This window comes from Saccopteryx bilineata, chromosome 3, assembly GCF_036850765.1.
Source record: "Saccopteryx bilineata isolate mSacBil1 chromosome 3, mSacBil1_pri_phased_curated, whole genome shotgun sequence".
NCBI classification, from domain to species: Eukaryota; Metazoa; Chordata; class Mammalia; order Chiroptera; family Emballonuridae; genus Saccopteryx; species Saccopteryx bilineata.
Genome location: NC_089492.1, coordinates 240,427,868 through 241,004,583, shown reverse-complemented (window position 1 = coordinate 241,004,583; position 576,716 = coordinate 240,427,868). Strand labels below are relative to the sequence as shown.

The 576,716-nt window shown below is 39.9% G+C and overlaps 1 protein-coding gene, 1 long non-coding RNA gene and 1 other non-coding gene across 11 annotated transcripts; 1 reads left to right on the top strand and 2 right to left on the bottom strand.

Annotated features, from left to right (window-relative positions):
• Positions 1 to 59,064: 59,064 nt before the first annotated feature.
• On the bottom strand, positions 59,065 to 63,448 carry LOC136329039 (uncharacterized). Its single transcript, XR_010730136.1, has 4 exons — positions 63,395 to 63,448; positions 60,767 to 60,901; positions 59,845 to 59,944; positions 59,065 to 59,370 (listed from the first exon to the last, which is right to left on the bottom strand). It is a non-coding gene; the product is annotated as an uncharacterized lncRNA (long non-coding RNA).
• Positions 63,449 to 130,637: 67,189 nt separating this feature from the next.
• NFIA (nuclear factor I A) lies at positions 130,638 to 516,666 on the top strand. 9 transcript variants are annotated; one of them, XM_066269044.1, is made up of 12 exons: positions 130,638 to 131,062; positions 136,364 to 136,895; positions 206,808 to 206,882; positions 326,000 to 326,065; positions 387,677 to 387,751; positions 406,641 to 406,758; positions 412,925 to 413,052; positions 435,260 to 435,388; positions 456,954 to 457,117; positions 459,403 to 459,568; positions 477,368 to 477,459; positions 509,358 to 516,666. In XM_066269044.1, exons 1-12 carry the CDS (start codon positions 131,036 to 131,038, stop codon positions 509,373 to 509,375), a joined length of 1,590 nt encoding a protein of 529 aa, XP_066125141.1. In that variant the 5' UTR covers positions 130,638 to 131,035; the 3' UTR covers positions 509,376 to 516,666. The 9 variants fall into 9 exon arrangements, with proteins under 9 accessions (XP_066125141.1, XP_066125144.1, XP_066125142.1 ...); XM_066269043.1 differs by having other exon boundaries at positions 130,640 to 131,062; positions 456,954 to 457,132; XM_066269047.1 differs by lacking the exon at positions 387,677 to 387,751 and having other exon boundaries at positions 130,639 to 131,062; positions 456,954 to 457,132.
• Positions 238,831 to 238,906, bottom strand: TRNAP-AGG (transfer RNA proline (anticodon AGG)). The gene has a single exon. It is a non-coding gene; the product is annotated as a tRNA-Pro (tRNA).
• Positions 516,667 to 576,716: the final 60,050 nt, after the last annotated feature.

Below are 576,716 nucleotides of genomic sequence, written 5' to 3'. Positions count from 1 at the left end.
GTATGGTGCCAGGTGGTACTGGAAATATCAGGGGAAGCACTTCATATCGTAATTGTCTAGCCACTATTTTGTAGACCTGAAACTAATACAGAATAATACTGAATGTAAACTGTAAACAAAAATTAAAACATTTAAAAACTTTTTTTTTAAAGTAAATAAATAAAAGTGGGTTTGTTCTCATCAAAAAATGGAAGAAACCATCTAATTGCAATGTTACTGCTCAGTTCACACAGGTAGTAAGTGGCAGGCTAATATTTAAATAAAGATGAATGTTCCTCAACAACAACAACAAAAAAGAAGTGATATGGGGAGGCCACAGATAGAAAGAGCCTATGTTACTTATTCAACCTCCCAATAAACACATGGAGTAGCTATTTATATCTCAATTAACAAAAAAGCAGTTCACAACTTGTTCTTTCGCTAACAAGTGGCAAAACTGAGATACAAACCCAGGTCTTCTCATACCAAGTCTAAGGACTCTCTTTCACTTCTCATCATAGCTCATTAGCTACTGCAACCAAGAAATACAGACATGAAGTTGCTTTCAGGGGTTCTTAGCCTTTTCTGTGCTGTGGACCCATTTAATAGTCTGATGAAGCTTATGAACCTCTTGTCAGAATAATTTGTAATGCATAAAAACTGCAATGAACTACCAAAGACACTAAAATACTGGAATCTAGTTATTAAAATATTTAAAACACTGTGCTCTAGTAATATACGTGCTTCTTTATTAATGCATCAAAAAGCAAGATCTATTAGAGGGCCCAATAGCTATTATAATTTCAAAATGGCGGCAAACATAAATCATTTTTTAACATACTTGCAGTGACTGCAACGCAATTTGAAAATATCTGTGACTCCTACTGGTGACACTGTCATGAGTTTTGTTAATGCAGCTGAAACTTGCCTCAAGTCACAACTAATAAAAATGACAAATGTCAGTTATACTAGAATAGTGAACACGAAGGTATAATTCTTCCCACCCAAATTCACAGACTTATGACTAACATATATGAACCCTAGCTAAGGACCTCAGGAAATGTCTCAAATTTGAGATAATCTAAGAGATTGATTTCTAAAATATTTAAGAATGGGATCCTTTTTCCAAATGAACTAAGGAGCAGAATTTCAATAATGAAATAATTCCAAGCAGAAGGACACCGCCTGAAGCAGAGGGTGATGGGCTGCGTTTGCATCTCTTAGGAGCAGGCACCCCTGGGGCAGCAGCCCATGAAGTCTTTCCACAGAATTCCAGGGCTCCCCAGAAATACTTCGCTGTGGTTTCCCAACAGGCACTGGCTAGGCTGCCTTCCTCAGGACTGAGGTCTGGAAAGTTTCCCGGTGAGAAGAGCCCTTTCCGGGAAACACATTGCCATCCCACTCTCAGGAAAGCTCGTGTTAAGGGAAAGTTTCTGAGCAAACATGGGTCCCCAGCAATATTCCAGAGGCAGCCTTGTCCACACACAGGCTGCTCCTGGTGAACAGTAACGGTTTCAAGCTAATAAGGAAATAATCCATTTTCAGCAGATGAAAGAAGGGGGATCAGAAAGGTAACTTGAGCTGAGGGTAATAGCAGTGCCAGAAACGTATAATGGAAACTATCTAAAGCATCCAAGACCCTTTGTTAGATATGAATGATTTCTTTTTTCTGGTGAAAAGTGTATGAAGAACTTGAGAAGAAGGGCCTGAGTGGGTTTTATGAAACAAGCTCTGTCTGGGGAAGAAGGGCTTGGGGTAAGGTTGCAGCGCCACTGTATCCTTGGGTTACGTAACAGGGAGGGAGTTGAAAGATGTTCGCACCACCACAATATGATGTGCTCTGTCTTTGAACTCTTTCCTCCAGGTTTTCACTGTAAGTTGGCACACATTTCCTTGCAATGCCTCTCTTGCTGGGTGAGAATATAGAGCAGAGGCAGGAACAGTTAATTGAGAAAGAATTCTATAGGGGACACTATGCACACCTGATGTTCCCTACTCTGAGTGCCAAAATCTTTACTGTAATTCAGGAAGAATCCACCTACGCGAGATCCCTATACACAACAATGCTTTAAAGTTTTGAAATGCAAAAGACTTTAAAACACATTAAATGGATTTTATTGACAGTGTCTAATACCATTGTGAAATAAAACTAGAATCTCTTAGCTCTGCTACCAAAATGCAAAGAACTAAAAAGTACAGATAGCAGGCTATGATATCAGTTTATAATGCCTTTTATTCATTAATTCATTCATTCATTCATTCAAAACTATTATATTTATTGACTGGCTTTTTTAGTCCATGGACTAAACCAGGTGCCATAAATACATTGAGAAACAGCACATGGTTCTTGGACTTCATGGGACACGTGTTCTAGAGAGGAGACAATCAATCAATATTGATTCAGTCTTCAGTGTGACTACATCACCCAGGAAGCTTGTTTTAAAAAAGTACATATTCCTGATTCAGCAAACCTGAAGTGGGGCTGAGGAACTGGCATTTTTAACGAACTCATTAGTGAGTATGATGCGGGTGGCAGGCAGAACAGGCTTTGAGGAAGACGATAACTAATGAGACTACAGGACAGTTTGCCTTTCTGGGGACCCCACTGTTCTTCTCCCATGCTCTTCCCACAGGAACGCTTCAGACCCCTTACTAATAAGCCTTCTTCTTTGCCTGCAGACTTTCTTAGAGTTCAGCCTCAAATACTAGGTCCTAAGTGTTAATAATTTATTTCTAGGGAAAACTGATTCCCTCCAACACACTTGGGAAATGCCTTCAGGATCTTGCTGAAGCTCCCTGGCTCTCTAACCTGAACCATCTGCCTCTTCATTTTTTAGGCAGCTGCATTATTTCAACATTCTGGGGGCTTCAGCAGCAGGAGGAGGGTTTCACACCCCTCTGGGACCTAAGAGTGGCATTCTGCTTGCAAGGTGCTTGAATCCTTCCAACACTATAAAATAACCCACCCCACCAAGTATTATCAAAAGCCATGACTGTTTGACCTCTTTACACCTCATATCACAAACTGACACACACACACACACACACACACACACACATGTGCTTATACATAGGTTTACATATTAAATCTACCTAATAAAACCTGTCATTTCTTTAATGTTATCAAAAAGTATTAATTTTCAAAATCTCAGAAGCAAACCATCTACAGCTAGTAACCCACATAAGAATTTGGCTCCTGTCAATTCCATTTTCATCAAAGCACTACAAAAGGAAGAACTCTAGTCTCCAAATGCAGTGGCCCTTTCTTTCTTTTCCCATAAATGCCCGTGTTGGAATCATCCTTGGCACGACATCATGCCTGCAGCAGACTGAGGCTCAGTCCCTGCTCCAACCAAGTAGAGCAAGACCCACTTTTCTCTTTCTCCAAAGCACAGACTATTGCTGCATCATAATCTCTGGACCAATGAACTATATCCCAGTGGATTCTAAGGATAATACTTTTTAAAGTTAGTCCTTATATTTTTTATTTCTTCTTAATATGGTAATATCTCACTAATAAAAAATTAATTGCTTAGGGCTGAGCTGAATTAATAAAAAGTGTGAATTATAAATTATGTCTTTCAGAGCAGTTTTGTTACTAAAAAATACAACAAGATTAAATAAGTGTTGCCAAGTTGAAGTCATGCTACCTTGCCCTGCCCTCCCTGGTTTAATAAGTAGATAAGAATAATTTGCATTAGCATATAAAGGCTGCTAAATTGCTGATTTTTTTTTTAATATTCTTAGCGTAGGAAGCACAGGCTTCTGCAGCACACATCACTAAAAGTTACCCAAAGCTGGCTCTGTGAATACGCAGTAAGGGAGTTGTGGCAGATTTAAACACTGGATAATTTTCTGAAGTCCATTTTAGTCTAAAACTTCCATAATTCTATGATTAAATTAATTTAACAGATTTTGTTCAATTAGGTAAAATTGTTTTATGAATTTATTTCCAAATAATGAAACCCAAGTTGATAAAAATTGTTGAATCCAATTACTCTAATTACTTCTTGACATTCATAGGAAAGCTTATATTTGGTGCCCCGTCAAGAGTGTCCTGTTCCATGATATCTAACTAAAGAAAAGGAGAAAACTCCATTCCAGAGATGGAGAGTGGCAATTAACATATGAATCACAGTGTCCAGTTTACTTCCAAATGTGCTCTGTTTTTTACGCATTCACAGTTTTCTGTGTAATAAAGATCATTATTGTTAATAGCACCATGTTAGTGAAGGAGAACCCAAGGATCTGTTAGGATTTGAGTCTTTTGACTCCGGAGTCTACCTCGTACAGAATAGAAGAAGGTCAGTATGAATTGGTTTCATGAATGATCAGATTGATCATCAATCAATAGATCAATAATTAGGACCAATTACTTAAAAGAAAGTACTGGTAGGCAAAGCAAGTCAATCATTCGAACAGTAAACATCTTTCAGATAGTCAGGAATGCAGAAATCTTATCAGAATACAGAAACCAGACTTGCTACATAATTTTCAGGGCCTGCTTAAAAATGAAAATGCAAGTCTCCTTGTTCAAAATTATTAAGAATTATAAGACAGCAACACAGAGCATTAAATCAAGTGCGGAGCCCTTCTGAGAATGGGGGGGAGCGGAGAGAGGGGAGAAGTAAAACTCCACAGACCACACGCCCATGAAGCCAGATCTGCACAAGACCTTGTAAAGCTTAGTTTGCCTCTTGGGGCAATGGCACCCATCTTGTAGTCAGATACTGGTGGGCGGGAATGGAGGCCCTGCTGATATATAGAGACAGCCCTGCACTGTAGAGAATCCTCCTGCTTCCCCGAGAAATTTTGAATGTCCCACAGGATAGTCACACTGGTGAAAAGCCTGTTTATATATAATAACCTGAGCTTAAAATCCACCTTTGTGGGTTTAATCCGTGCAACTTCCCTAGCCTCCATTTTTTACCTCCATTTCTCTTCTTTCCTTGGGGCCAGGGAACCTTGCCGGGCGGGGTGTGCACTCTGTACTCAATAAAGCTGTTTATTATTCCACAAAAAAAAAAAAAAAAATCCACCTTTGTTTTATATATACTGCATTTTCCAGAACATGACTACTCTGCCAATTGTAAAAAAGACCGCATGCTCCTTGTTTAGAATGTTATCATTACAAACAGTTATATTAATGACAGCAACATGTCAGTCAAAGTGATTCTCGTGGAAGTTTTCTAGTAGGAACCTATGCATTTACAAAAAGGAACACATATTATTTTGTCATAAGTTATTTTCCTTCTATATTACAGTAAAAAAAATATTTTTTTTCTAATTGGTTTGAGGTAGGTTAGTTATACTGTTAGAGAATTTTATTTCATGTTGGCAAAAGGAGATTTCAAAATATTTGTTACATAAAGTGGCTTTGGGCATGAAAGAGTTGAGAACCACAGGCTTAGAGGCATAAGATTACAAAATGTTTCAGCTGGAAGGAATTTGAGAGATTATCTACTTCATTGACAGATAAGGAAATTGAGGCTGAAATAGATTGCATCTTGCCTAAGGTCACCCAGCAATTATTGGCAAGGCCAGGACTTGAACTTATGCTGATTTCCAGAACTACATCAAGTAATTATTTTTTCTTTCTTCCTTTTTTTCCCCAACAAACACAACTGAGCTCTTACTTTGTGTTAGGCATAACAGTAGGTCCTAATGATGCAGCGATGACTAGGACACAGGTTCTGCCCTTAATGTCATCTCAGACCAGAACACAGGACAAAACCCAGATGTGGTTCAGCATGCTCCAGAGTAGACCTATATTCAAAACTTTACAAGGGCCTGACTAGGCGGTGGCACAGTGGACAGAGTGTCAGACTGGGACAGAGATGACCCAAGTTTGAAACCCCGAGTTTGCCAGCTTGAACGCGGGCTCATCTGGCTTGAGTGTGGAATCATAGACATGACCCTATGGTTGCTGGCTTGAGCTCAAAGATAGCTGGCTTGAAGCCCAAGGTTGCCTGCTTCAGTGTGGGCTCATCTAGCTTGAGTGCGGGCTCATCTGGTTTGAGCAAGGCTCACCAGCTTGAGTCCAAGGTCGTTGGCTTCAGAAAGGGGTCACTCGCTCTGTTGTAGCTCCCTGGACAGGGCACATATGAGAAAGCAATCTATGAACAACTAAGGAGCTGTAATAAAGAACTGATGCTTCTCATCTCTTTCCCTTCCTGTCTGTCTTTCCCTCTGTCTCTCTTTTTTAAAAAAAAAAAAGAAAAACAAAAAAGAAAAGAAACATTACAAGGAGCAAGTGATTGAGTCTTCCTCAGAAAATTGAATGCATAGGTGGAATTTGAATCTTGAGGGGGGAGGAAGGCTTTGCTCTTTAGGAACAGGGTAACTCTCATTTTAAGCAGCTGCACAGAGTGGAAAAAGACACAATAGCCAAAACAAGACCATCCGTAATCAGATGTTGGCTGTCCACAGCCCTTAATGTCAAGGGGTATTTTCCAGAAGTTGGTCATTATTCTGCCAAACACAGCCAAGCAGAGAGCCACACTGGTTCAGAGGACTTGGGATTCCCAGGTCCTCTTGGAGGGAAGAAATGAAAAGGGAATTCTCTGTGCTTCTTGATAGGTGACCCGGGTCTGATAAGCCTTTGGGTTTCAGTGGGCACTGGCCAGAATGAAAACTAAGAAAATTACTTCATGATTGCTGAAGTGGTTAAGTGGAACACCTTATTGATTCTTACCTCACTTGGAATAGACCTCAGTAACCAACATCAAGTGCTTTAATAAGAGCAAAGGAAAGATTTAGTGGATGCAAGTGCTTTTCATTACAGAGGACTGAGAGGAAATAAAACATGCTGACCCACCAGTGAGGGGTCATGGCATAGGACTTTCAGCCTGGTGACTGCCAACCGCACAGGAAGGTGAGTAAGAGGAAGTCAGATGAGAGCACTTGGTCCCATGCTTATAATAAGGGTTAGGAAAGAATTTCCACAGATTTCCAGGTGTCTGCTTTCCTCCTCCCTACCTCCCTGCACAGCAAACCCTTCCACCCAGGAAGCTAGGGCACAGGCAACATGGCTGCCACTTACCGAGTACAAAACCAGGCACTAGCTTGGCATTTTAGGCATTACCTCTAATCTCACCCCAACCCTACAAGGGATCCATTATTTTTCCATCTAACTAGGGTGAAAACGAAAACAGATGAAAAGACTCTTACATGGTGGGTTTAGGTTTAAAACCCAGCTTGTCGCTGGCACCAAAGCCTATATTTGAAATTTTTCTCTTTTTTTTTTCTAATGTTTATTTTATTGATTTTAGAGAGAGGAATGGAGAGAAAGGGAGATAGAAACATCGATCTATTCCTGTATGTGCCCTGACTGGGGATTGAACTAGCAACCCCTGCGCTTCAGGACAATGCTCTGACTGATTGAGCTATCCAGCCAGGTTGAAATTTTTCTCTTAGAAATAGGATATGGCAGGCATCTATTTTACCTCAGAAGGCTTTGAGATAAATCCACTCCACCTTACATAAACTGACCAATTTTATTTTTGAACAATTGCTCTATCAGATATCACTAAAATGTTATGCCATTTTGTCTTCACGGCCAGCTTAGGAGGTTGCCCTACTATTGTTATCTCCACTATAGAGACAAGTTAGCGAGGCTTGAGAAGTTACTCAGATAGCACGAGGCAAATGAGACCTTGACCATAACATAAGAGTTGAGATTCCCAGCTCTAATCAACCACATAATAGATGCTTCTCAAAGAAAGGACAAGTTAAAAGGTATAGCTGAGTGACCTAAGTAGACAGAGCTCCAGAAATGCATTCATTTACTTAAATATTCAGCAAATATTTATTGAGCTCCTACTTTGTCGCAAGCAGTTTTCTAAGCCCAGGGGACACAGTGATGCTCATGGGAATTACATTCTTTCAGGGTTAGCTTACTATACATGAAGAACAAATACAATAAATAAGGAAAGTCTTAAGAGAGGAATACAAAAAAAAATACAACAAGACACGGTAGACGGGTCTACTTCATAATGGGTACTCAGGGGGTGTCACCCAGAAAAGGGGTTTGTAAACTGAAGCTTCAATGACAAGGAAGCTCTAACCATGCAAAAGGCTAGCTGGAAAGCATCACGAGCAAAACAGCCTGAGCAGAGACCGTAAGACAGAAAGTGCAACACAGAAGAGGAGACGGTCATGGAATCAGAATGTACTGAGGAAGGGGTAACGACGAGACACGGTCCGAAGGGAGGGTAGCCAGGCTCTGGGGCCCGGCAGGACCTCATCAGCAGTCAGATTTTATTCTATGTAAGAGAGGAAGACATGGAAGGGTATTAAGCCTTTAAATGATTTGCATTTTTGAAACATTCATTTGGCTGCTGTTTGGAAGGGGCGCAAGAGGATGCAGGGAGACGATGCAGGGAGGCCATCGCGGAGTCCAGCTCCAATGACACCGGCTCAGAACCAGTGTAGGGAGGAGATGTGAAGACGTGGACACGTCCTGAGTACATGTGGAGGGAAGAGCCACCGTGCGCTTTTGTAAACAGACAAGAGCAACTACTTTTTGACACCCCGGATGATGCCCCTTGCCAGCCATTCTCACTACGTTCTGACTGGCTTCTGCCATATTAGACCATGAAAACTCAACTGAAATGACAATGACAGGATGTGCTGCCTTTGTCCCCTCTGCTCACCCTGAGAGGAAGCTGCATGAAGCTTCACCAGAAACAATGCTTGCCAGGTAGCGGAACGGCTGCCCCGCCCACGGCTCACAGCGACCCGGACAGAAGAGAAAACCCAGTGGTAGAGAACGCCCTGCTTTCCGAAAGCAGCCCCTCTGATGGCATGTGCTGTTGTTTCCTTTGGCCCAAGTGACAGTTCCTTCCGAAGAAACAGAAAATGAGGATAATTGGAAGAAACCTGCGTTCACCATGGAGTGCCACCTCACCTATTTAAAAGCAGTTTAGAAGTGCGGGGCTTTTATCGGAGAAAATATAAGGAAGGTCTGTCTACCACCAATAGGCTTAAGTGCTCATTCTAGAAATCAGGGGAAATTCATCTAAAGGATGATGAAGAATTTGACAGAGAAGCATTCCTTTGTGTCCTGTTCTCAGAGGAAAGACAGTCGGTGGCATGCCATTGTCTGCCGGTCCGACTCCGGGAGACAGAAGGGTGGGCACGAGGTGAACTGTCAGGAGGAAAAACAGAGTCGAGGGAACTCTAGAGAAGATGGGCCTTGTACATAATTGATCTGACAGATCACTGCCCACTTCACCACCGCAGCTGAAATACGGCCACTCTCCCAGGTGGCAATGCATTTGTGTTTAAGAGCACCAGACCCCATCTATTAGGGGAAGTGTTTAAGCAGGAAAGATAACATGTCTGTCAGTCTGAGCTAGTAGTGAGTCTGGAAACCCAAACACCATGCCAGAGCCTTAGGATTAAAAACATATAAATCTAACTCTAACCTAAATCAGAAGGAATTCTGTCCATTGTCTAAGGGAAGGCAGGCAGGCGCTTATATGAAAACTTCCACCCTGACTTTTGGTTGGTTAATTCAGAGGAAACAACTGCTGTGTGTTCTGGAGACCCTCATAAAAAATAGTACGAGAATGACTCTCAGCTACTTAGGTATGCTTTCTTCCTAAGGGTAGGATAAAGGATGTTCATCATTTCATCAGTGAATATTTATTCTTTCTTCCATCATTCTGCTAGGAACAACATAAAAACAAGGCCCCGGACAGCTGGCTCAGTGGATAGAGAGTTATCCTGGCATATGGACGTCCCAGGTTTGATTCCCAGTCAAGGCACACAAGAGAAGCGACCATCTGCTTCTCTCCCCTCCCTCTCCCCCTTCTCTCTCTCTTCCCCTCACGCAGCCAGTGGCTCAATTGGTTTGAGCATCGGCCCAGACAGGGGTTGCCGGGTGGATCCTGATCAGGGCACAGGCAGGAGGAGTCTGTCTCACCATCTGCCCTCCAATCACTTTAAAAAAATTTTAATAAATAAAAATAAAAACAATATAGGCACACCAGTTCATTTTTAGACCTTTTTAGACACTTAGGCATTTCTATGTCAAAGGGTTAAATTCCATTTTATTCAATAAATCTGTATTGAGCTCATATTTTGAGAAAGGTAATATAAGGACAAGAATTATTCATTTAACAAATATTAATAAAATACTACGTGTGACATACCATATATGCATATTTTGGGGAAAAACAGAGTTGAATGAGATCTAGATATCTGCCTGAAGGAACCTACAGTGTGGGAGGGAGGATGACTTGTATATAGATAACTCAAGTCAATGGTAAAAAATGATAAATATCATTAAAAAAGAGAAGTACAGCCTGACCAAGCGGTGGCACAGTGGATAGAGCGTCGGACTGGGATGCAGACGACCCAGGTTCGAGACCCCAAGGTTGCCAGCTTAAACGCAGGCTCATTTGGTTTGAGCAAGGCTCACCAGCCTGAGCTCAAGGTCGCTGGCTCAAGCAAGAGGTCATTTGCTCTGCTGTAGCCCCCCCCCCCCAATCAAGGCACATATGAGAAAGCAATCAATGAACAACTAAGGAACCGCAATGAAGAACTGATGTTTCTCATCTCTCTCCCTTCCTGTCTGTCTGTCCCTATCTGTCCCTCTCTCTGTCACAAAAATAAAAAGAGAAGTACAGATAAAGAATTTTAACAGCAAGGATAAAGGGATGAGCAACTCTGGGAAATGGGCAAAATCTATTCCCTGCCTCAATTTCCCAATACATTTATTCACTTAACAAATATGATGTGAATTCTTGCCACATTCTAGATATTGTTTAAGTCTAGAATGGACATCAGACTAGGAAGGAGAGAGGTACCAGTTCTCTGGGATGAATACCTTCATCCAAGTAGGGAGAATATGCAGTGGGAAAGCATAGGAGGGAAATTTCAAGTCAGCCTCTGGTGAGAGAGAGCAAAGGAAGGTCTTACCACGTAGATGAGCTTTCTCTAGGTGTGGAATAAAAATCTAACATCTCAGAAGGAGAGGAAGGACACAGTGCCCTCAGCAGTAATTACAGGCTTTCAAGTGAGAGATGCAGAGTTCAGGGTGTGAGAGGGAAGCAGGGAGGAGGCTGAGGGAGGAGGTTGACCAAGCCTCTACCAGTTTTCCCAGTGAAATAGGAGGGGAGGTTAACAGCTCAGGGGGTGGAGGCAGCATGCCCTAGAGCAGTGGTTCCCAACCCCCGGGCTGCAGACTGGTACCGGTCCGTGGGCCATTTGGTACTGGTCCGCAGAGAAAGAATAAATAACTTACATTATTTCCATTTTATTTATATTTAAGTCTGAAGGATGTTTTATTTTAAAAAAATGACCAGATTCCCTCTGTTACATCCGTCTAAGACTCACTCTTGACACTTGTATCGGTCATGTGATACATTTATTTGTCCCACCCTAAAGGCCAGTCCATGAAAATATTTTGACATTAAACCGTGCCCCAAAAAAGGTTGGCGACCACTGCTCTAGAGGGACTGAAATGGCAGGTTATGCTTTGGAAGCAAAAGGCAGTTCAGAAGTAGAAACCACAAACGTAGTGTGGCATAAAGTCCACACAGTTGTGTTAAATATTCTAACAACACTGAAGAGTCTAGGCATAAGAATGAGGGAACATGCCACTGGACAGACACATTTGTGTGTGCAGGGGAACTGGGGTGTTACAAAGAGTTCAGGTAAACAACCACAGGGCCTAGGCTGATGGGTTGAAATAAAATGGGTCAAGTAGTTGAAGTTGGAATGGCAATAGTGTCCAACTCAGGTATCAACTCCAATTGATAGAATTCTGTGCAGAGAAGGATTCCAAAGTTACCTCTGTGCTCAATAGCAAAGAATGGGAAGATCAAACAGAAATGTTCTCTATGGGCACAGAAAGAATGGCAACAGCCACACTAGGTATGTGCCATCTCTGGCAAGAGGCCAAATGAGGTTGTGAGAGTAAAGAAGTAAGAGCTGGAATGACAGGAGGTTGTGATTAGAGATAGAGATGTTGGAACTTGAGGTTTCCAAGGGGGACTTCTCATTGGAGATGTCCAAGCCTAAAACATGGCCATGTGAAGGTTTGGCTGAATAGAGAAGACCCAATTCAGTGTACAGATACCTGAATGTTTTTGTTTCACCAAAGAAAAGAAGTGTCCTCAGAAGAAAAAGAAACTTGTGATCTAAGAGAAGGGTGGATGATTGAAAAGGCACTTGCCGTTATAGTGTAAATGGAAAAGCAGGGGAAACTGTCATTCCTCCATTATTATCATCAGCCTCCAGTCTCAATAAGCCAAAGAAAAGAGAAGTATGCTGCATGTGTGGGCTTCTTCCAGATTGGTGGCTCAGACTGGCTACCTGACTCCCTGGAGAAATCAGCCATTGACCATCTCCTCCCGCAGGGTGGGCAGGAAGTGAGCCACCGGACTTCCGTCCAATGACCTGGTTCTATGACCTTTTATTTATTAACTGTGGTAAGAACACTTAACATGAGAGCTACCCAATTAACAAATTTTAAGTGTAAAATTCAGTATATTGACTATAGGTACCATGCTGTACATCAGATTTCTAGAATTTATTCATTTTGCTTAATCAAAACTTTATATCCTCTAATTAGCCACTCTTTGTTCGCCTCCCCTCAGCCTCTAGCAACCACCATGACACTCTTTCTTTGAGTCTATTAATCTGACTACTTTAGATACCGCATATTAATGGAATCACGCATTTGCCTTTCTGAAACTGGCTTATTTCACTTAGCATAATGTTCTCAAGATTCCTCCCTGTTGTCCCATTTTGCAGAATTTTCTTCTTTTTAAAGGCTGAATAATATTCCATTGTATGTACATACCACATTTTCTTTATTCATTCATACATAGGTCAATAAATATTCAGGTTGTTTCCACTTCTTGGCTATTTTCAATAATGCTGCGATAAACATGGGAGCATTAATAGCTCAGTGAGGTCCTGATTTCAATTCTTTTGGATATCTATTCAGAAGTGGGATTACTGAAACATGTGGTAGTTGTATTTTTAATGTTTTAAGGAGACACCATACTGTTTTCCATAGTGAGACACCGTTCTGCATTCCGATCAACCCCATCCAAGGGTTCCAGTTGCTCCACAGCCTCTTCTGAATCTCCTTCTGGGCTCTGAAGTGACAGCGTTTCAGGAGCTTTGCCGGGAAAGACTGTCACATTCTCATCACTCAGTACCACTCGGGAGAGTTAAGCTCACAGTTCTCCATGCTTTCCTGTCCACCAGCTTGCCTCGTAAATAAAAGTAAAGAAGGAATTAGGATTGGCCAGAGGGGTGGATTAATGGCCTGTAGAAACTGTCTAAAAGTGTTTGTCAAAAAAAGAGTTAATGACTGCTGCTCTACGGGAAGCCCTAAAGAAATGAATGTTCGGAAGTGTAGAACATTCTCTTTTACGGTAGGTGGTGTTATTGTTACATGTTCATACAGACAGTGCTAATTAACAATCCTAAAGGCCACATCATTAAATTATTTCTCTGCTTAAAACCCTGCAATGCTTAACGCACCCCAGCAATTCAATTATATCTAAAACACTAGCCTGAACACCAGGCATTACTCTGCAGCTGACAAAGGGCAAGTTGCTCTTAAAAGCAGGTGAGGCTTAAAAAGGAAAGAAAAACATCTGACAAGCTATCTCCCTGTCCCCTCCCTGACACGCACTTTAAATAAAAAAGAAATAATAATCTTCAAAGAAAAGTTAACACAAACCTTACCTTTGCCAGACAATGAAATGTAGACTCTACCACTTTTTCTGTACGTGCAGATAAGAAGCATCTGATAAGATTTTCTTAAAGATTTCACCTGAAATATCAAATCAGTGCCCTCAAATCTATTTAAGGGCCATTGGGTTTCACTGTTTTTCCTCTGGGTCCTGCCACCCATCCTTTGTCATTTCTAACCACTGCAAATTGCATTTGGGGTTTGAACCTGAGGCAGTGCTGTGGCTTTGGGCTGGGTTTATCCTGGATATATGTCACAGCCGGTAGGAAGCACTTTAAACATCACACAAAGCCTCTTTGTCTCCTACCCAGGGAAATATCTCAAGTACAGAACACAGCGGGAAAGGGCTTTGATCCAGCTTAAACACACACACACACACACACACACACACACACACACACACACACACCCTGAGCTCTTGCCCTTCCCTGCCTCCCCCAGCCTGATCTTCTCTGTAGTGAGACAGTGCTCTGCACAGGCACACAGCCTGATTCAGCTGGCCAAGTGGCCTCAGTCCTCCGGACAAGATTTGGCAGACAACACCATGACAGAACCTCCTGCTTGGAAAGTGCTGGTGCCGAGACCGCATCTGGGAGGGGCACATATGTGATTCCACTGGTTTTCACACAAAGAGGTAGACTGTGCCAGTGGCCAGCTGGCCAGCTAGGCACTCATCTGTAGCCACAGAAGCAGAGGTGGGGGAGCAACCTGCCAGATTCTCTTTGCATGGTCTCCCCAAATGCCCAGTCTCTGCATAAACCATTTCCTCATTACCCTCCTCCCTGACACTATCCCAATAAAAGCCTTCAAGGAGGCCCCATTCAACACTGTGGGGCCAGAAGAGTTACGTATTGCCTTAGCTCCATGTCACTAAGCACAATGCATTACACAGAGCACACCCTCAATAAGGGTTTGTTGGATAGAGGAATGTAGGGATGGAGGACTGGATACACGGGTAAATGGGTGATGGGTGAAGTATGGATTAATGGGTGGATGGGTGGACGGACGAATGGAAGATAAAGCAAGCCAAGATGCTATCACCCTTCTCTAAAAGAACTGTGTCCTCTCACTGACAGCCTCAATCTGGACTCCAGATCTCTAGAGAGGTAGAACAGGCTGGTGTTAGCAGGGCCAGCAATGAACTTGTAGTGCTGCCAATCCCCATTCTCCCACCATGGCAGACATCACTAACAGGCCATGGTGTTCTTGCCAACAGATTCAAGACCTTTCCTCTCAATTTCCTCAGCAGTGCTCCAGGCAGGTACTAATCATCAAACAGGATGCAACCAATGTTCTGTCCCAGGGTTAGACTATGGACCATTGCTGTTGATTCAATCATTTTCTTTTTTTTTTAGAAGTTAATTTTAATGGGGTGACATTGATCAATATGAGTACATAGGTTTCAGGTAAACATTTCTATAGCATTTGAACTGTTGACTTCCTTACTGCGAGACCTGGGGGAGCTACTGAAACAAAGCTGCCACAAAACTAAGCCTTTGTATTTGTATAAAGGAAGATAAAACCTGAATGCATAAGGTGACTGTGGAGATTAATGAGAAAAGTAAGTAAGCACCTGACATAGTAGGAGCTCAATAAACATTAGTTGTTTTTATCCAGAGACTGTTTATGGATTATCAGGTCCTTTGTTTTCTGTGAAAGGTGTTTCCCATCGTTGTCAAACTTCTCATCAGCTGCGTCTCTCCCAAGGGGATGGTAGAGAAAAGGCAGTATATGAACTTAGACTGGACTGGGGCCACAGGAGGCAGCGCTGGTCAGGACTGAGGAAGCCTAGTCTCTAATTCAGCTCACCTGGCATGGCTCAGACAGGCAGTGCTTGGAGGCAGAGCAGTAAAATGAACAGGTCTAGAAGTGAGTAGACCTGGGGGCTAGTCAAAGCTCCGTCCCCAAACCAGCTGGAAGAACATGGAGGTTTCATGAACATGAAAATAAATTCTCCTTCTGAAAATTTAATACACTTATCTTGGCTATGAATCTAGAAATTAGTCCGTGTCAAGGCCCCACTGTAATGATGATGATAACATACACTCATGTCATACTAACTGCAGGTCCCAACATTGTTCTAAGTTCTACACACACACACCTATTTAATTTTTACAATTCTCTATTAAATAGGCAATACCAAAATCCCATTCTACAGGTAAAATAGTAAAGCATAAAAAAATAAAGTTACTTGTCCAAAGTCAAACAGCTCTAAGTGTTAAGGCAAGTATTTGAACCCAGACAATGTTGCTCTCTTGTCATTCAGACACTTTTTTCTCTCCCCAGGATCTCCCCTGAGCAGAGGCAGTATGGCATAGTAACTAAGTAAAAAGTTGCTGACCTGGTTGGCCTATATTTGAACCATAGCTCTATTTAACTGTTTTGGGCCTCCCTTTCCCCCCAGCAAAAAATAAAGATAATAAGTATACTCCCTCATAGAGTTATTATGAGAATTAAGCGAGTTACTCTAAGTAGAGCATTTAGAGCAGGGCCCAGGACAGCACCAGTGCTATTCCAGCATTTGCTGTTACTGTGTACAGAAACCCAGGCTAGAACACTTCCATATTCTAAGTGCCTCCTACTTGGTAAGTGCTCTATCGTTGACTCAGTTGATTTAACTGACTATCTCAAGAACATGGGTCTAGGAGTCAAATAGACTGGATCTAATCCTGGCTCAGCCACAAATTTATTCTATAACCTTGAGCACATCAAGTAACTATATCTGAATTTGTTTCCCTAGTTTATAAAACGGGAATCATACATGCTGCCCTGTGAATCCCACAGAATTGTGCTACTCAATTCAACAAGATGCATGTGTAGAGAGTATATAAACTATTAGATAAATGAAAGGGATGCAATTAGTTTAGTCTTGATGAAGCTGCCTCCTGAGGGCCTCAGAAGGACTCTGCTTAGGGGTCATTCTCACCTAACTTGACGGTAAACACACAAAAAGAAACAATTCTCTCCAAAGCTGCCCTGTTTGTAAATACTTGCTGAGCCAGATAGCATTGTCATAAACGCACATTGCAGAGGGCCCTTGATCTAGTCAAAATGAAGAAGCCACTGCTCTGTGTCTAATATGGGTGAATCTTGAGTTTTCTGCTGTATATAGCTCTGTTCTAAGGCATCAAAAGAGTTTTGCCAGCAATGATGTGCAGGTGCCCATTTAGTTTGTTAGAAGTTAGTTAGAACATGTTGCAGACCAGCCAGTATTATGAAGGAGGCATTTGTTTTAGTTGTCATTTCTCTTTAAAGTTAGACATATCTATGTTTCAATGTCCGTTGAATCACTTACAAGCTATGTGACTTATTTAATCTCTGTCAATATCACCGAAGACAATGGCAGAAATTAGAGACAGCACACACTCTGGCACATAAGAGATGTTCTATGAGTTAATGGCATTTTGGTCATCATTCCCCCTTTATTTTATTTAGAAAATTAAATTTAACAGGGTGACATTGATCAACAAGTATACATAGATTTCAGGTAAACATCACTACATCATTTGAATAGTCGATTATGTTGTGTACCCATCACCCAAAGTCAAATCATTTTCTGTCACCTTATATTTGTCCCTCTTTACCCTCTTCCCTCAAGCCCCCTCCCCCTTTACATCCCCCTCCCCCGGTAACCACTGCACTCTTGCCTATGTCCATGAGTCTCAGTTTTATATCCCACCTATGTGTGAAATTATACAGTTTTTAGCTTTCTCTGATTTACTTATTTCACTCAGTATAATGTTCTCAAGGTCCATCTACATAATTCCCCTCTTTAGAGATTCCCGTGTTAGTTTTTCAGCCTAAACATAGGGACCCAAAAGCCCTCAAGTTCATCTTTGCTTGTTCCTCCAGGTAACACTCCATGGGTTGATACTTTTCTGACTTCTGCTATCAAACACTCCTTTGTCTCCCTCCCACAGGCCTGTTTCTACTGAGCCACATATCTCCTAATGTGTTCCCCATCCAGGTAACATTTGCTAAAAGACACTAATTTATGGCATCTCTTAAATACTCTAAATACAATAATTTTCCATCGCTTCTCTCCAACATCTCTTTGGTAGAAAGCATTGCCCGATTGTTTCTAAAGACCTAAAGAGTCTTTTCACATTAGAGTCACAGCCCAAAGCCAAACCCTCGCAGACAAAAAAAACGGCATAACATAAAAGGAAGAAAAGCACAGATTTTCTAATCAGAGAGGTATCCGTCCCTTAGGCAGCTGTGTGACCTGAACCCTTGTTTTCTAATTCATAATGTAGGGATGATAACATGTACCTCCTGGGTTTATTGTGGTAACTGGAGAAGATTACACATCAGTTAGTTTTGCTGCCTAACTAATTATCCCAGAATTTAGTGATTTTATAACAACAGCTGCTTATTTAACTCACAAGTCTGTGGGTTTGCAATTGGCACTGGTCTCAGCTGGGCTCAAGAAGCCTAAACTCAGAACCCATATCATCCGAACCACATTCATCTGGTCAAAATGAACCACAATAGCAGCCAGACTCAAGGAGTGGGGAAATAGACTCTGCCCATTGATCAGAGTTGCTTGAAATTATTGTGGCATTTCTTTGAATTCTGCCATAGGTAATAAATATAGAACACTTGGTCCTCAAACTAAGTAAATAGATTTCTATCATATTTTTGGTTCCAAAATTCTTGAAGTGTGTGTGTGTTGAGCCTTTACTATCCAGCAGGGTGCTATATATGGGAGAAAAATAAAAGATTTAAAATATGTTTATGACAAAGTTTCTGCCCTCAAAGTGTTTATAATCTAATTGGAGAAGAAAAGAAAAACATACACACAGAAAGATGAATTACAAGGCCAGAGAGAACTATCAGTTTAGGGTAATAGTAGAAGAAGAGTCACAAGGCCAGACACGATTATTTGCTAAATATATTATACAGACAATAACTTCTGAGAGCAAGGGAGAGAGGTCCAGAGTCTTCACGGAAGGCTTACCAAAGGAGGGAGGATTTAAAATGGATCCTGGATGATGGTCAAAGTCGGCCAAAAGCACAGAATTGACATGACTCCCTAATACCCACTTCCTGTCTAGTCTTTCGTTCTAGGGGCTTTTTTCAGAAAGGATTCTCTTTAGTCATAGTTTGCATGATTAAGCTCTGTCTCCAGTGCTGTAGGGGAAAGTAGATCAATCCTAGTCCTCAGAGCCATTAGCCAAAGGGAAGACCTTTCTTGGTAATAAACAGAATGTTATAGTGGGAAGATTATGAGGTTTGTTTAGTCCCCAAAACTGACAGTGTGTATTTGCTTTTCTTCTCAGAAACTCCATTTTTTTTATTTCTTATCTCTAATGGGGATTGTTCTTACAGCAGCACATAGAACATCACAGAGGATTTTAGTGTAATGCTTCTTGCATATGTAGTCAGCAAATAAAATTTACTTCACCTCTTTCATGCTTCTCTATGGCCTTTGCCAGCTACATCTAACTTACTCACTAAATGTTCCATTAAGAGTAATACTTCGTAAATATCACTAGGCCTTCATTGTAGTAATTATGCAGCAAAGCTCATTCTAGAAGATCCCAATTCAGCACCTGGCATAAAAAAAGAGTGCTCAATAAATATGTGTTCTTCTCGCTTGCAGTGCCTGAACCTTATCATGCTCTCTCATATCTGTGTGGGCAACCTGGAACAAGCATCCCCCAACCCTATCCACCAACACAGCTAACTAGCTAGCTTCCATTCACCCTAGGCATCTGCTCCAGGAAGACTTCCCTGCCCCATCTCCTCACCCATTCTGGTTTAGGGATGTCATCTATAGCTTCTATAAAAGTACATGGAACAGCATAGGGTTTAGGAAAATGGCTATGGGATGGAAGGATGAAGGGATGGAGGGATGAAAGAATGGAGGGATGGAGGGATGGAGGGATGAAAGAATGGAGGGATGGATGGGGTGAGATGGGGCGAGGTGGGGGAAAGGGGTAGAGGGGGGAGAGAAGGGGAAGAGAGGGGGCAGAGAGGGGGAGAAGGAGGAGAGAAAAGGAGAGGGGAGAGAGAGGAGGGAGGGGGAGGGATGAGGAGGGATGAGGGAAGAAAGGGAGTGGGGAAGGGAGAGAGGGGGAGGGAGAGAAGAAGGAAGGGAGGGAGGGAAGGATGGTTTACTGAAGGTATTCCAATCAGAAATCAACCTGCCAAAAGCTCCTTCTGCACTTTTGGGGCAGTATTAAGTGTCTCTTATAAGGAATTAATTTCTTAAATCAGAGATGGAAGCTAAACTTCTATGAATATCTGGGAGTTCATGATTAAGGCTCAGCCTCATAGAACAATAGGCCTGACATGGAAAATTCCTGCTCAGCATGAGCACATTTAATACTCCTAGGACACAGCAGGTAAGCAACATAATTAGAAAGAGATGCATAACCCTGAGGAACAAATGCCATTCCCCCTGGAAGTTTTCAGGGTTAAACTTAAGGCGAGTTTCTTGGGGATAAGATCCTTTATCAACTGTCAGACTCCGTAAGCACAAGATCCCAAACCTAACATTGTCTGGGAGGACAATGTTTCTGTCCCTGGAGACTGAAGTTAGCTGCTCCGAGATCCCCCACATAAATCATTTTCAGCCTGCCAAAGCTTTCAGCTAGCAATGGGACCAGGAGACCCCAACTCTCAGCTTCCTACACTCTCTCGCCCTCCACAAAACCCTCACCTCACCCCGCAATGTTTCTAAATGTTTTGGAGATCTCAGAAAGATAATTTAACTTGAAATATTATAAAATTCTTCTTTTAAAAACTCATATAACAAAAACAAGGCAATTGAGACAAATATTAAAGCCATGAAGAACATACCATCTGAATTTAATTAAAAAATGTATACCACCAATGTATGATATGTTAAAGAAAAGTGTCAAACAAAAGAGAAATTACTGCTCTCTTCTTCTGTATTTTCTTTCTATAGTCTTTCCCTCTGTCCTTCTTGATATCCATGCAACAAACTTTTACTGATTATTATCTGCCAGACAGTCTGCCAGGCCCCTTGATGTGATAACTGAATGAGTCACAACCGTTTCCCACAGTCTAGGAGAGACAGTGGCATGTAACACATAGTTCCTGTGTGGTGTCAGAAGTGTGAGGAGAGAGATATGTCCAGAGTGCAGGGAGGGCACAGAGAAGAAGCATCCCAATCAGTCTGATGGATCACAAAAGTCTTCCCAGAGGAAACATCACCTGGAGGATGAAGGTGATTTTAAGGATAAGGAGGGGGTTGCCAGACAAAAAAAGAGACACTGAGCCTGACCTGTCATGGCGCAGTGGATCAAGTGTCGACCTGGAACACTGAGGTTGCTGGTTCAAAACCCCGGGCTTGCCTGGTCAAGGTACATATGGGAGTTGATGCTTCCTGCTCCTCCTTTGCTTCTCTCTCCTTCCTTTCCTTCTCTAAAATAAAAAAAAATTTTTTTATATTTTTCTGAAGCTGGAATCAGGGAGGCAGTCAGACAGACTCCCACATGCGCCCGACTGGGATCCACCCGGCACGCCCACCAGGGGGCGATGCTCTGCCCCTCCGGGGCGTCGCTCAGTCGCGACCAGAGCCACTCCAGCAACTGGGGCAGAGGCCAAGGAGCCATCCCCAGTGCCTGGGCCATCTTTGCTCCAATGGAGCCTCGGCTGCGGGAGGGGAAGAGAGAGACAGAGAGGAAGGAGAGGAGCAGAGAAGCAGATAGGCGCCTTTCCTGTGTGCCCTGGCCGGGAATCGAACCCGGGACTTCCGCACGCCAGGCCAACGCTCCACCGCCGAGCCAACCGGCCAGGGTCTAAAATAAATTTTTAAAAAGATTAAAAAAGAGAGGGAGAGAGAGAGAGAGAAACACTGAGTTCCACCCAGTAAGAACACAAAGGCAGAGCAGTGAGTCAGCATTTGCAGAACCACAGTTCGCTCATTATGACTAGAGAAATGGGGCAGATGGGGCTAAGGGGATTCATAAAAGTCAGATTAGAAAATATCTTGTGTGCAAAGCTGAATTTGTCCTTTATCTCAAAAGCTTTGGAAGCTACTGAAGGGGTGTAAGCAAGCAATGCTATAATTTGATTTGCATTTAGAAAAATGACTCAGTCATAGGGTAGATGATGCATAGTAGAGAAATGAAACTGGAGGCAGAAAGACTACCCAAAAAAGTATTGGAATAAACTTGGTGAAAAATGATGAAGGCCTGATGGACCCAGGCAATGCTCATAGGAAAGGTAGTTAGATGTCTTTTAATTTTGGATGGAACCACATATGTTTGGATGAAACAGCCCAGCAAATAACATGTTGTGGTCATCAGCATGAGCTGTGGTTTCCTTTGCATTTCTTTTCTATTTGCTTTTCATAAGTATCCAGTTTGAGGAAAATATGTCTTAGCAATCACTGGGGTCAAAAGCCCTATGTTTTTGCTTCTATGCCAATCACTTACTAGCTTCTTCCTTCAGAAGAATCACTTGTTTTCTCTGATACTCAGTTTCCTTACTTATATATAAAACAAGATCATAAAAGTTACCTCCTAAACTTCCATCATAGTTAAATACAATAATTTATTATATAATTGTTTAGCCAAATAAGTGGCTGAAATGCAGTAAATCATAACATACTAACCACCCTAGGAATATTTTGGATGCAAATGGAAGAAAAATCCAACCTAAACTGGCTCAAGCTAGAAAAACAGATGTCCTGGACAGTCTATGAGCAGATCTGGCCTCAGACACAGCTGGAATCAGGCTCAGATGACATCACCAGGATCCAGATTCTGACTCTGCTTCTCCTGCAATGGTTCCACACTCAGGCTCACATCACAGTCTCCTTTTCAGCTACTTGCAGCTTCTGACTCACGTCCCACCACTCAACATTGTCTCTCCTGGTGAGGTTTTTCATAAGCCTAGGACTTCCTCTTTGGACTTACCTGGGTCATAGGCCCATCCCTTTGACCAGAAGATGGAATTCGTATATTGATATATGCCTATAGCAAGTGCTCCACCCCTGGGGTGTCCACAGGTACAGACTGAGAATGAGGGAGGAATAGACCTCTCAAAGCAGAAGTGGAGTACTGTTACCAGAAGCGAAGTGAAGATACACTGGGTGCAAAGGCTACAAGTGTCCCTTACACACACTTCACAGCGGGGTACCACTCAGGGCCTCTGGTTGCTAGGCAGCTGTGTAGAGATTAACTGACTTTGCTGTTGTTGCTGCTGTGCTGAGACAGAGCACTAAGGAGATGTGGCCATTCTTTCCACTTAGGTCATAATCGTAAAATAGTTATTTATTGTCAAGCTTTGAAGTATTCTTCCGAATGCTCTCATAACACCTACAAGCTATTCAGGGATCACCAGGATTCTTCAGGACTCATTTAAGAGGCACTTCTAGAGATAATATGAAGCAGAGAGAAAGAGAGAGCTTCCAGCAAAAGAGGGGGCCTAACGAGCAGGAATCAGATAAAAGAATTTGACAGTAATCAATAGTAATTGTATTTATAAGAGGCATACTCTTTTCCTCCTTGGAAAGCACCTTCCAACCACTGGGGACTTACCTATTCCTATGAGCTTAATCATTTCACCAAACTTTTGCCTCCATCACTGTGAGCAGACCCCAAGAATGAATTGCCATTGTGTACTCCATTGGAATGTGTCCAAGGGCAGGGAAAGACACAAACTCAACAACCGCCTGGCTGTCAAGAAAGGTGACCATCAGCAACTTAGAAGTTGGCTCCCTTCATTTCTTTGACTGCAGGACTATAGGAAGGAGATGAAGCTTTCCTAGCCCTGAAGGTGGCAACATTGATGAACAGGATGCCCCCTTGGCTAGATCTCAGAAAGAGTTTCCTTTAATTTTATTTCTGGATGAGTCTGTAGTTCACTCTTCTATTAGAATGCAAGCTCCTCAAGGGAGGAGATCATATCCTTTTCATATCTAACTCCAATATGTAGCACTGAGCCTGACTCATAGCGGGCATTTCATAAATGCATGTTAAATCAATAAATTCACTTTGTTAGGCCCTGCCAAATATAAAGATCTGGAAAACAGCTTTGTACTTAAATGTCTCACAGGCTGGTGGGGTAGAAAATTAGAAGGCTCTGGCTGGATGGCCCAGCAGTAGAGTGTTGGACCAGCGTGTGGATGTCCTGAGTTTGATTCCTGGTCAGGGCACACAGGAGAAGCAACCATCCCCCACTCCCTTCTCTCTATTTGTCCCTTCTCCTCCCACAGCCATGGCTGGGTTGGAGCAAGTTGGCCCTGGGTGCTGAGAATGGCTCCATGGCCTCACCTCAGGCACTAAAATAGCTCAGTTGCCAAGCAATGGACCAACAGCCTCAGATAGGCAGAGTATCACCCATAAGGAGCTAACCAGGTAGATCCCAGTTGGGACACATGTGGGAGTATGTCTCTCTGCTTCTCATTTTAGAAAAAATTTTAAAAAAAGAAAATTAGAACATAATGGATTTGAAATAAGGTGAGATGTTCTAAGTGTGCCCTACACATTTATGGCCTTTTTCTGTTTCCAAAGCATTAAATCACATCTATTTTGTTATCAGATTCTCAGGACACCCTAGTGATGTTGGCATAACAGATTCATTAGCCTCATTCTACACACATCAGATCAGTTACCTGTGATGTTGGGAATAGAAAGACTAACCCAAGTCACATGATTATTAATGATAGACCCTTGACTGGCTCTGAAACCCAGGTCTGGGATCTTGCCATGATGCCTTTGCAGCATTTCAGACTGAATGCAGCTATGTTCAACTCTGAACACCAAAGACGGTAAAACTGAATCCATTATTATAGATCAACCTTATTAAAAGTGCTTTCTTAGTCATTGTCTCTTCTAATCACATTGAATTGTATAGTGATTTTATAGATAAAAGAACAGCAAGAGTATTATGTGTCTTGAATCTAGACTAAATTGTAAAACTAGTTAGCAACTAAGTTAAAACTAGAATCTAAGCCACCTGAGTCACCATTCCCCCTTTTGCTTTCTCTCTGGCTTTGAAAAATCAGTCCTAGAATCCTTGGATAGCAGGACTAGAAGAAACTGCCTGCAGTGTACCCTCCTGCCCCATGCAGACATCCCTTCCCTTAGCTTCTCCTCCCCCACCTCCAATGAGAAGACTCCTTCCCACATTGAAATGCAGGCTGTCCACTCTTGGAATTCCTGATCATCTGTCTCTTTGTCATTAACAAATAGAACTCTGACTCCCTGCCATTTCCACTCATTGGTTCTGCATTGGTTTCATTTTATTCAGTTTCTGTTTACTGGGTAACTGCATGTACTAAGCACCCCATAGATAGGTACTATGATTACGCCCATTTTTCAAACAAAGAAACTGGGCTATGGAGTCGTTTGAAAACATATACCCAGGGTCCCAGATGGGAAGAGGCAAGACCAAGTCTGCTGTTTTTAAGTACAGTGGTGTCTGTGGCTTGCACTTAAGAGATACACGAGTGAAAATGCACACTTCCTGCAAATAGAGCAGATTGCATCCTGTTTTGCAGACATGGCTCCCTCCTCACCACTCTCCTGTTTTACAAATCAGTAAATGTTCAGAAGCTTCCAATCCAATGTATGAGGTTAACTAATCATATGTAAAAGTTTATAGCTGATATAGTATGATCTCATAAACATTTATTAGTATGCTAATAGAGAATAATGGTGATATGAGTATAAAATGAGACGGGGGCTGAAACGACAGAGCTAACGAGCTGTCAGAAAATTCACAGTATCAATTCTTACCAGCAAGGGTTTGCAAGCATGATCCCTCTACAGATTCATTTTCCAGGTTGCACCGCTGCATGACCATAGCAAGGCTGAAAGAATACTGGAGATCTGGGGTCTAGTCCTGACTCTGCCCTTCAAAAAGAAAAGGGAACTGACCTTTATTGAAACCCACTCTGTGCCAATGCTCTGTGAGACATTTCCTCAGTGATTTCTCCACTTACTCTACCTGGGTGAACTTACGCAATTGCTTGGCACATTACAAATATTCAAAGATATTTGTTCAATTATGCTGAGTCTAAATTAAATCACTCTCCCTCTCTGGGCTCAGGTTTTTTTTAGTTCTATTTCAAAGGTGTTTTTTTGTATATGCGCTCCTGATTCCAAGAATGTTTTCTACCATCTCTCCCCAAAACATCAAGCAAGTGACATAAAATTTAAATCATCTTCCTTTCTAGGCCCTGGCTGGTTGGCTCAGTGGTAGAGCATCGGCCTGGTGTGCAGGAGTCCCGGGTTCGATTCCCGGCCAGGGCACACAGGAGAAGCACCCATCTGCTTCTCCACCCCTCCCCCTCTCCTTCCTCTCTGCCTCTCTCTTCCCCTCCCGCAGCCGAGGCTCCATTGGAGCAAAAGATGGCCCGGGCTCTGGGGATGGCTCCTTGGCCTCTGCCTCAGGAGTTAGAATGGCCCTGGTTGCAGCAGAGCAACGCCCCAGATGGGCAGAGCATCACCCCCTGGTGGGCATGCCGGGTGGATCCCGGTCAGGCGCATGCGGGAGTCTGACTGACTGCCTCCCCGTTTCCAACTTCAGAAAAATAAAAAAAATTAAAAAATAAAAATATTTAAATCATCTCCCTTTCTTGAAGTCTAATGCAAGGTAGTTTAGTGCAAAAGACATGACACAAAAGATAGGTCACCTGGAATCCCGTCCATCTCTGCCCTCGGTGACCAAGGACAAGTCACTTGATATAAAGTATGTTGGTCAGTTTCTTCATCAGAAACATAGTCATAAAGACCTCATGACATGAAAAAGTCGTGAAACTAGTTAGAAACATATCCATGTGCATTTGTCTCTCTGCACAACTATTTACTGAGAACTGACTCTAAACAAGTTCTCAGGCTGAGTCTTAGGGGATGCAAAGATGAAGAAGACCCAATTTCTACATTTAAGTAGTTACAATGTACATGCAATGAAGAGTGAAGGAAGAAGTCCTCTTTAAACAAATAGATTTACAAATAAAGTTCTATGGGATAAGAAAGCACAAATTAATTTCATGTGGATGGGATTTTTCAGAGAATGCTTCAGTAAAGAGAAAGATTGTATTTTCAACTTCGCCATGAAACATGGGCAGACAATTTTGCAATTGTGCCTTTTTTTAAACCTAGCATTATGTTTACAATGCACATATATTTTATTTTAACTAGTATATAATATTTCATTTGATTAGGCCACAGCATATTTTTCCTTGCCTACTTAGGGACAATGAAGCTGTTATCACTTTTGCACTATTAGATTTACTGTTCCTGTACGTACTGTCGCCATATGTGAGATCTTCCCTTATCATGAACAATGACAAATGGAATTCCTGGTGCATGTTACTTACCAGGTGTAATGCTGGTGGTTGAGACCAGGCAGGTTCACACTGAACTCGGGCAAACGGTAGAGGAACTGTGGAGCAGGAAAGCGTCAGGCCATACCCGTTTATTTAAGGAGGCTCGCAGAGACAGGCAAGTGAATAAGCAAAGGAAAACTGCTTTTCACAGTGGAGGGCAAGGGGCAGCTGAGGGAATCTGGGGCCACACCTCACTGTTGCGGGAGAGCAGTCAGGAAATTGCCCCCAAGAGAAAGCACCCATAGTTTTTCAATAGACACACACACACACACACACACACACACACACACACGTAGCTTTCTGCTACGTGCTCATGCACTCATCATGCAAAGTGCTTGCAGCTGGGAAACCAGCGGGCAAGCCTAACCATAGCTGTTTTCCCCACACTAGGTATTGGCAAATAGTTTTTGAAGGATGTGGGCAGATTTATATAATTACACAAAACGTAAAACCACATAAACAATGTTGTGTATTACGTATGGATACATTTTAATATAGTAAAAGTGCACTGGGAATAATTACAGATTCCATACCAACTTTTCCATGATGCTCACCTCTGGGGACAGGGACAGAAAAGGGGCCTTAGCAAGTAACATCTCAAAGCTGGAAGGTGGGCATATGAGATTCTGATAAATAATTTCTGTACTTTTCTGGATAGAAATCTGAAATTGCCCATAATTAATCCTGTTTTAATTAGAAGACCCATATCAGGCTGAGAAATGGGGAAGAAGCAGGCCTTCCAGGCCGAGGGAATGACATCAGCAGGAGCACAAACCAGTGAAAGTACAGCCTGTTCTAGATGCAGCACCAGCCTTGCTTTGCCTGCAGGGAGGGATGCTTTGGTAGGAAAGGGAGTCGGGAGAGGCACATGGGAACCAGTCGTACTATCTGGACTATAGTCTGAAGCCAATGGGGAGCACCTGAAAGTACTTGAGGCCTGGCGCTCCGTATGCTTCTTGCTGGCCTCTCACATTGTCTGGACACCACAAAGTGCACCAGCCACCCACCCCCTTGGCCCCTCTCCTCCTTACGCACCTCCTGACCTCTAGTGACAGGCTGCAGTTCTGAGCTAGAGAGCCAGGCTATGCGGAGGCCAGGGCCCCCCCGTTGTGGCAGCCCTTTGAGATGAGTCAGCTCAGCGCTGCTAACATGGAAAATACACATTGTCTCATGCACAGGTGTGAGAACTGGAGAGGCCCTGAGCCAATGCTGCCCTAAGCTCGATGAGAGTTCAAACAATCCCCAGAGCCAGTGCGAAGAAAATTGTCTCATAAAACTTCCCATTGATTTTAGTTGGATCCTTATAAATCCCTGTGGGGCCAGATTGCTTTTAGCATGATTAATATCCCTCCTTCCCTGAGGCACGTTCCTTCTGCCTCTCTCTCTCTCTCTCTCTCTCTCTCTCTCTCTCTCACTCTAATACATGTACACAGACACACTACCTACTGAGACCCTCTCACGCACTTGCTTTCTGTCACACACAGTCACCCTCCAGCAGGGACAAGAGACAGAGGTGCATTTCTGCGTGAGTGCTTCTCACACTCCTTAAACAAAGGGTTAAACGTTTCTCTTGTCAGAAAACTTCGAGTCTGTTTCTTTTGTAATGTGTTTTTCACACATCTGAAATCTGGCTAGGCTTTTCCTTATGACCAAAATTTTCCCTTAAAAACAGCCCTGAGTTCATGTAACCCAGAGCGAGGGCCCCATATCAGTCATGGAAGCTGATGACTGGCGGTGCAGCTCTGTGAACCAAAACAAGCCATTTAGCAGCTCGTTCTCTGCATAGCTGGGGCTTCCCAAAGATCACAGGGGGAGAAAGCATCCTCCTGAGACTTCTACCTGGCAGAGTGCAGACCTGGGGCCAGAGGCTTCAGGAAGCTTTCCAAACTTATAAAGGAGCAAACGTAGCTCTCTCCTTTGTTCAGGCAAACCCAAAGAATCAAGGAGAGCCAGGGTCCCCAGCCCTCTCCACAGCACAGGGCAAACTCCAAATGTACTTGCATGTAGAAGATGGGCCCAGAGGATACAGTTTCACAGCAGATGTCAGCCTTCGGGACTTGTTATTTTGCTGGGGAAATCGTGTGTGTACTAAGAAGGGAAAACATCCGTAATAGTTCTTCTTCAAAGGCTCACAGCTTAGCGGAGACATTAGCTCACATTTATTACTATCCAGGAAATCCACTTCTCAGCCAATGAGTATTTCCTGCCAGGTACCACATGCTGCTCACTCCTCAAGCCTTCTCCTTTCCCTGAGGCTCCCCTTTCTCTTTTCCAACTCTTGGTCTTAACCAAAACCTATGGAAAAAGGCCGACTCCAGCTGGTATAAAGAAGAACTTTAGTGAAGGTCAAGCTGTCCAGGATATGAGGCCCGTTAAGTAGTACAGACCAAAAGCCAAGAAGACGGGCAACTACTTGATGGAGTCACGGAGAGAGGGCGTTTCTGCATCTATGGCGCTCGGAGGACTTGTGATTCCCAGCTCTGTCTCAGCCACTCAGCCACCCGGATGGCCATGGCCCCTCCACTTTAGCACTCCTACAACTCACCCCAAACACCTGTGCCCTTGGCGAACTTCCCTTGTGCGGGGACCCTCCCCCGCAGATCAAGTCTGTGGAATTTGAAAGCACAAACTTCATCTCATTCTTCCTTCCCCACAGCTCTTTGGGCAGCTCCTAGCACATCACAGAGACCTAACAAATCATCTGATTGGTTGAAGGGCTCTGGGAAGGAGGCGTGTAGATAAAGGTGCTCCTGGAACATTGACTCTGATTGGAAGTCTCCTATCGGGCAGACTATCCAGAGTGGGACTGTGTCAGGATCCTGCCCCGTCGCAGTAGCTCAGACCCAAACATGGTGACACGCAGTGGACCTTCTCTGTGCATCAGCGGTGCCCCATAGGGGTTACCATGGTCTAATGCAGGTGGCTGAGGCCAGGCAGGTTCACATTCGATTCGAGCAGACATTAGAGGAACTGTGGAGCCAGAAAGCCGTGGATCATTCCCCTTGAATAGAGTGTCACAACGGCAGACGAGCAAACAGGTAGAGATAAACCTCTTCTCATGGCAGCAGGCGAACACCCAGCAAGACGGCCCCTCACAGTGGCGGGCAAGCGATCCACAATCTGCCCTGACTCAAAGCACCAGTAGCCTTACGTAGGCTGTGCACAGCTGCCTCTGCCACGTGCTCATGCACTACTCGTGCAAAGTGCAAGCAAGCAAACCTAGCACAGCTGTTTTCCCAACACATAGAACATCCGCAGGTCTTTAATGCATTACCTCTTTCTCACAGCAAAGTGGTTAAGAGCAGGGACAACAGGCCTCCAGTTCAAATCCTGATTGTGGTTCAAATCCCAGGTTTATTACTTTCTAGGTGAGTGACTTTGGGGTTTACCTATTTCATTGTTAAAATATGGATATGGGCCCTGGCCGGTTGGCTCAGCGGTAGAGCGTCGGCCTGGCGTGCGGGAGACCCGGGTTTGATTCCCGGCCAGGGCACATAGGAGAAGCGCCCATTTGCTTCTCCACCCCCCACCCCCCTCCTTCCTCTCTGTCTCTCTCTTCCCCTCCCGCAGCCAAGGCTCCATTGGAGCAAAGATGGCCCGGGCGCTGGGGATGGCTCCTTGGCCTCTGCCCCAGGTGCTAGAGTGGCTCTGGTCGTGGCAGAGCGACGCCCTGGAGGGGCAGAGCATCGCCCCCTGGTGGGCAGAGCGTGGCCCCTGGTGGGCGTGCCGGGTGGATCCCGGTCGGGCGCATGCGGGAGTCTGTCTGACTGTCTCTCCCCGTTTCCAGCTTCAGAAAAATACAAAAAATATATATATATATGGATATGAAGTTTGAACCTCATAGGATTGTTGCAAAATTAAGTGGTTTCTTACATATAAATCTATTTATAAATAGTGGCACACATATTTATCCAATAATGTATATTTATTGTTAGATAAATATTTACCATGTGACAGTCACTGCTCTGATTGCTAAAAATATAACAGTGAATGAAAATAAAAGAAAATAATTTCTGTCCTCATGAAGCTAGTAGTGGAGTGGGGACATCACCCTAAATAAATATCGCGGTTCCTCATAGTGTATGCTGATCATCTCTATAGCCGTGCCCTCTGTCTCCCCCACTGGCCTGTATCTCAGGGCCTGGCAAAGTTGCAGGCACACAATAGGTATTTAGTAAACATCTTTTGAATGGAAAAATGATTAATTGAATCCCTAATGGTAACATTGTCATATTTACATCAATCTCAAAGTTATATTAGGCAATAGGTATTGAGTCTTGGTCCAGGGGCTTAAATTAACGGAGGACTCAGTTAATCCTCACAACAAACTCACAGGGCTGATACTGTTGTTATTCTTATTATAAGATGGGGAAACTGAGGCTGACATAAGTTAGAGACCTTGCTCAGGAACACCTAGCCAGAGTTCATGCTCACTCTGCCCAGGCCATTCTGCCTCAATAGGACAGAGTAGGTTAGATTTTGTTTAAATATACAACAGTGTTTACATGACTGGGAGGAAATCAGCCAGCACTTGGACAGTTGCTGTTACTTAACTCACCTGCCTGGCCTCGGCCCCACCCCACACACTCCCCAACCCACTTGTACAAAGCAGACCGAACTAATCTAGTCACTTCACTTGACCACTTCACTACTTGAACATTCCTCATCCCTATGAGTCCCTTTTGCCTTTAAAATGCTCTTCAAAGTTTTGCTTTTACTGTTATCCACAGTAAGAAATACATTTTACATGGTAACCCAACACATACAGATGTATATACATAGAACTAAAACAACAGTCTTCCTAAATGGCACCCGTCTCCTGGGAAGCAATGTGTCACATGCTTTTTCCTTCCATCTCCCCAACCTGGTCCACTCTACCATCTCCACCCTGCCCTGCTCTGAGATCAAAGTCTGTCTCAGCTACTTAGTGGCACTGTGACCTTAAGCAAGTTATTAAACCTTCCTAAGCTTCCATTTTCTTCCCTGGAAAATGGGGATGATAATAACAGCCCCCAGCCTGACCTGTGGTGGTGCAGTGGATAAAGCGTCTACCTGGAAATGCTGAGGTCGCCAGTTCGAAACCCTGGGCTTGCCTGGTCAAGGCACATATGGGAGTTGATGCTTCCAGCTCCTCCCCCCTGTCTCTCTCTCCTCTCTGTCTCTGTCTCTCTTCTCTCTAAAATGAATAAATTAAAAAATAAAAATAACAGCCCCCAGCTCATATAGGACTAAATGAGGTTATACATATTAAATTCTTGGAGCATGCCTGGCTTATAGCAATACTCTCAAAAATATTAGCTAGCATTCTGATTATTTTGAGTAGAAATAACAGTGAATGTTCATTAATTGTTATTAAGGTATTTTAGTGCCTGGCTGTGACTGAGTGAAGAGACCTCAGACATAGGAACTGTGTCCACAGTCTTATGATTAAAGTGACTGTTTTAGAAAAAAAGCCACCAACATGTTGTTTGAAGCAATTTTTTTAAACAAATTCAGAATGATTGCCCTACAGATCCCAGTTGTCCCAAACTGCACGTTCTAAGACAACTTTTCAACTGAAGAGCGGCTTTCTCTGGCGGTATGCTATTGAGCCGGAGTCAGAAACTTTACCACGACATTCCTAACAGACTTAAAGATGTGCTTTGGGGGGGGAGGCAGCCAGAGGTCCCTGTGTGAGTTGTGCTTTTACATAAACACAAGCAATGGCTTTTTATTCTCCATAATTTGGGATTATTCCCAAAAGGTTTAACAGCCTTAACCCAGGTTAACAGCCAGGTCCTAAAAGTGCCAAGGCAGTCTATTAGGGGGGGAAAAAAATCCCTGGTTACAAGTCATTTGGAAGGCAGTTTAATTATAAAATGTGTGAAGCTAAATTTTAAATGTAAAGGTTCATATGGGCTGTTTCCTAGGACTCTTTGAAAAGTGTTAACTAGTCATCATCATATGAAATTTACAAATGTACCAAGTTCAAGGCTACATATTATTTCCTAGGCTCCCCAATAATTCCGAGTGAGAAGGAACTGGTATTCGCCATTTAGGCATTCTGATGCAGGCACCAAAGTCAAAGCAAAGGATTGCTAAGCGGTGGCTGATCTTAACTTTTGGCAAACAGATGCACTGTGTGAGCACTGGTGGAGAATGCAAATATAATCCCTGCCATCCTGAAGCTCCAGTTTTTACTCCTTTGCTCTCAACCCCAGCCCCCTTGGATTGACACTATGAGGCTGCTTCCTGAATCTCCTCTTTCCAAGCACCGTGGTTTCGGTTTGCCTTGCTCCAAGGCATGCCCAACCCCAGGCCCAGCCTCCTCCCCAGCCAGAGCAGAGCCCTGGAGGGGGCACTGAGGGGAGAGTCTAGCCTGTGAGCTCCTTGAGTTTTCACAGAAATGTTTTCAGAGGACCTACCCTAGTACAACAGATATGTGTTGAACTGAACATTGAGGCTGCCAGAGCAGAGAGAAGGCATTATCCCAATTTTGTCTTTATTAGGTCTTCTCGTTTTATGATTCAGTGCATGGGACCCAGGCCAACTGCCCCTCTGCCCTTAGGAAATGGCCTTCTAACTCAGAATGACACAATATTGCACATTACCAACAGGGAACCACAAATGTCTCAGGCTGGCTGGAGGCTTTATACAGAATCTCAAGTAGTGTTTTCTTTGCAATCGTGTCTTTGACAAGCTGGGGCGCGTGGGGAGAGCTCTCAGGAGTGGCCATCATTATGCACACGGTGCTTGAGAAAAGTGAGTGATCAAGTCTCACCCACCGACCTGGGAAAGTTTCCATGAATTCATTTTCCTCTCACCCTCAGTGATGCTCCGTTTGCTAACTCAGATGAGGAGAGAGGCCTGTTTTCAATTAGGGCTTCTCAAAAAAAAAAAAAAAAAAAAAAGCGTTTTTAAATAGCCTATAAAAATAATCCAATAAAGGCCTTAGAGGTGCGAGCTGTTGTCATCATCCTCTTTGAAAAACGCCACTCAGAAAGCACCCAAAAGGGAGAGAGGGAGGTTGAGACGCCTTCAAAAATTTAATTTGCGAAATGAACCTGAGGGATTAGTTGTCCCCCTTTGTGCCAGTTTTAATGTGTCCTCAACCAGGGAAATCCGAGGCTTTGGATTATTAGCCCGGTTGGATCATGTTACACTGTTTGGCTCTGCAGAAGTCACACTTTTCATTTTGCCTTTAATCCTAAAGGTCACCGGGAAGGTTAGCCCCAAACAAATGATACTTTGTGGTCTTACTTTCAGACAATTATCAACTCATAAATCTTGGTTAGACTGTAATGAGAGTGTGAGAAATAATTGAATTCGGTCCAGGCAAACAGTGTTGGAGGGAGGAGAGAACTAAGGGGTAGGTGGCAGGCGAAGGGAGGGGGTCCAGGGCCTGGGAGCCAGGGAGCCTTTGTTGACTCCTGTTTGTCCTTGTTGAATTGCTGCATTTAGAGGTTTGGATGGGTAGGAGTGAGGCCCTCAAAGATGGTTACAGTCCAGTGGGAGCTTGGACAATAGAGGGTAAGATCTAAGTGAGAGTCAGATCCCACGGTGGCCAGTAGAAAAGAGACAGACTAGAAAAGGGGCCAGCGAGTGAGGTGCTGAGAGTTCCAGTCCAACCAATGACTGTGCTGTGTGACCCTGGGAATGTGGACACCAGCCCCTCCTACATCAAAATATTGTCATTAAAGATCACATTGAGATAATAAACTGAAATGTGCTTTGTTAATCCTCAAAAGAGACGGTATTCTAAAGCATGTTAATCAATGATAATTTGAAGACAATCCTGTGGGCTCTATTTCTTACACGTCTAGGACATGTCTACTTCTTACCACCTCTGCTGCTCCCCTCCATCCAGTCCAGCTTCATCTTGCACCTGGATTATTGGAATAATCCCCAATCATCTTTCTTCCCATGATGGCCCCTCCTCCATTATCCGTTTCTCTAGCCTGCATGTAGGCATGATCCTTTAAAGATGTCAAGTTACTCTTCTGAACAAAACTCTCCAGTAGTTCCCCATTTTGCATGAGTAATAGCCAAAGTCTTAGGGTTCTCTACACAACCTTGTACAACCTGGTTCTCATTTCTTCCCTGACCTCATCTCCCATCTCTCTTGGTCTTATTCATGCTCCTCTGACCACCTCAGTCTGCTGGCTGCTCCCCAACTTGCAGCGTATGCCTGCACTCCCGAGTCTCGCTCTGACCTTTCCGTTGACCTACATCAATCAGCCTTCATTCACATATATGCACAGTTATTTCCCCTCTTCTTCTCCTCTTTACTCGGGCTTCGCTCTCCTTGACTGTTTTATCTAAAATTGCACCGTGTTGACCCAGTTTATTATCTGTCTCCTCACTACAGTGTATGCTGCATGAGGACAGGGGTTCCTGTCTGTTCTCTTGATTGTACCCTAGTTCCTAGAAGAGAACCTGACGTGGCATGAGCACTCTGTTTGCCAAGCTGATATGAAAACTTGGTTCTTATCTGACTAAAGCTCTCATTTATGAAAATGTTTAGATACTAAATTGCGTTTAGATGACTGCATTGACTAATAATAATACTTCCTGAACTTCCAAACCACACTTCCAGAACTTCTTGCATCAAGGTTAGATGGAGTGCCTACAACCTCATCAGTCTGTGTGCCCATCCATGTGTGCTCCAGGGTAGCAAGCCCGTATTTTGCCTCAGTCGCATTGGCTCTTTCCAATTTGGTCAAAGTTTGGGCACATCTGGTTCTAACAAAGGATATATCTGGGCCAGCTGTCCAAGCTACAAGGCCAGGGTGTCTTGCTATAAGCCAGGCATGCTCTAAGAATTTAATATGTATAACCTCATTTAGTTCTATATGAGCTAGGGGCTATTATTATCATTAGTGCCTTCATAACCATCTCGGCTTATGCCCATAAGACTCTGTGGCAAATACAGACTAAGTTGGCAACACCAGTAACACAGAAGGGGGGAAACAAATCTGGCTTGTAAGAACAAGAATTTTTGTTTTCAACAGCAAGCATTGTAAGTTAGCACATTTCTTACCCCATCATAGTACTTTACAGTGTTCTTCCATGAAGTTTCATTTCATCCTTATCCCAATAGGACAGGTGTTATTGTTATCTTTATGCTGCAGACTAGGTAGCAGATTATATAGCGAGTCGTTGGCAAAGCCATGTCTTACACTTTCTTTCAGTGGTAAGTGAATTTAGCTTAGCTGCTACCTTCCCTGCCTAGTGTTCTGCACTTTAGAATTCTGCCGCAGTGCTGTCTGCCTTGCTTCCTCTGCCCTTCAATTAGAGTGAAGGCTACTTGAGTGCAATGACCATGTCAGATCTCCAAGGGCCAGGCAAGTTTTTCAATAGCAGAAGAGGCTATGGTATGAAGTAAATAAACAAATAACTGAGTAAATACAGGACCTGTGAAGAAAAAAAAGCCTAAAGGATGCTGTGCAAGAGAGTAGTTTCAGTAAGGGTAACCTATTTTGGATAAAGTAGCAGGGAAGACACAACTAAAGAATTCACATTTAAGCTGAGACCTACTTGAAACCTATGTGCTTCCTGGTAAACAACTGTGGTAGCACAGAAATAACTCATAGCTACCTGAAACCTTACCATATGTAGGAACAAATATTGTGTGCATCCTGAGAACAGGACTTATGAAAAAAAATGGGTAGGGGGATGAGAATGGAGTTACACATGCTCAGTTTTTTTCTTTTATTCAAGGAAAATTTATTGAGCACCTACTATGTGCATAGTACCTACTATTATCTAGGCCTGAGGGTTATAAAAAAAACACTCATGGAGCATGAATTCTAACAAAAGACACAGACATAGACACTTCTAAATATAACATGTTAGATAATGACAAGTGCTACAAATATAAACTAAATAGGGGAAGAAGGGGATTAAAAATGATAAGAGTGGGGGTAGAAAGAAAAGCTGACAGCGAGGGTCAGGGAAAGCTATGCTCAGGCTGAATAACGGGAGGGGAATAAATGCCAAAATTTGGGGAAAGGAGGATGGTTTAAAAACATTTTATAAAAGCATCAGCCATAGCAAAAGCGAAGACTTTGACACAACACTATCTTGACATGATCCAAAGACTGATAAGCAACCCAGGGAGTCTGGAGAGGATGAGCGGGGGAAGAACAGAAGGAAAAGGGGTGTGGGGGGTGTTACCAGGAACAAGATCCCAAAGAGCCTTATCCCTCCTCAAGAGTGTGGGTTTGCACTATGCAATGCAAAGCCACTGACTGTCTTTGAGCAAAGGAATCGTGTGACCTGATATATGTTTTTAAAATATCATGGCTGCTGTGTGGTGAATAGGTTGCAGAAGACAAGATTAGAAGCCAGAAGAGAGGAGACAACAGCAGTGGTTTAAGTGACAGATGACGGCATGAGAGACCACAGGTTCAGATGAGAGTGGAAGACAGACATGGGATGATTTTTGTAGAAAGAAAAAGTCACAAACTTGCATATGGCTCAAAATAGGTGATAAAGGAGAGAGAGGAACTGAGGACACTGTTAGGCCTAGGGCCTGAACAGTGGTGGGGCGGTGATGGTGCCATTCCTTAGGGAAGAAACCAGCAGAGACCCAGGATTTGGAGGGTGTTGTACTAAGTATGGTAGAAAGAAGGGAGCTGAGTAAGATCGGCATCCCCCTCCATTCTTACGGCTTCTCCAATCAGAAATGTCAACCTTTAGGAAGGAAAACAAAAAGATATGAATGTAATATGTCCTCCTCTTAAAGAGATGAGGGGAAATTTTATTACAGAAACCCAAGAAAGAAGTTATAAAGGCTTGCCCTAAAATTTAAATATTCTTTTCCATCTAATTCACCTGGAAAAAAGAGTAGAGTGAAGGTGTGTGGAAGAGACAGAGAAACATGTGAATAACTAATACCATCCAAACTATTATAAGTACTAGAAAGAACCATGTCTCATCTTTGCAGTCCTGTTACTGTGTCTGGCACACACACACACACACACACACAAAATGTTGGATTAAATTGTCATACAAAGTATGAGTGAAGAATAAGATGTAACTTTGAGGGGATCAAAGAATTCTTGGAAGAAGATTTAGAGTCTTACCTTGGAATTTTCTCTGTTATTTCAATTTACAGCATTATTCAAAGAGTAATTCATACTTGTGGTGCTATAAAGAATCTACTACAGTAAGTGTATGCTCTGCCCAAAGACCCTGGAACCTGAGAGTGTATCTGCCTAGAATAAGTTGAGACTTCAGACAAAGTTTTTAAAAATTAGTATCACAGTAGAAAGTAATTAAGTACACTAACTATAGGTTTGGGTCTCTTCCTCACCTCTTACTTTCTGGGTGTCCTTGGGCAAGTTACTTAACCTCTCTGTATTTCAATTTCCTCATCTCCATAATGGAGTTTTTTTTTTGTTTTTGTTTTTGTTTTTACTTTTCCGAAGCTGGAAACGGGGAGGCAGTCAGACAGACTCCCGCATGCGCCCGACCGGGATCCACCCGGCACGCCCACCAGGGGGCGATGCTCTGCCCATCCGGGGCGTCGCTCTGTCACGACCAGAGCCACTCTAGCACCTGGGGCAGAGGCCAAGGAGCCATCCCCAGCGCCCAGGCCATCTTTTTGCTCCAATGGAGCCTTGGCTGCGGGAGGGGAAGAGAGAGACAGAGAGGAAGGAGAGGGGGAGGGGTGGAGAAGCAGATGAGCGCTTCTCCTGTGTGCCCTGGCCGGGAATCGAACCCGGGACTCCCACACGCCAGGCCGACGCTCTACCGCTGAGCAAACCGGCCAGGGCCCATAATGGAGATTTTAATTGTAACTATCTCATAAATTGGTTGTTAAGGTTAAGTACATTAATATAAAATAAATAAAGTACTTAGAATAAAGCCAGACATATATAGTGACATACTACTATTGATACTATCACAACAGCAGGCCTACTGGTCATGTAATTTAATCTATTCCACAATGCACATTCTTTTTTTGTTGTTGTTTTTGTTGTTGTTTTTGTTTTTGTATTTCTCTGAAGCTGGAAATGGGGAGAGACAGTCAGACAGACTCCCGCATGCGCCCGACCGGGACCCACCCGGCTCACCCACCAGGGGCTACGCTCTGCCCACCAGGGGGTGATGCTCTGCCCCTCCGGGCGTCGCTCTGCCGTGACCAGAGCCACTCTAGCGCCTGGGGCAGAGGCCAAGGAGCCATCCCCAGCGCCCGGGCCATCTTTGCTCCAATGGAGCCTTGGCTGCGGGAGGGGAAGAGAGAGACAGAGAGGAAGGAGGGGGTGGGGGTGGAGAAGCAAATGGGCACCTCTCCTATGTGCCCTGGCCGGGAATCGAACCCAGGTCCCCCACATGCCAGGCCGACGCTCTACCGCTGAGCCAACCGGCCAGGGCCCACAATGCACATTCTTGAAAATTATTTCTTAAATGGAAGTATATAAAGGATAAATACTAAAAAATAAATGATAAATAGAAATAGATAAGCCACCCTGGCCAGTTGGCTCAGTGGTAAAGTGTTGGCCTGTATTCAATTCCTGGTCAAAGCACACAGGAGAAGTGACCATCTGCTTTGTTCCCCATATCTCTCTCTCTCTCTCTCTCTCTCTCTCTCTCTCTCTCTTCCCCTCCCACAGCCATGGCTAGAATGGTTTGAACAAAGTTGGCCTATGGGGCTGAGGATGGCTCCATGGCCTCACCTCTGGTACTAAAATAGCTCAGTTGCCGAGAAACGGAGCAGTGGCAGAGCATCGCCTGGTAGGGGGCTTGCCAGGTGGATCCCAGTTAGGGCGCATGTGGGAGTCTGTCTCAGCCTCCCCACCTCTCACTTAATAAAAAAAAGAAAGAAAAAAGAAAAGAAATATATAAGCCAACAATTAAGTGTTCTTTTCCATTAATGCTATTTTAAAAATCCAAGAAGGCAAACAACCTTTTCCCTCTTGTTACCCATGAACTTTAACGATTTTCTTTCATCTTATTTTACTGAGCTGTGTGGTCTTTTTAATGGAATCCAAGATGGGAAAGTTTTAGAATAAAAATATGGCCTTCTAAAATTAATACCTTACAGACAATAGCTAGTATTGATGAACATGTAGAGAAATTGGAGCCGTCATATATTGCGGATAGAAATTTTAAATGGTGTAGCTGCTTTAGAAAACAGTTGACTGACCCTTAGAAAGTTCACATGAGTTAGCATATAACCCAGCAATTCCATTTCTAAGTATATATCCAAGATAATTTAAAACAACATTGATGTAAAAATGTGTGCATTGGCACTCACTAAACTGTTATTCACAAGAGCCAAAAATAGAAATAACCCAAACGAAAGGTGGTATATCCATACAAGGAAACGCTACTCAGTCATAAAAAGGGATGAAGTACTGACACTTGCTACACGTGAATGAATCTTGAAAACTAAATGAAGGAAACTAGTCCCCCTCCAAAAAAGAAAAAATCTTGTATGATTCCATTTATACAAAAAGTCCAGAATAGACAAACCCACAGAGCCAGAAAGTAGATTAGTGACTCCCAGGAGCTAGAGGGAGAGGAAAACTGAGGAGTGAGTGACTAATGGTTACAGGGCTTCCTTTTGGGATGATGAAAATGTTCTAGAATTAGATAATGGCAATAGTTGCACAACCTTGTGACTATACTAAAAACCACTGACTTATAGACTTTTATCATATGTGAATTATATTTCAAAAAAATTAATAAGTCAGAGTTGTTAGTCATGTCCCTGTTTGCAAAGTGTTCTTTATATCGCTGTCAGGGATATAAAGAATGTGGGGCAATTTAACAAGATGATATACATAAAGCACCGACACATGGAAGATGCTCAATTAAGTGTATCGATTCCATTACTCCTGACGAGGAAAAGGTCATGGATTCGAGAGTTACATGGGCCACCAGGCTCCACACTGCTCCAAGGACTTGGTCCACATGTTCCACCCAGCTGGTGGGACAATTGAGGATGGGGTTGAGGAAAAAGGATCTAACTTGGTCTTTTCAACTAACTTAGTCTGTGACCTTGAGTGACTTCCTTTGTTGCTCTGTGTCTATTAAGTTATAGTTTTAAAAGGGGGGAAAGAACAAAACAAACAAACAAACAAAAAAAACACCTCTTCTACCTTCCAGGAGTATGCGAACTAAGTGAAATCAAGTATCTGAGTTGATGTGGCAAAGCTGATGCAGGGGCTTATTAACTACACACTTATAGATGTGTTTCCTTGATGGAAAGGGGACCTCAGAGAATGACAGCTAGCATTTTGTAGAGGGTTTACTCTGTGCCCAGCACTGTTCTAAATGCTTTCCCCTGAGTTAATTAACTCATCTAATCCCTACAACGATCTTTTGAAGCCTGTGATGTTATCATGTCTACTCTTCAAATGAGGAACTCTGTATAATAAAATTAAGTAACTTTCTAAAATCACACAACTAGTGAGATACAAAACTTGGACGCAGACTGAAGTGCCCTCGCTCCAGAGCCGGCACTCCTGGCCTCTAGTGGTGTTGTGCGTATCCCCATTTTACAGATCAGGAGCATCGTGAGACCACATGCACAAGGCAGCGAGGCAGCTAACATATATGGGGAGCCCAACCTGAGCCAAGCCCTTCCTCAGGCTTCCCAGAGGCTCTCTAACTGCTCGTGTCCATCCCATGTTACTGTTGGGAAAACTCAAAATGCATAATTAACATAATTACCTTATCTAAAGTGACCAAATTAGTAAATCATAATGCTAGGACTTGAGCCCTATTCCTTCTAACACCAAACCCCCTATTCTTTCCATCTGTGTTGCCTGGGTAAAATTTACCCTGCTGTCAGGAATAATTCACACACATAAGATAATGATGGGGTGCATTTTTGCCAATGGGTTCCAGGTCTCATCCGGCTATAAGAGAGGCAGCCCATTGTATACCTCTCAGACCAGAGATGCTGATACCCTGGCAAACACTTTTTCTAGCCACTGAGCAGAGACAGGCCCATGAAATGATGAGTCACACATCACAGGGAGGCAAAACCCTTAATGACAATGCTGGCAGAGTCAGCCCTGGTGGCACTAAGGAGCCGGTGGTTCTGAAGTTAAAAAGTTACTGGAAAGCAGGGGAATTGTGGCATACTTCATTTGGACTGATAGGCGATCTTTGGTCCACTCCCATGGAATCACTTGGGGATAACCTGGCAGTTACTAAATGCACCATGCTGTGGGAAGGCCCATTTATTACTTAGTCCCTGCACCAGAGTCCCCGCTTCGCAAAATGTCGACATCACCAAGGCTGATTTAAGCCTGACATGAGAGGCCACAGTAAATCCCGTCACTTAGCGAAAGTCAAGAGAGGACAGCACCTTCTGAGAGATATAATGGGGCCTGCGGGTGAAGCACACAGGTGCCCGGAAATATCGAAATATAAAAAATTAACTGAAGTGACTAAGCTACTTGTGTTTTCCAGAAATGATGTTTCCTGTAATGAATTTCAAACCTTAGATCCTGCAGTGGGACCCATATGGCTATGCATGGCGCCACCGCCTGAACACCCCTTGTAAGCTCTTGGGCCTCTCCTGTGGTCCCCTTGTCACAGCGCACTTATGCAATATCTGTTGGGGACACTGAAAGTCAGGTTTTAAACTAAGACGTCTTGTGCATCTCAGTTAATGACAACACCATCATTCCACTTTCACAGATGATAAACCTGGGGCCACCCTTGACTCTTCTCTTGTCTCAGCATCCACATCCAATACAGCAGGAAATTCTATGACCTCTGCCTCCTAAATATATCCAACCATTTCCACTGCTTTTACCCTCATCCAAGCTGCCATCACCTCTCTTCTTCATTATGCAGCGGTCTCCTACCTAGTCTCCATACTTTCATTCTGGCCATTCTACAGTTGTTTTCTTTCAACACTGTAGCTGGCGTGATCTTATTAAAGTATGCAGAGCATGCAACATTTGTGCTTAGACCCTCTAATGGTACTCCGACTCAATAAAGGTGCAAGATCAACCCCTTACACTGTCCCACAAAACCCTCATGGCATGCCTTTTGATACTTTCCTTACCATGTACCTTATCTCTCCTCCCCCTTAGTTCCTTGCATTTCCTCAGATGGGTTAGAAATAGTGGACCAGAGAAGCAGAGCCCACCAAGGCTATGAATGGACAGGGCATCCAATCTACCCTCAGAAAACCCAATCTAGTGTGTAGGACATAGATTGTCTGGGGCAAATGGAGGATAATATTTATAATATGGAATGTTTGAAGCAAGCAGGAGGATTGAGCACAAGTTTATGTCTCAGCAAAGCTATGGGCAGCTGAGAGAGCAATATTAATAGGGGACAGTGAGCATGCCAATCTCCTGTTGGCTCTCCATCAAACTTCAGATTTCTAGCTCATCCTTGCACAAGACCTATGCTACTCTCTTACCTACCTTCCCACTCTGGTCACCATACTCTCCTAGGCCTACTCTTGTACCCCTGATGCCAGCCATACCAGGTTTCTAAGAGTTTTTCAAACTGCTCATGCTGTTGCAAATTTGAGAACCTTCACATTTGCTCTTTCCTCTGTGCAAAACACTGATCCCTGTCCTTTCTCACTCGCTCCCTCAACATTCAAACCCAGCTTGTGTCAAGGACAAGCCTTTATCCATGGTCCTATGGCTTCTTCACCCCCAGTCTACATATGTGCAAATATATACACACACCCTGTGTAATATAAAACATTCCCCTTCCCTGCTTCTGTAATACCACATGCTCACAACTATCACTGCATCCGCTGCACTGTAATGGCTCGTATTTTATTCCTACTGGATTGTGAGTTCTTTGTTGGCAGAAACCAATTCTTGTGCATTTCTCTGAGTTTCCAGCATCTAACACTGCCTGGCACTGCCTGTCTCAGGTCCGTACACATGCACCAAGTAAATGAACAACTGAAAACAGGTGCTCTATCAATGCGGAGCAGGTTTGACAGCAGGTGTAGAACAAGCCACATTCCCAGGCCTGGAGGTCTAAGCCAAGCCTCCACATTCAGGAAACTGGAGAAAGCAAAGCAGGGGCTGGACTTACAGGAATTGGGACATGGACAGGTCATCAACATGGATGCTTAGGTATAGGGAAGAGGTCAGGGCTTGGGTACCAGAACTGGAGCAGAACACATGGGACTAATCTCTCAGGTCGGATGGAAGACCCTGAGATAAGGATGATTTCTGATAGCTGGTGGAGCTATTGTGCTAGAAGGAAAGGTAGGGTAGAAAAGAAGCTGCCCTGGCTGGTTGGCTAAGCAGTAGAAAGTAAGCCCTGCATGTGGAAGTCCGGGGTTCAATTCCCGGTCAGAGCACACAGAAGAAGCAATCATCTGCTTCTCCATTCCTCCCCCCCCTCTCTGTCTCTCACTCTCTCTCCCGCAGCCATGGCTCAAATGGTACAAGCAAGTTAGACCTGGATGCTGAACATGGCTCCATAACCTCACCTCAGGCACTGGAATAGCTCGGTTGCCAAGCAATGGAGTAGTGGCCTAGACAGGCAGAGCATTGCCTGGTAGGGGTCTTGCCAGGTGGATTCAGCCCCTGTCTCTGCCTTCCCACTTCTTACTTAATAAAGGAAGGAAGGAAGGAAGGAAGGAAGGAAGGAAGGAAGGAAGGAAGGAAGGAAAGAAGGAAGGAAGAGAGGGAAGGAGAAAGGGAGGGAAGGGGAAGGAGGGGGGTCACGGAGGGAAGGAAGGAGGGAAGGAGGGAGGGAGGGAGGGAGGGAGGGAGGAAGGAAGGAAGGAAGGAAGGAAGGAAGGAAGGAAGGAAGGAAGGAAGGAAGGAAGGAAAGAAGGCCAAATTGTTTCTGTTGACAAAGGGTTGCAAGGAGAATGGTCGCTCATTACATTGTGCAGTTTCCATGGGTCTTGGTCAACCTTTGTCCATCAAACCCAGAATGGCCCCACTACTGGCAGAAACGATGGAGCCATCACTTGGCAGAAACTAAAATAGGTACAGTTTGATTCTTACATTTACCCTTAACAGTTGTCTCCCTCTTTTTCTCACATCCTTTGCAAAAAGTACAAGGAAAGAAACTCAACCACCACATTCATATTTAACAAACACGCTCTTAAGTCAGACTGCTTGGGTCTAAATCCCAACTACGCCACTTGCTACCTAGGTGATTTCCAGCAAGTTATGTGCACAGCTCTCTCATCTATAAAACAGGGATGACAACAATAATACCTGCCTCGCAGGGTCATGAGGATGAAATGAGATACATAAAAATCACTTAGGGCAGTGCCTGGTGTCCAGTACTCAGTGAATATTCATGGCTATTGTAATTGGTACTGCACTATTATTTATGGCATAGTGATGATGAATACGGACAATGGAGACAGACCATGGGTTCAAATTCTGTCTCACCTCTCACTAGCACTGTGACCTTGGACAAGTTACTTCAGACCCTTACCTCAACTTCTTCATCTGTACAATGGTGATAATAACAGGCTTTCCTCAGAGGGTTGTTAGGAGAATTAAAGTAGTTAATCATTCTGAAGCAGTTAGAACAGTGCCTGTGTTATAAGTGCCAGCTAAAGATTTGTGGAATGAGACATTATTATTACTAAAGAATTAGTGGCTTATTGCATTTCCCCCTTTTCCTGAAATACTTGCATTATTTTTTTTCAAAAGTGCCCAGGGGAGAGGAATTCTCACCCCAGAAGCCTAACACCAATAAGCATAGGCAAAAGTAATTTTGAAGCTTCCTCGTATCTCCCAAATCATGCCTTAGAAGTGTCAACCCTTTCTCTCTGCTATACTTCTGACCTCAGAAGACCCAAGCCAGCCCCAGGCCTCCTGGGAAGGTACTCTCAGTCCTGACAACATAAAACAAAGGGGCGGGAGGGAGCTGGCCCCCGCGGAAAACAGCTGACCCAGTGGCCTGGCTGCTGCCACTGAATCTATTTCCCAGCGTCTTAGAAGTTGCTGACTTCAGCCTTCTCAGAGTGAAGCACAGGCTGTGGTCAGAGACAGCACGGAGGCGAGCACGCAGCACAGCCATAAATCTGTGAGCCGTATTATTTAAGAGACCTGACTTTCTTGTGTTGCGATATTAAAGCAAATCTGCCGCCTGCTCGTAAATCAGCAAAGCTATTTCCGTCCTCAGCCATGCAGCTCGGCCTTCTTGAGATGCACATGGCCTACGATTCACTCACTGGGGAAGTACCTGTTGAGAAAGTAAAGGAAGAAAGGTATTTACCCCTTCCTCAAACTCTCACTGCCTTCCTTCCCCTTCCCTGTCCTGTGATCTGAGCATCGCAGAATCCCCCCAGGAGTAATAATAATAATAATAATAATACAGCATCAACCCCTGCTATTGATACAGTGAGTACTCTGAGTAGATAGTGTAGGTGCTGCTAATCACAGTTTAGAGACCATGAAACTAAAGAGCAAAGGTATTATTAAGTGAAATCCCCAAGATCATGGGGTAGCTTGGGCTCACTCCTAACTCCTACTCTTTTTACAGCACTAACTCTCTCCTACCATGACTTTTTTCATGTGCATAAAGCGGAGAAGTGCAGGGACTCTCCTGGGGTAAAAAGGATCTCAGCTCAAAAGTTTTAATTGAGAACTAATTGTGAGTCTGCTATGCGCCAGGTGCTTTCCAATACATTAGCAAACCTTATCCCTACACCAGGCTTTTCCAGGGCTTCCCATAGCCCAGAATGAGATCCAGGTCCTTAGCATAACAGGCAAGGGTTCTTGGTCTCAGCCCTGCCTACCGCTTTGGCTTCCTCCACTCCCAACACAGAGCACAACCCTCGCTGCATCTTCCTGTGCTCCAAAAAGTCAGCTCCGCCCCCTCCCCATCCCCTGGCTGAGTCAGCACTTCCTCTGCAATCCCACAGCACCTCACACTTAGTCGGCAGCACTTTCCACATGATGTTACCTTGGTCTCTTTAGTTGTCTGTCCCCTCTTCAGATTGTGGCCCCTTGAAATCAGGAAGATAGCTTAGTTCTGGGCAAAACAGTAGGTGCTCAATAAAGCTCCCTAGACTGAATCCTCATTACCACCCTACACAGAGAACATTGTTATTCTCCTTTTGCCATTGAGGAAATGGAAAAGCCAAAATGAATCACTGTTCACCATCAGTCCTTTAAGGATCCCAGCTAGGACTGGACCTAGGGCTTCCAGCTTCCCTGCTGCGGAGCATCTGCTCATCCCCTTCCCCTTTCTGCCTGACTCTGCCTCGGATGCTTCAATTGACATCTGTTTTTCCAACCTGAGCTAATACACTGAGTTAGCTCTGCCACTCAGTGCCACTCAAGGCAGAAGGGAGAAAGTATGTCCCTGGCTTCTCACCCCGCATCAGGTAGCAGGCCTCAACCATCTCTCTAGAGAGGACTCTTTTGAGTCATCCTTGAAGGGATGTTGTCCCACTGGCTGTCACCCAGGACTGACGGGTGAAAAACATAGTGTAGAATATTTGTAGGGTAGAATATTTGCATTAATTCACAAACACTGAATGCTTACTATATGCAGGCATTTCAGAATAACTAGAGGGGGTCCACTAGAGGCAAAATGAGCATCTGGCACACCTGGCAGAACAGTCACAAGCAAATGAGATCAGCACATTCAATGTGGTATTGGCCATAGATTTAAAAGCTGTGGTACAGCCTGACCAGGTGGTAGTGCAGCGGATAGAGCATTGGACTGGGACGCAAAGGACCCAGGTTCGAAACCCCAAGGTCACTGGCTTCAATGCAGCTCATCCAGGTTGAGTACAGGCTCACCAACTTGAGCACAGGGTCACTGGCTTGAGCATGGGATCATAGACATGACCCCATCGTTGCTAGATGGAGCCCAAAAGTCACTGGCTTGAAGCCCAAGGTCTCTGACTTGAGCAAGGGGCCTCTGGCTTTTCTGTACCCCCCCCCCCAGATAAGGCACATATAGGAAAGCTATTAGTGAACAACTAAGGAGCTACAATGAAGAACTGATGCTTCTCATCTCTCTCCCTTCCTGTCTGTCTGTCCCTATCTGTCCCTCTCTCTCTGACTCTCTCTCTGTCTCTGTCAAAAAGAAAAAAAAAATTGTGTTCAGTGACATAATGGAATACCACGCAAGCACAAAAAAGAAGAAAATCTTGCCTTTTGCCACAGCAGTGATTGATCCGGAAATCATTATGCTAAGTGAAATAAGCCAATCAGAGAAAGACAAGTATATGGTTCCACTCATATGTGGATTCTAAAGAACTTACAAGCAAAATAGAAACAGACTCATATATAGAGAGCAGGCTGACAGCTATAGGGAGGGGCAGGGGGACTGAGGGAGGGAAGTGGGGGATGGAGCAAAAAAGGACCAAACAAATCTCATGAACATAAACAACAGTGGAGGGAGTGGATGAAGGTATGAGGACATAAATGGTGATGGACGAAGACTTGATGGGGTGGGGGATAAACACACAATAGAGTGTACAGAGAGATGTGTTATAGAATTTGGCATCTGAAACCTTTTTAATTATGTTAACTAGTATCATCCTAATTAATTCAATTAAAAAAAGAAAAAGAAATGTTACAAGTAGAAGTAGAAGCATTTGATTGTGGGAGGGCAGGGGGAAGATCTTAGGTGACTGCTAAGATCCCTGAATTTGATGTCCTTGGGCACCATAGCCTTGGTCCCTTTTCTTCCATCCCCTCTACCTCAACCCTCTCCAACTCTTCTAAGCACTATAAAAAAAGCAAAGACTTTGGAAATGTAATGAAACTAATTTTGTGAAAGATTCTAAAATGTTCTTTAAGTATGGCTGTAAGTGATTTTGTTTCCAATACTTGCTGGCAGAAAAATATTACCCCTGCATTTCAATGCAGAGGAAATAAGAAAATAAGCAGGCTGCATTTGGCCAAATTCATTTATTTAAGTTATTCTCCAAAATGACTGTAATTTGGAAATCTCTAGTATTATTTTCTCCCAGTGCAGGTTAATGCCTTATGCATGGCCTCTGGAAGGGACACTTCTTACACAGAGAGTTATTAGTTTTTTATTTAGAATGTACTGTATGGGTGATTTGTGGGTGTAACAAACCTGAAATTTAAAGTAGTCCTTATTTGCTGAGAACTGCAGTTTGAAAGGAAAAAAAAAAAGTAGGTTTTAAATCTTAAAACTTTCAGCAATGAAGAGGGATCGGCCAGGGATTTATTTGTGGCAGGAATTTCTTTCTCTTACGCTTGCGTCTTTCCCAGCACCATTCTTCTTTCCTGCCTCCATCCAGAATCATGTAATGTCAGCGCTCCGAGAGGCCGTAGACAGCCATCTTTCAGAGCGGTGGTTTTCAGACTTCCTTTACGGCAAAATCCTTTATGCAAGGAACATCTTTCACCACTAGCAACAAAACAGGGAAAACCAGAGCTGCTCTGGTTGGAGACTCTGTCTCCCCTCACCTCTCCATGCTCATGGGAAGCCTCACGGATCCTCGGAGGCACATGCTTTAAGAACCAAGACAGTTCCCTTTAGAGTAAGAGAACTGAGGCCAGAGGGCGCACAATGACTTACCCAAGGTTACTCAGCAATTGCAAGGCACAAGGGGATTAGAACAGTTTCTCCTGACCCTACTTGTGTACATTCCACTAACTCTAGCTGCTTCTTGCACTTGGGTTTGTCATTGTGACCTACACCTGCTGACCATCTTTAAGTTCCCATCTCTTAGGAGGTGGGACATTGTTAAGAGGCAGCCCAGTGCAGGAGCACACTCAATTCATGTCAGTGACAGTAATCACTGTTGACGCAGGCCACAGGCTCTGGGCAGGGACATCCTCAGGATGTGCCTGCGGATCAGCAGCTGTCTTCAGTCTCAAGCAAGGCTCAGTGAGCTTGTCATTTCTAAGCAGGGCACGTTTTCCTGCAGTCCCCTTTCCAAAGAGCAAATGGTAACAGCAGCCCAGAATGCAATGTCAGCAAAAGGGAAGCCACCGGCCTGCAAAGGCCCTGCATAGACCCCACACCTTTTATCCCTCTTCATCATACCTGCAAGCACAGGCCTGGTTCCCTGTGCCAGTCAACATCCACCGAAGACCTGATGTCATATCTCCTACCCAATGCTGACTCCATATGGAACCAAGGGCAATGTCTGTTTGCTTTAGTGCTTTTATTTCTAAGGAGAGAAGCATCTGGTTACATTAAAAGATCTTTTGTTCCACTGAGGACCTTGATGAGTTTAGCTCTGAATTTGGGGGGTTAGGGTTTAAAAGAACTCAACTTCACTGCATGAAGAAATGGAGCAAGTTTGTTTTGTTTTGTTTTGTTGGCTAGATGTGATAGAGTGGACAGGAGAAGGGACAGAAGACAGATGGAAACATGGAGGGCTCTGCCACCTGGCAGAAAATTGGAGCCAAATTTGTCAAACTGACTAAAGAAATTTTAAAAGCAAAATCCGTAACATGAAATTTTAAGTCTCTGTGTTGCTGCAATCAAAAGCCCTCCCATTTCTCCTCTTTCAGGGGAGCCTTCTATATGCCCAAATGTCTTGCTGTTGGGTGGCTTTCCTGGCAGAAAGAAAGAGAAAGAGCTGAGTTCATACCTCAGCTAGTTGTGGTGGGGAACCAAACACATGTGCAGAGTAGTAAAAATATCCTTAGTCCTGGCCGATTGGCTCAGTGATAGAGCATCGGCCTGGCGTGTAAATGTCCTGGTTCAATTCCCAGTTAGGGTACACAGGTGAAGCGACCATCTGCTTCTCCAACCTTCCCCCTCCAACTTTTTTCTCTCTCTCTCTCTCTCTCTCTCTCTCTCTCTCTCTCTCTCTCTCTCTCTCTTCCCTTCCCACAGCCATGGTTCAATTGGTTCAAGCACGTCATCCTCGGGCACTGAGTATGACTCTGTGGAGCCTCTGCCTCAGGTACTAAATATAGCTCGGTTGTGAGCATGGCCCCAGATGGGCACAGCGTCAGCCCCAGACAGGCGTTTCCAGGAGGATCCTGATCAGGGCACATGCCGGAGTCTATCTACCCTCCTCTCACTTGGATAATGAAGAAATATATATAAACATATATATATGTATATATGATATGTATATATATATCCGTAAATGGAGGTGATTGAATTAAAACTGGAGCTCAAAGCCAGAGCTGACCACAAGAACAGAACTCTGGGCAATGTTCCCTTATCTCTGGGAAGGTTTAGTACTTGCACAGTCTATGAAATGGGCATTGGAGTCTGGCTTGTTTCTATTTTAATGGGTGAGGAGACACCATCTTATGTCCAATCAATATATCTTCTAGGCCCTGGCCGGTTGGCTCAGCGGTAGAGCGTTGGCCTGGCGTGCGGGGGACCCGGGTTCAATTCCTGGCCAGGGCACATAGGAGAAGCGCCCATTTGCTTCTCCACCCCCCCCCCTTCCTCTCTGTCTCTCTCTTCCCCTCCCGCAGCCAAGGCTCCATTGGAGCAAAGATGGCCCGGGCACTGGGGATGGCTCCTTGGCCTCTGCCCCAGGTGCTAGAGTGGCTCTGGTCGCGGCAGAGCGACGCCCCGGAGGGGCAGAGCATCGCCCCCTGGTGGGCAGAGCGTCACCCCTGGTGGGTGTGCCGGGTGGATCCCGGTAGGGCGCATGCAGGTGTCTGTCTGACTGTCTCTCCCCGTTTCCAGCTTCAGAAAAATACAAAATATATATATATATATATCTTCTAGCCAGAGCAGCTAACTTTGTAGAAACACAGACTTTTGTCAGCACTGTCAGGGGAGACTTGGTGAGTTAAGATAGAGTAACAGTTATTGTTTTAAGCTGGTACCATTTGCTGACTCTGATTGAACTCTAGACACATTGAGAATAACTTTCTTTCTCTTTCTTACGTGTATTTGTGCTTGCCTGGGTTTGAATACTGCCAGAAATCCTTCTTTAGTCCCAATTCCACAAGCTCTCCGAGGACCACGCTTGTTAAGTCATGAGGTCAAGGAAGAATGATTGTCTCATTCCAAAGCAACAAAACATAAAAGAGGCTCTCAGACTATCTGGCCTACTTGCTATTGCTAATGCTCAAAAACAACTACAATATCAAACAATTCTAATTCTTTTAAAAAAAATCATCTGAGATGTTGAGTAATTTACACACCCAGGAATTTTCAGAAACAGAGAAAGGACCTTGGAGCTCATCTCCAGTGTTCTCAAAATTCATAGAAAAAGGCTTCCCTGGGAGAAGGCATCAGAGTAGAGGTGGAGAGGAGTTAGCAGGTGGCTGGGGTGAGGGAAGGGGCGGTGTGTACTGTCAGCGAAGATCAAAGGACTGAGCATTTCTAGCCAAGGCAGGTAGTATCTCAGAGCGTGGCTAGTTTGGAGCATCGTAACCTTTATCCCTCTAGCTCATAAGGTTTCTTCCATGAGGCAACCCAGTTTCACTTCCTGCTACAGCATCTAACTTGTCACCTCTCTAGACGGGCAGCTCACAATAGAAGCCAGAAGTTAGCTTTGGATCCAGAGGTTTGAATTTAAGCCCTAACTCTGCCCTTCTCTGGTTGTATGACCATGAGTAGGTCAATTAGCTACCCAAGCCTCAGCTGGTGCAGTATTAAATATTGAAGTTTTAAGTGCTTTCTTTTTATGGAGCAGAGAGCCCTTTCTTCATGTAGAATCTTATCAGGAGCTCAATATGCAAAAGAGATCAAAGCAGAATTGGTTGGAATAAAGTGAAGGAGGTCATGGCAGTCCCTAAGTCACCCACAGACACAGCGCTACAGGGCACCATTCACACAAAATGCCACGTGGAAGGTGCCCCCTGGAGTTATGCAGTACAGTAGTACTAACTAAAGCTCCATAGAGCACAAGTCAAAAAAAATCACAGGACAACATAATCCCATTCTAGTTCCATCAGACTATGGGAGTGTGCTCACCCCAAAAATAAACTAGTCACAGGGCTAACCTCAGTTCTCCTCCTTTACCCCAACTCAGCCTGGTTGCACCCAGGAGACTGGGGATTGGGGACTTCTGATGAAAGAAGAAGATAAAGGCCCTGGCCGGTTGGCTCAGTGGTAGAGCGTCGACCTGGCATGCAGAAGTCCTGGGTTCGATTCCCGGCCAGGGCACACAGGAGAAGCGCCCATCTGCTTCTCCACCCCTCCCCCTCTCCTTCCTCTCTGTCTCTCTCTTCCCCTCCCTCAGCCGAGGCTCCATTGGAGCAAAGATGGCCTGGGCGCTGGGGATGGCTCCTTGGCCTCTGCCCCAGGCACTAGAGTGGCTCTGGTCGCAACAGAGCAACGCCCCGGAGGGGCAGAGCATCGCCCCCTGGTGGGCAGAGCGTCACCCCCTGGTGGGCGTGCCGGGTGGATCCCGGTCGGGTGCATGCGGGAGTCCGTCTGACTGTCTCTCCCCGTTTCCAGCTTCAGAAAAATACAAAAAAAAAAAAAAAAGAAAGAGGAAGATAAAGAGGACAATAAATGGAGAAATAAAAAACAGTCCATATAAGTATAGCCATATAAACACTATACTTGGTGGTACCTGCCTTGATTTAATCATAAAACACTGAAGGAGGAGATTGCCAGTGTGGACAGAACAAACTTGAACCAGAGTCAGATCTCATTTTTCAGGCCATTTCTGCCCCTTCCCAGTTCTGCAGCCTCTGACAACTCCTCTGTAAAATGGGAGAGAAGTGAATGCCTACCATATGAGTTAGTTTTGAAGAACAGAAAAAAATGTGGGTTAAAATACTTGTAAGCCAAATATGTATATTATTTGAGATACTATTCTTACTGTATTTTTATTTCTTCCTTCCTTCCTTTATTTATTTATTCATTCATTCATTCATTTATTTTAAAGTGAGAGGAGGGAAAGATAGTGAGACAGACCACTGACCAGGGTCCACCTGAAAACCCTGTCTGGGGCCGATGCTCCAAATGAACCAAGTTATTTTTATCACCTGAGGCTGATGTGCTCAGACCAACCAAGCTCTCCTCAGTGCCTGGGTCTTACTCTGGAACCAATCAATCCACTGGCTGCAGGAAGGGAAGAAAGAGAGAAGGGGAGAGATAGGAGGAGAGAAGCAAATGGTTGCTTCTGTGTGCCTTGACCAGGAATAGAACCCAGGATGTTCATATGCCAGGCTGATGTTTTATCCACTGAATCACCGGCCAAGGCCTGTGTTTTTCTTTTTAAATTTTGTATCTTCCAAGAAGTGCTATGGATGTTAGCTCAATCTGTACAACTGAATCTCAGACTGTGATTCAATTGATGTCTCAGGAGTTCTGCAGACAATGGAATCACATTTCAATTTTTGATAAACTCAAATATTTTGAAACTACATATTCAGCACTGTAAAAGACAACTACAAGATGTCCAGAGAACATTCAGTGGTGGGCAGGGCTGCTCTGGATTGGTGGAGCAGGGAAGACTTGCTTGAGGAAGTTGTGTCTGAGAGCTAAAGGATTCAGGGCAGGGGGTAGGCCAAGGGGACAGCAGAAGTGGAGATGTTACAATGGAAAAAAGCATGGAATATTTATGGAAGTGGGAGAAAGAAAGTGTGGCTAGAGAGAAAGAACAATGGTGAGAGTCATGAGATGAGGTTAGGGAGGTAGGCAGGCAGGAGCCAGACTGAACTTTTATGATCAAACTAAACCTTATCTAGATTCTGAAAGTTTTACTGTTTCTTTTCTCATTAGCTAATGTATTTTTCTTCCTTTGAACAATAGACAGAATGAGAAATAGGCCCTGGCCAGTTGGCTCAGCGGTAGAGCGTTGGCCTGGCGTGCGGGGGACCCGGGTTCGATTCCCAGCCAGGGCACACAGGAGAAGCGCCCATTTGCTTCTCCACCCCCCCCCTCCTTCCTCTCTGTCTCTCTCTTCCCCTCCCGCAGCCAAGGCTCCATTGGAGCAAAGATGGCCCGGGCGCTGGGGATGGCTCCTTGGCCTCTGCCCCAGGCGCTAGAGTGGCTCTGGTCATGGCAGAGTGACGCCCCGGAGGGGCAGAGCATCACCCCCTGGTGGGCATGCCGGGTGGATCCCAGTCAGGCACATACGGGAGTCTGTCTGACTGTCTCTCCCCGTTTTCAGCTTCAGAAAAAAAAAATACTAACATATGGAGGCACACTGGCCAGCCTGACCAAGAACAGTCCCAGGGCAGGAATTATATACCTGAATAATTCCAGAGCATCATAGCACATGGATAACTTGGCACATTGGGATGCCGCAGAAACATTTGTTGCATGAATGAATGACTGAAAGAATAAATGAATGAGTTTCTATTTAACCATTCACTTATCAATGATTCGGCCCAAAGAGCCAGAAACTAGTTCAGGAGGCCCTCAGCACTGGGTTGGACATCCACCCACTGAGAAAGGGCACTGCCCATTTCTAGAGCAGGGAATGGATTCCTGGCTTAGGAATTAGGTTTTGTCTTTCATTTTAACTTGCTTTCATATATCATGCAAACAGCCATAAAAAAAACCAATATATAAATTAGAAAAGGCCTTTAAAAGTTCTGTTCCCTCTCCCAAATCCCAACCTTAAACTCCTGTTACCCTCCCTGATGACTGATCTCACTCTCTACTCACAGCTCCCACAATGGGCATCCTTTTGCCTCTCAAACAATTGTAAATAATTAAACAATTCTTCCTTTAGCCAAAACCTACCCCTCTGAAGCATCCATTCATGAATCTCAGTTCTATTCCTTGGAGTAGATACAGATTAAGTCTACTTCCTTTTTCAAATAAGAGCCTGTCAGAAATGTCTTCCCTCCATTTGCTCCGTGGAAATTATGTTACTGTTTGAGTCAGAAAACTGGAGTTCTGTTACCAGTGAAGATTCTAAACATGTCAGGTTCGTGGCACAAAACACGGCTCTTGCTGGGGGTGTCGAGATGCCCTTCTTATGTGCTTTAGGTCTTCACATAGGGCATTCAGTAAAATAAACATCAGGACCTTTGGCAGCCAGGGCTAAGGCTTGAGCTCTATTTAAAGTCTCCTGTGAAATATGTTGGGTGGTTTGAACTCTGACACTTGTGACTTATTAGCTCACACAGTAAAACTATCATGACTAATTCAACCCAACTGGAAGAAGTTATTGGTGGGGTGCAGGGTAACAGGGGTTACTTAAGGCTTTGCTTTTTGAGAAAGGAAAGTTACATGAAGATTGAATGATTTGTTAACCCCCAGAGAAGGTGTTACATATAGGTCAAACCTGAATTCAATGGCAGGGCAGCAGTGGTGAAGGGTTCTAACTATAAATTAACCTTATTTCAGCATTTATAACAATGGGGCTAAGAAGACCTTCAAAGAGTGTCCAAAATAATTTAATAAAGTTTATTTTTGTTATATGGGTCTGCCTGAAATAGAATCATGATCTTTATCTTTTTTCTTATGACCAACAACTAAGCAGAACAATTTCTTGCCCTATTGTCAGAAGTATGATCCACTTCATCCTCTCAAATGGACATGGAGCAAAAGAAGGTTCCATGACCCCTTGAAGCCTTCGGACCACAGCATAGCACACTATAGCAGTCACCCCTGAGCCAACATTTGGTTTAATCAATTCACTTGACTTTAATTCTAACCCAGATGTAATCTTTTCTAGCTTAATGATTTGTTCTCTCAGGCACTCTAATGAAATATAAACAGTTCCCTAGAATCCAGTGAAAATAGTTTTTATTCCTCATTTCTACTTCTAATTAATTATTGAGCAATCAGCTTGAACCTTGATCTGTGGCAATCACTATAAAATTGGACCATGGCAAAGACTCTTAATTACATTCTGCATCATCCTATAAATAGGCTGTACTGCAAAAAGAAGGAAACATTTTGAGGGTAAATTTTTCTTCATTTATTTAAGTAAAAATATAATAATATGTTATATTGAAACAATGCCAATTTTCGGAATTCATTAGGTCTTTTGGCACCCCAGTGAATGAAACAGATACAGAAAGACAGATACAGAAAGATACTGAGGTTAAGTGACTAACTGGAGGCTAAAATGATGGGAGGACACCGCAGAGCTCAGCAGGAGACACCTCTTGGTAACTATCATCACCCAGAGCCAACATCCACAATCTAAATTAAACACCCCTAACCCAGGAGAGTCACAGAGATGTCAATATCACACCAGGAAAATTACAGCCAGGGCTTGCCTCAAAACTCTGAATGCACATCAAAATAAAAAATACACTGTTTCTATCCTCCATTTCCTCCCTTGGAAAAATTATGTCAGTGCTATTTCTAATTCAGTGTTATGCTGGGAAGGTTGCAAATTAATTACAATTATGCCTTCTTTGTGCCAAGTGATAATTTACTGCAATTAATTATCAAAAGATCTACTGCTGTCAATTATGATCCTCGCTCTTGAGGGGGGAGGAGCTATCGGTGAGCATCTCAAATCAGTAACAAAGTTATGTTTTGCCCTTCTTTTCCCATTTCCAATTAAGCTATTATAATTTGTTTTCATTATGCCAACACAATGAAAAAACTAACAATGTTACTCTAACCTTTTTCTTAATCTAAACATTATCTAGACTTTCATTAAGTCAACACGTTTATTGTTACACCTGCAAGTCCTACATCGAGGGAGGCACACTTCAGAATTAATGAGCGCAGCTGCGGTCTCTCTTACATTCAGCACTTGTAAAATAGACCTCTTTAAAGTGCCATTATCACAATATTGATAGAGTTATTTATAGCATTGCAAATGCTCCCAGTCATAACAGAGGACTTGTTATCCACAGCGACTTCATGCTGCTGTCATCCTCTGGCCTCCATCCAGAGCCAGGAAGCAGGCACCAAGGTGGACCATCTTTCAAAAATAAGCTCTAAAAGATATCTAAGAAACTTTTTCTCTAAGTGAATCTAATTGCCAGAAGTAGTTCAAGCTGCTGAGTGACTACCTGTAGGAAACATAGCAAGTCAGCCTGAGCCCAGGTACATAATGACATGTCTCATGTCACCTGTGACCTGACCCAACATCGTTCTGCTGGGAAATGAGAAACTCAAGGTGCAAGGCTAGTGCCATTTCTTCATAAGTAAGTCAAAGAGAGGTCCGTGCTAAAGAGCAATGTGCTAGAGAGGAATTGTCTGCCTCTGTACTCTAGCTCACACTCTTTCATTCAACAAAAGATGCCCTCCCTTTCTTTTTTCTGTGTGTGGACCTCCTTATTTGCATCTTTTCCCCATTAAATGTTAAGCTCTTTGTAGGTGAAAAGTACACCTTATTTGTTTTCTTATTATCACAGTGTAATAACCTTATACTCTATAATTAGCACTCTATAAATTTAAGAATTTTTTGCCATGTACCAACCATGTGTTAAGCACAGTGGGAGGTCCTATGAGACAAAGATATATGTATCATTTGTTTATACACATATAAAATATATATAGTACATATATGTGTATATATAGGTAGGTGTATGTGTGTGTGTGTGTGTGTGTGTGTGTGTGTGTGTGGTGTATGACTGGTAGATCAGTTATAATTTCTTAAGCATATCCTTCCTGAACTGCTGTCTGATTTACTTAGATAGTTATGACCAGCCAGTTAATCTATGTTTTTGTAAATTCTTTTTCCTACCTGGATTCTGATCAAATTCACCCCACCTCCCCCACTGACTGCCATCCCTGGGCTTGCCCCTTGAGACTAGTAAAGATGAGCATGTGCAGATCAAACCTGCCAAGCGAATAGGTCAGCGCCTTTGCCAGCCCCCAGCACCGGGCCCAGGGGATAACAGAAACCCAGCTGAGCGGGAGAGATAAGCCCTAATGCATAATCTTCCCCACCCAGTCACATCTGAGTTTGCAAATGGGCATACTAAAGTGGCCCTGGCCCAGAGGTCTTTTCATATCCATGTGTCCTCTCCAGGCAAACCCTGCCCTGAGCTCCATTCCTTGGACACCCAGCTATCCCTCGCCTTCACAGGCACCCTAAAGCGAAACAGAGTATGCGCCCACCCCCTGTCACTTCTCTCAAGTGCAAGGCCAAACAGTGACATAGATTGCAGACACCTTAACATAAGTCTCCACGAGTCTTCCCCTTGAACCCACTGCCTGCATTTATTGACACTGCAGGGGACTTTTGCCTGGCACCCTGGTCAGCAAACCTCGGCTCGCAAGCCACATGCGGCTCCCTGGCCCCTTGAGTGTGAGTGTGGCTCTTCCACAAAATACCACGTGCGGGCACTACCTCGATAAGGAATGTACCTATCTATATAGTTTAAGTTTAAAATATTTGGCTCCCAAAAGAAATTTCAATTGTTGTACTGTTGATATTTGGCTCTGTTGACTAATGAGTTTGCCAACCACTGGCCTGGCAGATAACAGCTGAGGATGGCTTCTTTCTGCAACCTGAGCAAACTGTATTCACAAAGTGCTTCTCTGGGTGGCAGCCCCTGGCACAGGAAGAGCCTGGTGAAGTAGGAGATCCCAAGATTGCAGTCTTCACTCTGCTGCATTAGTCACTTTTCCCTCCAGGTCTTAGCTTCCTTGTCTGCAAATAGAAGGAGTCAGCCTAGATGAGAGGCTGCAACATCACCTCCCCTCCGGGATCAGCAAGTAACATACATGACAGTAGCAGCCAACAGGGAGTGTTCAGAACTAGAAACAGAGGAAGCCTGCCACACCTACAAAAGCATTTTCATTTTGAAATTTTAAGAAGTGCTTGTATCTGCAATCTAAATTCATCCTGTGGCTGCTAGTTGTTCATTCTGGCTACTAATTACAGCCCCAATGCAAATGATACAATTGGTATTTCAGTACCTACTTTATTTAGTGGTGGCCCTTTATTTCAGGAGTATTTAGAATGTTTTAAATGAAATTAGTTAAATTAGATGTATTACAAATATGAAAGTTTAGCTGAGCCTCCCTTGGTCATTTCTGGTTAAGCTACCGCCTTTGACATCAGTCCCTTCTGCTTGGGGCGCGTCTAGGCGACCATGTAACTTGTGATGGAGCCGGCTCTCACCTCTCCTGCAGGGTTCAGCCCCGAAGGCAGCATTCAGGACCGCAGTCTGTGGGCAGCTCCTCTGCTCTGTCCAGGAGCTCCTTATCACTAAGGTGACCAACTTTTTTACAATGTAAAGAAGGACAAAAATAAGTTGAAGAAAACAATATTGTAAATAAAAGAAACATTCGTTGCAACAATAATACACTATGCATAATATGGTAAATGCATAATAAAAACATTTGTAATATTTTATATTGTAATTATGCTTACATGCCTATTAATTTTTAATAATTGTAAGAAAAGAGTACTCATTTAGTAAAACTAAATATCAAATAAAACCACTAATTTGGAGTGGTATTCGGGTGTATTTATCATTTCCTAATTTAAAAATGTCTGTTTTATGCAACTATTTAATCAAAATGCATTTTTAATAGATATGGTTTGAAGTTAGATTTCCACTTTAAAACTCGAATTTTGGGAAAATACTTGTAAATAAAATTATATGTATTTGGAAATTATTAAATAGATAATGAATTAATAAAACGTGATTTGTGCTTACCTGACTATGATTGAATATTCACTAAAAAAGAAATTATCGTGAGACTACAATGTCGTATTTGCCGTGTCGTGTTTCAGTAAGAAGTACACAAAGCCATTCGCACTCTCAGTATATCGCACACTCTCTGGCGGTCTCCTGTGCAAAGCACATGCATCTCATAATCACATCTAATTGCACTGTACTGATCTATGACGAATCGTCATGTCAAATACAAATACATCACATCACACACAATGGATCGACTCTGCATTGATTGAATACAGACATTTACAGATTAGTCTTCCAATATCAAAAAGGAGGACATGTAGGAGGACACTTTTCAAGGGAGGACAGAACTTACAAAAGAAGGACTGTCCTCTCTAAAGGAGGACGATTGGTCACCTTATTATCACAGAAGTTTTTATTTCTCTCCCATCTGCCCAGGAAGGATGGTCCTGCCTGCAGCCTCACCCTTCCTCTGCTGTGTAGGACAGGAGGTGGCCAGAGATGCAGAGTTCCATTCAAAGCTGACTCTCCCTAGCAAAAAATTGATGGTGAAAATGCAGCCTTTATGCCTGTGGGGAGCGAGAAAGGAAGCTTCATTGCTCCATGCTCCTCTGGTAGTAACTATGCTTGCCTCTGTCACTACACTTTTCGTACAACATTAGTATTCTTCTTTTTTATGTTGGTTTCTCCCACTAAACCTGTAAGATCCACTAAGGTATTTTTGTGTCTCCAGGATCTAACCCTATGTCTGACACAGCAGACTCAACACATTTTTTATATTAGACCTTACCTATTGTTAATTGCAAGGATGTGGAATTTGTATAAGGTCTACCGGAAAGTTCTGTTCGTTTCTATCACAAGTTTCGACATGTAAGCACAGTTTATTTGGCGCATGTGTGCCTCTCTATTTTTATCACTTAATGTATACATACTGACATAGCAAATTAACTGAAACAAAGTTGATTCACATTAGTCTTATGTGTGAAGCAATAGTGTACCCATGGCTACTGATAAAGTTCATTTACACCAGTGTAATTTTTACAAATTTCAACAAGGAAGAAATGCTACAGAAGTATGTCTGTTGCATCCACCATATTCCCCGGACTTAGCACCCTCCGACTATCACTTGTTTTTGTCCTTACAAAATTTTTTGAAGGGCAAAAAATTCAAAAATGAAGAAGATATCAAACAAGCACTGGTTCAATTTTTCACATCAAAAGATAAAACATTTTTCAAAAATGGGATATACAAATTGCCCTCATGCTGGCAAGAAATCATTAATAACAATGGCAATTATATTATTTAATAAAGTTTATTGATGGTAAGAAAAATTTGTATTTTGTTTTATTCCAAAAATGGACAGAACTTTCCAGTAGACCTTATATAAACACACTAAACATTCTGGGCTTGGGATGAGCATAAACATAATACATATAACTTATAATTATATATATATATATGTATGTATGTATGTTTGACATCTATCTTTTCCACTCCAGTGCATTGCCAGCACCTAGCATAGTCCCTGATATATAGTATGTGCTGCATAAATGTTTTCTAAATGAATGAATGAGGAAAGAAATGCTTTCTACAGAATTTCTATTTCTGTCAGCCTCCCCAGAAAAATTGCCTTGGCTTCCTTGCTTTCTCACACTCACCCACCGGACTCCCCCCTCTTCAGCCATGTGTGGATATGTCTGTGTATCTTTGTGTTGGTTGAGGGTCTGGAAACCTCTAGGCAAAGTTATGTACATACGTGATAAACCAGACTGACAGTTAAATCAGAAAGGCCTTTTTCATAATTTAATTAAATTCCCTTAAATGTAGACATTAGTCAAAGACAACTTTATTGACTGAGTCTAATTGCATATATTTTTTTATACTTTTACTGAAGCCTATTTTTCAAGTCACTTGAAAGACCGCTCCCATTTCTGAAAGGGGATATGCCAAAGCACGGTTTTAATTCATTACCTTTTGGACATACTGTCATTTCCTGGCTAGCACCAATTCGTTACAGAATGTGATAGTGTAATTATTTATGGAAGTTTTAATCCACCTTTCTACAAGAGTTAGTTGCAAGAAAATTCTGAAGATCTGTCTGCCTTTCACTCATTTAGTCAGTTAATCAGTCAGTCAGTCAGTCAACAAACATTTATTGAGTCCCTATTATGTGCTAAAAATACAAAGATAAACAAAACTGTTCTTCAGGAGTACCAAGTTTGATGAGGGAGGTAGATGAATAAATAATAATTTAGTATAATGTGCACAATAAACTAAGAGATATGTACAAAACACTATATTAGCCCAGAGAAGGATAGGGTTGTCTAATGGGGCAGAAGTTAAGGAAAGCTTGACAGAATGATGTGTGAGCTGGGTTATGAAAGGGATAGGAGTGTTCCAAACAAATCAGGTGGGGTAAGGGCCTCCCAAGCAGTATAACCGGCAGAGCAGATTTATCATAAGAGGAAGGAAGCACGGTAGTAGCTAAAACATTGAGTGTCTGAGGTGGAGGAGTGGTGGGTCACACTAAAGAGGGAGCCGGAGGCCAGGAAGAAAAGACCTTCTGAGGGTTTTAGGCATAGGCAGCTTTATACTTTAATAAGATGCCTCTAGCAGTGGTATGAAAAGTGACTGTAAGATGGTAGACTTCATGATTCTAGCTAAAGCCAGACCTCTCTAGCACCTCTGCCCCAACCTGCTATGGACAAGCAGTAAGAAGCCCCTGGATTCAGATTGGAATTACCTGCAGACTGAAAAGAATGATGAACAACACAGTATTTATATATATATATATAAAGATGAAGCCAGAGGGAGAGAGTAACTGAGCTCTTTACTTAAGGTTGATAATAACAGCTGCCAATTCCACAACACTTATGGCAAGTGCTTTCACACACATTGCCTCTAGTCTTCACATCAACTGTGCAAAGGAGGAATTTGTTTTCTCATGTCAGAGATGAAAACTAAGGCATAAAGGGACACTCTTAAAGTCAACCAGCTGGGAAGGAGTAGAATCAAAACTCATACCTGATTCTAGTGATTCTAGTAGTTCCTTCTACCCCTTCACACTGCACACTGACCACCAAATGAGCCTGGGCATATTCACGAATGAAGTGGAACCATTCTGGAATTTAATGAATTACCAAACAACGCTTTGAGCTGACTTTGGGACTTTGGTAGAGAATAGCAAACCTCTGTGTTTTATTTAACTGACGTGACCAGTCCAATCCTACTGTTCCTCCAGGCTAGAACACTCTCTCTGTTTCTCTGTAAGTTAACTCCTACTCTTGCTTCAAAACCCAGCCAAGACATTGCTTCCTCCAGAAGCCTCAGACCTGTCTGAAGCCCCTTGCTGTAGGTTGCCTAATGACTTTGCTTCTTTGCTTTTTTCTATCATTTATCATAAGGCATTGCAATTTCTATTTATTACATCTATTTCCCCTACCGCTGACCACTAAACAGTTTCACTAAACAGTTAGTTTCTGATGAGCACAAACTCTGTTTTACTCATTTTTAATTCTCAGGACTTAGCATATTACCTGGCATATATTATTGTTTGAATGAATACGTAAACAAAATGGTGATGGATGGGTCACAGGTCCAATAGTCACAGGCTTTTTCATAGACTTATTTATAGTGTGACTTCCAAGGATCCAATCTGTTTACTAGATCTAGAAATTTTGATATGGATGATTAACAACTAAAACTCAGAGCACTGATCCCTTAAAAATGCTGATGCTTTTATATCAGGTGTTCTCATAAACTATTAGAAGTAAAAGTTAAGGGTTGTGAATTTGAGCTCTCACCCTGTCACTGTTACTTGTGGGACTTTGGACAGGTTGTTCAACCTTTTAGAGATGAGAAGCTTGGTTTAGACGAATTCTGTCAACTGTGTCTAGAACAATACAATTAATCAAGTTCAGCTTCATGCCTTCCCCAAAAGCAGACTTTTATACTGATGGGGGGGAGGGGGGAGGCAGGTTGATGGAAAAGGTGAGTTTCAATGAACTAACAAGCAAAATAGAGACAGACTCAGACATAGAGATCAGGCTGACAGCTGTCAGAGGTTGGGGGGAGTTGGGGCTGGGTGACAGGGATGGAGGGATTGAGCAAAAAAAGACAAAAAAGAGAGAGAAATTCATGGACACAGACAACAGTATGGCAGTTACCAGTGGAAGGGGGAGATGGAGAAGTGTATGGGGGAATAAATGGGTGATAGATGAAGACTTGACTTGGGAGGTGGGGTGAATACACAATACAGTGTGCAGATATGCATTGTAGAATTTGGCACCTGAAACCTGTGTAATAATGTTAACCAGTATCACCTCAATAAATTCAATTTAATATAATATCATATAATATAATATAATATAATATAATATAATATAATATATATAATAAATATAATATAATATAATATATAATAAATATAATATAATATAATATAATATAATATAATATAATATAATATAATATAATATAATATAATATAATATAATATAATATAATATAATATAATATAATATAATATAATATAATATAATATAATATAATATAATATATATAGAGAAGGTGAGTTTCAGCCATGCAAGGCAGCTGAAGTACATATGCAGAAAAGGAATACTACTTGGTGTATATCAGTTTCCCATTGCTACATTAATTACTAAAACTTGAGTGGATTCAAATAACAAATTTATTATCTTATAGCTCTGTAGATCTCACTGGAATAAAAATAAAAGTGTTTGTTAGGCTGTGTTCCTTTCTGGAGACTCTAGAAGGGATTCATGCCTTTGCCTTGTCTGGTATCTAGAGCAGGCATGGCCAACATATGGCCCGCAGGCGGATCCAGCCCACATAATGAGTTTATGAGGCCTGTGATTAAATTTTTTATATTCTCCGCTACTTTAAAATCTCAGCTACTCAGAAGCGGAAGTGTCTTTGATTATTGGAAATCAAGATATTTAAGAAGATAGTGATACGCGGAAAAGAATTCCACATGTGACTAATCTAGGGTTAATTTCCAATAATTGGTCAAATGGATTCGCAATACTGCTTTATTTTTTTTTTAAATTCCATTATAAAGATTTACAACGTTTGTACTCGTCTGTACTCGATATGAACTGTTTGACGTTTAGTGGCGATGTGAAGCCCACATTCTTTTAGGAGAAGTTTGCCAGTGTGCACCCAAGGTCAAACAATTCGTTATTTTTGTGGTCAAGTGTGCTGAATCAAGTGGCATTGTAGCATAGACAATAGCTGCAGTTGATAACTGAAAACATGTCCAGGCTGTTTGTAAAACGAAATAATTGTTTTATTTGCGATATAACCCCTTCAAGCTCATTCTATTAATTAAATATTGTTTCAATTGATTGCGATACAGTTTGGATATTTATACGGTATGTAATTATATTTTTATTAAAAATATTTTTATTAAAATAATATTGTATATTAAAATTTTTTTACTCACATTTATTCATAAACAAATTACATAATAAAATTTTGTTTACTTAAACGAACCGTTTTTGTATTTAACATTTTTTTTATTTTAATATTTCATCCAGCCCATGAAAAAAGTTTTCTTTCTAATCTGGCCTGGGGGCAAAAACTGTTGGCCATGCCTGATCTAGAGGCTACCTACAGTTCTTGGTTCCTGGTCCCCTTCTCCATCTCCAAAGTCAGAAACATTGCTTGTCTTTGACCATTCTTCCATCCTTCCATCTCTTCCTCTGCCTTTCTTCTTCAGCCTTTCTCTTCCACATTTAGGGACTTACACTATTATATTGGCTTGACCTAGATAATCCAGGATCATCTCTTTCTAAAGTTAAGAATTAGCAACTTTAATTCCATCTGCAACCTTAATTCCGCTTTGCCATGTAAGGTAACATATTCACAGGTTCCAGGGATTGTGATGTGGATGTCTTTGGGGGTCCATTGTTTTGCCATTACATGGAAGAAGAGTGCAGAATGAGACAGTGTGGAAGCATTTTGAGGAGGAAAGCCTCATGGTGTGATGAAAAGAGACCTTTTCATTATGGCTTTGAAGTTCATGTAACTACTCAACCAGATATTCACCCATGAATTTGAACAAGTCATTTGACATCTCTGAACCTTGGTATTTGCATCTATAGAATGGGAATAACGAAAACCACCTCCCAGGAAAAAAAAAATGAGGAAATAAAATATTCTTTAAATTTAATGAAGCAGGGCTTGGCCAAGAATGGGTATTCAGTGAACGAGGACCAAGAGCAAAAAGTTGGTTACAGCTGACCATTGGGAGCTAGCAGAGGAGCAAAAGGAAATAGGGCTTGAAAGGTAAGCAGAATGCATACTGTGAAAAGCCTTGAATGCCAGCTTTTTATTTTATAGACCATGAAGTGCTATTAACAGCATAAACTGGAACAATGGTGAATGCCTTGAGCATTCATCAAGCAAATAGGAATGTCAGATAAATTAGAATGAGTAGCTTTGGCATGAATATTTCCTAAGGACATGTAGGCTAGGCCTCCTTACATCTAGATTTTACATTTTAAGCCAATAAGTAGAAAATTAATCCCCAAATTCTGCTGTTGCCAGTAGTAAACAACATGTTGCCCTCTAAGTTGCCCTCTAAGTTCATGATCACACATAATTTTAATTCTGCTTTAACTGTAGACTCATAGATTTCCAATTTATCCAACATCTGGATCACCAAGGACATTGGAAAAGCTGTTCTGGGATCTTCCACTTACACACTGATGCTTAATAAATATTTGTTAATCAAAAACCCCAAACAAGGAGGAAAAGAAGATTTGGAAATAAAATCAGGTTTTTTGAAGTGGAACATAATTTGAAGAATTTAACTGTGACATGCTGAAAAGTATATATTGTGAGTGAATGACCAGCTAAGGTTAGCAAAATATCCAGGAAAGAAAAAGAGAAAACCTAGAATATTTGTGCACGGGAAGAGAGCATTTTGGACTTATTTTTGTTTTTGTCACAATCATATACTCACACACTCAGACACACACACACACACACAACTTGCATACCTGATTACGACCATCAAACAATAACTTTGAACATTCAGAAAGATTCTCCTTAGTACCTATAATGATTATACCATCAAATAACCCTAAGTAGTATTTGTTAATCAACAATACAAAGTTATTTTCAAAATGTTTTCTACAATACACAAAATATATTTGTTATGGTGTTTCTAGTTAGTTCATTAGTAAGTACTATATAACTTGATAAGTTTTTGATATTAAAATGAATATTTTTAAATTACCTTTTTCCTCCTATTAATAGGAAAACAAATGAACACTGTGTTTATTGTATCAACCTCTGACAATAACATGAATCACTTAGGGCAGTGGTCCCCAACCCCGGGGCCGCAGACTGGTACTGGTCCATGGGCTATTTGGTACCGGTTTGCAGAGAAAGAATAAATAACTTACATTATTTCCATTTTATTTATATTCAAGTCTGAATGATGTTTTATTTTTAAAAACTGACCAGATTCCCTCTGTTACATTCGTCTAAGACGCACTCTTGACGTCTCAGTCACGTGATACATTTATCCATCCCACCCTAAAGGCCGGTCTGTGAAAATATGATATTTTCTGACATTAAACCGGTCCATGGCCCAAAAAAGGTTGGGACCACTGACTTAGGGTATGTATAGTAAATTCCAGATGTGTTAACTTTGGCTTTCTGATTTAGAATGCTTGTCAAAGCCTTCTTCACAGACCACAAGGTTGTGTCTCTAGAAGATATTTTGGGTGAGGGCTAGAGGATTGGATGAAAAAGGTAAGGGAAATAAGAGGTACAAACTTCCAGATATAAAATAAAAAAGCTGGCCTGACTTGGTGATTAGAGCATCATCCCCATAAGCCAAGGTTGTGGGTTTGATCCCTGGTCAGGGAACATACAAAAGTCAACCAATGAATGCATAAATAAGTGGAACAACAAAGTAATGTTTCTTGTTTCTCTCTCTCTTTTTCTCTCTCTCCTTCTTCTCTCTCTAAAATCAATCAATACATCAATAAAAAAAATTTTAATAAAAATAAAATAAATAAGTGACAAAGGTCTAGTGTACAGCATTGGTCCCCAACTTTTTTGGGGAGCCACGGACCGGTTTAATGTCAGAAAATATTTTCACAGACCGGCCTTTAGGGTGGGACAAATAAATGTATCACGTGACCGAGACAAGCGTCAAGAGTGAGTCTTAGATGGATGTAACAGAGGGAATCTAGTCATTTTTTAAAAATAAAACATCGTTCAGGCTTAAATACAAATAAAACAGAAATAATGTAAGTTATTTATTCTTTCTCTGCGGACCGGTACCAAATGGCTCACGGACCGGTACTAGTCCGTGGCCCGGGGGTTGGGGACCACTGGTGTACAGCCCAGGGAATATAGTCAATACCTGTAATATTATAATTTGGCATGGTGACAGATGGTTACTGGACTTAGTGTGGCAATCACATCATAATGTTGAATCACTGTTGTACACCTGAAGGTAATATACAATTATACTTTAATTTTTTAAAAACTTAATAAAAATATAAAATAAAATGTAGATTTGTTCTTAAACAAAGGAAGGGCAAGGAAGGCAGAACTAATATATAGAGAACCTCTGTCTAAGCTAGCCCTTCATGGACATTATCTCATGCAATCCTCACATCAACCCTGTGAGGGAGCAATTATGAGTCACATGTTTTAGATGAGAGTGTGAATCTCAAAAGTTCAATATCTTGCCAGAGGTCTTTCTGCCAGTAAGTGGTAGAATCAGCATTTGGACCAGTTTTCACAGCCATCAGCTCTAACTTAACTTGCCGCTGCCAAGATACTCAGAAAAAGGACCACCAGGATAAAACCAAGATGAGTCGGGATGAGAGAACAGATGCTAAAACCTACAGGATGGCACCTGAAAAGAGTTATTCTTACTCTTTGATTTATGTTAAATAAAACATCACTGAACTAGGAATTTCTGGTTCAGTTGTCTCTAAAAAGAAACTAAGAAAGACTTCAGCCAATAAATTAATCTCTGGATTGTAGTTGAAAGCATGACAAATAATATTAACCAGAATCATGATAATATTTATTGAATATTTACTATATGCCAGGTTTTCTCCTAAGCACCCTAGATCTTTTAGTTCTACAACATCTATGTGATGTTAGTGCCATTGTCATCCCATTTTATTGATGAGGGAGTAGAGGCATAATGAGGTCACATGGAAGGGCTAAGAATCAACCCAGGCAGCCTGGTTCCAGAACCCATGATCTCACACACTAAACCACACTGCCTTCATGAGAGGTATTCAAGGTCATACAACATCAAAAACCACAGAACCATGCTGATACAAGAGAGTCTTCTATCCATATAAATAATGATGCTGTATGTTTATAGAACTTTGCAATTTATAAAAAGGACTTACTCATTATCATTCATATCATTCACTCATTATTTATTATCTCAGTTTTGTCTGTTAATGTAGCCTGAATGTACATTTTTAGCCATGCTGTACAGATTCTTTCATTCATTCAAGAACTTAGTATTGAGCACTTGTCTTGAGCTAACTTTGGAGACAGAGAAGTAATCAAGTAAAATCTTACCCTTGCCTTCTTGGAGCTTACAATATAGTGGACATGACATTCTTTACTAAATAATCACATGAGTGTATAACTATATATAGTGCTAAAAGTGATAAATGAAAAGTATTGGGAATTATGAGAGAATATGACGGAGAATGACCTAGTCGGACATTCAAAGACCCACTGACGGACCTCATCTGGAAGAAGTCCCTGTGAAGTTAATTTGAAATGAAGGGATTAAGCAAAGAAAAAGAAACTTATATGTGGGGATTGCAGGAGGGAAACAGGGTGAGGGAAGGTAGAGGGAAGAGGAACACTAGATGGTGACGAAAGGAGACTTGACTTGGGGTGGGGAACACACCATGCAATATACAGATGATGTATTGGAGAATTGTGCACTTAAAGTTTATTATTTTATTGACTAATGTCACCCCAATGAATTCAATAAAAAAAAATTAAATAATTGAGAATTAATTTAAATTTTAATGAATCAGTAAGGACTTCTCCTTCACTTTAATTAAATTACAAGCACTTTTCATACACTTTATTCTTCTTCATTCTTCCATATAAATTATCATCTCCTAACATATAATTTACTTATTTATTATGTTTATTTTTGGTCTGAGTACCCCTCTCAACTAGAATGTAAGTTCTAGAGGGTTTTTTAATCAGTTTCATTCACTGTTTGGCATATAGACACTCAATTAGTACTTGTTGAATGACGGAAGGAAGGAAGGAACTAGTAGAAAGGACTTGGTGGCGTAGAGACCAGCAATGGGGGAAGGGGTTCTCAGTAGAACCCTCAAAGGTTTGAGGGCAGGAAAGCATATCGAATTTTGAAGGAACTCAAGAAGGTCCTGGAGCATAGGAAACACATGAGGGAGGAAAGTGGCAGGTGATGAGATGGAAAGAGAAGAGTGGACCTGTGTTTATAAATAAAAACTCAGAATGTACAATCCCCTCCAAAAAAAGAAGGCAGTTATATGTGTGCTTCCAGTTAGATCCAGCCTACTTTGCCATCTCTTACACTTCTCTAAGAGGAGCATGGGGCTACTTTCTCCTTGTAAAATAATGGCGAAGCTTGAGCAGATGACAGGGAGCGGCAGAACCCTCAGATTGGGGAATATTTAATATTCTGTTAAAATACGGTCACTTAACATGCGTGAAGCAGAAAAGCTTGATGGGTATGGTTGATTTATGAGCAGCTGGATAGTAATGCATGGAATGTCAAAGTGTATGAATTTTGTAAAGTGTCCTAATTCTGGTTTGTTAAAATGTAATATAAAAAAGTGGTCTCCTAGATCATTATTGTCTCAGCTAGGGATAATTGACACTGTGGCAGATAGCCAGCATTGTCGGAGGAAGGAGACTGTTATGGGAGGCTGGCACACCAGACATTCTAAGACCCACCAATAGATTCCTACCTGCCTGCCCCAAAGCATCTTTGTACTCTTACAGGAAAGAGCAATGTGTTCCTTAGGACAGGATGCCAGATGATGCCCTCCTTTATGTCCCTCCACCTGGCTCAGAAGAGAGAGGCTGTGTCTTTCAATTAAAGCAGACTCTTGTCAAACTGGTGTTTTGATTCGAAGCTTATTTAATACAGACTCCCAGACTATGCCTAACATGTGGTAAGACTCAGAAAACCCTGTGGCACAGTATTACAGGAGGTGCTTTGGGCTTGCTTCTCTCAAACAAATTAAATGCCTGCATTTCATACACTTCACAAGGCCAAATTAAACACTCGTCAAAGGGGAGATGCATTTTAATGTGCAGTGCCTGCAGCCTCCTTGACACTAGCTAGCTTTCTTAACAAATCCCAGCCTGTCTCCGCTGGATAAATGAAGATGGCATTTTATCTCCTAGGTGGTCATTTCTAAGATTTAAGTCTTCTCTAAAAGGATGCTTCTTGTTCTAGCTCCTTTGAAATTCTAGTTAATACATGGAAAACTCCTAGCCATCACAGATAGTTTATTCTTGCAAATGTATAAATATTGCCTTAAGTGTCAGCTATCCATTTTGCCCAGAAGGTAATTCATAGTAAATTAAATGGTATCACCATTCCAGATACCCTTCCCAAATGCCACGCTGAAAACGTTTGGAGAACGGCTATTCACAAATAGAGTGATAAAAACTTATTCTGTGATTGCATTTTCTGCCATGGTCACTGCTAACTCTTTGGTTGCTATAAACTAGATCTATCTAGAACCTGGTTTAGATGAAAATCTAGACAAAAACTAACATAGGCACACCTAGTAGTGATTTTGCCACCCAGGTATTGACCTGGGAGATGTTTAAAGATAGTAAAACCTTGCTCTAAGTTATTTTCTTACCTTTCCACGTCCTTATATTTATTCTGGAATCTTACATGCCACAGGCTAAAATAGTCCTCGAAAGAACAACTGGTAAAGTAATTCTCAAACACAAGCCAGCTAAACAGCTGCGTTAGAATTACCTAAGGATCTTATTAGAAGTATGATTTCCCAGACCCCACCCCTGACCTACTGAAACAGAACTTCTGGTTGTGGAATCTAGGGATCCAGGATAGTAAGAAGTTCCTCCAGTGATTTTGATCCTTAACCACCACATTTGGGAACCACTGAATTCTATACCTCCCATCACCCCCCTATCAGACTGACAGAAAACCTCTCCTGGCACATGAGCCCTTATATAGAGATACAATAAGTAGTCCTCCTCCCCCTTTTTATTATTATTTAAGGACAGAGAAAGGCCTCAAGTTATCAACATTAATTTTACATCTTCATCCTATCATGTGGGTTAGATAGGGCATTGCACTGTAAGGAAGAGTAATGCAACATTGAAGTCAGTACACAAAGGGTTCAAATGTGGGGAGTGGGTTATAGTGGCTGGAGGTTCCAAGCAAGATGATAACATCAAGCACCTGATACACCCACCTGGTGTAGGTCTCTCTACCAGGAAGCAAGTCTAAGACCATCGTGAGGCGGAGGGAGGGGGTTGTCAATAAAAGTTGGGTGAGAGCCTTGTCAAGTAATTATAACAATAGCTAGTCTTCATAGGGCTTGTTATGTACCAAGCATTTTTCATGTATTATATCACTTCATTCTTGTAATGGCCCTTTTACATAGGCACTGTTATTAACACAATTTTACAAACAAGGAAACTAAAACACAGAGGAGTTAAGTAACTTGCCCAAGATCACACAGTGAGTGACTGAACTAGAGTTCAGAACCAGGCATGGCAGCTCTAAAATCTGCATCTTTTTTTTTTTTAATTTAGTGAGAAGAGGGGAGGCAGAGAGACAGATTCCCACATGTGCCCTGACCAGAATCCATGTGGCAAGCCCACTAGGGAGCGATGCTCTGCTCACTTAGGGCCATTGCTCTGTTGCAACTGGAGCCATTTTTTAGCACCTAAGGCAGAGGCCATGGAGCCATCCTCAGCACTCCCAGGGCCAACTTGCTCTAATAGAACAATGGCTATAGGAGGGGAGGAGAAGAGAAAGAGAGAGAGAGAAGCGAGAGAGGGAGGGGTGGAGAAGCATATAGGCACTTCTTCTATGTGCCCTAACCAGGAATTGAACCCGGGACATCCACACACCTAGCCAACACTCTATGACTGAGCCAAACTGGCCAGGGCCTAAAATCCACATCTTTTCATGAACGCATACCACTTCTTAATGCTGTAGTAGACAGACAGCACGAAGCACTGAATAGGAAAGGCAGCCCAACACTGGGTGTGTGCAAAGATCAGCCTACCAGTTACTTAAAAAAGAAAATTACATCTTGGTGAACACCAGGACATTTCAGGCACAATGAATCCCAGACCATAGAGCAGCAAGACTAATTCTAAACTGACTTCACCCCCCCCAGGGATGGAGTAGGGGCTACTTCTATTGTGAACGCTCTAAAAGGGACTGGATCAAGAAAGATGGGGATTGGGCATTGTCTTAGCTTAGTCTGCCTTGACAACATGCCATAGACTAGGTGGCTCAACCGGAGAAATTTCTGCTCTCACAGTTCTGGAGGCAGGAAGTGTGCCTCCAGAAGAGGTGCCAGCAAGGTTGGGTACTGGTAAGATCTCTCTTCCTGACTTAAGATGGCCTCTTCCTCTCTGTGGGATCACATGGCCCTTCCTGGGTGCCTGTGCATGAAGAAAAGTGATTCTCTCTTCCTCTTCTTACAAAGCCACCAGTCCTATCAGATTGGGACCCCACCCTTGTGACCTCAGTTAACCTTCATTACCTCCTAAAAGCTTTATCTCCAAATACAGTCACAATGAGGATTAGAGGTGTTGGGGTTTAAACATATGAATTTAAGGGACACAAATCGGTCCAAAGCAGGCATTTGGATATAATGGGAAAAGGCCAATCCAACATCAGCAATGACAATAGAAATTCCTGCTGCTCAGTGATTGTGCCGAGAACTGAGCTAAGCATTTCATGTATATGATCTCATTTAATCAATGCTCCACAAACCCAGTCTTAATAAATCAATTTTTTTAGATGAGGAAACCTGGAATCAGAGACTTGGAGAATGTTGGGGATAATTTGTGGCCAGGATCTGACTCTGCTCAGTCTGACTTTTAATTTCCATGCCAGAAAAAACAGTTTTTGGATCATGGATCCCTTTGAAAGTCTGAATAAAGTTATGAATCCTCTCCCTAGAAAAAATACACACACACACACACACACACACACACACACACAAGTTGGCATATAATTAATTATAAGGGGCTTCCCAGCCATCTAGAGTATAAAGTAATATGGATCATAGATTTATTTTTTCCTGGAGAATCAGTATTTCAAGTAACCATATTATAGAGTGAAGGCAATTTTTGCATAAATTCCTAAGGGAAACACATACATCAAAGAAACCTCTATGCTGCACAGGTGGTGCTGAGTTAAGCTCCCCGGGGAATAAGCTCCCAGTCCCCTGGCCAGGGTAACCAGGCTGCCTCAAGCTCCTTCTCTCTGTTTTCGGGAATGGGGTTGATGAAGGAAGAGGAAAATGCTCTTGAAGAGATACCAGAGTGGGCTGAGGACGCCTGTGAGCAGGACTCTGGACTTTAGATGCAGCGAGGGAGCAGATACCGGAAAGCTTGAAGCGGATCTGGAGGGGTAGAAGGAAGGGGCCTCTCGTGAGGGGCCACCACTTATCAGCTCACTCCAGCCCACTGTCTCCAGGAGGAACGTGGCTTCTGTGGGTATACATATTCATTTTTGTTAAGGCAAAAAATCCAGATTTTTATGTAAAACCTCCCGTTTTCAAATGTTGACCCTTGGAAGACACATAGCCTAAGAAGAGCATCTCACCCTTTATGAGCCTCGGTTTCTCCATCAATAACGTGACAATTAGAGCAAGATGAGTCTCTTACGATTTTTTCAAAGATTAAGTGAAACAAGGTACATAAAAATGCATGATAAGCTGTAAAGTGCTGTATAGGTGTTAACAGAGAAACCCATAAAAAGCAAGTTCGCAGCAGTGGTAGAGATGGTATAGTTAATACTAGATACCATGGACCTAGAATCTGTGCAACAAGCAAGAGGAACTTTTATAAAATGCAAGTCAGATTCTATTTTCCCTAGCTTAAACCCTCCAATGGCTTCCCATCCCATTTCAAATAAACTTATAGCTATACGTGACCAGGGTACTGTCAACCTGTGTGACCTGATCCCCACCTTTCCCCTCACTTTAAATACACTTCAGCCACACTGCACTTGTTTCTATTCCTCAAACACACAGACACATTCTCCTCTTAGGGCCCAGCTGGAACTATCTGACCCTGGCCTTCTGCATGCTGGTCTCATCATTCAGCTCTCAGCTTGGCATTGCCTACACAGAGAGGCTCCCCAGTCCAGAAGAGCCACCCAATCACTCTCAGCAACAGCACCCAGCTTTACTTCTGGCATAGCCCTTCTCACTGTCTAATATGGTTCTTGGTTTTCATTGGCTTGCTTATTTAACCAATGTGTCCTCCCACTAGATAAAAGTCCAATTAGAAGGGACCCATATAGACTTATTCACCACTGTATACATCAGCCTCTGAAACAGGTCTGATACATGGTAGAAATTAAAAATATCCATTGAAACAATAGCATCTTAAAATTGGTATGATAGTAGAAAGTTTAGTAGAAGAGCAAAAAGCTCTGAACTTGACCAGCACAGTTTCCTGGGCCCCACTCCAGATTTATTGAATCAGAATCTCTAAGAATGTGGCCCAGCTCTCTGGATTTTTAATAAATACTTCAGGTGGGTGGTTCTGATGCAGGTGACTTCAGGACACAATTTTCAAAACACTGGATTTAGAGGCCAAAGTTTGAGTTCCAGACCATGTTATTTATCAAGGTTTTCACAAGGACTCAAAAGATATACTGGCCTATGCTAAACTTACCAAAATACCTAAAGAGCCATTCCTTCCTGGTCTTCCTGTCAGTATGGGCATTCAGGGACGGAAGCCCCCGGGGCCACTCACTCAATACGGAGGCCTCTCCCACATGGCACGTCTTCAAGGATTAGACACACTATACCAGCTTCCTTTCGCCTTTCTACCTCTTTTGCAATTATTAGGCCACGGCAACCTGAATATAGTTCAGTTTTCCATGCTATTTTTAGAGTATAAATTAATAAAATATTCCACTATGGTCTGAGGCAACATCATATGAATTTCTTTTCCTTTTTTTTTTTTTTTTCCCGAAGCTGGAAACGGGGAGGCAGTCAGACAGACTTCTGCATGCGCCCGACCGGGATCCACCCGGCACACCCACCAGGGGGCGATGTTCTACCCTGCTGGGGCGTCGCTCTGTTGCATCCAGAGCCATTCTAGCCCCTGGGGCAGAGCCACAGAGCCATCCTCAGTGCCCGGGCCATCTTTGCTCCAATGGAGCCTCGGCTGGCTGCGGGAGGGGAAGAGAGAGACAGAGAGGAAGGAGAGGGGGAGGGGTGGAGAAGCAGATGGGCGCTTCTCCTGTGTGCCCTGGCCGGGTATCGAACCTGGGACTCCTGCATGCCAGGCCGACGCTCTACCGCTGAGCAAACCGGCCAGGGCCTGAATTTTTTTTTTAATATGACTGTGATTTCAGGGTCAAACATTCAGGAATTTGATTTTTTTTTTCAACTCACCAAAAACAAAGCAGACTTTTGTGGAAAGATCATCTCTGCAGAATTTCAGAAAAGACTGATACAGAAACTTAAAAGCCGGAGTATTGACAAAAATAAAAAGAACAATAGGAATAATTAGCATGTATTGAACCCTAAGAACCAAGCCCTACCATTCCCATCTCGTGTAATATTCCTTACTTCATAAGAAAGGATCACAATTGTTATAGATGAGATTTTCAAAGCATTAGTTACTTGCCCAAAATGACATAATCAATACTTTGCAAACTTGTGTTAAAGCCCAGGCAGCTGGCTGACCCCAAGCCATGCACCCATCCACTGCCTACACCCTACTAAAAAGCTCTTCTCTCTGACACCATACCAACCAGACAGCACTAGCTCTTCATTTTTTGTTTCCCATTGACCAACCAGTTTCCCTTTTCACCGACACCTTCTCTTTTCAGATGTAATCGCATCGATTGTACCACAATCAAATCCTGCTCGCTTTTTCAAGTTTCTCCTCTTACAAGCGCTTTTGTATATATCTAATCTCATCCATTGTGTGTTGATTTTGTCATGTAAATCTTTGGATTTTGGTGAGGGTAGGGTTCCTTGCTGGTACCTGCGACTTCCTTTAATGATCAACTAAAACTCCCAAATGTTTTTCCAGTCTACCAATATAAAGCTGGGCTTATATAATTGTGCCATTGATTTTTTTCATCTAAATACAGAACTTCAAATATATCCCTTTGAGATTTCATTTTGCGGTTTTGAACAACTGTTCCAACTTGTTAAGATTATTTTAAATCTTGATTCTATCATCTGTGGTATTAACCACTCCTCCCAACCTTCTGTCATCTGTAGATTTTATTAAATGAAACATCCGTTTTTCATACAAATAATTGATAGAAATGTTGAATTGCACAAAGCCATGTATAGATAGTATAACAGGAGACATTTAAAAAGAGTGAGAAAACAGTACTGGATTGAGCATGAGAATGAAAATATAGTCACTAGGACTGACCTCAAATGCACTATTGGAAAGAGTGTTATCCCATTTTCTCCCAATATTCTCTGTGATGCCACATGTGGGCAAGGGCACTAGTGTCATTATCACCACTTTTGATGTACCTTTTCATACATTTCTTCACTCTCTATAATTTATTTCCTCGATAGTCAACAAACATTTATTGATCACTTACTAAGTAAAAAAAACCACTGAATACATGTTGGGGTTACAGAACTGAGGAAAATAAACTGATCACCATGGTGCAATAAATGCTATTTGAGGAGTGCTGGTGTGGGAGGAAAAGAGGCAGACACAGAACCATGCTGGGTAAGAGTCAGGAAAGGATTCCTGAAAGAAGTGGTGCCTGCATAAACTTTGAACGTCAAGTGTGAAATGAACAGACACAGAGATGAAGCTGGAGGTAGAGACATTGTCATGAGCGAAGGTAACAAAGCCCCTAAGCCAGGGGTCCCCAAACTACGGCCCGTGGGCCACATGCGGCCCCCTGAGGCCATTTATCTGGCCCCCGCCGCACTTCCGGAAGTGGCACCTCTTTCATTGGTGGTCAGTGAGAGGAGCACATTGACCATCTCATTAGCCAAAAGCAGGCCCATAGTTCCCATTGAAATACTGGTCAGTTTGTTGATTTAAATTTCCTTGTTCTTTATTTTAAATATTGTATTTGTTCCCATTTTGTTTTTTTACTTTAAAATAAGATATGTGCAGTGTGCATAGGGATTTGTTCATAGTTTTTTTTTTATAGTCCGGCCCTCTAACGGTCTGAGAGACAGTGAACTGGCCCCCTGTGTAAAAAGTTTGGGGACCCCTGCCCTAAGCCATATTAGAAGACTGAATTTTATATTCATAACATTAAAAGTTCTTGGCCCTGGCCAGTTGGCTCAGCGGTAGAGCGTCGGCCTGGCATGCGGGGGACCCGGGTTCGATTCCCGGCCAGGGCACATAGGAGAAGCGCCCTTTTGCTTCTCCACCCCCCCTCCTTCCTCTCTGTCTCTCTCTTCCCCTCCCGCAGCCAAGGCTCCATTGGAGCAAAGATGGCCCGGGCACTGGGGATGGCTCCTTGGCCTCTGCCCCAGGCGCTAGAGTGGCTCTGGTCGCAGCAGAGCAACGCCCCCTGGTGGGCAGAGCATCGCCCCTAGTGGGCGTGCCGGGTGGATCCTGGTCGGGCGCATGCGGGAGTCTGTCTGACTGTCTCTCCCCGTTTCCAGCTTCAGAAAAATACAAAAAAAAGAAAAAAAGAAAAAAAGAAAAGCCGAGAGCAATTCTGCATCCCAGGGTCAGGTTGGCCCTTAACTATACTCTTATATTTTTACCTCATTAATGTGTACATGTACCTTTCATCTATCAGTTGAAGGAAGGGCACTGAAGACTAACATTATGGTTGACCCTGCCACTGTGTCCCCTCATACTATCTTGCAGAGTTCTAAGCACCAAGATGGTAGTGAACAAATTCTTGATAAATGTCAATGAATAGCAAACAATAGAAGGGGGTCATCAGAAAGGAGGGTGATAATCAGGAAAAATGGCACACATAGTAAGGGGCCTGGAGGACTTAGACAGGGAACTCCCTGGGGGCAGGGATCATATTTATAATATTTCTTCTTTGTGCCAAGTGACTAGCAGGGTGTATAGTTTTATCTTTTGCTTAAATAAAAAGTTCTCCACTCTTTTTAGAAGAATTGTAAGTCATACTTACTGTTTGTATATTCAGTCCTACTTTCCAAGGAAAGAATATACCTTTAGAGCTCTTTCTTTAGATTCCTGAGTCTATGAGCTATTATTAATTTTATGCACAATTTCTTTATACATATCATGAATTAGTGAGCTTAGGAGGGTATGCTAATCTGGATTCATATACAAACTGGTCTGATTTTTTACTTTATCTAATAAAATACATAGACAACAGATAAAAAATAGATTGGAACTTCCCTGACAAGTCAAACAGAATGGCTGGCTGGGTTCTGTGGCAACACATGGCACAATCTATTGGCGATGTCCATTGGCCACAGGTGAAGGATGTGGTAACTGAAAAGCACAGGGGCCATACATATACCATCCTGGATAGACAATGCCTTCGATGTTAATGTCTTAAAGATTTTTAGCAGTCTAAATGTTCAACATTATCCTTAACCTTACATACTGTGTGCATGTGACTCCATCCTTTTCTTTAACCTCCTTATTATGAAATAAAACACATATATCTGAAACACGGTACTAAACAAAATTATATGACATCTTTATATAGAGAGTTTGATGACCTGTCCAAAGTGAATATATGTGATACCACCAGTCAGGTCAAGAAATAGAACACAATCAGTCTCTTTTGCAAACTCCTTTCTTTTGCCCCCACCCAAACACTATCCACCATTGTCTTGATTTTTAAGAGTATCAATTCCTTACTCTCCTTTATAGTTTTTTCACCTAAGTATGTCTCCCTATGCACCAAATCTTGATTTTTCTTTGTTTCTTTTTTTTGGGGGGGGGTACTTAATATAAATTAAATCATATATCAATACTAAACTTTTTTGTGTGTTCAGCTACTTTTGTTCAATATTACATTTGTAAGCTTGATCAATTTTGCTGCAGGTAGCCATAGTTTGTTCGTTTTTCTCTGTTGTATAGTATTAAAAAGTGAATATATGACAATTTTATTTATCTAATTCACAGGTGATGGATGGATTGTTACCAATTCTTAACTATATAGTTTGAATAAGATTGAGTCTGTGCCTAGATAGTAATTGTTAGAAGGTATTCTTATGCTCAATATTAGTAGATGCTAAACTGTTTCCCATAATAGTTCTATCAATTCCGCTTTCACCAGCAATGTAGGAGAATGTCAGTTGCTCCACATTCTTTCCAACAGATGGCTTTGCAGTCTATTTTTTATTATTTTTTTCCCATTACAGTTGATATTCAATACTATATTATTTTCAGGTGTACAACATATTGGTTAGACATTTACATAATATACAAAGTGATCCCTCTGAGAAGTCTAGTGCCCACCTAGCACCTTACATGGTAATTACAATATTACTGACTGTATTTCTTATCATGTACTTTACATCCCCAGGAAAATTTTATAACCACCAATTTGTACTTCTTAATCCCTTCACCTTTCTCACACAGCCTCCCAACCCCCCATCTAAATAAACATTGATTTATTCTCTTTATTTATGAGTCTATTTCTATTTTTGCTTGTTCATTTATTTTCTTCTTTAGATTCCACATACAGTATAAGTAAAATCATATGGTATTTGTTATTCTCTGTCTTATTTCACTTAGCCTACTATCCTCTAGGATGGGCAGTGATTTTCAACCTTACTCATATGATGGCACACATACAGTAATTACTACAATTCTGCAGCACCCCAAAAATATATATTTTGCCAACTTGACAAAAAATAGGTATAATTTTGATTCATTCACACCAGATGGCTATTGTGTTGGCTCTTGTCATTTTTTTAAATGTGATAATTCAAGGGAAAAGAGGTAGGTGTCCTTGACTAAACAGTCAGGTATTGATTGCATGTTTTAAAAATTCTTGTGGTGCACCAGTGTGCCATAACACAACGGCTGAAAATCACTGTGCTAGGTCCACCCATGCTGTTACAAATGGTAAGATTTCATTCTTTTTTATAACTAAGTGATATTCCATTGTATGTCTGTACCACTTCGTCTTTATCCAATCGTTTATTGATGATGGGCCCTTAGGTTGCTTCCGTATCTTGGCTGTTGTAAATAATGCTACAATGAACGTAGAGGTGCATGTATCTTTCTGAATTAGTGCTTTGGATGTCTTTGGATAAATACACAGAAGTAGGGTTGCCAGGTCATAAGGTAGTTCTATTTTTAATTTTTTGAGGAACCTCCATACTGTTCTCTCCAGAGTGGCTGCACCAATTTTCCATCCCACCAATTCACTAGGGTCCCTTTTCTACACATCCTCACCAACATTTGTTTGTTGACTTACTGATTAGTCATTCTAATAGGTGTGAAGTAGTATTTCATTGTGGTTTGAATTTGCATTTCTCTGACAATTAGTGACATTGAGCATCTTTTCATATGTCTATTGGTCATCTGTATGTCCTCTTTGGAGAAGTGTCTATTTTTAATTGGATTATTTTTGTTTTGTTTTGTTTTTTGGTGTTAAGTTGTAGAGTTGTTTATAAATTTTGGATATTAACCCCTTATTGGATATATCATTAGTGAATATCTTCTCTCTTTTTTAAGATTTTGTTTATTGATTTTACAGAGAGAGGTAAGCAGCTTGAAGCAAGAAAAATCAATTCTTAGTTGTTTCATTTTAGTTGTTCATTGATTGCTTGTTGTATTTGTCATATGTGACTTGACCAGACAAGCCCAGGGCCTCGAACCAGCAACCTCAGCATTCCACGTGTTTGTTTTATCCACTGCACCAGCACAGGCCAGGCACAAATATCTGCTCTAAACAGTAAGTTGTCCTTTCAGTTTGTTGATGGTTTCCTTTGCTATGCAAAAACTTTCTATTTTTATATAGTCCCATTTATTTTTCTTTTGTTTTCCTTGTCCAAGGATATAGATAGATGATGATGATAGATAGATAGATAGATAGATAGATAGATAGATAGATGATAGATAGAGTCAGAAAGTTTACTGCCTATGGTTTCTTCTATAAGTTTTAAGGTTTTAAATCTTAATTTTAAGTCTTTAATCCATTTTGGGTTTATTCTTGTGCATATTGTAAGATAGTGGTCCATTTCCATTTTTTGCATATATCTCCCTTTCGATGGGAAGCTCCAGTTTTGTAGTCTATTAATTTTAGCCCTTCTGATATGTGTGTGGTATTTTATTGTGGTTTTAATTTTTATTCCCTGAAGCTAATGGGCATCTTTTATGTATTTTTTGATGATTTAAACATCCTCTTTTGTAAAATTTTTGCTCAGGCCCATATGCCAGATTTGTTGTTTGCTTTTTTAAATTACAAGAATTATTTTAATTTGTTCTGGACATACGACTTTATCAGTTATATCTATTATAAATATCTTCACCTATTTGGTGGTTTTATTTCCACTCTGCTAATGGCATTTTAAAGAAAAGAAGTTTTTAATTTAATGTAGTTTATTATATTAATATTTCTCTTTAAAGTTTGGGCTTTATTTTGTCCAGTGTAAAGAAAACTGTCCTATCCCCAGATTGAGAGAGTATGCTATATTATCTTCTAGAGCAGTGATTTTCAACCTTTTTTGTCTCATGGCACACATAAACTAATTACTAAAGTTCTATAGCACATCAAAAAATGCCAACAAGGAAAATAGGTATAATTTCTATTCATTTACACTGGACAGCTATTTTTATGTTGGCTGTTGTCATTTTTTGACAATCTAAGGGAGAAGAAGTCAGTACCCCTGACTAAATAGTCAGATACTGCATGTTTTAAAAATTATTGTTGCATACCAATTGAGACTCTCTGGGCCCTCGTTCAGTGGGTAGAGAGTTGGCCCAGTGCATGGACAACCCAGGTTCAATTCCTGGTCAGGGCACACATAAGAAGCAACCATCTGCTTCTCTTCCCCTCACTCTCCCTTTCTCTCTCTTTTCCTCTCTCATAGCCAGTGGTTCGATTGGTTCCAGCATCCAATTGATAGCTGGGTTGATCTGATCGTCAGGCCCTGGGTGATAAGGATAGCTCTGTTGGTCCCAATGTCAGCCTCAGGCGCTAAAAAAGACTTAGTTGATTCAATCATTGGGCCCAGGCAGGGTTGGCCAGGTGGATCCAGGTCAGAATGTATGCGAGAGTCTGTCTCCCTGTCTCCCCTCCTCTCACTTGGAAGGAAGGGGAGGAGAGGAGAGGAGAGGACAGGACAGGACAGGACAGGACAGGAGAGGGGAGAGGGGAGAGGGGAGAGGGGAGAGGAGAGAGGAGAGAGAAGAGAGGAGAGGAGAGGAGAGGAGAGGAGAGGAGAGGAGAGGAGAGGAGAGGAGAGGAGAGGAGAGGAGAGGAGAGGAGAGGAGAGGAGAGGAGAGGAGAGGAGAGGAGAGGAGAGAAGAGAAGAGAAGAGAAGAGAAGAGAAGAGAAGAGAAGAGAAGAGAAGAGAAGAGAAAAAAAGAAAAAAAAGAAAATCACTGTTCTGGAGGATTTATTGTTTTACCCTTCACTTTTAGAACTACAGCACCTAGAATTTATTCATTTGTTTGCTTGTTTGTTTGTTTTTGATCTGGTGTAAAGCAGTAAGTCATTTCATTTTTTCCATAAGGATAGCCAACTGACCTAGTTTGAGAAATTATTGATAATTATTAGATAATTACCAGTTTGGGACTGCTCTGAAGCAGTATCTTATGGTTTTGAATCAAGTTTCCATATACACCATTGGTCTCTTTCTAGGATCCTTATTTAATCTTTTTTTGGGTGGCAATACTATACTGATTTTTGCAGGCTTCAAATCCAATGAGCAAATCCTCACACTATACTCTTTCGTCAAGTGTCTTGGCTAGTCTCTGCAATTTGCATTAACATATGCATTTAGAATAGTCTTTCCAAGTTCCAGTTTAAATAACTTGTTTGGGTTTTAACTGGGAATAAACTGAATCTCTAGATCATTTTGAAGAGAAGTAACATTTATAAGATTGCATTGCCTAATTACGAACATGATATATCCCTCTTTTTATCTAGGTCTTTTTTTACACAATATTATTGTTTTCTTGAGTTTTTTCCCTGAGCATTTAAGAGTTTTGATATTATTTATTTAAAAACTTTTTTATTTTATAATTGTTTTGAGCTGGTAAATAAAATGCAATGTTTCTTATTTTGTATCAGTGATTTGCCAAGCTCACATTACTTTCACAAGGATTTGTACATATTTTGGATTTTCTACATACCCAAGGATATCATATGCAAGTAATTAGAGTTCATTTCTTCCTTTCTGATACTTATATGTTTTATTTCTTTTTTTTCTTTTTACTTCTTTTTTCACCTTGCAACACAATAGTACAATATTGAATAGAAGTAGTAATAATAAGTAGTCAGCTTTATGTTGTACCTAGTCTCAAAGACTTTAACATTTCACCATTAAGTTTGGTAATTACTATTGGTTTTTAAACTGGATGATTAGCTTATTGACTTTCCACCTTTCATCTTTTTTTAATTAATTTATTTATTTTATTAATTTTAATGGGGTGACATTGATAAATCAGGGTATATATGTTCAGAGAAAACATCTTCAGGTTATTTTGACATTTGATTATATTGCATACCCATCACCCAAAGTCAAATTGTCTTCCATCACCTTCTATCTGGTTCTCTTTGTGCCTCTCCCCTCCCCCCTTGCTTCCCCCACCCCGTAACCACCACCCTCTTGTCCATGCCTCTGAGTCTCATTTTTATGTCTCACCTATGTATGGAATCATATAGTTCTTAATTTTTTTTGATTTACTTATTTCACTCAGTATAATATTATCAAGGTCCATCCATGTTGTTGTAAATGATCCAATGTCATCATTTCTTATGGCTGAGTAGTATTCCATAGTGTTATATATATGTACCAAAGCTTTTTAATCCACTTGTCCACTGACAGACACTTAGGCTGTTTCCAGATCTTCACTATTATGAACAATGCTGTCATAAACATGGGGGTGCATTTCTCCTTTTCAAACAGTGCTATGGTGTTCTTGGGGTATATTCCTAAAAGTGGGATAGTTGGGTCAAAAGGCAGTTTGATTTTTAATTTTTTGAGAAATCTCCATACTGTTTTCCACAGTGGCTGCACCAGGCTGCATTCCCACCAGCAGTGCAGGAGGGTTTCCTTTTCTCCACATTCTCACCAGCACTTATTCTGTGTTGTTTTGTTGATGAGCGCCATTCTGACTGGTGTGAGATGATATCTCATTGTAGTTTTAATTTGCATCTCTAATGATTAGTGATGTTGAGCATTTTTTCATATGCCTCTTGGCCATCTGTGTGTCCTCTTTGGAGCAGTGTCTATTCAGTTCTTTTGCCCATTTTTTGATTGGATTGTTTGTCTTCCTGGTGTTGAGTTTTACAAGTTCCTTATAAATTTTGATTATTAACTCCTTATCAGATATATTGTCGAATATGTTCTCCCATTGTGCAGTTTGTCTTTTTATTCTGTTCTTATTGTCTTTAGCTGTACAAAAGCTTTTTAGTTTGATATAATCCCATGTGTTTATCCTATCTTTTATTTCACTTGCCTATAGAGATAAATCAGCAAATATATTGCTGCAATAGATGTCGAAAAGCTTACTGCCTATGTTTTCTTCTAAGATGCTTATGTTTCACGGCCTACATTTAAGTCTTTTATCCATTTTGAGTTTATTTTTGTGAATGGTGTAAGGTGGTGGTCTAGTTTTATTGTTTTGCAGGTAAATGTCCAATTTTCCCAACACCATTTTTTAAAGAGGCTGTCTTTACTCCATTGTATGCTCTTACCTCCTTTGTCAAATATCAGTTGCCCATAAAGTGTGGGGTTTTTTCTAGGTTCTCTGTTCTGTTCCATTGATCTATATGCCTGTTCTTATGCCAGTACCAGGCTGTTTTGAGTACAATGGCCTTGTAGTATAACTTGATATCAGGAAGTGTGATACCTCCCACTTTATTCTTCCTTTTCAAGATTACTAAGGCTATTCGTGTTCTTTTTTGGTTCCATATAAATTTATGGAATATGTGTTCTATATCTTTGAAGTATGTCATTGGTATTTTAATTGGTATTGCATTGAATTTATAAATTGCTTTGGGTAATATAGACATTTTGGTGATGTTATTTCTTCATAACCATGAGCATGGTATATGCTTCCACTTGTTTGTATCTTCCTTGATTTCTTTTATCAATGTTTTATCATTTTCCAAGTACAAGTCTTTAATCTCCTTGGTTAAATTTACTCCTAGGTACTTTATATTTTTGGTTGCAATAGTGAAGGGTATTGTTTCCTTAATTTCTCTTTCTGACAATTCATTGTTGGTGTATAAAAATGCCTCTAATTTCTGAGTATTAATTTTATATCTGCCACCTTGCTGAATTCATTTATCAGGTCCAGTAGTTTTTTGACTGAGACTTTAGGGTTTTCTATATACAATATCATATCATCTGCAAACAATAATACTTTTACTTCTTCTTTTCCAATTTGGATGCCTTTTGTTTCTTCTTGTTGTCTGATTGCTGTGGCTAGGACTTCCAGAAGTATGTTGAATAAGAGTGGTGAAAGGGGGCACCCCTGCCTTGTTCCTGATCTTAAGGGGATTGCTTTTAATTTTTGCCCATTGAGTATGATGTTGGCTGTGGGTTTGTCATAAATGGCCTTTATCATGTTGAGGTATGTCCCCTCCTGTATTCCCACTTTGCTGAGAGTTTTGATCATGAATGGGTGCTGGATATTATCAAATGCTTTTTCTGCATCTATTGAAATTATCATGTGGTTTTTCTCCTTCCTTTTGTTTATGTGATGAATCACATTGATTGATTTGCGAATATTGTACCAGCCTTGCCTCGCCAGAATAAATCTCACTTGATCATGATGTATGATTTTTTTTCATATATTGCTGGATCCAGTTTGCTAATATTTTGTTGAGGATTTTAGCATCTATATTTATCAGGGATATTGGCCTATAATTTTCTTTCTTTGTGTTGTCTTTGCTTAGATTTGGAGTCAGAATTATGCTCGCCTCATAAAAGAAGCTTGGAAGTCTTCCTTCCTCTTGAATATTTTGAAATAGCTTGAGAAGAATAGGAGTTAGTTCTTCTTTGAATATTTGATAGAATTCACTTGTGAAGCCATCAGGCCCAGGACTATTATTTGTTGGGAGTTTTTTGATAACAGTTTCAATCTCGTTTGTTGTAATCGGTCTGTTTAGGTTTTCTGATTCTTCCAGATTAATTTTTGGAAGATTATGTTTCAAGGAATTTGTCCATTTCATCTAGGTTGTCTAATTTTTTGGCATATAGTTCTTCATAGTATTTTCTTACAATATTTTGTATTTCTGCTGTATCAGTTGTTATTTCTCCACTCTCATTTTAATTTTATTTATTTGAGTCCTCTCTCTTTTGTTCTTGGTGAGTCTGGTTAAACAAGTCATCAATCTTGTTTACCTTTTCAAAGAACCAGCTCCTGGTTTCATTGATCCTCTGTATTGTTTCTTTAGCCTCTATGTCATTTATTTCTGCTCTGATCTTTATTATTTCCTTCCTTCTACTTCCTCTGGGCTCTACTTGCTGTTCTTTTTCTAGTTTTTTTTAGATGCAGGGTCAAGTTGTTTATTTGAGCTTTTTCTAGCTTCTCAAGGTATGCCTGTAATGCTATGAATTTCCCTCTCAGGACTGCTTTTGCTGTGTCCCATAAATTTTTTTTTTCATTTTTCCGAAGCTGGAAACAGGGAGGCAGTCAGACAAACTCCCACCATGCGCCCGACCGGGATCCACCAGCATGCCCACCAGGGGGTGATGCTCTGCCCCTCTGGGGGGTCACTCTATTGCATCCAGAGCCATTCTAGTGCCTGAGGCAGAGGCCACAGAGCCATCCTCAGCGCCCGGGCCATCTTTGCTCCAATGGAGCCTCAGCTGCGGGAGGGGAAAAGAGAGACAGAGAGGAAGGAGAGGGGGAGGGGCGGAGAAGCAGATGGGTGCCTCTCCTGTGTGCCCTGGCCAGGAATCGAGCCTGGAACTCCTGCACGCCAGGCCGATGCTCTACCGCTGAGCCAACCGGCCAGGGCCTGTGTCCCATAAATTTTGAGTTGATGTATGCTCATTATCATTCGTTTCTAGGAATTTTTTATTTCTTCCTTGATCTCATTGTTAACTCATTCATTATTTAATAACATGCTATTTAGTTTCCAAGTGTTTGAGTATTTTTTAGTTTTTTTGTTGTGGTTGATTTCTAATTTCATGCCATTGTGATCAGAGAAAATGCTTGATATGATTTCAATCTTCTTAAATTTGTTGAAACTGATTTTGTGCCCTAACATATGGTCTATCCTAGAGAATGTACCATGAGCACTTGAAAAGAATGTATATTCTGCTGCTTTAGGGTGAAAGGTTCTGAAGATAGCTATAAAATCCAGCTGATCTAGTGTGTCCTTTAAGTCTGCTGTTTCTTTGTTAATTTTCTTTCTTGAGGATCTATCTAGTGATGTTAGTGGGATATTAAAATCCCCTACTATTATAGTATTGCTGTTAATCTCAACCTTTATATCCATCAAAGTCTGTTTTATATATTTAGGTGCTCCTATATTAGATGCATAGATATTTTTAATGGTTATATCTTCCTGTTGGATTGCTCCCTTTATCATTATGTAGTGACCTTTTTTATTTCTTTCTATAATCTTTGTTTTAAAGACCATTTTGTCTGATATAAGTATTGCTACCCCAGCTTTTTTTTCATTTCCATTTGCATGAAATATTTTTTCCATCCTTTTACCTTCAGTCTATGTGCACCTTTTGTTTTAAGGTGTGTCGCTTTTTGACAGCATATGTATGGGTCCTGTTTTCTTATCCATGCAGCTACCCTCTGTCTTTTGATTGGATCATTTAATCCATTTACATTTAAGGTTATTATTGATATGTAGTTGTTTATTGCCATTTTTTTCTTTAAAGCTGTATTCCTCTTTTGCTATATTTTTTTTCCCCTTTGATCTATTTACAGCAGGCCCCTTAGCATTTCTTGCATCATTGGTTTGGTTGTAGTGAATTCCTTGAGTTTTCGTTTGTTTGTTTGTTTTGTCTAGGAAGCTTTTTATTTCTCCTTCAATTTTTTTTTTAATTTTTTTAATTTTATTTATTCATTTTAGAGAGGAGAGAAATGGGGAGAGAGAGAGAGGAGAGAGAGATGGGGGGAGGAGCTGGAAGCATCAACTCCCATATGTGCCTTGACCAGGCAAGCCCAGGGTTTCGAACCGGCGACCTCAGCATTTCCAGGTCGAGGCTTTATCCACTGCGCCACCACAGGTCAGGCTCTCCTTCAATTTTAAACGATAGCCTTGCTGGATAAAGTAGTCTTGGTTGTAGGCTCTTGTTCTGCATTACTTTGAATATTTTTTGCCATTCCCTTCTGGCCTCAAGTGTTTCTGTTGAGAAGTCGGATGTTATCCTTATGGGGGCTCCTTTGTAGGTGATAATCTTTTTTTCTCTAGCAGCTTTTAATATTTTCTCTTTATTACTTAGCTTTGGTATTTTAATTATGATGTGTCTTGGTGTAGATTTCTTAGGGTTTCTCTTTAATGGAGTTCTCTGTGCTTCTTGAACTTGTGAGATGTTTTCCTGAATTAATTTAGGGAAGTTTTCAGCTATGATATGATTGAACAAAGTCTCTATCCCTTGTTCTTTCTCTTCTTCTTCAGAAACCCCTATGATGCAGATGTTATTTCTCTACATGTTGTCACAGAGCTCTCTTAGAGTTTCCTCAGACTATTTGAGTCTCTTTTCTTTTTTCTGCTCTGCTTCTTTGCGTTCATTTATCTTGTCCTCTAACTCGCTGATTTTGTCCTCAGCTTCATCCATCCTGCTTTTAATTCCTTCCATTGTAATCTTCATTTCTGTTATTGTATTTGTCATTTCTGACTGATTCTTTTTTATTATTTCAATGTCCTTTTTTATATTTGCTATCTCTTTATTTAGGTGTTCGTAATGACCATCTATTGTTGTTCTATCTTTGAGCATCCTAACAATCATTATTTTAAACTCTGATTCTGGTAATTTGGTTATATCTGACTCATTCAGGTCCTTTTCTGGGGATTTCTCTTGATTTCATTTGTGTTGCATTTCTCTGCCTTCCCATTTTGTCTGTGTATAAGAAGGGTGTGGCCACTGGAGTTCAATGGGTGTGGCCTCTGTGTTCCCTAGGTGTGGTCTGTCTGCAGGCCCACCACCCCCTCTTCACTGCTGCCTAGGGTATTTGGGTATGGGCATTGCCGATGCCAGCCCACTCTTCTTTTCTAATATATGCCTTTGGATCTATAGATTTCCCTTCAAGCATGGTTTTATCTGTATCCCACAAGTCTCGCTACATATTTTTTAGTTTAAATTATTGTCTGATTTGCATTGTCATTTCTTTTTTGAACTACAAGTCTATAGAACTATATTTATTAATTTCCAGATATTTGAGGATTTTCCAATTATATTTTTATTATCAATTTCTAGCTTAATTTACATGAATAAAGAAAATTTTTTGAAAAGTTTTTGATACCTTTTTTATGGTCTAGAAGTATTGCATATGCTTAGGGAAATCTTTCTATTGCACCATTACTGGTTATTTGATTTTATGTGTGTTGATTAAATCAAATGTGATTATAATGTTCAAATCCTCTATGTTCTAATTGACTTTTGGTCTGTAGGTTCTATCTGATATTAAAAGTAATTATTAAAATTTTCCCATTTCACCCTTTAGTTTTGTCAAACCTTGTTTACATATTTTTGTGCTTGTTATTAGAAACATAGATTTCTTGTGAATTAAATTTCATTAGTGCAAAATATCTCTCATTTTTAGTAATGCTTTATAGGTATTATAAGGTATATAGCTAAAAAAGTTTATATTGGCTACTATTTGTGTTATGCATATTTTTCCTCTTCTTTAACTTTTTCATATTTTTATGCTAAGGCATGTCTCATAAATATGTTAAGCATAGTAATGTGCCTCATATCTCCTGTATCTGTGATTCCCATGTGTCTGGTTCTGTTGCCTATTGGTTTCATTAGTTTGCATTCATTTCATTCCTCATATGCCTACTTATTTTCTTTTCTTACCATATGATAGTCATTGTATTTGAGAATCTGTTTATATAATTAGGTTGAGGCCTAAAATGACATTATCTTCCCTGGAGAGGATTTACATTGGTCCCTATCCTCAAGCCATAATCACTTCAATCCAATTTAAAGAGGATTCAAAACTGGTCTTTGTCCCTGCTGGGTCTCTGTATTTCTAGTTCACCCATACTCCCAGGATCCAGACTTTCCTGAGTCATAACTCAGGAGTCCCAACCTGGGCAGGATATGATTTCTAAGCTCTCCTTTCCTCATCCCATCCTTCAGCAACACTCTTTGGAATTAGCAAAGAACTCTAGTGGAAGAGTAGGCCCAAATGCTGAGTTTATCCATTGGGCCTCATTCTCCCAATCCTAGCCAGGTCATTCTTCACTACTTTGTTAATTCTCAAATGCCTTACAGCAGGTATTTTTATATTTCATCAGCTCTTCTCATTATCCTCAGTAAGATGATCAGTCCAAATTACCTTGTTCACCATTATTAGATAGTTATACAAGTCTATTCCATTTATTTGGTTGTTTTAATGTTATAATTTACATTATTTTTTATTATGCCTTTTTATTATGATTGCTTTTTTATTATGAAAGTTATATATTCCCACTGCCAAAAATTTTTTAAATATAAACATAAAAAAGAAAATTAAAATCCTCTATATTCTGAAATGTATCTCCTACTTCCTTTTTTTATTAAACATGTATAAAATTTTTTAACCAAAATGAGATCATACTGTATTTATTTAATAATAGAATTGATTAATTTAATATATCACAACATCCTGATGGCCTAATGGTATTCACATGTGCATATATACTATTAATTTATTTTAAAAGTTCTCTAGAATTGGATATCAACATTTTGCCAATTACTGTACTTACCATTATAAAAACCACTGTCACAAGCATTATTTTGTCAAATATTTGAACAGTTCATGATTATTTCCTTAAGATAAATTCCCAAAAGTGGAGATGCTTCTCAAAAGATATAAGGCATTCTCCAAATTGTTTAGTTGTCCTTCAGAAGAACATGGTCAGCCCTCGCTGGTTGCCTCAGTGGTAGAGCATTGGCCTAGTGTGTGGATGTCCTGGGTTTGATTTCCAGTCAGAGCACACAGGAGAAGCGACCATCTGCTTCTCCACCCTTTCCCCTCACTTCTCCCCCACCATGGCTCAATTGGAGCAAGTTGGCCCCAGGCACTGATTGCTCCATGGCCTCCACCTCAGGTGCTAAGAAGAGCTTGGTTCCTGAGCAATGGAGCAACACCCCAGATGGGCAGAGCATTGCCCCTTAGTGGTTTTGCCAGGTGGATCCTGATTGGGGCACATGCAGGAGTCTGTCTCCCTGCCTCCCCTTCTTTCACTGAATAAAAAAAAAGAAGAGCATTGTTAATATGCACTTCTACCAACAGTGTTTGAGAGTGATATTGTTCAACTCCTAAAATCAGATTAGAACTTCTGACAATTATTTCCTTACCAATAGAAGTGAGATTCACCATTTTAAAACAATGTAAAAGCATTCTAAATGTTCTCTGTCCCACCTTTTGCCATCATTGTGACTTTGATTTCTTCCTTGGTATGTAAAATAAGCTTGAGGATTGGAGGGATTTAGGAGCTTAGTATTGGAGACCAAACATATCCTCTACTGGGGGAGGGGCCAACTGAACAAAAGCTGGTTTACTGAGGATCACCAGCCCTCCAGTGGTCAAAGTGGGGCTCCTCCATTTGGTTGGTACTCAAACATCCCTCTGTTTAAAAGCAGGCAAAGTAAATGACTAAAAAAGTTTTTTCTGGTAACTCAGAAATTAGTATAATACTTAAGCAACACTCTAAATACATACATTTTGGAGTGAATTCCCCTATACTAACAGAATAAAGTCCAAACCCCTCAATGAGGCCTTTTTTAGATCTAACCTGTGCCCACCTGTCCTGCCTAGATTTGCTCCTCCCAGACCTTACACCTTAACAGCCGGCAATACTGACCTCCTCTCAGTTCAGAGAGGGCCATGCTTTCCTTCTTCTTCTCTATTCCATGGATACAGTGTCCTTTGCATGGAGTGTTCTTCTACCATTGGCTATCAACTGTAATTTAATCCTTCAAAATTCAGCACAGATGTCACCTCCACAAGGGAATCTCCCATGACTCCCACAGCCTAACACAGGAGTATCTCCTATTTTATAGCACTGCATGTTCATCTCTATCACAGCTCCTGTCAGTGTACTCCTCTGCTTTACTTGTCAGTGTCACCCACTACATGAAGAAACTAGGATGTCAGGGATTATGTCTTATGTCTCTTTTACCCTGAGCATTGCATCTGGAAAAATGCTCCTTGATCTAAGCTTCTTCTTCCCCTATAGACATTCTTTCATTCATTCCCCCAAATCCAGAACTTTGTTTTTATTTAAGAAATTACAACCTAGAAAATCTCATTCCCACTAAGGTAATAATGGGATATAGTTGCATAAGATTCTAGAAAAATAAAACTGCGAAGGATATAAGTAATCATAAGCCATGTTATTTTACTTTTACGAAAAAGGAACTAAATTTCAGGGAGATAGAATTATTTGTCCAAGAACATAGTGCAAGTTCATGGCCAAACTAGAATGAGAATGTCAGTTTTCTGATTTCTAAACCAACCCGCTTCCTACTAAATTAAGGATCTCAGGAGCAATAGCTTAGAAGAGATAGTGCTTAACTCACAGAAAGGAATGTCTACTAGTGGGATCTGAAATATTATGGCCGTCATATGAGGGAAAGAGCTGGTACCACTCATCTTAGGCCACATATGTCTACCAAAACTGGGGAAAGAAATACTCTACAATATCAAATAGAGAAAAAAAGACTATGGTTCACTATGCATTTTATAAAGAGGATTTTTATTCTGTGTTCACTGGTGTACATCCTCTTTAAGGTGCTGAAACCTAATCTTAGTCTTTGTGAAAATGGAGAAATACAGACACAAAGCCATGCATGATTTTTAAAGCAGTTACTGATGAAATCAAAACTGAGTTTCAAAGGTTTACTTTTCTTGGCTTATTTCCTGTTGTAGAACTACCCTATGGAAAATAGCAGATACCTGTTTCTAAAATACATTATGACATAAGCTGATAAGTTAAAATCAACCAAGATATCTACTTATCAATTGGCTTTTTTAACTCCAATTATGTTATTTTAGTTTTATTTCTAAAAATTACTTTTTATTACGGGCTTAGCCCATGGGGCAATCTAGTATGGAGGTAAACAGTATGGGCTCTACAGCCAAACTGTCCAAGCTTGGATCAGTGATTTATAGCTAACTTTGAGCAAATTACTTAGCATCTCTGTGCCTGGGCTGTTTCATCTGAAGAATGCGGATGTTAATCGTACACAGTTCCAATGGCTGTTTTGATTAAATGAGATAATACCTGTGCTTAGAACAATGCCAGGTACATGGTAAGACTTGAAGGTAATTGTTACAGCAGGGGTTTTATAAATATATGTAAGTGAAAATAATCAACAGATTCATCTCTGAGTAGAGGTTAACTATTCATGCCAAATGCAAAGCTGCTGCTATTAGAATAATATTGGAGACTCCCTCTATTATTATGCCACATGGAGCCCATGAAAGAAAACTTACTGTAATACAAGTATTAAATTTTATCACGTAACTATCCATAAATTCTGGATTTCCACAAAGCAGTTCTTCCGAATTGTAATTAAGGGTTTGAAAGTCAAATTATTTAAGTGCTAGTTTTAATTACTGCTTGGTGAACTTTAGTGTGTTGAAATTGTCACAACTTTCCTTAAGGATTACTCTGAAGCCAAGCAGTACAGTGGGAAATTATTAACTTCTACTTTGGTGCAGCAATTATCTGCATTACAAGGTTTATGCAATTAGCTGTTTAAGATGTCATTATATTTTGCCATCTGGTACACAGGAGTTTATGCATATGAACAGGCACGTGTTGAAGTGATTTTCACTATATGACTTGTTCTCAACCCAAGTCATCTCTCTAATGAGGGGAAGTTACCGTGCACCGTACATTAGTGGCAGGTGCACACTATCAAGCTTCATTTCCATAGAAGACCTTCATTTTTCCATTTTAAAGTATTCTGCCCAAGTGTTGGCAAATTAATTAGTCGTTTGCAATTGAACAATGCCTGCAGACACGTTCCTTAGCAGTTAGAGGGGGGCATGGCTTCAGTTAGGGGCAACTCCTCCTTCTCTTCCTCACCCAGGCGGTTGCAAGGAACTGTCCTCATTTGGTGCAGACCGCCTTTCACAGGGGGTGGGGAGGCTCGCTGCAGGACGTTCTAAACCACACAAGGACAACAGCACCGACCCCCGACCCCCTTTCCACTAAAGGGCGAGCGCGACATATAGGGGAGGGGCCCGCGGCGTCTCCCAGAAATCGCAGCTCCTCCTCCCGCTTTCCGGGGAAACCGCAGCGTATGTGGGTCCCCCACTGAAGCACATTAAAAAGGCGCCCTCTGCTGTCCATTCCCAGTCTTTGGGTAAGAGGAGTGGCGGTTAGGAGGCAGGGCAAACTTTTCACCCCGCTCACAAACTGAAAGCCCAACTCCAAAAAGTGCCTTGCATCGCTGCGGACGTTCTGTGCGCAAACGCCGCAGTCAGCAAGGCTGGACGAGGGATAAGCAATCAATCCCCTTTCCCTGGCAGCAGGCTCCCCGAGAACCCGGGCTGGCAGGTGGGGGCTAGCGCGCTGCAGCCGCAGGAGTCCAGGGGCCCCCCCAGGGCGGCGCCCCGTGCTGAACCAGCGGGGGCGGGAGGAGCCCTGCTCTCCAAGGCAGGAAGGAAAGAAACCCAGATCAGGACAGCAACGGGGCGCCATGGCCGCGGACTCCGGCCACCGCAGCCCCACTCAGTCCCGCACCTGCCCTGTTCTCCCGCTAGGGCTTTGTTAGTTCGTTCTGTTTGAATCGCCAAAGGGCCGAGCCGTCCCGGAAAGGCGCGCGGGCACCTAGCCGAGGCCAGCCCCGCGCTGCCATTGAAATCTGACACTGACGAACGAGCTAGGCCTGCTGCTTTCTTTGGAAGAGTTGGGAGCCGCCAGTGTGGCGAAATGTGGCTATTGGGTTCCCTGGGAAACGTTCTCCCCCACCCACCTCACCTCATCCTCCTGCCCCCACTATTGCTGCCATCTCCAGTCTCCTTCCCTCCACCACCCCCCAAACACACACCGACAGTACGCACGTGTTTGCTCTTTCCCAGTCCGCGTGCCAGTTGGAGAACCAAAGTTCAGCTCCAAGAATTGTGGAGGAAAAGAACTGACCACGGAGAATTGTGGGTTTATTGGGGCTGGGCTTTTGTTTCAGGCTCTGACTACCCAGGCACCTTTCACTTTTTATATTTGGGGCCTGGGGTGACAGCGAGGGGATCTGAGGGAAGAAAACCTGGTCCTTTTTCTCATGCTTTTGCACCAGCCTTGCAGGGAGAGGGGGTGAGAGCAGGTTGGACGCCTTACAAGCAAGTAACCAACCAACAAGCAAATATTTCCAGATAAACAACAATGTGTGAAGCACTGAACTGAGCACCCACAGTTATTGAGAATGAAAATAGGAATTTGCAAGCTGATTAGAGAGTAAAATTCATAAAAAGGCTGAGTTGGTTTGATTAAACATGTAAATGGATGCAGCTACTCTCGTATAAATGAAGGGTGGGTAAAATTAGAAATGGCTGTTGGAGTCTCAGGACTTCTGTACCTGGGTATCCATGCCTGGAAGTGAATTGCAGGTCAGGGGTTGTTTTATGTAGGCTCAGCACAAGAAACAGATACTTAAAAAGTTTGAGATGATGGTGCCGTGAAAAAGAGCCAACCATTCAAGTTAGAAAAGAAAGGTGGACACGTAAATCAAAGCCAGACTGAGAAGACTAGGGGGAGGGGCTAGAATTTAGGGGACTCATGAAGCAGAAAAACATGTACTTTGGGTCCAGACTGGACCAGGTCTAAATCTCATCTCATCTCATGTCTATTACATATTGAGTCTCTATTTCCTTCTGTGATATGTGAAATTATGCCTCGATATTGTGGAGATTACACAGGGTTAAATGAGAGAATGTCCTTAGCCCTAGTTAAATTCAGAATTAATATAACCCCTTCTTCCCCTGTAACTATTTTTAAATTGTTTCCCTAATCTCTAAGCTTCTTTGGGTCATGTTTAAAAGGCCTTTAAATAATTGTGTAGCTCTCCCCTCTTGTTTAAATTGAGTCAGCTCTGTTGCCTGTAGACACTCCGGAGTGCATGCTATACTGTTTTTGTTTTGGGGGTTCTTTGGTTTGTTTGTTTTTTAGCATTTAAATTATTTGAAATTACTGAGTTTTTACTACAAGCTTCTACAAGCAATTGACTTTTTGAGCCACTGTTCCATCAGATTGGTCCATCTAATATCAATAATATGTAACATCGGTTTATTAGACTTTCAGTGACTTTGACTGAATACTCAGTTTCCCATGATCAGGAGCAGCAGTTAGTTTCTCAAACAAACCTCACACTTGTCTATTGTTAAAAGCCATTTCATTTTTTAAAAAATCTGCTTTCCTAGAGCTGAGCTTACACAGAACAACCTCTGACCTGCAATTGATTTGGGACATAACCACATTCAGAATTTCTGAGATTGGGATTTGGGAAGATCAATGCTCTGATTCAATTCATATGATAGAAACAACATTAATGAGTTTCAAATTGGCTTATAGATTGGATCCCAGCTTTGCCTCATTAGTAAAAAAAGAGCCCTGGGTTGTTTACTGTTGGGGAAAGGTACCAAAAAGATGTGCTTCCTATGTACACCCATACCCTCACTTACTCTGACTCATACGTGTCCTCATGTCATAGAAACACAAGTATATCTCAGAGAATAAAAGAGGTCTCTTCAAAGTACAATGCTGTCTCATATATATGTATTATACGTGACTGTGTCAAATAAGGCTATAATGTCCACCTTTCCTGAAGTCTTTTCTCAATCTATTTATTTATCTAACTATACCTGAAAATGGTGAAATGAGTAATGTCAAAATTCTAGAAGAAGATAATTTTGGAAGGTAAATATGTCAGTTGCACATCTCAGGTAGGGTATATGTCTTTGAATATTTACTCCATCACTTTATTATGACAGAACTAAGGCATGGACCTGGGGCATGGAGAGAGAGAGAAGTTCTACCCTAGAGCTTAGAATGTAAAGTCCAGAAGAAAAAACTCCTGTGCATTTTTCCATATTTCTGCTAGCACCTAGAACAGTATGGAACACATAAAATGCATTCCACAAATATTAGTTCCAACTGTTTTTTTTCCTCACAAAACCCTCTTATCTAATTATCAAGTGGTCCCCAAAAGCTGACAATCCAAAGCCATCTGACTTTAAATTTTACAACCTTATGGTGTTAGTTACATAGTGGAGTTTTCCTATTTGTGAATCTCTTGTGGCAACTGTTGCAAAATAGACATCTATTCTATTCTATTATTAGAAACATTCTCAATCTATAGAACCTAGAGGTGAAGTGCAGATAAAGTCTGAGCTCCAGATAATGCATTCGCAAGCAGAAGCATCATGGCCGTACTAAATAGGAGAAAGAAGAAAGTGGGATATACACATTTACATCCAATGTCCCAACCTATAGCCTACTAGCACTTAACTCCCAGGTCTTTGATATTTTTAGTTAATCTCAGGTGTGAAGAGGAAGTAGTCTGAGTAGAAATGACTGTTTGATTTGATGCTTAAGTAAGTAAAAAAAAGGGAAACCAATAAGGAATTGTTATACAATGAAAAAACTCCCTAAGCAATCCTATTACATGGACACAAACCAGCAAAAATATTTACTGTACAAAAATGTTTATTGAGAATAATTTTTATAACAAAATCAACAAAGCACTATCACTACAGGTGAGATGTCAGATTTGGCAATGGCTTACCTTACACCAAACTTATCTGTGTAATGGTATTTGTTAGAATGAGATTTTGTTGATACAGTCATTAAATAATTGTCATTCATATTTATAAAAGTGCAAATCAACTCACTTTTGGTTTCTCTCATTACATGCCTGATCCCTTCTTCCACCATCAATATTTTCTTAGGAAGCATTGTAATGCTCTACCATTACTTACGGCTATAAACACCATCCTTTACCACACCTTCAACTCAGAAACCCCACCAACGTGTTCATTTCTCCTGCCTGATCTTTCTTAGTAACTTTAAAAAGTGTCTCCAAAGCCTGGGACCATCTGAAGCTGTGGTGCCACAGAAGGCACTTGAATGTATAGTCAAAAGATCTGGGCTCTCTATGACCTAGACCCACCTCTTCTCTGTAGGACTTGAAGTGACTCCTCTAAACTCCCTGGACCAATGTTTCCTCTTCTGAAAAGACAGAACTTGAAGTCCTACTTCACAGAGGTGTTATGAGAATTACATCGAACTTTGTATCTAAAATTCTTAATATATTAACCAAGCACATAGTAGGTACTTAGTAAATTTACACTAAGGTAGATGGACAATTTTTTGAAAGTAGAAAAATGTTTAAGTAGAAAAAAATTTACCAACTATGGCTTGTATTTCCATATCTTTATTTCCTCTTCTTTAAAATAGAGATCATGTATACCATATATGGTGGTAAAAATTAAATGAGGTAATGGTAAATAGTAATACTAAGTGATACATAAATATAATGTGTTATTATTTGTCTTCGAGAAGGGGATTAGCTAGAGAAAGTAGTTATCAAAACTTCACTAACCCATCCTTCTAGCCCAATGATGGGCAATCTTTTGAGCTTGGTGTGTCAAAATTCCCAAAAAACCAAGCATAACTCGGGTGATGTGTCACTTCGAGAAAAAAAACATAATTTCACAATATTTATAGTTTAAATAACAAAAATGTATAATTGTAATATATAATTGTATTTAATAAACCAAAAACTAATTATTTAACTTACCTGCTTAGTGACTTCTTTGTTCATCTGTCAGTCAGTTTCTTTTGTTGGTCTTGATATTATTTAACTTGTGTGGGGTGCTATGAACTAAGATAAGCGAGGGGGAGGGTGAATTCTTTAACTAACCTGCCTACTAGTGACTTTTTTGTTGCTGAATTTCATTAGCTAAATCTTCAATTGAATTGGTATTTTGTACACTTCAAGCCCAAGCAAGCGCTACTAACTTCATCTGTCAATCTGTTTCTTTTGTTGGTTTTGATATTATTTAATGCTGAGAATAAGGTCTCACAAAGTACATAGAGGGAAAAATTGTGAGCAAAGCCATTGCTATATTTTGCAGGGTGCTAAAAGTGTCTGGTAATCGGTTCCAGGCACTCCAAATTTCCTGTTTGTAGTGGCACTCCTCTTGATTCTCCAAGCGGCACCTTTCCAGATTCTCAAGCTTTGACTTCAAGTCAACAAACACCTGAGCCCAGATGCTGTCTTGAAATTCTGCAAGTTGCATCATATGTAAATTAAGATGGCTGCCGCTATTTCTAATGGTGGGAAACAGCACCCATAGCACAGGCCCGCACCTCTCCCAACCTCCCCGTCACTTATCTCAGTAATGATGGTCAATTAGAAATCTAGACACCCCAGAACAGTAGGATGGATGATGGTTGCTGTGGTTATGTGGTTATGCTGTGGTAAAGGTGATCACAGGGCCCCCAGAGATGTGTCCCCTGGGGCATTCCGCTGCTCCCTGCTCCACCGGCCAGAAGTGAGGTCAAAGATCCCCTAACAGCCTAACCGGAAGTCCCAGAACTAGATGCTCTGTGCCAGAGTTCTGTTGTTTTGGCCTACAGACCTCCCACACAGAGTGTCTACACTACAGCAAATGTTTTATCCTCGGCTACTGCACCTGGCCATGCAGGAGCAGAGGATGAAACATCCTACTCCGTCCTACTCGTCATGCGGCCCCATACTTCTCTGGTATGCGGCCCACATGCGGCCACGTGTCATCAAAAATGGCTACACATGTCTGTGCTGACACACGTGTCATAGGTTCACCATCATGGTTCTAGCCTAATCAGACACTGGAGCCTCTTTGGCTCTCTCTCTACCTTCTTGTACGGCCCTAATCTTCAAGAAGCAGAAAGAAGCTAGATGAGGTCTCACTAGTTAGTCTAAGAGACAGAATTTCATATTAGAAGCAGATGAAATCTCCCTGAAGGCACCTATAGTTTCTCACCGAGGCTATCGCATTTAATTCTCACAAGGATGTCAGACGGACACCACTATTCCACTTTTAAAAGATGAGAAAACTAAGACTCTGAAAGATTAAGTAGCTTGTCCAAGGCCACACAGCTACTCTTCTCAATGAAAACATGCCATACTCCATGAGAGTAGCTGAGGGGGCACTTCCTTGGTACTCGAAACCCCCAATTCCTGTATTTACTCCCCCAATTCCGCACTCCCAAAAAGAAACTCAATTTTGGTGCCTTCAGGACTCTTGCTGCTGCCAACAGACCCATAACTGTGGAGTTCATACCTCAGACTCAGGAGCTGAGATGGTTCTGGACCAAACCACAGCCCTGCCCCCCCCCCCCCCCTTGCTTCTGCAGGGCCGCGCTCGGGGCGTGTCTCCCTTTCTCCCTCCTGCTATCTAGAACTTGCCTGTAGGTGGCGCCATACAGGGGAACTTGGAAGGCGAGGATACGGGTCACCAGCTGCCGCCCCCAAAGGCCAGTTTAAATAGTGCCCTGGCTTGAGCCCAGCACAGGAACCTTGGTGATATGGGCATGCGCCCCCAGCCCCCGCCGGCCTCTCTTCCTCTCCCCACTCCTCCCCTCCCTCTCGCCCCCTCCGCTCTGCCCGCCCCGGCTGGCGCGGTGCGGGAGCCGTGAGCCAGCGCTTCCTCCAAGGTCGGGCTCTGGAGCCAGATCTCCAAGCGCTCTAGGCAGACTGGGCGCTTCTGGACCGCGCTCGGATCCCGGAGCCTTAGGCCTGCCCCTCCGCTTCCTCTCCGCACCCCCTTCTGCCCGCAGCTGTGGCGGGGGTGGAGAGATGGAGGAGACTGTGACCCCGTGAGTGCGGGGCGGGGCAGCTTTAAAAACTTCTGAAAGGCTTCGTTCAAAGCCTCAAAGGACAGAACTTGGGCCGGAAGGCAGTTTCCACGAAGGGGCCTAAAAGGAGGCGGGAGTGCACCTGCTGGGACAAGAGAGAGGCCTGGGAAAGGGGCTCCAGTTCCTCGCGAGCCCTGAAGCCTTCACCCCGCACTCGCCGCGGGGCCCCCCCGGGGAAGGGGGGAACCGAGCGGCCCCACCCGGGACACGAGGCTTTCATCCTCCCCACCGGACGGCAATGGGGCGGGGCGGGGCGGGGGCTTCGGTGGCCCACACGGTCCCCGCAGGGTTTTCCTTCCCGCCGTCCCCTCCCGAGGAGCCCGAGATTTCGCAACAAAATTGAATTCCCGGATTTTAATTCCAATCCAGCTGGGTAGGAGTCGGCTGAGGAAGTGGCATCTCAATGAAGGAAATGTTACCATTTTACACTCTACACACACACACACCCCATACGAGAGAGAGAGAGAGAGAGAGAGAGAGAGAGAGAGACGAGAGAGAGAGAGAGAGAGAGAGAGAGAGAGAGAGAGAGAGAGAAGAGGACGGGGAAGGGCCTGCACTGGGAAGAGCGAGGGAGTGCCAAGGGTCGCCCGGGAGCAGATCGGATATGGTCCCGGCGGCGTCAGGAATCACGGCTGTCGCTGTGCGCTCCTGTTGTGCCATCTGAGGGCAGACGGGGAGGTGCTGCGCGGCGGCCGCTGACCAGGGCAGCTCTTCCGCGGACAGAGGGCGGACGGCGGCACTCGCGGGCCCAGAGACACGCACTAGAGGGATTTCCGTTAGTACCGCATTATGAGGATCCTCATCCTCTAAGTCTTCCATAAAGGCTCTTGAATGAATTAGGTAAATTATTTTCTCCGTGCGTTCTTTCTGAAGAAGACAATTTCGCGGTTCTTCTGAAATAGAGAGCTTTAGCAGGGGAGCAGATATGTGGAGGCCATTCTAGGAGGGTTTCCACTACCTGCGGTCTCACTTGGTGAGGATAGCTAAGAGATAGAAGTGGAACCGAATAAGGCTGTGTGATTTAGCTTTAGTTCAGGAAGAAAAATAATCCCTGAAAATAGAATAGTTAAAAAATAAATTACATAAAGTTTATTATTTTGCTTGGAGTCCTTTTCCTTGATATGACAATGTAAAAAATACAGGAGACTTGAGTGCGTTTGTTTTGTTGCTTGTTTGGTTTTTGGTTCTTGTCAATTAGCGTTTATTATACTTTTTCAAAGGCCTTGAAAGAATTATTTTAGTGAATTTTAAGAACAGTAGTTGCTGCATTACAAGCAGCAAAGGTGTGCAGAACAGATCGATAGACTCCAGAAGTTTAGTTGCAACATTTACTCTCAAATTTAGTATCAACTTTATTTTTTTTAATAGGATGGTGTTTTTATTAACATACTTCAAGAGGTAGGGAACACTGAGAAGGAAAGAGAGAGACCAAAGGAAAAACAGAGCAATGGAAACAAAAAGAGAGGCGAGATTAACTGTAACAGTCTGGACTTCAACGAGTCCCAAGTTGGAGTCCTAATGTACTGCACATTTCTGGGAGCGTTAACTTTATCCGGAATATTGGTGGGCCTGGTCTCTAAGTGCTGCCTAAGAAAGGACAGACTTAAGCAAATATCCCTTTTGTGGAAGTCTAGCACTTGTTTATGAAGTAGCTCCCAAGCTCGGTGGCCTGAGCCGACTTGAGGCTTTAAAATCAGCAGGTGTGCGCAGCATCCCCACGCCCAGCATGCCGTGCGCTGGAGCCGGGATGTGGTAGGCAAGAGAAACATCTGACCTGTCTGCAGCATGTCCTGAGTGCCTTGCCCTGGCATTTCAGCAAAGACTGGCACGTTGAAACTATTCTCCTTATGTTAGCGAAGCTAAGAGGTTGGGTTTCCTACAAACTTGCCCACTTTGCACCCAAGCGTTTTGATATAAAGGATGAAAACAACATTTTATCCCTAAGACTGAAATGTAGCCTTTGATACACTCCCAACAGGGTTTGAAAGCATGTCAAGGGCTCAAAGACAAGCTTGTGTTGTCTATAAGGCAAAAGCAACTTATCAGGATAAAAAGCAAGAAACTTTGTAAAAGTTAGAATCACCATTCAAAGAAATAGTTTGAGAAAATGTTACAAAATAGCCTGGTAACCATAAGAGGAGCAGAAATACTTGGGGGTGCTTTGGGTCTATGAAGGGGGCAATGGTAATTGAAACTTTCTGAACTACAGTTTGCATGTTTACTGTAAGCAATCCTTATGCTCCTGAAGCTGGAAGGCTATACTTTCTGGGTAAAGTATCCTTAGTGTTTTCCCCCTAGAGTTATGAGGTCTAAGACCTTTAAAACTCTTGACCTGAAAAATCACAAACCTGGCAAATTCTGCAACTTTTCTCTTGAGTTCATTATACAAAATACAAAAACCTTGAGCACAAAGTAATTGTGGTTGTGCTTTCTTCCAGAAAGAAACTCCATGGGAAGTTTCTGCAGATGAGGGCTATGTTAGAGCCCATTCCTTAGTTGGGGTGGGGGCATTGAGAACAAACCTGGCACACACACCTTTGCACTGGCATCCACATTCCCACTCTGAGTCCATACACTGCCAGCGTAAGAAGGGCTCATGCACTCGAAGTATGTGAGGAGCAAGACTTATATACGGTCCAAACCCATGCCCTCAAAATACCGGGGTGGGGTGGGGGGCGCTTAACTCTGGGTATTAGGAGGAAGGGCTACCCCAAAATAAGTCTAGGATTTCCTGCGAGCAGTGAAAAACAGCCTTGGAGGTCTGCAACCTATAAGCTCCAGGCGTAGCCACTGCATCCCACCAGCATCACAACCCCACAATATCAGTGCTGTGGTTCAAAAGTTGGAAACTGCGGTTTTTAATTGAGGCTGGATCCTGCCTTCCCCCTTCCTCTTCAGCGGCCTCTCTCTGAAAGTGGATTTGTTTTTCCATGCATCGCTGGCAAGTTGCTTTTAGGAAATCTTGCCTCTGCAAAACGTTTTAAATGTGGTAATATATAGCAGCCTTCTTAAATCCCCCTCAGGAAAGGCGTAAAAGGGGCTCTGTTTTCCTGGAAAATTCAGGAACTTGATGATCTGAGCAAAGGACTGACCCAAAAATGGAGTCCACTATCCACTCACCTGAAGGCAGGTGTTTTGTTTTGAGCTTGGTTGTTTGGTTTGGTTTTTAATACCTAAGAGATTTTTAATTCACACAATACTCTCTGCAAAAGGCAAAAAGAGTACTGAACTTGTGCCCTTCATTACAGGACACCCTAAAAGTCCCTCTGAGGGAAGAAGCTGCCGAGTCGGTGGAACCGCGAACTAATATGGAAAAAAACTAGGCCGTCTAGGTCTAGTTCCCGAGGCAAGAAAACGCAGTGGGGAGGAGGCGCAAGTTTCTCACAGGTCACCACTAGAAAGGGGGGCGGCAGTCCAGAGACCACCTTATAAAGTTCAGTTCTGTCGGATATCTGATCTTCCTTACGATTCACCTTTCTCAGAAGTCCCTCGGGTTTTAGCCTCCACCGTGAAAGTAAGGGTCGGATCTGCGGCGTCGCCCCCTCCTTCCGCTAGGGCCGGGCCAGGCTGGCAGCCACGAGCAGGGCACGGTTCGAGGTCAGCTCCGAGGCCAGAGGGCGGCGCCCAGACGCTGCACACCCGAGCCTAGGCTAGCCGCCATAAGGTCGTGACCTTGAGAGGCACCTCCTGTGCCTCCGCCCGTCCATTCATCCGCCCTTGACCCCGATCCCTCTCAAGGCCTGGACTGGGTGATCCACGCCGTCTGGGTCGTCTGAGTCGGTGGCGATTAGAGAGTAGAAATGAATTTATTGGCTCTCAAAGTCCCGTCGTACCTCTGAAACTGGGGAGGTCCGCGAGTCACGAGGAACCGTGATCAGTGAAGTCTTCATCCGGACTCGGAGTTCACAGGATGCTCTGCGGCTTCTGGATGCCAAGCTGCTGCGAGCGGGGAGGAATGAAATTCGCCTGGTTCCCCATCTTTAACTCCTGAAAAAAATTTAAAATACCGCTTCCAAGCTTGGGTTTCTTTTAGGGCACCTTCCCGCACCTCTTTAGAGGCAGGGGTGTGCACACGCGATAGCGATGCGGGGGGGAAGGAGGAAGGCAGCGCACCCTCTCCTCTTGATTTATTTATTTAGGATATTGTGTTAATCAGATTGACAAAGGGGAGTTCAGCGCTCACGCTGGCGCTTGGAACGACTGAACTTTTCTCCCCACGCTCTCAGCAAAACGTTTTCTGGCTAACAAAGATCTTAACCGCGCCTGCCAGCCCCCTAAACTTGGAGTCCAAAGCAACCGCGCATCCCAGGCCTGCCAGACCTCGAAGGGGCAGTCTCTGGGAGAACAGTTAGCGAACCTGGGGCTTCAGGTGCTACCGGAGGAAAGAAGTGGGGCATTACTTTCCAACAATCAGTGGCCTGAACCTGCCAGCCCTACCTTGTTCTGGAAATACCTAATCTTCACTTCCTCTATAAAGCTTAACTGTAACTTGCCCCCAATCCCAAATTGCAAACACTAGAAGAATTGCTCCCTTAAGCATTCCATGCCTGTGACCCTTCCTAAAGCCCTGTTCAAGTCTGCTCTCTGAGGGTCATTAAGAGAAGAGAGAAATTCAGGATGTCGCTTTTCCCTTTAAACTAATAACAACACAAAGGGCGCCTGCCAGAGATTTGGGATTGTTTTGACTTCGTAATTCAATGACAAAGACGAGGCCTGAGGTATCAAAAGTTGTGTAGGAAAGAAAGTATCACAAGAGGAACAGGTAGGAACAGATGCCTTGGAAACTTCTCTCCAAAGAAAACCTTGGCTTCCTTCCACCTGAATAATCAAGTCACACATTAATAAGTATGCACTCAACACGCATAGCCAATATTACGTATAGGCACTGATCTGGTCAAGTGGACAATTCAACTTCATAACTATTGAGTGTATGGGAATAAAGTTTTGGTAGTGAATGTTCAGGCCTATTCTTAATAATAATAAAGACTACTGAGCTTCTTACTTTAAGCTGACATCATAAAAGCCAGATAAAATAAAGTGCTTACAGGTATTAGTTGAAATCCAGGAGCAGTTCAAAGATCCCTCTATTATATCTGACTTTGCTTTCCCTGTGTTTACACTGGAGTAATAATAACCTCTAACATTTATTAAGCTGTTCGTTACATGTGCCATGTTCTGTTCAAAGCACTTTAATATGATAACTCATTTAATCTTGAACAGCTCTGTGAAATAGTTGCTATTATAATCCCCATTTTATAAATGTGGGGAACTGAGGCACAACTAATCTAAGTAGTTTGTCTATGATTATTCAGCTAGTGAATGTCAAAACTACCCAGTGTTTTGGTTAGAGTAGCCCTCACTACATAGTTAAGAGTGGTATTGTACAGTTGTCCCTACCTGAGACCCTGCTTGGAGTTGTTTTCTGAAAAGTAGAAAGGTAGTAATTAATCTCATTCATTCAGTTAATCAAGACAGCTGGTCTGGCACAGAGTGACACCTATCCACCAAAAAGTTGTTTTCACTGAATTATGCAAGTAATTTAATGCATTTCATATACAGATTATAATAAATGAGAATATTGGAAATTGTTTCAATTCCAAAATCCGTTAGGCTGATTTTTGAGAATAGTTGCCCCTCCTGTCCCTCTTCCCAAAAATATAATTATAAGATTACATCGTCATTTTCAAAGAGCATTCATTATATGCTATATATACTTCAGAGCTGGGACAATAGCAGTTCTTAGTATAGACTCTATCTTTATTGTGAAGGACTCAGTCATACTGGACTCATCACTTTCATCACCATCAGTTTAAATATGCCACCAGAAGAATGTGACCTCTTTTCCTCTCTGCATTACCCCCCCCCCCCCCGCCCTATCATCATTCCCTCCTAGACGGAATCATAGAGTGTCAGTGGGGGGAAAAAAACACTTAGAAAGCATATCATTTACCCTCTGTGATTTTACAGATGGGAAAAGAGGGTCATAGAAAAAGGGACCTGCCCAAGCTTACAAACCATGCCCTGGCTAGAACCCAGAACTCCTCACTCCCAGTTCAGCCCTCTTCTCCCAAACCAAATTGACCCTTAGAGTTCATAAAGGTATTTAGATTACGAGCACACTTTAAAAAAAAAAGTTTCAACAACCATTTTTTGACCCAAGATATATAAAGAAGGGGCTGTCTTACGCCTTTCTTCCTTTCAGATGTGTTCCTGGAATGTCTTCACCAGATGTTTACCCAAGAAATTACAGTTGCAGAGTCTTCGACATGTGCCGTGCATTTAAAAGCAGCATTTTAGATATGAAACCAATTAATGATTTTCTTTTCTTTTATCAAAAAAGGGGGGATTTTAGTTTTGCCTGCAAGTGATCCGAGTCTTTACAGAGTCTGCGTTAACGTCACTCACTTTCACTCTGGGACGTGCTAGTCTCACAGTCTAGTTTTGTTCAGACTTTATTTTGCTCCAAGCTGCATTACAAGCCACTCGTCCACGCTGCAAAAGGTGGGGGTAGAGGATTGGGGTGATGGACTCTTTTGCTCCCCCCCCCCTTCATGTACATGAGGCAATCTGGAATCATTCCACTTGGCGCTCTCTCGCGCGCTCTCTCTCTCTCTCTCTCTCTCTCTCTCTCTCTCTCTCTCGTGCGCGCGCGCACACACAGACACAGACACACACACGTGTACCATGCATGTGTGGGCGCCTATGGATTTGTGTATAGGCATGTTTCTGATTTAAAGTGACAGGACCAAGAGCTGGACTGAAGAAGTGAATTATTTTGCGTGATAAATCAACTTGATTGTCTCCACACTGTACTTCCATTCTTCACCCGAGCGCTCGGTGGTTACGGCGGACGTGCACTGCGGCAAAAATGCCCTCGGAGCGGCTCATTTTGCGGCCACTGCGGCGGCTGTGGCGGTGGCGCGGGGGCGCGAGCACGGATTGATTTTTCAAGACCGCTTCTCCTTCAGTGCAACTCGCCAAATCAGAATCGAGTTGACTGCAGAAGCTTCACTGGACGCATGTGGATTGGGTTTTGTACCTGAGATTTTTTTTTTACATACTTTTTTTCCTTTGGAGGGAGGAGCTGAGCTGGTGGTGCAGGAACGGAAATGTATCTTTTGTTCTATTTTATTTTTACGCTTAAAAAAAAATTAAAATGGCTACCATTGCTTCCTGAGCACTGGGGAGGCCAGACCTTTGCAGATTGGGAGGTGATGCTTTAAATCCTCTTTCTTCCCTCCATCCCTTCCTCCCCCTCCCACCCCCACATTCACTAGTCGGCTCTGCGACACCACGGGGGGGGAGGGGGGGTAAATGGACCAGAGGCACTTGTGCAGATCATTGGTCCTCACTCTCCATTTTTTTCTTCGGACGAGTAGTCACCAATTATCTTTTTCTTTTTTACAAACTGGTCTTTTTTAAAATCTGGTTTCATATTTTTAATAAAACTGCCCGGAACATGTTTGGCTTATCTTCTGCTTAAACACCTAGCGAAGCAGCGGTTGAACAGCTTGGGGTGGGGGGTCAATCTCCTTACTAGATCGATGAAGATCGCCTAGGGCAGACACAGCCCAGTGGTTACGTACACGGGTTGTTTTTGTGTTGTTGTTTTTTTTTAAGGGAGTCCGCTAATTAACAAATTAATTACCAGATGTGTATTTGATGCCTGCGAGTTCTTTAAAAAAAAAAAAAAAAAAAAAAAGCACATCCAGAATTTCACTTTCACGTATTTATTATTTAATTGCTGTTCTTTATAGCCAAGCATATAGATCATACCAGACTGATCATTTACATTTAAAATGTGGGATTCCAAAGAACTGGAAGATACCTTTGGCATCTCACTTTGTGGGATAAAACCTGAGTTTTCCAGGGGTTGGGAAACATTTTCCATTCATAAACTTGCCATTGGCATATTTATTCTAGATTTTTACTTCTCCAGAAGCTGCCTATAAGGCAATAGCCAAATTGGGAAGATAATTGTGGTGTCAAGGTGTGAGTAGTGACTTAGTGTTGCATAATCATAAATTAAGCAGTTGTGTCTGTTTATGGTGATGTAACTTTCCCAAAGTTTGTAGCTTTAAATAGTTTAAGAGTAGAGCTGATTGCAAATGGATAGCTGCCCTGAAGAAAGCAAGGAAGATTAAGCCCTCTGGGTTGGGTTCTCCAGTCCCCATCTTTATCAGCAATCCCAACCTGTAGATACCAGGGGTGGGGTGGAAAACGACCCCATTTTCCTTGGAGAGATGGGGAAGGAAGAGGCCAAGCTGATGACTTGACTACCGGATAAAGTCTGTCTGAATTGTTAGTGATATGAAAGGATACTTCTGTTCAAGGCAAATTAAAAAGCCAGATGCAGCAGTGCAGTGAAAATCCAGCTCAGTTAAATGTGAATATATAACCTGGTTGAAATACAGCTTTTTAATGAGTGTGTCTCAAGTAGTAAAAATGAGTGCAAATAAATTAAAAACTAACCACCTCATTTGCTCCAACATTTAAAACATACTAAGTTGGGTATGCATTTGGGATGCTTTCAGCCCATGATGTGTAGACAGTGCACAATTTCCATGTTATAATGACTTGGAGATAAAGGGTTATTTCAATTTAGTCAGTAAAGACAAATGAAAGCAGGTTATCTTGGTCCACAGAAAAGCGGCCTATCCACTCTGGGGAAACTTTCACTCTCCCAGGCAGCAACACCTCAACTGTCCTTTTTTTTGTAAAGGCTCAGATTCTAGAGCCTCAGAGTTAAGCATGAATCTGATTTATAACTATAAAAGTGATATACAAAAATGTATTAATTTACTTATGAACATACATGAAAACTAACAAAGATGTCTTTGGTGGCCATTAGGCAGGGCTCAAAACTTGGGCAACTCTCCCCTAAAGTTTAACTGAATTAATACTTTTAGTGATATCATCCATATAACCATATTTTGCCATTTATAGACTCTATTCAGGCAGGAAAGCTAGCTTTTTAAACATTTGTGGTATCAAAGTTTTTCTTAAGGAAAGAAATTGCAAATGAAGCTTTTTTATAAGAAAAGTTTAGTAAAAATTCTTAATGTGTTACTGCTTTAGAACTAAAATGAACTATAGTATCTAAATACTATAAACATTAAGATGTTTTTTCTCAATCAGGTTTTTATTTTTAAAGTAACAAAATAAGATGTTTAAAAACTTCAGATTTTCTCATATTGGATTTGTTCTACCAGTAAAGTGCATTTTGGTTTTTAATTTAGGATTGTTATTAAATTTTAACATCACAAACTGTGAAACAGACTTTTTTTTTTCACTTCAAAGTTAATTCAATTATTTTTTCTACAGTTCATGGAAGTCTATTGCTATTGTACCTAGCATACTCATTAAGATAAATAGTATGTAACATTATGCAACACAATTTTAAAATAATTAAAGCAAATACCTTGAGCAAATTGAAAAAACTGGAATGATCCAAGTAATAATGTCAAAAACAATATAGACACTTGTCACACTATGGGTCTGAGTCATTACAGACATTCAGATTTACAAAAGAAAAAGAAGGAAAGGAAGAGTGAGTTTTATAAGTTCTTTGGTGCCTTTCCAATTAGGAACATTTAGCCTGGGAAACAACATGTGTTTATATCATTGTTCTTATTTACTGAGAAAAATTCTCTCTTGGTCATACTAAAAAAAATAAAATAAAATAGTATTTTAAATAGTATATGATATTTGTCAATATTGCAATGAGTTTCTCAATTATCTTTAACATAAAATTCAATTGTCTTCTCAAATTTTGACTTTGAGAAAATAACAATACTAATGGCTATATATTTTTAAAATGTTATGAAGCAAATACCATTGATACTATATTTTCAGAATTTACTCAAATATTATATTGTCACATAAGGTGCAGGATTTACTGCAATTTTATGTTCAAATAGAGACTTTCAAAAGATAGTCCTAGTATAAGGCATAGGATTTGGAGGGAGAGCAGTGAGGTAGGATGTGACTCACTACTTGGTACAATGTCATGTGTCATATGTGTTACTGACTTGGAGAAGACTATTTTGCTCTGGCCGTCTGGCAAATAAGGTAACCCAGCCTTGTCTAGAGTCACTTGTCTCTTTGATGGCCAGATCACCACTTATTTGTCCTATATCCCCAGACCTAATATAGTGCCTGGCTATAGCAGCATTCAGTGAATGTTTTCCAGGCTTGAATTTATTTGATAGTTCAATTTTTTCTTAATTTTTGATAGTGTGTATAAATTTTGGACTAGTAGAAATACTTTGGCAAAAAACCAGTGGGGAGATTTTTTGTTTCTATATGCTCTTATGACAAATTAAAATGTTTGAGTTATTGTCAACTTTATAGTGCTTAGGAGGACTAGCAAACTAATAATGTTAAAACCAGAAACACCATTCTTCGTCTGCTTTTTTTTTTTTTTTTTGTATTTTTTTGAAGCTGGAAACGGGGAGAGACAGTCAGACAGACTCCCGCATGCGCCCGACCGGGATCCACCCGGGGCAACGCTCTGCCCACCAGGGGGCGATGCTCTGCCCCTCCGGGGCGTCGCTCTGCCGCGACCAGAGCCACTCTAGCGCCTGGGGCAGAGGCCAAGGAGCCATCCCCAGCGCCCGGGCCATCCTTGCTCCAATGGAGCCTTGGCTGCGGGAAAGGAAGAGAGAGACAGAGAGGAAGGAGGGGGTGGGGTGGAGAAGCAAATGGGCGCTTCTCCTATGTGCCCTGGCCGGGAATCGAACCCGGGTCCCCCGCACGCCAGGCCCACGCTCTACCGCTGAGCCAACCGGCCAGGGCCTCGTCTGCTTTCTTGAAAAAGCACTTTTTTATTTTAATATACCAAAAGCACACCACACACCTTACAAACTAATTTTCAGCTCTCAGCCTGACTCTACTTGCAACAAACTGGCTATTTCAAGCATCTTTGCCAGACTGAAGCACTCCTTATAATTGGTTCTCCTTACTCTCATTTCAGTTTTTTTTTCCCTTGGTAAACAAAAGTATAAACTATGCCAAACTGCCAGAATTTATTGAAGGTAAATGCCATTCTTTTCAGCATTATTTTACTGAATATGGCATTAGTTACTGAATGAATCTTAATATCTGCAGTAAACCAAGGCATTTTCTTGCATATTAAAACTCAGAGTATTTTTCCAAACAACTTGTTTCTGCATTCATGTGATCTAAGATAGAAATCAACTCCTTTTCTTCACCCATGAAAGGGATCAAGCGTTGTTTTCATAGGTACACGATCTGCTGATGCAATGCAATTAATAACTTTCACAGTGGAATAAAAACAAGAGGTATATAAAAAAGGAAAGCAGCATCACTGCATAATATTATGATTTTTATAATACTACATTATTGATATAAAAATATCAATATGAAGCCAGAACTTGACTATTTGCATCCCTATTAAGGAAAACCTTAACTTAATCAAATATTAACCTTCTTAAGATTTATTATAAAATAAAAGGTATTAAAGTAATATGTGATATTTAATTTTTAACACTGCAGATAAATAGGTAATAATCTATCAGAATTTTTAAACATTGCTCTAATGTCATAGTTGTAAAATATTAATTAGCAAACTCAATGATTTGAAAACAATATATTACCAACCATGGTGAGTCGTTTCCACAGCTTAGGAACAATGGTGGCTGAATATTTTTCATTGTACAGTGAAGTGTAGGACTGTATTATTTTACTAAGATGAAATAAATTTGATCTAAATGTCTTTTGTTGCAGGTTAGGCTCTGGGACATCCTGAGTAATTTTCCCATTTTCAAAGCAAAAGGGAAAACTGAGATAATGGAGTAGAAAAAGGATAGGTTACTTGTATTGAACCCCTATAATCCATGTTACACACTGTGGTCAGAATGCTTTTTCTAAACAGACACTGATCTTGTTACCACCTTTAAGCCGTTTCTGTAGTTCCTCATTAATGTCAGGATAAAGTCTAAAATCTTCAAAGTTGGTCAGCGGACCCTGAGTGTTCTGACCTATATTTCCCATGTCAGCCTCATCTTGGTATCTGCTCTCCTACTAGCTTATCATTCCTTTTATTCCTTCGTTTGAATAACACCCCAGACTTTCTCTTCCTCTTCTCCACCTTCCCATACCTCTTATTTATCTTTAATGAAACCTGCTCTGACATTCAAAAAACATTTCCAAAATGAATGGATGAACCCGTCTACCAAAAGAAATACAGAGAATTATATATCTTTAAAATGTTAAAGGATCATTAATATCAACTATTTCAAAGATATTTTTCAGATGAGGAAACTGACAGTGGTTCTGATAATCAGGTGACTTCAAGGATCATAGAATTAATAGGCGAACTGGCTCTAGATTTCAAGATTCCCAATACTCATGAAATCAACTCTGTAGGTGAAACAAGTCATTAAAGAATTTGTTCAGGTCCTGGCCGGTTGGCTCAGCGGTAGAGCGTCAGCCTGGCGTGCAGGGGACCCGGGTTCGATTTCCGGCCAGGACACATAGGAGAGGCGCCCATTTGCTTCTCCACCCCCCCCCCCTCCTTCCTCTCTGTCTCTCTCTTCCCCTCGCGCAGCCAAGGCTCCATTGGAGCAAGGGTGGCCTGGGCGCTGGGGATGGCTCCTTGGCCTCTGCCCCAGGCACTAGAGTGGCTCTGGTCGTGGCAGAGGGATGCCCCGGAGGGGCAGAGTATCGCCCCTTGGTGGGCAGAGCTTCGCCCCTGGTGGGCGTGCCGGGTGGATCCCGGTTGGGCGCATGCGGGAGTTTGTCTGACTGTCTCTCCCCGTTTCCAGCTTCAGAAAAAAAAAAAAAAAGAATTTGTTCAATTTTTTCTTTAATAATAAACTAAGATTGCTATTTCCTCCTCAAAAAATTAAAAATAGAATTACCATATGATTCAACATTTCCACTTCTGAATATATACGCCAAAGCATTGGAAGTAGGGACTCAAACAGATACTTACACACCTTGTTTATAGTAGCATTATTCATAATAGCCAAAAAGTGCAAGCAACCCAAGTCTTCATCAATGGCTGAATGGGTAAGCAAAATGTGGTATATACAAATAGTGGGATATTATTCAGCCAGAAACTTGGAAATTCTGGCACATGCTACAATATGTGTGAACCTGAAGGCATTATACTAAGTGAAATAAGCCACTCACAAGAGAAGAAACACTGAATGATTCCATTTACAAAAGAGACCTAGGGTAGTCAAATTCATAGAGACAGAAAATGAAAATGGTTTCTAGAGTGTAGGGGAGAAAGAAATGGGAAGTTATTATTTAAAGAATAAAATGTTTCAGTTTGGGATGATGAAAAGTTCTAGATATTGATAATGATGGTTGCACATCAATGTGAATACATCTAATGCCACTGAACTGTACATTTAATAATGATTAAATTGGAAAATGTTATATTATATATATTTTACCACAAAACAACAAACAAACGAAAAACCTTGGCTCTGGCCAGCTAGCTCAGTTAGTTAAGAGCAGTCTTGAAACAGAAGGTTGCAGGTTCAATTCCAGGTCAGGACACACACGGGAAAAAGCCAATGAGTGCACTTGAGTGGAACAACAAATGAATGCTTCCCTTCCCCCTCCCCTCCTTCTCCCTTCCTCTTTCTGACTCTCTGAAAATAAAAAAGAAATTAAGCCCTGGCCCGAAAGCTCAGGTTGGAGCACTGTCCTGGAGCAGAGGTTCCTGATACCATTCCCAGGTCAAGACACATATAGGAGCATCTTAATGTTCCTTTCTCTCCCTTCCTCTTTCTCTCTCAAACAAACAAACAAACAAAAACTTGCTATTTCCCTAAGGAAGCTACCAATAGAGTGTCAGGTCATGCCCTAACTCCCTACCCTGACCCACATCACATTATTCTTTATTTTTCTGTTTTTGGTTGACTCATAGTCCTGATTCTTAGTCTATTCTATTAACTGGGCTTTGAGCCAAGCTACCCACTTGTTACTGCTTGTGTATCCAACACAGCAGCAATCCTAACTCTACAACTTCCTTTTGTAGAGTTCCTGGACTTCCCTTTACTGACCCCATTTTGAGTCACCTTATGAGAAAGAAATGTCAAGAGAGGTTGGAGTGTTAAAGGTTAGGGGCGGGAAAAGAGAGTCTGAACTCAAAGAGCCCATGCCAAATGGTTTTCCAGTTCTCATTTCCTTTTTCTTCATACTATTTTTTGGGGGCTGGGATATAACCTTAGAGTGAGTGTGAAAAACCCCAAGATCAGAGGCATCAATTTCAACTAGTTCTCTTCTTTCTTTTTGCTGATTTTCTGTACCCACAGATAGTGACGTCAAACTAAGTACTTTTGGTCTTGGCCCGTTGGCTCAGTGGTAGAGCGTCGGCCTGGCGTGCAGAAGTCCGGGTTCGATTCCTGGCCAGGGAAGAGGAGAGGCGCCCATCTGCTTCTCCACCCCTCCCCCTCTTCTTCCTCTCTGTCTCTCTCTTCCCCTCCCGCAGCGAGGCTCTATTGGAGCAAAGATGGCCCAGGCGCTGGGGATGGCTCCTTGGCCACTGCCCCAGGTGCTAGAGTGGCTCAGAGCGAAGTCCCAGATGGGCAGAGCATCGCTCCCCTGGTGGGCATGCCGGGTGGATCCCCGTCGGGCGCATGCGGGAGTCTGTTTGTCTATTCCCGTTTCCAGCTTCAGAAAAATACAAAAAAAAACAAAAAACTAAGTACTTTTAATCTAGCAATATCAGAACCACTCATACCACTAGCCCAGGGCGCTCAAACTGTAATTGAGGAATTTCTAAAATAGTCATTTTATAAGATGCCATCCTTCATTACCTTTGTCCTTATGATGGCTGAAATCTCATCCAGAGATTGAATACATAGTTCAGTGAAGCTTAGTAAAGATTGTCCTCTTCATGACAACCCTAGTCTGTGTGTATGCATGGCAGTGGTGATGATGGTGGTGGTAGGAGTTTCTGCACTAAAGTTTTTGAGACATCATAATGTTGTGTTGCTTTCGAATAACCCTTCTTGAATTTGAATTTTATTATCATATGAATATTGATTATTTCATAAGTTTTTACTTTTTCTTTTTAAAACTGATCACTAGGAAACTCAAAGTAAAAATTTTAAGTCAACACTAGAAGAGTACATAGGATCTCATTATATGTATTGTGGATACTAATATTGGCCTTATATCTATCTTAATTGTGTCTCTCTCTGATAGATATGTAGTAGACAGATAGATAGATAGATATGCAGATACATAGATAGAGATATTTAGAAATTTATTTAGTTATATTTATCCTGCCTTTACTCATAAAGGTCTTGGAATGGAGACATGTGTGTGTGTGTGTGTGTGTGTGTGTGTGTGTGTGTAGACATAGATATACCATAGGTAGGTAGGTAGGTATATAGGTAGGTAGGTAGGTAGATAAAAGATAGATGATAGATAGACAGAAACACATCTTCACTCCAAAAACTTTTTGAATAGAGGCAGGATAAATATGACTGACTAAATATCCATATTCTTTATTCTGTGCTGTACTATGAACAACTGTTGGTACAGGTCTTCATAGAATAAAAACCTAAAATTTTGACATTTCACATTCATGATTTCATTAAAGTCTCACAAAACCTGAAGAAATAAGCAGGACTGATGATATCTACATTTCACAGAGAAGGAAGCGTGAGGAAGAGACTGAACTGTCCAAGCCCACAAAACAGCAGAGAATGAAGAACCCTATCAACTCAGAGCCATTAACGCCAAGTTACAGTTTTATATCATTGCTCTCACCCCCGCCCTTGTTTATTTTTCCTGAAAATTATCCTGTCTGAACATGTTAGAGTAAATCTTTCAGGTACCAGCCTGGATTTTATAGCCCTTCCTTCAGCTTAGGTAATTGACCGTTCTTTTTCTCCCATCAGATTCACTAATAGTATTTTTTCACTTTCTTCAGGCCTCTTTTTAGCTTTGATACCAGAGATAGTTATTCACTCCTTTCCCATTCCTGCAAAATATTCTCTGCATGATGTAATGAAACTGCCACTGGAACTGGGGATTAATTCTTAACCAGTTGTGTGGCCCTGAGCTAGCCACTACACTCTGCTGGCTTCAGCTCTATCATCTGTAAAGTCTGGTGGATGGATAGTTCTGAGCGCCCTTTCAGCTCTCCTTCTGTGAACTGTAAGCTTGATTACTTTCACTTTAGTCAGGATGCAAATTTCCTTTCTCCGGTCATCCTAGCAGCTCAGTTGTTTGATATCATCTTTGGTCTTCAGGACCTTCTGCAGTTTGTTGTGGTGTGTGTCCAAGATGAAGGATGAGTCTGGAGTTGGGGGAAATGGGAAGTTGTTATTCAGTGCTGTAAAGTTTCAGCTTGGCTAGATGAACACATTCTAGAGCTCTGCTGTACCACATAGTGCCTAGAGTTAACCATATAGGATTGTGCCCTTCAAGATTTGATAAGAGAGCAGATTTCATCTTAAATGTTCTTACCACAGAAAAAGTTCTGGAGTTGGGGTGGGAGGGATGTCACAAACTCTGGGAGGTGTTGGATATGCCTAATACCTTGACTGTAATGATGGTACCATGCGTATTTATACATGTCCAAACTCGTCAAATTGTATATATAAAATGTGGGCAGTTCTTTGTATATCAGTTACACCACAATAAAGCTGTTTAAAAAAATGATGGTTCCATGTACTTAACTTTGATTGTGAATAGAGCCAGCTAACTATCAATATGGTACTTTAAAAAAATATAAAGCCTGAACTGTTTCCTAAGCCAGACATCATAGCTAGAACTTAGATATTTCAGCTTCCTGAGCCTTAGTTTCGTTTGTGTGGTGAGAGTGACAATGCCTGATGTAGCAATCCAGAAGGAAGAAGATTAAAATTATTAATACATGTGTAAGCTCTGTAAAAAGCAAACTCAATGTCCTACCATTTACACTTAACATTTCCCACTACTGATAATGCATTGTCTTGCATCAGCCATACTCCTGACCCTGTATTTTATCAGAGTACATGGCTGGAAAATGTAACCATTTGTTCATCCAGCCATTTGCACATTAATTTACCATTTATTGAGGATCTACTATAGCATTTTGATTGTAGGAATAAAAGGATGAATGAAGTCATTGCACTTTTAAGGATTTCATAGTCTAATAGACAAACATGCAAATAAGTAACTGATAGACAATGTCAGGGAAGCTGTCCTAGAGACAGTTTAAAATGCTAGAGGGCACACAGGAAGGATTGACTAATTCTGCCTAGGGGAGTTGGGAAGTAGCATTAAATTGGGTTCTTGCCTGACCAGGCGGTGGCGCAGTGGATAGAGCGTCGGACTGGGATGCAGAGGACCGAGGTTCGAGACCCCGAGGTCACCAGCTGGAGTGCGGGCTCATCTGGTTTGAGCAAAAGCCCACCAGCTTGAACCCAAGGTCGCTGGCTCCAGCAAGGGGTTACTCGGTCTGCTGAAGGCCCGCGGTCAAGGCACATATGAGAAAGCAATCAATGAACAACTAAGGTGTTGCAACGCGCAATGAAAAACTAATGATTGATGCTTCTCATTTCTCTCCATTCCTGTCTGTCTGTCCCTGTCTATCCCTCTCTCTGACTCACTCTCTGTCTCTGTAAAAAAAAAAAAAAAAAAATTGGGTTCTTGATGGTGGGAAATGAGTGGAACAAGGAAAAAACTTTAGGGACTTTGGGGCAGAAGAAATCACACACACAAGAGAGGGATGAACATGTATGGTGTGTTCAGCAAATGACGGAAAAAGAAAAGTGATTTATTTAGTGTGGCTGGAATGAGGGAGTATAAGAGAGAAATCAGGCAAGAGGAGAGTCAGGAAAAGGAGGCTGATAATAAAATCAAATATATTCTGTGCCAAATTGGGGAAAATTCTATGATTTTAGAGAAAGAACAATCCAAAGGTACTAAGATATTGTTTTATAATCTTGATTATTAGTTATAGTCAAGGCTAGGCTGCTATATCAGAGATCTAAAAACACAGTAGCTTAAATAAGATCAAGGCTGGAGAAGGGGCTCTGCCCCATGAGGTCACTTAGGGATGTAGGTTCCTCCTATGTTGCTGCTTTTTTATCTCTGGGGTATTGTTCTAGTGTTTGTAATTAAACTTGGGTCTCTCACATACCTCATTGCAGCCTTTAAAAAGGCCACAAGTTTCTGACAAATTTCTTATCAGCAAGTGACATGAAAGTTGGGCTCAACAACTCTGCTTGCATTCTACTGAGAACTTTAATCAGGTGTCATGCTTTTCTGCAAGGAAGTCTGGAAAACAGGGATTCTATACTACTCACCTATTCATCTAAGAACAGAGAGAGTACATATCAGTGAGGACAATAGTCTGCCACAACTTGCTTATTTGGGAACCTCATCAATACCTAGATTTAAATTTGCTTCTATTATTTATCCTTTTAATTGCAATATTGGTTCTGTAAATCCCTGTCTTGATTACTTAGCCTAAAAAGTGCTTTGTATGATCTAGGATTTACCCAGAAAAATCAAGAAAATGTAAAATATATTTCCTTTTTTCTATTTTTTATCAAGTGAGAGGAGGGGAGGCAGAGACAGACTCCTGCATGTACCTCAACCAGGATCCATCCTGCAAGCCCCCTTCTGGGGGATGCTCTGCTTATCTGAGGCCTTGCTCTGTTGCTTGGAAACAGAGCTATTTTAGTGCCTGAGGGGAGGCCTTGGTGCCATTCTCAGCGCTCAGGGCCAACGTGCCCTAATGAGCCATGGCTGCTGCAAAGGGGGAAGAAAGAGAGAGAAAGAGGCAGGTAGAGAGAAAGAGAGAGAGAGAGAGAGAGAGAGAGAGAGAGAGAGAGAGAGAGAGAAGGGGTGGAGAAGCAGATGGTTGTTTCTCCTGTGTGCCCTGACCAGAAATTGAGCCCAGGACTTCCATACACAGGGCTGACACTCTACCACTGAGCCAATCGGCCAGGGTTTATATTTCTGTGTTCAACAGAAAGTTCACAAATTAAAATTTAAAAATTATTAGAAAAAAAGCCTGACCAGGCGGTGGCGCAGTGGATAGAGCATCGGACTGGGATGCAGAGGACCCAGGTTCGAGACCCCGAGGTCGCCAGCTTGAGCACAAGCTCATCTGGTTTGAGCAAAAGCCCCCCAGCTTGAATCCAAGGTCACTGACTCCAGCAAGGGGCTACTCAGTCTACTGAAGGCCCGCGGTCAAGGCACATATGAGAAAGCAATCAATGAACAACTAAGGTGTTGCAATGCGCAATGAAAAACTAATGACTGATGCTTCTCATCTCTCTCTGTTCCTGTCTGTCTGTCCCTGTCTATCCCTCTCTCTGACTCACTCTCTGTCTGTGTAAATAAATAAATAAATATAAAAATTATTAGAAAAATATTGTAATTTTGAATCATAATTTTAACTCTGTAAGACTCTGATAATCTAGTCTGCATATCAACGTCCTGCAAGAGGATTAAGTTTTTATTTGGGTCAACAAAGTAGAATTCCTGGAAGAACCTACTATTTTCAAGGCATAAAGCCAGCCTACATGAAAATATGAAGCTCTCAATGGGGTTAGCAACCCAAAGTCACTTGTTAAACATGTACCTGATTTTCAGTGGCATGGTGTGGTGAAGTTACTGAAATGCAAATTCATGGAGTGGGAAGAGCCCATATAGAGTAAAGATTCAATCCATGTGAGCTATTGATATTGTTACAGGTATTATTTTAAAATTAGGTTTAAGGATATAGAAATGGTAAATCTGTGGGGTAAGGACAGACTCTTTCACCAACAGGTCTTATTATATATTTTGTGGTTATTTGGAACTTTAAGGAGAGGCTGGAAAAACTGCACTCCTCAATTGTCCTTGTTGATCAAAATCTCTGAAAACATGTCTATGGTGAATCTCCCTTGCTTTCTCACATCTCTCCCACGCTGTATTCTCCCCTCCTTTCTCTCTTTTGCTCATTCATTCCTGCTGTGTTGTTCAGGACTTCATCCTCTCACTTGTTTCTAACTAGTCTCTTTGCCTCCGCTGCTAGAACAAGCTTTCTAATTTGCAAGCCTTACTTTGTGTATATTTTGGGTAAATATATTTTATATCTCCCCAGTTTCTCAAGTGAAAGTATAAATGGCTCAGAAGGCTCTCCACCATTTTGCCTCAGCCTGTCTTTTTAAATTCATCTCCAGTTACTGTGATGCAAACTAATACCAGCTAGAGCAACTAGCCACAACCAAATACATCTTCATTTTCTAGCCCTTTGTATACAGTGACACCACTGTGCTTTCCTGGGTAGGACTGCTCTGCCCTTTCCTTGTCCACCTGACAAATGCTTACTTCTGGCCCAACACAGATATCATTTCCTCTTTTTTAGCCTTCTATGATTCTATCTGTACATCCAGTCAAAATCAGTCATTCTATCATCTGTATTTCTATTGCTATTTATGTATATCTAAATTGGATATTGCACTTATCACATTACATTAGTTCACAAATTAAAATTTAAAAATTATTAGAAAAATATTGTAATTTTGAATTATGTTTCTAACCACCTTTGTGTCTTGTCTCCCCCATTAGACTGAAAGCTCCCTGGAGTCAGGGACAATATCTTACTGTCTGTATCTCCAGCTCTTAGCACATTCCATGTGACTAGAACATGGTAAATACGAAATAGTAATATTATTATTATTATAGCTATTGTATAATGAATATACATAATTACTAGGTAATTTACATGTTATCCGACTATCTTCTATTTTCCAGATGAGGAATCTAAAGCTTACAGAGGTTAAATAAATAGTAGGTCCGATATTAATACCTAAATTGGACTCAAAGCTTATATTGTATGTTGTTGACTGGATGGAGATATAAAAGTTGACTTTGGAAATGGTGCTAACCTACTACATTAAACTGAGTTAATGAACTACAGACGAAGAAGACAAAAGTCACTGTTACCACCTACTGACAAGTCTTGGTGGGCTTAGCAGTGGGGCTTATTCAGAACTGGATTCTACAGAGCAATGCAACAGAAGTGTATATCTCTTGTGCATTTCAGAGGCTCTTAGCTCTTGATAAAACAATCCTCCATTCTCACAGTAGGTTCATGTGCTATTTGGTAGACGTTATGTAATCATCTCAAGGTCCCACGGCCTATCATCAACTGAACAAGGCCTAGCACTTTATTGGTTCCTTAAAAATTTTTGGTTTTCTTTTTACTTAAGCCATTACATTCCATCAAGTGTATTTCTAGGGTGAAAGTAGTATACCAAGTAGAAATAGACACCCAGTGGAGGAGGCTGGGATTAAATGCTACAGACTTTCTAGAACAAGTCAATATTTGAATCTCTATGTAATGGGCAGACCCGAGCAGCAAATCTAACACCAAGGGCAGCCACAGGTATCCCACCTCCCAGTAATGCTACATTCGTTAGCTAGTTGTAAAGTGCAAGCCTAAAGCCAGAACTGTGGTTCAATATAAAACAGAAGGTTTCTCTAACCTTTAATTTAACTGTGCAAGGTCCTGTTATTAATTAATTAGGTACCTTCACCAAGGACAGTTAAGCAAATCAGACAACTGCCAGGTTGTATCCTATTCCTCTTGACTTGCTATTGGATAATTTTTCTCAACAGAGCTAAGCATACATTTTTTTTGGTAACTCGAGTTATTCAGCAAAATGTCCTAAACTACTTAACTGATGCAAAGCAAACACATTGTTAAAATGCAATAGTCTGGTTATGATGCCTTCCATATCAAGAACTCCTTCTCTTTAGAGTTGAGCCCCCCACCCCCACCGCTGCACCAATAGCTAGCTTGTTTAAAACAAACACATAAAAGGTTAACATGAAAACAGATCACCTAGTCTTATAGAGCCTGGGTTAATGAAATGAAATGAATCTGAGATGTAGGACTTAATGTTCCAATAACTATCTTTAAAAAAAACTTTTTATAACTCAGAGCCTTTCTTTTGGGAGATGAAAGATGGAGGGGTAAGTTACAGTTTGTAGAACACAGGTTTTGTAAGGACATTGACAAATTAGATGTATGGCTATTAAATTAGAATTTCATTGCATCTCCTGCTTTAAAGGAACAGCTTTATTCTTAAGGAAGTTCACCTAACAATTTTATGTTCAGTCATTTGCAGAGAATAAAGCCAATGGCTCTTCCTCTCTGAACCTGGAGTAGAAGCTTTATTTCACTTTAAGTTCTCTATGACATTTTGCACTCTCTTGATTTAATGTACCATAGAGGATCTTTAACTCTCAGTCTACACCAGTGCAAATAAAGGTTAAGTCTCTCACTAACCATCATGAACTAGCCTAGTAACTCACGAGAGGGTATATGGAAAAAGAAACTGAAAAAGCAGGTGTACAGACTTGAATAAAGCGTGCAAAACCCACACAACCGCAGGCTAAAGTACCAGATCCTAACATCTCCCTAGTACTCGCTGCGAGGTCCGCGAGCAGAGGAACTTCTTACTGCGGCAAAAACACGATCCCGCGAGCGGGGCCTAGTAACACAGGAGCTTTTCTTCAGAACAGCGTCCCGACCCGAGCTTGCGCTGAATGCCGGGGCTCCTATTGGCCACACGCTGGGGGAGGTGGAGACTGGCGGGGAGAGTGACGGGAGGAGGAGAGAAGGGGGCAAGGCCTTTTCCCTGCCCCCTCCCGGCCCCCTCGGCAGGCAGCCGCCGGCGCCTCGTGCGTGGTTACTATGCAAATTGCAGCGATTGCGGAAATAAACAAGGGCGTAGGGAGAGAAGAGAGGGACTGCGAATCGATTGCAACTTCTGCAAAGTCTCGTACAATCCAAAGCACACAAGGCAAAAGCAGAGAGAATGTAAGAACCAGCTAGCCCGGGTTGGATCGCTTTCAAAAGAGGGGAGAGAGACAGTGAGAGAGAGGCAGAGAGCGCGCATTGCAATTGCAAAAGCCTTCTGATTTGGAGGAAAAAAAATTTCTCCAAGAAGCCTGCAATTGGCCAACAGCTTAAAAAAACCTCTTCCGGGTTTTCAACGGTTCCAAGTTTATTTAGATTTTTTTTAATGCAAAAAAGGGGACAACAAATGAAGCAATTCGTCTGAACATTTTAAAGTTTCTCACGTACTCTTTTTACATTGCAATGGTACGTGGTACATCTTAAACTTTCTGTTTTGCTTTTATACGGATATTCGCTTTATAAACAACAATAAGGGTAGAACGATTTTGTTTAATGGCTAAAGACTTTAAAATTTCTCTAGCTTGCATATGCGTTTAAGTGATTGCTGGGTAAATGTCTATTGTGATGGTTTTGTTTTAAAGATGTAGCTTTGTGGATGGCTTTTTTTGCTGTGCGCATCAGAGACCGGGTTTCTTTTTTTTTTCCCTGAGATTTGAAAAAATTGCTGAGCTTGACAGATTTTTATTTTCCTCCTAGCGCTTGCTCAGTCCCAGAAAGTGGAGGAGGGGGGATCCTGTACGAGCTCTGTTCTGTAAAAAGACGGCTGGTCTCAGCAGTCAACCTAACACAAGAAGAAATGTCTGGACCCGAGAATAATTGACGATTCGATCCTCTAATCAATGGAACAATATAGGAGATTGACAAAAACCTTACCCAATCATGAGGAAGCTTGGGTGTACAATGGTTCTCAATAGCCAGAGGGGGCGGGGCAGAGACGATCTGAAGTTCTCTGCGGCTCTGAAGGGTATGGTGTGGTTCAAGCTGTCAAAGCTACAAGCTCTTCCGGATTTAGCAAGCACAATAGGAAAGTTTTAGAGTTTAATAGAAAGAAATGCATGAATCTTATGCCTTCTTTGCTGTCTTTTTGGAAAAGTTAGAAAAATTCTGCTAGAGAAATATTTAACCTTGCATTAATTGTTATTTTCAATTCAGAGAAGTTAATTGTTGTGGAAGGTGCGGGTCAACTTTAAAAGTGTGTGACTTAAAAACTTCCCTAAATTATGGGACTATAATGTGGTTTGGGAAGTAGTATATTGCATACTCAGCATTACAAAACTTCTTGATCTGAATATCTTAGCAGCTTTGGCTTTTCGGGTACTTTGGAGGAATAGGCAAACCTCTATTCTTGAACTCTAAACAACAGTTTTAAGGGAGAGAATATATTTCACTGGTGGACTGAGAGCTGTTTTTTACATCTGAGAGAAAGAGGGAGAGAAATTTTTCTTTTGTTTTTGTTTGTTTTTATTTTTAATTCTGTTGTTTAACTATATTGTCAATAGCAAATAGGATAGTAAGACTGGCCAAGTTCATAGATCTTCTTGTTACTACAACAATCCCTGTGGAGGGTATGTGTGGAAGGAAGATTGCTGACTGGCTAACTCTTAGCTGGAATCTGGCCTCTTGGACAAATCTTTGATACCAATCCAGTGGAAACCAACTGCAGTAGCTTATCTTGGAGACAGTAACTGGCAGCCTCTGAGTAAAATATATCCATCTCTTCCTTCCCTCTGAGCAGTGTAGACACCTAATTCTGTTGGGAAGTGAGTGGAAAATAATATGGGCTCTTTCCCATCTTTGTATTAAATTCCCATTGAGCTATTTCCTAAGGCTTTAGGCCTTCTAATCAACTCTGGTTTGGAAATTTGATGTAGGAATCCACTTTGATGCTCAGTTCAGCAACATGATTCAATTTAGGAATATAAGCATATAAAAAAATCTGCACACAAGTGACCAGCAGGTAAAAAAACTAGAGAAGAAAAATGTTGGGAAATACTAGTGATAAAGATACTCTCAGTAAGAATTACAGTTAATGGCATTGTCACTTATGAGCCCCAATTTTACCTTTACTGCTTTGGGCATTAAAATCTAAATCATATTAATAAGATCTTCCTATTAAGTAACCTCTAAAATGAGAGGTATTTGAGATGTACATATAAGTGAAACCTTATTGACGTAATTTATATATCTAAGAGGATTTCACTGAAACTGGCAAGGTAACATTTCTCCAAATAAAACACAGTAAATGCAAGGCTGGGCTCCGTGCCAGGAAGAATATGGATAGCCAAGAGCATGACAGGAGACTCCTTTGCGCAGAGACAATCCCATTTCAAGGCAGCCTCCCAGCACTTGCAAAATAAATGATTGGAGCGGTTATTTCCAATAAGGGGTTTATCCTTCCTAACAATGGGTCATTTATATGATTGTAGTAAACTAGTTTTCCTACTTCACCTGTTTTTCCCATACTGTTTACTCTCTTTTCCTTCCTCCCTCCCTCCATCTTTGCTTTCCCTCTCAAGTGCCTTACTATCTTTGTGAACTCTGGACAAGGGTTTACTTTTGCAACTTGGGAAGAGGGGAGAGAGTTGGAAATGTTTTTACCCCCAGACTGCCCTTTGAGAAACATCTGTTTCTTTGTGTGTGTATTTAAATTTATGCCTGTTGGAGAGAAAGTTACCAGCAGCCTTTTTGTAACTGTAACTCTTCTACTGTATTTTTCTCAGTCGTGTTTCCAAAGGCTGTATTGGAACTGTGCTTTGTAGTGTTTCCCCCGCCTTCCTCCCCCTCCTCCCGCGGGGGAGGAAGAGGGAGCTGGCGGAGATAGGAGAGAAAGCAGGAGCGGATGTGAAGGGCTTTGGTGCTGAACTTGGATCGAGCCCTTGCCTAGAGGGCGCAAACAATCGTCCCATATCCAAAAGTCTTACGAAGGGCGCCAAAAGTTACTTAAGATAATACTGCTAACCGCAGAAAGCTGGAAATCGCGGGCACATCCACTGCTGCGACAAAAGAAGTTTTTAAAGTAGAAATATGAGCATTAAATTACTTTTCCCCATTCTTTTTTCAACCAGGGCGACATGCCAGTCCTTTTTTTTTTTAAACACCTTTTCTTTTTCTTGAGATTCAATTAAAAGTAAGAATCTTTGCTATTTTGGAAGCAGATATGAAGTCTATCTTTTAATACACCAAAAGAAAGATTTTAATCTGCTATGGAAGACAGCTTCCCAAACACACTTGAACAATAACTTCTCACTTTGCCTCAGTTACATGTTGGGACCGTCAGCCAGAAACTTCTATCGAGGAAACTTGGAGCGTGTTGAAGTTATAGATCCCAGCAAAGGTTTTCGTAGCCAGGGATTTTGTCTCTGTAACTCCGCTTAGCTTTTAGGACATTTCCCTCTACTGAAATCCAAGAGGAACCAAGAAAAGGCAGTTGTTTAGTTTGGAAAAAATAATTAAAGGTTTAAGTCATTATTTCCCCTCACCCCTTAATAAATAATTTGAGAGATGTCCAAGGATATTTAGAATCAAGGAGTGTGCAAATTGTCTCTTGAGCATTCAGGAATTATTTTAGCAATAAAGCAACAAAGAACAAGCATAAAGTAACTTTAGACAGATGCAGAATATTTCAGAGGATTTTATTTTGCTTTCCCCAGTAATACTTTTGTTGCCCATTACTTATAAAAGGGAGGGAGGTGGATGGAGTCTGAATGAGAGTGACCTTTAGCACTTCACCTGACCCTCACCTGTAGAGTGAGCATTCCTACAGGAATTTCCTCTTTTCAGAGGCTAAGATAGTAACCTTTACCAAGTGTATATTCTTCTTGTCTGTGTATCAGTGTCTTTAAACGTGATACATTCATCTTTCCTTTTGGATTTTTTAGAATGATTTGCAAATATAGCAGGCTACAAACCAGAGAGAGAGAGAGAGAGAGAGAGAGAGAGAGAGAGGGAAAGAGAGAGAGAGAAATGAGGAAGAAGAGACGGGTTGGGGGTTTGGATGAAGGAGGTATTTTTTTCCCTCTGTTGGGAGGAGAACCTAGAGAAAAAATATGAGGTTAAAAAAAAAAAACTGGAAAAGCAGGCTTATTGGCAATTTGCCAAACCCTAAAAACCAACCCCTTTTTCTGCCAAAACAATACTTTAGCAAACCTAAAATAATTGCAGGAAGCTCTTTTCCATTTTAAGAACTATTACCTGAGGGAGGGAAAAAGAGGGAATTTTTAAAAGGCACCCTTCTAGAGGTGTCCCAAAGGGACGGTAATGATAGCCTGTGTCCAGTTCTGGGCACGCGTTTGTGTACCCGAAGGGGACATCGCTCTAACATTTTTTTTTTCCTAAAAAGAAAAAGATGTCACAGCTAAACCACTGTTGTTTCTGAACGTGATAGAACTTTTTCTATGGCGTCTGTGTTCAAACCCACTAGCTTCACAGTCCTGGGAGGGAGAACGCTCATTAATCTCCGCCTCTCTTTCTCCAGACAACCCCCACCCCCCAAATCCGGTGAATCTTCTGTGTGAAATATTTCTCTACCACCCCGGTTCCTGAATGCCATCGGACTGAAGCTGCACAAAGTTTGCACGATTTTGTGCATAATTACCTCTGCAGACGATCTATTCCCACAGAAAGCTTCCTTGGAGAGATTATAATGCTTTCGAGCCGTACCGCATTTCAGAGGGGGGGAAAAAGTTACCTAGGAGGTCCGACTAAAAATAAATAAATAAAAAATTTGCATACATGCAAATTGGCCCCCAGGCCTTTCTCAGGTTCTCTCCGTGCCCACGCCGCGAACTTGGGGGTACCGGGCCACCTGGCAAAGTTGCCCAAGTCCTCCCCCGAGGTCCGCGAAGGTCTGCGGCGGGAGTTGGGGGATGGGGATGAGGAAAAGTAGTTTTGTTTGCTTAAGCACATCCTGTGGCAGCCTATAGCTGCCCGGGAGTACAGACTGTAACTGCTCCTCACTGCGTTACCCAGTAATGCGCTGAGCTTGGACTGGGGGGCGGGGGGGGGCGGGGGGCAGTGGGACGGGAGAGCCAGCAAGCCAGGGAGCCAGAGAGGGAGCGAGCTAGCGAGCGCGAGCGGCCGTGGAGACTCAAACCCGGCTGGCCGCGCGGCGCCGCAGCCGCCCCCTCCCTCACGCACCCCCCCCCCCCGCCCCCGGCGGCGGCGCGAGCGGGCGGCGGCTGTGCGGTGCGGTGCAGAGCGGAGGCGGAGGCGGGCGCGCGGGCAGCTCGCGGGCACCCGGCCGGGCGGGCGCGGGAGCGGGAAAGGGTGCGCTATGCCTTTAACGCCCGCGTACAGTAGACATGTATAGTGGAGTGTAGGGAAACTCTAGGCGGGGTTAAAGTTCAGCTCATGGAGCGGCAATAGCGCTGGCTGGCTGCAGTTGAGCCGAGTTGGAAATGTGAACGCAAGAAGCAGGCTTGATTTTTTTCTCCCCCCTTCTCTCTCTCTCTCTCTTCCTCTCTCCCTCTTTCTCCTGTCTCACCCGCACTCACGCACACCTTCAAACCGCACACCCAGACGCACACGCACACCCCACCGCCCGGCAGTTATGTATTCTCCGCTCTGTCTCACCCAGGTAAGCAGCTGTTTGGATGCGGAGGGTTGGGGGAGGCGGGTGGCGGGGGCCCGAGCAGGGGCTGGGCAGGGGGTGTCCGGGACCGTCGCTCCGGCTGGGCCCGGAGCATGTGTCTTGGTGTGTGCCCGTGTCTGCGTGTGTGTGCGCGTGTGCTCGTGGGGGTGGGGAGGGAGAAACACAGCTTTAAGAAAGTAACTTTGTTTCCATGCGGGTGCATTTCTCTTGCACGGCCATTTGTGTGGGCACATGGCTAATGGCGCCCTCTTATTAATGCGTTAATTAATATCGGGGCGATAGACTGCGGATCGGCGTTGTTTTCGGGCGCCCCGCACGTGTTTCAGCGGCTTGCAGCCCATGACACGCTGAAATCTGGACTCAGCGTTTCTGCAGCCGGGAGGCCGGCTCCTGTAGTTCCGCGGCGCCCGGGGAGGGGGCCGCCGACGGCGCCCACCGCACACTCCGCACGCTTGGGGCAACTGGAACCCCTGGGTGCGGGAGAACTCGGGTCCCCGCGCCCACGGCCCGCTGCCGGAGCCCGCGCCGCAGCGGCCTCCCGAAACTCTTACTTTTGTTTATTGTTTGTCAGCCTTTGGGGTCCGGCCGCGGGTGGGACGCGGGCCGGCGTCCCCCGCCTCGGCCGGGACAGCGCCCCTCGGACGCGGGCGGGAGGCTGTGAACCGTCACCCTGGGCTCCACGGAGCGGAGCTGCGTGGACGCGCGTCCCCCGCGCCGGCCGGGTGGAGCCTGCGACCTCGTCGGTCGTCTCCGGGTCGCTTTCCCGAGTGAAAGTTTCGGTGCCGGGACGAGCCCACGCTGCGCAGGGCGGTGAGCGGCGGAGGCCGCGGGCCGCGGGCCGGGAAGCGTAGGGCGGAGTTGGGCTCCCCGCCGCGAGCCCAAGCGGCGGCCCCGGCCAGACGCGGCTCTCCACGCCGCCACCTCCCGCCACTGCCACCGCCGCCACCGCGCGAGTCGGGACGCTCCGCGAGCAGGACAGGGGCAACTTTTCCCAACGAGTCAAGTCGAAGCCTGGGTCTCCTCTCGCCCCACCGCCCCTCCTGTCCATGCCCTCCCTTTCCATCCCTCTCGTCTGCACCACCCCCAGGCAAAATATTGCTACTTCATGGCTCCAAATCTGGTCCCCTTTGAATATATTATTTATTTTCTTTGACTAAAAGGCATGAAGTCAAAGTGATTTTGCGCTGAAAAAAAAATTGGAAAAAAAAGCATGAGCCTTCCTACTGTTTTAGTACATTGCGATCTGAGCATTAATCACCTACATGAAGTTGTATGCTTCATAAAAAATGTTTCTTCACCACTCCCTTAAAAAAAACCTGCTACCACTTCTTGCCTTTATTTAGCAGGAGATAACGGTTTAACCGGAACAATTTCTGGAAAGCTAAAAAGTATCAATAGTTTTGTCTTTCCTCTCTAGATTCCGGATTTATTTCCCACATGATATCCCTTCGTATTGCAATATCTAACTGTAAAAATACCGGTTATTTGATCTCAAAAGACTTTTAAATGCATCTTTTATGTTGAAATGGTCTGTTTGGGATTTAGGCCTAGCATTAATAATGGATAGCAGGTTGCTTTTAGTTATTGTAAAAGTTTTTTATTTTTCTCTAACAAAGTTCCAAAGTTCCTATTTTAGTAACTTGTGGAAGTATGGAATGAAACTTTTCCAACCACTCTGGCAGGGTTCATAATTGCATATGGATAAGATGTAAATGTCAGATAATTTGAATGAGTTACGATTTACAGTGAAAATGCTGAGATTCAAAGACTGAAGTTCTAGCTGGCAAAAGTTCGCAGCACAGAGAACTTGTAGATACCAGTATGCTGCAATAATAGGATACATTAGCGTCTTCTGAAGGGAGCTCTCAAAAGATAAATTTATATTTTAGGATGATGTATATAGGAGGCTACCTGTGCATACATGTAGGCCCAGGGCATAGTTAGGTATTTAACAAAGTCAGATTATCTTGGTTGGTGAGCTATTACCACATTAAGAAAGTTTTTGTTTTTTTTTTTTAACATATTTGGCAGTATGATTGATACATTCACTAGGCCTTCTTCTAGAAATACCACTAAGAGAAATGCTTACTTAGTGTAACAGTTTGTGAAAAAAAATGTACACTATGGCAAATGAGGGCCATATATTTTATGATTTCTTCTTTTAAAATTTGATTTACAATTTATTTAACTTGCTGGAATATTTATAGAGCTTTAGAGCCAGTTTTTAAAAAGAAAAACTTAAGTAGCTTATTGGTCATTAAAGAAAGTCCAGTAAGTAAGCACAGTGATAAAAGTACTCTAAATGAAAGAATAAACTCCATATATGTGTATGCAATTTTATAAACTATCAGAAAAATGCTAGCCATCTTATTTTAATATATAGACATAACCAAATCATGTACCTGGCCACAGAATGATAACATAGTAGAAATTTATAGGTGAACCTTTGAGTAGTCCCAGAAATATCAGCATTCTGTGGTTCTTAAACTTGGCTTCCTTACCAACTGATCAGCGTTTAAGGTGCTGATTCAAAATCTTGTCACTTTGAAACAGGTTTTCAGGTTTGTTTTCATTGGTGGCCTGTAACTTTCTCTCCGAGTACATATCTAAAACATTCTTTGTTTTCTCTTGAATATTTTGAAATATTACATACCTTATGGCTATATGTACAGCATCATTATTTGTAAAGGCATACTATATTTTTAAAACTAATATATGCTATACCTGGACATTTCCTACAAGTAAATGATATTCTTTAGGTCTGATATCCTGGAATATTTCTAATTGTGAGTTGAGGAAGATAATTAGCACTTTAATTGTGTATGTGAATAAAGTTATACAAAATATTGTGCACTTTTATTGGCACATTCTTGAAATCTTTGGAGAGTAGTAAGTTGTAAATACTTCTGATGCAAAATTGGGGACTTAGATTATGCTTAGTGATTAGTTGACATAGTTGGCCTCATTTAAGGATTTCTACCATGAGATATGTGGGCATTTGGTTGGCAGGTAAACAGAGTCCTCTTGAACACGAATGAACGCAGTTCTTTGAGAAGCGTATTGGGAGTATCTTTAATCACTTAAATGCCATGTTAGAATGTTTATTTAAATATTTACTAATAAAGCTTTTTAATAAGATAGAATTTTAACATAAATATGAGTTGTTTGGAGCTGTATTCTTTGCATTATAAAATGGGGCTAAGGCTTTAAAATGATATCCTTTTGGTGGAAGCTCACTTTGTAGTTAAGGTAGACTTTAGGAGTTCTTTGCATAATGCCATTACAGCCTTGGTCCTTAGCATGTCCTGTGCATATAATAAAATCTATCAATGTGAAAGACTGTTGCAAACCCCCAGTTTATGTGTTTTCGAGCATTTCAAGGATGAGCTAAGAATTTAGTAATGTTTAAATGTTTTGCAGTGTGACATGTACCTTACTAGATAAACTGTGACTTGAAAATAGCCCTCCCCCCTTCCATTTCTCTCTTCTCCAGTATGGCAATAAAAAAGATTTTCAAACATCAGAAATTTTGAAATGCTAATGGTTTTCTGATAAAGAATAATATAATTCTTTTATTTTTCTCTGTTCCTTCTTCACTTAAAGAATGCTCCCATGTTATAAAAGCTGACTTCTTCTTGGATTCTTTTGTTGAGAAAGAGCAAAGCTAAACTTGATATACAGATCCTGATAATTGTTCAGAGAGGAAAAAATAAACGTCATTTAGTGAAATGATTTATTATGGATTATATTATTATATACTTGAAAAAACAAGGATATGTAGTGTTTAGATGATTGATTATAATTTAAAATACTTTAACAGACTTCACTGTTAAAATATTTTACCGATTTTAACCACTCAGTTTATATTTGAACATTTAAAATTTTAATAATTGCTTTCATAGTAATAATGTTTTCCAATTTCTATATTTAGATGAATATTATGAACTGAAAAAGAAAGCATTTTATAATATTTGTCTGTCCTGTACCCTTAAAAAAACTCCTTTTCTTACAGTAATTTATTTGAAAGTAAATAATTTATCTTTTGGGGGGTTGTGCGGTTGAGAGAAGTTATGTAAGATTAGTGTGGGTTGGTTAATCAAAAGTTAGATGTACTCAAAACCTTTTTGGAGGTTACTGTTTAATTTTTCTTTAATTTAATTTTTTTATATTTACTAAGAAAATGTCAAACAAAGGAATCAAATGTCTTCAATGAAACAAGAAAAATTTAAATATTTTAAATTCAATTTTATTTTCAAATTCCTTGAATTTTAAGAGGCTAGCTACCATGAGGCTTTTCTTGGAGTCTCATAAATATACCTGAATATACCAGGTTCTCTCTTTTTTACTGCAAGAAAAAACCTGAAATACTGTTTTCGAAAGTTAAATTATTATTCCGTTTTAGGGATGATTAATACTGAAGGCATTTCACAATGGTATCAGTAAATTAAATGTATTTAGTTGCAACACTATTGCCACAGTGACGCATTCTGTTTTCTATCTGGCATGTACGCTTTTCTTTGTTTTTTTCCCTTTCCCCTCCGTTTTTGTTTAATTCCCATAGTATCAGCAGTTATGTTTTGGAAATGGATCTTTTATTTTAGTCTGATGAATATCAGACTCATCTTTTCTTTTGTATATGGTCCCTGACATACTTTTCTGTTTTTGACCAAAAATACTTATGTGCAACTGTAATACTTAAAAAAAAAAATTAAGATGTTACCAAAATGGCTAAGAAACAGATCGGATTCTACATGCAGTGTTTTTAGAGGGGAAAGTCTTTATTTTCATTGATCGCGGAGATGATTTTTTGCTCCTAGACTTCCATAAACATTGACTGGCATCTAAATGTTTAGGATTTGCCAATCTGGCGGCTGAACCCTGGCTGTACGACAAGTAGTGAGGTCAAGGCTGGAGCAAAAATTAGATATGCCTTCCTTGAATAGGTTTAAGATTATATATTGTTATAAGTGTTTGGATAAACGTTACTATCTAAAGGACTTGCGACTAAGGCCTAACAGAACCTGGGACACTTTGGTAAATATACCAAAACATTTTTAAATTTAGGCAATTTTCTTCTTTCTCATTTGTGAGAAATGATACAGGTGGTTTCTTTTTTTTTCCTGTAGGACTTCCCATAGGGATTCTATTATAAGATTTTGATAATGTAATCTTTGCATCAAATTTCAAGTGAAATAAAGATTTTTTTTTGAGGGTGACCATCTGAAGAAAAGTTGTTTCTTTTTGTCTTCAGTGTATTCATATTTTTGTTTTTGTTCATTTCCCTAGGATGAATTTCATCCTTTCATCGAAGCACTTCTGCCCCACGTCCGAGCGTTCGCCTACACATGGTTCAACCTTCAGGCCCGAAAACGAAAATACTTCAAAAAACATGAAAAGCGTATGTCAAAAGAAGAAGAGAGAGCTGTAAAGGATGAGTTGCTAAGTGAAAAACCAGAGGTCAAGCAGAAGTGGGCATCTCGACTTCTGGCCAAGTTACGGAAAGATATTCGACCCGAGTACCGAGAGGATTTTGTGCTTACAGTTACAGGGAAAAAGCCTCCATGTTGTGTTCTTTCCAACCCAGACCAGAAAGGCAAGATGCGAAGAATTGACTGCCTCCGCCAGGCAGATAAAGTCTGGAGGTTGGACCTGGTTATGGTGATTTTATTTAAAGGTATTCCGCTCGAAAGTACTGATGGCGAGCGCCTTGTAAAGTCCCCGCAGTGCTCTAATCCGGGGCTCTGTGTCCAGCCCCACCACATAGGGGTTTCTGTTAAGGAACTCGATTTATATTTGGCATACTTTGTGCATGCAGCAGGTAAGTGTGATGGTGAGAAGTCGTTCCAATTTCTTGTGCGTGTTTCTTTCCTGATGACCTCTGTATATGCTGGGCCATTCCTGAACGCCCTAAGTGCCAGGCCATGTACATACAGACAGTGTTGGTTGCCAGAGGTGGGCCAAAGTCAGAACAGCCCTGCTGTCTGAGTTGCCACCTTCATTCAGATGGAAAAGTGTAGCTTTGAGAGAATTCTTACTCAGTTGACCTTTTTTTTTTTTTTTTTTTTTTTGGCAAGTAGTGTTATCAAAGGTGTTGGGTAGTCAGTTATGTGATATATTTAAATTACATGTTTTTGATGATGGATGAAAGAAGCCTCATGAAACATTTTAATATAGGGTATATTTTAACTGGCAAGTTATCTAGTTGAAAAGCAGTTGGTTTGGTAGTGAAGTAATATTTTTAGTTGTGTTTCTTTTGGGAGTGTTTTTAACCTACTGTGGCCTCTTGAACCCCTTGCTAATTAAGAAGAGGTAAGATTACTATCAAATTGCTGATCATTTATGAGAGAAAAGAATTTACATTAATACGCTTTGTAGCTTTGTGTTTAGGAACTTTTAGTGTTGTCTAAACGAAGGGAAAAAACAAACCAACTCTTTTATTGATGGAGAGGTTAACCTTAAAAATAAACAACCTATATAGTGCTCATGAGTGCATCGAGAAATCCATATGGATAATTGGTTTATTGAGTTGCTTTGATTTGTAGTAAAATTATTTGTTTCAGAGCTGATTTCAAGGCATGTTTTACCTGTGCATATTACAGTGTTCAGAGTAGCATTCAGGATAAAACTATTGAGGATTGGATAAAACAATGCACTTTTAGTTTGTTCCTTTCATCTTGTTTTAGACAAAAGACTTATTGTATTATGTGAAGGCTCAGATCTTGTGTAACTTGTTGACTTTTTATATGTACATATCGGTCTTGATAGATTACCTTCATGGCAGTTATTTAAGCCAGTAGATTGTTTTGGAGTTCATATAATTACATATTTTTTCACAAAAGAGAGAAAGATGTTACCTGTAAAATCAACACTATACTGCTTTGCAAAACATTTTTAATTATAAAAATGTAAGCTATTTTTTAAAGAAGTCAGCTGAAATCTTATTCTCTATTATTTTTCTCAATGTATGTTTTAGAAAGAGAACTTTTGTTATCCATCTGTCCTTACATGAGGAACTGGAGAAATTAACTTTGCAAGCATGTCACATCATTATTTGCATTCTGTTGGCAGGGATGGATGAGTATTTTAGAGGATGTGATCTGTAAGTGTTTCAAATATTTGGGGTCTGAAAATATATAGTACTTAATTATAAGAAGTGCCTGTTGCTTAACCAGATTTGGGTGGCGAAAATGAAAAGGCAACACCTCTCAAATGACCTATGAACAGGAAAAAGTAGTCCTTTCTTAATCCCTTTTCCATTCTATTGTTGTTACTTTGTTTTGCGTATTGCAAAAGCAATGTTAAAATTAAAAGAAAATTTATTTGCATATGTAAGTGGAGATTCTGATAGGGAAAGGCAAGGTGCAAAAAAAAAGTATGAGTGTTCTAAGTGGTTTCAGGTAGCACTCTGTAAAGTGTTGTGTTTAATTTTTTCAATATTTAGAAAGTATGTAATTTATAAATTATAATGAGTGCTCTAATTGGAAATTGAGGGTGCTAACAGGTAATGCACATCATGGTGTGTACTTCCTTACAAAGTAATATCAAAATGAAATACCTGTTAGGTTTTTATCGGTGTGAGCAGCGTCTATTCTAAGTTTTACATGTAAACATTTCCCTTAGATTTAAGAGATGCCATTACATGCGTTCTGTTTCGTTGTTGACATGGTTTCTGTGCTGTTGCTCCAAATCCTGGAGCTAACAGTTGCTGGTTGTTTCAGTATTTGAAGGGTGATGTTGGTAAAATGACATGTCGATGGTTGCTTAGGAGAGGTAGCATCCTTATTGCTTATGAAAGATTTATTGGCAGCAACATGGATCAGACTACCTTTCGGTTTGGTTTTCCTGATGTATCCCAGAATCCCTTGTTAGGCCTGAATGCCAGCCAAGTGCTGGGCCATTGGCTTTTACCAGAGCACAGTAATGGCTGCTTCTCTGTGCACGCAATACGATGATTCTAAAAGAAAATATTAGGGGCTTTTTGTCTGAAAATATTTCAAATTCAATTGAAGAGATTTAGAGACCTGTTACTCGTGGAAGGGAAGCTGCCAATAAAAATATGAGGTAGACTGGTCAACTTACGTACAACTGATTTGACAAGCATCTGTTACAATACTGAAGATTGGTAAACACTAAACAATGTTTTTACCTCCTTAAAAGTTCTGAGAACTTGCCAGTATTGGCAGGAGGCAGAGACTCTGAAACATGCTTCAGGAATCATGCCAAAACCATTGTGGCTTTTTCACCTATAGTACATTCCCTCCCCCCCATTTCTTTTAAAATGTTATATATATTGTTTTCTCCCTCTAAATCTTCTTTTTTTTCCCTAGATGGCCACAAAAACGAGATCTTTTTTCTTTTTTCTTCTAAAAATGTGTGGTGCAACAATTATTGCTTTATTCTCCGGCCTCTTCTTTGGTAGGAAGTTGAAATCTTAGAACACTCATGTAAAATGCTGGAAGCTAATGTGAATCAATCATTTTTTAAAAGCAGAGGTGATTTATTCTAAGACATATTGAGATGCTAAAATACAATACATATATTACATTTTAATTTTTTTTCTCTAAAACTGGTGGCAATCAAACTGTGTGAATTTTGTGACTGATAAAACAGTAACAAGTATAATGAAATTGGAGTGATTCCTAAAGCCTGAGGATTTCGTCTTGTTAAAAGTATAAAAGAGTAAAATCATTTTGTGCCCTTAGTTTGGTCTCTATTTGAGTTGTCCTTCCCCATGTATCATATGACAACTTGGAGATATTATGGTATTGTGGCAAATGGTTTTCTTTGTGGGCGTGTAACAGTAAAGCTAATTTATGACCAGTCTTTACCAGATGATCTGTATCAGAATCTACAATATACCCGGCACGTGGCAAGGTCACAATTTAAGTTGTTAAGGTCATAACCTTAGCCACCAGGCATTTGACCTTTTAGATAAAGTTAACCTTTGTTCATTAGTAGGCACTCAACCGAGAACTTTCTGGAGAGGTTTTTTTTTTTTTGAAACTGCTTCTGTATAACTTCTGGTAATGTAATTAGATTCCGGGAAGATTTTCAGTTGAGTTAGTTAAATTTTATAACAGGTTAGATTTTTTAAAAGAATTTGTCTCTTGGATAGTAGTAGGTTGCTGTATCTAGGCCACAGAATGACAGTGTCACAATTTATTTTGGATAGTTATCACCTGCTGTGGGGTAGAATGAAAGCTCTGAGGCAGCTGTGTGGAGATGTTTAAAAACCAAAATTAAACAAACAGAGTTATGTTTAATTCAACTTGTGCTAGTTTTCAAGTGGCCTCGGGCTCACAATGAGCGTCTTCGCTTTTTGTGGATGAGGTATTTTCTAAGATTGGAAATATTTTTCATGATCTTAAAATTCACATTGAAAGATCAATAAATGACCAAACTTTGTCAGGGAGTTGCTGTAATTGTCAATTAGCCAGTGACAGAGAAAACTGAATTTATCCGAACGGTAGCACGAGTATTTGGTTTTAAGGTAAGGGTGAACGTTTTAGTACTATAGTTACCGGTTGCTTTCATGCTCCCCCTGTTGCTACCTTGACTTAGCTTTGGTTAGAGTAGGAACCGCAAAGGTCTCATCACTCAGTGACAGAGCTGTTGCAGTGTACAGTATTGGGATTCTGGTACCTGTCCTGTAAACCTGTACAGCAGTATTGCTGATTACCACATCACCTGTACTGTATTTGTTCACATAATTATGCTTGCACAAATGCTCATCTTAAATTCTTTACATTACTGCAAGTTTTGCTCTGATATGTCACATATTATTCCATTTCAACAGAGAGAGAAAGAGACACACATACACACACATACACACACACAGACACACATTTAGGTGCATTTTAGTTTTATTTTGGCTTCATGATTGCCATTCCTTCATAGAGTAATAGAGAAAGCCGTGATATGCAGATAGGCCAGATGGCCATGTTGACAGGTTGAGAATGCACTTCCTAGTGCTTCAGAGCAGGTGTAAGATTAGGAGTGTCTGTGTATGAGAGAATGTGTGCTTCGTGTGCATGTGTGTGCACATCCAAGCTGCACACACAGTGTTGTTTAGAGCAATGAGAACTGTCTTCTTCTTAAATCTGCTACTTTAAATATAGTGCAACTATAGGCATAAGATTATCAATGCATATAGAGTAATCATAAAACTTTTAAAAATAATGTTAGATTTTTATTATTGTTTATTATTTTTATGCCAAATTAATTACAATAGTTTCTTAATTCTTAGGTAACTTAACCATATTAGTTTATGGTAGTATTGCATATCTAAAATACAGTCCATATATATGTTAGCAAGTATATGTATGTATGTGTTTACGCTCAAGTCTAGTACTAGACATTATGTAATTAATTTTTTCAGTACTTTAAAAGACTCCCTGATAGGTAGTTGTGCAGTTAGTTTCTGTGATTTGTAATGATAAACTGTTCAGAAAAAGGAGGAATAAGACTAACATATAGTCATATTTAAAATTAATAAAGTAAGTACAACCCTACCTCAAATTCTAACTCTAACCTTACACTGTTTATGACAGATTTTTGTGGCCAGCTGATATACTATAAATTATTGATATATGCACACAGTTTTAGAAAACTTTTATCTTTTTACTTGTCTTTCTAGTCTTTAAAGGATATAGCACTAACAATCAACAAACTTGAGATAAATACGGCTTTTGTATCCTTGAGTGTTTTCTGTGTAACTTGAGGATAGTAACCATATCCTTTATCTAGAATGTAGTAACAATATCCTTTATCTGGAATGTAGTGAAAAAGATGGAAACTCAAAGGCAGAGAACGTATAGGAATAAGGAGAAAGAGTTGTTCTTGAGTAAACCTATGAACGGAGGAGGTCAGCTCACTTATGGCTAAGAGGCTTGAGTGTTGGTGAGAAATTTCTCAATGCTGCTGGCTTGGATTTGCCTTGTCTTCTTTTCCACCCAGTGATGAATAGTATTAATTTGAACCTATTTATGGCTAGTGTGGGAGAAACCACAGCCTTTGTTGTGGTCACTGCTGTACACAGTAGGACTGGGTGTTTCACTTGGTTAAGGCCTCAAGCTGCTTCCAGAAGACTCAGAACAGCCTGTTGGCTTTTAAAAACTTGCACAGAAGCAACAACAATTCTAATTGCTCACAAATGTTAATATAGGTTATTGAAAACAATATGAGGATTAGAATAAGAGAAAAAAAATCATAAAATACAGATGGAATGCAGTGAATGTGCTAACACTGGTTTATTACCATTTCAGCAGCAATTCTGTCCATGATTATTTAGAGGTTAGATCTTGCTTTTAAATATATATATTATAAATTGTAAATCCTTGGGAAGTGGGGTAAGGGGGAGAAAGAAGTTAGGTGGAGGAGGAAGAGAATGAATGAACTGGCATGCTTTGTTAAGAGAAACATAAAACCGTGAACTTAATCGCAAATGGAGATGCTCTAAAAAGTGTTTTGGTTTAAGTAATGACTGTAAGAGGATCCTGAGCGGCAAGATACCAAGAGGAGAATTTTATAATCCATCTCCCCACAATTTTTTACACAGTTTGTTTCAGACTAAAAAAAAAACATTTGTGACCATCAGTTTCTGTTAAGATTTTTTTAGAAAGAAAAGTTTCACAAAACTTTTTCACATTTAGAGGTCCAGTTGGGGACACTGTGGCATGCATAAACTTGAAAAGGGGCTGCTATTCATTATTATTACCATTTTACCCTTAAAAGTGAAACTTAAACTGTTGTCAACTTTTTGGCTGTCTGCCACTGAGGCAACTCTAAGATGCAAATGACTGATCCAAACTGTAGTGTCGCTAAACTTAGTGAGAATCCTCTAGCTGGTGCGAAGACAGAAATTACTTTTTCCCCTGGGTTTCCCCCAAGTATTAGAAAACAGTGCTGTGGATTTTGTTATGATAATTCCACAGTGTAAAAGTGTATTTTATCTAACAATTTGTCCTCCCATTGTAGTGAAATAAGCATGGCTTATGAGGCAAAGAAGTAAATCTAAAAACGAAAAGTTGCAGCAGTTCCATGGCAGTGGATATTCATTGCCATTCTGTTTGTGAAAAGAAGCTGAATAAGATAAAATTGAGAGAAAGAAGTTCATGTGTGTTATGTATTTTGGCAAATGTTGGTCTTCTTTAACATGTTACATATTACTTATCCCAAACCCAGAAATGATCAGGATGATCATAATAACTGGAGATGGAAGTGGAACAGCTTAATTTTCCTTGCGAACTTTAAAAAACTTATTTCTCTTCATGTCTTTTGCATACCTTGTTAGTGGTAGATATTTCGGACTTGGATCAATTGAGAGGTGGATGGAAGGAAGGAAGGAAGGAAGGCAAATAACTTACTGAGTATCTATTTTATGGCACAAGCACTGTGCTAAGTTTTGCCCTACGTTGTAGCTTTCTTTTTTCTTCTTTTTTTTTTTTTGAAAAACTTCATAGCAATATTGTGAATAAATAATACATTCTCCATTTGCACAGGTGAAAGTAAAGTCTCAGAGAGTGACCAAGTCACTTGTGCAGGGCAGGATTAAATTCAGGCCTTCTGATTGAAAATTCTTTGCTTTTAAAAATAAAATTTCAGATTCATTCTATGTCCTTCTTTCCTGTTGTCTGGGGTTGGATGTCATTTAAATGGTATCACACACCTACTTTGACTCAAAGGGGAAATAAGAAGTCAATATCCAAACCCCTCCCACAGAAATAGTTTTCTTCGCTGCTGAATGAGTCTGTACTGGAATAGAAGAAGGGGAAGCGGTCTTAGGCTTGTCAGTGTTGGGGCCAAAAATCTGGAATGATTCGTTCTTTTTGGTTTCTTAGGAAGTTGAAGTTCGTGAATAGAAGCATTATAACACAGATTTAATAATTTTTTATGCTTTATTTTTGGTAAGATAAAATTAGATGAATTGGTTCTAGATGCTCTGGGAAGCCATTAAGAATTGAAACAGCATTGTTTTCTGTAATTTATTCATTTTTTGATTTATTGGAATACAGGTTTTAAGTGTGCAACTCGATAAAACATCTGCATACTGCATCATGCACCCACCAAAAGCATTATTTTAAGAATCAGAGCTGCATATAATATTTAACTAGGTAGATTTTTAAAAATATATTTTCTTATATACATGAGATCACATATTTATAACTTCTCTAATGATTAGATGAAAAAACTTTAAATTTACTTTGCTCCATAAAGATTTTTCTTATTTTGGCCTTGTATATAATTACTTAAAGCAAAAATGGAGTTATTTTATTATTTAAAAAAATTTTTTTTTAGATTTTATTTATTTTTAGAGAAAGAGAGAGAGAAAGGGAGAGAGAAGGGAGGAGGAGCAGGAGGCATCAACTCCCATATGTTCCTTGATCAGGCAAGCCTAGGGTTTTGAACTGGCAACCTCAGCATTCCAGGTCGATGCTCTATTCACTGTACCATCACAGCTCAAGCAAAATGGAGTTATTTTAGTTAAAATTTTTTTAAAAATTTAAAATAGGAAGTAGAAAAATTGAAAATAAGAACGTTTTATCTTAATGCCCTTAAACGATTTGTTTTTGGGTTTATTGTAATGTTCTTATTCATTTTTTTAAACTTAGGCAAGATTAGTTCTTAGTGACTTCAGTGCAAAAACTCAGAGCCTCACTCAAAATGAATTTTATATTTGTAAATAGGAAAAAGATGACCAGCAAAATATAATTTATACTATATTGATTCTTTCTACATATTAATTCTTCTAGGGTTTATTAAAAAATAAGCTACGGAACTGTAACTTATATTGAATGAAATAGAAATGTAACTTTCTTTTTAAAGTTTCTTTTTAAGAAATGCTAGTACATCTTAAAGTTAGGGTTGTTGAGTATTAGTTATGCTGAAAGAAGAAAATTTAGGTATGTAAATAAAAGTCATTAAATTGGAAACAGAAGAGGATTAGAATAAAAAAATACGGCTCATTGTCCTTTTCATCCTGTTCTATGCTAACTACCTTTTGATGTTTGCTGTGTTTATGGTGGTCCCAAATAACCTCTGACTTTTCAGACATAAACAGTTTTCAGAGCATATGTATTTATACAAATATTTTAATGGCTATTTTTGAAATACTCTTTGGGTTAAATAAGTGAGATGAAATAAAAATAACAATAAAACATTTAAAAACTGAATACTACATAAAATTTTGTATGTATGTCTATGTAGCATCTGCCATTGTCAGGCTGTTGTCTTTGTTGCTACGGTTTGGGTGATTTTATTTCCTTTTTTAATTTTGCCAGCCCATGATTGGGTAGTGCAGCGCGTTCATGCTGTTGGGGAAGATGTGTCTGTGGTGAGTCACATAGCTTGATCTGAATGGCAATTTTTTGGTAGAGAAAGGTATTTGTTAATTTCTGTTATCCAGTAGAAACTGGTGTTACAATATCAATTTTTATTTAATTATTAAAGTCAGGGACACATTACTTAATATGGGAAACTAAGAATTATCTTTTCTGTCTTAGGTGCCTGCCTCTTCCCTCTCCCCCCTTCCCCTATTAGAAGCATTTAGAATTCTGTTTTTTAATCTTAAAGGGATTAGTTATCTAATTTTAAGCTTCTACATAAAATGAATATTGTATACACAGTATCCTATCATTGTCACTTTCAAATATTCCATTGCTTTTCAAAGGAGCTGACATTACAAGTTCTTAGGTTGACAGATTCTCATCAACTTTTGTAAAAATTTTGGCTGCAGAAGGAGGAAAGTCAAAGGAGGGCCACAGACAGATGGGTTTCAGTGTTAGGATAACATCAAGCCCTTCTTCATGGCATTTTTAAGCATTACAAGTGAATGAGGAATGGAGATGCTTAAAGAGCTTACTATAGAATGAGTAATTAAGATATTGTGTATGTGCATGCAAAGCTTCCTAGCATGCTATGAAACAGAACTAACTGTACAGGCTCAGATATAATAGCAAATTGGCAATGAAAACTGTAAATATCTTTTATATGGAGTATAACTCAAATAATATTAGATATTAAAAGTATTGTTGATGAAAAAGTGTGTATATCTGAGAATATACTTATAGCATTAAGTAATTGAAAGTTAAAGATAAGTGGATTACAAACATTTAAGATGAAGCAAGGATTCTGGATACAAATTTGGCAAAAGCTTGTCTGCTTAGTATGACTGGCAAGGTTTTTGCATGGGTGCATATTATATAAACATTACTGAGTTACTAAAGTTTCTGTTTGATTCATTTAGTTGGCTTTTTCTCTCCTTTTAAATGTTAGAGGTTCTCTTTTGGAGAGTAGTTTCAAGTGACTTCTGAGAATGAAGTCTTTGTAACTCCATGCTGTTTAACAGCGTAACTATTGTATGTTCGTATCAGCAAAAGACAGTCGTTGCAATACTTTTATTGTATGGCCTCTTAATATGTGACAAGGACTTTTATTAAACATTATTTTTCTTTTTAAATGTACTTTTTGAAGTTCCTCCTTCTTCTTAGCTAATCAAGAATTACAGGAGTTTTTAAGAATATTCAGATGAATGAATTTTTATTATTTTTTAGGCTCGTTCACTGTATAGAAATATCTTTTTATTTTCTTTTCTTTTATTTAGAGTTGGGGAGGCAGAGAGATAGACTCCTGCATGCTCTGGGATGGGCATCCACCCAGCAAGCCCCCTATAGGGTGATGCTCTGCTTATCTGGGGCCACTGCTCTATTGCTCAGCAACCGAGCTATTTCAGCACCTGATGCAGGCCTTGGAGCCATCCTCAGCATCCCCAGGGCCAATTTGCTCAAATCGAGCCATGGCTGGTGGAGGGAAAGGGGGTAGGAAGGGAAGAAGGGGAGGGGTGGAGAAACAGATGGTTGCTTCTCCTGTGTGTCCTAACTGGTAATCAAACCCGGGACTTCCACATGCTGGGCCAATGCTCTACTGCTGAGCCAACTGGCGATGGTCTATCTTTTTTTAAAGTTCTGGGATTTATGCATTTTAGGTTTTCTGTAAAAGGAAGAGGGAATAAAGATGAACAGAAAGGTGCCATTTCATTGAGCCCAGGATGTATATACAGTTCTAAGGAAAATGAGAATATTGAAATCTGAAATGTTAGGGTTAAAGAACAAATTGTTCTAAAGATATTTGCCCCTCATTTTAGAAAAGACAGTGAATATGCAAAATGGGTAAATATAATCCTTTGTACTTTTACCACCTACATTTTTAAATTACAGTATTCTAATTTCTATTGAAAGGTCAGAGATTTCAGATAGAAAGCTTTGCAATTCTTCAAAGAGACATTTTCAGTTTTGCTGAAAAAAAGACATTACACGTCGTTTTTTACTTTATTTGCAATTGAGTCTTGGAGGTGCTGGGGTGGGGTGATGCTGAATAAGCCATGAGGCATTTCATGAGATAGCAGAATTGGAGGGAAACAGTTTGGACAGAGACATACATTCACATTTAGAGATACAAACTTTTATTTTTATTTTATATTTTTCTGAAGCTGGAAATGGGGAGAGACAGTCAGACAGACTCCCGCATGCGCCCGACCGGGATCCACCCGGCACGCCCACCAGGGGCCACGCTCTGCCCACCAGGGGGCGATGCTCTGCCCCTCCGGGCGTCGCTCTGCCGCGACCAGAGCCACTCTAGCGCCTGGGGCAGAGGCCAAGGAGCCAGTGCCTGGGCCATCTTTGCTCCAATGGAGCCTTGGCTGCGGGAGGGGAAGAGAGAGACAGAGAGGAAGGAGGGGGGGGGTGGAGAAGCAAATGGGTGCTTCTCCTGTGTGCCCTGGCTGGGAATCGAACCCGGGTCCCCCGCACGCCAGGCCGACGCTCTACCGCTGAGCCAACCGGCCAGGGCCTAGAGATACACACTTTTGACCTTTCCTACCAATCATTTGTTTAAAAATGAGGACAGAGCAGCTGTGGCAGTGCATTTGGCTTTGTACTAGAACATTCTATCACAAATTCTTTAAACACTTGGGCCAATTCAAGGAGTTGATATTTGGGTTCTATTTCTTAGGATCATCTTTGTTGGTTTTTTATGTTGTAGATATGGGTTTCCTTGTTACATGTGGATTTCTTTGTTTCTATTTTGTTTTTCTTTTGGAATTCATGTTTTAGAAAAATTTTCAAGTTGGTTGGTGGGGCGTATAGAGTTCATGGATGACTTTTGTTGTGGGTTCCTCCTGTTATTGAGGAAACAGAGGTTCAGAGACTGTTAGCGATTCACTCAAGGTCATGCCAGTAGTAAATGGCAAAGTCAGGATGAAAGCCAGATCCATCAGACTTGAGACTCGTGTTGCGTTATATTTAAATTGTTTTTTCTTATACATTATTTTATTGGCTCGTCTTATAAACCCTAAGTTTTAGGTAAGGAAGCTTTTACAATTGCTTTGATGCAGGTGAGGAAACAGTCAAAGAGGTTGAGTAACAACATGTCCATGGTACATGGTTAGTAAGTGGTTGGGGCTGGTGGTAACTCGGTTAGACTCTCTGTGGTCTGTTTTTACTCTCTAGGGTGTTTCTTAATATGTCAAACTCTAAGTTCCACTTCTGAATTGTGGATGGAGAAAAAGTGCTCTGGAAGTACATAATAATGCTGAAAGCCACTGTTTTCTCTGAAGTTTAAAAAGTAGTGAGAAACTAGAGCTTTTTTTGATTAGTTATTAGCTTCAGAGTTGTACACCTTGTAGGAAACCTTTATTTTACAGGTGAGGAAACTAAGATCATGGATCTCTAGAGCCAGAAATTCTTGCATAAATTGAAGAGCGGTTGTAGCCTGTTGTTACCATTCATGTCAAGGAGGATGCTTTGTGTTTGGTATTGGCATAGATCTCTTTTGGTTGCCTTTATTAACAAATTCTACCCTGTCATCGGCAACTCAGTTTGGCAAACGTGTTCTGAGCACTTACCGTAACTACCTGTTAGGCACCGTGTGGTAGGTGCCAGCTACACAAAACTTAAGAACATACTACGAAAGGAGTTGTTATCGTAGATGTCATTTCCTCAGAAATTGAGATTTCAAAGCTTTTTATGCTTTAAAATTAAGATCCTTCTAACCAGTAGCCTGTGTGAGGTTTTAAACAATGGCAGGGCCAGTTGTTGATACTGCCTTTTTACTGTACAATTGGTGTATGTTGAAGAATTCTAACATTTGATGATACTCCAAAGTGTTAAATTTTCTGTTTTCTCATGTCAAAAATATCTGTGTGACTGGAAAGAAAATCCAAGCAGACACAGGACAGAGCACAGGTGGTTTCCATTATTTGGTAGTTCACCGTAGCATGTTTTCTATAAAGAAAGCTGGTGGTGCAGAAAAAGGTTTTATATTTTTTAAAGAACATCTTTCTAGTAATGCCGAAGTATAAAACAGTTGTAGGAAAGCTAACCAGCAGGAGAATGAGGGAGTGAAAACCAGTAAGGACGGGAAGGCTTTGGAGAGCAAGCCATGGTGAATGCATTCGGTTCTTGCGGGTAGTTCCTAAAACACAGTCAAGTCCCAATAGTGTAACTTAAATTCTCTATTTTGTTTCATCTCCAAAGAAAGTTAGCAATCCTGAGACTTTTATACTGAAGTGGATTTTAAATTGTTTGAGGTCTCAAGTTGCTTTGCCTTTTTTTATTTTATTTTATTAAAACAGATTGAATATACATTCAGACAGAAAGCATGGAAGAGGTCCTGTATGTATAAATGTGTGCTTATGTGTTAATGGGACAGGTGTGAGGGTCTTTGGGGAAAGTGTGTACAGATGGTGATGGGAAAGAAAAGAACTTTTGCACATCAGATAAATGAAATACAAACAACAACAACAATCTGGTGGTCCCAAATAATGGCTATTGGAGTTTTTGTTGTTGTTCTCTTATATCTGCTTGTTGTTTAATCTAAAAGTGAAACCTATTTTTCCAGCCGTTAAATATGTAAGCTTTTCTTTGTGTAGAAAGCAAAACAAATGATTTGTTCTGTAATTATTTTCAAAAGGCAGAAATGTGTGTGTGATATTCAGAATGGCAGGGGATTGTCATAGAAACTCATCTGAACACTGTAAATAAAAATGGCTGGGGATTAGTCACAGTAGCATGTGGGACATCATGAAACTCAAGACAGATTTCTTTGTTTTATAGTCAGTAAGAGAAGTGAGGCGAACTCGATGCAGTTGATGGGATATGGGCAGTTCAGTTCCTCAGGGGAAACCATGTTGTCTTCAGATTAAATATCAGAATTCACCTGATGATTTTAGTAATATCTGGTATTTTCTTTATTTTAAAGGTATTATTTACAAATAACAAACATTTTAAAAGTTTGAAAATCTCTCTGTTTTTGCTAATAATCACTCTCTCCTCTTTCTTTCCCCCTTATTTTCTTAAAATCTTGCATAGCATTTTACATATCTGGCCTTATTCTGTTTTCTTTAATCTCTTATTTTTTTTTCATTTAATAAGAATAAAACTGAATACGGTAAACAGTGTTAATGCTATATATTTTTAAATTAGATATATTCAGGTTAGAATTATGGGTCTTTTATACTCTTTTTTGGTATATTTTAAAATTTATTATTTAGAAGAAAATTTTTGTAGAGTCATCTCGTTGTCTAACTGAGTCCAACATCTGTAAAAAGGATTGCTTATCTTTAAATTTGGAATGAATCCCCAGTTGTAGATTCCCACCAGGGTGATGTTTCAATAAGTGAACGTATCAGCCGTGGAGCCTTGAACTTTGGAAGGTAGGAGTAGATGTCTGAAACGGGGTTTCAGGATTTAAGAAGGAGGGTTGTGGAATGTCTCACGCTTCTGCCAATCCCCCCTTCACAGTGATGAATGTTACTGAATGTTCTTATTTGTAATTAAGGTAACAGATACCATATTTAAACTAGGGTAAGGTGTATTCAGACAAATATGGGAAAATTAAAGTGATTAAATTATCTGTCTGGATTGAGTCAACCAGTTAACACAGCTAAACCTGAACTGAAGAGAGCGCGTGTGAAAACATAAATGACAAGTCTGGTGCATGGAACACGCAGGAGCACCCTGTCTTCCTGCCTGTCTCCCACACTTTGTACTGTAGGGTGTGTGTATGTGTTTTCTCTTTGCATTTTGTATTATTCCTTCCACTTGGAGTGTCCTCACACACTTTTCATTGCCTAACATTACTTAAGCCTTCTTTTCACTTCAGCATTGGGCCAAAGGCCCCTTCCCTACATCCCACAGCATCCTGGTAGCACTGGATTAGTACTCAGCACCAGCACTTCCTGTGTCACAACAAAATGATCTGTCTCCCAGATTGGGCGATGATATCTTTATGAGCAGACTGGATTGTATTAGTTTTTTGTGTCATCTCCCCCACCATTAGGGGTGCATAGTTGCCTAGCTCTTAGTATATGCTCAATATCTTTGTTGAGCTGGGGACTAAGTGGAAAATATGGGTTGAACAAAACAAAAAAAATGTGAGAAGCTGATAATATGAATTTTAAAAGTAGGTCATATATACAGTTTTTGGGTGTTTACCTCAGGACTGAATTGAAGGCTAAATAACGTAAACTGCTTTCTGTTTCTTCACCAAAATGCAAAGTTTTATGTTAACCTAAAGGGGTTATTGACCTGTGAATAATTATAATTTGGAAATTAAAGGTTTGGTGATTCTAGATTTATTTATGGAAAACTATCAAGCTGCTTGTTTTTCCATCTAAGTTCCTGGGCTTCACTTTTTATTTGAACTGTTGACCTAGTAAAATGTGGTATGGAGGTTATAGAGTAATATAGACATAAGCTCCAGCTTATGGGAGAAAATCGTCTTTATACCAAGTCATTTCTCGAGTACCTACTATGTGCTAGGTACCCAGCTAGGAGGGGAGATAAAGGATTTTAATTTCATGCTGTTGAATTTTTAAAAAGCATAATCTTGATTAAAAATAGAACCCTCTCCTTAGGGTGGACTCATTAGGTTTTGTTTTGTTTTCAGTCACATGTTGTCTTGCTCCAAAGGGAAAGTGTCAGTCATATCTTATCTCTAGAGAGCATTTGCAGGTTTGTATGTCTGTCCTCCCTGAATAAGGTGCATTTTGGCATAGTTACTCATCCTAAGTTGGGACAGGCTGAAGACAGTAGCAGTGGAAAAGTTAAAAATCAGAATTAAGGAGTTGGGCCCAATTATCTGTGGTAAACTACTGAGTTCCCCTCCTGTCCAATGCTTTATTCTCATTAAAACTGTTAGACCAATTTCATTAGCTCCAAAATGCACCAGCCTATGTAAATCTTCTTTGTTTAATTGGAGACCTATTGATCGTAGGTAACATAAGCCTCTCTAAGGGAAACAGAACCCAACTGAAGATAAGAGTTTCTTCCCCCAACACATACAGCATTCATGATTTTATTTCTCTAGGCATATTCATTATCAAAACCACGCCACTGCAGATTTTCCCATAAAGTGTTTCTGTCTGGACCCATTTTGATATCTACAAGCTCCTACTGGTTTCAACAAAGGATAATGGAAGCATTTTCACAGAATATCTTTTCTTTATTCCTCTTTTTTTTTTAAAAAAATTAAAACCTTAAAAATACATGAGAAACAAGAATCATAAAATCATATGAAAATTAATTTGCTTTAAAAAGACTGACAAAAGTCTTCTTTTGTGTTTTCATAAATGTTAAAAAGGACACAATTCTGGCCATCTTCTTTGGTGAGCAATCACCAAAAATATTCTAGTAGGGAATGAAAATTACAATGTAATTTTTTTCTCACTTATATTCTAATTGAATCTCAAAGCTGCAAAGAAGATAGTGTACGAGATTGAGTTTACAAAATGGTTTAAAGCATGGGATATCCCAGTGTGCCTCCTGGGTTTGGGACATCTAATAACTGTTTATAGTGATAGAGAGCTTGAAATTCCTTTCACTTTTATTTTTGAAGTGTAAAATTCAGGTCAAGATCAATGTATGGATGATTGCTTATAGGTAGTAAGAATCTTGGGAAGAAGAAATATCTGTTCAGATGTAGATTTTTACACAATAACTCAGAAATTATCTTTGAATGACAAAAACACTAATCGGGTATGGAAGAAGTAAATATCTCTACTTCTTCCTTTCTTAAAATTATACTAAAATTATGTTTAAGATTAAGAACTTGAATTAGGAGACACTAATTTTTCTCTTCCTGAGAGTATTATCAGTCTCTAAAGGAGACATTTAATTAGTGAAATGATAGTATCTTATAAAAAGTAATTATTTTCTAGTTTTGTAATGTAGTTAATGCTACAGCAATGAATTCATGGCCTTTCTTATAGTATTCATCTCCTTTTGTTTGGTGTGACTGGTCGAACACCTTTCGGGTCTGAGGAGTGTGTGGTTAGATGGCATATAGTGGAGAGATCTTGACTGGTACAGAGTAACTTGATAGCGGCTGCTATAATGCTTATCAGTGAAATTCTAACTCATTTAATTATTACTTAATCCTCTGATTATATTTTTGCATCCGAGAGAAGATGATCACCTTCATTTATGGGTGGACAGATACGGCTATTTCGATTTCTTTATTCAGCACACCTAACGAAGGCATTCTGAAGTAGAGCACCTTTTCAAAGAGGAGTCCATCAGTTTACCTACCAAAATGGAGGTAGTGAAACTCGGACCAGGCTTGTGATGAATGAGAAAGCCCCTCAGTCTTGGGGTGCTGTGTGCCACTCATGTTCAGTCAGGTTTTTAGACATTTCTTTTGGAAACTACTCATGGAAACTCTGTTCTGTAAGCAGATATTGCTTATAGAACTGAAAGGAAGGTTTGTGCTTATCTATCATCCTCTCTCTGCTGAGCTGCAAAAATCCCACCTTGTTGATTTCTTCTCATGTATATGTGATATGTGATATATGATATGATGTGTGTGTATGTATGGATTACTGCCAGCTATTTACAACAAACCTGGATCATCCTTTTTTAGCCCCCTCCCAGGAGTAGAAGTTTTTTTAAAACCAAGAATAATCCAGACATAAATTGGATGTTAAAGACTGAATGATATATTTTAAGCCAAGCAGAAATGTGGATTATCTGCTGTTTGGATTCGTCCACACTGGAGTACCTCCTGTATGCCTGTGTCCTCCACCCCTGGTTGCAGGGAAAATTGAGATTGGATTTAAAAGAAAAACTATTCACATCAGTCAAATAAAAACATTGACAATCCCCCCCCCCCAATTTAATTCAAATAAGAAAGTCAAATGTATTTCTTTTAAACCCTTTCAAACCTGTTACTGAAAGGTTTTAAGATGTTATGAGAAATGATTTTGTTTTAATAAACATTGCTGGTTTGACTTATTTATTTTAATCTAGTTTTCAATGAAGGACTATATGTAAGTTATAACACATAAAAATGAAGTGAAGACCTGAGAACCTGTCATTCCACCCGAGAGAGAATGTTCCCAGTATTTTGCATTTACTTTTATGTTCTCTGAAAATATTACCCATTATCCTGAGAATTGTGTTTATCATTCGCCTCCTATAAAAGAAATGTTTTCATGACATTTATGTGTACTAACTATGTTGTTTGGTTTTGCTTAATAAGTTTTATAAAAATTTTATATACATACATACATACATGCTTATGGAAATTGGTTTTCACTTAATATTGTTTCACTTAATTATTGCTGCATATACTGTAATTTATTCTTTCTTGTGTAATATGCCAGTGTGTGATGGGATGTTTCTGGTTTCTTGCTACTACTAAGTGTTATGAATAGTAACTTCTTCTGGAGCCTGTATATAAGAATTTCTTTAGGGCATGTACTAAGATTAAAATTGTTGACTCACATTTTTAAAAACAATAATATTATTTTATTAAGTAGCTGTACCTATTTTCGCTCTCACTAGCAGCAGTAGCAGTGTTGATAATTCATTCTTTTCAACATTTACTATTGTCAGATTGTTACTTTTTGCCAATCTTGTGGCTATAAAATGATATTTCATTGTGCTATAATTTGCATTACTCATTTGATTAATAATGAGAGTAAATATCTTTTGCATATCTTTTCTTTTCTGTGAAATAATACTCATATCTTTTTACTCATTTTTTTTCTATTGTTGCTTGTCTTGTTGGTTTGTTAGGAATTATTTATGTATCTTGGATTCTACTCCTTTGCGAATATTTTTTTCATAGTTTGTGGCTTTTTTTAAAGTTAATTTTGATAAACAAAAATTCTTAATTTTAGTATGATAAAGTTTATTAATCCTTTTTTAACAGTGCTTTTTTGTGTTGTTAAAAATATCTTTACTCTTAGGTTTAGAAATATATGGTATTTTTTGCTCTAGTTGGATAGCTTGGTTGGTTAGAGCGTCATCCTGATACAAAGAGGTTGCGGGTTTGATCCCTTGTTAGGGCACATTTAGGAACAGAACAATGTTTCTGTCTGTCTGTCTCTCCCTTTTTCTTTAAAAATCAATAAACAAAATTTAAAAAAGAAATATATGGTTTTTTTTGTACATTTTTAAATGTTTATCTCCCATTTAAGTTTGTATTCCATTTGGAATATATTTTTGTGTAAGGTTTAACGAGGGAGGGATTCAATTTTCCTCTTTTTTTCCTTGTGAATAATAGTTTTCACTCCATTTATTGGATAGTTTTTATATTCTTCCAAATAATCTTCAGAGTCACCTCTGTTATTTATTAAGTTTTTATATTTGTATGTGTCTGGTTTCTGGACTCTCTGCTCTGTTCCAATAATCAATAATCAATTTGTCTACCCTGTACCAACACTATGTTGTTTCACTTACTAAGCCCTCATAGTTATTTTTGATATCTGATAAGGCAAATCCTTTCTACCTTTGTTTAGGAGTGTTTTTAGTTATTCTTGACTCTTTACTATTCCATATATATGTTATTTATACTTTAAATGTTATGTTCATCAAGATGGGTCACAGAGCTGTGGTTTCAAATACAGTGTGTCCGTAAAGTCATGGTGCACTTTTGACCGGTCACAGGAAAGCAACAAAAGATGATGAAACTCTCCCAGTTTCATACCTATTCAGTGCAGTTCAATGTGGGCTCTTATAAAAATAATGCTGCAATGAACATGGGGCTGAATGTATCTTTTCCAGTAAGTGTTTTTGTTTTCTTCAGATAAATAGCCAGAGGTTGAATTGCTAGATCACACAGTAGTTCTGTTTTTAATACTTTGAGGAGCATCCATGCTGTTTTTTTATAGTGACTGTACCAATTTACATTCCCACCAACAGTCCATAAGGGTTCCCTTTTCTCTACATCCTTGCCAACACTAGTTATTTCTTGTCATTTTGATAATAGTCATTCTGACAAGTGTGAGGTGATAGAATAATTTTTTACAAGTTTCATGAAAAATTCTGTATAGATTTTGTTTAGAAATGTATTGAATCTACAGATGATCTGACATCTTTTATACTATCAAATCTTAGTACATCTATGAACATGGTATGTCTCTCCATTTATTTAGATGTTATCTTTCAATAGATTGAATTATTTTGCACTCAGCTCTTGAACATTTTTGTGAAGTGCTTTTGTAAATTGTATTTTTAAAAGTATGGTTTCTACTAGTGTGTTTTTAGTATAGAAATACAGTGAATTTCTGTATAATGATCTTACATACAGCTATATTTATATAGTTTTAGCCATTAATTTGTAAACTAATTTGTGTATACTGTGTAATTATATCAAGTACAAACAATAACACTTTCACATGTGTTCTTAACAGTTTTATGCTTTTATTTTTCTTAAACTTCTTATGGCAAAGGCTAGTATCTCCAATTAATTTATTGTTGAATTAAACTGAGTGAGCATCATTTACTTTTACCCCTTAATTTCCTATTTTTTATTCATGAATGAGTCTGTTAGTGACTTACTATTTAAATGTTACAGTTGCTGATCATATTTTAATCAGAGGAAGGGTAAGACCTTACCTTGGTTTGTTAATTTTTTCTCAACTTTTCTTACTAGGCTTGTTCTATGTTTCAACAACTGAAAATTCTCCTGGCATATTACTTTATGTCCAGTGAGATAGTATAAATTATTGGATGAGTGGTGTTAAAATGTGCTCATCTAATATTTTACAGTCAGAGGTCCATTTGCATATTCTAATCATCTTAGATATTTCACTGAAGAGAAGTACTGTATTTTGTATGGATGTGAGATTCTCTAATACTATAGTGTGTGAATCAGCCTTTTAAGTTTTGATTTAAACTATAGACTCCCTAAGTATCATTTTTCACAATTTAAAATTCATGGTTTGGAGGGATTTACTTTTTTCTCTTTTCCTCATGCTATTTTTGTTAAGACTTGAATAGATTACTCCTAATCTTGTGAGCAGACTGCAGGAAGACAACTATTAAAAGTAGAAAGCTATTAAGCACTCAGGGGTTTATTATGCTTTAGTGTTTTGTTTAAGTCTGTTCTTAATTGGTTGATTAATGTACATGAAGTCCTTTCCCCCCTCCATCTCTACAGATGGCAAATGGTAGGTCCCAACTGTCATTGTTCGCAAAAAAGGTTATGGTTCAAAGTCAAAGATTCAGAGATACTACAATAATCAATCATAGGAACTTGTCTCAGAGTGCCCAGCCAGGCAAAAGTTAGGCAGAGTAGGAATATTTACTCAGAATCCCTGAGGAACTTTTTTTTTTATGTGGTCTTGAGTTTTTTTGGAAAATATTATTTAATTAATGGAAATATCTCTCTGAATTTCATGTCATGCATTTATGTAAATATGAAAGGAATGGTAAATAAGTTATCAAATTGGTTAGTTATCAAATATTGTAGTTTAAAAATAAGTAAAATAGAGAAAGTAATATTCTTAATATATTGAGACTAACAGAACACTTTCAGAGGAATAACTTTTTACCATTTTCATGTGAAGATGATTTATAATGGTTAACTTTCTTTTCTAGGAGAAAGAATAGAATTATGTTCTGGTATTGATCCATAAAGAGGATTTGTATTTTATTCATACTATAAAAGTACCTTTAATGGATACATTGTGGTAATTGAATCTATATTGTGTATAACTATCAAAGTATCTTTTTAATTATTTTATGTTATATAATTCAGTAACTAAATTTAAGTCATGGGGAAGGAGATGACTGTATTATATATTTAAGTATAATGCATAGCCTTTAATATTCTTAAAGTGGAAGGCGGTTAAGGATATTTTTAGTTATATACAAGAGAGGGAAAAGAGAGAGAGAGAGAGAGAGATTCCATTACATTCTGCACAGTATGAAACTAAGTCAAAGGAGTTTTGTTAATTAAATTCAATTGCCACCCATTAGACCAGTGGAATGAGATGATTCTGCCAGGACGCTGACACAGCACAGGTATGCAATTTGGCTAAATGGCCATTTCTAAACCATAGCACACATTTCTCTACCTGTTCACTTTTTTTTAAACGTTAGTTTTTCCTCTTAAAAAGTCAAAGAGGAACCAGTGTTCGCTGAAGGGTAAAGTATCATTTTTATCCAGCCTATTGAAAAGCGATTAGTTTGTTGGCTTGGAAATGTGTAATGCAAATGGAGACTATCGGGGAGATGATTTTTAAAAAAAGTATGCAATATCTGTAGGCAAGCATATTAACAACATGTATACATGTATGTGTCAATATAGAGAAATGTATATGTTTTAAAATTTAGTTATCTTTAATCTAAAATAATTTGAGTAATAATTATTCCTTGACTTTTTAAAAAAGCATTCTTGAGGCTATAACTACAATTTGGACATATACTTGGAAGTTAAAATAATTATAGGAATTATAAAAATGAAATTTAGGTGGTGGATAAATGTATCTACATTTTGGCATAAATCACTACTTTTAGAGGCTTTATATGTCAGGCTGATAAGTTTCTTACCATGGTGAAATGACAAGAATACCACTCAGGCATTGGCTGACACATAATTTTGACAGCCAGCAAGATTGCAGTGTTGCTGAGTGCACAGATTTCCACTTCCTGCCAAGATTAAAATTGGCAAAAACCAAAAAGGATATTAGGGATTGTCACTTTAAGAAGAAACAACATGTTAATGTTCTGCATTTGCTTAAGAAATATAAGGATGATCTCTTGAACTGTAGTCTGTTGAAATCCACAAGTTTGCAATCAATAGATTTTGCTAATGTGAGCATCAAAAATTAAAACAAGTAATTTGTGATAAGGCTCAGTATAGTTTCACTTAATAGGATATTATTATTTTTCTTCTGTGTGAGATAGTTTTGCTTAATTGGATGTTATTATTTTTCTTCTGTGTAAAGTACTTCTTTACAAAAGCAATAAAATAGGTTTCCCAACAGCCCCTGAAGAACAAAGGCCTACTTTAATTTTGTGAGTTTGAAGACAGAAGGCCTTACTTCCTGAGTTTTCTTATTTTTTCCTGTGTGAGCAGATAGTTTTTCTTTTTATAAGTTGCCAGGTCTTTCCTATTACAATAACCATCATTTATTGAGAACCTACTATGTGCTGGGTTCTGAACCAAACACTCAAATCAATGTTTCTCTTCTTAGGAGTTTTTGTTTAAATCTATGCATAAAAATGAAGAGGAAAAAAAACATTCTTATATGTTGTGAAAGAATCAGACTCTGAAATCTGCTTATACTTTGCTATTTACAGTAAGTACTTTTGAAACAGCTGTAGACATTCAAATGAAAGTAGCAGTGTGGAGTGGGAAATGTGGGAGCATTCATTTGTGAAGACTTTGCATTTCTCCAGCTTTATGACCAACAGAAAAGGAGATTGTTGTGCATTCTATTAAATACTGCCAGTATGATTAATTTAAAGGGTTACATTTTATTGAACCCTGGTGTAGATGTTCTTTGTCAACCCACATTCACAGCTAGTTAGAGTGTGTGTAGCATTTATCAAAACTTTCTGGAGCCCCTCTCACCTCATTAGCATCTGAATCTCTATTCAGCAGTTAATGTCCGTTACTGCTAGAGTGCTCAATTCTTGTTTTCAATAAGCCAGTTGTAAAATGTCAGACTGTCACTTACAATATAAAAAACCAAAAATGATGGTATTTGTAAAAATGTTATCACCTCATAAAAACAAATTGTAAAGACATGAAAGTGATCTTGCTATGCTGGGCTTTCAGAAGGCAGTTAGTACAGCTACTTTAAATACCAGTTGTGTAGATTCCCACACTTTTCTACCAATGGAGAGGTTTACACAAGCATAATTTAAGTTACAATTACGCTAATTAACATCTCATTTGCATAAATTGTTGAAGTCAAAACAACAAAGAATTGTCTAAGAAGCTTAATCCTATTTGTCCAAAATAGAAAGATTTTTTTAAAAAAAAAGTGCTCTAAAAATTGGCAGCTTGAGTATGTCTTTAGTATTTGAGCTGTGCCATTTAAAAAAATTAATGCTTTCTGTTTGTTTAAGAATCTATTTCTCTATCCCTTTTAGAATATTCCAATTTTATTAATTTTTTTAGTATGCTTATAAAATAAAATACAAAGGCAGTAAACTTTGGTTCTTTAATCAATGATTAATTAAATCAAGGTACAGTATCCTTTTTATGTAGTAGTGTATTGTGCCTCTTTAGATGTATGATGAAGTATGTGTGTTTGTGTATAGGAATTTGTAAATTGTAAAGCATCCCTAAAGTTCATGGCCAGTTGAATTTTTAAGTGTTGGTTGTTTTCTTTTTTCAGACCTTCCAAGTGTTTTCAATATCTTATATTTGCTCTTTTGTTATCATAGATTAAGGGTATGTTAAAGGTAGTTTCTACCCAGGTCTTCTACAATGTGTGATAGTCAGAAAACTTTTTTTTAATGACCACCAAAATTCAGTTAGCTTCCTAGGGGGTGATTTAGTATAGTAAATTATCTTCTTCTCTAAAACCCTTTTAAAATTAGGGACATGTTTGCATGCAGTGGATTAATGAAATTTTCATACTGACCCACCAAACTTTGCTGTACTCTTCTTTGTGGGTTCAACATTCATTTCATATGCAATTGTTACCAATGAGCTTGTGTTAATTACATTGTACATACATGGAAATAAAATTTTATCAGCAGAGTTTAAGATTTCTTATTAATTTTTCTAGTAATTATGGGTTGAAGAATTAAAATTAGCCTGCTTAGTTAGTATTTTCAGTTTTTTATTAGCCTTAAAAATATGTCAAGATAAGATTAGAATGAAAATTTCTCTTTAAAATCTATCTTGAGAGTATTTTATTTGTTTATAATATATAGTTCAGTTGTTATAGTCTTTAAATATGTTCTTTAATTTTATCTCAATGTAAAGTTTATAAATTACTTTCTTATAGGTAGTTAGTTTACAAATATGTATTGAGTATTGACTATTTGAACCATTGTGCTGGGTATATATATGTGTCATATATATATACACACACATATAGATACAGATCTATATATACTTATATATATACCCAGTGTATTACTTGTATAAAACACACGTTCTTCTTGGGGATATATAAATACATACCAAATAACATATTTTGTAGAAATTTAGAAGAGAATTTATGAAGAATTGGGATGGTCTAGAAGGCTTTTGGATAAAACTAAATTTGAGTTGTGTATTGAAGACTTCTTTGGAAGTTAGATGGTGAGGAGGGGCAGTGATACAGATTAGTAGAGAGAAGACCTGGGGAGCAAGGGAGACATTAGTGAAACTACAGAAGCGGGAATATGTAAGATGTATTGCATGTCAAGTAAGCTGACAAGTTTGGTTCAAATGGGGATTCAAATAAGGGAGGGCATTGAGTGGCCATTTAAATTTAGGCAATGGAAAGTCACGTGGGGTTTTTGAACAGGGATATGACATATTTCAGGAAGTTTTAACAATATTGATCATGAGGCTCACAAGCAGGGAGCTTGAAACAGAGGACAGAGCAGAGTTAGGGACAGTGAGAAGTGGCTTTTGTAGTTAGTTGTCTCAGCACAAACTAGTAAATAATAGTGGTGTTTGTTTCCTAAGCCCTGAGTATATACTGAATTAAATATATGAAATGGCAAGGGTGTTTTTGAAAAAATAAATGATTTCTGAGGTGGCACTTAAAACTTAAAAAGATATATTTCTATATAATAAAACATTTTATTTCAATTCTATATATATTTAGAAAGATATGTATAAAAATGAACATTATTTCCTTTTTCCTTTTAAGGGAAAATGGATTATTTCCAGATTATTTTTTTAAGAGCTGATTTTAAGAGAACACATTTGTGTTTCATTTGTGTTTGGCCAAGTTGTTCCGTTGTCAATATTTGATCTTTATTGGAAATTGAGAGGGTGTCTGAGTTACTGGAGAGAATGTTCTGGACTTTTCTTATCTTTTAAATGTTTATCTTTAATAAGGTTGGACATGGTGTGTACATGGTGACTTTTATCATTCTTCTTGTCAGTTTTCTATATTTACCTTGTTTATAGTATGTAATCTGAGAGCACCTTCAAGAGATGAGAAGAGATTTGGCCTCAGACACTACATTTTAGGTATTTATTTTATTTTATTTATTTATTTATTTCATTTATTCATTTTTAGAGAGGAGAGACAGAGACAGAGAAGGAGAGAGAGGAGAGAGAGACACAGAGAGAGAGAGAAGGGAGAGGAGCTGGAAGCATCAACTCCCATATGTGCCTTGACCAGGCAAGCCCAGGGTTTCAAACCGGCTACCTCAGCATTTCCAGGTCGACGCTTTATCCACTGCGCCACCACAGGTCAGGCCATTTTAGGTATTTTATATGATCAGGAGAAAATTGGGTGTTGTATTCAGACAGAAAGGTAAAGTGCACTGGCATAGGTAGCAGTACTCATTTTAAACATTCAACAAACGTGTATTAATCATTTACTGGAAATAAGTGACACAATATATGTTCATAGAAGAATAATAGAGAAAATCAAGAAGCTCTCCTTGCCTTCCAGATGCTCAAAGATTGCTAGGAGAAGGGGCACATGATAAATGCTATGTTCTAGGTAGAATGGAAAGGACTCATATGGCCCAACAGAGGACAGCATTCTTCATTGAGAGGGGAGGAGAATGAGAAAGGTGTCTGTGAAGGAGATGATATTAAAGCAGGGCCTTGAAAGTTGGCAAGGAAAATGAAGGGACAGAGCATGGTGATGGGAATGGGTGGTTTGTGTTCTGAAAATGGCACACGGTTGAGATGGAGCATAGGGTGTGCTAATGTACAATATGTGATATCTTCTGCCTACGTTCACTGAGCAAGCACCCACCCCTTGCCTGGTGCTAGTCATGGAGCGAGGTTACCAACTTACTCATGGGCAAGGTTGAAAGGTTTTGCTCCAGAGAGCAAGAAGGTCCATATCGTACCTTTGACAGATTATCTCTTGGCTATATAGAGTTTGGTTCGAATGAACATTTAAAATTTCACATTCCCTTAACTACTAAAGTAAGAAAGTTTTGAACCTATACAAGGATGGTAAAGACAATAGTTCTCCCTGATCTTTCCCTTTCTTCACTTGCAGCCAGATTCTGCCTTTCCTCCAAGGATGGTCTAAGCAGAAGCTGCCACATCTTTTTCTGTTTTAAGGAGTTTCTCTTTTTTACCCCTAGGAGAGTTTGAGTCTGATGCTGATTTTTTCCCCCTTATTTTAGGGCTGCCCAGTTACAACAGAGTTCAATGGTGTAAATGCAAAGACCAAATTTGAGAACCCAAAATAATGTTGGAGAAGGAGAATTCTTTATCAGTAAAATTGTCTTATTGATTTGAGGAACCCTTGTCTGCATTGAAAGTGAGACACTTGAGTTAATTAAAATAACTTCACAGTACATTATCTGCCACTGCTAGTGCTGTTATTAATAACTGCAAAGGTAAGAATTTTTAGTAATTGCAAATATGCAGAACACTTGGATATTAGAAAGTTTAGATGAACTTAAGGAAGAAACAAAGATGGCTCTGGAACTTTGCCTAACAGGAATGAGGTTTTGTGCATTTGATAAACACCGTCAGTTGTTAAGGCATCCTCTGATAGGTGAAAAGTGGTTTTTCGATTCGGTGCTGCCTGGAATGCATCTTCCCTGTGGTCTATTATCTTGTGGGAATGACATGTGTTAAGTTGGCATCTGTGTGCATCCCACCCAAATAAAGAATGTTTCATCGGCAGAGTGCATTGCCATATAGTCATCAGACACGAGAAATAAATTATCAACCCTGACTGCAGTGGGTGAGGCTGTTTGTTTATCAGATCACTTGAGAACAGAGTAAAGTGAGTTTCATATTTTCCTGAGTCTTGAATTCTCATTTTAGACATCTGTTCAGAAGCTTTCTAAGCCATGGAGTATTCTAAATGTGCATTTTGTTAAATGGATGAAGGAAGACTTAGTTTCCATTGCTAGGTGAAACCTAATTAAAAATTAAATAATGACCTTGTGTTGGCTTGAAAATTCCTTATTTCCTACATGTGTGAATGTATTTTGTTAGAACATGCCATTTTAAAAGATGCATTGTTTTCAATGACGAGAAATATTTTAAAATGCTATTTGCTTTTGGACTTACAGTAGAGCATCAAAGGATGGTGTCTTGTGGAGCGAAGGGGCAATAAGACGTTAGTTAGAGGTATGCAGCTTTATGAACTCTAGTTTCTGTGACTATAGCAGAATTAACTGAATTGTTCAGTTCCACTCTCTCCAGTATGATTGCACTCATCGGTGACATTTAACAGAGGCACCTGTTAAAAATTTGTGTTATATTAGGAATTCTTTATAAACTTAATAAATGAAAGCTTTTCCTCTTACAGACCCAATTCTCTAGTGGACTTCTGGTGAAATTATGTGGCTACCTTCCATTAATGTTAATGGAGGTTATGGATATAAATCCCTCCATAGTGATGGAAGAATGACCCCCAGAGAAAAGAATGTTTGTAATGAATCACTGGGTGGTGATACAAGACTCAGTTGGTCTCCGTAATACCATGGTTTTTTCCTCTTAAAAGTTTATGGTCTTATTTTTAGGAACTAGTTTCTTTCCAACTTAATCTTTTGTTGTCAAGTCTGCAATAATGGTAAGGACAGGAAAAAAATAAGGATTAATGAGTAGGCATAGTTTTTGTGTTATGTAATGATATAGCACATAAAATTTCTGTTTTCCTCTTAATATTATTTGGTAGACATAACTTGAATGTTTTAAGAGGTCATCATATTCCATACTAATAACAGTTGCTTAATAATTCATTGATCTGACAGACTGCAGTTTATCATTTAGGTATTAAAGCTCTCAAATATATTTATTGAGTACCTACTGTGTATGAGGCGCTGAGCTTAATGCATATGACATAGTCCCTATCTCATTGCCTATCATCTTGTGATGAAAGTAGGCCCTGGTCCCCAAGGCACCTTCCTGTGGGCCACAAACTACAAAACTTCCACTGGTTAAAGAAAGGGAAAGACATTTATAATAACGCTACTTCTGGGAAGCTGATGGAAGAAAATAATTTTATATGTAATGATGTTTTCAACCATTATTGTTTATTCAACCAACTATTATTGGCTGCCCAGTGTGTGCCGGGCATTGTGCTAGATACTGGAAACGCCCCTGTGGACAAGGCAGATAGAGCCCTGTTCTCATGAGTTTACAATTTGGGAGCAGGAAAACAAATCAGATAATTTCCAAATGTGATCAATACCTAAAGGAAACAGACAGGGTGATAGAGAATAAATGAAGGGACCTGCTTTATGTGGAGGATAAGGCCACGTTCACCCTACATCCAGGTAGACAGAAGACCATGTACAAAGTGCTTGGTGGGACATGACTGTTGTGTGTATGTGTGTCCATTCATCCCAGGGACTGAAGAAAGGAAGGCCATTGTGTTTGTATACTGGTGTGTTAGGAGAGAGTGGTCTAAAGAGAGAGAACTAAGTTACGCCAAGAAGGAAGAGCAGCTTGCTGTGAGATCACAGGGCAGGTCAGTGGTGGTGAAGGTAGCTCTTGAACCCAGGTCTGTCCACCTCCAGACCATGTTGGTTTACTACCACTGACATAAACACCGGAGGGTAAGTGCCAAAGAGCCGTGGAACTGATCATTGCTACAGGCATACAGACAGGACGAAGATCACTTTGATTTAGAAGAAATCTCAGGATTCTTTGTAAAAGTGTATAGAGTAGGAAAGATATTATAGATCTTTTCCTTTATAATAGAAGGAGGAAATTATTCAGGCTAATTAGCAGATAAATTATTATGATAGCCAGTGGAAATAATATACATTAACCTTTTTAATTAGGTAAAATTTTCCATAAAATCTTAAATATCTATGATTTTTGATTTAGTGATTTTTGCTTTCATGGAGGTATTTATCCCCCTAGTGACACTTACAAAATCCTGCTTACCCAACTACCAAAGTCCACCCCCTAGTAAACTCTCCAGCCTCTGTTCCTGTGCCAAGTGTTCTTCCTTTGTTACCAGGTCCACATAATTAATGGCTTTATCATGTGAAGTAATTCAGTTACTCAGCAAAACAAATGATATACACTTTTAGAAATAGCTCTAGAAAGTAAACTTGAACCTCAAAGTGTTTAGTGAGAGGAAATTTCTGTTTGTCTTTAATTAAGAGAAACTGTATGGAAATGTAAGCTAAGGATGCATTAATCAGAGAAGCTGGCATTGCACGGTGCTCTTCATTTTTATTTGGCATAGGTTGCATGGGTGTTCATTAAATAATTTGTATGGCTGAAAAAACTTGTGATAGTTCTTGCTAAATTTTTGCATCTATTCTGTCTGAGACTCTGGAAAATTAAAAAATTCAATCATTAAGTGTGAGGGTTTATGCCCTTTATTACAACTGAAAATATTGTGGAAATATAGAGTCCTTACATTGTTGGGGAAGAGATGTACGTTTTGAGAGTACATAAATTTTCAATGAAAAATTAGTAATCCGACAGCAGATTCATACCTGGTGAGTAGGTATTTGTGCTTAATGCCCTTGAATTTTAAAACAGCTTCACCTCTGCTCATCTTACCTGCAAACTTCTCAACTTTGATATTGTTTTAAAAAATAAACATTTGAAGGAAAAAGTTGGCATATTTAGAGGGTTGGCACTTTATTTCCTTCATGTAGGTATACCCAACATCTCAAAGGGACCCTGATTTATATTGAGAGCCTATTGGGATCATCATGGCCAAGGAAAAGGAATTTCTCCCTCCACTTTAATTTTTCAGTTCATATAGATCTAAGCAGATTTCTTTGACCTGAATCGTGTGCTGTACATTCAGCCATAGATTTGGTTTGGGTTCTGTAATATTTATAATTATGTGAGATGACAAAATTGAATTCATTTAATTATAGAGTTTCACACAGCGTCTGTATCAACATTCTAATAAAATAATCTGAAATTCAGTAAGTAATGCCAAGTGGGACAGTGCTTCACTCACATAAGCTTCCTAAACTTGATATATTCTTATGGCGCTTCTCCAGAGCGTAGAAGAAACACATTTATCTAGGTGATTAGTATTCTTTCTGTCTGCCAGATTTAAGGATTGTTTGAAAATATTGTTAGACTCAAAATCAACGTTTGTTGCTACACAGGATTGGGCATTCCAGGCAAACTCTGGTCGTTTAAATTCTTACGTCCACTTATTTCGCATCTGCTATGACAGTGACAGTTTTCAGTAACACACACCTGCCATCAAGAGTGATCAGCATGTAAGTAAAGACTTTGGGAAAGTAATAAAGTCGTTTCTGGTCCCATCTCAAAGGACATTATTGAAAATGTTTTAAAAGTGATCAAGATAACACATACTAGGCCCCTGACTGCTTGGGTCTTTGAAGTTAACTATAGTTAAGTCCATTTTGAGCTTTAAAAAAAAGGCTCTTATTCAGCCTACTTTTTAAATACTTTAGCGGGTTCTAATTTAAGGAAAAGGAAAACATTGGAAATGTAGTCAAAGTCCCAGGACAGAAGATGCTTTTAAGTTTGTAACTGCCCAAATCATATTTAAGCTTGAACATGGCAATGCTTTGTATTTTATAATGTCTAAGTAGAACCTTGTAATGTATTTTGTTAATATGTTAGCCATAATACCAGCTCCAGTTTTTAAAATCTCGAATAAATTTACAAGAAATGGTAAATTCTTACCATTAACAAATGGTAAGTTCTTAAATTGACCTCCAGGACATTAGGAAATCAAATTTAAAGCATTTCATTGTCTGTTACTCAATGGAGTGGCCTGAGGACAGCGTGTGACTTGTGTACTGCAAATGATGCAATAGCTAAATATTCTAGTGTGAGTTAAGGTTGATTAAACGATTGCTTTAACTCTGTTTTTTCTGGTGCATTTTGAGCTCTTGTTTTTCAGGTGATATTCTATGCCATATTATATTTCTCTTTTAAAAAAGAGTTCTTTTTTGGGGCAAGAAAACATATAAATTCCCTTTGGATTCTGTATGCAAATTAGCAACCTTATGCTTAGAATGTAAAAGTATATTGTGTTATCACAAACTGACCCTTTTCCAAAAAAATAATAATAACCTAGAGGGTAAAACCCATAAGCAAGGAACCAGAAATTGGTCAACAGAGTTACAGGTTTACAAAAAGAAATCTTTCTTACATTTTTGCCCTGGAATTAATTTTCACTGAAAGTAAGACATTTTTCTACTCATCTGGAATCAGTTTTTACCTCATTAGCAGGAAATGGTGAATATACATTCAGCACAAACAGAGTTCACTTTATGAGGCAAAGAATTTGCACTCCATAAGTAGATATGTATAATAAAAGACTCTGCTGTCCTTAAACAGCATCGTGAAGAAAATTGTAGCAGTAGATAACATCATGCAGGTAACTTTCAGTGGTATGATTCCACCCCATCCCCTAATAAATCCAAATGAAGAATTTTTCACTTAACCTGTTGGGCAGTATTTTAGAGCGGCCTTTATTATATTGGTAATATGAAATGTTCACTATGTGTGCCTTGGTGATGCTAGCCTATGGGACTGCGGTAAAACTCATTTTTCTGTTTTCTTTTGATCTTAAGTTGCATAACTGCATCCAGCTCAGCTTGTGTGATTGCAGTAGGAAGATGTGTAGGTGGAAAGATATTCTAAAGAAGGCTAGAAGAACTACCTTCCTTGACAAGAAGAATTTCAAGTGAACAAATAAATAAAAATAGACTCAAAGAATCATAGACTGTTATAGCTGTAAGGGACCTTAGGATCCGTTTTACCCAAATAGTAGTTTCAAGGTCCTCGGAAAAAAATGTATATTCTGTGATTGTAAGTGTACTTCTCCATATTTAAAAGTTAAATGTGTTAATGTGTTTGTTTTGTTTCCCCATGATATATTTGTGGCTTTTTAAAAGCACTAACTTTTATTCAGCTTCTTTTTATTTATCTGAATGCTTGTATATGCCTGTTAGTTTACTAATACTCTCACATGTGCAAACATACAAGAGAAAATGGCAATTCAGTGTTATAACATAAAGTGGGAGCTCTAGTGCAGTAAAACTGTATTGATTATGCTTTTGACAGTCAAGTTGCTGCAGGGGTCACGTATTTAATGTCTGAGAGTAGCTTGCATGTATCCCAGAGTTTGCACAGGGTTGCTGAGCATCTCATTAGATGTACAGTCTGCCTGCTATTCTGTCCTGACATAGAAAATGGATGTCATTGAACTGGCATCTAAAAAGTGTTGGTGGCACTACAGATTTTATCACTCATTCCAAACATAGGAATTGCAAAACACCTTTCTTTAAATATTTTTTCTTCATGGTGCAACTGGGGAGGGCCAAATTCCAGCCTTAAATAAAGTTGTCACTTGCGTAGTTGATAGAAATGGTGGAATGATAGAACTTCCGGTAAGGAACTTGATGGCTGCATTGTGTCTAGGATTAGACACTGCATTTGTGGCTCTTCCAGATGGGCTCTCCGTTTCTAGTCAGTACACGCGTCCTTGAAGCCAAGAGGAAATGGAGAGTCCCACCTTTGGTTTCTTCTAGAGATATTCCCCGTGGGACTCCTAGACCCTAATTGGTATTTTTTTGTTGATGATAATCTACTTAGATATCCTATCATTCGAATCCCTTTATAGAATTATCTTTGCATTTTGCACAGTTTTTCCATCCTGGTTTCTAAAATAAAGTGTATATTTTTTCTTAAACCATTTCTCTAATGGAGATGATGTATGAGTATGCAGGAAAGAGTCCATCGTCATGTAGGAGACCTATGACATAGTTGGGCTGGTTTCGACACGCAGGCCACCCTACTGGCAACTGCTTTGTAGGCAGCATCATGTAGTGCACAAGTGCAGAAAGGGAGCTCTGCTGCAGTTTCTTTTGTTTATATATTTTGCATTGAAATTGTGGGACTTTTTTGGTTGGAATTTATTTGAGATGATTAAAGACATTTTGCAGAGTACTCAAATATAGGTGAAAGAATTTTAAGTTTGCTCATTTTGGCATAATTTTAAAACAAAAGTGTTACTGTTGGATCTGGGCATGTGATGGGTGAATGAGTGTTTCAATGAAATGACATAAGTCTGTATAATTTGGAGGGTAATGATGCCTTTGAACAAGAATAAATCTGGAGTGATGGAAAGGCTCCATATTCTAGATGAATGTGTGCTTCCTCTTAGGAGTCTGAAAAATAAAATTAAATCTTTATTTATACCAATCCACTAGGGAAAAAAGCTACAGGGCCTGGGTTTATGATATATTTCAGGACAGGAATATTAGCCTTAACCCCTTTCCTCACATTGCATATGATATTTAATCATCTTTGTTTTAAACAAACAATATGCAAGCTGTTGCTGGCATTGGTATAAAGCTGATGGTCCATCTGGAGAGCAGGAATAGAGATCAGGAAAATAAGAGAATTGAAACTGGGTGCAAGGGCAGATTTGCATGCGATAAACCTTTCTGTTTTACCAGCTTTTTATCAAATTATTTCATATTAGGCAAAACAGATTCTTTTTTTCTTTTTTAATCTGAGGGTCTTATTGAAGGAAAAGTGCTTCAGTGCTGAAGCAAGACAGTTGATTCTGAGGGACAATAAAACAATAAGCCACTCCTATCATCTTTTTTAGCCTTTTTTAGTCCACAGGGAAGAGAAGAAGAGAGCTCTGCTGGGGCTCTAGTTCTTGTTCCAGTCGTGCGGTCTCTAGGCAGTTGTTTTAGCTTCTTGACCTTCGATGTCTTTTGAACCAAGTCAACCTAGCAATCATTTATTGAGGCAACTAAGAGAATGTTCTCTGAGCCAACCATGATGCTAGGTCCTGTGGATCGGTGGATGAATAAAACTGGGTCCTACTCTCAAGAGGCGTAAGGTCTGGCAGTGGAGAGAGACATTACAGTTGAACAATGCAGTGAGTGTTGTGTACGAGTATTGGTCTCAGAAAGGAAGGAAAGATTAATTCTATCTGGAGTAGACAGGAAGATTTGTATGACGAGTCCTTCATAAGGGATTTTCTATGCTGGTCGGCTGAGGCGCAGGCATTCCAGGTATCTGAACAGCGAGAGATTCAGAACAAATTATCAACACAGTCCTTTCCATTTCTACATTTGCCGTGTTATCAATGCGAAATTCTTTGAATAGCTTTCCACTGATGAGTTTAGTCACTGAAGAGTGTTTATTGTCATGGTTGAAAGAAAATAATTATGAAAGAAACAATGATTTCCTTTAGTTATAAAATTGGGGCTGGAAGGGAAGAGCTAGCCAGTTTTTTTTCCTCTTAATTATTGCCCTTTTAGAAAATTCAACCTGCTCGTAGGGTGGCAGCCACTTGGTGGACAGGCCTGCCTTCCTCCTTCCAGGCAGTGGCAGCGGATGGACTGCAACCTGGCCTGCCTCCACGAGAGGAGGGAATCCAGGTGGCCACGTCCCAGTGTGTCTGTGTGCAGCAAGGCTTCTGAAATGACAGGAGAGAGAGCCAGGCAGCTTCCCAAGCAGCTGTGACTCTGGATCGCGCCCACCATCTCCGCTTCTCACTCTAAGGGAGTCGCCGCTGCCTCCAGAGGCATGGAGCCTGGGCCTTTGCTTCCTTTTTTAATATGTCATTTTATTTTTAAGATTTTTGAGTGGTGGGTGATGATTTCTTGACAAAAGAGAGACTCTATTTAGAATATTCTAAGTCAAGGTCCTTGTGTAAACGCATAGGTTAGGAACCAAACCAGAAGACCGCTTTTTTGTTGTTGTTTGTGAAAGGCCAATAATTTATTCACAATTGAGCTGGCATTTCCCCCTCTAAGATGACAGTCGCGTCTGCTGTCATTGTACCCCACAGCAAAGTCAGAATAGCCCTTTGCTTTTGTCCCAGTTGGTAGTTATATTTTACCCCCTTGCCATTTTCATTTTAGACCTTATGGTATTTCCTAATCTTCAGATTGTTTTTGAAAGGCTTTGATTAAAAGACACTGATAAAAGAATTCGATAACCAAGTTAGGAATGACAAGGCTATCTGGAGAAGACCGAGTGATTTGGCAGCCTAACAAGTTCTATTCAGAGCACACAAAGAGATCCTGGAATGTTTTATAGGGACTTGTGTTTAGGGAATGGTATGAACTCAGGTTACCTGCAGAATATGGTGTCATATGGAAACATTTAAGAGCTTATGGAAAATTCTTTGAAATAAAGTGGAATGAGCTAGCAAGCATATAATACCTAAGAAGAAAAATAAGAGCATTCATTCTGATTTTCAGGTGGCTGCCCAAGGAAGGGAGATGGATGAAAGTAAATCTTTCTCAACTTCATGCACATAATGTAGAAGATACATCACCCAAGAATAGTTTTGCTAACCAAACCCTAGACTTAAAAGGATGCTAGAGACCATCATGTCTAACCACCTTCCTCTGTAGGAACCTCCTGTGTGATACCCCCAGCTCTGCTTAAATACTTCCAGAGAGAAGTGAGTGGAGGAAAGGGAGAGGATGAAGGTTGGCAGGAACTCATGTTGATTACCTAATATCTGCAGAATATTGGAGTAGGCACTTTCTTGCCATCTCATTTGACTTATGTGTGGGTTTTATAACCTCCAGTTTACAGATGAGGAAACCAAGTTATATAAGTACAAGGAAACCTGCCTCAGCTCATGTGTCTAGCTTAAGGCAAAACTGAAATCAGAACCTGATTCATCTTCTTGCATCATACTAAACTGCCTCCTAGGTGGAAGGAGAACTCCCTTCTTCACCAGGCAGCCTCTTCTGTCTTAATAAATGCTCATTGTTTGAGAATGCTTTTTTCCTGTTTAGCTGAAATCTGCCTCTCATTAACATCTCTCCTTGGTTCCGATTCCATATCAGGAATATCACAGAGCTGATGGAATTATTTCTATTCTCATGCATGTATGTTAGCAGGCACTGCTGCCCATATGGTCTCTGCCATCTTGTACTTAGTTGACTTTTTAAAACACACACACACTCACACACGCACACACGGCCTCTTGTTGACTGCACTTTACCTTTCAACAAATAGTGCTTTTTATGAGTCCTAGAGATCTAGACTCAAAGAATATGAGTGTTAGAAGAGACCTTAGTTTTATCCCACCCTGATTCATCAATCCATTGTTGTATGCCATCATTCAAGCCATTAATAAAAATAGTGAACAGGACAAAACAGGCTAGGTTAATTTGTGGTCTGTGTATTAGTTCCAGAAATCACAGAATTTAAACTACCTGTGAATTTTTCTGGGAACAGGTTTGGTAATAATCGTCAAAAATTTAAAGAAACCCATTATCTTAAAAAAGGTAAAAATGACTCAAATTAGGGAACTTCCTCCAGGTTGAATTAACTAACCTCTTGGCTTTCCAAGTGATCATAAATTCACATAACCATCATCTAGACCAGGCATGGCCAACAATTTTTGCCCCTGGGCCAGATTAGAAAGAAAACGTTTTTCACGGGCCGGATGAAATATTAAAATGAAAAAATGTTAAATACAAAAATGATTCGTTTAAGTAAACAAAATTTTATTATGTAATTTTTTACGAATAAACGTGAGTGAAAAAAATTTTAATATACAATATTTTATAATACAATATTTATATACAATATTTATAAATAATAAATATAATTACATACCATATAAATATCCAAACTGTATCGCAATCAATCAAAACAATATTTAATTAATAGAATGAGCTTGAAGGGGTTATATTGCAAATAAAACAATTATTTTGTTTTACAAACAGCCTGGACACGTTTTCAGTTTTCAACTGCAGCTATTGTCTATGCTACAATGCCACTTGATTCAGCACACTTGACCACAAAAATTACGAGTTGTTTGACCTTAGGTGCGCACTGGCAAACTCCGCCTAAAAGAATGTGGGTTTCACATTGCCGCTAAATGTCAAACAGTTCATATTGAGTACAGACGAGTACAAAAGTTGTAAATCTTTATAATGGAATTTTTTAAAAAAATAAGTATCACGAATTCATTTGACCAATTATTGGAAGTTAACCCTAGATTAGTCACATGTGGAATTCTTTTCCGTGTATCACTATCTTCTTAAATATTTCGATTTCCAATAATCAAAGATGCTTCCGCTTCTGAGTAGCTGAGATTTTAAAGTAGTGGAGAATATTAAAAATGTAATCACGGGCCACATAAACTCATTACGCGGGCTGTATCTGGCCCGCAGGCAGTATGTTGGCCATGCCTGACCTAGACTATGTTATTTTGGCCAGAAGACATGTAAATGGTCTAGTAAGATGCTTGGCTAAAATGAGTTTGCAGTGTTTTCTGCATTCTCTTGATACCCCTGGACATTGAAAAATAATAATTATGCCCATAAAAAAGAGACGGCAGGTCCTGGCCAGTTGGTTCAGAAGTGGAGCATCAGCCCAGCGTGTGGTTGTCCTGGGTTTGATGCTGGGTCAGGGCACACAGGAGAAGCGCCCATTTGCTTCTCCACCCCTTCCCCTCTCGCTTCTCTCTCTCTCTCTCTCCCCCTCCTGCAGCCCTGGCTCAATTGGAGCGAGTTGGCCCTGGGTGCTAAGGATGGCTCCATGGCCTCTCTCTTAGGTACTATGAGGAGCTCGGTTGCTGAGCAACAAAGCAATGCTCCAGATGGGCAGAGCATCACCCCCTAGTGGGCTTGCTGTCTGGATCCTGGTCTGGGTGCACGTGGAAGTCCGTCTCTGCCTTCCCTCCTCTCACTGAATTAAAAAAGAGAGAGAGATAGAGAGAGAGAGATACTGCAATATTCTTAAGCAGTAAGTAGGCCTTTTAAAAAGTGCCCTTTAAAAAGTAAAAAATAAATGTTCATTTGCATTTATATTTTATGTTTCTGTGTTTTTAAGCCAAGTGCTATTTTTTATATTTTTATTTTAGAGGAGGGGAGGCAGAGACAGATTTCCTCATACACCCCAACCAAGATCCACCCGGCAAGCCCACTAGGGGGCAATGCTCTGCCCATCTGGGGCCATTGCTCCATTGGAACCAGAGCCATTTTTAGTGCCCGAGTCGGAGGCTATTGAGCCATCCTCAGAGCCTGAGGCCAACTCGCTTGAGCCAACAGAGCCATAAGCCAAGTAGTATTTACAAAACTTGACTCTTTACCCTGCAAGAACCTTTGAAAACAGGTGGGATGTTGATGAATGTCCTGTATACATCCACTTATCCCTTGTAGACTAGGTGTTGGCTTCCTCGGCAAACTGGGAGCTCCTCAAGTGCAGGAGCCTTTGCAAGTCCTTGACTATCTAGCAGTAAGTCCAGTGTCTGGCAAATACTGGATTCTTAAGGTTAATGAATTGAATGGAATGATTTAGATGAAACTGCCTGTTAGTATTCCAGTAGTGGGTTGTTTATTTAAATCAACCTTATTTCATTTGCCTTTATTTTGGGTGGATGGTGTAAAAATGCAATTGTACGGAGTACCTAATTAATTTAGTGAAAAACGAAGAGGAAGAGGAATGGACCATAATGAGATGTGATCTACAGGGGGGTAAAGAGCCCAGTTAAAAATGATGAACCTTATTATATGTGAAATAAAAAAGATGTAACCTAAGTAAAAATGTTGATTAACATACCCCCCCCCCCCCATATGTTGTTGTTTAAAATTGGCATTGGCTTGCACGAAATGAAAATTGATGATTTTTACATACATAGAAAGAGAATTTTTGGCAGTAAGACCTTAAGGAGCCCAATCGACATACAGTAATCTACATTTTCAGATAAGGAACTTTCCTAGGCCACACATTCAGAGTAGTAGTACTCTTCCCAACAGATGGTAGATTTTTTCTTTTAAAAATCTTTTTAATGTTAAAAGTGTAAGATTAAGTAAAGGTCATTCTTAGACCATATGAAGTAACCTAGTTGCCCCAGGGTTATTTTATTTTATATACATACATACATACATCCCCCATTATCTGTAAGTCTGTGCAGCTTGGTTTTAAAGGACAGTTTCTATGCAAGTGAAATATTCCCAGAGAAAGACAACAATCCTACTTTCTCATATGAAATTGCTAGTTCTTTGCAGTATTTCACATTAAGGACATTTTCCATTGGGAGTTTAGAGACACTGTAATGTATATGTTTAAAAACATCTAATAAAGTTAGGAATGTTGAGATACCTTCAGAGTACATCCGTATCTTCCTACAAACCGTCTCTTGGAGGCCCATTAGACTTAGACTCCTGGCTCAATTGACAAGGGAATTAACTTATTGTAATGGTTCTTACATTGTTGTGATGAACCTTACTTGACTTTTTTCTTCAAAAAGCCAAAGTTGCTGTCTTTGATTGCTGCAACACGATAGTACTGTCTCCTCAGCCTAGACGCTAGGCTTTTCTTATGCTCCCAAAATGACTTGTTCAGTAATGACTTCCACTTTGTATTAAAGCAGTTTTGGTTGCTGAGGTTAGGAAGAAGAGGAAAGACCAACCCATTTCCAGTTTGGTTGGGCTACACTGATGTTATCTTTCCAACGGCTAGTGAAAGGCGAAAGATGTCTGGTTTTCATAGTGTCAAAGATGCCAAATGCGTGATGAAGATAGATGTTATCTTAATTTTTTGGAGTCATGGACAAAATAGATGTCCCATTGCCCTGTAACTTTCAGATCTTCTGTAACCTTTTTAAACAAAATGGGCGAAGTTGCCACTTGTACCCAAGGGAAGAGAAAGTTAATGAATAGAAAAGGCAGAATTTACTTAGGAAAATAGTGGAATTAAGCTCTGGACAAAGCATGCATCAGTGATGCATAACTTTTTTGTTAATTGGGTCTTAACAGGTTTCTGACTCATGTGGTAATCATGGTAGAAGTGGGTCATACTAGACCACGCCAGCAGCATATCCCGCAGCTATAAGGACCCTTGCCTACTTGTGCATGTACACCTGAGTGTCTGGAGGCCTACGTTTCTATAGCTTAATTTAGGTTCCACGTACACTTCAGTGGTTAAACCTGAGCGAGATGCAGTTTGTTTCCATTAAGAAAATGAATCTTTTATGTGGACCAAAGTCAGGTTAGTTAATTTGTTTGCTTTTATTGGAATAACTTTTCCCATTCCAATTCATCACTTAATTTTAAGTGGTTCTACTAAAATATCCATTAAAGTCCCTTACATTCTAACAGTCTAGGGCTTTGACAGGTTCATGTGATTGTTTTTTATTTTTTTTCCCCAAGGCACAGAGGTAGCTTTTCTGGTCATCAGCCTATTCTTCTTCCAACAATGAGGAAATATTTTATGTAATAGCAGTATGAACTTTAATTGAAAAAAGACCAAATGATATTTTTAAAAGAAACAAGATTTATTAAAATAGAAAAATGCACTAGACTTTGATAAACATCTCTTCTTTTAAAATGATATGATTATTTTCTAAATTCTCCTTTTTCTGCCCATTACATTCACCCTCTTTACCATTGATGTATTTTTCCAGCAACCCAAAGTTGACTCCTGCTAGAAGTAACTAAATGTGATGTTATTGCTCCAATTAGTGTTGACAAAAGATCAATTAATGTTATAATTAAAAAAAAGTGTCTGGATCTGTTGTTTGTGGTGAACAAATGTGACAGTTACTTTGTTTATTGACATAGATGTGTTGAATTGTCTTCCTAGATTTTAAGGGGGTTCATTTTAGTGCTGACATGCACATTTAATTGTGAGCAGTAGGAACAAGGCAAGCATATTAAGGAGAGAATAGGGCCTCTAATGTCTAAGCTGGAGCCATATTTTAACATACTTGACACCTTTCTTTAGAGTTGGTGCTCTATCAGCAAATTGTACTCACTGGGTCTGGAGCCTTACGCTTTTAATATTTTATCACTAAATGCTTAAGTGTTTATGTTGCAAAAAGAAAAGGAAGATAGGATTCCCACTTGGACTCTCATACCACGTGAACATGACAATACAGTATATGATAATTATGTTGTTGATGATTTTGGTCCTGTATAGCAATAATTTTTAAGTTGATGGTGCAGAAGAGTGATTATGTGATTTTTGCAAATCTGGTTGGATTTTCTGATACAGAACAAGCTGTTTTTTCATACATCGAAGCCTGGGAAAGCTATGTCTCTGTAAAAAGAGTAACCGTATCTCTTATCTGAGTTGTTGCCAAGCAGATGTAGACTTTTGGAATGTGCCCAGAAAACTTCTACAGCTGATACTTTGGTGACTTGTTCCTTTTTCTGGCTTTATTAGAACCTATTAAAATAGCTGAGGAACATGGTTTTGTGTTGGTGGGTCATAATTTTATGTATTTCTTTAGAAGCAATTAAATACAGGTAAACCAGTTGATTGAAGTGAAATAAACCCAACTTGTTTTTTGAGAACAGCTGTGAAGATATGATAGCCTTTGGTTAGGTCATTTTAAACAAAAAAGAATGAAGAGAATTCATCTTCATTATCTGAGAGATTAGCCCTGAATATCAAACCCAGCAGTCCACTATGATTACTAAATTAATCTATTTTTAAAAAAATATTATTTAGAAAATTAAATTTAATGGAGTGACATTAATCAGTAAGAGTACATAGGTTTCAGGTAAACCACTCCACAGCATTTGAACTGTTAACTGTATTCTTTGCCTATCACCCAAAGTCAAATCATTTTCCATCACTGTATGTAAAGAGTGACAAATCTCACATTATTTTTGTTGTTGTTTTTGTTGTTTTAAATGAGAGGAGAGGAGATAGTGAGACAGAATCCTGCATGCGCCTGGTTGGGCAACTCCTGTCTGGGGCCAACGCTCAAACCGTCCGAGCTGACGCTCAGACCACCTGAGCTATCTTGAGTACCAGGCCAACACTCAAACCAATAGAGCCACTGGCTGTGAGAGGGGAAGAGAGAGAAGAGAGAGAGGGAGGGGAAAAGGGGAAAAGAAGCAGATGATTGCTTCTCACGTGTGCCCTGACCGGGAATCAAACCTGGGATGTCTGCATGCCGGGCCAATGCTCTGTCCACTGAGCAAACTGGCCAGGGCCCAAATCTCATGTTTAACTTGACCTCATAAATGGATCATGTTCAGCAGATCTACCTGAGCAGCACTTGACTTAACTTTAAATCCATAGATTACTAGCTTCCACCATCATGTTTTGGTATTCTTCCCATGGTATTCATGTTGTAAAGGCTGTTTGAAGTGGGGAATGGGCAACAATGTTGAGTTCACAAATTTATCAGAAAATTAGCATTTTCTGTAACGTCAGGCCAAAACAACAAAGGTTAATGCCATAATCTCAGGTAACCTGGTAGCAGTTGAAATCCTGTAAGCCTCCCAGGTAGCATGCTTTTGGCATGGATGGTTAAAGAGGAAGAGTAGTTGAATTCATTGGCTAACTGTTGCTGGCTAAAAAGACAAACAGGGAGAGAAGAGAGAAAGAAACAAAATCTACTTTTTTAAGAGGAGTTGGAAGATGAGGAGTAACACAAAACTTCAGATATACGTGTTAAAAACTTAGGACAAATCATAGATCATATTAAAGGACTGTTGAAGTTTAGAACATGGCTGAGGGTATAGATGTCAGATTTTCTTACACAATAGTGGGTCTTTTGTTTCAGAGTTCGCTCTTGGCAAGAAACACCCTACCACTGCGTTAATTTCCTGTCGATCTTTCATTCAGCAATAGAACTAAAGATGGGGAGCAGACATCCCCCTCCTGGCTTTTTAAGACTGTGCTTTGTGTAAATTAAAAACAAAAAAGAGAAAAGGACCAACTTTTTTCAAACAAGATGTCCATGTGCATTCTTTAAGATCCCGTGTGTGTGCTTAAAGTGATCTTTGGAAAAAGTTTTTCTACATAATTTTGAACCTCTCTTTTTTCTAAAGACTTTTATAGCCATTTCCCCCATCTCAGCACGTGAACAAATGTGTAACTCGAATAGATGTTACTTTGCTATTGACTTAGATTGTTTTAAAAGGCTAGCTGTGTGGAGGAGGAATGAGGAAGGAAGGGAGGTGGGAGTGTCTGAGTTTATTTGTTTTGTGTTGACCTAATGAGTGCAGTTCTTAAAAAAACAACAAATATTTCTATGTGATCTTAATTTTTAATGCGTCTCATAAACTGGTTAGTATACAAAAGTGTATGAAAAGACATATATATTAAGCTATACATATTGTAAATACACATGCATATGGACACTTTAGAATGTTTCAGGAGAGAAACAACCTAATCGGTCTTGTTCCTGTGGCTTTCCTGGTATCTAGAGCAATGCCTGATGCATAATTGGCACTCAGCAAATATTTGTGGTTTAAAAAAAAATGAATGTAAGTAGGAATAGCATTTGATTAGAATTTGGAAGACCTGGAGCCTACTTCCCGCACTGCTATTAATGAAGTATGTGAATTTACTGTAGTTGCTTAATGTCTTTGCTCCTTCGTTTCTTAAAAATTGGAAATAATAGCACCTCCCCTCCTTGCCTTCATGAGGTTTTTTTTTTTTTTTTTTTTTTTTTAAATGATTAAATGATATCTAAGGGATACAAAAGTGCTTTGGAAACTACAGGGTGATTTAAAGAAAAGAGAGAGAGAGAGAGAGAATGTGTGTGTGTACAGAAAATCCTTTATCTTTTTGCTTCTCAGTTTCTTTCTTAGGAAAATCAGATTATTTAAATCCCATTATGCACAGCTCTCTGTTCTTCCTAAGCCTCTGTATTCCATTACCTCCAGTAAATCAGAAAAAGGTGGTTAATCAGGCTTTTGTGGAAAGCCAGGTCTTCTGTTTTCTCATGTCCCTTTTACTCCTTGGAACTCGAAAACTCAAGTATGGGTATCTCATAAAGTTTCTTACCTGTTTCAGCAATACAAGGTATAACATTCGACTTGCAGGCTCTTAGATACAACCACTTCCAGATGCTTTGATTGCCAAGTTAAAGTATTTATTGTTAACAATAAATGGTGTAGGTTGACAGTTATGAATTTAACACAGAATCTGACTAAAATCAGTGTCATGGAATTAGTAGCTGTAAAGATATTTTTAAAAGAAGTGCATGTGTGTGTTTTAATAATAGTATGTCTCAAAGCTGCACGCCTGTAAGGGAAAAGGGGTAAAAAGTAATTAGAAAGGTATTAACGAGGTAAAAGAGATCATCATCGTCAGGGCAATTGTTTTTCATTTTCAAAACTCCTCAAGGCTTTACATTCATTCATTCTTCACCATTACTCTTTGAATTGGGAGTCTTAAATTTAAGTATTGATTAACTATATAAGTTGGCCCTTCAGATTTACATACTGTGTTAAATTAGGAAGAAAATGGTGTGAAGCCAGCAGTAGATTTTAATAGCATAGAACTTTTAGATTTTAAGAGACTATTTAGTCTATCTACTCTCATTTGGCTCTTGGAAGAACTCAGACCCAGAAAGCCCAGGCCAAGAATCTTTTTTTGAAGGTTTATTTTAGAGCCAGGACTATAGCTAGTTCTTCAGAGTTCCAGGTTTCTACTGTTCTTTGCTATTACTATTTAATTTTCTTAAAACTTAAGTAATATTGCCCTGGGCCAGGTGGTTCAATGGATAGAGTGTCACCCCTGTGTGCCAAGGTCACAGGTTTGATCTCTAGTTAGGACAAGTACTAGAAGCAACCAATGAGTGCACAACTACTTGGAAACACTAAGTGAAACAATGAGTTTATGTTTCTCTCTCTCTCCCCCCTCCTTCCTTTCCTCCCTCCCTCCTTCTCTTTCTTTCTCTCTCTCTTTGAGAGGAAAAAAAACAAAAAAGAAATTTAAGAACTATTATAAATCCCACTTAGAATATCTTTCCAAAATATTGTTAGTGTTGATTGTCTTAGCATCACATTTGCTAATGACAGTCGCTCTGCTTTACAAAGCTGCACCCTAATTTTCAGATGAACAGGACAGTGATGTCTGTGTGCCGGTGTTGGCCAGACATATCCATAGATCACATAGTTTAACCAGGCGGTGGCGCAGTGGACAGAGCGTCAGACTGGGATGCAGAGGACCCAAGTTTGAGACCCCGAGGTCGCCAGCTTGAGTGCAGGCTCATCTGGTTTGAGGAAAAGCCCACCAGCTTGAACCCAAGGTCACTGGCTCCAGCAAGGGGTTACTCGGTCTGCTGAAGATCCGCAGTCAAGGCACATATGAGAAAGCAGTCAATGAACAACTAAGGTGTTGCAACGCGCAATGAAAAACTAATGATTGATGCTTCTCATCTCTCTCTGTCCCTGTCTATCTCTCTCTCTGACTCACTCTCTGTCTCTGTAAAAATAAATAAATAAATAAATAAAAATTAAAAAAAAGATCACACAGTATAAATCTGAAAATGATGTAATTTCTCCTCCCCCACCTTTTTTTTTAATGATAGGGCGATTGACAACCCTCCACTGTCATTTTTATGCATGCGGCTTAAAATATATGCTGTTTATTGAAAGAGTTGTTCAACTTAAAAACTCGGGAGATATATTACAGCATGTAGTATGCCTGCATTTGTCTGTGCATTCTTTTAGAAACCTGATCTTACTTATGTCTGCTTTTAACAGATAGGCTAGGTTAAGTTATGTTAAACATGTTGTGTTGTACTGAGGCTTTATTCACCGTGCAGCAGCCTGGCTTTCTTCCTTGATTAGCTTTAATCAAACTCCCTGCATTCCATGACCTTAATAAAGCTATTTTTCCCGACAACCGAGGACTGTCTTAACAAGCACAACTCATCTGTGCTGAAACTAAGGCTGAGTTAAGATGGGGTCTAGGTCCTCATTAAAGTCCACAGCATGAAGTATTAGAGGAAATGATGGAATGGTGCTCCCTGAAACATCTCTTCTTTAAATTTAATTAGACAAATTATACGCAAACCACTAGATGCCCTGGGAAGGCAATCAACATTAGGGCTAATAAAAAGCTTGGGTAGTAAAAAAAGGGCCGAGGGGGAGGTGCTTTAGAACCTTTCTAACACTCTTATGAGAGGTAAATTAACCCCGATTGATAAGTATAGAAACCAGATGAATTTCAATATTGATTTAGAAAGTAATCTTATGATGCTGTTCTAAGTACAGAAGTACAGTTTATACTTAAATCTTTTAAAGTTTGTCATGTGCACACATGCACAAAATATTTTATGAATATTTTGATGTAAAGTATTCATGTATACTTGACATGTAGTGTTTTATACACTGGGAGGCACAATTATGGTCTGACTTTGGAGTTTTAATAGACCTGGGTTCAAATTCTAGCAAGTTCCCCTGCTAGCTCTTTGTGTGTGCGCGCAAGTTACTCTACCTCTGTGAAATCCAATTTCACCATCTATAAGATGAACAAAATAAGTCTTTTCCTGAAGAGGCTTAATAAGAATGAAGTTAAATTCAGTTATAAGTACAAGATGCTTGGCATTATATACCTGACAGCCTGACACAGAAAATAGATGCTTCATATTTAAAAGCAACTTCCACTTAGTCTTTTCAAGTGAACTACTTTTATAAATATGTGGCTTGGATTATGAAGGTAACAGTGTACATAATCTTATGAATCAAGATCCTTTTAAGGGAAAGCGCTAGAGGACAGAAACTTAGAGTTTTTGGAGAGAATGGACACTCAGACACAGTAAGTGAATTGTTGAAAGCCTAGAGCAGCCAAAGGGAGAGACGTTTCAGAAGGTTGAAGCATGTTCAGTGCCGCGTGCTAAGCATCTTGTATATCTTTTCCAATTTCATTTACTTTTGAAAACAATTCTGCAAGGTAGGTATTACTGACCTAATTTTATAGACAAGGAAAAAGAGATTCAAAAGACTGAGTTGTGTGTTCCCATGGAAAAATCAGAATTGGGACCTAGGGTAGTTAGATGGAAAACTGGTACCAATGTGTATCATTTTGAAAATTAGAGCCACCATAGAAGTTACTGGGACACAAAACTCTTTCTTTGTACGCTTGTATGAATTCTAAATAAATTTACTTTGCGTTGTGTTTAACCTGCAGTCCCATTGCTTTTGGACTGTGGGCCTCTCAGCCTTGGCTGCCCTCTAGCCACCGCTTGGGATGGGATTGGGCATTCGAGCTTTCTAAAGTTTCCCTGGTGATTACAGGTGTGCAGCCAGGGGAAGGGCCTGCATTCAGGTGTGCCTGCCTCAGGCATTAAAGCCTAGGTGTCAGCTGTGATTTTGTCAGAGTTGCTTGACAGATCAGAGGAAGGAATAGAGAAGCCCTGAAATCTTTTCCAGTTATTATAGCTATTGCATACTCATTAATTAGCATGTAAAAATCAAGGGTTCTCTATCCTTCCTGTTAGCTCATTTTCTCACTCCGCTTCCCCCATATAGAAAGGCCAAATTAGGAACCAAGTTTAAGGCAAAGAAAGAAAAGTGATTGTGGCAACTTTCTCTTTCAGAGAACTAAAAAGCAGTAGACTTCTTTCATTTACGTGTAATAAAACAAAAATTGTTTTCAAAATATGTTGGCCTTCCCTCCGCTCCCTAAGAGGTGGAGAGAGAGGATCTTGTGGTCAGACTGATTTGTGGTCAAACCCGGGCTCTCACTTTCTAATAAAGAATTAGTCATTTTAAACTCTCAGAGTCTCGGTTTCCTAATCTGTAAAATAGAACTCATTCTGAACTCATTTAGTTACTCTGAGGATCAAAAGAAAAATGACTGGCAGAGGACAACCCGGAAGCTGACCTGGGTAGCCTTTGTGGTGAGGTTCTGGAGACACTGTGTCTTTTGATACTGGTCTGATTGGGCATTTTCCTTGAGGGCTCTGGAAAGCTTGTTGGTTCTGTAGAGCAAGGCGGCCTGCAGCCGACTCTCTTAGTCCTGGATACTCCTATTCAAAGAGAACTTGTTCTTCCCCCTAAGAGATTCCTGGGAATCTATTTTACAGACCAGAAAGTAAGGAATGAAGTTGGAATACCTTTCCTGAAAGCTGCTGTGGAGAGCTGGTAGCTGATATGAATCAGCCTTCCCTAAACTTGAGATTTCATAATTCTCTCTTGTCTCAGAAATTCTGAGTCATTCGCGCCTGCCCTGCTGACATTGTTAATGAACTAAGTTATTGGGAAGTGATCTTGTCTGTCCTCTTGCCTTGAGGCTCAGCTACATCTAAATTACCCCAAATGGATGTATTTCCACTCTTCTTTAAAAGACTATTTAATGATCTTAACCATGAAGAAGTTCATTTTCATTTCGAACATTGATAAGCATCAGGTTAAGCATAGTTCTCTTCTGTAAAGGTGTAAGATTGTTTTTATACCTCTCAGGAATTTTACGAAGAAAATTTTGATATCTGCTAAGGGATTGAATTTGCCAGATGTTTTGAGAGCTGAGTAGGAGAGTAGAGCTCTCTCCCTACGACTCCATAACCTGGTGGAATTCCAGACGTTGGGCTCCACCAAACTGGAATGATACCCAGTAAGTGATGATAGGAACATCCAGGAGGTAGAAACCTCGAGACCACTCACTCCCGAAGCTCCAGATCCTTATATGACCCTAAGACAGCCAGGCAGCGGGGCTGCAAGGCTGAGATAAGTCCTGGAAATTGGCCTGTGTACTTTTTCTTTTTTTTAAACATTAGCTCCTTCCTTTACACTTTTCTGTACCTCTGCCCCGAAGGCTGTACAGCCTGTTACGTACTGATAGCTGAGTAAATCCAATCAACATTCCTTACTATTGCCTACAGAAAAGACCAGAATTGTTTACTGGCCTCCAGGATGTTGGTAAATAGCTGACTTTTTTTTATGTGTAGGGGAGGGGGATAAAGAAAGGCAGTGTACAGTATCTAAATTGGCATTATAAAAATATAAACTTTGTACTCCAAAATAAGAAATAATTTAGAATAGATTTGCATTGTTCCAAGACTAATGATAAATTATCCTGTTCTCTGTGCGCTGGTTCCAGCCCCCGCCATCCCAGCAGCTTTACGTATTTTCTATAGGGAAAAAATGCTACTTATTAAGTAGCCCGGGATAGGGGAAAATCCAGTGATATAGGGATACATACTTTTTCAGTATGTTTTACCCTTTTGGAATGTAGCATGGGAAAGCTCATTACCAAAAGGCTGTTACATCTTAGCATTCTGGCAAAGTTGGGGACAGAATTGGTAAGGATGAAATGAAAATGGGATGAAAAGCCTCATTTTTTGTTAAATGTAGACAGGCTAGGAATGGGGCATTCTGCGTTTAACACGAGAAACTTCATTGTACAAAGAAGGGCAGAGGAAACCTAATTTGACAGCAGTTCATGTGAAAACAACCTAAGAGTGTAAGTTGACCACAAGATTAATAGAGGCCAGCAGTGTGTGACACTGCCATTTACAAAAGCTAATGCTGTGTTGGGCTGTGGTCAGACCACAGCTGGAATTTTTTTGCCCAGTTTTGGGTACAAAATGCTAAGAGGTTGGCCAACAAAATGGAGACCTGGATGCTAATGGATCAGGAAATCCTGTCATAGGAGGGGCAGTTGAGGAAAGTGTGGCTATCAAGTCTGGAGAAGAGATTCCTTAGAATGACCTTAACAGCAAGCTTAACTATTTAAGTGTCTAGCATGATAGTTTCTTTTGCTCCTGAAGACAGAAGGGTCTTTCTTTGGCTTCTCCTTCTTTAGGAGGGTCTTTCTCTGGAGCTTCAAACCCACACTCAACATGGAAAAACAGGTAAACAAGAACTGTTAATATCTTGTGTTGCCTGACCTGTTTTTCCAACAAATCTGCGCACATTGCTGTATTTAAAATGAGTGACTGTCAACATTCTCCACCCTGTCATTCACACCAGAAATTGGGCATCATCTTTCATTTGTCCCTTTATACCCAGGAGAAACCATTGCATTTAACAGTCAGCACCCAGGGTCCTGGGCTTTAGTTTATCTCCAATAACTGAATTGCTGATAACTCTTGATAAGGAGGCAAGACTTTTACACTTGTTAATTTCTAAAGAATTTTGAGCTATTTCGCCCTCAGTGATGCCAGAAGAAAAGAATACTCACAGCAGAGGGGAAATCTTCACATCCTTTTTTGGGAGCCAAAGTTTAGTTCTGTATGACTCAGCACACTGACATTCTATATGACCCTAAGTCCCTTCTGTTTCCTCATCTGCTTGTTTTGACCTGTTCCATTTCCACACCAAAATAGTTTTTCATTAACGCTGTGATCATGTGCAGAGGATAGTACCTAACTGATGTTAATAACTGGTGTATCAAAAGTTATTGGTTTATTACACATGCAGCTGTCTTTCCTGGTGATAAGGTAGACTTTCTGCTGACATAATAGAGCTGCAAACATGCCAAATAGTTTAATAATCTGGGTGATGGTGAGGTGTTTGTAATGCTTCCACTTATATAGGCAGAATGGTGGGGATCTGTTACTGTGCTTTGCTCCTAAAACACAATTGGCCAAGGGCTAATTGTTAGTTAAAACAGAAGAAGAGAAGGCAATTGAGTTTTGGGCCTTGGTGAGGTTATTTTCTTTTCTTTTTTTCTTCTAAAAAAAAGTGCTTTTGGCATGCTAATGCATACATTTAGTCTCTGCAAGAAATTTGTGTTTAAGAAAGAATTAGAAAACATGAAGTGCTCAATCCATATCTCCCAAACAACAAAAAAGACTACAATTTCAAATGAGAAATTATGTCATGAAGAAGAAAAAAGTTGTTTATTATGGCTCAAAATTTTAATCACCCAAGGGCTGTAAAGTTAAAAATAGACAATTCTGCCTTCTGTTTATGGTAAACTTGGCTGAGGCCCGGCAAATTTCAAAGCTGAACATACTGTATGTTATTTTTGCTTAATTTTAGATTCCACATTTTAAAAATTATTTCTTACAAGAAGCATATTTCAAGATATAAACTTAGCCTGACGAACAGTATTCTTGATTTCTACCCATATTGAAACTCCTTTGAAAATAATAAACTATGGTTTTGGGATTTTCCTGTGCCCAAGAGTCCAAGTGGGTACCTTTCTAAGTCTTTTTACATTATGAATGAACACAGGAATATGAAATAGTAAAGGTTGCTTTCTGTTATCTGGTTCCCTTAGTTTTAATTTAGTGTTCTTAACAGAATAACTTGAGGCAAATACACATAGTACACACTAACTTAAATTGAAGCATTTTCCAGAGGGAGGGGCATCTTGGGTTGCCTTTACATTTTTAGGTGAGGAGACTGGAAGACCCAGATGAGACTCGCACGGCATTTAGAAGGTGTCCGCAGATGTGCCAGGAATGTAAGAGAGAGCCTGGGATAGCACCTCCCAGCTGTACTGACCGGACAGCATGGCTTCTCTGTCGATAGGCTCACATCTGCCAGGACAGCCGCTTCTGTGGTGACTGTTTGGCCCCAGAGCACGTAGGCTTGTTGACTCAACTGACCTCTTCATGCCTCCTCAGAAAGGAGGAACACCTGGCTTTCCCTCTTTACATAACTCCTGTTGATTCTTGCCCCTGAGCTCTTCCTGAGTTCTGTTCTGGACCTTTCCTCCCAAGGGTTTTAGAACAAGCCCTTTGGGGTAGCAAAAAATAATCTAGGGAAGGCATTTTTATTAACTCATTACTCAATGTGGCATGTGAGAATCAAACACGCCCCACAGGGTGAATGACGTGCTTGGTAAATATTTGCTAAATATTGGTGCGTGAATGACTGTTTACTGAAGTCAAGATTTCTGTGACCCTGACAGAGGTAGGTTTATGACGGAGGTAATCTACCACTGAAGAATTAGTACCAAGTGCTAGACACATAGCTGAACACTTTATATATGTTATTTTTGATCTTCCCAAGGACCCATTTTATAGAAGAGAAAACTAAGCTCTACTAGGTTAGGAACTTGCCCCTGGACATTCAGCTGTATAACATTAACTGTGTAGAATCTGTACTTAACTAGTATAGAATTAGCACAAATTCCATGTTCTTTCCAGTATGCCATATCACCATGACTGAGAAAGGTTGCAATAACAGTACCCGTATCTTGGCAGATGCTTCTGAGTGGCCTAAGGATATGTCACAACATTCGTTAAGGTTCTCACACCCTTAATCATGAGATAATCTTCCAGGCTCCAGTTAGAATGTAGTCACACTTAGTTTGTACACATTTTTTTTTTTTTTGTATTTTTTCTGAAGTGAGAAGCGGGGAGGTAGAGACAGACTCCCATATGTGCCCGATCCAGATCAGATTCACCCAGCTTGCCCACTAGGGGGCAATGCTCCAGCCATCTGGAGCATTGCTCCTTTGCAACTAGAGCCATTCTAGCACCCGGAGCCGTCCTCAGCGCATGGGCCAAGGGTGTGTGTGTGTGTGTGGGGGGAGACAGAAAGGAGAGAGGGAAGAGTGGAGAAGCAGATGGGCACTTCTCCTGTGTGGCCTGACTGGGAATCAAACCCGGAACTTCCACACACTGAGCTGATGCTCTACCACTGAGCAAACCGGCCAGTGAGTTTGTACACAATTTTAATAAAGTTGGTTATCAGTTTTTCAAGTACACTGCGTATTCATTCATTCAGTAAATATTTTCAGAATACCTGTTCTGTGTGTGCCATTTGTGATACAGCAAACAAAAGAGAAATCTTGTCCTAGAGAAATTATATGGCAGATTTCTGCATGGGTAGTTTTCAAAGGGTGGTCCCTGGACCAGCAGCAGCAACCTCAACCCAGGCACTTGTTAGAATTGCAAATCTTTGGTGCTTACTCCAGAACTCTTAACTCAGAAATTTGGGGGTTGGGGACCAGAGATCTGTTTTTATACAGGCCCTAAATGATTCTGATGTATGATAATGCTTGAAAACCATGGCCTAGATGGCTTACAAAAACATGTTTGTGTTCCTGTGGCAGGCAGGTAGCTTGGTGGAAAACTTTTGTTTCCAGATTTACCTGTTGTGTCTGTGTCTCTGTTGAAATCTGACCTCATGGTGGCATTTTAGTGATGGGTAAAGTTCAGATGCTGGGTCCTCGCTGAGCAGAGGCACTGGGGACACTTGTAGGTAAGAATATGAGCCCTAGAGTAACATGTACATGAATTCAGATGTTTTGCCAAGCACTAGCCACTTGAACTCAGGAGAATTACAAAACCTCTCTAACCTTAGTTTTCTCATTGCAAAAATGAAGATGGTAGTAACGAGGCCCTATTTCATACTTGGCACAGCTACATGGTGCAAAGAAAATGCTCAATAACTAAATTGTTTTTCTATCTCTGGCATCTAGCTCTGGCCTTGGCACAGGGTAGTTGCTTAGGGAAAGTTCTTTGAAAAAACTGGTAGATATTTATTTTCCTTTGTGTCAGCCATTAGCTTAAGGCTGGAGCTCTTTAGTTCCTTCCTTTTGTCCATTGTTAGCAGAAGAAACCAGAATAATGAGACCCAATAGAGAGGCATACCTGATGGACAGGGCCCTTCTGGAAATGTGATTCAGCCACAGCTGTTACTCAATCCTCACCTGTCTAGGTGTGCCGTTGCCTGCCCCGTAGCTCTCGACTTTGGGAAATTTCAAATGCCTATAAAATTTCATTTAATTAAGGGGCTTCATATCTGCCTGGAGATAGTTTCCTCTTGAAATGCGGGTGACATTAATAGTAAATCTGAGAGAATCAAAGCTCTGCCTGTTTTGTGCCATTTCGGCACTGACCGAGGAGAAAAACTCTCAAGGAAGTGACTGCTTTCCTCACGTATGGTGGGGATGTGGGGATAACATATTGTCACCTAAGCTGGTTTCACTGACTTTCTGAATTTTTGTTTTGCCATTTTAATTTATTTGTCTTTTTTTTTTTTTAATTGCACGTCAGTTGCACTGTATGCCTAAAACAAGAAATACAATTATGAGGAGGATGTTGTCTCAAAATCTGCAGTCCGGCCAATCAGATAACCTTTCAGAAGAAATATTACCCACTGGAGAGTTTGTTGTTCTTCACAAATTATCTTTTATCTCTAGGCTTTCATTAGTTCACAAAATAGTATTATTTTTTAAGATTTCATTTATTTTAGAGAGAGGGGAGAGAGAAAGAAGGGGGGGGCAGTAAGCACCAACTCGTAGCTGCATCTCGAGCAGGCAAGCCCAAGGTTTCCACTGGTGACCTCAGCGTGCCAGGTTGACGGCCTATCCCCTGCCCCACCACAGGTCAGGCTAGTTCACAAAATACTGAGCATCTACTGTGTGCTGGACATTGTTCCAGGTGCTGGACATACAGCATTGAACAAACAGGACAGAGACCCCTGTTCTCTGGGTACTTGGTTACTCTCTTCTTCACACACTGGAGTGTGCTTAGCTGTTTCTGGAGTTGAGTTTATATCCAGGAGCTGAGTTGCAGTGGGCTGGACATGGCAGAGACATTCAATATTAATTCCTCAGACACTAGATGCTTGCTCACTGCCACTCATATAAGCAAATTAAACTATTCGTAGTATTTTGCACCTGTTTTAAGGTTTATGTGTGAGGTTGAACTTCTTCAGTAATAAACACTGGCTGTCACTGTTTCTGTGCTCTGGCACTTCCTGTTGCCTCGGATTTGTGGGGTCAAGTTAGTGCTGATGTGACTCAGTTCTTCATATTACTGCAAGTCCTGTGTCTTAGTTTCCTATGGCAGGTAGAACAAACCACCACAAACTTAGTGATTTAAAACAATACAAATTTATTTTCTTATACTTTCAGAGGTGGGAAGTCTAAAACCAGTCTGGTGTCAGAAGGGCTGGTCCCGAATGGAGGCTTCAGGGAAGGATCTGTTCCTTACCTCTTCCATCTTCTAGAGGTTGATTTGACATTCCTTGGCTCACAGCTGGGCCACTGCAGTCTCTGCCCCCTTCTCCCAGATCATTGGTCCTCCCACCTTTCTCTTATAAAGGAACCTTGTGGTTATGTCATTGGCTATACCTGGATAGTGCAGGATCATAACCTCACCTCACGATTCTTAACTTGGTCACATTGGTCACATCTGCAAACCTCCTTTTGCCGTTTTCACAGAATCTGGGATCAGGATGTGGACAACTTATGTGTGCGTGGTGGGGTCATTATTCAACCAGCCCCACTCTGTCAGAGACTCCAGTGTCCTTGGGTTGATCTGCTAATGAGCAAGTTTTGTTAAGTAGTATTTTCCATTCTGTGAAACCCAACCTAACACACTCTAGAATGCAAATATTGCTAATTTAACAAGTTAGTTATATGTGCATAACTACCTGAAAACCTTCTTTTTTATTTTATTTTATTTTTTATTTTTTTGTATTTTTCTGAAGCTGGAAATGGGGAGGCAGTAAGACAGACTCCCGCATGCGCCCGATCGGGATCCACCTGGCATGCCCACCAGGGGGCGATGCTCTACCCATCCAGGGCGTTGCTCTGTTGTGACCAGAGCCACTCTAGCGCCTGAGGCAGAGGCCATGGAGCCATCCCCAGCGCCCGGGCCATCTTTGCTCCAATGGAGCCTCGGCTGTGGGAGGGTAAGAGAGAGGCAGAGAGGAAGGAGAGGGGGAGGGGTGGAGAAGCAGATGGGCGCTTCTCCTGTGTGCCCTGGCCAGGAATTGAACCCGGGACTCCTGCACGCCAGGCCGACGCTCTACCACTGAGCCAACTGGCCAGGGCCTTTTTTATTTTTAATATTTTTTTTAATTTTTATTTTTCTGAAGTTAGAAGCAGGAGGCAGTCAGACAGACTCCTGCGTGCGCCTGACTGGGATGCACCGCATGCCCACCAGGGGACGATCCTCTGCCCATCTGGGGCATTGCTCCGATGTAGACGGAGCCATTCTAGTGCCTGAGGAGGAGGCCATGGAGCCATCCTCAGCTCCTGGGCCAACTTTGCTCCAATGGAGCCTTGGCTGTGGACGGGGAAGAGAGAGAGAGAGAGAAAGGAGAGGGGGAAGGGTGGACAAGCAGATGGGTGCTTCTCCTTTGTGCCCTGTCCGGGAATTGAACCTAGAACCTCCACATGCTGGGCCAACACTCTACCGCTGAGCCAACCAGCCAGGGCCTGAAAACCTTATTCTTTCCTGTTTCTTCTATAAGACTCAGCTCAAAATACCCACCCCTCCCATGAAGCATTCCTGGGTTCCCCTGGTTTTGTTTGCTTGCTTTTTTTTTTCTTTTTTGAGAGAGAGACAAGAAGGGAGAGAATGAGAAGCATCAACTTGTAGTTGCTTTCATATTAGTTGTGCATTGATTGCTTCTCGTATGTATAATACCTTGACCTGGGTCAAGCCAGTGTACCCTTGCTCAAGCCAGTGACCTTGGGCTTTTCATTCCAGAAACCTTAGGGCCAAAGCTTGTGCTCTTTGAGATCATATGAATGATCCCCCACTCAAACCAGCAACCCCATGCTGCTGAGCCCATGCTCAGAGACAGCAATCTTGGGACTTTGAACTGGCGACCTCAGTGTTCTGGGTTGGCACTTTATCCACTGTGCCACCACTGATCAGGCTGTTTGATGCTCCTCTTTTGTGATTCTCTGTGTAAGTGACTACATGGCCGCACAATTCCTGTTGTATTTGTGTGGCTTCACCTGTTGCCCCCTGCCCCGTATCTTCCCCCTTCCTTCTAAATTCTGCTGGGTACACAGAAGATATTTGATAAGAAGTTCTGTGTTAATGAATGGATTCTCTTATACATTTGAAAAAATGGTTTTATGCTTGTTCAACTTAATTTCACTTAACAAGCTATTTACTTACTAGAAATTGAAAGTAGAGTGTGGCCAGGTGAGTTTAGGAAGCACTGGCATCACGTGGCTCACCTGAGTTGTGTTCCACATTCTTGGGACACCTGACTGGCTGTGAGTCAGTGGGGATTATAGCTGGTTCTTTTCAAGTGAATGTAATCCTGAAGATATGCACTGTTCCTTCCTCAATGTTATCAGAAACCAGGTAGGTGGTGAATATTTGGAAATAATGATGTAAATCAAGGTGAATGACGGAGTGAATCTTTAAATTCTAAAATTAGTTCCAGTCAAAGAAGAGATTCTGTGATCTAATAACTTTTAAAGTTATTCAAATGGAGTCAGGTCTCTGGTAATTGAGATATTTTACTTTACTTCTATTTTAAAAAAATAGAATCTTACTATGTGGAAAAGCAAATCTCTGAGTTTTGTATGGTCATTATTGGGAAGTAATTTTGCTTTTTTTTTTAAATTCGGAGGACGGGAGGCAGAGACAAACGCCTGCCTGCACTCTAACCAGGATCCACCCAGAAAGCCCACTGGGGGGCGATGTGCTGCCTCTCTGGGGTGTTGTTCCATTGCTCAGCAACTGAGCTCTTCTTAGCACCTGAGGTGGAGGGCATCCTCACTATCCAGGGTCAACTTGCTCCAATCAAGCAATGGTTGCAGGAAGGGGAGAAAGAGAGAGAGAGAAAGAGAAATGAGAAGGGGAGGGGTGGAGAAACAGATGGGTGCCTCTCCTGTGTGCCCTGACCAGGAATCAAACCTGAGACATCCACACACCGGGCCAACGCTCTACCACTGAGCCAACTGGTGATGGCCCTTTTTTTTTTTTTTTAACAGCAGGCTGATTTTTTTTTTCTCTGTAAATAGACCTTGGACTTTCCATAGTGTTAGAAAGCATGTCACTTTCATTTCATTTTTTAATTGTAGTGCTTAGTAGTACCATGTGAATATTCATGGTCCCAATTGCACTGAGGTGTGTGCCTTGAAACTTCAGTTGGATTAAGAACGTACCTTGTGTGAGGACTGATACTGGAGAAATGGGACAACACAGGGTTGCATTAGATATAAATACAATTAATATTGATGAGTGGGCAGAATTCCAGCATTATCCTAGAGCACTGGCTAATGTTCATTGTAAACCAGTGCAAGTGAGTTTTTCCCCCGCAAGTGTGAATAGTTTTATTTCGTAGGTAGATTAGGAAAAGCAAGAGGTATATTACTGTGTTCTAGTTTATGTTACATGTTGTTACATCTTAGGGTACCGTTATCCCTGAGTTTTGGTAACAGGTGTCCTGAGACATTGCTAACCCATCTTGGTGTCTTCAGGGTTTAGCATCATGCCTACTACATAGTAGGTGCTTATTATAAGCATTTTTGAAATGAATGGAAGAATGAATGAATGGTCACTGTTGCAAGGCCCTTAAAAATAGTAGTCCCTGCTTACCTCTCTAGTCTTCTTAGCACTTACTACCATCAGCCATAATACATTATTTGTAGCTGCTAACTATTCTACATTCTTTCTTACCTTTAGATTTCTGCACTTTTCAGATTCTTTCTGCCTCTAATGAAATCAATCAGTATCCTCTCTGTTTGGTTAATTCCTGCTAGTTTTTTGTGACTTAGTACCTTCTAAAAGACTTTTAGGAGGCATTCTTGCTGGTATCTCATTGAAGGCATGGTTCACGTTTCATATCTCTGTGAACCTTTGGGTAACAACAGGGAGCTACTGACTAATACAACTAGTGAAACCTGTATCTGAACCTCCTTTGCAGTAGAATGTGGATCATTGTTGTGCCTGACCAGTAGTGGTGCAGTGGATAGAGACTTGACCAGGGGTGCTGAGGTTCCAGGTTCGAAACCTTAAGGTTGCTGGATTGAACACGGGGTTGCTGGCTTGAGCAAGGGGTCGCTGGCTCGGTGAAGCCTCTGGTCAAGGCACGTATGAAAAGCAATCAATGAACAACTAAAGTGCTGCAGCTTTGACTTGATGCTTCTCATCTCTCTCCCTTCCTGTCTGTCAGTTACTTGCATCATTTGGATTATATCTACCAAACTCTTAGTACTGTCCACTTGGAAATGGGCAAACCATGACTCTATGGTCAGGAGAACTAAAAAGAGGCAAGTCAGCCTGACCAGGCGGTGGCACAGTGGAGAGAGCATTGGCCTGGGATGCAGAGGATCCAGGCTTGAAATCCTGAGGTTGCTGGTTGAGCGTAGGCTCATCTGGCTTGAGTGCCAGTTTACCAGCTTTAGTGCGGGGTTGCTGGCTTGAGCATGGGAATCATAGACATGACCCCAAGGTCGCTAGCCTGAGCGAGGGGTCACTTGCTTGGCTGGAGCCCCCCCCCCCCCCCCCCCCCGTCAAGGCATGTATGAGAAAGCAATCAATGAACAACTAAGGTGCCACAACTATGAGTTGATGCTTCTTATCTCTCATCTTTCTGCCTTTCCCCCTCTTTCTCTCTCTCTCTCTCTCTCTTGCTAAAAGAAAAGAAAAAGTCACATCAGTAGCAGATTCTATTGCATTTACAGACCATCAGTATCAGGGTAAAATGAGACAAAGAAGGAGAACTGATGATGGATTGATTACCTTTAGTATGACTGATACCAAAGGGTCCAAACAGGCAAAAAAGAGGTGGAAAATTGAACCATTCCCTTTCTAATTCAATTTAGGAAAGTTTGGTGCATAGTCAGTACTTAGACATTTGCTGAGGCTGAAAGAATAAGTGAATCAAATTTTCTCCTTTTTTCTTTTTTTGTAAGATTAAAAAAATCTTTTGTCTCTTCCACTCTACTTCTTTTTGCCTACAGAGCCTTAGCCTCAGTCTATACTTAGAACTTTTGCTAAGACTGACTCATCTTATTTCTAATTGCCTTAGTGATAGAAAACTCTGGTATCCATGGGAATGGGTAAGACTGGATTGCTTTCACACTTGGAAAAATGTAAATCAGAAGGGCCAACTATTGGTATTGGTATCAACAAATCGCTGAGAACCATAGGGCAGTCTCACTCTTAAATTCTTAAGCCACTGTGGCAAACAGCATCATCCAATAGAAAACTGATCGGCCTTTGTGACTGGTAGATGTGATTCAACTCTGGTCTCTGTTGTGGATGGGCTATGTGACTTTGGGCAAGTTGTTCAGTCTCTCTGAGTTTCTTTATCTCAGTTTCTTATTTATTTGTAAAATGGGGGGTGGGATGTTAACTCATAGGATTGTGTGACATTTATAACTGATTTTCTTAAGTGTCCTAGCCTATATTTGATGTTCAGCAAATGGTAGGTTTTGTTATGACTATTATTGCTGTGAACCAAGTCGGGTATAGGCCATTTAGAGTTTCAGTGAGAACAAGGTTACCAAGATCAGGGTGGAACAGCTGAGCTGAGTTAGATCTAAACAGTCCCTGTGTGTTGACAAAGGAGATTATCTTTTTTCCTCTGGGGAAAATTCAGATATGTTTAAGAAGGGAACTGGTGGTGTTTTCCCTATGTTCTGTGTATTTCAGAGCTGGCTAGGGATTGATGCTAGTTCCTAAGAAAGACCTTTTAAAAATACACGCTAGGAGGTAGGTTGGCAGAGGAAAGAACACTGATCCATGTTCCGGGGTGAAGACTTTGCTCCACTCATTTCTGTGTTCTCTGACACGTCCCTTTCTGTCACTGCATTATGCCACTTCCCTGGGAGCCCACCACAGTGGACCAGATGATCACCCTGGCCTTCTGTGTGTTCTTCCCAGGCAAGTGCCCTGCCTGCCTGGAAGTGTGTATGGGTGGCCTCAGCTGGGCTGCTTTTATTACTTCAAAAAATGTCAGCAGAGAAATGGCTGAACATTGTAGTGTCCCCTTGTGGTCTGACATTTTGAGGCATCTTTTTGTGGTACAGTTGTACCTGGCCGAAAAGTCTTCCAGCTCAGAAATTCTGTGAGTGGAAACGCCTTAAACAGATCAATAAACCAAGAAAGGATTTTCAGGGCAACTTAAAAAATTCTCAGGTGGCTTGGTTAGAGCAACTACTTAAAACATTGTGCTTCTTCAAGAACATTGACAATGCTTTTTTTAAAAAATGGGAAATGAATTTCCCACCTCCCTGAGAACAACAGCAAAAATCCCCCCAGCAGACCCCAAGGTATCTGAAGCGGCTGCTTTCTTGAAGAGCTGATCAAATACTCTTCTTGAGGCTCAAGAGCTATCAGCAATATTGAACAATTAGACTAGAAGGAAGGATTGTGAACAGTTGTTCCCTAAAGGCTCGGAAATGAACAAAGGCCATATTAGTGAGACAGAGGGAGGGAGATGAATGGGAAGAATGAGGGTTGGGAGGAACAATCAGAAGTGGAGAGGGTGATTGGAGGGTTTGTTTCCCAGATCATTTTCAAAGAAAAGAGATTTGTGTAGTTTGCTGTGGGGCTGAGAACACAGTGCAAGACCAGTGATGTTGTTTTTACTTTTTTTTTTATTTTATTAAATCCAACAGTTACTTTCTCTGGCATATCCCTTTTAGGCTAACAAAGTATCTTCCTTTCTTTTCCATGGTAGTTGATAGTAAGAGTTTAAGGGCTTTTTTTGCTTCCTAGGTCTCAGGATTGAATGGAGAAAAGGATACACTTAGGAGGGAAAATTGATATTTGGCAGATTTTTTTTTTTTTTAAATTTTGTCACAGGCAAGGGAAAACTGTCCACTGCGTAGGGAAGGCTCAGGTTTTCATTTTAGTCTGGAGCGGGAGGTGATTGATTTCTTTCTTTCAAGGGGCTGATGGAGGAGTCTGAGAAAGGGAAGAAGCTGGGGAAAGGGAGCAAAGAAAGAATGAGATTTATAACCTCCTGGATCTCAGCTTTTATGCCGTGTTACCATTCCCAGTACAGGAAGTTCATGACACCCCGAGAAACGACCATGGAACTCAGCAGAGATCTGCACGCAAAGGGGAAATTAAATAGTCCAGCAATTGCTTTGGTTCGAAGACGCGCCCAGCCCCATCCTGGACCCTCAGTGCAGCTTCCCTTTCGTTTGTCCTCTTTAGGCACAGAATCCGGTGTTTCATGGGCTGATGAGACAGACCACCCATGGCCACTCATGTTATACTGAGGGTGGTGGATGATGGGGCTTACAGAAGAATCATTTTAACAATTGGATTGTTCCATTATTCTCTCTGCAATCAGCCCTCGGCACTCAGAACATGGTAACCTTTACATCTGTCACCAAAGAATACTAAACTAATAGGTGTTTCTTAGCTCCATCCTGGTCTCATAACCCTAAGATAATAATTGAAGATCTTTAAAAATGTATGTATCTTCCATTTTCATTCCATATGGCCCCTTAGGTAACATGACCCAATGTGACCATTAAATGACCCTGCTTACACTTGGATTACTCAGTACAAAGCAAATTTATGGTTGTTTATTCTCTCCTCCTATCAGCTATTAGTGCCTAATCATATGGTCTATCGATCATGAGATTAATCGCCTGCTCAAAGAGGCAGCAGGCCTTGTGGAATGCTGCACTGCGCCAGACTGAACTTCAACCTTTTATACAAACTGGAGGAGTCAAAATCATCACTCACTGCCTGAAACCCCCGCTCCCCAGGCCTCTGAACCCCAGGAGGCAAATCCCTGCTTTTTCAAACAGGGTACTTTGCACTTCCTTTCCTTGTGTAAAACTTGATTCAGGCAGGCACTTGCAAATAAAATCCTTTGCAAGGCCTCCGGTAAATAATAATGATCTAAACTGAAAATACAAGGGCTTTATTCTACAAAGTCCCACAGTGCTGCCATCGTTAAAGGTCTGTCAGCATTTCTATTACAGATTCTCATTTTGGAAGATTTATAACTGGGCCATTAAAGGTTTTTGTTGTTGTTGTTTGTTTTGTTTGTTTTGGGGGGAGCTAAGACTTTCCAAGAGTGTCATGATCTTTCCCCCTTTTTGTGGAGTGTATTTCTTTGAAGATAGAAATAATAAAGTCCAGAAACATCATCACATAGGAGTACATGTCTGCAAAGATTGTACACTTTAAAGTTTGAGCACTGCATCCCCTGAAGTGGCTTCTGTTCGCTTCCTCTCTGTTTTCATCGAAGTTATGAGAATAGAGGATCTTTGTGTTCTTGCTGTGTTGTAATGTTTGTTTCCTTGGCTGTTTATCTTAGTGGAAGGAGAGTGAGGCTAGGGATGTTAAATCATTTGTCTTGGTAGTCCTGCTTTTATCAGAGAGCCTCGCCCAACATAAGCACCGGGTTTGTTCAGTAAATGCACAAAAGGATGGGAATCAGAAAACTTACTTTTTGATCCTGAGGTAACATATTTCCCCATGTATAAGATGCACCTTAATTTTGGGGCGCAATATTTGAAAAAAAAGTAGTACATAAAGTTATTGAACTTAAGTTTTATTCATCATAAAATTCATACAACTCCTCTCATCACTGTCAAAACTCCCATCCCTGAGCTTGTTCTCATCTGTGTCTGATGACGAATCACTGTCTTCCAACAATGAGCGCAAAAACAAGCGGGGAAATGCAAGTAAAAAAATTTACAACCACTGTATGAGACGCGCCCAGTTTTTAGACCCCAAACTTTTCGAAAAAAAGGTGCATCTTATACATGGGGAAATACGGTAGTTGTTTAAGGTGGGAGGTGTATTCCGGCAATGAATTTGAACAAGTCATTTTACTTCTCTGAAAACAAGTTTCCTGATCAATGAATGAATCAAGTGGGCTGGCTGGTCATTTGTTATTCTTTGAGCTCAGTGCTGCCAGCACAGTGTTTTCAAACATTTTAATCTGAACACCTATAAGTGAAATCTAGGCTGTCAAGTTTGCGATAATCCCCAGTTTCCTAAATGACATTATGTTGCATCTGTGGCCTGCTTCAAATATTCGCCTGTGTGTCTGTGTTTATTATTCTTTGTAGTTTCATATTTATAATGTGATCTTTATTTTTATTGATTCTAGAGAGAGAGGAAGGGAGAGAGGAAGAGAGAGTGCGTGCACAGGAAACATTGATTGGTTGTTCAATTTATTTATGCATTCATTAGTTGATTTTTGCATGGGCCCTGACCAGGGATTGAACCTGCAGCCTTGGTTAGAATGTGCTAACCAGCAGAGCTACCGAAGGCAGGGCTATAAAGTGATCTTTGGCTTTGTTGTTATAGTGAGGGTCTGAGATTCAGGTTAGCTGGGGATGCTTTTTATTGTAATTTTAGTTCTGTAACTTTGAATTATTTTATCAATAAGCACCTCAATTATTTTTTATTTCAGATTTGCACAACTTTTGTCTTCTGGACAAACTGCATTGGTTAATAATAAACCTGTTTTCCCATTTTTAAAGCAAACAGACATCTATCACTGAGCATGCCAATAGAAATGAGCCATCAACAGTAAGAGTATGGCATAGTTTTTCTGTAATGAGTTGGTTGATGTTTTTGTAAGCCTGTGCATTTGTTTCATGGGTAAGTGTATAGTTTCTATTTGAGGTTTTAATATTCTAAAAATAGTCCCTAGATCTTCCTGCTTTTTTAGACGTCTGAAGTTTCGAGGACTGTAGGTGAGTGCTTAGTTTATGAGTTGCTGTCCTCAGAGCTTCAAGTAAGTTGTTGATCTACATATGCAGCATGTCCTTTCATTTGTCTCCTTACTGCGCAGCTTAGGGAAGGAAGTCTCTATAAAACCCGGATTTACAGCTGATGAGAGGAAAAAAGCTTCCTAATATGAATTACCCAAGGCCCTTGCTACATTTTCTCCTTTTAATCAAGAGTGTTTTGGAAGGTTTGTTAAAAGGAGTGGGTGACAGTTTGATACTTGACTCCCAACCTCAGGAGAATCCTTTCTTTCATCTTGACTCAGGCTGTTGGTGAATATGGTAGGTAGGTTGAGAGTTTAAAAGCGCACATTTAAATACAGCAAACAGAAGCTCTACAGCAGCAGTTTTCAACCAGGGTGCTGCAGCAGGCACATTGGTATGTCTCAGAATTTTTAAAACATGCAGTACCTGACTACCCAGTCAGGGGCACTGACCTCTTTTCCCTTAGATTGTCAAATAAAAAATGACAACAGGCCCTGGCTCGTTATGTCAGTCAGAGCGTCGTCCCAAAACATCAAGGTTGCGGGTTCGATATCTGGTCAGGGCACATACAGGAAGCGACCAGTGAATGTACAACTAAGTGGAACAACAAGTGAGTGCTTCTCTCTCTCTCTCTCTCTCTCTCTCTCTCTCTCTCCCCCCCCCTTTCCTCCCTGCCTCCCTCTCTCTGTCTCTCTAAAACTCAATCAATAGGTAATAATAAAACAATGATTAAAAAAATGACAACAGCTAACAAATACAACAATAGCTATTTGGTGTGAATGAATCAAAATTATACATATTTTTCTGTCAGATAGGCAAAAAATATATTTTTTGGTGTGCTGCAGGATTTTAGTAATTAATAGTTTATGTGTATTCTGAGATGATAAAGGTTAAAAATTGCTGCTCTGTAGCATAGAAGTAATCTGCATATAAGCCAATACTGAGGCCTGACCTTTGGTGTTTCAAGTCCTCAACATCAAGGGAAAGTAAAGGGCTTTGAAGATAGCAGCAGGGTTTAACCAGATTACAGCATGGATACAGTTTAACAAGAAGAAGCAGTATCTACATTGTGGCTAAGAGTTTAGGCCCTGGGGTTCCACTAATTTGGGTTTAGTTCTGTCTTGTTTCCTTAATCAATTTTCACTTTGGAGTTACTTAAATCTCCATAAGCCTCAGTTGTTGTGAGGAGTGAGAGTAATTCATACAAGGATTTATCATGTTGGTCACCAAATAAACAATGACTTTTGTCATTACTAGCTAGGACATAGTTGAAATATATTTATGAGCTTTGAGTTTTTCTGTTTAAGAGTTTAAAAATACTCTTTCTTAAGAGTGTCAATACATGCTGGGTCACCTACCTACACTTCCAGGAAATTGTATTTTTCACCAATCCAAATGTACTGCTTTCAGTTTTCCTGGAAAAAAAAATAATGTTCAACTTTTAAAAAATCTAAAGTTGAAATCTTTTCCCTCCAGATCAGTTTAAATTAGAGTTTTAGTGCATAAGTTTCACGGACCCTTGGTAGCACTAGTTCGTCTGTGTGCTCTGGTGATAGTCCTCACGTGAGAGTGTTGAGAATTAAAACCCTTGAGAAAACGTGAAACCCGCATGGACTCCTCGAGCTGGGAGGGAGCGAAGAGATCGTCTCCCCTAAGCCCCATTTTACAGATAAGGAAAGTGTGTATTACCAGGCAAAATAAATTTTGAACAGGGATTGTCTTACATAACGGCACTTTAATTTGTATTCTTACTGGAATCTGCACTCATTTGCCGTGTTGTGATTGTGTTCTTATTGTGGGACTTGTATTTATTAGAGGGCATTGAGATGTAGCATTGGGCATTACTTTTGTGGCAAAGGCACGGGGTGGGGGGCAGTAATCATTATTAATGGATTCCATTATTTGGGAGAGCATTTTACTGACTATAGAGAATTCATTGCATTGATCTATTGTGTCACATTTGTATTATACCAGGTAGTTTAAAATGATATTCTCTAAACTGTTAGGCTGAAAAATTGTCCAATCTTGGCAGTTATCCCATCAGTAAGACCTTCCTTTTACTGCGGAAAATACATAGTTCTGTTGAAAGAAACCTTTTGACTGGTCCCCAGTGCCCTGAATGTGTTTAAATCCCTCACTACTGAAATAGGAGGATTACTACTGCTATCATTGTTCTAAAACAAACTTCCCTTTGGACGATAACAGCAGCGGTAAATCAGATGTTGAAGAAAGTACCAGCTTAACTTCAGTTTGCTTTAAAAGGGTTTCCTCTTTAATTGACAAGTGTCATGTATAATAGAGCATGGCAACTCATATAGAAAGCCTTACGCCAGACTTCCCGCTGAGGTTGGAGTTGTTAATGAACATACAAGTGAATACACTGTGGCAGAAAATTAAAGCACCCCCCAGCTGTGGAGTATTCATTCTGCTCACTCTGGCCAGTGTGGTGATCTGCACGGGCCACACTGATAACCAGAGACCTGGATTGGTCACGTGGCTGTTCTGTAGCCATGAGCAAGGGTGGCTGTGGTCTTTCCTGTGACATTGTGAATAATAGCACAGATTCTAGTATCGTATCCAAGGAATAAACAAAAGTTTTTTATTTTATTTTTAATTTTTAATATAAAGACAAGAAGCTATTTTCAGCGTAGGCAATCTTTTCACAGAATGGTGGTTTCCTTGCTCTGGTTTCCACTCGCCAACGTCCATACGTTTCCTCACTTTATAGTTCCCCTTTTCCTTCCCTTCACTCTCTGAAAGAGAACAGACTGATTTTTTTTAGAGGTGATGTTTACAACAGTTGAACACACTCAAATAAGCACTTAGAATAACATCAATTGAGGAAGGGAAAAAAAGGGTATATTATTATCAAATTAAGTAATGGATGGGCAGTGATATTTTATTTATTAGACTTCGTCTGAGTACCAGTGGAAACCGAGTGTGTTGGTTCTGAAGTGCGCAGATTAGAAAGGAATGCCGAGTTTGGAAACGTGGCAGCCTGCAGCACTGTGTATGGTTTAAATTAAACCTTTTTTTGGAAAGCAGTATAGCTCTAGGCCACATTTAAGGGAAAAGCTACAGCAGAGTGAGCTGGCTGTGGTTTTTCTTTTACTCTGTAACCGGCCCACTTTCCCTTGTTTTAACACAGAAAAAAGACTTTGGACTCCTTCAGACCAACCACATAGCTTCTCTGCTGACCACAAAAAGGAAGCTTGGCGTGGAAGGCATAGGATTAATACCCACTGTCTCTTAACCCAACAGAGTGTGAAAACTTTTTATAAGAGTTTTCTCTGGGCAGACTGACACTGTGGTTGGACTTTAAACATTTTAAATCAGGAACAACTTTGAATTGCATTATGCCACAGTGCTCTGTAAATTGTTATGTGCGATCCCACTGTTAAAAGTTATTTACATGAATCCCCAGGTTTCAGAGGCATAAACCACTAACAGCTTTGTGTATCTTGATAAAGAAATACAAGGAGAATTATGCCTATGCCAAATTATCTCAGAGAGAGTAGGTAGATCACAGTCAATCAGATTTTATTGTTCTTAAGCAAGTGGAGACAACTGGCTCTTGGCAGAAGAGCCTTTTCATTTTTGAAAATAATAAGATTAAGATTGTGGATTCTATTAATCACTTGATCAGCTTATTAATTCAGCACACTCTTTTTTTTTTTTTTTCTTTTCCAAGCGAGAGTAGGGAAGATAGACTCCCACATGTGCCCCAACTACGAACCACCCTACAACCACCATCTGGGGCCAATGCTCTGTTCATCTGGGGCCATGCTCATAACTGAGCTATTTTTAGCACCTGAGGTGGAGGCTCCATGTAGCCATCCTCAGCACCTGGGCCAATGCACTGGAACCAATCGAGCCATGGCTGAGGGAGGAGGAGAGAGAGAGAGAAAGAAAGGGGAAGAGAGTAGAAGCAGATACTCGCTTCTCCTCTGTGTCCTGACCAGGAATTGAACCTGGGACATCTACATGCTGGGTCGATGCTCTACCACTGAGCCAACTGACCAGGACCAACACATTATTTTTAAACTGGAAAGAAATCTTCCTTTTAATAAAGGTGCATCTTTCTAGTAAAGTAATTTTTGTGTTGCAGGGGTGGTTTTTAATATGCTGACCTACTAAGGTGCTATAAATGGTTATTTGTCCTGAACATTAATTTTTTTTTTTTCATTTTTCTGAAGCTGGAAACAGGGAGAGACAGTCAGACAGACTCCCACATGTGCCCGACCGGGATCCACCCGGCATGTCCCCACCATGGGGCGACGCTCTGCCCACCAGGGGGCGATGCTCTGCCCATCCTGGGCGTCGCCATGTTGCGACCAGAGCCACTCTAGCGCCTGGGGCAGAGGCCATGGAGCCATCCCCAGCGCCCGGGCCATCTTTGCTCCAATGGAGCCTTGGCTGCGGGAGGGGAAGAGAGAGACAGAGAGGAAAGAGTGGCGGAGGGGTGGAGAAGCAAATGGGCGCTTCTCCTGTGTGCCCTGGCCGGGAATCGAACCCGGGTCCTCCGCACACTAGGCCAACGCTCTACCGCTGAGCCAACTGGCCAGGGCCCTGAACATTAATTTTAATGATTGGAAGCTTACTACCCTGATTAACTTTACATCATGTGTTTGCACAAAGCAACACTGAAATTAGCAAAAAACAAGCAAAAACCCTTGTGTGTTTGTATTTATATTTATACATTTATGTAGATACCTAGGATGAATATATTTTAATGAAATCACTTGAATTTACATTTTGTCATGCTGAATTAAGCAGCTTTTCACAGATGTACCATATCAGCATTCTGCTTTCTGTTCAACAGAGAATCTCAATAGATAGAATTGATTTCCTTTCCATATTTCCATTGAAAAGTTGAAGGTAAAAGCCTGCATACATGTTTCAAAACTGTGGTCTTAACAGTAACCACTGAGTTAATTCTTGGTTGACTGTATGTTGCGAGAGGGGTTTATTTGCCGTCAGTAGAGAAATTGGTCTGTGTAACACTTCCTGTGTGTGAAGAGATGCAGTTGTCATCTTGCCTAGATCATTAGAACAGTATTTAAATACTTCCAGTTGTGAGGAGCCTTGCATTTATTGTGGTTATTTTCCCAGGTGTCTTAGGAGCAGCTGTTTTGTGCTTTCCTGAACTTAATAGTTGAAGAATGTGGGAAAGAAATGGTGTACTTTCTGGGTAAAGTATTTTAGCCACCTTGGATAGTTGCATTGCATCTTGATCTTTTTTCATCTTGGTAGAATTATACTGTAACTAATTGAATCCATTGATCACTGTCTTGTTTTTTTTCCATCTTCTTCTCAGAGGATTCATTTCATAGGGGTCTATACATCAGTCAAGAAAATGACTACAGAGGAATTACCAAGACTCGTAATAAAGGTAATTTAACCTAGTTTAATATATATATATATATTTTTTTTTTTTTTAAGGGCAGAACTCTAAGTGTCCTTTACCTGGTGAGAGTTAACTTCTTACTTAGGCTATGCTGGAAAACTAATCAGGATATGATACTGACTAGTACGTTCAGAGAGGGAAAAAAAAGAGAGGACAAAAGCATTGAGCTTGGAATTAGGTGAGCCGTTTTCCAGGCCTATCTGTACCAATGCTTTTCAGACTTTAATGTGCACAGAATCAACTGGAGATACTGTTAAACTGCAGATTCAGATGCAGCGCGTCTGTGGAGGGTCTGAGATTTTGTATTTCTAACAGGCTTCCTGGGATGTCCATGCTGAAGGACCTTAGACCACGCCCTGCATAGCAGCTATCTATTTTAGCACTTAACGGACATTGTGGCTTTGGATATACTTTTTAACAACCCTGCATCTTCGTGTCCTAATCTCTAAATTAGGGATGTTCATCTTTGCTCTGCCTACCTCGTCAGAGGTTCACGTAGAGTCAAGTGAGATAATGTAGATGAAATTTTTTAAAGGCTACATAAGTATAAGACACCAAGGATCTTTGTTTACAGATAAAGACATTCTTTGAATACCTTTCATCGAATCTGCACGAGCTGTCCTGTGATGGGAAGCACCCTGAACTCTGAGACAGTAGACTGGAATCTTGACTTCCCTCATCCACTCTGTGCCTTTGGCCAAATCACTTCATCCTTGTGGTTCTTCGTTGTCTCTTCTTTAAAACAAGGGCTTGACCTTAGAGGATCTCAAAGTGTGGTCACCAGACCAGCAGCATCAGCGTCGCTTGGGAACTAGCTAGATTTCTTCTCCTTTCCCAGACTTTGTAGATCAGAAATTCTGCGGCTGGAACCCAGCAGTCTGTTTTTTTGTTTGGTTTGGTTTTTTAAACAAGTACTTCAGGTGATTCTGATACATGCTACATTTTGAGAACCTCTCTGAAGTGTCATCCCACTTTGAAACAGGATATTGAAGCGTCACCTTTATAGATTTAGCCATGGGCACACCTTTTCACGTGATCTAGAGACACTCCTTTCTCATAGGAAGAGAGGAGTTGGGAGTTGAGTGGTCTTCAGGGGTGTTCACTGGGCATATGGAAAAGAGGAATGATCATCGGGGGCTTTAAGCCTTGTCTCCCTGGAGGTCAGACCAGGTGAGGCCTGCATTGACTTAACACCTCTCTGGCTTATCCCAGCTTTGGAGGCGGCTTAGTGGCTCATTGAAGCTGATTAGACTGAGAACATGCTGACTGGGGAGGCTCTCTTCCGTTCTCCTTCTCACTCCCCGGACGGTTGCCATCATGATACAGTCCCAACTAACATTTTTCAGACATTTCAAGCACTGTCACAAAGGTGATCACAATCTAGTTGCATAAGGCAGGTTGGTGTGAGATGAGAACTGAGAGGGTCCAATTCATATTTCTCTTAAAGTCATTTAAAGTTAGACCTCACATACCTGCAGTTTTCTTGTTTTGTTTGTACATTTGGAAATAAACCTTAACATTAGAAAGAAAGCACAACCAGCCTGCAGCTTTCCAAAGTAGATTTTATCAAGTGCGAGCACTAGAGCTCATGGTTTTTACACTTGGTAGACACTCTCCGTGAAGCCGAACAACTTCTACACAGTCTGTTTTCTCATTCCAGAGCAGCAGATAAACTCCTAGTAGATAGCTGCTTGAGTCTAGAAAGTGGACAGAAAAGGTGTTAGCTGGCAAACTGAATGTGAGAGCTGACATGGAGAAACTGTCAAAAGCAGATCAGATACGAGATTGAGATGGATAGCAGCTTGATACCCCACCCCCCTCATATACACACGTGTATATATGTATATGTGTGCAATATAAAAATAAACATTTATATATGGTGCATGTGTATATGCATACATGTGTGTATGTGTGCGTGTGCTATGTGTAAATATATACAGATACATGTCAGTGCATATATTTATATAATTATATGCATATTTATTTATATATGCACATACGTGTGCAAACACACACGTATGCCCTATATACTAATGTTTCTAAGCAGTTTTTTGGGTATTCACTGTAATGGAACACTTTTATATAACTCATGTTATTAATGATATCTCAGGCAAAGATCAAGTTATGTTTTACGTATATAGAATATTGGTTATGAATTATAGTAGATTGCTCTCCAAAATAAGTTAATGTAGAAAACAAATCATTCTTAAAGTGATCGATAATAAGCTTTGCAAATTTGTATAATTATGGAATATCTGCAGTTATGAAGGACCTTATAGATCATCTTATCCAGTGGTTTCAGATTTTCTTTAAACATGGACCTTTTCTTCAGAACCTAATGTACGGGCAAGATCTATTGATATATATTTGAGTTGAAAAAGTGTTGGGTACTGGATCTCTGTTAGCTTTGGCCCTTCTTTCTTCCAGAAGCAGCTGAGCTGGAACTGATCCCTAGGGCAGAGACTCACTGGAAAGCTTGTTATATACAGATTATGATTCTGTAGGTCTGAGGTGGGGCCTGGGAGTCTGCATTTTAAATACACTCGTGTGGTGTTAGACATACACTGACTGTCATTTTAGCAGCAAGGCCCTGGGGAATCTGTGCAGATAGATTGAAATTCTCTGACAGGCCAACCTCTTCATTTTACCAATGTGAAAAGAAAGGCTTGGACTTTATAAATAATATACCAAAGCCACAGGTCTAGTGAGGGTCTTCTGATTCCTTGCAAGCCCCTGCGGTTCTGTGTCGTGCTTCAGAGGAGTTGCTATGTCGTAGTCCTTCCAACTGAATGAAGTAGCCCAGTACCAGAGTCCCATTGGCACCCCCCAGTGACCTGCGCAAACTTAGTTATCATTCTAGAGCAGTGGTGGTCAACCTGGTCCCTTACCGCCCACTAGTGCCCGTTCCAGCTTTCATGGTGGGCGGTAGCGGAGCAACCAAAGTATAAGTAAAATCATAGATTTAACTATAGTAAGTTGTTTTATAAAGATTTATTCTGCCAAACTTAGCGAAAATCTGACATAAAATACTTGGTAAGTAATTATTATATGCTTTAACTTACTGTAACTCTACTTTATAAATTTTATAAAGTAAAGTTACTTCCCTACTTTATAAATCACCATTACTGTGGAACCAGTGGGCGGTTAGAAAATTTTACTACTAACAGAGATACAAAAGTGAGTGGTAGGTATAAAAAGGTTGACTAGCCCCATTATAGAGGATGCTAGGAACTTGCTCCCTTTCCAGTCCACTGCCCCATGGACAAACAGTACTTTGAATCAGACTCCATTGACGGTGGAATGTTCCCATTACCCAGCAGAATGGATAGGAAGTTCTCAGCACCCCCAACATAATCCATAAAACTCTTTCAATCTTTTTTTTTTTGCATGATGTCTAGTGTTTGCAAATGGAAAATGGCTGAGAAAAAACAGAGTGAAAGTTTATATAAAATATTTATACCTTAAAGATCTTTTACCTTGTGTCATTCAAGAGATAAGAGAAGTGAAAAATGTATTGGGAGTACATTATCAAGAGTACATTATAAATTTAAATCTCAGATTGACTAATACCAGCTGCTAATGTGTGGGGCTTTAGAAATGAGTCACTTTTGAATCTTGAGAATTTATTGTACTAGGTCAGTTACACTTAAGAAGGAAGTGCCTTTTGGAAAAAAAATCCCATACCGGAATCAAGACTTATACTAATGGGCATTAAAAATCAAATGTTTGACATACTATTCATAGTAGAATGTGCTTACATAGGAATGAGATGTAGGATCTGAGAAATTTTAGGAACGTCTCACAGAAAAATCAGATTTTTGGGTCTCTTCTTTGTGAAGCAGTATAACCTGTGGTAAATAGTATATATAATAGAGTAAGAATGACTTGGATTCAAATTTTCTGTTCACTGCTTGTTAACTGTGCAGTTTTGAATTAGTTACTTTGTCAGAGACTCTGTTTATTTTAAAAATACAGGTAATAGTATCTAGTACTTTTTTCTTTCTGGATTAAGTGGCAAAGCATTTGTAAAGCACCCAGTACACTGTCTACACTCTCTTAATATTTCAGTAAATAGTAGCTATTGTTACCCTTATTATCACCATCGTGTTCTCTTTAGCCCTAACTAGTATTATATAGCCCTTTGGTGACATGGTGTCTTTCTCCTCTCTGTGTAGGTGTGCTATGAAAATAAAACCAAAATCAATGTGCCTGTTGAAAAAGTTACTAGCCAGTAAAAGAAAATATATTTTCCTAAGTGAGACCATGACTATCTGTGCCAGATATCCGGGTTCTAGGAAGCAAAAAAAAAAAAAAAGAAAGAAAAGAAACTGTTGGTTTTAGTAGTAGTTTGTTGTTGAGGTGTAGGCTGTATACCAGGGTCTCAAATTCAGATGCTTGTAGCAGTTGAAGGGTGACGAAAGGAGTGAAGTAGGCAGTGAGCAGAGAGAGCCCAGGTTCCATTTGAAAGCCAGGGAGTCCCACTGAAAGCCCCTTAGTTCTAGCCAGTTAGTGTCGAGTATTGTATGAAACCTGGGTCCAGTGTCCTGATTCTTCTTTTTTTTCTTTTTTAAAGAATTTGGACCCAGATTTTCATTTGAATCAATAAATATTTTTTAAAATGGCAGCTGTATCTTGAGAATGCTTTTTGCCTACAAGAAACAAAAACAGTGGTTGAAACAAAGATTTATTTTTCTTGTCTAGCAATAAGTTCAGAGGTATTAACTAGTGTGGTTTTATTTACTCGTGAATACCAGTAAGAATTCAGGTACTTTTTCTGCCCTGACGTGCTTTATCTGTAGACTTCTTTTTTTGTTATTCTCGCCGTGTTCTGGTTGTCCTGCGTATGTTCAAGGCAGGATGATGGGGGAGATGGGTCTTGCTAGCCTAATATGTTCCACTTCCCAGGAAAGAAAACACTACACAGGTGACAGCTCCTTATGATTCATTGCTTAAAACTGGATCACTCACTGCCAGAAAATGTGGGGAAATGAGTATCCAGCTTGCCAGTCCCCGTAGTGAGCAGTGATGAGGAGGTTGTAAATGGTTGTGGTTTTGCCAGGGGACAGTGCCTGCTGCAGCAACCAACTCAACAGGAAACGCAGCTGCCGGGCCTGGAGAGCCTGTGACCTGTACTGTGATCGGAGATCTCGAGTTGAGCATTATAAAATAAGAATCATTTGGGGGAAAGCCAGTGCTTTATTTAAAAAAGTTTTTATTGGCCCTGGCTGGTTGGCTCAGCGGTAGAGCATCGGCCTGGCGTGCGGGGGACCCGGGTTCGATTCCTGGCCAGGGCACACAGGAGAAGCGCCCATTTGCTTCTCCACCCCCTCCTTCCTCTCTGTCTCTCTCTTCCCCTCCCGCAGCCAAGGCTCCATTGGAGCAAAGATGGCCGGGGTGCTGGGGATGGCTCCTTGGCCTCTGCCCCAGGCACTAGAGTGGCTCTGGTCTCGTCAGAGTGACGCCCCGGAGGGGCAGAGCATCGCCCCCTGGTGGGCGTGCCGGGTGGATCCCGGTCGGGCGCATGCGGGAGTCTGTCTGACTGTCTCTCCCCGTTTCCAGCTTCAGAAAAATACAAAAAAAAAAAAAAAAAGTTTTTATTTATTGATTGAGTTTAGAGAGAGAGAGAGAGAGAGAGAGAGGGAAACATCAGTCTGTTGTTCCACTTCCCATGCACTAACTGGTTGCCCCAACTGGGAATCGAACCCATAACCTTGGCATATTGGGATAACGCTCTATCCAGCTGAGCTACCTGGCCAGGGTTACGTTGCTCCAAATTTAGTATATATGCTGCTGAAGCAAATACCAGTGCTTTATTTTTTCATCAAATGCTTTTGCATGACAGGGATAGGTCATTGCTAACAATGAGCAAACTGTGGAGGGAACAATACATGAATGTATTTAATTCTTGGAAAAGTTTATTTCAAATTTTAGTAGAGAAGTTAGGAAAGAACGTCGCATTTAATGTTACTCCTGTACTAGATTACCATAAAATATCTAAATTACCCCATACGCATTTTTTTTTAACTTATGGATTTTCCTCTCATGGTTTTTATTCTGATATAAATCTTTGTTTTATCAATCATTGTCATCTGATTTTGATCATCTTTCTTGGGCAGAAGTCTTTTCTTTTTATTTATCTGTATATTTAGCTCTAACACTGGGAACCTTTTCCAAAATGCTTTACACAAGCAAATGTTTTCAGCTGATTAGAAGAACGTTTTGTATATATGGATGCAGTTGAAATACTACCAAACCAGGTATATATTTTAGTTACTTAAACTCAAGAATTATGGAAGTTTAAAGAACTCTTACTCTGAGTATGTTCTAAAGGAAAACCATATCCAGTTGACTCCAACCAGTTGACTCATCTGCAATATTTTTGCTTACATCTTTTGCAGCTTACTGCTGAGTTAGCTGTTCTTTAATGTCCTTTGCAAATTCAAGAAGCCACTCTGTGTACATAAATGAAGAGAAGCTATTTCCACCTGATCTTGATCATTTTTTCTCAGAGTTGTAAATTTGGGTTTTCATGATCTAGATGTTAATTTTAAAAAAGAAAGAAAAAACAAAATGGAAAACTAAAACCAAATCAAAATAGCAACTCTATAATCTGAAGTGGTATTCCTTGATATAGGAAGGTATTGTAGAGTTGTTTTTTTGACAGAGGCAGAGAGAGTCAGAGAGAGGGACAGACAGACAGGAAGGGAGAGAGATGAGAAGCATCAATTCTTTGTTGGGGCATCTTAGTTGTTTGTTGATTGCTTGTTCATTGATTGTGTTCTCATATGTGCCTTGACCCCAGGGGCTAAGCTACAGCAGAGCAAGTGACCCTTTGCTCAAGCCAGCGACCTCGGGGTTCAAGCCAGCAACCATGGGGTCATGTCTATGATTCCATACTCAAGCCAGCGACCTCGCGCTCAAGCTGGAGAGCCCACACTCAAGCCGGCAGCAACCTTGGGGTTTTGATCCTGGGTCCTCTGCATCTCAGTCCAACACTCTATCCCCTGCGCCACCACCTGGTCAGGTGCAAAACTGATTTTTATTAGGGAAACTATGCTGAGAAAATTTTAGCATTCTTTAAGGGGGTAAAAGATATGGGAACGAAGTCACTGCCCTAAACACTCTGTTTAGGATTAAAAATGAAAATATTGTTCAGATGCTGTCTCAAAATCTATTTCAGAGTGGAGTGGTAATGATGGACTATTTTAGAGACAAGGAAAAGACTAGGGAACTTATTTGTATGGGAGTATTGTGCATTTTCATTTAGCATATACCTATCATATGAGAGAGAGCGTGTCAGAAGCATTAAATTTGCTACATTTAATTCTCAAAACAATTCTATAAATTGGTTATTGTCACCCTTGTCTCCTTGATGAAGACGCCAAGGCTCTGAGCACATAAGTGGTTTGCCTCAGGTTTTAGAACCCAGCTCTGTGTTCCATACTTATTCTCTTTGCCCTATATTAGAAGATCCTTTGAATGGGGGAGAAGGAAAATAGCAGATGGACAAAAATGTAGATAAAGATATCATGTACTTAGCAACAAAATGGTCGAAACCACCTATAGGATATGGGCTCTTAGCTCTTAATTATAACTCAGGAAGGAAACTGAGAGTCACTGTGTGAGCTGTCAAGTGACTTGACTATGCCCTGAAGTCAGTTAATCCAAGAATATTTGTTGAGCACTTAGTTTCTGAAGGGATGGAAAGGAAATGTTCTTGTACTTGAAGATTTTACATCTTTTCCCATATGACCTTTCTAGTGTTACTATAGTGAGAAAAGTCCCCATAAGACCCCTTTAAGTACTACATCAATCTGCACATGGAAAGGCTAGATAAATGTGCTCTGGTTCAGGATTATTGGCAGATTTGGGGGGTGTTTTGGAAATGAAGATTAGAAGTTAGGTAAGTTTACCTTTCTCTAAAGGAGGCATTTTCTTAGTAGAGTCATTATGACATTATTTCCTAGCTATTCAAATTTGCCATCTTGATGCTTGGTTATTCACTGAAAGAAATGAAATATTTATTAAGGTCATATCAGTGTTGTGTACAGAGGGAGCCATGGAGTGATTTTTATGCCCAGCTTTTTGGTAGCAGTTTCTGCTGGGTTGCATCAATGTCTGTAGATTTTATTGATGATAATTAAGTCAGTCTGCATTGTCTCTAAGAATTTACATGACTTTAAAAATCAATCCTTCATGTATTCATTTAAAGTAGTTTGAAAAAGATTTTAGTAGAAAGGACAAATCTGCAGCTATTAATCCTGTTGTTATTTCTGTGATCCAGAAATGGTGTTATTTAAATTTGCAGGTTTTAGGTGTTATGATGATCCTTTAGTTTTCTTTTAATTTCATTTCCTCTACCTCTAACCTTACAAAAGCGTGTCATAGCTTATCCTTGTCTTCAGTAGATTTTTGGATGTACCTAGAAAATCCCATACCTCAAATCCTAAAGGTTATTTAAATTCCAATATGAGATGCTCTTCACTTATACAGATTTTTTTTTTTGGCAGAGATAGAGAGAGGGACAGATAGGGACAGACAGACAGGAAGGGAGAGAGATGAGAAACATCAATTCTTTGTTGCGGCTCCTTAGTTGTTCATTGATTGTTTTCTCCTACGTGCCTTGACGGGGCGGGGGGGGGGGGTGGTGGTGGCTACAGCAGACTGAGTTATCCCTTGCTTGAGGCAGTGACCTTGGTCTCAAGCTGGTGAGCCTTGCTCAAACCAGATGAGCCCATGCTTAAGCTGGCGACCTCGGGGTCTTGAATCTGGGTCCTCCACATCCCAGTCCGATGCTCTATCCTGCGGTGCCGCCGCTGTTTGCTTGCTCCACTACTGCCCACCATGAAGGCTGGAACGCCCACTAGTGGGTGGGAGGGACCAGGTTGACCAGCACTGCAAAAGTGGGTGGTTTGTATAAAAAGGTTCGCCATCACAGCTCTATCCTTTACGCTACCGCCTGGTCAGGCCATTGATAAAGATATTGATATAAACTTAATAAGTTTATGAAGATTTCATGCCAGTTGATACCTTGCATTTACATGATGGATGAGAGGACTATGGGAGGGCTTGTGGACCTGGCTTTGGTTGGAGGTTGTGGGGAACATTATCAGGGCTTTTACTTGAAAGATTCCTGTGTTACCTTATTTATACATGTCTCAGCTAAGTTTGGCAAATACATTAATGTTAAATATGGCAGCATTAACTGTCATACAAGCTTGTGGCATTAAGTCATACTGATACACATAAGTTCTTAACTAAGTGCAAATGCCAGTTACAAGACCTTTAATAACCAGTGCTTTCGTGGAAGTACAAGAATTTATTTATATTTACATTATTTTGCTTTAGGAAAATAACTTCTGAGTGGTCTGTCTGTGTGTGTATGCATATTATAGGTATATATCAAGGGATATGAATGAAGAGATAATTATTTTTGACATGATAAATACTGAAGTAAATCACACTTTTATTTTTATGATGGGGAAAGATGAAATAAAAATGGAAGAGTATTATTTACAATATGAATGCAAACAAATATATAGCTAAGTGAACCTTAAAAAAATTTTTTTTGAGATTTGCTTAAGGAGTAGTTTTAGTTACCCAACTGGAAATAAGTGGAGAATATGGACACTAACATTTTCTGTGGCTATGATTCTTGAAGATTTTCAGTTAAAAATTCTCCTATTATAGTTCTTTTAAATGACACTATATTTGGGATATCCTAGGACTATTCAGTGCCTCTGGGATTGATGTCGCATATGTCTCTCCAAGGGGTTGAATATTAAGCCCTGGCAATAGCAGTCTTGGTGTTTTTTATAAGCCCACAGCTTTGACCATATTTCTGAAAGCTTAATTATGAATGGCTGTTAAATATTTTTCACTTACCCAGTTATCAGCATTTTCTTTTGTTTAGTTATTTACTTATTATTATTTTTTGCAGCAGGGCTTTCTTCCCCTGCTTATGGAAGGCCTCGGGTTTGTTTAGAAAACAAAGTCTGTCTTATCATAGAGACAAGATGTGGCTACATAAAACAGAGATCAAACCTGTGAAATTTTTGCTCCTTGTATCAGGCCTCTGTGTGTGGGAAGCCTAAATGAATAAAACAGCAACTTGTTCAATGTAGCCCTGACTCTGTTTAAGGGGAGCTTTTATTTACAGAATTGAGTCAATTCCTCCCTAAAGCAAAAAAAAAAAAAAGTTTTTTTTAGAGGATCTTGAAAGCTTTTAGATAAATACTCCAAGTTTTTTCCTCCTGCTGCTACAAGCTTAAAAAGCAACATAGACAGTCTGAAGCCTGTTTTTTTCCCAGCTGTGTAACAAGTATGGACTGGAGGAGTCTACATATTTATTCCCCACCCTGACCCCACCCCACCCCCACTGTGCGGTCCAGCCACACTTGTACTTGCTGTTTGTTTCCAGGACACCTCTCGGGCTGTGCTCTCTCAGCTTGTCCCTCTCAGAAGGCCCTCCTTTCTGCCTATGTCATCTCTCTATCCAAAAGAAGTCGTGTCAGTCCTCAGTCCGCGTTTCAGGTGCAGTTCTTCCTGAACTCTGTAATGGACTGACTCCCCTACTGAATGTGGTTATTTATATACTTATTTTTACTTACTAATTTTTAGAGGGAGAGAGAGCAAGGGAGAGAAACATCAATTTTTTTTTGTTTCACTTACTTATGCATTCATTGGTGGATTCTTGTCTGTGCCGTGTCCAGGGATCGAACCTGCAACCTAGACATATTGGACTGACGCTCTTACCAACTGAGCTACCTGGCCAGGGCCTGAATGTGGTTATGTTGGAAAAGGGTCCACACTTTTCTTTTTTTTTTTTTGTCCCATTTTTCTGAAGCTGGAAACAGGGAGAGACAGTCAGACAGACTCCCGCATGCGCCCGACCGGGATCCACCCGGCACGCCCACCAGGGGCGACACTCTGCCCACCAGGGGGCGATGCTCTGCCCATCCTGGGCGTCGCCATATTGCGACCAGAGCCACTCTAGCGCCTGAGGCAGAGGCCACAGAGCCATGCCCAGCGCCCGGGCCATCTTTGCTCCAATGGAGCCTTGGCTGCGGGAGGGGAAGAGAGAGACAGAGAGGAAAGCGCGGCGGAGGGGTGGAGAAGCAAATGGGCGCTTCTCCTGTGTGCCCTGGCCGGGAATCGAACCCGGGTCCTCCGCACGCTAGGCCGACGCTCTACCGCTGAGCCAACCGGCCAGGGCCTAAGGGTCCACACTTTTCAATACCTTACTTCCTTTGTGGTTGGTCTCTGTCTGTATTATGCTTTTTCTGCTTTGTGTTTTAGGATTTTGTGTACTTAGTAGTGTTCAGTGGTCAACAGACCTTTACTAAATGCCTGCTTTTGCCAGACATCATGCTACTTACTGGACAAACCAAAATGTTTAAAACATGACCCGTGATATCAGTAACTTCTTCATCTTTTCTTTCTCCAGCTGGGCTCTGAACTCCCAATGGATAGAAACAGTCTTATGATTCTTTGGGATCCTCAGGAAGTCCCGGCTTCTTGCACATAGTACCTGCTTGTTAAATGATTAGTTGACTAAACCAGTTTTCTTCTGATTGAATTTGAACAGCAAAGATTGGCTTTCCTCTCTGGGATTGGAATAAAAGTAGTGTTATGTATGCCATTTGCCATTACACCGTGATATTTTTGTAGTATATAAAGCACTATTTTCCACTCCCCTTGCCATGTTCTCTGGGGGTATTTGCCATTTATTTTGGAAGGCATGGTAGTAATTAGCATAGGTCAGGCAATCAGAATTTTGAGTGTCAGTGGTGTTTTGTTGGCTTCCTTTGTCTGGCCCCATACAGCTACCTTGGGGTCCTCATGTGTAGACAACTGTCTGAATACAACTCCTGGACACCATCAGCTGCAGCTTTCATCAAGTTCCCAATGGCATCCATGACCTAAAAGAGGTTAAGTGAATGATTTAAGTTCACACTTGTCTCCCTGAAGGATCTAAAATGTAGGTGGCATTTGGACAGGTTCGCAGCTGCTCAGATTCCCACAATTTCCTTTTACCTAGCTGGGGGAGGAAGAATGTCTGTAAATGTGGGTATATTATAGAACTTGAGATGACCGCCAAGAAGCTGTAGGGTTCCTGGGCAATTTATGGCTGAGACCTACATTACTAGAATAGGCCCAGAAACCCAGCTTGCTAGTAAATGGTCTTGGATCATAGCATTTGCTATTTTCCCTGTACTCTAGCCAATGCAGGATTTCTGAATGTGTGGGACTATAACCTAACCTGAACTCTTGCCTGGGAATATGCTCCCACCAAACCTTTAGCCCACTTTTGCCATCTCAGTGACAAAGATAATTATCAGTTATATCTTGAACTTGCCTGAAAAATAGATTTCTTAGATTTCTTCATTGAGTATATAGTAGGAAGTATATCTTTTATTTTTCTTTTGCAAGAGAGACAGAGACAGAGAGAGACAGGCAGGAAGAGAGTTGAGACACATCAATTCTTTGTCATGGCTTCTTAGTTGTTCATTGATTGCTTTCTCATATGTGCCTTGACCAGGAGGGCTTCAGGAGAGCTAGTCACCCCTTGCTCAAGCCAGTGACCTTGGGCTCAAGCCAGTGACCTTTGGGCTCAAGCCAGCGATCATGGGGTCATGTCTATGATTCCATGTTCAAGCCATGACCCCAAGCTCAAGCTGGTGAGCCCACACTCAAGCCGATGAGCCCCCACTCAAGCCGGTGACCTCAGGATTTTGAACGTGGGTCCTCTGCGTTCCAGTCTGATGCTCTATCCACTGCAACCCTGCCTGGTCAGGCAGTAGGAAGTATTTCTTTACTTTGGAACTTTAGAAGATGGTCTGTGCTGAGCAAAATTTAGTGTCCCTGCCTTTTTAACGGCTGGACACTTATCATCAAGCTGTGCCAACATCAGTGATGGTGTACTCGCAAAGGTGTTTGGTTTTGATAAGCTTCTAAGGAAGTAGACCCTGTGTGTGTGTGTGTGTGTGTGTGTGTGTGTGTGTGTATGTGTATTTAAATAGCTACTGGACTCTGTTTCAGTGAGAGGAGAGAGAGAGAGAGATTCTTTCCTAAATAGAAATGGACAGAAAGTTTATAGAAAATAATACCTAGGTTGCTAACACAGTGTTCGTCTTTGCTCTGTGATGTGTGTGTGTGCACGTGCATGCACACATGGGTGCTTGTGTTCCTACTTAGTGAAAGGCCTTTGCATGCATACCAGATTGACTGTGTAATCTTAGACAATTTATTTACTCTCACAATTTATTTTACTCCCAATCTTTTACCAAATACTGTTTACCATGTTCTCTGAAACTATTAAATAAAAGGGACGGTTGGAACAATGTCTAAAATGCTAACTTTATTCCAGGCTAAAAGTATGACAATAGGATGATACTGTTTAACCCATCTACTTGAAATAAGAAGCCAAGCGAATGGGAATGTGATATATTTAAGAAGGGCAGTGCTTAGAGGGAGAAAAAAAAGGTTTTATGTTCCTTCTAGACTGAAATTATTCATTGTATTTTTATTTTAAGAATAATTTGAAAATATTTATAAGTGACTGTAGTGACATTTCTTCTCTGGTTGAGCTAAAGGATAATAAGAGAAATGCTTTCTGTAATGCAGGCTACATTGAGTCATTAAAGCTCCCATCTTTGTTAAAACATTAAATATAGGATTTGGGAGGAGGAAAATTTCTTATTTGGGAAAACTTTTTGGTAGGTCTTCCTGAAAGAAATGAAGGCGATGCCCCGATGATCTAATTTAAAAAGGAATGAGAGAGTGCATGTTGCTGCGGCCACTGTGCCCAAAGCCCCCGTGCTGTGCAGCTGTGACGTTGTGCCTTTGCTGGGGGGAGAGAAGCCTGCAGTGGGATCGTACCCTTAACTCTAAGATGATAGAGATTTAGGAATTGTGTGCTGTAATGGAGATAGCCACATCTGATGCAAAGGGGGGATTTCCTATTCACCCCTTATGAGTTCTCAGGGGTTAATGCGAAGGGCAGTTTCAAAGGATTTACCTTAGGAGTTGATTTGTCACTTGAGCACAGAGAAAGGAATTTCTGTGATGATTCCAAACTTAGAATAAATGCTATGGAAGAATCCAAGGACTTAACCTCCAGGGGAGAAAAGCAGTAATTTATGGATCTCTCTAGAAATTATGGTTAGGTTCTTTTCCCTCTGAACCCAGTCTTCCTTAGTGATGTGACTGGAATTCAATTATCAGTGCCATAAATAATCTTCTGAATGGAAGCTGTGTGTTTGGCAGTGAATTTCTGGTTCCTACAGAGAAAGGAACCTTTAGGAGTTATTAGAAATAATGCTGTACTAGCCATGATTCACAAGGCAAATGGTCACAGAGGTGCAGGGTCCTGGTAGACGGTAGGTTTTAGATGAGTCAGATATGTGCTGGTGATGGATGGCATGAAGGTTGGATATGTTTTTTTAAATGCATATTTAAAGCAGGCTGTATTTAGATGTTTATTTATAATTGGTTTAAGATAAAGCCAGCCTGTTGATGCATAACAGAGTTGACTGGTTCCATTAGCATCCTTGAAATATTTAACAAGAAGCTGAGTTTAGCATATAAGCTCTTTCAACCATTGTTGGAGACAAGGCAGTCCAGGTTGGATACTTCTTGTTGTAAAACCAGAAGGCAAGCCTTTTGTTTTTCCACCTTGCCCCATGTCCTATGTTCTAGTCTAGACTAGGGAAGGTCAGCTTTTTATAGTCAGAGGTCTGGATGCCTTTGAAAATCGCCATTCTCCTACCAATCCTCGACTAGTAATAATTTACGTCCTGAAGATAGCAAAGAGTGCTGATTTAATTAATTTTATTACCAGTGTCCTTTCATGGGAGCAAGCAAGCTGGTAAAATTGTTTCAGGAACCAGAACATTTGTCTTGGTTATTTATAACATAACTTGATCATCCAGCAACACAGGGCTTCATTCAATTGAGAAAGTCTATTGAATCCAAAAATAATAATCCTTTATATTTGTACAGTATTTGCAGTTTTATAAGGAACCCTTCACATCCATTCTCTCATTTGATTTTTCTGACAACTCCATGAGGTAGAGAGGGCAAGTATTGTTACTTTCAAATTACAGATGAGGAATCTGAAACCTAAGTAATTGCGAGTCTTGTGCCCAGGGTTTCACAACCAATAAATGACTGGGACTTGGGTCCCCTAGATTTTATTCTGGCTGAAAGGCCAGTCCTCTTTCCACTGTTTGTTTTGATACCCTTGAAAGGTTCATTGCTCATCTAGGAAAGAAAAATTGGCAACTCTTGCTGAGGAGCATGGAAGTCGGTGGGGAGAGACAGATCCATGAGTTGCACTGTCTGAAAAGTAAAATGAGAAAAGACCAAGGAGGTCAGGGGACTTGGCCTCCCACCTGGGTCACTTACTGTGTGATTGTGGGCAAGTCGCTTACATCTCCATGCCTGAGGTTTCTCCCAATTTCTCCAAAGATGAGAATCTCTAATCTGCCTTAGCCATCCTGAAGATCTATGGTGAAGACGATAAGAGACATAATTTCTATGAAGTTTTTTGAAAGATACACATTATACATGTGAAAGGTAGTATCACTATGCATGTTTTTAGTATTTGAGTTTCAGGTGTAAAGTGGAATAGCTATCGTTTTCCATTTGTAGGGGCCTCCAATCTACCCTCAAGGGAAGAGTAAGGGATTGCTGTGTGCCCTCAATCAATCCTGTCCTCTTCCTAGGTCCCTGTATTTCTTTCTCTCACCTCTGGGCAGGTAAGGTATTACCAAGCATCTCCTGGGAGAGGTGTGAGGGTGTGCCGTGGAAGGGACATCTGACTTAGAGTCTCTTGCCCAGCCCTGCCACTTTTCAGCTGTGTAACCTTGGATAGGTGACTTCACTGCTCTCAGCCCTAGTTTCTGTTCTGTCAGGCAGGGATAAGGGTGATACCTCAGGGCCGTAAGTGAGATAGTGGACATATCACAGTGGCCGGCACTCAGTACATTCTCAACACATTTCTGTGTTAGGGGAAAGTGAATAGAGATTGATGATCAGGGCAGAGCTGATGAGAAGCACGGATGGAGAGAGGAGAAAGCTTTTGGATTTGGCTGTTTTCTCCACGTTTAACACTGTTTGCTAGATTTTAGCATTCATTTTGTCTCTCGTTTTTTTTCCTTTCAGATATGGGGTGTCCTAAAGGAAAAGACAACCTAGGAGGTGAGGGCATTATACAGACGGAGAGGTTCATGGCTGAATGTTCTCAACAGAAGCCCTGCTCTGGGTCTGCTCCTGGCTTCAGGGATTTGGAAAAACATTGTTCTCAATAGGCCAGGATAGTTTTAAAGCTGCCGGGAGGCTTTATCCAGGCACTGTTACCTTCTCTGAAAGCAGCATGCATGACTATACATACGTCATGAAGCTGATGAATTTCTTTTTTAATTGCTCTATTGATTTGAGAGGGAGGGGGCAAGAGGGAGAGAGAGAGAGAAAGAGAGAAAGGCATCGACTCTCCGTTCTACTTAGTTCCATTTTTATTTTTTTAAATTTAGTTGTGTACCCATTGGTTGTTTCTTGTATGTGCCCTCACTGGGGATTAAACCCACGACCTTGGCACACTGAGACAAATACTTTATCCACTGAGCACCTGGCCAGGGCCAAAGCAGATGAATTCTTTTTTCCATTTGGTCTAAAAATGAAATGGACTTTTAATGGAATGAGTTGGGGAATTCCTCACTCCATTATGACCCTGGTGCAAGGTCAGAGATATATATGTACACTATAGCTCCTAGAAGAATTTGTTATCCCTAGTTTCACCTGGTAGTGGTGTGGGGGAGATGAGGCAGTGGAAGTGAGTAAATGAAATTGCTTTCATGTGGGCCCAAACCAGTGAATTCCCAGGTATCTGCCATTTGCATTGAACACTAAGAAGCAGGAAAGGAGCATATTTCTGCCTTTGATCCCACATGATAAAGAGGAAAGGCACATTGGTTTGGTTCCAGTTGATAACCTTTGAGTGCTGCTGATATGCCAGGCACGTGTGTGAGAGGTGCCAGGGCATAAGGAAGGAGGACACAGATCTTGTCTTTGAGAAGGTTCATCAGAGCCACCTCTGATAGGCTGAACTTATGTTTTGAATTGTAAAAGTGAAGATTAGGGGATGAACTTTTGATAGGCACTGTCAAGAGATGATTTGGTCTTTTGAGGGACACCCTGGCATGCAGTGAGGAGCATTTTCTGTAACCAGCACATGCTTAACTATTGGTATTCTTGAAAGTGTGGCCTCCTTCCCAATGCCAGTGTAAAGGGTTTCAAAAAATACAAATATCTCAAGAGTTTGCATGTATTGGGTATTAGCATATCAGTCACAACAAACAAACAAAATATTTTTTATGATAAGTCTTTCTGTGTTGACATGTTTTATTACTTCAGGATTGTGAGAAGTGCCGTATAACTACAGATGAGGGGAAAATAAATGAACCTCTTACTGAATTTCCTACCACCATGTAACTGTCAGGGGAGAGTACCAGGTATCATTTAGTCATGGTTCTTCTAATCCATGTGATACTTTATCACCCCCAGCCCCTTATCCCCAGATATCAGTATTAAAAAGCCTTATTCTTAGTAGGCAGGTGATTGATGCAGAGGATTCTTACATTTATTTATTGTTACATGTCATATTCTACTTAAGTCAGTTATTTCACAGGTAATTACATCTTTCTTTGGTTACATTCTGTTAGACTGTTTCCTCCATGGGCTATCGTTGTATATTCAGTCATTGCCTTACTCATTCAACAATTTCTCAACACCTACCGTGTGCCGTGTGGTAGGCGTGTGTCCAGCGAAGAGATAGAAATGTGAACGTGATAAAGTTTGATTTGAGAAAGAAGTGCGGAATATTGAGGCCTATCTTTCTGAAAGTGATTTCATCTAAGCTGAGTTTTAGGGGACTGAGAGGTAACAGGTTGTTGCATGATGAGATAGCTTGAGTAGCACACAGAAAGAAAAGCAGAGAGGTTGGGAAGAACGGGCCAAGTTCCAGCGACTGTGCCTGGTTTAGCACGGCGCTGAGGAGGAAGGTGAGGATCTGCTGTGAGGGCATTCAATTCCCTTCTAAGGCCTTTGGCTAACTGCTGGGCCACCAAGGGCGGACAGCTACCTGGAGGCTGGGAGCAGGCTAGCTGAGGGACCGTTTCCCAGGTTTTCATTTTTTTTTTCTTTTAAATTGTTGCCATTGTTTTTATTGTAAATGTTATTGCTTTACGTTGTCATATTCTTTGAAGGATAAGGGGGGCAGGCATGGATTAGTGAGTGGTAAAGGCCTTTAACTCTCATAAAAGCAGTTCTACTAAGTTCCACCTTTTTTATCTCAGTAGATATTTTATAGGATGGAAAAATTTTTTGGATTATTTTTCCTTTTACTTGCTTCCATTTAAAGTTTTTTTTAATAAAGAATGTGTCAATATTAAAAATGTATTTCTTATTGAAAATAGGTAGTATTACCTCCTATATAAAAAAAATCTAGAAAAAAATGCATAGGTGAATATTCAAATTAACTTTTTTTATTCTATGCATTTTTAAAATGAACGTGGGAACATACTGCAGTAAACTTATTTTTGAAGCAATCCATTTATTCAAGAGCTATTTATGTTATATTTCTGTAGCACATTAAACCTTTTAAATCCTGTATAGGGAACTCTTGACAATTATTGGGAATACCAAAACCAGAAAAGTAGAAGTACCTGTATTCCTCCCCTTTCTATGTTTAGTTCTCTGTATGGAAATATTTTTTTAGATTTTAAAAAAAGAAGCTTAATCAGCAGTGAGTTCAAGAATAACTTTAAATGTATAAGGTCAAGTTATTCCAATCTCCTATACCTCCTCTCTCTCTCTCTCTCTCTCTCTCTCTCTATATATATATATATATATATATGAAAATCATAACCCTGATTTAAAAAAAATAATATCTGTATTACAGCATTACCTAGTGATATTGTGTGCATTAGCTCAATTTGTACAAGTCTTTATAGTTATCACTATTTTAAAGACAAGAAAATTGAAGCATGGAGAAATTAACCTGATGGTATGAGCCTCAGGTATGTTCTGAATCATTAAAGGTTATATTATATTTAGTATAGTGTTTCTAAAAAGAATGTTTTCTATCCTCTATGTGTGTGTTTTGGAAAACCATGTATTACATACAAGTCTCTCTTAATTTTAAGCTAGTCAGACTCCCCTTTCTAATCCCCTTCCTCTAATTTAAGCCATCTTTAATAAAGAGGCGCTTCAATAAACCATCTCTATTATGGGTTCCGTAAGACCTTGACATTTGCAAACTTTATTTTTTGTCTTTTGTCTCACACAGTAGCCATTCTTGCAAATCAACCTTGAGAAGTTAGCATCCTTAATGAAGATCTATAGGAGACTTTCTCCTTAGACAATAAATCAGCTCTTTCAAGGCACCATTCATCTCTTCCTTTGAGCACATGAATTGGGATACGGCACCTTACAACAGCTCATTTATCTTATGTGGGTCCCTAGTTATTCCCTTTGCCCACTTCCCCAGATCGCCAGAGATCAAGGCAGAAGTGCAGTGGAGTATGACTTTGTGGTTTGAAAGTTGCCAAGGTCAGCCAAGGTGCCTGTGGCATTGGCTTACAGAGAGCTGGTACAGAGTATCACCAGTGACTTTCAGGGTGACATCACCCGCACCAGCAAAGGAGTTAGTTTGCTAAAGCATTCAGATTACACTTGGTTAATTAAAGGTAGCTGAAAGACAGAACAGTAGTAGAAAAAGTTAGTTACCTTATATCCTACCATTAGAGAAGGTTTTTTTCCTCATTAACATGCATCCAAATCATATTGGCATCCTTTTGTCCTCATAGTTAATTCTATGTTAATGATAATAATGAACTTCAGTGTACCTAGACTATCTGCTAGATGGTTTTACAAATGCCCTATTTTACTCTCACAATCCTACCGTGATGTAGGACCAGTCATCTTTATTTCACTATGAGGAGAATAACCTCCTGAAGAATAAGTGGCTAGAATCAGGGTTCAAAACCAAGTATGTCCAACATTTGTCTCCGTGACCATCTTCTGGCCAGGCAGTAGCTTGACTGGAGTCACCCACTGTTTGAAGGATGCTGCAGACTGTATGTAACATTCTGGTAACAAATTAATTGTGGCAGAATAGTGGTGTGAGGTTATGGTTAGCAGTGGATCCCAAGGCCATCCTTACATTGTAAATAGCACTAATTTTAACTTGTTTTTATAGTTGGGGTTTCCTCACAAGCAGACACTGAGACAAAGGTTTGGGTGAAAATAATTCATTTGGGTGGTGATCTCAGGGAGTATGAGGAAAGAAAATGGTCCAGTAAAGGGTACCGTAATGAACACGTAATCACTGTGACCAATTGGGACTCATTTTCTGTGGGTATTCCCCTCTCTGATAGACTGTAGAACAGTGGTCCCCAACCTTTTTTGGGCCACAGACCGGTTTAATGTCAGAAAATATTTTCACAGAACGGCCTTAAGGGTGGGATGGATAAATGTATCACGTGACCGAGACAAGCGTCAAGAGTGAGTCTTAGACGGATGTAACAGAGGGAATCTGGTCATTTTTTAAAAATAAAACATCGTTCAGACTTAAATATAAATAAAACGGAAATAATATAAGTTATTTATTCTTTCTCTGTGGACCGATACCAAATGGCCCACGGACCAGTACCGGTCCGCGGCCCAGGGGTTGGGACCACTGCTGTAGAACATACGTCATAATTAATTCACCAAGAGCCAACTGTTGCCCTTCATTGGTTGAGGGTTGCTCCGGGGTACATGAGGTCTCCTGTACTTCCAGCCTGCCCCTCTGCCCTGTGGACAGAGCAAGCCCCAAGGCAGACTCATCTGTTTGAGTTGGAGACTGGAAAGCAGGTCTGCCCAGCTGCGGACGACCTCCAAGGCAAGTAAACAGCATATGGGAAGGGCCACAATAGTTTCCACTATACTTGCTTTTGAAACCAACGCTACTAGTGCTGACAAAGATGCATCCTGACTGGTGACTCTCATTGGGGAAATGCAAAGCCAGGCTGCAGGGGAGGCAGTGAAGCTGGGATTAGTGTTAGGGGAGGAACACAGGAATTGGACTCAGGAAGTCTCAGACTTTGGTCTCAGTATTACCGTTTATTAGTTGTGTGTTGGGTGAGTCACTTAACTTTTCTGAGCCTCCATTTTCTCATCTACAAAGTGGACATAGCTGACTTTCAGGGTTCATAAAAGTCTTTGTAAATTATAAAGCGATATGCAACTTCTGCATGGTTCACATTGCAGCTGCTACGGAGTATCAGGTGTGAGTGGAACTTTGAAGGCAGCTGTTGGGTTCACGTGAAGCCCCTGAGGAGTACCATGTTAACATCTCCGGAAGCCTGCCCTCCAGTATCCTAACACTGGAAGTCAAGGGGCAGTGACTTCAAACCCTGATGAGGCCTCTCCTTTTCAGGGTGGTTTCTGGCTAAGTGAATTGGTAACCCCAATTCTGTACCAAAGTGAGGTTGTATTTTTAATAACTCTCTCTGGAATGCAGCTTTGTGTTTTTTTTTCCCTATCAAAAGTTAATTTGGATATGCAACCCCATAGATCAAGCATTGGTTCTTCTAAGAGTCCATCGGCCCCTAGAAGATGTCAGAGAAGCTTCTGTCTCTCCCATTTGCAGTTTGGTTTCTTGCCAAAGGCTGGTTTCCACAGGTGGCTGATGTTGAGTGAATCAGGACTCTCCACGTGTGAATTTGGCTCTCACGTAGCCAAGAACTGCATGGGTAGCTGGGAGTGCATTTTGGTACCCACGCTTCTATATGCCCTGGCTCCTCAGGAGTCACACCCCAAAGGAGGTGGGCATATGTTCCTGACTTCGTGCCCTCACATTCAGCACGGTGTCCAGGACTGCTGTTTCTTTACCCTCCTCTCCCAGTTAGCCCCTGGCTTGAACTCCATCACTCAAGAGGGAACATTAAAAAACCCACACCTCTGACTCATGCTTTGATTTTGTGGCCTAAAGAGGCAAAGACGCCGTAAGGAGCTTTTAGGGGCCATCACTATGGAGCCTCTTTATTGCCTAGCAAGAGCCTTAAATGATAATGGGAAACCTCACTATTGATTGGCTGCCTCTTAATTCTTCCTCTTTGGGTTTTGAAGTAGAAGTGATGGTCCAGAATATTTATATTACTCATTGGATATATTAAATTAAACATACAAAAGTCCTGAAGCCACTTAAGATGAGGTTGCAGCACTGGTGAGCAGGACTTTATTACCAAAAGAGGGAACAGTAGCTTTTAGTTGTGGCTTAGCTGGAAAATATATTGATGATAAGAATGGCTCAGCAGAGGTCTTGGGACTCTCAAAAGGGGCTTAGAGTGTGCTTTCTTTTAAGGTTCCTCGGGCCCATGTTCTGTAAGCACCCAGGTCCATGGTGGAATGGAGGGGGTAACAAAGGCTTAACTTCTGTCCTGGTTGAAGATGAGCCCCGTAGTCATCTTGGCAAAGGCTGTTAAGGACCAGTGTTTGAGTTCTGGGGCTGTAAGTCTCATAAGAAAATGCTCACTTTCAGAAGCCCCATTAAGTACATACAACCTCAATGTAGTGTAGAATTTTAAATGCACTGGAAATTAGCATGGACGAGAGGTTTGATCCATTCTGTTAAAATGACCGAGTGGGCATATAAGGGCTACAATTTTTGTTTTTAAAGATTTTGATCTCTGGAAAAAAGTACATGGCTGGAGGCACTGAAATGGTTAATATGACAGCCTCCCTTACAGGTTTCCCCAGATATGCTTACTAGCTGTACAATGGATAATTGTTAGCTCTTGTTGTGCAGATGCTGTTGCAGATGGAGTCCTGTACCTGCATGCATAGCAAATGAATTAGACTGGCAATCCCCTTTATAAAGCATAAATATGTAATTTGTTCAGCTGTTGTAATTAAATATGTATGTGTGAAACAGCCACCATTCAGGTCATTAATGATGCGCCATGCCAAATTAGAGCTTACAGACAGTAATGTACATTGTTGTGCAATGAGGGAATTGCAAATAACATAGCTAAGCCTTTCCTAAAGTGATGCATTCAGCAGCTTGAAAAGGAATATTTACACTTGTAACATTATTTTTATTTAGAAGGTACATTTTTGTTCAGTGCGACAGTCTGTAAGATGGAATTACTTTTATTACCAGTTTAATTTCTTAATGTTTTAGCATTTTATCGTATAAATGCCACAGACTTTATTAAATATGCTGCTTGGTAATGTCTTAAGTAACTACTTACATCTAAAACAACAGTTGCCCCTGGTTTTCTACATGGTTATGATAGAATTGATGTATCATACCTCCATGGAATATCTTGATTATTTCATTGCATTAAAAAAAAACCCTCATATTTCAACTCTATTCCCTACTGATAAATTCTTATGAAAGTAAACAATATTTTTATTTCCATAGAAATTGAGAGGAGAAAAATGCAGTTATCAAAATATAAACAAATAAAAGGGGTAAATTTGCCTCTTGTGCTTTAATTTTCAATTAAATTACTTGTGAACTCAAGGAATTTCCTAAGAAAAGCGTTATCCTTGGATCAGAATGGTTGTTTTTTAAATTTTTAGACGTAAAGTTTGTAAAGTTAATTCACTTGGGAACATTTTTGTTCTGTCCTTTTTCTCCTTGGTTTCATGTTACAGTCTTTCAAAGACTTGAAGCTGCAACTTAAATGTATTAAAACTATTTTTACTTTAAATTGTTTCTGCATTTATATTTTAGTGGCCTACAGACAATCTATTTTTAACATGCATGTTGTTTTGACGGTTGGTACCGAGACTACAAGAGCTAACCATCTTGACCTTTTTGTCCACCAGGGCAGCAGGAGGAAGCGTCTCAGAGTTAATTCTGTCTTGTTCACAGCTGGGAACAGAACAACATTCCTCTGTGATCTGCTTGCCCATGATTCCCTGGGATCTCTTGGAAGCCAAACTTGATACTTTAAGTCCTGGGCTTCTAAGGCCAAACACAGATCAACCTTAGTGACACATTTGGTTAAGAAATAGTCATTAAAGTTTCACAGACAGTCGAAAATGAAATTAGTTAGTACATTATTTTAGTTTTGCACCAAATTCAAATTTAGAAATTTTGTTAAGCTTAAGAGCAATCAAGACTCAGGACCTTGAAGAATTTTCAAAGTTAGAATTCTAAATTGTGTACAGCTATAAAATCTTTATTTTTAACAAACAGCAAATGTTTTAAATGAGCAAGAGCATATTTTATTTTAAACAGATGAGATTTCAACTTGGCTTGCTTTACCTAAATTGTTGAAAGAAGTTCTTATCTTTGTATTTCTTGATTTTTCTCTTCCATTTTTCTGTATAACTTATCAGTTTAACTGAAAAGGAACATTTCATTTTGCTACATTAAGGAAACTTTTGATTCATGTGTTAAAGTGTATGAATGTTATATGGGTGACAATGACTTTAAAATGTTATCACTTATCTTGATTGTATTCAAACTGCCTTGAATACTTAAAACCATGAAAAGACTTTGCCTTGCTAGCTAGGAGCATAGCAGAGACTATGAATTCATAACTTTTCTGAAAAGAGTTTAAGATCATTTCTCATTCGGTTCCTATACACTCAATTAGAAATCTCAATCTTTGGATGGGCAGCTTCTCTCATTTCTGCCTGTCCTGGAACTGTAGCACCTCGGTAATAGCACAACGTACGTTTTGGTTTTTGGAGAGAATTTGAAGGATGTGTTGCTTTATTTAAAATAATTCTAGCAAGAGGTCTTTCCTAATTTATTTTCTTGCAGGAAGTTCAAGATGCTTACCTTCACCCAGTGATGATGATTGAGGAATTTAATTCTAGAATATACAGAGATGAGAGCTGGCGATGTGCCGGGGGCACAGGACCCGAGAAAGGCGAGGGGTGTTGCGAGGCGGTGTGTGGGGCAAGGTCCCAGGCTCTCTACTGCTGCCGTTTCAAGGAGCAGACACATGTTTTGCAGTAGTGGTAGCGGACAGACAGGGTGGTTTGGCTCATGCAGGCATCTTGCGAGGAAGGAACCAGCATGTAAAACCATCGCCATGTCTATTGATCTTGTGTTAACTGTGGCAAGGCTGTGCATTCAAGAACTGTAACTATTACCGAAAGGGCGGGAACAGCGCAGTGGCCAGTGGCCAGTGGCCAGGTGCTTTATGATAACTCCACAGGCTGGGCGGGCCAATCAGATGTGATCTCTTGCTGGCAGTCGCTCCTTTGGCCACCACTGCAGTAAACACTTTCCCTTGGATGATGGTTTTCTGTTGTGTCTGGCAGCCACACAGGGCTGCTTGAACTTTAGCCAGAGGCAAATATTTATATATCAGTGTGTGCAGTGTACAACTGGTCAGGCCTGCGAGGGAGAGAGACCTCCGTGCCTTTTAGCCAAAGAGGATGTGTCTCTCTCTTTTTTTTTTTCTTCTCTCCCCCTTTCTACTGTGCGACTTGGTGAAGTGGGACCCTTCTGGAGGTCATGTGAGCTCGGGCTGCCTGTGCTGGTTTCCAAAACATCGACAGGCACACACTCGGGATGGGCTTTCCAAAAGGGGAAGGCGTCCTGACATTGCTGCCTGGCTCCTTGAATTCCTCTTGGAAAGTTTACAGTTAATATTTTCCCTGGAACATTGTCAAGCTTCTGACAGAGCCTGAGTGTATGCCGAACTGTGAAATTGAGCCGGAGAAGCAAGTGGGGAGAAATCTGTTTCTACTCAAATCCGTAAGGTTTCTTGAGGAGGGGGGAAAAAACAACAAAAACAACAAAACAAAACAAAACAAAAAAACTTCAAGGGGGAACTTGAGAGTAGGTCCCGTCTGGCTTCTCCTGGTGCGGGGACTCAAGCCGCCATTTTAAGAAGCCAGCGAAGGGCGACGTTCCGCTCCTTACATGGCGGCTGTATTTACCCGGCCGCAGCCAATCACGCCAGCCGTGCCAAGCCACGTGACGTGCCACGAGGGCACGCACAGCCATTTCCTGGTTTCTAAAAAAATTTGCTACCTTCCGTAGAGCTCTTTACCTTGTTTTGCATGCCAAGTGTGCCTGCAGCATGTGTCGAGGAGACTGGCGTTTGTCCATGAAGTTATTTTAGTAGGTAAAAAGTCTCCGAGCACTTGAGCTTTGTGCATTCTTTATGTAAAATGGATTTCCCTTCCTGGCCAGAGGCCAAGGGTACAGCACACTCGCTGGGTGAGAAGAGAGCTTCTCTGCGGAGAAGCTGGTGGACCGACACAAACTAATTTTTTGGCTTCTGACCAAACAAGCTAGATGGATGCCAAAATCTAACAAAATAACACATTATTGTGGGATAGGAGCCGTGCTCGAAGGGAGCAGGAACTCAGAGGAACTTCACACTGCCCCTCCCCCCTTAAAAAAAAAAACCCAGCATTGTCTCTTCGGGGAGATTTCTTTGGGAAAAGAGAGGAAAATGACAAAATGCAACCTGGGGAGGAAGGTATGTATGATTTGTACATAAACACGAAGGAAGGACCTGAAAGAAAGCAGAGGAGTTTAAAATTGCTTTCATGAGCTATCTCCGGGCAGAAGCCACTGTTCTCTGACTCGACTTGATGTCCATTCTTTTAACCCTGTAAGCTCATCTGTGTCTCTTGAGCTAGATGCTGGACTAATTAATACTGATATGAGAATTAATGTGAGATATAAATACCTTAAAAAGTCTCCTGTTTCAAATATGGAATTTTGGCAGGCTTTCCTGATAGGAACAGCAGAAAAGTTTGCACATTTTATTATGCCTTTGCCCCCTGACCTTTGACTTTGAGTGAAGTCTCCTGCAAATTACTTGTGTGATATTAGCAAGTCAGGTAAGCTCTCTGTGCCTCAGTCTCCACTGTATGTATGATGAAGAATGTTAAAGAAGGTAAGTTTCTTCTGCTCTCTAAAGACACTAAAAGTTGAATTTGAATGAACTAGAATAAGCATAGAACACATTTTGGTTTTGTATGGAAATTAGTCAATCAAAAAGGAAAAGTAATAACTACTCTAATTCAAGCCACCATCATCCTTATTCCGCCTCTTTAGTAAATCTGAGTGTTTCCCTTCTATTCCTGTGCCTTCACGCAGCAGCCAGACTGCTCTTTGAAGAATTAAAATACTTTTTATCACTCAGCTTAAAAACCTTTTGTTGTGGTTTCCCTTGAGTTCAGAATACAACCCAAACTCTGCCATGCCTACAGGGACAGCACAGTCTACCTCTCCAAGCTCACTTTCTTACCACTGCCTCCTTGGATGCCTCCTGGTCTCCTTTTGATTTTTGGAATCTGCCAGTTCCTTTGCTACCCGTTGACTGCTCCGAATGCATTTTGCCTAGCCCTTCCTGTGGCTGGCTTATTCTCACCCTTCAACTTCCAGTTCAGATGCTCTCCCTGCAGAGGAGCACCCCATCTAAAATTGGCCTTCATAGTTACATTTTCATGGTACTTGTACCACTCTGAAATGGTCTTTGTTTATTTGATTACTCATTTTATACCTGTTTTCAGTCCCACAATGGCAGGAATCGAATTGACCACTCTGTTTTGTACTTTCTGTACTCTACACACATTGGGAATGAAATCTTGGGCAAGTTTTATTTACCTTAAATTTTACTGAAGAATCTTCTGTTTTACTATGTACACTCAGAAAACTTTTATTACAAAATGCCTTGTTAGACAAATGCTTTTGGTTCTCTGTTGACAGTCAGTGGAGCACTTAAGTTCAGGGAGGACAAAGGTATGGCCCTTGAGTCATCCTGTATTTGAATCTTGGCATACCACCATTGACTAGCAGTGTGAACTGAAGCAGGTGACTCAGCCTCTCTACACCTCAGTTCTCTCATCTATAAAGTAGGATTCCAAATAGTTCCTACATTATAGGATTATTGCCAACATCAAATGTGATAGCATATGTAAAACTGTTATCACAAAAATGTTAACTGTATTATTGTTACTGCTGCTTCTGTTAATTAGTAATAGTCTGTAAGGCTCAGTGATGGCAGTGGGATTAGAGCTGTGGTAAGAAACAGTGTCTCCGTTAAATAGTTCAGTCAGTAGAAGAGACACATATGTAAATGACCTATTGTAAGTGAATTACCTACAATACATTCTGCCCAGAGCTCTAACAATGTGTAGGCAGAGCAATGAAGAACAGGGAAGGGGAGCAACTACCTCTCCGCAGACAGCAGAGGTGCCTTGGGGAAAGGAGCATTGGGGCCAGCATAAGTTGCCTTTTAGGTAAAATCTGTTTCATAGAGATGCTGATAACAGCAGCTAATAATACTGATGTAATTCTTTTATGAATCCACAAGACTGTGAGTTTTTTAAATATATTATCTCACTTAGTCCTCTTAGCAACCCTGTGAGGCAGAACTAGTATTGTCACCCTCACCCTCATTTTACAGAGAAGGAAACTGAGCCAAAGAGAGGTTAAGTGGCATGCTGAGGTCACAAGGTCACACAGCTAATGTCAGTCATACAGCTTTGCTATCCCTCCCTTGTCACTGACATGCCATTAATGCTTCACTTTAGCTTTCACAGTGGGTGGAAGCCCTGAACGGGTTCTATACAGAGCCAGTTTCACCTGTGAGCCTTGTTGTCTTATTGATAAAACGTCAACTATAATAGTATCCGCCTTCCTTATAGGGTGATTATGAGAATTAAATGAGATAATTCAGGTAAAGTGCTTAGCATATGTTTGGCATATGGTAAGCATTTAACAAATGTTCACCATATCTAGTATTATTATTTAGCCACATTGAAATGAAATCTATGATCCCTTGTGGCCCAACTGAGCCCTTCTCATGGTGGCCTCCATCCTGGGGTATCTACCTCCAAAGAGAGCAAGTTTCCATCAGTTGAAATGACGTGCTACTCAGGTTGCTAGCATCGCCCCTCAGCTGCTGCTCCAACTGCCATAACTGCCTTCATAATTTAAAAATTACTCTTCCTGTTTTATATTTCAGCTCTGAAATCGATGCATCTGTGAGGCAGTTTGTTTTCCTGGGGAAGTGTAGGGAGCTGTGTGGCAGTATGGAGACGCACTCCGTTTAGACTCAATATTGCCACCCACTCCCTCAGCAGATTCAGAGAACAGCCCCGGAAGGATCTGTTCCTTCCCCTCACAGATTTGGTGCCTCAGCCTGGCCTGCCCTCTGTGACTGCTTATCTCTAGGAATAAGGGGGTTTTGATTACCCTCAACTTGCCTCTGTATCTTGATCATCTGGTGGACATTTTTTTCCTATTGAATTTTATTCAGGAGATACTAGCTAACGTAATTATACAGGTTTTAGGTCCCCAGTTCTACAACACATCTCTATACACTGTATTGTATGTGTGCCCACCCAGGTCAAGTAAGTCTTTGTCCATCACCATTTAACCCACCTATACCCTCTTCCACCTTACCCCCCACCCCAGCCGTCACCACACTGTTGTTCATGCCCATGAGTTTTTTTCTTTTCTTTTTCTTTTGTTGTCCTTTCTTGCTCTATCTACTTCCCTCACCCAACATTCCTCACCCCCCGACAGCTGTCAGCCTGCTCTCTGTGTATGAGTCTGTTTCTATTTTGCTTGTTAGTTCATTTTGTTCATTAGACTCCACATGTGACTGAAATCATATGGTACTTGTCTTTCTTGAACTGGTTTATTTCACTTAGCATAATGCTCTCCAGGTCCCTCTATGCTGTTGCAAAAGATAAGATTTCCTCGTGTTTTATGGCCATGTAGTATTCCTTGTGTAAATGTACCACAGGTATTTTATTCACTCATTTACTGATGGGCACTTGGGCTGTTTGCAGATCTTAGCTATTGTAAATAATGCTGCAGTGAGCATAGTGGTGCATATATTCTTTCAAATTCATGTTTCGGGATTCTTAGGATAAATTACCAGAAGAGATTGTTGGGTCAAAAGGCAGTTTCATTTTTAATTTTTTGAGATAACTCCATACTGCTCTTCACAGTGACTGCACCAGTCTGCATTCCCACTGACAGTGAATGCGTGAGGGTTCCTTTTTCTTCACATCTTCACTTTACTTGTTGTTTGTTGATTTGTTGATGAAAACTATTTTGACAGGTGTGAGGTGATATCTTATTGTGGATTTAATTTGCATTTTTCTAATGGTTAGTGACATTGAGCATCTTTTCATATGCCTGTTAGCCATCTGTGTGTCCTCTTTATTTTTTATTTTTTTCTGACAAGAGTCAGAGAGAGAGAGACAGAGAGAGGGACAGATAGGGACAGACAGACAGGAAGGGAAAGAGATGAGAAACATCAATTCTTCATCATGGCACCTTAGTTCATTGATTGCTTTCTCTCATATGTGCCTTGACTGTGGGTGGGGAGAGGGGCTACAGAGAGAGTGATCCCTTGTTCAAGCCAGAGACCTTGGGCTCAAGCCAGTGACCTTTGGGCTCAAGCTAGTGAGCATGGGGTCATGTCTATGATCCCACGCTCAAGCCAGTGACCCTGTGCTCAAGCTGATGAGCCTGTGCTCAAGTGGGTGACCTCGGGGTTTCAAATCTGGGTCCTCTGCATCCCAGTTTGATGCTGTATCCACTGTGCCACCACTGGGTCAGGCTGTGTGTCCTCTTTAGAAAAGTGTCTATTCAGGTCCTTTGCCCATTTTTTTTTCTTTTTCTGAAGTGAGAAGCAGGAAGGCAGAGAAACAGACTCCTGCATGTGCCCGACCAGGATCCTCCTGGCATGCCCACTAGGGGGCAATGCTCTGCCCATCTGGGACGTTGCTCTGTTGCAACAGGAGCCATTCTAGCGCCTGAGACAGAGGCCACGGAGCCTTGGCTGTGGGAGGGGAAGAAAGAGACAGAGAGAAAGGAGAGGGGGAAGGGTAGAGAAGCAGATGGATGCTTCTCCTGTGTGCCCTGGCCAGGATTGAACCTAGGACTTCCACACACCGGGCTGATGCTCTACCACTGAGCCAACTGGCCAGGTCCATTAGCTCATTTTTAAATTGTTTATTTTTGAGGGGTTGAGTCTTGTTATTGTTTTTTAAAATTAATTTTGGATATTAATCCCTTATCAGATGTATCAACTGTATATTCTCCCATTCAGTAAGTTGTCTTTTTATTTTGTTGATGGTTAATTTTGCTGTGCAAAAACTTTTTAGTTTGATGTAGTCTTATTTGTTTATCTTTTCTCTTGTTTCTCTTGCCTGAGGAGATATATCTGAAAAAAATATTACTATGAGAAGTGTCTGAGATTTTGCTGTTTTCCTCTATGATTTTTATAGTTTCATGTCTAATATTTAAGTCTTTAATTCATTTTGAGTTTATTTTTTTGTATTGTATAAGAAGGTGGTCTAGTTTAATTTTTTTTTGCTTGTATCTGTCCAATTTTTCCAACACCATTTATTGAATAGACTGTCTTTACCCCATAATATGTTCTTGCCTCCTTTGTCAAATATTAATTGACCATATACGTGTAGGTTGATTTCTGGTCTCTACTCTGTTCCATTGTGCCTGTTTTTGTGCCAGTACCTTGCTGTTTTTGTTACTATGGCCTTATAGTGTGTGTGTGTGTGTGTATATATATATATATATATATATTTTTTTTTTTTTTTTTTTTTTTTTTTTTTTCCATTTTTCTGAAGCTGGAAACAGGGAGAGACAGTCAGACTCCCGCATGCGCCCGACCGGGATCCACCTGGCACGCCCACCAGGGGCGACACTCTGCCCACCAGGGGGTGATGCTCTGCCCATCCTGGGCGTCGCCATGTTGTGACCAGAGACACTCTAGTGCCTGAGGCAGAGGCCATAGAGCCATGCCCAGCGCCCGGGCCATCTTTGCTCCAATGGAGCCTTGGCTGCGGGAGGGGAAGAGAGAGACATAGAGGAAAGCGCGGCGGAGGGGTGGAGAAGCAAATGGGCGCTTCTCCTGTGTGCCCTGGCCGGGAATCGAACCCGGGTCCTCCGCACCCTAGGCTGACGCTCTACCGCTGAGCCAACCGGCCAGGGCCCCTTGTAGTATATTTTGATTTCAGGTAGTGTGATTCCTCCACCTTTGTTCTTTCTCAAGATTGCTGTGGCTATTCAGTGTCTTTTGTGGTTCCATATAAAATTTTGGAATATTTGTTCTAGTTCTGTGAAATACACCATTGGGATATTGATAGGAATTGTATTAAATCTGTAGATTTCTTTGGGTAATGAGGACATTTTAATGATGTTAATTCTTCCTTTTCATGAACATGGTATATGCTTCCACTTGTTTGTATATTCTTTAGTGCCTTGTAATTTTTCTGAGTATAGGTCTTTCACATTGTTGGTTAAATTTATTCCTAAGTATTTTATTCTTTTTGAAGTAATTGTGAATGGTATTGTTTACTTGGTTTCCCTTTCTGATACATCATTATTGGTGTATAAAAATTGGTGCACATTTTTAAAATGGCATCTAATATTTTCCTTCCTTCAAGACTTCAGGATGGTATAGATGCCCTTGTTTCAGAGAGTTAGGTTCTGTGCATGCTAGAAACTAGATCCAGCTTCATTATAGCCCAATTTTCATTTTTGTTGTTGTTGAAGTAGGTCCTCTCTCTTTGTAATTGTGACAAAGCAGTCTGGCAAGGAGGCTAAGCAGCCTTTACTTTGTTTTCCTAAGGGAGTTAGGCTCTGCATTTCCACAGGTGGTGGCCCTGGTGTGGCTAGTTGTTTAAGTGAAACAGATTAGTTTATCCTTGAAGTTTCCTTACATGACCATCTTCAGATATCAGAGAAGGAAGAACACAGTCCCCCAAAGCACCAAGAGTTACGACATAGAATCAGCCCTGCTGAACTGAACAAAGGTGTCTATTGTGTGGAGTACTGCAAAGCTAGATATATACTGGGAGCTACGAACAAGAAACTAGAGATTTCTTTTTTAAAATTTTAGCTTGAAATATTTGTTTTCCCTGTATGAATTGTTCATTGACTCTTGCATCTTACAACAGGATAATTTAATAATATGGGTTCAAATCCTGGGCCTACCACTTGGTAACTGTTTGATTGTAAGCAAATTATTTAATTTTGTGCTCCTGTTGTTATGTAGGTGAATTTTCTAATTAATCTCCTGGGGCATTTATGATGAGTAAAAATCTGTTCTAAGTTAGTAATCAATCATTCAGGGTTCCTGAGCATTTCCTTCTTTCATAGTTAGGGCTAGTTTTAGTCATTATTTTACTATTAATTGTTGATACCAGGCCATACCTACTTTATATTGTTTTCCAAATTAAACAAATTATTTGAGGTCATAGTAATGGGTGCCTGAGCTGCTATTCAAAGTTTTGGGTGTCTAATTCCATCCAGAGACAAATTATTTAACTTAAGTACAGTAAATATTTTCTAGTCTATAAAATAAGGATAGTAATATCTCTATGATAGGCTTATAACAGGCTCATTATGAAGATGACATGATATATGTAAAAATGGCCAGTTTGGTGCCATTCAAAAATTTGAGGGCATCATGATTGGTAAGGGGCCAAACAGATTATCTGTGATCAAATCAAAGCCCTAGAGTCAGAGGTGTATACAGGGTGAGGGATTCAAGGAGGTAGGTGGCCTTCTGGGGTCAGGAGAAGACAGGTCAGTAGTGGGCAAGATGACGAATAGACAGGTTTGGAAGCCAAGGCAGACAAGGCCAAGAGCACTGTGAATTAGTGGTGGGGTTTGGGCTTGATCTGTGGGCAAAGGCTCCTGTGTGTCTATTTTTGTTTGTTTCCCCTGTTCTCTGCCTGGGAAGCACATGGCTTCAGAACCAGGAGCAAAGGCATAGAGAGATTAGACTAAAAATGTGGTTCAAGGTCTGACCTGTGGTGGCGCAGTGGGATAAAGCGTCGACCTGGAACACTGAGGTCGCCGGTTTGAAACCTTGGGCTTGCCTGGTCAAGGCACATATGGGAGTTGATGCTTCCTGCTCCTCCCCCTTCTCTCTCTCTCTGTTTCTCTCTCACACTCCTCTCTCTCTAAAAAAATCAATAAATAAAATATTTTTAAAAAAATGTGGTTCTAAGTTGGACCATAGGTTGCTTCCCCGGTGTTCAAATAGATATATCTAAATTAGTAAGTTCACTACGAATGTTTTGTTATACAGAATCAACTTGCCTATATCAAAAAAAGACTTCTTGACTTCTTACACATGAGGAGAGTTGGCCATCAGGAGTCTAAGAGTGTTGAGCAGGGGTCCCCAAACCACATGTGGCCCCCTGAGGCCATTTATCCGGCCCCCACCGCACTTCCGGAAGGGGCACATCTTTCATTGGTGGTCAGTGAGAGGAGCACATTGACCATCTCATTAGCCAAAAGCAGGCCCGTAGTTCCCATTGAAATACTGGTCAGTTTGTTGATTTAAATTTACTTGTTCTTTATTTTAAATATTGTATTTGTTCCCGTTTTTTTTTTTTTTTTTTACTTTAAAATAAGATATGTGCAGTGTGCATAGGGATTTGTTCATAGTTTTTTTTATAGTCCGGCCCTCCAATGGTCTGAGGGACAGTGAACTGGCCCCCTGTGTAAAAAGTTTGGGGACCCCTGGTGTTGAATGTTGAATCATAGGCACTCATTAAATACTTGCTAATGGATCGATTGGGTTTGGATCGTATCTGAGATTGGGGAAACTCTCATTCACATTTACAGTTTTAGGATAAGGAATTATGTTATATATTTCTATTTCTGAGGCTAATGTGATTGAATTTTAATAATCTTGATAGCATTTATTGAATATTGCTGCATGGTAGGCAGGCAGTGTTCTAAGCTTCTGTGTCAGTTACCTTATTTAATCTTCAGAGTATCCTCCCATTTTACTGACCTGGAAACTGGAGTCAGGTGACTCCAGTGGCCACTGTCTTAATCATCCCACGACACTATTCCCACTCAGTCCCATCCTCATGGCACTTTGAACTAATTAATTTTCACCCCAGCACCATGAGGTTCATGAATTCCTTCATTTGCTAAATATTATTTCTGTGCTACCAGTGTGGGGCTAGACATGGGCTGGAATGTAGAATCACCCCTGGGAGTCAGGTCATTTTCCTGAGTTGGGGTGCTATCAAAACTAAGATTTAAACTTCCAAGTTCATGGCTTCCAGTCTTGTGCTTGTAAAACTGACACACATACATCATCCCACTTTTATGGTTCTATCTCAACAATGATTTACATTTGATCAGACACAAGTAAGACAGAGTGATAGCTAATCTCTCTCAGTATTTGTTGCACATGTACAAATGTTGTGATGTAACTGATTGGGTCTGAATTGGGGCATCCACTGAAACACTGAAAACATTTTTTGATCTTTAGAGAGTGACAAAGTTCGGAATCAGAGTATGTGTGAAATCCAGACCCAGGAATATGAATTGGATAATATACTTAAAATGTAGACTAAATTGGTTGCCCTAGCATCAAGGATTTTAGTTACAGGACTTAGACTTGATTTTCTTGCAAGAGTAACTCCTTTTCTTGCCTTCCCCGTTGCAGGCTTTAAATCATTTTTGATACTGAGCACCCAACTCTCCTGGCAGTTTCTTAATTGAAGTTTTGTAGCTATAATGGTCTGGTAATATAAAAAGCCAACTTTGTGCAAAATTTTTCCAAGACCAGACATGGGTGTTTACACCACAATAAATTAAAAATAAATCAATAAGGAAATGTGGCAATGAAAATGCTGGAAGTATTTTTGTTGTTATTTTCAACTAGCAAGTGAGGCCTACTTTTAAATTTCAGGCATGTTTTCTTAGTACTTCAGCTCAGTGTTACAATGCTTAGCTACATTAATCTGTTACTGAGTAATTCCAGAAAGAATGTTAAACCAAACCATTAGGAGATTGGCAATTTTTTCCCCCTTGAGCATTATTGAAATTTGACAACATTCTCATAGTCTCTGCTTTCATGGAAGGATTTGGCTATCAAAAATACGGGGAAGTGAAAAGAACCAAGAGAAACTAATGACCAAATGAATAGTAGTAATCAAAGTTGCAAGTTGCTACGATACGGGCTTCGCTGTGACCTGAATGGATAAGGACTAAACAGGATTTGCTTTCCGGGGAATCTGGGTGCGTGTTCCACCAGTCCTGTTTGTCGCCAGCCTGCCTTGTTGGCCTCCTCCTTTTCCCAGCACCACTTATTTCGGTTCTGAGAAACAGCTTCCTCCCATTACATGCACCAATTCAATTAGGCAGGAGATAGTGCTGAAGGTTTTTGATTCCATCAGCTTCTGGTGTGTAGATAGTAGCTCTGCTTTGAAAATTTTTATGAGGGTGTTGTGATGTGCATCTTTCTGGATTTTCTTTCCTTCTCAACTTTATGACTATGAAATCAGTTTTTCTCCCTGCTCTCCCTTCCCCTCTCCCCTCTCCTGTACTCCTCCCCCCCCCCCCCTTCCACCATGCAGAACAGGGGCAATTGCACTGATCAAAACTAAGATCTGCCTTGGTTCACAAATATTGCTAAATCTTTAGGAAACAATTTTATTTTAGGTTTGAAGTAATGATAACACTCTTCTGAGCACCTGAGTTTGGAATTCAGTTTGTCCCCTTCAGAGACCTGTTTCCTTTTCTAAACTGTGTCTTACAATTTACAAAAAGGGACTGAACAAGTTTTGAAGCATCTTAAAAATAACCCAACAAACAACTTCCTTCTCTTTCTTTAGTCTACCAAAGTTTGTCTAATTTTAGGCCACCATGTGGAACTGAGCCTTTATTGAGGTTTGAAATGTCAAAATAAGGAGGGATTTGTGTACATTTTCACTTTTGACTTCATTTACTGGAAGTGCTGAAGCACCAAGTGGGAGGCAGTTTTAGAAGTATTGCTGACCTGAGGAGGAAATTCCATAAATCATCCTTGACAGTGTGTCTCATTTGGTATTCCAGGGAGGCGTGGACACTTTTCCTCATGCATCCTAGCCTTTGAGTGTATACTTTGACCGTATTTTGTATCTTACTCTTGAAAAGTTTATGCTCAGATTCTTAAAGTCTTTTGTTAAATATTTTTCAGATTAGCCTAACATAGAGTTCAAAACTGGCAAGCACTCTCAGAATCCTCTGATATGGGGTAAGACATGGCAATTATCTTTGAGTGTGCCTCCAGAACTCATCAAAGTTGGCAGGTGACCACGTGTTTGGTTTGGACCAATTTATATCATGTGCTTATGAAAATGTTAATATCTACTATTCAGAATAGTTGACTCTAAAATTGAACAGAAAAGCATAAGAAAAGAAGCTTTTCTGTGACTTCCAGTATTTCTCTTTGGATCACAGTGCTAGGAGAAGAACCTTTTTTCCTTTCCAAGTTTTCCACTTATGGAAGTCTCTTAGGTAAAGTTACATCTACTGATAACTGGAACTTATTCTGTTTGGTGTTCTGTCTCCTTCATGAACCCTTCCCCTCCCAATCGAAAGATAGAGTAGCTTCTGAATTAGATGTAACAGAAATAAGTGGCTTCTAACATATAGTCAAAAGTAATCATTCTCTGTTGACAAAATGCACAATAGGAGCTTTTCAATGTTCTGCAAATGTCTTCTCTATCAATGTAGTAAAAAGAGATGATGAAGGATCATAATCTGTCCAGGCATCCCCAAACTACAGCCCGCGGGCCGCATGCGGCCCCCTGAGGCCATTTATCCGGCCCCTGCAGCACTTCCGGAAGGAGCACCTCTTTCATTGGTGGTCAGTGAGAGGAGCACTGTATGTGGCGGCCTTCCAACGGTCTGAGGGACAGTGAACTGGACCCCTGTGTAAAAAGTTTGGGGACCCCTGCCAGTGTAGTCAGTCGTATTTTCCTTGTACCAAAGATGATACATAAATACATTTACTGGACAATCTGAAAACCTGCTAAATCTCAGAAACAAATTCTGATTGTTCATGTATTTATTTTATAACCTGCTTACTTTTCCCTTTAAGATTTTCCTCATGAATTAAGAACCTTTCATGGAAATACCAAAAGGCAAACGTACTCTAGTAGGACTGATAATTCTATACAGATTCTTAAGAGTATGTTTCTTTATGCTTATATTTTTATTCAGGGCTTTGTCTGCATACATCTGAAGTCAACTCAACTTTTGACCCAATTAACTGATTGGCCTGATGAATTAAATTAAAATTGGGGAAGTACTTGTGCAGAAAGGAATAGCATTAGTATAATGTGGTAGTTAAGATGAACAAGATTGATTTGATTAGATAATTAATTAATTTGTTAATTTGATTAACAAGATAATTTAGTGTCAGCCAGAGACCTGGGTTCAAATCCATATTAGCTAGGTGACCTTGCCTTAAACATTTTACATATCATTTCCCCCATCTATTAAAAGAGCATAGTAGATATACTTCTTAAAGGTGATGTGAGAATTGGTGAAATCAATCATATCACGTGCTTTGCACAACACTTGGCTGAGAGTCACTGGTGGACAATAGTACCTTTTGTTATGTTTTGCAATTTTAAAATATGTGTCCTCTTAAAGACACCATATCTCAGATTGCTGTCAATTTCTTTCTGAGTGAACAATCACTTCTTCTGAAGACTACAGTAGCAAAAGCATTGTATCACCTCTGAATTTTCTCCTTTTTGCAGTTGAGGTATTCATCCTTCAATATTTACATCAACTTTTGGTCATAATAAGAGTTCCATATTTTAAAAAGTAAATATTTAATAATTTCTATACAAGCTTATCTTACTTTATTTGCACAGAAACCCTGCAAGGTAGTCAAGGTAGAGATTAAGTCATAGAAAGCATTTTAGAGCTGGAAGGAACTGTGATGGCCTGGACTCCAGCCTACCATTTGGGAGGCAAGGAAGCGGCGCCATGTTCTCTGCTGTGGGTAGTAAGTGGCAAAGCCAGCAAGGCAGATCAGAGTTCAGGGGCCCTTTTACCACACCGTGCCGATCACTTCTCTTTTTAATAAGAAAGCTCCTATTCCTGGCCCCTTATTGACACATTGCTCATATCTCTTAATGTCTAGAGCTCTCAAAAACCATTCCATGCATATAGCTGGATCAAATCCAGGTATTCTGACAAGATAGAGCTCCTTTCGATTTCAAAGCTACCTAAGAGTGGCATAGGATCCATAACGAGCTCCTATCAATTTCTTCTTTTTAAAATCTTGGCTAATAATCAACAGTTCAAACGCTGTAGAAATGTTTACCTGAAACCTATGTACTCTTATTGATCAGTGTCACCCTGTTAAATTTAATTTCCTAAATAAAATTAAAAAAAAAAATCTTGGCTCTTTTCTGTAGCCCTCTGAAAAATCAATTCCATTGCCTGACCAGGCAGTGGCCCAGTGGATAGAGTGTCGGACTGGGATGTGGAGGACCCAGGTTCGAGACCCCAAGGTTGCCAGCTTGAGTGTGGGCTCATCTGGTTTGAGCAAAGCTCACCAGCTTGGACCGAAGGTCGCTGGCTCGAGCAAGGGGTTATTCAGTCTGCTGTAGCCCCACGATCAGGGTGCATGTGAGAAAGCGATCAATGAACAACAAAGGTGTCACAACGAAAAACTAATGATTGATGCTTCTCATCTCTCTGTTCCTGTCTGTCTGTCCCTGTCTATCCCTCTCTCTGACTCTCTCTCTGTCTCTGAAAAAAAGAAATCAATTCCATCAACTTCTGCTTTTTTCTATCACCACCTCTTGTCCCATGAGTGCCTGTGATGGTACTACCATGTTCCAAATAATTGTAGCTAGGAATTATACTGAATATTTACAATAACTTTATAGGTTTTTCTATTCTCTTTTAGAATGTTAATTTTGTTCAATTGAGATTTCTTTGTCGAAACTGTGCTGATCTCAATGTCACATGCAGTCATTAACATGTTCCCCTGTTTGTTCACATTATCTTAGTCACCTAAGAAAATGACCAATTCATGCAACTTGTATGGGACATGCCATCCAAGGTGCTCTAGGTTTTTCATCTAAACCTAAATTTTCTTGAGTACTTTATATTTCAAAGTCTGATCTGTAATTCACTCCCATAAACAATATTGCTCTCCTGACCTTTGTTGCATACTCTCCTCTGTACTTTTGCCTTTTTCTTATTTTTGGTTATATTGTGTCACTAAGTTAGGAAATTTTAAAATATAATTTACTGTCCTATCCATATTATCTTTATTTAAACTGTTTTGAAGCACTTTATTTTTTTGCATTAGATTTATGAAATTTTTTATCCCTTAATAGTTTCAGCCTATTCAAAGGTAAAGAGTTTTTATTTTTGGTAAATGTCTTATAACTTGCTATTCTGTGAAAGACTCAGTGAAAAATTTACATTTCATTAACAGATACTTTGTAGAACCACAAGAAATACATCTTTTAAATGCTACTTCTTTATATAATATTATTACAGTGAGTAGAAATTCAACTTCAATTTTTATTTACCTAGTTTTGTTGTCAGAAAAAAATTTATGTATAAATAAAGCAGGGTAAAATACTGTATTTAATAGTTGTTAATGAGCCTGATTTTTCTTATAGAGTAACTGAATATTTCCTTAACCGACACTTGATCTTTTGGGGTAGATTTTGCTTTATTTGTCTACATGTAGATTCCAATTCTGCTATTATTGATTGGAAAGTGTATTTTAAACTCTATACATCACACTTCAATACATTTTTAGTTTTATAAGGAAAATTAAAAGCAACTGTCCTTTTGGGGTGTGTTTTTATTTTGTGTGTAAGTGTTGTAGGGACGTTTTAAATGGTATTTAGAGGTGTCTTTTGAGAAAATTATAGCTAGTGTGCTATTGAAAACCTAGGTTTGGGAATCAATACCTAACACTTTATTTGGACAAGAAATACGTATAATCTTCATAGAGAATTTTAGCAGGGCAAAAAATTTGTGTCCCCAAGGTGGTTCTACTTTAGTAAACTCGTAGGTCGTAGCTGATGAGCCCTGACTCAAGTTAAAGGAATCTTTTTTGAATCAGTTAAAAGCTAATTTAAGATAAATTTGTAAAATATCTAGGATTGAGAATATATTTGCCTTTGGTTACTTTGCTACTTTTAAAGGTACATTTTAGTGCGTTTTTCTTAGAGTAGAGAAACTTTTATAGGCTATTTTACTGGCCAGGGTATTTTATTTCAAAGAGCTCATGTATATAGGAGACTACAATATTTTGTGTTTGTTTGTTTTATCAGCATGCTTTATTATTTTTTTAAGAGTAACTGTATGCAGAATGCATATGTGCTGTCCAAACTAGTTAATGGGCTTACAACTGGAGGGTGTAAATTCTAGTATCTGTATTTTCCAGCTTGTAGCACTGTTGTCTGAAGCCCGCAACGGCTGATGTTAATCTTCAGCTTATTTTGTGGCTTTCCAAAAATTAAGTTGGAGTAGGATAAAATGTGATATAAATCAATTTCTCTGCATAATAAGAATACTAATAGTAAAATATAAAGTGACATTTCCTATATGTCACACTGTTGAAAAACTTTAGAGTAGAGTGTGAGTGTGTTTGTGCATGTTTATTGAATAAGGGGAAGCAGTAAATTGCTGGCTTTAAATCAAATTGATGCATTCTGAATTTCCACTTCAATGATAGTTCCACCTTAAATTTGCTGATTTAGAATGCAAGGAAGAGATAGGGATTTGAACTCCATATTTATAATATCCCGGAAGAATTTCATTGCTTATTGGCTAGAAACTCAGATTTCCCTGAGTTCCACAGAGTTGTGGATGGTGCAGTTTGGCTTGCGCATTTACTTTAGTTCCTTATGGTCAAAGAGTTATAGCTCAGAGGATCTAAAGAATGGTTCTCTTAGTATTTCATGGTTTGGCTAAGAAACCTTCTCATTATTCTGTTTGCTGTGGGTCCTAGACTTGCCTAGAAACAGCAGATTGAGCCTATTCTCACTTCAAGTAGAATACATAGGCAGAGTAGAGCAAGGAAAAGTGAATTGATGAAGCTCCAAGCAATTCATTAACCCATTTTAAGGCATTTTCAGGCAACTTGTTAACCTTCAAAGGTCAAACTGACCAACATTTAATTCAGCGCGGAAAAAAACTTGGGTAGAAGAAAGTTACCCAATTTGACCTTTAATGCTTAACAAGTTGTCTTAAAATGTTTTTATTCAGTCTTGATACGTTGTTAACGTGATTCCTTTTCTAATCTATGTAAATGTGACTTTTAAACCATATTTGTTTTTATGTAAAGGGCTTACACTGGACTTGGGAGCAGGTAACAGTTCTTGGTCACCATGCTCTGATGTGTATCCTATCACAGTCACAGAGAAAATGTTCCTGCAAGGACAGCTTAGTGTGAAAGTCCCAGAGAGCCTCTAACTGAGAAGTCACCAAAGTATTAGTTGGCTCTGCTGTTTTGAGTATTTTCTGGCTGGAAACTGAGAACGGGATGTGGGAGGGGGTTAATCTTTTTTATTCTTTTCATTTGCTCTTCACTCTCTCTCTGAACTGCAGTAGAGGTCCCCTGGCAGGCAGCGTCTACAAGCGGCAGGAAGGCAGTGCTGCATGGCGCGGTGATGTTGGCACAGCACTTCCCAGGCATGCTAGCACCTAGCGCACAAGCAGAGAACTTTGCTTCTGCCAACTGTGACTTCAGAACCCAGGTCTGTTCCTGAACCTGGACGCCCAGCTGTCAGTGTGTCGCCATATGTCACCAGCACATGGCACCCTAATTAAAATTTCAAATTGCATGCATTTGTGTTTGTTGGCTGGCTTGCTTAAGAGGCAAAGACCTCACCACCCCGTCTTGCCCCTCCCTTCTGCACCAATCTGAGGTATTATGTGGGCCATCCTTAGGCAGGGGTTGGAGAACGGCCTTTTCCACTAAAAACACCACCACCCTCATTCTCTCACTTCCCTGCTGAAGTAAGAATAGTTCCTACTTTAAGGGAGAAAGAGGGGTATGAGGCTATGTGGCTTCTGCTCTTGACTAGAATTCCAAAGACCAGAGTGTGGTCTAAATACCAGTGGTGTGTACAGATGACTCATCCGTGTATACCTCTTTTCTCAGTTGAAAAAAAAAAGTGAATATTACTATCCCTTAAACATAGTATAAAGTTTTTAAAAAATGAAGCTTGCTGATTATGAGAAATATTTATATTTTAGGATTAGACAGTGTGGAGTGGTGTTCACACAAGCACATGTATTTCTCTTGTACTGTCTTTACTTTCTACACATATATAGCTTTTTGTGTGTTTACTTTTGAGAAATTGTAAAACAGGATTAGATGGAGCCCTCCTGGAAAAGGGTAACGACAAAATTCTATAGGAGTTGGTCCCTCTGTACAAAGCAGGGGAGATATACTGCTGCCTGGGGATATTATCTATTAATAGCTACCATTTATTTATATTTAAAAGTGAAAATCGGTTTGCCTATGTCACCTCACTTAATTTCCACATGACCCCTAAAACATAGCAACTTCATTTCAGCAATGGCTACACTGTGGCTTACTTATGAAGCTTTTCCAAGGTGACACACGCAGCACGTAATAGAAATGAGATTTGAACTCAGATTTTTTTGACTGGAGACCATGCATTATATACTGCTGCTTCTCTGGGAAAAAAAATGATGCCTCTTTTTTTTTTTTTTTTGGTTCATTCTTCAGCTAGCTTTCTACATATAGGGTATAGCTCCAAATGTATACTTTTTTTTTTGCATAGTTTTAGGAAGTTTTGCTGATCTGTTAAAAAAAGTTCAGCTAGATTACACAGTTCATTTTATATTGTCTCCTAGTTGTCATTTGCAGTGGTGACAAGCCTGGGGTATTTCCAGCTCCAGCCAGGTTGGGATCATATTTTCTCATGGTGAAGTATGCCTGTGGTTTATTTGAAATCTCTGACGAACTCCAACATCGAGCTCTGTGAAGATGTTATTGCCCAAGATGTCACTGCTCAGGCTTCCATGGCCAAACAAATATGTGTCAGAGAATTTACATAATTTATTTATTTGCTTACTAACTTGTAATTAATGATGAGGCCACTATCTACAGAAACAGGAGTACATGTAGTTTTCTTTCTCACTATCAAGGAGACTGATTACTTGCTAAGGAGGCAGGATAGTGTGGACTATGGAATCCGATTGCCGATTCAAATCATTACATCTTATATGCAAGCCTTTGGGCCTCTTTGGGCCTCAATTTCCTCATCTGTGTAAGAGAGATAATAATGTGAATTAATCCTTATGAAATACCTTAGAATGTTGCTCCTGGAACATTGGAGGTACTCAGTAAATGTTAGGTAAAATTAATTATCAATTTAACACTTTACACAGAGAAATAAGTTTTTTAAGGAAGATTAATTGATCCATTCTGCAGAATATTCTAATATTAAAACATTGACCTTTTTAAAGCATCTCACCTTCTGATTTGATCTGCCAGTCAACAATTGTTGATGAGCTTCTGCTCTGAAGTGACATTTGGAATCTTCAAACTAAAAAAAATATTATTAAAACCTTTAAAAAGCTAACAGTCCTGTTGGGTAGATAAGACATATTCACTTATGTTTCAACAAGTGCTCTAGAATATTTACATATTTATCACGGCGAATTGTCACAAACCACATAATTAAATGTCTTCATCTTCAAGTGAAGACAGAAAGGATAAAGAAAAGGCCAAAACAAACAAACAAACAAACAAGCCCAGAAATTTTAATAATGTGTGTAATACTAGTAGCACTATTTTGATCAATGATAATAATAGTAGTGGAAGCCAGCAATACACACTTAAGTAGCTTCTTTATGGCTCTAGACAAATTATGAAATTCTGTCATGTGTAATCTTTTCAACCGCAAACTATTCATTTCTTGTAGAACTCCCATGTATTCCACAGGATTGCTGAAACACAAAGTGTGAAAGAGAAAACAACTACTCCCTCTACATTTTATTTAAAAATAGAAAATTCTGATGAGAATCTGCAACACAAGGCTAGAATATATATTGAGATTTCATATGCTTTCTTGGCTTTTTTAAAAAAAAAACCCAATTATCATATGAAAACACATCATGATAGTTTACAAATCAATATTGTTTACTACATCTATGGAAAGTGTAATGATTGTTGATCATTGCTGTAAGATTCATTGTAGTCATTTTAATCAACACACCTCTCACCTGTAGCATCACTGCCTTGAGATAAAACTGGTTAATGATTCATTGACCTGTTTTCTTTCATTCTTGGAGCTTTAAAATGGAATGCTCTTTCTGGTGTTCAAAGAGATAGATTTGTTTGGGCCATTGTGTATATTATGTATCATTAAGAAAATTATAAAAAACTGTTAAAAGCTGAAGACAAAGTCTTAAAATAGTTTGTCATGTCAAATTTCTATTCCCTTTGAGCTAAGAAAGAACAGGAAAAGGGTTAGGGCCATTAGGAGGATAGCAGGTAGTGAAAGCCTGTTTAATGTAACATCCATTGTGGAGAAAACATTAGGTACAATTGCATAAGGATTGTATGAGGGAGAGCACCTTGAGAAGCATAATTTAATTAGAATGAATTGATGAGAGAGGAGAGAGAGGTCCTGTGCCGTTAGACAAAGGGAAAGTAGTAGTGTTGTGCTCTCCTTTCACAAGAGCATTTTAATGAGTTTCCACGCGAAGTAGTTCAGGTAAAAGATTTGTAGCAGGTGGGAATAGAAGTGTAGCTCAAAACAAAAACTGTCAAGTGGCTCACGTGGCAATTTCTGAATTAAGAGTATTCATTAAATTGCTTAAATATGATGTTTCTTAATGGTGATTTTAGTGAACAACGATCACAGGTAGGATCATCCTTTTTTCTTTGTAAAAAAATCAGATGCCAGTGCATTCATTTCTTTGTCAGTAAATATTGGGCTGTGCCTCTGTCCTCTCTTGACCCCTGTCTCGGACACGTGTTAGCATTGCAAACACATTGATTGTCCTGATATTCCAGAAAGATATGTGCCAAGAGTGACTTTAGATTGAGATTTTGCCTTTATCGCTTGTCTCCTATTTTTGGTTAGAGGGAATTAAGGTGTTATTTCCCGATAATGTAACTGTGGTCATAAACTTTATCTGGATTCTTTTACATAAGATCCAAGTAGGTGAAAGGGAAAGAAAACACGGTGGTGAAACTGGGGGAAGGAGGATACACTACAGGCATGGCTGTAACCCTGGTCAAACTGTGTTCTCTGGGACCTCTTTTTGTTTTTTCATAAGTATCACTTTATTTATTTTTAGATTTTATTTATTGATCTTTAGAGAGAGAGGAGAGAGCAAGAGGGAGGAGGAGCAGAAAGCATCAACTCATAGTAGTTGCTTCCTGTTATGTGCCTTGACAAGTCCAGGGTTTTGAACCAGGGACCTCGGTGTTTTAGGTCGACACTTTATCCACAGCGCCACCACAGGTCAGGCGTGGGAACTCTTGTTTATGTAAGATTTGTATGGAAAGGTTTTAAAAAAATGACAACGGAATACTTTACTTAAGGACTTATTTGTGTCTGTTGCTAAAAAGGTATATTTTGGGGATTTATTACAAATCTGTTAATTTTTTTCCAGATATTCTGACATGCCAGGTGGTTGAAGGAGGATGGTACATGAAGGTCTTTTGACAGGCCATAAATTAATTATTACATAGTAATAGAAGTATTTGTGGGATCCATAACTAACGCTTAAAATGGCAAAGTATAATTACCTGTTAAATCTGTGTGCAGTTATTACTGATTATTGTGGCATTAATGTGTAAAGAACATGATTTTTGTTTTGGTTTATTTTTGACCCTTACATTTTATTTATAAAACAAAAATTTTATTGCACAGGAAGAAAATTAGCAGGGTATAAATTAAAGACCAAAAGGGAAAAAAACCCAATCGGGGGAAATATCTTAAATATCTTGCAGGGAGTGAAAGAAAGAGATTTGCTTGAAATTTTTACCATATGCTGACTATATACAGCACTTCAAGTTTATTTATTGTGAAAGCCTCATGTAAATCACGTCATTCTGAAAGTCGTGGAAACTGCACATTTGTGCATTAAACTATGTAAACAACAAAAACTGGTCATCCATCCAATTGTTGCTTCACTTATTTTGAATTATAGTGCAATTTTGTGGACGGTGAAATGGGGATTACACAATATAGCGATTTCCTGTTAACACCTACATTTTTGCTGACCTAGCAAGGTCTGTTGGTATGAGCGCTTAACCTTGATTTTATTTCAAAATGTGTTTTTTATTCTGAATCCCGCTGCTTCCTGTGGTTTCAGTTTTCTCCGTGAGCCCCAGGTTAAAGCCTGCCCTGTCTAAATGAAGGGGCAAGTGCTAGAAAAGGCCTTGTAGGCCGGTGAGTTTTATACTGGAGTGAGTTCAGGGATACTTTGAACTTGGCAGTAGTATTATTAATAGGGAGAAAGTGTACGGCTAACACTTCAAATGCTCAAGTGTACACGTCACAATTAAAGCATAAAATTACATGGACTGCTTGCTGTCCTCCCTTATTTATAAACAGGTGTTGTTTGGACATAACTTGTTCCCCTCCCCTTTCTCTATGCCTGTTCTTCTGGCTGGGTGCTCAGTTCTTCCTCACCTGCTGATACCCTGCTCATTCTTCAAGCTGCCTTCATCTTTTGTGGAATAAGGCACAAGCTGCCCAGTGTTCCTTGCCTGGGTGCTTCATTATCCTTTACCAATCACACATGGTTTATGTTGTCTAATGGTAGTTAAGTCTGGTTGTGATTTGTAGTTAGTGGTATGAGAATCTTACTGCTTGTGACAGTTCTTTGTAACAGTGGACACTCAGTAACTATTGTTTGAACTGTTGTAAAGTAAAAAAAGAGAGAGAGAAGAGATCTACTTTAGTAGAAGCCTGGCCAGCAAGTGGTAAGGACACATTCAGGGAGATCTGTACCTCTTCAGGATCGTGGCCAGTGCCAGGCTTAGGCAGGCAGGCAGGCGCATGCACACACGTCGCCAACTACCTAGCAAGTTATAAAATGATCAGCTGGAACAGAGGCTTCTCTCCATCTGGATTGTTCTCGTTAAAGTGACCTCCACTTTTCCTATAACTGTTTTGAAGTAGATCTAGTCTAGAACCTCTGATTAGTTTATTGTCTTAAGATTCTACTTAGGCATAGGCTCAAAGAATCAGAATTAAACTTAGGTTGTGATTAGTGAACTAGAGCTGGTTAGCTGATGAACTGGAATTTACTCAGGCTTGAACTAATTCACACATAGTTCCTTGGAGGTTGCCCTGGGTTAAAGAATTTCTGTAGATCATCTGATCCATGCATCTCTTTGGATTTAGAGCATGCATGTAAATGGCTCCAAAGGTACTTGATGTAAGACATAGCCAGGGGACCTGTCTTTAAAAAACTATCTTTATGATATAATCCTGAATGATTTGTTAAGTGCCTTCCCTTTTATTTGCCCCTATCTTCATTCCTGTAAAGGCAAAGAAGCAAAAATGCATTGTAATTTAACTTCTAATTAATTAGAAATTACGGATGTTTGTACAGTATCTGCCTTAGTCCACCTTATGGCCCCCTTGGGTTGATACAGTTGCTGAAGATAATGAAGCTTTCTGGAGAATGGCCGTTGACCTTCACTGTGATAGAACAAGCTCTTAAGTACCAGGGATGGGGAGTTGACAGCAACAGCCTGTGATTCTTTGATGATACTGAAAATCAGTAGAGCTTTTTTCTCTTAGAGCTTGCTCAGTCATTCAATCAATAACTATTTACTTAGTACCCACTGTTCTAGGCACTGGGATTGTATTCTATTAGTTCAGGCATAACTTTCTGAGTTGAGAGAGCTTAGTGTAATGCTAGGACACATTGACTGATTTAAAGCCCAATCCCAATTATAAATTTATTTTATGTCAGTTCAATTAGGTCCTTATGGCTTCTCTATGAAGTGATACTAGTATTATCCCCATTTTATAGATGAGGAAACTGAAGCACAAAGAGGTGAATGACGTTACCCACAGTCACACTGGTGGTACATAAGTTACAGATCGTGGATCTTAACCTCACTAATCTTAACCTCTGAGTCTGTACTGAGTTGCCTAAGACTTTTAGCAAGGCTTAGCCTGAGTAATATACAGCATTTTAATTTCTCTGAAAGTTCACTTAAAAGATTTTCTTACAAGTTAACTTTTAGAAGGGAGTAGAATCATGCAAATTTAGAGCACATGGAAGATGGTCTAGTTACTGGATTCTTCATTGTGAAAATGTGAACGTAGAAGGTCAGAAAGTTGCAAGACTGGGCTGAGTTCAAACACTTTGTTATCAGAAGAGGCAGGATCAAGAGGTTTGTTGACTTGAGCTGATGAGAACTCAGTGGTCCCGTGTTTATTCCGGTATTTCAGTGTTGACACAGGTCATGGTATTTTACATAGAGTCACAGGTTTACATTAACCTAATAGCCTACAATGAGGTTTCACTTTCTATTTTGCAGTATTTATTTAGATACGAAATTCATTATAAAAGACTTTTTATGGATGTAAAGTGTTTTATTTTTCAGTATTTTGTTTTCATTCAAAACCCATTTTTATATCAACATTCCGAATCTTATTCGATTGGACGCACGGTTTCTTGCTGAAAAGTTTTCAAGGTGTTGTATCAAGCAATGCTGACAAGAAAAGCTGCAGGTACTACTTTGGCATCTAGCAAGGGTTCCGATCAGACCAATTTCACTCTGATGACAGGAAAGAAAACTGGTCGGATTTCTGTGGGCTTTAAACTGAAACCAATGGCTGGCATGTTATCTGTTTCAGGCAGAAGCATGATTAGAAGTCAGTTTGAAGGCTTTCTTTCCCCAGTTTTGCAGATTCTTGTCCATGTCACCTCAGAGACACTTACTGCCTTCTTTTCTGTGCATCCTCTGACCAGATGGAATTACTTCTATTTTATATGGTGTCAGAAAGCATTTTAAAGATGTGAGGTGTGTCCTAGAACTAAAGCTACTCATGTCATGAAGCCATTCTTTTCCTCTGTCTTCAGAACTATTATTTCCTGCCTATCATTACACCCCCAATCTCAGCCCATGCCACCCTCACCCCCACCCCGTACTGTTGTACTGTAGTTTGCAAACCTTGGAATTGGGACCAATATCCCTGTTTTCTGAAGAGCTGTCACATGAAATAATAAGTGAACTCTTAATAGCTTCAGATATATATCATGAGAGTTAGAGGCAGACAGGAGTCAAGTAAATATGAAGAAGGTTATTATAATAATTGAAGATGTCTAACAGTGGACGGGGCATGTGGAGAGTCTAGGAACTCCACATCTGGGAGGGAGTGGTTGTGCTGATGTGGTTGATAGATTTTGTAGCTGAGATGGATTGGATGAGAAGACCTTCAAGATTTTTGTAGTTTCTAAGAAATGAAATTTACCGAATTATCAGTTTGGAGAATACTGGTATTTTTCTTTGATCATTTTCTTATCTCAGATTTAAGTAAACACTCACTGGGAAATTATTCCTGAGTAATAAACAGTAGATCCATTTTGCATATATTCATATTTAAAGGCACTGTGAAACTGTTTAGCCAGAAATTGTAATGTCTGTTGTTATCTTTCTTTTCTTTTCCTTTCTTTTTAACTTTATGATTTTGTCCTGGAAATCAGTTTACTGATTCCACTTACATGTGCCTCCCTCTCCAACCTGGCAGCTGTCATTAAAAAGGAATGTGGGTACTCATAGGACATTGAGAATTCAGTTGATGATATCGTCCAGAAGTGTGGGAGGAGCCCAGAGAATGCGAACTTGAGCACTCAGCTATGGCTACAGAAGCGATGTTAAGATGTGCCCAGATGGAGTTCCTGTGAATCTTTCTTCTATGAAGTGGGACTTCTATGGCACCAACAGCAAAGCAGTTCATGAATGAAAAACCTTCTCTGGTGTCACCATTGCGTTCACTGTTCCTGCTTCCCTTTGCTTTTGTTAGGCATAAGCCTTTTATTTATTCACACACAAGTCTTTTTTTTAAAGGTTAGAACATATCTCCATGTTAATAACCGTCCCATGAGTTACCATTTTGAGAGGATGTGTGCACATTTGACTTTGGTGTTTGTGTGGGCTTTTGCTGAGGAAGACAAATAGAGAATTAAATGAAGTTACACTCCGCGTGGATAGATGTTACACTTGTGAAAGTACTGGGCTTTTTTTTTGAATCAGCTTTTCACAGATGGATAAGGTAGGGCATTATCTGCAATGTGTGAAGCACTTTTTAAAAAGAGAACTCCCAGAAGAGCCACAGTACAGCAGGGGCAGGTCAAGTGCTTCCTTTCTTTAATATTTAGCCCAGAGAGACCACTTAACTACTCTGAAGACTTCCCTATAACTGATCATCCCTTTCTTTTTTCTGTTCACAACACTATGATGACACTCTTGTTCTTGTACACCAGTAAGATCTTGCATCTGAGAATCCTATTGCAAGCAAATTCTGACCAATTTGTCATTCTTTCGGACACATGCTGTCTGAGTGCGTCTTGGTTCGTGCCAGGCTGAGAGTGAGTTTAGCAGAGGAAGGAAAATATCATATATAGTGGGTTAAGGGCGTGGCAAGGAAAAACAAGTATTTGGGTGGTTTTTCTGCCTTTGTTTGTGGGTTTGTAGTTTTGAAAAGACCCAAACTCTCAGTTTTAAAAAAATCATTATTCAGAAAGAAGCAGTTTGACATATTAGAAGTATGGTCTTTGAAATCAAGAAGATCTGAGTTCTGACCTTAGACAAATTTCTTTCACTTTCCAAGATCTAATTTACTGTCTGTGAAATAGGAATAATAGTAGTATATCATAAGGTTGCTTTGAGGATTAAATAATATAGTGTAGGTAAGATCTAGAACACTGGGCCTTGTACATAGTAATTTCTTGTTACCATACTTATATTAACAAGGCTTCCTGCTATTTCTTCAATTGTTAATTTTTATAAAATACATATTAAGCTTTATGTTGAATATGACAAACTTTTTAATAAACTCGTCTGCAGTCTAAGATTTAAGACTTTAAAAGGGCTCAGACATCATTGGTTTCTTGATAATTAAGTAGTGGGCAGTTGAAGATACTTATGTAATGACATCTTTAGGGGAATGAACTGAATGAAGCTTGTAATAGTAACAGCCCCTTTAATTAGAGGAGCAGGTAGAGGTATCATTCCCAGGGCTGCCTAGGAACAGGGTGGATTTCCTGCTACTTTGGAGCAGCCCTGGGTAAAGGAGCCCAAAGAATTCCTGAATTGAGGGAGCTTGGAAACTAAAAAAATGCAAGTTTTGTTTTTCCTGTCAGCAGTTGACCTATTGCATTCTAATCATATCAAGTAGAAGTTGAATTTTCAGAGGAAAACAAATACTTGAGAGAGTTGCATTGTCCGTCAGATTTACATTTCACTCTAGAGAAACCGAACCTGTTTCTTCTGTCACAGTAGTTATTTGTGTCCAGATGTGCTCTCCTAGATGCTGTCGTTAACCATTTAGGGTTAGAGCTTTCTCTTCCCATAAACGGTTTTGGTATATTATTTGTTTATTCTTTTAAAAAAATCATTTTTCCATATAAATCTTTTTGAAGCCACGAATCCTACAGCCTTCAAAGTACACATCACTGTATGCACCTGGACTTACAATAAATATACGTATCTTAAATTTTTACAGATTTTTTAAATTATAAAATGTAATGAGTTTATTATAGGTCATTTGGAAAATACATAAAAATATAAGGAAGAGAAATCATACACAGTTCCACCATCTAAAAGCAGTTATCGTTAGCATCTTTGTATGTTTCCTTCCAGACGTTTTTCTATTAGTACAGAGCATTATGGTTAGATGCTCGTGATTATGAATATGATTCACAAAGATTTTCTCATGCTGGGGCAGAAACTGGTGGTAGCCAGGAAATTGTGTAGACATAATAATAAGGATGACAGACTCACAGGGAAGCTCTAACACCCTTGGATTCCTCAGCCCAGGGCTCTCTCACCTCTGCAGTGGGAAATGTGGTTCTCTTCACGTGGAGTAAGATCGTCAAGGGAAGGTAGGCACACTCAAAAGAAATCTTCCAGTTGCCCCTATGGTAGGTAACAAGGGCAGTAAAACAATCCAGTTTGTCTGTGCTATGTTATTTCTGTATATAGAAAAATATCATTAGTTTCACAAGTCCAAGTTTTGAATGTATCCCCCCCCCAATATTTCTCATTAGGGATTATATTATTACCATCAGCTTCAAATGTGGAGGTGGAGACATGAGAGAATTGAGAGTTGTTTGCATGCAAAAATTTTTGCAGCATCTGTCGTAGTCCTGAATCATGGTTTTCTGTTGACTGGTATCTTTATTTATAGATGCTTTCTAGTATGACCCATGCATCTCTGATTTTTCTTATGCTGAATCGTATACATTGTTCTCATGGATATTGAACAAAGAATAGAAGAATGGATTCAACTTTGGGAAATATGCAGGATTTCCAAAGATAACATGTGTTGAGAGATGAATTCATTTGTAATCCTACCTGATTGGAAATCTCAAACCTGCTCATCTCATATGCAAGTAGATGTTTTTCTCTCTCTCAAGCTCTCTTATCACCACCTGTGTGCAGTGTTCAGGTGGACTTCTTCACCTAAGAGAAGAGCATAATATTCTTCTAGTTTGCCTAGCTCTTTGGCATTTAAACAAGCTAGAGACATGCATAAATTTAGCAAAGGATCTGGGCCAAAGTGATGGCTGAACTGGCATCATTTCACATTTTTTATGCTCTGTATTTATAGCAATCAATTTCAAGCAAGGAAATAGATTGAAGGAGTATGCTGTATTAGGAAGGAAGTTTGTATACTTTTGTGGCTTATTGGTATCTAGTATAACCTTCTTCCCAGTTTTCTGACTTAGTGAACTGAAACAGATAAGTTCAGGGGCTTTCTGGTTGATCTTCATGTGTCTGGCCAGTTAAGGGTTAGTTTTTTGTTTTGTTTTCCTTTTTTAATTATTAAGCTGAGTTCCCAGAATTACTGTTGGTTATTTGTGACTTTCTTTTAAGGAACTTCTCTTCTATCTGCCTTCATAGCTACAACATTATTAGGCTTTGTGATGAAATGCATATATTAACTTAAAAAACAAATAGTACCCATTTTTTAATGACAAGATTACAGTGATACAATAAAATTGTTTCTCAGTCATTAAGGTCTCAGGAAATTTTGATGACATTAAGAAAATTTCAGTTCCATGATTGTTTTCCTTTTGGAATCATTGGTTGGTTTAATTCAGAAATGAATTGCTGAATTACTATTTATTTAATAACAATAATATTTAAATGATTATGATGATAAATAATAACAGCTTATTTTTTAAAAGACATGTACCAAGTTAAATGCTTTCAGGAAGGATTTCATCTTTCTCATATTACTATCATTATTCCCATTTTATAAATGAAGAAGATTAGTTTTTTTTGAGAACTTAAATAACTTCTTTTAGAATGTGGGTTATAAATATCTAGAGTAAATAAGGGACATGAAGAAATATTCCCCTTAACTAAACATGTTTTTTCTTACACACTTCATCATTTAGAGATTTTTGGGAAAGGGCCTGTTTTTTAAAAAAGAGAAAACCCTGGTAGAGGTGAGGTTTTGTTTGTTTCTTTCTTTCTTTCTTTTTTTTTTTTTTGGTTTTCATTAGTCATATGCGATGTATGGTGTGAATATAAATGAGCAAATTAGGTGGGGTTGTTGAATTCGTAGTGATAGGAGAATGGAGTTGTTTGTGTGAGATGTAACAGAGGAGGGGTGATAGATAACATAGAAGTTTTTTTTTAAAGAGGGACAAGCTAGCAGGCTGGTTTTCTATGCTCCAAGACACGGGTTGGGGCAGGACATGAAAGACAGACTTCATCTACTGCTAAAATGTCACCTTTTACCCTAGTGGAATTTTCTAACATGCCATCTTGGAGACAGACTCTAAAGCATATTCTATAGAGCTGCCATATGAATTATATTTACTTCAAAGACAGTGGAATATTAATCTAAAAGGATATTTTAGCAAGAGTGAGAAAGCTGAGAAGCATCAACTCATAGTTGCAGCACTTTAGTTGTTCATTGATTGCTTTCTCATAAGTGCCTTGACAGGGGTGGGGGGACTCCAGCTGAGCCAATGACCCCTTCCTGGAGCCAGTGACCCTGGGCTTCACGACGGCAACCTTTGGCTTCAAGCCAAAGCAACCATAGGATTATGTCGACGATCCCACACTCAAAGTGGGACCATCATGCTCAAGCCGGTGAACATGGGGCTTTGAACCTGACACATCACTGCTCTATCCACTCTGTCACCATGGACTCTGAGCCCCATGAACAAGTATTGAATTATCTTCATTTATGTCCAGGGTGCCTGGGACAGTGTCTGACAGATAACATGGTAAAGACTCCATAAAGCTTTTTGAATAAATGAGTGAGTGTTGGAATAAAGGAACAAAATTCATAAAGTGTTCTTCTCTCATCTATGAAGTCTCTGCCTGTGATTTTAAGGAACTTCATTGTATACATAAAAAGTGGGCATGTAAGATAGTTTTTATTAACAAAATTTATATGTATTGCAATTGTCCTTACTGGTAAAAGAGAACTTTGTAGTGTGGTTCATAAAAGAAAATTCACAATTCAATAGAGCTGGGACCATACCTTCAGACACAGACACTCCATTCAGACTTGCAGACCCCCAGTCTGTTCTGCGTCTGGGTTGCAGCCCAGACTGAGGTTGGGCAGTGGGAAGAAGAAAACCATGTGGTTTAACCACTTGGGATAATCGAAAGTTGACCATACTTATTTTCAATTTGGCAGCGGCATTAGCTTTTGCCTCAAGTGTGAGTTTTTCTGGCTGTATGCACATTGTGGCCATTGCACTGTTGGTGACCTGGCAGAGGCATCAGAGGAGGTGTGCCAGGGCTCCCCTCTCACTGCTGCTTTGCCCATTCCTTGACTTGGCCATGCCATCTTGTATCAGGGATTTAGATCAGGTGCAGTGAGTGCAAAAGAAGAAAAAATAAGACAGAAACCAAGCAAGTATAACCCCAAGGGTGCTAATAATGAAATTACAAATTTTTTTTTTTATTTATTCATTCATTTTTTTTTAGAGAGAACAAAGAGAGAGAGAGAGAGAGAGAGACAGAGAGAGAGAGAGAAGGGGGGAGGAGCTGGAAGCATCAACTCCCATATGTGCCTTGACCAGGCAAGCCCAGGGTTTCGAACCAGCGACCTCAGCATTTCTAGGTTGACGTTTTATCCACTGCGCCACCACAGGTCAGGCCTGAAATTACAAATTTAACATGGCCTGAATTTGGCCATATTTAAATATTTACAGCATGTAAAAATGCTTTTTGACTTCTCCAGTTGTATCCCGTATTTTGATTCAGACCCTTAGAAATTTCTGGTGGGAAGTAGATATTTGAGTTTAGTACTGTATCAGTCTTGACTGGATAGAAATGAGTGCGTGCCTGCTGCAGACTCTGTGTGGATGTTTCAATGTCAGCCGGGGAGGGAGACTGTGAAGATTCATGCTCACTTGGGACAGAGTGCAAATTCAAATCTCCAAGGGTGAGCTAGTGTCCATGACCTTATTCATGATGGGCCTGTGCTTTTTTTCTCTTTTTCTTTTTCCATTCTCATCTCAAGTTGATGCTCTATCATTTAAATTTGCACAGGCACATGGACATAGTTTCCTGTCCAAGATGAACCTGACTTAGAAGAGCCTCAGCTCTATGGTGCTCTTATTTTACTGTTTTCCCTGGATAAAAGGCCCTTAATACCAAATGACTGTATGCTGAATATTTATTATTGCCTGAGTACAGTTTCTTGGAAAGGACATCAGTAATTTCATAAAAGGGTAGTAAAATTCACTTTTCCCTTTAGCATTTACCAACAACCTTGCAATTCTAGTGGCTTGAAATATGGTCAGAGTGCATGTTACTCAACTTCTCCTGGCTGCCCCTGCTCTTCTCACTGCATGCACATGGTGCCCCCGTGCCCCTGCCAGTCAGACAGGGGCAGGCCTGCTGATGCATCAGGCATGTGTAGGGACTTGGTTGTACCTTTCATGACTCTAGCAGGGAAGGATGTATGCCAGGAAATGGAGAATCACACTGTTGACCTGCCTGACTTAGAGAAGCACTGGTGCATTTTCATTGGAAATATGGGGGTTCGGAGGTGCCCCCAGAATTAAATCGACACTGCAGATGGTTGGCCATGATTCAGCAGCTTTTTTATTACAGGTGTATGAAGGGTATCATTTCATGACTTTGTCTAGGTCTGAGGGAACAGGTGATTAAAAGTTACAAACTTGTGAATTATAGCAGACAGAGAGGATTCCACCTCTAAGTCAGGAGGGAATTCACCCTCTACTGAGGTTTATCAAGATAGTCCTGGCCGGAAGTTGCTTTTCCGGTTTAGAATGAACCACTTCCGATAAAGGAAGCTCTGCCCTCTGCCTTGTGAGTGGAAAAGAAAATCCTGGAAAGTATGAGTTTTGCTAATATCTTGTGTAGGATCCCAATGATGGGAATTGGGACTAGAAGCCAGGGAGTGGCGTTAGACTTATGGAAGTTAAACGGTGGGCCAATAATAAATTACACTTGCATATCAGTTAAATGCTTTCAAACTGCCTCCTAGATGTTATTTGAGCTTTATCAATGCTCACCGAGGAAGAACAGCTATTATTATTATTATTACCATCATTATCATCACCAACACCTTTCATTTTATAGCTGGTAAAATCTATGAGCATTTAAGAGATTTTCCCAAGTTATTAAACCGTTACTTCTGAACCTGGGTGTATGACGAGAGCTCTGTCTCTAGATCCTGTGTTGTGGCCTCTGAAGTTGCTAAACCAAGCTTTCTGAAGACTTCCCTTTCTTTTATCATACTTGACATTCTAGCAGAATAGAAGGTGTTTTATAAATGCATATTTTTATTTAGTACTTCCATAACAAACAGGGAAAATGGCACTGAAATTATATACTTTGCTTGCTGAAATCAGCACCATTTGTGAAATAGGTCTTAGCTCCTATAAACTTCCTTAGCTCCTAAAATTTAACTCCGTTATTATTATAATAAAGTTTGCAAAAGCACTGCAAAGATTAAGAGACCTACTTTTTTCCTTTTCCTAACACCAGATAGTACTAGACACGTCTGGACTCTTTAACAGAAGAAATGGCCAACAGTGAAATGTTCATTAAAATTTAGATGTTTCTCAGTGAATAAATTTCTTTAAAAACTGAAAAGAAAGGTATCTAAACAAAATTTTTAGGATTGTTTTAAAATGATTTTTATTGAAGAGAATTAAAAAGTACATTTGATGAATTCTTCAATATTGGCAAAATGCTAAAAATGATTACACTGTAATATAGGTATATAATCTATTATATTGCTTACACGAATATTTCTAATGGGGCCATGTCTGTGCTATTACTGATTGTGTAACGCAGTAAATTTTGGATAAGCAAGTTCCAAGTTTTTGTGTTCTGAAAACAAAAACATTAAAGTCACCCCTGTTGAAGACAAAAGGCTGTGACCTTTTTAGGAGACATCATTAGCTATATTTAGAACTAGGTAAAATGTCAAAAGACTATATCAAAAATCAGAATACCAACCCTCTTGATAAGGTCCTTTCCAATGACGGCCACTGAACATGAAAGACTTTTAAAGTGGACCTCGTCATCATTAGAGTGTTACTTATTCAAGTAGGTGAGATAAACCAGTTCCCCATCTATCAGGCTGTAATTGAACAAAGATGAGATTACGTGACCTATAAATTACTCCTTTTTTTATATTGCCTGTGCAAATCAGGTTACCACGAAGTAACTGTTTATTAGCTTATTTCAGTAACATGATGGTTTTGAAGTATTTCAGGACTCATTCATCCCTTCTCCATGTGACTCAGAATCAGATTCCACCCTCTGCTCTGGTAAGGTCATTCTGACCCAAACAGGGACTGAACAGCTGGACATGAGGACACAAACTTAGGCACATATGTTCATCACTCGCCTGCCTTGCTTTGGTTAAACAAACCCTTCACATGCTTGATGGCTTATTTGCCCAGAACTTGATAATTTCCCCAAATTTCAGATGTTACCAAGTGCAAGGAAAAATATTGATGGTTAATACCTTTGCATGGTGCTATTATACTTCATAATACTGATTTTAACACAACTAAACCTTGTGATAGTGGCTTCTTGGTTCATTTTCTATTCACCATTTGAGTTTGGGCCTTCATTAATCATGCAGTTCATGGTGATATGTAGTCTACATTTCTAGAAGAGGTGTGAGGTTTGGGTAACAATCCAGTGCTGTCATCATATAATCTTTTTGTAGAAGATGCATCTACATAACTTTGAAAACTTTTAACTCCTTGGGATGCCCAATTCGGTACTGTGGGTTCCAGTTTTTGCCTACCACCCCACAACTCCTAAATAGTAAAAAAATACTTGTATATGAAAAATATTAACATGCATAAAAGGCTTTCAAAGAAACGTAGCTACTTCTTTTTCTTCAGGTGACAGGTAAATGGAGTAGCATGGTGGAACACAGAAGTTGTTCCAGTTAACTCTTGAAACTTAACAAAGTCGCACTTTTTCTGCTGAATTGAATAGTTAATTTTTTTAAAAATAATTGATCAATTCAACAAGACATGACTGATTGCTCAGGCACATTAATTGCCTTTGTGACAAATGTTTAGAATAACTATTCATGTACTATCTCTGGCATCAGTGTGTAGCAATAATCTTTACTGGCCTATTTTGTTTTTCTGTGTATATGTTCTCTAGAAAGGAGGTCGATTAAACTTTAAAATTGCCTGTATCTATTGTATCTATCTCTACATCTAACTCTATTAATGTACAACATTATGCCTGGAAGAGAACTACAAGTAATTATAAAATATATGGTTAGGACAGGTGATCTATATTTATTCTTTTTAGCTTTCCTTTAACTGTGTTTTAAGAGCTGTTCAAAGTACAAGTTTTGGTTAATAATCCATGACAGAGCCAAAGTCAGGAAGGGATGGTCCCTGAGGACCCAAGCTGAATCTTGTTGGGAAAAGTTTAGGATTAGGAAATAAAACTTTGGAGACACAGGTCAAAGGAGGATATGAACTATTTGCCCCCAGTCCCATACATGATTAACCTTTATTATCGAGAGGAAAGGTTTCTCAGTTGTATTGAATTAGAATAAACCTGATTTCAGTGGTTTATAAACTCACATTTGTAACAGGATAAAGGATTAAGATCAGACATTGTATTCAGTCTGAGCTCTGCCACTTAAGAACTTCGGGACTTCAGGCATGTAGCTTATTATCTATTAACCTCAATTTCTTCAGCTCTACAAAGGGCAATGATAATATCTATATTGTGGCATTGTTATTAAGAAGAAATGAGGTCATGTCTAAAAGTATTTCACACAGTCACTGGTACATAGAAGACACTTCATAAATGTTTTCCTTCTTGTTCAGCAAAAGCGTTAAGAGAAAGCTAGTAGGGATGTTTACATATTTCATGACTTCAGCATCGTTGACCAAACATTACTTACCTTGTTGTTGCTAAGTAATTAAAACAAAGATATATATCTAAATATGCAGAAACATGTTTTGTATTTGAAGTTTCACTCTTTTATTTGTAATGCATTTTGGATTCTTATTTTGCCTTTGTCTCTCCAAAAATTTTACAATGTTAAGATAATGTTTACCCACTGTTTTATTCTGACTGAAATGGGGGTTCTTCACCTTCATTCATGTACTGATTTCAGAATGTCTGAGAATCCTCTGAATTGACACACAAAGTGGTGAATGTTTATGAGTATATATATTTCCTTGGTTATGGCTTTCATCATTTCCAAATGAGATGGGGGATGCCAAATGTTTAATATTGATCCTCATGGTTACTTTCTGCTTGCATATTTTGGTTTGAGAATATAAATGTACATTATTTTATGCTGGGCTAAGCTCATTATCTGTTTTACCCCAATGGAAACTGGGCCTCTATGAATCTCAAGTCTACAGAGACTCTTTAGAGCAGTGGTTTTCAACCACCAGTCTGTGGACCGGTGTTGGTCCACCACAAATTTTGAGCTGTTTGGCGGTTGAAAACTACTGCTTTAGAGCACTTAGGAATGGAAAGCCAAGGTACAATTTGCCTAACAGTGTAGAAGCCCAAAACTAGGGATGGAGAATTAATTTGGCTGTTCACTTTACACATAGTTTCTAAAACATGTGAACATTGTGGTTTAATATTGTTTTTATACCCTGCATGCATAAAATTATTAGATGTTTTGTAAAACATTAAAAGGGGGTGATGTTAAAATAATCATTTCATGAATCATAGTGTGTGAAATATGCCTTAGGCCACAAATCTCAGTTTTTTGGAATTTTATTTATATTTTAATTTATTTTCTTGACTGGCATGAAGACTCTGCCATTGCCAGAAAGATGAGCTCCACCTGTGCCTTATCCCCTCTGTAGGAGTGTGGGGGTAGGGGCGGAATCCAGAGGGCTTCAGATTGACTAGGAAACCCCCAGCAGGAAACCTTTCCTTTGAAGTAGCCCAATTATGGCTGTGGCATTAGGAATATTACACATATTGCCAAAGAGCTGGACACTGGCCAGTTTGAGGAAATCTTTAAAATAGGGTCTAGGCAAATTTTTTGTTTCTGAATATGATATGCACTTAGCTTGAGGTTATCAAACTTCTGAGTTGGAGGTAGGGTTGTATTTGCCGTGATTAGAATTGCTGTTCAGCCTTACTGGACATCTCCTGCAATAGCCCTTTTATATTTGGGCTTTGTTCTTGTCTATTGCATTTTAAACATTGTTGACAATACTATCATAGCACCACTGAGAAATCAGTGTTAGTGGTGTTTGCCATCTCAGCCATCAGGTTTCTTTTGTTCTGAGAACAATTTAGATGCCTGGTAGATTTCTCTCATCTATTTTGTAGTTCTTATGCTTTCTATAGACTCCCCCTCAAACTTTATTCATTCACTTTATTCATCCAGTGTGTAATTATTGAACAACTATTATGTGCACAACACTGTTCTGTGTTCCAAGTATTATTCCATTGCTTTTAAGTATGTACCTCTGGACAATGTTTTAGGAGTATTAGCTGTATTTTTTTCAGAGGAGTAGAATAGAGAGAACAACAAAATTCAGTCATTTTGTCAGTATTCAAGCATCAAAAATGATAAATATCAAACAGAAATACAAGTCTGGGCTATTCTTTTTTTTTTGACCACATGATCCCTCACAGTTTTACATCTAACACACATTATAAATTGTTTGTACTGAAATTGAATTTTTTATGACACTATCTTCAGGAGATTTTTCAAAGGATTTTGAATTTTTAAGGGATTTAGAAGGATTTTGCTTCATTTGGCTGGAAATTTGGTGTCTCCATTGAAACTTGGAAACTAAACCAGACAGCTCTGTGTTCTCATCATATAAAATGTCCAAGAACGTGCAAGTGAAAATGACAATTTTGTCCTAATTCTGCATATTTAGCATATTTGTTTGGTTTAAATTTTTACTGAATGAGATTGACTACATGCTTCTTATAAACTCTGTTACAAATAAGTTACTTAGAAACTATTGAGAGAACAAACCTGAGCCTAGGGATAATATACTTTCAACTAGGAGTGTTAACTAAATTATGTATCCTTGGGCAAAGTCACATGATCTTTCTGGCCCTTGGTGTACTTCCTGACAGTTTTAAAATTTTAAGTCTTTATTCTAGTTAATATTTCTGTAAGAGAATTTCATGGTAGTGGTCTAATAACAGCCTGCTGTGTCTCTGAACTTTTCTTTCTTGAAGTATTTGGGAAGTTAGTACAGTTTGGCATGTAGTGATTAGCACACAAAAATATTTGCTAACATTTCTAAAATACGTTTACTACTAGGATTGAAATTCATAGGAGTAATTTAAATGCACAGAGCACAAGTGCCTTGTGCCATATCTTATTGAAAAATGACAAAAACTTTCTTCTGTTTATTATTATAGGGTTTATTTGCCACCATCGTAACTTGCGTCACACATCCCAATAAAATGAAATCACCTAAGGGAAAAGAAAATTTAAATCACCTAGGGAAAACCATTATTAAAACTTTACTATTTTGGGGTTAGTCCTTCAAATATATGTATTCTTAAAATCCTTTTAAAAATTTAATTCTATACCACAAACACCTTTTCCTGTCACTTTTATACGCTCCTACAGCGTTGTTATAATGGTTGCATTATATTTCATAATATGGATGGAGCATTATTTGTGAAATTGGTTCTGCATTGGATATTTTGTTAACTTGGATGTTTTTGCTATTATAATTAATGTGGCAATTAATATTTATATACCACAATCACGACTGTGTCTTTATAGATCATCTTTATAAAAAAAGTTAACTTGTGATTTAAAAGTGTTTTTAGATCAAACTAAGTGATAGGGAATTGGTTAATTCCTCCTTGCATACTTTGTAAAATAATCATTTTTCTTTCTTTTTTTAAAATTTTTATTAAGTGAGAAGTGAGGAGGCAGACAGACAGACTCCTGCATATGCCCCAACCAGAATTCATCCAGCAAGCCCTCTACTGGGCAATGCTCTGCCCATCTGGGGCTGCTGCTTCATTGCTCAGCGACCAAGCTATTTTAACACCTGAGTCAAGGCCATGGAGCCGTCCTCAGGGCCTGGGGCCAACTTGCTAGAACCATTTGAGCCATGGTTGCAACAGGTGAAGAGAAAGAGAAAGAGAGGGAGAGAGAAAGGAGAAGGGGAGGGGTGGAGAAGCAGATGGTCGCTTCTCCTGTGTGCCCTGACCAGGAATTTAACCCAGGACTTCCACATGCCAGGGCAACACTCGACTGCTGAGCCAACCGGCCAGGGCCAAGAATTATTTTTTAAACTACTAACCTCAATTATTTTTAAACTATTTTTAAACATTTATTGGTGATACATTTTTGACATGTTGTATGAGCAATCTAGTTATTAAACTTATAGATATATTTAAGAAAATATTATATTGTTTTCACTAATAGAACAAGTATAATAGCTTCTTCCATTTTTAGGTGGCAGGTAAACTAGGGCCTATTCCATTGGCATTTTCTATCAGCAATATGGGGACATGTTTTATGCCACTGTCTGCCTGTTGATGAGAAGTGAAGAATTTTTTGGGTTTTATGGAAGAAGAGGGACCACAGAATCCACAATATTAGTGTTTATATTTTTACAATAATCTATCATTTCCTGTTTGTTTTCAAAACCTTTGGGATTTTAAGTGTGTGTGTGAGTGTGTGTGTGTGTGTGTGTGTGTGTGTGTGTGTGTTTTCCTGCCCATATGCTCTGTATCCATCAGAGAATATTTTAAACGCCATTGGAATACTTTACCCCATCCCCTCCAATTTGTGGGTTTGTGGGCTAGTCCAGCAGCAGGCTTTGGAGAAGTTACTTGCTACCTTATTATAACATACTTAAACTCAATAGCAATTCAGGCCTTACTGGGTATTTACCTAATTTATTGTGGCAATGCGGTATTTAGACCACTGATTAAGTGAAGTCTGTCAGTATAGTTAAAAGAAATTAGAGACACTATCATTGCTAAATCACTTTACAATTCAAAGAAGAATTGTAAACATATGAATCCATTTAATTATAATAGTGCCAATTATAAGAGAAAATGTAATGCTGAGAACAGTGGCTTTTATGTAATCATAATAATGGCATGTATTTATCTTGGTTTGGCAAGTTAGGCCTTTCTTTAATACTTGGCTTTGCCTAAATAGAATGTGGTTTGCTGAAACCCACAATAACCCCCACCCCCTCCAATTTGTTATTGCAGAAAATACTGAACAATAATCATGTGGTATGAATGATTAATGTATGCATGGGTTAGTAAGTATCTTTGAGGTTTAAAAAGTGTTTTATTTACATTCTTCTGTTGCCTGAAGGTATAAAATAAATAAATACAAATCCACATGTGTTAAATATTCCTATCCCTTCTCATGCAACTATTTGAAGTGAGTGCAAGCATAGCTTTTTTTTATTGTTCTGTGCATTTTGTTTTTGTTTACTTTATGTGTATCCTTTAATTATATTTCAACTGTTATACTTGTTATATAATCTATTTTTAAATATGCTAAGTGCTTTGAATATAGTTCCCCCCCAAAATATAGAAATAATTCATTTAATAGTATTTGAAGAATGGTGAACTTAATTTATAATTTTGTGTTCAAAGTAATACCTATTAGAGTAACACTTATTTGAAGAGCATATGTAATAAATTACATTCTCTATTTAATAATATTACGATTATTATTGAGGAAGAGGTGCTATCTAGTGGTATAAACAAAATTACTATGGAATTGGAACATTTTTACACTTCAGTCTCAGGGATTTTATATCTGTTTCCTGCTTTCAGAAAGACAATTTGCAGCAGTCCCACAATGTGCATTCATAGAAGTGAAGGAAATCCCACTCTCTAAGCAAAGAAGGAAGGAATTTAAAGACCAAAATTTACTTTTAAAAATGCAGATAGGTCTTTAAGGAATAGTCCTTCTGTGGACACTATGAATTCATTGTAAAACATTACAAAACATCAGAAATCCAAACAGGTATGTTTTTCTAAGATAACTCAAAAAAAGTCAAGATGAACGAATGATAGATTTTAAAATTTAGCATCGTGAAAGGGTTAATATTTTTATTCCTTGAAATTTGGTATAAAATTATGGCCAATCCATGACATGGTTGGGAGTACTTGATTATTATTTTCTCAGTAAATAAGAGTAGCATACAGTTAATTTCAGCACTGTAATTGAGCAGTGCATTCTGGGAAGTTGAAAAGCACTGTAAGATGAGGAAATGTTTTAGGGACTAATCATGAGAAGAAAGGAGCCTTTCATGGCCCGTATGATGCTGTTGTCAGAGCTAAAGGCAGATAATGATTTGGTAATAATGGCACATTGTGAATATTTAAGCTGAAAAGATTTGGGCAAAATGAACGGACATTGTTGGTTTGCTAAAACTGAACAGTTGGTCTTTGGGTTTCAAAAGCACTCTGGGCTCAGTAGAAATTTTTATTCAAAATTTCCCCTAAAACAAGATACTTTTTTTTTTAAAGTTCTATCAAACACCATTGCTCTACTAAGTTTTAAAATGATCTACTTGTTTAATTTTTACTCTGAAAATTAATAGTATGGGCTCTTCTTCATTACAGAGAAGTTTAAAAGTTTCATGTGCTTCTTCTTACATGTCTTTTTAATGTAATGGTCAGAGTGATACCTTTAAAGACCCTTCTCATAGTAATGACGTAAAATATTAAATATAAAACCAAGAGTGTCAGATTGCAAAGAAAGTGAAGTGATTTGCATTTTGTTTCTAAGGTTTCCATTACACCCTTAAGAGTCTTGCAGCTGGGTTTCTATGTACCTTGTCTTTTCTCCTCGTTAGTATATTTTCAACCTGTTTGTTTTCGTTCTTGAAACATCTGTTAAGTGTAGATTTAAGCAGCTCCAGTTACCCATTTTGGGGTGAATGTTACCAGAAACTTAAGATTTGAATCCTTATAGCCTTCCTTTAACTTAGGACAAGAAGAGAACTGAGCCCTCAGCCAAAAGTAGTGTATTTTAAACTTTAACTGACTTTAAAGTTAGGTTTTTAGAGTGGGTAGCACATCTGGTAAAAAGCTACACCTCGTTCTGTCAAAGTATAGGTAACACTATTATATTGAAATAATACTTTTTAAAACTTTAAAATATGATTCAATGAGATAACTTTTTAGAGTAAGTTTTAGGACAGAATTAAACCTTTAGGTACGTAAGATATGTATATCTCCAGTGGGCTCTCATTTATTACATATATGCTACAATGACATAAATAATTTCAAGTCTGGTATTTCTTTTATAAATATACTTTTCATGTGAAGTTTTACACAAAGAGTGAAATGAAACAGATTTCTGAGGCTATGCAAATGTTTTTTTCTTGAGTAAGATAGATTACTTATTAAAAATGGCTTCACAATTTAAACCAAAATAACTTTTCTGGTGGAGGTTTCTTCTCTGAGATTTTTTGAAGGGAAAAAATGTTGCCGTATGTTTACACTAACATTTATTTTTTTCCCCATATGCTTTAAATCTGTGTGTTTGTTTAACCAAATAGTTTCTTTTTAGAGCTGTTTAATTTTTCTTTTTAACTGGAATTTTTAACAGCCGTTTTTTAAAAAATTAAGTTAAATAAAATCACACTATTTAAAGGACATTTTCTTCAGGACTTTGAACCAAGAAATAAACCTTTTATTACCATTAGGTGAAACTAGTCTTAGGACAGGAAATAGGCAGAGTCCAGAAGCTAAAATAAAACAGAACAAATGTTTACCAGGAAAATGTGCTGTGATCCAAGCAGTCTTGTATCACTTTTGTAAAGTGGCTTTTATGGACGGGTACCCCACGGAGCTATGAGCAGAAGGACCTTTCTCTATACTTCTGTAAGGAAACACAGTTTGAATTCTGATGCTCTATTTGTATAAGCTTATACTTTTTCAAGTTTGATAGTGGGAATTGAGACTAGAAAATGAGATTGTTTACTTGGAAACTCCAAAAAATTTACCTTATTTTTAGAACATAAGATAAACATTTGGAATTGTATGTTAAAAAAAATGTTCCAAAAGTCACTTTTTAATTTTCTCAGATTCCACATAATTCTAGAATTGTTTTTCCTAATTTTTCTTTTTGTCTGAGAGTACAGATTTCTCATTTACTAGTAAGCATTAATTTTTTTTAGAATGATAGTTATTATCCCCCACCCTTGCTCTTTCTATTTATTCAAATTCCCATTGTTTTATCAGACAACTCAATGGCCAAAATCAAGGGAATCCGAGTGCTAAACACTATTAACATTTACTCTGAGGCTCTGTGAATATAGAAACTAAACCTTCACCAGAGGAGCCTTCCAAGAAAATTAACCTTGAATTTTTATTAACAAATAATTTAAAGCCCATATTTAGAAACTGGCCTGTTTGAAAACTGGCCTCTCCACTAACAAATTACCAGATGGTTCTTTCCTAATATGAAGAGAAAAGCTTGAGTTAGAGCTTTTGTGGGGAGGATGAGGGACTTTTGCTGCTAATTACATCTTATTTATTGAGGCACGAAACAGTAGGACAGTGTGTTTAAAATAAAATTATTAAAAGATTTTAATTTAAAAAATTTTAATTAGTTGATTATCTTGAATTCAGCTTTTCAATGTAATTTTAAGGGTTTTTACTTAAATCTAACTTTTTAAAGCCTCAAATTCATACTAAGCAAAATATATTTTTAAAATATTTGAATCTTATGATATTCTGCATGAAAAAGGGTTGATTTGGGGGTTTTTGGTGAGATGTGTATAAAATGTAAACACCTGCTATTGTCCCTCTTAAAGAGTCAAAATGTACAGTAGTATATTTAAGGATCTGGGAACTTTAGCCTTGCAGTTTCCAAATTCGTCAGTGGAACCCTTTTTATTTTTTGGTTTGTAATCCCTATTAATTCCCAAAACACACCTTGCGAAATTATGCCCTTAGTTTTTTTCTGTGCATTTAAGGGAAGAAATAGGATTTCAGTCCCTCTTTTTGTGCTGACCCTTCTGCTTAGTGGGAGCCCTTAAAAATGAGTATGTTCCAGTCTCCACTTGGGTACCCAGTGCCCTCTGGAGAGGGACTTAATAACCTCAGACTCAGTGCTGCTTGATTTAGTTGTCCCATCTTCTCTACACATCCATCCAGTTCATTGCAATTTACTTTAAGTACTTTAAACTGTGTCCTTGTAAGACAGACTTGCCTGGAGCTATTCCAAGTTGGCAAAGGGATGTTCTAATAAAGCTCTCAGTGATACTACTCAGTGATCAAGAGGAGAGGGTAAGGGTAGTGACATTGTGATGCTACAAAGGTCATTTCATAAGACTCTGAACTCCATTTTTGAATGATCTTTACTTTCACCCCATAATTTTGAACATTGGAAAGATTTGTTAATGAAGCTCTGTTTTTATTGTCATGCATACCAAGAATCAGACTTTGAAAATATATTATTTTCAAGATTCATGAGATAGGAACCCATTGAACACTTCTGTTTTAATTTGCCCTGTTCCTCAAAAAATATTATCACTTCCACTTTAAAAAAAAGAAATCCGTGAGAAAGAAATTGATTAGAAGATTTTAATCTAAAGCTCAGTAAATAGTCAAGGTAGGATCATTATATGAATTTTTATATACGTAGTATATTTTTACATGGGAAAGAGATGAAGCAACTATAGCAGGAAATTTTATTTTTTGTCACCAAAAAGAGGTTTGCTGTTCTCACCTTGATTGGCATATTCAGTATTTTCTGAATAAGCACAAATGATTCTTTGTCTATCTTAATACATGTTTGCATCTAAGAAATTTTAGATTTGTTAATGTCTGAGTCCCTTATTAGGATGAGAAATGAATTTATTTGTGTTTGAGCTGTTACTGAGCTAAAAATATTAAAAAAACAAAACAAAACCAGAAACCAACCTCATAATACAATACCCAGCAGTTCTATAATCTTCTTACTAAGTAGACTGTAGTAATTTCAGAGAATTTAACAGTCTATTAGATAAATGACTTACAATTTTAAGAGACCATAAAGGTATATTTAAAAATTATTATAAGTGAAACAGGATCTTGACAATGATTTATATATTCTTAATTATCTAATGTATCAGTTGTTAATATTTTTAAGATACCCAGTAAACTAAAATGACGTGTTGGACACCCAGCAAACGTGTGACAGAATCCAACTTCAGCAGGAAAACAGTATTTGTGGACTATTTAACGTGGTTCTGTAGCAGCATCGCAGGAGATTAGTGACCAGCTGCGGTTATTAAACCTCAAGTTTGCCTCATGCTATCGACATTAGGCAGCCACTTGGTAAAGCCTGGAAAGGAACATGTGCCTCAACAGTTAGCGCTTAGACACTGTGTTTTAACAAGTCTCCAGATACGTGTTTACATGATAGACCATACTAACACCTTTTAGTGTTATCTGCCAATCAAGATTTAATAATGTTCCTTGATAAAATGTATCTGGTATTCATCTCCATTGTTACCCTACTTATTTTGCATTTTTATGTATTCATTAAGAATCCACGGTCACCTGACCTCTTGGCAGTCTTCCGTAAACTTGACATTAACCCTGCTTCCCAGGGATTGCTGGGGTCATTTTCACCCCCAGGAAACTGAAAGATCCAAATAATTGAGTCCAAAGACTTGAGAAGGGATCTGCAAAGTCTCCCCGCAAAAAAAGAAATGCTTTAGTTTGTGCATTTGGCAACCACCCCCTCCCATCCTTTTATTTTTATTTTTGGTAAAAGAATTTACATCAGACAGATATTATTAAAAGATTTTATTTAACAGTCAGATGCATTTTGTTCTAAAATGAATGCTTGCTCAAGAGTCTAAGAAGGCTTCATGGGAAGAGCAAAGCAATCTAAGCCATATGTATTGGGCAGGTTGCCAGGTGTTTGCCAATATGCCCAAGCCACCTGGCTGTGCATTCAGCCAAGTATGCCATTCCAACCAGCCAGCTTTAACCTCCCGGCTGCTTTTCAGTGCTCAGGAAACTCCAAAGGCCTGGGAGCTGTGCTTCATTTTCCCCATGCCAATAGTTTTCACTCAGACAAACTGCACAGCTACACTGACCGGTAACTTACAAATGCCCATTTTGAATGAGCTCTCCTTTTGTTTAAAGCACCATTCACTGGTGTTGAACCAGTGCCATAAGATGAGTCTGGAGATAGCAGACTGAAACCTTTACCCATATGCCATAGACAGACACTTTGACTGACAAGCAGCATTTTATTCCCAAGCCTGCAGCGACAGGGTTTTGTGATTCTGGTTTACTGAGATTTGGATTGACTTTATTTGCCTCTGGTTTCAATTTTTATTTGTGGTGATTCTAACTTTTAAATGTTTGGAATCATTTGTTCATTTGGTTTTTCCTTCTTGTTTAGAAGCTGGTTGTGCTGTTTCATAATTTATCAAGCCTGATTTCATAATCTTTGGCAATCTAGGTCAGGAATTGTGTGGGACAGGCAACCTTAAAATTGTTGATAGAATCTTGAAGATTGATTTGTTCTTTTCAAAAGTCACAGTAGTAAACGTTTTACTTCTAAAAGGTGTTATTCTTTCTTTTTGTAAGTTCCTAAGAGCTATACATATATAATATGTCTTGTTTCCCTTTTTGCCTTGGCTCCCAAGAAACTCAGAGATAAATTTAATTTTTAACCTCAGGAAATATATCAGTCTAGATTTTAGCATCCATAATTTCTCTTCTTGATTTGTTATTGTTTTAGTTTTATATTTTTTTCTTTATGGCCTTAAATTTGCGTGTAAATATGTATACACACACAAATATGCATGCATTTAATATATGTTTGTGAACCATCTCAAATCATTTTCGGAAGGTAGCTATGATAACAGATAGGTACTTTAATCTTGAAATGGACCTTTGTGATATAATCAGTGATTCTACGTCTTAAACATAGGGAGGAGCTGTGATGATTTAGGCCTAGAACTTTCATTATACATTTCTGTGCTAGCCTTTGGTCTGGCCAGTTATTATTTCTCATCAGTATTGTGGTCTGTACGGTCTCAGTTGATGCCGTTTTTCTCTTGCTGGCTGAATGACCACTCTCTCTCAGATCTTGAAGATCTGTTTTGGCTGGGCTCCAATTTAATCAGTCTGAATGGATCCTATTGAGTAACTTGACTCATTCACCCTGCTGAAGAGAGTCTGAATATACTATTTCTGAGAGTTTAAAAGAAACAACTATTATAATGTTATTTTGGTTAGAATTGTCAGTCATTTCAGGAAAAAATGTGATCTATGTAAGTGTGTGTGTGTAATTTGGGATCCCATTTTTCACTTCATTAATAAGACCCAGTCAGATCATCACATTTTGGCCAAAGTCCTGTGACACACTCAACAAAGCCCTGAGCAAGGTGGAGTTGCACCAGCTCACAAGATGGATAGGCAGAGCTGGGGAAGTGTCCCAGCGGGTTTTTGCAGTCTGTTAGAAGAGCTGCAGCTGTAACCACCCATCTGTGCTTCCTTGGCTTTAGACTGGGCTTCGGCATTGAACACTTACCCTGAAGAATGATCTTCAAAAGGAATGGATGGTATGGTTCAAATAATAATGACCGAAATGTGACAGGGCTAATGTTTGAAGAGGAAAACTTTTATATCCCATACGTAAGATTCAGCCTTTTGGCATTTCTGAAATTCTAAAATTTCTGCAATATTCATTTCATTGCTTGTTTTTTCTGGATTCTACTAGAAAGTAATAACAGCTTTCAGTTTATTTTTCCACGTGTGCATGATAATTTTCAGCATGTGAAATCCAAAAGAATCCTGACAACCATATTCATAGTCTCTTCCCTGATTCATGTTTTTATCTTATGAGTTAATCTTTCCACACTAGCTAGCCATCTTACATAATGTTCTCTGCTCTTGAGCATTTCTCATTTCCTCAGTCATTCTGAAATACATATGTTTCTTTTGAAAGCTTTTGTGTGCAACAATAAGCTCAAGGATTCTGGACAAAGAAAAGGCTGTTAATTATTTGCACTCTTTAAGGCTCTTTATAGAAACCTTAAAAGAACCTTATAAGAACCCATTAGTATCCAAATGCAAATATTTCCCCCAAATAATACAAAAATTCTACCCCTCTTTTTGATATAGGCAAATGACATATATCATTTATATTTATGATATTTATATGTATGATATTGGTAAATATATTTCATATACATTACTTAAAATAAGTCATTGAAGGGGCCAGAGTAAAAAAACAATACTTGAGATTTTTTTCCTTTATTGGATAAAAAGTTTCATAATTCATGTATACAAATCAGATTGAATTAAAGAGCTCATCACGGCCTGACCTGTGGTGGCGCAGTGGGATAAAGCGTCGACCTGGAACACTGAGGTCGCTGGTTCGAAACCCTGGGCTTACCTGGTCAAGGCACATATGGGAGTTGATGCTTCCTGCTCCTCCCCCTTCTCTCTCTCTCTGTCTCTCTCTTTCACTCCTCTCTCTCTAAAAAATCAATAAATAAAATATAAAAAAAAAAAAAAGAATAGATACCTTAAAAACCTTAAATGATTTTCAAAAATTGTTAGGGGATATTAATTGGATATGTCCTTAAAATTACAGCACAAGTAGGACCTTTAATTTTAAAGAGCTCATCACATAAAAGGTATTCTTGGAAAGATAAATTACTATGCCATTTCTCCTCAAACCAACTACTCAACCATATATTCTTAAAGAAATATATTTTGTATTTATGCTTGAAATTTTGTTGTGCATTTACAGTGCAGTAAAATTTATATTCATCTCGGCCCTGGCCGGTTGGCTCAGTGGTAGAGCGTCGGCCTGGCTGCAGTAGTCCCAGGTTCGATTCCCAGCCAGGGCATACAGGAGAAGCGCCCATCTGCTTCTCCACCCCTCCCCCTCTCTTTCCTCTCTGTCTCTCTCTTCCCCCTCCCGCAGCCAGCCGAGGCTCCACTGGAGCAAAGATGGCCCGGGCGCTGGGGATGGCTCCTCGGCCTCTGCCCCAGGCGCTAGAGTGGCTCTGGTCGCAACAGAGCGACGCCCCGGAGGGGCAGAGCATCGCCTCCTGGTGGGCATGCCGGGTGGATCCCGGTCGGGCGCATGCGGGAGTCTGTCTGACTGTCTCTCCCCGTTTCCAGCTTCAGAAAAATACAGAAAAGAAAAAAAAAAATTATATTCATCTCTTAAATATTTCCCCATACTCAAAGGCCCCCAAAACAACATTGCTGTCCTACACAAAATCCTCAGACAGTGGTTTCTTTTTGAATACCCTTTATTTGATATCACAAAAGTAAGTGAGCTTATCAAGCAAAAATTGGAGTGTTCAGCCAAACATCATCTAAATGAGAAATCATTTATGGATTTATTTATTTATTTATTTATTTTCTTCTGAAGCTGGAAACGGGGAGAGATAGTCAGACTCCCGCATGCGCCCGACCGGGATCCATCCGGCACGCCCACCAGGGGCAACGCTCTGCCCACCAGGGGGCGATGCTCTGCCCCTCCGGGGCGTCGCTCTGTCGAGACCAGAGCCACTCCAGCGCCTGGGGCAGAGGCCAAAGAGCCATCCCCAGCGCCCGGGCCATCTTTGCTCCAATGGAGCCTTGGCTGCGGGAGGGGAAGAGAGAGACAGAGAAGAAGGAGGGGGGGGTGGAGAAGCAAATGGGCGCTTCTCCTATGTGCCCTGGCCGGGAATCGAACCCGGGTCCCCCACACGCCAGGCCGATGCTCTACCGCTGAGCCAACCGGCCAGGGTCTATAGATTTATTTTTTGAGTGCCTACTATGCAAGGTGCTAAAATCTTGCCATGTGGAAGGTTAAAGTATGATTGTGTCAGGAGCCATGTGGTTTTCCTTTTTCCCCAACATTAACTTACTACTTTTCTTGAAAAATGCTATTGCATTGTCTGTTAGAACCTAGGATACAGGTGCAAATACTTTATTAAAAATCATTTTGGACAAAAAGGGTTTGGTAAAATTCAACACTTATTCCAAACCTTTAAAAAGTCTCTGATAACCAGCAACAAAGAACAGTATCCTTAACATGATAAAATTGTCTGTATCATATCAGCAGAAGGAATTATAGTGTCTTATGAAATACTGGATCATGCTTGCTAAAATCAGGAACAAAACAAAGGTGACTGTTATCACCATTATTTTGTAATGTTCTCCTAGAAGTTTTGGCCATTGTAATAATATATGACTCAGAAATAAGAGTTACAACTATTAGAAAAGAGGAAATGAAATTATCACTATTTTCAAATAATAGAATTAATCTACTTAAAAGGGTTCAAACAAGAACATGTAGAATTAATAAGAAAATTCAGCAGACTATGTGATTAAAAGATCAATACCCCAAGGCAATAAACTTTCATCATACAATCATCTCTAATAGAAGCTATGATGGAATGAAAATCTCATTCAGGAAAGTAATCAAAAGCACAAAATATGTAGGTTTGCAGTGATTTGATGGAAAGGCCTGCTGTGAAGTTGGTGTTTTGAGTAGTGAAGGTTATAGGGATGGGAAAGGATGGCATCTTATGGAATTACCACTTACATGTGTCTCTCAACTTACAACTTGGAAGTTATCTCTTATTCTTCTTTCATCATGCTTCATATCTAACCAGCAGCCAAAAGTTCTGCCAAGGCAACCTTCTTATTAGCATGCAAATCAATTGCCTGTCTTACCCCCTTATTTCCTTTATGTTTAGACCCTTATTATTTCTAGCCTATATGATCTCTACGTTCTTTTCCTACCAACCACCCATTATAAGAGTGAATTAAAAAAAAAGAAAGAAAAAAAAGATCACTCCTTTACTGACATCCCTTCAGTGAGTCCCATCACCTGCTGTATAGTCCTGCATTTCTGTGTTTCATGCAAGGCTTTTTATGATCTGGCTCCTCTTCCCCTATCTGGTGTCATTACCGCCACCTCACCTTTCACCCTTGGATATGCCATGCTGCCATGCTCTGACCCAGCTCCGCTGAAATGTTCGTGGCTTACCAAGGCTCTGTGCCTTCTCAGTGCCTCAGCACTGCAGCATCAGAGTGGCACCACTGCATGTTCTACTTCACCTACTGAGAGCTCTGTCTCTCCACGTAGCTCCACAGCCTGGAAAATTCCAGGTCTTCTTGCAGCACTCGGTGAAAGCATTTTCATTTGGAAAACCATTCCTTGCTCCCTTAGCACTTCTGTCACTGCACTTATCACATTATACTGTAGCCAGTAGTACCCCCATTAGAGTATATAGTTAATTGCATCTCTAACATCTTGCACAGTGGCTAAAATGCAATAGGTGCTCAATTTTATTGTTGGAACGAATATAAAAAAAATCTTAAGTTTGTAATTCATGAAGTTCTATGTGTCTGAGATAATTATATAAGTGTTTTCTGGGCAGTTGCTTTAAAAGTTCTTAAGTTTTTTGGCATCTTGGAACTAAACAAGGACTGGACATAAAATATAAGTACAGACTTATTTTATGTCACAGCTAAAGTTTGACAAATGTTTAATGTTATTTTAGGAATAAATAATAAACTTTTATGAATTTGGCTAAAATTTGTGTTTATGTTCTCAGTGCTAACCATTTCTTTATTATATGTCTAGGTTAAGGTCATTTGCCTTTTTGCTGACATTTGCAGTCACATAATGCTTTATTTAAATAAATGACACAAATCATAGATATGTAAAGTTCAGAATATTTATGCTGATTCTTTAATATGCTTTGGATTGAACCTGGTGCTCTTGCATTTCAGAAGTTTAAAACAGCTCAGTCTTTAAGAAGGTGGTATAGAAAATAAGACTTGCTTACGTAATAGCCAGACCATGATAAAAACAAGAATATTGCATCCTGAAACGCCAAGTATCATTGGCCCCATTTCATAGACAAGATAACTGAGTTTCAAAGAAGTGTGGTGACTTCACCAGCATTGTACCCAAGTATAAATGATGGGTTTGAGGGTGAGACCTAAATTATTTAGTCTCCTGGTGAAGTCTGTGAACAGAGTTTAATATGCTAATGAGAAATTTAATGAATTGGTAAAATGTAAAGCAAGTCCACAGCAAGCAAGAAACAGAATAGTGACTCATGATTGTCTAATTACTTCCCCTATTTTACTTATGCATTTATAGAAATAAAAGTTGAGTGAGCTATCTCTGAATAATGAGGCATGGCATTTGGGTGACTCTTCTATTTTGTAGGCATTCCAGAAACACTAATTGTGAGTTCACAAATACTCCTCTTGAGTGATTAGGCTAGCCCCATTTTAACTAAAAGGGAAATTAAGCCATATATATTACATACGCACATATTTCTGTAAAGCATATTAGAGCAATATTACATCAAAGTTTTATTGCCATGAATTTGGGATGACATGTTGTAAGTGGTGAAGCCACAAGTAAGTTATGCAGGTCACTGCCACTAAATGCCAATAAATGTTCTTATTGTACCGCATCATCCGGTATTCTGTCTCTGCAACAGATTTAAAGAGAACCAATTTTAGAAATTTCCAGAGTTGTAAAAGTTTTTATTGGTACTATATTTTAATCTTGCTGACTTGTAAATATTAGCTCAATTAATTGTGGCAAAAATCAATGAGCAGAGATCTTTAAAAAGAAACACTGGTGAGAGGAGTCTTTTCTTAAAACATATTTCTTTAAAGTTCTTTGTCTTTTCTCTCTTCCCTTTTTATGTAAATCTTTTTCTTTTTTCAAAAGTTACTTCAAGCCCCATGTCCAAGTAGCTCTTCATGTTACCCCTAAATTTCATCTCACTTTTCTGAATGCTTGCTTTCACTTATTGCCTATAAGTTCATTTGGCAAATTTTTCATTGCTTTTTTAACCACTCCTTTAGGTGTAATTTATTGTTAGACTATTAATTTAAAGTTTATCATTATTAAACTCTTAATTGAGTGTATACTGTTCTCCCCCCAAATACCAAGCTCTGAGAGAATGTCTTGGGCTCTAGGATAGTGTTCTTTTGTTTTGTTTTTGACTTTTCATGTTCTTTTTCTTTTTCCTTCCCTCCTTTCCTTCTACAAACATTGAGTACCTACCATTCTCATGTCTAAGCTGTGACTGAATATTGGAGGTGAAGGGCTGGCTAGAAAAGAGCTTATAGAAATAATTCTCAAACAACTGTATGCTTAACAATCCCTTGGGGGGAATTGTCAAGGAAGTGTATTACCAAGCCTTACACCCAGGGATTCTAGGCCAGAAACCAAAGACCCATACTTCTTAACACTAGGTGATTCAAATTCACAAAGTCCTGTGATAGCGTCATGCTCCAGGTGTGTAAGGAACCCCGTGGGGGGTCTCCCACTGAAGTGAAACTGGAGAAGTCAGAGAGGTGATGTCATAGTTGGTGCTTAATTTGTGTTCTATGAATAAATGAATGAATATTTGAATTTAGAGTTGAACCAAGGTGGTTGAAATAGTGAGGCCTTATAATCCTGAGCAAACTCCTTCACTTTGAACCTGAGTAGAGTGACCTTGGGTCAGTATACCCTCAAGGCTAGTTCCATTAAATTGCTTTCAGTAGTTGCTTGGCATAATTTATTTTCTACTGAGACTCCATAGGTAGATGTACAGAGAGCTGTGAAACTATCTTTGAACTTTTAAGTTCTTTTCCTTTTAAACAATGGGAACAGGCGGGGAAGGAGAATCTCCCCTCATTCCCAATGCTTCTAAGGGCCTGTTTCACAGGGTCCTAATGTAAAAAGTGGTTCCTTAGACTGTGACCCACTTTTCAGTTTTGAACACTTGGTGCTGATCCATCCTTGAATTATGTCTGCCCCTCTGCTCTCTGATTGCCAGCTCTTCTGTGAGTTAGAATGCCTGTTCTCTTTGTCTCTACACCTCTATTCTGCTACTTTGCTCTTAGTAATCCCTTTAAAATACTGGCATATGAATGAAACGAGTACCTCCTAGACCCTAGTAGCTAGGTCTAACCTCAGCAATAGGTGTAGTATCTAACCACATTAGGCAAAAAAAGTTTGTGCTTTTCATATTACCATAAAACTATTAATATTCTCAGCTTTCTAGTGATGGTGTTTTAATGGTCAGAGACTTACAATTATTCAAGAAGACTATGTATTTTTACTTTGGGCACTTCCAGAATTGAATTTTTATTAAAAGACAAGAAGAAACACAGTTTGTATTACACTATTTTTACTTGTTTTGTTTTTGAAAATGACCATAACTGGGTTATTTCTTGGCAGTACAACCATCATTGTGATGTCAATATTTGCTTTCTACAAACTTGTGAAAGTTTTCTTTGGATTCCTCTTTTTCATGTTTTACTGCCTTTTTCTCCCTGGTGGATCCTGTCTTCAACAGAGTCAAGCCTCTATACCTCTTTTACAACTCTACACTTGAGAAAGAAGCCATTCCCACAAAAGAAGTTACAAGTTGTGAGAAAGGGTATGATAGACAGGAGGACCAGTGTCAAGTAAATAAAAGAATGAAGCTATATTACAAGCATTTTTTTTTAATTCAGTGAGGGGGGGAGGGAGAGACAAACTCCCGCATGTGCCCCAGCTGGGTCCACCTGGCAAGCCCACTAGGGGGCAATGCTCTGCCCATCTGAGGCCATTGCTCGTTACTCAGCAACTGAGCCACCTTTTTTTTTAGCACCTATGGTGGAGGCCACGGAGCCATCCTCATTGCCAGAGGCCAACTGGCTCCAATCGAGCCACAGCTGCAAGAGGGGGTGAGAGAGAGAGAGAGAGAGAGAGAGAAGCGAGAGGGGAGTATTGAAGAAGCAGATAGGCTTTTCTCCTGTGTGCCCTGACCAAGAATCAAACCCGGGACATCCACATGCCGGGCCGGTGCTCTACCACTGAGCCAACCAGCCAGGGCCCAGAAGCAATTTTTAAAAATGGAAAAAAACCAGATTCATTAGCTTGTAATTTCATTCATAAGAAACTAAGAGGACTGAGCTTTCCCCCAGTCAAAGATTGCTTTGTTGTTAACGAACATTCATTGTTGTTTTAGGTTAATGTCTAAATGCATGCTGTAGATCAGAGGGAAAATGATGTCTTATTCAGGTGGTTTCTGAACTTTCCTTCCTTCCCTTTAGTATCTGCCTTGTGACAGAACACAGGTTGCTCTTATATTCTCATGCTGATTCAGATAAACAATAAAAACATCCTGAAATGTTCAGAAAATATCCTCTTTAAAAAAAGGTGGGAAAAAGAGTCAGAGAAAAGTAATTTTCTCTAGATTAGTGTCAACATGGGAACAGGTATTCTATTTAGAACTGACAAACAAAATCGTCATTGGAGAGAGTTCTTCCACTAAATAGGTGTGAAGTGGAAGGTGTATCTTGAGTGTACTGCTAGTTAGGGTCCCAAAACATATGGCACAGATACCTATGAATAAAATAATAGACAGCATGTGCTCTATGCTTTTAAGGCAGTGCTGTATAGAAATTTTATGCTATTTCTTTGATGTGAGTTGTCACAATGTTCTTTATCACATCCTAACCAAAGTCGAGACTCTCTCACCTACAAGAATGACATACAGACAAGGAAATAGGAAAGCCTGGCATTAGAGGACTAACAAACACCTCCCAAACCACACCTTGGCATCCTCGTCTCACTTGAAAACATTTTAAATTGTTATTGGAAAGGAGTTTTCCTAGGAAGGACCTCTTCCTTGTTTCTAATTATTCAGTGTCTTTATTTTGTGACTTTTCCCCCCTGTTGTCAGTTAGTTAAAATGACTCAGTGTTTGTTGTATTAATGTGTGAAGGCCACACAACGAAGGACTGTGTGCTTTTTAGTCCACAGGCAGATATAGTCCGTTTTTCTAATTCTGTCCAGCTGATGGGGCTATGCCAATCACTCTTCTGCTTTCATCAGGGGGAAAACCTTAAGAAAATTAACCTTTGGAAGAAGAAAACAAAACATAACTTTTTGAAGCTTTAGCCAATGACTTTTTTATGTTTTTGTCCCTGTGCCTAAGGTGTTCAATAACTGTTTTATGGATGAATTTATATATATATATAAAATCTTTTTTCTCAACTCCAGTCTAATGTAAACTCCTAGAGGGTGGGAGCCTTGCTGCTTATTCACTGCTGTATCACTACACCTAGAACACTGTGTGGTGCATAGAAGGTGTGCTGCTCATCATCCTTGATGTTGAAAAGAATGAATGAATAAATGAGTTCCAAGTATTCCTTAACCCTCAAAACAGTCAATGATGTGGTCGTTTCTAATACATATTGCCATTTTATCAAGAGCCATGTTTCAAGCAAAAGCATCCTCATAGTTCTGTAAAATACATCGTTATTTTAATAATTTCTAAGTAGTTTTATTGAACCAAAGGTAATAAGAGGACTTCATTTGCGTTGAGGTATAGTATTGGTGATAGAAGTATTTTGACAATCAACTTTAACTTGGTAAATAAATACTTAAGTCTTTGTGGTGGGCAAAATATTGTGTTTACGTCTAATAGAAATGAGATTCAGAAAATTCATACACTAGTTTTCTTCTTATGGAAGAATAGGTAAAAGCAAACATGCAAACAAACAGGCAAGGCCCATTATTTGATTGTTTTTTAGTAAAATCAACAGGAGATAAGTCAGATTGCTTTTTTATTTTCTATTTTTTATACCTGTTTTCAGATATAAATCTCAGGTGGAATAAGGCTCTGATTTACCCTTGCTACCATGCTGTGCCTCGGCTTTCCCAGTTGTAAAATTGGCCTAACAATGCTCATCTACTAGCAAGGGGGTATGAGACTTAATTAGCAAACAGCTGGAAACCACTTGAGATAGTTCTGTGAGTCAGAATGGAAGTGCATTGTTATTAATCATTATTATTGTTGTTATTATTTTTAAGTGGCTCAGAGCCATCTCTAAATTTAGTAATAAAATGAATGCATCTAATAATTCTTTCCGTGTACATGATCTGTGGTCATGCATTTCATAAATTAAATGCCAGAATACTTGTTGGATATGATTATAATGATCCAAGTAAATGATCCTCAACCAATTCAAAATTATGTGATTAAGACCCCAAGGAGCTAAAGCAAGCACTTTGCTTTGTTACCTCCCAGCTTCTCAAATAACCCATTTTGGGTTAATTTATGTGAAAGGGAAAATTTAGCTTAAAAAAAAATTTTTTTTTTACTTTCCTGTGTAATTAGTTGGAAATTTGGGGGTTGGTGGGGTAGTCACTCCCTAATTTCCAAGTAAATCTGTCTGTAACACCTTGTCCATAATATACATCTAAGCTCTTTCAAATATGATTGGCTTAGCTTTTGATCATTTTTTTATTGACTTTATTGGGGTGACATTAGTTAACAGAATTGTACAGTTCTATAATACACCCTCTGTATATTGCACTGTGTATTCACCACCCCCACAGCCAAGTCTCCTCTATCACCCTCTATGCCCCCCACCCTTGCCACACCCCTTTTCCTTCTGTAATCCCCACATTGTTGTCTGTATCTGTAAGTTTTTTTTTCCTATGCTTAATTTCCTTTACCCTTTTCACCCCCTATCAGTTTTTGATTTAAATGTAATTTGGGGACTTTTCAAGTCCCCTATCTTCAAATATCATCGGAAAAGATAATCCTATGTCTTATTTCTCTAGTTCCCTTGTCTCCTCCTGTACCCTTTTGTCAAGAAACGCTTTTTGGTCTCAGTTAGGTTATGTTGCAAGTCAAGGGAGAATCAGCTTCCACTGCAGATCGTATGCCTTTAGCTTAAATTATCTCAGGCAGACATCCTGGCTAGCTGCAATGCAAAACTCAGAGGGCTCAAGCCTGAGAAGACCTAAGGTTGGCAGCCCACTAAGTTGGGGATAAGAAAAGAAAAGGGAAATTCTATCTTTTCTGGTGCTTTTCCCCTCTTGGTTTCTCCACTAAAAATCAATAGTGTGGTCGATAGTTGGTTTTGAATTGTTCACTACATGCTGGAGTTTTTCTGATGTAAACCTTTGGTGTCTGGGCTTCAGACATTATAATGTGTCAGGGAAGGTTTGATAGCTGCCACGGACCTCCTGGGTTACATTTTATTCCCTGTGACAGCCTTTGTAACGGGAGAGGGGAAGTACAGATCAATTTTTACACCATTTAGTTGTTTGGGGAGATTTTTTTTTTCCATGCGTTGATTATTCTTTTAAAAATTTATCATATTTATGTATTTTTTTTCTAAATAGCACCACCTAATAAAATTAGGTCTTTTCATTAAAGAGTATTTAAAAGTAAACAGTAAAATCAAGCCTTGTTCTAAATTGTTAAGACCTGGCTGTATCCTATTCAGGATTTCTTAAATTCCTTTTACATAACTTGGAATGACACTTTTAATTTTAAATCTATCCATTTGGAGAAATCTGGTGTCCTTTTTTAGCAGTACAATGGAAAAGGTAGGTAACTCAGGAAGAAAATGGCACAGTATAGTTATAATGCTGTGGTTTTAATGCAGAGTTTGGTTTTTTGAAACTATATGGTGGTTTTTATAGATATTGAATAATTATGGATAATTATTCATTATCCACATAGATAATGAATAGAAGTATAAATGATGTCTCTTTAAAAAGTTTTAATTTTCATTTGAGCCCTTTCTATTAAATCTCTTGCCATGTACATTAGCAAATTATTAAATTTTCTCTTCTAAAAATTCTTTAAACTGATGTTTTTTCTTCTTCAACGTAAAAACTCTTAGAATCATCCTTGAAAGGTGTTAAGGTAATTTTTATGTGTTCAATAAATACAAGTTGATAAAGTTGTGTTTATAAGATGTCTTCAAGTTTTGAAAGATAAATTTCTAAGTGGAATGAAATGCTTTTGCAAAATTGTGTTGAAACAATATCTTACGGAGGTGCGGATACTCTACGTTTGAAATATTAAATACATTTATTTGAAATAATTGTCAAGTATTTGAACAATAAGATTTAAGCAAGAACATGACAATCAGGCTTGTTATTCTCAGACAGTGTTATATGTCCATTATGCTGCATTAATTGAAAGGATTTGCTATCATCTCAAAGAAACAGGCAAACTCTGGGCTTTCCTCTTCTAGTAAAAATATATCATTCATGTCTTCCATTACCGTTCTATAATTATGGTAAGTGAAGCTGAATGGAATCGATAGAGCAATTTATCAATGCATTCCAAACTATTCTAGCACTGTTTATGTCATCTACTGCAGATACTGTCATTCAATAAAGAGACACCTAATAGTATCAAGACTTTAGATTGATCTATTTTAGCATAATGTTTTCCTATGTAATGTTCTATTTTTGATCATAGTTTGTTTTACTTTGTATGCTGTTACACAAAATAAAATATTTCCTGAATTGAATTTCAATCAAAATTTTAAAATTCAGTCTTTAAGCTTGAAAACCACTGCAATATTATCAACAGTATGAATAGTGTATGAATTTAGACTTTTTTGATACTGTTATGAATTACATCACAATTGCAACTAGAATACATACCAGGTATTCTTCATGCCCAAGAAACATTAAAATTTAAATAGAAAATATTTGTCTAGAGATTTAATGACTCAATTATTGTTTTGTTTTTTAACAACACTAGATTCAAAATTCTTTAGACTTTATTGTCATATTTATGATGAGTTCGTTTAGATTTTTTTCATAAAACCATAAGCAGTATTGCCTTGTTTTTTTACCATAAACTATCCCCCTATACTAATGTGATATTCAGTATTCATAGCATCAAAGGGAAGATACTAAATTGTACATGAAAATGTTATTTATTTCAGTATGGAAAAAGATATATTATTAGATTGTCAGTTTCCTTTTCCATATTGCGGTAAAATTATCATCCATGTCATTTTAGTCAATTCAACCTTCTAAAAAACTCTTCTAAGTCTCATAATGTTGCCAGAGTCACATCAATGCAAAATTACCATTTGTATTCAGATTTGTAGACATCAAGAAACGTTTTTAAGAACAGAACTTGTTTTCACAGAGACAGTGAAACTTAAAGAGAAAGAGTGAGGTTAAATATAACAGCATAGTCAGAAAACATTGTAACTCTTGGTTTTGGAAAAGTATCATATGTACAAGTTCTTTTTGTTATAGACTAGTTCTGGAGATGACTTCTTTTAAGGTAATTTACATCCTTACTTAAGGATGAGTGTACTACCTGACCCCTTAAGCTAGTTTCCATGTGCTCATAAAACATTAAATGGGATACAGTCTAAACTTTTGGGATCATTTTCTAGAATTGCACTTCTATATTATAGCATGATTGTGAATGGGCTTGTGAACGTTCTCAATGTAAATGGTGACTATATTTTCAGCCATCTCTTGCCTTCCTTAGACCTTCCCCCTCCCTCCTCACTGCTGCCCCTTCCAGTATTGATTTTTAAGAACCTGTCAGCGAAAGGGTTAAGGAGTCAGAGAGTAAGTGGCTTTAGCGCAAGGTCATTAAGAAAATTGGGATGTCATTTACCTCGGTGAAGATGTTGCACACTGCTCTGTTGGCAGGGCGCACCGAGGGTTCCTCTACCTGATACCCCATTGTAGGATTTAATGGGGACTATTTTTAACCCACATTCTCTGTGAGCAGTGTCAGCGGATGCTGAGAGCTTGCCAGACGAATCCTCAAAATGGTTGCCAAGCTGTAAGATGGCTGCCAAGGTCCGAGCACAGGAGCAGGCTCAAAATGGGGACCGGCTCCTCAGGGTGTGCTGATCGCAGTCCCCCCACGGCCACCACCCCTCCCCCTGACACACACACAACGACGACCACCCAGAAACGAAGGGGGGGAACCCCAAAGATGCGAGATTTGGCACCAGCTTCTTGGCACGGCTGGTGACAATGTCATCCAGAGATTCGAGTAGTCACTGTACTCCTTGTTTCACACGCTTGGCAGAAGGCGATGCAGGGGAGCCCGCGAGATGAAAGCACCACTGTACAATCAGTGGCCATCTTCTCTACCTGGTGTAAAGCGCTCAGAACCATTCTCTAGAAAGGGTTGGGGGTTGGGGCCTGGGGGCAAGGCAAGGTGATACTTGCCAAAGAGCTTTCTGAGGGAGGCCGAGGGGCCTTTCACCCAAGACTTGGGGGCTGTGCCTGTTGGTGCGGCTTGCCTCCGGTGGCACAAACTTTAGCTACAACAGGTTTAAGGATTTATTTTAGTTTTGCATTTGTTTACTGAAGTTTACAGAAATTGCTTTCTGGCAGTTTTGCTACTTAGCAGATTGAAATAAAATCATAAGGGTGAATTAAAACATACTGCTGTTAGTGCTGATTAGAATTTTAGCTTAGTGTAAATACCGGATGCAGGGTCCAACTTCTCAGACACTTGGCATGAGCTCAATAGGGATCTCCAGGCTACACAGGAGAGAGTGTGTGCTTGGATGCTTTTAAAATTCTTGGATAGGTGGAGCATACTACTTCTGCTGGCATGTTAGCTCATTGTGCTGGCTGCATAACATGCTTGAGTTCCAAGGTAGACAGAGAAACCCGGGAAACAATAATAAGGGAAAATGATTTGAACTTAAAAAATAAAACCTGGAGAAAGGATTTTAGTTAAACCCTGTACAGTCTTTTAGTTATTAGACATGAATAATATTAAACTAAGTATGTAGAGTTATAAGGGTTGTCATATTTTGAACAATGCTCTAATAGAAAACGTTTTTACACTTAAAATTTTTCTCTGTGTGTTACTTATAAAAATATACTGGTGAATTAACTACTTCAGCCATTCCATTTACTCTGAATTCCTGAAATAGGTTTTCTGTTTAATATCTGTTATGGACTGGTTTTATACTCTGATTGAAACCTGAATTCCTAAAGATAATTTTTAATTTGTAGGGCATATTATTTTATATTTAAATAGCTGTTCCAAAAAGCTGATTGTCACAAAGGAGGTGTTGTTTTGTCATATGTCAATCAGTAGTGGAATTGACTACTGATACCATTATAATAATATAGTCTATATAGATTGAATTTTTGGAAGTCTACGGTTTTAGGATTTGTTCAGTCATGGAGCCTTTAGGTGGTAAGATGAACACTTGTTATATGCTCTGTTTTCAGAGGTATTCAAGAAATGAGACTTCAGACTTTTCAGACGTTTTTTTATTGCTGTTTAGTCAGCATTGTAGCTAAGACTTCTATAAGTTCATTTTCAGTCTTTTCTCTCATGGTAGGCAATTGTCAACCAAGGCCCAATCATTCAATAGGCGAAATCAAATGTTATTGACAGTGCTGAAATTTGAACTCTGCATCCTTTAATGTAAAAGATCAATGCCCATTAAGATGCTTCAGCTCTGGAAATTTCAACATGCTGCTACATAGGCATTTAGAGATTAGCTGGACAGATGTGTTAAATGAGTTACGTGGCAGATCAATTAGAACATATTTACAGAGCACACATGTAATGTATGATATTACAGATATAGTTTAATTAAACTTTCTTGCTAATTCTTAGAAATTAGTAACAAGGAACTTGAATAAAACCTTTTTAAATCAACAATCAGAAGTCCACAGCTCTTTACAATAAATCAATATACCTTTAATCTTCAAATTAGGAATGTATAAGTAATGCTAATTATTTTTAATTGATTTTTCTGTTTTATATTCAGTGACATTATTTATTGGCAATTTATTTAGGTGAATAATATTATTTTAGATAAGATATAAATGAAATAATTTAAAAATGTGCTATTTTTGTGCTTTGTGTATAATGGGTTATATTCCTGAATAGGTAAGCAAGTAGAATATTTTCAAATTGCCTGGAACGTAATTCTAAATTTTATAGCATAAAGTGCCAATCAGGCACTCTTCAGGGAGGTAGTATAAGGCATACTTGTTCAGATTCCCGAAGAATTTATCAGCATTCTTTCTTACAATAAAACACAGTACTTTTCAGCATTTTAAGAAAAATTTTTGCCATTGTTAGACATAATTTATATTTTAGGTTAATGAATTATAAAATTTTTCTTCAGGACATTTTTTTATTAGTCTTCTAAAGTAAATATTTTAATTTAAAAGAGTGTGTTTTTAATGTATGCAGTGGTTTATTTGGCATTTTCCCCTTTTCTATGTGGTATACATGTGTAATTAGTGCACGGGGTGTATGTGTATGCTTGTGTCTATCCAAGTATGTATAGAGATATAAAATTTACTTTCTATATAGTAGCTTTCTGCATAGGGCAACCCAAACAGCTGTTATTCCTTTTTATAGCTTCTTTAATCTACATGCCAACAAGTCAGTTTACAAAATCTGTTTTGTTGATGACTGCTGCGATAATAATTGTGGTGTTTTGTGGCTTGGCAAAAGGCTGGGGTCTCCTCTGAGGACTCTTGCCAAAGGCTTTGAAGGGGTTGAGGTGGATTCACTGCCAAAATGAGTCACCACTCTATTTTATTTAGTGTCCTCTGCCAAGGCCTTAGACACTTTCTGTTTTCATTCTTTTGTAGGCTTTCCTCCCCACATTGTGGTTTTCTTCACAGCCAGAGGCCTGGGTGTGCCAGGATAGGTGAGAGGAGCTGGCTACCCTTCCCTAAACACAAGTGTGCAGTAAAACGGAAGGAATAGGGGTTTAGCAATGTTGTGCACCTTGAATGAATGGGACTTTAATTATACAGTTACATATTATAACTAAAATGATAGACTTGTATAATCTAGTACACAATAGTCACCTGCATTTGGGTCAGAAATTCTCAGAAGAGTAGTTATTTACTTTTAAGTAGCACTTAAATAATCTGACAGTTTTAATGCTTTTCATAATGGATTGTTTAAAAACCTTAGATTATTCATGAGTTCTGGCTATAGGCCCAAATCTTGAAAATTTTCTCAAACAAAAGAATAATATTTTTCCCTTTTAAAATGCCATAATATTTTGCCTCACATAAACTATTTTCTACACATACCTAATGGTTTCCAAAGAATAATCCCAAAGATTTTATTTCTACTCGTCTTGATTTAAATTGTCACCAATAAGTGGACTCAGAGATATGAATTGCAAGTCTGTTTAAGATATATTAGGGATTTAAATACTTTTTTATTCATTAACCCTTCGAATAGTACGAACATTTATGTACATCCTCACTCAAAGAGTTAACAAAAAACTCACTACTCAAAGGGTTAAGTATTTTAAATAGATTGTAATAACTTGGAATAAATACCCTCTTGTTAGGTTCTTCCAACTCAGATACACATTATGTATATAGAGAGATGAGCAGGATAAATTTGAATCTTCAAAATATAAGCAAAAATGGTATTTTATACATTAATAGGAAGAGAACTTAGTTGGACCTTTGATGACTTCAGATGGCTTTTTAACTACCGTTAGGACAACATTCTAAAATCTAATGAAATATGCAGAATAAAGTTAAGGAGTATGGAATTTGTTTTGTTTAGTACCCATTCATTGTGTTAGATCTTTCAACGCAGTCTGCACAGTAAAGCTTCATTATAACATTCCCTGAAAAATTTTCCATAAATACAAAGTTTATTTTTTAAAGTTGAAAGTTCTAAAACTGTAGGGAACCAAAATATTTTCCACATATTATAGTCTAAGCTTTTGTTCCTTAGGGGAAAAAATGCTATAAAATGACTTATTTAGCACTTTCTTTTTAAAAAATACTATTAATAATTGATTATTATTCTTCATAAATATTTCAGTTAGAAAATGTATAATTACATAGGTGAAAAGTCTGAGATAATATTAGGATAAAAATTATCTAATCAGGCCCTGGCTGGTTGGCTCAGTGGTAGAGCATTGGCCCAGCATATGGATGTTCCGGGTTTGATTCTCAGTCAGGACACAAAGGAGAAGTGCCCATTTGCTTCTCCACCCCTCCCCCTCTCACATCTCTCTCTCCCTCTCTCTCTCTCTCTCTCTCTCTCGCCTGCCTGCAGCCATGGCTTGTTTGGAGCGAGTTGGCCTCAGGCGCTGAGGATAGTTCCATGGCCTCTACCTCAGGTGCTAAGAAGAGTTATGTTGCTGAGCAATGGAGCAATGCCCCAGATGGGCAGAGCATTGCCTCCTAGTGGGCCTCCTAGGTGGATCCTGGTCAGGGCACATGCAGGAGTCTGTCTCTGCCTCCCCGCCTCACTGAATTAAAAAAAAAAGATCTAGTCATATCCTACAGAGGTCAGTGGTTAGCATTCAGATAAGTTAATGTATTTGAAAGTCCTTTGTGAATTGCAAGCCATTACATAAATATCAAGACATTACATTTTTATTTCCTTATTTTCTTAAACTTCAGATTACAGAACTCTTCTTTCCGTGTATCTCTTTCACAGTTGTCATTTGAAATATCAAACAATAAAAAAATAGAAGCAGTTACTAAAAACCTGTAGTCACTTTGTGATAGGAATTCATTTGGAATTTATATACTTAGAATTCATGGCTAGATTCCAAGACAGAAATTCTTTTGGATGATCTATAAACCACTCAGTCCCTGGTTAATGCTCAAACCATGTGAAAAAGCTGCAGGTGAAATTCACTTTGAGCCTTGTCTGAACCCCATAAACTGAGTGAAGTCCCGTAAACCCTGTGTGAACCCCAAAGGATCAAAATAACTAAATCTGTCACATCTAATTAAAGCCTGCTATTTTCTAGTGGCTTCTTCATGTGTCCAAATTTCAAAGACAAACTTGCGTTTCAATGTGAGCTGTTTTATTTTGGAAGGTATGAATCATAAGCTACTTAGTATTTAAATATAGTTACCCTTGTGTGAAGATCTAATAATAATGCTGTTTCGGAAGAGGAACTGGAAGCTCCTTACAAGTATTTAATATTCTCAGGATCTCTCATAAAGTTGGCAAGACATAAATATAGTAGTAATAATGGTTGTTTTAGTAATGGTATTAATAGTAGAGATCTTCATCAACATTATTTTGAAAGAGTAATGTTATCTTGAATTTATACTGCACCTTTATATCAAATACTTAAATAAGACTCTTGAAACATCATTTATGGTGTGAGTTGTCAGAAGCTAGGTATTATTGGTCCCTTTATGCAAAAAGAGAAACAGAATCACTGGTCAGGTTTGTCACTTAGCTTCCAACTGGTCGAATGAGTTCAGATACTGGGATATTATCTTTTGGGGTATCAGTCTCATCTTCTGAAAAATAAGGCGACTGAACTAAAATGACTTCATAGATTCCTTTCAACTCTAAAAAAAATCTATAAATACTATTGCTGTACATTTAGAAAACCTGTCTCTAGAAGCAACAATCTTTGTGTCATTGTGCATTATATCCTTTTTGAAAATGAGGTGACTGACTCATGAAGGATACATTATAAATCACTAGCTTAACTTCCCTTATTAATCACCATAATCAGAAGTATAATCATAGTTATCACATACTGAGCCCTTATTCTGTTTTAGACGTTATATGCTGGGCTCTTTCTGTGGATTAGCTTACCATTAGTGGTTTTACTATTTTAGTATATCAATGATATTAAGTTGACTAAGCATTTTACATGATTTAAAATTTTTTTTTATTAATTTTAGAGAGAGAGAGAGAGAAACATCAATTTGTTGCTCCACTTATTTATGCATTCATTGGTTGTTTCTTGTCTGTGCCCTGACTGGGGATCGAATCCACACCCTTGGTGTATCAGCATGATGTTCTAACCAACTGAGCTATCTGGTCAGGGCCTTACATGACTATTTTTACAGGTCAGTGTCCTGGAGTTTTCAAGAATCCTGAAATCATTCCCTTTGCTTGTAAATTCTGACAGTTAACCAAAATGAGGACTTCCTTCTAATCTAATCAGTTTGCTTTTTTGATGGTTTGTCTAATGATACTTTTTATAAGGATTAAATAACTGTCATACATTTGTCCACTCAACCACCCATTCATTCATCTATCCACTATGTTGAATGCTTATAGGCTTTTGCACACTCAAGAAAACTAGGTGAGTAAGAAATTATCTGTCTTCAAGAGGTTACCACTCCCAAAGTCAAGACACACCTTAAGTATATCACCTAAATGGCCTTGGTGAATATTTTCAAATGAATAAAATATTGAGCTGACATTGAAAGAAGTGTGTGCTTTATGGACATTCATGTTTCATTTCCAGATAACAGGTTGCACTTTGGGTAGCTGGGCTTTTAACATATCCGTGGTTAGGCCAGTTCTAGGTGCTAAGGAAAGTAAATAGTTGCTGAAATAGTCGTCTCTCAAACAGTGAACAGTATCTTTAGCAGTCACTGCATACATAGCACCTCACTAGGCTCTGTCTGTTGTAGGGTCAGCTCATTAAAGCTACTTGCCAGGTCTTTGTTAGTGTCACACAGACCTTGTGACAGGTGTTACAGCTGCCAACCTAGTATAGTCCATTGGGGGCATGCTGTAATTGCTCTTGATGGCACCCTTAATGGGTGGTGGAATAGGCAGCATCATGGGTGAGTGGAGGTGAGAAGATACCCTCAGGCTGTGACTGACATCTGGTCACCACTGCTGTTTCACTGCAGTGTCTGGTGGCGCCTTGTACAAACATGGGACCTTTGAGTTGAGTTTGCTGCCACCATCGGATTCCTTGCAGCTATTATTTCACAGCTGGGCAATGATTTTATCTTAGAAAAAGAAGCATTTATTTCAGGGCCAGAAACAGTCTACTGCCAACAAGACCCTGAAGACTTTCTTATGTTTATTAAATGAGAATACTATCCTTATAACCTCCTTTATTAGGTGTTTTCTGGTTTTGAACTTTTGAGGGTTTTCTTTTTGTGTGTGAGAATGTTATCTTTCACCATTATTTCTGAATGTTTATAGGACTACATTTCCCCTTCACGAGTTTCAAATATGTCTTGTATGTCTGTAGGGTGATAAGCAAACATGGATCTGAGAAAGTTGTGAAAAAATCACCTTCAGCCAGCATTGACCAAGCCCCTGTGTGTCAGAACGAGGTGCGGGGAAAGTAAAGGCCTGACCTCAGCCAGTTCTCCATCTCCCTGGAGGGACAAACCTTAAGGAGAACATTGGGTAGCCTGCGATCAAGTGAAAATGAAGTGAAATGTATAGCAATGTGGGCAAAATTATGATCTGTATGTACATTATTGAAGATAGTGCTTTTTACTAAAACATGCATAGAACTTTAGAACACACAAGTTAGACAACTCCCTAATATTAAAACACTCTTGAGAAAGAGGTTTTCAGGCTCTCTGAAATCCCCAAACTTGAGTTACCTCAAAGAACTAAAAAGTGACCATTATCTCTCTTTGTGATCTTTTGTTTTCTCAAATAATGGTGTCTTTCTAAGTCTCCATTAATTTTGGTTTGAGCAGAGCTGTAGTCTCATATTAAGTTGCATAGGAAAGCTGTGAGACAATTAATGAAGGAGACTTCAGTGTTTATTTAAAACCAGTAACATGGTTTTCTTTGGCAGAAGATGCCTGTGTCACACTCCTAACTTGCATGCTAATTTAAACAGAAACTCAGCCTTAGGTGTGCTCAGGAAGTTGTCAGTGGTCATTTCTGAGGTATTTTAAGACACTTTTAAACCACTTAATTATAAAGATACTAGTAACTAAAACATTACCAATTAACCCCCTCCCCTCCATTTTTCTGTCTCTGTACCTACCCACTCTAAATGTTCATGAAGAAATAGCATTAAGGCTCTAATCTGACCTTAGTGATTTTATAAATGTAAGGTAGCATTTCATAGTCCCTAAAGTGATATATTATTGGAAGAGCATTCATACAATTTTGTTTTAATTGATTCTAACTCTTAAGTATGCAACCAATTGGTCTATATCTCCTTTTAATTATTAATCTGAGCTGTAAGAGAGAAGTGGATAATCATTTGGTGATTCCTTTCAAATATCCTGAAAGGAAGGCATTCATCTTTTGTGGCAGACATACCAAAAGGTACAAAACAAAAATTTTTTATTTAATAATTTAATTAACATTATTTATGGCACAAACTATTTAGAAACACAACCTATACAAGATGCCCGATACATATTTTTGATTGAAAAGGGATTAATGAAATTAAGTGAGGAAATGAACATAGGAACATGATAAATAACTTATTTTCAGAAGGAAACTAAATGTTATAGTTAGGACAAACGAAATAATCCCACTGTAAGAAAATTAATTCAGCCAACACATGTATTAAGTGTCTTCTCTATGCTTAATATGGGAAGTATGATAGGGGAGGTGGGGGAAATATATAAAAAATGAATAATATTCATTACTATGTTGCTGTTGACAAGTTTCAGTACCCAAGATATACTAGTGAAATCGTGAATTCAAGGAAGCAAACATGATAGAGTTGGAGTCATCATGGATGGATGCTTACTAGAAGAGGCAGAAAAAACATACAATTCCTTTTCTTGGAAAATATTTGTAAATTATGCTTGGTTAGTACAAGTACAAAGAAAGTATATGGACATTTTCAATCTATATTTCATGGAGTTTATAAGATGCTGGGTACAATGTACAGGTCCTTGTCCTAGTCCTTTATGATGAAAACGATCATTTTAATTGGATTGCTTCTTTGGAAACAAGACAAAGAGTACATTGCTAAAAGCTTCTGGAGGCCATTTTCAATATTTGTAATAATATAAGTGCTAGAAATGTACTTCCATTTATATGCAAATGTAATAATGCCTTATGTAAGCATAGAGTTTCTGTAAGACTTTCATATTTTCTGTTTAAATGCAGGCAGACAAAAATTATTTTTAACTTCTGTTTAGAAGATCTCTATCTTTCTCCTTTGCAACTTTTTGGCCACTCTTTTTATTCCTGCCTTCAAAAGTAATTTCAAAATTCTTTTTTATTTTGCTATAAAAGGGATGTTTATTTCTATAAGTACCATGTTTGTTTCATATGATCTGGATGGTGTGTGCCATAAATATAATTTCTTTATGATTGGCCAAATTTTTCACTTTTAATTAAGATCTTTGCTGTAGCCTAAAATTTGAGACAGTTTGTATTGAGTAATAACTTAGAATTTATTACTGTATTTTTAAGAGTACCTCTGATAATATAGATTTAACAGTTCAATTATAAAGTTCCATCATCTATATATAGGTATATACGTGATACAGGTTCATAGATTAAATGGCCTATGCTATATACCTACTTATTTTCATGAATTAAATTTAAACTTTCACAGTTTTTTATATATATATATATAAATGATAAAAAAATTGAGATTATAAGAAAACCATGGGCCAGTTTCATGCCTATTAAAATAGACACTGGGATAGTAAGTATTCTGTTGAGCATTGTGAGTAAGCAGTAGAAGGACTCTCATCTCTTTTCTGAAGGCAAGTCAAAAAAGTTGTGCTCTCATAACATGCCATTGGAAAAGATACTAAAAATGTTTTATAAAATCTTACATTGAAACTTTTTTCTCACAGGTAAGGAATTATGTTTAAAATTATGAACCTTAGTAGAAGATAATATAATTGTGTTTAACATGAAAAAAAACACATTGAAAATCTGTGTGCATTTGTTTCATCTGGACTATAGATTGGTTAGACTTATTTTAGTTTTAGATATTCCATAAATTCCAGACATCTCTTTCTGTCTTTTCTATGGATGCAAAAATCTATACAGAACAGAGAAGAGATGGAAAAAATGGAGAGTTTTCATTTCCCTTATTTTCACTTTTGTTCCATCCCTCTGTGCTTGTTCTTTGTTTAAATAAACTTTTGTGGTATGTCTTTCACACATCATCTCTCCTCGCTTCAAAGGCTTCTTTTAATAACTTAGCTGGCTCACTTTTCTCTTGCATATGAAATTGATTTAACTAAAATGTATGTGTGTGTGCATGTGTGTGCATGCCAACATGCACACGCACACATCTGTGCAAATAAAAATTTCACTGGAAAGGAAAGACTGTGATCTCTCGTTAACTTTAAACACATACACACAACTTGTTGAAGTGAGAAAGCCTACACTCAGAGTTGATCTATTTTTAAGATCTAGATTTTCCTCTTAATGCTGTCTCAGTTTCCTCAATCTGGAATAAGGATAGTAATATTTAGTTTGCAAAAGTTGCTTTGGAAGTTACAGGTATGTAAATAACTCAGCTCACAGTGCTGCCCATTCTTATTATTTATAGGCAGTTAGTAAATGCTTGTTGCTACCATCACCATTATCATCATTATATATGTACACAGGTAATGCATTTGTTGAAGGTGACGGTCAATAAACTGACAATAATAATTTAACTGATAATAAGCAGAAGATTGAAATTAAGGCTTTTGCTGCTAAAAATTCTACCGTAAGCACAATTACATGACAAGTGATACATATACTGACCTGAAAATAATAAAATAGTCTAAAAATCATGAAAATATTATCTATGTGATTGTTTTAGATTGCCAAAGAATTGATGTTATAATGGGAATTAATTTTCCATTAATATAGTCTCAAAAAAAGTTTCACCAACCACAAATTATTTAAATCAAACAGAAGGAATGATATTCTGATAGTTGTCCAAAATAACAAAAATATATAGTTTAGAATTTGAAAATACTGTATTAGGAGCTAAGCTGTCCAGTTATTATTTTTTTGTTCTTTAAATACATTCAGAACAGTTTGATAGCAGATGGATAGAGATATCAATTCATTTCCCATCTTAAATACAGTAACTCTGAGGAGTTTTAGTTATTTCTTGCATTATTAGAAATTAAGAGCTATACAAGAATGCTGAGAAAAGATGTCTTTTTCAATATAGTGTCAAAAACATCAAGCATTCTTATATCAATTATCCAGTGTCTGCTCATTATATCCACTTAGTGACTCTTTGAATTTTATTTTCTTTGAGTAGACTCTTACAGTAGAGTCTCTGTATTAACCAGCTTACAAGATTAACTAAGATTTATTGGGTTTTTTTGTAACATACTAACTGATGATACCTATAGCATGTTGAATGGTCATGACTAATAGTTATCTACTAGCACATCTAGCACTTTTGTTTTTACTGGTTGTGTGCTTACCAAAAGATAGTGTGTTATTCCCAGACCTGTGTATACTAGTATTATTGGTATTGTTTGCCGCAACACTTGCTTATCTTGAGGTGTAACCTGTATTACGACAGAAAGCCACTTTCAGGACAGAATATGGAGAGACAGAATAGTTTTCTATAGACAAAGATGTCAGACAAGGGTTTATTGTATCTCCTTATTTGTTTAATATGCACACAAAAAACTGGTCCAGGACACTGACCAGGGTGCTCCAAATGAGCCAGGGTACTTGACAAACAGAGGTAGAGGAGTAGGCACTTAAGGTTGAGCTTATCTGTTGAAGAATACAGCACAAATTACTAGTACCAAAACTGGAGCATGAGGTCAGAGACAGGGCGGTGCTTAATGCTCAAGTCCATGGTAAAGCTAAACGCATAGCTCTCCTTCTCCTGAGGATGGATGCACTCACAGACTGGGATTGTTTTGCAGTTGGACATCAAATGGTTTAACTGGGGTGTCAGGTGAGGACTGAAAGTGTTCAAATAGGAAAAAACATTGCACTGTGTCTTTGTGAAGACAAAACACAATAGCTAAAGGACTGAAAGTTTCCCCAAAGAAACTGCTAATTTTGAAAGGACAGTGGAAGCTGCATCTGCTTCTTCTGTTAGAATAACCGTATCTAAACCAGATAAGCTCTGCATTTTGTTGGTGGTGGTCATCGTGTTTTTTTGGTCATCGACTGTTGCCTGGCACCAAAAAAAAGAGAGCAATGAACTTTTGGTTAATTTGTTGAGATGGCAATTGTAATTCAGATACATTCTTTGCTAAAAAGCAAGTGTAGGCATTATTTTTAAAAACCTAAGGACTATTTTTGTAAATTTGGATTTCTACTTTGACTATATTGTTGTTGCTGGTGGTGGTGTTTTACAGTGGAGCATACCTGTAGCTTAACTAAGGTGTTTTAGTCAGACTTTATAAACATAAAAGTAGTTTGCATGGGTTTATTTCATGGGTTTCATCTTATGTCATTTGTGGCACTGAAAGTGAGATTGTAATCCCCAGAGTGTTGGGACAGTTCTTTCAGAGGTTAGTCTACCTATGTTTATAGTAGTTCTCTGTAATATAATTATAACTAATTTCCACTGTTGTTTTTGGAGAACACTGTAGGTTGTAATTATGTGTTAGTACTTTTTAAACAGCTCCCTGCATTGTCATATTATTTTAAATGGGCTCTGTTTAAAATAACCTTTTATGTTTTGATTGCAAGAATATAGCTTACACAGGTCTGTAGTGAGCAAAATACAAGGATCTAGTAAATGATAGAGCATTGACACAGCGCTAGAAGCATTCGTTAAGCATCTCCCGAACTACCTTAGATTTAGAAAGGGGAAGACATGAGTGAGGGAAGCAGAAATTTTTTGTTTTTTAACGGTTGATCAGTCTTGTTGGATAAGCAAGATATTACAGAGACTAGCTAAGCCCCATGTGGAAAAAAGCATAGTAGTTATGCAAACATAAAAATGCTGCATGTGAAGCATACTGGATTTCATTTTTGTGGTCCACTCATAAGAAGTCTCAGAGCAGTTAAAGTCCCATCTCCCAGGATTAAGGGCATCAACACCATTTTATCTCTTGGCAAATGTTGCCCATATCTTCCTCAAATGGCAGCTATCTGGATATAGTTAGTCGTCTGGACACACCCTTCCCCTGCTACATTTCATTGCCATATTAGTAATAGAATCTTAGTGTTGATTTAAAAGACAGTATGCCTTAAAGCAGATTGCATAGTTTGCACACTGTGAATTGTAATTAAAGTGTAAGGGGTGCTTATTATGTCAACAACTGGCATGAGAACCCCCGAGCAGCAGGTGACCCTGAGCATGTGACGTTTGTGACAGCTAGGGTCCCCTTTTCACTGGTTTAGCAATCTGAAAGTCCAAATTGAAAGAAGCCCAGAGGCTGTATATTTCATTAGATCCCAGGGGAAGTACAGGATACAGCTTCCTTCTGTTTTCCTGGGAGGTCGCCAGAAAGTTTGTAGAGCTCTGTTTCTGTCAGAAGCTGAAAAGAGAAAAGAAAAAGCACTCACAAAACAAAACAAAACACCATACACACCACAAAACCATCCACCAATCACCCCCCAGACCATAAATTTGACATTTCCCACAGTCCCTCTGAACCCACAGTGTTGCTGTGTCAGCAGTATGCTGCTTGCTTTGAATTGTTTGAGAGGAAGGCTTAGTATTCTAGCATTAAAAAAAAAAAAACTCTATACTCTTCCATATGTAGTGATTCTATTGGTATACAACCGTGAAAAATTATCAAGCACAGATATCATATGATTTGCTTTAAACACTTTTGCATTATGCATTATATTCTCCTCACCTTCTAGAATGGGGTAGAATTCTGAATTTAGAAAGATGAAACCACATGAATAATAAAGGAAACAGACCAAGGAGATATACCATATGTATTTCATTTCTGACTGTGATGGGTCAACAATTTGAACTGTCACATTGAAGGTATGCTACTTGAGGAGGCTCAGGACCTTTTAAGAGTAGATTTTTCATTGAATCCCACAGAAAAGTATAGACCCCCACTCAGGCTTTGGTTTTAGTTGAAGGTTCTCATCTTGAGTCATCTTAGTATTGACAGAAAGTTGCTGCAGTGAGTAGAAAAGGTACATCTATTTTTTTCTCAGCACCTCATACTGGGTTGTAGGCTTCTTGCCATCACAGAGTTTCCATATCACAGAAATGGAAACGATGGTACTTTGTTGCTTAACTTGGTGATACAGATGTTTTGGTCATTGATTTTGAATTTGGAACTTAAGCTTCCCACATGAACTGAGGTGTCTGTTGCTAGTCTGCCCTCTGGAAGACCAAATTTAAGCCTAGTAGGAAGTATTATATTTCTAGCCCCACTTATATCTAGCATACCTTTTAGCCTCTAAGTGTTGTTCTATCATCTATCTATCTATCTATCTATCTATCTATCTATCTATCTATCTATCTATCTAATCTATCTATCTATCTATCATCTATCTGTCTCTGCCTGCCTGCCTGCCTGCCTGCCTACCTACCTACCTAAAGTGTTGTTAAATTTACATCAGAAAACAAGAATCCAGACTCCATTTTTTTTTTATCTTTTGGTCAGGAAAGGAGATTTACAGTCGCTGTCCTTGTACTTGTGTGTTACTGTGTGTGTATGTTTATGCTTAAGAGCACTTCACGGTTTGAGGGAAAAAGATGTGTCATTCTTACAAGTTGGATAACTATGTATATTAAAGCCTTCCAACTTCAGAGCTGCATTTCAAGCATTGTTATTAAGGGACTACCAGTTGTGTTTTTTAAAATTATACTTCACATGTTATAGCAAATTTGCAAATAATTTCTTAATTTTAATTTTCAAGGTCAAGCCTTCTCTTCAGTCCAAGAGAAACCTAATATCCTTAGCAGAATTTTAGCCTGTTACCCAGGTAGATGAGAGAATAGGTTGGGAGGATGTGACAGAAATTTGTCTGTCTGTGTTGCTGACAGTTAGCTAACCAATATCCATTTCTGTGGGCAGAGGTAAAAAACAATTGTCCCAGGTTATGAATTTTTCATTTTTTACTTAGCTCCTAAGTGTTACTTGAATACTACTTCCTTAATCTTTGTTCTTAGTTTATCATCTTTTATCAAATTTCCTTACCTGCTTTGAAAGTATGTATTTTTTTGTTTTATCATCTATGCAAAATCATATCACTTCATGGATATCATATAGTATGTTTAAAAAAATAGCATGAATATAAAAGGTGAATAGATGTTTAAAAAGTAAGCCCTTTTCAGAACTTTTAGCTAATTTTAGAAACAGCATTCTCAACTTTAGGCTAGGATTTAAAGAAAGAAAAGGAATTTAAGAGTGCCTGAGATTGTGCCCATATGAAGCCAAAGGGTTTGGGAAAAAGAGGCTGGGGATGAGAACTGGTCTTCAGCCTGAAACATTTCAACACAATTTCTGTATCCGTCGCCTGAAATGCGGCTGGAATAAAAACCAAGAAAGAATTCTTCCTCTTTCATTTTTAATGATCTAAACGTAACATCTGATGTTCTTTTTTATTGCTGTGGCTGATCTCAGTGGCAGCAGCTTTACCAGACACTGGCCCAGCGTGGTTATGTCATTCCTCCACGTACTTGGGATGGTATTTCTGCCTCTGGACAGCAAGGTGTCTTCAGCGATGAGGAAAGCATAAACGCAGAAGCCCCTCATCCCATATTGCAGGCATTTTCTATAAAAAGGAGCTAAAAGAATTTACATGAAATAAAATTTGGAAGCTTAACCTTCCTCCTTAAATACGCTGGTCTCGAAAATATTTGCCAAGAATTGTTAAGAGCTGCCTGGTGATTTGAGTCATCCCCTTCCTTTTTAAAATGTAATTTTTGTTGGTTTATGTTTCAAATATTACATTACCTGGTAGAATTATTGTGAGCAGTAGACAAGACATTTACCCGTCTCTTACAGAGAGAGGGAAGTTGCTTCCTTACATGTAGTCATTTCAGAAATTCTAGCCTTGATTGAAAAATCCAGCCTATTTTCTAAGTGGACTTAGTTTCTACTAGGAGACAGAAAAGCCTATAGGTCATGTCTGGGATAGCCCTGGCTTAAAAGTCTTACCCTATCTGTCCCCTCCCCTCCATTCAAACTTACTCATTGAGTGTTGACTATATGCAAACCTTTCTTTAGGAAAATGGAAGCCTTCTGCCCTCAAAGACTTCAACTAGTTGGGGAGGCAAATGGGATTACCACCTGGAGACACGAACTAGGAGCTGAGCCCTGCTCTTGGTAACCAGGCTGAAGGGAATCAGACAAAAGAGCAATTCTCCCAAAAGGAAGAGAGAGGATTCTGTCTTCATTCTCTTCCACACTGAATTACCTTCTAAATTTAGGACAGGGATCTGTTGTGCTGTATAAATGTGACTAGGAGAAATGGGACGATGGGACAGAATGCAATTACAGGTACTTTCTGTGCTGGTGAAAACAGAGGGTAAAAGCAAAGCAAATTGACTGAAATCTTTTCAAGTAGTTGATAGAAAACACTGGGTGAAGTGTTGCAGTTTTTAATTAATGTATTTTAATGGCAATTGAGGGTTAATATTAACCCAGTGGGCACTGGTCCTAGTTTTCAACATGTTGTTACCATACAGTTGAGAGTAGTATGGGCTTGTGAGTGCAATGCCAGTAGGTTAATTGAACTTTGCAGTAGTCTGTCACCCATTCCTTAGGCAGAGGGACTTCTGGTTTGCAATAGGTCAACCCTGAGTTGCAGTTTTGTTTTTGACTTGAGGTCTGACTCTCCAGGAAAAAAAATCAAGAGAAGGGACGAGGTGAGTTTTTGAACCAATGAATGTGTTCAGTCAAGGCAGAGGGCCAGTTCGAACAGTTTAAAGCCTCAGACATCGTTCACAGAAAGGCTGTGTTCCGCGTTCATGGTCATCACCTCCGTGTTCTACTTCTCTCTGCTTCTAAGAATATGGCGTCTCCTTTCCATATCATTTTTCAGACAATATTTGAACCCCTTTATTTTATTTTCTCGGAACTTCTCAAGCCAATTTTTTCACGTGGTGGGCACCAGGGACAGTGTTTCCCTCTGCACTGGTACTCTCCTGTTCTAAGCAGTGTGGTGACTTGCAGCTGGTGGTGAATTATGCTGAGGATGAATGTCAGCTCCCTGGGTGGCAACCTCATTGTTACGTAGACGTGGGAGCACAGAGCTTTGTCTCCAGTGCTCACAGGCGGGTTTGGCACACAGTAGGTGCTTGGTACATATTTGTTGGTTGACTAAATGTTTATGGTGTGTTAAGAAATTTTAGTTGGGTTTCCATTTCCTAGGTTGCTAGATTTGTAATAATTTAATCAGAACATGACAAAATTTTCTGAAATTATTTTAGATTTATCTATGACATCCGAAGTGCCATTTACTTGTTTGCAATCATTAGTTTATGGGGACATACACTCCTAAAGAATTTAGGAATTTTAGGGGAAATCTAGCTTATTTAGATTAATAGCCCTGAAGACAAGGTAAATGACACCAATACCAAGATTTACTGAGCTTGTTAACAATCGATTCTCAATACCAGATTTTCTGATTCTGAATCTGATGTCCTTTTTAGGGGTAGTAAGCAGTGGTGGGATTCAAATAATTTAACAACCGGTTCTCTGCCCAAATGACCATTATAAGTATAAAAAAAAGATATGCTGAAAGATAGTTTATCATTTCACACTTTTAATAATTAAATAAGAACAATAAAAGAGGTATAGAAAACTAGATTATGGTATAAGAGTTTTCAAATATTAATGAAAAAATATTAAATAAAAGCAATAAAACTTATTTAAGATATTTCCATATTGCTTCTTGATTGGCGTCCTCACTTGCAATTTTTTTCCACCTATGGACAGAATGAACATTACTATGGGCACTTAGAATACGCTGTTGTGCAGATGAACTTAGTTAAAAAAGAATAAAGAAATTACATCTGTGATTTCCACATTGGGCAGCTGCTGCCCCAGGCGCCCACCTTAGAGAAAATGATTAAAAATGCCACTTTAACAACCAGTTCGCCAAACTCAACAAAAAAATTAGCTATCACTTCTGTTGAACCGGTGCGAACTGGCTGAATCCCACTACTGGTAGTAAGCCAAATTTACCTTAAAGGTTTTCTTCTCTGTTGCTCTGTCTCCCTTGTGGCCTCTCATTTGTGAATACTTTCTTTAGCCTGAACAGGGAATCGTAGAGGACTCCAGTAGAGGAGGACTCAGGGGCACTTTACGTGGAAATGTCACAGGCCTGCTGTAAGGAGCAGCCAACAACAACAACAACAAAAAAGTGAGCTGGCAATCTGCCTTCCAGGCAAAGGTTATTTTTCTTATTACAACAAAACTAATTAGTGAGTTTTCTAATGTAAGAAAATGTTGCTGTTAGTAAAAGTTTCCTCAGTGTGCCAGAAAGCAGATGGTGTCAGTGAACAGTGTTTTCTTTTGCCAGGATTTGTATGTGCTTTCTGAACCTGCAAGCGATTTTTGCTTTCCCAGATTTCAGATTTCTGATCTTTTTTATTTCTAAATGGAAATAGAAATTTATATTTAATGTGTGTGCATCATGTGGCCTATTTGACATATCATAGTTACTTGAAAATGTTGAGTAACATTTGATGTTCTGTATGAATTTCTTCTCTAAGAGTCTTGAGACTTTTTATGTCCTAGATTTTCTCTCCTTATGGAAATTAAGAGTTTGTGTTTCGAGATTGCCGCAATAGGGAATTTTGATAGGTTTATGAAAAGCAATCTATAAGATTTTTCTTGATATGGAAATCTGTTTTATTTTGTTTAGTTTTGCTTCCAATTACTGTGTAAATACCAGCTTTTCTCAGTAAGGCTCCTAAGAGCCTGCCTCTATTCATTATGACGTCAGTGTTTGTGTACAGTTTTGAATAATTCATTTGCCTATCTACTGCTGGTGTGATGTTATTTTCTTTCTGTTAATTTTGAATTCTCTTTTTGCCTAATGCTTTTTATGAAATTCCTTCCAAAAAGTGTTTGTTTAAAGTCTTCCCTAGTGAAGTGGAGGCATGTCCATATAACACCAATGTGGCAATATTCAAATGTTTTCTGATTTTAGGCCAGTTGGGAGAATATTGTGATTGTTCTCCCAGTGGACATGAAGCTGTTTTGTATGGTAAAAACTCATGGCTTTGTTGACTAACTCTTCGGAAAGCTTTTCCTTGCTACAGGACCTCCATTAAGAACAGAAAAGGAAATCACTACATGTCTAGGCAAACTGTTAAAGCACGAAATAAAAATGGAAATGTAAACCAACTCTGTGATATTTTAAAAAATCATTTGGGGTACACATAAGAAAGAATTATCCCAAAGTTACTAAATGAAAAAGTCTTGTGAAATGGCTTTGCTGTTTTTGGAGGGGGTAGTCAGAATCAAAGGGAATGATGGAAAGGCCTTCATCCCTTATTTTGCATCATTCTCCTGTTAAACTCTGCTGCTCTGTTCCATCCATCCCCCTATACTAAGCTGGTAACTGAGAGACCCTTCTGCAGAGTAGTATTTCACCTTTAATCCCTGAGGAAACTCTTTAACTTTTATTTGTAACTCTTCCGTATCTGTTGCAAATAAAATTTCCTATCTCATCTGAAGAATTTCTATTTCAGACCCCTTGTTCAAATGATATCACTTCTGTTATTCTTCTTTTTTCTTTTTGTCTTCTTTTCCTTTGTTTTTACCCCTTAAAATGCTTTAATCTTTTTTTTTAGTAACCAAAAAATAGAACAGAACAAAGTTTAGAAAGGACACTTAGAGAGTTGAATAAAAAATAATTTAGTCACTGTGTATTTTTGCTTATTGTAAGATGTAAGTCTGAAAAGATGGAGGTGACGATGAAGTCACTCTAGACCGCAGGTGAGGGCTTTGGCTGTACGAATGCTGCAGGGGTTTAGTGTTGCTGCATAAAGCCCAGCAGGGACAGGGTGCAGGTGATGTGTGAAAATGAAGACATGATTGGCAGGGAAAGCTGCTCACTCCCCAGCTTCTCTGTAAGCTTTGGCTTGTCCATAGGCTCCCACCATTATCAAGAAATTGGAAAAACCATGGAGCCCAAAGATTTGTTATTTTTGTTGAACATAAAATGAACAGATAAGCCATTTTCTACTTATAGAAATCTCTACTTTCCCTGTCCTCCCCTGATAATCATTGGAAAGGGTTCTAACTTAGAGAAACTCCATGTCACCATCCCCAGTGGACATGGGAGGAAGTAGATTCTTTTTAAAAAACAAGTAATGCACATTTTTATAAATGGTTTAGAGTTGAATGAGTGGAATTCTCAGTCAATATTATGAATTACTTCAGGGCTGGATAAAAGCTTACAATGCTTTGCACACAGTAGGTGATCAATAAATGATAGACTGAAAGAAACAGGCTTCTTACCCCTAAGAATAATTAGTTATTAGTCATTCCTAAATAATTAATCATATTGGTAATTATTTTTGAAGAGAGAATCAGGCCCTGGTCGGTGAGCTCAGTGGATAGAGTGTCAGCCCTGTGTGAAGATATTTGGGGTTTGATCCCCAGTCAGGGCACACAGAAGAAGCACCTATCTGCTCTGCGCCCCCTCCTCTTCCCCTTCTCTCTCTCTCCTCCTCTCTCAGCTAGTGGCTTGATCGGTTTGAGTGTCGGCCCTGGGCGCTGAGGATAGCTCAGTTGATCTGAGTGTGTCAGCCTTGGGCACTAACAATAGCTCAGTTGGTCCCAGCATTGGCCTCAGATGGGAGTTGCCAGGTGGGTGCCAGTTGGGGCATATATGGGAGTCCTGTCTCTCTGTCTTCCCCTTTCTCACTTAAAAAAAGAAAAGTTCTTATCATTCAGACTTTATGATGAAGAGAAACTGTTGAAATATCACTTATCTTAGAGACTTCCCCCAAATATGATTTTTTTAAATCAAAATAAATCCAAGGGACAAAACAATAACAACAATAAAAAAAGACAAAAACATTAAACATCCTGAAGATAGTTCATTTAGTTAATGGAGTGATTTTCAACCTTTTTCATCTCATGACACACAAAAACTAATTACTAAAATTCCTCAGGACACCAAAAAATTTTTTTTTTGCCAATCTGACAGAAAAATAGGTATAATTTTGATTCATTCACACAGGATGGCTATTGTTTTGTTGGCTGTTATTTTTTTATTTGATAACCTAAGAGAAAAGAGGTTAGAGCACCTGACTAAATAGTCACGTGTTGCATGTTTTAAAATTTTTTGTGGCACACCAGTGTGCCTGCCACAGTGCACCAGTTGAAAATTGCTGAGTTAACCCTACACAGACTAATTACTAGGCATTGCATGGAAGACAGTTTAATTTTGGGATTATTGCTAAGAACATTACTCATTAATACTGCATTACAGAAATGGAAAATACTTATCTCTCCTAACAATATAACCACAGAAAAAAATGTAGATTGTATCCTAAAATGAAAACAAAAATGACAGCTAAAATGAACTTTAGGTGAAGGTGAGAGCAGCACATCAGCTCCACGGGCACCAAACTGGGTGTAAGTGGGTACTGACTTTGGTGGATTTCTCGGAGCTTTTCTGATTTCAAAGCTCCATAAGTGAATTCTTATGTCATAATGACCTAGGTTTGTGTTTTTCTTGCTATGTAGGATGTTTGCAGTTTTCTCATTGGTATCAACTCACACATTTTTGAAATTTTATAATCCAGTATGGGTTTTTGTTATAAAGTTCATTGACTAATCTTTTTAGCATGTTAAACTGCTCCCTGATATATCGATACACAGAACCTGATGGCTTTCCAGTGTGGTTCAAACATCCAAAGCACTTGAGATTAACACCAAGTAAAGAAGCTTTAAAATATTGTAGTGCAATTAATTTTAAATAACTTAGCACTGCATATGTCAGGAAGAAAGCATGAAAGAATCCAAATGGAAACTTCTAAAAATGAAATGATTCAAGTACACTTAAATCATTTTATCTATCTTAAAGACATAGAAACAAAACAAACCTAACTATTTCTACTTACATAAGGCTTGGGTAAATTTCTAAAGAATCAGATCTCCCATGAGCTTTATTATGATAACATGGGAGGTCTGAGGACCATTTGGTTGACCAAATGAATGCTAACTCTCTCTATTCAGGCATACTTGTTATAGGTTCAGAAACCAAGTTATTAGGTTAAAGTTATTACCAATATGGAAACTGTATGTATATATATATTACATATATATGTTAGAGAAGGTTTATCTGAAAAATATTTTAAACTATTGTTCTAAATCCTAGGTAGGACCTACGACCCACACTAAATTCTTTAAGGATACCTTATTCAGTAACTCCTAAACACAGTGTTTTCTGGTGTTCTGGATGACATGATGGATTAAGATATAAAGAGAAAACATTATGGGCTTCTGTGGCCAGAGTTGGCCAAGTCACTGAAGATAAACATTTGCAATTGTTAGTGGACTATTAGCAGTCATTTATAGAGAAGAGGACAGCCTTTGATGGATAATGATTATTGCATTCATGTTAATTCTAATTGCACTTATGATCAGCACCACGTAAGAAAATGCCACCTAGTTCCTTTTGATGAAATAGAGGTCCCAGTTTTCAAGTGCAGCCAGAAAATGAACAACTGGATTGCTAATGATATGTTTCAAATTAGAAATCTAGGGCAGGACAGAATCTTACAGTGTACCTCACCCTCCTCCTTCTGATCCCAAAGTGAGGACCATAAAGCAGGTCTTCTGACTGTCATGGCATCTCTCCTCACCACATGGAATACACCACCATTCAGTCATGCGGTTTCCCCAGAGCCAGAAAATTCACCCAAGAACATCTGTTGACATCTTCCAAGATAGCTCCTATTTTATTTCATGGCCTTGGAAGACCTATCTTTTCACTTGTGACTTCAGTTCCATTTCAACAGACATCTTTCGTACCTGTATGTTCCAGATACAGTGCTATCTGGCAATAAAAATAATGAGGTAGGAGTAATGAGTAGTCAATGTGATTCTTTCACCAGTTTACATACTTTAGAAAACCTGCTCCTATTTGTTGTACATTCGAGAATTACCATTCCTATAATTTAAAAGGCATTTTAAATCATGCCATTCAGCCTGCATAATGTTAAAAGTTGGGCATTTGGAAGACGAATAAATTGAAATTCAGAAAAGTGATGGGGCTTTCCCTTTGCACAGAGCTAATATAAATGACCAGGAAGGGCCTGGGCCCCAGTTTTCTAACTCCCAGCCCTCCCTTTTCTATTGTACCACTGCTGCCTCTATTAGGACTGCCATTTCGATTACAAGGAGAACCCCAGGCCTGATTAGGAATAACGTTGTGCACTGGCTATGAAATTGTTTCTAAGAGGAAAGTCTGATTTTCAAAAATTATTTTAATATTTTATACCATTTCCAGTAATGCTAATTATATGGTAATAGCTTTGTATTTCACTTGAGAGGATTCTGCCTAAATCCCTCTATTTTATTTTACTAGGAAAGCTAATCCCACCCGTTACCACCAACAGTTAGGACCAGGCTACTGTAAATTCTGTCATGAGGCTACAGTTAGTGGCACCAGCAATTGCTAACAGTAAGAGTATAAAAGCTGTTACAAATGTGCACAGTAACATGTTGCTGTATATTAATTTAACCAGGAGACAGGACTTAATCAAAAGGAGATGCCACAAAATCTTGATTTTAGTGTCATTATCCTGAGTGACGGAGGGCTCCCTGAGAGCAGAGAGCTTTCCATTTTTCATGTTGTATCTCCAGGTGTACAGGGTGGAAGGCACATACTAGATACATTAATGAAGGCAGTGAATTAATGAATGGAATGAGTTGGCCCAAAGACAAGGAGATTAAAAAGGAAGCAATGCTGTTTCAGGGAATTTTCCAGTATCATTTTCCCCTTTGATTAGGAGTAGTGGTGTGAACGTTGCTAACACTGCAGAATCCCAGACTTGTCCTAAATCTCTAGTTAACTCTTTCACCATGGTGGAACTCACAAGCACATTCATAGTCCTGTTTTCTCAAATGCATCAGGAAAAAAAGAAACCCCAGCCTGACCAGGCAGTGGCTCAGTAGATAAGAGCATTGGACTGGGACACGGAGGACCCAGGTTCAGAACCCTGAGGTCGCTGGCTTGAGGACAGGCTCATCTGGTTTGAGCAAGGCTCACCAGCTTGATCCCAAGGTCACTGGCTTGAGCAAGGGGTCACTTGTTCTGTTGTAGCCCCCCAACCAAGGCACATATGAGAAAGCAATCAATGAACAACTAAGGTGCCGCAATGAAGAATTGATGCTTCTCATCTCTCCCCCTTCCTGTCTGTCCCTATCTGTCCCTCTCTCTGTCTTTCTCTGTCTCTGTCACAGAACAAAACAAAAAACTAAACCCAAATTTTCTGATTTATCCAACTCTGGAATCTTCAACCTTCTCATTTAGGGTCTGCATTTTTTAGGTAAATTGTTACTGTACCATTCTCATTTCTAATCTTTCATAGAATTATTTTCTGGTTATGGATATTAGAAGGTCCAGTTTAGTTTTGAGAGTCTGGCCATTTAGTTAGTAGATTTAAGTCTCCTCTACCATGTTTTCTCCCTGCCCTTCATCTCCGTACCTCCTGAACCAATTCTTTCCTCCTTTTTCCCTTTCCAAACAGGAAAATGTCACGGTGAAGCCCACCACCTTGTCATCCAAAATTCCATCTGAGCCTTAACTCCAGGGGTCTTCTTCTTGAGGCCTTAACCTTACTTTTTAGACAGTTGTCATTATCTTTGTCTAAAGGTCATAGCTAAATTGAATAAAAGGAAAGCTGTGTTTTCCTGTCGATGCACAAAGACAGTATTGACTTCCCTAATCCAGTTTGCTGAGGGGTGAGAGAATTAAATTAGATATCTAAGCACAGAAATTGAGAGCCTTTGAAAACAAAGATAAGGAGACAAGACTGTATTTTCCCTTTTCCTGGGAGCTCTGGGCTCAAGATTCTGCAGGTGTGTCATCTGATCCATGGCTTGCATCGATCAAAACTGTGCCAATGCATATTTAATTAGCAAGGGGACCCTGGGTGCATTATAGCCATCATCCCTATATTGAATGGACTGTCAGACTTTCTGCACACTTCTCCACCCCCACCTTCTCCTCTCCTCATGCCCCCGCCCTTGCCTCCTTGTTTGGGAAGCTTCATTTTGTCTGAGCAGCTAAAAAGTTTCTTTGTTTTTAGCTGCTGATGCATACAGCACCACTGAGGAGAATACAAACAAGTAGAGTCCTAAAGTGTTTATTTTGTCTAGGAAGACAAGCTAAACCAATTTGATTCCTTTGGTCAGATTTTTAAACCCTGTAGAAAACCAACAGAAAACAAAAAGAAAAATACACTGTTCAACTCTTCACATACAGACTTAAAAAAAAAAAAAGTTTTATTAAGATTAAAAAAAAGGATCACAGGATAAATAATAATAGAATTAAAGAATATATATACTTATATTTTGATAGAAAAGTATTTTCTTTTAAAAAACTCTGTTTTTGATCATCAGATAGGGCATGTTAGGAAAATTTTAATTTATCAGTTCAGTTTGCATGATAAAATTCACCATTCTGTCCTGAGTCTATCATGACATTAGGGAATCAAGATATTTAAGATAGAAAGTGGGCAAAAATTTAGGGCTTGATACATATTTTTAAAAGTCTCAAAGGTTTCATGGAAGCTTCTATTGGTAGGGATTCTTGAAGTGACAGCAGGTTTGGACTTTTGTCTTGGACAGGTTATTTCATGAGATTATGGTCACTGTTCATTTTCACACAGGTTACAAAGCCTGAATACCCAGACAGAGTGTTGTCTGATAAACAGATGTAATGCACCGAGTCTGCTTAGAATAAAGAGCGACAGACTGTGAGCACATGTTTAGGACTCATTTAAACTCATCAGCATAGTGTAGCTTGGAGTTCTCTGTCTCTATTCTACTTTTGAGGTAGCTTGTTGCTGGTAAAGGAAAAGGAAAAATTTTTTTCCTGCTACAATTTGCTGCAGAGATTCATGGGAAATTCATTTGCATACATCTTGTTACAAAGACTGACTACTTCCTGGCTTAGACAAAGTGTTGCCTGATAAACAGACTTAACACACAAATGTCTGTCTGGAATAAACAATGGCAAACTGAGATTTACATTTCCATTATCAGAGATAATCTCTTCCCCAGTATATGGGAATTAACCCTTTCTTTAAAGCCAGATCTGATGCTGATGATTTATACCAGGATCACATCATGTGTGGGTTGGCATTGACATTTTAAAAGAAACAAAAAACTTGTGTGCATGGGAAGATTTATATTGCAGTGTAAATATAAATTTTGGGGGACACCTTATATTTTCTTCCCCGCTTTATTTTACTGGATCCCCACAACAATCCTGTTAAGTTAGACAATATAGTCTTTAGTGTCCCCATTTAACAGATAAAGAAACTGAGGTCCAGAGTGGTTAAATTATAAAACTGAGATTTTTTTTTTTGTTTTGTTTTGTATTTTTCCGAAGCTAGAAATGGGGAGAGACAGTCAGACAGACTCCCGCATGCGCCCGACTGGGATCCACCCGGCTTGCCCACCAGGGGGCGACGCTCTGCCCACCAGGGGTTTGATGCTGTGCCCCTCCGGGGCGTCACTCTGCCTCGACCAGAGCCACTCTAGCGCCTGGGGCAGAGGCCAAGGAGCCATCCCCAGCGCCCGGGCCATCTTTGCTCCAATGGAGCCTTGGCTGCAGGAGGGGAAGAGAGAGACAGAGGAAGGAGAGGGGGAGGGGTGGAGAAGCAGATGGGCGGAGAAGCAGATGGGCGCTTCTCCTGTGTGCCCTGGCCGGGAATCGAACCCGGGACTTCTGCACGCCAGGCCGACGCTCTTACCACTGAGCCAACCGGCCAGGGCAAAACTGAGATTTTTTTTTTAGGTCACTATCTTTTTACCTTTCAGACTCCTTTCAATAGTGAAATGTGAATGCAAAAAAAAGTTAATACTTAGAGTACTACCTTAAATACTTAAACAGGTTACCCTCAACAGAAGATATTTTATTATTCTAGTACATTTTTTAATAATAAACAGATACATGAAAATAAAGCACATAGACTATAATTTAATTATGCAATATTTTCATTTGACACATTTGTTTTTATAATATGGAGTAGGCAGGGAAAATTTCTACTTTCAACTATATAGATTATATGAGTAATCTTCAAGTATATATTTTGTGTAATAGCTTCAAGACCTTATTGGTATAATTAACTTTGTTTATGGGAAAAAAATTAACTGTAAAGGGGAAATTGACCGCAATTCTGATACATGATATTATAGTAATGACTTTTTAAGCAGGTCTTTGTTTATACTTGAGTGGGTAGATGACCAGGTTGATTCAATAACTTGAATCATGAATTTATCAACAGGTTACCATCACATGCCAACAGTTTCTATTATGGTAAAAACAAAAACTCAAAGTGATTACCTAACACTTGTTTATTTTAGTCACAGGCACTTGTTAGAGAAAATAATAGGAATTATAAATTTAGTCAAAATATCATGCTTGTATATTTTCCATAATCACCATATTCTTCCCATTGAGTTCATTTATAACTTCAGAGAAAAAGCTGATTATTATTTTAAACCAGCCTCATGTGAAGATTGAAGATTTAAAGATTCAGTCATTTTGTCATTACTTTCAGAGTGACTGAATTTGTATTTTTAAAGCTTAGAAATGATTTCCTTTCACTGTCATAACACAACAATAGTTACACCATTTTTTTCTTAATGTGTTAAAATTGTGTCTCATCCCGCAACCTCCTTACACACATAGAAAAAAAATAACACATTTATGAGTAGGTGATAAGACGGTTGAATCACTCTTGGACCTAAACCGTCTCATCATCGTACACAATCCCAACTAAACAGATGGGTCTTGAATATCAGCATTAATGCCAAAAAAAAAAAAAAAAAAAAAATCTCATTCCTGCAAACTTAATATTTCACAAATTCTTCTTCAGAAAGGCATTTTAAAAAAGTTTTAAGAAGGAAAGTGGTTGTTACGTAGACTGTGTAATACTCAAGTATGCCAAGAAAATGCGACAGGCAGGAGTGGCTAAGCGGTGGATCCCCCACCCGCTTGCAGACCCCAGGGTGGTCTGGTGGAGCCCTTCCAAGTCACTGCTGCATGAACACAGCCTTCCTGCTCCCTCTGAATCCTGATTAGAAGAGAGGAGGCCCATTGTGTGCAAACCAGCCTGGTCTTTTTGGAACTAGAGCTTTTCTTCCGCCGTCACCCCCATCTTCCTTCATTGAAAAAGGACTCTCTCCATAGGTTGATTACTACAGTTATCATGTGTGTGCGTGCACGTGCATGCACACACACACACACACACATATCAATTTAGATACTCAAGTCTAGGTAACTGGGAAAGATGTACACATCACAATTTGTTTAAATACAATAAAGATAACACTTCCCATTTAAAGAACAGTGGAGTGTTTCCACTTAAAAGCTAAGAAAACTTTTATGATGTGACTCACCTCATAGTTTATCTGTTTTAAAATCTAGGTTACTGTATGTTTTTTCATTAAGTGAGCCACAGCTATATCCATTAATTAACAATAAATATTGTTTTGGTTATTTTATCTGTTCTCTGGAAATGCTAATAATAATTGAATATTTTTAGTGCTGCAGATTTAATGGTGGTATTACAAGTGTGTTCTTTGTCATGACCATGATGAATAAAGTTCTATTTAGCTGATGCTACTGTATTCATCAGTGTTTACACATAAGCTACAAATTATATAAATACATATATACATGTATATATGTGCACCTGTACACTGACATTCTACATTCTCAAATAAAGATTTTTTTTTTCAAATATTTCCTCACACCCAGTCTTTAAGTTCATGGTAATACTGGAAAAAATAGACAATATTCCTAAATATTTTATTACAATAATACTTTTTTGCTAACTGTAGTATGAGACTAATGAGCAAAATATGACTATCATACATAGCCATTTGATTTTCTAGATTTCCTTACTGTAATAAACAGGTTAGGATACTGGATGATCAAAATAGAGTAATTCTAAACTTGACACTTCCAATCAGAAATAGAATTATTTTTCGATCATCATGTCGTGGGTGTAGAAAAATGAATCTTGGTATTCTCTGACCTGACTCTTGTGCAAAGTACTCATCTTCCCAAACCAAAGAATTAAAAGCTTACTTAAATTTTGAACATCTTTAAGGACTACAATTCTAGAGGGTAACTGTTTTTTATATTCAGAATATAATCCCTTTTATTCCTTTCTTTTACCCCAGAAATGCTCTTAAGTCTTAATTTATTTGCAGGAAAGTATTCATTCTTGTCTTTGCCTTTTCTCTTTCACATTATAAACAACTCCAGCACTTGCAGGTGGCATTTTCACTTTATGTATTTCACTTGACTCGTTTTTGTGTCTGGGTGCCTTCTGGATTCTTCATATCACCTTTTAATTTGAGAGATTTTAAACTGGACGTAAAATTCTAACAAAGGCTTTTCAAACTTCGTGTTTAGCCAAATCATTATGCATGTAGAGAGGTTGAAACTTAGGCTTACTTATTTTTCTAGGGAAACCAGACTTAGTACTTTTATGGTCCATAGACTTTTGTTGATATCATATTGACTGAAGAGGAATTAGTCTGGTTTGTTTTGGTGTAGGAAGGGTTCTACACCATTGTGTGCCGGTTCTGCCTTCATCAGCTGTTCACAACCGCAGTCAGTAGGATTTTGTGGTGCTCTTTGGGTATCAGAATATGACAGACTACCCAGTCCTTTTTTTAGGTGTAACTTAGTATATTTTTCAGTTTCTGGCTGTGGTTAGGTGTTAGAAAATTGAACAACAAGTGAAAATTCATCTCTTTGGTTCAGTAGGTATTTAATCCTCGGCTGGGCCAGGCACCCTTAGTAGGTACTGAGGATAACACAACAGTTTTCTTATGGAGCTCAAATTCCCATAGGATATAATTTGAAATCACCTTAGTACACCTAAGAACACCTTAATATAAGTCACACCGCAAGGGAAGTGTGTACAGTTAAGGACTAGAGAGAAGAAAGTTTAATTTGGGGTCAAGATTTAGCAACATTCCATCTTCGCTAACATAAAACTCATGGAAATGGTGTCTGTATTTTTGCCTGATTACTTTTACCAAGGTGACATGTTTTTGTCATTCTTAACCTGCCCAAAAGGAGTATTCTCTGAGGTTTCATGCAGAAGGGAGCCAAATTGAGGTTAGGGGGACTGTGTATGTGCTTAAGTAGCAAATGCAGTGCCAGGTTTCTGTTCTGGCATTGCATAAGCTTATAGAAGCAGAGACTAATATGTAGGCATCAGGATTTATTTTACTCCTTTCCCCAGTGGTTATATTGATAGTGGAATATCTTTGTCTAAGCACTCCAGTGATACAGCTGTAGGCACCATCAAAATGCATAGATAGATGGCTACCAGTCCAATTAAGAGGTCTCAACCCAGCCTCCTATATGCAAAGCCGGTCTATTTTAGGTTTAAATTTATGCTCATAAAAATTTTAAAGACCCAAAGAAATACTGCTTTTCAAGGTTACGTTGAAGTCTAAGTTTTCTTAAACAAAAAGCAGATCTCTCGGTGGGAAGAAAATTGATAATCCTAATGTATTGTACTTCCTCACAATAGCATTCCCAACCCCATCATTTAAACACACTGTAAATAATATTCTCTTGATTATAATACACAAGTCATCTGGTTTTCAACCAGGGAACCAGAGAAAGACAACCAGATCTATGATCTAAGATACGGCATGCAGTTCTATGCAGTCGGGTTTATTTGGTAGTGTTGGTGGTGGAGGGCTCTAATTATTTCAGGTGGTAGGAATCAACTAATTATGTGGTAATTGTCCAAAAGAAGTAAGACATAAAGTTACCTTGGATGCTGACAAGCCACTACCAAATATTAAAAAGAGAAGAGTAAATTAATTGTTATCTTTCATGATAGTGTTTTAATAAAAATGCTTAAGAAAGAGATCTTTCATTTGTATCAATTATGTATGGGTAATTGTAATTCTGATCATCTGGTTGGCTCCACAGCAGCATTGGTGACCTTTGCAACAGCAAAGAAAGTGTCCATGTGTGCTCCGCATAGAATAGCACCAGAGCTGGGCTGTTTCGTCCCGGGTTCGGAAGGCAGTGGCATTAAACGGCCCATGGTAGAGCATAATTATTGAAGTTTTAAAATAATTTACATTTTCTTGTAGATCTTTGAATTTGCCCGTCCCTTAACCAGGATGGTGTACTGTAGGATGCAGTCCTCAATGGATAACAGCATTTCCAGCTTTTGAATAAGACTGGAGAAATTAAATTCCGATTTCAGTCTGGCTAGGCTCCTCCAGTGTTTGTGTCACAGGAGCACTGCGGCCCCTTTCAGACCAACTGAGCTTCTCCTGCCACTCAGTCGCTTGTGTTTGTTTGCTTCTCTTTCTGTGGCTTGAAATTTTAAACTTTCTTTGAATGTATCTTTTGTTGCTGTTCATGTTTTCTATAATCATGTTCTGTTTCTATAAAGATACAGTGGTGAGCCAAATTTAAAGAAAAGTTAAAAAAAAAACCAAAAGGAAGAAGCAAAGAAGTCCTCTTGAGATTATTTTAAAAAATTTGCGGAGATCTTTCATTTTCCTTTGTGCTTTAATATTAATGGATTAATATCAGAAAAGTAATTGGCTATCATATACTGAAAATTACCAAGATAGAAAACATTTTTCCATTTGTTCAACAAGAAATGATTAATCGTGAAGATATTACACCTAGAAGAACATTGGCTGAACTATCATATAGAAACTAAGGTTTGCTACTGTTACACCAAAGAAAATGTTCTTTTCGGCAAGATTTTATGTATCTATTTTGGGACATGATTAGGAAGGATTTTAAGTTTTCCTAAAACAAAATTAGATATTTTCTTTAATTTTAATTATGGATATGAATGTTTTAAAATTTTCCAGGACAATAATAATGAAGGAATGCCTTTCTTCTAAGATATGTTGACTGACTTCTCAGAATATTTCATTTGTAATTTTTAATGACAAAATTACAGGATCTTTTCTTAGAAAAAAAGAAAGTGGTCATGCCATATTTTTTAATCTTTTGCTATAAAAGTAATATTTGTGAAGTTAAGCTTTCAAATACGGCTGAACATAAATTTGGACTTCCAGTTTTAGTGCAGGTTTTGTATTGAATTTGTGGTTCATTCTGAAGGATTTCTGTAAAGTATTTTGACCTGTAATACTTTTTTGTTTGTTTGTTTCTTCACTATGGCAATTGTTACAAGACGGTAAAAGCTGTCACTTTGCCAGACTTAAAAAATTCATGTTTCACATCTTTTGTTATTTGAACCGTTGAATCAACAAAGAATATTTGCTGTGGTCACCTAGTTAAAATCATCTGAAAATTTAAAAAATAAGCATTTTCTTTTTAGTACTTCCCTGTAATTAAAATCTTCATTTGCTTAAAAGCAGGGAGACTTTCAAGTTATTAATTAGCATTTCTCAATCCAAGGTCACTCATAGTACTACTTCTTTTTTGCAATATCTCCCAGAAAGAGAATAGTACTGCTCTGTCGAAATAGAAATAATATTTTCAACTTACTCCTTTACGTGTCATGATCTTTTGATCTTGCATTGAACTTCTTGCTGAAATATGGTTAAATTTTACACCATTAATTCTAATCCTGTAAAGTCAGGCTAAAGTTTGGATTCAAGTTTTTCATAGGTAATAGAAGTTTTTCTAGAAAAATATTTTTATTTTTAGATAATGTTTTATATTTTTCCAAGTCTCAGAATGTGCTTTTCATCAAAAATTTTTCCCCTTGATGTATTTTGCCTGATTTTCTTTTCCTCACCAGTTCTTCAAATTCTGTGAAATTCTATTGATCTAACTAAATTTTATCTCATTTTAAAATTGTTATTTTATTTTAAATTATTGCATTTAGAAGTTAAATTAATTGAATTAATATTTTTAGTGTTAAAATTATATTTTCTCTTTTTTTGGCCTTGGCTGGTTGACGTGTAGTGGTAGAGTGTTGACCCAGCATGTAACAGTCCCAGGTTCGATTCCTGGTTGAGGCACATAGAAGTGACCAACTGCTTCTCCTCTGCACCTCTCTCTCTTTTTCTCTCTCTCTCTCTTCTCTGCCCGCAGTCATGGCTCTATTGGTTTGAGCACATCATTCCGAGCACTGAGGATGGCTCCATGGAGCTTATGCTTCAGGTGCTAAAAATAGCTCGGTTGTAAACATGAGCACCAACTGGCAGAGCATCATCCCCAGATGGGGGTCACCGAGTGGATCCCGGCCCGGGTGCATGCAGGAGTCTGTCTATTTCCCCTTCTCTCAAATAAAATAAGGAAATAAAATGAAAATGATTTCTTTAAAATATAAAATAAATGGAATTCAATAAAGGTGTGCAAGAACCTGTTTTTGCTAGCAAGCCCCATTAGAATCTCCCAAATGCATCAGTACATGAGAAAAATGATAAAGTGGGAAAAGCATACCTTTCAGAAAGACATTGCTGGTCTATCTTGTTAGTTCAAGTAAATGTGCTAGAATATTAGGATGCTAGTATTTAATGGTGTTAGTCTGCATAGTCTGTTGCTGTAATACAGAGCTAAATATCAACAGAACTTGTTACTGTTGTTTGGGCTGCTTTTATATACCAGCTTCAAAATATGTTTTGACACTTTATTATGTTCTGACTCAAGCTTCAGATGTGTGCAATGAAGGATGAAGTCTTTATCAGATTCTAGTGTATAAATAATGGGGAAGAGCTGTTTGGAAATGGGCTCTCTATAAGAGAATGATTTCTGAAGAGTTTCAAGTTATGATCTGGCACAAGCTAAACACCACTGAAGGTGTAAACAAAACCAAGACTACTCTCTAAGGGCTCAAGCTGCTGCTGCCCCCTCCCTTTTTATCTTTTCCCTTTTCTTTTCCTTTTTCTTTACTCTTTTCTTTCCTTTTTTTTTTTTTTTTTTTGTCCGTCATGTTATTTCTGTAATGTCTCACACTCTTAGTTTATATCCTGAACCTTTTGAGAAATCCTGGCTCCTCTGATTCACTTTCCCTCACAGACCCTATAATTGTTGGCTGTATTTTTATGTTTTTCAGATTCAAGTCAATCTGAAAGTCCCAGCCAGCCAAGTGACGCTGACATTAAGGACCAGCCAGAAAATGGTAAGTTTAGCTTGGAGAGTCCACAGCAGCCAGCAGCTAATCACAAACAAGGATTTTGGGGTCAGCCCTATGAGTGGCCCACAGTAGGGACAACTGAGGACTCAAGGAGTTCTCTGAATCACTCTAGCAGCCCCCATCACCTTCTCCCCCAAACACTTGGGTACTCATGAGAACCTTGGTGGATTACAATGAGACGTGGAGTTGACTTACCAAATTAGAATCTCTTATAGCATAAGTGAGGAACTGGAACCTTTTCATTTCAGTTTAGTTCCTTTTAAGTTGGCAAATGCTTCACTATCTTCTTCAGTAGTGACTTAAGATCATAGACAAGTATTTCTGAGCCCTTTTAAGAGTTCACTTTATGGCCCTGGCTGGGTAGATCAGCGGATGGGGTATTGCCTGGCGCGCGGAGGTCATGGGTTTGATTTCCAGTCAGGGCACATACAAGAAGCAACCAGCGACTGAACAACTAAATAGAACAACTAAATGGAATCATGTTTCCTCTCCCTTTCCTTCAATCCCCTTTCCTCTCTTTCTCATAAAAAAAAAAAATGGGAAAAATGTTTTAAAAAGGAAATTCAACACTTTGCTAATTGCTTTAAGAAAATACTTTCTGTCTTTGTAGGGTTTTTACTTTAAATTGTCTAAAATAAAACAGTAAGGATACATGATGGTATTACATTCCTCAATTACATAAATATATAAACTTTCTGTTGCAGAAATTTGAATGGAATAAATCCTATATGAATACAGTAGTTTCCAGTTAATTACTAAATTTGAGGTTTGCACTCCAAATACAAAAAAGATTGTCATAGGCTGGAATTTTTGATTAAGTAAAATCATCAGTTTCAATGAAAACTGATAAGTGAACTAGCAGTACTTATCATATGGTAAACATTGTATTGTGTACTCTCCCAGCTATCATCTCAAAGTTCCAGAGTGCTCTTTCTCTGTGATAGAACTGAGGGCTGTAATGGGAATACTTGACCTTGAGGGGCCTGTGAGGGAATTATGGCACCATGGTTAAAAGCTCAGGCTATGGTCAGAACTGCATTAAAATTCTGTCTCTATGTTTCTTACCTTTGTAATACTGAATAGGTTATCTAACTCTCAGGGTACAGATTTATTCCTCATTATTAAAATATACTGCTAATGCCTGACCAGGCGATGGCGCAGTGGATACAGCGTCAGACTGGGATGCAGAGGACCCAGGTTGGTTCGAGACCCCAAGGTTGCCAGCTTGAGCGCAGGCTCATCTGGTTTGAGCAAAGCTTACCAGCTTGGACCCAAGGTCGCTGGCTCGAGCAAGGGGTTACTCGGTCTGCTGAAGGCCCACAGTCAAGGCACATACGAGAAAGCAGTCAGTGAACAATTAAGGTGTTGCAAACGAAAAACTAATGATTGATGCTTCTCATCTCTCTTTGTTCCTGTCTGTCTGTCCCTATCTATCCCTCTCTCTGACTTTCTCTCTGCCTCTGTAAAAAAATAAAAAACAAATAAATAAAATACACTGCTAACAAAAGTTAGGGGATACTTCAAAATGAATATGAAGCTATAAAATATCCCTTAATTTTGTGAGCAGTGTAGTATGGTAATAGTATTAACTACCTGTTGAAGAATTAAGTAAGATCATATGTACATATTCATATAGTTTATACTTTAAAAATTGTTAGCTGTTGTTCAGTCTCTTATTATTTTTTAGTCGGTATAATCTTACAATATTTGTTTTTCATCTATACTGAAATTGACCTTATTCTCCAGTCTCTTCCTTTTGTTGTTCTATGCATTTTTCCATTTGGAGCTCTGTCTGATCTGTTGGAATAGATAGGTAAACTGAATTATGTCAGTATTGTGGGATGGAGGATGGAACTTACCACATTAGATATCTTATCTCTAATTTTTCAGGGTCTGTTTTATTTCCCAAGCCTGGGAAATTCTTTATAACATTGCTAGGCTCTAACATTAAATATAGACTATCTGGCTAGTCTACCTCTCATCCTGGTATTTTGGTGGTATTTTCTGTCAAAGTTGTCTTTTCAAAGTAGGCATTAAAAAGAGGGATACTTCTGAAGGGTTGTTTTTTAGTGTCATAAACAGCTACATCTTTTAACATTTATAAGAGTGACATTTATAGATTAGTTTCATTTTTTATATGCTATTTGACTTATAGGTGATGCCTTAAATGTGTTGTGTTTTTCATATATTATGTTTATTGTCAATCTGCCTGAAGTTGTGTTCAGAGATATTCATTTTATTTTCAGTTTAAAATGTTGTGGCTGTAGGGGTATGTGGTTCCCGTGTTTAGGTCTGGCCGCCCCTCTAGCAGGCCTGTGATTCATCTGTCTTCATAAAATGGCCGACAAGCTGTTCACATGCAAATATAAATTGAGAGCATGAGAGTCCTGGCATGCATTTCTGGAGCTGCCTGTGATACCGATATTGTACGTTTCCCATTCCAAAAAGCAACCAGGATTGAGCCTGGATTTTTCGGCCAAAGGCACGATGATATTAGCCAAGTTAGTTTTTAACCCCAAATTACTTGGTGCTACCTCAAGGATTCATGGTACCATTTTAGGGGATCATGTGAGTTCAAAGAAAGAAAGTGTTAATATGTGGGAGACAAAGTTATAAATTCCCTTGTTTCAAATGTCATTTATTTCAAAGAAAAAGAAGTTGCTTTGTCATAGACAACTCGAACTGAAGCTGAGACTAGGGGAACATCATCCTCTACCTGCCTTTTGTCAATCTCAGATGACTTATTGGAGGAAAGTGATTTTATCCCCTCCCTAAAGACATGATCCCTGAAGGAAAATAATTGAGGATTTCAGGACCAGGTATTTACTGTATGCATAACTTCCTGGTGTTGTTTTGATCTAGTGTTTGTTCTTTCTTCTTCCATAACCTCAGATTATAGAACATGAGCTCCTGAAAGGTTTTTGTTTGTTTGTTTGTTTCACTTTTGTTTTCAAAGAAAGAATTCTCATAAATGTGTCAACACAACTCTAGGAATTTTTGGAATCTTGGTGGATGAAGAAATGACAGACTCTGGTTTTCAAATAAAGTGGAAACTCATTACTCCTTCTTTATGTATATACGTGGGGGGAAATAATATTCTTTTTATCCTAGATCTTGAGGAGACAGGTAATGGGAAACGAATGGTATTTTCCTAGTAAACCACAGAGAACGAATAGACAAATGGTAATATGCTGTTTCATCCAAAACCATAAACCAAGCCATGTAACTTTACCTAAAGTGGATGCAGCTGTTTCTTCCTGGTCCAACTAGTCCCTTTCTTCCCCTGTGGAATGTTTGCTTTCTTTTTTTGTACTCCCTTAAGGCTCAACTGTAAAAGAAAATAAATCTTTGTCCAATTAGAGAGTATTAGATGGGAATTTTGAAGGAATTATCTGAAGCCCAAAGATAAAATATCAGAATCTCTGAAACTCAAAATCAGTATAATAAATGATTGAAACTCGACCTGAAACTACCTGTAGAGTCAAACAGACCTGAGTTCAAATGAAATAATGTGTGAGTGACTTTGAATAAGCTATGACCCCAATTTCAGTTTTCTTACCATATCAGTAAAATAGGAATACTGAAAGAGCCTACCTCATGAGAATGGAAATGAGGGTATGTATATGAAACAGTGTAATGCGTGGTTCATAGTCAAGACTCAAACAAAGGTAAATATTGCGATTGTCCAGTAAAGCTTGTCATATGTGTCATGAAAACACATATTCAAGAAGCTGAAAGCTGGGAGCCTGAGATTGGAAGCAGGATAGTGTCACAAATAAACCAAGACTTAGAGACATCTTTTATGTTAGAATACCTACTCTGTTCTGAATTGGCAGCCATAAATCTCCCTGAATCTGTCTAGGATGCCCACAGTGCTGCGTCCATTTCACTGTGTAGTTCTTGTCCTCACATTCTGTTCACCTCCCAGGAGTGGAGAACTACAAAGGTGAACCAGAGTTTACAGACCCTTTAGAAGGGGAGTGCTCGAGAAGACGGTGGTTCTGGGAAGAAGGGACTCCTAGATGTCTTCAGTTTTAGCTGAAGTTTTCCTTGGCTCTAGCCAAGTATACTCTGGCTTATTAAAAACTATAAGCTGATTAAGGGTATAGGATTCATGATAAATTCCTTTAAAAAACATCTTATATAATATATAGCTCTGTACCTTGAACTTAATAGGTATCTGATATTTATTTACTTACTGAATAAAGTTAATTGATAGAGGAATATGTTGTCATTATCTCCAGATATTTTTTGAGTCTGCTCACTGTTGATTTATCAAGAGGTTTTTAAGAAAAAAACTAAAAATAAAACCCTGGAGGAGATGAAAATCTAATTTGGACATGGGGGAAAGTTGTACTCAGACACATGGATGTACATACACAGTTATGAATAATGCTAGGAAGCCAAGGCCAGGGGCTAGGTACTAATAGACATAGTAAACCAAGTCATAAGTCAGTTTCCACCCCACCTCAGTTAGCAAGTGTGGTCAAATAACACTTGGCCTTTGAACAACATGGATTGAACTGCGCAGGCCCACTTATGTGTGGCTTTTTTTTTTCCTGGTAAACACCTGCATTGTTTTCCATCAGCAGTTCAACTACATACATTGTTCTGTGCCGCTTTATATTGGGGGAAGTGAGTTTCTGTGGATTTTGGTATTCACAGGGATCCTGAAACCAGTCCCCCTTGGACACAGAGAAACATCTAAGTTTTAGGGAAATCAAAAGTTATATGTGGATTTTAAACTGCAAAGGGGGTTACTTGTATATGAAATACCATCATGTTAGTTTATGCTAGATTACATAGCAAATGCACTCCTGACAAAGCGCTCAGCTCTTGACGTTAATCTTCATGCAACCTTTTTTATATTTCTGAAACCCGTCTGGCTTTTCAGGAGCTCCTGAAGGTTTTCAGTCTTATTTTGTTGGACTTTGACTTGGAATACCTACTCAAATCACTTTGGTGAATTCCCATGATGTGCTTTGGCGACTGTTAAAAGTATACTGCTCACAAAAATTAGGGGATATTTCAAAATGAATATGAAGCTATAAAATATCCCCTGATTTTTGTGAGCAGTATATTTATGGGGCAGAACATTTGAAGTCTAGGTTCCATATTTACAGGGTCTGTGAAGAGTCCCCTAAAGCTTGCAATATATGGTGCATCCGGTCAGTCATTCATAAAGGAAAAACTCATGTGATGATGGCCCCTGCACTTAATTCAAGGCACACTTCTGTAGGGCTACATTGAGTCGCTGTCTGACGGAATAGCACAGTCCAGCATTGGCACTCTGAAAGCACTTTCTCCACTGCAGCCTACTGTGAAAGCATCCTTAACTTATTAAAAAGAAAAGAAAAAAGAAAAGGAAGGAAAGGGGAGGGCAGGGGAGGGGAGGGGAGGGGAACAAAGGGGAGGGGAGGGGAGAGAAAAAGGAAGGGAAGAAAATGTGGGATTCCTTTGCCAGAGAAAGAAAAGCTGTATTCACATTTTTTTTATTTATTAACTCTCATCACCTGAACAGCCTACTAATAATAATAACCTAATCTAAGTGGTTTTTAAAATGTGATATTTATAATAGAAGTCAAATTTGGTATTAGGTTATTGTCTTTAGTTTTCATCATGTTTGTCCTCATTTAACTGACAGTTGCGCATCTGTTGGTGGCATCAACCCTTTGCCATCAGTGGAGGCCATTAATCATGATTGCTTGCCCAGATTTTGAAAATTTCCAGCTTTACCTGCCAATTTGAAAATCACCCTGGGGCCCTGGCCGGTTGGCTCAGCGGTAGAGCGTCGGCCTAGCGTGCGGAGGACCCGGGTTCGATTCCCGGCCAGGGCACATAGGAGAAGCGCCCATTTGCTTCTCCACCCCTCCGCCGCGCCTTCCTCTCTGTCTCTCTCTTCCCCTCCCGCAGCCAGGGCTCCATTGGAGCAAAGATGGCCCGGGCGCTGGGGATGGCTCTGTGGTCTCTGCCCCAGGCGCTAGAGTGGCTCTGGTCGCAACATGGCGACACCCAGGATGGGCAGAGCATCGCCCCCTGGTGGGCAGAGCCTCGCCCCTGGTGGGCGTGCCGGGTGGATCCCGGTCGGGCGCATGCGGGAGTCTGTCTGACTGTCTCTCCCTGTTTCTAGCTTCAGAAAAATGCAAAAAAAAAAAAAAAAGAAAATCACCCTGGAATTATTGGTTGAATTTAGCTTTCATGTTCGCCATCTTCTTTTATGTCCTTGCCATCTAACATTGTTAAAATAGGTATCATTGCTAAGTGCTGCTAGATGAACAAGGAATATACTTTTCTTTAATCATAATTGTCAGTATCTCTTTAGTTATCAATTAACTCATTTCTGTGAATATTGTATTTAAATATTTATGAGATAACTTCCAGGCTACTGACTTCATGATTTAAGATTTATATGTAGGATTCACTTTGTAATTTGGGAACAGGATAAGAGAACTATAAATTTCAGTTTCTCTTTTGGCTATACATTCTCTTATCTGATAATATCCTCTTTAAAAATTACAGGTCCATTGCTTTAACTTTTTTTCACTACCTCAAATATATAGTATATTGTAATATTATATTGCAATATTAATATGTAGTAGGAAGGTAAAATGTAATTCATAATTTCAAACTCTAAGAATTATCTCTTACTACTGGATGGACTGCTTGTCTTGATTAATGTCATTTTAGTTGGGTCTTTTTTAGGAACTTTGCAGGCAGTGCAGCCTTACAGTTGCATTTTATTGAGAAAGCAGGAGCACTCTAGCACCGCTGACTTGTAAATATAATTTGTCAATATTTCATAATTTTCACGACTTTCTTTTACAATTATCTAGCAACAGTTATTCTCGGCAGTCTTCTTTCAAAACACCCTGCAGGGACAGACACAGTTGAGTGACCACCACGATAGCAGCCATAACAATAACGATCAGTATTCTAAAACAGAAAGGTCCCAACTCACGGAGACATTAAAACATAAATGCCTTCTGATTTCCAGGTCAGTATAAATAAATTCTGACTGATGAATTTGAGCAATGTGATGGAGCTAGTCTCTCTTCTTAGGGAATTAGATTTTGATGTGACCTAAGATGTCAGTCTGAGACCAGGTGAATTGTGCCTTCTTAAATACTGTTAGCAGATGTGACCCACCGTTGTTAGGAGAGGCTCTGTAGAAATGGCTCCAGACAAAGGAAATTATTGGACCTTGGCTTGTGAAAGACAAGGTACCAGGTGAGGCTGGGGCTTCCCCCACTGGCATCCTGCAGTGTCGAGTGTGCCGAGCTTTGCACAGGACCCAGTGTAGTTAAGGAGTCTTTCAGCTGAAAAAATAGGGAGGCAATTTGTAGTCATTTTAAAGAAGTAGTTTTACCTCGCACATTATGGATATTTTATTGTCTACATACAGAGGATAACTAGCTGAATAGACTTTAAGTGGTTGGCAGGTAGCCAAAGTAGGGAATGTTTCAGACTCTGTTCCCCTGATTTCCAAATTCTAAAGTGTACTGGCTGGGTGGTCTGTTTCAGACATCTTCCCCTGATCCACCTACCCTTAACCACCCCCCCAAGGGAGGGTTACAGAGGAAAGAAGAAAAAAGGGGCTTCTCTCTGGTCCTCAAATTTATTTGTGCCTGTGACTCTTGCTCCAAGAGTGACAACCATTTGCGTGTTCATTGAATGTAATATTCCAAACAGAAGAGCATTTTTAAGTGTCTTTTTATATTGGGATTGTGCAGACCTATCCATAGATCTCTATTCCAGAAATACAAAGCAATGCAATTCATGTAGTATTTCAATTGGGCTCAGAAAAGAGATCAAATGAGGAGCCGTCATCAAATCACGGTATGGCCAGAGGAGCACCTGGTGTAGGCTGCAACTCCATCTGCTATTACTGTTGTCCCTGCGATCTAAGCCTGCACCAGCTCTGATAGGACCCTTTGACAGATATCCTTAGAAGGACCTTCCATGTACTCCTAATGATCACTTTCACACCCCTCTCCATCAATTAAAAATCACCACAATGAAGTAGCAGGAAGGCTAGTTTGGGTAGGGAGTAGTGTGTGAACTTTCCTTGCTACAAATAATAGGGACTGATTTGACACTTGAGTGTGAATTTGTTGTTTTAAAGTCTGTACGTTATTTCTTTGGAAGGAATTATCCATTTGCAGATAATATTAGTAAACTGGATGTAATATAAATAATTTATTTGGGGATTTGGAGTCACTAATCCAGATTGATTAGTTGTCTGCTAGAAAAATTCATGTGGCCACAAGGTTTTTTGGCACCTTTTCTAGCTACAGTTTCCTTTTTCTTTTTCTTTTTTTTCCTCTTCTCTTCTTTGGGATTTACTCAGCTCCAGGCAACTCTGCTCCCCTGGCATTAGCTTGTCATGAAATCCACTGGGCTGTCTCAGATAGAGGTGGGGGAGGGGAGTGTTTACTGCAGATTACTTTGCCCCATCTCAGTTGTTAATTGCTATACTTGGTTGATTTTAACCCAGAGGAAACAAGGGAGTCTCATATGCCTTATCCGCAGGCATCATATGGCAAGTATCCAAAGAGTGAAGTGTAAAGGGTGTTGTGGAGAGGCCCAGCAAAATAGGAACAGGCTTCCAACAATCTCTCCATGAAGGAAGTTTAGTATTTTCGTAGCTCTCTGTGTATTTTGCAACCAGAGAGCTCCTCAGCTAGCAGCATTTGTAAACGCAAGAGATGAACAAGAAGCCAGATCACAGCTTCCGAATAGGTCACACTAGCAAAGGACAGTTGCCATTACAATCCTGACGCTAAGTATCTGTTAAAGGGAAATCAGTTTTCCAGGTCACTTAAAGACTTATACCTCAATTTTTTCATAATTAATTCAACCAATAGTTATTAAGACTGCTGGGTACATTTCGACTGTGTACTAGATGACTTGAAGGAATACAGAGATGGATTAGACATCCTGTTCTTGAAGACATCATAGTCTAGTAAGAAGGAAAAGGCTTCATTCTTTTATTCATTCATTCAGCCAACATTTAGTGCTTTTTAAGAACCAGGCACTGCACTGAACAAAACAGGCAAACTCTCTCTTCTCTGGCACTTACTTTCTGGTGGGAGCAGACAGACGTGAACTAACTAGTGTGGGTCAGATGCCAAGTATGTAGTATGAAATAAAGATAAGGTGATAAACAGAGGACACTGTGGATGCTATTTTACATAGGAGTGGTCAGGGAAGGCCTTTCAGATATGTTGGCATTTCATCTAAGACCTGAGAAGATGGAGAAGAGAACTATGCAGATATTAGGGACTTTTTTCCTAGGAGGGAACAGTAAATGGAGAGCCCTTGAGACATGCTGGAGGAAGAGTAAAGGGTTAGTGTGGGTTAAAGGGCACGAATGAAGGAGAGGGCAATTGGACATGAGGGTAGCAGGGAGCTACATTATGCTAGACCTTGTAGGCCAAGGAAAGGATTTGTCAAATCCTTGATAAGCCATGATATGCTCTATAGAGGAATACTTATACCAAATCCACCCGTTTCTTTGTAGAGTAGATGTGTTCTGAGCCCCTACAATGTGTTAGGTACTTAATGTTCAGTGGTAAACAAAGTGAAAAGGTGTAATTTGTAACTTGGTCCAATAATGAGACTCTCTTGTCTGCCATGACAATGTCTTTTAGTATCCCCAAAGGTCTCCCTTTATGCATGTATACTAAAAGCTGAATCACTGCATGGGTTATTTAACTTCACATACCCACTTGTGCAAATGATTCCTTTTTCATTTAATGGAGGTCAAAATCTGTCAAGTTTCAACTGAAGCCTTATCTCACAACACAATTAAGATTGGAAGCCCCCAGGTCTCAAGTACATTTACCAGGAAGCTTGATTTTTCTCCCTAATAGTTGCCAGGTTTAGGAAATAGAAATGATAGGATGCCAAGTCGAATTTATTTCCGATAAAGTCTTTTTTTTTTGTATTACACGGGATACAGTTATACAAAGAAAGCATTTCTTGTTTATCTAAACGAATTCCTGTATTTTACCTGGCAGCCTGTTCTAACGCTCCACACACTCTGGTGGAGGTCACATGGGCAAGAGTAACAGCAGCCCATGAGGAGGTCTGGTTAGTCTGTGATGATTCCACTGATCACAATGAGTCAAACCACTGGGATTTAACCCACTGAAAATGAAACCTGGGAAGAGTACTGCAAAGTTTGAATGACTTGACTGCTTAAATTCCATTCCTGCCGCATCTGCTGGTATCTAGCCCAGGAGTTATCTTGGGACAGTGAGCCACTTGTATAGCACAGTCAACAGGTACAATGCAGTAGTTGAGAGCCACTGAACCTATGCAAGTAAGTGTGTAAGTTTAATTAGTGAGATATTAATTGAGCCATTGAGACAGTAGGTGAGTCACTTTAAAGCAAATGCAAAGGAAGTGTGCCTTGTCACAAGATCCAGTTATTGACAAACTATTTGCCTCATGAAAGATGATGGAAGTAGAAAACCAGGCAAACAGTAAAGCACTGGGAAGTTTCACATTCAAAGTGAAGTAGAGAAAATACATTTCAGATTGACTTGAAAGTAGAAGGTGGCACGGTTTTCGTGTGTTGAATGGGAAACTGAATATATATGCTTCCATTTTTAATTGAGGACTGTTTTGCCAGGTATGACAAAACTTGTCTGAACATGTTATAGAAACGTGGAAATGGTCTTGGGACTCTTACTTTAAAAAAGATTTCAAGGAAAGCAGTTTTGGAAAGTAGGATTAAATTCTTTTGGACTTTAGAGCAAAATAGTGACAAAAATAATGATTTTAGTGGTAGTAATCATAATAGGTCACATTCATTATGAACTTTCTGTATGCTGGTATGTTAGATTGGGTCCTCCAAGAAGAATATACTTTGCTGTGATTAGATGTGTAGGGATTTATTCGGGTAAAACCTGAACGGTAGGATGGTGGTGAAAGTAGACTAGGACAGGCTTCAGACTGCAGTACAGATGCCCATTGACTTACCGTGAGGCTACATCTTGATAAACCCATGGTAAGCTGAAAATGCATTTAATAAGCCTAACCTACTGAACATGATAGCTTTAGCCTAGCCTACTTTAAATGTTCTCAGAACACTTACATTGGCCTACAGTTGGGCAAAATCATTACACTTAGTCATCTACGCGTGGACTCCATTACAGAGTGTCGGCTGTTTGCCCTGGCCGTCCTGTGGCTGGCTGGGAGCTTGTGCTTGCTGCTGCGGCCCAGCATCACAAGAGTACCATCTCACATATCACTAGGCTGGGACCAGATCAGAATCCATAATCTGCAGGATGGTTTCTACTGAATATCTATGGCTTTTGCCTCATCATGAGATGGAAAACTCATCCCATTGAACCATCCATCATCAGTCCAGACTCTCTGTATTCAGCTGATATCTGTGAAAGGAGAGGGGGGAATGAGGAGGATTTACTGATATCCAGGAGGAATCCTAGACATCAGGAAGCTTTAAGAAAGTTTTGTATAGGCCAATGGAGAGTCTTTGAGTAAAGTTCTCTGTTATAAAAGTTATTGGTCCCATAGGAATGAATGGGATTGCATTAGTATCCTCCTCTTTAGTCATTGGCTGGGAACCTGGACGAAATGTGGTGCTAAAACCAGAGGGGTGACAGCTGGGAGTGTCAAGCAGTTATGCTCCTCATAGCAAATGATCCGAGTGACTCATTTTTACAGCCACCCCAGCAAGGTGCTGTGCTAAGAGTCCTATATTTATGACCTTATTGAATCCTAATACAACCTTGTAGAGATAGGTACTCTCAGTGTGCTCATTTTACAGATGAAGAATCTGAGACACAATTTAAATAGCTTGTTCACAGTCAAGAAGGCAGAGTAGTCTAAGAAAGGAGGAAAGAGTATTCAAACTTAAACTCTAGAATCCAGACATTTTAACCACTAACTACATCATATTATAGAAAGAATAGTATTCAAACTCTGGTTCTGTAACTAATTTTTTTAAAAGATTTTGTTGATTTTAGAGATGAGAGAGATGGGGAGGAGGGAAGGAGCGGGAAGCATCAATTCATAGTAGTTGCTTCTCCTATGTGCCTTGACTGGGCAAGCCCGGGTTTCTAACTAGTGATCTCAGCGTTCTAGGTCAACACTTTAGCCGCTGTGCCACCACAGGTGGTAGATTCTGTAACTAATTGATTTTCTAAATTTGGGCAAGTGATTTAAACTCTTGAACTCGTGTTTCCTCGTTTATAAGGTGGGATGCCATCACCTTCCCAGGAAATGGGATTTTGTTCTGTTTTGTTTTGAGCTTAAACAATGTTAGTTCCTTTTCCTTCCTCGTGTTCTCTCATCTAGGATCGTCATCTCTTTGTTCCTTATCTCATCCTCCCAGGTACCTACCTCAGCCTTGTTCAGGCACCCACAGGCTGAATTTTGTCTTCAGAACTAGCAGGACTTTTTCTGTGTGGATTATATGTGTGAATGGGTGTGTGTTTGTGCACCCAGAACTTGTAACAGTCCATAGTAGATACTAAATAACATGGAGCTCACCTTTCTCTTTGATCCATTTCATTACTTGATGGACATGAACCATATGCTGAAGGGCAAGCTATAACATATATTTTTCTTGTTTTAAATTCTTTTGGAATATTTACATTCTTACCGCAAAAGTACATATTTATTTTTCATATAAATATTCTTTTCTCTTCTTTCTAGTCTCAAGTATTATGAATATATGGCTCTACAATAGATACTTTTTAACAAAGGATGAAATTTTTATTTGATTTTTCTGCTGGAGATGAAGAGTATAAATTGAGATTAGTTGTAAGATATTTATATCAGATGAAATTATGCTTGTTGGATGGCATAAAACAATTATGATTCCCAATAAATTTGAAAGTATTTCTGTTGGAAAAGATGTAGAAATGTGGTTTTATTGAAAACATAAAATGTTTATTTGTATTCCCTTTTTTTGTGCAGTACAAGAGAAATTTGCACCTTATCCCTTTGATTTTAGATTTCTGAATTATTTAAAAGAATCAGTTAATTCTCCATTTCAAGTGAGCAAGACAGAGTTCATTAGGATATCTGATTCCTAGCATGTCCCACATTCACAGATCATGTTAACTCCATAGAGAGGTTTATCTTTTAAAATTGCAAATGCTGTCCAAACGGAAAGCCTTTCAATTTAATGCTTTCTTACAGCTTTGGATCCTTATTGATAAAGGGGGTCAACAATGCACTGTGTTTCAGATCATCAGCCTGTTCTAAAAGTAGCAGTGCCCGGAACATGCATGTTCCTTGAGCTATAGTGGGTTTGCAAATTGATACTGTGAAATACATATAAGCAAAACTCAGCACATGGTCACATTTACTGTTGTTCAGTGGTGGCCAACTATTGGTCATTGAAGGGGGGCAAAAGAAAAATCCTTAAAGAAATTAGGCTTTTTTTTTTTGTAGATAGTGCTATACAGATTAAAGACTTGCTTTTGAGTCATATTTGTGAACACACTAGCTATCTTACATTTACAGAGACTCTGTGTGGCAGTTGTAGTTTGGATTCATTTAATAAAAGGTGGGAGAGAGATGAATTATTCATTATTTAATAGAGATGGTATGTTAAATACTGTGAGAAATAGGATCCATGAGAAGAAAATATTACAAGATGTCCTTGTTGTTGAGAAGACACAGAAGCCTTTGCTCTATCTAGACCAGTTGTTAATAATACATAGCTTTTAACTTTCTCTTAGGGAAGGAGAGGGAGAAGAGAAAAACAGGTGCCTGTAAAAGCTAGAGCCCAGTTGTGCCCAGGAGCTGCCCATCATCTCTATGATGTATCCATTCATTCCTTCTTTCAGCAGATATTGTTGAATTCAGTACTATCTGAGCAAAATTGATAGTGAAGGTCACTGGGGAAAAGTAGCTCCAAATAGAAGTCTCAGACAGTCCTGCTCTACAGAAGTTGACCAGGAAAGAATACTTTTGGAATATGAGATCTTTAACAAAGTTTGCGTAACTTAATCATTCATAATTGTGTAGAATTTTTGAGTCGTACATTCAGATCACTTTATGGATTCTTGCAACAATAGGAGAGGCAAGGAAACTGCCCTTGCTTGAATAGTACTATGGTCTAGATGCCATAAATTGTTTGGGTATATTATTTTAATTTGGCATAATAATTCTAAGAAGCAGAAGATGAAGAAAATGTTGTTTAAGGGGGTGGAGACACATGTCTGTGATCAACAGCGAGCGGGTGGCAGAGGCAATACTGCTTTGTCTTCCTGAGGAGACTGACTGTATACTCCATGAGTGCAGAAACTAGTAATTCCTGTTGTATTCTAAACATAGTGTCTAGCACTCAACAAATAGTTTTTTGGATTGAATGAATGAGTAAATGAGTGAATGCAGAGATCTTGTCCTTAATAGTTTAAAGTATTTTTTTTGAAATATGTTTGACATATAACATTGTATAACTTTAAGGTGTATAACATTGATTTGATACCTTTTTACTACAATGTGATTGCCATTATAGTATTAGCTAACACTTCCATATTGTCACGTAATTATAATTTCTTCTAGTGTTGGGAACACTTAAGATCTAGTTTCTCAGCACGTTTCATGTTTGTCATACAGTTTTGTTGTTTCTAATCAGTGTACTGTGTATGACATCTCCAGGACTTATTTATCTACTACTTGCAGGTATGTGCCTTTAAACAACATCTCTCTTATTCTCCCACCCCAGCCCCTAGTAACCATCATTTAAGGAATGTAAAGTCTTTTAAGGGGAAAAGAATATAACATGATATCCTTATATTAACTGTAACATATAAATATATATTTATATATAAAATATTACCTACAACATATAAGCGTATGTAATTCCTCCTCCTCCCAACTTAGCCTTTCCTAATCATACATATACTTATTGATACATACACTGATCCTTCTATTAGGCAGTGGGCATATAAAGATGAATGAGGTGGACCCAGTACTCATCAGGAGCATCTTTCTAGCAAGAAAGACAGATATTTAAACAGATATATGTCATAAAATATGACTGTGATCTCCTGAAGGTGTTTGGGTAGCGTTTGGGGGCACATGGGGGAAGTAGATGCAAGTGGTCAAAGCTGTGCAAGGGGCAACAGTAATCGAGTGAGAGGTGTTCACAGAAGAGCTTCATTTAATATTTTATCTAAATATTGAAGTGTGTGTGTGTTCTCAGATATTATCTAGGGTCTCTGTCCCTTAGAATTAGCTCAAAACCCTGATTTCAGACTCTGAGGAAATCCATAGTTTTCCCCAGGATTTCTGCATATTTTTGGAAAGGCTTTCAAGCTAATGTTCCTTTCTAGCCCTTGGTTACAGCACCTGCTAAGTTAGTTTGATTGCTAAATCTTCTCCCAAGCTCCCTCTCATGTCCTGTGCTCCAGATGTTGGGTTCAGGCACTTCTCTGTATTTCTGTATTTCTCTGTTATGCACACATAGAAATTATGTGAGTAGCTGACTTGGGGCATCTCCTTTATTCATAAGAAATAGACCATCAATTTATTTTCCTAATCAGTGAATTCCAGCACTCTTGATAAAACAGTGAATGAGATGTACAATTTCTGTATGTGTTGGAAAGAAGATTTAAGGTCCGTGTTAAGCAAAGAGTATTCAACCCACCAGTTAAGGCTTGGTTTGGCAAAGGTATCATGTGTCTGAACAGTTTCTAATGTACTGGTCACATCATGTTTAATTCTTGTGTGGCCAGTCATCTGGTATGTTTTCCTTGGAATACAGCTTGATGACTGATCATCTAACAGATAGAAAGCATCCATAAGTGAGAGATGGAGACGAAAGTAAATTGTGACTTTGGCATCTACCTTTCGAACCCAGGCCTTCCCCACTTTACTCTAATTCAATTTAGTAGGTGTTGGATGGAAACTAATACAGTTAAAAAAGAACCTCATGTAATCTCACTAACATTCTTAGAACATGATGCTCAAGGTTCTCTGGTCAAGGATATTTGCATTTGCATTTATGGAATAGTTAAAGGCAGAATTCTGTGTGCGTGAGAAGTCCTTGCTCTGAGAATAACATTTCTAAGCTGTGAAAATATCATGTGCTCAAAACTGAAACTGAAATGGCCTTTTATTCTGTAAATATTCAAGAAAAGGCTTAGTGTGGCACCAGTAAATTTGCTAGCCAAGGTACTAGCCATACTGAGTTAGAACCAGAAAAGTACATTTGCTGAGGTTAAATCATAAAATTCAAGCCTGATGGGCACAATGAGAAGGTGTTACAGTCATAGTCTTTTTCCTGCTGGCCACTAAGCCACTTTGACACTATTTACTAGAACAGTTTCATTTGCTGCCTACGCATGTTACATGAATCTATGTTACTTGTCACTTCAACTTTTTATAGTTTATTGTGAACTATGGAAATATTCATCCTAAATCTTCACATATTATATTTACTTGTTCAACCAATATTTGTTTAGAAATCTCTGCTGTATGCCAGAAACTGTTCCAGGCATTAGTTACAGGACTGCTAAAGCCCAGAGAAGTAAAGTGATATGCCTCAAAGAACACATGGATTAGTGGTAGAACTGGACCCTTGATATCTGTCCTGTGTCCAGTGTTCTTTCTACTATATTATTACTCTGCTTTTGTTAGTCTGACTGCTCCCAAAAAATAAACTGAAATCAAAAAGTTACTTGACAGCCTTTGAGAATTATTCTCTTAATTTGCCAACAAATTGTGTAGTTTATTTGAAAGTCATTTGGCATTTTGAGTCAAATTATCACAGTTTTAATATTGCATTGATTACAGAGTGGATTGTAAGCTCCACAGAGGCAAGGACTGTTTGTCCTTTTGCATTCACCATTTCCTTCTTAGCACAGGACCCCCACACAGTGTGTGTCGCTCACTATCTGTTGTAAATGCAGAACTGAATGACTGTTTTACACTGTACACATCCCAGCGATGTGGTGTGGTGTGGTGTGTGTGCATGCAGCATGAGCACCTCATAAAAGTCTGCTGATGGTAAGGATGCAGATGACACATCAGGGGACCTCTGCATAGAGCGTGTAGTCCCTGGCGAGCACATCTTCTCCTATGCTCAGTGCTTAGATGGCCAGGCGAACAGCTCGCAGCGTGGGCTAGGCGCCTAGGAGACCAGGAGGCCCGCCGACTGCAGACACAGTGAGATGGTTCTGGTAAGGTGTGTGACTTGTGCTGCAGCTCAGGGAGCGGAGGTTTTCCCTGGGCCTAGGTTGCGAGTAGCAGGATTTCAGGTTCCACATTAGGTAGTCTTCCCTTTTACCACCAGCACCGTCCTCATCAGCCTGCAGCCCTCAGCGTTCCGAAGCGCAGCACTCTGACAGAACGTGTCACAGGACGCAGGGCAGGGCGTGATGAGTCCCAGTGGGAGATAAACGCATGGGACACGGCAACGCTGACCTTGACGTAAAGGATCTTTGTCCTCTGAGGGCTTGACAAAGTGAAAGAAAACAAGAATAAAATACAAGCAGGGTCTGTGTTAGTGTGTAAGCAACTGTATGTCTGGAAATTTTGTGTCTGAAAAGCTCATATGATTTTAGCAAGTATATTATACTTTCTGGAAAAGCATAGACATAACGGGTGGTATCTGTCTTCCTCACTCTTCTTTTTTCATGACCTTATAGGGTAAAGAACTTGGGTACAATTTGAAGAAGTGATGAGTTGATAGTTTTATTGGAGGAAACTTTTTTTGAAAGGAAGGGTACAGTTCTCTAATTTGAGCTTTAACAGGTACATGGGTATGAGGAGGAGGGGACACCTGACCCAGAGCCTTGACTTGGTTATTTTCCTGGCTGTGAAATGCTTTTAAAACCTTCAGACCCGGACTTCCCCACTTACTGACTGTAACTGACCTGGGGGAAAGTGTTGAACCTTTCTGTGCCTCAGCGTCTCCATTTATAAATTGGGTCTTCGCTCCCAAGGATTTACTAAGGACATAATGATGATGTACCTGAGAACTCTTTTTTTTTTTTTATAAATAAATTTTTATTTTAATGGGGTGACATCAATAAATCAGGGTACATATATCCAAAGAAAACATGTCCAGGTTATCTTGTCATTCAATTCTTTGCATACCCATCACCCAAAGTCTGATTGTTCTCCGTCACCTTCTATCTAGTTTTCTTTGTACCCCTCCCCTTCCCCCTCCCACTCTCCCTCCTTCCCTCCCCCTGCCCCTCGTAACCACCACACTCTTGTCCATGTCTCTTAGTCTCATTTTTATGTCCTACCAATGTATGGAATCCTGCAGTTCTTGTTTTTTTCTGATTTACTTATTTCACTCCGTATAATGTTATCAAGATCCCACCATTTGTTGTAATTTATCCGATGTCATCATTTCTTATGGCTGAATAGTATACCATGGTGTATATGTGCCACATCTTCTTTATTTTGTCTTATATATTTTTTTTTACAGTGATTAAAGCCTTTAAGCAAACTTTTGGCCAATACAGCAAGAATCCATAAAAGAGTAGTGTCCCTAACATGTTCACCTGAGAACTCTTTATAGACAATCAAGTCCTATATAAAATTAACAGTGTTATAATTTGAGGGTATCAGGAAGTCCTTCATTTCCATCCTTGGTCCCCTGAAAAATGCTGGGAGACCAATGAGTACCACTCCCCCTTTTATTTTTCTTTCAGCCCAGCAGTGCTCATTTTCAAGTGGGTGTGGTTACAGAGCAGTTGTGTGGGAAATGAACACGCCACCCTGTGCGCAGCGCGTTTTACCCTTGACCACACAACTTGACCCCTGTAACTACAGGGTCATAGGATCCCGAAAGGCAATCTTGGTGTTTACCATGGCGTTGCTTTTGCCCTCGATTCTGAACTAAGCTGAAATTCAAATTTTTCAAAGATAATTTTTTTTAAATGTAAGCATCCCAGATTATCTCAAGTAGCTCCAACAAATAAATAAACGACTCACTGTTTTTGGTTTTATTTATTTTTTAAAACGTTATTGAATTGATTGGGGTGACATTGGTTAATAAAGTTATACAGTTGCAGGTTTCAGGTGCATTAACAAATAAAATGGAGACAGGCTCATAGATATGGAGAACAGATAGTGGTTCAAGGGGGTGGGGGTTAGGGGACTGGGTGAAAAAGGTGAGGAATTGAGCAAAGACTAAAAAATCGTATAGACACAGACAGCAGTGCGGGATTGCAGGAGGGAAAGAGAGTGGGGAAGGTGGGGAAGGGTAGAGGGGGATAGATGGGTGGTGGAGGGAGACCTGACTTGGGGTGGTGAATGCACAACACAGTATACAGATGCTGTGTTGTGGCATTGCACTAATAACGATGTTCCAATAGGAATCTTTAAACCAGGTGTCGGGAACCTTTTTGGCTGAGAGAGCCATAAATGCTACATATTTTAAAATGTAATTCCATGAGAGCCATACAACAACCCGTGTACCTTATGCATTATCCAATAAAAATTTGGTGTTGTCCTGGAGGACAGCTGTGATTGGCTCCAGCCACCCACAACCATGAACATGAGTGGTAGGAAATGAATGGATTGTAATACATGAGAATGTTTTATATTTTTAACATTATTTTTTTATTAAAAGATTTTTCTGCGAGCCAGATGCAGCCATCAAAAGAGCCATATCTGGCTTGCAAAAAGGCATAGGTTCCCGACCCCTGCTTTAGACTATGTGAGTATATCAATGTTTGACCTAAATTGACTCAGGTTTATTCATTTTATTATTATTATTATTTTTTATTTTTTTTTTTATTAAGTGAGAGGCCAGGAGTAAAAGAGAAAGATTTTTGCATGTGCCCCAACTGGGATCTACCCAGCAAGCCCTTGACTCAGTAATGCTCTGCCCATTTGCAGCCATTGCTTTGTTGCTTGGCAACTGAGCTATTTTAGCACCTGAGGTGAGGCCATGAAGCCATCTTCAGTGCCTGGGGCCAACTTGCTTGAACCAATAAAGCCATAGCTGCAGGATGGGATAAGAGAGAGAGAGAGAGGGGGAGGGAGAAAGAGAAGAGAGGGTGGCATGGAGAAACAGATGGTCACTTCTCCTGTGTGCCCTGACCAGGAATTGAAACCTGGGACATCCACACGCATGGCTGACACCCTACCATTGAGCCAACCAGACAAGACCGGGTTTATTCATTCTTAAATTCCCTGAATCCCCAGACTTGACACTGAGTGCATTTACTGCATGACATTTAAATCCACTTTTAGTTGGCTTCTACTTAAACTTTTCTCTTTTGGGGACAGTTAGCTCAGACACAAAATAGACTTTAATCCTGTGTGTTTGTTTCTCTTGCAAACAGTTAAATTTCACTAGATGGTGAGTGCTATAGGGAAATCGTTGTTTTGAGTAATTCTTATGTGTATTTACTGGTCTTAAAAGGAAATATGAGTGTCCTCTTTCTTAAGCCACTGTTCTGAAAGATCTGTCAAGCATAGAATTTAAATTCTTTGACAAATTATCTTTAAGGTTTTAGAAAGAAGTTTTGAGCACCTTTCAATTCCAACTTTCGTCTCTGTTGTTGAGCCTCTCTTTCTAACCACTCATAATCCCCACCCACCAATACTTGTGTCTTCAAGACATCAAAGCTCATTTGAAAAGAAAATAATAGTAAGTTCCATAGGAAGAAAATGTCCAGTATATATTGGGAGGGCTATGCTGCACTTGCCTTTTCATGCATTTTTCCTGGTTGAACCAAATGCTTCCATCCTCTCTTTTCAGAAAAGTCTCTGACTGTGTCCACATAGAGTTGCTGCAGAGCAAGCAACGTGCAGCCATCCCCAGGACCATGTTTCTGGCTCAGTAGTATCCACTGCGGAAGTTCCTCCTTATAATCTGACATATATGACATAAACTGGTGAAGAGCCTCCTTTTTTTAAATGGTTCATTCATTTCACTGGCCTGATGAAAGTTATACGAACCATAATGACTCACAACAATTACTAGTCTAATTCATTTTTCCCTATGTATTCATTTAAAAGGTTTGCTCTGTAAACATAAGACCTGTAGGTAAAAGGTTTCTCTGAAAATCACGCTCTTTTCAAGTTGTTTTCATTAGTTGGTATTCATTTAAGCAGGTTCTATTCTGCATATCATTAAAGGTGTGTGTAAATGTTTATTGGTTTCTTCCCCATCTCCTGCTTTTATATTTCCTCCATAAGAGGCAATGCCATTAACCTTAGCAGTGCTGTGTGATTGTCTTTCGATCAGCCCCATCATTGCGAGCCCACTGATCCATAGCTTACATTACTTAAACCACTGGTTCCTACACAGAAAAATAGCCACATTACCTTCTTGGAATAGTGATAGGCTGTCTGAAAAATCCTTTCTAAAAAAAAAGAAAAAAAAAGGTAAGCAAAAGTACTTCCTAGTTCCTTTGGGAATAGTCCTCTCTTTGATATAAATGTTGTAGTAGTAGAACCTGAGTTTCTTATTTTAACTATACAGGAAACATTTATTGAGTGCCTGCTGTGATCAGGGTGCTGTTTAAGATACATGGATGATAACAAAGATGTTTTGGGTGCAGTCCTTTAAGAGATGTAACTTTCTCTGCAGATGATAGGCATGTATGCTCCTAATAATAACTCCAGGTAAATCTGCTAAGTGCTCTTGGAGCAAAACAAAGTACTCTGGGAGTGCAGAGGCGTGATACTTGAATTCAGGCTTTAGAGGCAAGGAGTGAAAAGTTAGATTTTACATGGCAGGTAAGAAGCATGAGGTAGGGTAAAATAAGAAGCATGTTCTAGATCAGTGACAGCCACCAAAGGCACTGTGTGGTCTGAAAGTTTATGGTGAGCCAGGAAAATAGCCAAGTCGTCTGGTGTAACTTGTGTGAGGTAAAATGAGGGACTACGGGAAGGCCAGAGCATCTGCAAGTGTGGCATTCATGTCTTAACCTTCTCTTCTCTCCTTGCAGTGAAAATCAGAGCTGCTATCACTTCACGTATGCTGGTAGACTCAGTGTCATCAAAATTTAAGTCTTATACACGCCCCATCTTTCAACCAACCAGAATGCTGGGAAACTGGGTTCGATGCTCAACTTAGCCATTTATTGGCTATGATCTGGGATAAATAACTGTTCCCTTCTGAACTTTGCTTTACTCTTCTGTAGATTGGCGATAGTAATAGTGCCTACATTATAGCTGTTTGAAGTCTTAAATGAGATAATGAACAAGAGGCATTTTGTATAGTGCTCAAAAATGAAGATTACTAATATCAAATGATATTTTGATACCTCATTCCTCACTTTAAATGAACTAGACTTTTACTTATTGATAACCAGGGGGAAAATCACTCTGTTCCAGGTGGTTGGTTTATTTGCAAGTAAGATCCTGTTCCTTTCCTTTGCAATAAAGATCGCTGCAAAAGACTGCTTGCTTGTATTTATAGAACAAGTGTTTTGAAATTTTGGGATCTGAAGCTTATGAAATTGCACTTCCATGCATTTCTAAAATAATTATGTAATAAAGTTATTTTCCACTGCTTGACACTTGCTCCTGAGAGTTCCAGTGAATTTATAGAAGAAAAGATGGGCTCCTGTCGTTACTACTAAGTGCTGACGTGTTTCTTCTCCTACAGATCCTCGTCCTGTATCAAAAAGCTCTGAAGATCTCTCAGACCACTTTTAGCATTTATTGTCGTTACAGCAGTTTTGTGACTTGATCTTTTCATTGATCAGTTTTTCACATTCCTTGCTGATCTTTTGAACTCTTCTCTGAACTTTGAAAAGACACAAGTATTTAAAAGCTTGATCTGGGTCTATGTAGGCTTTGGAGGAGAGTGTTTTAGTTTAAGTTCCCAAATGGGGCCACTGCTTCTTTAATTTTTCTTTTTAATTTAATCTGCAGTTCTGAAGAAGAAAAGTTTTCACTGAAAGCATAACCTTTTTAAAAAAAGCATTCTCATTAAAGGGCAATCTTAATGGAGAGAACTAGAGATAACGAAGTTGAAGAAAATGTCTGGCAACACAGATTTCTGCAAGTTTGAAGCTCATGGTGAAATTTCAAACAGTCCTAATGGAAAATTACCTAGTCTGTTTCCTCAAGATAGACTTGTTTGTGCAGCTACTCCAATTTTAAATGGTAGAACAGTAGGTACTTATAAGCTGTGTTTGTATTACAATGCTGTGTTTTTTAACCTCCTTTTAGTTTGGAACACAAGCTAGTTAATGTCTTAGTTTTGTGCTTCCTGGATCACGAGCAAATACTTTGGTAGTGTCTAATAAGCAGAGAAAGGAACAAACAAGCAACAAACTTCACTAAGACTATTTCTCATGTCTCAGGTTTTTACTTCTGTTTCATCTGAAGAATATTTTTAAATTGGATAGTGAGTCCCACTCTCAAGAGATCGAGTTTCAAACAGCTGAGGGTTCTCCAGCATATCCTTGATTTGTAGAGCACCAATAAATGTTTCTGGAAATCCATAAGCAACCCGGTCCTTTCAACGTGCAAATGAACTAGGGGGTGACTTTTTTTTTTTTAATATATTAATTAATTTATTTTAGTGAGGAGAGAGCAAGGGAAGGAGGAGGAAACACCAACTTTCATATGTGCCCTGACCAGGCAAGCCCAGAGTTCTCAAACCGGAGACCTTAGCATTCCAGGCTGATGCCCCATCTACTGCGCCACCACAGGTCAGGCTAGGTAGGGATGACTTTTTTAAAAAGTATTTTCTTATTTGTTATGGCTATCCCCACAATTATTACCATACTCAGCAGTAAAATACAGTTCATCTTAGATGATAATATTTTATATGATGTGGGCAATAGCAATAATAGCTAACATTTGTATAGTACCCTGGAGTTTTACAAAACACTTTGCTATGCATTATCTCACAGGGTGTATTTTGCAGATCTTCTTCTAATTACAAGATATTCAAACAGATCTATACCCACTCACTGGAGTCTGAGTAATAAGCATATTGAATTTTTAAAAAGTTGACAACTGTCTGAAATTTTTTGAGGGTAAGTCCTTTTAGAAATTAGATTCTAAAACTCTAAATCCTCATTTGCCTTAGGTAAAATAATATTATAGAAAAGTGCTATTAAAATGTGATATGAAGTCTTTCTGTATAATGATAAATAGCTCACAAAGATTTGTTGTACAGTAAAATTAAGGCTCTACAATGAATAATCAGTATGACCAATTTTATTCTGTTTAATGTAACAGTTCTTTCGCATAAATACATACTACAAAAATTGTAAACATTCTGATTACCGAATATGCATATGTGTGTGCATAGTTTGTGTATATGTAATTTGTATAAACCTCCATTTTATGTCATTGGAATTTATAGCTTACGGAGAATAAGTACAGTAAAATGGAAAATATAAACAAGTAAAAAATGAGACTTAGGAGATACATAAATTAAAATAGAAGGGGAATATCAGAGAAAAAATTGAACAAAGATTCTACCATATTGTTCAACATAGTTAATAACACTGAGATAGGAGTTTGGTTCTGGACTTCCTGGCAGCCAAAGTTAAAAGAGAAATATACATGATTAATTATATGATTCTCATTACCTATAATGAGATGATACATATCAATTTCTCAAGGGAAGAAATCGTTCTCTGGCACTTAGTTCTGGTATTTTTTCATGTAAAACTTGAACAGGTGAACCCCGGAGGATGTAGTGGCGTTCAGCGTTACTGAAGGGGATGTAATAGAGGAGTTGGTAAACAGCTTCCTTCTCATTTTTCCACTAACTAGAAGTTGAGATGCAAATATGTAACTCAGTGGAAACAATCCTGAATTATTTGTGAGAGTAACTTGCTTCTAATCTACCAGGAAACTTATAAAAACCTAGAAGAATTTATAACATGATCTTTACAAAATTTATAGAAGTATGTGGATCTCATTGTCTTCACGTGTTTTTAAACATTTCTCATAGCCAGACTTTTGATTAAAGCTGGGTCATAGACAGTTTTCATTGATTTATTTGCTTAAAGACTGGATCCATATATTTAACAGAGTAAACAAGTAGATCTGTCTTGCAAGGTTAGAAACTAAGGCTTCATAAGAATTTACTTACTGGGGTGTGGGGAGAATAGGTATTTGCCCTTGTGGCTATTTATAAAGGTATTTTTAAAAAATTCTCTCTCAAGTATCAACCCAATTGCTTGAAGATTCCTTTAGCAGTGGATAAAGTCTATTGTTGATTAAAGAGAAATGAGATTTAGAATGCAGAGTCGTGAGAAAGACAAAGAAAGAACATGCTGATTTAATTTCCCTCCAAATAGAAATGATTGCTATCAGATTCCTGTCTGAAAGCACTTTCCCTTTCTCCAAGTAGAAAGACGCTGGGATTTTCAAGGGGAGTGACAGGGTAGGTTCTGTCATAGCCGTGTCATCTGCAGAAGCAAACAGCAGTGCTATTTCCTAAGGTACTTGGTGGCGGGACTCAGCCCCTGCTAGCAGGGTGACCTTTTCTTTAAGCGTCATCCCTAGCACTCCTCTGAGAGAGAACTTCCCCATTTACAATGTTACGTGGACATGCTACCGTTGCTTGGGACCAGAAGGGTTATTTACTTATGATGTAAAGCGGTAGGTGTGAAAGTATGTGTTTTGACAACCACAGTGATCAGAGTTTCTCTTTTGACCTTGTTCATTTACTGCAGAGAGGTGTGAGCTGTACCTGTAGCCTTACCTAGTCTTAGATCCTTGGGATGGGAACACGAGAAAAGTCTTTGCTCATAGTAGAAGCCATGTGGAATGTGGTCATAGCAACAAGTGGTTGAGCCGTGTATCATATGATATTGTTAAACAGAACAGTACGAAAGAGAGTTTTGTTCTCCAAATACCTAGTTCCTGGCTATCGTTGTTTTGTAGTGTGTAACTTCGGATTCGTTTCATCAGAGAGCAACTGGGAGGTCCCAGCACAGTGACTAAGTGGGAATAGGCAGCAATGACAAGTGAAAACTTATTTTCTAAGAATCTTGTTTTTGTGGAAATCCCCCTTAGACTACTAAAGATGGAAGAGAAAACATGTGCTGTGTGGATAGATCATTCCCCAACAGGATGTTTTATTCTTTGTGTTTAGTCTTCCTCCATAGTAACAATTATAATGAATGCATCAAAAATAAAGCATGAAGACCTTGTGACCTATCTTGTAATCAGCACAAATTAGTTTGGGGGTGGGGAAATCCAGCTGCATATTAGTTTTATTAGATGTTCCCAAACATTTTATTGCAATATTTTGGAAAAATATCCACAACCAAACCTAGGTTTTTAATGTGTTTTCTATTCAATATGTATTTTGTTTTTGAAGGGTAATTAAACTGTATGTTTATAATTCCTTTGTTCTTAATTCATCAAAATGCTGCCTTTGGGGAAAACAGTTTCAGCATAGGGGGATTATTCCTTTTCCCACAACCTGTTCCTAGAAAGGGGAATGTATCTTTCACTTATCCCTCCTCTGTGACCCCTTACATGTTTTCCAAACTTTAAGATGCTTTTAAAAGTTCAAAACATTATTTTTCATTTGATTCTAATGACATTGAGATAAGTTTCGTGGGTTTTTTTTTTTCCTATTCTGATGATCACCTTTGCTACTGTGTTTGAGGGACTAAAATGAGCTGAGCAGTGGGTAGGCTTTTCATCCTACTTAATCCTCTTTTTATTGATGAGGAAACTGAGGCCCAGAGAGGTTAAATACATTGTACAAGTGGCAGAACATATTCATTCCTTCCTTCAGTGTTGAACAAATATTTATTGAGCACCTGTGTTGTGTTAGACACCTTTTTAATTGTACAGGATATGTCAGCAAATAAAGCCTCTAAAACCCCTGGCCCCCCGCGGAGATTCAATTGTAGTCGATGGAGACAGAGAATTAAAATATAAATCAGAAAATCTATACATATGGTGAGAAGTGGAGGCGGGGGGGGGGGAGGAGGGGGGGGAGAAAGGAAGGAAGGAAGGAAGGAAGGAAGCAGAATAGGGAGTGAGGAGTAGTTTGTGTTGTAAAAGATCGCCCCAGATGCATTACTGAAAAGTTGATGGAGGTGAGAGAGTGGGACAGGCAGGCATCGGGGAAGACCAGTGCAGATGGAAAGGAGTGAGTGAGGAGAGGAGTAGCAGGAGAGAGACTCCGGTAAAGAGCTGGATAGGGGGCAGCTCATGCAGAATAGCAGGTGTCAAACTGCCGCAGTATTGCAATCACTTGGAAGACACTAAAGCAGACGTTGCTGGGCACCTCCTCCACCCCTAGAGTTTCTCACTCAGAAGTCTGCATTTCCAACCGGTTGTTACTGCTGCGCTGCTGGTCTGGGGAACTCTTTCGGAGATCCTCTGGGGCTGTCATAAGAGTCTGACTCAGGCTTGATAGCATGGATGCCATTGGTAGGATTTGAGCACAGTAGAAACAGGTCCTCATGCTCTTGAGAGTAGACTGTAGAAGACAAGGGCAGAAGAACAGAAACCAATTAGGTCCCTCCTGCAGTAATCCAGATAAGAGATTATGGTGATGTCATTAAGCTAGGTTATCTCTCCTCTGTATGTATTTGAGGTTGGCCTCTAAAGCAAAAGTATAGGAAATGTTAGTTACATTTAACCTAAAATTCCTTTGGTTAAATCTTCAGCTTGAATTAATGCATGAATTTATTTTCAAAGAGCTCCTGGACTACAAGTTTGTAAAATATCAGGAGTTCAGAGTTGAGCTATTTTTCCAATAGGACTACAAAGATCTGTCTAGGAACACAGGACTTTGTGGAGTGATCCTTGGAGAGGCAATGAGTTTGCCAGTGAGGATGGACCACTGGAGAGAAGGCAAAGTCGATATTCAAATTCCTGCTACTCTGCCTACAATAGGATTGTCCTCGATAGGATTGGAGAGGTGAAAGTTCCCAGCATTCCAGAACTATTGTTTGTAGTGCATACAAATGTTCTGAGACATTGAAGTCTGTGAGGAATAAATAAGGAGAAAGAGAACTGAAATGCGACACTACCTTTGCTTCCTTCCTGATATGCAAAATGAGGACAGCTGTGAGGGGAAGGAAAGTGGGACTTGGAGTCGCCAGGCTCTGACTAATAACTACAACTTTGCCCAGGTCTCTTAATCTCATTTGAGGATTAGAATCTTATGAGTTCTTGTCTCACAGCAGGGGTTAAGCGAGGATATGAATCAAGTGTTAGTTATTACCACAGTGAGATTTAAATTGATTCCTATGGGCTTTTCAAGTGTGACACTTCATGGTTTTTTACCAAAATTTCTACCGTACACAGAAACAGCATGGTGTGAAGCTGGAGGAAAGAGTAGAAGTGCTGTGGACGTGTAAACCGCATGGGAAGGTATTGCAGAGTGAGGAGCAGTAACCCCTTTGAAAGAGAAAGGGGGAAAAGGGCAGGGGGAGAATGGAAACATGGGGAGAATGGGAAGGAGAGATGTTAAGAAGAGCCAGTGATGACCCTGGCTAGTTGGCTCAGTGGTAGAGTGGCGGCCCGATGGGTGGATGTTCCAGGTTCGATTCCCAGTCAGGGCACACAGGAGATGCGCCCATCTGCTTCTTCACCCCTCCCACTCTCACTTCTCTCTCTCTCTCTCTCTCTCTCTCTCTCTCTTCTCCTCTCCTCCTGCAGCCAAGCCTCAATTATAGCGAGTTAGCCCTGGGCACTGAGGATGGCTCCACGCCCTCCACCTCAGGCACTAAGAAAATGGCTAGGATTGCAGCAGAACAAGGGCCCCAGATGGGCACAGCATCGCCCCCTAGTGGGCTTGCCAGGTGGATCCCGGTCAGGTGCATGTGGGAACCTGTCTCTGCCTCCCCTCCTCTCACTAAATAAAAAAATAAAGAGCCAGTGGGAACATAAAAAGAAGGAGGGAGTGAGAAAGTGTGGCAGGGTAGAAGAACTGGAAGTTAGCAGGGCAGAGGACAACCTTGAGGTAACTCATTACTATGTGCCGACAGGCTTCAGGGCAGACGAACCAACCATGCCTTCATACAGGCAGGGGGCCATTGGCTGGCCCTGGAGAAATCTCTACCTTCTTTGAGGGGTAGCAGAAAACAGCAAGACAAGTCCTAGGTTGCAAGTTAGACCTTGCAGACTATTGCACTACTGTGTCTGTGACATGTAGACTCAGGCAATCTTATATCAACGAAGACCTTTTAGGCAGATAATCTGGGCTTGCAGACAGTTTTTATGAGACCCTCTGTTGGAGGACCAGGATTCCTTTCTCTGCTCATTCTGGGGCCAAACCCTGAGAGACTTGTCCCTCCAATGGGATGGAAACAAAGGATAGCCATCGTCTTGTCATGGGCCACTCTCCTAGTTCATCCTCAAACGGGCAGCATTAGTTCCATTGGGCAGTTGAAGATCCCGAGGCTTGGCTTGTGAAGAGTGCAGGTGGATTCAAACCTGGAGCTTGGCTCCAAAGGGCTCTATTTGTATTAGCAAGAAATTGTCTTCTGATTGTTTTCAGGGACTCAATATGCAGCCTTTCTGCTTCTCTCACTTCTCTGCTTCCTGCCTGCCTTCCTCTGGCCATATCACCTTCACCCTCAAACCCTGAAATTGTCCTTTGATAGGATTTGGTGTAGAACTTCCCTGTGTCCTCAGCTGTTGTTTCTAGAATGGTTTCTCTCAGTCATCTCTTCTTTACCACTTTCCATTATTGATTACTGGTGTACCTAGAAAAATGATGTTGGCTCCCGGATCACCTCATTTGTGGAGGTTCCTCGCTGGTACCAGCCAAGCTCACAATAGACAGGGCCCGTGTGTTGGCCTGGGAGTCCTGGAGTTCTTCCGTAGATCAGCAAGTCCATGCACTGCCAAGCACTGTTTGTCTGGTCACATCGAGCTGTGCAGAGCTCCTAACGTACACGAGGAATCATCCTGTGCCAGAGTTGGGGACCCACTCTGCCCCGGTGTGTCTTTCAGAGAGCCATCCTTTTCTGGTTTGTCTTGCCTGTGTCTGCCACATCTAACCGAATACTGTGCACATGGAAGGCGTTCAGGAAGTAGTGAGTTGATCGATGGAGAATAGATTACCCATTTTAGTCTAAAGCAGTGCCTTTAGGAAGAGAAAAACTGTCAGAGTGGCATGAGCATGGAAGGATTTATGGATTCTACAATAACTACATCACAATCTGACACCAGAAAATGTGATTTTTAAAAAACGTAATGAAAATCAGTTACCTGGATAAGTGTGTTGAATGATCAAGTGAATCAGCTATTAACCCATGAAGAATTATTTTCACAACCCAAGTATGATCACATTTCCTTTTTGTATTTTTATTAAGTTGTTCTGAAGTAATACCACTTGGGAGTGTTTCCCCAGCACAATGAAGTTGGCAATTGAGTCACCTGTTTGTGACAGCTAAACTTTTATGAACCTCTAGCAGACCCATTTGCAGGCGTCTTTTAAAGACTCCAGATTTTCCGGAGCCTTTTGTGGTGATAACTGATGCATCTGAAGTAGACCTGGGAGCTGTTCTTTGTCAAGAGCTGGAAAATATGGGCAGGCTTGTCTTCCCTATAAATGTAAGTTGTTGTTATTATTATGATGATGTCTGCAGTAAACTGCTCCCTGGAGAAGTGAGATGCCACATCAAAGAGAGCGTGCCTTGCTGTGAAAATGGGCCATCGGAGTCTGATGATAGTATCTCGTGGTAATGAATTCACCTTTATGACAGATTATTATCCCCTTCTGTAGCTGAACTGGCTGAAGGACAAGTCAAGCCGAATAACCTGGTGGTACTTGGAATTTATGGCTTTAAGTTTTTAAGCTGCAAAAATGCAGTGGCAGCTAGGTTATCTCTATATGAATGTTGCAGAGGGGGACTGAGATGAAGGAAGTTACACTTTCCTTCTGACAATGGTAGAAAGCAGGTGGTAGTGACACTCTTGAAAATGAACAATGAATGCAGTTTCATAAGCTTTACCATTTTAGTGCTCGAGTCAAAGGGTTAAATGCATGGAAACAACCCATAGGGCATCGTCATCATCATCACTGATGATAAAAATTATTTGAGATATCACTGAATGTTACACTATGGGAAAGAACAAAGATTTCTTTCTAAAATGAATGAGATGAGATTTCCCCCCTAGGTATGTATAATCCGAGTTCATGCTTTAAAGGCTATATATAAAATGGAATCGTCTTCTGTTAGTGAGCTGTTGGGGGTAGTAACGTGTCGTTTTGCACAGAGACTGTCTGTGGCATAATGAGGTAGGTGTCCCTGTGGGAAGAAGATGAGCTTGGAATCATCTAAGTTTACATCTCATCTTTGTCCTTTACTTGTGGTGTGACCTCAAACAAATCATTTAAACTTTCTGTCTTAGTTTCCTCAGTTAGGAAGCCAAAAAGTCAACAGCTGACTCTCAGATTCATTTATTATTTATATTCTTTAGTGTCAGGTACCTAGTAAGTCTTCATTAAATGGTCATTGTTGGTGTTCCTGCTATTGTTATTGTCATTATTGTTTGGATTCTGGAGCCCTGGTGGAATATAACACTCTGTTGTATTCCAAGTAGGACCCGCACCTGATTATTTTGAATGATTCAAAATCCATGTTGATGTAAAGCTCCTCAGACCCAGCATTTCTACAGGAGGCCTGAGAAATCCATCCCATTGGTTAGTAATCCATGCTGAATCTCAAACCATTTCTTATTTACACATCCTCACAAGAGATAGAAAGCAAGTATTCATTATCTCTTTGTGCATACCTTATAGAGTTTTTCCCATCTCCCTCTTCTTTCCTGTAATTTTTCCTAAAGGACTTTACTGCTTTCATCTGAGCTTGAATACTTTGGGCATCACGGTAATTATGTGGAGCCCAGTGCCAAATAGTTTGTCTAGAGGGGCATTGTTGAGATTGAATACTAAGACATCACTAATTTTTGTTCCCTACATGTTATGCCTATGAATCCTGGCACCTTAATTTCTTCTTCAAGATCAGTACTCACTACCTTTTATTTTGGTCAAAATGTGAGCTCCCCACCACCACCAAACAAGTTGCCTGATGCAAAAGTCTATTCATGATTCTTCTTTAAAATTTTTTATATTTCTGGGCATGTTTTCTCTTGAGAGAAAAACAGGAGAATTCACAGAGAGGTTTTATATATGTTAAAGACTTAGTAACAAGTCCTCCTCAGTTCAAGAAGGAAAAGACCTCAAAAGTATAGAAATTTAGTTGGCTCTTTCCTTCTTTTTTATTTTATAGAATGATTGCATGAATAGAAGCAATTGCTTCCCTTTTACTTTTTAATAAAGTGCAAGTCAGTTTTGAAACCCATTTGCTTTGAATGCCTAGAGAGTTTTACATTGACGGGGATGCTACAGAGTAAGACCCAGTTGGAGTTGCTCAGTCAGATATGTCTCAGGTGAAATGTTAATCAGTTCAGGGCCTCTTTGTGTTTTGGAAATCTCTTCCGTGTGCTGAGCTGGTGGCCACATTTTCTAGTAGTATAGATGTGATATCAGACTTTAACAAGTCTTGCAGCAGGAACAAGACTGTGGTGCAGCAGTAGGAAAAGACCACTGGAACTGGAGGGCTCACCCTCCTTCCACTTAGAACTGCCACCTTCACCTTCTCTCTGATCACATTACTGCAGACTTCCCACTCTGCAGGAGCTCTGCAGTACTTTAGCCAAGCTCAAATGGAGGAGGGAGATCTGGTGCTTTGGGGTATTGAAGGCAAGTAGAGGCTCCCCCTATTGTCAAAATGCTGGGAGGAAGTATAGTACTGCCCTTTAGTGTATGGGGGATAAGGAAGCAGGAGTTGGGGATGCTAAAAATCTTGCAATGCTCTGGATAGTCCTGCCTAGTAAAAAAAATTACTTGCTCAAATACCAACAGCGTCCCTACTAAGGAAGGGCCTGTCAGACTCTTCAGTTTCATCAGCATTCCCAGCTTCTAACTCCATCCCTCACAAGCCAAATGTGCCAGCTACTTTCTTTCCTTTCTCCTTCTTCTCTTTCTTTCCTCCATCTCCTCCCCTGAATCTCCTATACTTCCTTCTAGAGCAGCGGTTCTCAACCTGTGGGTCGCGACCCCGGCGGGGTCACCTAGAGCCATCGGAAAATACATAATGCATATCAGGTATTAACATTCCGAATCATAACTGTAGCAAAATTACAGTTATGAAGTAGCCACCAAAATTATTTTTTGGTTTGGGGTCACCGCAACATGAGGAACTGTATTGCGGGGTCACGGCATTAGAAAGGTTGAGAACCACTGTTCTAGAGTCAACACAAATGCCTCCACCTCTGTGAGGCCTTCCCAGCATGTCCACATATTCTTAGGTGCTACTTCTTCTGTGCTGTACTTGCCTTTTGTATTAATATATATGTGACTCCATCTTGGTGATGATCTCCTGCATGGTGTTTCCACTGTTCCGTGCCTCTATCAGCTCCTGGTGGGTAGGTCTTCATCTCTGTCTACCCAACACTAACATAGTCCTGGCCAATTGTAGGCACTTAGTAAGTTGTAGCGGAATTAATTAATGAATAGTATGTGTGCAGTTAGTATTGCTAACTTGAGTAAAAATTTGATCATGCTGGAGTTGAATAGAAATTTGGTCAGTGTTTTTCAGCTTCAGCACTATTGACACTTTGGGCAGGATATGCTTTCTTCTGGGCCACTGTCCTGTGCATTATAGGAAGTTTAGCAGCACCGTGGCCTCTACCCACTAATTGCCAGGAGCACCCCCCAATTGTGACAACCAAAAATGTAGCCATGCATTGCCAAATGTCACTTGAGGGCCAAATTACCCCCAGTCGAGAACTACTGAATTAAGGTAGAAGAAGAATTAACATGTATTGAATTTCATTTAATAAGCAAATTGTACATATGTTGTGGCATCAATTTTTCATTAATCCATTTAGGAAACACATATGGAGCTCTCTTCGAATTACTGGGCTGTGCAGTCTTAATTGTTAATGTTTGAGTATTCTTGAGAACCTACTGTAGGCAGATTTTTAGTATAATGAAATAATTCAGTCACCTCTCTGATGGTTGAAGGCCTCCATACATGGTGGAGAGCCTTTTGGAATCACTGTTGAACTCTGAGATGCCTAGACGTAGAATCAGCAATGTTAGGAGGTGGTGCCCACAATGTTGATCTCCTGTGTCTACAGTTTTTACCAGGTACTATGCTGGGGTCTATGCATTATTTCAGTAATCCTCACACCAGCAATAGAATAAACAGTTGCGGCCCAAAATGATCATTACATAGCATGCGTATGGTCCTCAGCCATTTAGTAGAGAAGAGCTGGAATCTGAGTGCATGTCTGTCCAGCAGCAAGGCCTAGGCTCTGTCCTATGCTGGCTGCTTTTCAGATGAATCCTTTTACCCAGTGGTTGCCCACTTCTATCTAGAGGTTGTTATTATGGTGTAGAGAGCCATACGTTACCTCCTATGTTCAGTAAGACCTGCCCTCTTTGTCTCATTGACAACCTAATAAATATCTGATAACAATAAGCCTGGCTACATACACTTGTGGGCACACAATTGCAGCACAATTGTGGGTACACAACTGACATGTACTTTGGATGTTGAGAAGTAGGTTGATGGAGGTGAACTAGGTCCAAGCAAGAGATTTGTAATCTCCCTCATCTTGTCTACACAAGACCTTTCTAAGTGCAGTGTCCATATCTCTTAATGGGCTCTCAGATGAAAACATAAGTATCAGCTATACTCCAAGGTTGTTCTTTATTAGAACTCTTTATTACGTAATTTGATAGTCAAAGCTAGATGAGTTCTCAAGTCACGGTTCTTAGTGGCATTCTGTAAATCATTCCTGATCCCCTCCACAACATTCTGACTTCAAAAAAAATCAAATTGGGACTGTTTTACAATAAAAGTTATGGTATAAAAGTCTTATTGGCTGAACAAAAAAAATAAAACTTTTTCAGTAATTCTACCACCCAAGTGTTCAGTCACAGCTTCTACTGTGAAGTTGGTACAGATTTAAGCTTGCATATAAGAACAAAAATAGGAGTTAAGTAGTAGGCAAGGATGGATCAAAACATATGTATGAGGAAAACAGTATTAAAGGATACAAATTGTTTGCGAGATCATGGTTTTAGTGGTAGTTATATGGAAGAAGAAGAAATCACCTTCCCACGGGGTTAATTCTGTGAGGGACACTTTCTTTTTGATTGTATAGCTGGAGTTTCAATTTGGGTATATGCCTCTGGGTCCATCATCTGGTGAGAAAAAAAGCAACTTACCTTAGTTAGACCTGCAGATTAGTGATTTGTATGAATACATTGGTGATAATAATAGTTCTCATAGTCATATCATCATTTACTGAGACCTTTCTCAGTTATTGGGACTCTGGGGTGGGTATTCTATATATGAAGTTAGGGATAGTGCCATGGCTAAGAACATAACTTTTTCTTGAGTTGAAATGCCAGCTCTACGAATTTCCATCTAATGTCATCCTAATTTAGTTGCTAAGATTCTATGGGCCTCTGTTGCTTCATCTGTGAAATGGGAACATAATTCCTACCTCATAGCACTTTGAAGCTTATTAAAAAATAACACATGGAAAAGGCTGAGAAGAACAGCTGGCACAGGGGTCCCCAAACTATGGCCCGCGGGCCGCATGTGGCCCCCTGAGGCCATTTATCCGCCCCGCTGCACTTCCGGAAGGGGCACCTCTTTCATTGGTGGTCAGACGCAAAGCACGGTGTGGCTCAGGTACAGTACTACTTCCAGTGACGCAGGCCACACGCGTCACAGCTCCGGAAGTGCATCATATCACTTGTTATGGCTATAGCAGTGACAAATATGGAACCAGACATTGACTATCTCATTACCCAAAAGGAGGCCCATAGTTTCCATTGAAATACTGGTCAGTTTGTTGATTTAAATTTCCTTGTTCTTTATTTTAAATATTGTATTTGTTCCCGTTTTGTTTTTTTTACTTTAAAATAAGATATGTGCAGTGTGCATAGGGATTTGTTCATAGTTTTTTTTTATAGTCCGGCCCTCCAACAGTCTGAGGGACAGTGAACTGGCCCCCTGTGTAAAAAGTTTGGGGACCTCTGAGCTGGCACATAGTAAGCGCTCAGTCAATATTAGCTGTGTCACTTGATTGTTATTCTTTTTTTTTTTAATATTAATACTTTTTAATTAAATTTAATGCAGTGACATTGATAAATCAGGGTACATATGTTGAGAGAAAATATCTCTAGATTATTTTGACATTTGATTGTGCTGTATACCCCTCCCGCAAAGTTAAATTGTCTTCTGTCACCTTCTATCTGGTTTTCTTTGTGCCCCTCCCCTCCCCTAACCCCTCTCTCCTTCTTCACCCCCTCCCCCCTCCCCCAACACCCCCACCCCTGTTGCCATCACATTCTTGTTCATGTCTCTGAGTCTCATTTTTATGTCCCTTCTATGTATGGATTCATCTCAGTTTTTTTTCTGATTTACTTATTTCACTCCGTATAATGTTATCAAGGTCCATCCATGTTATTGTAAATGATCCGATGTCATCATTTCTTATGGCTGAGTAGTATTCCATAGTATATATGTACCAAAGTTTTTTAATCCACTCGTCCTCTGACGGACACTTGGCTGTTTCCAGATCTTCGCTATTGTGAACAATGCTGCCACAAACATGCGGGTGCATTTCTCCTTTTCGAGCCGTTCTATGGTGTCCTTGGGGTATATTCCTAAAAGTGGGATAGCTGGGTCAAAAGGCGGTTCGATTTTCAGTTTTTTGAGGAATCTCCATACTGTTTTCCACAGTGGCTGCACCAGTCTGCATTCCCACCAGCAGTGCAGGAGGGTCCCCTTTTCTCCACATCCTCGCCAGCACTTATTCTGTGTTGTTTTGTTGATAAGCGCCATTCTGACTGGTGTAAGGTGATATCTCATTGTGGTTTTAATTTGCATTTCTCTAATGATTAGTGATGTTGAGCATTTTTTCATATGCCTATTGGCCATCTGTATGTCCTCTTTGGAGAAGTGTCTATTCATCTCTTTTGCCCATTTTTGGATTGGGTTGTTTGTCTTCCTGGTGTTGAGTTTTACAAGTTCTTTATAAATTTTGGTTATTAACCCCTTATCAGACGTATTGTCAAATATGTTCTCCCATTGTGTAGTTTGTCTTTTTATTCTGTTCTTGTTGTCTTTAGCTGTGCAAAAGCTTTTTAGTTTGATACAGTCCCATTTGTTTATCCTGTCTTTTATTTCACTTCCCCGTGGAGATAAATCAACAAATATATTGCTCCGAGAGATGTCGGAGAGCTTACTGCCTATGTTTTCTTCTAAGATGCTTATGGTTTCACGGCCTACATTCAAGTCTTTTATCCATTTTGAGTTTATTTTTGAGAGTGGTGTAAGCTGGTGATCTAGTTTCATTTTTTTGCAGGTAGCTGTCCAATTTTCCCAACACCATTTGTTAAAGAGGCTGTCTTTACTCCATTGTATTTCCTTACCTCCTTTGTCAAATATCAGTTGTCCATAGAACTGTGGGTTTATTTTTGGGTTCTCTGTTCTATTCCATTGATCTATATGCCTGTTCTTATGCCAGTACCAGGCTGTTTTGAGTACAATGGCCTTGTAGTATAACTTGATATCAGGAAGTGTGATACCTCCCACTTTATTCTTCTTTTTTAAGATTGCTGAGGCTATTCCTGTCCTTTTTTGGTTCCATATAAATTTTTGGAATATGTGTTCTATATCTTTGAAGTATGTCATTGGTATTTTAATTGGTATTGCATTGAATTTATAAATTGCTTTGGGTAATATAGACATTTTAATGATGTTTATTCTTCCTAACCATGAGCACGGTATATGCTTCCACTTGTTAGTATCTTCCTTGATTTCTTTTATCAATGTTTTGTAATTTTCCGAGTACAAGTCTTTAGTCTCCTTGGTTAAGTTTACTCCTAGGTACTTTATTTTTTTGGTTGTAATTGTGAAGGGGATTGTTTCCTTAATTTCTCTTTCTGACTGTTCATTGTTGGTGTATAAAAATGCTTCTGATTTCTGAGTATTGATTTTATATCCTGCCACTTTGCTGAATTTATTTATCAGGTCCAGTAGTTTTTTGACTGAGACTTTAGGGTTTTCTATATACAATATCATATCATCTGCAAATAATGATAGTTTTACTTCTTCTTTTCCAACTTGAATGCCTTTTATTTCTTCTTCTTGTCTGATTGCTGTGGCTAGGACTTCCAGGACTATGTTAAATAAGAGTGGTGAAAGGGGGCACCCCTGCCTTGTTCTTGATCTTAAGGGTATTGCTTTTAATTTTTGCCCATTGAGTATGATGTTGGCTGTGGGTTTCTCATAGATGGCTTTTATCATGTTGAGGTATGTTCCCTGTATTCCCACTTTGCTGAGAGTTTTGATCATGAATGGGTGCTGGATTTTATCAAATGCTTTTTCTGCATCTATTGAAATTATCATATGGTTTTTCTCCTTCTTTTTGTTTATGTGATGAATCACATTGATTGATTTACGAATATTGTACCAGCCTTACCTCCCCAGAATAAATCCCACTTGATCATGGTGTATGATTTTTTCCATATATTGTTGGATCCGGTTTGCTAATATTTTGTTGAGGATTTTAGCATCTATATTCATCAGAGATATTGGCCTATAATTTTCTTTCTTTGTGTGGTCTTTGCCTGGTTTTGGAATCAGAATTATGCTCGCCTCATAAAAGGAGTTTGGAAGTCTTCTTTCCTCTTGAATTTTTTGAAATAGTTTGAGAAGGATAGGAGTTAGTTCTTCTTTGAATATTTGGTAGAATTCCGTTGTGAAGCCATCGGGCCCCAGACTTTTCTTTGTTGGGAGTTTTTTGATAACTGTTTCGATCTCCTTTGGTGTAATTGGTCTGTTTAAGTTTTCTGATTCTTCCAGATTGATTTTTGGAAGATTGTACGTTTCAAGGAATTTGTCCATTTCATCTAGGTTGTCTAGTTTTTTGGCATACAGTTCTTCAAAGTATTTTCTTACAATATTTTGTATTTCTGTTGTGTCAGTTGTTATTTCTCCTCTCTCATTTCTAATTTTATTTGAGTCCTCTCTCTCTTTTTCTTGGTGAGTCTACTTAAAGGTGCATCAATCTTGTTTACCTTTTCAAAGAACCAGCTCCTAGTTTCATTGATCCTCTGTATTGTTTCTTTAGCCTCTATGTCATTTATTTCTGCTCTGATCTTTATTATTTCCTTCCTTCTACTACATTTGGGCGTTACTTGCTGTTCTTTTTCTAATTCTTTTAGATGCAGGGTTAAGTTGTTTATTTGAGCTTTTTCTAGCTTCTGAAAGTGTGCCTGTAGTGCTATGAACTTCCCTCTCAGCACTGCTTTCGCTGTGTCCCATAAATTTTGAGTTGTTGTATGCTCATTGTCATTCGTTTCTAGGAATTTCTTTATTTCTTCTTTGATCTCATTCTTAATCCATTCATTATTTAACACCCTGCTATTTAGTTTCCATGTGTTTGAGAATTTTTGAGCTTTTCTGCTGTGATTCATTTCTAGTTTCATGCCGTTGTGATCGGAGAAAGTGTTTGATATGATTTCAGTCTTCTTAAATTTGTTGAGAGCACTTTTGTGCCCTAACATGTGGTCTATCCTAGAGAATGTACCATGAGCACTTGAAAAGAATGTATATTCTGCTGCTTTAGGGTGAAAGGTTCTGAAGATATCTATTAAATCTAGTTGATCTAGTGTTTCCAATAAGTCTGCTGTTTCTTTGTTAATTTTCTTTCTTGAGGATCTATCTAGTGATGTTAGTGGGGTATTGAAATCCCCTACTATTATAGTATTGCTGTTGATCTCGCCCTTTAAATCCATCAAAGTCTGTTTTATATATTTGGGTGCTCCTATATTAGGTGCATAGATATTTATAATAGTTATATCTTCCTGTTGGATTACTCCCTTTATCATTATGTAGTGGCCTTCTTTATCTCTTACTATATCCTTTGTTTTAAAGTCCAATTTGTCTGATATAAGTATTGCTACCCCAGCTTTTTTTTCATTTCCATTTGCATGAAACATTTTTTTCCATCCTTTTACCTTCAATCTGTGTGTGTCTTTTGTTCTAAGGTGTGTCTCTTGTAGACAACATATGTATGGGTCCTGTTTTCTTATCCACGCAGCTACCCTGTGTCTTTTGATTGGATCATTTAATCCATTTACATTTAAGGTTATTATTGATCTGTGGTTGTTTATTGCCATTTTCTTCTTTAAAGGTGTATTCCTTTTTCTTTTTTTTTTTTCTGTATTCTTTTCCCACTTTATCTGTTTACACCAGGCCCTTAATATTTCCTGCAGCATTGGTTTGGTTGTAATGAATTCCTTGAGTTGTTTTTTGTCTGGGAAGCTTTTTATTTCTCCTTCAATTTTAAATGATAGCCTTGCTGGGTAAAGTAGTCTTGGTTGTAGGTTCTTGTTCTGCATTACTTTGAATATTTCTTGCCATTCCTTTCTGGCCTCAAGTGTTTCTGTTGAGAAGTCAGATGTCATCCTTATGGGGGCTCCTTTGTAGGTGATAACTTTTTTTTCTCTTGCAGCTTTTAATATTTTCTCTTTATCGCTTAGCTTTGGTATTTTAATTATGATGTGTCTTGGTGTAGGTTTCTTTGGGTTTCTCTTTAATGGAGTCCTCTGTGCTTCTTGGATTTGTGAGAGTTTCTCTTGCATTAATTTAGGGAAGTTTTCAGCTATGATATGATTGAACAAAGTCTCTATCCCTTGTTCTTTTTCTTCTTTTTCAGGAACCCCTATGATGCGGATGTTATTTCTCTTCATGTTGTCACAGAGCTCTCTAAGAGTTTCCTCTGACTTTTTGAGTCTTTTTTCTCTTTTCTTCTCTGCTTTCATGCCTTCATTCCAGTTGTCTTCTAACTCGCTGATTCGATCCTCTGCTCTTTCTATCCTGTTTTTAATTCCTTCCATTGTGGTCTTTATTTCTGATATTGTATTTGTCGTCTCCAACTGATTCTTTTTTATACTTGCTATTTCTTTATTTAGGTTTTCAAACTCCCCCTCCATTGTTTTTCTAAGATCCCTAAGCATCCTTACAATCATTATTTTGAACTCCGCATCTGGAAGTTTGATTATTTCCATATCACTCAGTTCATCTCTCGAAAGTGTCTCTTGTGGGTTCATTTGGATTGCACTCCTTTGTTTTCTCATCTTTTTTTTTTTTTTTATTTGTAGAATTGATTGAGTCTAGGCTTGGTGTTGTCTGCTTCCAGTTTTCAGTTGTGTTATTTTTAGGTCTTCGTGGGTTCGTATCAGCTATTATTTGTAATCCACTTTCGGATTTGGGCAGCTTTGAAGTCTTGATTTGTTTGTTTTCTTAACAGGTGATAGTCTTGTTAACTGATCTCAGCAGGGGGCTTCCTTGAAACTGTATCCAGGAATGCTGTGGGTGTAACCTGAGACGCTGAAGGTCTCTTCCTCCAACTAATCTCACTGGGGGCAGGGTTTTTTCTCTCAGCTTTAGTAGGGGGAGGTGTATCTCAGATCTCCATGGAGACCTGAGTTACTGCCCCTCCTCCCCACTTCTTGTTTTCAGCTGTGTCTTGTTGTGCTGATTGGAGCTGGATAGATGTCCGGAGATCTCTGATCCGGAAGCACTTCAGCTCTGTTTTGTGAAAGGTTCAGTCCCTCCCCCAGCTATGGCCGCCTCCAGCACGAATGAGTCAGCTTTTTTATTTTGTTTCTTGCATACCTTAGCCCCTCATAGTCTGTCCCTCTCCCTGTCTTTTCCACTTGGGAGATAAGCTGGTCTTTTCAACCCACCTTGCTCCCTGGTCGCCAGGTAAGTGGCTGTGAGCAGTAGTTTCTGCTCTTTTTCCTCTGTGAAATCCTCTCTGGGCTCTCAGCCTCACCCCCCCTCCGTTCCTGTAAGCAGAGGAGATTCAGGCACTCCTTACCAGGATTATTGTGGCTTCCTCTTTGCTCCTTGGTTTTTGAGAGCTGTTCTTGCAGTTCATTGTTGGTTTTTCATGCTGATTTTTTCTAAATTGATTTGTATTCCAGTTTGGTGTTGAGAGCTGGGTGTCTGTGCATCCGCCTACTCCGCTGCCATCTTCTCTCTCTTGATTGTTATTCTTATAACCACAAAGACACTGTGCCACTTTCCTCTGCTTTATAATGCTAATCCTTCTGGTTGTTGGGGACTGCAGAGGCCACCTCTGCTCTTCCAGGAAGCCTCCCCTAACCCTGCCAGTCTAGTGTAGTGCCCTCCTCTGTGCTCTCAGAGCGCTTTTCATGTTGTATTGTAATTGTCTCTGTGTCAGGCTGCTTCCCCCACTGGACCGCAAGTACCTGAAGGTCAAAGACATGTACTCCAATGGCTACCGTAGTGCCTGAAATAGAATAAGTACTTAACAAAGGTTTTGGGGTTTTTTGATAAATTAATGAAAGTTTAATTAATGTACTCAAGATCACAAAGCTTGTAATTGAATGAGAGCCATGTCTGACTTATAAAATAATAAGCTGAAACAAATACTTCCCTAATAATAGTAATGCATTACATTATGATTTAAGACTGACCATTACTGAAAGAATGTTGTCCAGATTTGTCAAAGGTCTATAAATTTTGGCCCTATCATCTTTTCAAATGTCTATCTAGCAATAATACTTGCCACCTCCCCTGCCCCCAGCATAAACCTGCTGGCTCCCTAGCCATAGGCTGAGCCTTGCGGGTTCTCCAATGTTTGACTTGCACTTTCATCTTCTTCTCTCAGGCAGTCGTCAATATTTATTGAGCCTACAGTGTAGAGGCCTGTGATACTCCAAGGATACAGAATGAAATCAAAAGGTGGTGACATTTGAATTGAGTCTTACAGGAGTGAATCAAGTCTGCTCACTAGTTCTTCTCTGAAAGGTGTTTTTGCTAGACTGTGGGCCCTTGAGGACAGGGAATATGTTGATGTTTGCCCCAAGTTCATCACCTGTGCTTAGCTCCGAGGTTAGTATCAACAGATGTTTGTTGAATGAACCAGTCAGACTGTAGAGAAAATTTTAGGTTTATAATTAAAGCACCTTAAAAAAACAAAACACAAAATTACTTTTAGGTTCTCTCTAACCTCTTTTTCTTTTTTCGGCTTTTCTTTTTCTTTAAGTGAGAGGAGGGGAGATAGTGAGATAGACTCCCGCATGTGCCCTGACCAGGATCCACCTGGCAACCTCTGTCTGGGATTGATGCTCGAATTAATTGAGGTATTTTTAGCACCTGAGGGTGATGTGCTCGGACCAACCGAGCTGTCCTCAGCACCCAGGGCCAGAGTTCGAACCAATTGAGCCACTGGCTGCAAAAGGGGCTGAGGGAAAGAAGGGGGAGAGAAGCAGATGGTCACTTCTTTTGTGTGCCCTATCTGGGAATCGAACCTGGGACATATATGCCAGGCTGACGTTCTATCCACTGAGCCAACCGGCCAGGGCCTCTTACTAACCTTTTGATGGTAATTGTAACCTCAGGAAAGGGCCATCAAGCTTACTGACCTTTCCATACAATTGACTATATGACAGAATGAGAGAGCAGACTGCTGTTGGCTTCACCAGCTGTGTCCAGAAGGGCTCCATATTCAAATTAGCCACAAATCATGTTTGTTGTGGGATTGTTGCTAATGACAACACTGAAGATCTGAAATGAAAAGTATTTTATTTCAAGTGCCCTGACGGTTTACATATGACAAGAAAGTACTTTTCTCTGTGAAGGTTTCTGAGAGAGTAAAATAAATTAAGCACACATATATACAGGGTGGGGCAAAAGTAGATTTATAGTTATGAGTATGTGAAGCACAGTTTATTCTTGTATTCTTTATTATTGTATTATTTTCCATATGAACAACTATAACCGCACTTTAGCCCCACCCTGTATATGTACCCATATGCTTGCATGCACACGGGGTTCCCACCTGATCTGTGACTATCTTGCAACTGGGGAAGATTTAGGGATAGGAACTGAGTGAAGGGAATTCCCCTTGGCAAACATAAAGCAAAAAGACTTCCATTCAACCTGGCCCTAAGTAGCTGCCCTTGGCTCTTACTTTGCAAGTAATGATTAAAAAATGGAAGAAAAAAGAAGTTAGAGCTGGAGAAGCTGCCCTCCTCCTGAACAGCAGTGGAGACAAAGGCACTCATTGGAATTCTTGTTTGGTTGACAACACGTAGCCTGTTGTAGCTTAGTTTTGTTTCCTGTATATTTTCAATGTTGTTGGTTTGGATTTAGTAATAGTCACTTGAGTCATTTTGGCCCTGTGTCTCTTCTTATTTCACCTACACCCTTTCAGCAGAGAACAGAATGCATATTTATTTTCAAGTTTTACATGTTATTTCATATTCCATAGAGCCTGTGGACTTTTAGGAACAATGATGCTGTCATGGACAAACAAAGTGCTGTTTGTGTGATTCCAGGGAGTTCATTAACAGTGAACATACCTTCTTGGCAACAAGAGGAAATCAGAGAGTCTTGGCCAACACTTTCACATATATAATACATACAGACCAGTTAGCCAGTATTTGATATTAAGACTTTTCCAGAAAGTCCCAAATGTTTTCATATTTATAGACCATAATAATGAGAGCCCCTCCTCCAAAACAAAACAGACAGTAATACAAATATAATCAATTTTTAAAAATTAAGTTCTAGGCCCTGGCCTATTGGCTCAGTGTGTGGATGTCTAGGTTTCAATTCCCAGTCAAGGCACACAGAAGAAGCGACTGTCTGTTTCTCCACCCCTCCTTATTCTCCCTCTCTCTCTCTCTCTCTCTCTCTCTCTTTCTCTCTCTCCCCCTCTATCTTCCCTTCCACAGCCATGGCTTAATTTGAGCAAGTTGTCTCTGGGCACCAAGGCTGGCTCCATGGCCTCGCCTCAGGGGCTAAAATAGCATAGTTGCTGAGCAATGGAGCAGCAGCCACAGATGGGCAGAGCATCACCCTGTAGGGGGCTTGCCGGTGGATCCTGGTCAGGGCGCATGCGTGAGCTTGTTTCTCTGCCTCCCAACTTCTAAGTAAAAGGAAAAAAAAATCAAGTTCTAATGATAATATCTGAAGCAGATACTGGGTAAAATGAAGGGGAATTTCAAAAGAATTGTAGTAATTAATCTCTGGCTTATAAGAGTTAGCATTCTAATTATAGAGACAATAGCCAGTTCAGTAGTGAGCAGAAGTACATAGTATTAAAGACTGAATGAGATCTGTAAGACAGTATTCATAAGCTAGCGAATGTGTTTCACCAGGGGACAATATGGTCCTCCTTCAGGGGTGTTCAAAATGTGTGAGGGCATTTTTGGTTGTCACAAGGAGGAAATGTTGCTGGCATTCAGGGAGGCTAACAGTCATTCGGAACACAGAGGGGTTCTAAACACTGGAAGAAGTCCCCATCAACAACACTGAAAACCTGATAAGAAGCACTACAGAAATTCCGAGAACTCGGGTGCTCTGACTTAGCTGAAGCCAAGTCTAAGATGTACTCGTTCCATTTTATGAGTCAAACAAAGGATCTGTTCCCTAAAATCAAGGAAATGGCCTGTATTAAAAAGTGCTTCAGTGATCAAAGTCAGTAAAGTGAAACATGTCGATCATTCTGCCTAAAAGGGCAAATTCTTTTAGCATTGATTTAAAGCTATAAGGAAGGAACCAAGACCCTTTCTTTAACGATGCTTTCTGATGGCTCTCTGTGTAAATTGAAGTAAGGAGCTAAAGCTCGATGAGAAGGTTGTTCATTTCAAAAAGGTATCTCTACATTTAAAATTTATTGCGTATTTTGTATGCATTTTTATACTATCCAAACTATTTTCACATTTTAAAAAGTTTAGTTTTTATATTATTTGAAAAATACTGAAAAACAAAATTGTCCTTCAAAATACCTGTTTTTTTTTAGAAAGGCAGCATGCATTTAATTATCAACAAGAATTTTCAATAAACCTAATTCTTAAATAAATAAAGTGTAACTGGCAAAAATGTGCCGTTTTCACTTTCTTTTTCTAAATACTCCTATATATTGCTTACTGAAAAATTAGATAAAACTTGATTCAAAAAACAATGTCCTAGGGTCCATTTCTTGACTCTCTGTAATTATCACCCTCAAAATGTAAGTCCAAAATATGTATTCCCATATATAGGATAATGCTTGGCCCATGTAGATGATCAATATGCATTTGAAGAATAGATGAGATTTATTTTTAAAATTATTTTAGGCATTATAAATAATCATAAATAAATAAGGTTATACTTAGGAATTTGATTGGTAAACTTTACACCCAATTTACTTAAAATACTTTGAAAATGAAGTACTGTGATAGCTCATTTTAGAAAAACCTAAGACATGCAAGGAGATTTGTTTTTTTGTTTTTGTTTTCAATTTTATTTATTCATTTTAGAGAGGGAGGGAGGGAGATAGACAGAGGAGGGGGAGAGAGAAGGAGGGATGAACAGGAAGCATCAACTCCCATATGTGCCTTAACCAGGCAAGTCAGGAGTTTCAAACCAGTGACCTAAGTGTTCCAGGTCGATGCTTTATCCACTGCGCCACCACAGGCTAGGCAGGCCAAGAGGATTTGTTTTTAATAACTTTTGTGTTATTTTCTTTAGAAAATAATTTTTTTTACTAAAATATTCACTCAAATAAAATTATATTATCAACATTTTTATTTACATGTACAACTTTTCTATGAATACCTGAATTAATTACTCTTCTACATCAAAAGAACATAATTACTTCTACCTGGTTTTTAAAAAAATTTTCTTATATGTTTCAAGATAAAAAATATAAAGAATATACTTCTTATTTATAACAGTAGCTATCTTTTTATTTATTTATTTATTTTGCTCTAGGTTCTGTGCTAAGCATTTTAAGTGCATTATCTCATTATTCCTAACAACAAACTTATAAGGTGGGTACAACCTTAGTGCCATTTTGTGTATGAGGAAACTGAGGCTTAGGATATTTAAGATTCTAACTTACATAATACTGTCCCTCCTACTATATGGTGTGTAAATATTCCTTGCAAATGTAATGTTTGAAGGACCAGATGAATGAACATGTTACCATATTGATTCCTCTACAGGAGAAAAAGGCAAATATGTGGCAAGCTCACCTTGATTTATATTTAGCCTAGAGATAAATATAATAGTCTTTTTGATCATTATGATTAAGAACTATGAAACTCAGTATGTTTGGTAATCACTCATTTTCAATTACAGATACATAACTAATTTAAATTTAAAAGTAACTCTGGAGAAGCTTGACAGGCAAGGCAGAATTAACTTTATTTCCAGTGAGTGTTTGGAAGCAAGATAATAACTCGCTCAAGAGAATGGACACTGGCTTGTTTGAATCCTTGGTAGCAAGCTGACACTTTGGGGGAATGAATGTTCTTAGCAAAACACTCACTTCGACGGAAATTAGGTCAGCCTTCTGGAACATTTATCATGTATACCTGTCACCAGCAAGACCTAGTCCTTATAGTGAACTGAGATCACAAGCATTGGTCCCTTCTGCTCTGAGATGCAAAAGGACACTCTAAAACAATATTTCTACAACTATGTGAGCTTGGCAGAAACTCCCATAAAACTGAAGCCAACGCCCATATAGTTGCTGTGGGAATTGAATTCCTTAATACTCTGTTTATAGAATTTTGAAACGGCAAATGGATTCGGTCTGTTCCGAAAAGCAATCTGCCCCATGGCTTGTTTGGAATAACATCTTGAGTTGCTATAGAAGGATGTAGGCAGATGACCCATGTCTGATTTGGAAGTCAGTTTCACCAGCCTCTGCTTGTTTCATACCGCAGAGCCAAGTTGGTGTTTGCCTGATTGGGGGTATTATTTGCATAAAGGAAAGGCCAAGTTCTACTGAAGCTAACAAGTTGCTAATTTGATATAGAAACTAGAGTAGTTAGCAAAATCCAGAGCTAAAGTAGTTAGCAAAATTCGGAGCAGTGCAAGGTAAGATAAGCTGTATCGTAAGACCAAAACAACATAAATGAGTCATAACCCAAGATCCTTTCAGTAATTATGTGGCAATATTCTGGTGGTTTCAGAGCAGTGTCAGCAAGTGTGGGGATCCTACATAGGAGTTTGAGAGTGCCACTGCGTCAGTTTCTGTGCCTTTCAGCTCAATGAATGTCATTCATTGACAGTCTCATGGAATGAAATGACCACACTCAGCAAGCAGTCAAATTGCTATTATCTACTAGGTTAAGTTACCTTATCTTTGAAAGGAAGTAATTACTTATCTTTTTCATACGTTCTGGTTGGGCAAACATACCTAAAGACTTCACTAAAAAGTGAAATTGGTCGAAGAAAAAGATGAAATTATTAAATGTTTGTGTAAGAATCTACCTTTATATCTCAAGAAGAATAAAAATAAGTGAGTAAGAAGAAATATTTTATTTCCTTGTTCATCTGTCATTCCTGTACTAAGGACTCCGCCGTATATCACACCAGGGGTGGAATTCAGACGGTGAGGGATACACAGTTTTCACTTCCATCATGTTCTCATTTAAGTTGTGTGTGTGTGAGTGTTTCTATGTGTGACGGATCCTTCAGGAAAAACATAATACCCTATGTGAAATGCCACAATTTTAACACTCAGGAGAGGAATTCAAGAACTTAAAAGAAATTTTGTCTATGAAAAGTAGCTCATAAAACAAAGCTTTGTTTTTAACCATATTCTTAAGAAAGATGGGTGGTTTCATATGAACATCCAGATTTGAGGAGCTGAAAGGTAGTGGGACTGGCAGAAGTCTACCAATGATTTCTTTCTGGAAGAATTAAAAACAAAAACAAAAACAAAAAACTTTCATTATCACACTCTATTAAGCCAGGACCAGGAAACAATTTCTAATCAGCACTCGGATCTGGGCAGACTGTGCAGTCTTTTGTAGCAGGCCTCAGATCTGTGTTCTCTATTCACACATGCTCACTTCCAGCTGTTGTCATTGAAATCCCACATAATCTTCAAGGTCAGAGGGCAGTCACCCATGGCTGCTGCAGTTAAAAGGTTATGCTGATTTCTGTTGTCAAATATTGGCCCTTTTCTCTTCTGATCACTCCCATTCTACTTTTTTTAACAAGAAAAATCCAGCCTAGAATTGTATTACATGACTTTAAAGTCTTAAAAGTGTTCCTCCATTGTGCTAACACAACATGGCCTGAACAGTCTAATTCATTCTGTTATATCTCACAAAGAATTTTCTGGTACTTCTAAAATACTTTGTGTTTGTGCTAAGCCAGCAAACTTCAAAGTATAGCAGCCCACACGATTTGTGGCATGCCGTAGTATTGGCAGAAATGTATAATATGGAGTCTATCATTTAATAAATGCTGTGAATTGTGGAATCATTTACTAAATAATTGCCAATTAAGTGAACGAGAATTTCACAAAGTAAATGACTTTTAAAAACATGAAAGTTCTTTGTACTTTGTGGTTCTAAACATTAACTAATTTTATTATATATTTGGGAAAACTACATCTACATATTTGTAATTTTTTTTCTTTTTTTTGTAGTCTTGGAAAAGTAATTGCAAGAACTCTCAAGTATATTGCTTCAGTTTGTGAATGATTTTCTTTCCCTGCTTGGTGAATCAAAATCAGTGTTGAGTGTTTTAAAATTAGCACATGGCCCCTGGTCATCTTCTTTCCTTGTCGTTGCATATGTCCAGGTGGTTTAGCAAGCAGGGCTCGCTGTAAGTGTTTTCACAGCCATGTGAATTAAAGCTAAAAAGGAAGAACAGGACAATAGGCATTAAGGTTTCTTTGCTGTTTTACATCCATAAACCAGGGTAGCCCTCAGGTGATCCAGTTTCATGTCTGTTTCGTTTAAGGTAATCATTTTCTGATGTATTCTGAGAATAAATTTTCTTATTTTTCCCCAGTATATGTAAGAGTTCACAAGCAGAAACTGAAGATATTACAAATAATTTGATCCATTGGTAAATTATTAAGAATTATTTGTGCAAGTTTAGAGAAAGCATCGATTCAGAACAGAAAAACAATAAAGTTGTTTATAACCCTTTTTCATTCAAAATCAGATTAAATAAAAATAATTTTAGGTTTATGGTGCATTAAAAAATAAAATAACTTTTGCCTGACCTGTGGTGGCACAGTGGATAAAGCATCGACCTAGAAATGCTGAGGTCGCCGGTTCGAAACCCTGGGCTTGCCTGGTCAAGGCACATATGGGAGTTGATGCTTCCAGCTCCTCTCCCCCTTTCTCTCTCTGTCTCTCCTCTCTCTCTCTGTCTTTCCCTCTCCTCTCTAAAATGAATAAATAAAAAATTAAAAAAAAAAAGATTTGTATAAAACTGGCTAATTAGGTGGTTTTCTTAAAACAAACTTTTAAATATTTATAAAATACTGATTTTTTTGCTAATTATGACAGATCTTTTTCTAATATGAAGCAAATAATTTTTATTTAAAAAACATTTTTTTATGGAGCTTAAAAATATTTTTTCTAAAGCAGGTGTTTCTCTGTTCTTTTACAGAACTAATTTGTACTTGGGTCCACTTGCAGAATACCTATTTCTGCTTATTATAGGCCTAATAAGTGCATGATTCTAAGTGGTTAAGGAACCTTAGTTTGTGGACATGACACAACAATGAAAGGAAGGATATTTATCCTGGAGGAGAGAAAATTAAGGATTGAGGGACTGTCTTCAAATATTTGAAGAGTCGCAAAATGGAAGAGAGATTAGATTTATTCTGCCTGGTCCAAAGGATAAAATTGAGGTAAATGAGAAATTACCAGAAGGCAAACATATGAAAGGAATTTTTTAAAAGTAAACCTTTTAATTTTATTAGTCTAAAATTCTTTGTTATGACACAATGATAATTACTTTAGTTTTAGAATATCTTTAAGATTTCTTCCTTTCCAGTTCATTCCATGATGTCATGTATCCAATATTTCTAAATACAAATAAAATCCTTCTTCATTTTTTTATTGAGATGTTTTGAAATCTGTTAGACATAGTTCTTTAATTAATTACCTAGTCACTTGTAACTCACACTCAAAAACCCTCTTTATGTGAAATCACTGAACAATCAAATTAAATTTAATGAAATACTGCTCTTTCCTTATTAACTGCATGCAGGACTTGGTGAAGATGTAAGAAGACCTTTGGGTTATACTAGATAATCAAGTCTCTGGTGTAATATATGATTAAGTGCAATAAAATTTATTATATAAAAGAACTAAACAGGTTTGTTTAATCCTAATCCTGCCACTAGCTGTGTGACTGTAGGCAAATCATTTAAACCTCTCTGAGTTTAAGCTTTCTTGTCTGTAAGATCAGAATATTGCCAACTACACAAAGTTGCATGAGGAATTAGAGCTAATGTGTGCTTAGCAGAGTGCCAAACACATAGTATATACTAGAGAAATGAAAGCTATATTTTTTATAAAAATTAATACTACCAAGAGAGGGTCTGTGGATAAACTTTTTAAATAGCTATTCTAACTTTACAATACCTGTTACCAACTTGATCTGTTTTTCTAATGTTGACATGTTGAAGTGATTGCAAGTGAGGATGTAGAGTATCCATGGGCCTTGCACAAAAGTGTAATTAGATCAAAGAGTTCAGATTCTATTTCCCCTCAATATATTTGTACATTACCAAAGGGGAGAATAGGAAAAGGAGCAAAACAATGTATCTGCAGAACAACATTTGCCAAGATTCAATGATATCCTTGTCAAATTATTTGGGAAACAATGAGTTAAATAATGTTAAGAAAGTATTTATTGCAGGAACTCTCAGGGGTCTTAATGTGTAAATGTTCCTTGTCATTCTCCAAGAGTGGGTGTGATCATGTTTTCCAAACTCATTTTACTGTAGAAACCTTTAAAATATATATATGCATCTTTGTTTTTATTTATGTAGTTTTGGTGGCACATTTCAGGGAAACACTGATATGAACCCCGATATAGAAGTTGGAACATACCAGTATTTGGAGAACAGCAGGTAGAACATCTTGGCTGTAGCATAGAGAGCGTATATTTGGGTTATATTAGAAGGTAAGGCCGAGAAGGCATACTAGAAGCTGGATTTTAAAGGGCTTTAAATATCAAACTCAAGAGTAAAGCCTTAATTCTCAAAGAAATCATGAACTACTTACGGCTTTTTTATCAAATAAAAAATACCAACCATCCTTTCATTCTCTACTAACTATGCTAGTGATATCTAGTAGGCATCACAAATTTATGTGCCTGCAGGGGCCTTTTTAGATCATTTAAATAAATGAAATACAAGGAGTAGTATTGGGGAGTATGATACATTTGTAAGCTCATGCCCAGTTTAAAAACATTCATATGCAAAAAAGTAAAAATAAAAATAAATTACTGTGCTAGGTAGCCAAGCAAAATATGTCTGCAGACTGGAATTGCCCTGTGGGCTGCTAATTTGTAACACTTTACATTCTAAAGGGAAAGGTTGGCACTTATGTTGGTTAGGGTAAGTACTAAGCTGGTATAACAAAGAGACTGAAAAAATACAGTGGTTAAAGTACACTGAAATCTATTTTTCTTTTTGGTAACTCTTCCAAATGATCAGGCTAAGTTAACAGGGTGGTTCACGCTGTCATTCGGGGTCACCGTTTCCCTCTGTCTTCTTGCTCTGCTCTTCTGTGGACACTCTTTGCATGCTCGAAATTATTCTGACTGATAAAAAGAGGAAGAGAGAGTGCCTATGGGGCAGGGATTCTTTTTCAGGCATGTGGGGTAGAAATTGATTGTATCACTTCCATTCACTTTCTAGTAGTGGCCACTCCTACCTATAAAAGAGGCTAGGAAGTATGGTCTGTAGCTGTCAACCATGGATATGGCCAGACTACCAGCAGTCTTGACAGAAGAGGACATTGAGATAGTCAGTCTTTGCTAGTTGTTAATGTTTTGCTAGAAAGGTCTTATAAAAAGACCCAATTTTAGATAAATACATTATTGCAAATCTTGGCATAAACATTTTCTTTAACTGGGAATATAAGCCCTGGAGAGGAAAGAACATCTGTTATTTCTAGTTATATCTATAGGGCCTAGGACTGTGCTTGCTATATAATAAGCATTCAGTAAATATATGTTGAGTGAAAGCAGTAAACCAAATATTGACTTTCTCTTTATGGTAATGGCAGAACAAACAAACAAACAAAACACAGATTAGGTCCCTGTATTAAATACCTATACCTGCCCAGGGCAGGAAAATTGGGAGTAACAAAAGAAGGAACTCAACAGTACATAACTCCCATGACACATACTTCTATATTTTCCAAGTGAGAGAAGGGGAGATAGACAGACTCTCACATACAGCCCAACCAGGATCCACCCAGCAACCCCATCTGCGACCGATGCTCTGCCCATCTGGGACCATGCTTGCAACCAAGCTATTTTTAGTGCCTGAGGTGGAGACATTATGGAGCCATCCTCAGCACCTGGGGCTGATGTGCTTGAACTAGTCAAGCCATGGTTGTGGGAGGGGAAGAGAGAGACAGAAAGAAAAGAAAAAAGGGGGGGGGGAGGGCTGAAGCAGATACTCGCTTCTCCTGGGTGCCCTGACTGGGAATCAAACCTGCAACATCCACATGCCAGGCTACCTCTGAGCCAACCAGCCAGGAATGATACATACTTCTAAAACCTCTTCTTTGATCCATCCTTCTTTCAAGCTAAGACTATATTATTTCCATAGTAATGACAATTCCTTGAAGTGTCATGATAAACAGAATGACAATTATAAACACGTTACAAGTGTTTTATAACAATCCTTTTTGTCTGAAAAAATCTCAAAACATCTCATCAGTATTTTGTTAGCAACTATCATGTCTTTGTTTTATATATTCTTGGATACAAGTTTCTAGATACAGAAATAGTTCAATCTTATTGTCAGTCCAAAAGTGTATGTCAATCCTGTCATCATAAACAGATGACCAAGTGAAATTTCTTCCACCATCATAAAGATGAATCACACAATGTATGTGCCTTTTTATTGCTACTATGTTCTTCTTAGTAGATGTCTGAATTTTTAGCATTTGTTTTAAAGAAGAAATTATTCCTAAAATAATTAATATCTCAAGTGTTATCAGTGAATAGCAGAATAATTTAAATAGTCATTGGATAATCAAAAATCAGACCAAAAATTTTGCAATTTGGGCTTAATGGTGGAGCAAGAATATAGCACCACCCCACCTTCTGAAAAGCCTGTTTTTCTAAGGTAGTCCAAATCAGAAATACAGAAATAAAATACCATTGGAGGTAAATTAACAATAATTTATATTGTGCTTTAGAGGGTTACCAAATAGGGGTACCTCAAGTCACTCATCTGAATCACTCAGTAAATATTTATTGCACAACTAGAATAAGGGTTCTGTCTGGGCCCTGTGAGCAATGTAAGATAATGAGACACAGGCCCTGGCTGGTTGCCTCAGCGGTAGAGCATCAGCCTTCTGTGTGGAAGTCCGGGTTTGATTCCTGGCCAGGGCACACAGGAGAAGCACCCATCTGCTTCTCCTTCCCTTCCCCCTCTCTTCTCTCTCTCTCTATCTCTCTCTTCCCCTCCCACAGCCAAAGCTCCATTGGAGCAAAGTTGGCCCAGGTGCTGAGGATGACTCCATGGTCTCCACCTCAGGCACTATAATGGCTCCAGTTGCAGCAGAGCAACACCCTAGAGGGGCCGAGCATCACCTCCTGCTGGGCATGCTGGGTGGATCCCAGTCGGGTGCATGCGGGAGTTGGCTGCCCCCACCCCACTTCTCACTTCAGAAAATTACCAAAAAAAAAAAAAAAAAAAAAAAAGATAATGAGACACAGCCCTGCCCTTGCCTAGTTTGTTGTGGAAGTGCAAAGCTCAGACAGGTAAACAAGTACCTGTCAAATAAAATAGAGGCTATGGCACAAGACAAGTAAAGCAAAAGTTCTGCTCAATGTAGTGGCATTGTCTGAACACACCTGAGGTATACTGACTGGAAGCCAGGGACACATAAAGGAGCAACATCCCCTTCCCCTAGGTGACTGATAAGCCAGTCAGGAAGTCACAAAGGAGAAAGTAAAATTCCAGGGAGAGCAGTGTTGATGAGGTAAACACTCCTTTAGAAGGACAAGAATGTACGTTCTGTGAAAAGAGTGTCATTGAGATTTAGTGTATCAACAATGATGGTCCTGCACATCACAGTCAATCCCAAATACTTGTGGAATATAAATAGTTTAAGAATGAGGGAGCTCTTTTCCCTTTGAGGGGCCCAGACATACAAGCAGGAAAGGCCCAGTCATTGGCCTGTCTTTACCAGTGATGGAACCTATTTTACCAAGGGAAAATGGAATAGAGATACTTTCTTTTTGCTGGAATGACCTGTTGTATGATGTTGTATGTTGTATGATGTGTTGTAGTTGGCTTGTATCCATTAGCTGGATAAGACTTGATCATTTAGAGCTAAGAGTCTTTTGCTCTCCCTACAGGACAAACAAAAACACCATCTTGTGTGTAAAGTTTCTTCCTCAAGTACATTCATTCCACTTCATGGACATTCAAACTTTTTTTAAAAGCTCCCGACCTCTGAACAGTTCTTCATGGTTACCTTTCTCTTTGCAAATTGAACTTTTTTTTCCTTTTCTTCCTGTGAAAAGATAGATAGATGCTCAGTCCCTTCATGATATGAAATTTGGTTCCTATATAATGGCATTAACCTAACTGCTGATATCATTGAGCTGCTTTTCCTAACCACCCATAAAAGAATTTAGCCTTTTATATTTCTGCCCCTCCTAGAAAGCCTCATCTCTCCTCACTGTGAGTATGACTGACTCCAATGCATTGAAATCTCTACTATAATAGGGAATTCATTGAAAAAGGCTTTAGTGAATGAACTTTTTTTAGCCATTTTATATAAAATGAAAAAGGATCTGCTCCTTATTCCAGTCTCTTCTGCAATTGCTCCTGAAAAGCAGTTCAGAATTGGAGAGAGGGTCAGATCATTTCACAGTCTGGCTTTTCATCTAAGATACGCTTAACAAAAGTATATATCATATTTTGCACTCATTTCTGAGCGACCCTATTCAAAATGTAAATCTTGATACCTTTTTGGAATGTTTAATCAGCTTTCCAACTGAAGATCTTTTAATACTAACATCTGAATTTAGAATTACTTACGTGTACCTTTTTATATTTTTTCCATTTTTCTCTCCTCTTGCCATAAAATAGAACATACAGATTAGTGTTATTTCCCTGAAAGTCATTTTTATTACGTGGTTTGTGTTAGTGAGAACAAAATACTAATCTGCTCAGGTTCGCTTAGTAATTACATTAGCCATGTCATTTTTTCCATCATTTCTTAAGTTTCATTTTTTATTGCTGCCTTCCCCTGGAGTTCATCAGTGGGTTTCTAAATAATTGGTGAAGGAACAAAACTAGTTTCATAGTCATTTAAAGTTACATGGAGTGTTTACACAGACCTTTCCTTGGGGACACATTAAAAGATAAAGTAGTCGAGGTCATCTGATAATCTCGTAATACGGTGAAGGATGATTACATCAGGATTTGTAAAATAATTCTACCCTTTATTTTTATTTTTCCGGTTATTGTGCATTCACATATATTTCACCTTTTAAATTTCACACATTCCACTAAAATAAGTCTTGGGAGACAGGTTGCTGGGAAAGAAGGGAGGACCAAATTATTATTTTGGCAGTGATTTTCTCAGGATCACACAGGATCCTATGTTTATTAAATAATGCTTCCATTCAACTCTGGGTTTTTTTTGGTTTTCCAAAATATGAACCATAATCACAATAATAAAACAACCCCCAGACATTTCTCATCAGAAAACCTGATGGCAGCGTCTCAGGGGGTTGTCTGTCCTGTCGTTGTCCTGTTTAGTTTGGAGGGACTGTTTGGATGGTTCACTTTAATAGTTTTCAGATGCACATTGGCTCAGTTTTAATTCAAACTGTATTGCAAGAGATGACAGGGAGAGAAAGAGATAGGGAAAAACAGTTCTGCCCACATTTTTATGAAAAAGAAAACGCTCATCCTTGAGCCCAGTATGAGTTGTGTTCATCCAGAGGTGTCGCTGGTGTGTTTCCTCCATGCCAGATGCTGTGTTAGGACCTGCAGGGCTGGGCACCTGGAAGATGCTCTTTCCCAAAAGGCTCACACAGTCTAACGTGAGAAAAAAACTAAATCACAGTTTAGTGGGCCGAGTCTCAGATCGCAATCATTCGTAGTACGGCAGGTCAATCTTCAGAAAAGACAAAAGGTGCCTTCTCCAGCGGTCGGGTAATCAGGGAAGGCTTTTGGGAAAGAGCACAACGAAGCTGAGTCCTGAAGACCAGGGTGGGGAGGTGGCCATCAAGGAGTCGGAAGGACAGGAAGTCCAAAAAGAAGGAGCAGTGTGAGGGCCGGAGGGAACCGGGGTCGTGGAGGAACGGTGTTCACTTAGGCCAAGGAGAAGGGCTGGAAGCAAGAGAAAAAGATTAAAAAAAAGAAAAAGGTCAATCTGGAGAGGAAAACAGAGGCTCCCTGGAGGCTGTATGCCATAGGAAGGAGTTTGTACTGTCCCTAAACTCTGTGGGGCTCTCCCAAGATTTCTGACAGGGTACTGATCTCTGAACATTCTCCAATACCTTCTCTTAGATTCTCCAATACCTTTTTTCCTACTTCAGGGCCTTTGTCTGTGCTGACCCCATTGCCTGCAGAGCTTTACCCCCTCTTTTCCTGGTGTCTCCTTGGTGTCTTTCAGTTGTCAGCCCTTAAAAGAGAGACTTTCCCAAACCACCCTTTCTAAAGCTTTCACTGTTTGCTTCCTTCAGATCTTTTATACCATGTATAATTTTTAAAATATTTTGTTTCTTTTAATATTCAGCTCTTTAACCCTTTGAGTAGTATGAATGTTCATGCCTCCTGTCCATCCAGAGTACAATTGATTTATTTTTAAAATGTGTAAGGCAACATTAAAAAAAGGCAAATGTATGTTCTTCTTGTTTCCATAAATTGGTTATCAAACAAACATGATTTTAAGTTAATAAAATTGTAACTGGAACTAATTTCATTTTGTAAAAAGAAACTCACTCCCAGGGGTCAGCAAGCATGAAAAAAACTCAGTACTCAAAGGGTTAATCATAGATTGTAAACTTCCTGAAGGCAGGACTATATCTCAAATCCCTAGGCCAGTACCTGGCCCACAGTGGGGGCTCAACAAATATTTGTTAAATAAATGAATGCGTCATCAGATTTGCCTGTTAGTAAGACAGCTCTGGCTGCAGAGCAGGGAATGGACTGGGAGAGAATTGAAGACTGATGATGGAGAGCATAGTTAGAAGACTGATGAGAACTGGGAAAACCCTGAGCTACAGTTATAGGAGGGGGATGGAAGTGCACAGGGAGATAAGAAATACATAGTAAGAAATGGAATCAGTGAGGATTAAGTGGATGTGAGTGTTTGTAAGAGGCAGGCGTCAAGGATGACACCAAAACTTAGAAAACCAGATGAATGGTGGATGGTTCATTGATCATTGATGTAGGAGAGTCAAAAGAATTAAGAACAGGTTCTTGAGGAGAAAAAAATGAGCTTAACTTTGGACATGTTAGGTCTGAGGATACCTGTGGGCTTTTTGATTAGGAATATGCAATAAATATTTTGATTCATGTGTTAGGAACTCAGGATAGACAGCAGGGCAAAATATAAAGATTTGAGAGTCCCTTCCTGGCTTATAGATTCATTCACTCACTCATTAAACAAATATTCACTTGCTAACTGCTTTGTCCCAGGCACTAAGTACAGTGGAGAATGAAACAAATATTATTGTAACTTTCACAAACATCAAAGGCAAGCCTGGTAGCTGATTATGGAAATAGAGAAGGTAAGTCAGGAGACAGATACATATATGGAGAGATGGACACAAACCCTGGAGAACATCAACATTTAAGAGGTCACTAATCCTGGCTGGATGTCTCAGTGGATAGAGTCTTGTCCCAGTGCACTGAGGTTACAGGATCGATCCCAGTCAGGACAAATTTGAAAAGCAACCAATGAGTACAGAACGAAGTGGAACCACAAATTGATGTTTCTCTCTCTCCCTTCCTTCCTCTCTCTCTTCCTCGCTCTCTCTCTGTCTCTCTTGTCTCTCTGTCTCTCTCTCTCTCTCAAATCAATGGAAAATAAAAAAAAAAAAAAAGATGGACGAAAGAAAAAGGGCAATTCGGTCAGAGTGAGTTCGAATGAACACAGGGCTTTCCCCCTCCCAAGCCCTGGTGTCAAACTAAATGTAATTTTTTATTGATATTGCTTGCTGGGTTTTGTTTTGTTTTTTGTTTTTGATGGCAGGATTAAAGTATGTATGTTCACATTCTCTTTGTACAGAAATTCATGTCAAGTTGTCCTTAAAATAAAGAATTTTAAAGATTAGAATGGAAACAAGTATCAGCCTGCAGACAGAGATGAGCAAGAGATGGAGATCAGCCCAGATCTTCCTACTCAACTGCGAATTTCCTTGCCATTGTTATGTGTGTTTTAAGTCAAACTTAACGTACATTGTGGTTGGATTTCCTTTGTTATGGTCTGTGAGATAAATGTGATGTGAACACTGTCACAATAGAAAGAGGTGTCATAGTCTGTTTTGCCAGACCACGTTAGAGAACTTTTATTGATTTATTTATTTTTACTTCTCAGTTCTCTTAATTCAAGAGACAATACCCCAGGCACTTCCCAAATAATGGTCACTAAATAAATACCTGTGTGTGGGTTACTTGGGAGGTGAAATTTCTTAATTCTTTAAGTGAAGTTTTGCCATTTAAAAAATTGTGTTCTATATGCTTTTTTCTTTCTTTTTAAAATTGTGATATTATTGATATGTAACATATTAGTTTCAGGTGTACAACACAATTTGCTATATAGATGTATTGCAAAATAATCCCCACAGTAAGCCTACTTAACATCCATCACCAAACATAGTGCTATCTTATTTTACAAGCCAATTTATGATTATTGAATATTCTAAAAAGTAGAGCTATTTATCTGAAATATTCGTTTGTGTATTTGACTTAAAAAACTGAAAATTTTTCTTTTAAATCTCAGTAAAAAATCTTTTTTATGCAGAAATCAAATGTAATCAAAAGTAAAAGAATAACTTGTAGGTCCATTTATAATCCACAACATGGTGATTTTTGCACATGTTTATGTACTTTTATTGGTGTGTAAAATGTGCCATTTGTAAACTTGCTACCCCTTCATAGTGGGCACAATATAGCTTTGATCAATAAAATAAATTTTACTTAGGAATTTTTTGTTATATGATATTCAGATTGGTTTTTTTTCTTCTTCTTCTTTTCCAAGTTGAGAGGAGGGGAGATAGAGAGTCAGACTCCTGCATATGCCCTGACTGGGATCCACCCCACAACCCCTGTCTGGGGCCATGCTCGCTACTCAGCTATTTTTGGTGCCTGAGGTGGAGGCTCCACAGAGCCATCCTTAGCACCTGGGGCCTGTGTGCTGGAACCAATCGAGCCATGGCTGCAGGAGGGGAAGAGATAGAGAGAGAGACACGGATGTTGTCGATTCTCCTGTGTGCCGTGACCGGAAATCAAACCCGGGACATCCACATATCGGTCCAACTCTCTACCAGTGAGCCAACTGGCCAGGGCCCAGATTGGTCTTTTTTCTTATGTTGCATATTTTTAAAAGTGTTTTCTTTACTTCAAAGAACAGTTATTTAAAAAAATTCCCTTCAGCCATCGACTTCTCCTTTGGCTCTAATTTAAAACAGGCAATTACACTAACCTATAGACAGATCTCTAAAGTTCTACCTATGTGAGCCTCATAGAATGAGAAAACTTTAGAGGCAGAGAGGGAAATGATATGTCAAAAATTATTTATTTCTTGCCATTTATAAGTTTTATGTTTCTGTGGTCCTAAACATACTGTAAAAATAAGTAAGCAGTTGATAATATATATAATATCAATTAAATGAAATGATTATATCAGGCAAAAAGTGAAGTAGATACAAAAGTCAAAGATTAAGTCATCGTGTACCATTAATTTATCTTTTCTTTAAAGTAAAGTAAATAAATAAAAGAACCATCCCACACACAAAACCCCCTTGTTCTTAAAAGAAATCTAAATTTTATCTGTGCTCAAAGAATTTGTTTTCATGTTTCAAGGGTTTTTCAATGGGCTTGCTTCTTCTAGTCTTGCTTCTTGCTTGAAAGATTTACCCTGTGGAGCCTCTAGAAATGAAGGAAACATCTTTAAATCTTGTTTGATTTGAATGAATGGATAGCTAATCCCCATCAAATGTTTCTTTAGAGAATCATGCTTAAAAACTGTTTTGGAGTTTAGCCGTCCTGGCCGATTCTTAGGTAGGCTGTTTTCATCCCTGTTGTTACAGTCTCAAAGGTCAGCCAAGGTAACCATTTTTTTAAAATCGTCTTTTGTTTCAGATTTCCTGTGGAGGTTTTTTTTTTTTTTAAGCTTTTCAAAAATCACCCAGTGTCATAGCTTTCCATAACCTCCAGATTCAAACCAAAAAAAAAAAAAAAAAGTCTACATAGCTAAATGACTGTACCCTCCCACGGAAGCTCTAACTAGAGCAGATATGAAATTAAACATCATATTTTATGATCACAAAGAAACTCTGTTTAGAATTGTTGCCAAATGTCTTCTGTTTATGACACTTTGCTTCTTTGTTTTTGTGTTTGTTTCCCCAGGACACTTGGGCTTCCAGGACAGTTTTGTCACATCAGGTGTTTTTAGTGTGACTGAGCTAGTAAGAGTGTCACAGAGTAAGTATAATTTTGCTTTGATTTGGTACAGATTTGCCTTTGGTTTGTGCTTATTTTCTGCCTCGGCCTCGTAGGAGACATAAATAGCTTTCAGAATCCCCTTTTACCCATTGGAAGAGTTTTGCTACACAGTTTGTTTAACAGCCAAGAATTTAAATCAGGAAAATTTGATGTCATTTTAATGTGAGACATATGGAAAGAACTGAAATCCTGAGAGTCTCGCATATTCTCTAGTTTATAATGTGAACCTGATTTTACAATTTTTTGAGGCTTCCCTGATTTCTAAGACATTCTGCACTTAAAAAAATTTGGCTTTGACCTTTAAAGAATGCTGATGCCCTCAGCATAAGTGACACAGTACAGTGTGTGTGATCATTACCAGCTTGTCAATAATCACCAAAACAGTGAATTAAGAGTTCCTGTCACCACCCTATTCCATTGATCAACGGGTCATTGGCTGTATTTTTGTTATGACATAATCCAGACAGTCCAAGGAGAAGGTATAGGATTCCCCATCCCTTGCTCTCTCTCTCTCTCTCTCTCTCTCTCACACACATACACACACACACACACACACACACACACACACACACACAGTTGCTTTCCCTCAAAAACAGTGGGTTTTTTTGTTTTTATTTAAAAGTATGCCTACAATAACTATGATATTTGGGGTCCCAGATATCATAGGAGAAAATAAATACCAAATGTTAAAAATTTTTATCCCCCTCTTCACAATATCCCTTGTAGATAAAATATTCATTGTCAAAATTGGTTTCAAGCTGAAACAAATCATTTGTGGAATGAGGTGGAGTAAAAAGAAATCTTTTCAAGTTCATACCCTTTCCTATACCCTGCCTTACTGTCTTGCAAGATTAACCAAGCAAACTCGTCTATCTCATGACAAGATGCCAGGTCAAGCAAGCCAAGTTATCCTCATCTCACGGTTTGGATTCTGTCAGCTCTTATTTCTTAAGGCTAGAAGACTCTTTAAGAAGCCAAAAATGGGATATGAGGTGGGTACAGGGGACCTGGGGATAGAGGGATAGATAAAGAATGAGCATTCACTATCTGCCAGGCACCGTGCTAACTTTTCATGTGGGTAACATAAATTAATCCTTGCAAGAAGTTTGTCAGATAAGAAATTACCCTCATTTTTACAAATGAGTTAAGTTGCAGGTCTACTGAAGTTGTTTACCCAAAGTCAAACAGTAGATAAATGGTTAAGCCACGTCTGTACAATGCTAGAGTCCAGGCTGTTGGGTTGGCCCAAGGGAACTGTAAATCTCTAATGGAAGAGTAGACGGGGAGAACAGCAGGAAGGCAGCAATAGGTGTTACAGTTCTGGAGTCAGGGACCCTTGGTTGATGGAAGGGTGTCCTGGTATGGGGACAGGGTCAGAAACCTAAGGAATAAGTCATTAGGAGCAGCAGTTGTGAGATAGAAAGAAGAAGTTACTGTCATATTTTGAAGTATGCATAGAGCAGCAACCAGTGAGGTAGAGGCTAGATTGCTTTGTTAATTTGAAGGACGGATGCTGCCCTAGCATAGCAGTTTGGCCAGTTATTTGCCATAGACAAATAGGGACTCATCTCTGTGTTTGTGTACACACACACACACACACACACACACACAACTTTTTAGGACTTTCTTTTCACTAGCTCACATTTCCCTTGTAATTTTAATAATAGTAATATAGACTGATGTATCAGAGTATAACTGTCATAGTGACAATACAGGGAAATAATTCATGGAGCCCTTACTACAATCCAAATATAGCCTCAAAGAGAAAAATCCTTTGAACTCTAAGGTTGGAGCACTAGACCTTTTTAATCTTCACTGGCTGCTATAATGCTTACATTTAAGTCTTTGTTACCATCAGCGTCTGAAGCCTGGGGGTTGTCTGAGAAAGCTCACGCTGCTCAGAACTATCCCTAGAATCTCGTCTTTCTTCCTCTTTCTGTATGTGCCTTTAAGGTCTTATATCCCAGGGCTTATCAGTTCCAAGCTTGATTAGACCTCCATGCAGTCTGTGATGGCACGGTTGCCAAATGAATTCTAAACCTGCCTTCAAGACTGCCAGAGGGTGTGGCTGGACCTCAGATTGAATTTGCAGAGGGCCCTGGTTTTGTTTCCCGTCCCTGTTTAGGGGGTTGTGTTGCTGACGCCTGGCATCATGAGCGTCCTTTGGCTCTTCAGTGCTTTTCGATTCTGCACACTGCTGCGTAATCGCTCTAGGACTCATTCACACATGGCCTCATGCTGACTGAAACTGTTTGGCAAGAGTGGGACTGGGCTGTGTCAGCTAAACCATGGCTTCAGGCCAAACTGCCATCCAGAGCCCCCTCCCACTTGCAGATTTTTAATCCAGGTTTCTCAGGGTACATGTCTCAAGGCTGCCTTGTTAGCTGGGGTAAGGATCCCCCAGCTCAGGTTTCCTTACCCACACACCTTTCTGAAAAACTTAACACTCGTGCCACACAATGGAGTCGAAATCCTTTACCATTCCTTATAGTGCAGACCCCTTGCCCAGGCTGGAAGAGCTAAGAGTCTATTTTAGAAGTACAGTAGACACTTTTTACAGATGAGTGGGGTTGGGGTCCATTCTGCAACCTTGAAATAGAAATAAGCTAACTGGTACAAAAGTTGATTAAACACGTGATGTTGGTGTTGTTAAGAGCATGATTCTACACTAATATGAAATATCAGGTCCTGGCCAGTTGGCTCAGTGGTGGAGTGTCGGCCTGGCGTGTGGAAGTCCTGGGTTTCATTCCTGGTCTGGGCACACAGGAGAAGCGCCCATCTGCTTCTCTTCCCTCCCCCCTCTCTTCTCTCTCTCTCTATCTCTCTCCTCCCCTCCTGTAGCCATGGCTTGAATGGTTCATGCAATCTGGCCCCAGGTGCTAAGGATGGCTCCATGGCCTCACTTCAGGCACTAAAATAGCCCCAGCAGTGGCCCTGTAGGGGGCTTGCCGGGAGGATCCTGGTTGGGGCGCATGCGGAGTCTATCTCTCTGCCTCCCTGCTTCCCCGCCTCTAACTTAATTAAAACAAATTATAGCAGCTAGCATTTATCAAGTATGCACTATGTGACAGGGATTGTGCTAGGTACTTTGTAAACATTATCTCATTTGGTTCTGCCATGGTTACTGCTATTGTCCCTTTTTACAGATGAAGGAGACCGTGATGCTCTAAGACAGGGGTAGTCAACCTTTTTATACCTACCGCCCACTTTTGTATCTCTGTCAGTAGTAAAATTTTCTAACCACCCACCGGTTCCACAGTAATGGTGATTTATAAAGTAGGGAAGTAACTTTACTTTATAAAATTTATAAAGTAGAGTTACAGCAAGTTAAAGCATATAACAATAATTACTTACCAAGTACCTTATGTCAGATTTTTGCTGTTTGGCAGAATATATCTTTATAAAACAACTTACTATAGTTAAATCTTTTTTTTTTTGTATTTTTCTGAAGTTGGAAATGGGGAAGCAGTCAGACAGACTCCCACATGCGCCCGACCGGGATCCACCCAGCATGCCCACCAGGGGGCGATGCTCTGCCCATCTGGGGCGTTGCTCTGTTGCGACCAGAGCCATTCTAGCACCTGAGGCAGAGGCCATGGAGCCATCCCCAGCGCCCAGGCCAACTTTGCTCCAATGGAGCCTTGGCTGTGGGAGGGGAAGAGAGAGACAGAGAGGAAGGAGAGGGGGAGGGGTAGAGAAGCAGATGGGTGCTTCTCCTGTGTACCCTGGCCAGGAATCGAACCCGGGACTCCTGCACGCCAGGCCGATGCTCTACCACTGAGCCAACCGGCCAGGGCTATCTTTTTTATTTATACTTTGGTTGCTCCACTACCGCCCACCATGAAAGCTGGAATGCCCACTAGTGGGCGGTAGGGGCCAGGTTGACTACCACTGCTCTAAGATGTTAAGAAACTTGCTCTTTTTACTTTGCTATACTCGGCTAGCTGACTGCAGATATTTTTGTCATGACCTCTCCTATACTTGCGTTATAGAAATAAAGAGAATCCAAAGGTTATGTGCTTTTTCTAAATAATCATTTCTTGCTACAGTTGACAAACTTGTAGATTATTCAAGTCTGCATTTAAAAAGGTTAAAACTGGCGCTGGCCGGATGGCTCAGTGGATCAAACGTTGACCCAGTTCAGCGAGATTGTAGGTTCTATCCCCGGTCAGGGCACACAGAAGCAAATAATGAGTGCACAACTAAATGGAACAACTAAATGGAGCAATGATCTGATACTTCTCTCTCTCTCTCTCTCTCTTTCTCTCTTTCCCTTCCCTGCTCTCTGTCTCTCTTACCTTTCCTTTTTCTCGAATCAATGGAAAATTAAAAAACAAAAGGTTAAAACTATTTTCAGGTAAAACAAATCAAGTAAAACACAAATTTTTTTTTTCCTGGATTTGCTTTCTGGTATGATTTTTAAAAAACTAATAGCCATTATTTTTAGAGCAGTTTTAGTTTAATGGTTTTAGGTTAACAGGAAGTACAGAATTTTAGCATACCTGTTAAATAGTTTCCCCCGTTATTAACATCTTCTGTTAGTATGGTCCATTAGTTTCCGTTGATGAGCTGATATCGACATATTGCATTACCTAAAGTCCATAGTTTCATTAGGGTTCACTCTTTGTGTTGCACACTTATGTGTTTTGACAAATACATAATGACCTGTATGCATTGTTACTGCAGTGTACAGAATAGTTTCACTTCTCTAAAAACCACCTGTGCTCCATCTATTTATCTCCCACTCCCCAAATAGTGATTTAAAATTTTTTTTCATTTATTTTAGAGAGGGTAGAGAAAAAAGACAGAAGGGAGGAGGAGCAGGAAGCATCAACTCCCATATGTTCCTTGACCAGGCAAGCCCAGGGTCTTGGACTAGCGAGGTCAGCATTCCAGGTTGAGGCTTTATTCACTGCACCACTACAGGTCAGGCCTCCAAATAAGGATCTTTTAACTCTTTTTAACTCTTTCTGTAGTATCATCTTTTACCTGGATGTCTTCAATGACTTCAGTGCTTAGTTTTTTCCCTGTGTTGCAGATTTTTTTCTCAACGCCCTTTTACCTATCCCAGCCCTGCATCCACACCTAACTATGGCCACATATATAGTCGGGAAATTTCACACTAATGGTGGCCTTACTTTGAAATTTTTCCCTTTTCCTGGCTCTTTAGCATTCAATTTTTAAATTCGCTAATACATATATAATATTTACTTTCCCCACATTTCCAGTTAGTTTCTGTTTTTAGTTTTCCTCCTTTTATATTTAATAAAGGAGGGAGGTGCTATTTCATTATTTCCTCATGAGGATTCACTGAAATAACTACGTGCTAAGTCTGTTATTTATAATCGTGTTACTACAGGGTGGCAACGGCAGAGAAACTCGAGATAAAGCTGTTGGCTTAGCCTCACACATTCAGAGGTGAGAGTCGGGCACAAGGTTATTGTAGATGCATGTAGCCTCTGGAGTCTCCCACTAATTCCCTTCTTACCCTTGCCTCCTGCCTTTTAATTTTTTATTTTTTATTTTGCATTATCTGGAGTTCATGAAAGGCAAGAAAGGAGCGTCCTGTTTCTCTTAGCAGCAAGGAAAGTACTGTAGCATAAAAGTAAATGTGTGTTTGTTCTACCTCTTCCTCAATGTGATAGGACCATCTGAAAGTTGTTCTAGTCATTTATTCCTTTCTTCCCGGGCAGAGAGGACCACTATTTGACCACTCAGCACTGTGCCAGAGCAAATGAGAGAAGTCTTCTCTGCTTTGGAGGAGGGGGTTTACCAGTGCTAACAATGTGGTTCAGAATCACTAAAGTTGTTTTAGCATAATACTGTGGGGAAATAGACAGGAACCATCTGTTGAAATGACTCTTACATGATGCTGCATTTTCAAACAAAGCCTTCTCGCCACATTTTCAGATGGGTCTCTTTCCCATGAAGTTGCCACAGAGAGCCCACTCTATAAGCTGCTAAGTGATGCTCTTAGATAGCTCTCCGGGTCAGCACCCACTCTTGTTTATTCTGTACCAGTGTTTTCCTCCAAGTGTGTGCTTTGAAGCTGGCGAATAATTCTTCCTGGTATGAACCCAGAAAATCCTCCCAAAAAATCCACTACTTCTGCCCATTTCCTTCTAAAGTGCTGACTATTTTACTTGAAGTTGGTGGAGTGACTCTGAAACCCTAAATACTTCGCTGGGAAAGAGGAAAACCGCAAATACACACAGGCCATTGTGACTCTGGCCTGGTGGTTCTAGTTTTCCAGGCAGTGGTTTGCACACCCAAGCTGGCTGCAAGGGTTAAGTAAACTTCGTGGCTGAGGATGACTTCATGGCCCTGGAATTTTGAAAAGCCAGGGTTCTCAGTACACTGTGGCCAGCCTTAGAGTCTTTGGGTGTGAAAACCACTCTCAGTTACCCAGACTGATTTTTTGGTTCCTGTTACACTGCTGCAGAATCTATTAAAATCCAGCAGCTGAATTGTCCTGGCTCTGCCACAAAGCTGGGCTACTGGGTGGCTCCAGGATTCCCGAGCCGTTTGTCAATGGAGAGTGGGAGTGAATGGAGCCAGGCGTATGCATCAGCCTGGCATGAGGTGGCACCCTAGTGGCTGTTTTCTGCCTTAGAAATACATCCTATTACTACATTCTCGCACAGGCATCATTGTTAAGATCGAAATTGCAGTTCATTTTTAAACTGCTTTTTAAAAAGTCTCTAGGACCTTTGTGTGTTTTTGAGGACCCATAGCCATACACTGGGATTTTCTGGCTTAGAGTGAACTATTGGCAATATTCTAACCTGACATGATGGAGCTACTACAACAGAAATAACTCAGCTATAGGTACAGTAAGAAAATGGAGAAACAAGCCACCCCCCCCAACCCAAAGTATTTTTGCAAAGAAGGTCTCACCAGGAAATTGAGGATTTAAGATAGAGATTCCAGACACCCAGTCCTTTAGGTACCATTTAAATAGTTGCAGTGTTTTAGCTCCTTATTAAAGTGAAATAGTTTAGACAGTTTCTCTTCTGGACCCTAGTGGTTCTCTTCTGTTAAGTAACATGATAGCTATGATCATTGCATGGAAATTAACTTTAAAAATAGGTTATATTCTTAAGCTCTTCTTTCAAAAGGAACCATATGGGCTTGAACATTAAAGGGAGAAACAAAAAGATGATAATAAAAAGTGGACTGCAGCCCTAGCATGAACAGTGGCTGTGACCTTGCCTTTTGTTTGCCATTACACAATTCAATGGCAGTACACTCAAACTATGCTCTCGATCAATATCCTATTAAAGCAGCACAAAAAGTCTCCATAAACTTAGTGGTTAGCTATGTTTATAAATGGAACTTGGCATAATTAGATGGTCAATAGCCAGCTCTACTAGTAATTTTAAAATGAACATCACACATTGTCCATCTGCAGAAGTCAATGGCCCCTCTTCCAGAGTTTTTAAAGAAAATCTGCAAAGTTACAGAATAAAAATACTGACTGTCCCTATATAGCTCTTCACTTTGCCTGTCTCTGCCACCTTATCCTGACTGTATTATGACATTATGAGGGTTTCATTTCTAGTTTTATTCAACCCCTTATATAGAGAGAAAATGATTAAATATTGCCATACTCTTAAGAAGAAAAATGCCAGTCTGGCTGGCTTAATTTAGTGGCTTTCCTCTACTATAATACAATAATTTTTTAAAGTAAGTACTGAAATTAAATTAGTTCAAAATGATTCATTGTATAATTTCTTTAAATTTTTTGGACATATTCGGGGTGACTATTTGGACAGTAAAGCTGGCTGCAGATAGAAAAGACTGGTAGTAATAGAAATTTTTGTCACACTACTCCTTCTCTGAATCCCAGCTCACAAGAATGGGTTGCCAAACCTGATACTTCCTATCCTATCCTTAGAGGAAGAGCCATATAAAGTGAGAGGTGTCCCACCTTTACCTACAAATTGCAATGCGTGTATTCCTTGTGTTTGATACATTTGTGTCATGACCACTGTGTTGGCTGAAAATAATTTTTTTAATCAAATGAGAGGCAAGGAGGTGGAGAGACAGATTCCCACATGTGCCCAACCAGGATCCACCCAGCAACCTCCCTCTGGGGCTGATGTTCTACCCATTTGGGGCCGCTCCTTTGTTGCTTGGAAACCAAGCTATTTTAGCACCTGAGGCAAGGCCATGGAGCCATCCTCAGTTCCTGGGGCCAACCTGTCATCAAACTGTGGCTGCAGGAGGGGAAGGTGGGGAGAAGCAGATGGTCGGTTCTCCTTTGTGCCCTAACTGGGAATCGAACCTGGGACTTCCACACACCAGGCCGCCGATTCTCTACCACTGAACCAACCTTCCAGAGCCTATGTTGGCTGAAGTTAAAACTATGGTAAGAACAACTTATGACATCAGCAGATTCATCAGTCAATGCTACGCAGCAATGTCCAATTCTTTCTGTTCCTTTCATACTCCCACAGCCTTTCTGGTTAGTGTTATTAGGGAGATTTCTCAGAGCAGGATTTAGGGGGCCTCTTATCCTCTGTTCTTGTCTAAAACCCCTACTGGGTGTGACTAAGGGAGAAGCAGGAACCCTTACACCTTGATGTAAATGCTAATTTGTTATCATGATCTCTATTCATGTGTTCCTCTATGGCTCATCTTTTCTAGGTAACTTGTTGGTATGCTTCCTAAATAATATATATTATATACAGTCTATATGCAAGATATCAGCATGGGATCTTAAATAGTCCAGGTTAAAGAGTTGGTGGTTTGGCTCTGCCCTTATTAATATATGACTTTGAACAACGTTTATCCCTTGCCAGCTATGTTCTCCTCATGGGTGACAGCCATTCATTCACTCAGCAAATATTTATTAAGTGCCAACTCTGCACTATGCCTAAGTCTGAGTGCTAGAAATAGTCATACCTCTCAGGTGTGTTTTGAGAATTGAGTGAGAGAATGTCAAGTATCTAGCATATAGTAGATAATCAACAATGATAACTATTATGATTTTAGTTGAACAAACCTTCTGTCCCTGATCTCTCAACGTATGAGAGCGGATCCTTGAGCTGACCGCACCATCCGAAAATTTATTAAAAATGTGTGTATGCATTTTGTGTGTGCATATATAAATTAAGAGGGCCAGTTTTAGAATTTATGTTCCAAAAATCAATTCAATAGAAGGACCGTTGTAGTGGCCCCTTTGTAATGAATAATTCTGATAGAATAAGAGCAGGCTAGTGCTAGATATAATTCATCTACTTTAGGAAGCCAGAAAATTCTTATTTCTTAAGTTTTCAGACAGAGCCTATGCTTCTGCATTATTCTGAAATTTTTCTCTTCCAGAGAGTCTAATGGATAACCAGATGTTTTAAAATTCTCAATCTAATACTGACACAAATAATAACTTTTGAAGTGACTAGTCATGCCATGTTCATTTTTGTCAGTTTTTAGTAATAGTTGGTTCTATAATATTCTAAAATTTTACTTTCTCAAATTATGAACATAAAAATTTCCTGTAACTGGAGGTCATTACTGAAAATGTTGTTTTTAGTAAACCTTTAGTTATGTACTCATAAGCTTCGATTTTTAAAAAATAACAGGTATTCATATCTAATAGGTAATATTGGGCAACTACAAGGCATTTTTAGGATGTCTAAGAGCCTGACATAAATCTTACATTACCCCACAATAAGACCACAAATATCACTGAGATTCTGGCTCAAATATATTATTGTAGCTCTTGTTGATTACAAAGACTGTTGTTGGTGGCTCTATAGGCATTCCTAGGGTGAAATTGGTAGAGTCAACACTCAGCAAAGCCACGCACTAGATGAAATACTAGAACTGAGTTAGTGTAGTATATGATTGATAAGAATACATAATAGGATTTTTCAATAGATGGAGGAGGAAAAAAATTATAGTTCTTGGTCAAATTATTGAGAATTATTATTGTCAACACCTGGATTTGTAGGTTGTTGAGATGGGACTCTGTTGACATAGTTTCTTTTTCTGATAGCTAATTGTCAGATAGTCCCAGTGCACTCTGGTTAAGGGGTGTAGGTTTAGAAGCCCTTTCCTGGTTTATAGATCACTGTGGTGAAAAGATCTCCCACTTAGGTCATCACATCCATTCTCTGTTAGGGAAGGCTTAATCCCATGGCCAACGCTATGCCAGACACTAAATGGGGACCACGTTTGATCTCACCCAGAAGCTAAGATGAAATGATGCTCTAAAATACAGGAAATCAATTTCAGTCCCAAAGGCAGAAGCCACTAATGGAGGAGATCAGTCAACGGTGTTCACCCCGCAGTGAATGGCTCTGCTGGACTCGCTGTCAGGCCTTTATCCAGTGAAGCACTGGTGGACACTGGTAACTCAGAGGACCTAGAAAGACAAAGAAATGAGAAAAAAGACAAGATAGAGCATTGCCAGTTAGGTAGCAGGTGACAATTATTTTAATTTAAATTTTGTTGAATTCATCTCCCCAGAATTTGATAACAAAGCTTTTGGCGTTCTTTCAGGTTATTTACAAACTACCACACTCTAGAACAGGGGTCGGGAACCTATGGCTCGCGAGCCAGATGTGGCTCTTTTGATGGCTTCATCTGGCTTGCAGACAAATCTTTAATAAAAAAATAATAACGTTAAAAATATAAAACGTTCTCATGTATTACAATCCATTCATTTCCTACCGCTCATGTTCATGGTTGTGGGTGGCTGGAGCCAATCACAGCTGTCCTCCGCGACAACACCAAATTTTTATTGGATAATGCGTAACATACACGGGTCATTGTAGGGCTCTCACAGAATTACATTTTAAAATATGTGGTGTTCATGGCTCTCTCAGCCAAAAAGGTTCCCGACCCCTGACCTAGAACTCTACAGGTCATGGCCTTGAATAGACCATCAGCCTGTGCCTTCTAACCCACATGCTAACAAGACTTGCCCTCTGTTCAGTGGTCCTACTAGTATCTTTGTTTTTCTTTTTTTGTATTTTTATGAAGCTAGAAACGGGAAGAGACAGTCAGACAGACTCCCTCATGCACCTGACCAGGATCCACCCGGCACGCCCACCAGGGGGCGATGCTCTGCCCCTCCAGGGCATTGATCTGTTGCGACCAGAGCCACTCTAGTGCCTGGGGCAGAGGCCAAGGAGCCATCCCCAGCGCCTGGGCCATCTTTGCTCCAATGGAGCCTCGGCTGCGGGAAGGGAAGAGAGAGACAGAGAGGAAGGAGAGGGGGAGGGGTGGAGAAGAAGATGGGCGCTTCTCCTGTGTGCCCTGGCCGGGAATCGAACCTGGGACCCCCGCACGCCAGGCCGATGCTCTACCACTGAGCCAACCGGCCAGGGCCCCTACTAGTATCTTTATACCACTCAACAATACCCCGTCTTTTTCATTATGTTAATTTTGGAGGGTAATTTTGTAGGTAGTCATCACTTAATTGAGTTAAAGCTTTTCTTTAAACAGGGAGACTAGAAATGCAGGGTTTGCCTTTGGTTCTTTGGGCAGATCGATAGAAGTATCTGGGTTCAAATCCCTGCTCTGTCACCTGTTTAGCTGTGTGATGTTGATCATGTTACTTAACTTCACAGCTAATTTTCTTACTTATAAATGAGAATAACACAAGTCCACACTCCATAAAGATGTGGTGAGGATGAAACCAGATAATTCAAGTAAAATACCTAGCACATTGTCCACCACATAATAAATGCTCAGTAAATATTAGTTCTTAGCTGTTTTTTAGTAACAAGCTTATATAATTTTAGTTCAATTCAGTAATTGTTGCTTGTATAGTATATAAAGTATGTAGCACTGTATGCTGAGGAGACTATATCTAAGTATATATCTAAGTTTCTTGAGAATCAAGCCTAAGCTTACTTAAAGGCAATAAAGTGCCTGAACACATTTATTTTACAAATTGAACTCACAATAATTGTCTATCAAAGATAAACAATCTCTTTGAGTGGGGAGGAAGATGGTATCAGTACATTGTTCCTTTTTTATTAAAAGAAAAACACTCCTTTGCCACTAGAGACACTTATTTTGTAAGTTGTGTCTGCAAAACATGGATGTATAAAGACAGCATTCAGCCTGTGTCAGCAGATGGGGTTCAAATACTCTGCTGGTCTGGGGCACTTAATACTGCATTTCACAAAAAGCATTGCTTAAATCTTACAATAGCAGGGAAGTTCATTTTCACGCAGAGGGAAACCCTGGTTTTAGTTCAGCGCCTTTCCTTTCCGTTTCCATTCTGGAAAACCATACCCCTAGCCCGCATTTGGTCAGACCTTTCAAAAGAGAAAGGTTGAAAAAGGAGATCAGCACATGGTTTACAGACCAGAAATCTGCTTGGCAAAGGAGTTGCTGAAGACTGTGGCGTACAAGCTGCAGAGAAAGTACCTTTATGATTGATTTCCATTCAAGTCAGACTGACTGCAGAGTGGTCATTTTTCTAACCCATAACTGCTCGCACTGCAGCAGTCGGCTATCTGCAGGGTGTCTGAATTATAACCGTCTACGTCCGTATTGCCTCTTACACAAATTACTTACACTGGTTTCTTTTTTCCATGCAAATTCATCAGTTTTACAGCCCCTCCTAGCCACAGTCAGGAAACTCTGGCCAAAAGCACAAATTGATAAAATGAGTTAATTATATTATACTTATTTTTTTGTCTTTCTGAAAGCCCTCTCTCATAGGCAGTGTTCAGGAAGCATCTTACAGTAAAAGGAAGATAAAGGAATTACATTTTTTTTCCATACATTTCTTTCCAAGATAATTTCTTTTAACGATGATTCCAGATTTGCTTCAGTTTCCATAGCATTGCGCATTTTTCAACTGTGCCTTTGATAGAAAGACAGGTATTTTCCCATGTTCACTCCTTTTGTGCAGTGACATGGACTTTCTCACAAGATCTTCGCCACTAGAATGCAGAACAACATGAAATTGTGCAGGGCCCATGAACTGTGTTCTGTTGTTGGGTCTTAACCTGCACCCCCCACACCCTTCTCCTGCTGTTGCAAAGTGCAAGTTCCGCAAATTCAGTGAGTACATAGATGATGTAATCTGCAGAGATTTATTTTTCAATAGCTATTATATAAGTTAGAAATTGAGTGCTGAATCCTGACAGTCTTTTTGGGGGTGAGGTACCTGGTGGCCGTTATTACGTATTGTTTAAGCTGCCATGAAAATGTGAAGAAGGGGCAACTTTGTTTATCTATAAAGTGGAAACCGCACAAGGACAGAGTTTTTATATATCCTCTCTACCAATGGATCTCAAACATCTGGAATGGCGCCTGGCCCATAACAAGTGCTTCATGAATATTTGTTGAATTTCATTGAACGCAGCCTCTCAGAGGACATGTGCCATCAGCAGTAGGCTGGGCACACTGGTCATTTAGTTAACGCTCCCCGCTGATTCCTGTGAACAAGTTGTAGACTCAGTGCACTGTCATCTCCCAGGAAGAGTAGTCTGAAAATTTTGGATAGACTTTTATTTTCCATCATCCTCTCTTTCCAACAATGCAAGCCTGAGCAGATTGTCTCTGGTGGATGGCAGAAGTTCAATAACCACAACCTTATCCAACTACTAATGTGTACAAAAGAGCAGGTCATTAAGAGGGTTGGCTACTAAAGTAACCCCTTTCTTCCAATAGCCCACATTACTATAATGATTCCTTAATAGCAAACCATTTATTAAGAAATGACACAAAGGCTACATTCTACTTATGACAGGCAAGAAGGGGGTGGGAGGAACACACAACTTAGAAATAACATCTGAAGAAACGAAAGTTAACCTTTTGAGAAAAATTCCTCAGTGGAACAAAATCCACGCAAAGTTCAGGTTATAGTGATTGCAGTACTACTGAAGGAAGTTGAAGAGCCCGTGTCTTCACCATGTGAATTCTAGATTCCTAAGTTTCATTTTGTATTGCTTAAAGTTTGAGAGGCGCAAATGGGGAGGGTAATTATTTGCTATCCTTAATTCAGCACATATTTAGTGACTAGCAGCTGTGTATACAAAATTGTGGTGAGCTGTTTGGGAACACAGAAGAGGCTGTGGGGTCTGTAGAGTTAACAGTCATCTGGTATAACCCTCTGATTTTGTGAACTATGACAGATACTCACCCCCTTCGTGCTTCAGTTCCTTCCTAGTGGTGTTGTGAGGGTTAAATGGAAGGATGTGCTTAAAGCTCTTAGCCCAGTGTCTGACATAAAGGAGGCTTAATAAATGTTAGCCCTTGTTGTTGTGATGGTGATGGCTGTAGCAGTGGGTAGTGGTGGTGGCAGTGGTGAGTTTTCATCTTTATCACAATTATTATTAGAATTATGAAGTCCAAAGAGTTTAATGACTTAACCAAGTCACACAGATGGTGATCGGCAGAGCTGGGAGTCTAGACAATCTCTCCTAAGACCAATGAAGCACTTTTTGATACCTTAGGATATCTGTCTTTATAGCCCTCTAGCTGCATTCAGTGTAGTTGGGGAGAAAATGTTATGTATGAGATGATTAAAGAATGATAAAGCCTACGGTCAAATACAGATGGAGCAAAATCAGGTTTCACAATATATAGAACAGACAGGAAGTTTTGTGGTTGGTCCAGTCCTTCCCCATGTCTGACTGGCAGTGGCTACATAATCTCTGTACCACACCAGAAGACAGTTAGTCGTTAGCTTCAGAGGGCTCAACATGACATCCTGGGCAGACATTGGACAAGTCATTTAACCCTTGAAAACTTTTAGTTCCCTAATTTGCAGAACTTATTACCACTCTTAGCTAAGAAGCACATTGTATGTGTTATATATATATACATATCTTATCGATAGTTTATATTTGTTAAAATAATATCATTTCCTTTTTGTGTACTTTCATAGTGCACAATTGGAAACAGTATATTTCATACATGTTTACTATCCAGGAAGAGGTGACATATCCATTGTGAATAATCTAGTTTCTTTCTTGACAGCATGGTTTAGGCTTCCATTTCCTCTGGTCAGGACCTAAATCAACCTTCCCAACTAATTTCCCCACCTCCAGAGTCTTAGTCCTTTTTCTCTATTACCGTTCCTCAGACTCAACAATAATCATTTCCCCACTCAGAAACTGTCATTGGATCTTCCAGATTACTCACTTTATATCTTATCTCTAAACTTATGCAAGTGCTTTGTCATTTGCCTAGAAACCCTCTCCTACGGCCGTCTCATCTCTCTTTAAATCCTAACCGTCCTTGAAGTCTTTGCTTAAGCACCAACTCTTCCTGAAATCAACTCTTTCCCAGATCCCACAAGCCAATGTGATGATCTGTTACTCCTTTGAACGTCTCCTAACACATTCTTTGTATTCATCCTTTGAAATTGAACCCATTTGGTATTGCATTAGATATTCATGTATTATTTTATCATTCTACTAGGTTGTAAACTTTGTAGGGATAGTGACACTAGATACCTTTTTATCATCTCAAGTTTAAGGCAAATATTATATATGAGAGTCAAGGTGGTATAAGACAAAAGGAATAGTTTTCAGGGTCAGATATCCTTGAATTTTAATCCTGGCTTTCCCTCTTTCTTGCCTTTCTGAAATCCAGGTCAAGTAATTTAACATCTTTCCAGGGTTGAGTTCTTCTCATCTAGAAAATATGCTTTCCTAAAACAACTGTTTTGAGGATTATGTTAGATATAATAAAGTACCTCCTGCCAGTACTGAGAAAAGCCTTACAGAAGCTCACCTTTTGAGTTCTTAGTACAAAGTCTCTTCCTGTTCAGATTATGGGCACAAAGAACATGCAACCCTTTGTAGGAGTACTTGGTCAGTGACCCCATCCTCGCATATGAGGCACTCTCTTTGGCCGTCCCAGTATCACTGAAGCAAAATCTATTCCAGTAAGCTGACCTTCCATGTGATTCACATACACAGATGGTACCAGGGAGGTCTCCGTCAAGACTGTTTTGAAGAAGGCAGAGTTTGGGTCTGCTGTGCATTATCGGGATTATTTAACCCAGGTTGTGAAACCCATTCTCATTTCAGAAATATAGTGAGGTTTTAAAATTAAAGACACACATAGTCAGTTTGCCAAGCCCTAAAGTTACTCACCAGAAGTCCAGCAGACACTTTGGGAAGTGTGGGACCACTGCCAGGCCACCTGCTGCTAGTGGGCCAGGTCACAACTACAGTAGACTAAGTGGCTCACAGGAAGTAAACACACGGGCAAGTCAAGGAACATTTCTGTGGGCTTCATTTTCTTAAATCTCTAATCTCTCTGAGAGGTGGTAACACTGTATTTACACATGTATTTGTCTTCTTTCGCCCATTCTGTCTTATTTGACATCTTAGAAAAGATAATCAAGGTGAAAGAGATCTTTCCAGGGCAGAAGATGATTGGTAAGGCATTAACTCAGGGGTCCCCAAACTACGGCCCGCGGGCCACATGCAGCCCCCTGAGGCCATTTATCTGGCCCCCGCCGCACTTCTGGAAGGGGCACCTCTTTCATTGGTGGTCAGTGAGAGGAGCCTAGTTCCCATGGAAATACTGGTCAGTTTGTTGATTTAAATTTACTTGTTCTTTATTTTAAATATTGTATTTGTTCCCGTTTTGTTTTTTTTACTTTAAAATAAGATATGTGCAGTGTGCATAGGGATTTGTTCATAGTTTTTTTTATAGTCCGGCCCTCCAACGGTCTGAGGGACAGTGAACTGGCCCCCTGTGTAAAAAGTTTGGGGACCCCTGCATTAACTAGAGGTGCAGCTGGATGCTTACCACCAGGGAGAGGGCCTCAGACCTCTCCTCGCCATGCCATCCAGCCGGCTCCACTTGCATCTCACTCCGACTCCCCTTCCGAGGGTGAGAGAGTGGGGCTCCTGATGTTCCCTCGGAGCTCAGGAGTGAAGCAGCTGCTCCATCTAGCTGAGGCCTCAACCCCATCCTGATACTTGTGAAGAAAATCTAAATTTAGACCCTGACACAGATCAGCCTTCTTCTCCATCGTCTTTGGTTAATGAGAGGTGAGAATCTCAAAACTCTATGAAGGTACAACCATTAATAAGTACCTACTACATGCCAGGTCGCTACAAGGGGTGATGGTGGTCTGGACCCATGTTTGGATTATCGGCCCCCACAAAACAGAAAATACCATGTAACAAAAGGGGGAACTACAGCAATAAAGTTAATATAAAAAACAAATTAGGGAACGACTATCAAAATTATTAATTAGAACTCTGTTTACCTGTACAGTTAAGCCTAACCATTTGTTTTCGAACTAAAGGCCCTTCCTTTAGTTCAAAAGATGTCGTTGAAAGATGTATTTGAATTTTTTAAAGTATATGTGAATTTCGGAGTTTTCCATTTTTTAGCTGTAACTTTTTATATAATGACAGTTATTATTGAGGCTTAACCATTGCTGTTAATCAAACCACTGTTTACTCTTGGCAGTTGTGGCATCCCCTCGCAGCCTTCCTTGGTTCTATAGTTTCGTGATGGCACCACAATGTTCCTGAGCACTAATTCTGGGATCATCCCGTGCTCCCCCTTTTCCATTGTTACCAAACTTAAGAAGTCAACACCTTTTCTTGATTCTAACTTCTCGATAACTTACACCAGACTCCTCCTTTCCATCCTTTGAATTTAGACCACACCCCCATCTTACCTTGCCGAAGGGACTCCACGGGCCTCTATGGTTTTACTGGTTATAGTCTCCAACTGCCACCCAAGTCCACCCACCATTCCTACTCTCCTGACGGGGATGTTTCTAGATTACACATGCAAATTTGATGGTAGCATTCTCACATTTTGCTGTTCTCCTTTGACTAGGAATCAGTTCCATTTGACCAGTGCTTACTCACTGCCTCCAGGTGCCTGTGTTTATAGTAGAGCTGACAATATAACTCCCACAGTCCCCCCAACTTATAGTGGAGTGTGATAAGTACATGTAATGCATTTGCTTTTGCATAATCTTTCAAAAGAAGAGATTATTTGCACTAATACAGTTGCACCACTAATTTTAAACAGAGTTTCATAAGATTGAGAGATGCTATTTTTTAATTTAAAAATATTTATGATGCTACTACTGAAAACAAGGTATCTATAGAGGCTCTAAGACATAAAAAATACAGGGAATCACATATAATACAAAGGTCTGCTCTAAGAAGTACATATAATCAAAATTATCCTTAATAATCCCTTCCATCAGAACTTGGCAAATTCTTCTACATAAATATTTTCTGCTCTGTGAACCATATGGTCCCTACTATAGCTACTTGTCTCTGCCCTCATAGAGCAGAAGCAGAGCTAGTACCTAAATGAATGGGTGTGGGTGTTTTCCAATAAAACTTTATCTACAAAAACTATGGTGTGGGGACCATAGTTTGAAGGTCTTGCCAAGGTGGGACAAATATTGAAGTAAGGGTCTATGCAGGGTGCTGAGGTGATGTCGAATAAGGAGAAGTCACACATTTCTCATTACAAGAAATCAGAAAGATGCATTTGCAGTGCAGACCTAATTCCAAAATACAGATGAGTGAAAGCCATCAGGATCAGACAAAATTAGAACAGCACAGGGAATGTTTTGGCTGATCACTGAAGAAAAGTTTCAGCCCAAAACAGGGAGGTATTTTTGCTAACAGTATCCAGGAACATTGCAACCCTAGTGACGATTTACCATTAAAAAAAGAGAGAAAAGATGACAGGTACATTAGGAGGAAAATGTCTTTCTGTTGGAGACTATTTTTATTGTCAACATTCTTTTGAGGTCAGATTTTATTACTGATCATTTTGGACAAGCTTACCCTGTAAATTCAAAGATAAAATGTGTTAAATGCAACATGGAAATATACTCTTTTATGCACAGGACTTAACTGATGGGTCTTTTTGTTTGTTTGTTTTATTCTAGCCCCAATAGCTGCAGGAACTGGCCCAAACTTTTCTCTCTCAGATTTGGAAAGCTCTTCATACTACAGCATGAGTCCAGGAGCCATGAGGAGGTCTTTACCCAGCACATCCTCCACCAGGTAAGGTGATTGGTGGCTCTTAAAAAACTCATAGTGACACCCTGATCTTCATTCTAGGTCTGCTAGGCACTTAGCAGTGCACCTGTAGCAGTAGAAGATACTGGAAGGTGGGTTCAGCCCCAACAGACTTTGTTGGGTAGAGAAAACAAATGCACATGTAGCAGAAATAGACAGACAGACAAGCAAGTAGATAAATTAAACATACACACACACACACCAGTCAAAAACAGGGAGCTCAATTATGTGACAAAGAATAAAAATAGATTAAAAAAGAAAAAGCTTTATCCAAAAAGAGCGACTTGTGCCCAGTGGTAAGAGTTGGTTAGGATTGGTGAGATGGGAAGGGAAGGGAACGTGGATCCGCATGGGGTGAAGACAGAAGCCAAGGCCTAGAGGAGGGACGGATGATGAACATAGCACGTTCTCAGGAAATTAAGGACAAGGCTTGCATTGGGAAACGGATGTGTGTTTTGGCATGTTTGGCACAAAGTTACATTGGTGATACCTGATCCCAGCCCCCATGCCCACACCAGACATCACAGCTCAGTCCCAGCTCTTCTGCTGAGCCTCCAAATGTCTCAGAATCCAGTCTGTTGGAGTTGCCCTAAGAGATAAACCTCTTTGATAGCCTGATGTGAGGTTGTAACAGTGAGTGTGGTCCTGTCACACGCGGGGGGAGCACAGCTCGATCACGAACCCTGTTGCCCCTGGAGACCTTAAAAAAGTAACGGCCAGAGGAGCGCAACCCAATAATGATGGCAGGGTGCTTGATCCCCTTGAGGTCACAAAGCCAAAATCAAAATGAAGCGTTTTTTTTTGCAAGGTCCTGTTGTCTCTAGATAACCTGGACCAGAGGAAAAGGGATTAGGCATTAAACCCACAGTATTCTTTTACAAATTGGCTTTAGCACTGGACTGTGACAACAAAGAAAAGAATGGTACAGAATGATCTTTAATGTTTATGTACTTTTCAGAAAAACATTGGACAAAGGCAAGTACTAGAGTTTTATGATTTAAAACAATGTCCAGATTATGGAAATTTTCTTTGGTAGAGACTCCTTTTTAACTTTGATTTTATAATTTTAACCATCATGACTTACCAAAAAAAAAGAGAAAAAAGCAGCTTAGTCATTACTAACACCTTGAAAACAGTCGAAGTAACAGTCATTCTCTAAATATAACCACCAAATCCTACCATCATCTTTCATGTTGTTTAAATGTTCCTGCAGTTCACTGTGGTAGCGGCTCCTCAAGGGGAAAAAACTCTCAAATCCAAAGTACATTTAAAATAAAAGAATGAGATTGTGAATACATTCGGGTGCTAATACATTTTGAGGATTTTGAATGTTTGCTGATGGAAGAGACATTGTGTGGAACTGCACTCAGTCAACATGAAAAAGCTTTGCAAACACTTGTGGGCAGCGATTAATTTAAAAGTTGATGGGTTGTTTGGTTTTCATATGTGTGCTGTGCAGGAACCATGGGTGTCCCCAACAGTATTTCTCACCCCCATCCTTTTGACTGCTCCAGCTGTTTTGTTGTCTTTTGTTGTGACTCTCTGAGGGGAAACCTAGCTATTAATGTCATTTAAAAGGCTAGTGTCGTTCTTGTATTCTACAAATAACTAACTCTGTAAAGGAACTAATTATAAATAGCATCAGTAGTTAATAATTCAGTAATATGTTTGTTTAGCTCTCATTAGACTCTCCTAGGATGATTTTCTAAATTATTCTTTAAATATATAGACTCAGCAGAATTATCTGTGTACAGGTTAGAAAATGTTCCCAGAAGAATGCTCTAGATATACATAAGAAAAGTTCACCCATCAATCAATATTTGTTCATGCTGTGCAATATTAGTTGGTCACCCACTCTCTGAGAGGCATTGTATTAGGTGCTTTACATACCTGGTATGATTTAATCTTCAAGATAATTTTACAATATAGATGGTGTGGTCATTTAACAGTGGCTCAACCCAAAGTTAAGAGGAGATAAGTAACTTGCCCAGGGTCATAGACCTAGTAAGTGGGCAGAATCTACATTCAAACTCCAGTCTGTTGAAACTTAAATAACATGCTATGTTTACACTAATGCTCTTAAGAATGGGACTGAGTCTTTCAGTAAGGAGCAATAGAACACGATGCCACCAAAAAGGAATACATAGCATCTTTGCTTTTCCTGGACACTTAGCATTTGCTATCTTGAGTTATTATTAACATCTTTGAGGTATATATGGGTCCTGCCTACCCACCTAGCCTACAGGTCCCTTAGAGGACAATGACTAACATCCTATTCAGCAACACACATTATTAAGTACCAAAGATATTGCCCTTGGCACTGTGGATATAAAATCAAGTATAGGAGCTTTACAATCTAGTGGTTAGAAACTGACAAGTAAATGGATATTTTTAGTTTAGGGTACCATGAACATTCTGGAAAGAGGCATTTTGCAGTTTTATGGGTCCAAGCTGAAGCTTCTTTGCACACAGTGGGGATTAAGCATGTATTTGGAATGAAGGTAATAGTCTTACTTTAATTCCTATGTAGAATTACTAAGAACACAAGAGCAAATTTCACACACAAGTAGAGATCAGTCCTTAGAATAAAAGGAGAGATCTTACTGCTATCTTCCTGTTTTCCTCAGATGTTTCTGGGAGTATAGAATCAGTGTGAAAGAAGTCATATTTAATGACTGATTCATTTCTAAATTCAAAAAATAAAGGATATTGATAAGCATCAATTGTAGTTTCTGTACCCCTTCATAGTGAACATCTCCAAAATTACAGAAGAGGAGGTAGTTTAAAAATAGGGATAAAATATCATTTATCCCCAAACCTTTGTCAAGATAAACCAACTGTCAAGTTGTGAAGTCAATAAACTGAGTGAGAAGCCCTCTCCCTGTCCATCCTGGCACTTCTAATGTTTTCCCTCCCAGATCTTTTTCTCTCCTTTGTCCTAACACCTTCCCTCTATAGACACTGGTCCTGCACCAACTCCCGAAAGTCCTTGAATCCAAACTAAAGTGTCAGCTAATAACTACTAGCTGTTTCACCTTTAGGATTTAATAACTGCATAGTATATTTGCATTTTATTAATGGATACCGAGGAAGCCAAATCTTGACAAACTCAGAAAAGTATTAATAATGGGAAAATGATGGGCAATGAAGTTGGCCCTTTGGGTTGGCGCTCTTTAAATCATGACACCTAGGTGAGTTCTTGTTATAAGTACTCATGAATATTTCAAAGTCAGTAGCACAAATCAGCAGTTTTGAACATATGCTGTTAGACTCTTAGATAGACATTAGAGATTAAAAAAATATATAATAAATATAGATATATATAATATAAATATTAAATAAATATAGATATATAATATAAATATTAAATATATATTTATTTATATAAATAAAGAGATAGTGACAGGGCTAGAGGCCTTTTCACGACAGACTTCATTGTCCCATCAGAACATACAGGTCTGGTCTTTGTTTATTTTCCAGGGGGCATAGGGAAATATTTATTTCTTTCCAATTTGTATTTGTCCAACTTCTAAAATGACTTCAAGTGGCTTTCAATTTTAAAACACAGCAGGTAATTTTAATTGTGGAAAGAGAGGCTAAAAATCATAAGGAAAGATAAGAGATTATTATATTAGAAACCTGCACCAAGAATTATTTTTAAAATTTATCCCTGAGCTTCCTGGTTGCCACGGCAAGAATGGGAAGAAATAGGTTATACAATCTTTGTTTTCTAATAGGAAGGGAACAATGGAAATTCCTTCAAAGAGACTATATTTTTTTCCTGGCTGTATGTATTTTTAGGAGTTTTTTGTGTATATCTTTTTATGGAAGACTCGCGTTTGATGCAGTTTTACGCAGAACATACAAAAGCTTTACAAGTGGATATTTTTCACTGAACTTCAAGGAAAGCCAAGCAAAGAATATTAAATAAGCTATTAAAAGTATTTCCTTTGGATACTAAGCTAGCATGCAACAGGTATGTTGCTTTCCTGTGGTCTGGCCTTAATGAGAACTGAACTTAAAGGCTAAGAATGCTGGAATGTCAACTCTAATAGCTAGAATTTCTTGTCTGAAATTGGGCCTCCCACATTTTTTTATTTGGATTGCTTCAATAATCTCTTAATTATCTCCCTGCCTCTGTAAGTTCCATATTTCTTTTCCCTTTGCTTTCCTAAGTCTATAATCTACACAACTACCAAAATGACTTTTCTAAAAATATGATTCTTATGTCACTCCCTGTTTAGACTTTTTCAGGGAGCCCCCATTGCTTATAGGACAAAGTCAAGACATACCCTGTCTTCTCTAACCTCCACTCCCCTTCTTTTGCTGTGCCATTCTTTCAGTGTTAGCCATCCCAAACACCTGGCAACTCTCTGCACATGTCACACTTGACTCACAATGTTGTTTCTGCTTGGGATTTACCTCTCTCCAGGGAGTGATGTTCAAAATACTCAATAACCTGAGTGACATGAGCATACCAATTAGAGCAACGCGGCCCTGCCACAGTGTGCAGGCTAAGTCCTGGAAGGCTCCCAGCATGCCAGACATTAACCCTTTAGGTTTTGGATCATGAGGCTATCCTGAGGCAAAGATGGGTGGTAAGGTTGGGGGAAGCTTACGGGGCTTCAGACATCGGCACTTTGCCAATTGATAAAGAAGTATTCAAATATTTTAAAATCCAAAATGGCTGCCTGCATGGTGCATCAGGTCATCTCTGCCCTTCCCTTCCATCTCCTCCACACTCACTCTTATAGACAGCTCAGGAACCGTCTCTTCCGGGTAGCCTTTCCTAACCTCCCAAGTGTATCACCATTTCCTTTCTTTATTGAGGAAACTGTTATATCCTCCTATATGTAGTTCCATCATCATTTCTCTACTCTTTTGCACAGTTTTGTTTACCTCTCTGTATTCATCTACTACACAATAAACCTCATGGAGAGAGGGGCTGTGTCTGATTCACATCTGTGTCTCAGCATTTTACCCAGCGCCTGGCACGTGGGAGGTATATAGCAAGTGTTTGATGAATGAAAACATATTAAAAAATCTGTACCCTGACACATGGCAACAAGCACTCCTACTAGGTATGAAACCTACCCATTCCAGCCCTGGCTGAATAGCCTGGTTGGTTAGAGCATTGTCCCAAAGCACAGAGGTTGCTGGTTCGATCCCCAGTCAGGGCACATACAGGAACAGATCAGTGTCTCTCTCGCTCTCTCTCTCTCCCCCTCTTCCTCTCTTGCTAAATTCATTGAATAAAAACTAAAGAAAAAAAAGAAAGCTACCATTCTGATAATGATAGTGACATAATCAAATATGATAATTACAGCACTAGCAGCATGTAGCATTTACTCCTTTTACCTTCTCTTCCTTAAGCTTCATATTGGGAGAAAAAAAAAAAGACCTTTAACTGAAAGAAATGGAAACATTCTGGAAATTTCTCAACCATACCTTTCTAAAAATAAAAAATCCCTACCCTGTTTTAATAGAACTTCCTCTTTGTAGAGGGAGACATTAAAGTCACTGACCATCCTTTTTTCCATGTCCCTCGTTGTCACATATTTTTGTCTCTTTAGTTTACTATTTTATCCCTAGTGTCTAGATCAGTACACGGACTATTATAATTCTGCAGAAAATACTTTTTGAATGAAAATATCCAAGTGGAAGATGAGAAAACATGGCAGAAAAAAAGCAATCCAAGCTTTTCTTGAAGGGTCATGCACCCTGATTTTTACCCTTTCTGGGAGGTGCCAGAAGGGATTGGACTGATGTGTAGGTATACTGCTGATGGCGTGTCAGTCATAGCCTGAGAATATGTGACACGTGGCCTTATGACTGGTCCTTCCCGGTGCAGGAAGGAGCAGGAGCCAGCCACCAGCTCCTCAAAGGGACAGGGAGCAGGATGTGGCAGCAGCAGCAGCAGCAGCAACTTGAGTGACAATAAAAACCAAGCCCAGACACTTGGAACAAGACAGACTCAAGACTGTTCCACATCCAGTGACTCACTAAACTAAACAAGAGTCTAAAAGAGTCCTAGAGCTCTACTGAGTTGCCCAATTACTTCCTCTCTTGGCTTTCTTTCAACCAGAGATGCTCTGTCCAGTTGAAAGATAGTTTGGACTGCCTATAAACACCTACACATGTGTTCTTTCAGCTCCACAAAGCGCCTCAAGTCCGTGGAGGATGAAATGGACAGTCCTGGTGAAGAGCCATTTTACACAGGCCAAGGGCGCTCCCCAGGAAGCGGCAGCCAGTCGAGCGGATGGCATGAAGTGGAGCCAGGTAAGCAGGGCAGACAAGGGGGCACGGGCTGACAACCCTGAAATGTATGTGCCCGTGGGGCCCACACTCTGCATGCAAGTCAAAAGAGCAAGCTTGAAGCAGTTGGCTTTTTTTTTTTTTTTTACAGAGGCAGAGAGAGAGTCAGAGTGAGGGATAGACAGGGACAGACAGGAACGGAGAGATGAGAATCATCAATCATTAGTTTTTCGTTGCGCATTGCGACACCTTAGTCGTTCATTGATTGCTTTCTCATATGTGCCTTGACCGTGGGCCTTCAGCAGACCGAATAACCCCTTGCTCGAGCCAGCGACCTTGGGTCCAAGCTGGCAAGCTTTTTGCTCCAGCCAGATGAGCTCGCACTCAAACTGGCAACCTCGGGGTCTCAAACCTGGGTCTTCCGCATCCCAGTCTGACGCTCTATCCACTGCGCCACCGCCTGGTCTGGCGCAGTTGGCTTTTTGACTTGCACCATGAGCACTGGTTTGTATCTGACTGCTGCTGGCAGTGAAAAGCAGCAGTTCAACCGGAATGAAAGGCTGGTAAGGATGGCGTATGATCTACTCTGACGTATTTTCATCTATACTGCAATCCAGCATTCATTCCCTTTGCTTTAGCTTCTGTTTTTTTATACTAACTGCTTTTTGGATTTGGTTTTTTAAATTATCTTTTGGTAATCCAAATAAAGATCTACATACAAACTTTCCCAACTGGATGGATAACATGAGGAAGGAAAATGGGTTTCCTGTGCCACAAAGTTTATCCAGTAACTTGAATTTTTTTTTTTTTGTATTTTTATTTTTTCTGAAGCTAGAAAAAGGGAGAGACAGTCAGACAGACTCCCACATGCACCCGACCGGGATCCACCTGGCACGCCCACCAGGGGGCGATGCTCTGCCCACCAGGGGGCGATGCTCTGCCCCTCCGGGGCGTCGCTCTGTCCTGACCAGAGCCACTCCAGCGCCTGGGGCAGAGGCCAAGGAGCCATCCCCAGCACCTGGGCCATCTTTGCTCCAATGGAGCCTCGGCTGCGGGAGGGGAAGAGAGAGACAGAGAGGAAGGAGAGGGGGAGGGACGGAGAAGCAGATGGGCACTTCCCCTGTGTGCCCTGGCCGGGAATCGAACCCGGGACTTCTGCACGCCAGGCTGACGCTCTTCCACTGAGCCAACCGGCCAGGGCCAGTAACTTGAATTTTTAGCAAATGAGAATACTTGAAAGTTTTTCTCCTATTACTGAGTTATCATCATGATTGTTTGCTGCTTAAATGAAACAGTGATCTTTATGTCCATCTCTAGAGAACTAAGCAAACGATGACTTCTAGTCTAACCTCCCAGGGTGGTATAGTCTTGGTTCTGGAGTACTAAGAGTAATGTGAATAATTCTGTAGCAGAAGCTTTTTGAAGTCTTTCTCCATGTCTAACCACCCCCTGGGCAAGAGGGAATCTTCTCCAGTGCCTTCCTCAAGATGTGAAGTCAAGCAGTTATAGAAGATAGAGTGTGGGACTTTGGAATCAGATAGGCAAAGTGTAATCCTGGCTCCAGCCCCTGTTGACTGTGTGATTATAAGCAAATTACCTAACCTCTCTGAGCCTGTGTCTGATTTTTATAATCTTTCAATAACAATAGCTCTTTCAATACTCTTGAGAATAGCTCTCAATACTTTTGAGAATTAAGTGAGGTAGCATATATAAACCATCTAAGAATAAAAAAATGTTTTCTGACCCTTGTCCCTTACCCATGCCTCAATAATTTCCTGCAAGAACAAACAAGCACCAAGAAAATTTCTGAACAAACCTCTGAATCTTCAAATCTTAACTCCCCTCTCTCTTCTTTCTCATACCAAAAGACCGTTCTCAGAGGATGTGACTAGAAAGGAATAGCGCTGGTGGAGATTTGGGGGATGGTGGAACTGTTATAGGTCCTCATCGTGGTGGTTGTCACAAGAGTCTGTAGAAGTGTATGCCTGCTTCTCCCCACCACCTCCACATCCACTAGGCAGTTTTACTGTATGCTAGGAACCAAAACCAAACCCAGGCCCTGCTGGATGAGTCTTCCATCTTGCTCCCTTTACTAAAATGCAGAATTTTCACTTTTTCTTGCTTTTACTTAATCTCTCTCAACTCATTCATTCATTCACTCACTCACTCATTCAGCAGTCTTCACTGGGAACCTTCCCTGGATTAAATACAATCCCTAGTTCTGGGAACTCAAGGATGAATGGGAAGGCTATGTATGACTCCTGCTTTCAAGAAATTCACAATGGGGCTTGGGGGGCACACATAAGAAACTCATCATAAAGTGAGATGGAAAGTAAAAGGATGGGGATATTAGCCCCTGGTGCCTTTTTCTGTTTTTACCGACACAGTGTTCAAGGTGTGGTGGGTCTTCTATCAAGTTGCGTCGGCACCCCTCCACTCCTGCACCATGCCTGTTCGCCTAAAGTGGCTAGGAAATAAACCCAGGCCAAAATGAAATGAAAATGCTGACTCTTCCTTGCCACTAACTGCATCATCAGCATGGCCTCAGTATAGTGCCAATGAAAAGTTTATGTGCTATTAAAAAATTAAAAGATGTAAAACTTTTTTGAACCCTCCTTAAAAGGCTAATTAGAGTCCTAGCCAGTTTACCTGCTTCCGTGAAAATCAGAATCAATATATAGGTTTGGCACATTTGTGCTTCAGTGCTGTGCTGATGCAGTTTCAGACCTCTCAAAGCTGCTTTCATTGTGCTGATGTGCAAGAAGGTCCTCCACCATGAGACTGCTTTGGGTTGGGCATATTTGGGGACAGTGGGGTCCGTAGAATATAGAGTGCTCTGATCTAGTAACTTTTTATTCAGACTTCTTTCTCTATCTGCATATTATGGATCAAGTGATCATGAATTTTAACATCTGAATACCTGTATTATTTGTAATCATTAAATAACTAAAGTTTAATGACTGAATCCTTTTGGAAGGATGGATGGATGGATGGATGGATGGATGGATGGATGGATGGATGGATAGATATATAGATAATACTATATATAGTACAATTGTATATATATATAATCATGGGAGGTTTCCCTAAGATATGTATAATTTCTTAGAGAAATTTCCCACAGTTATAGTACTAGACTGATTCTCCATTGTCTACCCCTAACTCATTACGGAAAAATGCATTTTATGGTATATGTGTGTGAGGGATGGGGGAGAACAGTGGATAAATTTACATTTGGCCACATTCAGCAGAGAAAGTCATAATTGAAACAGGGCCTGAGGGGACATTAAAACGCAACTGAAGGATGTTGTACATGTTCATGGTGACTTTGGTGTCATTAACTCACACCAGCCATTTTAAATGGATAATTTATGCTACCAGATGGTCCTTTTTGGGGATTTTCCATCTAGTTCAATCCCCTTTTTGGCACAGAGAACACCCTTATGTTGTTCCCACACTGATCCGGGCCTGCATGGCTTTTCCCCAGGGGTACAGTTCATTGAGGGGGAGGATTTTTAGTGCTCCACTCATATAAATTCCCGTCAGAGCATGTTGGGAGTTCTGTATATCTGAATGCACCAGCAGACTCTTGGTTGCCTGCTTTTAGGATAATTCTCTCAAGCAAGTACCAAAAGACACTTTGTTCATGCCTCAGATGTGACGCAGGGAACAAGGCCTGTGCTTGCTCCTCACTCAGAGAGCTTTGCATCTGTTTACCTGCCCTCAAATGCTTTTTCAGGACTCCCTGGCCAAAAGAAGGCAGAAGGTTTCCAGAAGAGACAAATTTCCTGAACAACAGGAAGGCTTTGGAAAGTAAAACAAACTAGACATGCCGAAATTACATAGGCTCTTTCAAATGTCTTTTGTAGTATCCTGTTCCCCATTAGTTTATCTCACACTCTTAGTGCACAGCTCTTAATATCTGGGAAGAAGGACATAGGAGATTAAAGATGATGTTAGTTTAAAAACATCAGACAACCTCAAGCTGACTTTTGCTTCTCTTACAATGCTGCATTTGTTCCTTCTACTCAGTTTCGTTTCCAAGTTATCTTGAAACTGGGTTAGATTCGAAGCCTTAAAGCTAATCACACACCGATGAAATGAGTCCTATGAAATTCTATCAAGCTGAAATGTTTATACCATCAACTCTTGTTTATCTGTACAAATGAAAACTGGCAGGGAAATTGATAATTGAAATAAATAGGAAGGAAACCAACAGACAGGTGCCTACATTGGGTCAGGCACTGTGCATGATGCTTTTGTATATATGGTAAAAATTATAGCTACTTTTTTTTAAGAAAAATTGCCCTTCTCTAAAATACACAAGATAGAATGATACTGCCTTGTTAGAGAGGAAAACCGAGAATTAGAATCCAGACTTCAACTAAATCTGATTTCAGAGTATAAGTTTTGTCTTCTACATTCAATAACCTCTTTTACTGTACATGTTTTTGCTTGTACTTTATGGTCTCATGCTCTGGGCTTATATTGAAATTAAAAACATAATAATAATAATAACCAATCAGAAAGACCTGGGAAAGCCTCACTTTCCTTATCCTAAATTCTTGTTATACAGCCGAGGCCAGGAAAGGAATGTGGATTATTAAATACACATAGGATACAGTATATAAGCAAATAGCATGAACCGTTAACAAAGTGAAATAGTTATCATTCTTTTGCCCATAAAATCAAATAATCCTCAGCATTCAGATCTGGGTTCAAATAATAGCTCATCAAAGAGGCTCCCAGTGACCTAAAATAGCTGCTGACTCTTTCCCATCATCCTATAATTCATAACCCTGCTTTCTTGCTTCATACCACTATCCACTGTTACTGTCTGCTTTCTCCGCCTAGACAGTGGTTGGTAAACTCATTAGTCAACAGGGCCAAATATCAGCAGTACAATGATTGAAATTTCTTTTGAGAGCCAAATTTTTTAATCTTAAACTATATAGGTAGGTACATTCCCTATCGAGGTAGCGCCCGCATGTGGTATTTTGTGGAAGAGCCACATTCAAGGGGCCAAAAAGCCGCATGTGGCTCACGAGCCGCAGTTTGCTGACCAGGGGCCTAGAATATACATTTCATGAGCAGTGGGATTTAGTCTTGTCTTTTCTATTGCTGTATACCCGACACCCTTAAGTATGCTTGGCACATAATAAGTACTAAATAAATATGGATGGATGAATGGATTGGTTGAATGAATGAAGCCTATAAAGCCAGGGAATTGGGATGCTTTCAATAAACCTGAAGGCAGCATTTGCTACCAATAATTCTCTCAGAAGTGATGCTTATGATAATCTCAATCTACAGGCTACTGTTCAGCCAAATCCAATTATTAACAAGTAGAAAGCAAAACAAGTGGTAAGGCTCAGCCACCCATTGACAAGTAGTAGTATATGAAACTTTATTACAATATTCCCTGCCTCGAAGGATTTTGCTTTAAATTGATCAAGCTTCATGGGTTACTGAGTTGCATAACTTCCTGCAATTCAGACCACACCTGCAGAGAGCACATACATATCAGTCAGTCTCAGCAGAAGTAAAGAAATTATTGTGAAAACAAAACATAAGAAATTATAGGACTTACAGTCAAATTTAGTACTGTGTTGGAAAACATGAGTAAGCAGCTACTTAAATTTTCCTCTATGGAAAAATATTCAGTGTTCTAGTATGACTTTAATTATATTGTGATTATAAAACCTTATTAACAGGCATGATTACATTAGTGAAGATGCTGGAAGTTCTAAACATTTCAGTGAAAATTTCTTAAGTCAGATTTGATAAATAGTGAGATTAGCTGTAATTTTCCTTAAAACTTTCAGAAATAAACTTCTCTCAGACATGGACTTCTTCCCAAAGATTTAGTAGTCCTCATTTTTGAAGGTCAAAATTAAGCATTGTAATGGCATGCGTCTGTTATTACAATTATTAAGTAAAGAAATATTTCTTTTAAAGCTGTTTGTAGAAGAATATTTTGGTAAGCATCTGGTCAACCAGCAGCCTAAGTCACTGGGAACCACAGTTCAGTGTCATAACTACTAGGAGCAGTGAGATTTTTGTAGACTTATATGAGTTCATTGTAATTGTAATTGTAAATACCCCGTATCAGATTCACTTGGATTCCCACTCTGCTGGTTCTAATTTGATTGCCAACAGTCATTCATCTATTATAGGAGTGGGGGAAGTTTACCATCTTAAACTTGTATCTGAGACACATAGGAGGAGGCCCATTATCAATGTCAATAAAAGGGCAGCAGACTGGTAACCATAGTACATTGATCGTGGACATTCTGCTGCACTAGCATATATTAGGGAAAATTATTCAATCTCCCACTATCTCCTGCTGTAATAGGAAGAGTCACTGTTACACTGAACACTACCATGGGATCAGTGTCTTGGATTTTCTTCTGCATTCATGGAGCTGTGGGAGAGCGCTGTTATGTGGCAACATTGTCTCCCATGATCTCTTCAGTGTTGACATCTACGCAGAAGCTGGTGGACCAGGGAGCCCCTGTACACTAAGAAGGGCCCTAGTCTCTAGTGATGCTCCTTCATCAGAGAAATTTCAACTAAATAAGGGTTTGTGATAGGAAAGTTCTCATACAAAATGAGTACTCTAAGAACCCTTCAAAAATAGCTATTTTTTTGGTTTTTTTGTGACAGAAAGAGAGAGAAACAGAGAGAGGGACAGATAGGGACAGACAAGTAGAAAGGGAGAGAGATGAGAAGCATCAATTCTTCATTCGACACCTTAGTTGTTCATTGATTGCTTCCTCATATGTGCCTTGACTGGGAGGCTACAGCAGAGCGAGTGACTCCTTGCTCAAGCCAGCAACCTCACGATCAAGCCGGCGACCTTGGGGTTTCAAACCTGGGTCCTCCACATCCCAGTCCGATATTCTATTCGCTATGCCACTGCCTGGTCAGATCAAAAATGGCTATTTTTAATGCCATTAAAGGGGACCTAAAACAACCTGTTGTAATGGGAGTCTGAAAGGTTACCTTTTAGAAGAAAAGAAATAATCTGACAGATATGCACATACACTATCTGTGTGTGGGTGTGTATTTTTCATATCCATATATATGATAAAGTGTGGTCAAAAAAATTACCTTTGTATTCTCGAAGCCCGTTATAGTACCTGGCACATGATATTCAATCAATATTTGTTGAATACATAAATAACTAATAGGATGGAGACCACACATGTCTTATCTTGTCCTGTGAGCAGGGCGAAATGCTCAGGGAGTAGTGTGCTGCATACATTTGTTGAGCGAATGAATGTAGCTCCACTTGCATCAGGGAGCCCAAATGCGCAATTTTGTGCCTATAGAAGCTCCCAGGAAAACAGATGCTGCATTTCAGCTGCTCTTGTCTGAATAAATAAATTACCCATATCTCCAAATTTTTTAATTTCATATTGAAAATGAGGCTGTGTAAATATTCTAGAAGGAGGAAAGAAAAAAAAACATAGCTTGCACCTTAGGTTTGTATGTTAAATCTACCTTCCTAAGCTGTTCCTGTCGCCATCTTCAGCACAGCCCCAGTAGCTTAGGTAGGTAGCGAAGGACTGGTTCATTGTGTGGCCTTGGTGAGCATGTTCTTTGGAGGGATTTGAAAGCATATTTCATTCCATCCACAACCATCTTCATGACTTCCTGGGTAGGGAGAAAATAAAAGAGAAATGTAATGTACTATAAAGGAAAAAGTACCAATTAAGAATCAAAACTTTAAACTTCGTGTCCTCTGACATGAAGAAGCCTGGGATTTTTAGCAAGCTACTTCCCTGTATTTTCATTTCCTCATATATAAACATTGGGAACAATGAAACAAGCCTGGCCTTCATAACTCACAACTTTCAAAAGATCAAATGAGATGATAAAAACAGGAGCTACTATTTATTAAGCACCAGCTGTGTGCAAGGTTCTGTGCTTGGCACTGGACACAGTGTATTTCTAATACATGCAAAGTACAGTATACTTAATAAATCAGAAAGCTTCAGGAAAGCACTGTATATCTTGTTTTTGGTAAAGACTTTGAAAACTCTGAAATACTATCTGAGTTTAAGACACTATGAAATTCAGTTGAGCACATGTTGTACATATCTGCATCTATTATATGCAGAACACTGTACAAGATGATAGAGGAAGAAATAAATAAACTGAGGCAGACCTTGCCCTAGAAGTGCTTCCAGCCTAGTGAAGGAAAGAAGGGTAACTGGTTAAACACGTACCCAGTGGCTTGTAGTACAAGCTATAGAGTATGCTAAGGATCATGTCAGTTCAGAGTTTATTTGTGGACTTAGACCACAATCCTCCACTGTGACTGTTTATAAAGAGCCGGTGCAACAGCTATTCCATTAATAAAGGAGCATCAGTGAATGCTGGTCCCTATTTCCTCCCCTTTATTCTATCAGAATCTTATCTTTCTTCTTGTGTGAGTAGTGTGTAGAAAGCTGAAATGTTAGGAAACTCCAAGGAAGTACACAAGGCAATGCTATCCTACTTCAGCAAAAGGGGTATCTTTCTCCACCAATGGATGCAAATCTCAGTGTTCTGACTTGTGGGTAAGGAAATTGGACAGAATCTGAGCAAATATTTACTTAGAGGAAACAAGATTGTTCTGAATTGAGATTAAATAACCAGAAAGTATAGTTGAAAGAGGAGAAACAAAAGATCAGATAGGTAGATCAATAGATAGATAGGTCAGACATACCTGACTTTGTTGTTGATTTTCCTGTATCTAATTAATTTTATTTATCTAATAAATATTATTAAATATTTGTAGAATTCAGAAGGTAATTTTAACCTCCAATATAGAGACACAAATACTTCTTTAGTATTCTTATGTCCTCTGTTCTAGTCTAGGAACACAATATAAGTATTTCATAGACTCCAGTAATACCACTATTTGATTAACAAAAAGAGAAATTTACTTGTATTTTATCATTGGAATGCTACTGAAATTTTAAATAGGTGTTTTATAAGTAATAGCTAATGTATATTGAGTTTTCAGTATGTCTCTACATTGTTCTAAGCTTTATATATATTTACACACACACACAACTATATGTTATATCTGTATCTATATATAGCTTTTAAATATACTGCTCACAAAAATGGGGGCTATTTCAAAGTGAATATGAAGCGATAAAAAAAACATGTGATTTATTTTTATTTTTATTAATTTTAATTTATTGTATTTACATGGATTCAAGTATCCCACTAAATGTAAAACCCTCACCCCCTACCCCGACATTTGATTTTTTTATTATTAAAGAACATCAGAAAAGCAAACGACAAGTCAAAGAAAGTTGTTCGATTATGCAAATGAGATGCAAACCCCACTTCTGTTTCATTGGTGAAAATGCACTATACAAAAGGCTGAAAGTACTGGAGTATCTGCATGGTCCCTAATCCCCTGATTTTTGTAAGCAGTGTATTTTTATATTTATATGTATATCTACATAGACATGTGTGAATATGTACGTGTATGTACACATATATTTGTTTAATTTGTAAAAATGATACAGATCACTAATGATACTATTTGCAGATTTATTTCCCTCTCTTATATGTTTTTATATTTTTCCTACATACTGATGATTCTGTTTAAAGATTAACTAATCAAGTATGATACCATCGGCTTATCTGGGAGTAAAGTTCTATCTCTCTCTCTCTTTTATTGGCCGTCACTGTTTTCAATAAAATGGTTCATCAATATTTCAGAATAAAGGGCTGTATATGGGGGAGAGGGGAGATGGAGAAGAAAGAGTTCCATGGATTCACATAGCCCTCAGGAGTCGATAGCTTTGCGGCCTGTGTTGCTGTGCCGTTTCTGGTGTGGCTCTGTACGTCCCGATTGCTTTCTGCTCGACAGAGGGTTACTGTAATACCCATTTATACCATTCTGTTCACCTAAGGATTTCAAGTACATCATAAACTTATCAATTAATCAAAGACCTATTTCAAGCTGATGGGTGAATTACACCCTAGATGATGAGAAATGCTCACATCAACGTAGTAAATCAAGGGCTGTTTCCTGATGGGTTCCTGAACGTACACCAGACACTCAGATGGAGAGGATTCTCTTCAGCACTGAGTCACAAAGTGTGTCTTTCAAATAGTAGAAAGTTTCAGCAATAAAACAGTCACTTTCTTTCAAAGCATCTCTTCACCTTGATGAAAAAGTAAACTGATAGCACGATTGAACCCATTGAAATAGAGATAATAGGCTTGCCTCTTCAAAGTCAAGTTTTACTAACCTCCCTTTTTCAACAGTTAAAAACCTCTGTGAAACTTCTGGATTTTTAAATACGGGGTTGCTTTGGTTCTTGGTTCTCTGGTCTGGTGGAGTGAGGGCCTCTGCTTGTGGTTTAGCACCGTCCGCCGGTGAGAAGGCCAGGCTTTCTAGACAGCTGTGAATGTGCGGTATTCATTCGGGTAATAGGTCAGCTCTCCCAGATTGTACTGTGGACCAAACATTTTTTTGTCCTCCTTTTTGAAGAAACATTCCTCTAGGGATTTTTCCACTTCGTATGGATTGAGACGTAGTTAAAGTTTTCATGTGCATCATTGGAAATGCACTCAAGACAATAGAAATTCAAGGAATGACAACCCAATATCCATTTCTAATTTGAAATGCCCCTGCAGTACCAGAGTATTCTGCCATGGTAGCTGCCCCAACCCAGAAATCACTTCACTGTGATTAGCTTCCAAGATTCATAAATTCTGTGATATCATGATTACTTGCAATTTAATTCCAGTCAGAATTTACCATCTGCCTTTCAGCCATTTCATGAGCAGCAGTGGGTGGGGGTTCAAAATGGCTACTGCAACATCTCTCATGTTTTAACTCTCTATAGGAACGTACAGAAGCGCAGGACATTATGTTCTAATGTCAAAATACATGTGTAAGGATTAAAAGTAGTATGGGATACATAAGAACACTTTTCAGGCCAGTTATTTTTCGATATTTATCATTTCATAATGGTGACACCTGCTTCTAATTTTAAGAGTTCTTTTTCCAGTGGGTGATACATATTTTTTTCCTTCAGAAAAGAAATCTTATCCTCAAAAGGCTCAACTGGTAATTTTTCTCCTTTTGATGTGTTTGATATTTTTATGAGTTTGTCCATCAGCATTGAAGTCTTAACATGCCTCTAGTTTAAAAAAAAAAAGGAATCTTCATAACACATATCATTATATTGAGGCACATAAATTTATGTTTGGAGACTTTCAAAGAGATAATTTATTATAAATGTCATTATCTGCTACTTGGACTACTTGATAGTTGTCTTAAGTTGACTAGAGCCAGGGAAATAAACTCTGCCTTGTGGGAGCAGTTTAGTAACTTACATTCAATACCCATATTTGGTTGTTTTTTGCATTTAAGGACAGGGTTGGTGACAATTGTCATTTTGGGGTAAGTAGAAAGGAAAAAAAGTGAGGAACCTAGTTTTGTCTCTTTGGACACATGTTGGGAGTAGCCAAGTTATGTAGAGCCCAAAATAATTTACTTCTTTTTTTGTTTTAATCTTGTGTAAAGACCTTTTCCTAATCGATTCTGAGTAAAGTTAATTATATGAGTAGAAAAAGCTGCAAAAGATGGTACATTGCTAGCAACCAATTCTGATTGGCCTGTGGGGTGTTGTCTGTATAAAATTGGATCCTTGTGTTGGGTTCCAAAAAAAGGTGTGAATATGAAGGAGAAGTGCTAAATCATGACTCCAGAGAAAATGTCGGCCATGAGCAGTTTTTAGTTTAAGTGAAAACCAAACTCGAGCATTTGGACAAAGAAGAGAAGGGGGAAAAAGGGTGAATCATTAATATAAAAGCATTCTGGTGATCAGGTTTCACCAGATTTGAATTAAGACCCTCCACAAAGGCTGTGACTAAGTGGAACTAACTCATTTACTTAATTGATATGGAAAACTTCACTAAGCATTTACCCTCAATGTCAGATAAGTAATTTTTAATATAATATATCCAAGATATGCAGACAGTTAAGAAAACAGTGTGGGTTTTAATAATTGCACTCATAAGTAAATGGATCTATCATTACGTTGTCACAAAGAATGACAATGAGCAGAGACATCCTGCTACTCCCGCTCCGATAAGTATTCAGCATAATTAGACAGACACTGTCTCTTCTGTTCAGTGTAGCATTAATCAAGAAAAGTGCAGCTTTACACAGGAATCTTTTTCTGATATGTCATTGTTTAAAAAAACCTGTCTTGTCAGATACTGTGCTTCAGAAAATGACTCATGTAGTTGTGTACGTTTACTTCTCTTTTTATTTATTTTTGTTGTTGTTATAATAATATTCAATAATAGTGTAGTTCTTTTGCATCCAAAACAAAACAAAACTGTATTTGAAGTTAGTGATTCTTTTTATTTTGCAAAATATTATAATAATGGACTACTTGAAGTATTTGTAAGCTTTGCAATGACCTGTTGGCTCATCTGTCTAAAACAAATGGCATGACTCTTTTAGAGAGAGGTTTTCTTAGAAGGAAAGGGCCAGAAGTTTTTTGCATTAAATAAGAGCTCAAGAGACAACCTCTTTCTAAGAAAAATTTTATGTAAAAATTAGAAACATGTTGTCCCCATCCAGCGTCCACAGGCATTTCTTATTTTTACAAATCTATTTCATTTTACCATGCAGTGTCTAGCTTCAACTCGGAACTACTGCATAGTTATAAAGTGGCGTCAGCTCAGTTCTTTGCACAGCTCTATCTCCCCACTTTCTCAGCTACTCAAGGGCCTTTGAGGGCAAAGAATAGGGTTATTGAAGAATGGCAGGCAGATTTCACTAACTAACGGGTGGAGGTCAAAGTGGTTTATTTGTGGGAGTGAACAGAGTACAAAGATGAAAAATCAAATGCTTTGCCATAATAAGGTTTAGCAAGAAAATGCTGACTACACTAGGCTTAGATTCTAGCTGACAGAACCTTTTCTAGTGCTCACTACTTGATTTTACAGCAAGCAATTTGAAGAAGCCTAAAATTATATTTCTTTTTCCCCCATGAAACGTTTCAATCAGTTTCAAATATTACTTTAAATAAAATGATAGGTTCTCTGCTTTATATCCACAGAACATTGGGACTAATAGCTTCCCACTGCAGGTGTATCCCTAACAGGGAACATCGGAGACAACACATTTCTAAAATTAAATTTTACCAGGAGGACCCTTACACTCTAAGCTTTCCATCATGTTTTAACTGACAGAAGTGAACATAATTCAATAAGCACTTAATTTCTCATCATTGAAATTAGTTTTGTAGCTGGAGAAAAGTATCTATAAGGATGATGACCAAGCTTGAGCACTGGGTCACCCCCAACTTGATGGAGATGGGGAGGAAAGGACTTTTGTGTCTTTTTTTTTTAGTCTTTATACAATTCTGTATTTGTATTGTGCATATGTTTTGCTTTTGTAGCCTACAAAGGGGCCAAACATGCTGAAAAACAAAATATGAAAGTAAGATTTACCTGCTGATCTAGAGCAGGACCAAAACAGAGTAAAAAAAATAAAATAAAAACCTAACAAGGTGGGGCAAAAGTAGGTTTCCAAATGTGAATATGTGAAACACAGTTTATTCTTGTACTATTTTTATTAATGATTGTATTATTTTCCATACAAACAACTGCAGACGTATGTTTGCCCTGTCCTGCGTCTGTTGGCATATAGACCAGAGCCGTCTAGTAGAACTCACTGCAGCGATGCAAATATGTTCTCTGTCCACACTGTCCAGTACTGGACCAGCCAGCCAGATGAGGCCATGGAGCACTTGAAATGCGGCTGTGCTGAGCAACTGACGTTTTCAATTCATTTCATTTTAATTCACTTAAATTTAAGTAGCCACATGTGACTAGTAGCCATCATATTGGACAGGGCAGATATAAACCACACATATGTATGATTGAGTTTTTTATTTTTCAGCTGGGTGTCTAAGCAAAATGAATAAAATATTTACGCTATATTGTACCGTATTTATTTTTCATGTAATGGAAGTAATTTGGTGCGCTCAGTAATTTCTTCTTTATTTTCCATCCTCTGTGAATGGGTGTGATTGCTGTGTTGAACCGAAATCAATCCTCTGAACACAAGGGAGAATAGGATGGCTTGGGGGAATAGGGAGTGGGTGGGAACCCCCAACTTATAAGTATATGGAGCATGAAATACAGTTTTAAAATTTCTGTCCTGATACTGGAGTGCCTGTATTTATCCTGAAAGGACAGGAAATCCCCTTAAAAAAAATTGAGAGACTTTATTGTTGGCCCAGGAACCAGATTTTTCTATGACATTTTTCTTGTGTCTATTCCTTACTCTCTCCAGTTGTAAATTTTTATTCACATTTGAAATACATTAAAGAATTTATTATTTCTTTCTCTTGAATAATCCATATAATTTACACTCAATTTCCCCAGTTTTAAAAATTAAAGAAATCCCTTGTATCCAAGGCTTTTAATAGCTGAACTTCTTTATGATGTGGTGATTCTTTGAAGGATCCTTTTAGCTCATTTTAAACGGTTGCTTATGGTGTAAGATAGATAAACCTCAAAAGCTATATTAGCTTTCATTTTATTCTCTTCATCATAAAAATGATTTTAAAACATTTTTATTCACTGGAAAAGGTTAAAAGTCAAAATGGTCTGAATGTTTTACCTTTTTTTATTGTGGAGTGTGTTCATCATAATAAATTACATTAGAATGAACCCTAATGTATTTTATCATTAGGATACAAATCTAAGTTGAGTGCAGTATCTCAAACTACCTCCTCATGCCACACAGCATGTGTTTATACCCACAGAAACAGAACAGTCCTTTAACTGTGGGATTAATCTATCCAGTCACAGCCTTTATTTAGCATCCCAGTTTGAGGTGACCTCATCACAAGGTGCAGCCGAAATGATCCAAGGACGGTCCTGTTCCTGCCTGTGGGGCAGTTGCATAGGTGTGCAGAAGGGAGGAGTCTGAGCAGAAGGTCACGGGCAGTGGGTGACTTGGAAAATGTGGTAGCGGTACTCAGCTTCTATCCTGTGCTTGAGAAATGGCACCGGAAGTTGTGTGTCATCATTAGTCTGGCAGACAGAACTGGGGCATCCATTCCCCACACTCAGACCTGGAGGTAAAGTGAACAGTCACAGTAGCAGTTAGCATGCTGTTTAGGCTGGTGAAAAATATGTAAGCATCATTGTGAAGCTCTATTTCAATCCAGCTCATGATTGTTTTGTATCAGTAAGGTAGATAAATAATCAGAACTTTTTTCAGAAATAGGCATCTTGGAGTAGTACACCAAAATGGGGAAGAGCTTGGTCCCGCTGGGTTCAAATCCTGGCTTTTCCGCATACTGACTGTGTGGCCGCTCATCTTCTTCCAGACCTGCCTCCCTCAGGTGTCCGCTCTGAGGCACTGCATTCTGCCCACCTGCTGGCCCATTCCCAGCGCAGGCAAGCACACTTTCCTGGCTCCCTCCTTCCCTCCCTCCATTTCCCTGTAGCTGCTACCCTATTTTTCTGCTCCCCTCTAAAGACTGATTTCATGAAACAGTCTGTTTTTCTGTTTCTTCACTGCCCGTTGATTTTGAAAGCTGTTCTGACCTTTCCCCCTTGTGCCTCACTCTCCTGGAGTTTGTCTGTTCTCATACTTGACCTCTCCATAGCATTCAGCTCGTTCGATCACAGCCCCCGCCTTGAAATAGTTTTCTTAATTTCTGTCAAACTACACTTTCCTATGAGTTAAATGCTTCAATGTAGTTGCCTATTTGACACTGATTTTAGTAGCTTCTTTTGATATCAAGATTTACTGAATGCTAAAAAATAGTATGTTAAACTTGACCTCTGAGTAAGTGAGGTGTTGCTGCTTTACAGTATACACTGGACTTGGCAGATGTCAGTGACTCTTTAAAGAAGAATTTTGATCCTTTTTGCTTATGTTTTCAGGAGGCTTTATAGAGAAATCAACTTGTTGAATAGGCAAGAGACCTATTATAAATATTAAATGTATGTATTTGCTACTTTACAATTTAATATCTCTGGGTCATTACCTTCTTGTAAGTCTATGTGATATTTATTTTTAGAAGTTCTGTGTTAGAATTACTGATGACACATTCAGTATGTTTAATAAAATCCTAACTGATCCCTACCAAGGCCAAGTAAAAGCTCTGATATGTAAGGCAAGATGATTCTTAGTTTACTGCAGAGTTTTTATTTTTTCATATTCTTTTGCAGCTGATAGACCCTTTCTTTGAAATTTCTTCAGAGAACCAAATTAGAAAATTCAACTATAACTGTACTTAATTGACCTAAATAGGATACTGTTTTCATACTATACAAGGCAAACATAGTATACATAAGGGAGTCTGGTGTTGTACAAAATATATAAGCTTTAGAACCAGCAAGACCTGGGTCTGAAATATCACTTAATAGCTGAATGATCTTGAGCAAGGTGTGTGACATCTCTTGATACCTAGTTATAGACAGACATACCCACCTAATCTGAGGTGAAGGATCTGAGATATCGGAAAGTATAGTAGTCCCCTCTTATCCACCAGGGATAAATTCCAGGACCCCCAATATATGCCTGAAACCACAGACAGTCCTGAGCCCTATATCTACTGGTTTCCTATACATACATACCTGTGGTAAATTTTAATTGACAAAGTAGAGACAGTAAGAGATCAACAATAATAACTAATGATAAAATAGAACAATTATAACAAGATAGTGTATTAACAGTTATGTGAATGTTCTCTCTCATACTTTATTGTACTGTACCCACCTTTTCACTTACAGGAAGTTCTTTATGGCTTCTCTTTGTCATGTCCGAATTGCCAGCCTCACTACTCTTGCACTGTGGGGCCATCTTGAAGTAAAATAAGGATTACTTGAATACAAGCACTGCGATACCACAACAGTCTATCTAATAACCTAGATGGCTACTAAGTGACTAACAGGGTAGGGAGCATATGCACTGTGGATACACCGGATAAAGGGATGACTCACACCCCAGGCAAGATGGAACAGGAAGACACAGAGACTTCATCATGCTGCTCAGAACAGCATGCAATTTAAAACTTATGAATTGTTTATTTCTGGGATTTTTCACTTAATATTTTCAGATTGCAGTTGTGGAAAGCATCAGTATGGATAAAGGGAACTACTGTACTTGGTACATTGTACGTCCTCCATAATTTGTGGCTTTTGTTATTTTCAGTCTGTTTTTTCGAAATGATACACATGCAGAAATTTAATGATCACCTCTTTAGCTGCATCCTGGCTCTCTTGAGGCCACTGGGTGGACGAAAGCATCCAGCACCCTTTAGGCTTGCTGTATTAGTTGTTTTGGTAAAGCAGTAGTAAAGATAGATCATTGGGAATTGGATGACGACAACAGACAGGAGACTATCTAAAGTCAAACATAAACAACCAAACTTAAAGCATTTTGTGGTCTTCTCAAACCTGCTTATATATTGGATTTTTTAAAACTAAAATGCAGACTTTGCTTGTTTCCAGAGTTTCTCCCAGAGTGTGACTATAAATGAACATTACTGAAACTAAACTGTTGTGTTTTTTTACTTTGAAGAAAGAAACATATATCAGTTAATTCTTCTCTGACAACTTGAATTACATTACCCAAACTCCCACAGCAGAGGAGATAAGGCCTTTCTGTCCTGAGCAGCATTTACCAAGGATAATTATCACAAGACAATGAAGGTTTAAATAAGTCCTTTAACAAACTAAGCACTAACACTGACTTGTTACAGTTTTCTCAAGCAAAATACAGCATTGTACTTTCTTGTTATTCCTGTAGATTTTGTTTCATAATTGTCACCATAAAGTTCTTGGTTAAAGTGTTTGATAAGTCTCATAATTTGGGAAAAGGGGGAGTTGAAATTTATTATATTTCTCTCCCAGATGTTCTTTTTACTTTCTTTACTATCAGGCTGCGTCAGAAAGTTACCAAAAACAAACCCTTGATTTGTTATAGGAGATCCCAAGAATTATATTTGAGTTTTGTCCTCTCATTTGATCTGATTTTGCTGTTGTTTCTTGAAAGAATCAGGGGGGAATAGAAAATTCCCTAACATTATGTGATTGGGAAAAACCATTTACTTGCCTTTTTTCCAGGAAGCTGTCTTATCATTTTCTGTGGGTGAGTGTAGGCTAGTGGAAAACTTCATAACCTAAGATGGATCTGCTAAAAATAATGGAAACTTAGAAATTCTAGAGAGTAATTAGTGCACAGCAGGCATCTTTAATGCATATATTTCTAACCTTAACAGTATTCTTATACTTGACTATTATGTGAATTTGTTCTTGTTATATAACAAGTTACCACAAACTTACCTTAAAACAACAAACAAGTCACATGGGTTAAGAATCTGGTATGGCATAGCTGGTTTCTCTGTTCAGGATATGTCTCACAAGGCTGCAATCAAAATTTTGTCCCAGCTACATTTCTTTCTGGAGCTCAGGGTCCTCTTGCAAATTTTCCTGATTATCAGCAGAATTTCCAGTTCTTTGTAGCTTTAAGGCTAAGGTCCCAGCTTTCTTAAAGCTGGATATCAGCTAGGGGTACCAGTTAGTCCCTAGTGGTTCCTGCAGTTCCTTGCCATGTGGCACTCCCACAGGCCTTTTACAACATGGTCTCTTACTTCTTCCAAGCCAGCAGGAGAATCTTTCTGATGTGTCATCCGTCTTTTAAAGGGCTTACCTGATTAGGTCAGACCCAACTAGTATAATAACTCTTTTTACTTAACTTAAAAGTAATCTGCATATGGACCTTAATTACATCTTCAAGAGTCCCTTCACCTTTGCCATATAACTACCTACTTACAAGAATGGCATCCATCAAAATCATAGGTACCACTCATATTCAAAAGGAGAGGGTTATACAAAGTATGTACCCCAGGGGCCAGGAACTTTGGGGCCATCTCAGAATTCTGATTAGCACAAACACTCCTGATGAAATCTAACAGAATCCTGGTGAATATTGTGTTTGGCTTATACTTTCAAGGTTTTCCTGTTGGGCTTTTTGCTTACAACTGTTTCCAGGGATCAGAGCCACCAACTGGCTAAAATTTCATGTGTGTTTGCCTTTGCCCATTGAACAGGTAGCTGAGAAAAATGACAGAGTGGAGAAAAAGTCAAAATGTCTGATGATTAGAAAAGCAATGTCAAGCTAAAGTGCTTCCTGAAATCCATCTCTATTTACTACCATTGGGATTTTTATAGCAATCAATAGGAGGAAATGTCCCAATGAAACAAAACAATATGAAAAGAACTTGGAAGTAATAGTCTGTTCCAGAAAAAGGGGTAGCATTAATTTATCTAAGTCTTCTTTTGAAAATCTGATACTTCTAAAAAAGAAATTTGAAATTAAGGCTTTGATTCATTAAAAAAAAAAAGAAAGAAAAAAAGGAGAAAGCCAGTTAGTCATTAATCTGTACAGTGATTGTGTCTAACCGTTTTCATAGCTAATTGGGAACAGAAATTTTAACAGGCAGTTTATTTTTTAGATAATGTACAAAAACCAAATTTGATTTCAAAGCCAGAAGTCAAGATTTAATGTTCTCTCATTTTATTACTATAAAGCAGTTGACTAACATTTTTGAATTTCATGTGGTCAATTACATATACAAAGTGAATTAACCGTTATGCATATGGAGAAAATATTAAAGTACATAATAAGGAAGTGTGCTCAACCTGGGTCTTTAAAAATTGAAAACACAACGTAATTTTGAGATTCATGACAGCCTTAGGGTTCATATTACTTGACTGTGATAAATTTAGAAAATTAGACATAGCTTGGCTTGTTCTTCTTGTATACATTGTTTCTTCTCCCTTAACCCTTTCCAAGAGGGTTTGAATTTTGCTGTTATTGCACCCATTTATCCACTTGATCATTCCTAATGCTTGTTATTGCCAAAATTTTGCTCATACTTTACCCTTTATAAGGGTAAATAGTGGACTTAAACCGTGTCAATATTCCTGCAGTATTTAGAACACTATTGATTGGCACACATGAAGTTTCAAAGAAATAACTCTTTCTTGAATCCAACTATTTGCCTTCTTTAATAGAGTTAGCTTAGATACTGAATTCATCAGTGATTCATTCTCTGAAAAAAATTCTTCCTTCTTAAAATTTTTTGACATTTTCATTTGGTATTCTATTTTGGTTTCATAATGCATAATTCAAGCATTTGACTTAAGTTTAAATCAGTGGACTGGCTGGCAGCCTAAAAATTTATTTGCACAGAAGAGGTTTGAATGAATTGGGAGATTTGTTTAAGTATTGGTAGCTCTTTATTTCTGCCTTTAATTTTTTAATTTGAAATCTCCTCTCTTATGTAATTATATGATTAGACCTTAGGTCAGTTTTCTTGAAATGAATGTTAACCCAAAACCTCAATTTATCCTAATGATGTTAAGGGCATTGGTGTGGTGTAATTTTGGTTCCTGATTCAACGAGCAAAGAAATATAGCTAAAGTCACCTATTGACTTTGTTTTTAATTGAATTTACAGAGATATTGATCTAGAATGGATCTGATCTAGATTTGTAAAATTAGTGGCTGTCACACACAACGTCATCTTTTCCTACGTCTGGCTCTGTAGATGTGCGTACCAATTGCAGTATTTTTCCTTGGGATCAAACCTCCCAAGTTTTGCTATTTCCAAGTATCTAATAATAACAGATAAAGCTGAGGCCTATACAAGTAGTTTAAATATCTTTTCAGGTCACATGCTGTGTTCTAGGTTCTTTGTTCGATCCTGAAAATTCAGGGGGATGGGGGGCAAAGCAGACATGATCCCCGTCCTTATAGAATCTATAATCCCTCAAGAAGCTCATGTTGTAGAATCTCATTAAGGAAATCTATGATCAGATATAACAAGGACATAGTTAAACATAGGCCAGACTAAATTTTATAACAGATCTAGACCCATAATGTGCTTGTTACAGTGCATAGTAGTTAGCAACTCCTCAATAACAGTTACATGTTAATATCGTTATTTTTATAACTTATTTTTCCAATTCATCCAATAATTCTCTGGTCCTAGTCAGAACGCATGTAGACACGTATAAGTGAAAGGGGACCAGCGGGTTCTTTTGACAAGAACACAGACCGATTTTGTGCTGCAAACTTTAGAGAGCCCAAATTGGTTCTGTGAGGTGGAGACTAAGAGTCATTTCCTTTATTTTTATATCCAAGTTTTCATTATTTTAATTGGCAACCCACCAAACTGATAGATGCCTCCAGTTGGGTATATCAGTGTGCTTGCCGAGAACATTACAAATCCAGCAATTACGAGGGACTCTTTTCCCATTATTTTCTTCCCAAAACATTCCCTGTGCTGGAGTGCTATGAAAAACATAGGAACTATAATAAAAATACTATTCTTAAAAACAAGCTCTTACTGTGTTTCCTTAACGTAAAAGTAATATATGTGCACCATGGAAAACACAAGTAAGCAGAAAGAGGCCTTGAAAATCACCCAAATCCACCACGCTGAGAGAACTACTGTTATGTTTATGCCTAGTCCCTTTCTCTATACACAGACTTATATTTTTAAATAGCATCATAGTGTAACGTTCTATTCTGTAACTGCTTTCCATGTCTTTATTCTGTGTCATTAAACAAATATCTTTCCATGTCATTATTCTTTTACAGTACTATTTGCATTGGTTCTAGCAAATGCTAATTGTTGGGCATCTAAGGTATTTTTTACTTTTATCTTTTCTTTGTTTCTATTATAAATAATTTATTAGGTGAGCAACTGAGTTGCTGTTGCTGAAGGTTATTTAATGTTAAAATTGCTAAATTATTTAAATAATTTAAAGTGGCTGTGGTGCAAGGTAACGGGGAAGATGAAATGGTGGTGTGGAAGTCCTGTGCTTCTGTCGCCTCCTTTTGGAAGGGTCCCAGGGGCCACAGGCAGTGCACAGCCTTCCTGAAACATGAGGGAAACGGCACTCTATAGTTCAGATCATTGACACCAAAAATGGAGTGTGATTTTGTAGAAGTTGAAATCATTATGTACAGAATTACCAGGGGACCATTTTGTCACTTGTTTGTTCCTGTGACAAATTCAGAGCAACTCAAAGCAAATTTTTCATTTGCTGATGGATTCTTTTTTTTTTTTTAATCTTTAAGTTTTATCTTTTAGGTTGCACTAGCTGTTGTTGCATGAATTACAGTGTGTTTATCAATCCATCCTTCTTGCCAGGAATGCCATCTCCAACAACACTGAAGAAGTCGGAGAAGTCTGGTTTCAGCAGCCCCTCCCCTTCACAGACCTCCTCCCTGGGAACAGCATTCACACAGCATCACCGACCTGTCATTACGGGACCCAGAGGTGAGCCACTCGGCAGGTGGCCTTGCTTGTGCTTAGGTCATGGCCTTGGGTCCAGAGTAGCAAAATGAGAGACAGAGAGGACTCCCCCAGAATACTCCTGAAGGCAGTAAGTGTTGCCAGTTCTTATCATTGAGTCCGTCTTTGGAATGTCAGGGACCAAACAGATTTGGCCTCAACCCCTTGCTCTTTAACCTTAGGCTGCTAAGCAAGGAACCAAACCACTCTTTGCCAGTGCGGTCTTGTCAACTTGTGGGAAGTAATTTGAATTGAGCCAAAATCAAATTTGTCCTACAAATTGTACAGGAGTGTTGTGTGTGTGTATGTGTGTATTTGTGTTTGAGGTGAGCAGCTTTTTAACAAATTTGCGTTGTGTAAGCGGACCATGGTTCAAACTCTAACTGTTTGGAGGTCAGCTGTATTTTCAATCTGCGGTCGAGAGTAGGCAGATGTGGAGGGCCAACTTAAGTTATGTGTGGATTTCCGACCATGTGGTGGGTTGGCACCCCTAACCCCCACATTGTTCAAGGTCAACTGTACGCTTTTTTTCATTCTCTCCTCCCTGATGATTCCCTTTTCTTGAAACCTGACTTCAGTATGTGGCCTCTTGCGTGGAGGTTGTTTGCTTTGTGGTGTTGACTGTTGACGAACAGTCTTCACTCACTCCTTTTGAAGTGGTAGATAGTTTGTCTGGTTTTCATTGCAATGTTTTCATGATTTTTGTCTTGTGTGCTTTTAAGTTTATTATTAAAATATGTCCACAAGAAATATGATTTGTATTTCACATTAAAGACAAGCTTTAAACCTCAAGAGAATGTCACCAAGCCACTTAACTTGATCTTATTGCAAAATGAAAATATTTATTAGTTTGTTTATGAAACTCCCACAGTAGGAGTATGAATAATTGTAACCATGTTTGCTTTCTTCCATCAGATTTTCGTTTAGGTAGATCTCTGATCTACCGGCTGGTATCATAAAACATCCTAGAAAGTTATGGTCTCTCCTCTACTTTGACCTATGCCTGGGAAAACTGATATTTCTCACATTAATCTCACTGTTAGTCCCACAAACCTGAATCCCTTTATAAATACTCCGTGTGCATATCAGGGAAGGCTGGCAGTTGAGAGGGCTGTCTCGCACACTCATGCAGAAATCACATTGAAGGAAATAAGTTTTCTGACTATTGTGTGAAGCAATTTCTACATCCACAGTTATGAAAATTTACTTGCTTCATCTTTAAACATCTTGTGATCATTAACAAAACTTTTTCAATTTATTATTTCACTTATATGTGTGTGATATAGTCAGAGAGGAAATATGTTGTGTATGTGTGTGAGTATATATATATTTTTTTCTCATTTCAAAACCTTGCATCTGAATTGGATTATACAGTCCCAAAATCCAGAATGAGTCTCTTTAAATGGGGTACTATTATAATACTCTTTTCAAAGTCAGTATTCATTAAGCAACTAAACTATGGTAGAAAATAAGAGATATCAAGCCCTATTAGTCAGAAAGACTTTTATTCTCAGGAAGATAAGGCATGTGATGTTTCTCATCTTTTTATTGTGAGGTTAACATTCTAAATGCTAAATGAAGATGAAAAGCAGAAATGTCTGCAGGAGCTCAGAGGGGGAGAATATGGAGTTTCGTTTATTCATTAAACAAGGGTTTCCTGTGTGCTTGTCACTGAGAATTTAATGGTTCCTGTCCTCATAGAGAATACAGTCCTGTTCAGGAGAAAGACACAAGAAAATAAGCATTTAGAAGATGATATAGAATGTGTTACTTATCACTTTGTATCAAATAAAGAGATGTCCAAGTGTAAATAACTCGAAGTTAAATCTTAAAGATTGCTTACCTGAATGGAGGGTGTTCCAAGCAAAGGAAAGATTCATGGTGTAGCAAAGTAGTAAGGATTGCGAAGAACAAAGCACTAGCAGTCGGGACAGCTAGGTGTGCTGTCTCTTTGCTTTCCACTTACCTTCTGGATATTTTAATACCCTCCTCAATAAAACATGTACAGTATACTACTACTGAAAAAGCTTTTCCTTCCAACCTCATAATCTCCTGCGGAAACTACAATAAAATAATAGTTGTTGAGACTCTTTGAGGAACATAAAGCAATAGGCATATATGTTATCATTTATTCAATAATTATTATAAGTGCCATTTAAGAGTCATGCCTTAAAGTCATAGTTGTAGAAATTATTGCACCGATTCTAGCATTTATTCATGGGTGTCATGATTGGGAGCTTCTTCCTGCTGTACACTCAAGTCCATTTGCTAAAATGATCCATACTGGGTTGATCCACAGAGTGGACCTCCTTAGCCTACAGAACAGTGAGTTTGATCGCCTCTCAAATTCGTGAAATTTTTTTTTTGAGGAAAAGAGAAAGATGCCTAGTTTAAGAATTATGGAATACCAAAGATTCTTTGTTTTCACCAGAATTCAAGATGGTGCCCAGCATCCTCGGTTCTCCTTTCTGGAAAATCTACCCAGGTACCCATTCTTATTGCACCCTGCCCCCCGTAGTGGTCTGGTAAAGGGAATTGGAGTAGTTGATATGAAACTCTTCAGTGGTATTTTATCGGTAAGAATCATAGAGTTGAAATAGGCTAACATGAGATATTCTTGGGCTAAGATATTTTTTAAAAGTTGGCATTTAGCCTTTTATTATTTAAGAAATATTTGCTACAGGTACTGTATTCTTTTTTATTCTTCTCTGAACCACTTGGAAAGCTAATGCTTGGAGTGGCATTACATTTGGGACTGAAAGTTGATATTTTAGAAAGATGAGGCCAGATTTAAGGAGGGAGAGAGTCTGACCGAGGAAACCAATATGGAATAAATGTGACATGTACATTAAGGAGAATTCAACCTTACAGATTTAAGTCACTAGAGAATCCAGACAGACAATTGAACTTTCAAATGGCCTGGAAGAAGAGAAAGGTGTATCCTTTATCAGCATCCTGGGGCAAGGGATGGGAGGAGCTCTTCATTGCACTATTGCTCAGAGTCACATGGTGCTAGCCTTTGGATAGCACACAGGTTATAAGACCTCCACTGTCTTCCTTTAAATTAAGAAATTAAATTTTATTTATTTGTTTATTTTAGTGAGAGGAGGAGAGGCAGAGACAGACTCCTGTATGTGCCCTGACTGGGATCAACCCAGCAAGCCCACTAGGAAGCAAGGCTCTGCCCATCTGGGGCCGTTTCTCTGTTGTTCAGTATCAAAGCCATATTTTTAGCACCTGAGGTAGAGGCCATGGAGCCATCTTCAGTGCCTGAGGCCAGCTGGCTCAAACCAATCAAGCCATGGCTGTAGGAGAAGGAGAGAGAGAGAGAGACAGAAAAGGGAGAGGGAGAGGTGGAGAAGCAGATGGTTGATTCTCCTGTGTGCCTTGATCGGGAATTGAATCTGGGATAGCCACACGCCAGGCCGATGCTCTACCACCGAGCCAACCGGCCAGGGACTAAAATTTCTTAAAATTTTTCATGGGACTATCTTGATTATACAAACACCAGTTTGTAAGTGATAACTGTATAACTTATCTCAGTGATATTTCAACAGAGATATAACAACTTGCTGAAAAAATAGTGTTCTTATTTTTCACTGCAAACCTAAGCTCTATTTGGAAATTTGGAGGCCACCTTTTACAAAAGACACCACTCTTTAAAGATTGCAGAGCAAGAAAAAATAGAGCCTTGAACAAAGGCAGGTTACTATAGTAGTTAAGCACAAAAACTCAGGGGTCAATTGGACCTGTGTTTGAATCCTGTCTCCGCCACTTTCACCAACTGTGTGAACCTGCCACCTTGCTTCTCTGAGCTATAGGCTCCTTATCTATAAATTGGAGGCTACAATCTCTACTTGAAGAAAATTCTGTTATCTAAGGAGTTGATAAAATCATATATACTGCTCACAAAAATTAGGGGGTATTTTATCGCTGAATATGAAGCAAAAAAATATCCCCTAATTTTTGTGAGCAGTATATTTGTAGTCAATTCACACTGTGCCTGGAAATAGAGTATGTGCTGAAATCACGTGAACAGTTGAATCGCTCGTTTTCATTCAGGCTTTGAAAATCCCATGCTGTCCAAACTGCCTGTGCCCATCAACGATTTAGCAATCCCAAGATCCCCTGAAGTACTGCTTTCCACAGAAACCTCTTCAGCTCTCCCCGGGCTGCCATCATCTCACACCTTAACCTCCTGTGGACTTTCACAGCTGACATTCCTTCCACCAAAGTTGTCTTGCCTTGTTAGTTGATGTACACGTCTCATTGCTCTCCTAGAATGAAACCTCTGAAAGGAAGGCTGTTTTACATGTTTGGGTGTCTTCACTGTGTCTCACACAGAGAGTTTTGTGCGCAAATATTCATTGAGTAAATAAAAAGTAATCATGTGGCACATAAATGTACACAAAAGCCATTCATCTGTTATTTGAAACTGATAGGTTCTGGTTGCTTCAGGCACACTAAGGGTAATAAATGTCTAGTAGTTTATGTAGTACTCCTTTACAAGGAATGTCCAAGATAGGGAAGAACCATGGCCTTTTATCCCAGGAAAATTTTTGTGAGATAGTATCAGTAAAACTTTGATATACTATGACAAAGTTATGCTTTTTTCTTATTTTTTGCTGTTCTAATCACTTTCCTATTTTCATTGCTGGGAAAGTCGTGGAGTGTGGTTTCTTAAAATGAATCTCTTCTCTGATACTGGATTTCTTTGTGGCTTCAATAAGTCACTTAACATTGTGGCCTCAGTTTGACCATCTGTGTCACGGGAATAATACTTTGCAAGCTGTGTAGTTAAAATTAGGTAAAGGGGTTAAAGTATTTTGAAATATCCAAGAGAGTGGGGAAGATATTAAGTTTCCATAAAGGCATTTGTATGTCATTTTATTTATTACAATTACTGTGCACTTTAAGCTAAAACATTGGGCTTTCAAAGACTTTCTTTTACCAGTACTTAAAATAGCAAATATAAAAAAGTATACAGTCATGAAAATCTATCTGATTCATGATAATTGGGGGAAAATATCTTTATTCTTCCCTTTGCCTTTCCAAGATTTTTAAGTTTGCCTGACAATTTAAAAAATCTAACTCCTTTTGAGAACTATTTGGAGTAAACATCAGTGATATTTTAAAAGTTTCTTGAAAGTTTGTCCTCTTGAATCTTACTTTTCTGCCTAAATCTGTGCTCTTTTCACGAACAAGATAATGAATAATCCTTAACTTAAACTTTCATTGCAGTGCTCTGCGATGAGTACAGAAACTTTTTGCTTTAGGGATTTAAAAATGGGAAGGAGCCTGCACTATACACATTGTGAAGCAGAGGTTAAAAGTAATTGGTGCCTGGCCTGGTGGTGGCGCAGTGGATAGAGCATTGGACTGGGATGCAGAGGACCCAGGTTCGAGACCGAGGTCGCCAGCTTGAGCACGGGCTCATATGGTTTGAGCACAGGTTCACCAGCTTGGACCTAAGGTTGCTGGCTTGAGCAAGGGGTCACTCGGTCTGCTATAGCTCCCCCTTCCCCCCGTCAAGGCACAAATGAGAAAGCAATCAATGACCAATATAAGGTGCCGCAATGAAGAATTGATGCTTCTCATCTCTCTCCCTTTCTGTCTGTCCCTCTCTCTGTCTCTGTCACAAAATAAATAAATAAATAAATAAAGTTTTAAAAAATAGTAATTGGCAAATAAGCATTTACTGAGCTTTATCTAGAAACACAGAATTTCAGTATTAGTGCTCTGTAAATCTTCTGATCTAGTTCATTCTTTAGCTAAAAATATGTTTGGCAGCAAGTAAAAAAATCTGACTAAACAGGTCATATTTTTCTCATATAAAAAGAAGTATGTGATTAAAGACTGTGCTGTGGTAGCAGAATGATGCTGTCAGGGTCTGAGATTTCTTCTCTTAGCAGTGCTTGACTGGGTTGCTTTTATCCTCATTCTGTGACCTCATAGTCACAACATAGCCACTGTGCTCCTGCCTTACAACTATATTCCAAACAGAAAGATAGGAAGGGGGAAGAGCAAAAAGTGGCTACCAGCTCATTCTGCCAGCTGGTATAGAATTGTATGCAGCGTGTTCAGAACTGTGCCTTGTGGTCACCTCAAGCTGCAAGGGAAGCTGGAAATCTAGATTTTTTTTCCTGAGCATATTGCCACTCTGTATAAAATTTGGGCTTTATAAGTACATAAGTAGAAGAGCAGTATGATGGTTAGCAGTTAGAGAGTATTCCATATTACTCTTACAGATGAGAAATGTGAGCTGGCCAGAGCCAAGACTAGAAACCAAGTCTCCAGTGCCTCTTCCACCATATCAGCAGTTTCTACCTTTTTTCTACCCCACTTGGAGAAATAAAATGCATTTATTTAAACAATTAGGGTTTTATTTTTACATTTTTTATTAGTCAAAGGCAGAGCATACCCATTTAGATCATTTGAAAAGCATGATATAATTATGTTATCACACTGTGTTTTTTAATAACAGCCATAAACAAATCACTTAACCTTTTATTATTAGCCCCATAAATCCTTGCTACTTGTAATGCAGGGTTTCTGTCAGGTGCAGGTCACTTCAGGAAACAATTTTTGAAGTCAGTTTGGCTTTTTTAAATATTGAAATTAGCTTGCAGAGTCCCATTACTGTCTGGGGGGGACCCATTAATGTTCTCCAAAAACATTTGTCCAGCACTTTGAATACACAAGGTCTGTACTACTTTCTACACAGAGTAAACAGAGAAGCTTGAATTCTGGCCTCAGAGTGCTTACCTCCGGGCAGATGACAGGACAAGGAAATCAGCAGTTGTATTGTTGTGATAGGGGGAGCACAGTGTGCTGTCAGGGACAAGGGCATTCTGATAAAGATCTACTGTGCCCTCTGACACTGTGCGAGTCCAAACAAACATAAGACTGAACCCTGTGCTAAACCAGAGCATCTCCTCGTTGTAAGCATGGAAGACAAAACCACAGCAAGCAAGTCGTACTTTCAGATAACTGAGCACTGAGGAGTTAAGACATAACAAAATGTGAGCATGAGGCTAAACCTCCACTTCTTTATGGCTCAGATACACACACACACTTGGGAAGTTTAGAAGTGAAACTGCCCGGAGTCTGAAAATATGAGTAAGATACACTAAAATAATAGCCATATAAACCAAAGATTTATTGTGCAGCCTTCGAAGAATTATGCCACTTTTGGTTTGGAGAAATAGTCAAAAGTTTATATATTCTTTAAACCTCTCTAAGTCCATGATACTCATGGCCCAAACAGGGGTCCTACTCTTAGTGATAAAACATCGGAGGGTCGACAGCTAACAATATCTCCCAGCTGGGCCAAGAAAAATAAACTGCACAGAATTATGAGAATGAAGATCATCTTTCAGGAAGTTGAGGTCACAAGGAAAGTTGGAGGAATGCAGATACATAGACAATAACAGAGGAGCAAGGAGAGAGGTAGAACAGGAAAGCAGCCGTTACCAGTAGACAGCAAGGACCGCGTCTTTGTTTTCCCCATCCTTCAGCCTCTAGCTGGCACAAGGAAAGCACTCAAAGACTATTTGTTGAATAAATGAATGAGTGCACGGATTTAATTGAAGGTAAACAGAGAGAAAGTTTGGGAATAATGGGGAGTGCATTTCAGCCCCTGTGTGTAGTAGAACTACCATATGCAAGTGCATGTATTTTTAGCAGCATTGAGGGAAACTCGTAGCATGTTGAATAAATGCTCTCTCTCTATATTTGCTTGGTTTTAATTAAGAACGTCTGCCTTGATAGGCATTAAGAGAAATGCTGCATTCAGAATGATTTGGTCCTTTTTTTATAGACTGTCTGCTGTGGTATTATACATTTTTGTGTCCAAACTAAGCGCCCTTCAGAAGAGGTATTCCCTGGTGGTTCACTGCTACCGTAACCATGGCACCCCTCGCTTGGCATGGGCTCAGATCTGCAAGTGGTAAATTTGTTCAGCTTTCTTGTATGGTATCTGCAAACCTCTTTGCCTTTTAGGAGAACTTTTAACTTAGTTGTAGAACATGCTGGTGCTCCTTTCAGTGGAGTGGAATCTAATTTGTCTCTCCTGGTTTAGTGGAATTGAATCATCTCAGGAAAATGAGAAGTAATTAAGTACCTGTTGCTAAGTAAGGTGCAGAAATAATCTGCCGACGGATGAGATGTGTTTATTTATTTTTGGAGTATATCATGTGAGAAAACATTACGTTGTCTCTCTACATAAAAACTGCCAGAATTGATTGTTAAATGCAGTATCTTAGACCTAACAAGTACCACCTTTGAGGAGTATTGAAAAGAGAAATCACGGGGATTGTGAACATCAGTCAAGGTTAGCTCAAGTGCCAGTGCCCAGCCTAATGGGAAACATTGTTGATGGGATTTGAAGGAACTGGATAGTAAAGAGGAAAAGCAGCTTTTCAGCAAAGGGCCTTTAAGTCCCTGTTCAGGAAATTATTAAATTCATTAGCCAGATACTTACACCAGCTATTACTCTCCAGCCGAAAGAAAAAAAAAATGCCAGCAAATGTTTTAAAACTACAACTAAACAAAAGTCAGGAAGCATGTAATTAAAACTGTACCTGTATTGTATTGTAAAGAGTTTCACTGTGACATGGAAAATATTTAAAGGAGAAGGCTGTTTAGCTAATTTGTCTGCAAGTGAACTGCGTGGTGGAGAACAACCCTAAATTAACTATAAGGCCACCCACCACGCGGACCTAATAAAGGGCCTTGGCTGCTCAGCTTGGTTTTGTGTAACTGTTCAATAATTACTAGATAAATGCATAACTAAAAGCTCTATTACACTAATAATTTGTACTGAGATAGACGTGTGGGATACCCTGCTGGGTTAATTTGTCATCCCCACAGCAAACTTCTAAAGAGCTCTTCTGCAGTGGTGGTATTGTGTTAATATGTTGTCCCAAAGAGAACAGGTTAGAGAAGTAAAACCAATTGGCTCTTTAATCCCTTACAGAGGCAAAATGCCCCGGGGTGAGAGCCAGAGAGAATAGGGCAATTAGCCCTGTAGACCTACATTTAAACTCATCTTGACAAAAGGAGCTGCTGACCCTTGGAATTTCTCCTCTCTCTCTCTCTCTCTCTCTCTCTCTCTCTCTCTCTTATACTCACACACACACAATTGCTGTTTTAAATATGAAGCTCACATTTAGGCTTCAGTGCAGGATTTTCAACCTTTACTATTGACAGAACCGTAAATCATATTAAAGTTAAATGAATTACTGTAGCATGGAACTGTAGCTTTAACAATGTTTATGTAGTATCCGCTTATCATCCATGTAGGCAGAAAGGGGTAAGCACTGACATTCGAAATAGGATTGCACGGTGCTAGTCCTATGTTTGCAATACCATGGAGAGTCGCCCATTTCTTGCTGCAGCCTTTGTAATATTGAAACTGGTTTATTTAACCACATATATAGAATGTTTTTAAAATATACATTTCTGCAGTAAATTTACATTTGTCATATGCCATTTCTTCATATTTCAGTAGTGGTTGCTCCCCCTCACCCTACACAATTCCTTTTTCTTATGTGTAGATCGCACGTGATGAACATTAGAGATGCAAGGCTATGTTACAGTACTAAGGGACCTAGGAACAAAAAAATTCTGAAAGGATAGAAACCATTTGACCTCTGAGAAATAATTCAGATGGGAGCAGCAGAGTGCAGGGGCAGAGCGTGGGCCGTGGAGCCAGCCAGAACGGAATTCGGATGCTGGTGGCCACTGGGGATCTGTGTAAGCTCGTGCTAGTCACTTACCGCCAGCCGACCTTTGTTTTCCCACCTGCACAAAACTGAGACTTGACTAGGAAAAGGCAGTACAATGACATATGGAAAGGGCTTGGTACGTAGTTCATTACTAAATGTTATCTATCAGATTCCTTCTGTCCACATAACCTTATTTGCTTTCTTTGGATATGGTTCTCTTGAAACTTTTTTGATTCCTCACCTCCTACCCCCATTTTTCTCTTTCCACTTGCTCTTGTGGGTCCGGAAGGACTTTGTGCTTTTCCTCTCCCGGGGAAGCCACATATGCCTAGAAGAGGAGGTGGTCTCAGGGAACTGAGCCAGTGGGTTACGTATGCCATCACTCTTGCTTGGCTGGAAGAACAGGGAGCTCTCCCAATGGGGCAAGTGGCCCGTCTCCCATGATGGGTAGCCCTTTAGCCACGATGGAGACTTCGCTTTGGCATGTCTACATTCAGGTGTGACTTTTGCTAAAGGGATAACCACCTTTGTTGTTTACAAGAGTCTGTTGTTTACAAGAATCAATTCAGCAAATAATTATAAAGCACTTATCATCTGCCAAGCAGTGTCCTAATGAACAGACTAGATGAGCCAATCCAGCCCTTGCAATCTAGCAGAACAAACAGACATTAAACTAATAATTACTACTATGATGAGATTAATGAGTGGGGCATGCAAGAAAGGGATAGTATAGCACATTTATTAAAAGGATTTGTGGGGGGCCCTGGCTGGTTGGCTCAGCGGTAGAGCGTCAGCCTGGCGTGCGGGGGACCCGGGTTCGATTCCCGGCCAGGACACATAGGAGAGGCGCCCATTTGCTTCTCTACCCCCCCCCCCTTCCTCTCTTCCCCTCCCGCAGCCGAGGCTCCATTGGAGCAAAGATGGCCTGGGCGCTGGGGATGGCTCCTTGGCCTCTGCCCCAGGCGCTAGAGTAGCTCTGGTCGAGGCAGAGCGACGCCCCGGAGGGGCAGAGCATCGCCTCCTGGTGGGCAGAGCGTCGCCCCTGGTGGGCGTGCCGGGTGGATCCCAGTCAGGCGCATGCGGGAGTCTGTCTGACTGTCTCTCCCCGTTTCCAGCTTCAGAAAAATACAAAAAAAAAAGAAGAAGAAAAAAGGATTTGTGGGGATTTAGATTTATTTGGGTCAGTCTGTGCATGTCTCTTCTGTCAGCCTGCAGCATGAATTTAGAAAATCATGTCATCCCTGAGGGATCTCTCAATATCTTCTTGAAACCCCAAACTCTTGAAGAAAAAAAAACCATAATAAAAGTTGAATGGTTACATACACTGTAGTGAACACACAATATGTTAATAAGGACTCTTGCAAGTAAAATATTCTTACAAATGAAAGAAACGCAACCAAATTGCTGAGTCATTCCTCCACTCCCTCCAAAAGAAAAGCGTGGATTGGTGAGTGTAACTGGAAAGTCAAGGGGGTGATGGCCTCATTAGAGCTGGATCCAGATGCTCAGGCGATACCTTCAGAAAGCTGTATGTCTCTTCCTCTCTTTCCACTCTCCGGTCCTCTGTGTGAGCTTCACTCTGAGGCTAAATGTCCTCAGATTGTGGCACTAATGATGCAGTCAGTGGAGAACAGCTTTTTCACAGTAGACGGAGGACAGGTCCCAATCCTGGATACTAATGGCTCTAATCAGCCTGGTTTGGGTCATTTTGCTCACTTTTAAAAGAATCCCTATGTTTAAAAGATACTGGGACTTATTGGTGTCACCTCAGTTACATGCCCACCTGAGAGCCAGAGGGTCCATCCCAGCCATGCAGACTGAGGCTGAGGCAAGGACAGCTTCCCAAAGAAACATTAGAGCTCTGCTCTATCTCCAGGGGGAAGGGGGAAGGCCTGTTGGGCAGGCAGAACTAATAGTTTCACGGCAGGCAATTAGAGCAGAGCTGTCCTGAGCACTGGGCAAGCTCAGCTCACTCACTAGCCCGGTGACTGATTCCTGCAGTTAGGGCTTGCAGAGCAGAAGTAGAATCCAGGCCTTAGAGACATGATGATGAGTCCTGCCAGGGACCACCATTTCTCTTAGGCCATCACATTGCGTTGTGTGACCCTGGTTACTTCTCATATCTTTATTCAAAAAAAAAAAAAAAAAAAAAAAAAAGATTTTGAGAATAATAAACGAGTCTAGCATAAAAACGGTCTTTTTAAATGAGTGAGCCCTCTATGTACTAGGCACCAACATCCACTAATTCTAATCCTTGGAAGATTTTTGATTTGCGCTGTTTTACCCAACTTACCCACACGCAAATACAGGCTGGGAAATGTTAAGTAACTTTGCTTAGATTAACACAGGGAGTGAATAATTTCAAGCCCAGAATAATTGAGCTCTAAAAGCCATGAAAGATATATAATTTCCGTTTTGCAGTAGAGAAGGCTAAGGAGCATAGGAGGCTGACACAGAGGTAGTTGATAACCGACCTGGGGTAAACACTTGATCCCCTGTGTAAAGTACAACATAGGGGATATCGTCAGTAATACTGTGATAACCATGTGTGCTGTCAGATGAGTACTAGACTTACTAGGGTGATCACTTCATCAAATATATAACATCTCATCACTATGTGGTACAGCTGAAACGAATAGAATATTGTATGTCAACTGTAATTGAAAAATTCAGTAAATTAAATTTAATTAAAAAAAAAAAACCCAACTTGATCCCCTGACTTCAAACACTGGATTAATTTTCTCATACTTCTTCCCCTTGTGTGGAATCTACCAACAGTGGAAATAAAGCCGAAATCCTCTGAAGTGAATTCAGGAAGATATTTTGAATTCAGGAGGATGCTTTGAAAGTAACCTATGCATTAGTAATCATGTGGCTCAGAAAAGGGCCTTACACGACAATGCGAGCTTGACAGTTTGGGGGGTGCTGCTGATCAGTGTGGCTTTGTGTTTGATCTGGGGTTTTGTTTGTTTGCTTGCTTGTTTTTGCCTTTTTGTTTTTTAATGTCAGCAAAGAGTGCAGGTCCCAGCGGTTGGCAGTCTTCCAAGAGGCTGCACCTCCGCAGATTTTACTTTCAGAATCTCTTGCAGGACTGCAGCTTGTAATTCCAGTGTACTTCCAACAGGTCAATACAGGATTCCCCACCCAGTTCTGTCAACCTCTGTGATTATCCAGTCTATGGTGGTTAGGTTTTCTTTAATGTTTTGATTTGTTTTTCATTCTTCATCTTTTATCATCATATTGCTTTAGATATTATGGAAAAGCTTGTGTTCCCTTTATGGAACTATAGTCTTATCAACTTTGCTTATTAAACAGTTACTCTTCGTGTCTCCAATAATCACAGTTGTGAGGTATTTAAACGCACTTCACATCAGCCACCATGGCGGCTTAGGCAGTTAGTGCACGAATATGGTGTACTGTTTGGAGGAGAGGTCCTGTCTGGATCCAGAGCTACAGCTCTATCTCACAGAGCTTGAACTATCTCACTCAGGGTTTCAAAACTCTAGTATTACAGCCTTCCCAAAGCAGGGCACCTTAGAGACTGAGTCTTATATATATCCTAGAACTTAATATCCCAGAAACATTTTAAAAATGAATTTCTCTTGAAAGACACACATTCCCTCATTTCAGAGTTCTTAAATTTTAGTGTTATTACTATGCATCAATTGTACTGACTTATTTGTGAGTGTAATCCCAGAAACTGAATTCCACATGCCACCAGACCGCCCCCCCCCCCATTTTGCAGATAAGAAAACCCGAGGGGAGAGAAGTTGCCCACATTTATAAGCCAGATTGTGGCAGAAACAAGACAAAAACTCTAGTCTTTTTATCGAAGGAGAAAATTTTCCTGAAAAGTACCCAGGTCTTCCAAAACACTGTTTTTTAGCATTCAACATGTATTGTATCTCTGATAACTCCACATAACTTGCATGTGGGCCTGTCAAGGGAAGGGACAGGGTTCCTCCCCTCCCTGGGGAGGCCGTGCTCAGAACCCGGTGAGGTCAGAAGTGGGCCTCATAGCAGGGGTCTGCAGGGTGAAGGGGGAGGTCCGTATGAATACCGAGGGTTATAGATTTGTGCAAAAAATAGAGTCTATAAAGAGAGGCAGCCCCATAGTTCTGCTTTTCTAGGTTACATGTTAAAGTCTAATATGTAAGCAAAGGTTGTAATTCAAAATGTATCTGGTCAAAAGGAGAACCTACATAGGCTATTATCTATGGCTTTTAGACCAAGGGTATTGCTTTTCTTGTTTTGGTTTTATACTTTGTTGTTTATGGAATCTTTTTTCCCCAAGACCCTCATGTCATATCCAGACTGATATTTTTATCACTATTTATGTTTTCATTTACCTAAGAGACAGATAGGGAGCAGGTATTCTCACTCACTTACCATTTCTTTCCCTCTGTATGTTCTGGAATCAGGACAGGTCCTAGCACATATGAGCAAATCTTATTTATTCTTTTCCCATCCCCATCATTACCTATAATGGTATTACCAATAAAAGAAGCTATTTATTGATTACTTAACCAAATATTCAGGAACTATGCCATATGCGTTATATACATTGTTTCATTTTCATTTAATCTTTTTTTTCATCGAGAGAGACAGACAGACTGACAGACAGACAAGAAGGGAGAGAGATGAGAAGCATCAACTCATAGTTGCAGCACTTTAGTTATTCATTGATTGCTCTCTCATATGTGCCTTGACCAGGGAGCTTCAGCCGAGCCAATAACCCCTTGCTCAAGCCAGCAGCCTTGAATTCAAGCCAGCAACCTTAGGCTTCAAGCCAGTGACCTTTGGGCTCAAGCCAGCAACCAAGGGATAATGTCTATGATTCCACACTCAAGCTACTGACCCCGTGCTCAAGCTGGTGAGCCTGCGCTCAAGCTGGATGAGCCCGTGCACAAGCCAGCAACCTCAGGGTTTCAAACTGGGTCCTTAGTATAGTAAGTTGATGTTCCTCTGTGCCACTGCCTGGTCAGGCTCATTTAATCCTCTAACAAATTTGTGAGGCATTATTAGCTCCATTATGCAGATAGCAAAACTGAGTCAAAGAGAAGTTCAGAAACCTGAAGCATAGCTAGTAAGTGATAGAGCTAGGATTTAACCATATATCTCTGACTGACACAGCCACAGCCCTCATATTAATACCACCTACTTTTCTGACTCATATGTTTAACTTGAAATGGTACACTACAGGCATGGGAAACCAGCACAGACCAAGGCACGTTAAATAATGATGAACAGGGACAAAGAGCTACAATGATGGACAACAGGAGGGGAAATGGGTGAAAGTGGTCAAAAGATACAAACACCCAATGAAGAAAAAAGAAAAGTGACAGTGGATAGATACTGGAGCTATGGAAAGCAAGCAGCTTGCTGTGGGAGGCTTCAAAGAAGTGAGGCTTTTGCAGAAAGGCTGGCTCAGGCTAGGACACGGTTTGGTAGGCAAGACATGGAAGGAGTAGCGATTGTCAGGTGCCCAGCTCACAAGCAGGGTGTGACAGGTTTTTGGAAAGTGAGCAGGAATTATTTGGGTCTGCACCAGAGGCCAGAAAACCAGCCCACAAGTCAAGTTCAACCCTCAGCCTGTTTTTAAAAATAAAATTTTATTGGAACATGGCCACATTCATTTGTTTACATAATATTTATGGCTGCTTCTGCACTATAGAAGCAAGTAGAATAATTGCAACAGACACCATGAAGCCTGCAAAGCCTAAACTATTTACTCTCTGGCCTTTACAGAAAGTGTTTGCCAGCCCCTGGTCTAGACTATAAGCCAGGGTGTTTGAGCAAGAAAGGCCTTTAAGTAGTTAAAATTGATCTCAATAAAAATTTTTAAAGACCTTGGCCTTTCTCTCTCTCTCTTTCTCTCTCTCCATTTTCTCAAAAGACACTAGAATTTTATCTCCATCCTAATAAGCCCCTTAATTCAAATGGAATAGAATACAGCAGCCAACTTAAAAAATCTGTTGTACAAAGCATAAAGTTACTCTGGTAGCAATAATATAAAAGGTACTGGTGTTTTCACGTCATCACGCAGTGTCACATGTTTCTCTCATTTGACATATCCGTGTCCTTTCACATGCATCTCGGTGATGTTGGCCATATGTTCTATATGTTTTGAAAACCTTCACTTGCCTAGAGTCAAAGATTTGTTTTGAAAAGGTTCTGCCTCCCAAAGTTTTAAAACCCATTGCCAATTTCTCATTCTTTGTCTCTCTATTAAAATAAATCCCGTAACTTCAAACTTCTAGGCTTTCGTAAGTGGCAGGTCGGACTCATACATGATTTATAAATGATAGTGCTGGACCATTAAGATATGTTTCTCAGCTTTAGTTAGGTTTTAATGGTGTTATATATTGTGGATTTGAAATTCTGAAGAAGCAAAGTCCATAGTAGTTGACAACCCAAACAACTGAAGTTCCGTTTGCCCTTATGGAGGCCTTTTTTCCCCCTTCTTCTTCCACTTTCTTCTTTTTTTAGATCTCTGGCCTATTACAATCTTTACTTCTAAATATAAGTTGTCAGGAGTTCTCAGTGCCACCTTTTACTCTGGAAATGGTTATTTTTGTCTAAAAAACATCTTCTTGCTGAAGACAGATGAGTCGCTGTTTCTTATAGCATTGCTAACAGAGAGAAGCAGTGTGGCCTCTCACCTGTTGCCACCGACTCACTGTTGATTAATGGTAAGACTGTGAAGTTGTGCAAATGCCAGGATTTAGGATGGATCATTCCATCATGGGAAGGAAGAAGGCCTTGCATAGCACTGCCGTAAGAGCACACTGCACCTGATGGGGGATTAAATTTTATTGTTTGGTCCACTCTCTGGACAGCTTTACTTTGTAGCCACCCATAGCACAGAAACTAGGATTTTAAGGGCTGGTGCCGGGAAGCAAACTCTTATCATGCAGAGGATTCAAGTCTTTGTCCAATCTGTGAGGCTCTGCAATGCCTCACGGACAAAGAATAAAGCAGTGGAGACAGTGTTCGGGTTAAATAGGAAAACATATTTTTAACCTGTGAAATTTTGGTTTGAGGAAAAATGTGGGAGGGTTATTACAAATCTTGGAGGTTGAGTTTGGGCAAAACCACTGAAAATGGTAAAGAGAGATGCTCTCTATCTCTTTTTTTTCCCTAAAATGTAGAATGAAAAACAAGGTTTCAAGCCCATCTGGCCACACCTCCCTGACATAATCTTCTTTGAGTTAAAATATATATATCTCTAAAGGCACATATAACCTCCATACAGTGGACTCTCACACTAAGCGTCACTTGTTGGATCATATAAATCTCTCAACACAAAACAATATATACTATATAGTGACCTTGACCTTCTCCTTCCTCAGTCTTTTTTTTTCTTAAGTGAGAAGCAGGGAGGCGGAGTGACAGACTCCCACACTCACGCCAACAGGGATCCACCTGGCAAGCCCCCTGCTGGGCAATGCTCTGCCTACCCGGCCATTGCTCCTTGTTTATCAACGGAGCTATTTTAGCACCTAAGGCAAGGCCGTGGGGCCATCCTCAGCTCCCAGAGCCAACTTGCTACAACTGAGCCATGGCTATGGGAGAGGAAAAGAAAGAGAGACAGAGAAGGAAGAGGGGGAAGACTGGAGAAGCAGATGGTTGCCTCTCCTGTGTGCCCTAACTGAGAATCGAACCTGGGACTTTCACATACCGAGCTGATGCTTTACCACTGAGCCAACCAGCCAAGGCCCTCCTTCCTCAGTCTTAATCAGTTCTACTTTAAAGGAGGAAGCGTTTTTAAGTTAAATATATGTATTAAAATTTTAAATTGTCTCTTGCATACTAAAATCAAAAGAGTATTTTAAATAATTGGGGAGTGAAGAGGTGTGCAAACAAGTAAACTAACCTGCCTAGCCTGCTTTCTTTTTGTAGTAAGTATTCAGTAATATGATCGTTTTGTAATAAATAACTGAGCCCTACACCCTTTGAGAAATTCTGGTTCCCTGTTCTTTAATTATGGTGACTTTGTTCAGAATATGTAGGCAGTGCCATCCCAGCCAAGAAACCTGATCTAATGTTCTTCCTTCCCATCTTATTTGTATTCTTTGTGAAAAGCCCAAGCAGTTGTTTTAAACAAGTCTGGCCTGTGGTTAAAGTTTAAACCAGTAGTGAGATCCATCCAGAAGGGAGTGTTTCTGACACTCTGCTGCTCCTGGCCTAGGGTACTAAGAGTATTAGACCCCAGAAGCAGCCAATTTTGTAGTGCCTTTTAATACACAAAATTGTATTAACATCAACATGGATACAGATGGATGCACTGCAATAAACTGTAACCACTTGAGAAAAGCCTTTATTGACTCTCAAGTAAATAATGCACATTTTAAAGGCTCTAAATATGCATTTACATAATGTGCTATAATTTTTTATTGTGTCAACTACTCACACACACACATCCATAAGAGATGTTTTTCTCTATCAAAAATTTGGACTCATACCATTCTTTGTGCATTGCATTAGCACCATGCCAGATTCATTATACTAGTTTCTCTTATAGGGCCTGATCTGACAATCTCAAAATACATTTAATGAATTCTACTGATTGAATGGTTGATTGATGGATTGATTGATATAACCCTATCCACACTTTTTTGAAATAATTTTAGACTCTTTAGACAAAAAACTTAGGGCCACTAAAAACATCTAATCCAAAATAAAAGAGAGAAAACAAGAAATTGGAAGGAAGAAAAACCAAATTTAGACCATGTTGAAACCTTAAGTCTGAGCTTTAGAGCAATGGAGGAACTTTATGGCTCTCATTGTTAGGTAGAAGTGTATTGCTAGCAGATTATCCAAAATAATAGCATATATTTAACAGAACTTTGCAATGTCTGTAACACAACTATTTTCTGTATGAAGAAATTAAAGCTCAAGATCTTGAATGATTTATACCTAGTTCTACAGTGAACTAATGGCTGAACCAGAAAGTCTGAGGCATGAGAAAGTAGGGGTTGTGAAGGATGACCCTTTGAAATGCAGACTCGGCAATTGTCTAATATGAATCTACAGGCTAAATGATTTCCTGGTATTAATTAAGAATTAATTGATTGATACATATAAATCAGTCATTGTAGAATTAACTCTGTGGTACCCTATATTCTCAGGTTTGTATTAAAATAAATTCTGTGCCAAAGGAAAAGGTGAATAATTTTTTTAGTAAAATATAACAAAGACTAAGATCTAAATTTAAGTTGTTAATGATTTCCTTTTACATCTTTAGCAACAACAAAAAGAGAGTGAGGAGGTTTTTTAACAAGGGAGAGATTTCAAGATTCTATTGAATTGTTTCCTCTATCAAGTTTCATTAACTTTGATCTGCCCGGTCTTTGCTCAAATGTTATTTTTTCCGTTGAGCCTCATTCTCTGTTGGCCACCATGATTCCATAATCTAAGAATCATTTACCACTTTTTATTGAGCACCTGAAGCATTGCCACTTTCATTAAGGTCTGCTTCCCAGGGGCTGTTGACAACAGAGTTGCCACCATTGTCATGGACATGCTGCAAAGTTGAGTGTATCATTTTGTTACACTTAGTATATTCCCAGCCTCATTTGGAAAGTGCCACATCCCATCCCGAACTAAAAACCATTCAGTCAAATGCAGGGCACTGCATCAAAGTTTCTTGCTACTATCAAGGAAGAATATATCATATTAGATGAAAAAAAATCCTTTGGTTCTTTAAAACCAGTAGCACAATGTGCAGAGTATAAGATGAACAGAGCCAATTAACTTTTTAGCTTGTGGGTTTTAATTCAGTGACCATATGGATCCCAAGATTTATTATTAACATATGAAGTCCTAAATTTGGTCAGTGTATAAGCTCCCTGGATTTTTGGCAAGTAAAAAGAAAAACTAAAATATACTTATTTGCATATTTATTTTATTAATTTCTGTACCACTTATATATTCAACCATTTATTGTGCCTTCCACAAATATTTGTTGAGTGCCAGACATGTTACGGGGATATGACTGTGAACCATTAAATGGATAGAAAACTATTTACTAAGATGGAGAGGACTAAGAGAACAGCAAGTATGAGAGGTGGAAGGTGACAAGAATTCTGGTTTGGATACGTTATGTTAAAATGCCCTCAATTGCATGGTTGGAGACAAAACTTTGTGTTGGCTCAATGTTGTGTTCCAAGCCCAAAGTAGGAGCCTGTGCATACTTATCGGATAGATTAAAGTGAAAGGGTCCCGTCAACTCATCTACAGACACAGACTGAACTGTTGCTTCTATTCCAAATCCCCCTTTCCACACTTAAAAAACCATAGATGTCATTCTGAACCTCAGAGTCCTAGCCGTTCCAGTTATTATTCAGAGAATGGCCCCATCCTAAAACTGTCCCAATAAGGAACAAACAACGCCCACCCAGGGGTCTATGAGGAGGCACCCTTTCTTGCCATCCTCAGCCATGCCAGTGGGAGAGGGGTCGAAAGAGTGGCCTGTCTTGCTTAGGTTTCTCGTTAGTTTTATGAGTCACTCTCAATCCTAGGAAAATTTTATTCTTAAAAAAAATGGTGGGTATTTCTTTGTTTTCTCTTTGCAGGGGCTCCTTGAGTTTAAAGGAAAGTAAGAAAAGATACATATACTCTTTATCTGCTTTTATTTGGGAGCTGTTTCTCTGGCCCTCATTGAAGGGAGAGCCGCTTATCTTGGCATCACAGGCAGTCCCTGGGTTTCGGACGAGATAGGGTCTGTAGTTTTGTTCTTAAGTTGAATTTGTATGCCGGTTAGAACAGGTACATTTACCTATTAAATGCAACTTAGATGTTTGTCTTAACATAGTACTTATTTTTACCTTTTCATGCATATAAATACGTAACCATTTTCAGACCTATGGAAGCTCTCTTGTTCGTGAGAGACTGCCTGGACTGGCTTTGAGTCTCTTCCCCTCCCTGTGTACTGCTCTCCTGCCTGCAGGTTTGCCAATCACCCTTCCTGCTCAAGGGCAGAAGCTCTCTCAGAAAAATTATTCAGCACCTCACATAAGTTTTTAAATTGAATATAAGCTGCTTATTGTACCAATAAAATTTATCAAGGTTCAAATATGAGGGAGTAATAGTTATCTGAAGTCTTTTATCAGTGCTTATGAGCAGAAGGCCAACAGTTTAGCAGGGGTCACTGCTTATTCAGCCTGTGGGTTCCCCTGCTAAAACACGACACTTTTCTGAGTTTGGCTTTAAATGGCAAAAGAAAAAAAAAAAAAGGTGACATAAACCTTCCATGTAAAGCGAGGCACCCAAATTGCACAGGTTCATTAAGTGATCATTTACTACATACTTCAGAAAAATTTCATCCTGAATTAGTCCCTAGAAATTTCCCTGAAAGGAGTGTAAGAGCTCTAACAATGAATTATTGTCTATGGGCAGCTCAGCATGAGAGGGGATCCATATGTGCAAACTCGAATCTGTCATATGTAATGTCAGTTAAATCAGGTCTCATCTACCAAATACATTTTTTATTGCTTGCTTCATTAAAAGAGCTCTTATGGTAATGAATAATCTTCAGCTTCACCAAGGATTATTAATGCCTTTTTAACTCATGTCCACTGAAAAATAGAAGACAGCCTGAAACTCTACCCCAATCTAACCTTCATGTTTTTCTTAGAGCCTTAAGGAAGGAAATCTATCAGAGCTATCCAGTGTTAAACATGGCCATGTGAGCAATACTATGAATGGGGTCAGGAGAAGAAATGGAGAAGAAAAATCAGCGGGGGAAGGGGAATCAGGTTTAAAAGCTGTGGCAAAGCATGCCTTTCTCTCCCTAACTCTGATGTTTTCTTTTTCTACAGCAAGTCCACATGCAACACCATCAACTCTTCATTTTCCAACATCACCTATTATCCAGCAGCCTGGGCCTTACTTCTCACACCCAGCCATCCGCTATCACCCTCAGGAGACGCTGAAAGAGTTTGTCCAACTTGTCTGTCCTGATGCTGGTCAGCAGGCTGGACAGGTGGGGTTCCTCAATGTAAGGAAACCTGTTTTGTTTTTTCAATTTCTTTAGAAATATTAACCAAATGTAAAAATAACAAGGAGAGACCTTATGACCATGTGACATTGTGCTCTAATGTTGTAATGACTGACTGCAGGCAAATGTCATATTTATTCTAGATTGTGGGAAAGTTAACTTACTCTAAGAGTGATTGGCCAGGGTTTAAAAACAGTGTTTGTGTTAAATTCGCAACTGTCAAGTTTATGGATATAAATCATCTCAAGGGTGAACTCTGTAACCTTCTAAGGTCCGTGGGCTGATAATTCTACTTCATGCATACTAACCCTAGGGCTCACACAGTTAACAAAATAGAAAGACCAAATAATTTTAAATAATGATTTGGGGTGGTAGGGAGAGGTATAGGGGTAAGGGAGCACAGATGTTTCAGATCAACTAAGTTGATATTTTTAAAAAAATACAGTCTTCTAACACTTTAGATCAAGTTGACCAGTACTTGAACTCAAGATGCTAGGAGTAAAGTTTATTATGGTTTGTTATTTCTGCAAGTAATTATCTTTCCCACTTATCTTTGTATAAAACTAAACAAGATTCAGTAGTTTTTAAATGAATGTTTTCATTTTTTTCTCAAATAAACCAAACAATCACAGTTTGAAATATTTCAAATGTAAAAATAATTTTTTTAAAGCACAAATTTTATTTCAAATATAGAACTAAATATTTATAATGGATAGCTGTATCCCAAGGCCAATGATAATAATAATGAAAACTAAATGACCAGCATAAAGCTGAATGTGATCTTCTTTTCTCCTAATAATGGCACATGATGCCACAGATTAGCCACAGTTATTATTGCTTAATTTAAAATATTATATCACACTGCTATATCACTGATTTTCTTCCCTTGCAGAAATACCCGATTCTGCATATCTGAGACAGAACAGGCAGCTTTGACTAATGTCTGGTGATGTGTTAGCAGATACATTTCTGTCTAGACAACAAATCAATATGGTGCCTTTTTTCTTTTTGCTTGTGTATTCATTTGCTTGGCTTACTCTAAAGAGTTCACTTATGGACTTTTAGGCCACTCAGAAATAACACAGGCAAGTTTGTTGGCAAGACAGCATAACATTCTGATTGTCAGATGAGATAGTCTTTGAGGAACAGTACTAAATATATAAGTGAATGTTGATGAGGCAGTGAGACAGCCTCTGCAGAATTATTAAGCATACATTTAAAAGCCTGGGACAACAGCATCTCCTTCAATTGAATTTTGATTCGGGACTCTAGCTTAAATATGAGCTATTATTGTTGGTTGAAGAGTGTCACTGAAGTCTGGAGTCAGAAAGGCCACTTGGGAAACCATGAAAAAGGTGAAATGATCACCAGTATCTAGCATCTAACCTTTATATTTCTAACGTTTTTAAAATAGTCTTCACATCATCCTATATCATTGTCAAATGCCCTGTTTTACACTTTGATCAAAATTTTATAGGATATAAGTCAGATCTCTTCATGGGACTATTTTTAAAAAGTTGAAAATAAAATGAGTTTTTTATTCCTTTTCAGAAGGAAACTCTTGTTGAAAAGCTATTGTTTGGTTATTCTAACATCAGGCAACTAAATAAGTATGACTCTTATGGCATATGCGTATATAATTTAAATCAAAATTAGAAGTGATACTCTTTTCTTAGCAAAATTTTGACAGCTGAATTTTAAAGTTTCTTTGCCTGATGTTATACAATATGTGTAAGAAAATTTTTATGTTCACTTAACATATTTATTAAATGTTATAGAATATCAACTTTGAGGAGTGAAAATAAAATATTTTTTCTTTCAAATGCATATTTAGGAAACTTCTTTAAATTATATAAATAGACATGCTGGAATAATTCTGCAATTTATAAACACTTATATAGTAAATACATATTTAATAATCAGGAGAATGATGACAAAGGTAGCAGTTAATGCAGAACTGAAACATTCCAAGCAAAAGCTGGCAGGTGATTTTATGGAACCAGATGCAAAGAAGGTCAGCGTAATTCAAAAGATAAGTTAAGGATGCATTGACTGTGTGTACCTAAGACTGTCTATATTTATGGAATGCCTTAAAAACAACCCAACAAGGCTTCATCCATATGCTCTTAGAGAAGAATTCAAGTAACTAGACTACTTAGTAATTTACATAAAAGATGCCTAATGAATCTTTTGTTTTCAGAAGCAGCTAATGATTCATATCTGTCTCTTCTTTCTCTTGTGTGTGTTTTGTTTTGCTCTCTCCCTCGCAGCCCAATGGGAGTAGCCAAGGCAAAGTGCACAACCCATTCCTTCCCACCCCAATGTTGCCACCGCCGCCGCCGCCACCGATGGCCAGGCCTGTGCCTCTGCCGGTGCCAGACACAAAGCCTCCAACCACATCAACAGAAGGAGGTGCAGCCTCCCCCACCTCACCAAGTAAGTATGGCCAAGACAAGGCGCCGGTCACCGATGAAGCTCTGTGTACTTGAATCCATCCCCAAGCTTAGCCTTGCACTGCATAGGCTTTAGAGATAGGCACAGATCCCCACCAATGATTGTAACATGAGTTTGCAGAGCCAAGACCTGATCAGAGTGAACACTGTGCTTAGGTACTACCAACTACACTAGATGTGGAAATGACTGGGTGTTTGGGTGGATAAAATGATGTAACTACATTCCCAGGACTGAAATCATGTTATGAACTCTTAAGTTTTGCATATTATTTAAGTGGCTTTGAATGCTGCCCTCATGATCATAAAACAGAATCTAATTGTACGATTGTTTATTAGCAAAAAGGTCCTCATAATTCTGTAGAGCCCCGCCTTCCAGTAGCTGACAGTCCCAGAGAAATGCACTTGGTTAGCATGAAAGTTATACACCGCATACATCAAATAGAGAAAAAAAAGTTCAGATCAAAGTAACAGTGTAAAGGTGTGTACATTGAACATTCATCAAGAGTAAGAGACTGGCGGAAGTGATCTGAGGGCTAGTAGTCACTAGCAGTTGATTGGCTAGGCTTGGCAGGGGGCGGAAATAAAAGGTAGGATTGGATGGAAAGAGAAAAGAATACTTGGCTTTTCTCTGAACACTCCGGGTACATGTGACCAGACAATACAGGATTTCAAAACCTTTTTGAATAGTAGGAGTCATTACTTGATGAAGTAGAGGGAGAAAAGTTCTGATATTTTAGAGATGGCAAGGGTATAGAAATAGCTTGAATACACAAAGTTGGTTTTTATTAGTACCTGGAACAATGACAAAAATAGTAATGGCTGGAGGCATAGTTCCCAGGTGGTAGATGAACTACATAACCTTGACAGAGGGTGTAATGAAGACCTTCCCTAAAGTTTTACAGAGGTAACAGTATAGGAAAGGATAGGAACTGTGACAGTGACCCCAAGGAGAGGAGATCTCAAAGGCAGTGAGACTGGATGTAAGGAATCCACCAAGGAAAAGATCAGAGAAGACTAGGAAAGAAGTGTTAAGATTAAGAACTTGAGTAGCAATTATAGAAGTTGAATGAAGGGGAGATGTTTTGTAGACATAAATTTTGGGATTAGATAACCATTTAGATGAGTATAATGAAGAATGATTCCAGGCCTCTCAGCTCTCTCACCTTTCAGTGTTGGGGACTTAATGGTATTGGGTGCAGGTGGAAAAGGGACAAAAAGGAAAAATGAGCCTCTGTTGTCACTAAGTTCATTAGATTTACTTCTGGGGACACTGAATGCAAAATGTCTAGAGTACCTCATGCATATGTGTTTGAGGTTGAGCTTTGGGTTATCTCATATTTCTTCAACTTGACAATACATGCAGAAGTGAGTGGCATTATACATGGATTCTGGTTCTCTTGGTAAGAGGTGGTTGAACACTTTTCAACAAAGGAGAAAACCTTGAGTGTCCAATGACATAGGAAGCAAACTAGGCTTAGTCTACAGATCTCGGAAGCTTAGCTTAGAAAAGAAGCTTCTGAGAAGCAGAGGCTTGTTGTTGTGTCCTACATATTGTATATTAATGTAACATTTTCAGACAAATTAGAAATAACCATACCCAAACTCTGTTAAAATCTAGTCACTAGGGATATGGGCTTACAGATTGTCAACCACATTCTTATTGTCCCTTCTACATGCCTCTGTTTTTTTGTTCCATTTTCTCTTTTGTTTTCCGTATGTGTACAGAACAATGATACAGTTCTTCAAAACCCTTGTAGTAATAGTCTCCCTTTTCTATGTAAACATACCCTCACTTCCACTATCAAGTCAATGTTTCTTGCATTCATTGTGCGTTTTCTAGTAATGGGGACGGGGCTTTTCTGAGTCACTGCAGAGGAGTGGAAATACTTTGGGTGGCTACTGAAGTCCTAAAGATAGGAGCTCAAATTCCCACTTTTCAAATTATTAGTTTCTCCTCAAATCACAGTTTTCTCGTCTGTAAAATCTGAATGATAATAGCTACCTGGCAGGATTGTGTGAAATTGGCTGTGATAAGCACCACTGCCAAATAAATTGGAACATTTTATTATCTGCCCGAACTTTTACCTAATGGAAGTCTCCAGGCTTAGGTTAACGATGAAATATATCTTTAGAATATGTAGAAGCTGCTGAACATCTACATCAGGTTCCTGCCTTTTGGGTCGGTAGTTCTAGACTCCACTCCTTGGATTGCATCAAACGCTTCACATAAGAAGATGCCTGTCATCCTCTTGTGCGCAGCTTCAAATATTCTTTCAATCATATGGGAAGAAGTGTGTGTGTGTGTGTGGGGGGGTCTTGGCATATTTGATTCATATGACTACATGTTCATTAGAACAGTATTTAAAGGCTTTGGGGGAAAGGAGAAGATCTAGAGAGGCCCAAAGTTTGATACAGATAATTTGATACTTACTTTTTGAATCATAGGATTCTAGAAATGTAGACAAAACAAAATGTTTGCTGATGGCATAGGAAGGATTTTTTTTTTTTAATAAATTTTTATTAATGGTAATGGGATGACATTAATAAATCAGGGTATATATATTCAAAGAAAACATGTCTAGGTTATTTTGTCATTAAATTATGTTGCATACCCCTCGCCCAAAGTCAGATTGTCCTCCGCCACCCTCTATCTAGTTCTCTGTGCCCCTCCCCCTCCCCCTAACTCTCTCCCTCCCTCCCTCCCATGTCCTCCCTCCCCCCACCCCTGGTAACCACCACACTCTTGTCCATGTCTCTTAGTCTCATTTTTATGTTCCACCAATGTATGGAATCATGTAGTTCTTGTTTTTTTCTGATTTACTTATTTCACTGGCATAGGAAGGATTTTGTCATAAATTTGACCCTTTGTTTCTGGGCTTTCCTTGTTTGCTGAATTCTCTGTAACGGGCTGTTTCACAGCAACATGGCGCCTTACTGTTTCCTCCTTTATTAATATGACAGTGGCGGTCTGGGAGACCTGTCACTAGAGCATAAGAGAAGCTTCTCAAATTAAAAATCCCAAAGCCCACTGGTCCACACTGAGAAGAGATTTAAGGGCCCCCACAAAATATCTTCTTCCACACCCTGACTTCTGAACCAATTGATAAATAAAATGCAATAAAAAAATGACACGGAACACCAGACTATAACTTCTGCTGTTAGAGAACTTGGTTTTTAACTCTGGGCAAACGTGCTTCCGAACTCCACAGACAAATCTCCCCAGACACTGGCAGCACCAGACAGCCATAGGCCTTCCTCCATAGGGTCTTCCCTCCCATGTAGAGATGATGTCACACAGGTCCATGTGGCTCTGCGCTTCCTGTGAGAGAAGCGAGGAAGGGGTTGGGGCAAGTCCAGTTTCTATGTCCAATCTCTACAGTAAGTGAGGGAGTGCAGCAGGGCCACGGGTATATGTATGGAAGTGAACAAGTAACAGGCGTGAAATAGCCCCCTCTCTCCCCCGTAACACGTCTTTGATGCCTACTTTCCTGCGTTCATTTCATTTATTTAGCCTTCTTATATTGAGCACTTGTCATGTGCCAGGGACTGTGTGAACTGCTTGGGATATAGAGCTGATTAATCCTACTCTAAAGAAGTGTGGACTTTGTGGAGAGGGACAGCTGGTGAGTGGATAGTTCCCATGGCCAACCCTGGGACAAAGTATGCCTGGGTGCTACAGGGGGACCCGAGAGGCGGTATGATCCAGTTGCAGGGCCTCAAGTAAAGATTTCTTTTTGGAGGGAATGACTACTAAACTGTTTAGTAGGGATAACATTCTGGTGTTTTAAGTCTGAAAGAGAAGATAGAACTTTTCTTCAGAAACTAGCTTGTGGATTGGGGGGGGGGTGTCTAAAATTGGATTACCACTGGATAAAAATTTAAGACAAAAATATAGTTTCATAAATTGTGCTTTCTTAGAAATTAAAACTACAGGTTAGTTGGGTCCTATCTTTATTGGTTTATTAGAACTCAACTTTAGCAAGAAGAAACATCATGACAGGGTATTAAGTACAGCTGTTCAACAGTCCAACCGTGCATCCAAAATTGATTTTCAAATAAAAAGAGTTTAAAAGTAGGGTCTCCTTTATTGCCAACTTTTCTCGGCCTTGACTCCTTTATCTGTTAATGGGAATAACACCCTCTCCTGGGCAGACTGTCATAATGAACTGAGCTGACAGGTGTGCCATGCTGTAGACAGTGAGAAGTCCAAGGCATCATTTGAATATCCTCTTATAATGAAATACAAATGGATGCCAGCCTAAAGCAGAGTATGTATTTTTAAACCTAATCAGTTGCCTCTGGCACCAATACTCAGCCTTGCAGCCATGACCAGAAAGACAGGGGTAAAGCAGATTTGGGAAATAAATTTGCCTATGAAATAAATACATTTTAATGGGAAAAAAACCTTACCCACGCCCTAAAAATAATAAAACAGAGGAGTAAGGTGGGAGACAACAGTTCTGCTGTCTCTCAAGGAAAGCTTTTCTGTTGTCGATTTGTTTGGAGAAAGATTGATCCACTATTGCCAGATCACTCACTTTAGGATGCCATGACAAACAGAAGGGATAACCTGTAAGAGTAACTCTCCATGGATGTGTTCTGATCCCACTGACTTTGTGGGTTTCAATGCCCACTGAGAGGATACCACTTCTTCCATCCATTCAGTAAATAGTTCCTGACCATCAACTACATGCCAAGCAGTGTTCTAGGTACTAAGATTCAAGGAAATGAAAGATAAAAATTCCTGATCGTGTGGAGCCTTTCCTTTAGAGAGGGAGGACAACGAACAAAACAGGAAGTAAAATAGGTAGGAATGAGGTAAGACAGTGGTAGGTAAGTGCTACATAGGAAAATGAAGCCGAGGGTAGGAGTAGTGAGGGTGGGACACGACAAACACGGTGGTGGGAGAAAGCCTGTCTGAGAAGGAGAAATTTGAACAGAGTCATCACAGCAATGAGAGGGTGAGCCATGAGACTGGAGGGGGCAGAGCTCTCCGTGCAGAAGGAACGGGCAGTGCAGCCTGGCATGTTTGAGGAACAGCCTAGAGCCAGAGTGGTGAGGACAGAGTGAGTGCCTGAGCGAGTGTGTGAGTGAATGAAAAAGCAGAAAGGAGAGTGGTAGAGAGGTATAGGTGGGTGCGTTTGGGAGCTTGGAAGACAGATAATGCATGTTCTTACAAGCCATTGTAAGGACTTTGGCATTTGCCCCGAGTGAGATGGGGAGTAGTGAAGTGAAACTACCTAGGTTTTAACAGAAACACGTTGAAAGCTTTGTGGAAAACAGATTGCAAGGGGCGAGAATTAATGCAGGGAGACCAGTTAAGAGGCTGTCTGGTTTTTTAATAAATAAATACAATGAGTATCTTCTATATGCCAGCTGCTATTCTAGGTACCAGGGATGCAACAGTGAACAAAACAGGCCTCTTTTCTTGTCGAACTTTCATGCTTGAGGGAAGGAACAACTAATAATAAGTAAATAGATAAGTTAAGGACCAGTAAGTACAATGGAGAAGACTAACTAGGGGAGGAGGTGGCACACCATTGCAATAATCCAGGTTGGAGTGGCTAAGGACCTGCACAAACGTGGCGATGGGGAGAAATATTTGAAAAGTGAAGCTGATACGATTTACTGGCACATAAGATGTACATTGAGAGGGGGAAGGAAACATAGAGAAATCAGCAATGACTCTAGGTTTTTGACCGAAACTACTGGAAGGACGGAGTCACCATGAACTGAAATGGGCAAACTGCAGGAAGAGCAGTTCTGGGGGAGACGTGGAGATCAGAAGTTTAGTTTGACTGTGTCTGAGATGCCTATTAGGTGTCTTGCTGGTAAAACTAATTATATTAACATCCTGCCTGTTGCCACTCTGCAGTTTTCTGAGTTTATTCCTGTGCATCATTTCATTAACAAGGGAGCAACCCCTTTCAAACATGTAATAACAATGAATGGAAGTTCCTAAGGGCGCTGAGGGCAACAGCTCAAGAACAGGAGAAAGCTCTCCTTATGTTTGGGTTTGTTTGCAGTATAATCATTCAAAATGCACTGTTCTTTTTCCTAATTGTATTGTAAGATCCAATTTTTATATAATAAGTTGGTCACCAACATCACACTATAAAAATGGTATTTTCCAGAAAATAAATGAAGATTGGCATTATAGCCTAGAATTATAATGGAAAGAAAGAAATTTTAAATTATTAAGGAAGATATAGAATGTATATTTTCCTTTTAAAAAATCAATTAGGAACACAAAAACTCAATTTAAAAATACATAAAAGACTCATAAACATCTTGCCCATGCCTTCTTAGTCATGAATTTTTGATTTTTTAAAACTAGAATTTTATTACCATTGAAGCATGTAATAACAAGTTTTCTTTTATTTAGTTTTATATCTCTGAGGAATGAATATGAACCTGTTAATCAAGAATATAACAATATCTATGATGGGGATGGAAATTTTTTGGTGTAATAATATATGTTCAGTACTTTCTGGTTGCAAAGCACTTTTACACATGCACAGTCTCTCATTTCAGTTTCCTATGCCATTAAGATCAGGATTTTATAGACAAGGAAATTGAGATTAGAAAGTGGGCGTTACTTTCCCAAGATTGTACTTCCTTGTAGCTTGGTAGGGACTCAAACACAGACTTTCCCATGCTCTTTCTTCTACCTCATACTGTAACTAAATCAATTACAAAGCAATGTGACATGATTTCTGGTTACCTGGGAGCCACAACTGCCTGCTCATGTCTTAAATTAATAACAACAGCAAAGTATTGAGCTTTTACTCCTATGTCAAGCACTTTAAAAAATGTTTTCAGGCCCTGGCCGGTTGGCTCAGTGGTAGAGCGTTGGCCTGGCGTGCGGAAGTCCCGGGTTCGATTCCCGGCCAGGGCACACAGGAGAGGCGCCCATCTGCCTCTCCACCCCTCCCCCTCTCCTTCCTCTCTGTCTCTCTCTTCCCCTCCCACAGCCGAGGCTCCATTGGAGCAAAAGATGGCCCAGGCGCTGGGGATGGCTCCTTGGCCTCTGCCTCAGGTGCTAGAATGGCTCTGGTTGCGACAGAGCGTCGCCCCGGATGGGCAGAGCATCCCCCCCTGGTGGGCGTGCCGGGTGGATCCCGGTCGGGCGCATGCAGGAGTCTGTCTGACTGCCTCCCCATTTCCAGCTTCAGAAAAATACAAAAAAAAAAAATGTTTTCATATGTATTACCTTATTCAAATGCTCATAGTAATCCTATGAAATAAATACTTAAAAAAGTAAATACCCTAATTGCAAAAGACAAGACAGAGATAACTTCCTCTAATCACTCAGTGAAGTATAGAGCAGCATCGTGATTCACACCCAGCCACCTTGATCCTATAGTTCATACACTTGGCCACCGCATCCTCTGGTTATCTTTGCTTTAGCCCAGTGGTCCCCAACCTTTTTTGGGCCATGGACCGGTTTAATGTCAGAAAATATTTTCACAGACTGGCCTTTAGGGTGGGAGGGATAAATGTATCATGTGACCGAGACAAGCATCAAGAGTGAGTCTTAAACGGATGTAACAGAGGGAATCTAGTCATTTTTTTTTTCTGAAGCTGGAAACGGGGAGGCAGTCCGACAGGCTCCCGCATGCGCCCGACCAGGATCCACCCGGCACGCCCACCAGGGGGCGATGTTCTCTGCCCATCCGGGGCGTCACTCTGTTGCAACTAGAGCCACTCTAGCGCCTGGGCAGAGTCACAAGGAGCCATCCCCAGCGCCCGGGCCATCTTTTGCTCCAATGGAGTCCCGGCTGTGGGAGGGGAAGAGAGAGACAGAGAGGAAGGAGAGCAGGAGGGGTGGAGAAGCAGATGGGCGCTTCTCCTGTGTGCCCTGGCCGGGAATCGAACCCGGGACTTCCGCACGCCTGGCCGACGCTCTACCACTGAGCCAACCGGCCAGGGCCGAATCTGGTCATTTTTTAAAAATAAAACATCGTTCAGACTTAAATATAAATAACATGGAAATAATGTAAGTTATTTATTCTTTCTCTGCGGACCGGTACCAAATGGCCCATGGACCAGTACCAGTCCGCGGCCCGGGGATTGAGGACCGCTGCCTTACCTCAAAGCTTCCCATTATGTTAGCAGTGAAAACCCTATGAGAGAAATATAGTGGAAGATGTTAGGAGTCATGCATACTTTGGTATGAAGTAGTTTCTGTTGCTGAAAGTAACTCTTATGATCAGGGAAGGGAAGAGAGCAGAAAGTTGGGAGAGAGGGAGATTAAACAATAACAGCAAAAAGGTGAAAAAATAGGAGATGTGGATAAAGGCAGATTTCCTTTATTCCCAAGGGCTCTCCAGAGCTTGGACTGTAGGACCATAAATTCAGCCTCTTCAGAGGACAATTCAGTTTTTAACATATATGTAAATAAATTTTAAAAGTAAGCCATGCATATAGGTGGAGAGAGAAGCAAAGACTTACCTCAAGTATTCATTGCAATATTGATTGTAATAAAAGATTGATGATACCTAAATATCCACCAATGTGCTATACATTATAGGAACCTTTTAAAAATAAAGAAATAAGTATGTATAAATTCATGGAATAATCTCAGTTATGTTGTCAGCAAAGGAAAGTGCTAAGAAGTGTGTATAGAATACTGCTGTAGAGTAGGGGATATACAGATACACTTCATTGTGCGCTGAAGGACAGAAACTGGTTTATTGGATGATAGCTCTTTAACACCTTATCCAATGAGGATAAAAGATATTATTGAAATTTTAATATCAAATATAATGATTCCTTTATTTTTAAAAAATATTTGTCTAATCACTACAGTGACCAAAATTCATATATGCATGGGGGAGTATCCATATAAACCTGTAATCCTTGGCAATCTTTATACATCTAGATTTTATATCTACCAACCTCAACTTTGAGTATAATAGCAAAAATGTGTGCTCTTTCTGGTAAAGAATAATAGTTTTTTCCCCTCACAGATAGTATAGAATTTAGTACAAAGATAACATTTTTATTCTCAGTAGCTGTTATTTGATCACAAGTTCTGCTTTAGGAGTCTATTAAATACGAACATAGTATATTACATGACAATTTTTCATAAATACTTTTTGCATTGTATTTATGTTTTCTACTTTTTGTATTCAGTCCAAATTTTTAATATTTAAATTGGCACAGAAAAAAGAAAAATATTCAAAATCAGGCACTTTCATAAGTATTTTCATGTGAGTTACCTTAGTTGTATTTGATTGTTATTATAAATCTGCAAAATTGGAATTGTCAGTTTGAATTTTGACACTTTGAATTTTAAAAAAAGGAAACTAAGACTAAACTAGGACTCAAACTCAGGTCTCCTGGGCTACAGAGCCCAGTGGTATTTACACTACCAGGACATGTACTATGTTGCAAAATATATCATACACCTTTCCTTGAAAATCGTAAAGTATATTCCAAGAATAACAATTCCTGGCACATTGAATTGGATGAAAAACAGGAACAAGAACAGGAAAAAAAGAGTAAGAGATAAACATTGTAAAGGAGTAAGGAAAGAGAACAGCAGTGGAGGCTCATATTCATTAGAGTATCTTAATCCACCCAAGTGTTCCTTTTGTCGCAATATTTGATGTTTTCAGATGACGGATGAGTTTTCAGATTTTCTTTATAAAGGTAATATATTTCAGTGTTCAAAACTTGAAAACTTTAGAGAAGTATGAAAATTATATTCTTCTATAATCATCTACTAACACCATTTTGGTCTGGTTTTCCCCCCAATTTTTTAGTGCATGTTTATACATGTATTTGTGAATGTGTATACACATATATAAAGATGATGATGACCTACTGAATATATTTTGTATGCTATTTTCTTAATTACTACTTTATGCCTTTTCTTATTTCATACAAAAAGTTAGGAAATGTGATTTTAAATAATTTTCACTTATTCCTCTACTAAAGGAAATTAACTTTTGTCCCAACCTATGGGATATGTTCCAACATATGTTGAACTCTCTATGTAGAAAGGCTCAGAGAGGTTAACTGGGTTGCCAAGATCACATTTCTAGTAGAGAATGAATGGATTTAACCCAGGATATTCTGATTCTAAAATTTATTTTCTATTGACTACATTGCACTGATGCAAAAATTAAAGTATTATTTGGGGTTTTCAGGTTACGTTCTGTAAAGATGACTAAAACCTACTTAAAAATCACACATAAAAAGTCACTCTTCAGAAGTAATTTTCTGTGCATTTTTTAAATAATCAATCATGATAGATGTACGTGTATATGCATATATATGTGTGGATATACATATATAAAGTTTTATAAACTGATTTTATTCATTTTATTTTATTTCATAAACATGGTAATATTATTTTAAAACATTTTTAATGGCTACAAAATATTTCAATATATGGATGAAACATTAACTTATAACTTGGTTCCAATTTGTTGCTTTTATAAGAAATGCTATAATGAACATCTTGGAACATAAATCTTACCTGTACTTTAAAGTATTTGTTGAGGATAAATTCCCAGGAGTAGATTTCCAGAGTCACACTGTCTTTCCAAAGGCTACAGAACCTTTCAGAAGAGATCAATCCAACAGATTGATCTCAGTTGGGTTTTTTTTAGTAAACCCCAGCTGAATCCGGGCTTATTTTCTGTGGCTATTTAACAAAACTTTCACCTGTGCCTACCCACATACATTGTTGCTTCTGATCAATAAATATGTTCTATCAATTGAACAGCACACACAGAAAAATAAGTGACAGTTACAGAATTTGGATTAGCCATCAGAAATAAATTTAAATGAATTGAAACAAGGCTGAATTCTTACGTTTTAAAAGTATTATGAAAAAGAACATTAGAGGCAATTTTAAATAGACTGTACAGGAAAGAACTCATTGTCAAGTGCCTCTTTATCACACAGATTTTGGTAACATAAAGTCAGAGTGTCACCAGTTTACAAGCTGCTCCAGTCCCCTCCTCTCTGTCTGCACGCATGAATTGTCTTATACCTTTCTTTCTGCATGTTTTACCCCAAATCACGATGTTGTTTGAACCCCTCCCTCCCTATGAGGATCCTTACTATAAGGAGAAATATAAGCAGAGCAAGGCCATCTGTCTAAATTGATTCTTTTCATGATTTCTGTGAACTAGTGGTACATTAGACATGTTGTGTAAATTGTTACCATACATGTTAAGTAATGTTAATATATTAACATTAGAATTCCTTAGCCCTTTAAAAAGAAAGCTTGTGGGTATGTTGTAGTGTAATCATTTACTAGCAATAGTAGGCTTCAATTTCATGCCCGGAGCGAGGGCTATCTTTGTTGGTGGTGGTGGCGATAACTTGTTTGCAGAGACAAAAGATTTGAAGAGATTAGAATGAGGTGACTGCACAGATGTGATCAAAATAGTGGATACCCGATGTGGTTATCTTCTAGATTTCAAACATCTGGATGTAAACTACATCTATTGAATCATGTGGGAATTTCTAAATCTCTGAGTACTGGATTGTGTATAAAGCAAAGGCTGTGCTTGCTTGGCTCTTAATGATATTAATAATGCTGACTCAGGGCCCATAAACTTGTCAATACCAATAGATTTCTCTGAAAGAAAAAAACTACTCCAATCCCCTCCAGCGTTTCTTTGGTGACCTTGCAAGAAATAGTGCTGTTCAAGTTCATAAATGAGCTCACTAGTAGTGGGTTTCATTCAGAAATTAGCCCATATGCTTTCTAATAGTTTCTGTATTTCTTTTAGAAATGAAAATTTTCTCACAAGGCTGGGTGTTTTGTTTTTTTTTAATAACATGTGGTAGTACCATTAGAAAATATTCTAGAAGGTGGTGAACACGCAGTGCCGTGTACAGGTGACGTACTGTGGAATGGTGTTTCCGAAACCTAAGTAACAGTATTAACTAGTATCACCCCAATAAAATCAATTTAAAAATTGTAATAATAATAAAATTTTTAAAAAGAACAGATTCCAGAAACTATCTGCATTAAGTATTTAGTCATCTCACGGTTTCAGGTTACAACGGAATGCTTTCTCATGCACTTCTCCTTCACTGTCAGGTGTCACTGGGAAACACTTCATAAACTTGCAATTTGGATACACAGGGACCTGTTCAAGTCTGCATTCCTAAACTTGTTTCGATTACTTCTGTCTAATAACTAGCACAATCCTGGGCAGGCAGCAGAACTACAGTAAGTCTACTGGAGTGCAGTTGAATTTTTGACGACATTATTTTTAGAGGGAAATTCTGCTCATGTGAATATGTTTTAATTACTGAAAGCAAGGGAAGACATGAGTGCATGTTGCTTTGTGAGATACGAAGGGAAAAGGTTTAGAGTGTTAGGATATCTAGTTATCCTAAGGGTGCTTAGAATGAAACTTCAGTGTCTTTCGTTATTTTAGAAATTATTTCTTTCTCTTAAAAAAGAAATAAATACAATAGACTTTTCCACCCTCCATTTTCAAACATTCATGTCTTGAATCCTTAAAATGTCCTCTTCTCTTACTGTGCAAAACGTAATTGGTGATGTCTCGTCTTTTTTCCTTTTCTTCCATTGTCGATGCACCTGACTCCTTTGCTTGTGCTGCCTCCTCTGTGACCACTAGTGTGTCGACCCTGCCAGCCAGCACATCTCTGCCAGCCTGTCCCTAAAGCCATCTCCATCTTCTCTGTGAAGTTTTTTCTATGCTTCTGCCAGTTGTCACTTCTCTGTCCTTTAACACACCACAGATTTTTATTTATATTACTTTTAGACACATATTTTTATTTTCTGTACTCATCTCTTGCCATCAGACTCTCACGTTTTGAGGAAAGCGGTGTTGTCTTGCTCATCTTCGTGTCTGCTGTAATGCTCAGTAGAGGGCCTGGCCCAGACCATGTGAGAGAGAGGGAGGGAGACAGGGAAAGAAGGAGAGAGAAGAGAGAGAATAGGAATGCATTAAAATATCTATCTTTGCTGCAGCCCAGAGGTGAAACTTGGTGGAGCAGAAGGGAATGGAGAAGGACGTGTTCACTCTTTTCATACAGTTGGAGTCTCTGATGAAACAGAACGTAAATTTCTCTTAAAACTGCATATCAGTTTGTAGGCTAGATGGCCAGGATTTAGGGGACTTCATTGCTTCTGTGTCTGGAGGAAAATTCAGAACCAGGTCTCTTACATTTTCTTTCCTGCCAAGGTGCCTCACGGGGTCATCTTCCTAGCTTCTGCAGAGAACTGGCCAACACTGCACTGAGGCAGTTTGGCCCCAGGTGAGCGGGCCATGCAGCCTCCCTGCAGGGCCTCGTCCAAAAGACAGCTCTCCTTCCACACTGACACGCCACAGCTCTCCTTCCACACTGACACGCCACGCACATCTATCCAGATACTCTGCCCTTTTTGTCTTTCAGTGATGACATGTATTTCTATAGTTGCTCAATTTGAACTAGACCTTGAATCTGTCTGCCTACTGCTGTCTGGCTCACAGCAGTTCATTGTGTCCTGTTCTGAGGACATAGAGGCTAAGGGCTCCCAGGCAACACCTGCATGGCTGTTAGAGCAATGCTAATGGGTGATCTCTGCCACTCTCCCTGCCTACCCTACATCCTCCTAGCAATAGAGCCCAGCCCTCTCAGATGCCTATAAAACTATTGCTTATAAAGAAAGAACTGTTTTTGAACTATTCCGCCAACTGACTATACTGACAAGTACTTGTGCTGCCTAAGTCAGTGATTTTCAACTTTTTTTTTTTTTTCATTTTTCCAAAACTGGAAACAGGGAGGCAGTCAGACAGACTCTCACATGCTCCTGATGGGGATCCACCCGGTATGCCCACCAGGAGGTGATGCTCTGCCCCTCTGGGGCATCGCTCTGTTGTATCCAGAGCCATTTTAGCGCCTGAGGCAGAGGCCACAGAGCCATCCCCAGCGCCCGGGCCATCCCTGCTCCAATGGAGCCTCGCTTCGGGAGGGGAAGAGAGAGACAGAGGAAGAAGAGGGGGAGTGGTGGAGAAGCAAATGGGCGCCTCTCCTGTGTGCCCCCGCCGGCTGAGAATTGAACCCGGGACTCCCACATGCCAGGCCGATGCTCTACCGCTGAGCCAACCGGCCAGGGCCGATTTTCAACTTTTTTTAAATCTCATGGTCATATAAACTAATTAATGAAGTGCTATAGCACACCAAAAAAAATTTTTTTTTGCCAATCTGACACACACACACACACAAAACAAAAATAGGTATAATTTTGATTTGTTCACACCGGACAGCCATTGGTTGTGTTGGCTGTTGTCATTTTTTAATTTGACAATCTAAGGGAGAAGAGGTCAGTGCCCCTGACTAAAGAGTCAGATACTATTTGTTTTAAAAATTCTTGTAGCACACCTGTTAAAAATAGGATGATGGAATAAACAGTGCATGTGGTAAGTGGGTAACACAGAAGAATGGGTTTTTTTTGCATATGCATCAAATTCTGGTTTGGGATTTTGATACTTACCATTGTGTTTAAGGCCAAACTAAGACTCTCACATAATGTGAAGAAATACATTAGAAAGAGGAAAAACATGATCACATAAGTGCAAAGAAGAGCAGGTAGGAGCTTCTTATGGGAACGTCTTTCCTTATGTTACGAAAATGGTGTGTGGTGATACTGCTCATGGAGGTAAAATGGCTGCTAAAAAAGAGGCTAACAGTTTCAGAAGCAGTCTAACAATCAATAGTTTGATTTCTAATAGTCATGTTTGCCATGAGGACTTTTATAATGAGATTATATAGGCAAATTGATTTCCCTGTTGACTTTATCAGAAAATTATCAAATGCCCCTGAATCTTTCCTCCAGAATCCTGAAAAATGCCTACAAGTTGTGTTCCCAGAAAATTACTATCTGGAATTCATGATTTCCTGAAGCTCTTCCTGCAGCATTTGATTATTGCTATTGTAAATAAGGCAAGAATTATAATTAAGAAAGATAGGAATGTGATATATAGTATAAACACAGTTATATATAATTAATTACACACTGCTCTCCTTACTTGATTTCATATTCATGTTGAAAGCTCTTAACTGTAAATGTATAATTGATTCACTATGGCATTTGTGGTTGTTTTAATAAAAAATTTCAGTTGAGGTTTTTCTTCCAACAGTGTAACTCCTTTATTCCACTGTTTCTTTGGGAAACTCAAATTCAATTTATGTCAGATCATTTCTGGAACTACACCTTGTTATAGGAGAACACTCTGCCTATCATAGCTACAATAATGGAAGATGAGTCAGAATTTCTTCCTTCCCTTGTTTTTCCTGTGTCCTTGATTTTTGCCAGAACCTAGCTTTCTATAGAATAAATTTCCCTGGGCACCATTTGTTGCATTCAATAACTTGGGTACTCAGCAATTCGCAGATTTTTGTAGTTGTAATATCCTTTTTTTTTAAAGTGCAGTCATACTACTACCTCTCTCACCATTGCTCTCATTTGAAAAACCAAGAATAAACTTTGGAGTAGTTTGAATAACCTATGAAAGCATTAAAAACCTTTTGAGATGCTTTGAAACCAAGACTGCAAGGTTTGTCTCATGCTTGAGGAAGAGAAAATATACAATTGTTATCCTCATAGTAATTTTGAGTGGCTATATTACTTGTATGCTAAACCTTCTTTCAAATGGCAACAGTTAGGTCAGACAGAAATAGAGAATGGACTGTAATACAAACCTTTCCAGATTTCGTAAACTCATTATATTCAGCGGAAAGCTGTCTTCAAAAAATAAAGAAAAAGAAAGAAAGAAAAAAATGCGTCCTGGGATCTTTCAGCATGCTTGTTTCTGATATATGGTAAAAAAGTCACAGGAAATCCTGCTATGTGTATGCAATGACCAGTGCAGGCCTGTGTACACAGTTCTACTAGGACCATCAAACCAAGCACTCATGTTTCAGCATCAGTCATTAACCATTTAGTCTTAGTATCTTACCATTTCTTCATGCTATTTTTGTTCCTTCTCAACCTTCCTACCTGTTCACATGTGAAAGAACACCTTTCCCCCTCTAACCACTAACAGGTTTAATAGGTTATTTCATCTACTGACCTCCCTCTTCTCTCTCACACATCCTCTTTGTGCCCTAGGAACAAGTAAACTCACTACCAGGTAATTATAGTCTGTCATTTTCAAGATAAAACTTTCAGTTGAGACATATTAAAGTATATCAAATATATCAAAGCAATAGACTAAATGAAGCAATGGATAAAGAGTATTTTACTGAGCTTTAAAAGAATTAAAATTTTCTATTTAATTTCATGCTTATAGAATGGCTAAATGCAGAAGTATTTCCTAAGTCTGTTCGAATTAGTCTGACATAGGATGGGCCAGGTCAAAGATCAACAGATTCACATTGCTAGACAGTACAATACATCATACATTTAGATCATTTGATATAAAGCTATTGCTGGACCACTCCTTATAAAGCAAATACAACAACAAAAGTTTTCTGATTAATAGACATCAGAGGACCTCATGTTCAACCTCTGTTCAGTGCTGGTTTGACACAGGCATACCACATGACCATCACAGATCCAAGTGGTGACTTAGCTTTCCCCAAAGATGATCAACAGGACTTGGGCCAGATTGGTGGAAATTTTATCTCTGTGTGTTTAACGAGGGAAACAAGAATTCCGCACAGTTTCCAGTAAAACAAAAAGTCAAAGTAGCAGAAGCAGATGATATCAATAAGAAAAAACAAATCCGGGAGAGAAATTTGGTGTGTAATTCCCTCAATTATCTCTGTTCTTCAAACTCCAAGTCCTTTTCATCTTTAGATGATGTGTGTCCAGAGTTAGTCCAAAAAGCTTAGGCCTTTTACAAGTATTTTTTAAATTGAAATTAAGCAATAGTCTATCTAAAAATTCTAGTACAAAAAAAGAGTATGAATCAATCCTTGGAGTTTGTGGTAAAGAAGAAAGTTGTAAGACACACACACATACACACACAAATGTGCATTTGGATTTATGAACCAGTGAAACACCAAAGCCATTGTTTTTCCACACTAAAGGAGGGTGAAGTCCTTAAAATAATATAAATATAAATATAAAAGTCAACAACAAAATTTCTAGGTACTGTGAAAATGTTAGTCAACTGAAGTGTGTTATCTGAAGTTCCAGTGTGACATCTTAAAGTGCCTGATGGAAGGTAGGACGGGAAGGTCACAAATGTTTATGTTAAGCACATTTTGTATATCATAATGATTCTAGACTCTCTCCCGGGCTTATAAAGACAGCTTGTTCTAAATGATTTTCCACCTCCTTTCTAGAGAATCCATTAATTCTTTCACTAAAGACTCTTCTTTGATATTTAGCGATAGAGACACAAGACTGTTTCATGTTTTTTTTTTCAGTGTAATAGTGTAAAAAGCTAGATTCTAAAAATGAACTGCTTGTCTCTTCTTTCTACCTAATTTCTTTGTCCCTGTGCTCTACAAACTAGGATATCTCTTTCTGACCTTAGAGCTCGTGTTTAACTCAGAAAATATACCTTGCAAATGTCCTGCATGTTCTAATTTGTATGACGGAAGGAGAAAAGAGCTCATCTGAGCACCAATTTGACATCGTTTTATTTCAACAATCTTTGAAAGCCAACACCCCTTCCGTTTTTGACTGTCTAAAATGCCCTTGCTAGCCAGATCCCTTTGCTAGCTCCAGTGTTTGCACATTTCCTTGTTAATCAGCTGCGCAGGCTCAGAGACTGTGTGTTTTGGTGTTGTTTGTGTGTGCAATCTCGTGCTGCTTCCTGAACGCATGTGTCCCTTCCCTTCACAGCCTACTCGACACCCAGCACCTCCCCCGCAAACCGATTCGTCAGTGTTGGACCACGGGATCCAAGCTTTGTAAATATCCCTCAACAGACACAGGTGGGCCGCTCTCATCTTTTCTGTATGTGGTGCAGCTTGTTTTATTCATTAGGTACATTGTAACTTGTCTTTTGGCACAGCAGGCTGCATTTCCCAGCCCCGGTTTGGTCCCCTTTCCTCCCGACCCCACTGGTCCTGTTCCTTCAGCACATTTCCATGTGTTCTCAGATATCGTGGAAAAACGTTGCCAGCAATTTTTGCTTCTTGTTTTGAGGGGTTAGAAGAAGAGGGCTTCTGGGCCAGAACCAGTTTTGCTATGGGTAGAAAGATTTCCCAGTGTTAGAGAGTGACTCCTGTTCTAGGAATCTGTGTCTCTCTACAGGCAGGAAACAGTAGTTCCCTACCAAACCTGGAATGTAAGCTCAGCTGCCAGGGACGGCGGAATGCATGCTGGGAAAGGGGGAGCCAGCCGCGCTGCTGTGTTCATTACAGGCTCCCCAGGAACCTGGCAAACTTGCTAAAAGAAAGGGTTGATGAGCCCTGTTAAGTATCTGACGTTGATGCGGAAATAGGTGTTTTTACTGGCTACGCTGGTACTGGGGAGCTAGGTGCAGTGGGGTGGGAGGGGATGGCTGTGTGTATGTCATATTTTAAGGAAGATGATTGAGAAAAGGGTATGCCAGGACATCTGAAGCTTGTTTTTCAGAAAATAGTGTGTTTTGTGATAGGATAGGTCAAGGAGAAGAAATCTCTTAAAGTTTTGAAATGGCTGCTGTTAATTGAGAAACAGTAAAGATTTTTGTAGTTTAAAGGTAGTGGATGAAGAGATATTTAGAGGTTTGTGAAAGAGAAATAAGTTCAAGTTTTGAAAGAAACTCCTCTCTGATTTCCTAGTTAGAATGTAACCATATATTATCATAATTGACATAAAGAAAATATTTTCTCTGTGAGGTTCTCAACATGGTGGTTGAAAAAATTTCTCCAAGATATTTTGTGCATATCCATGCCTGGGTGTGTAATCTCCAGATGCCAGATTTATAACTGTTCATCTTTGTTTGTAAGACTATGACCAGGTGCTTGTGAATGGGCCAGATTTGCCTTCCTGAGTTCATTTGCTCTCTCTGTAAAAGGTTTTAGTTTATTGCTGTGTCGATAGCACGGGTTAAACTGCATTGCATCTGAAACCTTCCCTACACTGAAGCAGGGTCACAGAAAGTACAGCCTCAGAGGAGGCAGCTGGGAGGAGAGGGGAGCAAACAGGGGAGAGAGAAGGTTAACTCTTTCCTTCCCCACTTCTGCTGTTTCTTCTGAAACAGGCCTGTGCATGGCGCCGGGGATTAGCATCTCCCGTTCAGTCACTCCCATAAAATTGTTCAAGTTGATTGCTTACTTTCCCATACTATCAAATACTTAGCTGGTGAATTTGAATAATTATCTTGAATGCATTAAAATAGAAGGACATTTCATTTTGTACTTGGGGCTCCCATGTTCAAGTTCAATGGGAGGGGAGAACCAGAGACAGTGGCTCTACTAGTGGATGATTTATTTCTTCAAAGACCCAGTGTGCTCATGTTACTTCCCCAGACACCTCAAAAATGCAGCTTGGAAATGTTCTATTTATAGTTTACATATTATTTTTTATATAAGCTGTGATTTACAGCACTGAAATTGTACCTTGTGTTCCATTCAATATGTTTGTCTGTAATCAAAATGTGTTCTATTCCAGTACGGCTTTGTTTCACAGATGCCTATTCAGCCCATAAACTGAGTCTTCATGATGTTGACCACAAAAATTCAATTCTTAAAAATCCAGATTTTTCACGCATCTGGTTGAATGATGTCATGTAGACCCAATATTGGCATCTGGAACTAAATTTTTTGGTTTCTGTTAAATATTTGGCATCATAGGGACAGCAGCTTAAATGTTATTTTTTATCACAGTGACACCTGCCACGTTTGACTTTAAGAAAACCATCCCCAATTGCCTCATGAGAAACTGTGCTGATGGAGTTGTCATTTTTTCAAAAATAATAATGATTATATATCCTGAGAAAAAAAATTTGTACTTTAAAGATATTTTAATTTTATGGTATACATATTAACTTTTTTTTTTTAAAGAAACCACTTTCTGGAACCATTTAAAGTGTTAGACATATGTAGATACAGATAATATAAATAATATACTTTTTCAATGTTTACTTTATTGATTTTAGAGAAAGGAAGGGGGAGAAGAGTAGAGAGACAGGAATATCTGCTCCTGTAGGTCCCCTGACCAGGGATTGAACCAGCAACCTCTGTGCTTCAGGATGATGCTCTAATCAACTGAGCTATCTGGCCAGGACAATGTAGTTTCTTTAAAAAGCTCCGCTTTGAGAAGACCTTAGTTCAGAAAAGGGATTTTTTACAGGTTTTTTTCAAGATATAATTTGAACATGGCCTACAGATTAGTAATTTGCTAGGCAAACTTGTATTTTTTTCCTACATTAACACTTTTGTTAAGGCATGAAATTTGTATTAGTTGAATTACAGGAAAAGTTTTCTGAGAAAACAAAAATTTGTTTTCTCTCATTGGAGAAGTAGAAACTGAAGAGTCACCCAAGCAGATGCTTGAGCTTTATAAATGCAGGAGAGATATCCTGCATGAAAATCCATAAACAATCAACCAACCAACCAATCAATAAAAAAAAGGCCTCCCTTTCTCCCCAAAACCACTTTCCACTGGAAATCTTTTCAAAGTCTGAGGCTTCAACATATAAAAGGGTGGATCAGATAAGGTCTCGCTTTTTCTAGTGAATAGGACTGAACTAATGCACAGACATTTTAATTAGGCAGCTATCAATTTATTGTACGACCTTTCTTTAAATAAAGAATTCTTTGATTTTATATATATCCTCTATTTATTTACTTTTTATGTACTAAGAATGTTAGGTAAATTTTCTAACCAACCTTACCAAGCCACGCAACAGTATAGATGTAATTATCTCTACTTTATAGAGGTGGACACTGATTATTGATTTTCTCAAGGCCATACAAGTGGTGAGGAATAGAGTAAGAATTTGTTTCCAGTTCTATCTAACTCCAAGGCCTATGCTCTCTAACCACTGCACATACTGCCTAATGAGGTGGTGAGCACCTTGCCCTGCAGATATTCAGAGACTGTTGCTTACCTCTCAGGAATACTACTGGAATACTCCCTGCTTTTAAATCTGAGATTGTATTAAAATGTAATCATTAGTATATACCCAAAATAAACTAAAGTAAGATCTCAAAGAGATATTTGTACACCATGTTCTTAGCAGCATCATTCACAATAGCCAAAAGGTGGAAACAACCCAAGTATCCATTGACAGATAAATGGATAGAATGTGGTGTATGCATTTTATTGTGTATCTATCATTTAAATATGATATAATGCATATTAGTCAGCTTTTAAAAGGAGAACATTTTTCCAGTATGCTAAAATGGATGAACCTGGAAGACATTATGCTAAGTGAAATAAACCAGTCACAAAAGTACAAATACTGTATGATTCTACTTATGTGGGGTACAAAAGTCATCAAATTCATAAAGACAGAATGTAAAATAGTGGTTGCCTGGGCTAGGGTGGGTGAGCACCAAATAGAGAATTATTGTTTAATGATACAGAGTTTCAGTTTTGCAAGATGAAAGAATTCAGAGATGGACAGTGGGGATGGTTGCATGACATTGTGAATGTGCTGAATACCACTGACCTGGCTACTTAAAAATGGTTAAGATGATAAATTTTTAAAATGTAATCAGTAAATAAACTCCAACAGCCCTTTCACCTCTTAAGAGTCTAAAATTCTGTAAAACAGCCTAGAACAGTGGACTGTTTATCAACAAAACCACTGATTGTGTGCTGACCTCTCTGAGAGCACTCATTCTCATGCCAGGCACATAGTGGGTAGTCAGCATGTATTGGCTGAATCGAAGTGATTCATAAGGAAGTTTAAAAACAATGACTTTTCCTTATTACAGTCATGATACATGTTAATTATGGGAAAATACAGATGGGAAAAAATAATAAAAATCACTTGTAGTCCTACTGTTAACATTTCTGTATAAATCCATCCAGACTGTTTCTATGCATACAAATATATTGCAAAAATGAGATCATATTATATACACTGTTTGGTAACCCGCTGTTTCTTCCCCTTAACAATATATTATGGCCTTCTTTCCATGTAAATTGGAAAAAATTGAATATTGGCTTTTATTGCACCTATTCATCATCTGTAATGATTGGTAGGGAAAGATAACATGGATAATTGAAAGCCATTTTTCCTCCTTCCCTTCCAGTCTATTTTTTTTTCTCCAGAGAATTCCTCCCTTCACTGAGACAGAATTGCCTTCTCTTTAGCCTTGCCTTGAGGTAGTTTTCTTTCAAAATGCCTTCCAATTGCATTGTATATCTCATCCTTGCATCCGCCTCTGTTCGAATACTCCTGCCAAGTTATCTGTCCTGTGCTTCCGCCTTGCTGGTCTGCTACCTCGGCTGCTATCATTATTTGTCTCTCATTTCCCTCCTCCTCCTCCTCCTCCTCCTCCTCCTCCTCCTCCTCCTCCTCCTCCTCTGTTTGGTAACTCCTTGTTAACAGGGGGCGTGGCCACCTCCCCACAGCCTTGCAAACACCACTTATTCTGAGAAGCCATGACCACTGGTCCCACCCCAAATCTCATTTTTCAGTACTGTCCCATGTCAGTTGATATTAGCAGATAAGGAAGACTCTGGGGCATAGAACATTTACTTTGCTTTGGACACCATTAGTCCTCTGCACGCCCACTGAACGATCTAATAGAGAACATGCCATCATCTCAGATAGCAGAAAGCCAATGGCCATTTCAATTGCATCTCATAATTTAATCGGATCCCTGAAAACAAGAGCAATTTAAGAGGAGGCATTTATTTAGAGAAAAAAATGTTAATATTTCATCATCAGGTAATAAATAGAAATACCAATTCCCACACAGAGGGACGGAGCAAAGAACTCATTTTGATTCAGGTTCTAGTTTAATCAGAATGCTCGAATAAAATGCTTAACCTGCAGAACTTCAATGAGGGCTAATTCTTTAAAATGAAAAATGAGTGCAAACAATATTAAAAACAGGCATTTCTTCCCTGCCACCCAAATCTATCACTGTTCTGCATCAACAGAACTGTGGTATCTGAAATGCTATTTAAAACCAAATTACTATTTGGGTTATTAGAAGAATCGCTTGGCATGGCATGGGCCTGATTTGTTGACAAAAAGGCACAGGTGCTGTAACCTTTGCTTAATAAATCATTTAGCTGCCTGACTTGCAAGTAGTGTGACTGCCTTTGCCTCATGAAATTTACAAATGTACGCACAAGCCACACACTTCACTCTGCGGCAACCCAGCTGACCTGGAGAAATCCTGCATCACTCAAAACGGGCATGCCACCCATTCTCTGCCTTAGGTTGGGGAAGGTGACATATATGGAGACATTTTGACATGTTGCTCTTCTGTGTGTCATATTCCTGAAGCTCTGCCTGATAGACCAAATGTTAGGTAATCTACGAAACTCTCCATAAGTTACTTTCTTCACTCAGACACTGTTTTTTACTCTATTCTCAACACCTGCACAATGCAGGGAATAGCAATTCTCAAGTTGTTCAAAGTCCAGTAGAGGATCCAGAAAAACAATAATAATGACAATGACAATGGCAGCAACAATAATGCAGTCTGATACCAGTTACAATAATGAGAGTTGGGTAGAACTTTAGAAAGAGCAGAAGGGGCAGAAGAGTGTCTAGATCATTTTTCTGTCCTTGTCTAATACTGATCTGATGATATGGTCCTAGTTCTTATACATTATATCTTTTTTCCCCTAATTTTACTTTCTGCCCATTTACCCATGAGCTGGTAGATAAGACTTTAAGCCCATCCTAAGGAGAGGGATGTGTTGAGTTCTGTCTTCCCTGGATCAACCAGAGACATTAGAATTCTTTCCCTCCGCTGGTGTATCCAGTCAGTAGCTCCCTCATTCTTCATTTCCAAGAAATGTTCCCTCTTGTGTAATGTCCTCACCTAGAGCACAAAATAAGCTCACTTGAGATTGCACTGGAATGAGCTGAAGCCATTCCCTGCTGCCTCCCCACCCTGACCTGAGCTGCCTGCCTGGGAGTGGTCAGGCACCACACAGTTCAAGGAGCAGCTGGAGAGTTGCAAAGGCGAGAAACTCCAATTTCCATAGAGAGGAAAAAAGGAAAAGTATCCTTCTTCTTCTAGTTACCTGGACTTGAACATTTTAGTTCCAAGCCCACACAGCTGAAAACTTCCAAGATTATAGGGGAATGGCAGATAAAATGCCATTTACTCCTAATTTTCAAAAAGTGAATTGGTCAAATTGGGACTCCACATTAAACACCCGTGTGTACCAGGTTCTGTGAGTCAGAGCCCTCAATGCTGGTGTTTTTGTTCCGAATTTACAGATAAGGACAGTGAAGTTTTGGAGGAGAACCCTTGTCCCATGGTAGCCAGGATTTGAACCAGTCAATCTCGAAAACTTCTCTTACCCAGATACTATCTGCATCCTTCATTGTTTATAGTAAAAGGTTGCTGGCCATTTTCTGTTTAAGATGGTCTATGATTCATTCATCCTGTTACATCAAGGAATCAGAAGCCTAGAAATTGGGTCTCGTGAGATAGGGCTGACACGGCGCTTAGTTCTTCTGAAGACCTGCTGCAGTTTCCTATTAGTTCATGCATCTGTAAAATCAAGACTGAGCTCATTCTCTCATCCTGCCTGGGAAAAAGACCTTTACTAATGACATTAGTCTGCATCTGTGAGAACAGCTAGGAGAGCAGCTGAGAGTGTGGGCTTTCTATTCAGATGTTGGTTGGAGCTTTATTCCATCATGTAGAAGTAGTATGTTTTCTGTTGCTGTTGTTATTTCTTTTTCTTTCCTTGTTTTTTACTTACTTTTTGTAATTCAGTTTTTCTGTAGCCTGGTTTATTAAGTATAAAATGGTGATTATATATCTAATAATATATAGTCTATGGTTGTTTTGGGTCTTAAATTCTGTTAGTGTAAAGAAAGGAAATGCTTGCCACCTATTAAACATTTAACAAATGATAACTTTTATGGTTTGGATAATAACTAAACTCATATTCAAATAGTATTTTCCTGGATTACAAAGTATTTTCACATTTGATCTTAAGAACAACCCTTTGAAATAAGAAGAGTTATTATTATTGTTTTCTCCCATTATGCAGATTAAAAAACTGAGGCTTAATGAAGAAGTGACTTCCCCAGAACCACATAGCCAGGGGTCGGTAGAGCCAGGACACAAACCCACATCTGATTCTTATAGCCCATACTCCCTTCCATGCACCCTGTCTGAAAAGGACCCGGGTTAGCCCTTTAGCACGTCTGTATGTGCTGCTATGTGAATATGGGCACGACCTACCTGCCAAATGATGAATCTAAAGCAATCATCTAGCAACTTAGGTCAACCCTCCCCATATTATAACCTCATAGATTCCTCCATTGAGCATCTGCCCTAAAGGTACCCCAAAAGCCTGATTAAATTGAACATGTCTGTTCTTCCCCGCACACCATTTCTCCCCTTAAGCTACACACTGTGCCCCAGGGAAGAAGAGACTTCCCATGGGGAAACAGTATCTCTGAAGGTGGTAAGGACTAGCAACAAGAGAATATATCCCCCAGAATCTGAAGGGAAAGGCGATGCCTGGTCATTTTTCTTTCTGCTGTTCTCAGCTCCACTTGTTGGTGTTGAATAGTAAGCAACACCTCGCTGAGACGAGTTACTCATGCAGTCTGCTTCCCCACCCTCGGTTCTACTGTGGGCAGCAGTGAGTCCTCACAGCTCCCCGTCTCCCACACCAGCCTATCATTTCTTGACACGTTCTCTTCACATATGCTTGGCAGCTGACTCAGTGACAGGCTCTATGAGACGCTCTTAAAATAAATTTTTCAATAAACAGACCTTTGTCTTTTGCATTTCCATTTGGCAGCACGTTTGAGACATCCACAGTCACAATCTTTACTTCTGGATAAAGTTAGAACATCACTTCTGGGTTCTGGACTTCTTTTTCTCAGTTCTTATGCTTTGGTAATCCTGTCATCTTGAACCATGTTTTAATTGGGTGTTAGCCTTTTTTTTTTTTTTTTTTTTTTGCCTTGCTCCAAAAAGATTTGGAGAAGCTTCCTATTGGAAGCAAATTGAGGATTGTTGAAAGAATTAAGGTGCCTACGTGGGGTATGACACAATAGGTGCTCAATAAATATTGGTTCCTTTTTGTTTGCTTTTCCAGTACTGAATGATGACATTTCAGTCAACAGCAAACAGCATATACATTGGAGATGTACCATACAGCCTACATATGTAGTAGGCTAGCTGGATCATCTAGGTCTGTGGAAGCGTAATCTATAGTGTTCACACATTGACAAAATTACCTAATGACTCATTTCTTATTTCTTTCTGTTGTTAAGTGGCCCGTGACTGTGTTAAAATAAGATCAGTGGCAATGAAGAAGTGGAGAATGAGAGGGAAATTTCACAGGAAATTTTAGATTTCATGGAGGAAGAAGGGAAAAGGCTAAGACTCTGTTATCCATTAAATTAGCCCTTCAAATTGTGGGAAAAGTGGGACTAAAATGAAGTTTGGATAAAAGGTTGAAAAAGAAGCTATGAATTGGTATAGAGAGCTAAAAAGAATTAGATCAGGCCCTGGGTAGTTTGCTCAGCAGTAGAATGTTGGGCCGGAGTGTGGATGTTTCAGGTTCAATACCCAGTCAGAGTACACAGGAGAAACTACCATCTGCTTCTCCACCCCTCCCCCTCCCCCTCCTCCTCCTCCTCTTCCTCCTCCTCCTCCTCTTCCTCCTCCTCCTTCTTCTTCTTCTTCTTCTTCTTCTTCTTCTTCTTCTTCTTCTTCTTCTTCTCTCTCTCTCTCTCTCTCTCTCTCTCTCTCTCTCTCTTCCCCTCCTACAGCCATGGCTCCAGCAAGTTGGCCCCAGGCACTGGGGATGGCTCCATGGCCTCACCTCAGGTGCTAAAATAGCTCAGTTGCCAAGCAACAGAACAAATCCCAGATGGGCAGAGCATTACCCCATAGACATAGAGGGTTTGATGGCTGGATCCTGGTCGGGTGCTAGCAGGAGTCTGTCTTTCTGCCTCCCCACCTCCTATTTAAAAAAAAAAAAAAAAGAATTAGCCTGACCAGGCAGTGACACAGTGACTAGAGCATCAGACTGGGATGCAGAGGACCCAGGTTCAAAACCCTGAGGTCACTGGCTTGAGCATGGGATCATAGACATAACTCTGTGGTCACTGGCTTGAGCCCAAAGGTCATTGGCTTGAGTCCAAGGTTGCTGGCTTGAGCAAGAGGTCACTCGCTCTGCTGAACCCCCACCCCCCATCAAGGCACATATGAGAAAGCAATCAATGAACAACTAAGGTGTTGCAACGAAGAATTGATGCTTCTCATCTCTCTCACTTCCTGCCTGTCTGTCCATCTGTCCCTCTCTCTGACTCTCTCTCACTAAAAAAAAAAAAAAATAGATTAGAGTTTGATGATAGCCTTGCAACCTTGCAATGAAGTCAGAAAAGCGTAATATCAACTGCAGAACTGCTTCAAAATTTCTAGTCCATAGATGGGTCTGATTTCTTTGGGGGAACAAGGAAAAAGTCAAGAGTTAGAGTAGGAAACCCTGTTTTCAGATCCTGGCTGTGCCATTTCTCTGAGTGATCTTGGACATGTTACCTTTAAAATTCAGTTTCCTCATCTGTGAAATGAAGGCAACGATAGTACCTGTCTATAGAAGAAAACCTAATTAAGTGTGACTTAAGCCAATTTGGGTTATTTTTTCACATGCTAATTAATTCTGTCAGTGAGTGGTCGTGTCCGTGTTTCAGCCACCCACGATGCCAGCAGGAACCCATACTCTTTCTGACGTTCTGCTCCACTATCCTGAGCACCCACATGCTTGGTGCCTGCTGCGGCTCCAGACATCATACCCATATCCTCCCCCATCATTCCTCTTATATCAGGGAACAAAGACCCTGCCATGCTCCTTCCCTGTTTCTTGTTAGCAAATTTCTATTTAGGTCTCATTGCCTAAAACTGGTCACATGGCCTTCCCTAAACAAAACTGCCCCAAATGAAGGGTTAGTAGGTAGTGGGTGGGCTGTTAACCAGATCTGTCACATTCCCTTTTTTCCATTCCCTAATCGGTTTCATGCACTTTTCAACTCCTGTTGTTATACTTGACTCCTTTTATCTCTTGCTGCTTGTCTTCTTACAGAACCTTCCCTCCACACTTGCTCCCATGTGTCTAGGTCATACATGCTGTGTGTGCACGTGAGTGTTTTAGTGATCATCTCGTTTCAGCTTTCTGTTTGAGTCTAGGCTTTGGATAGAAGCACTGGAGTTTTGTGCAGACCAGCTCCCATGGGGCTGGGTCAACATTCTCCTGGTAAACTAGGCCTCCAAAAAGGCTGAGTTGGAGGCCATGCGCCTTTTTAACTGCAGGGGAACTCTGTGAAACGGTCCCCTCCCCACGCCCTCCCAGGTGCTTATCAAACAGTCAGCAATAAGTTCTGGGTTTCTCTTTTATGACTTGGAACCAGATGCTTCCTTTGCAATAGAAAAGAACCCAGTATTGCTGAGCTTGAGTCAACAGAGGTCAGAGAACAGGAAAATGAGTTGATTGGCCCTGCTCCGTGAACTCAGAGGAGAGAAGGCTGTACAGGTGCTGTTCCCACTTTCCGTAAAGCCCCTGCCTGTGAAAATCCCATGCCTGAGGAATTGACTTTCCCAAATACTTCTGTATTCTTACCAGGGACTGGTCATACTAGGTAGGAGAGATTCCTTTTGGACACAGGCTTACACAGGCTTTCCCAGGCTTTCTAACGGTCCTAAGACCCTGAGGGTTCCACTAACAGTCTCAAGGCCAGAGCTGATTGTTTAATGGGAGATTTTCAAAGAACTCACCATGAGTTCTCAGTGATTCTTCCTGTGCACTTCTCTCACACCCCCTTGTTTACCTTCCTATTTGTTTATTGAGGATGGAGGCACAGTCTTTTATCAGCGGTCTTTCTTCTTGGGATCTAGCCTTTCAATGAGGCCTATTCATTGTGTTACATTCCTCAACACAGGCCTCCCTAGAATATTTGCATGAGAATTTTTCCTCAGGCTTCACATTGCTTCCTTTACAAGAGAGATGAAATAACTTAGCACTTCTAATTGGCTTTTCACTTTCCAAATACTTTACACATTAACTAATGAATCACATGGGCTTGTGATAAGCGGGATCCCTGTGTTAGTGCTGGGACACTGGGTTCACTGGGTTAGGACAGGCTGTTCTGGCCCTGCGTTCCTCAACCTCACATCCTCCCTCCCCACAGGCTGAATGTGTTGGGAGAATGGAGCTGCAGCCCTGGCACAAATGTCCACAGCACAGGGCACCCTCAGGCCCCAGAAGCACTGCCTTTACCACCTGAGAAGCACCCGGTGCTGCCTTCCAGGGCTGGCTATGCCACGTGTCTCCTGCTGCCTTGCGTAGTTGAGGGGAATTTAAGGCCAGCCCTCCTGGCACACAGCTTCTGCCCCTCTCAAGTGCGATTGTCCTCCCATGGATTCCTGGCTGTGCGTATTCGGGAGAGAAGAGGTAGTCCTAGAGGGGGTATGGAAGAACAGTACAAGGTTTGTTAAGGGAACTGACCATTGTAAGGACCTGTACATCTTGGTAGAAGAAAAGGAGCACCAGACTAGGAGTCAAAATACCTGGATTCCTGGTTCATCCCTCTGACTCATCAGCCATGTGATTGACCTGAGGGAAGAGAGAGAATCTGGAACTCACTGAGCACCTACTATATTCCTGGCACCACACTAAGCTAGAAGGGGAACTACTGTTTATAAGGGATCCAGCCCCTGCCATACATTGCATACAGATTTCTGGGGAGAAAAGTAAACAAATTATAGTAAGGTAGGATATGTGGAAAAATTGAATATGCAGAACAGGGAATAGGCAAATAGTTCTGGGGAGAAGCGGGTGAGTTGTGGACGACTTCTAGAGGAGAGACACGTGAGCTGGCTCTGAAGGTGACAAACATACTGGGTAGGTAGAACATTCCCTTCCAGGAAAGGAGAATAGCATGCGAGGAGTAGTGGTACGTGTTTGGAGAACTCCACTCTGGTATATCTGTTAGTAGAAGTAAATGACAGAGAATGTTGAGCAATGGGACTGTTAGACAGGGTCTAGTCATGAATGCATGCATACCTTTATACAAGGGGATGGCATTTAGACTTCATTCGGTGGGATTGAGGAGCAGGTGAAGGACAGACACAGTGGGGTCTCTAGATGTGAAGAAACCTTAATCTAGCTTGGTTTAATACTAATTAGGCACCAGACGGGAACCTTTTTGGCTGAGAGAGCCATGAACACCACATATTTTAAAATGTAATTCCGTGAGAGCCATACAACGACCCGTGTACATTACGCATTATCCAATAAAAATTTGGTGTTGTCCTGGAGGACAGTTGTGATTGGCTCCAGCCACCCGCAACCATGAACGTGAGTGGTAGGAAATGAATGGATTGTAATACATGAGAATGTTTTATATTTTTAACATTATTATTATTTTTTATTTAAGATTTGTCTGCGAGCCAGATGCAGTCATCAAAAGAGCCACATCTGGCTCACAAGCCATAGGTTCCCAACCCCTCTTATAGGGAGTAATAGCATTAAGACCTATGGTCACCTCTCCTGGACAGTATAATAGAGAGGGAAGAACATAAGCTTTGGAGCCAGACAGACCAGATTTCGATTGATCTAAGTTCACAACTGCTCTGGACTAAATTCTGTCCCCTCCATCACCTCTACCAAATCCATATGTTGAAACCCTAGCCCTCAATGTGATCGGGCCTTTGGAAGGTAATTAGGTTTAGATGGGGGTGGAGCCTCATGATGGGATCGTTGCCTTTATCGGCAGAGACACCAGAGTGCTTGCTCTGTCTGCCTTGTGCGGACTCAGGAGGCAGCCATCTGGAAGAGGGGAGGAGGACCCGTAGGTACCACGTCAGCTGGAATCTTGACCCTGGGCTGCTCAGCTTCCAGAACTATGAGAAAATGGTTTTTGTTGTTTAAGCCACCCAGTTTATAGTATTTTGTTTTGGCAGCCTGAGCAGACTAGTACAGTGACCTCAAGGCAAATATTCACCTTCCTGATCCCTAGATGTTACAGTTATAAAAGTATAAATTAAATTCTGCTTAGAGTTCTATGAAAATTCAACATGGTTAGCATGTAAGCCCCCAATACCCGACTCTGGCTCATGGGAAATTGAAGTGTACTGCCGCGTTTTACTCCTTAGAACTGGGCCTCTGTAAGCACCAGAGGTAAGGCAGGATGGAGGACCGTGGACCTGTGATTACCAGTAGAAACACAGAAATGTTAATATGGCAAGAACCCCAGAGGTGATCTGGTAAATTTCCCCCTGAGCTGAGTCTCCTCTCCCCACATCCTCCCTGGTCCATTCTCCATAAGTTGTGCTATTAATTCTCTCATTAGCTAGTGAAATGATATTTATTTATTAAGAACATACTTAGCATACTCCCAAGGAGCAAGTTAAAGCTCATCTAACAGCTGCAGTTTCTGATTGTGAGGAAAAATATGCTGAGGGATGCATACGGGGAGATTCTATGTATGTTATAATTTCATATTAAAAAACTATTAAACTTTATGCTGGATGAGGGAGACATGAAAAAAAAATTCCTAGTGCAAAAACAAGTTATGAACCTAGGAGCACAGTTTCCGAATGTTTATTTTGTCAGATACACAGCTGACATGATTAGTTCTAATGGGGTGGTGATCCTCATTGAATTGCAGATTGGTGTGAGTGACTGAAATACCTCAGGGACTTAAAAATAAGTGGTGCATACGGTATTACTTAGGCTGCATCCTTTAGCCAAGTTGAAGGCTTCTTTTCCTCTCGCTCTTCCCAGCACACACACGTGCACACACGTACACACACGCATGCCACGGATGTATCTGTCCATAAGAGGATCTCCAGATGGAGTATGAATGACCTATCAAGAGCAACGCTGACTTGCCTCTGCTGACTTCTTCTCTTTGCCCGTTGCCACCCGAGTGCACCCCAATCCCCACCCCCACTCTCCAGGGCAGATAATGATAGATCAGATCAGTCTGCTTTGCTGCTGCATCAAGACCCAAATCAATTTTTTATTGACTCTGTCAGAGTGGCTGGTACAGTAATTGTTACAAGAGGAGAATGGAAAGTGAGAACGTTCCACATGAAAAATAAAAATGACGTTTTACTCTTTCCTGCCCCCCCCCCCATTTTGCCTCATAGATCTTTATGTGTTTACACAATGGAGAGCACTTTACTTAAGTTAATCAGCTTCTTCTACATTATTAATTGTGACAGTTAGGGTGCTACATGACAGGAAGTGTATTATGGGAAACATTGATCTCAGATGGTGTGGACCTGAGTGGGTTTGATATTCTGTCCCTTGTCTCACTGCTTTGGGCCCCCATCAAATCACATTTCCCTGATTGACAACACAGAATGCCTCCCATCAATACAATTGATTTTGTTAAAAAGGATACGGAATGTTTTTTTGGCTGAAGATAGATAAATTGTGATGGCAAAGAGAAGATTTCAGAAATATTTCAGTTGAGAAATCTAAATTGGGAACTAAGGTACTAGTATAATTTCAAACAAGCCTAATTTGTAGTCTTAGAAAAATAATACTATTAGAAGAAACTTAGCCCAAGTGAAAAATAGATTTAGTTGAGGCTACTAATGAACCTGAGGATATAATAGCTGTTTTTTAAAGGCCATTCGGTAATTTTTTGTGGGAACTTTTTGGTTAAGTGCATGTCTTTGAAAGACATTTCATTAAAGTTCAACTTTCATGGCTTATACCTGTAGACCCTAACATAAATCCTATGTGAACGGACAAAAGTGAGTGGGTGTCATTTGTGACCTGGAAATAAAAGGTCAACCATTGGATTTATTGCTTTTTTAGTGAAAAGAACATAAAGATTCCTGCCAACTGGAGTCAATCCATATTTTAATGTTTCCTAGTTAAGATTATAAAATCAAGGGATTAGTATCATGCTGTTCAGTGAAGGTCAAAAATTAAATGTGATGGGCTAAGTGTCATTCCCATGGGGCAGAAGTTAATATTTCAAAAACCATTTCTACCACTGGCAGTCAAGAAATGAATTGTCCATGGTCATTAACCGAGGTAAGGGGAATACCACTATCATTACTGAATTTAATGATGATTATTACACTAATTAACTCTATTGTTAAATTACTCTGCTGTTCTCCTGAAATGTCTCCAAACAGTGATAGTGGATTGATTGCTATCAAATAATTCTCATAGACAATTGCAAACAAGTTGAGATGGAGGATCATGGATGAAAGCTTCTTGTGAGAAAAGAATGTATGGCTATTTTATGGGTAAAAATGATAACATAGAAGCTTGTACTACATATAATATTCTTCTAAGACTAAGTATCTGTGACACTACAGACCTATTATTAAGTATGAGTCACCAACACGTCTTTTAAATAAAAAAAAATGAACATGCATCTCTTTTTATTATTGTTTTTTTTTTCTATTTTACCCCCCCCCACACACACACACACACTTTTATATTTTTAAGAAAAGAAAACCCATTTGCCTGGTCCTTTCCTTCCTCCAATTTTCGGAGCTCTGGATTCCATCTACTTTGGATTTTTATTAAGAGAGAAGACAGTTATTTAAATGTCTTCATAGGGTGACTCAGACACATATACCCCATACCATTTTCAAATGCCAGTATTTTTCGAAGTTATAAAAATACCAAATACTCAAGCTGTTCATTTTTAAAGATTATCCACTCCAGACACCATCATTTTTCAGATGGGACTTTAATGCATTCTGTGATAAAGCAGGTATCATTTTTATAAAGCAGCACTTCCAAAGAGGGCCAAAGCCCAGGAAGGCGAAACAACCTATGAGACCACATTGTAGCTAATGAGAGGCAAAGCAGGAGTGAGATGCAGGTTACTGGACACCAGGACGGGGAGAGACTGACAGTTTCACATGTGACTAAGGAAATGGGTGCATAGTTCCTATTTTACAAAGATGCTTTATAAAAGGCTGACAATTAGACTAACCCCAAGTGCATTGGAATCCTGAGAAACAAAAGCATGTAATTCAAAAGTTCACCTTGCAGAACTTATCTTCATAGGCTGCTGTGTGTGGTACTGTGGGTAGGTGGGTGTGGGTGGGCTATATGGTGGGTATTAAACCTGGGCTTCTGTCTGTGCTCCTAGGTGGCTCCTGGTTGCACATTTTTCTAACTTCTGTCCTTCATAATGCAGGCAAAGGTTAAAATTCCCATCTACTTTCACAGGCAAACATTTAAAGGCTTCTGTAGGAGTCAGGGAATAGGGAGGACCTTTGATTTAAAGTTCAACATTTACATTTGTAATTTTGACTAATTTTTGTGCTCGCATTAATTAAATTGAAATTGTTTAATTAGAACAAAACTAAAATTGATCATTAAGATTAATTTAACCTCATAGGCTTTGTGTGCCTTTCTAGACAAATATTATGAAATATAGTGATAATGAAGCAGTGAGAGGTATAATTTCACATCTTATAATGATTTTACTATCTGCCAGTTGTTATCTCTGGCATCTGGCTAGCTCCAAATGTTGCTATTTGTTACATCATTACCATTCAACTAGGGCCATGCTGTATCCCTCTGTTGGCCTCTTCCCAAATATTTTTTTCCTTTCAAAGTCTATAAAGATGTACCAAACTCTTCACCCCACCCTTCTAATAACATCATTCTTCCCCTTTCTCCCACCCCTACCATCTTCCAGGAAGAATAGTTGCTGGGCTCTTCCCCTGGGCCTTGCATCACAATGACCTTTGTAAACCAAGAACTGCTGAATGACACTCCTTATGGAATTCACTAATGCTCCTCCGCCTTGAGGTCAGCTGTCAAATCTGGATTTTTCCCTTTGCACCCTTTACTGGATGCTTACTTTGAATAAGAACCAGACACAGAATTAAGCTCCACAGTAAAATGAGGGATTGCAGCCACTGAGCTACTGACTCTAGCAGAATGGGAGAGAGAAGGCAGCTGCTCCAAAGTGCCTGATTTGCTTCCAGGAAATAGCTTGCCCTCTGCGTCCCATGCCTTCCATGCAGCTCCATCCAGGGAGCGTGTTTCCAAATTTGGTGCCCTCTGTTTCCTACAGAAAATTGTAGGAGGATGAAGCTACTGTTTTACCATGAGATTCAGCATAAACTAACATTAGATCTGCATTTGCCAACCTATACATTAACAAATAGAAAACTTTTTGAACTATTAAGTCAACTATCAGATTTTTCAATCTTCAAAATAATTAAGATCCACACGGATCTTAATAATTAAGTCCTCAGGAAAATCTGCAGAACGTTTGAGTGAACACTTGAGATTAAAATTTCTCCCACCCACCATTTTGCCACAGTTGCTTAAAATTAACAAAGTAACATTGGCTGTTATGTTTGTTTCCTATAGCAATCCTTAACAACAGAGATCCAGAAGACAGTGGGGGAATGAGTCAAAATGAGATAGATACCATACTTCCCCCTGTATAAGATGCACCTTTTCTTGAAAAATTTGGGGTCTAAAAACTGGGTGCATCTTATACAGTGGTTGTAGAAGTGTGGCATTCCAAACACCATAGATGGAACTGAGGACGAGGCAATATATCAAGACAGTAATTTGTCATCAGACACAGATGAGGACAAGCTAATGGATGAGAGTTTTGATAGTCATGAGGAGTTGTATGAATTTTATGATGAATAAAACTTGAGTTCAATAACTTTATGTAATACTTTTTTTTTCAAATTTCGGGCCCCAAAATTAAGGTGCATCTTACACATGAGAGCGTCTTATACATGGGAAAATACGGTATTTATAGAAAAGGAAGAGAAACAAAAACTAGACCAAAGAGAAAACACATGATTCTCAATAATTGGGGGTTGAGTGACCAATGGTATAGTAGAGACTACCTCATATACAAATTATCATCTTTATGCAAATTGGCCAGTCATTCGTGCCCCAAAACCTGAGGCACTCTTAGGCTTGTGAACCCTGATTTCACTCATCACCATAAGTAAATTGCTGCCTAAAAAGAAACTAATTTTACCATCCATTTCTACAGAATATCATCAGAATAAATTCCAATTTTATTCATGTCTCTATCCAGTAGAAGAAGCCTTCTATTTTCATAGCAAAGGGTTTTATTTGAAAGCATGTCCACATTTAATTTGGTTTTAGAAAAACCTTAGTGTTTTTCAGCATTTGAGTTAAGCTAAGTTCAGGAGATTCAAAGAAAAGAGTTTATAGCCAATATACTCATGATATGAATGTATTTATCCAAGAAAAATGACTGCCCAATACTGCACTATGCCAAGAAGGGACCATAGTGAGCATATAAAGATAAGGTTTCTTTCTTCCCTATGTCAAAAACAAAAAATTTTTTAAGCATCAGTACAGTCTAATAGAGACAAAACACTTTGATATATTATCTCATTTCATTCTTAAAACCACTACACTAGGAAGGTGGTCTTACTCCCTTCTTATCAAAGGTACAAACTGACATCCAGACTCACCCTGCACTTAGTCCATCCTCACCCCTGAGCTAGGTAGTCTCTTCTCTGAACCCCCCACAGCAGGACCTACTCTCAAACTATTTATTTGACTCATCGCACATGGTTCACAGGGATGCAGTGGCTAAACCCAGGGTACTTGAAATGCTACAGCCTGCAGTTTTTTTTCTTTTTTTCTTTTTTTTTTTATTCATTTTAGAGGAGAGAGAGAGAGAGAAAGGGGGGAGGAGCAGGAAGCATCAACTCCCATATGTGCCTTGACCAGGCAGGCCCAGGGTTTTGAACCGGTGACCTCAGCATTCCAGGTCGACGCTTTATCCACTGCGCCACCACAGGTCAGGCCAGCCTGCAGTTTTGCTGGGGATGCTCAGCTGTCAAGAAAGAACTGGTCCAGTGTAAAGAGATGCTATAAAGTAACTCTCAGGTGTGGCACCATTGGTTTATTACTACTGTGCCCATTTTCTTGCTTGATAAACTCAGAAAGAAGTTGAGTGGTAAAATCCATGGTACTGTTTCTCCAGCTTTCATTCAAAAAAACAAAAGACCATTGCTACAAAGACTTTCTCCGAACTCCTGGACCCTTGCTTAACAAGGGGACTGAGTCTTAACCAGGAAAGCAGCTCTCTGCAGACTGGTTGTCTATGAGCATCTCAGAATCCCTACTTCAACTCTTCCTGGTTCTAAACCAGAAATAGCCATTTCTTCCTCCTTTAGTGACTGGAAAATCCCTGAGATCTTTCTGACCTCAAAAATCCCTTAGATTTTTTTATAAACACAGTATGAGATCCCTTTTGAGTTGGGAACATTTATCTTAATAGCACTTTTTAACTGAATTTTCAAGACAGAAAAACAGTGTTAGCAAACTTAGTTTTTATATTTTTCTTTTTTTTTTTTCTTTATTCATTTTTAGAGAGGAGAGAGAGAGGGAGAAAGAGAGACAGAGAGAGAGAAGGGGGGAGGAGCTGGAAGCATCAACTCCCATATGTGCCTTGACCAGGCAAGCCCAGGGTTTCGAACTGGCAACCTCAGCATTTCCAGGTTGATGCGTTATCCACTGCGCCACCACAGGTCAGGCAGTTTTTATATTTGAAAAAAAATAAATACACAGTGACCATTTGCACAAATAGCTGAAAATGATTGCAAAGAAATTTCAAGTCATGACTATAAAATTCTAGAATATTATCTAGAATCTGTCACTCTCATTTTTAACTAGAATGTTAACTCTAAAGCAATATAGGGAAAATTAAGAAGATGCTGTTCTCTTGGCCCCTGCCTTGTCTTTCTCTCTTTCCTTGACTTTATCGTAGATCTGAGGAAACCTTTAATACTAACTAAAGCTTGGTGCTGCCCAACCTCTGAGTTTGAAATGCCTGAGAAAGCAGTGCAGATTCCAACTGTAAAACATTCCTTCATCAAGCCTTGGAAACTCTCATAGTGAGGCCGGCAGAGTTCAGAGGGAGCACATGTAAATGAGGCTCAGTTATAAACTCCTGAGGAGTGTTTTATTTAGTTTAAACCTGAACTTCAACTTGTCAACGTGTTCCTGGGGAACAACACGGAAAGGCTGATGCAGTAGGACAGGAAGCCATATTGTAGCTCAGATAATTCACTTCTTTAATAGAAAGAAAAGATTTCAAGTATGTTTTTAATTGAACCACCTCTAGGATATAGCACAAGGTGGCAATCTGCAAGATGTTTGTGATTGTAGAATCAGAATGAAGGTTAATATGTTTCATTTGATCTTACCCCCAGGATCTCCTATCCATAGGGTGACTTAACAAGAGAAATGGATATTGAAAGCTTGGATGAATGTTTAACAGTCATCCAATCTGTAATCGGTTTCATTAAAGTACAATAGTATATAACTGTTCCAAATTAGCACTATGTATATGAGTTCTGAGTTTGTTCCTGAATCTCAGTTACCAGGAGATCACTACCAAGTGGAATTTATCTGAGAACAAAGTAACCAATTTCATTTGCATGCTTGATTTTATAAAACCACATTCTTGAATCTGTCTTCAGCAATCTTTGCTTATAAGATCTTTCACCATCTCTAACCTAACGTCATTACTAAAAATGTAAAAATGAATTACATTTTTTGGGTTAGAATGATATTACCTCTGTCCAAGAAACATAGATTCCTGACAGGGAAGTCTGCCAATCGCATACAGTATATACGTATCCAAATCATTGATCAAACCCTTCACTAGACTGTCCACATTGTGTACAGTATATACATGTCCAAATCACTGTTCAAACCCTTCACTAGACTGTCCACATTGTGTACAGTGTATACGTGTCCAAATCACTGACCAGACCCTTCACTAGACTGTCCACCTTGTGTACAGTATATACGTGTCCAAATCACTGACCAGACCCTTCACTAGTCTGTCCACATTGTGTACAGTATATACGTGTCCAAATCACTGACCAGACCCTTCACTAGACTGTCCACATTGTGTACAGTATATACGTGTCCAAATCACTGACCAGACCCTTCACTAGACTGTCCACCTTGTGTACAGTATATACGTGTCCAAATCACTGACCAGACCCTTCACTAGACTGTCCACATTGTGTACAGTATATATGTGTCCAAATCACTGACCAGACCCTTCACTAGACTGACCACATTGTGGGGTCTTCACTTGTACAGCTCCCCACCCCTGCCCCACCAAAGAGCTTCCCACTCACCTCCCCTGGAAATATTTAGGAAGAATCTAATTGTTCATAGTAATGAATATTGTTTAGTTTTTAATTTAATATACAATTTTAGAAGGATATAAATCTGAACATAAAAAGCTTTTGCTGTTTCAGCATTAAAAAAAAAAAGTACTGTCGTTTGAAACTGCAACTCCCCCATGTGGGTTTGTTTTGCAAGTCACATCTTAACAAAGACAAGTTTTGTTGCCATAAAATCCTCAATCCTACCACATTTTCAGAAGGAGGAGGAAAGCATTGTTCACTCTTCCCTGGTTTGCGCTCTGAGGGATGTCACACCGAGTTTTGACAGGGCTCAGGGAAACCATTCCGTTTTCTTCTAGGGTTGTTGCTCAGATGAAACCTGGCCCCGTCTACGTCACGTCCATGCTGCCACTACTTTAGGCCAGTATTGACAAGTTTTGCCTTTTTATATTTATCTCCTCCCCCCAAAATGCTGTGATAACTGGTATACTGAGGCCTGTTTTGAAGATAGGTGGGTCCCTGAAGTGGCACAGACTAGATTCTAGGTCTCTGAATTGCTTCATGGCAAACTCACGCTGACCTCAGTGAGGTCTGGGCACAGTGTTTCCCCTGCCAGTATCCCATCAACGCGGTGAATAAGGAAAAGGTGGAACCAGTAATATTGGAAAGCAGGTTCCTGGCAAGTAATAAAAGCACAGAAATGGGGTCTCTGAAGTCCACATCAGAGCAGCCTGTGGGGTGCCCAAGTCCCACAGCAGCCAGTGACCAAGCTGCGACTTGACCTAGGGCCCTGACTCACAGCCCAGTGCTGAGTGGAGAGTAGAGTCCCACTCTACTCTCTCTTTCCTCATGAATCTGAAAACTTGAGATTCTATAACCTTCTCCACACTCTGCCCCTATTCTGCCTCTACACCTCGTTTCTTTGGCTCAGGACAGAAGCTTTCGAATCTAGCTGCTAAGCAGGCTGGTCGTGGTTGCAGTTGAGTGGGTTCTTCTTTCCTTCCTTTCTTAATCCGGTGAATGGAAGAGGAAGGACTGTCGGTCTGTGTGGCCTTTGAGAGAGTAGGGGGCTGCCCTAATTCCGGTAGGGGGCTCAGACACAGGTGGAGAGGGAGACTGGCTTGTGGGAGGAGGCAGGACATGGAACTGGAAAGGACAGGAGGAAGGGCCAGGACAGCAAACAGAGGAGGATGAAAAGGGAAAAAGGCAAAGACCTGTGTGCTCAGGGCCACGCAAGGAGGCACCACCTGGGGTGATGTCCACAGATAGCAGGTGCCATCCAGGGCCGAAAGGCTCATTGGCTGAAAAAGTTAGCTTGGGAATTTGCATCTGGCAAGGTACCAGATCTCGTCATTTTATTGCAGGATGTCTCTGGGAGAATTTTTGAAATAACTGAACTTTTCACTTGAATATTATTTCCCCTCTTACTTGACTTTATCTGCCTTCACAATCTGAACAATAAATCTGCACAAGAAGTTCTGCCGTGCACCTGAGTCGTGTTTGGAAAGAGCTTTTCGGCTCTGGGGGAAGAGCGGGCGTGGGGAAGCGGCTGGGGGAATGATGACTGCGGTGTGGCCACGCTCCGCTGTGCTCCGGCCTCCACTCCCACGCCTCTCTTTTTAAACAAGAAAGGTTACCTCCCTGGGCCACCATTGCGCAGCCCCAAGTGTGACTGTCTGCACTTGTTAGACAACAGCCATTTAATTAAAACTGGAATCTGATGTGTAGAAAACATACTTTTTTTTTTTTCATTTCATAGCTCCCCAGGAAATAATATTCTTTTCCGTCCCTATTCCCCTCTCCTCTCCTTGCTGCCAAAAAAAGGAAAGAAAGAAAAAAGAAAAGACTAGGGGAATGATTATTTTAATGTTGAAAATCAAAAGTTGCAAAGGGCTAGGCAGCCTTCTTTATTTTTTGGCTTTGGGACAGGCGTTAGCCAATAATAAAGCCTGTATTGTGTCTTCAGTCCAGTGCTAGCTTTTTTAACAGCTAACATCCCACGTGGAAGAGGGTTTGTCCCATTTCAGGGCATTAAAATACAGCACTGATGAATCCGTCACTAAAATCTTTCCTCTTACTTTTTGTGCAATGAAAGGGGTTACCTGATACCTTCTGATATTTGGTGGGACTTTGTGGAATCAAAAGATAGAAAAAGAACCAACAGTAAACACGAGGCCCTAACTGAAAAGCAAGCCTCGGAACCCCCTGGTCCCTGCATGTTCCCGTAGCCATCCGGGGCCCTGTCTGGGCTCCACCCAGAAAATCCAGCCAGGCCATCGCGACCAAAGGCATAGGGAGTCCAGACGATTTCATCGGGTTCTTGTCCCCTTAATCTCCACGCTGCACCTCAGGTCTCAAGCAGCTTCCGTGGCGCGGGCTCACTTTAATGGATAGAATCTTATTTTTCATGAAAAAGCAGGAAATAAGCTGTCTCTTTCATAAAAAGATTTACAAAATGTAATCATTGTTGAAATATTCCCTTTGAACTGCCGTGTCCACGGGGGTCTCCGGCTCCCAGAGTCGGCCTTCATTAGAACCCCTCACAAGCGGCTCCAGAAGGGCAGGTACACTGGTGGTGCCCGCTTTGATGTCTTGAATGAATGAAAGAAAAGCACAATAAAAAAGAGCTGTTGATCAAGCATAAAATACTCTTTAAGCTGACAGAATAGCAGCGTTAACACACCCTAAGCTGCTTTTAGTTTTTCCCTTTTTTCCTCACATTTTCCTGTGCTTTGTGTACAGTGGGGGTTTGTATTTTATAAGAAGTCTCTGATCTATGTAGTATGCCATTCGCTAACAAAAACCAAAATAGGATTGTTTCTGTCCCACTTGGTTGCCTGACTACACCCCCCCTTGTCCCTCCGCCCCACCCCACTTCCAAGGCGTGTAGTTTAGCCTTGCAAGGCAGAGGCCCAAATGCCTTTCCTAGACTTGAGCCAACTCCTTTTGTGTGGTTGGTTTTGCCGCTCTGATTTTAATACCGCAATTAAAGACAGATTTTTATTTTCTCAAGAACTTTCTCTTGCAACTGGGGAAATGGAACTGACGCAGCTGCTACCTTTAACTAAGAATTTATATCATTAAGTAAGAGAAAGCCGCCTTGTTGTGCGATTCCTTTCCGAGGGAACTGGTCGTCCTTAGGTCTCGTGTGGAGCTTAGGCCCCGTGCACATTTTATGGTTGGGGAACCCATCCACTGTGGCTTTCTGGTTTTCTGCTTTGCCTCTATCCAGGTGTTAACTCACTGAATCCCCACAAAAACTGACAAAGTTGTTCTCTCTATTTCCCTGAGTCTAAAACTGAGACTCAGGAGTGCTAACTAGCCTAGGATCATTTAACAACCAGTATATACCAGCAGGCTCGTTCACTGGGGAGTTCTGTTGACTGGAACTCCAGAGCTGTAGCTGTTACCACCACACATACAGCCTTCCAGTAAGCCTGCAGAGCAAGTGTGCGTGGGCCAGAGAGCAATTTTTGATTCAGAAGTCTTTGCTTTTTTCCATTTGATGAACATATAAAGGGAAACCAAAAAAAAAAAAAAAAGTGTACTTGATGGATGGTGAGGCCTACACTAGGGCAAGTTGGAATACGGCGAGAGAGTTAGACTTTGGAACAACAGTCAGAATAATTGGATTGTGTATGTACTCTCAAGGTTTGGAGGTGCTGGATGGCTTATTGGGTAAAAAGATTAGTGTTTTCCCGTCTTGAGGTTTGAACCAAACGGAGGTCTTGGCTGGGAGCAGCACGGCCGCTCTCCAGGGAGCGGTGGTTTGGACAACTCCTCTGTGCTTGTAGTAAGTAGGCAGCAGTCCATGTTACAAAACTATCGCACATGCTACTGACGCAGTCAGCCGCAGCTGGCCCCGTTGCAACAGCTCTTCCGTCAGAACCGCCTCAGGCAGCTTGTGGAAACCTGTGTCTCTCGGGAGAGCGCCTGTCATTTGGGGGGGTGTGGACATGTGGCATGAGCGCGGATGTGGCACAGCCATGCTAGAAAGCATCCATTTCCAGGCCTTGTGGAGGTAACTGACACCAGGCTTTGGGAACCCTGGAGACGGCCTGTTTCTTCCTTCCTGTCTCTATTCAACAATATTTATCAAGTGCCTGCTCTGTGCTGGCCGCTGGGCAAGACATTGGGGATGCCACATGCCAGAAGATAGTTTTCTTGGGAAGAAGAACAGGTAATTACAGTTCAGGGACTGTGACAAAGGTAAATCTTAGGACTGAAACCCTAGAGAAAGACCCCTTGGAGGAAGGGACTGCTGCTCTGCACAGGCAAGGACTAGCAAGTGTAAGCAGAGCCAAGGACAGGGGCACAGCCATGCCAAGGCCCAGCAGGGAGAAGGCGTTTGGCTTTGGGGGATCTGGAAGGAGTTTAACCCAGCACAAGTGTTGAGTACGAGCGGTGAAAAGATAAGGCCGCAAAGGTAAGCCTGGCCAATCACAGCCCATTAACGTTTTAATAGTTTCCTGTACAATAAACAAGTCTTGGTTTAGCGTTATTGAAAACAGGCTTTCTTTAATTAACAAAATCAGACAAGAAAAATGACTGCAGAGATCAAAGCCTATGGTTGGCAATACCAATAACTGACACCTGTGTACAGCATGTCACCTTTTAAAGAAAAAAACCACTGTAAAAAAGCAAACTTCTTTCCTCTCATGTAGTGCAGAATCGTCCTCACAGCAGTCCTCGGACCCGAGGACACATGGCTTGTTGAATTCGCACAACTAGTCAATGGAAGAAATGGGACTCAATCCTGGGTCCCTCAGACAATGGATTGTCAACTTCATTGACTGACATAAGTTTATAAAGATCCTACCATGAGAAAAGCAGGGTACCTGGTACCTTGAAGGGCATAGAAGTCTAAAATCCAGCACCTTCTTTCTGAACAACAACTCTTTGAGAGCAAGGTACCATGTTTATTGTACTCGTCATATCCCCAGTTTAGCACATATACAGCACCAGGCACACTGTAGTCTCCTAGTGCTTGTGGAATGAGTAGGGGGGGGGGGGCTCCCAATTGGTGTGAGTTAACATGAGAAACTGGAAACGCACTCTGAGGCCCTGAACATATTTCCATTGTATTGGAAGGGAGCAGGGGAGGCTACCAGGCTTTAGGCCGATTTGCCAAGGACAACTCATTTGGAATAACTAGTGGATTTTAGCTCATCCAAACAAGAGCAGGAAGCCAAAAATGACTTAAGGGGATTAGTGTGACCCAGCAGAGATTGCATCTCCTCAAGAGGGAAGTCAAAATGGTGACCGCAACTCAGGCAGTACTGGTTGGCAGCGTAATTTTTTGATGGCTGATGGCGAGTCAGGCCTGCTAGGGGAGTGGGGGCAGAGGCCTCGCGGGTATTTGCATGTTTCTGTTTTATGTGTGTGAATGTCCTTAAATAACCCACCTTGCCTGGAGAAGAAAGCTAAGTGTTACACCCAGTTCTGGATTCCACATTAACAACCTCCTTCCGCAGTGTTCAACTTTGCCCTTGAGGTCCTTTGTTTAACTTTTTAATTTGAAAAACAGATTCTGCTGCGTCACAGTCTGTTCCGTCCTCCCTACCCCCACCCCCACTCCCTAGCACCCTCTCCTTTTTCTTTTGGTTAAAGTAAAATATAGCTATCTCCAGCAGACTTGTATTTCCTTTGGTTGTTAGAATATACATCAGGCCCTCTGAGTGAAAAGGGTTTATAACAGGCCTTTTAAGAAGTTGTTATTCAAATGTTTGTTGTTACTAAGGAGCTGAGTCTTTCTCAACCGTGTCTCCGGCAACCTCCTGACCAAAGTGTGGACAATAGCCTCAGTTTCCTAACTGCTCTCTATGTGGCATAAGAAAGAAGTGGCGGCCACTTGTCAGAGGAACCTGCTGCCATTTCAGGCTTCCTGTTTCGGGTGCAGGTGGGTGGATATTGTTTTTGGTTCATAAAACCTGACTACTGTGAGTATTCCAGAATCCTGGTGGAATGGGATTCAAACTTTCATGGAGCTGTAAATTAAGGGGCGGGAAGTATGAGAAAACTCCTTAGAGAATGGTGAAAAGAAAAAAAAAGAGTCGAGCTGCAATGGTTAAATGAAATTTTATAAGCACATTCAGTGTGGAGCTGTTTTGCATTACATGAGTTGAATACCTTAGAGACGCCACATCTGCAGGCACTTTATTAAATCCTTAGTCAGCACTTTCCAACCTGATGAGATTACTTCTTCATTTGACTGGAGAAAAGGAAAGCCGAGCTCTGGTCCTGGACTGCAGATTTCTTTTGATGTCTCACCTTGAATGCTGAGAGGACAGTTACCCTCTCCCCTCCCCCCAGCACATCCCAAACTATAGAAATTGTGAATGTAACAGTAATTTTACTTAACCTAGAGCCTTTGTGGGAGTGTGGATTTATGGAGCTCCAAAACAACTGGAGCTGAATGTTCCCAAGGAGAAAAAAATAGATCAAAGCCCTGTGTTTACTTCCTTAATGTAAATGTCTCAAGATAACATCATCCTATATTGTATTGTAATATTGGAACTCCCTGCAGATAAGGGACAGAGATTCCTTTGTAGTCCATCCGAATACAGTAGGTTAGATTAAGGGACTATAAAGTAGGAAGGCAGAAACCTAAGTTTATGTCAGTAAACAGCTGAAGACAATATTTTGACTCTCCATAAATGAATTTTGTTTAATGTGGCAACATTTTCCTAGTGGTTTGCTACTTGACCCCAACAATCTAACAATCTCAGATTTCTTTTATATTTTTCTTGTATAACCCAAGAATAAGCTGCTCAGAATTGTTCTTCAAGGAATGTTTTGAAACTTGCACTGCTTGCATAATGAATTTTATCATAAAATATCACCCAAAAAAACGGATTTTTCCAATCATGGAAGTTTATAGAAATTGAGTGGCTTATAAATGTATGACTATCACACTCATAACAGAAGTGTGTCTTCAGCTACAAACTGATCGCGAGAAAATTTGGAGTAGATGAATATTTATTATTATTATAACTGTTTATATGCTATCTCTGCAAATTAATGATTTAATCAGAGACCTCATTTCAAAAAAAAAAAATTTTCCTGTGTGGTTCCCCTAACAGACTGGTTCTCCTTCTGGAAAGCCTGGTCAAGTAGCTGGGTTAATTGTCCTGAAGATTAGTGTGATGTTGAAATAAGTACTAATGGTCAAATTACAGGAGTGAAAAAGTTTAAGAATAGGTTTTGGTTTGGGCCTGAAAGGGTTAATTAAGTTTTTTTCATGGGTTATTAAAGACCCCCAACCCAAGCCTTCAGGAGTCATATTGACACCCCACCACAGGGCCACTCGCCCCTCTATTGACATGTTGCTGGTCTGAGCACAATAGCCTTCTGTGTCTGCAAATCATTGCTAAAATCATCTCAAGGAAAAAAAAAAAAGTTTGAAAGCTTTAACGTTAGACAAAAGCCCGAGAGCTGCAGTGTGCAGCTCAAAAACCCAGAGTCAGCAACTTCTATTGATTAAAAACTAACCTTTAAAGTAACTCTGAGAGTGTGTGGTTAGCATTTAAATTTAAACATGTCATGAGTTGATTTGTGTTACTGAATACCAACTCAAAAGGAGTAACATTCACATCGCATTTTTTTTTCTAATTCCCTTAAGCAGCTAAAGTATTTCATGAAATGTCAATAGGGCAAAAAGAAAAAGGGGAGGGGGCCATTGCTGGGCCTTACAGTTTTCTTTCCCATGCAAATGTTCACCCCCCAAAAGAAAAGTGTGCAGAGTGAAACACAATAATTAGTCCTTTGTCTAACTTTCCCAAGTGCCAGAGAAAGACAGATTAATTAAATATACAGCAGTGTTGGTTTTTGGAGTGGGGGTCTTGCTTGCTGTGTAGGTCATAAATTAGGCAGAATAAATACTTCAATGTGTTTGCAGTGGGCCTGCTACGTCAGAGCCACTGGAAGGTTGGTGGGAGGAGAGCGGAGGGTTTCTTGCTAATGATAGTCACGTCTGGGTCTGTCTGGTTGCTCTTAGCAACCAGACATGATGTAACACCAGGATGAACTTGAACTTGGGGGACTTGAAAAGAGAACAATAGACCAGAGCAATCAATAAAGCCTATTTCAGTGAAGGATTACAGAGCTGCTCTGGGGTAACCTTGTCGGCAAAGCACACACTGAATAGTAAGATGTGTGAAGAAACTTTTTTTCCCCTGCTTTGCTTTTTAAGAGAAGTGCAGAGGCACTGCAGATTTTTGTAGTGTGCTGAGGTGGTGTCCAGAAACTGTGGGATGGAGAACTGCTCCCCCTGCTGACTCCCTGGGTCCCAGGCGTTTGCTTCAGGAAGTGCTGAGGCAGTGTCAGATTTAAGTCGGTTGTGAAAACAGAAATTATAAGCCTTATTTGTGGCACCCAAAGTTTGAGACTGTTTGTTCAAGAGAAAACTCGGCTGTACGGTGGATCGGAGTCAGCTCTTAGGAGAGCCTACGGAAAGTACAGTTCGGAGTTTGCCTCCCTTCCCCTTCTTCTTCCTTTTGTCCAGTTAGATTTAGGCCGTGTGTGTTTGCCAGGATGATTTCCTTTCAGGACACAAGAGGCTTTATTGTCTTCCTCAAAGCCTGTGGTCAAAGAATAACATCTAAAAGTATACAGGATGAGTAGTTTTGCGGTTTAGGTTCAGGTTTTTTTCAAGTCCCCTGGAAATCAAAGGTGGCTTGTGTGACTGGGAAATCTTATACCGTCCTCCACATAGCTATCATTTCGCCACTTATCCCGAGGATCAAACGAGTCCTTACTTTACCTAATTGAATCTCTGGGATACGCAGGAGCCTTCATCTTACGGAACCCGCCCCCAGTGTAACCCTTTCTTGATACTGTCAACTCAGAGATCTTTAGCGGTGTGCACTTTTATTAGAAGTTGGTGATTTTTCTGGGAACAACGATAAACGTGGATTTGCCAGGATGTTGCTAGAGGAAAGTTGGCAGAAGCCACATGCTTTTTTGGTTTCACTTGAGACACTGGCTCTGATTTTAACCTGCAGTTGGTGGCCTTGTTTAGCTAATAGAGGAAGATATGCCAGCATAGAAATCGAGGTATAACTGGACTAGTACCCAGCACCAACCACCTTATGAAAGGAAATGGTAACTGAGCCCAGCAGATACAGGCGAGGCTCGAAGTAAATGTCAAGGGAACAAACACATAAATGAGAGTTGTACAGTGGTCTCATTCTTGTCCCCTGGCACATCACGGTGGCTAATAAGGTGACATCTTGGTGCCACCTGGTTATTATGTCACTTTGAAAGCATTGTTTTAGAAATGCTGAGCTGAAAGGAGCATCATATACTCTACCTCATGCACATATATAGGTACTGAGGTTGCAGACAGATGCTGTGAATTGTCCAGAACCCCCAGGACTCCTGGTACAGCACTTTTCCCACTTTACCTGCACCTATTCTTATATCACTGTTCTTTTCAATTACACTTTACTTTCAATACTGTTTTATATTGATTTCAGGTATACAGCATAGTGATTAGACAAGAATCTACTTTATAGAAGTGTTTCCCCCTGATATTGCCAGTACCCATGTGGGACCATACATAGTTGTCAAATGATTATCGACTTTATTCCCTATGCTATGCTACATCTCTGTGACTGTGTTGTAACTGCCAATTTATATTGCTTAATCCCTTCACCTTTTTCACCCAGTCCCCAAACTCCCCTCCCCTCCAGCAGCCACTAGTCTGTTCTATGGCTGTGAATCCATTTCAGTTTTGCTTGTTCATTCATTCTGTTCCTTAGATGGCACATATAAATGAAATCATATGGTAGTTGTCTTTTCTCTGACTGAGTTATTTCACTGAGCATAATACCCTCCAGGTCCGTCTATGCTGTAGCAAGTGGTAAGATTTCATTCTTTTTTATGGCTGAGTAGTATTCCATTGTACATATGTACCACAGCTTTTTTATCCCACTTGTTAATTGATGGTCACTTGAGTTGCTTCCATGTCTTGGCTGTTATAGATAATGCTGCAAAGAACATAGAGGAACATAAAGGAGTTCTTTATTCTTATATCACTATTGATCATCTGTGTCTCCTAAGAGAATGCAGCAATAGCATCTTCAGTGCTTACGTCTCATGGAATAAAAGATGTGAAAATCATCGAAGTAGATGTTTATCCACATGAGCTCTCTCTCCCCTCACCCATTCTTCATTCAATCAACTCTTCTTTTTCAGAACCTTCTATAGCAGGTCCTATACTAGGCACTGAAGTTTCAGCAAAAAACAAGATGGTCCAGTTTCCTGCCTTCTTGTCACTGTCCCCACCAAACAACAAAACCTGTATGTGTATTTCAAGTGACATAAGTATTTTGTAAGATACATGCACAATGTGAGCAAACCCCAACAAAAGCTATGAGTTTCCATTTTAGAGAAGTAAGGTCCGTTTCAGCTACGCAAGATTTACTACCATTTGTCATCCCTTTACTTTTCCCAGCGAATCTCCCCCCTGGATCCCTAACATACATCCTGATTGCACAGGTGGAAGGACAACTTCTAAGTATATTATTTTCTAAATTATACCTCTAATTAATTACACTTCTCCTTTTCTCTTCTAGTCCTGGTACCTGGGATAAAAGTGGCAGCATCCCACCATCCACCAGACAGACCACCTGACCCTTTCTCAACTCTGTAACATGGACGCATCCTCAACCCAGCGCAGTTACCACTTCACTGTCAGTGGAAGGGGAGAATCAAATCAACTTGTACATGGAAACAGCAAGCATTATGGTCAAACAGCAAAGGCCATAACCTTTTGGGATTTTTTTTTAACTACTTTAGGGACTGTTGTAATTTTCTCATATGGTGCTGGAAATAGTTCGGCTTTGTAACATTTGAAGTGTTTTCGTGGTAGCGTGAGCATTAGGTGATGCGGCTAAAGAGGTCTACCCTTGCTCACTGACTTCCGTTGTAACACACTTTCCTTACGGAGCCTGGCTGTTTCACAGTATTTCATGAATTTACCCACACAGGTGTGAACCTCCTTGAGCAATCAGGGGGCACATGGAGAACTAAATCTTTTGTAGTAGCTGAGATCTGCAATATATAACTTACGGGACAGTCAAAGGGCAATGTTTTTCTGTAACATATTGGAAAAAGAAAATGCAGTTATGTTCCTTTTTTATTTTTTCTTTTAGCTTGGTTTGGTTCAGCAGTCAGCAGTTCAATCTATAACATGGCCCTCAAGGACAGTGAGCCCACTCACGTTGCAGAACAATTCTGAAAATGGCAAACTACTACTACTATTCAGTTTTTTAAAAGTTTTGAAATGCTGCACTTAACATTTAAAAAAAAACATTTTTTCAACAATTTCAACAATGACACACAAATTCACATGGAAATGGGGAAGATGGTCTGTTTTGACAGAAACTGACAGGAATCAATCAGAACAATCGAATTTTGAATTGAGTAAAGTGCAATTTCATTGGATAGCTAAATATCTTTGTAAGATAGAGATTGTTGAAAATTCTATTTTTGTTTTTCAAGTCCTCCCACCCCAGGACTCTAAATTATCGGGGTAAAAAACAGCCTTGGAAGAAAAAGGGGAGCTATTTTTGCTTTTTATGTTTTTTATTGTTAAACTTGTATCCCTTTAAAAACTGAAGGAAAATTAAAAAAAAAAAAACAAAAAAACAAATCTAATGGTGCTTTTACCACAATATGTTAACTACATTAAATGCTAATTAATTATTTTCTGTTATCAAAGCACATAACTAAAATGAAATCATGGTATCTGTTAATTTTATAAGCTAGAAGTCACTATAATAGATTATGCCAATTCTGAAAATTTTTACACGTTATCTGGCAACATAGGATTTATCAGTTATCAGACACTTCATTGTACCAGAGATTGTCCAGAAAATTTAAAGACCTTTGCGCCCCTGAACTGGGCTATGGGGAAAAATAATAATAATGATAATAATAATAATAATAATGAAACCAATACTGATACAAATGCTGGTGCCCACTCAGATCAAGGGTACTTGTTAGGGAAAAAAAAAAGTTTGCACCCCCAAATGTCCTGTATCTTATGTAAAACACACACACAAACACAGAAAAAAAATAACAAAAAAAAGTGCAAGTGATTTTTCTACCAGACAGTGAAGCACCCCGGCTTCCCACGCGACTTCAAGAAGATTTCCTATACTATACATATATATACGTTCTGGTTGGCAAGCCCTGCTGATCAGAGAAAGTCTCTGCATGTTCTAGTGTTAGTAACTAATTTTTATATAGTTAGTGTAGGATAAAGTAGAGTGCATTAAGACACAATATTGTAATCCCTACTCTAGGCACTTGCCTTTAAACTATGTTTTTTCAGCCCTTCAGAAGGGTTCTACTACTGTCCTATACAATCAAGTAACTGAAATTCTTGGGAAGACACTTTGCTCCTCATCTTTCCCCCGAAACGATGTTGTTTTATTTTGTTTTGTTTTTCCTTAATTTGCACGAAAACAAAATTCCATATCAATGTGCCTTGCCCTGGATAGCGATTATTTGTGGAATTGTTGCACATGCTCCTCTATTGAAAGGGGTTTTTCCCTAGTCAAGCATTTGGAGACACTTTTTTTGTAAATGTGACTTTTATGTCAGCCATTGTCAGTTTCAGCATCTAGAACTAAATAGAAAGTTAGTTGTTCCGCAGATAGGAGTAGTCTTTATTGTCCTCTGTGGTCAGTGGCAGTGCTATTCTGAGATCTGTAGATGCTTAGAATATCAGTATTTTGGATGTTGCTGCATTTTACAATTTATTTGGAGTCTTCCTTTATTTTCCCCCCCAGATATATGAAAATATGCAATACCTGCTTATATCGTGTAGAAAAGCTTAGCGATTATTAATTTTTCTTTTATTTTTTTTATTTGACCAAAGTCGGTGCTGCACTTGACGCAGTGTGTTCTAGGTGTTTGTCTTTGTACTTTTTTTGTGATTTTTTGAATGCACGTGCGCAGGAAGGGCTCCTCTTAGAGAAGCAGTCAAACTGTGAAGCACTAAGCTGACCCTGCTTCAAGCAATTTTGTTTTTACAACTGTTCCTTTCACAAGCAAGCCTTAAAAAAAAAAGACAACTTCCTTTTTCTTCAGCTCCCACACCCCATTTTTCTTAGCAGACTGCAGTCAATCCACATTCAATAAAAAGTATATAATGCCCATTTTTATATGCACGTTTTTAAACTTCCAAGTTCTGAAAATTGTTTACTGGTTATCTCTATTTAAGGAAAAAAAAATAAAATAAAACATTTTGGATTTTCATATGTGTCTGATAAGTGGTTGAATAGTCGTTTGGCGCTGTTGTATGGTGTGATTGTCAGTATATGGTGTCATTCCTCTAGCCAGCCAGCATACTTTGCCTTCCCCTATAGCACTTAGCTGGGCATTACTTTATTATGACATATGTGCACTAAAAAAAAAAAAGAAAAAAGGAAAAAAAAAAAGAAAAAAAATAGCAGCTTTCAGTGCTTCACAGTGAAGGGAACAAAGCCTAGACAAACATTTTGTCAGAACCTTGCGATAAGCCGAGGTATTACCAGTAAATTGGTTGTATATACAATAAAATTGCACCCTTTTTTAAAAACAAAACAAACTAAGCAATAGTTTGGGCAGTTTTAGTTGTTTTTAGTGAGCATGTTGTAGTCATGACTGCAAAGAGAGAGAATAAACTGCCCACTCAGAAGATATGTAATTTGTATTGTTGTATAGTTTTATTGATTACACTGATTTATTCTACCCTATTTTATAATGCAGGACTTTTGTAATGTTGTTTAAATGAGGAAAAAAATTCTGTCAAATTAGCCTAATGGAACTTCTGATTGTTCATTATAAAGGCAGCGTTCATAGAATTGCTTTTCTTTCTCTCCCGAGCCCCCCTTTGGGAACTGGATTTAAGTTTAAAACTTTCCTGTTTCCTTTTTTTTTTTTTGTAAGTATTTAAATACAGGTTTTTTTTTCTCTCAATGGTATAGCATATTCCTATACTTGAGAAGTATAGGTCTACTGAAAAACCATTGTAAATGGACGTTACAGGTATGCTGTATTTTTGAAGGTATTTTGTTGTATTAAGTTTGATGAAGCTAAAAACTAGGGAACTCTGAACAGATTTGCAGGAAAAAAAATGTTTTAAAGGCTTTAAAACATTAGGAAGGCAGTCTAGGGTGATAACAGGGGTTAAGTATTCAATACACTAAGTTACATTTTTGTTCATGTTTCATTGTCCAGAAAGCAGCAGGAAACTATAGTTCAGTGGTGATCAAGCAGGAAACAAGAACACCAACAATCCGAGAATTCACTTCTTTAGAGTAGAAGCCGAGCGAAGAAGTTGAAGGAAGATTTGGTACCTGGGCTGTGTAGACTGACAGACTGAGGGCTCTTGTTCTTGGAAGCCCAGTCCTTGATTCTGAGACACATCTAATTTTTTTCTCCTCTGTCAAATGGCATTAAAAATATTGGCAAAGATAAGTTCCTCAAGTCACTCTCCATGTTTTTCCCCCCTTTGGGAACTGAAGTCAGAGGCACAGACACTAAATCTTACCATTTTTCTACATTTCTGGCCCATCCCCCTGCCAATAAAATGCTCCTTTCTGATCACTCGTGGGTGGGGGCCCTTTCCCTGATGCCACTCTGTCCATCCCAGAGCCTTTTTCTTTCCTTTAAGGTTCGAACTAACTTTTCTGTTTCTTCACGCCCTGCATGAACAGTTATTTAGTGTCAGCTCCCCCAGCCCCACCCGTCCGTCAGGTACGGGCTGCCGGGCAAGCCAACAGGTACACTTCCCAATGCTTGTGTTCATTCTCTGACAGTTCAAGTGTGAAGGAGCCCACACTTCCCAGAGCCAGGTTCGGACAGTCCATGGGGATACGCAAAACCCATCTCAGTAAGTGGCTCTTCCCCTTTCCCCCCCTCATCCCCACGCGCTTCGCATCCCGTAGTAACAGTGTCACAAGTATTGACGGAATCTGGATTAAGAAAAACATTTCTTCCTTGTGATTTTTGTTTGAAGGGAGGGGTTTCTAAGATTGTCATTTAATGTACTTTGCATCACGTCTCTAGAAATGTCTTTTCATCCGTGCTGGTGGTGGTGATGGTGGTGGTTTCTCTCTCTTTCTTTCTATCTCTTATTTTCTTTTCTTCCTCTTCTTCTTTTTTTCCTTCCTGGTAGCAGGCCTCCATAGAACAGATTTAAAACACAACTGGCATGGTAATGTAAGGAGAGCTCCAGCGGCCCCTCGCCACCCCCGCCGGGACCTGTCCTTGAACGGTCTCAGGAAGCTGCACTGCCCACCGGCAGCGCTCTCATTCACACCGGCTTCCAAGGCCATTTTTGTCCTGAAGTCAATGCATGTATTTACTGTTTGACAGTAAACCCGCTCTGCCTTCTCCACGTTCAAGGCTGTGCATTCGTCTAATTAGTGTCGTGTATGTTTTCCTTTCATTTTTTTTTCCAATAAAAAAGCAGTGGGATGAAAATTGCTTTGATATATAGCAGGTAACATTGAAGCTATTCCATAGCACTTAACTGTAGTGAATACTGTGTCACCAATTCTGAAATCAATTTAATGTTTAATGCAAATCCATTACATGGTGCTATTACAGGCTGACAAAATGATTTACACAAATGTGACAACTTGGGCTCAATTCACTCTGCTTTCCAACAGTGTAAATGCATAGCAGTGTTTATCTGCATGAGAACTATGCACTAATCTATCTGAAGAAAAAAAAAACTATATCAACTTTGGTATCTACTTTCCGTTTACTTCAATCCTTGCCTTTTTGGTCATTGTTATAATGCCAGCTTTAGGACAGAAAGAATTATAAGAAAACCAGCATAATACCTGATATATTAAAATGTAGTGCCTGTGAAATCTGTATTATATTGCTCTTCTGAAGTAAGATTTTTCTACACCGGTAGCCTTCGCTGTCTGTCAGTCAGGACCTTCTGGTATAGGCGATGTAAAATAACCGTACAATATTAATGCATGCTACTCCATAATGCTTAGTGAGCTGTACGAATATTACTCAAAGTTATGTTAGTCTTTCTTTCTGACTTGGTTCTTGTCAGCTAGGTTTAAAGGTATTTCACTGAGAACGCAAATTCTGTCTTTTCTTGAATTCGGCTGTTTTCAGTATTTTGGAGGTATACATTTACTTAAATTCAGTATTACTTGTGTTTTTTGTTTTCGTTTTTGTTCTTTTTTTGTTTTGTTTTGTTTTATTTTTCTTTCCTAGGGGACAAGCATGGGTATTTGATTTCAGAAATCAAACTGGCAAGACTTTTGTCTAAAAACGACCATTTGAATTTGAAGAACTCTGCTACAAAGACACTGAGAACATTTCCAAGAGAGGGACATTTTCCCGGACCCTTGATGGAAGCTGTGCTGATCCGGAAGCGTTTTCTTATTGGACACTGTTCAGCCAGGTACCCATGCTTGATCCGTCTTCACACCAGACTTCCTCATATGAAAAGAAAAAAAAAAAAAAGAAAAAAAATCTTTAAGAAATCACTTGGCTATTTAGTTTCATGCACAGTTGCAATATTTTCTTCAAAAATAAAACTCTGTACAAACTTTGGGCCCGATTCATAAGAAAAAGAAATTTGCTATTAACACGGGATTTTTACAATACACTTTTTTTTGGTCTAAATGTGAAACTACTTTCCAAATTAATTAAATTTTATCTCACTTTCTCCCTTAAACCAGCACCCATCTGTGTTTTATGCCCAGAGGGTTACAGCCCCAGATTAGGGGGACAGGGAAATAGGAAACAGGTACCGGAAATGCTCAGAAAGATAAGGGTGACCACCTGCAGTTGAACACGAGCACAGGGAGGCAGCAGCGTGTGGGGGCAGGACCCGCCTGTGTGCCAGGCACCACGACTTTCACAGGTGGACTCCTTATGCTGTTCAATTCAAAAAACATAATTTCCAACATGTGTCTGGACCATAAGAGTAGATATACAGTGGAAGTGCTACCTCTCATCCCTCCAGGGTACCTTCATGGTAGAAGACAGTCACCAGGTCGTGCTGTGTGACCTTTTCCATCTCTATAATGCTTCTGAGGACAATGTCCAACAAACTGGGCTGGTTTTCCTGCTGTTTTGATGCTCAGCTTCTTACAATGACAGAAGCTTTTTCCCCCTTTGATTCTATTTTTTATTTTTATTATTTTAGTAAAAATCTATAAATTGCCACTTTTTTTTTAAAACATCTTAACGCAGTCACAAGGCCACTGGCTACTTAGGGATGAGATGCGAGAGAGCTGTCAACTCCACTCTGCGCTGGTCTCAGACCAGCCTCTGCACTACGAAGGCATCTGCGAGTGTCCTCACCTAGAGCCCGAGCTTTCTCTGGTTCTAGGAGGCCCATAAGAAAGGCTTTCAAAGCAAATGCAACTCCCCCTCCCCTACAGCCCTGACCTCTTACCCCAGAACAAAGTTCACTTGGGACTTCCCACCACCCTTGGAAATCTGTCTATTCAAGATACCTTGGTTTTGCATTTCAAAATTGGGGGGGAGGGGATTGAACACTTGCAATAAGAGATTAGTTGTGAAACTGAACACTCCCGTGTTAATAACTTGGTTTGACATTTGTTTTATGAGCCGGGCCCCCTGTGCCTCTAGATTACTTGTATTGACTCTCATAGTTAGCCTTTTAGTTTTACTGTGTTCTGTGAAAATTTGTAATTGGTTGAGAATCACTGTGGGCGTCCATTCTTATTCAACTAAATCTCCACAGGTTTTTGAGCTGGTGTGGATTAGTTTAACTCTTGTATTCAACCATTAGTGCTACCACCTTCTCACATTACAATACAATTACTGGAAGCAAGTACTGCATTTCCTATGCAACAAAAAAGGAAAAATAAAAAATTGCTAATGCTATGGGAGCTGTGTCATCATTTGCTTTAAATCATGCCTGGGTGGCTGTATTTGAGCGACAGTTATGGGCGTGAATCAGGGGTTCCTCCAGAAGATGGTCCTTCTGCACCATGGGGTCTCCATTATTCTTGACAGATGTCAGACACATCAGGCCTATCACAGAGTTCTATTGGGCAATAATGTTGGTTTTTCCACCTGCTGAGACAACTGCAGGACTTAACACTCCCTTAGTGCTTAGTGTGTCTGATATTGTTTGGTTAAGGCCCCATTGGGAAACAGGAATGAATCCAGTAGGTTTTCAGCAGGGGCTCTGAAGTAGCGAGGATATCTGTGGGGTACAGCCACCACCCTGAGCTGGGAGAACAAAAGGGAAGTTGGGTTACCAGAACCTAGGGACTCTTAGGAGGGACCCCACACAGCTGGTACTATGATCTTCACTGAGAGGGCTCACTGTGAGGGAGGGGGGTGCCGCGCAGCTGGGACTGAGGCCTCTGAGAGGATGTGGTGGGGAGGGGGCTGGTGCTCGGACCAGGGGGAGGGACACAGCCAATGGGATTAGTACTGAGGAGCCAGGCACGGTGGGTGCCTGGAGGCGTGGAAGGAGCTGGAGGCTGTGCACCCATCCTCTGCTGCTGTCACGTTGCAGACAGGAGCTGAAACCGGAAAGAGGTCCTTCTCCCTCTCCTCCCCCATCGAGGCTCCTGCCCCTGGCTCTTACTGGCCAGATTCAACTGTAGCCACCTGGCAAGGAAGTCTGGAAAACGTAGTGAGAAAGCTACTAGCCCCACAGGACAGGGTGTGGAAGGATGCCTTTGGAGACCAGAGATCATAAGTAAATGACACATACACCTTAACCCATCTCATCTTCACAACCACCCTATGAGATAGGTGTGATTTTCATCCCCATTTTACTGATGAAGAAACTGAAGCAGAGAGAATAATTTTCCCAAGGTCATACAACGAGTAAATGACAGGTGGGATTCTAATCAAGAAATCTGGCTCTAAATTCCATCCTTTACTCAGTACAATATGTTGACTCATTTATTCAGTTAAATTTTTGAGTACCTATTATGTGCCAAAAACTAAGCCAAGAGCTAAGGGATAGTAAGTGAATGGAGACTGGGAAACGGAAACTGATCTTGTGAAATACACAGTCTAGTGGGCAAAATAGCATTGTTCCAATAAACAGCAACGAAGGTAAGCATGGCGTTGTGATGGGTGCTGTAAGGATTTACATTGCTGTGAAAGCCTAATGAGACCAGGAGGACAGATAGGAATTAATCAAGCAAATGGAGAGGGTGAGGAGTGGGGGGGGGGGGGGGGCAGGGGAGAATGTTCTGGGCGGCGGAACAGCCTGTACAGAGAGCCTGCATCAGAATGGAGCTTGCCCCTGTGAGGGACTGAAGGGACTGTTTGCATGAAGAGGAGAAAAGGAGAGGAAATATGATACAAGATGAAGCTTGACATTTAGGTCACGGTATCACAGGGACTTGTAGTTTGTTAGGGACTTTTGTGCCACCCCTAAGAGCATCATGAAACAGATTAGGCTGATCTAGGCTGTGACACGAACAAGTCCAAAGATCTCAGCAGCTTACAACAAAAGAGGTTCACATCTTCTTCTGCGTGGCTTTCACTGGTTGCCTAGAATCTCCTCATTCTAGGACCCAGCTTGTAAAGCAGCTACCCTCTGGACCCTTGCTGGGCGGGGAACACAGGAGCATGGTGAGGCACTTAAAAAGCCACCCTGGGATGGTCACCCCTTTGCTCAGAGCATGTCTTATGGCCATGCGTAGATCAACAGGACCAGGAAAGACCATCCTCCCTCAGGGAAGGCTAGCAAACGTCATTACGGACTCGTGTGAGCCGAGGAGGCAAAGGTGTACAGAGTGGAGAGGGGCTGAGCAGAGAAGGCAAGCAATGAGAAACGCCACCGCAGCAGAGGGCGCGCGCTGGGCAGCGGCGCCAGGATGGGTGGATGGGGAGAAGCGGGCAGATCAGAAAGATTGGTAAGGATATTAATAGCTACTGTATGTTGAGCTCTTTTATGCGCCAAGTGCTAGAGGTGATTTACCCCCATTAGAAGTAATATTTTCTCTCTTACTAGTACAGCTGTCCAAAAGGTAGAGTCAGTCCTCAAAGCCCACTTCTGACTCAAGTGAATAGAACAATTTTACACAACCAAGCCGTAGAGTTTGTTAGAATCAGTTACCACCTTTCAGTTACTACTCTGGCCAATTGCAGGCACTTTGGTCTTGACTATTTGGCTTTAAGAAAGTGGAATGGAACTCAGTCAACAGCACTCCTTTACTGGAATATTCTAGGGCAGGTGGGTGTGGTACTGGGCTCGGGTGAAGGCGAGATAACCAGAAGCTCAGCGTCAGGAGCAGGACTGCGGGGCTGGAACTGGCTCTGGGTTCTGTTGGCTCTGGGCCGCCGGCAAGGGCCTCCGCACCCCCATGGCAGCACGGGCAAAATGATAACAGCACCTTACTACCTCGCTGGTGAGCACTGGATGAATGAGCATTTGTAAAGTGGTTAGGAAAGGTCTGGCCCATCTGAACTGCTCTGTAAATGCCGTAACTAAAAAATACGCAGCTCCAAACTGCAGAGAGAAGGCAATTTTCTCAGGGCACTGATGGCACAAGCCTTCTTGTTTGTCATTGCCAGGCGTCTCTTTTGGGTGAGTTCCAAAAAAAATCTATCACCTGCTTCAACTAAGTAGGGAGAAGTAGCATTAATACACACACACACAGTGGAGAGTCTGAAGACAGGCACACTTGGGTTTCTCGTTTCCTGTCTGTAAAATGGGAATAAAGATAGGATCTACCTTAAGAGATCATTAAGAGGGTTACGTAAACTAATGCAGGTAGAACCCCAAGCACACTATCAACCACATAACAACCATTATTATTTGCAACCCTGGGCTGGAGCAATAGGGCATCTCTGGGGAGAAGAACCCTGAAGCCCCGCAGGAAAATGTTGCACAGCGGAAAGAAGCCAGGGATTGAAACCAGAGGACTTGAGTGTGAGTCCCACTTCTACCATTTATTGGCCATATGCTATACGAAGACGTATTACACCCCTCTGAGTCTCAGTCGAGAGTGGCCCTACACGGCTCAGTGAACGTGAGAATGTCCTGGAAACACAGTGCAAGCACCACCTGGCTGTGGTTCCTACTTCCCTCAACAGTGTGAACAGCCAGGGAAATCCGTTCTCATCAGGCAGGGAAAGTAGGCCAAGAGAAGTTGGACTAGTCATCGTCTTAACCCTTTACGTTCTGGCTTTTTGGTAAAAGCACGTGGCTAAGTGGTCTTGCCGGTCTGGAGGGGGAAGCAGGGCTTCCCTTGACCTGTGAGGAACGAGCCAGCTCCCCTCCCGCTTTCACACGTAACAGCCGTCCTACATCTGCCTCCCGACTGGCGCCTTCAGTTTGGAATTCAAGTTCATTACAGTGAGCCCAGATAAAACAAAAAGTACATGTACTTTCTGCAATCAAATTTAATTAAAAATTTTTCAAATTTTTTATGGGAAAATATCATGTATATACCAAACAGAACTGATTATGTACCACTGACAATTGACTTCTTTCCCATACCCCCCTATTCTGTAACCACCCCCACATTACTTTGAAGCAAGTCTCAGGTATCATATTTAATGCATAAATGTTTAGGAATACATCTCTAAAAGAAAACATACTCACAATACCATTTCACACCCCAAAATATTAATAATTCCTTAATATGATCAAATAACAGTATTCAAATACTCTCAATTGTCCTATGATTTTTTTTCATAGCTTGTCCAAACAAGGATCCAGATAAGGTTCCGTACACAGAGTGGTCAGTATTTATCGGAAATCTTTAAGTCAATAAGGTCCCTCTTCCTTCTCTTTTATTGTCCTTGTCATTTTTGGCTGAAGAAATTGGTCATTTGTCCTGAAGAGGTTTTCACCATCTCAAGAACTGCATCCTTGTGACAGTTAAACATGTTCCATCTACCATGACATTAGAAGTTTATTCCTGACCTCTTAGTTGACCCCACGGACGGCGGACGCGCTCCCCAGGCGGCCTCCCACACTGCTACGGGACGACACGAGGGACTCGCCTTGCACTGGTGCCCTGACCCCTGACGGCTCTGGAAGCTGCGGCCCGGCCCGAAGAACTGGGCCAGAGCGGGAGGTGCTGTGGGAGCTGTCGTCCACCAGCTCCACCCCTCGCTGTTTTCTCTTTTGCTCCGATAGGAAACATGGAGGCAAGGGAGCATCTACCTGAATGACAAGAAAACTCTGTCCTCTTTTGCCACCTACTGCTGACAAAAAAAAAAAAAAAAAAAGCCAGCTTCCACCTTAAAGGAGAACAAGATGAATAAATGTGGTTGAAGACTCAGATAAAAGTGAGTGTGCCTTTGCCTCCTTGTTCAGTAGGCATCCCCTTCCCTTGTGACTATATGTCTCTGGGGGGCAGAAGTCAGTCCCCGATAGGGAGAGGAGCTCTCAGATCCAGCTCCTTGGAGCAGCGGGTCCAAGCAGGCCTGAGGGCCAGAAGATCACTTTATCTTGCTCATTTGCCATTTCCACTTCCCCCATGAATTCTAAACACCAACTTGAGCCACGCTCTTTTCCACGAAACTACAGAAACTCGTACGTCAAGTCATTCAAAACCATCGTGACCAATGTTGCTGAATGACTTCCCTGTGCTGGAACTTGTGGCTGGCGGAGATGAATCTGAGATCACCCCAGAAGATCACAGAGTCTAGCAGGGGAAACACACGCAAACCCAGTACTAGCCTCCTGGCCTTGTACAAACCAGGACGGCATCAGGTGCCAGGTAATTAGGGGACCAACTCTGCCCACGGGAGAGAGAGCCACCACAGGGAGGAAATGCACAATCCAGGTCTGGCTCAAAGATACAAATATCAACAGTGATAATAACAGTAACAACAGCTACCAGGGACTGAGTGAGCCCTGACCTCACCTTACACATTTTTCTGAGGGCTTTATGAACACTTGCATATGTAATCCAACCCCGTGAAGGAGATACAATTGTTGTTCCCATTTTACAGATGAGGTTATTGAGGCACACTATATTAATTACTACCTTACTTATATTCATTATATTACTATATCATTTATTATTCATTGTGTGTGACCTTGAAGTGCAAACATTCAAGGCCTTAAGAGGTGGAGGGCATTTTTAAGTCACAATTAGTCTAAATGTCAGTCTGGTCCACCGCACTCCTTCTGGTGCCTAGAGCAGTGTTCAGACACAAAGGCACTTCATACTGTGAGGGAAGGAGCAATGGTCATGTCAGTCAGCTCTTGTTTGTCCTCCAGATCTATTCGCCGCCCTCCTCCAGCTCTCTGCTTGCTCAGGAGGCTACCTGTGTGGCCCACATCAGTGGGCTTCCTTGGCCTCTGGCTTTCGGTTGGGATTTATTTCCCTGGCCCTCTCGCCAGGTCCCCTTCGGCTGGTGGCATTCCTCAGCAGAGGGTCACAGCTCCTCTCAAAATGGCCTCCCATCCCTTGATTTCTCCTAGGTTCTGCAAATTGCGCCCTCTCCCCATCACTTTAGGCAGAGGTGGTAAGACCTATGGGTACTTCTCCATCCTTTGTAATTCCTCCACATCTTGCCTACACCTTTGTAACAGTTGCCTTCTTAAACCCCTCTCAAGTGCTCTTGAGTTGAACGTGCCACCTGTTTCCTGCTGGCGTCCTGACTGACAAAGCGGGTGAGCCAGCGTGGGCTTCCAGAATCCTCCTCTTCAAACTCCAGCAAAGGTTCATTCAGTCACGGGATGGATGTGAAAACCATAAATTTCTCCATCTTAGTTTATCTTAGAAGGTTGGACTCAACCTTCTAAGGTTGCTGAAGTCCATTTCCCTGCCCCCAGTTAGGAACCCCACCCCACCCACCCCGACTGCTCCCATCGGAGGAAAGTATATCTTATCTTTGAAGATCTCCGGGTAAGGAGATGCCATAACTCATTCCAATGTCTTCATCCTCCCTGCCTGATAAATTCTCCTCCTGTCTACCACAGACCCCTCCCATTCCAGGTGAAGCCTGTTGCCTTTGTCCGCTGCCTGGCACAAGGTGAGCGGAGAGATCCTTCATTTTTTGAAATCAGGCAATAAATTGCCCTTAACCTTCTCTAGCTCTGAAGTGCAGATCAATGATAGCAGATAATCTACCCCTGCTAGTCTCAGATCATCAACCTGGAAGTTCTAGGAGATCTCTACACTGTAACAAACTTATACAAGAATGAATTCTAAATGATTTGTCAGGGGAGGGAAAGATGGAACCCAAACTGCCGCTGAAAAATGGCTGACTGGGTTCTGGACAGGAGTGATGGGGAATTCTCCTTCTTCAATCTACTCATCTGCTTGTGATCCTGACCCTGAATCCTGGAAGATGCTGGTTTGCTGGTAGTCCCCTGACAAGCACGGCTGCTCTGGGAAATGAAGTCCACCATGGTGCCACCTTCAGGCACCTGCTTCTTCCTCTCCTCAGTCTCTACCCAGCTGGGCCTTCCGTGGAATGGGGCTGAGCCACCCAGGAACTGGAAACAGCAAAGCACCCGGAGTCTGACATACCTCCAAACCCACAGACCATTGTTCTAGAATAAATTATACTGAATTTCAGAAGTTTCTCCAAAACTCTAATGCAATAAATAGATAGATAGATAAATCCCAGTGATCTATTTTAAACCATTTACTTAGATTTCTAAAGTGTTCTCTAACCTGACGCACTGTGTTCTTACTCCTGAATTGACGAACATCTTCACAAAGGGCCGTTGCCTTCTTCCTACAAAGGCACAGATGACTCATGCACCCACCCCTCTTTATTCCTACGTCAATTGCATGTCCAGCGGAGAAAACAAAGTCAGCACAAGAGGCGGGGCTTGGCTGTGTCGTGGGGTCACCCATTTAATCATTTAATCCTCCCAGTAACCCAGCGAAGTAGATGCCATTAGTCCCATTTAATAACTGAAGAAAGTGTAAGACACAGAGGAATGAAAACTACCCAGCTATAAGAGGGAAGCACAGGAGTTCTCCGCGGTGCCCTGAGAGCTGGGTGAAATCTGTTGAGACAAAGAGAAGTGCTAAGCAACTAATTCTATGAAACACTCCTACCCATAATGTGCTCATTATTGGAGTTTGTAGGTCTCTCACAACCCTTCTTTCAAGATAACCAAAGAGAAGCCTTGAGAGTCCTAAAATTTTTGAACAATTCTTGTCCTTTGAGAGTGGGTGGTCAGAACTCGAACCATCCAGGGAGCCCTTGTTACCCTAAACACCGAGTATAGAACGTCTGGGTCTGCAGTGGCTGATGGGGGGCCCGGCTCCTGAAGACCCAGCCTTATCCATCTCTCAGGGCTGGTGGAATGCTCATCCTTCAGAGCTCCTCAGAAGCTAGGTCAGGGCAAATCCTCTGTCATGACAGTGAGAGCCAGGTATTGGCCAATGATACAGAAAGGAGAAGTCAGACATTCATACTCTCTGGCACTGTCCCGTTGAGTGACCAGAGCTTCGTGGTCTCCTGGGATTGAAAATACGCAGGATCTGGACTTAGGGTCCAGTTTGGAGCTAATGGGTAGCACATGGGTACCTGGCTCAGCGGGCCGCCTGGGTTCGTTTCTCCTCTGACACTGTGACATGCTGACATGCCTAACCATTTCACTCTGAACCTCCACACCCCTCATTTGTAAAATGGGAGCTCCTCATAGGGTGAGAAACGTCTTTGGTAAACAAAGGGAGGCCACATAAAGGTGGACAATTGGATTTTAAGGGCTGAGAGAAATGCAGCAAAGAAACAGTGTGCCTAGAGTCTGCCCTGGAGAGCCGTGCTGCCTCCCGGGTCACTGGGACCCTCACTCCCTCTCTCTTGCTGTCTCATGACTGAGCTTTGCTCAGTCCATAAAACGCAAGAAAGGGCCCTCTTCTCTTTAATACCTCTGGGTCACTTCTACTGAAATATTAACTGTTTGAGCCCAGGCAGTGCCTTTGGAAAGTGGCAGTGTGGTTTCCTCCAGGCCCACCGGGCCTGGGGCTCTTTAGCCAAGGTTCCAAAGCGGTGATGCATCGAGTCCGGCCCTCTGCACCACAGGCAGCTTCTTAATGATGCTGCGCAAGTGGCCCACGTGTAATACCGCATCCCCGGCTTCTGCTTTCTCATGTTCTCTCAAAGGTCAGCCTCTTTCACTCTGCCGTGTCCTGCCTTAACCCACCTTATTGAGGCTAGATCCCCAGTAAGTTAGTCGAGTGGAGGTTTTTTCCTGAGCACCAGCAACTATGTTTCTTGGCCTTTAAACGCAAAAAGTGATCATGACTCTCAGAGACAAAGGGACTTGGATCGTGGGAGCCCCGCCAGCTGCTTGGGATGGGAGGTCCAAGCACATCTTCCCCAGAGCTGGATCTATTATAATAATGAGAGCAAACCTCAAATGAGTGTCTGTATAAATTGGCGTGCATTCGTGAAGACCAAGTGCCAAGCACTGTGCAAAGGGCTTCTGTTGCAACTATGACCTCATTTGAATTAAAGGTGATAAAATAATCTATACATCCTAAGAGAGATGCCACAAAAGATATTAATGACATGTGTTCTCATCTACTCCTTTGAGGCCAATCATTGCTTCCCCAAAAGAAACATTCGTAAGTTGAACGGGAAGTGAATTGACTACTATGAACAGAGCCCACAACTGAAGGCCAGCCCCGGTCCTTTACACAGAAAGCTCCGGGAGCACCGCTCTCATGCTCCACTTAGCTCATTCGTACAGATTTCTGAGGCTGTCAGACTGTTTTCCTTCCTTGTCCAGGGAGGAGATGAGAAACAGGCTCTGGGAAAGGAGAGGTAAAAAGAGTTTTAGAAGAGAGAGAAATTGTGTTCAGAATTTCATCTCATGTCCCCCTTTGTCCTGAAAGGTGTGTGTGGGAAGGGGAGACTGGGAAGGGGAGGAAGGGACCTTAAATATATATAAGGAAGTCTTGAAGGAAGAGGGGGACACGACGTGAGAGTGGCAGCCTCCTGCTGTCCCGATGAAGACGTGGACATTGGGAGAGTGGGCCTGTATGCCATCCCACAAGGCCACCTGGTGGGGCAAAAGGATTTGGCAGACTGAGACGGCACTCTTAAATGATTCTGACAGCAAGAGCAACTCCTGCCACTCTGGTTCTGTGCCTGCTCGTGCCAGGTGTGCTGTTTGCTCATTGGATTGGTGACGAGCAGGCTGTTTGTAACGTGCTGGCAGCTCTTTCCTGAAGTGGGGGCAGAAACTGGGTCACAGTGGGCTGTACAGTGAGACAGGACAGGAGAATGAAGTGTAGGAACAAGCTTGTTCAGGAAGTTGGGTTGCAAAAGATCAGCCATAGGAAAGGTTTTCCGTTTGCTCAGGTGGCCATAACAAAACACCAGACTGGGTGGTTTAGCCTTAAATCATTTATTTGCTCCTAGTTCTGAAGGCTTAAAACAGGGGTCCCCAAACTTTTTACACAGGGGGCCAGTTCACTGTCCCTCAGATCGTTGGAGGGCCAGTTCACTGTCCCTCAGACCGTTGGAGGGCCAGACTATAAAAAAAAACTATGAACAAATCCCTATGCGCTCTGCACATATCTTATTTTAAAGTAAAAAAACAAAACGGGAACAAATACAATATTTAAAATAAAGAACGAGTAAATTTAAATCAACAAACTGACCAGTATTTCCATGGGAACTATGCTCCTCTCACTGACCACCAATGAAAGAGGTGCCCCTTCCGGAAGTGCTGCGGGGGCCGGATAAATAGCCTCAGGGGGCCGCATGCGGCCTGCGGGCTGTAGTTTGGGGACCCCTGGCTTAAAGTCTAAGGTCAGGGTGTCAGCAGGTTTGGTGTCTAGTGGCCTCTCTCCGAGACTCACAGATGATATGCTCATTGTGTCCCCACATGGTCTTCCCTCTGTGCGCACAGAGCCCTTCTGTACCCATCTTCTTCTTAGCGGGACACCAGCCACATTGGACGATGATCCCCCTGAAAGCCCTTGTGTTGACTACATGACCTCTTTAAAGACCCTACTTCCACACACACACATCCTGCAGTTTCTAGGGTTAGAACTTCCATATTTGAAATTAGAGGGTGGGCGCACAATTCAGACAATAACAGAGGTCAAGGAAAAATTTTTTTCATTTAATATGCAAGAGACAACATTTTAAAATGCTGTGCAGAAAAGCTCACAGGGACAGAAAGGACATTAACAGAGGAAAAGCCCAGAGTTTGGGGGGCGGGCTGGTTGCAGAACCCGGGAAAGGGAGCCAGGACAAGAGGAAGGAAGCTTATGCCTCGTGAGGGAGGGAGGGGACAGGTGGCATAGGTACCATCTGTGTCTTTGCAATTGACTGTGGGAAGCTGGTGAGTCTTCCATGACAGAGGAAGTGTCTGGAGCAGAGACTGCAGCCATTTTGAGGACAATTTGACCCCATGTGTCAAAAATTTTAAAACCAGGTATGTGAATTGATCTAAAAATCCCCTTCAATAAATATATCCTAAGGAAATGTACCCCAAATCAATGTATCCTAAGGAAATGTACCCCAAGGGAACCCTTAGGGGTGAGCACAACGATCTAGTCATAAGACTGACTAAACAAACAGAACTACAGCGTTATTTACAACTTTAAAAAGGTCAGAAACAACTTCAATATCCAAACATGAAGGGCTGGTTAAACAAACTAGGGTATGTCCTTGGGACCCTGACAGTGTCTGTAGCCATTAGTTACAGAAGTATGCTATTAAGATGGAATGAGGAGGCAGCGCAGCCTTACCGGAGAAGATGAGGGCTGGCAATTACACAAAGATAAGCGTGCTTTTTAAAAAGGCGGTGGCTGAGTACAGAAGAGGGAAGGGAGTCCATGGGTGTGGGAGGGAGGCAAAGGTTAACGTGATGAGCTCTGGGTGGTGGGATTTAGGGGGCTAATTATTTTCTTTTTGCTTATCTCTAGTTTCCCATTTTTGCCACAGTGAACATATTATTTAAGCAAGACCGGAAAAAAAGCAATTTAAAAAATTTTAATGCACCACCTGGATTCCTTTTCAGAGCTGTTTTCCATAAAGATACCAATTTTTTTTATTACCTCTGTAGAGTTGTTGTGTAAATGATGCTGGCACATCGAAGCTAATAAAGGAGATAGAAAGAGGCTCCCTGCGGACAAAGATGTGCGCATCGCATCCCGGAGTCTGAGACAGCATTTAGCACAGAAGTCTGCGTATAAATGGCTGAGGGAAAACATGGTTGGATGAGGTGCTGGGAGCAGAGAGGGTTACTAGGCTTCCCCCAAAGTGAGAGAATCCCTCCCCCATCAGTCTTCATATGAGGTGAAAAGTCATGCCTTAGTCAAATAATAAATAACCGCGTGCCATGAATCCCTGAGGTGGCTCCAGAATTGTGAAAATCTAGAATAGGGGTCGGGAACCTATGGCTCGCGAGCCAGATGTGGCTCTTTTGATGGCTGCATCTGGCTCGCAGACAAATCTTTAATAAAAAACATAATAACGTTAAAAACATAAAACATTCTCATGTATTACAATCCATTCATTTCCTATTGCTCACGTTCATGGTTGCGGGTGGCTGGAGCCAATCACAGCTGTCCTCCAGGACAACACCAAATTTTTATTGGATAATGCACAACATACATGGGTCGTTGTATGGCTCTCACGGAATTACATTTTAAAATATGTGGTGTTCATGGCTCTCTCAGCCAAAAAGGTTCCCGACCCCTGATATTCTTCCTATAAAGGTGTGAGCCTCTGAGTGTGTGGACTCCAACTCCCACCCACTACTCCCTGACCTCCAGCGCCCGCCCCAGGCCAGACAGGTGCTTTCCAGGAAGCCTGTGAGGCTGGAAGGCTTTGTGATTGGTGATGTATCATCCTCATAATTGCTCCCTCTTCTTTCCAGGCACATTGTCATTACCACGCTGTCCTGAAGGCATTACCTAGATGTCCTGAAACAACAGCCTTTTAAATTCCTGTTAGGGGCTGGTCTGGCTCTTTCATCTCATTCTTAAATGTAAATGTTTCTGATGCTAAGGAGAGGAAGAGAATGGGCGAAGATTATTAAAACAGGGGATGAGCTTAATGTCTTTTATCTGCCAGAGACAAGCCAGGACTAGAGATATTTATTGGTTCAGCACTTTGGCAACACGGTATTAATTGTCTTTGAGTGTTTTGATAGGTAGTTAGCACCAGGGTATTAGTGAAAACAGCCCCACTTCATTTTAAAATTAACTGCTTGGTCATTGAGCAACAGAAGCTGATAAATGATGGCAATAAATTTATGATGGAGATTTATGTCCTCGTAACTCAGAGCTGGGCCCTGGGCATGCTCAAATGGGGTGGGGAGATAAGGAATACCAAAAAGTAGCTTTATCCAAAAGAGAATTTCTTCCAAATTGTGGCTGAGCCCACTAGCAGTCACCTTTTTCTGGGATGCCACCGGCTGATATAGACCAGGCACCCAGGCACCAGGGAGGTCGTAGGCCATCCTACCTGAACACTCTTCCTGATCTGCGAGAAGGATGTTTTCTGGGTACCTGTCAGGTCTGTGCTCATTTCAGCCTGACAGTTGGGAACTAGAGGGCTCATCCACCTATGCTTCTAAAAAGCAGCTCCTCCCCAGGCCAGCTCGGTTGACACACTAGTATTTTCTCCTCGCTGCCCGCTTAGTAGGACAATGGAAAAGTCCACCCAGATGAACACAGTGAAAAGGAAGGCAAATATTTCTTTGCACTGTTGTTTTCAGGCTCTGGGCTAGGTGCCTAATTTACATAATTTCATTTAATCTCTCCAACAGTCTTGAGAGGTAACTCTGACTAACTATTTTTAGAGAGGAGGAAGCTGAAACTCCTAAACCTGAAGTGGCTTGTCCAGGCACACGCAGTGTGCTTGCCCGGAGACCATGTGACAGGGAGAATGGGGGGGGGGGGGGTGCAATCCCAGAAGCCAGACTTGGGTTCCCAGGTACTCCATTCATGAGTTGGGTAGTTCTGAGAAAATTATTTAACCTTTCTATGCCTACAAGGTGGTTTTATATATATATATATTTAAACAAAATATGATAACACAGCAATCTTAGGATTCTTGGGCAGGTTAAATTAAATGATAAAATGAAAACCAACTGGGTTGGGATGCCAAGCCAGAAATTTAGGCTCCAAAGTCCTTATACCTAAACCACAGAAACTCACAACCCAGAAGAGACACAGAGGTCAAATCTCGAGCTGCCGAGGAGGCCAACAGGGAACCGAGAGTGGCACCCACTCAGGTGCGGTGCGGGGGCTCGGATCTATAAAGGAATGAAGCCGGACCAGCGTTATCCCTGAGGGGGAGAGGTCACAGCAAGATCAACATACATGAACATGGATAAATACAGGGTGGGGTGAAAGTAGGTTTACACTTGTGAGTGCATTAAACACAGAGTTTGCTCCTGAGTTATGAATGATTGTATGATTTTCCGTATGAGCAAATGTAAACCTACTTTTGTCCCACCTTGTATTTATGTACCTGCTATTTGAGAAAGATAGGAAAGTACCCCCCAATAAATTGAGAACAAGGGAAGTAAGATTGGCTCTGAAAGTTAAAGTATATATTTGAATCCCAGTGGTGGGATTCAAATAATTTAACAACCAGTCCTCCGCCCTAATAACCATTTTAAGTATAAAAAAATAATATACCGAAAGGTAGTTTATTATTTCATGCATTTAATACTTAAATAAGAACAATAGAAGAGGTACACAAAACTAGATTGTTATAAGAAAAAGTTTTAAAATATTAATGAAAAAATATTAAATAATACCTGACAAAAAACAATGAAACTGTTATTTAAGATATTTCCATATTGCTTCTTGATTGGCATCCTCACTTGCAAATTTTTTCACTATGGATGAAATGAACATTACTACGGGCGCTTAGAATACGCTGTTGCGCAGATGATGTTAAAAAAGAGTAAGGAATGTAAATTTGAGATTTCCACATTGGGCAGCTTCCCAGGAGCCCACCTCAGAGAGAACCCTGATTACAGGTGCCATTTTAACAACCGGTTCACCAAACTCAACAAAAAAATTAGGTATTGGTTCTGCTGAACTGGTGCAAACCAGCTCAATCTCACCACTGCTTAAATCTAAGCAAGTTCAAAGTCTAACACAGGTATGTCTGAAACCTGATGTTCGAGAGAGGAGGAGCCTCTGAAAGAAAAATAAAGAGATAATAGAGAGTCAACAATGGTGGTCCTGGGACACCCCAAATAGAGGTTCTTTGGGGTAAGCAGAAGGACACTATCTGCTGTTTAAGATTCTGCAGCAGGAAGTCATTAACAGAAATCATTTCACTGGACATTTTTTAAAGCAGAAGTCATCCTGCCACAGGAAGACTAGCGAGGGACCGTGCCAAGGAGCCGGGAAAGGAAGTACACTTTCAGGCTATGGAGTTAACTGAGGGCTCTCAGCTCTAGGGATGGTAAGGTTAGGGCATTGAGACCAATTTTAACTAAAATTCAAATTTAACTGCGCATCCTGCATTTTTATTTGATAAATCACATAAAAATATTTTTATTTTTTTTCTATTAAATTTCTAAAATGCCCAAAAGTGTGTCCTCAAGCTGATGATAGAGAAATGTTCAGTCTGGTGGGGAATTTGGCAGAATATTTTCAATTATAATTGAATAACTGTAGAAAGGTAGTAAGAATTCATTCCAATATTAACAATAGCTCAATGTTAAAAACAACTTGAATGTACATCAATAAGGGCATTGGTAAAATGAAATAGAATGCTCTGTGCAATGAAACATTGACATTAAGAGCCCAGGACCTAGAGTCAAATGCCTGGGTTCAAATCCTGGTTGCACAGGATATTGCCTATGAGATGCTGCGAAAGTTTACGTCACTTTACTACGCCTCAGTTTCCACATTTGTAAAATAGGAATCATACAAATGTGTGGTGATTGTTGCAGGGAGGCTGGGTGGGGGGAGTGGGAAAGGGTAGAATATGATAAACGGTGACGGTCCAAGGCCTGACCTGGGGTGTTAAACACCAGAACAGTGTACAGATGATGCATCGTGGAACCGCGCACCTGAAACCTTACAACTTTATTCATCAATGTCACCCTAATAAGTTCAAAAAAGGGAGCAAGTCAGTAGCAGCAGACATAGCAAAAAACACAGTGGAGAGGACCCCTTTTCTCATAAAATGAAGAGGAGTGGGAAAAGACAAACATTACAAAAAGTATATTCACATACAAATGGAATTAACATGCTCATAAGAACTATAGAGGGGAATAAGCAGGAGATTACAGGGGAAAGATCTGATCTGAGAAGCCTGTTTTACCTGACACCTAACGCTGAGTGACGTGGCCAGGCCAGGGCGGTAAGGAGACTTGGAGCAGTGAGGGCAGGAGCGGCGTGTGGGAGCCGTGAGGAGAGGGGCCTCTGAACAAGGAGACGGACCTTAAACAGAACCAAGGGTTTAGTGCCTCAGAAATAGGTGGGAGAAAAGAGCAAGATAAAGTTAGAGGAAAAAGTAAGGGTTTGATCATATAGGGCTTTGTAAATGATCAAAAGTCATGTTAACCTGACCTGTGATGGCGCAGTGGATAAAGCACTGACCTGGAACGCTGAGGATGCTGGTTTGAAACCCTGGGCTTGCCTGGTCAAGGCACGTTTGAGCTGTAATTGTGAGTTGATGCTTCCTGCTCCTCCACCTCTCCTTCCCTCCGCCTTTCTTTCTCCCTCTCCTTTCTCTAAAATCAATAAATAAAATCTTAAAAAGTGTTTTTTTTAAAAAGTTGTATTAAGTAGGGTTGAGTATTTGGGTCTATATCTTAATACCATCTTACCATATGTTATTTTTGTTTTACTGCTTAAGATTCTGAATATTGAAGAAGAAAAAAGTCGGTGAAATGATACTACCTGACTTCAAGACTTGGTGTAAAGCTACAGTAGTCAAGACAGTGTGGTACCTGACACAAGAATAGACAGATCAATGGAGCAGAGTAGAGCGCCCATAAATAGACTCATATAAATATAGTCAACTGACCTTTGACAAAGGAGCAAAAGCAATACAATGGAGTAAAGATCACCTTTTCAACACATGATGTTGGATCAACTGGACAACCACATGCTAAAAATAAATCTCTGCACAGACCTTGACACTTCACAAAATTAACTCAAAGCGAATCATAAGCCTTAACATAAAATGCAAAACTGTAAAACTCCTAGAAGATAACATAAGAGAAAATCTAGATGACCTTGGCATTGGCAATTACTTTTTAGATACAACATCAAAGGCACGATCCATGAAATAAAATTGATAAGCTGAACTTTATTAAAATTAAACACGCTCTGAAAGAAAACAACAACAATGTCAAGAGAATGAGAAGGCAAGCTACAATCTGAGAAAAAATATTTGCCAAAGGAAGATCTAATAAAAGAGTCAGAGCTCTGGGCTGGAGAATCTCACTGGCTGAATTAAAGCTACTTGTCCTCAGGGAGGGGACAGGGAGGATTTCCTTTTCAGCTCCATCTTTGTCATTGAAAAGCTACTGTGTGGCCCCTGCTGCCCTGGGTTCCTCCCACCCCCACTGAATCCAGGGACGCCATGTCAATTGCAGCTGCCATCAGTATCCACAACCACCAGGTCTCAGTGGCGATAGTGAGGCCACTAGTGTTCCCCAAATCAAGGTATTTCTCAAGACTTTGGCTAGAGGAATGTTCTCTGTGCTCTCCCAGGAGACGGAGTTAGGGAGTGAGAGGGTAACTTGCACATGATAAATTCACTCTAGCATTCCTCTCTCAGAGTCTGCGGATTCTTTCCTTTACTTGATATCAAGGAATTTATGACATCTCAACTCTGTTTAGTGTTGGCCACCATTGAGTCCAGATTTCTGTCAACCAACTGAACAAACAACCAAGTCTACTCCCAGCTGCTCGAACTTGCAACAGAATCTGGAGTCTCTGCTAAGTGTATCCATATCAATGACTTCAATGTGGTCTGAAATCATGTTCTTCTGTCCTGAGTCAACAGCCTACAGAATTCATTCCCACACTTATTCCCCAGATCTTTGAAGGTGCTAATTAACGAAGTTTTGCAAATTACTTGCTATGTATGCCTTCTGTTCCAGTTTTGACTTTTTACGACCCACCTTCCCCATGGGTATACTAGGTCTGTTCCTGAAGACCAGGGAGGGTTGCTGCAATGCATATCATAAAAATAGACTCCTTTCAGTGTTACTCTTTTGGGTAAGGAAGTTATAGTATCTTTGAGCAAAAAACAAAAAGAGTCAACAAAGAAGGAGGGCTGCTTTGCCTGGCATGAGAGGGTTGGTGAGTTCCCTGCATCATCTCATGTGATTCCATTCCAAGTCTTATCCCAGCAGTGGCTTAACTGTTCCCCAGCGTAAAGGTACAAACCTCAGAGTCTCTTTGAATTTGTTTTCCAATCTCTCAGTTGTGTGACTTTTAGAGGTTGGAAATTCACTTAGTGTTGCCATTGTAAGTTCTTGAGTGTTAATATATGCCTTAAATTGAGAATTTGGGCATTTGAATTTGTTGTTCTTTATTATACGCTAACCAACCAGGGCCAGTGTAAGCAGCCACTCTAGCCTGCAGTTTTTGAACGCCTCCTGTCTTTTATACTGTCCCAGTACAATAGTCACAGGATTTTGAAATCTTGTTTTTCACAAGCACTTCATTCAAATGACCACAGGTGATCTTTAAGATGTTTTACTGCTGTGAGCAATGGACGTCCAGATTCCTGTCTCTGAATCCTGACATGATGATCGTTGTCATCAACTCCCCATTGAGACAATACAGTCAATCCCAGAATCTTACCCTTACACCCTTCTGACTCGAAAAGCCTGTGGCATACTTCCTGGTACACATTTCTGTATTGAGAAACTGCAAGGAACAGAAACAGATTCTAACTAAATTTCACAAATTGGAGAATTCATTGGAAGGTATTGGGCAGCTCACAAGTTTGGAAAATTGTCAGGAACCAAGCATGGCTAGATAGTAGAAAATGGCCAGGATGTGGACACAACCAGTAACAAACAGAGCTATCACCGTAAATGCCAAGCTGGTCTCATTATCCCTCTGTCTTTCTTCACTCACTCAAAAGCCAAACTTCTAGGTAGAAACAATCAATTAATGACCAGGAAGAAGAAAACCTTTTTCCCCTAAGATTTCCATCAAAATCCTGGGAAAAGGCTTGGTTTTAGGAAGTCCAAAAATGACAAATGACTGGAATCATGGGATGGTGTTTCTTTTCGGGCATGTTACACAGAACCATGATGCTGGCAGAGGATTAGGGGAAGCCGGACCCATGGTTTTTATTCCTCTCTGTTGGCTCAATGAAATGTTGCCACTTTTGTATGGTCTGATGTCATGAGTCCATTCAAATCACCATGAAATCTGCATCATCCCACCCGTAAGAGCTCTGTGCCACATCCTTCCCCCTGTGCTTGGGAAACATCCCTCAAATAGCTGCTAGACTACGCTATGGGAAAGTCTGCAAGGCCACGGCAGATCTGTTTCCCTAGAAAATCCATGTGGATATTTGTATTTTGCTGTATTTCTCTTTTTCAAAGACTCTCCTGAGTAAAGGGGAAAAGGTTCTAGACTTCCCCAAATCTGTCTGGAGTTACTGCTCTCCTTCTCAGCCAAGGCTTGACCTAAGGTGGGGTAGGATGCACCCCACTATGTAGTGTTTCCCCTGTGAATTTCTTACCTTTTCCAGGTCAAAGAATCTTTTTGTTGCTGTTGTTATGGTTTTGTTCTGAAGACAGGGTAGTCTGGCTTTACATCTATATTCCTAAATCTGTTCATTATACCCTGACTTTCCTTTGTTCTCTGCATTCTGCTTGGTCATCCCTTGTTCGAGGTAGAAAACAGAACATACAATCTGTTTTTATTTTATTATCCTGAAAAATTACAAATTTTACTTATCTGTATTTTTAATTTTTAATTAATTAAATTAGATTACCAGTATTTAAAAACAAAATTGGATCAAAGCAATTTTGAAAAAGAAGAATAAAGTTGGAGATATCACACTACTTGATTTCAAACTATACTACAAAGTTATAGTAATGAAAACAGCATGGTACTGGCACAAAAAACAGCCCCTTAGAAAATTGGACCAGAATAGAGAGCCCAGAAATAAATCTATACTTTTGTGGTCAATAAATTTATGACAAAGGAGGCAAAAAGTGAGGAAAAGGCAGTCTTTTCTATAAAATGGTGTTAAGAAAACTGAACAGGTACAAGTGGGGGAAAAAATGAAGCTGGGACACTTTCTTCACAATATTAAAAGAAAAAAACTCAATATGGATTAAATACTTAAATGTAAGACCTGAAACCATAAAACTCCCAGAAGAAAATAGATGCAGTAAACTCTTTGATATCAGTCTTAGCACTCATTTTTTGGATATCTCCTTGGGCAAGGGCAAAAAAATAAATAAGTAAATCAGGGCTACATCAAACTAAAAGCTTTTGTAAAGCAAAGGAAACCATCAACAAAACAATAAGGCAGCTTACTGAATGGGAGAACATATTTTCAAATGATGTGTCTGATAAGAGGTAAATATCCAAAATATACAAGGAACTCATACAACTCAACATCAAAAACACAAAAAATCCAATTAAAATATAGACAGAGGACCTCAATAAATATTTCTCCAAAGAATACATACAGATAGATGATCAACAGATATAAAAACAATGCTCTACATCACTAATCATAAGAAAATACAAGTCAAAGCCACAATGAGATACCACCCACACCTGTCAGAAAGTGTATTATCAAAAAGACAATAAATAACAAGTGTTGGTGAGGATGTGGAGGAAAAGGAACACTCTTACACTGTTGGGATTGTAAATTGATGCAGCCACTATGGAAAACAGTGTGGAGGCTCTCAAAAATTAAAAATAGAACTACTATATATGACCCAGCAATTCCACTTCTGGCCATTTATCCAAAGGAAACAAAAATACTAATTAAAAAATATATATGAACCCTTCTGTTTATTGCAGCATTATTTACAATAGCCAAAATAGGAAAGCAACCTAAGTGTCCATCAACAGATGAATGATGCACAAGGAAGATATAATACATACATACACACACACACACACACACACACACACACACACAAAACACACATGGTGGATTATTACTCAGTCATAAAAAATGGATGAAATCTTGTGACAACATAAACGGACTTTGAGGGCATTATGCTAAGTGAAATAAATCAGACAGAAAGACAGATATTGTTTGATCCACTTAAATGTGGAATCTGAAAAACAGAACAAATGAACAAATAAACAAACAAGCAAACAGAAAAACAGAAATAGACTCACATATAGAGAATAAACCAAAAGGGAAGAGGATAGAGGAATGGTCAGAAAGGTGAAGGGGATTAGGAGCTACAAGCTTTCAGTTATAAAATAAATAAGTCATGGGGATGTAATGTACAACACAGGGAACACAGTCAGTAATATTATAATAACTTTGTACAGGGACATGTGATTACTAGACTTATTGTGGCAATCATGGTTATAAAGTTGAATTCCTATGCTTGCTGTATAGCTAAAACTAATATAATATTGTATGTCAACTATACTTTAATATAAAACATTTTAAAAATTAAAAACAATAAAATTTATGAATTGTTAAAAAATGGTTGTCTTATGAGACAGTGAGATCTCCATTATTGGAGGTATTTGAACAGAGATGGGATGAATACCTGTTAGAAATGTAGTAATAGGAACTTCTCTATTAAGGGGATATAAGATGAAACAATGTCTAATGTCTGTTCTAAAGTTAGTATCTTATGCTTTAATTTTTTATGATATTTATTTTCTTTTCTCCACAGATTTTTGGCACTTTAATGGGACTATTTTGAGGTGCCTAATGATTATTAAAATTTTAAATGTCCTCCCTGATTTCTAATAAATCAGTCAATATTTTTAATAGAACTTATTCTGAGGGCTCAAGATCAGCTATTTCCAACTCTGCTGGCTCTATTTGATATGGTAGAACTCTTTCTGTTACAATAGCTTTATTGTTCTTTTCAATGTCTTCTGCCCTTTTCTCTCTAAATCTTCTGTGAAGTGGGTGCTTCTTATTTTTCCCAGGTAAAGAGGAAAAATTATTGCTCTGGACCAAGTTTGGAGAAAGCATCTTTTAAAACACTGAAGGAGCCCCAGACCTGAAGGTAGGGAACATGTATTTCCGCCCTAGACCTGGCTCTTTCCAGCTATGGAAATCTGAGAAGTTATTCAACCTTTCTGAGCCTCAGTTTCCATAGGTAAAGTGAAGAGAAATAGTCAGTGCTGTATCAGTTCAATCTAAATTAAGCAAAAATGACACTTTCAGGTGTGAAATGTCACACACAAGGTCACAATATCATGGCCCCATCTCCATTTCTAGGCCATTCTCTCCACCCTGCCCTCCTCTGTCAGATAGCTCCCCTTTCCTTGCCTCTCCTCCCCCGGCTCCCTCCCCTGTCATAACAAAAATGGCAACAGCCTTGTCAGGCCTCCCCTGAACTTCCTGCATGCTGTAAAAGGAGAAGGCTGGTCTCTTCGATGGCTGCAATGGATGAAAGAGAAAACTCCTTTCCTGGAAGTCCCAACAGCTGTCTCCACACATGTCACCAGCCAAACTGGGTCACATGCTCATCCTGAAAAATTCTTGTGGCCCAGAGTGGGCCAAGCTGAACAATTTAAGCCAATCAGAGCCTTCCCTGGAGATTAGTTGGATGCCATACCCTCCAGAGAGGGAAGTTCAGCCCAGGCAGGAACGCTTCTCCAAATAAAGATCTGGGTGATATTTCTGGGAGAAGGAAATGAAGAAATTGAGAGAAGGGAAGCTCCCACCAAATGGGCCCTATGCCTGTACAACCCTCTAGATTAATAGAAAAAGTCATGTGAGTCATTTGTGAAATTAATATAAATTAATATAAAAGTCATGTGTGTCATTTGTGAAAATGACAATGTTTTATATCTATAAATATGCAAGATTCCAACAAGCAAAAGTGGCATCAGGGGACTGATTTGATTTCTGGTCCTATCTGTCCACTTTGGACAATTTTCACAACTCTGTGAGAGCTAGCTTCTTCATCTGTACAATGGAAATGCTACCTAATAATGGAATATGCTCATAGATATTAATTATTATAAATTGTGTTTAATTGAATCCATGCTAGAATTGAGTCAGCTGTTATAAAATCAGTTTGGGCCAATAAATTTGGAGGTCTTCTTTGCAACCTTGAGAAAACCATCCCTACGCAATTCAATAAGTTTCAAGTAACAATGGCACTGAAATTTCAGATGGAAGGGATGCTTTGTGAACCAAAGTTTTAGTAACATATAGAAAATCATATTCATGCATGCATAAGTCATCATGCCCTGAGCCCTTAATCTCTATATCTCTGATATAGAAAAATTAATCTTTGAAGAAATAACTAACAACCCATTGCTTCAGGCTGCAGAGAAAACAAAAATGTCCTCTACGAATGGGATTGACATTATAATACTTATGCCTGTTCTGTGCCATCCAGTCTTGTTCAAATGAAAGGAAATGTAGTCAACAATTCTGTTGGAAGAAACACTTTTTTTTTTTCTCTTTGTCTCATGCTCAGAATTGTTAGAAGCTAAAAAGAGGCCTGTTTCTTGATAGCAACCTTATCTTGGAGCCAGGCATTCCAAGAGGGAAGTGGGGCTTGGTGGGATTTTTGTCAGATTGTTCCTTCACCGAATTCTGACTCAACTATTTTCTTAACCTCTGCAAACTTCGGTGATTTCATTAAGAAAGCTAGGTGATAACAGCACCACCTCATTATAAGAAAGAAATGATATAATGAGTCAGGTTAAATACACAAATGAGAACCTAACAGATTTAATACATGTTAATCATCACTGTTTCTGGATTTCTGGGAAAGACACTGAGAAAGCACCAGGGTAGTTGATGTTTAGTCGGATTTTAAACTTCATTCCATCATGGCTGGTATGTTCCAACATATGAGGGTCCTAGAACAAAGGTACAGATAAGGGCCCCTGGCTCAAGGCTACCCCCTTCTTTTCCTACCCCAACTCATTTCGACAAAGTGAGGAATCTTGTGTACATTCCTGGACATCCCTGACTGAATGTCCAAGCTTTGTCTTGGACAAAGCACTCCCACCCAAATGCAAAGAGCGCCTACTAGTATAGCCTCTCAAAATAAAAAAAGTATATATACCTGTGACAAAGTCTGTCATTGTAATTAGGACATAGACAGGTGAAGACATCCTCCAAGCCATGAAAGCTGGTTAGGCGAAACTTCAGGGTGCCTAATAGCAACAGCATGACCTATAAAAAGTACTGAGGGATCACAGTGGGCATTACCCTGTAGCTCCATGGACCCTCAGCCTGTGGGAAGGGTGTAGCTGTAGGATGGCCAAGAAAATAACCTCTAAAGTGTGGGGTTGAGGAGAGTAATCTGAGTCTAAACATGGTACTGATTTCATCTTTTGGAAACTTACTCTTTAGAAATGAGTACCTATGTTAAAATATATATATATAACAGCATTATTGAGAAATAATTTATATACCATTCTGTTTACCTAGTTAAAGTATAAAATTCAATGGTTTTTAGTAGATTCACAGAGGTAGGGGACCGTCCCCATACTCGACTGATTTCCATGTCAGTAGCAGGTGGATTCTACTCTCATTCCGCTCACCGTGTCCAGCCTGGGGGGGCACCTGGAGCGGCAAACTGAATCGGCTCTTTCCCAAGGATCTCTCTTCTCCCTGGCCTCTCGTCAAGTATGTCACTGCACTGAGTTAGTTCTTAACATTTGTTTAGGTTTTTAATTTTTTTTAATTTTATTTAGAAAATTAACTTTAACAGGATGACATTGATCAACAAAAGTACATAGGTTTCAGGTAAACAGTTCTATAGCATTTGAACTATTGATTATGTTATATATCCATCACCCAAAGTCAAATAATTTTTCGTCACCTTATATTTATCCCTCTTTACACCCTTACCACACCCTAACAGGATCCCCCTTCCCCACATCCCTTTCCCTCTGGGAACTACTTCACTTTTATCTATGTCCATGAGTCTCAGTTTTATATCCCACCTATATGTGAAATCATACAGTTCTTAGCTTTCTTCGATTTACAGTACTTAATTTCACTCAGTATAATGTTCTCAAGGTCTATCCATGTTGTCATAAATGGCACTAAGCCATCATTTTTTATGGCTGAGTAGTATTCCATTGTATATATATGTAGCACATCTTCTTTATCCAATCCTCTATAGAGGGACACTTTGGTTGTTTCCATGTCTTGGCCACTGTAAACAATGCTGCAATGAACATGGGGCTGCATGTGTCTTTATGTACCAATGTTTTTGAGTTTTGGGAGTATATACCCAGTAGAGGGATTGCTGGGTCATATGGTAGTTCTATTCTTAATTTTTTGAGTAATCATTATACTTTCTTCCATAATGGTTGTATTATTTTGCATTCCCATCAGTGGTGAATGAGGGTTCCTTTTTCTCCACAGCCTCTTCAACACTTGTTCTTACCTGTCTTGTTGATCATCTAACAGGTGTGAGGTGCTATCTCATTGTAATTTTTTTTTCATTGTAGTTTTGATTTGCATTTCACAAATAGCTAGTGAAGATGAGCATCTTTTCATATATCTATTTACCATTGTATGTTCTCTTAGCTCAGTGGTGGAACATTTGACTATAGATCAAGAGGTCCCTGGTTCAAATCCGGGTGTCCCTTCATACACCCATGTCTCTAACACTTAAAGATAGGAATTTATCATGCCACATGTGCAATTCAATATCTTCATTAGGGTTCGATTGAGAAATAGTAATTTTATGGCCTGACCTGTGGTGGCACAGTGGATGAAGTGTCAACCTGAAACATTTAGGTTGCTGGTTCGAAACCCTGGGCTTGCCTGGTCAAGGCACATATGGGAATTGATGCTTCCTGATCCTTCCCTCCTTCTCTCTCTCTTTCTCTACCACACCTCTCTAAAATGAATAAATAAAATATATTTAAAAAGAAAGAAATAGCAATCTTCCCCTAAACTGAAGAAAAAAACTGACTACATTCAAACTAAGTTATGGTACATTAATCTCCAAAATAGCATTTTCTTAAGGGATTTTCAAGGAAAATTTTGACTGTATGAAATTTTCATCATACACGCTGATAGCAGAACCTAATCCTCAAGAAAGATACAACTTCACTCTACAGCAGAACACAAAGAAAGCCTCTAGCTTGGTCCAAAGCTATTAGACGTGGCTTCAAGGTTTTGGAAGTCTTGTCTGCCCACAACTCAAAGTTAGTCCTATCAATATGGCCATCTGCAGTGGTGGTCTCCTGAATTTTTTCCACAGTGCATCTCAGTTAAAAATAAAAATAAAAATATACCCCGGCACCTCCACATTTACACACAACTACCTTTCATTATCCAAATATATCAGTTTGTGACGTGGAGTAATATGTTTGAATAGTGAGCAATAGCAATTCATCCAAACCTAACTAGTCTCCCAGTTTCCAATAATAAGTAAGCAAATAGAGTTTGGGTATTAAAAAATTCATCCCTAAATTTGTCTGAATTGTCAGAGAGCAAGAGTTTGGGTAATAAAGATAGCTATATATTTATTTAAAGTTATATTTGTGTATTTCTGTACTAATATATTAAGAACATTATAAAAAACCACAGAAAAAGTCATTTTTCATAGATAAATAAAAATAAATGCAAATAGAAGTTCTAATTATTGTGCTGATTCCCTGGAGCGGGAGTCCCCACTTTGGCAATCACTCCAATGGTCAAGGACCAGGGGTGTCCTCACATCACCGTGCAGAAGGTCCAAAAACACAGTCAGATCTATTTCACCTATTTCCAGAACAACTGTCTGCTCTCGTATATGTTCACAGCTATTAGCATGCCTCATGCTTGGGATGACTGCCTTTTCTCCATATCGCCTCATTTTATCACTTTATACGTTTTGATGGTATTAGCAAATTTGTAATAGTTTCTCTCTTCTCTGTTTCACAGTAGACCAAACATTAGCGTTAAATGGGCAGTTTCTGATTTCTCCTTAAAATAGAATCTTAATTGTGTTTAAAACTACCTCCTCCCTAAGTGGCTTCTCAATAATAGCCAAAATGCTGAAAGGTTTCTGTCCTTTAAGAAGCAACAATCTAATAACTCTGACCTCTTCTCACCTTGTACTGAATTCCAGATAAGAGTCTGGCCTCTGCTGACCCGGAGGGAAGCAAACCTGGGCTTTGCCCATGAACTACAGTTGCCAATGTATTGGAGACTTTTTTCCCATTTAACCAAAAGTGTGTGTGTTTGTGTGTGTGTGTGTGTGTGTATACATTCAACATTATTTTGTATTAGTTTCAAGTGTACAGCATGGTTTTTAGACAATCACATGCTTTACAAAGTGCTCCCCCGGAATATTTCCAGTACCCACCTGGCACAGTACAAAGTTATTACAATATTACTAACTATATATTCTTGATGCTGTACTTTACATCCCCATGACTACTTCATAACTACCAATCTGTACTTCTCAATCCCTTTACCTTTTTCATCCAGTCCCCTGACCCCCCTCCCCTCTGGCAAACATCCATCTGTTCTGTGTCTATGTGTCTGCTTCACCCATGAACTATATTTCAGTAGTCGGTTTGAGCCCGATGTTTCAATTTATGTTAGTACTGGGTTAGTGAAAGACATTATTTATGTGGGGGAAAATGGTGACTACATAAGAACCAGGTGTTCAGGTAGCATTCTGATTTTTCATTTTATCTTCCTATCCACTCATCAATGAGAGGAAAATTAGCTTACCTATTATAGTGGTCTTCAAATGTCTTCCAGTAAAACAAGCTCTTTTCTCTAAGACTGTACTTGAAACCATCATGTGTGAAAGAGAAAAGAATGTTCTGGTTAATTTAGAGGTGGAACCACAGCTCCCAAGAACTTAGCCTCCCCCCCCCCCCACTTTTGATTCTTTTTGTACAACTCGGGGAAAGGCTTGGGGCAAGAGGAATGAAACACATGGACTCAAATCTCTACCCTGCATGAAACAATATGAGTGTGTGACTTTCAGAAGGGTCTTCAACCCCTCTTTGCCTCTGCTTATTTTAAAGATGGAACCAATAATATTTACTTCCTGGAATGATTATGAACCTTGAATGAAAAGTTTGGCTCCTTGTTTTACTTCAGTCATTCTGTTCCAAACATGCCCGAGTTTCCTGAACAAGAATAAGGGCAGTCATTACAACTGCTCTCAGCCCAAGCCAAGGTACACAGGTGAGAGGAATTTCTGCCTGAGGCTCCTTCTAGGCAACAACACCAGTGGTTTAAAAGAACAGACCCAAAACATGGACGTGCAGCCTGAGATTTATACTCTACACTGACTTCTTCTCTGTTTGTGAGAGAAGTCACAGGTCCAGATGTTCACCATAAGGTCTTGACTGATTGGTCCACTTCTTCTTAAATGTATTAATAACTTACTTTGTTTCTGATACCTAAGTTGATTATCCTTCCTCCCCTAACAGAATCTTTCTCCAGATCCCTCTGCCAATTAGTAGTGCCCCACTCATTGAAAATGGTTGTGAATATGCTCTGAAATGATCACAAACTATTTACACATTAGATACTATTATTGTCTTTTATACAAGGTTCCAGAAATCTTACCTATCATATTTTCTGATATTCATTAATCATTGGCTCAAACCAGCTTTGATTTTCCTGCCTTCTTTCAAACACAGCTGATCTGTGCCTCATCCATTTTCTTATAGTCCTTGAAACTAAATCCAAGACAGACATATAGCTGGTGCTTCTGCATGGAGAACCTAGCTTTCGTTGCATGTTCTTTTTCTTTCTTCCTCATAGCAGCTAATTTTGTTTTCCCTGAGTAGAGCCCAAATTCCACTCCAGATATGATGCCACCTGGGGTTGATATTATTAACAGGCCATCTGCCCCTTGGAAACATCCGTTACTGGTAGGAAATGCCATAGCGCTTCCCAACCATGAGGATGGTGGGCGTCCCAGGCCTGGGTTCCTTTTACAGCCTCTCTCTCCTCTCAGAATCCACATTGTTTTGAGAAGGGGAGAATGGTCAAGGTCCTGGTTGGGATTGTTTCCAGGGACAGCCAAGAAAAGGTAGAACGTGTGAACAGGGAATATAGGCAACTAGTGGCCAGAACTGCTGGTCTCTCTTCAACCCGGGGAACCTCGGGGCTGTGCAGATGGGAGGTGTGGACAAAGAGGAGCAAAGTGGCAGGTGGTCCATTGCTCAGGCTTGATGCTGTAGGGGCAGCATCAGACGTGTTTGCCAAAAGCTCCACCCTTCTTCGAAAAGGCTGAGCTATTGACTGAAGGAAACACAAATAAAGGAGGTTATTTCCATGCAGAGACAATATGAGACAGAGTTCTCTTTTAGGTAGTGCGTCTCATCAACAATGGCTTCCTCTAAGTGCCTCCAAAGTGTCTATCCATTAGGGCCAATGAAGGTGCTTTGATTCTCCCTCAGAGGGGACAGCAGCTTAATAAATCAGCAAGTGCATGGAGCATCTCAGTTCAATCACTGTGGAGTGCAGATAAATCATGGCTGTCAATGCTGACTTAGACTTTATTCATTCAAAATGGTTAAATTCAAACAGCAATTCTCCTTTCCAGCATCCAGACACACCCGGCTCTCAGCCCTGGCTACCGGGCCTGATTGCCTTCCCAGAATTGAGCCTCATTCCTAGCTGTCTGTTAGAAAGTGGGAGAAGGAGGAAGCAGGTTGAATTACAGCCTGAGAGATGACCCATTCTAGTGACAGAGGGATCGTGGAAGCTCCAAGTGAATAATTTATTGTCCTGCCTTCTGTGCATTAGCTTTCATCCCCAGAGCGGAGGATGGGAGGGAGAGCAGGCTCTGGCCTTCTACCTCAGCTGTACCACTGGGGCTTCCAACATGGTATTTGTGGTTGATTTGCTCACCAGCAACCCGAGGGCCCAAACAATGGTACGCTATCGTAGCTGGAAGTTTCATAGATTCAAGCCAAGCTGAGACTGGGAGGACATTTCCATCTCCTCCCCCAGATTCTTTCCTAGAAAATGTGGGGGTGTTTCTACCCCCTCCATTCAACTCTAAAGAAGTTTCATGTAAAACATGAGCGTAACCTTTTATATTTATAAACATGCCACCTTGCAAATGGTTGGATAGGTATTTGAATTATTGATTGTTAAATATTTGAGCTGAATTCCTCATCCATCAGTTCTCTTGAGAAGCCAGGGGACAGATTTACGATGCTGGAGTTTCTCTGGTTAGTTGGCAGTTGGCATCTCCATTAATTACAGCTCACACCAGGGCTCCGCAGCCTCGCTGCCGCACTTGGAGTCAGCGTCTCCATTATTTCATTTAAAGAGGGCTTGTGCAACCAGGGCTGCTGGAATGAAAAGCAAAAGTCACATGCCACCTCTGAATTATTGCTGCCGTTTTCTGAGGTTTTGGTGGGTCTGCCTGTATATCTGACTTTAGTATAGTTGAGAGAGCAAGATTCTTAGAGGCAGACAGGTCTGTTTCATTTTTAGCTCCCTTGCTCTCTGATTCTGTGAACCTGAACAATTTACTTCCTCTCTCTAAATTTCTATTTCTTTCTATAAATAAAAGGGAATGATAATTAAATGGATGTAAATATAAGTATAACCATACATATGCACACGTGTGTATAGATAGATAGCAAATAAAGTGTAGTATAATGTCTATCAAATAATATTAAATAGCCACAATTCTTAGGCGATAAAAGATAATTTCATGAGGAGAGAAATTTTAGTCTGTTTTATTCACTGTGAATCCCCATTGCCTAGAACAGAGCCAGACACACAGAAAAAGCTCAACAAATATTTGTTAAATTAATAAATGAGCACCTGCTACATTCAAGGCACTGTTCTTTATGTCAGTTAACCTTAGAACATTCTTTTAAGCCAAGCATCGCCATTTTTTTAGAGAAGGCCACTAAAGCTCCAAGAGGCTAAGTAATTTTCCCATTGTCACCCAGCCAGTAAGTGATCAATGAATGTCAGTTTCTATCCCCTCGCCCCTTGTTTCCACTAGAAGTTGCACTGAAGTGCTGTGATCTGTACCTCCTGAGGCTCACTGGCCCCAGGACTGTGGCATCTAGTGTGGAAAGGCAAGCCCCGTCCCCAGGAGGCCCTCGGTTATCCCCATAAGAGGGTAAGTCTGAAGCTGTGCTCTGCTTTCAGGTTCACAAATGAAGACTCAAAATTGAGCAACTCCTGTGGACCTGCAGAGGCTGCAGGAGAGAAGATGAGTGCCAATTCATCGTGCTTAGGTGCCCTCTGAGGATGGGACAGAGGTGAAAGCACAGGAAGGAAAGTCTCCCTTCCTTCTTGAGGCTAAGTCAGTGGTCAGAATCCCGACATCATCCTCTCTTTCCTGAAGACAAACACTCGGCTGGCAGGGAGCATTAGGAGCTGCTTCTGGACGATCCCATTTGCCAACTGGGTCCATGAGAAGGATCTGTAGAGGGGCTATTGTTCTTCTGACAGATATTGAGATGATGTGTGGGGGAGGAGAGGTTGGCATGGGAACCGCGAAGGCAAGGACTGCACTTTGGTTGCCATCTATCCTGGGCTTGGCACCATGCCCCGCACGTAGCAAGCACTCAACAATTCTTAACTGAATAAATGGATTCTGGTCCTGCCCCCAAGTAGGACAGTAATTCTGAATGAAGTGCTCGTTGTGGGCCAGGCTTTGTGCTTCTACACCTGTGAGACATTACCAGCCCCATTTTATAAATGAGGAATCTGAGGCTCTGGGAATTTAAGTAAGACTCCAAAGGTTGTGTATATGGCCCAAACCTTGACTTTCAGACTTCAGCTCATGCTCTTGGTGACAACTATGCTGCCTCAAACATTGTCACTTCCTGGTGCCCCAGCTCCTCCTCACCTGGGATTTCTTGACCTCAGCACTGTTGATGTTTTGGGCCAGATGATTCTTTATAGAGAATTGACCTGCACGTGGTAGGCTATTTAGTAGCACTACTGGCCTCCGCTCACTAGCGCCACTGAACTCTATGCACATATTGTTTTCCGTCAGGGGAAGGGGGTACAGCATCTCCCCCAGGTGAGAATCACTCTAACCCCTCTAACTTCCCCTACCCCTCCATAGGAAAGAGTGGAGAAGCCAATCCCCTGGAACATTATGCTTTACTTATCCAGTTGCTTCCTAGACATATCCACTTGACTGTCTAACCGACCCAGTCCTGAAACTGAGTTCATCCTCTTCTCCTGGCCCACAGTCTCATCCTTCTGTATTCCCAACCTCTGAGGACGTCACCACGATCTACCAGTTGCCCACTATGGAAATCCAGGTCATAGTTATTCTTTCATTTCTTTGCCGTCAACAACCAATTAGCCCCCAAGTCCTACCTGTTTATCTCTCTCTCTTTCTTTTCTTTATTTTATTTTTCCGATGTTAGAAGCTGGGAGGCAGTCAGACAGACTCCAAGATGCATCTGACCAGGATCCACCTGGCATGCTCACCAGGAGACGAAGCTCTGCCCATCTGGGGTGTTGCTTCGATGTGGCTGGAGCCATTCTAGCACCTGAGGTGGAGGCCAGGGAGCCGTCCTCAGCACCCAGGCCAACTTTGCTTCAATGGAGCATTGTCTGCAGGAGGGGAAGAGAGAGATAGAGAGGAAGGAGAGGAGGAAGGGTGAAGAAGCAGATGGGTGCTTCTCCATTGTGTCCTGACCCGGAATTGAACCTGGGACATCCACATGCCGGGCTGCCGCTCTACCGCTGAGCCAACTGACCAGGGCCTATTTTATCTCTTTTGTAGCTCTTGAATATGTCAGTTTCTCTCTGATTCGACTGCTACCCACCATCATTTCTCACCTAGCCTCTTCTTGGGTCTTCCTGAGTCCCAATTTTACAGCTTTCCCTGTGCCTTTAGATCCATTCTCCACAGCATAAGAGTGTTCCTTCTCAGATGTAGAGTAGTCACACCTCATGCAGCTGACTCCCTTCAGTGGTGCTCGAACTCCTCAGGGTGAGTCTAAATTTTCTAACATGATTTGGAAAATTTTTAATAATCTCCCCCCTTCAAGCTCATCCTTACACCTTTGTCCTTGGTTTTCCATGCTCTGGCCACCTGGGGCTTTTTCAATATGCCAGGCTTCCTATAGTCCTAGAGGAGCAGGGTGTGGGGCAGGGTGTTCTATTTTCTTCTCCATCTTTCTCTAGGTCTGGCTCATACTCAGTTAAGATAAGAGGAGATAGTCATTCAAGTGAAGATTAAGAAAGTACAGACTCATTTAGCATAATAAAGCACAGGAGACATGCTCAGAGGAGCTCAGTTCCATGCAGTGAATAGAATTACACAGATAAAAGGTTCCAAGTAAAAAATCAGTTTAAGAAAAATAAGTTAAACAAATATGATAATAAGCACCGTTTATTGAGGGCTTGCTATGTGCCAGTCACCATTCTAGGTGTTTTACATCTATTAACTGGTTTAATTCTCATAATGACCCTGAGAAGAATGAACCAGTTATTAAATCTATTTTATAGATGAGAAAACTAAGGCACCAAGAGTTCACGGAACTTGTGTGAGTTCAGAGCTGGTAAGTGAGCAAGCTGAGTTTTGAAACCCTAAATTTGGGTCCAATGCAAGAAATACGCTATATCTGCACTATCCAATGGTAAACACTGGTCACATTTAGTAATTAAATACTTGAAATATGACTGAGACTGCAATTAAAATTTTAATTTTATGTAAATTTATTTAAATTTAAGTACTCACTGTATTGGACTGTGTATGTCTAGACCTTGTGCTCCTAACCACTATACCACCTTAGAAACATTGACTAGGTTCCTTTTCTGCAGGATTTCTCAGAGTCTTGATGCATTAATGAGTATTGAGTAGTTCAAAGAGGAAATAGAACTTACGCAAGGGAATATAAACAGAGAAAAGTTTTTCCATGGGACATTTTGAGGGACAAGAGTTTTACAGAACACAGTCACCAAGGGGATGTGTCAGTCAGTGTTTATTCTCTGAAGATGATAGATGACCTCTGCCCTTTCAAGTAGATGTCAGAGGTACTGATAACCCATAGGCAGAGCAGATGCTGGCCCTTGCTGGGTCATAGAGGCTGCTGGGTCTTCAGATGCTTTCCTAAAACTTTTACCATGGGAATCAGTCTTCATGAAAACAAAAGCATTCCCTCCCCAAAGCACAAGAGTGGTAAAAGGTAAACCTTATCCCATGAACACATCATTATTTATAACACAGAATGGACAAATTATTTAAATAATTGACGTAAACTTTACAAATTACAAAGCACTTTAACTTGTATCTATGCCACTCAAGGTGTGGTCCCTACTAGCAGCAGCAGTCTGACTTGGAAATTAGTCAGAAGTGTGATTCCATCAGCCTGGTTCAGACCTACTGAACCAAACTCGGGGGGTGAGGCGCAGACCTCTGTTTTAACAAGTCTTCCAGGTGGCTGTGAGGCCTCTTCAAGTTTGAGATTATTAACTGTATTTGTCTAATTTAAGCATTAGAACTGAAGAAAGAGAAACCCAGGGGATTGAAATAACATGCTCAAAGTTACATAGCTGAAAAATGACCAAGCTAGAACAAGAACCCAGCTCTCAACCAGTAGATTAACATCTGCCCGGAGGGCTCAGATACCCTGTGAGGGTTCCTGCTGCTAGCTGGCCTCCTTCTCTTCAATCACCCAACATTCAGAGTCGGTGGTGGCCATGGGGTGGAAGAGACAGCGACATGCTCTTTGCGTACTTTTCTACCCCCACCTCTCTGCCTCGCCTCCCATCCCATCTGATTCAGCAAGTATGTGGTCAATAGTATTTTCCATATTCCCTCTCCTGCCCACCCGCTGACCCTCCCCACTTAAGGCTTTCATACATCCCTGATCTCCTATGCGGGAACAGAGAAATTAAATACGCATAATGGGGAGGGGGTGTATGGTATTCTACGATTAGAAATGCTGAATTAAACAAAGTAGATTTCTTTATCGCAATCTTTTTGGAGCCTTTCCTATGTACCCCAAAGGAAGGTATAGCACACAGCATTTGGGAAGAACTCAACATGACACAGACCTTTTTTTTTTTTTTTTAGCAAGCAGGAGAGAGACAAAGACACAGAGAGACAGAGAGGGACAAATAGGGACAGACAGGAAGGGAGAGAGATGAGAAGCATCAATCTTTGTTGCGGCACCTTAGTTATTCACTAATTGCTTTCTCAAATGTGCCTTGACCAGGGGCTCCAGCTGAGCTAGTGACTCCTTGCTCAAGCCAGTGACCTTGGGCTCAAGCCAGCGACCAGAGGGTGATGTCTATGATCCCATCGTCAAGCCGGTGACCCCACACTCAAGCTGGCGAGCCCATGCTCAAGTAGTATGAGCCCACACTCAAGCCAGCGGACCTTGGGGTTTCAAACCTGAGTCCTTTATGTTCCAGGCCAACACTCTATCCACTGTGCTTCTACCTGCTTAGGCCAGAATCTTATTATTCAAAGGACATTTTAGGATACTAGGGTTCTGCAGGGGTTGTCTTTTTTCTCATGAAAAGCAGAGCATGAGCCCTAAGTGATACGACATCAGACAGGTATATTCTGAAGGTCATGGTAAAGGATGGAGAGTTCTACACAGAATTTCCATTCCACCAATCTTTGCCATCTTCAGCCCACCCTCAAGATGAGCCCTATCACTTTCTGAAGTGCTGTTATGCAGAGAAGAGTAATGCTAGGGAAACTGTAGTACTTAGAGTTTGGGGCCCAGCAGTGAGTGCCCCACAGCCCTGCAGTAGCTAGGTACTGGGCCCAGGTGTTAACCCTTTAGTTGCTGAATCATGGGGACGTAGAGTGAGAGATCCCAGGTGCAGGTTCAGGACAGGTGAATCAGGGAGGGTGTATGTGGATATTCTGAAGGTTCAGAGCAAATGAATTCTGCCAAATATGGAATCACTTCCATGTTTGACAACAATGCAGCTATTCTGGTACATGCCGGCTAAACATTAACTCTGAATTCAAGAGCAGGTTTCAGGAAATCTATGTCCCTTCAACATTATATCATACAATTAAAACAGTATATATAATTTGTAGGAACATGATAAAATACAAAGTATTGTTTTCCACATAAAATCAACAACATACATTATCAAACACAAGGTATAGTTCTATTATTCTATAACAATGTCAAGACCTCAAATTTTGGTTGGGGATAAGTGGTCTTTCATTTCAGGTATCTGTTGCTTCTACTTGGTAGGCTCAGAAACCACCTTTTTTTGTAAGAGTGGTCACATAGCTCAGGCAGAGGCTGCTGGCTTGCTTGGTTGCCCATAAAAGGACAAAGAATAATTTAGACTTCAAAAGCCTTGATGCTGGTTCTGAATCTGACACTTACAAACTGTGTGGCCTTGGGAAGGTTATATACCTTCTCTGAGTCTCCTTTTTCTCAGTTGGAAAATGAGGATAATCATAAGATAATATGCGTGAAAGCAACTGATGTAATGCCTGGTAAGAACATGCTTTCGATAAATGTGGCAAGAACTAAAAGATTGTTACTAAGACTTGGAAACTGAAAAAGCCAACTAATTAACTTGGAAACCACATGCACACATATGTACCAGTTTATTCTGGGCCACGGACCTCTTTTGAGAAGTAAACTGCTGGTTTGGACTTGGGTGTGGCAAGGAATCTGAGTTTAACTGCCTCCCCAACTCTCCACCCTGGCCTTCAGTTAAGGAAAAGCAGATGTACAGGAAAGGAGGTACCAACCTGAATGACAAAGCTTGGGCTGGAAGAAAGCATACATAATCCCTCTCCCCAGTAACTACCAGACAGAGTGGTGCAGGAGGTCTCCACCGCCAAGGGAAAGAGGAAAACAGTGTGCACCCTCACTTTCTATGGACTGTGTCATGTGGTTTCTAAACTGTGACTCATTGATCATCAGAAATACCTGCATCAGCACCACTGTCACTTTCACATCTGCACCTGATGATATTTCACATCCTAACAGCAACCCTGAAGACTCTCAGCTCAGTGGCCCCTCTGCACTATGGAGGTGGTAGCCTTCAAGCTCTGCTTTCTGGTAGGATAGCCCCCTTTCTGGCCTTTCTCAGATTCATGAACTATCTGATCAAAAGATTCTCATGTGTTCAATCCCTTCATTCATCATAGAAAACTTCAATGAGAATATTCTCCTTATTTAATGTCACACAGTATATTAGTAGCATGTATCAATCAGCATTGGCTATGTAACCAATCACCCCAAAGCTTAGGCAATGACCACATATTTAGTTCATTGTTCTGTAGACCAGGATTTTGGGTTGGGCTCATGTGACCTTGCTTGGGCTACCTCATGCATGTGTAGTTAGATGCAGGGTCAGCTAGGGGTTGGCAAGCCTCTGATGGCCTTAGTTAAGATGGCTCACCCTTGCTTCACACACTCCATCATCCTCCAGCATACTAGTCCAAGCTTATGCACATGACAGCTGTGCCAAACTCCTTATGAGTAGAAGTACTCAAGACCTGTTAGGTCTAGATTCATCACTTTCACTGCATCTTATTGATCAAAGCAAATGACGAAGCCAGCACAGACTCAACGGGTGGGAAAATAGTCTCCATCTCCATGATGGGAGGAACTTCAAAGTCATATTTCAAAGGGACAGAATGTAAGAATAGAAATAACAGGGTTTTTGCAAATTATCAAACTCTACATCTATCCAGGAATTTCCCCCAAGTTTTCCGAGTTTGAGGTAATAGATACCTGTTGTTTTGCCCACCTAGGATCCATTTCCTCTTCTTCTGTTAATTATACTACAATTTTATTCTGAATCCAGTTTTAGTGAAACTTTTGATCAAAGATTCCACCCGTCCTGGCCAAGAAGTGAGTATGGACCTAGTAGGCCCACCTAGATACTCTGTCCGGAAGTTTAACATTAATTGACCTCCAGCAAATGACATTATGACTCCGGAAAGACCCTTTGTTTGTTCCTTGCTTCCCCTTTGCGGCCAAGCCATTTCCTATCTCAAGACTGGCTGTTGAGCTGTACAACAATTCCATACCTTGGCTCCTATAGTGAATGATTTGATGCCCTGTCCAGACACCCCCTCAGGACAGAACCTTTCATTCCCTCAGCTGCTGGAAGTATCACCTGCTGATGCCTTCAGAGGGGTCCCACTCCCAAAATTGCCCTTTGCTCACGAGTGCTACCTCACCCAAGGTTATGCACCCTCCCTGGTGTGGCCTCCCCTGGGACGACTCTGTGGGATCAAGTTCAACTTCTCCTGCCCAAGCTGGCTTCCTTCACTCCCCCATGGATTCTGTTGTTAAGAGCACTTTTCAGTGAATGTCCTGCAGAAAAATCTTGATCTGAGAGACAGTTCGCTGAGAGCTCAACTTAAGATATCTAAATCCCTTCAATAGATTCCACTTATGCTTAGGTGAGTCTGTCAGTTTCTGCTGCTTACCATCATGGGATATTTTGGTTCAGAATTCTTTTCATTACACTATTTTCTATTTTTTTCTACTATTTATTGAGTGCCTACTATCTGACCCCTCAAAATAACTCTGCAACGTGAGCATCGTTATTCCTGTTATACAGTGGGGATAACTTTAACTCAAGGACCTTAAATTAATTGTCCAAAGTGAATAGCTAATAAGCAGAGTAGTTAAGAAAATTGACTTCAGAGCCATGCCTGGGTATGATTCTCACCGCCACCACTTACTACCTACCTCACAATGGGCATGTTACTTTATTCCTCTATGCCTCAGTTTCTTCCTCCGTAAAATGAGGAGAATAATCACACTTCCCTCATGGGGTTGCTGTGGGAATTAAATGAGTTTTAATATATGTAAAATGTTTAGACGAATGTCTGACAAACAGTAAGCCCTACATAGATATGTGCTTGCTATTATCGTTGTTGTTAATATTCTTTTTCTTTTCTTTTACTCTCTTTCTTTTTTTTTTAATCAAAAGAGCCAATTATTTTTACCAGCAAAATGGGTTTATTAGAAAAAGTGAGAAATTGCAATTCAGGACAAGCAAACTACTGCGAACCATGGGTAAGTCTGAAAAAATGAGGAGAGGGGCTACTTTCTATAAGGGAAGAAGAAAAAGTTAGCAGAGGCCGTTTTAAAGAAAGAGTTCAGGGTGGTAATGGCTCCTCATTGGCTGTGAGTGTGGTAGTTTCTCCTGGGCAGGGCTATTCCCAGGAGCCCAAACCTGAAGGCAACCCGCTCAAGAGGTTCAGGTGAAGACTGCGATGTTTTGCTGGGCAAAGAGAAATTCTTCCTTCCTCCTGTTTGGGTTCTGGAGGTGTGAGAACACCCCCTTCAGGGCTTACTGACTCCATTTTCAATGAGGTTTCCTTAATTCACTTTTGACAGTGTTTTTAGCAGCAATTGTAATATACTGATGTTTCTGATTCCAATGCCTGTGCGTGCTGGGTCTGCTATCTTTCCCACGTGAGAATCCTTTCCCTGCCACTCCCCCAGTCTGCTCTCCGGTGCCTGAGTCCCAGCAGAGGGCCATGTAGCTGATGCAACGGAGCAGCCATGCCAGCTCTGCTGATAGGACCTCCCTCTGCTGGCCTTTACACTTTTCTTTGTGCAGGTTTGATATACTGTCTCCTCACCACTCACTGGTTTTGCTGTAAGTAATTGTTTTCTCGGAGCAACTAAAATACGCTACCATTTGGGGCATCCTGGCCTGGCGGGGATGTCACTTGTTAAAGTATATTTATACACAATTGTCTCCCAGAGTAAATGGGCCCACTGTGCTACCCAAGGAGCTGGTTTAATTATTAGGGTCGTTCTCCGAGCCATTCTGAATCTCAGGCCTGCCTTTGTTATCTGCGCATCTTGTGATGAAACACAACGTAAATATCAGAATCAGTAAATCACAAGTTTTCAAAGATGGAGGCCAAAAAATGGTAACCTGGTTACTGAGCACCAAAGCCAGCTTCTCCTTAGAAACCTTCACCCTGTAACAAGACGTCTGGGCAGTGGGACATATCCTCGTTATGGGGCGCATGCTGTTCTGAAATTAGAAGAAGGCAGATTGGGCTGAAAACCTGGGACCTTCTAATTATAAAGGATAAATGGCTCTCAGTGAAAACAGAAGCATTCCTAGGGCTTAAGCAACTTCTGTTTAGAAATCACAATGCCAGGGTGAAGGTGAACAACAAATGTTCACCGAGCATCTCTGTGGATGCTGAAGGTACAAAGAGAAGAGGTTCAGAGTCCTTCCAGGAAGGGAAACGGAAAAAGACACAAGAAAAGCATCTTTCCAGGTGAGTCAAGGAGCAATGAGGGCACACAGGGAAGGCCATCTAAAGACAGTTTGAGGGCAAAAGTGGGCTTCCCTGAACTGAAGCTTCTTAAGGTGAGGATGAGCGGACAGCAGGTGCAGAAGAGGAGCAACCCAGACAGAGAAGGAAGCTCTCTCTCTGGTACCAATGCACGAACAGTGCTCAGTGCACTTCCCCTCAACTCCACCCCCACTCTCCTACCAGCAAATGAGGTCAGGCTTCTTCACCATTTCTACCTAGAATACTGCAGTGGCCTTCTTGCTGGTACTGCTGTCTCCTGCCACCTCCTATAACTTTCTTCGCAACTGCCAGTGCCCTCCCAAACCCATCCTTTCCTGACTAATCTCATTCTTACTACCCTTCTCAAAAGCCCTCAAAGGGGCCTCCTCACTGGGTTAAAATCTAATCTAGTTCTCATGATAGCCAGCATCCTGTGTGAGCTGACCCTGGTCCTCCTGAGGAGCCTCACCTCCCACACCTCCACCAGCTTATGCTTTAAAGACGTAAAACTAAGATTTGAGTGCCATCTGAGTGCAAGGCACTGCACTGAGTGCTTTCACTGTATATATTATGTCACTTAATCCTCACAGCATCCAGGTAGGACAGAGTGACGTATTCTCATTTTACAGATTGATCTAAGAGTTAAGCCAATTTGACCCCAACCTCCATGCCATTTCGAGGGCTATAGTTTAGATTTCATTTGCTTATGTTCAGACTTTAAGCTAATGATCAAAAAACCCTGGGGAGAGAAAAAACAAAACAACTATATGTTAGTTATAAAAATAGAAAGATAAACATTTACAATCATTAAATTAATAATCCATTTATTCAAATCACTTTAAAGACATGGAATTGACACCTGGTTCTATGCTCAGGATCCTGACCACATGCCCAACCTCATTTCCTAACAGTCCCCTCCTGCTCACTGTGCTTCAGCCACATTGCCTCCGTTCTTCTCTGAATGAGCCAGACATGCTCCAATTCTGAGATTTTGTAGTGGCTGTTCCTCTGTCTGGAAGTGCTTGTCATTAAGTTTTTTCTTGACTCATTTTCTCAGTTCATTGAGACCTTCACTCAGATCTCACTGCTCAGAGAAAACTTGGCTGACCACACTGGAAGATAGCACCATCGTACTCAGTTTCTCTTTCCTGTTACCCTTATTCATAGCCTCACTACTTACTATGTGACATAAGATTAGAGATTTGTTTGCTTGTTTATACAATATGTTGTTTGTCATCCATACTCCACAGTTTAACAATAGGAGAACCTATATCTCAGAATAGTAGAAATAGAATAGTACCTGAAAAGTAATAGACACACAATATTTGTTGAATGAATTGGTTGAAGAGTAGCTCCCAGGACTCCATGCCTTGACTATGAACTGATGAAGAGTATTAGAGTAACACAGGGGGTCATGCAGAGGGTGGCTTGGGTTTTTGGTGGACAGTAAAACAACAGGAAAAGCATAGAGACAGAGTTGATGGTGTTCATCCAATAGCGCTGAGGGAAGAGGAAGGTCTGTCAGGGTCACACTATAAGCTTTGATGGGAGTCTCATCAGTTACTGAGATGAATACTTTGTTATTTCAAATGCCTGGCCCAGAGTAGACATTCAACAAATGCTTAAAATATGAGAGAAACCTAGAATTTTATGGATGCCTTAGCCTGATTCCAACTGGCTGTACTCAAGTTCTGAGAGCTAAGATTGGTCAATGATTTTTCAAGTCGGTATTTCCTAAGTATGTATTTTTTTCAATCCTGTGCTTGGAGTAGCAGCATGAGCAGTCTAATTTCTGGTTCCTTTTATTGGATAAAGAGTTTCTTCTTGTAACTCTTCCAGGGTGGCTCAGACCCAACCTGTGGTGTCTGAGAAGCTACTGAATGGCTATATCAAAGACTTCTGGAGGAGTGGTTAGTGTTTTGGCAAGCTTGATGGAGAATCATCACTATGGGAACCACTTTACTTTTCAGGGTGGCTTGGAATAGCTGGATGATCAGGACAATTCTACAACAGTTTTCCAGTCTACAGGTTTGCAATGGTTTGTGGTAGACTTGAAGTCACTTCACTGGAGTGGTTTGTGAAATCAATGTAATGAGTCACATACAACTTTTTATAACAAAATATAGTAGAATAGAAACTCTAGCAACTTAGAATCAAAATATATTTCAAAAAAACAAAGGAAAAATAAATACATTTTTAAACAGCAGATGCACACTAAAGAAAATGCTAGTAATGTTCTTCAGACAAGAAAAATGATCTCACATAGAAGCACAGAGATGCAGGAAGAAAAGAAGAACAACAGAAAAGATAAATTTCTGAGAAACTGAAATGAATGTTGACTGTATTAATAATAAAAATGATGTCTTATGGGGTAATGAACACGTAGAAATTAAAATATGTGATAAAAACTATCAAAATTATAAGGGTATTAAAGTCAGTCTGTTCTAAGCTTCTTGTGCTTTTTTGTACTAGATTATGTTATAGTTTATGTAATGATATGTAATATATCATGTAACTTTACTTAAGATTTTAAAAACTGAGTATGCATATTGTAATCTTTAAAATAAACTTTAGAGAAATACTAAAAGAATGTGTAAGTAACATAGTCATAGAGAATAACATAACAATAACAAAATTTTAACCCCAAAAAGAAAAGAATAGAGAGGAAAAGCAACATAGAAAATGTGGAAAAAATAAAAAACAAATAGCACAATAGAGTTAAACCCAATTAAATTTGTAATTATATTAAATTTAAATGGACTAAATATTTTAATTAAAATACAGAGATTGATGTTCTTCAAAAAATTAAGACTAGAACTACCATATGACCTAGCAATCCCTCTACTGGGTATATACCCCCAAAACTCAAAAACATTGGTACATAAAGACACATGAGCCCCATGTTCATTGTAGCATCGTTCACAGTGGTCAAGACATGGAAACAACCAAAAAGCTCTTCAATAGAGGATTGGATAAAGAAGATGTGGTACATATATACTATGGAATACTACTCAGCCATAAAAAATGATGACATGAGATCATTTATGACAACATGGATGGACCTTGATAACATTATACTGAGTGAAATAAGTAAATCAGAAAAAACTAAGAACTGTATGATTCCATTCATAGGTGGGACACCAAATTGAGACTCGTGGACATGGACAAGAGTGTGGTGGTTACCAGGGGGAGGGGAAGGGAGGAGAGAGAGGGGGTGGGAGAGGGGAAAGGCATAAAGAAAACCAAATAGAAGGTGACAGAGGACAGTTTGACTTTGGGTGATGGGTATACAACATAATCAAATGTCAAAATGTTCCGGAGATGTTTTCTCTGAATATATGTACTCTAATTGATCAACGTCACCTTGTTAAAATTAATTGTCTAAATAAAATTTTAAAAATACAGAGACCAAATAAATCAAATAAAATTCCAATTAAAAAACAAAGACTAGGTAAAACAAAGAAAGCACTGTATGCTGCTTACAAGAGATCAATGTAAATATAAGGATTCAAAAATATTGAAAATGAAAGTGTGGAAAAAAATGCAATGCAAACCTAATAAAAAATTAACAGAGTATAGATATACCACCATCTGAAAAAATAGATTTCAAGGCAAAAAAATTACTGGAGATGAAGAGTAATATTTCATAATAATAAAAGGGTCATTCTGCCAGGAAGATATAGCAATTCAAATTTTTTTGTTTCTTATATCATATTTTTGATATATACAAAGCAAAATTTGACCCCCAAAAAAGGAGAAATATACAAATACAGAATCAAAGTGAGAAACTTTATTTTTTCCTTTCTTTGTGTGTGTTTTTCTGAAGTGAGAAGCAGGAAGGCAGAGACAGACTCCTGCATGCACCTGACCGGTATCTACCTGGCGAACCCACTAGGGGGTGATGCTCTGCCCATCTGGGGCCATTGCTCCATTGCAACAGGAGCCATTCTAGTGCCTGAGGCAGAGGCCATGGAGCCATTCTCAGTGCCTGGGCCAACTTTGCTTCAATGGAGCCTTGGCTGTGGGAGGGGAAGAGAGAGATAGAGAGAAAGGAGAGGGGGAAGGGTGGAGAAGCAGATGGGCGCTTCTCCTGTGTGCCCTGGCTGTGAATTAAACCCAGGACTTGCACATGCTGGGCCGACACTCTACCACTGAGCCAACTGGCCAGGGCCCAAAGTGAGAGACTTTTTCAAAGAAAGCTTTATTGAAATATAATTCACATATCATAAAATACAACCATCAGCATTATCTAATTTTAGAATATTATTATCTCCTCAAAAAAACAAACACACATTAGCATTCACTGCCCTTCTCCCTCTCTGCCAAGCTCCTGGAAGCTATAAAATTTACCTTCAGTTCCTATGATTTGCCAATTCTGGATATTTCTTTATGTTAAAAAATCATACAACATGTTTAGTTTTGTGTCTGCCTCCTTTCATTTAGTATGTTTTTGATATTCTTTCATTGTGTAGCATGCATCAGTATGTCATTCCTTTTTATGGTCAAATATTATTCCATTGTAAGGATATATACTACATTTTATTCATTCCTCAGTTGATGAAATTTCGAGTTGTTTCCAATTTTGGACTTGATGAATAATACTCGTAGGACAATTTCTATACAAATTTCTGTGTGGACTTGTGCTTTCAATTACCTTGGCTATACAGGGGGTCCTCGGGTTATGGAAGTCTCAACATATGATGTTTCGAGTTTATGATACTCCCATAAAAACTTAAAAATTGAGACGTGAGTGTTTTGACTTACGCCATTAGCATTGTACTTACGGACTACGTGGGCAGACTAGTTTGGTTGCGTGTGGCGGAGGAATACACAGTAACGCGGTATATGAGTAAGGGAGTTGGCGTCCCTCAGTACGCTTACCTACGCCATTTTGGACTGTTAAAATTGCAAGTGTTCCATTTGTGTTGCTTTGGCGACTTTTTGGCCCTTATTATGGCTCCTAAATCAAAGTCAGAGCTACTGGTATCACATGGAGAGGACCTGTCTGCCGACGACCTCATTCAGCTAGAGAAGCAGCTGATTGAAGGGGAAGAGATAGAAATCCCAGAACCCAAGAGATTCACTAATAAGGGTTTGGCTGGAGGCTTTTTATGGTAGAGGATGGGTAAGCAAAATTTTAGGCTGAGGACTCCAGCGATGACAGATTCAGTACAGTCTACAGAGCCCTTCTGGATGCCTTGCAATAAATACTATAGGCAGATTTAGGAAGAGAAGTTATCAAACTTCCAAACTAGCCTAGAACAAATCTTTAAGAAGGTAGAGAGGCCTGCAACAGATCCTATACCCAGAGGCAGATTTAACGGTGGGTGCATCGGTCATGCACCCTGAGCCCTGACTTCTGAAGGGTCCCACAAAACCCCAACTTTACACTTTTTTTTTTTTTGTATTTTTCTGAAGCTGGAAACGGGGAGAGACAGTCAGACAGACTCCTGCATGCGCCCGACTGGGATCCACCCGGCACGCCCACCAGGGGGCGACGCTCTGTTTCTCCGGGGTGTCACTCCGCCGCAACCAGAGCCACTCTAGCGCCTGGGGCAGAGACCAAGGAGCCATCTCCAGCGCCCGGGCCATCTTTGCTCCAATGGAGCCTTGGCTGCAGGAGGGGAAGAGAGAGACAGAGAGGAAGGAGGGGGTGGGGGTGGAGAAGCAAATGGGTGCTTCTCCTATGTGCCCTGGCCGGGAATCGAACCCAGGTCCCCCGCACGCCAGGCCGACGCTCTACCGCTGAGCCAACCGGCCAGGGCTACACTATTTTTTAATGTAAGGGGTCCATTTTTTCTTCTTCACCCTGGGCCTCAACTAACCTTAACCCGCCTCTGCCTATATACCCTCTATATCAGCTGCTTCTCAAGATGAAACACCTGTAATACAGGTAGAATTATCTCCAGCGTCTCCTGCATGCTCCTTATGCAATCCTGATTCACCTGACCCAGTATCTCCAGCACCTTCTGCAGGTTCTCCTGCCTCTCCAGCTTCCTCTTCCCAATAGGTCACTCTCTCCCACCTTGCAATGCCCCTTCCTGTGTGCAAGACAACCACAGTAATAAAGGTAAGAAATTTTTTATATTCATTTTTTGTCATTTTTCTGTTACTACAGTACATTGTACAGTACAGTATATTTATGTCCTTTTCCTTTTTATTTATTTATTTTTTTTGACAGAGACAGAGTCAGAGAGAGAGACAGATAGGAACAAACAGGAAGGAAGAGAGAGATGAGAAGCATCAATTCTTTGTTGCAGCTCCTTAGTTTTTCATTGATTGCTTTCTCATACGTGCCTTGACGAGGGTGGGGGGCTACAGCAGAGCAAGTGACTCCTTGTTCAAGCCAGCAACCTTTGAGCTCAAGTTAGCAGTCATGGGATCATGTCTATGATCCCACACTCAAGCCAGTGACCTCTCACTCAAGCTAGTGAGTCCACGCTCAAGCCAGCAACCTCAGGGTTTCGAACCTGGGTCCTCCACATCCCAGTCCGATGTTCTATCTACTGTGCACACCGCCTGGTCAGGCTGTTCTTTTTCTTTTTCTGTGGATTAATTGTGTTTTTATGTTCTAGATTATGATTTTACAACTGTGTTTGTATAGTTAAGTGACTTAGGCTAGGGTGTGTTTTGACTTACACCAAAATTTGAGCTACGTCACTGTCATAGGAATGAAACTGTGTTGTAACGTGAAGACCCCCTGTATATGTACCTAGGAGTAGAACTGCTGGGTCAAATGGTAACTGTTTAACTTTTGAAGAATTGCTAAACTGTTTGTCAAAGTGGTTACTTCATTTTGCATTCCCACCAGCAATGTATGAGGCTTCCAATATCTCTAAACTCTTTTCAACACTATTATCTGGAGTTTTATTTGTTTGTTCATTTTTATTTTTGTAATTATAGCTAACCTAGTGGGAGTGAAGTGGTTTCTCAGTGTGGTTTTAGTTTGCATTTTCCTAAAGACTAATAATGTTGAGCATTTTCTCATGTGTTGGTTGGCCATTTGTTTAGCCCCCTTGGAAAAATGTCTGAATGTTCAAATCTGTTGCCTGTTTTTTAACAGCTTTATTGAAATATAATTCACATAACATACAATGTATCCACTTAAAGTGTCCAACTCTGTTTTTTGCTGCATTCGATTATTAATTTTTTAAATTGTGCTAAAATATTTAAAACATAAAATTTACCATTTTAACCAATTTTAAAATGTGCATTATGCAACCATTACCTCTATCAATTTTCAAAACTTTTATTACTCTATACAGAAATCCTGTATCCATTAAGCAGTATTACCTTCCTAACCCAGTCCCTGATAACCTCTAGTCCCTATGAATTTTACGATTCTATATATTTCATATTAGTGGAATCATACAATATTTGTCCTCCTGAATCTAGCTTATATTTTGACATAATAGTATTTAGGTTCATGCATGTTGTAATATGTATCAGAACTTTATTTCTTTTCATAGCTGAATTATATTTCATTGTATGACAATATTTTGTGTACCCATTCATTGGTTGATAGACACTTGGGTTGTTTCCACCCTTTTGGTTGCAGTGAATAATGCTGCAATGATCATTGGCATACAAGTATCTATCTGTTAGAGTCCCTGCTTTCAATGCCTTTGGGTATATATGTAAGAGTGGAATTGTGAATAACTCTAAATTTAGAGTTGCCTTTGGCAATTCCTTTTTGAGGGATTGCCAAACTGTTTTCCATAGTGGCTGTAACAATATATGAAGCTCCTGATTTCCTTATATCCTTAATACTACTTGGCCTGGCTGGTTGGCTCAGTGGTAGAGCATCGGCCCAGTGTGTGGAAGTCCTAGGTTTGATTCCCAGCCAGGGCACACAGGAGAAGCACCCATCTGCTTCTCCACCCCTCCCCCTCTCCTTCCTCTCTGTCTCTCTCTTCCCCTCCCGCAGCCAAGGCTCCATTGGAGCAAAGTTGGCCCGGGCGCTGAAGATAGCTGCATGGCCTCCACCTCAGGTGCTATAATGGCTCTGGTTGCAACAGAGCAACACCCCAGATGGGCAGAGCATCACCCCCTGGCAGGCACGCTGGGTGGATCCTGGTCAGGCACATGTGGGAGCCTGTCTCTGCCTCCCCACTCCTCACTTCAGAAAAAAACAAACAAACAAAAAATACTTGCCATTGCGTGTGTGTGTGTGTGTGTGTGTGTGTGTGTGTGTGTGTGTATGTGGGGAGGTGGGTGTGTGTGTTATAATCATTCCAATAGGTGTGAAGTGATATCCTGTGTTTTTTTATTTACATTTCCCTAATGACTAATGATGTTGAGCATCTTTCCATTTGCTTGTTGGCCATTTGTAAGTCTTCTTTGAAGAAATGTCTATTTAAATATTCTTCCCAGGCCCTGGCCGGTTGGCTCAGTGGTAGAGCATCAGCCCAGCATGCAGGAGTCCCGGGTTTGATTCCCGGCCAGGGCACACAGGAGAAGCATCCATCTGCTTCTCCACCCCTCCCCCTCTCCTTCCTCTCTGTCTCTCTCTTCCCCTCCTGCAGCCAAGGCTCCACTGGAGCAAAGTTGGCCCAGGCGCTGAGGATGGCTCTGTGGCCTCTGTCTCAGGCGCTAGAATGGCTCTGATTGTGGCAGAGCGACACCCCAAGATGGGCAGAGCATTGCCCCCTGGTGGGTATGCCGGGTGGATCCCGGTCGGGCGGATGCGGGAGTCTGTCTGACTGCCTCCCCGTTTCCAGCTTCGGAAAAATACAAAAATAAATAAACAAACAAACAAACAAATAAATAAATAAATATTCTTCCCATTTTAAAAGTGGGCTAATATGTCTTTTTATTATTGAATTTAAAGAGTTATTTATACATTTTATATACAAATCCTAAATCAGATATGTTGTTTTCAATTTCACTCTTATAATGGTGTTCTTCAATACACATCACTTTTTTATTTTGATGAATCTACTTAAAAATCTATTTAACTTTGGCATGGCTAATTTTTCTTTTATCACTTATACTTTTGTTATATCTATAAAACCATTGCCTAATTCAAGGCCATGGTTTCTAAGAGTATTTTAGTTTCATCTCCTATATGTATGTCTACAAAGCATTTGAGTTAGTTTTGTATATGATATTGATTAGGGATCCAACTTCATTCTTTTGCTGGATATCCACTTGTCAAAATACCATTTGTTGAAAAAACCTACTAATTAAAAGAGAGGGGCCATATCAAGATTTGTTTGCTTGGCTTTTTTATTTCTTGATGCATACATTAACAGATACTGATACAGTGACTGATGCTGAAGTAGCGTTAGTTTAGTGATTTTTCCACCTCTGCTCTAAGTAGCCCCAGGATTTCTATAGAGATGTCCATGGACCACCTCAGACTGGAAGATAGGAGGCATAACAAACCCCTCTCCATCATCTATTTAAAAACCACCATTTCACCCAGAGCAGCAGTTTTACACTTATTTGATTTATGAAATGAACTTTTATATAAGATTTCACCTGCAGAAATGGTTCTGAGGCTTGAAATTATACATTTGAGTTAACATAGTTCCCAAGAAATGAACTATTATCTTCACGAACTAAAAAAATCTGCCCCTAGGAAAGGAAGGACACAAGCTCCGTCCTCCCAAGGTGAGCAGGGGCGGGGTCTGCTTGGTAGAACTGCCAGATGTTTCCAACATGCTGCAGTGAAAATTTGACTTGAACGTTCCCAGAGCTGAGTTACAAAACTAAGAAAAGGGGGAGGAATGAGAGAAAGAAGAAAATCAAACATGTGAGTATGAATGTTTTCAGGGACTTGGAAAATACACATTCTGAAAGGAAGGAAGCTGCACAGACTCACAAGGGAGCCTTCTTAAGAGGACTTTCTGAGCAAAAATGAGCTTCTCTTGTTATTTGTGCCTTGATCTCAGAGGGCCAAAATGGAGTGTGAAACCAAGCATTTCTCTTCCCACCCCCTTTGTCATCACTCCCCCCACACCCTCCCCAAGCCTGACTGTTTGGGAGAGGATCATTTGAGTTTGGCAGAAAATGCAAAAACAGTTCATTTTTCCCAGACTTTGAAAAACAGCAATTAAAACCATCCCAGACACCCTGAAAATTAATTAATTCTTTTCTAGTTACCCTGATAGCCTTGTGAAGGCAACAACTCATCTTGTTCATATACATGGGAACATTTACTCATTATTTCTCCATATCTACCTGTCTTATCTATCTTTATTTAGACTTTTACAAAGTAGTTAGTAAATTGTGTGCACCAGTAAATACATTAACTTGGTGCAATTTCATGGAGATTTATGCACCTGCAATGTCGAATATATTGTTCCTATAAAAGCTTGGCATTTGGGGGTCTGTTCTTTCCAAAGATCCTATAGGGTACATTTTCAATGTGGAGAATGATATGCAGGAACCAAAATCAATGGGATTAAATTATTAAAATTCTAAGCAGTTGTTACGGATTGGGTCAGGTATTATAAAACTTACAGTCCTTCAATTTACTTTCAATATTAATTTTAGTCTGTGCCTTGCCATGAAAACCATGAGAATGGAAAGCATGCAACATCTCACTTACAGCTGACACAGAAGGGAAGTGACTCTGAAATATAGACCCTCTCGGCCTCTGGGGAAGATTTATGTGGCAAGGATCACTCTCCTTGGAGTAAGACTGCAGGTGAATGGCAGGTCTGCATTATAAATGCCTGGGGGTAACTATAAAAACATAAATGGCATCAGGTTATTGATTTTTTTTCTTTCTGGAGCCCACAAATTAGAAAAGTCACTGCTAAAAATCACTGGTCTATCCACAAATTTTAATTAAAACATAAATAAATCATTTTGGTTGCTGCACTTGCATATAAACAAAGGGGGAGATGGCATCCTTACAAATGCTTGTCAACATTTGGTGACTAATGGTTCACAGTGAAAATACAATTTGAAGCAACTGAATTGAAAGCAGATTCTGGACCTAACTAATATCACATGCAAACCATCTAAAGCCATTACAGCAAGAGGCATTGAAATCGCAGATCAGGTTTGGGGGGTGGGTTGGGATAAGGATAATTTTGTTAAGTAGAGCAATACTATCTTTTTTTTTATTGAATAAAGTGAAGCCCTGTAATGAGACATTACAGCTGCTGCACTTTTGCCACATGATGGAGAAATGGATACACCACCCCTTACAGAAAACATTAACCATATGCTGTGATGATTCCAAATGTTGATTTTACTCCCAAATAAATACATAGTGAGGGCTAATATAAATAGTTCTTTGGAAAACAGAGGTTGAAGAGGATGTTCTGAGAATTCCCAGATCCCATTACATCAAAAAGAAAAAAGTGCGATATTAAATATTAAAGCAATTCCCAGGAGAATTCCAATACTGGCATGGGCACAGGAACTTCAATTCTGACATCCATGCTGTGCTCCAGTGTTTGGAGAAGGGGGTGGAATGCTCCTCTACAGAGATTGCAGGAGAGCACCCTTCTGCATTTCTCCCTGAAAACGTGTGATGCAGAGGCCCTGGGACACTCGGCCCTGCTGTTGCTACAAAAAGGATATGACAGAATGACCTGTGGCCAACACATCCTAACCCAAGGCACTTATATGATTGTCCTGCAGCTGTACCGGAAGCTTGGATTGAGCAGGAAGTGTGTTGTCTACAGCAGTATCTTATTTGTCAAATGTTAGTAAAATAAAAAAAAAATTTGTTTTTCTCCATTCATTCATTCATTTGCTCAATTAGCACACATTTATTATGTGCTTAACAGTGTATCATGCATGGTATGTTAGTTAACTGAGGATATAGAAAGACATATTACAAAGAGTCCACTCTCAAGAATGACTCAAGTTGAAAAAAAAAGAGTCAAAACAAAATAGTAATTATTTTAATAACAGCATCCTAAAGATACTAAGGAAGTCCAAAAAAAAGGGCAAGCTTAACTTTAGGGGGAAAAAAAGACACGAGGCAAGTTTCACAATGATGGTGATGTTTAGACTGGATATTGTTATATGAATGTGCTTCTGCCAAGTAAAAAGATAAAATGACCAGACAACTGAGACTTAACCTTTTGTGTGCAGAACCTCTTTTCTTCACCAGTTGCTAAAAGAAGAAAAATCTTATTTCAAAACAAAACAAAAAAAGAAAAACTAAGGGGAATTCAAAGATGGCAATGGAGTAGACAGACATTCCAACTGCCATCTCCCAGGACCAAAATGGATGGATTACAACTTAATTTAAGAACAATCATCTTAAAAAACCAGCTTTGGACTAAATGAAGAGGAGTGTATAAGAAAGGATAAGAGAAGCCACACTGAGACTGGTAGGAAGGGCAGAGACGCAGAAAGGGCTGCCTGGCTCCCAGAAGCGAGCTGCCATGGAGGGTCCAGAGGGACTCTCACTGCGGGGGGGGGGGGGGGGGGGTCACCTGAGAAGGGAGGGTCCTCAGCCCCAGGCCGGCACCCCAGCCTAGTTGGGGCTTATATGATTGTCCTGCAGCTGTACCTAGTTGCTCTGGGGCAACTAGGCACCCCAGCCTAGTTGCCCCAGAGCCTAGAAGAAGCTCCCACACAGTGTTTGGGGGTGAAAAGAACCTCAGTTTCTGTCTGCAAGAAAGAGATGGAGTACTTGAGATGCAGGCTCCATCTTAAAGGGCCAGTGCAGAAAATCTCCTTCACAGCCACTTACCTGGTGCTCTGGCGGAGGGAAGGCTGAGAGGACTACAGTTGTGTGAGGAGAGTGTGAAGGGGGTGGTCTAGGGAGAAACACTGTGGTGGACAGCCATCAGAACCCCTGTGCTGAGTAATTCTCCAATACTGCAGTTGCCATCTTTCTGGGGTAGAGCAGTCCCCTCTGAGCATATCAGCTTGAGAGAAAAAAACTGCTCCACCCTTGGAAGTCTCTCCTGCCCCATCCTATGGAGATTGGGCCATTCTGAGAAGTCAGCCAGGAAGCAGGGGGCACATCAGTGACTCAGTTTTCTGGCATTGATGCTGGACCTCCCCCTTAGCCCCCTGCCTCCCGCATGCTCCCGAGTCTGTGACTGGTGCTTTCATATCACGGGAGACTCGGTAGAAACTATCCAGACCGTGGGCAGACCACGTATCTTATCTGGGTCTCAGAGGCCATACCCACCAGACTCCTGGGGCCACACACCACTGAAGGCTGTGAAGAAAGTCTGGACAGACTGACAGCTGGGGCTAAGGGGCCACACCCACCACCCTTCCTAATCCCTGAATTACTGCAGGCTCTAGACTCTACCAGAGGTTTTATTTCAGTGGCCAAACCCAACAAGCAGCCAGCAGACAGAGGCTGCAGGAGGTGGGAATCAGGAACCCTTGGCCTTTTGTGGACCTTCCCCGAGGTCCAGTGTGGGTAAAAACCAGCCTATGTATGTGGCTTGGTATCTCCATTGCATCTGGGCCCAGCAGAGGCAGCCACAAACTCTGGATTGCTTCTAGCTCCAAGAAGATTGCTGAGGACCAATCAAGGGCAGTGTCCCCCCTGGTCTGAGCCGGTATCCCTTCAGGGAGGCCCAAGGTGGGCATATCCAATGTCAAGCTGCGGAGAGCATTGGTTTAGGACCTAATGACCCTTGCCGGAGGCATGTTTTAAGGCAGGGGTCTCAAACTCGCGGCCCACGGGCCGCATGCGGCCCGCTGAACAATTTTGTGCGGCCCGCAGACTAATCCACGAAGTTCAAAATATTTTGGATAAAATTAAGTAAGCCTAGGGGCCTACTTGTATTTTTCATTTCTCTAGCATCCTAGCTAGATATTAGCTTAGTTAACAGCAGTTGTGATGCGAACTACAGTTTCTGGTCGTTTTGTGACACTGAGTAAACTGCATGTACGATTGTGCTTGTTGTACTGATTTTTTTTTGTTTTCAACTGCAGTGAGAAAAGTGTTGCGTAACAGTTGCCTTTTGTAGACCTAGTGCGGCCCACGGAACGGCTGTGATCTTGCTCTGCGGCCCACATGCTGAGTTGAGTTTGAGACCCCTGTTTTAAGGGAAGCTTATCACACTGGGCCCAGCTGAGGCGAAGTCTTCTTTCTGTGACCAGCACTGGCACAGTGACTCATGTGCATTGGATAAGGTGGAGTTTCACAGTCAGCCAGCCCCAGTGCTGGATATCCTGCCCCACTGCACTAGATTCTACAAAGGGAAGGGAGAGAGGTTTGGAGCATGGACATTTAAAGTGTGGGTCCCACCTGGCCAGGCAGTAGGGTAATGGATAGAGCATCGGCCTGGGGTGCAGAGGACCCAGTTTCAAAACCCTGAGGTTGCTGGCTTGAGCACAGGCTCATCTGGCTTGAGTGCAAGCTCACCAGCTTGAGAACAAGTTCACTGGCTTGAGTGTGGGATCATAGACATGACGCCATGGTCGCTGGCTAGAGCCCAAAGTCGCTGGCTTGAGTCCAAGGTCTCTAGTTTGAGCAAAGGATCACTCACTCTGCTGTAGCCCCCAGTCAAGGCACATATGAGAAAGCAATCAATGAACAACTGAGGTACTGCAACAAAGAATTGATGCTGCTCATCTCTCTCCCCTCCCGCCTGTCTCTGTCTATCTGTCTGTCTGTCTCTCTCTCTCACTAAAAATAAATAAATAAATAAAGCGTGGATCTCTGCAAGCCTATTGTTGGGTCTGGTAGAGGGGCTTAGCCACTTTCTGGTGGGCACAGTCAGCCCCAGGGAAGTACTCTTTTAATCTTCCTCCTGAGACTAGGGGCTCACCAGCTGGAAGGACTTCTGTAGAGGGGACTATCAGCCCCACCCAATCTGAACCTTCTGCTCAAATCACTGGGGAGAAATAGAATTGGGGTATCCAGCAGTATCTTGGGGTTAGGCTCTGGAGTAGGGACCACTTTTCCCATTCTGATTTCCTGACCAAGAGACCTCTGAAGTAGAGTATCCTACTAATGTTGTCTTCCCAACCTCAACTGCCCTGACCCATAAAGATTGAAAACTATAGAGGCATTGGTGGGTGAGGCCAGTTTGAACTCACACTATAGTCTTTCTACAGAAGACTCTATGGGAAGACCAGGCAGCTACAAGAGGAGATGGAGCAGCTAAAAAGTGGAGGAAAATCTAACGGAGCTTGGGGATTTACAGAGCTGCTGTCATCTCTAACCAGGTGGAAACTGATCCTTATACACAGGTTGGCTCCTCCCACACTACCGAAGCACAGAAAACACAGACACAATCAGTGAACAGAGCAGTAGCGCCTGACAGATAGCCCACGGCAAGTTACAAACAATGGCTGATGCCAACCCAAAAAGAACCAGAACCAGTACAACCAGTAGTGGGTGGCAAAAAGCACCAATGCTTGATTCAGCTAGCTACACAAGCAGCATGGCAAAGGAGGAGTTCTGCAGGCATCAAATACTACAGAGAATAAATAAATCCAATAGGACAGATGCTGGACAATATCAATACACGTGATCAAGGTTGACCTTAGAGCCAGCCAACTTGAAGGGATAACCACACCCATGAAAGGACCAACTGCATTCAATGCACACATACAATAGGAGAGTAAATACCATCTTCAAGAAACATTCCGGCCCTGGCCGGTTGGCTCAGCGGTAGAGCGTCGGCCTGGCGTGCGGGGGACCTGGGTTCAATTCCCGGCCAGGGCACACAAGAGAAGCGCCCATTTGCTTCTCCACCCCCCCTTCCTTCCTCTCTGTCTCTCTCTTCCCCTCCCTCAGCCAAGGCTCCATTGGAGCAGAGATGGCCCAGGCTCTGGGGATGGCTCCTTGGCCTCTGCCCCAGGCACTAGAGTGGCTCTGGTCGCGGCAGAGCGACGCCCCGGAGGGGCAGAGCATTGCCCCCTGGTGGGCAGAGCTTCACCCCTGGTGGGCGTGCCGGGTGGATCCCAGTCGGGCGCATGCGGGAGTCTGTCTAACTGTCTCTCCCCGTTTCCAGCTTCAGAAAAATACAAAAAAAAAAAAGAAAGAAAGAAAGAAAGAAACATTCCTAGAGCAAGAAACACAGGTGGCCTAGAGGTCAGTACCACTGAGAACATCTTCCTCATAAAGACACCACACAAATTTCTTTTTTTTTTTAATAAATTTTTATTAATGGTAATGGGATGACATTAATAAATCAGGGTACATATATTCAAAGAAAACATGTCTAGGTTATTTTGTCATTAAATTATGTTGCGTACCCCTCGCCCAAAGTCAGATTGTCTTCCGCCACCCTCTATCTAGTTCTCTGTGCCCCTCCCCCTCCCCCTCTCTCCCTCCCTCCCTCCCATGTCCTCCCTCCCCCCACCCCTGGTAACCACCACACTCTTGTCCATGTCTCTTAGTCTCATTTTTATGTTCCACCAATGTATGGAATCATGTAGTTCTTGTTTTTTTCTGATTTACTTATTTCACTCCGTATAATGTTATCCAGATCCCACCATTTTGCTGTAAATGATCTGATGTCATCATTTCTTATGGCTGAGTAGTATTCCATAGTGTATATGTGCCACATCTTCTTTATCCAGTCTTCTATTGAAGGGCTTTTTGGTTGTTTCCATGTCTTGGCCACTGTGAACAGTGCTGCAATGAACATGGGGCTACATGTGTCTTCACGTATCAATGTTTCTGAGGTTTTGGGGTATAGACCCAGTAGAGGGATTTCTGGGTCATAAGGTAGTTCTATTTGCAATTTTTTGAGGAACCACCATACTTTCCTCCATAATGGTTGTACTACTTTACAGTCCCACCAACAGTGAATGAGGGTTCCTTTTTCTCCACAGCCTCTCCAACATTTGCTATTACCCGTCTTGTTGATAATAGCTAATCTAACAGGGGTGAGGTGGTATCTCATTGTAGTTTTGATTTGCATTTCTCTAATAACTAATGAAGCTGAGCATCTTTTCATATATCTGTTGGCCATTTGTATCTCTTCCTGGGAGAAGTGTCTGTTCATGTCCTCTTCCCATTTTTTTATGGGATTGTTTGTTTGTTTGTTGTTGAGTTTTATGAGTTCTTTGTAAATTTTGGATATTAGGCCCTTATCTGAGCTGTTGTTTGTAAATATCATTTCCCATTTAGTTGGCTGTCTGTTTATTTTTATATCAGTTTCTCTTGCTGAGCAAAAACTTTTTATTCTGATGTAGTCCCATTCATTTATCTTTGCCTTCACTTCTCTTGCCATTGGAGTCAAGTTCATAAAATGTTCTTTAAAACCCAGGTCCATGAGTTGAGTACCTATGTCTTCTTCTATGTACTTAATTGTTTCAGGTCTTATGTTTAGATCTTTGATCCATTTTGAGTTAATTTTTGTACAGGGGGACAGGCTATAGTCGAGTTTCATTCTTTTGCATGTGGCTTTCCAGTTTTCCCAACACCATTTGTTGAAGAGGCTTTCTTTTCTCCATTGTATGTTGTTGGCCCCTTTATCAAAGATTATTTGACCATATATATGTGGTTTTATTTCTGGGCTTTCTATTCTGTTCCATTGGTCTGAGTGTCTATTTTTCTGCCAATACCATGCTGTTTTGATTATCGTGGCCCTATAATATAGTTTAAAGTCAGGTATTGTAATGCCCCCAGCTTCATTCTTTTTCCTTAGGATTGTTTTGGCTATTCGGGGTTTTTTATAGTTCCATATAAATCTGATGATTTTTTGTTCCATTTCTTTAAAAAATCTCATAGGGATTTTGATGGGAATTGCATTAAATTTATATATTGCTTTGGGTAATATGGCCATTTTGATTATATTTATTCTTCCTATCCAAGAACAAGGAATATTTTTCCATCTCATTGTATCTTTTTCGATTTCCCTTAACAATGCTTTGTAATTTTCATTATATAAGTCCTTTACATTCTTTGTTATGTTTATTCCTAGGTATTTTATTTTTTTGTTGCAATCGTGAAGGGGATTATTTTTTTGAGTTCGTTTTCTAATATTTCATTGTTGGCATATAGAAAGGCTATGGACTTTTGTATGTTAATTTTGTATCCTGCGACCTTACTGTATTGGTTTATTGTTTCTAATAATCTTTTTGTGGAGTCCTTCGGGTTTTCGATGTATAAGATCATATCATCAGCAAAAAGTGATAGCTTTACTTCTTCTTTTCCGATATGGATGCCTTTTATTTCTTTGTCTTGTCTGATTGCTCTGGCCAGAACTTCTAGCACCACGTTGAATAAGAGTGGAGAGAGTGGACAACCCTGTCTTGTTCCTGATTGAAGGTAGAAAGTCCTCAGTTTTATGCCGTTTAATAGGATGTTGGCTGATGGTTTATCATATATGGCCTTTATCATGTTGAGATATTTTCCTTCTATACCCATTTTGTTGAGAGTCTTAAACATAAAATTGTGTTGTATTTTATCAAAAGCCTTTTCTGCATCTATTGATAAGATCATGTGGTTTTTGTTCTTTGTTTTGTTGATATGGTGTATTACGTTAACCGTTTTGCGTATGTTGAACCATCCTTGAGATTCTGGGATGAATCCCACTTGATCATGATGTATTATTTTTTTAATATGTTGTTGTATTCGGTTTGCCAGTATTTTGTTTATTATTTTAGCATCTGTATTCATTAGAGATATTGGTCTGTAGTTTTCTTTCTTTGTGCCATCCTTGCCAGGTTTTGGTATGAGGGTTATGTTGGCCTCATAAAATGTGTTTGGAAGTATTGCTTCTTCTTCAATTTTTTGGAAGACTTTGAGTAGAATAGGAGCCAAGTCTTCTTTGAATGTTTGATAGAATTCACTAGTATAACCGTCTGGGCCTGGACTTTTATTTTTGGGGAGATTTTTAATAGTTTTTTCTATTTCCTCCCTGCTGATTGGTCTGTTTAGGCTTTCTGCTTCTTCATGACTCAGTCTAGGAAGGTTGTATTGTTCTAGGAATTTATCCATTTCTTCTAGATTGTTGTATTTGGTGGCATATAATTTTTCATAGTATTCTACAATAATTCTTTGTATATCTATGACGTCTGTGGTGATCTCTCCTCTTTCATTTTGGATTTTATTTATTTGAGTCCTGTGCCTTTTTTCCTTGGTGAGTCTTGCCAAGGGTTTGTCAATTTTGTTGATCTTTTCAAAGAACCAGCTCCTTGTTTTATTGATTTTTTCTATAGTTTTTCTGTTCTCTATTTCATTTATTTCTGCTCTGATTTTTATTATCTCCTTTCTTCGGCTGGTTTTGGGTTGTCTTTGTTCTTCTTTTTCTAGTTTCTTAAGGTGTGAAGTTAAATGGTTCACTTGGGCTCTCTCTTGTTTGTTCATAGAGGCCTGAAGTGATATGAACTTTCCTCTTATTACTGTTTTTGCTGCATCCCAGAGATTCTGATATGTCGTATTTTCATTTTCATTTGTCTGTATATATCTTTTGATCTCTGCGCTTATTTCTTCTTTGACCCATTCATTTTTTAGAAGTATGTTGTTTAGTTTCCATATTTTTGTGGGTTTTCCCCCTCTTTTTTGCAGTTGAATTCTAGTTTCAAGGCTTTATGATCAGAAAATATGCTTGGTACAATTTCAATTTTTCTAAATTTGCTGATATTGTCTTTGACACCACACAAATTTTAAAGTCAGACAGTACTACCTAATACACAAACAAAAGAGGCAGGCAAAGAAATATGACCCAAATGAATCAACAGGAAAAATCCCCCAAAAAAGAACTAAATGAAATGAAAGTAACCAAACTACCAGATGCAGAGTTTAAAATAATGATTTTTAGGATGCTCAAGGATCTTAGAGCAACTATGAATGATAACAATGAAACCTTAAACCAGTGGTTCTCAACCTTTCTAATGCCGTGACCCTGCAATACAGTTCCTCATGTTGCGGTGACCCCAAACCAAAAAATAATTTTGGTGCCTACTTCATAACTGTAATTTTGCTACAGTTATGATTCGGAATGTAAATACCTGATATGCATTATGTATTTTCCAATGGCTTTAGGCAACCCTGCTGGGGTCATGACCCACAGGTTGAGAACTGCTGCCTTCACAAAGAGATAGCAAGTATCAAAAAGGACATTAAAATAATTTTTTAAAAAGTCAGAAATGACAAATACAATATCAGAAATGAAGACTGCACTAAAAAGAATCAACAGCAAGCTAAACAAGCACAGAAGCAGAACATCAAAAAGGAAAGAGGCTCAAAAAGACTGAGGAAACTCTAAGAGATCTGTGACAACATGAAAAAAGCAACAACATTCACACCACAGGTGTTCCTGAAGAAGAAGAGAACAACAAAGGATAGAGGGATAGAGAACTTGTTTAAAGAAATCAAAGCTGAAAATTTTGCTAACTTAATAAAGAAAAAAGTCATACAAGTTCAAGAAGCACAGAGAGTCCCTTTCAAGATGAACCTAAGGAGGCCTACAACAAGACACAACATAATTAAAATGCCAAAGTTAAGAGACAAAGAAAGAATACTAGAAGCTGAAAGAAAAAAGCAGTTAACATAACTGCACCCATAAAGATGACATCTCACTTCTCAACAGAAACACTTCAGGCCAGAGGGGATTGGCAAGAATTATTTAAAGTGATGCAAAACAAGAACCTACAACCAAGACTACTTAAACCAGCAAGACTATTATTTAAAATTAAAGGAGAAATAAAAAGTTTCCCGGACCAAAAAAGACTCAAGAAATTTATTATAAACAAACCTACTGGGACCTGCTATAGAAAAAGCAAAGGAAAAAAGAAATTGAGAGAAAAAGGATTGTAAGTTTAAAGAATAAAA

Excerpts from the sequence above, each read along its gene's own strand:
- NFIA (XM_066269043.1), top strand. The coding sequence starts at position 131,036 with ATGTATTCTCCGCTCTGTCTCACCCAG. Across the intron at positions 131,063-136,363 it reads CTCCGCTCTGTCTCACCCAG|GATGAATTTCATCCTTTCAT; the intron begins GTAAGCAGCTGT and ends TCATTTCCCTAG. Across the intron at positions 136,896-206,807 it reads ATACTTTGTGCATGCAGCAG|AGGATTCATTTCATAGGGGT; the intron begins GTAAGTGTGATG and ends TCTTCTTCTCAG.